General features: G+C 38.3%; 6 protein-coding genes, 11 long non-coding RNA genes and 2 pseudogenes across 24 annotated transcripts; 10 read left to right on the top strand and 9 right to left on the bottom strand.

Moving 5' to 3' along the window:
- Positions 1 to 8,387: 8,387 nt before the first annotated feature.
- Positions 8,388 to 26,623, bottom strand: LOC126875948 (uncharacterized). Of its 5 annotated transcripts, none has more exons than XR_007693799.1 (3): positions 26,123 to 26,621; positions 17,889 to 18,153; positions 8,388 to 8,701 (listed from the first exon to the last, which is right to left on the bottom strand). It is a non-coding gene; the product is annotated as an uncharacterized LOC126875948 (long non-coding RNA). The 5 variants fall into 5 exon arrangements; XR_007693797.1 differs by lacking the exon at positions 17,889 to 18,153 and adding an exon at positions 22,791 to 23,055 and having other exon boundaries at positions 8,389 to 8,701; positions 26,123 to 26,619; XR_007693801.1 differs by lacking the exons at positions 17,889 to 18,153; positions 26,123 to 26,621 and adding exons at positions 15,286 to 15,582; positions 23,241 to 23,388 and having other exon boundaries at positions 8,395 to 8,701.
- Positions 26,624 to 71,228: 44,605 nt separating this feature from the next.
- Positions 71,229 to 72,378, bottom strand: LOC126875956 (uncharacterized). The gene is made up of 2 exons (XR_007693811.1): positions 71,644 to 72,378; positions 71,229 to 71,580 (listed from the first exon to the last, which is right to left on the bottom strand). It is a non-coding gene; the product is annotated as an uncharacterized LOC126875956 (long non-coding RNA).
- Positions 72,379 to 91,080: 18,702 nt separating this feature from the next.
- LOC126875964 (5S ribosomal RNA) lies at positions 91,081 to 91,199 on the top strand (annotated as a pseudogene).
- A 39,326-nt stretch (positions 91,200 to 130,525) lies between these two features.
- Positions 130,526 to 132,853, bottom strand: LOC126875953 (uncharacterized). Its single transcript, XR_007693808.1, has 3 exons — positions 132,278 to 132,853; positions 132,073 to 132,161; positions 130,526 to 131,726 (listed from the first exon to the last, which is right to left on the bottom strand). It is a non-coding gene; the product is annotated as an uncharacterized LOC126875953 (long non-coding RNA).
- Positions 132,854 to 154,508: 21,655 nt separating this feature from the next.
- LOC126875914 (uncharacterized) lies at positions 154,509 to 157,487 on the top strand. Its single transcript, XM_050638797.1, has 2 exons — positions 154,509 to 155,007; positions 155,237 to 157,487. The coding sequence occupies exon 2, from the start codon at positions 156,267 to 156,269 to the stop codon at positions 157,485 to 157,487; it is 1,221 nt and encodes a 406-aa protein (XP_050494754.1). The 5' UTR covers positions 154,509 to 155,007; positions 155,237 to 156,266.
- Positions 157,488 to 162,461: 4,974 nt separating this feature from the next.
- Positions 162,462 to 250,379, bottom strand: LOC126875919 (uncharacterized). The gene is made up of 2 exons (XM_050638822.1): positions 250,234 to 250,379; positions 162,462 to 164,821 (listed from the first exon to the last, which is right to left on the bottom strand). Exon 2 carries the CDS (start codon positions 163,695 to 163,697, stop codon positions 162,471 to 162,473), a length of 1,227 nt encoding a protein of 408 aa, XP_050494779.1. The 5' UTR covers positions 163,698 to 164,821; positions 250,234 to 250,379; the 3' UTR covers positions 162,462 to 162,470.
- On the bottom strand, positions 164,844 to 171,397 carry LOC126875913 (uncharacterized). Its single transcript, XM_050638796.1, has 4 exons — positions 170,597 to 171,397; positions 170,241 to 170,364; positions 167,550 to 167,926; positions 164,844 to 165,041 (listed from the first exon to the last, which is right to left on the bottom strand). Exons 1-4 carry the CDS (start codon positions 171,143 to 171,145, stop codon positions 164,844 to 164,846), a joined length of 1,248 nt encoding a protein of 415 aa, XP_050494753.1. The 5' UTR covers positions 171,146 to 171,397.
- LOC126875922 (uncharacterized) lies at positions 172,620 to 431,151 on the bottom strand. The gene is made up of 15 exons (XM_050638828.1): positions 431,106 to 431,151; positions 419,457 to 419,523; positions 419,115 to 419,163; positions 418,744 to 418,807; positions 418,242 to 418,369; positions 406,251 to 406,299; positions 405,876 to 405,943; positions 405,408 to 405,475; positions 393,388 to 393,436; positions 393,017 to 393,080; positions 392,515 to 392,642; positions 173,759 to 173,824; positions 173,417 to 173,465; positions 173,042 to 173,109; positions 172,620 to 172,671 (listed from the first exon to the last, which is right to left on the bottom strand). The coding sequence occupies exons 2-15, from the start codon at positions 419,486 to 419,488 to the stop codon at positions 172,642 to 172,644; spliced, it is 912 nt and encodes a 303-aa protein (XP_050494785.1). The 5' UTR covers positions 419,489 to 419,523; positions 431,106 to 431,151; the 3' UTR covers positions 172,620 to 172,641.
- On the bottom strand, positions 193,216 to 195,516 carry LOC126875921 (luciferin 4-monooxygenase-like; annotated as a pseudogene).
- Positions 219,857 to 222,090, bottom strand: LOC126875940 (uncharacterized). The gene is made up of 3 exons (XM_050638866.1): positions 221,772 to 222,090; positions 220,885 to 221,230; positions 219,857 to 220,800 (listed from the first exon to the last, which is right to left on the bottom strand). Exons 1-3 carry the CDS (start codon positions 221,775 to 221,777, stop codon positions 220,631 to 220,633), a joined length of 522 nt encoding a protein of 173 aa, XP_050494823.1. The 5' UTR covers positions 221,778 to 222,090; the 3' UTR covers positions 219,857 to 220,630.
- LOC126875946 (uncharacterized) lies at positions 250,340 to 346,796 on the top strand. Of its 2 annotated transcripts, none has more exons than XR_007693795.1 (5): positions 250,340 to 250,486; positions 266,838 to 269,177; positions 269,699 to 269,781; positions 270,018 to 270,107; positions 346,478 to 346,796. It is a non-coding gene; the product is annotated as an uncharacterized LOC126875946 (long non-coding RNA). The 2 variants fall into 2 exon arrangements; XR_007693794.1 differs by having other exon boundaries at positions 269,886 to 270,107.
- Positions 329,576 to 349,763, bottom strand: LOC126875952 (uncharacterized). 3 transcript variants are annotated; one of them, XR_007693806.1, is made up of 4 exons: positions 349,265 to 349,763; positions 338,930 to 339,012; positions 331,138 to 331,295; positions 329,576 to 329,844 (listed from the first exon to the last, which is right to left on the bottom strand). It is a non-coding gene; the product is annotated as an uncharacterized LOC126875952 (long non-coding RNA). The 3 variants fall into 3 exon arrangements; XR_007693807.1 differs by lacking the exon at positions 349,265 to 349,763 and adding an exon at positions 339,227 to 339,697; XR_007693805.1 differs by lacking the exons at positions 329,576 to 329,844; positions 331,138 to 331,295; positions 338,930 to 339,012 and adding an exon at positions 348,276 to 349,035.
- Positions 341,776 to 345,788, top strand: LOC126875941 (uncharacterized). Its single transcript, XM_050638867.1, has 2 exons — positions 341,776 to 343,568; positions 343,646 to 345,788. The coding sequence occupies exons 1-2, from the start codon at positions 343,521 to 343,523 to the stop codon at positions 344,066 to 344,068; spliced, it is 471 nt and encodes a 156-aa protein (XP_050494824.1). The 5' UTR covers positions 341,776 to 343,520; the 3' UTR covers positions 344,069 to 345,788.
- LOC126875949 (uncharacterized) lies at positions 346,823 to 349,161 on the top strand. The gene is made up of 2 exons (XR_007693802.1): positions 346,823 to 347,981; positions 348,199 to 349,161. It is a non-coding gene; the product is annotated as an uncharacterized LOC126875949 (long non-coding RNA).
- On the top strand, positions 383,523 to 384,306 carry LOC126875962 (uncharacterized). Its single transcript, XR_007693817.1, has 2 exons — positions 383,523 to 383,576; positions 383,923 to 384,306. It is a non-coding gene; the product is annotated as an uncharacterized LOC126875962 (long non-coding RNA).
- LOC126875960 (uncharacterized) lies at positions 396,391 to 397,174 on the top strand. Its single transcript, XR_007693815.1, has 2 exons — positions 396,391 to 396,444; positions 396,791 to 397,174. It is a non-coding gene; the product is annotated as an uncharacterized LOC126875960 (long non-coding RNA).
- LOC126875959 (uncharacterized) lies at positions 409,256 to 410,039 on the top strand. Its single transcript, XR_007693814.1, has 2 exons — positions 409,256 to 409,309; positions 409,656 to 410,039. It is a non-coding gene; the product is annotated as an uncharacterized LOC126875959 (long non-coding RNA).
- Positions 422,116 to 422,899, top strand: LOC126875958 (uncharacterized). The gene is made up of 2 exons (XR_007693813.1): positions 422,116 to 422,169; positions 422,516 to 422,899. It is a non-coding gene; the product is annotated as an uncharacterized LOC126875958 (long non-coding RNA).
- Positions 431,152 to 434,995: 3,844 nt separating the features above from the next.
- On the top strand, positions 434,996 to 435,779 carry LOC126875961 (uncharacterized). Its single transcript, XR_007693816.1, has 2 exons — positions 434,996 to 435,049; positions 435,396 to 435,779. It is a non-coding gene; the product is annotated as an uncharacterized LOC126875961 (long non-coding RNA).
- The last annotated feature ends 88,908 nt before the right edge of the window (positions 435,780 to 524,687 follow it).

Genomic DNA, 524,687 nt, shown 5'->3' with positions numbered 1-524,687 from the left:
TCGCAAATCGCGGAGATTTCGTCGATTTTGATGAAAGCTAACTGTCATTTCCTTCCCGTCGTAGATATTTCGACGTTTAAGCGCTCGTTGAACTCCATTTTACACTGCAAATGCAATGCACTACCGCTTAAGCGTCGAGACAGGCAAAATAGCTCGCAAATCGCGAAGATTTCGTCGATTTTGACGAAAACTAACTGTCATTTCCTTCCCGTCGTAGATATTTCGACGTTTAAGCGCTCGTTGAACTCCATTTTACACTTCAAATGCAATGCACTACCGCTTAAGCGTCGAAACAAGCAAAATAGCTCGCAAATCGCGGAGATTTCGTCCATTTTGATGAAAGCTAGCAGTCATTTCCTTCCCGTTGGAGATATTTCGACGCTTGAGCGCTCGTTGAACTCCATTTTACACTGCAAATGTAATGCACTACCGTTTAGGCGTCGAAACAAGCAAAATAGATCTTAAATCGCGAAGATTTCGTCGATTTTGACGAAAACTAACTGTCATTTCCTCCCCGTAGTAGATATTTCGACGTTTTAGCGCTCGTTGAACTCCATTTTACACTGCAAATGCAATGCTCTACCGTTTAAGCGCCGAAACAAGCAAAATAGCATAGCAAGTAGCGAAGATTTCGTCGATTTCGGTGAAATCTAGCCGCCGTTTCCGTCCCGTTGGAGATATTTCGAAGTTTAAGTGCTCGTTGAACTCCATTTTACACTGCAAATGCAATGCACTCCCGTTTAAGCGTCGAAACAAGCAAAATAGCTCTCAAATCGCGAAAATTTCGCCGATTTTGACGAAAACTAACTGTCGTTTCCTTCCCGTAGGAGATATTTCGACGTTTAAGCTGTCGTGTAAAATTAAGGTAAAAATAAGGAACTTGTTAATTTCCGAAAAGGAGATTAAGTTCTTTTTATTTTTTTACTCAATTTATACAATTTTTTCGGTTCGCGATGATACACTTTCGATACTTGGATTAGTTAAGAATTTTTTATTAGACTGACTGGATGATTTTGAAGGGAGCATTTATATTCTTCCATTCGTTGGAGTGGGAGAAGGTTTTGTTTATACTTAGTGTAAAATTCGGAGAACGGCTGGAGTGATCGAATGCCACTCAGGCGGCTGAGAACGGGTGCTGACCGGACGGTCACACGCGATAAGGCGTTCGGAATTTCGGTTTGTTATATACAGTTGCTCGAATTTCGTCTGTGACATTCCCCCCCTTCTTAGATTGAACTTGATCCCTCAAGTTTTCTTCAGAAGACTTTTGTGGAATCGGACTTGACGTGGCTTGAAAATTACAGCTGATTCCTCCTCTTCATCTGAGTGGTATGTGTTGGTTGGAATATAGATGTTGGGTGTTGAGCCCAGGGTGAGTAGTACTGGTGGGGCTGTCGCATTGTGGCTGTTGATTACAGTTTCATTTCGGCAGCAAAATAAATTGATACGTAATTTGTTCGGTATACATTTCCTGATGCATTTGAATACCCCTATTTTGTTTAATCCATATATACCTAGTATGCCTAATGCTATGTACCCTAATATCTGGAGCGTGGTTATTCCCCAATACTGTATATTTTTAATTCTGTGTTCGAAATTAAGAGTTTCTATCTCGTCGCCTATTTTATCGATCGTTGTTTTATAGCCTTGTAAATTATCTATTATTTTCGGTGCTCGCTCGAGTTTATCTAATAGATGAGTGAAACTATCGTTTGTTTTGAGCGCTAGGGTTTTTGTTTTGATTTCGTATATGACTTCGTTTTTTGTTTCGCCTATACGCATGTGTTCGTCTTTGTACAATATATCGCAAGAAGTGTTAGCTCTTATGATGGAAGGCTTGTCAAGTTTTTGTAAGGTATGTTTCGTTTGGCAAATTGTGTCTATTTCTATCGGATTTGCTGGTATCGCAATGTAACAGTTGCTAGTTTTGAGCGGTATAAAGCTAATGTCTTCAATCTTAAGTACAGTTATTTGACAATGTTCAATGTGTGGTTTGAAATTTATTATTTCGCTGCGACAATCGGTTCTTGAATTTCTGTCATGGATTGGTAGTGTTTGTTTGCATATAGTGGTTCCGGCTCGATTCTTACAAAGTTTGTTGAAATACTCGATATCAGCGTTTATAAATGAAAGACCTGAAGTTAAATATATCTGATGTTCGACTACTGGAGCCAAAAATACTCCATTTCTTTTACTCGGGATAGGATATACCTGTAATATGTTCCATTCTGTGTTAGAGACTAAAGGTACTATGATCTTGAAAAATATTTTGTCATCTATTGTGAAGATTTTAAGATCACTGATGTCGAGTATGAATTGAAAATGTTCGGTTTTGGCAGAAATCGCGGTGTTGTACATCTGGCTACCTATTGTCTTGGCGTAATTTTCTATGAATTCATTGGGGTCAAGTATTTGTGGACTAATTATTCCTTGTTTGCCTAATATCATGACGTTAAGTATTTCATCTAATTGGAAGTGTAAAGTTTGCATCGCGGTGTCGACTTTCATGATCATCTTAAGCATAGATCTATCGATATTTGCCTGCTGTTGTAATTTTAATATATCACTATATGATCTCTCTAAGTGGTTTAGGTTTTCTGAGTTTACAATTTTTCTAATAAGTGATGTTTGATTAGCTATTATGGTCTTGATTTTATTATTATCATCGAATAGTTTGTCCATATTTTTGTTTATGAGCGTAAGATCATCATCGTCGAGAGTCCCGAACAGACTTTTCGATACGGAACCTATGATGTTAAGCAAACCTCGTGTGCTCCGGGTATGTGTTAACGCTTTCAAGTGTTTTGCGAGTTGTTTTAGGTTATTGATGCGATTTTGAAATCCGCCTAACTCTTCGACGTATTGTTTGCTGATTGCACGTGAGTCTATTGTTAATTTATATGATTCTATCGCGCTTATCTGTTCGTATATGTCGCTAGTGTCTAATCCTACTATTACATTGGCAGTGTCGCTGTATAAATATCCTTTTCCTATGTTTTCTACGAATACAGAGTTTCCTTCTAATGGTGTAGTATTTATTTGCGCGGATACTATTCCGGCAAAGAGGAGCGTCGACCTGGAAAGTAAGGTTTTAAACGATTACCGTGTATCTTTTTGTCTTGAATCAGATAGTATGGAGTACATACTTTATCAATCGTGTACGGTCCTAACCATTCCACATCAAGTTTATGCCTTTTATGATCGTTATGTATTAAAACAGAGTCTCCTTCTTTGAAAACTGATTGAGGTTTTATAATTTTACGTTTTTGATCGCGCTGATATCGCTGTTTACTTTTGATCAATGTTTCGCGAGCGTGTCGGAGTCTAGAGTCCCATTCCTTTTTGCGGAACGTGACTTCGTCCTACGTATGTGCGTTGGGCATTCTTGGATATTGTGGAGGGAAGATTGGCTTGGTGTCCGAATGTGAGTTCGAATGGCGTGTAACCAGTAGAGTCGTGTATCATTGTGTTATATGCAAGGCATACAAAGTTAAGTTGATCGTCCCATTCTTCATCCGAATTTCGCTGTATCGATTTTAACATGTCTGTTATTACTGCGTGTGTCCGTTCTAACGATCCGTTACTTTGTGGGTGGAAGGATGTCGTTTTGATATGTTTGATTTTGAACGCGTCTTCGTACTGTTGCATTAAACTAGATATAAAATTCTGTCCGCGGTCAGTTAATATCTTTTTTGGAGCGGAAAAGATGTAAATGTAATGATTCAAGAGTGCGTTCCATATTGTTTCCGTTTGCTGAGTTTTTAGTGGTACGAGTATTAAGTATTTTGTCAATTCGTCATGTATGGATAGAATGTACTGATTGCCTTTTTTCGTCTTTTTCAGTGGGCCTAATAAGTCCATAGCAATTTTATCGTTTGGTTCGAGGGGTGTGTCGGTGATACAAGGTTCTTCGCGCGGTCTGATACGTGTAGTTTTAGATGTTTGGCAGGTGTCGCATGATTCTATATGTTGTTGTATACGTTTCATCAAATCTGGTACTCTGTGCCGTTCACGAATGCGGTCGTATGTCTTTTGTATACCGGGGTGTCCTACTAAATCGTGATTTTCTTTCAATAATTCGTCTATTTCTTCGTCTCTATATGTTTGAATTGGTTCCCATGCAAAATTTAATTCTTTTACGGTGTCGTTCAGGAATAGTAAAATTTGTTTGATCGCGTTCTTTTCGGTCTCTGTGAAACTGTCGTCGCCTATACCTATCTTTTCGTTTATATGAATAATTTCGTTTAATTTAGTTAACCATTCGATTCTGTCGTAATTTCCTAGCTTTGTTTTGGATAATTGATAGAAAGATTTACGGTTCGGAGTCATTTTGAGAATTTTGGGTAACGCGTCGGTAGATTTTTCCCAATCGTGATATTTTTTATCGAGTTCTATGTTCAAATTTTCGCGTCGTCTGGTCAGAACATGTATTCTAGATAGTGCGTCGGCTGCAGTATTATCTTTTCCTTTCGTGTATTTTATGTCGTATTCGTATTCTTCTAGTTTTAATCGCCATCTCATCAAGCGTGATGAGGGGTCTTTGCAATTCTGTAACCATTTTAGTGCTTGGTGATCGGTTCGGATGAGGAATTTCCGTCCTAACAGATATTGTCGGAGGCGTTTCACGGCCCATACTATTGCTAAAAGTTCTTTTTCTGTAGTGGAATAATTTCGTTCCGGTGGGTTTAGAGTTCGCGAGATATAACAACATGGATATCCGTCCTGTGATAAGATTGCACCTATACCTTCGTTACTGGCGTCAGTCGTTAATGTGAATGGTTTCGCAAAGTCTGGGAATTTTAGTACGGGTGATGAACAGAGTTTGTTTTTTAATGTCTGGAATGCTTCCTGGGTTTTATCTATCCAATGAAATGGTGTCTCCTTTTTTGTAAGTTCGGTCAATGGTTTCGCGATCTTAGAAAAGTTTCTGATGAACTTACGGTAATAACCTGCTAGTCCTAAGAACGATTTGATGTCTGTGGGATTACGTGGCTGTTTGAAATTGCTAACGGCTTCTAATTTTTTGGGATTTGGCTTTACACCTTCGGCGGTTACTATATGTCCAAGATATTCTAATTCTGGTTTGAGAAATTCGCATTTGTCCGGCTGTATTTTGAGTCCGAGTTCGCGTAGGCGTTGCAATACTATCGCGAGGTTGCTATTGTGCTCTTCAATCGACTGTCCGAATATTATAATGTCGTCTAAATATACGAAGCAATGTTTATTTATGAGTCCTCTTAGCGCGGTATCCATCATGCGTTGAAATGTTGCAGGTGCATTCTTTAAACCGAATGGCATCCTATTGTAATGATAGTGTCCTTGTGGTGTGGAGAATGCTGTGTACTTTTTAGAGTCTATGTCCATTGGGATTTGGTGGAATCCGGAGGATAAATCGAGGGCTGAGAAGAATTTTGCGTTGCCTAGTTGGGATAGTATGTCGTCTATGTCAGGTAATGGATATGCGTCCTGGTCAGTTAGTTCGTTTATTTTTCTGAAGTCTATTACAATTCGCCATTTCTGTTTCCCTGGGGCGTCTGCCTTTTTTGGTACTACCCAGACTGGTGAATTGTAAGGAGAATCAGATGGTTCTATAATGTTCTTTTGTAGCATTTCGTCCATTTGTCGTTTGATTTCTTCTTTATGGCATTCAGGCGGTCGGTAAGATTTTGTGTTAATGATTTTATTTTCTTTTAACGTTATTGTGTGTTTAGCAAGATTAGTGCATGGTAATAAGTCGGTCTCTAGATTGAATACGTCGAGGTAGAACAGCAATATCTTTTCGATTGGTTCACGGAGGGTTTTCTCTATATGCGAAAGTCTAACTAAATCTTTAAATGTGGAGACTTGATCATACGTATTTGAATTTTCGATAAAATTAGTCATTTTGGCTGGGCACTCACCACCATTGATAAAGCATATCGTTGTCGGTTTTCCTTCCAGGTAGACTGTTTTTGACACTGCTTGTTTTGGAGGTACGTCGTTTTCCTGTTGCAATAAAAGTATATTATTGTCAAGTTTTAATTGTTGATTCGAGAGTTCAAATTTGAATTTAGATAGAGCTGGCAAACCGAGTGTGCCGTCTTCTATAATTGGAAAGTTGTCTTCTACCACAAAAAATTCTAGAGTTTTGCCAAATAGTTTTATCAAAGCGTGTTCGTTGGTTTTAAATTTAGGGTGTCCCATCGAGAATTTCCGTTCTTTTGTTATTCTTGGTCGTAATACACATCTTCGCTTGAGTATATTAATTCCTGCTCCGATGTCAATGAGGAATTTATGTCGCTGTCCGTCGGATCGTAAAAGTACTGTGGGTAGTCTTCCTGTTGTGGCGTTAATTCGTAGGTCTGGTCTATTGGTTTCTCTATTTCTTCCTTGTGTGTCTCGAGATTGTGGACTGCTGGTGGTCTCGGAAATTGGCTGGGTGTTCGAAAATTTTTACATTGACTGGAGACATGTCCGATTTGGTTGCATTTGAAGCATTTTAATTGTGTCCTTTGGGCAAGTGGTATTTGTTCGGTTTGTCGGAAGCTTCTTGGCATTGGATTGGGTGTTGGAGTTGGTTTTTTAGTGATCGGATTAGGATTATTGGTTGTTAGTCGTTGCTGCTTAGGAAGTCGTAATCGTTCTATTCGTTTTGGTCGTCGATTTCGATCTTCCCTGAAGAATCGCTCGATGTCGGTGGCTTTCTTTTCGGCTTCAAGGATATTGTATGGTGGATTGGCGAGTAGTAATTGTCCTATTTCGCCTTTCAGGCCTCGGATAAAATCGATCACGGAGTCTTATAAAATCCTGCCGTTCATAGCTCGTCTAGTAATTTCGTCACGGTATTCGTTCGTTATACTGTATTGTAACTTATTGAGCGCTCTGCGGAACCTGATGATATAATTTTGCACACTTTCGTGGTGACGCTGTCTCGTTTCGTGTAGCTGGTCTTGATGTTCTCTAACAGAGTCTTGGGTGGCTACGTTTCGTCTTAGGGCATCGTACAGGTGTCCGTATTCGTATATCGGTATATTGCAGATGGCCATTGCGGCTTTACCCGCGATTTTCCCGATTTTTATCATTTTTAATAGTAGCGCGGGTTCGCTACACATGGCTCGTAATTCGCGTACTTCGCGTATGAATTCTTCTACTCCGATATTGTCTTCGCCGTTTAATTGCGGAATACATACTATCGCGTCTTTGGCCCGTAAGCTCGGAGAGGCGAATTGCGGTGGAAGGTCTTCGTAAGAGGGATGGTTGCCTTCTTCTGTTCGAATTGGAACGCATGGTGGGGAAGTTCTATCTCTCGCGGCAACAGATTCGTCCATAGTAATAAGGGAGCCTAGTTCTGTAGTAGCGTCGCGTCCTATTTTTATTTTAGAGATATTTTTGCCTAATAGTTCTATTTCCGCTGCACGCTTCTTATTTTCACTGTCGGCCGTCCGTTGTGTCTCTTCTACACGTTGCGCAAGAATTTCAATTTGTTTTTGTATCACGTCGAGTATGGCACGAATCGAATTGTCCGTACCTCCGTTTGTAGAAACGGTTTCAATAGTTTCGACTTTGTCTTTTCGTGATGTGGGCATGATTCTAATTGAGCTTATTGAGTCTGAACTACTGTTGCTATTTGGACTCGAAGCGCTTGAGAAACTGGGTTTTCTCACACGGTATCGTGAAAATGAATCCAGATTTTTCAGCTTACCGTAGTAGCTATGACCGTTGAGGAGTCTCAGGGATGTTTCCTCTCTGGCTGGTTCTAGATTCCGAATCTTATTCGTAGGCTTGCTCTGCGCTGACCGTAGTCCTCTCGTCTAGTTTCACCGTAGTGGAAAGTTGCTGCAGGGCTTCGTAGTAGCAAAGATTCGCACTGGGTCAGTTGATCCTTCGATCTACAATGATGCGCGTACGCCGAAATCGTAATTTCGTTTGCACTGAAGTGAATAGATCCTGGCACGGATCGCCAAAAATGTCGTGTAAAATTAAGGTAAAAATAAGGAACTTGTTAATTTCCGAAAAGGAGATTAAGTTCTTTTTATTTTTTTACTCAATTTATACAATTTTTTCGGTTCGCGATGATACACTTTCGATACTTGGATTAGTTAAGAATTTTTTATTAGACTGACTGGATGATTTTGAAGGGAGCATTTATATTCTTCCATTCGTTGGAGTGGGAGAAGGTTTTGTTTATACTTAGTGTAAAATTCGGAGAACGGCTGGAGTGATCGAATGCCACTCAGGCGGCTGAGAACGGGTGCTGACCGGACGGTCACACGCAATAAGGCGTTCGGAATTTCGGTTTGTTATATACAGTTGCTCGAATTTCGTCTGTGACAAAGCGCTCGTTTAACTCCATTTTACACTGCAAATGTAATGCACTACCGTTTAAGCGTAGAGACAAGCAAAATAGCGCCCAAACCGCGAAGATTTCGTCGATTTTGACGAAAACTAACTGTCATTTCCTTCCCGTTGGAGATATTTCGAAGTTTCAGTGCTCCTTGAACTCCATTTTACACTGCAAATGCAATGCACTACCGCTTAAACGTCGAAACAAGCAAAATAGCTCGCAAATCGCGGAGATTTCGTCCATTTTGATGAAAGCTAGCAGTCATTTCCTTCCCGTTGGAGATATTTCGACGCTTGAGCGCTCGTTGGACTCCATTTTACACTGCAAATGTAACGCACTATAGTTTAAGCGTCGAAACAAGCAAAATAGCTCGCAAATCTAGAAGATTTCGTCGATTTTGACGGAAACTAACTGTCATTTCCATCCCGTTGGAGATATTTCGACGCTTGAGCGCTCGTTGAACTCCATTTTAGACTGCAAATGCAATGCACTATCGCTTATGCGTCTAAGCAAGCAAAATAGCAGGCAAATCGCGAAAATTTCGCCGATTTTGACGAAAACTAACTGTCATGTCCTTCCCGTTGGAGATATTTCGACGCTTGAGCGCTCGTTGAACTCCACTTTACACTGCAAAAGCAATGCACTACCGTTTAAGCATCGACACAAGTAAAATGGCACGCAAATCGCGAAAATTTCGCCGATTTTGACGAAAACAAACTGTCATTTCCATCCCTTTGGAGATATTTCGACGTTTAAGCGCTCGTTGAACTCCATTTTACACTGCAAGTGCAATGCACTACCGTTTAAGCGTCGAAACAAGCAAAATAGCTCAAAAACCGCGAAGATTTCGTCGACTTTGTCGAAAACTAACTGTCATTTCCTACCCGTTGGAGATATTTCGACGTTTAAGCGCTCGTTGATCTCCATTTTACACTGCAAATGCAATGCACTACCGTTTAAGCGTCGAAACATGCAAAATAGCTCGCATATCGCGAAAATTTTGCCGATTTTGACGAAAACTAACAGTCAGTCCTACCCGTTGGAGATATTTCGACATGTAAGCGCTCGTTGATCTCCATTTTACACTGCAAGTGCAATGCACTACCGTTTAAGCATCGACACAAGTAAAATGGCACGCAAATCGCGAAAATTTCGCCGATTTTGACGAAAACAAACTGTCATTTCCATCCCTTTGGAGATATTTCGACGTTTAAGCGCTCGTTGATCTCCATTTTACACTGCAAATGCAATGCACTACCGTTTAAGCGTCGAAACATGCAAAATAGCTCGCATATCGCGAAAATTTTGCCGATTTTGACGAAAACTAACAGTCAGTCCTACCCGTTGGAGATATTTCGACATGTAAGCGCTCGTTGAACTCCATTTTACACTGCAAACGCAATGCACTACCGATAAAGCGCCGAAACAAGCAAAATAGTATAGCAAGTAGCGAAGATTTCGTCGATTTCGGTGAAATCTAGCCGCCATTTCCGTCCCGTTGGAGATATTTCGATGTTTTAGTGCTCGTTGAACTCCATTTTAGACTGCAAATGCAATGCACTACCGTTTAAGCGTCGAAACAAGCAAAATAGCTCGCATATCGCGAAAATTTCGCCGATTTTGACGAAAACTAACTGTCATTTCCTACTCGTTGGAGATATTTCGACATTTAAGCGCTCGTTGAACTCCATTTTACACTGCAAATGCAATGCACTACCGTTTAAGCTTCGATACACGCAAAATAGCTCCCAAGCCGCGAAGATTTCGTGGATTTTGACGGAAACTAACTGTCATTTCCTTCCCGTTGGAGATATTTCTACGTTTAAGCGCTCGTTGAAGTCCAGTTTACACTGCAAATGCAATGCACTACCGTTTAAGCGTCGAGACAAGCAAAATAGCTCGCAAATCGCAAAGATTTCGTGTATTTCGATGAAATATAGCCGTCATTTCCTTCCCGTTGCAGACTTTTCGACGTTTAAGCGCTCGCTGAACTCCATTTTACACTGCAAATGCAATGCACTACCGTTTAAGCTTCGAAACACGCAAAATAGCATAGCAAATAGCGAAGATTTCGTCGATTTCGGTGAAATCTAGCCGCCATTTCCGTCCCGTTGGAGATATTTCGAAGTTTAAGTGCTCGTTGAACTCCATTTTACACTGTAAATGCAATGCACTACCGTTTAAACGTCGAAACAAGCAAAATAGCTCGCATATCGCGAAAATTTCGCCGATTTTGACGAAAACTAACTGTCATTTCCTACCCGTTTTAGATATTTCGACGTTTAAGCGCCCGTTTAACTCCATTTCACACTGCAAATGCAATGCACTACCGTTTAAGCTTCGAAACACGCACAATAGCTCCCAAACCGTGAAGATTTTGTCGATTTCGATGAAATCTAGCCGACATTTCCTTCTCGTTGTAGATATTTCGACGTTTGAGAGCTCGTTGAACTCCATGTTACACTGCAAATACAATGCACTACCGCTTAAGCGTCTAAGCAAGCAAAATTGCTCGCAAATCGCGAAAATTTCGCCGATTTTGACGAAAACAAACTGTCATTTCCTTCCCGTTGGAGATATTTCGATGTTTAAGCGCTCGTTGAGCTCCATTTTACACTGCAAATGTAACGCAATACCGTCTCAGCGTCGAAACATGCAAAGTAGCTGGCAAATCGTGAAGATTCTGTCGATGATGACGAAATCTAGCCGTCATTTCCTTCCCGTTGGAGATATTTCGACGTTTAAGCTCTCGCTGAACTCAGTTTTACGCTGCAAATGTAAGGCACTACCGTTTAAGCGACCAAACAAGCAAAATAGCTCGCAAATCGCGAGTATTTCGTCGATTTTGATGACATCTAGCAGTCACTTCCTTCCCGTTGCAGATATTTCGCCGTTTAAGCGCTCGCTGAACTCCATTTTACACTGCAAATGCAATGCACTACCGTTTAAGCGTCTAAACAAGCAAAATTCCTCGCAAATCGCGAAGATTTCGTCGATTTTGATGACATCTAGCAGTCACTTCCTTCCCGTTGTAGATATTTCGCCGTTTAAGCGCTCGCTGAACTCCATTTTACACTGCAAATGCAATGCACTACCGCTTGAGCGTCTAAGCAAGCAAAATTGCTCGCAAATCGCGAAGGTTTCGTCGATTTTGACGGAAACTAACTGTCATTTCCTTCCCGGTGGAGATATTTCGACGCTTGAGCGCTCGTTGAACTCCATTTTAGACTGCAAATGCAATGCACTACCGCTTAAACGTCGAGACAAGCAAAATAGCTCGCAAATCGCGAAGATTTTGTCGATTTTGACGGAAACTAACTGTCATTTCCTTCCCGGTGGAGATATTTCGACGTATATGCGCTCGTTGAACTCCATTTTACACTGCAAATGCAATGCACTACCGTTTAAGCGTCGAAACAAGCAAAATAGCTCGCAAATCGCGGAGATTTCGTCCATTTTGATGAAAGCTAGCAGTCATTTCCTTCCCGTTGGAGATATTTCGACGCTTGTGCGCTCATTGAACTCCATTTTACACTGCAAATTTATTGCACTACCGTTTACGCGTCGAAACAAGCAAAATAGATCTTAAATCGCGAGGATTTCGTCGATTTTGACGAAAACTAACTGTCATTTCCTTCCCGTTGGAGATATTTCGACGCTTGCGCTCTCGTTGAACTCCATTTTAGACTGCAAATGCAATGCACTACCGCTTAAGCGCCGATACAAGCAAAATAGCTCGCAAATCGCGAAGATTTCGTCGATTTCGACGAAAACTAACTGTCATTTCCTTCCCGTCGTAGATATTTCGACGTTTAGGCGCTCGTTGAACTCCATTTTACACTGGAAATGAAATGCACTACCTTTTAAGCGTCGAAACAAGCAAAATAGCTCGCATATCGCGAAAATTTCGCCGATTTTGACGAAAACTATCTGTCATATCCTACCCGTTGGAGATATTTCGACGTTTAAGCGCTCGTTGAAGTCCAGTTTACACTGCAAATGCAATGCACTACCGTTTAAGCGTCGAGACAAGCAAAATAGCTCGCAAATCGCAAAGATTTCGTGTATTTCGATGAAATATAGCCGTCATTTCCTTCCCGTTGCAGACTTTTCGACGTTTAAGCGCTCGCTGATCTCCATTTTACACTGCAAATGCAATGCACTACCGTTTAAGCTTCGAAACACGCAAAATAGCATAGCAAGTAGCGAAGATTTCGTCGATTTCGGTGAAATCTAGCCGCCATTTCCGTCCCGTTGGAGATATTTCGAAGTTTAAGTGCTCGTTGAACTCCATTTTACACTGTAAATGCAATGCACTACCGTTTAAAACGTCGAAACAAGCAAAATAGCTCGCATATCGCGAAAATTTCGCCGATTTTGACGAAAACTAACTGTCATTTCCTACCCGTTTTAGATATTTCGACGTTTAAGCGCCCGTTTAACTCCATTTCACACTGCAAATGCAATGCACTACCGTTTAAGCTTCGAAACACGCACAATAGCTCCCAAACCGTGAAGATTTTGTCGATTTCGATGAAATCTAGCCGACATTTCCTTCTCGTTGTAGATATTTCGACGTTTGAGAGCTCGTTGAACTCCATGTTACACTGCAAATACAATGCACTACCGCTTAAGCGTCTAAGCAAGCAAAATTGCTCGCAAATCGCGAAAATTTCGCCGATTTTGACGAAAACAAACTGTCATTTCCTTCCCGTTGGAGATATTTCGATGTTTAAGCGCTCGTTGAGCTCCATTTTACACTGCAAATGTAACGCAATACCGTTTCAGCGTCGAAACATGCAAAGTAGCTGGCAAATCGTGAAGATTCTGTCGATGATGACGAAATCTAGCCGTCATTTCCTTCCCGTTGGAGATATTTCGACGTTTAAGCTCTCGCTGAACTCAGTTTTACGCTGCAAATGTAAGGCACTACCGTTTACGCGACCAAACAAGCAAAATAGCTCGCAAATCGCGAGTATTTCGTCGATTTTGATGACATCTAGCAGTCACTTCCTTCCCGTTGCAGATATTTCGCCGTTTAAGCGCTCGCTGAACTCCATTTTACACTGCAAATGCAATGCACTACCGTTTAAGCGTCTAAACAAGCAAAATTGCTCGCAAATCGCGAAGATTTCGTCGATTTTGATGACATCTAGCAGTCACTTCCTTCCCGTTGTAGATATTTCGCCGTTTAAGCGCTCGCTGAACTCCATTTTACACTGCAAATGCAATGCACTACCGCTTGAGCGTCTAAGCAAGCAAAATTGCTCGCAAATCACGAACGTTTCGTCGATTTTGACGGAAACTAACTGTCATTTCCTTCCCGGTGGAGATATTTCGACGCTTGAGCGCTCGTTGAACTCCATTTTAGACTGCAAATGCAATGCACTACCGCTTAAGCGTCGAGACAAGCAAAATAGCTCGCAAATCGCGAAGATTTTGTCGATTTTGACGGAAACTAACTGTCATTTCCTTCCCGGTGGAGATATTTCGACGTATATGCGCTCGTTGAACTCCATTTTACACTGCAAATGCAATGCACTACCGTTTAAGCGTCGAAACAAGCAAAATAGCTCGCAAATCGCGGAGATTTCGTCCATTTTGATGAAAGCTAGCAGTCATTTCCTTCCCGTTGGAGATATTTCGACGCTTGTGCGCTCATTGAACTCCATTTTACACTGCAAATTTATTGCACTACCGTTTACGCGTCGAAACAAGCAAAATAGATCTTAAATCGCGAGGATTTCGTCGATTTTGACGAAAACTAACTGTCATTTCCTTCCCGTAGTAGATATTTCGACGTTTTAGCGCTCGTTGAACTCCACTTTACACTGCAAATGCAATGCACTACCGTTTAAGCGTCGAAACATGCAAAATAGCTCGCATATCGCGAAAATTTCGCCGATTTTGACGAAAACTAACAGTCATTTCCTACCCGTTGGAGATATTTCGACATTTAAGCGCTCGTTGATCTCCATTTTACACTGCAAATGCAATGCACTACCGTTTAAGCGCCGAAACAAGCAAAATAGCATAGCAAGTAGAGCAGATTTCGTCGATTTCGGTGAAATCTAGCAGTCATTTCCTTCTCGTTGTAGATATTTCGACGTTTGAGAGCTCGTTGAACTCCATTTTACACTGCAAATGCAATGCACTACAGTTTAAGTGTCGAAACAAGCAAAATTGCTCGCAAATCGCGAAGATTTCGTCGATTTTGACGGAAACTAACTGTCATTTCCTTCCCGGTGGAGATATTTCGACGCTTGAGCGCTCGTTGAACTCCATTTTAGACTGCAAATGCAATGCACTACCGCTTAAGCGTCGAGACAAGCAAAATAGCTCGCAAATCGCGAAGATTTTGTCGATTTTGACGGAAACTAACTGTCATTTTCTTCCCGTTGGAGATATTTCGACGCTTGCGCTCTCGTTGAACTCCATTTTAGACTGCAAATGCAATGCACTACCGCTTAAGCGCCGATACAAGCAAAATAGCTCGCAAATCGCGAAGATTTCGTCGATTTTGACGAAAACTATCTGTCATATCCTACCCGTTGGAGATATTTCGACGTTTTAAGCGCTCGTTGAAGTCCAGTTTAGACTGCAAATGCAATGCACTACCGTTTAAGCGTCGAGACAAGCAAAATAGCTCGCAAATCGCAAAGATTTCGTGTATTTCGATGAAATATAGCCGTCATTTCCTTCCCGTTGCAGACTTTTCGACGTTTATGCGCTCGTTGAACACCATTTTGGACTGCAAATGCAATGCACTACCGTTTAAGCGCCGAAACAAGCAAAATAGCATAGCAAGTAGCGAAGATTTCGTCGATTTTGACGAAAACTAACTGTGATTTCCTACCCGTTGGAGATATTTCGACGTTTAAGCGCTCGTTTAACTCCATTTTACACTGCAAATGCAATGCACTACCGTTTAAGCTTCGAAACACGCAAAATAGCTCCCAAACCGCGAAGATTTCGTAGATTTTGGTGAAATCTAGCCGTCATTTCCTTCCCGTTGGTGATATTTCGAAGTTTAAGCGCTCGTTGAACTCCATTTTACACTGGAAATGCAATGCACTACCGCTTAAGCGTGTAAGCAAGCAAAATAGCTCGCATATCGCGATTATTTCGCCGATTTTGACGAAAACTAACTGTGATTTCCTACCCGTTGGAGATATTTCGACGTTTAAGCGCTCGTTGAACTCCATTTTACACTGCAAATGCAATGCACTGCCGCTTAAGCGTCGAAACAAGCAAAATAGCTCGCAAATCGCGGAGATTTCGCCGGTTTTGAAGAAAACTAACTGTCAATTCCTACCCGTTGGAGATATTTCGACGTTTAAGCGCTCGCTGAACTCCATTTTACACTGCAAATGCAATGCACTACCGTTTAAGCTTCGAAACACGCAAAATAGCATAGCAAGTAGCGAAGATTTCGTCGATTTCGGTGAAATCTAGCCGCCATTTCCGTCCCGTTGGAGATATTTCGAAGTTTAAGTGCTCGTTGAACTCCATTTTACACTGCAAATGCAATGCACTACCGTTTAAACGTCGAAACAAGCAAAATAGCTCGCATATCGCGAAAATTTCGCCGATTTTGACGAAAACTAACTGTCATTTCCTACCCGTTTTAGATATTTCGACGTTTAAGCGCCCGTTTAACTCCATTTCACACTGCAAATGCAATGCACTACCGTTTAAGCTTCGAAACACGCACAATAGCTCCCAAACCGTGAAGATTTCGTCGATTTCGATGAAATCTAGCCGACATTTCCTTCTCGTTGTAGATATTTCGACGTTTGAGAGCTCGTTGAACTCCATGTTACACTGCAAATACAATGCACTACCGCTTAAGCGTCTAAGCAAGCAAAATAGCTCGCAAATCGCGAAAATTTCGCCGATTTTGACGAAAACAAACTGTCATTTCCTTCCCGTTGGAGATATTTCGAAGTTTAAGCGCTCGTTGAGCTCCATTTTACACTGCAAATGTAACGCAATACCGTTTCAGCGTCGAAACATGCAAAGTAGCTGGCAAATCGCGAAGATTCTGTCGATGATGACGAAATCTAGCCGTCATTTCCTTCCCGGTGGAGATATTTCGACGCTTGAGCGCTCGTTGAACTCCATTTTAGATTGCAAATGCAATGCACTACCGCTTAAGCGCCGATACAAGCAAAATAGCTCGCAAATCGCGAAGATTTCGTCGATTTTGACGAAAACTATCTGTCATATCCTACCCGTTGGAGATATTTCGACGTTTAAGCGCTCGTTGAAGTCCAGTTTAGACTGCAAATGCAATGCACTACCGTTTAAGCGTCGAGACAAGCAAAATAGCTCGCAAATCGCAAAGATTTCGTGTATTTCGATGAAATATAGCCGTCATTTCCTTCCCGTTGGTGATATTTCGAAGTTTAAGCGCTCGTTGAACTCCATTTTACACTGGAAATGCAATGCACTACCGCTTAAGCGTGTAAGCAAGCAAAATAGCTCGCATATCGCGATTATTTCGCCGATTTTGACGAAAACTAACTGTGATTTCCTACCCGTTGGAGATATTTCGACGTTTTAAGCGCTCGTTGAACTCCATTTTACACTGCAAATGCAATGCACTACCGCTTGAGCGTCTAAGCAAGCAAAATTGCTCGCAAATCGCGAAGGTTTCGTCGATTTTGACGGAAACTAACTGTCATTTCCTTCCCGGAGGAGATATTTCGACGCTTGAGCGCTCGTTGAACTCCATTTTAGACTGCAAATGCAATGCACTACCGCTTAAGCGTCGAGACAAGCAAAATAGCTCGCAAATCGCGAAGATTTTGTCGATTTTGACGGAAACTAACTGTCATTTCCTTCCCGGTGGAGATATTTCGACGTATATGCGCTCGTTGAACTCCATTTTACACTGCAAATGCAATGCACTACCGTTTAAGCGTCGAAACAAGCAAAATAGCTCGCAAATCGCGGAGATTTCTTCCATTTTGATGAAAGCTAGCAGTCATTTCCTTCCCGTTGGAGATATTTCGCCGCTTGAGCGCTCATTGAACTCCATTTTGCACTGCAAATTTAATGCACTACCGTTTACGCGTCGAAACAAGCAAAATAGATCTTAAATCGCGAGGATTTCGTCGATTTTGACGAAAACTAACTGTCATTTCCTTCCCGTAGTAGATATTTCGACGTTTTAGCGCTCGTTGAACTCCACTTTACACTGCAAATGCAATGCACTACCGTTTAAGCGTCGAAACATGCAAAATAGCTCGCATATCGCGAAAATTTCGCCGATTTTGACGAAAACTAACAGTCATTTCCTACCCGTTGGAGATATTTCGACATTTAAGCGCTCGTTGAACTCCATTTTACACTGCAAATGCAATGCACTACCGTTTAAGCTTCGAAACACGCAAAATAGCTCGCATATCGCGAAAATTTCGCCGATTTTGAAGAAAACTAACTGTCAATTCCTACCCGTTGGAGATATTTCGACGTTTAAGCGCTCGCTGAACTCCATTTTACACTGCAAATGCAATGCACTGCCGTTTAAGCTTCGAAACACGCAAAATAGCTCCCAAACCGCGAAGATTTCGTGGATTTTGATGAAATCTAGCCGTCATTTCCTTCTCGTTGTAGATATTTCGACGTTTGAGAGCTCGTTGAACTCCATTTTACACTGCAAATGCAATGCACTACCGTTTAAGCATCGAAACAAGCAAAATTGCTCGCAAATCGCGAAGATTTCGCCGATTTTGACGAAAACTATCTGTCATTTCCTACCCGTTGGAGATATTTCGACGTTTAAGCGCTCGTTGAAGTCCATTTTACACTGCAAATGCAATGCACTACCGTTTAAGCGTCGAGACAAGCAAAATTGCTCGCAAATCGCAAAGATTTCGTCGATTTCGATGAAATATAGCTGTCATTTCCTTCCCGTTGCAGACTTTTCGACGTTTATGCGCTCGCTGAACACCATTTTGGACTGCAAATGCAATGCGCTACCGCTTAAGCGTCGGGACAAGCAAAATACCTCGCAAATCGCGAAGATTTCGTCGATTTTGACGAACACTAACTGTCATTTCCTTCCCGTTGGAGATATTTCTACGTTTAAGCGCTCGTTTAACTCCATATTACACTGCAAATGCAATGCACGACCGTTTAAGCGCCGAAACAAGCAAAATAGCATAGGAAGTAGCGCAGATTTCGTCGATTTCGGTGAAATCTAGACGCCATTTCCGTCCCGTTGGAGATATTTCGAAGTTTAAGTGCTCGTTGAACTCCATTTTACACTGCAAATGCAATGCACTACCGTTTAAAACGTCGAAACAAGCAAAATAGCTCGCATATCGCGAAAATTTCGCCGATTTTGACGAAAACTTACTGTCATTTCCTACCCGTTTTAGATATTTCGACGTTTTAGCGCCCGTTTAACCTCATTTCACACTGCAAATGCAATGCACTACCGTTTAAGCTTCGATACACGCAAAATAGCTCCCAAGCCGCGAAGATTTCGTGGACTTTGACGGAAGCTAACTGTCATTTCCTTCCCGTTGGAGATATTTCTACGTTTAAGCGCTCGTTGAACTCCATTTTACACTGCAAATTTAATGCACTACCGTTTAAGCGCCGAAACAACCAAAATAGCTCGCATATCGCGAAAATTTCGCCGATTTTGACGAAATCTAACTGTCATTTCCTACACGTTTTAGATATTTCGACGTTTAAGCGCTCCTTTAACTCCATTTTACACTGCAAATGCAAAGCACTACCGTTTAAGCTTCGAAACACGCAAAATAGCTCCCAAACTGCGAAGATTTCGTGGATTTTGGTGAAATCTAGCCGTTACTTCCATCCCGTTGGAGATATTTCGACGATTAAGCGCTCGTTGAACTCCATTTTACACTGCAAATGTAATGCACTACCGTATAAGCGTCGAGACAAGCAAAATAGCTCGCAAATCGCGGAGATTTCGTCCATTTTGATGAAAGCCAGCAGTCATTTCCTTCCCGTTGGAGATATTTCGACGCTTGAGCGCTCGTTGAACTCCATCTTACACTGCAAATGTAATGCACTACCGTTTACGCGTCGAAACAAGCAAAATAGCTCGCATATCGCGAAAATTTCGCCGATTTTGAAGAAAACTAACTGTCAATTCCTACCCGTTAGAGATATTTCGACGTATAAGCGCTCGCTGAACTCCATTTTACACTGCAAATGCAATGCACTACCGTTTAAGCTTCGAAACACGCAAAATAGCTCCCAAACCGCGAAGATTTCGTCGATTTTGACGGAAACTAACTGTCATTTTCTTCCCGTTGGAGATATTTCGACGCTTGCGCTCTCGTTGAACTCCATTTTAGACTGCAAATGCAATGCACTACCGTTTAAACGTCGAAACAAGCAAAATAGCTCGCATATAGCGAAAACTTCGCCGATTTTGACGAAAACTAACTGTCATTTCCTACCCGTTTTAGATATTTCGTCGTTTTAGCGCCCGTTTAACACCATTTCACACTGCAAATGCAATGCACTACCGTTTAAGCTTCGAAACACGCAAAATAGCTCCCAAACCGCGAAGATTTCGTCGATTTCGATGAAATCTAGCCGGCATTTCCTTCTCGTTGTAGATATTTCGACGTTTGAGAGCTCGTTGAACTCCATGTTACACTGCAAATGCAATGCACTACCGCTTAAGCGTCTAAGCAAGCAAAATTGCTCGCAAATCGCGAAAATTTCGCCGATTTTGACGAAAACAAACTGTCATTTCCTTCCCGTTGGAGATATTTCGAAGTTTAAGCGCTCGTTGAACTCCATTTTACACTGCAAATGTAACGCAATACCGTTTCAGCGTCGAAACATGCAAAATAGCTGCCAAATCGCGATGATTCTGTCGATGATGACGAAATCTAGCCGTCATTTCCTTCCCGTTGGAGATATTTCGACGTTTAAGCTCTCGCTGAACTCAGTTTTACGCTGCAAATGTAAGGCACTACCGTTTATGCGTCGAGACAAGCAAAATAGCTCGCAAGTCACGAAGATTTCGTCGACTTCGATGAAATATGGAAGTCATTTCTTTCCCGTTGCAGATATTTCGACGTTTATGCTCTCGTTGAACTCCATTTTACACTGGAAATGCAATGCACTATCGTATAAGCGTCGAGACAAGCAAAATAGCTCGCAAATCGCGGAGATTTCGTCCATTTTGATGAAAGCCAGCAGTCATTTCCTTCCCGTTGGAGATATTTCGACGCTTGAGCGCTCGTTGAACTCCATCTTACACTGCAAATGCAATGCACTGCCGCTTAAGCGTCGAAACAAGCAAAAGAGCTCTCAAATCGCGGAGATTTCGCCGGTTTTGAAGAAAACTAACTGTCAATTCCTACCCGTTGGAGATATTTCGACGTTTAAGCGCTCGCTGAACTCCATTTTACACTGCAAATGCAATGCACTACCGTTTAAGCTTCGAAACACGCAAAATAGCATAGCAAGTAGCGAAGATTTCGTCGATTTCGGTGAAATCTAGCCGCCATTTCCGTCCCGTTGGAGATATTTCGAAGTTTAAGTGCTCGTTGAACTCCATTTTACACTGCAAATGCAATGCACTACCGTTTAAACGTCGAAACAAGCAAAATAGCTCGCATATCGCGAAAATTTCGCCGATTTTGACGAAAACTAACTGTCATTTCCTACCCGTTTTAGATATTTCGACGTTTAAGCGCCCGTTTAACTCCATTTCACACTGCAAATGCAATGCACTACCGTTTTAAGCTTCGAAACACGCACAATAGCTCCCAAACCGTGAAGATTTCGTCGATTTCGATGAAATCTAGCCGACATTTCCTTCTCGTTGTAGATATTTCGACGTTTGAGAGCTCGTTGAACTCCATGTTACACTGCAAATACAATGCACTACCGCTTAAGCGTCTAAGCAAGCAAAATAGCTCGCAAATCGCGAAAATTTCGCCGATTTTGACGAAAACAAACTGTCATTTCCTTCCCGTTGGAGATATTTCGAAGTTTAAGCGCTCGTTGAGCTCCATTTTACACTGCAAATGTAACGCAATACCGTTTCAGCGTCGAAACATGCAAAGTAGCTGGCAAATCGCGAAGATTCTGTCGATGATGACGAAATCTAGCCGTCATTTCCTTCCCGGTGGAGATATTTCGACGCTTGAGCGCTCGTTGAACTCCATTTTAGATTGCAAATGCAATGCACTACCGCTTAAGCGCCGATACAAGCAAAATAGCTCGCAAATCGCGAAGATTTCGTCGATTTTGACGAAAACTATCTGTCATATCCTACCCGTTGGAGATATTTCGACGTTTAAGCGCTCGTTGAAGTCCAGTTTAGACTGCAAATGCAATGCACTACCGTTTAAGCGTCGAGACAAGCAAAATAGCTCGCAAATCGCAAAGATTTCGTGTATTTCGATGAAATATAGCCGTCATTTCCTTCCCGTTGGTGATATTTCGAAGTTTTAAGCGCTCGTTGAACTCCATTTTACACTGGAAATGCAATGCACTACCGCTTAAGCGTGTAAGCAAGCAAAATAGCTCGCATATCGCGATTATTTCGCCGATTTTGACGAAAACTAACTGTGATTTCCTACCCGTTGGAGATATTTCGACGTTTAAGCGCTCGTTGAACTCCATTTTACACTGCAAATGCAATGCACTACCGCTTGAGCGTCTAAGCAAGCAAAATTGCTCGCAAATCGCGAAGGTTTCGTCGATTTTGACGGAAACTAACTGTCATTTCCTTCCCGGTGGAGATATTTCGACGTATATGCGCTCGTTGAACTCCATTTTACACTGCAAATGCAATGCACTACCGTTTAAGCGTCGAAACGAGCAAAATAGCTCGCAAATCGCGGAGATTTCTTCCATTTTGATGAAAGCTAGCAGTCATTTCCTTCCCGTTGGAGATATTTCGCCGCTTGAGCGCTCATTGAACTCCATTTTGCACTGCAAATTTAATGCACTACCGTTTACCGCGTCGAAACAAGCAAAATAGATCTTAAATCGCGAGGATTTCGTCGATTTTGACGAAAACTAACTGTCATTTCCTTCCCGTAGTAGATATTTCGACGTTTTAGCGCTCGTTGAACTCCACTTTACACTGCAAATGCAATGCACTACCGTTTAAGCGTCGAAACATGCAAAATAGCTCGCATATCGCGAAAATTTCGCCGATTTTGACGAAAACTAACAGTCATTTCCTACCCGTTGGAGATATTTCGACATTTAAGCGCTCGTTGAACTCCATTTTACACTGCAAATGCAATGCACTACCGTTTAAGCTTCGAAACACGCAAAATAGCTCGCATATCGCGAAAATTTCGCCGATTTTGAAGAAAACTAACTGTCAATTCCTACCCGTTGGAGATATTTCGACGTTTAAGCGCTCGCTGAACTCCATTTTACACTGCAAATGCAATGCACTGCCGTTTAAGCTTCGAAACACGCAAAATAGCTCCCAAACCGCGAAGATTTCGTGGATTTTGATGAAATCTAGCCGTCATTTCCTTCTCGTTGTAGATATTTCGACGTTTGAGAGCTCGTTGAACTCCATTTTACACTGCAAATGCAATGCACTACCGTTTAAGCATCGAAACAAGCAAAATTGCTCGCAAATCGCGAAGATTTCGCCGATTTTGACGAAAACTATCTGTCATTTCCTACCCGTTGGAGATATTTCGACGTTTAAGCGCTCGTTGAAGTCCATTTTACACTGCAAATGCAATGCACTACCGTTTAAGCGTCGAGACAAGCAAAATTGCTCGCTAATCGCAAAGATTTCGTCGATTTCGATGAAATATAGCTGTCATTTCCTTCCCGTTGCAGACTTTTCGACGTTTATGCGCTCGCTGAACACCATTTTGGACTGCAAATGCAATGCACTACCGCTTAAGCGTCGGGACAAGCAAAATACCTCGCAAATCGCGAAGATTTCGTCGATTTTGACGAACACTAACTGTCATTTCCTTCCCGTTGGAGATATTTCTACGTTTAAGCGCTCGTTTAACTCCATATTACACTGCAAATGCAATGCACGACCGTTTAAGCGCCGAAACAAGCAAAATAGCATAGGAAGTAGCGCAGATTTCGTCGATTTCGGTGAAATCTAGACGCCATTTCCGTCTCGTTGGAGATATTTCGAAGTTTAAGTGCTCGTTGAACTCCATTTTACACTGCAAATGCAATGCACTACCGTTTAAAACGTCGAAACAAGCAAAATAGCTCGCATATCGCGAAAATTTCGCCGATTTTGACGAAAACTTACTGTCATTTCCTACCCGTTTTAGATATTTCGACGTTTTAGCGCCCGTTTAACCTCATTTCACACTGCAAATGCAATGCACTACCGTTTAAGCTTCGATACACGCAAAATAGCTCCCAAGCCGCGAAGATTTCGTGGACTTTGACGGAAGCTAACTGTCATTTCCTTCCCGTTGGAGATATTTCTACGTTTAAGCGCTCGTTGAACTCCATTTTACACTGCAAATTTAATGCACTACCGTTTAAGCGCCGAAACAACCAAAATAGCTCGCATATCGCGAAAATTTCGCCGATTTTGACGAAATCTAACTGTCATTTCCTACACGTTTTAGATATTTCGACGTTTAAGCGCTCCTTTAACTCCATTTTACACTGCAAATGCAAAGCACTACCGTTTAAGCTTCGAAACACGCAAAATAGCTCCCAAACTGCGAAGATTTCGTGGATTTTGGTGAAATCTAGCCGTTACTTCCATCCCGTTGGAGATATTTCGACGATTAAGCGCTCGTTGAACTCCATTTTACACTGCAAATGTAATGCACTACCGTATAAGCGTCGAGACAAGCAAAATAGCTCGCAAATCGCGGAGATTTCGTCCATTTTGATGAAAGCCAGCAGTCATTTCCTTCCCGTTGGAGATATTTCGACGCTTGAGCGCTCGTTGAACTCCATCTTACACTGCAAATGTAATGCACTACCGTTTACGCGTCGAAACAAGCAAAATAGCTCGCATATCGCGAAAATTTCGCCGATTTTGAAGAAAACTAACTGTCAATTCCTACCCGTTAGAGATATTTCGACGTATAAGCGCTCGCTGAACTCCATTTTACACTGCAAATGCAATGCACTACCGTTTAAGCTTCGAAACACGCAAAATAGCTCCCAAACCGCGAAGATTTCGTCGATTTTGACGGAAACTAACTGTCATTTCCTTCCCGTTGGAGATATTTCGAAGTTTAAGCGCTCTCGTTGAACTCCATTTTAGACTGCAAATGCAATGCACTACCGTTTAAAACGTCGAAACAAGCAAAATAGCTCGCATATAGCGAAAATTTCGCCGATTTTGACGAAAACTAACTGTCATTTCCTACCCGTTTTAGATATTTCGACGTTTTAGCGCCCGTTTAACACCATTTCACACTGCAAATGCAATGCACTACCGTTTAAGCTTCGAAACACGCAAAATAGCTCCCAAACCGCGAAGATTTCGTCGATTTCGATGAAATCTAGCCGGCATTTCCTTCTCGTTGTAGATATTTCGACGTTTGAGAGCTCGTTGAACTCCATTTTACACTGCAAATGCAATGCACTACCGTTTAAGCGTCGAGACAAGCAAAATAGCTCGCAAATCGCGAAGATTTCGTCGATTCTGACGAAAACTAACTGTCATTTCCTTCTCGTTGTAGATATTTCGACGTTTGAGAGCTCGTTGAACTCCATTTTACACTGCAAATGCAATGCACTACCGCTTAAGCGTCAAAGCGAGCAAAATTCCACGCAAATCACGAAGATTTCGTCTATTTTGACGGAAACTAACTGTCATTTCCTTCCCGTTGGAGATATTTCGACTCTTAAGCGCTCGTTGAACTCCATTTTACACTGCAAATGCAATGCACTACCGTTTAAGCGTCGAGACAAGCAAAATAGCTCGCAAATCGCGAAGATTTCGTCGATTTTGTCGAAAACTAACTGTCATTTCCTTCCCGTTGGAGATATTTCAACGTTTAAGCGCTCCTTGGACTCCATTTTACACTGCTAATGCATTGCACTACGGTTTATGCGTCGAAACTAGCAAAATAGTTCGCTAATCGCGAAGATTTCGTCGGTTTCGATGAAATATAGCCGTCATTTCCTTCCCGTTGCTGATATTTCGACGTTTATGCGCTCGTTGAACACCATTTTACACTGCAAATGTAATGCACTACTGTTTATGCGTCGAAACAAGCAAAATTGCACGCAAATCGCGAAGATTTCGTCGATTTCGATGAAATCTAGCCGTCATTTCCTTCCCGTTGCAGATATTTCGACGTTTATGCGCTCGTTGAACACCATTTTACACTGCAAATGCAATGCACTACCGCTTAAGCGTCTAAGCAAGCAAAATAGCTCGCAAATCGCGAAGATTTCGTCGATTTTGTCGAAAACTAACTGTCATTTCCTTCCCGTTGGAGATATTTCAACGTTTAAAGCGCTCCTTGGACTCCATTTTACACTGCTAATGCATTGCACTACGGTTTATGCGTCGAAACTAGCAAAATAGTTCGCTAATCGCGAAGATTTCGTCGATTTCGATGAAATCTAGCCGTCATTTCCTTCCCGTTGGAGATATTTCGACGTTCAAGCGCTAGTTGAACTCCATTTTACACTGCAAATGTAACGCATCACCGTTTAGGCGTCGATACAAGCAAAATAGCTCACAGATCGCGTAGATTTCGTCGATTTCCATGAAATCTAGCCGTCGTTTCCTTCCCGTTGGAGATATTTCGATGTTTAAGCGCTCGTGGAACTCCATTTTACAATGCAAATGTAATGCACTACCGTTTAAGCGTCGAAACAAGCAAAATAGCTCACAAATCGTGAAGATTTCGTCGATTTCGATGAAATCTAGCCGTCATTTCCTTCCCGTTGGAGATATTTCGACGTTCAAGCGCTAGTTGAACTCCATTTTACAATGCAAATGTAACGCATCACCGTTTAGGCGACGAAACAAGCAAAATAGCTCACAAATCGCGAAGATTTCGTCGATTTCGATGAAATCTAGCCGTCATTTCCTTCCCGTTGGAGATATTTCAATGTTTAAGCGCTCGTTGAACTCCATTTTACACTGCTAATGCAATGGACTACCGTTTAAGCGTCGAAACAAGCAAAATAGCTCACAAATCGCGAAGATTTCGTCGATTTCGAAGAAATCTAGCCGTCATTTCCTTCCCATTGGAGATATTTCGATGTTTAAGCGCTCGTTGAACTCCATTTTACACTGCACATGCAATCCACCACCGTTTAGGCGTCGAAACAAGCAAAAGAGCTCACAAATCGCGTAGATTTCGTCGATTTTAAAGCAATCCAGACTTCATTTCCTTCCCGTTGGAGATATTTCAACGTTTAAGCGCTCCTTGGACTCCATTTTACACTGCTAATGCATCGCACTACCGTTTAAGCGTCTAAACAAGCAAAATAGATCACAAATCGCGAAGATTTCGTCGATTTCGATGAAATCTAGCCGTCATTTCCTTCCCGTTGGAGATATTTCGACGTTTAAGCACTCGTTGAACTCAGCTTTACACTGCAAATGTAACGCATCACCATTTAGGCGTAGAAACTAGCAAAATAGCTCACAAATCGCGAAGATTTCGTCGATTTCGATGAAATGTAGCCGTCATTTCCTTTCCGTTGGAGATATTTCGACGTTTAAGCGCTAGTTGAACTCCATTTTACACTGCAAATGTAACGCATCACCGTTTAGGCGTCGAAACAAGCAAAACAGCTCACAAATCGCGTAGATTTCGTCGATTTCGATGAAATCTAGCCGTCATTTCCTTCCCGTTGGAGATATTTCGATGTTTAAGCGCTCGTTGAACTCCATTTTACAATGCAAATGTAATGCACTACCGTTTAAGCGTCGAAACAAGCAAAATAGCTCGCAAATCGCGAAGATTTCGTCTATTTCGATGAAATCTCGCCGTCATTTCCTTCCCGTTGGAGATATTTCAATGTTTAAGCGCTCGTTGAACTCCATTTTACACTGCTAATGCAATGCACTACCGTTTAAGCGTCGAAACAAGCAAAAGAGCTCACAAATCGCGTAGATTTCGTTGATTTTAAAGCAATCTAGACGTCATTTCCTTCCCGTTGGAGATATTTCAATGTTTAAGCGCTCGTTGAACTCCATTTTACACTGCTAATGCAATGGACTACAGTTTAAGCGTCGAAACAAGCAAAAGAGCTCACAAATCGCGTAGATTTCGTCGATTTCGTTGAAATCTAGCCGTCATTTCATTCCCGTTGGAGATATTTCGATGTTTAAGCGCTCGTTGAACTCCATTTTACACTGCTAATGCAATGCACTACCGTTTAAGCGTCGAAACAAGCAAAAGAGCTCACAAATCGCGTAGATTTCGTCGATTTTAAAGCAATCTAGACGCCATTTCCTTCCCGTTGGAGATATTTCGACGTTCAAGCGCTAGTTGAACTCCATTTTACACTGCAAATGTAACGCATCACCGTTTAGGCGTAGAAACAAGCAAAATAGCTCACAAATCGCGAAGATTTCGTCGATTTCGATGAAATCTAGCCGTCATTTCCTTCCCGTTGGAGATATTTCGACGTTCAAGCGCTAGTTGAACTCCATTTTACACTGCAAATGTAACGCATCACCGTTTAGGCGTCGAAACAAGCAAAATAGCTCACAAATCGCGTAGATTTCGTCGATTTCGATGAAATCTAGCCGTCGTTTCCTTCCCGTTGGAGATATTTCGATGTTTAAGCGCTCGTTGAACTCCATTTTACACTGCAAATGTAACGCATCACCGTTTAGGCGTCGATACAAGCAAAGTAGCTCACAAATCGCGTAGATTTCGTCGATTTTAAAGCAATCTAGACGTCATTTCCTTCCCGTTGGAGATATTTCAACGTTTAAGCGCTCCTTGGACTCCATTTTACACTGCTAATGCATTGCACTACCGTTTAAGCGTCGAAACTAGCAAAATAGCTCGCTAATCGCGAAGATTTCGTCGATTTCGATGAAATCTAGCCGTCATTTCCTTCCCGTTGGAGATATTTCGACGTTCAAGCGCTAGTTGAACTCCATTTTACACTGCAAATGTAACGCATCACCGTTTAGGCGTCGAAACAAGCAAAATAGCTCACAAATCGCGTAGATTTCGTCGATTTCGATGAAATCTAGCCGTCATTTCCTTCCCGTTGGAGATATTTCTATGTTTAAGCGCTCGTGGAACTCCATTTTACAATGCAAATGTAATGCACTACCGTTTAAGCGTCGAAACAAGCAAAATAGCTCGCAAATCGCGAAGATTTCGTCGATTTCGATGAAATCTCGCCGTCATTTCCTTCCCGTTGGAGATATTTCAATGTTTAAGCGCTCGTGGAACTCCATTTTACAATGCAAATGTAATGCACTACCGTTTAAGCGTCGAAACAAGCAAAATAGCTCGCAAATCGCGAAGATTCCGTCGATTTCGATGAAATCTCGCCGTCATTTCCTTCCCGTTGGAGATATTTCAATGTTTAAGCGCTCGTTGAACCCCATTTTACACTGCAAATGTAACGCATCACCGTTTAGGCGTCGATACAAGCAAAATAGCTCACAAATCGCGAAGATTTCGTCGATTTCGATGAAATCTAGCCGTCATTTCCTTCCCGTTGGAGATATTTCGATGTTTAAGCGCTCGTGGAACTCCATTTTACAATGCAAATATAATGCGCTACCGTTTAAGCGTCGAAACAAGCAAAATAGCTCGCAAATCGCGAAGATTTCGTCGATTTCGATGAAATCTAGCCGTCATTTCCTTCCCGTTGCAGATATTTCGACGTTTATGCGCTCGTTGAACACCATTTTACACTGCAAATGTAACGCATCACCGTTTAGGCGTCGATACAAGCAAAATAGCTCACAAATCGCGAAGATTTCGTCGATTTCGATGAAATCTAGCCGTCATTTCCTTCCCGTTGGAGATATTTCGATGTTTAAGCGCTCGTGGAACTCCATTTTACAATGCAAATATAATGCGCTACCGTTTAAGCGTCGAAACAAGCAAAATAGCTCGCAAATCGCGAAGATTTCGTCGATTTCGATGAAATCTAGCCGTCATTTCCTTCCCGTTGCAGATATTTCGACGTTTATGCGCTCGTTGAACACCATTTTACACTGCAAATGCAATGCACTACCGCTTAAGCGTCTAAGCAAGCAAAATAGCTCGCAAATCGCGAAGATTTCGTCGATTTTGTCGAAAACTAACTGTCATTTCCTTCCCGTTGGAGATATTTCAACGTTTAAGCGCTCCTTGGACTCCATTTTACACTGCTAATGCATTGCACTACGGTTTATGCGTCGAAACTAGCAAAATAGTTCGCTAATCGCGAAGATTTCGTCGATTTCGATGAAATCTAGCCGTCATTTCCTTCCCGTTGGAGATATTTCGACGTTCAAGCGCTAGTTGAACTCCATTTTACACTGCAAATGTAACGCATCACCGTTTAGGCGTCGATACAAGCAAAATAGCTCACAGATCGCGTAGATTTCGTCGATTTCCATGAAATCTAGCCGTCGTTTCCTTCCCGTTGGAGATATTTCGATGTTTAAGCGCTCGTGGAACTCCATTTTACAATGCAAATGTAATGCACTACCGTTTAAGCGTCGAAACAAGCAAAATAGCTCACAAATCGTGAAGATTTCGTCGATTTCGATGAAATCTAGCCGTCATTTCCTTCCCGTTGGAGATATTTCGACGTTCAAGCGCTAGTTGAACTCCATTTTACAATGCAAATGTAACGCATCACCGTTTAGGCGTCGAAACAAGCAAAATAGCTCACAAATCGCGAAGATTTCGTCGATTTCGATGAAATCTAGCCGTCATTTCCTTCCCGTTGGAGATATTTCAATGTTTAAGCGCTCGTTGAACTCCATTTTACACTGCTAATGCAATGGACTACCGTTTAAGCGTCGAAACAAGCAAAATAGCTCACAAATCGCGAAGATTACGTCGATTTCGAAGAAATCTAGCCGTCATTTCCTTCCCATTGGAGATATTTCGATGTTTAAGCGCTCGTTGAACTCCATTTTACACTGCACATGCAATCCACCACCGTTTAGGCGTCGAAACAAGCAAAAGAGCTCACAAATCGCGTAGATTTCGTCGATTTTAAAGCAATCCAGACTTCATTTCCTTCCCGTTGGAGATATTTCAACGTTTAAGCGCTCCTTGGACTCCATTTTACACTGCTAATGCATCGCACTACCGTTTAAGCGTCTAAACAAGCAAAATAGATCACAAATCGCGAAGATTTCGTCGATTTCGATGAAATCTAGCCGTCATTTCCTTCCCGTTGGAGATATTTCGACGTTTAAGCACTCGTTGAACTCAGCTTTACACTGCAAATGTAACGCATCACCGTTTAGGCGTAGAAACTAGCAAAATAGCTCACAAATCGCGAAGATTTCGTCGATTTCGATGAAATGTAGCCGTCATTTCCTTTCCGTTGGAGATATTTCGACGTTTAAGCGCTAGTTGAACTCCATTTTACACTGCAAATGTAACGCATCACCGTTTAGGCGTCGAAACAAGCAAAACAGCTCACAAATCGCGTAGATTTCGTCGATTTCGATGAAATCTAGCCGTCATTTCCTTCCCGTTGGAGATATTTCGATGTTTAAGCGCTCGTTGAACTCCATTTTACAATGCAAATGTAATGCACTACCGTTTAAGCGTCGAAACAAGCAAAATAGCTCGCAAATCGCGAAGATTTCGTCGATTTCGATGAAATCTCGCCGTCATTTCCTTCCCGTTGGAGATATTTCAATGTTTAAGCGCTCGTTGAACTCCATTTTACACTGCTAATGCAATGCACTACCGTTTAAGCGTCGAAACAAGCAAAAGAGCTCACAAATCGCGTAGATTTCGTTGATTTTAAAGCAATCTAGACGTCATTTCCTTCCCGTTGGAGATATTTCAATGTTTAAGCGCTCGTTGAACTCCATTTTACACTGCTAATGCAATGGACTACAGTTTAAGCGTCGAAACAAGCAAAAGAGCTCACAAATCGCGTAGATTTCGTCGATTTCGTTGAAATCTAGCCGTCATTTCATTCCCGTTGGAGATATTTCGATGTTTAAGCGCTCGTTGAACTCCATTTTACACTGCTAATGCAATGCACTACCGTTTAAGCGTCGAAACAAGCAAAAGAGCTCACAAATCGCGTAGATTTCGTCGATTTTAAAGCAATCTAGACGCCATTTCCTTCCCGTTGGAGATATTTCGACGTTCAAGCGCTAGTTGAACTCCATTTTACACTGCAAATGTAACGCATCACCGTTTAGGCGTAGAAACAAGCAAAATAGCTCACAAATCGCGAAGATTTCGTCGATTTCGATGAAATCTAGCCGTCATTTCCTTCCCGTTGGAGATATTTCGACGTTCAAGCGCTAGTTGAACTCCATTTTACACTGCAAATGTAACGCATCACCGTTTAGGCGTCGAAACAAGCAAAATAGCTCACAAATCGCGTAGATTTCGTCGATTTCGATGAAATCTAGCCGTCGTTTCCTTCCCGTTGGAGATATTTCGATGTTTAAGCGCTCGTTGAACTCCATTTTACACTGCAAATGTAACGCATCACCGTTTAGGCGTCGATACAAGCAAAGTAGCTCACAAATCGCGTAGATTTCGTCGATTTTAAAGCAATCTAGACGTCATTTCCTTCCCGTTGGAGATATTTCAACGTTTAAGCGCTCCTTGGACTCCATTTTACACTGCTAATGCATTGCACTACCGTTTAAGCGTCGAAACTAGCAAAATAGCTCGCTAATCGCGAAGATTTCGTCGATTTCGATGAAATCTAGCCGTCATTTCCTTCCCGTTGGAGATATTTCGACGTTCAAGCGCTAGTTGAACTCCATTTTACACTGCAAATGTAACGCATCACCGTTTAGGCGTCGAAACAAGCAAAATAGCTCACAAATCGCGTAGATTTCGTCGATTTCGATGAAATCTAGCCGTCATTTCCTTCCCGTTGGAGATATTTCTATGTTTAAGCGCTCGTGGAACTCCATTTTACAATGCAAATGTAATGCACTACCGTTTAAGCGTCGAAACAAGCAAAATAGCTCGCAAATCGCGAAGATTTCGTCGATTTCGATGAAATCTCGCCGTCATTTCCTTCCCGTTGGAGATATTTCAATGTTTAAGCGCTCGTGGAACTCCATTTTACAATGCAAATGTAATGCACTACCGTTTAAGCGTCGAAACAAGCAAAATAGCTCGCAAATCGCGAAGATTCCGTCGATTTCGATGAAATCTCGCCGTCATTTCCTTCCCGTTGGAGATATTTCAATGTTTAAGCGCTCGTTGAACCCCATTTTACACTGCAAATGTAACGCATCACCGTTTAGGCGTCGATACAAGCAAAATAGCTCACAAATCGCGAAGATTTCGTCGATTTCGATGAAATCTAGCCGTCATTTCCTTCCCGTTGGAGATATTTCGATGTTTAAGCGCTCGTGGAACTCCATTTTACAATGCAAATATAATGCGCTACCGTTTAAGCGTCGAAACAAGCAAAATAGCTCGCAAATCGCGAAGATTTCGTCGATTTCGATGAAATCTAGCCGTCATTTCCTTCCCGTTGCAGATATTTCGACGTTTATGCGCTCGTTGAACACCATTTTACACTGCAAATGTAACGCATCACCGTTTAGGCGTCGATACAAGCAAAATAGCTCACAAATCGCGAAGATTTCGTCGATTTCGATGAAATCTAGCCGTCATTTCCTTCCCGTTGGAGATATTTCGATGTTTAAGCGCTCGTGGAACTCCATTTTACAATGCAAATATAATGCGCTACCGTTTAAGCGTCGAAACAAGCAAAATAGCTCGCAAATCGCGAAGATTTCGTCGATTTCGATGAAATCTAGCCGTCATTTCCTTCCCGTTGCAGATATTTCGACGTTTATGCGCTCGTTGAACACCATTTTACACTGCAAATGCAATGCACTACCGCTTAAGCGTCTAAGCAAGCAAAATAGCTCGCAAATCGCGAAGATTTCGTCGATTTTGTCGAAAACTAACTGTCATTTCCTTCCCGTTGGAGATATTTCAACGTTTAAGCGCTCCTTGGACTCCATTTTACACTGCTAATGCATTGCACTACGGTTTATGCGTCGAAACTAGCAAAATAGTTCGCTAATCGCGAAGATTTCGTCGATTTCGATGAAATCTAGCCGTCATTTCCTTCCCGTTGGAGATATTTCGACGTTCAAGCGCTAGTTGAACTCCATTTTACACTGCAAATGTAACGCATCACCGTTTAGGCGTCGATACAAGCAAAATAGCTCACAGATCGCGTAGATTTCGTCGATTTCCATGAAATCTAGCCGTCGTTTCCTTCCCGTTGGAGATATTTCGATGTTTAAAGCGCTCGTGGAACTCCATTTTACAATGCAAATGTAATGCACTACCGTTTAAGCGTCGAAACAAGCAAAATAGCTCACAAATCGTGAAGATTTCGTCGATTTCGATGAAATCTAGCCGTCATTTCCTTCCCGTTGGAGATATTTCGACGTTCAAGCGCTAGTTGAACTCCATTTTACAATGCAAATGTAACGCATCACCGTTTAGGCGTCGAAACAAGCAAAATAGCTCACAAATCGCGAAGATTTCGTCGATTTCGATGAAATCTAGCCGTCATTTCCTTCCCGTTGGAGATATTTCAATGTTTAAGCGCTCGTTGAACTCCATTTTACACTGCTAATGCAATGGACTACCGTTTAAGCGTCGAAACAAGCAAAATAGCTCACAAATCGCGAAGATTACGTCGATTTCGAAGAAATCTAGCCGTCATTTCCTTCCCATTGGAGATATTTCGATGTTTAAGCGCTCGTTGAACTCCATTTTACACTGCACATGCAATCCACCACCGTTTAGGCGTCGAAACAAGCAAAAGAGCTCACAAATCGCGTAGATTTCGTCGATTTTAAAGCAATCCAGACTTCATTTCCTTCCCGTTGGAGATATTTCAACGTTTAAGCGCTCCTTGGACTCCATTTTACACTGCTAATGCATCGCACTACCGTTTAAGCGTCTAAACAAGCAAAATAGATCACAAATCGCGAAGATTTCGTCGATTTCGATGAAATCTAGCCGTCATTTCCTTCCCGTTGGAGATATTTCGACGTTTAAGCACTCGTTGAACTCAGCTTTACACTGCAAATGTAACGCATCACCGTTTAGGCGTAGAAACTAGCAAAATAGCTCACAAATCGCGAAGATTTCGTCGATTTCGATGAAATGTAGCCGTCATTTCCTTTCCGTTGGAGATATTTCGACGTTTAAGCGCTAGTTGAACTCCATTTTACACTGCAAATGTAACGCATCACCGTTTAGGCGTCGAAACAAGCAAAACAGCTCACAAATCGCGTAGATTTCGTCGATTTCGATGAAATCTAGCCGTCATTTCCTTCCCGTTGGAGATATTTCGATGTTTAAGCGCTCGTTGAACTCCATTTTACAATGCAAATGTAATGCACTACCGTTTAAGCGTCGAAACAAGCAAAATAGCTCGCAAATCGCGAAGATTTCGTCGATTTCGATGAAATCTCGCCGTCATTTCCTTCCCGTTGGAGATATTTCAATGTTTAAGCGCTCGTTGAACTCCATTTTACACTGCTAATGCAATGCACTACCGTTTAAGCGTCGAAACAAGCAAAAGAGCTCACAAATCGCGTAGATTTCGTTGATTTTAAAGCAATCTAGACGTCATTTCCTTCCCGTTGGAGATATTTCAATGTTTAAGCGCTCGTTGAACTCCATTTTACACTGCTAATGCAATGGACTACAGTTTAAGCGTCGAAACAAGCAAAAGAGCTCACAAATCGCGTAGATTTCGTCGATTTCGTTGAAATCTAGCCGTCATTTCATTCCCGTTGGAGATATTTCGATGTTTAAGCGCTCGTTGAACTCCATTTTACACTGCTAATGCAATGCACTACCGTTTAAGCGTCGAAACAAGCAAAAGAGCTCACAAATCGCGTAGATTTCGTCGATTTTAAAGCAATCTAGACGCCATTTCCTTCCCGTTGGAGATATTTCGACGTTCAAGCGCTAGTTGAACTCCATTTTACACTGCAAATGTAACGCATCACCGTTTAGGCGTAGAAACAAGCAAAATAGCTCACAAATCGCGAAGATTTCGTCGATTTCGATGAAATCTAGCCGTCATTTCCTTCCCGTTGGAGATATTTCGACGTTCAAGCGCTAGTTGAACTCCATTTTACACTGCAAATGTAACGCATCACCGTTTAGGCGTCGAAACAAGCAAAATAGCTCACAAATCGCGTAGATTTCGTCGATTTCGATGAAATCTAGCCGTCGTTTCCTTCCCGTTGGAGATATTTCGATGTTTAAGCGCTCGTGGAACTCCATTTTACAATGCAAATGTAATGCACTACCGTTTAAGCGTCGAAACAAGCAAAGTAGCTCACAAATCGCGTAGATTTCGTCGATTTTAAAGCAATCTAGACGTCATTTCCTTCCCGTTGGAGATATTTCAACGTTTAAGCGCTCCTTGGACTCCATTTTACACTGCTAATGCATTGCACTACCGTTTAAGCGTCGAAACTAGCAAAATAGCTCGCTAATCGCGAAGATTTCGTCGATTTCGATGAAATCTAGCCGTCGTTTCCTTCCCGTTGGAGATATTTCAATGTTTAAGCGCTCGTTGAACTCCATTTTACACTGCAAATGTAACGCATCACCGTTTAGGCGTCGATACAAGCAAAATAGCTCACAAATCGCGTAGATTTCGTCGATTTCGTTGAAATCTAGCCGTCATTTCATTCCCGTTGGAGATATTTCGATGTTTAAGCGCTCGTGGAACTCCATTTTACAATGCAAATGTAATGCACTACCGTTTAAGCGTCGAAACAAGCAAAATAGCTCGCTAATCGCGAAGATTTCGTCGATTTCGATGAAATCTAGCCGTCATTTCCTTCCCGTTGGAGATATTTCGACGTTCAAGCGCTAGTTGAACTCCATTTTACACTGCAAATGTAACGCATCACCGTTTAGGCGTCGAAACAAGCAAAATAGCTCACAAATCGCGTAGATTTCGTCGATTTCGATGAAATCTAGCCGTCATTTCCTTCCCGTTGGAGATATTTCTATGTTTAAGCGCTCGTGGAACTCCATTTTACAATGCAAATGTAATGCACTACCGTTTAAGCGTCGAAACAAGCAAAATAGCTCGCAAATCGCGAAGATTTCGTCGATTTCGATGAAATCTCGCCGTCATTTCCTTCCCGTTGGAGATATTTCAATGTTTAAGCGCTCGTGGAACTCCATTTTACAATGCAAATGTAATGCACTACCGTTTAAGCGTCGAAACAAGCAAAATAGCTCGCAAATCGCGAAGATTCCGTCGATTTCGATGAAATCTCGCCGTCATTTCCTTCCCGTTGGAGATATTTCAATGTTTAAGCGCTCGTTGAACCCCATTTTACACTGCAAATGTAACGCATCACCGTTTAGGCGTCGATACAAGCAAAATAGCTCGCTAATCGCCTAGATTTCGTCGATTTCGATGAAATCTAGCCGTCATTTCCTTCCCGTTGGAGATATTTCAATGTTTAAGCGCTCGTTGAACTCCATTTTACACTGCTAATGCAATGGACTACAGTTTAAGCGTCGAAACAAGCAAAAGAGCTCACAAATCGCGTAGATTTCGTCGATTTCGTTGAAATCTAGCCGTCATTTCATTCCCGTTGGAGATATTTCGATGTTTAAGCGCTCGTTGAACTCCATTTTACACTGCTAATGCAATGCACTACCGTTTAAGCGTCGAAACAAGCAAAAGAGCTCACAAATCGCGTAGATTTCGTCGATTTCGATGAAATCTAGCCGTCATTTCCTTCCCGTTGGAGATATTTCTATGTTTAAGCGCTCGTGGAACTCCATTTTACAATGCAAATGTAATGCACTACCGTTTAAGCGTCGAAACAAGCAAAATAGCTCGCAAATCGCGAAGATTTCGTCGATTTCGATGAAATCTCGCCGTCATTTCCTTCCCGTTGGAGATATTTCAATGTTTAAGCGCTCGTGGAACTCCATTTTACAATGCAAATGTAATGCACTACCGTTTAAGCGTCGAAACAAGCAAAATAGCTCGCAAATCGCGAAGATTCCGTCGATTTCGATGAAATCTCGCCGTCATTTCCTTCCCGTTGGAGATATTTCAATGTTTAAGCGCTCGTTGAACCCCATTTTACACTGCAAATGTAACGCATCACCGTTTAGGCGTCGATACAAGCAAAATAGCTCACAAATCGCGAAGATTTCGTCGATTTCGATGAAATCTAGCCGTCATTTCCTTCCCGTTGGAGATATTTCGATGTTTAAGCGCTCGTGGAACTCCATTTTACAATGCAAATATAATGCGCTACCGTTTAAGCGTCGAAACAAGCAAAATAGCTCGCAAATCGCGAAGATTTCGTCGATTTCGATGAAATCTAGCCGTCATTTCCTTCCCGTTGGAGATATTTCAATGTTTAAGCGCTCGTTGAACTCCATTTTACACTGCTAATGCAATGGACTACCGTTTAAGCGTCGAAACAAGAAAAATAGCTCGCAAATCGCGAAGATTTCGTCGGTTTCGATGAAATCTAGCCGTCATTTCCTTCCCGTTGGAGATATTTCAATGTTTATGCGCTCGTGGAACTCCATGTTACAATGCAAATGTAATGCACTACCGTTTAAGCGTCGAAACAAGCAAAATAGCTCGCAAATCGCGAAGATTTCGTCGATTTCGATGAAATCTCGCCGTCATTTCCTTCCCGTTGGAGATATTTCAATGTTTAAGCGCTCGTTGAACCCCATTTTACACTGCAAATGTAACGCATCACCGTTTAGGCGTCGATACAAGCAAAATAGCTCACAAATCGCGTAGATTTCGTCGATTTCGTTGAAATCTAGCCGTCATTTCCTTCCCGTTGGAGATATTTCGATGTTTAAGCGCTCGTGGAACTCCATTTTACAATGCAAATGTAATGCACTACCGTTTAAGCGTCGAAACAAGCAAAATAGCTCGCAAATCGCGAAGATTTCGTCGATTTCGATGAAATCTAGCCGTCATTTCCTTCCCGTTGGAGATATTTCGACGTTTAAGCGCTCGTTGAACTCCATTTTACACTGCAAATGTAACGCACTATCGTTACAGCGTTGAAACAAGCAAAATAGCTGGCAAATCGCAATGATTTCGTCGATTTTGACGAAATCTAGCCGTCGTTTCCTTCCCGTTGGAGATATTTCAATGTTTAAGCGCTCGTTGAACTCCATTTTACATTGCTAATGCAATGCACTACCGTTTAAGCGTCGAAACAAGCAAAAGAGCTCACAAATCTCGTAGATTTCGTTGATTTTAAAGCAATCTAGACGTCATTTCCTTCCCGTTGGAGATATTTCAATGTTTAAGCGCTCGTTGAACTCCATTTTACGCTGCTAATGCAATGGACTACAGTTTAAGCGTCGAAACAAGCAAAGTAGCTCGCAAATCGCGAAGATTTCGTCGATTTCGATGAAATCTCGCCGTCATTTCCTTCCCGTTGGAGATATTTCAATGTTTAAGCGCTCGTTGAACACCATTTTACACTGCTAATGCAATGCACTACCGTTTAAGCGTCGAAACAAGCAAAAGAGCTCACAAATCGCGTAGATTTCGTCGATTTCGATGAAATCTAGCCGTCGTTTCCTTCCCGTTGGAGATATTTCGATGTTTAAGCGCTCGTGGAACTCCATTTTACAATGCAAATGTAATGCACTACCGTTTAAGCGTCGAAACAAGCAAAGTAGCTCGCAAATCGCGAAGATTTCGTCGATTTCGATGAAATCTCGCCGTCATTTCCTTCCCGTTGGAGATATTTCAATGTTTAAGCGCTCGTTGAACACCATTTTACACTGCTAATGCAATGCACTACCGTTTAAGCGTCGAAACAAGCAAAAGAGCTCACAAATCGCGTAGATTTCGTCGATTTTAAAGCAATCTAGACGTCATTTCCTTCCCGTTGGAGATATTTCGACGTTCAAGCGCTAGTTGAACTCCATTTTACACTGCAAATGTAACGCATCACCGTTTAGGCGTAGAAACAAGCAAAATAGCTCACAAATCGCGAAGATTTCGTCGATGTCGATGAAATCTAGCCGTCATTTCCTTCGCGTTGGAGATATTTCGATGTATATGCGCTCGTGGAACTCCATTTTACAATGCAAATATAATGCGCTACCGTTTAAGCGTCGAAACAAGCAAAATAGCTCGCAAATCGCGAAGATTTCGTCGATTTCGATGAAATCTAGCCGTCATTTCCTTCCCGTTGGAGAGATTTCAATGTTCAAGCCCTCGTTGAACTCCATTTTACACTGCTAATGCAATGGACTACAGTTTAAGCGTCGAAACAAGCAAAAGAGCTCACAAATCGCGTAGATTTCGTCGAATTTAAAGCAATCTAGACGTCATTTCCTTCCCGTTGGAGATATTTCAACGTTTAAGCGCTCCTTGGACTCCATTTTACACTGCTAATGCATTGCACTACCGTTTAAGCGTCGAAACTAGCAAAATAGCTCGCTAATCGCGAAGATTTCGTCGATTTCGATGAAATCTAGCCGTCGTCTCCTTCCCGTTGGAGATATATCAATGTTTAAGCGCTCGTTGAACTCCATTTTACACTGCAAATGTAACGCATCACCGTTTAGGCGTCGATACAAGCAAAATAGCTCACAAATCGCGTAGATTTCGTCGATTTCGTTGAAATCTCGCCGTCATTTCCTTCCCGTTGGAGATATTTCGATGTTTAAGCGCTCGTGGAACTCCATTTTACAATGCAAATGTAATGCACTACCGTTTAAGCGTCGAAACAAGCAAAATAGCTCGCTAATCGCGAAGATTTCGTCGATTTCGATGAAATCTAGCCGTCATTTCCTTCCCGTTGGAGATATTTCGACGTTCAAGCGCTAGTTGAACTCCATTTTACACTGCAAATGTAACGCATCACCGTTTAGGCGTCGAAACAAGCAAAATAGCTCACAAATCGCGTAGATTTCGTCGATTTCGATGAAATCTAGCCGTCATTTCCTTCCCGTTGGAGATATTTCTATGTTTAAGCGCTCGTGGAACTCCATTTTACAATGCAAATGTAATGCACTACCGTTTAAGCGTCGAAACAAGCAAAATAGCTGGCAAATCGCGAAGATTTCGTCGATTTCGATGAAATCTCGCCGTCATTTCCTTCCCGTTGGAGATATTTCAATGTTTAAGCGCTCGTTGAACTCCATTTTACACTGCTAATGCAATGCACTACCGTTTAAGCGTCGAAACAAGCAAAATAGCTCGCAAATCGCGAAGATTTCGTGGATTTCGATGAAATCTCGCCGTCATTTCCTTCCCGTTGGAGATATTTCAATGTTTAAGCGCTCGTTGAACCCCATTTTACACTGCAAATGTAACGCATCACCGTTTAGGCGTTGATACAAGCAAAATAGCTCACAAATCGCATAGATTTCGTCGATTTCGTTGAAATCTAGCCGTCATTTCCTTCCCGTTGGAGATATTTCGATGTATAAGCGCTCGTGGAACTCCATTTTACAATGCAAATATAATGCGCTACCGTTTAAGCGTCGAAACAAGCAAAATAGCTCGCAAATCGCGAAGATTTCGTCGATTTCGATGAAATCTAGCTGTCATTTCCTTCCCGTTGGAGAGATTTCAATGTTTAAGCGCTCGTTGAACTCCATTTTACACTGCTAATGCAATGGACTACAGTTTAAGCGTCGAAACAAGCAAAAGAGCTCGCATATCGCGAAGATTTCGTCGATTTCGATAAAATCTCGCCGTCATTTCCTTCCCGTTGGAGATATTTCAATGTTTAAGCGCTCGTTGAACTCCATTTTACACTGCTAATGCAATGCACTACCGTTTAAGCGTCGAAACAAGCAAAAGAGCTCACAAATCGCGTAGATTTCGTCGATTTTAAAGCAATCTAGACGTCATTTCCTTTTCGTTGGAGATATTTCGACGTTCAAGCGCTAGTTGAACTCCATTTTACACTGCAAATGTAACGCATCACCGTTTAGGCGTCGAATCAAGCAAAATAGCTCACAAATCGCGAAGATTTCGTCGATTTCGAAGAAATCTAGCCGTCATTTCCTTCCCATTGGAGATATTTCGATGTTTAAGCGCTCGTTGAACTCCATTTTACACTGCACATGCAATCCACCACCGTTTAGGCGTCGTAACAAGCAAAATAGCTCGCTAATCGCGAAGATTTCGTCGATTTCGATGAAATCTAGCCGTCATTTCCTTCCCGTTGGAGATATTTCGACGTTCAAGCGCTAGTTGAACTCCATTTTACACTGCAAATGTAACGCATCACCGTTTAGGCGTCGAAACAAGCAAAATAGCTCTCAAATCGCGTAGATTTCGTCGATTTCGATGAAATCTAGCCGTCATTTCCTTCCCGTTGGAGATATTTCGATGTATAAGCGCTCGTGGAACTCCATTTTACAATGCAAATATAATGCGCTACCGTTTAAGCGTCGAAACAAGCAAAATAGCTCGCAAATCGCGAAGATTTCGTCGATTTCGATGAAATCTAGCTGTCATTTCCTTCCCGTTGGAGAGATTTCAATGTTTAAGCGCTCGTTGAACTCCATTTTACACTGCTAATGCAATGGACTACAGTTTAAGCGTCGAAACAAGCAAAAGAGCTCACAAATCGCGTAGATTTCGTCGATTTTAAAGCAATCTAGACGTCATTTCCTTCCCGTTGGAGATATTTCAACGTTTAAGCGCTCCTTGGACTCCATTTTACACTGCTAATGCATTGCACTACCGTTTAAGCGTCGAAACTAGCAAAATAGCTCGCTAATCGCGAAGATTTCGTCGATTTCGATGAAATCTAGCCGTCGATTCCTTCCCGTTGGAGATATTTCAATGTTTAAGCGCTCGTTGAACTCCATTTTACACTGCAAATGTAACGCATCACCGTTTAGGCGTCGATACAAGCAAAATAGCTCACAAATCGCGTAGATTTCGTCGATTTCGTTGAAATCTAGCCGTCATTTCCTTCCCGTTGGAGATATTTCAATGTTTAAGGGCTCGTTGAACTCCATTTTACACTGCTAATGCAATGCACTACCGTTTAAGCGTCGAAACAAGCAAAAGAGCTCACAAATCGCGTAGATTTCGTCGATTTTAAAGCAATCTAGACGTCATTTCCTTCCCGTTGGAGATATTTCGACGTTCAAGCGCTAGTTGAACTCCATTTTACACTGCAAATGTAACGCATCACCGTTTAGGCGTAGAAACAAGCAAAATAGCTCACAAATCGCGAAGATTTCGTCGATTTCGATGAAATCTAGCCGTCATTTCCTTCCCGTTGGAGATATTTCAATGTTTAAGCGCTCGTTGAACTCCATTTTACACTGCTAATGCAACGATCTACCGTTTAAGCGTCGAAACAAGCAAACGGGCTCACAAATCGCGTAGATTTCGTCGATTTCGATGAAATCTCGCCGTCATTTCCTTCCCGTTGGAGATATTTCAATGTTTAAGCGCTCGTTGAACCCCATTTTACACTGCAAATGTAACGCATCACCGTTTAGGCGTCGATACAAGCAAAATAGCTCACAAATCGCATAGATTTCGTCGATTTCGTTGAAATCTAGCCGTCATTTCCTTCCCGTTGGAGATATTTCGATGTTTAAGCGCTCGTGGAACTCCATTTTACAATGCAAATGTAATGCACTACCGTTTAAGCGTCGAAACAAGCAAAATAGCTCGCTAATCGCGAAGATTTCGTCGATTTCGATGAAATCTAGCCGTCATTTCCTTCCCGTTGGAGATATTTCGACGTTCAAGCGCTAGTTGAACTCCATTTTACACTGCAAATGTAACGCATCACCGTTTAGGCGTCGAAACTAGCAAAATAGCTCGCTAATAGCGAAGATTTCGTCGATTTCGATGAAATCTAGCCGTCATTTCCTTCCCGTTGGAGATATTTCGACGTTCAAGCGCTAGTTGATCTCCATTTTACACTGCAAATGTAACGCATCACCGTTTAGGTGTCGAAACATGCAAACGGGCTCACAAATCGCGTAGATTTCGTCGATTTTAAAGCAATCTAGACGTCATTGCCTTCCCGTTGGAGATATTTCAACGTTTAAGCGCTCCTGGGACTCCATTTTACACTGCTAATGCATCGCACTACCGTTTAAGCGTCGAAACAAGCAAAATAGCTCGCAAATCGCGAAGATTTCGTCGATTTCGATGAAATCTCTCCGTCATTTCCTTCCCGTTGGAGATATTTCAATGTTTAAGCGCTCGTTGAAGTCCATTTTACACTGCTAATGCAATGCACTACCGTTTAAGCGTGGAAACAAGCAAAAGAGCTCACAAATCGCGTAGATTTCGTCGATTTTAAAGCAATCTAGACGTCATTTCCTTCCCGTTGGAGATATTTCGATGTTTAAGCGCTCGTGGAACTCCATTTTACAATGCACATGCAATCCACCACCGTTTAGGCGTCGAAACAAGCAAAAGAGCTCACAAATCGCGTAGATTTCGTCGATTTTAAAGCAATCTAGACGTCATTTCCTTCCCGTTGGAGATATTTCAACGTTTAAGCGCTCCTTGGACTCCATTTTACACTGCTAATGCATTGCGCTACCGTTTAAGCGTCGAAACTAGCAAAATAGCTCGTTAATAGCGAAGATTTCGTCGATTTCGATGAAATCTAGCCGTCATTTCCTTCCCGTTGGAGATATTTCGATGTTTAAGCGCTCGTGGAACTCCATTTTACAATGCAAATGTAATGCACTACCGTTTAAGCGTCGAAACAAGCAAAAGAGCTCACAAATCGCGAAGATTTCGTCGATTTTAAAGCAATCTAGACGTCATTTCCTTCCCGTTGGAGATATTTCAATGTTTAAGCGCTCGTTGAACTCCATTTTACACTGCTAATGCAATGCACTTCCGTTTAAGCGTCGAAACAAGCAAACGGGCTCGCAAATCGCGTAGAATTCGTCGATTTTAAAGCAATCTAGACGTCACTTCCTTCCCGTTGGAGATATTTCGACGTTTAAGCGCTACTTGGACTCCATTTTACACTGCAAATGTAACGCATCACCGTTTAGGCGTAGAAACAAGCAAAATAGCTCACAAATCGCGAAGATTTCGTCGATTTCGATGAAATCTAGCCGTCATTTCCTTCCCGTTGGAGATATTTCTATGTTTAAGCGCTCGTGGAACTCCATTTTACAATGCAAATATAATGCGCTACCGTTTAAGCGTCGAAACAAGCAAAATAGCTCGCAAATCGCGAAGATTTCGTCGATTTCGATGAAATCTAGCCGTCATTTCCTTCCCGTTGGAGATATTTCAATGTTTAAGCGCTCGTTGATCTCCATTTTACACTGCTAATGCAATGGACTACCGTTTAAGCGTCGAAACAAGCAAACGGGCTCACAAATCGCGTAGATTTCGTCGATTTTAAAGCAATCTAGACGTCACTTCCTTCCCGTTGGAGATATTTCGACGTTTAAGCGCTACTTGGACTCCATTTTACACTGCACATGCAATCCACTACCGTTTAGGCGTCGAAACAAGCAAAAGAGCACACAAATCGCGTTGATTTCGTCGATTTTAAAGCAATCTAGACGTCATTTCCTTCCCGTTGGAGATATTTCAACGTTTAAGCGCTCCTTGGACAATGCTAATGCATTGCACTATCGTTTAAGCGTCGAAGCAAGCAAAATAGCTCACAAATCGCGAAGATTTCGTCGATTTCGAAGAAATCTAGCCGTCATTTCCTTCCCATTGGAGATATTTCGATGTTTAAGCGCTCGTTGAAGTCCATTTTACACTGCTAATGCAATGCACTACCGTTTAAGCGTGGAAACAAGCAAAAGAGCTCACAAATCGCGTAGATTTCGTCGATTTTAAAGCAATCTAGACGTCATTTCCTTTCCGTTGGAAATATTTCAACGTTTAAGCGCTCCTTGGACTCCATTTTACACTGCTAATGCATCGCACTACCGTTTAAGCGTCGAAACAAGCAAAATAGCTCACAAATCGCGAAGATTTCGTCGATTTCGATGAAATCTAGCCGTCATTTCCTTCCCGTTGGAGATATTTCGACGTTCAAGCGCTAGTTGAACTCCATTTTACACTGCAAATGTAACGCATCACCGTTTAGGCGTCGAAACAAGCAAAATAGCTCGCAAATCGCGAAGATTTCGTCGATTTCGATGAAATCTAGCCGTCATTTCCTTCCCGTTGGAGATATTTCAATGTTTAAGCGCTCGTTGAACTCCATTTTACACTGCTAATGCAATGGACTACAGTTTAAGCGTCGAGACAAGCAAAAGAGCTCACAACTCGCGTAGATTTCGTCGATTTTAAAGCAATCTAGACGTCATTTCCTTCCCGTTGGAGATATTTCAACGTTTAAGCGCTCCTTGGACTCCATTTTACACTGCTAATGCATTGCACTACCGTTTAAGCGTCGAAACTAGCAAAATAGCTCGCTAATCGCGAAGATTTCGTCGATTTCGATGAAATCTAGCCGTCATTTCCTTCCCGTTGGAGATATTTCGACGTTCAAGCGCTAGTTGAACTCCATTTTACACTGCAAATGTAACGCATCACCGTTTAGGCGTCGATACAAGCAAAATAGCTCACAAATCGCGTAGATTTCGTCGATTTCGTTGAAATCTAGCCGTCATTTCCTTCCCATTGGAGATATTTCGATGTTTAAGCGCTCGTGGAACTCCATTTTACAATGCAAATGTAATGCACTACCGTTTAAGCGTCGAAACAAGCAAAATAGCTCGCATATCGCGAAGATTTCGTCGATTTCGATGAAATCTCGCCGTCATTTCCTTCCCGTTGGAGATATTTCAATGTTTAAGCGCTCGTTGAACTCCATTTTACACTGCTAATGCAATGCACTACCGTTTAAGCGTCGAAACAGGCAAAAGAGCTCACAAATCGCGTAGATTTCGTCGATTTTAAAGCAATCTAGACGTCATTTCCTTTTCGTTGGAGATATTTCGACGTTCAAGCGCTAGTTGAACTCCATTTTACACTGCAAATGTAACGCATCACCGTTTAAGCGTCGAAACTAGCAAAATAGCTCGCTAATCGCGAAGATTTCGTCGATTTCGATGAAATCTAGCCGTCATTTCCTTCCCATTGGAGATATTTCGATGTTTAAGCGCTCGTGGAACTCCATTTTACAATGCAAATGTAATGCACTACCGTTTAAGCGTCGAAACAAGCAAAATAGCTCGCATATCGCGAAGATTTCGTCGATTTCGATGAAATCTCGCCGTCATTTCCTTCCCGTTGGAGATATTTCAATGTATAAGCGCTAGTTGAACTCCATTTTACACTACAAATGTAACGCATCACCGTTTAGGCGTCGAAACAAGCAAAATAGCTCGCAAATCGCGAAGATTTCGTCGATTTCGATGAAATCTAGCCGTCATTTCCTTCCCGTTGGAGATATTTCAATGTTTAAGCGCTCGTTGAACTCCATTTTACACTGCTAATGCAACGGACTACCGTTTAAGCGTCGAAACAAGCAAACGGGCTCACAAATCGCGTAGATTTCGTCGATTTTAAAGCAATCTAGACGTCATTTCCTTCCCGTTGGAGATATTTCAACGTTTAAGCGCTCCTTGGACTCCATTTTACACTGCTAATGCATCGCACTACCGTTTAAGCGTCGAATCAAGCAAAATAGCTCACAAATCGCGAAGATTTCGTCGATTTCGATGAAATCTAGCCGTCAGTTCCTTCCCGTTGGAGATATTTCGACGTTCAAGCGCTAGTTGAACTCCATTTTACACTGCAAATGTAACGCATCACCGTTTAGGCGTCGAAACAAGCAAAATAGCTCACAAATCGCGAAGATCTCGTCGATTTCGATGAAATCTAGCCGTCATTTCCTTCCCGTTGGAGATATTTCAATGTTTAAGCGCTCGTTGAACTCCATTTTACACTGCTAATGCAATGCACTACCGTTTAAGCGTCGAAACAAGCAAAAGAGCTCACAAATCGCGTAGATTTCGTCGATTTTAAAGCAATCTAGACGTCATTTCCTTTTCGTTGGAGATATTTCGACGTGCAAGCGCTAGTTGAACTCCATTTTACACTGCAAATGTAACGCATCACCGTTTAGGCGTCGATACAAGCAAAATAGCTCACAAATCGCGTAGATTTCGTCGATTTCGTTGAAATCTAGCCGTCATTTCCTTCCCGTTGGAGATATTTCGATGTTTAAGCGCTCATGGAACTCCATTTTACAATGCAAATGTAATGCACTACCGTTTAAGCGTCGAAACAAGCAAAATAGCTCGCATATCGCGAAGATTTCGTCGATTTCGATAAAATCTCGCCGTCATTTCCTTCCCGTTGGAGATATTTCAATGTTTAAGCGCTCGTTGAACTCCATTTTACACTGCTAATGCAATGCACTACCGTTTAAGCGTCGAAACAAGCAAAAGAGCTCACAAATCGCGTAGATTTCGTCGATTTTAAAGCAATCTAGACGTCATTTCCTTTTCGTTGGAGATATTTCGACGTTCAAGCGCTAGTTGAACTCCATTTTACACTGCAAATGTAACGCATCACCGTTTAGGCGTCGAAACAAGCAAAATAGCTCACAAATCGCGAAGATTTCGTCGATTTCGATGAAATCTAGCCGTCATTTCCTTCCCGTTGGAGATATTTCGATGTTTAAGCGCTCGTGAAACTCCATTTTACAATGCAAATATAATGCACTTCCGTTTAAGCGTCGAAACAAGCAAAATAGCTCGCAAATCGCGAAGATTTCGTCGATTTCGATGAAATCTAGCCGTCATTTCCTTCCCGTTGGAGATATTTCAATGTTTAAGCGCTCGTTGAACTCCATTTTACACTGCTAATGCAATGGACTACAGTTTAAGCGTCGAGACAAGCAAAAGAGCTCACAACTCGCGTAGATTTCGTCGATTTTAAAGCAATCTAGACGTCATTTCCTTCCCGTTGGAGATATTTCAACGTTTAAGCGCTCCTTGGACTCCATTTTACACTGCTAATGCATTGCACTACCGTTTAAGCGTCGAAACTAGCAAAATAGCTCGCTAATCGCGAAGATTTCGTCGATTTCGATGAAATCTAGCCGTCATTTCCTTCCCATTGGAGATATTTCGATGTTTAAGCGCTCGTGGAACTCCATTTTACAATGCAAATGTAATGCACTACCGTTTAAGCGTCGAAACAAGCAAAATAGCTCACAAATCGCGTAGATTTCGTCGATTTCGTTGAAATCTAGCCGTCATTTCCTTCCCATTGGAGATATTTCGATGTTTAAGCGCTCGTGGAACTCCATTTTACACTGCTAATGCAATGCACTACCGTTTAAGCGTCGAAACAAGCAAAAGAGCTCACAAATCGCGTAGATTTCGTCGATTTTAAAGCAATCTAGACGTCATTTCCTTTTCGTTGGAGATATTTCGACGTGCAAGCGCTAGTTGAACTCCATTTTACACTGCAAATGTAACGCATCACCGTTTAGGCGTCGATACAAGCAAAATAGCTCACAAATCGCGTAGATTTCGTCGATTTCGTTGAAATCTAGCCGTCATTTCCTTCCCGTTGGAGATATTTCGATGTTTAAGCGCTCGTGGAACTCCATTTTACAATGCAAATGTAATGCACTACCGTTTAAGCGTCGAAACAAGCAAAATAGCTCGCATATCGCGAAGATTTCGTCGATTTCGATAAAATCTCGCCGTCATTTCCTTCCCGTTGGAGATATTTCAATGTTTAAGCGCTCGTTGAACTCCATTTTACACTGCTAATGCAATGCACTACCGTTTAAGCGTCGAAACAAGCAAAAGAGCTCACAAATCGCGTAGATTTCGTCGATTTTAAAGCAATCTAGAAGTCATTTCCTTTTCGTTGGAGATATTTCGACGTTCAAGCGCTAGTTGAACTCCATTTTACACTGCAAATGTAACGCATCACCGTTTAGGCGTCGAAACAAGCAAAATAGCTCACAAATCGCGAAGATTTCGTCGATTTCGATGAAATCTAGCCGTCAGTTCCTTCCCGTTGGAGATATTTCGACGTTCAAGCGCTAGTTGAACTCCATTTTACACTGCAAATGTAACGCATCACCGTTTAGGCGTCGAAACAAGCAAAATAGCTCACAAATCGCGAAGATTTCGTCGATTTCGATGAAATCTAGCCGTCATTTCCTTCCCGTTGGAGATATTTCAATGTTTAAGCGCTCGTTGAACTCCATTTTACACTGCTAATGCAATGGACTACAGTTTAAGCGTCGAAACAAGCAAAAGAGCTCACAAATCGCGTAGCTTTCGTCGATTTTAAAGCAACCTAGACGTCATTTCCTTCCCGTTGGAGATATTTCAACGTTTAAGCGCTCCTTGGACTCCATTTTACACTGCTAATGCATTGCACTATCGTTTAAGCGTCGAAGCAAGCAAAATAGCTCACAAATCGCGAAGATTTCGTCGATTTCGAAGAAATCTAGCCGTCATTTCCTTCCCATTGGAGATATTTCGATGTTTAAGCGCTCGTTGAACTCCATTTTACACTGCACATGCAATCCACCACCGTTTAGGCGTCGAAACAAGCAAAAGAGCTCACAAATCGCGTAGATTTCGTCGATTTTAAAGCAATCTAGACGTCATTTCCTTCCCGTTGGAGATATTTCGACGTTCAAGCGCTAGTTGAACTCCATTTTACACTGCAAATGTAACGCACTACCGTTTAAGCGTCGAAACAAGCAAAATAGCTCGCATATCGCGAAGATTTCGTCGATTTCGATAAAATCTCGCCGTCATTTCCTTCCCGTTGGAGATATTTCGACGTTCAAGCGCTCCTTGGACTCCATTTTACACTGCTAATGCAATGCACTACCGTTTAAGCGTCGAAACAAGCAAAATAGCTCACAAATCGCGTAGATTTCGTCGATTTCGATGAAATCTAGCCGTCATTTCCTTCCCGTTGGAGATATTTCGACGTTCAAGCGCTAGTTGAACTCCATTTTACACTGCAAATGTAACGCATCACCGTTTAGGCGTCGAAACAAGCAAAATAGCTCGCAGATCGCGAAGATTTCGTCGATTTCGATGAAATCTAGCCGTCATTTCCTTCCCGTTGGAGATATTTCAATGTTTAAGCGCTCGTTGAACTCCATTTTACACTGCTAATGCAATGGACTACAGTTTAAGCGTCGAGACAAGCAAAAGAGCTCACAACTAGCGTAGATTTCGTCGATTTTAAAGCAATCTAGACGTCATTTCCTTCCCGTTGGAGATATTTCAACGTTTAAAACGCTCCTTGGACTCCATTTTACACTGCTAATGCATTGCACTACCGTTTAAGCGTCGAAACTAGCAAAATAGCTCGCTAATCGCGAAGATTTCGTCGATTTCGATGAAATCTAGCCGTCATTTCCTTCCCGTTGGAGATATTTCGACGTTCAAGCGCTAGTTGAACTCCATTTTACACTGCAAATGTAACGCATCACCGTTTAGGCGTCGATACAAGCAAAATAGCTCACAAATCGCGTAGATTTCGTCGATTTCGTTGAAATCTAGCCGTCATTTCCTTCCCGTTGGAGATATTTCGATGTTTAAGCGCTCGTGGAACTCCATTTTACAATGCAAATGTAATGCACTACCGTTTAAGCGTCGAAACAAGCAAAATAGCTCGCATATCGCGAAGATTTCGTCGATTTCGATAAAATCTCGCCGTCATTTCCTTCCCGTTGGAGATATTTCAATGTTTAAGCGCTCGTTGAACTCCATTTTACACTGCTAATGCAATGCACTACCGTTTAAGCGTCGAAACAAGCAAAAGAGCTCACAAATCGCGTAGATTTCGTCGATTTTAAAGCAATCTAGACGTCATTTCCTTTTCGTTGGAGATATTTCGACGTTCAAGCGCTAGTTGAACTCCATTTTACACTGCAAATGTAACGCATCACCGTTTAGGCGTCGAATCAAGCAAAATAGCTCACAAATCGCGAAGATTTCGTCGATTTCGAAGAAATCTAGCCGTCATTTCCTTCCCATTGGAGATATTTCGATGTTTAAGCGCTCGTTGAACTCCATTTTACACTGCACATGCAATCCACCACCGTTTAGGCGTCGAAACAAGCAAAAGAGCTCACAAATCGCGTAGATTTCGTCGATTTTAAAGCAATCTAGACGTCATTTCCTTCCCGTTGGAGATATTTCGACGTTCAAGCGCTAGTTGAACTCCATTTTACACTGCAAATGTAACGCACTACCGTTTAAGCGTCGAAACAAGCAAAATAGCTCGCATATCGCGAAGATTTCGTCGATTTCGATAAAATCTCGCCGTCATTTCCTTCCCGTTGGAGATATTTCGACGTTCAAGCGCTCCTTGGACTCCATTTTACACTGCTAATGCAATGCACTACCGTTTAAGCGTCGAAACAAGCAAAATAGCTCACAAATCGCGTAGATTTCGTCGATTTCGATGAAATCTAGCCGTCATTTCCTTCCCGTTGGAGATATTTCGACGTTCAAGCGCTAGTTGAACTCCATTTTACACTGCAAATGTAACGCATCACCGTTTAGGCGTCGAAACAAGCAAAATAGCTCGCAAATCGCGAAGATTTCGTCGATTTCGATGAAATCTAGCCGTCATTTCCTTCCCGTTGGAGATATTTCAATGTTTAAGCGCTCGTTGAACTCCATTTTACACTGCTAATGCAATGGACTACAGTTTAAGCGTCGAGACAAGCAAAAGAGCTCACAACTAGCGTAGATTTCGTCGATTTTAAAGCAATCTAGACGTCATTTCCTTCCCGTTGGAGATATTTCAACGTTTAAACGCTCCTTGGACTCCATTTTACACTGCTAATGCATTGCACTACCGTTTAAGCGTCGAAACTAGCAAAATAGCTCGCTAATCGCGAAGATTTCGTCGATTTCGATGAAATCTAGCCGTCATTTCCTTTTCGTTGGAGATATTTCGAAGTTCAAGCGCTAGTTGAACTCCATTTTACACTGCAAATGTAACGCATCACCGTTTAGGCGTCGAATCAAGCAAAATAGCTCACAAATCGCGAAGATTTCGTCGATTTCGATGAAATCTAGCCGTCAGTTCCTTCCCGTTGGAGATATTTCGACGTTCAAGCGCTAGTTGAACTCCATTTTACACTGCAAATGTAACGCATCACCGTTTAGGCGTCGAAACAAGCAAAATAGCTCACAAATCGCGAAGATTTCGTCGATTTCGATGAAATCTAGCCGTCATTTCCTTCCCGTTGGAGATATTTCAATGTTTAAGCGCTCGTTGAACTCCATTTTACACTGCTAATGCAACGGACTACCGTTTAAGCGTCGAAACAAGCAAACGGGCTCACAAATCGCGTAGATTTCGTCGATTTTAAAGCAATCTAGACGTCATTTCCTTCCCGTTGGAGATATTTCAACGTTTAAGCGCTCCTTGGACTCCATTTTACACTGCTAATGCATCGCACTACCGTTTAAGCGTCGAATCAAGCAAAATAGCTCACAAATCGCGAAGATTTCGTCGATTTCGATGAAATCTAGCCGTCAGTTCCTTCCCGTTGGAGATATTTCGACGTTCAAGCGCTAGTTGAACTCCATTTTACACTGCAAATGTAACGCATCACCGTTTAGGCGTCGAAACAAGCAAAATAGCTCACAAATCGCGAAGATTTCGTCGATTTCGATGAAATCTAGCCGTCATTTCCTTCCCGTTGGAGATATTTCAATGTTTAAGCGCTCGTTGAACTCCATTTTACACTGCTAATGCAATGCACTACCGTTTAAGCGTCGAAACAAGCAAAAGAGCTCACAAATCGCGTAGATTTCGTCGATTTTAAAGCAATCTAGACGTCATTTCCTTTTCGTTGGAGATATTTCGACGTTCAAGCGCTAGTTGAACTCCATTTTACACTGCAAATGTAACGCATCACCGTTTAGGCGTCGAATCAAGCAAAATAGCTCACAAATCGCGAAGATTTCGTCGATTTCGATGAAATCTAGCCGTCAGTTCCTTCCCGTTGGAGATATTTCGACGTTCAAGCGCTAGTTGAACTCCATTTTACACTGCAAATGTAACGCATCACCGTTTAGGCGTCGATACAAGCAAAATAGCTCACAAATCGCGTAGATTTCGTCGATTTCGTTGAAATCTAGCCGTCATTTCCTTCCCGTTGGAGATATTTCGATGTTTAAGCGCTCGTGGAACTCCATTTTACAATGCAAATGTAATGCACTACCGTTTAAGCGTCGAAACAAGCAAAATAGCTCGCATATCGCGAAGATTTCGTCGATTTCGATAAAATCTCGCCGTCATTTCCTTCCCGTTGGAGATATTTCAATGTTTAAGCGCTCGTTGAACTCCATTTTACACTGCTAATGCAATGCACTACCGTTTAAGCGTCGAAACAAGCAAAAGAGCTCACAAATCGCGTAGATTTCGTCGATTTTAAAGCAATCTAGACGTCATTTCCTTTTCGTTGGAGATATTTCGACGTTCAAGCGCTAGTTGAACTCCATTTTACACTGCAAGTGTAACGCATCACCGTTTAGGCGTCGAATCAAGCAAAATAGCTCACAAATCGCGAAGATTTCGTCGATTTCGATGAAATCTAGCCGTCATTTCCTTCCCGTTGGAGATATTTCAATGTTTAAGCGCTCGTTGAACTCCATTTTACACTGCTAATGCAACGGACTACCGTTTAAGCGTCGAAACAAGCAAACGGGCTCACAAATCGCGTAGATTTCGTCGATTTTAAAGCAATCTAGACGTCATTTCCTTCCCGTTGGAGATATTTCAACGTTTAAGCGCTCCTTGGACTCCATTTTACACTGCTAATGCATCGCACTACCGTTTAAGCGTCGAATCAAGCAAAATAGCTCACAAATCGCGAAGATTTCGTCGATTTCGATGAAATCTAGCCGTCAGTTCCTTCCCGTTGGAGATATTTCGACGTTCAAGCGCTAGTTGAACTCCATTTTACACTGCAAATGTAACGCATCACCGTTTAGGCGTCGAAACAAGCAAAATAGCTCGCAAATCGCGAAGATTTCGTCGATTTCGATGAAATCTAGCCGTCATTTCCTTCCCGTTGGAGATATTTCAATGTTTAAGCGCTCGTTGAACTCCATTTTACACTGCTAATGCAATGGACTACAGTTTACGCGTCGAGACAAGCAAAAGAGCTCACAACTCGCGTAGATTTCGTCGATTTTAAAGCAATCTAGACGTCATTTCCTTCCCGTTGGAGATATTTCAACGTTTAAGCGCTCCTTGGACTCCATTTTACACTGCTAATGCATTGCACTACCGTTTAAGCGTCGAAACTAGCAAAATAGCTCGCTAATCGCGAAGATTTCGTCGATTTCGATGAAATCTAGCCGTCATTTCCTTCCCGTTGGAGATATTTCGACGTTCAAGCGCTAGTTGAACTCCATTTTACACTGCAAATGTAACGCATCACCGTTTAGGCGTCGATACAAGCAAAATAGCTCACAAATCGCGTAGATTTCGTCGATTTCGTTGAAATCTAGCCGTCATTTCCTTCCCGTTGGAGATATTTCGATGTTTAAGCGCTCGTGGAACTCCATTTTACAATGCAAATGTAATGCACTACCGTTTAAGCGTCGAAACAAGCAAAATAGCTCGCATATCGCGAAGATTTCGTCGATTTCGATAAAATCTCGCCGTCATTTCCTTCCCGTTGGAGATATTTCAATGTTTAAGCGCTCGTTGAACTCCATTTTACACTGCTAATGCAATGCACTACCGTTTAAGCGTCGAAACAAGCAAAAGAGCTCACAAATCGCGTAGATTTCGTCGATTTTAAAGCAATCTAGACGTCATTTCCTTTTCGTTGGAGATATTTCGACGTTCAAGCGCTAGTTGAACTCCATTTTACACTGCAAATGTAACGCATCACCGTTTAGGCGTCGAATCAAGCAAAATAACTCACAAATCGCGAAGATTTCGTCGATTTCGATGAAATCTAGCCGTCAGTTCCTTCCCGTTGGAGATATTTCGACGTGCAAGCGCTAGTTGAACTCCATTTTACACTGCAAATGTAACGCATCACCGTTTAGGCGTCGATACAAGCAAAATAGCTCACAAATCGCGTAGATTTCGTCGATTTCGTTGAAATCTAGCCGTCATTTCCTTCCCGTTGGAGATATTTCGATGTTTAAGCGCTCGTGGAACTCCATTTTACAATGCAAATGTAATGCACTACCGTTTAAGCGTCGAAACAAGCAAAATAGCTCGCATATCGCGAAGATTTCGTCGATTTCGATAAAATCTCGCCGTCATTCCTTCCCGTTGGAGATATTTCAATGTTTAAGCGCTCGTTGAACTCCATTTTACACTGCTAATGCAATGCACTACCGTTTAAGCGTCGAAACAAGCAAAAGAGCTCACAAATCGCGTAGATTTCGTCGATTTTAAAGCAATCTAGAAGTCATTTCCTTTTCGTTGGAGATATTTCGACGTTCAAGCGCTAGTTGAACTCCATTTTACACTGCAAATGTAACGCATCACCGTTTAGGCGTCGAAACAAGCAAAATAGCTCACAAATCGCGAAGATTTCGTCGATTTCGATGAAATCTAGCCGTCATTTCCTTCCCGTTGGAGATATTTCGATGTTTAAGCGCTCGTGGAACTCCATTTTACAATGCAAATATAATGCACTACCGTTTAAGCGTCGAAACAAGCAAAATAGCTCGCAAATCGCGAAGATTTCGTCGATTTCGATGAAATCTAGCCGTCATTTCCTTCCCGTAGGAGATATTTCAATGTTTAAGCGCTCGTTGAACTCCATTTTACACTGCTAATGCAACGGACTACCGTTTAAGCGTCGAAACAAGCAAACGGGCTCACAAATCGCGTAGATTTCTTCGATTTTAAAGCAATCTAGACGTCATTTCCTTCCCGTTGGAGATATTTCAACGTTTAAGCGCTCCTTGGACTCCATTTTACACTGCTAATGCATCGCACTACCGTTTAAGCGTCGAATCAAGCAAAATAGCTCACAAATCGCGAAGATTTCGTCGATTTCGATGAAATCTAGCCGTCAGTTCCTTCCCGTTGGAGATATTTCGACTCCTTCCCGTTGGAGATATTTCGACGTTCAAGCGCTAGTTGAACTCCATTTTACACTGCAAATGTAACGCATCACCGTTTAGGCGTCGAAACAAGCAAAATAGCTCACAAATCGCGAAGATTTCGTCGATTTCGATGAAATCTAGCCGTCATTTCCTTCCGTTGGAGATATTTCAATGTTTAAGCGCTCGTTGAACTCCATTTTACACTGCTAATGCAATGGACTACAGTTTAAGCGTCGAAACAAGCAAAAGAGCTCACAAATCGCGTAGCTGTCGTCGATTTTAAAGCAACCTAGACGTCATTTCCTTCCCGTTGGAGATATTTCAACGTTTAAGCGCTCCTTGGACTCCATTTTACACTGCTAATGCATTGCACTATCGTTTAAGCGTCGAAGCAAGCAAAATAGCTCACAAATCGCGAAGATTTCGTCGATTTCGAAGAAATCTAGCCGTCATTTCCTTCCCATTGGAGATATTTCGATGTTTAAGCGCTCGTTGAACTCCATTTACACTGCACATTGCAATCCACCACCGTTTAGGCGTCGAAACAAGCAAAAGAGCTCACAAATCGCGTAGATTTCGTCGATTTTAAAGCAATCTAGACGTCATTTCCTTCCCGTTGGAGATATTTCGACGTTCAAAGCGCTAGTTGAACTCCATTTTACACTGCAAATGTAACGCACTACCGTTTAAGCGTCGAAACAAGCAAAATAGCTCGCATATCGCGAAGATTTCGTCGATTTCGATAAAATCTCGCCGTGATTTCCTTCCCGTTGGAGATATTTCGACGTTCAAGCGCTCCTTGGACTCCATTTTTACACTGCTAATGCAATGCACTACCGTTTAAAGCGTCGAAACAAGCAAAATAGCTCACAAATCGCGTAGATTTCGTCGATTTCGATGAAATCTAGCCGTCATTTCCTTCCCGTTGGAGATATTTCGACGTTCAAAGCGCTAGTTGAACTCCATTTTACACTGCAAATGTAACGCATCACCGTTTTAGGCGTCGAAACAAGCAAAATAGCTCGCAAATCGCGAAGATTTCGTCGATTTCGATGAAATCTAGCCGTCATTTCCTTCCCGTTGGAGATATTTCAATGTTTAAGCGCTCGTTGAACTCCATTTTACACTGCTAATGCAATGGACTACAGTTTAAGCGTCGAGACAAGCAAAAGAGCTCACAACTAGCGTAGATTTCGTCGATTTTAAAGCAATCTAGACGTCATTTCCTTCCCGTTGGAGATATTTCAACGTTTAAGCGCTCCTTGGACTCCATTTTACACTGCTAATGCATTGCACTACCGTTTTAAGCGTCGAAACTAGCAAATAGCTCGCTAATTCGCGAAGATTTTCGTCGATTTCGATGAAATCTAGCCGTCATTTCCTTCCCGTTGGAGATATTTCGACGTTCAAGCGCTAGTTGAACTCCATTTTACACTGCAAATGTAACGCATCACCGTTTAGGCGTCGATACAAGCAAAATAGCTCACAAATCGCGTAGATTTCGTCGATTTCGTTGAAATCTAGCCGTCATTTCCTTCCCGTTGGAGATATTTCGATGTTTAAGCGCTCGTGGAACTCCATTTTACAATGCAAATGTAATGCACTACCGTTTAAAGCGTCGAAACAAGCAAAATAGCTCGCATATCGCGAAGATTTCGTCGATTTCGATAAAATCTCGCCGTCATTTCCTTCCCGTTGGAGATATTTCAATGTTTAAGCGCTCGTTGAACTCCATTTTACACTGCTAATGCAATGCACTACCGTTTAAGCGTCGAAACAAGCAAAAGAGCTCACAAATCGCGTAGATTTCGTCGATTTTAAAGCAATCTAGACGTCATTTCCTTTTCGTTGGAGATATTTCGACGTTCAAGCGCTAGTTGAACTCCATTTTACACTGCAAATGTAACGCATCACCGTTTAGGCGTCGAATCAAGCAAAATAGCTCACAAATCGCGAAGATTTCGTCGATTTCGATGAAATCTAGCCGTCAGTTCCTTCCCGTTGGAGATATTTCGACGTTCAAGCGCTAGTTGAACTCCATTTTACACTGCAAATGTAACGCATCACCGTTTAGGCGTCGAAACAAGCAAAATAGCTCACAAATCGCGAAGATTTCGTCGATTTCGATGAAATCTAGCCGTCATTTCCTTCCCGTTGGAGATATTTCAATGTTTAAGCGCTCGTTGAACTCCATTTTACACTGCTAATGCAACGGACTACCGTTTAAGCGTCGAAACAAGCAAACGGGCTCACAAATCGCGTAGATTTCGTCGATTTTAAAGCAATCTAGACGTCATTTCCTTCCCGTTGGAGATATTTCAACGTTTAAGCGCTCCTTGGACTCCATTTTACACTGCTAATGCATCGCACTACCGTTTAAGCGTCGAATCAAGCAAAATAGCTCACAAATCGCGAAGATTTCGTCGATTTCGATGAAATCTAGCCGTCAGTTCCTTCCCGTTGGAGATATTTCGACGTTCAAGCGCTAGTTGAACTCCATTTTACACTGCAAATGTAACGCATCACCGTTTAGGCGTCGAAACAAGCAAAATAGCTCACAAATCGCGAAGATTTCGTCGATTTCGATGAAATCTAGCCGTCATTTCCTTCCCGTTGGAGATATTTCAATGTTTAAGCGCTCGTTGAACTCCATTTTACACTGCTAATGCAATGCACTACCGTTTAAGCGTCGAAACAAGCAAAATAGCTCGCTAATCGCGAAGATTTCGTCGATTTCGATGAAATCTAGCCGTCGTTTCCTTCCCGTTGGAGATATTTCAATGTTTAAGCGCTCGTTGAACTCCATTTTACACTGCAAATGTAACGCATCACCGTTTAGGCGTCGATACAAGCAAAATAGCTCACAAATCGCGTAGATTTCGTCGATTTCGTTGAAATCTAGCCGTCATTTCATTCCCGTTGGAGATATTTCGATGTTTAAGCGCTCGTGGAACTCCATTTTACAATGCAAATGTAATGCACTACCGTTTAAGCGTCGAAACAAGCAAAATAGCTCGCTAATCGCGAAGATTTCGTCGATTTCGATGAAATCTAGCCGTCATTTCCTTCCCGTTGGAGATATTTCGATGTTTAAGCGCTCGTGGAACTCCATTTTACAATGCAAATGTAATGCACTACCGTTTAAGCGTCGAAACAAGCAAAATAGCTCGCATATCGCGAAGATTTCGTCGATTTCGATAAAATCTCGCCGTCATTTCCTTCCCGTTGGAGATATTTCAATGTTTAAGCGCTCGTTGAACTCCATTTTACACTGCTAATGCAACGGACTACCGTTTAAGCGTCGAAACAAGCAAACGGGCTCACAAATCGCGTAGATTTCGTCGATTTTAAAGCAATCTAGACGTCATTTCCTTCCCGTTGGAGATATTTCAACGTTTAAGCGCTCCTTGGACTCCATTTTACACTGCTAATGCATCGCACTACCGTTTAAGCGTCGAATCAAGCAAAATAGCTCACAAATCGCGAAGATTTCGTCGATTTCGATGAAATCTAGCCGTCAGTTCCTTCCCGTTGGAGATATTTCGACGTTCAAGCGCTAGTTGAACTCCATTTTACACTGCTAATGCAATGGACTACAGTTTAAGCGTCGAGACAAGCAAAAGAGCTCACAACTCGCGTAGATTTCGTCGATTTTAAAGCAATCTAGACGTCATTTCCTTCCCGTTGGAGATATTTCAACGTTTAAGCGCTCCTTGGACTCCATTTTACACTGCTAATGCATTGCACTACCGTTTAAGCGTCGAAACTAGCAAAATAGCTCGCTAATCGCGAAGATTTCGTCGATTTCGATGAAATCTAGCCGTCATTTCCTTCCCGTTGGAGATATTTCGACGTTCAAGCGCTAGTTGAACTCCATTTTACACTGCAAATGTAACGCATCACCGTTTAGGCGTCGATACAAGCAAAATAGCTCACAAATCGCGTAGATTTCGTCGATTTCGTTGAAATCTAGCCGTCATTTCCTTCCCGTTGGAGATATTTCGATGTTTAAGCGCTCGTGGAACTCCATTTTACAATGCAAATGTAATGCACTACCGTTTAAGCGTCGAAACAAGCAAAATAGCTCGCATATCGCGAAGATTTCGTCGATTTCGATAAAATCTCGCCGTCATTTCCTTCCCGTTGGAGATATTTCAATGTTTAAGCGCTCGTTGAACTCCATTTTACACTGCTAATGCAATGCACTACCGTTTAAGCGTCGAAACAAGCAAAAGAGCTCACAAATCGCGTAGATTTCGTCGATTTTAAAGCAATCTAGACGTCATTTCCTTTTCGTTGGAGATATTTCGACGTTCAAGCGCTAGTTGAACTCCATTTTACACTGCAAATGTAACGCATCACCGTTTAGGCGTCGAATCAAGCAAAATAGCTCACAAATCGCGAAGATTTCGTCGATTTCGATGAAATCTAGCCGTCAGTTCCTTCCCGTTGGAGATATTTCGACGTTCAAGCGCTAGTTGAACTCCATTTTACACTGCAAATGTAACGCATCACCGTTTAGGCGTCGAAACAAGCAAAATAGCTCACAAATCGCGAAGATTTCGTCGATTTCGATAAAATCTAGCCGTCATTTCCTTCCCGTTGGAGATATTTCAATGTTTAAGCGCTCGTTGAACTCCATTTTACACTGCTAATGCAACGGACTACCGTTTAAGCGTCGAAACAAGCAAACGGGCTCACAAATCGCGTAGATTTCGTCGATTTTAAAGCAATCTAGACGTCATTTCCTTCCCGTTGGAGATATTTCAACGTTTAAGCGCTCCTTGGACTCCATTTTACACTGCTAATGCAATGGACTACAGTTTAAGCGTCGAAACAAGCAAAAGAGCTCACAAATCGCGTAGATTTCGTCGATTTTAAAGCAATCTAGACGTCATTTCCTTCCCGTTGGAGATATTTCAACGTTTAAGCGCTCCTTGGACTCCATTTTACACTGCTAATGCATCGCACTACCGTTTAAGCGACGAAACAAGCAAAATAGCTCACAAATCGCGAAGATTTCGTCGATTTCGATGAAATCTAGCCGTCATTTCCTTCCCGTTGGAGATATTTCAATGTTTAAGCGCTCGTTGAACTCCATTTTACACTGCTAATGCAATGCACTGCCGTTTAAGCGTCGAAACAAGCAAAAGAGCTCACAAATCGCGTAGATTTCGTCGATTTTAAAGCAATCTAGACGTCATTTCCTTTTCGTTGGAGATATTTCGACGTTCAAGCGCTAGTTGAACTCCATTTTACACTGCAAATGTAACGCATCACCGTTTAGGCGTCGAATCAAGCAAAATAGCTCACAAATCGCGAAGATTTCGTCGATTTCGATGAAATCTAGCCGTCATTTCCTTCCCGTTGGAGATATTTCGATGTTTAAGCGCTCGTGGAACTCCATTTTACAATGCAAATGTAATGCACTACCGTCTAAGCGTCGAAACAAGCAAAATAGCTCGCATATCGCGAAGATTTCGTCGATTTCGATAAAATCTCGCCGTCATTTCCTTCCCGTTGGAGATATTTCAATGTTTAAGCGCTCGTTGAACTCCATTTTACACTGCTAATGCAATGCACTACCGTTTAAGCGTCGAAACAAGCAAAAGAGCTCACAAATCGCGTAGATTTCGTCGATTTTAAAGCAATCTAGACGTCATTTCCTTTTCGTTGGAGATATTTCGACGTCCAAGCGCTAGTTGAACTCCATTTTACACTGCAAATGTAACGCATCACCGTTTAGGCGTCGAAACAAGCAAAATAGCTCACAAATCGCGAAGATTTCGTCGATTTCGATGAAATCTAGCCGTCATTTCCTTCCCGTTGGAGATATTTCAATGTTTAAGCGCTCGTTGAACTCCATTTTACACTGCTAATGCAATGCACTACCGTTTAAGCGTCGAAACAAGCAAAAGAGCTCACAAATCGCGTAGATTTCGTCGATTTTAAAGCAATCTAGCCGTCAGTTCCTTCCCGTTGGAGATATTTCGACGTTCAAGCGCTAGTTGAACTCCATTTTACACTGCAAATGTAACGCATCACCGTTTAGGCGTCGAAACAAGCAAAATAGCTCACAAATCGCGAAGATTTCGTCGATTTCGATGAAATCTAGCCGTCATTTCCTTCCCGTTGGAGATATTTCAATGTTTAAGCGCTCGTTGAACTCCATTTTACACTGCTAATGCAACGGACTACCGTTTAAGCGTCGAAACAAGCAAACGGGCTCACAAATCGCGTAGATTTCGTCGATTTTAAAGCAACCTAGACGTCATTTCCTTCCCGCTGGAGATATTTCAACGTTTAAGCGCTCCTTGGACTCCATTTTACACTGCTAATGCATCGCACTACCGTTTAAGCGTCGAATCAAGCAAAATAGCTCACAAATCGCGAAGATTTCGTCGATTTCGATGAAATCTAGCCGTCATTTCCTTCCCGTTGGAGATATTTCAATGTTTAAGCGCTCGTTGAACTCCATTTTACACTGCTAATGCAATGCACTACCGTTTAAGCGTCGAAACAAGCAAAAGAGCTCACAAATCGCGTAGATTTCGTCGATTTTAAAGCAATCTAGACGGCATTTCCTTTTCGTTGGAGATATTTCGACGTTCAAGCGCTAGTTGAACTCCATTTTACACTGCAAATGTAACGCATCACCGTTTAGGCGTCGAATCAAGCAAAATAGCTCACAAATCGCGAAGATTTCGTCGATTTCGATGAAATCTAGCCGTCAGTTCCTTCCCGTTGGAGATATTTCGACGTTCAAGCGCTAGTTGAACTCCATTTTACACTGCAAATGTAACGCATCACCGTTTAGGCGTCGAAACAAGCAAAATAGCTCACAAATCGCGAAGATTTCGTCGATTTCGATGAAATCTAGCCGTCATTTCCTTCCCGTTGGAGATATTTCAATGTTTAAGCGCTCGTTGAACTCCATTTTACACTGCTAATGCAACGGACTACCGTTTAAGCGTCGAAACAAGCAAACGGGCTCACAAATCGCGTAGATTTCGTCGATTTTAAAGCAATCTAGACGTCATTTCCTTCCCGTTGGAGATATTTCAACGTTTAAGCGCTCCTTGGACTCCATTTTACACTGCTAATGCATCGCACTACCGTTTAAGCGTCGAATCAAGCAAAATAGCTCACAAATCGCGAAGATTTCGTCGATTTCGATGAAATCTAGCCGTCAGTTCCTTCCCGTTGGAGATATTTCGACGTTCAAGCGCTAGTTGAACTCCATTTTACACTGCAAATGTAACGCATCACCGTTTAGGCGTCGAATCAAGCAAAATAGCTCACAAATCGCGAAGATTTCGTCGATTTCGATGAAATCTAGCCGTCAGTTCCTTCCCGTTGGAGATATTTCGACGTTCAAGCGCTAGTTGAACTCCATTTTACACTGCAAATGTAACGCATCACCGTTTAAGCGTCGAAACAAGCAAACGGGCTCACAAATCGCGTAGATTTCGTCGATTTTAAAGCAATCTAGACGTCATTTCCTTCCCGTTGGAGATATTTCAACGTTTAAGCGCTCCTTGGACTCCATTTTACACTGCTAATGCATCGCACTACCGTTTAAGCGTCGAATCAAGCAAAATAGCTCACAAATCGCGAAGATTTCGTCGATTTCGATGAAATCTAGACGTCATTTCCTTCCCGTTGGAGATATTTCAACGTTTAAGCGCTCCTTGGACTCCATTTTACACTGCTAATGCATCGCACTACCGTTTAGGCGTCGAAACAAGCAAAATAGCTCACAAATCGCGAAGATTTCGTCGATTTCGATGAAATCTAGCCGTCATTTCCTTCCCGTTGGAGATATTTCAATGTTTAAGCGCTCGTTGAACTCCATTTTACACTGCTAATGCAACGGACTACCGTTTAAGCGTCGAAACAAGCAAACGGGCTCACAAATCGCGTAGATTTCGTCGATTTTAAAGCAATCTAGACGTCATTTCCTTCCCGTTGGAGATATTTCAACGTTTAAGCGCTCCTTGGACTCCATTTTACACTGCTAATGCATCGCACTACCGTTTAAGCGTCGAATCAAGCAAAATAGCTCACAAATCGCGAAGATTTCGTCGATTTCGATGAAATCTAGCCGTCAGTTCCTTCCCGTTGGAGATATTTCGACGTTCAAGCGCTAGTTGAACTCCATTTTACACTGCAAATGTAACGCATCACCGTTTAGGCCTCGAATCAAGCAAAATAGCTCACAAATCGCGAAGATTTCGTCGATTTCGATGAAATCTAGCCGTCAGTTCCTTCCCGTTGGAGATATTTCGACGTTCAAGCGCTAGTTGAACTCCATTTTACACTGCAAATGTAACGCATCACCGTTTAAGCGTCGAAACAAGCAAACGGGCTCACAAATCGCGTAGATTTCGTCGATTTTAAAGCAATCTAGACGTCATTTCCTTCCCGTTGGAGATATTTCAACGTTTAAGCGCTCCTTGGACTCCATTTTACACTGCTAATGCATCGCACTACCGTTTAAGCGTCGAATCAAGCAAAATAGCTCACAAATCGCGAAGATTTCGTCGATTTCGATGAAATCTAGACGTCATTTCCTTCCCGTTGGAGATATTTCAACGTTTAAGCGCTCCTTGGACTCCATTTTACACTGCTAATGCATCGCACTACCGTTTAAGCGTCGAAACAAGCAAAATAGCTCACAAATCGCGAAGATTTCGTCGATTTCGATGAAATCTAGCCGTCATTTCCTTCCCGTTGGAGATATTTCGACGTTTAAGCGCTCGTTGGACTCAGCTTTACACTGCAAATGTAACGCACTACCGTTTAAGCGTCGAAACAAGCAAAATAGCTCGCAAATCGCGAAGATTTCGTCGATTTCGATGAAATGTAGCCGTCATTTCCTTCCCGTTGGAGATATTTCGAAGTTTAAGCGCTCGTTGGACCCCATTTTACACTGCAAATGTAATTGTTACGTATTAGGTTATTGACATCGTTCAAATTTTAAATTTAAATTTTACTGAGAAATTTTTTTTTGTTGAGTTTGAATTTAATCTGATGGGAGATAAATTGAAATGATATTATTGTGTATGTAATACTGATTTAGATTTCTAATTCTAATAAATCTAAAGACTACATGTTTAGATGCCTTTCACAATACGACTTTCCCATAGAGCAGGACGCTTATTACAAAATTCACGTCATTAATGTAATTTTCTTCAACTTCCTAAAGCAAAAATTATAAGTGTCCACCCAGGAATAGCCAACATTTTGAAACACTTAAATAATACAAATTTCATATTTGGGTATTACATATTTCTAAGAATTTAACACTACCATGCTTACCATGCTTTCATTAGCATGCTTCAAATGACTTTATAATGAAATTATTTGTATGGTATGCCCATTTCCTTATCACCCTTTATTTTCCTTTCTCCTTCTACAGAATAGTTAAGACTATTTGTATCCTCCCTATATTTGTCTATTATACATCTTACACACTTTCACAAATGAGAAAAAATAACGAGGGCAAATATAGCTTCAATGTATACTTTCTTGTATCAATGTATAATTTCTTGTTCATCTCTTTATCTCTTCAGGTCTCGTAAGGAAAGAAAATGAAAGTAGTTGACGTGTTGTAGATTCATTCTTAAACTATTGTAACCTAAATATCTCCCGTTCTACATTTTCTTGTCACTGCTTCCCTGCGACAGCTGTAATTTAAGGCATAACAGGTTTTGGCACCCCTGTATCGTACATACAACTGTATCATTGCAATGAAAGCGAGGCTATTTTAACGTTGCGGTGTAGACACTTTACACAATAAAAGTTTTCAACCAATACTGTGGTAGTGCTCACCGCCGATGGAAATCGGCCACATCCTATATGTAAATCGGGCGTCGCAGGCACGTGTTAGGTAATGTACAGACTAGTTATACGATAGAGATTCGGTTGTAGTTGTTGTATAGTTCGTACGAATCAGAACTAGTTTATTGCAGCTCTTCATTTCCCATCGGCCGCCTAGAATTATTCACTGCCATTACGATAAATGTCAACAGTGACTTAGTTCTGATACCTTGCACACTCGATTAGCATTATTTCAATTGTGATATACTGTTGTGAAATAATTCAACGCTTATCCATTTGTCTGATGAAAATCCGTTTCTGAGCGAAGACAATGTGTACCATACATGATCGCACAGGACAGATACGGCAATGTTCTTAGACACATGGTATTCAAGATTCCACTTCAACGCATTCTACCCGGACAGTACAAGCGCGAATGAGCACGAATTCGCGATATATATATCGGAGATGAAAGACCACCGGAGCTTGGAATTTTGAATAATCCCGCAACATTGTAACCTAGAGTTTACTATAGCTGTATTTGAACAATTGTAGTTATTCAATCCGATTGTAATTGTTCGAGATTAGTGATAATGAGATTTGGCTCGAGGCGACAGCCCGTCGCCTAACGTTGCCGCGGTCAAGGGATGAACGCTTTGTCTAACAAAGGTACGAAGTGATTCTATAGCCCCACTCAAAGGAAATATTTCTGACGGCACGCGACGGTAAACATTCCAACGGTCTCTACCCCGTAGCTTGCCACACGCAGAGCCTATTCTCCGAGTAAGATAATTGTCAGATGTCGATGCGTCTTCGCAGTACGTGTTCAGTTAGCCTGAGGGCCCGTTATAAATCTTAAGTCCGCCAAACAAACAGTCTTTGTCCCAACTACGAGAAGATAGCGGAGACCTATTTTTCCAACGAACAACGTCTCCCACTAGCAACTTTCTCTCGAGGGCAACTAGCATCTTTTTCTAACCACGGATATGGAGATGGACCAATTAGCAGCAACGCCAATTTCCCTTACTTTCCGAACGAAGGCTTTTCTCGACGAATCCGATGATCTCGCGTCCTTAGACACACCCCGCGATAGTTTTCCTCTGTGGCATCATCGGGACGGGAAAGTCATTCTCTCTCGCGATCTCATAGACGAAAAGAGTAACCCTTTACCACCAGTGAATATTACGCGTCCGACTTAGATTTTGTGAGCACGTTCATCTATCATCCCGTCGACCGCGGATTCGTTATTGAACCTAGGATCATTGTCATTAGTTTTTCGAGTACCCAATTACCACGGTTACTTGTCCGGTACTATGATAATCGTATTTGCACTAGCCATTGTCTTCTCTATTGCATAACGACAACGTGTAATCCAAACGAAGATTCGTTTCACGATCCTAACCCTAATTCTAATGTAAACCCGACATCAGAAGTGGAATCAGTGCCGGTTATAACAGTGCAAGAGCTTACGACCATCGTGCGCGAGTTAATTCCCTCGCTAGTGCAAAAATCGAGTATGGAACCTAAAAATTTTTCGCCACCGCGTTTTAACCCTGAAACCGCGGGCTTCGACTCCGCTGCATGGTGCGCAGCTACCAATCTGATTATGGAGGAAAATCCTTTACAAAGCAGTGCCCTGAATATAATTTCAATAACGAGTGTCGAATCGGCTTCTACGTAGTGGAGACACTAAGTGGTAGATCAAGCCATCCGGGTGAGTCGTTTCCATTTTACCCCGATTTCGGAGCCGAGTGTTCGCTGATTAAAGAATCCGTAGTCTTGAAAATTTTGGCAGAGGAACGATTGATATAGTAGTAATGCTGGGAATAAGAAATATTGGTACTAAACGTATCGCTCAAATCTTTTCCGTTGCAGGTGTTAGTGGTTAGAGATAAATTTTTCATGTCCTCGCTGATAGTTATTTAATAATATGATATCGCGACTGCCCGTTCAATTTTAAGCCAAGATTTTGATGCAAGGTTTTGATATTACACAAAATAGCCTCGCTATGTGCAAAACAAAAATAATTCATACCTGTAATAAAACCGCTGAAAACGAGATCGATGTTAATGAAGTTGACAATGAGGTGCGTGGTAGTGATAAAAGTCGATTAACCTTTCTTTTCAAAAATTCAGAGATTCATCCGATACGCGTTTCCTACGTACTCGCGTAAATACAGGCCAGTTAGAAATACAATTAGTTGATGCTAACATCGCCGTACAAAGGAGTCCTAGTAGACTTCGCGAGGAAGAACGGAAAATAGTACGTGAGAGAACAAGCGACTTAATTACAGCCAAAAATCATAAAGCCTAGTAATTCACCGTCGCGAGCCCTGTGTTACTCGTGAAGACGAACGATGGTTCAGATAGATGATAGGTAGATTTTCGAAAACTAAATAAATATACGGTCGCGGATCGGTATCCTTTACCCCTCATTGCGGATCAAGTCGCGAGATTGCAAAAGCGAGATATTTTATTATTCTGGACATGGCCGGTGGGTTTCTCCAAATCCCTATTCATCCTAATTCTAGGAAATATACAGCATTGATTACTCTCGATGGGCAATTTGGACAATAAGCTGTTGTTTTCTTCAAATTCTTTTGTGCCTTTATTCGACCCATTCGATGTCTTTTATTTGCATAACATAAGTGCGTGCGCGTCTAATGTTTCTTCCGGAAATTTTCCGGACGGCGATACTATGCTGACTCCGTCGATAACGAGGATTCTTACATTTTCGGACAACCCTAATAATTTTGCAACTAATACTTGTCTAAATATTCTAATATTTATGTTCTCCCTTGCTACAATTTTGTAAACCACCGAAGCGTTTACCACAGAAATCCTCAGAAGGAGTCGCATGCCAAGTCTTCTGTACCATTTGATCCTTTCTCTAATTGTGTCGACGTAAGAAACCATTTGGTCGAAGTGATCTGTACCACACTTTCCTTCATTGTATTCAGCAGCGACTGATGATTTTAATGTTGCGAACAAACGAAACGAGAGATCATTCTTGAGATTCCCTTGAAAGCACGTATGGCAGCGAACGTGCCATTCGTACGTTGTTGTCTATTTGGATGATGTCCTAATTATTGCCGTCTCGATAGATCAAGCTCTAAAAGGATTGCACACCGTACTAGATACCCTTGTAAAAGCCGGATTCTCCTTTAACTTTTCAAAATGTTCTTTTCTAAAGACATCGGTACTCTATTTGGAATATGTAATTTACGACGGAGAAGTTCGTCCCAATCCGGGTAAAACGCACGCCTTGAGTTCTTTACCTACGTCAACGACCGTCACACAGCTCAGACAGTCCATAGGTTTAGCCTTTTATTTCCGAAAATTCGTCCCTAAATTTTCACGGGTAATGAAACAGATAGGCATGAAAAAATAAGGCAAAAGGTAATTTCCGCCCTGACCGATGCGCCGGTGTTAATAGTATTTGACCCGAACCATCCGATAGAACTTCGTATCGACGCTAGTTCGGATGGATATGAGGTTATTTTAATGCACAAGATTGAAGGTAAAAATAGAGTAATAGAATATTACAGTATAGGAAGTAGCCCTGCGGAATCTAGGTATCATTCTTACGAACTAGAAACGTTAGCAGTTATGAACGCCGTCAAACATTTCCGTCATTATCTCCACGGACGAGAATTTCTTGTCGTCTCCGATTGTAATCCTTTGAAGGCATCCAGTAGTAAGATAAATTTAAATGGCAGGATTTACAGGGGGTGGGCTTACTTACAAACTTTTACTTTTGACATTCTGTACCGGGAGGGTAAACGAATGGCCCACGTAAATTTTGTCTCGCGAAATCCTTGGATTAGACTTGGATCACCTTACGATCAATGAAGTCATAGAGAAGGAAATCAATCTGACCGAAATCTCCGAAGACTAGCTGTTAGTGGAATAACGTCGCGACTCCCAAATTTCTGGGATCGTCAATAAATTACAGAACGAAGAGCTCGCGGAAGACGTCGCGAATACGTATGAGTTACGGTCCGGTACCCTTCATCGTAAAATACAGAGAAAAGGCAGAACTCTCTACTTGTCCATTGTCCCCAGAGGTTTTAGATGATCTGTTATTAACCATGTGCAACAGTCAATTATGCACTTAGGTTGGGATAAAACGCTTGAGAAACTGTGCGAGTGTTACTGGTTCGAAGGAATGGCGGAGTATGTTCGCCAATTCGTAGAGAACTGTCACGCTTGTCAAGTTTCGAAGGCCAGTTCAGGTAAAATACAAGCTGAATTACATCCTATACCTAAGACCAGCATACCTTGGCAGACAGTTCACGTCGACATAACGGGCAAACTAAGCGGTAAAAGTGGTTCGAAACAGTATGTCATTGTTTTGGTCGACGTCTTCACTAAATTCGCATATCTGCATCATACTCGTAAAGTAGATTTCCTTAGTACCGTTAAAGCACTTAAGTACTATATTTTTATTCGGCAGTCCTTGCCGGATTATAGCGGATCAAGAGAGGTGTCCTAACGGGTAAAGAATTCCAAGATTTCTGGCAAGGTAAACACTAAAACTCCACTTAATCTCAACCGGTGCGAGTAGGGCCAACGGTCAGGTAGAGCGTACTATGGGTACGTTGAAAATTATGTTCACAATCATAGAAACGACCGGGCGATCGTGGCTAGACGCGATTGGCAAAATACAGCTGGCTTTGAATTGCACCACCAACCGCGTGACTAAATCGAGCCCATTGGAACTATTAATTGGTGGAACAGCAAAGACCTTACGACTCGTTGATACCCGATAATATCGAAGAAAGAGAAGTAGATATCTCTGATGTAAGACAGCGGGCAATAGAGGATATATAAATTAGTGCTAGGTACGATAAAGGTGGAGTTGACAAAACTAAAGCTAAGGTAGTTAGGTTTAACCTTGGTGATTTTGTATTATGCAAAAACGAGGAAAGAAACCAGACGAAGTTAGATCCGAAATTCAGGGGTCCATTCGAGATAGCAAAGATTTTGGAAGGAGATAGATATACTTTAAAAAACCTTAGACGGCAAACAATCATATAAGGACAGACATGACAGACTGAGAAAAATGCTAGAAAGTTGTGCCCCTGCTGAGATGGACGTCTGCGGTGATGACAACGATGGTGATTATAACGATGCAAGTGCACTGACCTCAGAGGATCATTAACATCACATTGTGGTCGTAGTATATACCCACAGTGACGTTTGCGTATCTGTAATATATCCACTGTGATGTTTCATGTATCTGTAATATACCCACAGTGACGTTTGCGTATCTGCAATATATCCACTGTGATGTTTCATGTACCTGTAATATACCCACAGTGACGTTTTGCGTGTCTGCAATATATCCACTGTGATCTCTCATACATCTGTAATATACCCACAGTGACGTTTTGCGTGTCTGCAATATATCCACTGTGATGTTTCATGCATCTGCAATATACCCACAGTGATAACCCAACGTAGCAATATGATCCAACCAACTGAGATTCATCAGTGTACGAAATCGAACATGATCTGTCGTGTCATTACGGTCTGGCGACTCACAGAACGCAACTAGCACTTTGAATACAAACTATAACGCTACAAATTCTTGTTCTCTTTTAGTTTTGTGTTGTCAAGCCCCCGAACGAAATTTTGTTATTGCACTGGACCCCTGACTTACTTGGACATTTAGTTAAATCGTAAATAATGTCAGTTGCATCGAATCTAATGTAAGAAAGCACGATATTTTAGTTACACACGAGAACCTGTGATAGTCAGGATGGCTGTGTCGGAGATGAAAGAACACCGGAGTCTTTGGAATTTTGGTTAATCCCGCAACATTGTAACCTAGAGTCTACTATAGCTGTAATTAAACAATTGTAGTTATTCAATCCGATTGTAATTGTTCGAGAGTTGTGATAATGAGCTTGGGCTCGAGGCGACAGTCAGTCGCCGGACGTAGCCGCGGTCACGGGATGAACGCTTTGTCTAACAAAGGCATGGAATAATTCTATAGCTCTCCTTGAAAAGGAAATAGTTGTAACACTCGACAGTAAACATTTCAACGGTCTCTGTCTCGTAGCTCGCCACACGCAGACCCTATTCTTCGAGTAAGATGATTGCCAGATGTCGATGCGTCTCCGCAGTACATGTTCAGCTAGCCCGAGGGCCTGTTATAAATCTTAAGATTTAGTCAACTAAAGTCCTTCAAACGGACAAACAGTCTATGTCCCAACTACGGGAAGATAGGGGAGACCTATTTTTCAACGAGCGGCGTCTCCCACTAGCAACTTTCCCTCGAGGGCGGCTAGCATCTCTTTCTAACCACCGGTATGGAGATTGACCAATCAGCAGCAACGCCAATTTCCCTTACTTTCTAAACGAAATATTTTCTCGACGAATCCGATGATCTCGTGTCCTTAGACACACCCCATTATAGTTTTCCTCTGTGGTATCATCGGGACGGGAGATTCATTCTCTCTCGCGATCCCGTCGACTAAAGAGTAACGTCTTTACACTCAGAAACTATTTTCACGTTTTACCAACAAAGAGTCAGACGTAGATTCTGCGACAACGTCCATCTATCATCCCGTTGGCCGCGGATTCGTTATCGAACCTGAGACCATTGTCACTAGTGTCGCGAGCGCCCAACCGCCGTGGTAGATTGTCGAATCCGTGTTACCCATACTTGTGTCAATAAATCGTATCTTTGTCACACCGCAACGATGGCTACCTTCAATGAAGACTCATCAAACACCAACAACTCTATCCTCAACGCTACCCTGACATATCTAATTGTGCGAGATCAGAATGTTTAGCCTCAAATAAGAATTATGGAACTACACATTGTACAGGACGACGGTGGCTATGTGGTTACTGTAGCTGACTGCAAACACATAGATTGGCGGTTGGAATCCATTCTCGACTGGATTTTGACATAAGTGTGTTCAGGGTCAGAAGTAAAATGTGATGTGTGAGAGAATGCGTACTTGGGCGACCGAGCTTCTACGTCTTAGGTCTCTCTAGGAAATTACCTCACGAGGTGTGAAAAATTAAAATAAAAATACAATAAAGAAAAAATAAAAAAAAGTAAAAAAGAAAAAAAGCCTACCTATGAAAACAACATAGAAAAAATGTGAAAAAAGCCTACCTATGAAAACAACATAGAAAAAAAAAGAAAAAAGGAAAAAAACTCTTTCTCCTCATATTCGTAATACTTGTAACACAGCAACATTGATACTAACCCAGAACAACGAAACGAAAGTCACCTGTCATCAAAAGGGTTGTGAAGAAGAATGAGGTTGTGAATATCCGTACTGCCATGGTCTTAGTGTAGTAGTCCAGCTACAGATTCAAGGATTACATCCCCCTGGGGCCCCGTAGTCCATATTTTTTGATAATTCCTACAATAATATTTTATAATTGTACTTACAGATATTTATGCCAATTTATCTGCGAGAATATGTTTAAAAAAGTAAAATCCCGGTAAAAGACAAAAGGGTAGACATTTGCATTACCTATTAAGTATTATAGAAATATATTAGAGGAAACATATATATTTCGTCGTCCTCTCCAAGGTCGGTGCTGCTGATATTTAAAGGGGTCCTCTCCAAGGTCGGTGCTGCTGATATATAAAGGGGGTGCTCTCCAAGGTCGGCACTGCTGGTATATAAAGGGGGTCCGATTCCCGGCGGAGCCGGCACCATCCGACCTAGACACGTAAACTAGGCAGATCAGTATAGTCGAACATTAACATTCGAAATTTTTTCGAAAACTTGTAAACCATGGAGATTTTACAAAAGACAAACGATCGGTTCCGAGAAGGAGTTCCCGTCCGGGTGGTTCGAGTCGAATCACATACCACCATGTGGGTTCGTTTGGCTGGATGGCCGAAGATAACCCAAACACTCAATTTGAAGATGATGGAACATCCCGTGGAGTACTTGCCGAAGGCGAAAAGTTTAAGAACAGGCATGCTAGTCGCCGTGCTAGTAGATTTTAAGGAATCTAGCGCTTGGGAAAGAGCCATCCTTTTACGAAGGACCATGACTGGCTACATCGTCTTTCTAATCGATTGGGGGTTAGAGAGCGAGCAATGTCTCGATTCAATACGCCTGCTGCCCCGTAATTTGGCAAAAATGGCACCGTGGGCTAGAAAAATCGTCCTGCCAGGAGTACGAGAACAACCGATCCAAGGGAAGAGACATCGAGTGGCCCAATTCACCATGTTGAGACGGACAGGGAGCCTAGTCAACATCGATCCTTCTCCAAGAGAAGCAATAACTGCAAGGTTGCTGCTGGACCGAGAGCCGGGAGAATCCGCAAGAGATATGGCAGCATACTGGCTGGAGTTGGGATACCTCGATCCCGAATAATCGCTACTATTGCCAGACTCCTTTTTTCTAAGTATAATAATTCTTGTATGTATGGTTTTGTATGTATGGTTGTATGTACAGTTTTATGTGGATATTTGTATTTTTCTATATATATTAGTACTGAATTGTATATTCTTAGTCAAGACTGTAGGTGAATAAAAACTAATGAAAGCTTAAAAACTTGTTAACTCTCTCTTATCCTTCCTCCCCATTCACACAAGTCCTACAATACTAAATTTAATGTTCAGCTGTACGAATTGCAAGGTATATAATAAAAAAAAAGAATAAAAAAGTAAAATAAAATAAAAAAAGGAATAAAAGAAATAAAATAAAATAAAATAAAAAAAAGTTAAATTTAAGATATCTTTTAAACTAATCATTTTGCAAATCAAGTACTTGTATAATCCTCTGTAGAGAATCAAAAACTGCGGACCGGATCGTCCATCCAGAAAACGAGAAACCCGAGAAAAAGGAATTGCCCGTGTTGGTGTTAGGTCGCGTCCTCGTCGCTTCGCTTATCGTTGGACACACGCTAATCGAACAACGACGCCTTTTCACGGATCCCTCGTGTTTTTCCTCCCTTTCGGTTTCGGAGAAAGACGCCGAGCAACGCGAATCTCGACGCGTGGCATAACGTTGTTTCGTCGGCCCGGCCTTTGACGCTGGTCGCGGAAGTGAATCGATACCTCGTCGATCGACGCGTGGCGGCGATACGCGTTGCTCTCGTCCCCCTGAGACGCGTAATTAAGAACGACGATCGAAGAACGACGGAGAATCGACGGACGAGGAGGCGGATGAATTCATTGGATATCGTGGAGCCGGCGATTATCGCTTCCCGATTAATAACTGCGACCCTCTTCTCCGGAGTTCGTGGATTATGACGTTTAGTCGCGTTATTAACGTACTTCCAAAGATTACGGATGTAAGCCTGCTTCGTTCGCTTTATCGCGACTCTTCTTACGATCTCCATCGAACGCACCCCTGCGATATTTAATCGCACGGGGGACGAGGATCATGCGAGTGCTCCTCTTTCCCTTATTTCATGACCGATCTCCCTTGAGCGATACTCGACGTCGTTCGAGTCAAGTACCTTCGGCTTTGTATCAACGTCGGCTATCGCGTCGTTCCGTGTCGCGGCATTTTCCATCCTAAAGGGATTCTTCGTTTCACATCGTAACGTCCTACGACGCGTTATATGGTCGTAAGAACGACGAAACCAAGATCCAACCTTTTTATACTTATTCGTATCTAGATCTCGAGTCCGTTATTAATCGTCCGGCGGCACACAGCGCTATTATCTCCGAACCGAGAGAGCAACGTCGAAAGAAACGGCGCAGCCGGCCGTTCTCACGAAACTCGCTCGCTCCAAGAATCCTGTGGCTCTCTTTTTCGTCCGAGGTCACCCTTTGTCCGTGAATTGGCATTAAGCCGCACCCCGATCTGTGCGCAGATCGTGTTCCACTGCGAACACTGTAAAGGGCAATTGTACGCCGAGTGGTACGCGGAAGCCGTTATCCCGCGGGTTACATTATCGCAGCCCGTGGTTTCCGTATACTCGCCCTATAGCGTGCCGCGTTAATTCCAATTTATTCGCTCATTCGAAACGTGGCTCGAAACTTGATCCGTCTTACGTTCGCCAGTCCGTATTCTCGATACGAGAAATCGATCGACGTATTCCACGTATTCGTCTCTTTTAAGCCGCCAAAGTACGACTCCCCGATCCTTTATCATTTAATATATATCCTATGTTTTATCGTTCTTGTAATATCGGAAAATAAGGATAGAAATTTTTTTTCGATTACTTACAATTTATTAATATTAAATTGAATATAAAAATATAAATTGGACAGAGAACGATATTTATTTAACGGAAACTAAGTGCAATACTCGTATCTATATCAAATAACTTTACAGTTATTCGACCACTCTCGTCACAACGAATCTAACACACACACACTCTCTCTCTAACAACTCTATCAATTCTCACGACTCTACTCTTCGATGACTCAAAACCTCTAACGACTCTACTCTTCGACGACTCAATTAGCTCTGATCTCCGCCAATACACTCCTGCCCGGTCGTGCTCGTTCTTGCTCTCGTCCTCTCACACACATACACACTTTTCGGCTCACATACTCTGGCCTCTCGATTGCCACTCCTTGAAATATGAAACCTCTGTTTTGACGCTGCTTATCCTTTCTCGCGTCGCTGTTACTAGGCGCTCTTGGATGTAAACAAACCACGAAAGACGACGTACACGGTTTTTTCTATTTTCAACCGACCTCTAATTCAAATCTATTCTACGATATTACATTCTTGCATTGTTTTCTTCCTCGACGTTGCACTAATCGGAGCAGATGCAAAGTGTTGGATAATCGATTCGAGACAATGGGATCTCGAGCGACAGGCGTCGTAAACCCAAGGACAACCATGCCCGGACAGTGTCACGGTTACGAGCGCGAAACCTTTTAATCGCCTTTCGCTCGTAATATGCGCTCGTACGCGCGTATTACGCCGATCCCGTCACCGATCTCGATCGATCGAGAGATCGCCAAATTAACGCTTAAAGCGACCTTCCAATCGCTACGTTCGGATCGCGTCGTCGGCGCAGGTACCGCAGTCGAGGATGACACCTCCTCCTTCGCTCGGCTCGTCGTTTCTTGCTGGATCGCGAGAGAAAAGAGCTGATATCCTCTGAAACGCGCGACGCGGCATCGAGTTGGACCTCGTTGCGTTCTACGTATATCGACGATCCGTCAGAGAAGAACATCGGGAATCCTCGATTGCACTCTCTCGAGCCGTCAAGCCACTCACACCCGCTTTTCGCTCGATGCGCTACCCAGAGAAAAAAACGAAAATAGAGGTAACCGATCGAGCGCGTTTGCGCTTACGCCAACGAGGAGAATCTCTCGAAAAGACGAATCGATTCTTTAAGAATACGGACAAACTGTGTTTCCGGGTTTGCCTCCGGCGTCGCTGGACCTTACGCGGAGATCGTTCCGCGGCAACGACGACAAATCCTATGCCCTGGCGGATTCCCTAGTTTAGCCTGCGTGGGTCTAGCTAATTATCCGTCCTTTTTTGTCGAGAGTCGCGATCCCCGGCAACGAGTTTGCAACCCGCTCGAAATCGTTGCCGTTATAAATTGTATAGCGATAGGAAGACATCGATTCGTCGATCGAATCGAGGGGATGTAACGTCTGTGCGCGCATTTAGTTTCTAGAATCGCCAACGACATGTTTATTATCGACGGTTTATTATTTAAAACGGTCGTTAACGAGACACCGTTTACCTACGACCGATTTAGTCGCATTTACATCGAGTTGCTTTCCGTGGTTCGAACGATTCGAATCCGTACAGCCGATTTACCGGATATTATCGACGACCGGACCTCGAGGTCCGAAATTACGAGGGTCGACAGCCTGATGATAACGCGTCGCCATTCTTCGGGCGTATTTCGATCGCTGTTAATCCAGCCTCGTTCTGCGAGCTGCAATCCGATCGAACTCTCGACGGAAAAATCCTCGACAAGTGCGTCTCCGATCGAGACGACGCGGCGACGACGACGTCTGGAACGTCGAATACCTCTGCGATCCTTAACGACTCGACACACGCGAGAACTCGAAGCGGGAGAATGCAACCGCGCCGGATATGCCGGATATGAGTACTCTTAGGCCGGGTATGCAGGCTTTATTTGCCCGTGATAGAGGAGTTGCATAAGGAGAAGGCGAGTGCACGGGCGGCTGGTGGGAGCGATGAAGCGGTGCGAGAGGGAGAAGCTAGGTTTTGCGAACGTGGACGAGCGAGAAGGAACGAGAAGGGAGGGTTAGGTCGAGCAGGTCGTTGACGGTTGGAGGATGATGCCGTGTTGTCCCTGGATCGATCCCGGCCCGTCACCACCCCGACGCCGCAACCACCAAGCGTCGGCTAACTACCTCTCGCAGATGTACGCGTGTACGTATAACGGCGCACACTCGCGCGACACGGGCCTACCTCTCCCCATCCAGCGCCGCTCCAATAACAGCTTCTCATCCACTCTCATCCACTCCAATCTACCGACCTTTTCGTCCTTCTCTCCTCCGTCCTCTCCTACGCCACTCTACGTTCCGCTCTACGCTCCCGTCTGCGTTTCGGTCTACATGGTGGCCGAACCACGGCCGAAACCTAGGCCACCATGTACCGCATACGATACGAACGTATCCTCGTTGTCGTTGGATCACCGAGAGAGCGGGCTGCTGTCGCGCACAGGCACGCTACGACGCACAGCGTTACTCTCTTCTCTCCGCGAACGCTGACACCGCGTCGTATCGCTGTAGCACGCGTGTCTGCCAACTCGTGCGAAAGCCGGGTATCAAGCACAGACGTGGCGCGATTCGTACGCCGTGCTCGAAACGCCGAGCGAAACCAGGTTTCGTCGGAGCTCGCCGCCGCTTACTACTTTGGATGGAAATTTCCGCCGGGTCGACCAGGTTCGAGCTTCGCGCCGAGAAACGAAAACGCGGCACGCTCCATACGAAAGAATCGGATGTACGCGAGAACGTAAACGAAAGGATCTGCTCTCCCGGGAACGAGCACGGCGACTTTCTTCGGAAATTTACAATTACAATGATGCGCGGCGTTGCCTACGGAAGCGATCACGGTGTCGGTGTTCGAGGCGGGCTTTCTCCGTCTTCCGCTCGTATTCCGCGCTCGCAATCGTTCACGGTCCGTCGACCACGTTCGCGAAACTCCCTCGCCACCGCTGTTCGCTTCTCGCGAACGCCCGCGTGCCCGCCCCTTCTTTTCGCAACGTTCCAAACGTCCCGTGCTGTCGCAAATATTACCTCGTTGCAAAAAGACATCGAGTTTTATCGCGACCAGCGGCAGAACGAAGGAACCGATTCGCCGCGCTGCCTACGTGCTCTGGACGCCGTTAGCGAGCACTTGCGCGGGCCGGCGTCGTTGTAAATATAATCGGACGAAGAATCTTATTCGATTTAATTTCGCGATGCTAAAGCGTCCCTCGAGAACGCCCGTACCGATATCTATATTCACGCGCCATCCTTGCAATTTTTAACACGGCAAACCGTGTTTCTTCGTCGAAAAAACGCTCGCCGTACAGAGCAAACGAATTTTCACCAACTTGGATGTTTTCCCCTTATTTTTCCTTTTTTCTCCCCGAGGGACCATTCGTCGAGAAGACCGCAAGCAACGGCTGTTCATTTTCGCGAATCCAGCGAGGATAATTACGGATAAAATCTTGAGAAACAATCGCTAAAAAATGATCGGTCCCAAAGGGGGGAAAGATAGAACGGGAAAACGGAGGTTCGGGCACGCTGGCGGCCACGGTTTCACATAAATCACCGGAGGTGAAAGAGCGGGAGCAATCGGGCCGAATATCGTATTTAGCTCTATCCGGCAAAGATTTATTTACGAAGTCGAGCTAACCACCGACGATACGTTTCCTTAAATCGCAGTGCCGCGTGGATACAAGCCTCCCGTTCCACGATCTTCCACTCCGTGTTAGCGCAGAAAGCGTAGAAAGCGTAGAAAGCGTAGAAAACGACGTTTGAAAAATTCGCGCATCTGTGGCGAACGGCGAAACGAATGTGCGGTCGCGGAAAAGAAAACTATTAAAGGAACGAACGAGTAGGTGGATGGGCGAGCAGAAGAACGGATGGAGAGAGAGAGAGAGAGAGAGAGAGAGAGAACAGAACGAACGAATGAATTAACGTTTCGAAGACAACGGGACGAAGACAATGGAACGAAGAGAGTCATCGGGATGTTCGAAACGCTGCGAGGATCTCTGAACTATTTCGCTTCTATCGAGCGAAAGGAAAGGAGAAGAAATTTGCGCGCTAACTAGACGAGAGAAACAATTGGAACTTTCACGCTAAATAGGAAACGATTTTGCCCAGAATCGCAAACGAACATAATTTCGATCCTTTAACGGTTGTTGTATCGATCGCGCGACCTGACACCTGCGATTTCAATGGCGAGAAACGAGAAGAGTTGGAGCAACTGCTCCACGAAATTTTCATAATTCTCGTTTCCAGCGTCTAGATACGCGCGACGGTGCACAACGAAGCGTGCAGGAAGAGAGCCAACAGACGGAATTGCGCCGTCCTTCCGTTTCGAAATACAGCGGGGGCGGTAGAAACGTAACGACGAGGCAGAAACTGTCGACGAACGCGCGAAAGATCGCGTCTGATTTTTTCGACGAGCGACGCCTCTCTCTCTCTCTCTTTCTTTCTCGTCGCTTGGATTCTACGATGCGCCCACGCCCTCTTCTCTCTGTCTGTCGAGAGAAGCGAGGGCAGAGAGACCGCGCTAAGTCACCTGTAATTTCCGGCCGAGAAGTAGCGGGCGGCGCCGTCCATCTTCCGCGAACGGCTTCTTAAGTCATCTTGACCGTGGCGAGATTTTTCGGACCGCTGGTTGCTTATTTACGATGACGATCGAACTCGTTAACGCTCCGAGCACACCGTACACGCCACTCGAATTCCAAATGGCCGCTCTCCGCGGAGAAAGTTAAGCTTTATCTAGCCCGATTGAACTTTGTAGTCGCTCGTGCTCGTCTTTCGTAGCCTGCTTCTCGCGTTGGGTAAATACCGCCCTTGCGATCTCTTTCCTTCTCCCGTGTACGCGGCTACGCGATAAATTTGATATTTCGTAGTAGAGCAGCGCCGATCGCGAACAGTAGCGAAGCTTTATCGCTTGCGAATGAACATCGTCGAATATTTCGGCGTAATACGGTGGCAAGATTTTTCGGTTTATGCGTTCGTAGAGGCGATAATATTCGACGGAAGAAGGAGATGAGACGGATCTAGCGCTTGCCAGCTTATTCGACCAATTCAAATCGTATCCGACAAAGGAGATGACCATCGCAATCGACTCCCCGAAAGATACGCAGATGGGAGAAGGCCGAACCCAGTTCTTTACGTTCTTTCGTCTTTAAACGAAAGTTGTCTGAAAGTGATTAGGTTTCTCGTCGTTTAAAGATTCGAGGCCCCTCGCTAGAAAAACGAATTGAACGCGAATGACACCGTTCGAAAGATTCGTCTTTACGAGGCAAGAAACGCCTGGCGTCGGTTTACAAGGATATCGAACTGGGTCAATTATCGTCGGTGCGTCCAGAGGAGCGAAGGTATTTACCGGGCGAGCCGGGTCGATCGCTCGGTTCAATAAAATTGTCGTTAAGGGAGAGATAGCGAGGTGTAGGCGAGTCGGTGACGTGGCACATAGCCAGTCGGTGTGTTACTACCAAATTACGAAGCAATTTCGCAGGAAATATATTGGGAAATGATTTCGACGCCGACATCGAAAGTATCTATTACACGACTAACGTTACCGTTACACGAGACCAAGCTTGTATGGATTATAACGACGAGGTTGATGTCGCGTAGAGCCTGTATCGTCGGACACCTGCCACGAGCAGATTGATGTAAGCAGGCCAACGTCGATTATAGGAGATGGTATTACCGGCAGTCACACAGATTTTCCTACGAATCGTCGGTCTCGTATTTGCGATTTTGTAGGTATCCTGCCGAGGAGGACAACCAATTTAAGGACAAGCATATTGACTCCGAATCGAGGCGAGAATTCGTTCGGCCCGAATTTGCTTCGAATTTGCTTCGAATTTGCTTCGTATTCGCTTCGACGAAGATTTTCTATGAAATTATTCGTGTCGTTCGTATCCGAGTTCCTTTCCCGACGTTCCGCGCAGCGAAATTGAAAGGGACGATCTGAAAAAAGCAGAGTAAACTGGAGTAGCTTTGACCTGTATACCAGGTTCAAAAGGTAATTTAAACGTTTCGGTATAGTTACATGTTTAATTAAGGAACGGTTAACCGGAAAATCTTTGTAATTGAAAAGCATTGAATTCTGAGTGAAGTTGGCGAGCAGATTTCAGCTCGTTGAAGGGTCTTAAACGAGGTCGAAAATTCCACTAACGGCTATCTTGGAACACTCGATGAAAAGGATCCGTGGAGTAATGATTTTCCACAAACTTTATTTGGCGTGTCCCTCGTACACGATGACGTAAAGCGACCAATCATTGTGATTAACTCAAATACGGCGGAAGAAGAGAAAGAAAAAGAAAAGTATCGTGGAAAAAAGGTAATACCATCGTAACCGTCGTAAATCGTTGGCAGTTGTCGCGTGTCGATGGTACGTTGATCGGGTCGGTTGTACGCGAAAGTTCTTTATCGACGGACTCGAAAAAACTTTCACATCCGGCGATCGCTAAGCAATTTAAGTTTTGCGGAAAATCCATTTCTCTGGCGAAGAAAAGAGTGCGAGCTAGCGGCGCGTGGAAAATATTAACTAATTTATATCCCGGGATTTAATAACCTGGCGACGTTGGGCCGGAGTACAGAGGCTCTCTATTACAGTCGGAACAGCGTCGTCAATACAAAAGGAGGCTCTTACGGTCGATAGATGGCGGCCCTTATCTTTGGCTCTCTGCCACCAGCAGGTTTCAGCGACGCTGCCTCGATATATCGATACAACCCCCCATTGGGTGAAACGACAGCGGGCTGGCTGCTGTTTTTTCGCTACGGTCGGACCCGCGCTCCCTGTCGCGAAATGCTTTTGCGTCACGATGGTTTCGCGTCGGTTGTTTGCGCGCCGTTTCGTTACATTCCTATGACTATAACGCTTGGTTACGAGTCGAAAATCGTTTCGTTTCCCGTTGATCTTTGCACGAGTACGAATTTTTCTATTTTTCGACAGTGGATTTTTTTTACAAGTTTCTATACGCGAACATTCGTTGATTTATGCAACGTCGTATACGTATTGTCGTTGCTTGGACGCTGGTTTGCTGAACAGCGCGACGTTTTTTCCATCGCGGGAATCGCACAGACGCGTAAAGCGAAGGCCACCTTGGTATTAGGTATTCTCTTTGAGAAACGTGCAAGCAGAATAGGAGAAAAACGGCACGAGACGCGTTGCAAGGCGCGCGTTGATATACTTGTACGTATAGCCAGAAGCGGAAGGAGTTTTCGCGGAGACTCGAGTTTCCAAGACTGACCGGGGCACTCGTCGCGTCTATTTCGCAGGATCGTTTTATTTTAGAAAAACCGGTCTCGCCGTTCTCTCCAGTCGGCGCCCGTAACTTTTCGCAAACTCTGTTGCCAAATTCCTGGCGAAGAGATGGAAACACGGGCGGCTGGATAGCGCGGTCCACGGGGAAAATTTTGTAAGAAAGAAATTTATTAACAGGAGTCGGCCAGATTTTTTCCGCGCACCGATTCTGCGTCGCCAGTGCGAATTTCCGCGAAATTTTTCACGCGTGTGTATAAATGGGAGACACAGGATGAAACGGGGCCGCGTATTTCGCGTAACGTTATTTGCTCGCCGTAGGGTACTTGCAAACAAACGCGTATTTGCCCGTTCATTACATTCGTTTGGCAACAACGTTGCCGTTGCCGTTCTCCCCCCCCCCCTTCATCAGCGCATGGTTTTTCACGTGTTTATCACTGGCGAATTATGTTCCGCGTTGATTAATTTTTCAGCAGAAATTCAGCAACCATTCCAAGGCAGGCCGCTCGAATATTCGCTGGTTTAGCTCGGGCGAACGCCGAAGATTCGTTTCTGCCGAGCTGCAACGGCAAACAGGTCGTTAAGCCTTTAAGTTCAGGCCTCGAGTGTACAGAGCAAACTCACGGCTGTTCGCTCGCCGCGCGTTCCAATGGCAACGACGATCAGCAACGCAGCGATTAGGCATCGCGACAACGCGCGCCGAAGCTTGGATCGGCCAGACCAACGAAAGACCAGACTTGCCAAAGAAATTCTCTTTCCGTAGGATTCTCGAGAGGAGTCGGATTTCGATCGCAATCGCTATCCCAAATTGCGCGTCACTGGTTTACAAACGGTTCGAACGTAACAGCAGCTAGCTGTAAAATCGACGATTTGAAATCCGCTAGGGCGTCGAGGGGCATGCCTCTACGTCCCCAAAGGCAAATTAGTTTATTTTCGCACGACGGTGGGGCGATGCCCCGGTTAGCGAAACTCCGTTTCCGAATCGTTGATCAGTGTACGTAATATTATACGACGGATTATTTACCGAGGTTATGACGCTCGCTCGATCGCAGTAGCTTCGGCGCACGCGAGCATCGCGACGCTCGGGGCTCGGGGCTCGGGGCTCGTGGCTCGCGTACCGCTCAAATTAATCAACAGTCAACCTTTTCACCGATATTAAAATCGGAAAATTTCCATTTCCATCCGCTTTCCGCGGCTCCACCAACTTTATTAATGTCTCGTGTTACAAACCGTTCGTCCGATTTACTCTACCATCGAATCCCTCTTTCATCTATCTCTTCGAATTCGACGCTGAATTTGTATTTTCATGCGGATTACGCGGTCCAGGGAATTTTGGTCGTTCCGGTTTTTACTTATTAATTGGCATTTAGGAATTTCAAAGTTATCGTAGACATCTAGAGACGGGTTGTTCGGAGGTATCAAAGTTTCCAAAGAGAACGAAATTCGGCCAATCTAACTGCTCGGGTTAGGTCGTTTGAATTTAAAAAAAAATCTGCACGTTCGATTTCCAGATAAATAATATTTTTCGAATGCGCTTCGCAGCGCGAAATTCGAGCAGCGGCTATTCGATACGACAATTGCACGATATAGAAGGGGTTTGTAACGCGCGCAATGCTTGCGTAGAATCTCGACGATAGGTACGCGGTATTTGTCGACTAACTATAAATATCGAACAGTTCGACTGGCTGCGCGAAGTAGCGAGTTTCCACGCACGAGCAATAACGTTGACAATATCTTTCAACTAACGGCAAGTAGCGGTAATTGTACGCAAGCGTTTTGCCACAGCGATCGTGCGATAGTCAGTGGTACGTACGGCTCGCTCGTATTCACATTCGTGAAACTTAAATTCGGATCGTGCGAATGGCCATTCGAAACCGATCGAATGCGAGATTTCGGGGGAAAAAACGATAGATCGGAGGGTATTCGGACTAATTCTCGGACTAATTCTCCGACTGATTCTCGAACGATGCCGCTCGAACATGGACGAACCGCATTAATGGACGATTTAAATTGCAGTTATCTGTTAATCGGTTTAAAACGCTCTATATTTAACCGGGCATTCTATTATACTTGGCTGTTTCATTCGCTAATTTATCATTTCATCTCGGCTCAGCGGGCTCATCGTCGTTCCATCAGTCGCGTCGATCGAGCGAGCGGAATTTAAATTACCCGGATAATCCTCGAGCGGTATCGCGGCTCGTTAAAATTACACCGACAGATTTATTTGCCGCGCGTTTGACGGATGGCATGCCGATCGACCCAGCGCGCTCGCATAATTCCAAATTCGAACATCTTGTCGCGTTTTCCACGTTACGTTGAGTCGTCGAGTACGTTACGTCGTGAAATTTGAAATGCGTGGAACGCGCGTAACGCGCGTCCACGTAAGATTTGCGTTTGCCAATCGTAGCAGAAATCGACAGCAAACGCGGCGCTTCGGCGAGAGAAGAAGGGAAAAGAGGATAAAAGGAGAAGAGGGGAAAGAAGAGAATGAAAAAGAAGGGGAGCAAAACGGCGGACGGTTGGGAAATAACAGGCGGCAGAAGTGTGGTCGGCATCGATCGTCGAGGGTAAAGCGCGAACGGGCTGTCATATTCGCAACAAAGGGCGAAAGTCAGAGTGGGATCTCGGTGCGGGGCGGCGCAGCTAAGCGTTCGGGTCTGAAAGCACGTTCCAGCCTTTTGATCGCCAGGCTATTTTCTTCCGTGCGGCCTCTTTCATCGTTCCACGTTACGGATTTTCAGTTGAATTTACGCCTGAAATAAGCGGTTTCCTCGTTGGTTACTAGTTGGAGTCGCCTGATAGACGAGTAGGTGCGAGGGTGCGACCGGCAATTAACTTAGCAGTCGATTCTAGCCAGTTTCGAAGTTTCGTAACGCGGCACGTTGGATCCGGTAAATCTGTTAGATCCGTGGCAGCCGAGCCGTGGGGCAGACAGGACCGAAAGGCACGTCGACGGCGCTCTCTAGTAATTTCACCGATACGTTCGTCCGTCGCGCGATTTAAATCCTCTCGGAGACCACCATACAGTTTCTGCTAGTGGCACGAGTGGCCAACTTTACGAGGGGATAACGCTACGTGATACGAAACCGAAATCGCACGGCCGAAGCTTGCCGTATCCATTCCTTTTCTATTCCGCCCGTTCTGCCTTCTTCTCCCGATCTCCCGCTAATTCGCCTTGTTTCATCGGCCCTCTCCAGCGTGGATCGAGGGACATCGGTCCTTAAACTTTTCCCCACGCTGGACAAAGTTTTCTCCTCGATAAGTACCGATTCGTCTCTACTTTGTTCCGATGTTAGCGAAACAACTCGTTCGTTCCACGGAATACACCAAATCTTCCTTTCGTTTCAGCCGGCGCAGTTCTGAAACTGCAATTAACCGCGTCTACCTGTTTCTCCAGGATCGTCGTTCGAATCGAAACGTCGGGCGGGTAAAAATTTCACGACGCGAGGCGCCTGTTCGACCGTGCATTCCGCGTAGAATCCGCCAATTTCCGACAAGTCGACCGATTAAAACGAATTCATCGGATTACGGAGTGCCACGTCTGTCTGCAAAGAGAATTAACTCGGACAAGATGGATCGTAATTCCGTGAAAGCGGCGCGTCCCTCGGAGACGAGGAAAACGTGGCCACGCGAGTGTGTGGACCAGGACGAGAGGAGACGCAGCGGGGTTAGCTGAGTCGTAAAGCTGCGCGCATCCGGTCCCCAGTGCACACGAACGTCCTTCTAGCGTGTAGCTACATCGGATTACGAGTGGAGTTGCGATGCGTTCGGTGTCAGGATTTGTTGAAGTCTCGCCTACACACGGATTCGGCCGACGGGGTTCTAATACAGCGCGCATATCGCAGGTTTCACGGGTCGGCTGTCAAACCATAGCCCAGGGGTTTCCTTTATCCCGTTCCCTATTTCTCTCGGTGGTCACCGTTGTTACGTCTGTTGGGCCGACACGGCTGCAGTGCTTCGATTCTACGACGACCGTGTCGCGGTTCGTCGTCCTTTCTTCGCGGTTTCTGGTACTCTCCTACCTACACGGTCTATTGGTTAACGACTCGATCCCCAAGGCTTTCCGTATCGTGTCTCTGTCGCTTCGAAGCAAATGGCAACGATACTTTAAGTAAGACGTTTCCGTCGCGGTTCGCTCCAACTCGTGCACGATTTGTTTCGTGGCCATTTTTCGATAGGCCGACCACGTGTTTCGCACGATGGAATTACGAGGGACTATTTATCGTTTCTTCGATAGACCAACGAAAGCAGTAATTCTTCTTGCGCGACGCGCGATCCTTGGTTTCTCACAGTTCGGGCACGAGGTATTATCGTTTTCTAGTTTTCTAGTGGAAGTCGATGCGTTCGAAACGCATCTGACTCGCGACACCGCGAGACACGTTGTAACCATCGACCAAGTTCGCTGAAAAGTTAACGTCGGTTCTGCAAGCGTGGTTTCCGTCGTTCGAAAGGAGTTAAAGCGGCGCAAAATCACGACCATTTAAAGAGACGTCAAGAGGATAACGTTTCAACAGCGAGTTCCACTTTCTACCGGTAACCGAAACCGAAACCGAAAGCGAAACTGAAACTGAACTTGCTTACCGATCCGGTGGCGAAAGCGTGTACGGGGAGGAACGGAACGTGACTCGGTCGTTCGTTTCGAAACGTTTTTCCGAAATACAAAGTTGCAAAGAGAGGAGAGTTTGTATCTCTTATAATCTCTTCCTGTTGCTGTAATAATCCTGTTTGCTGGATTTATCGAACACGAGCCAGGCATTTTTAAAGCGATCCCGATCCCGTCGATAATTAGCACGTGATACAACCGCGACTAACGGATGTCTCTGCTGCCGCGTACCGTCTGCTTTTCAAGCAGTTTCGCCGTGCAAAGTGTCACCACGTTTCACCCGGAAACGAACGAACGCATCGTCGTCGGCTAATTTTCATTTCGTGCTCGTGATAATTAAGCCGTTGCGCGACGCTCCACCCTCGAGAGTCGACGATTTTCAAGGAGACCGCTCTAGTCCGTGGCAACCGAGCCGGGAAACGTCAACCAGCTGTAACTAGCGAGCATCGTTACAAGCAAATTAACCAGCCAGCTCTGCCCTGTGTTTCCTCCTCTCTTCTCTTTTCCCTCCTTTCGTATGCTTCGCAAGCGTCACCCACGCAACGAGATTCGTCGCTTTTCTTTCAAACGAGCGAATAAAAATAATATTTCTACGAAATATCGCTTTCGCGAATACGAAGGCTCCCACGAACCAGCGGTTCCAACGTCTTCCGGTTTTTTTAGTGATTTTATTTTCCACGCAATTTTTCCTCGATCAGCTCGCTTTATATGTAGATGTAAACAAACTAGCGGCAGCCAGTTACTTTTAATACGAAAAAGTAAATTGAAAATGCAGATAAAAGCTCGCGGCGTTTGGAATCGTGCCCAGGTAATACCGGGTCTACGCGTTCAAAAACGTCAGCAACTTTCCGATCCTCTTTCCGTTTCATTCTGAAAAGCATCGCGTTAATAGGTTCCGCGCCACGTAAGATCGAACTCGAAACATCGATGACGATACGAGTACATGTAAATTAAACCGAAAAGTTTACATTATGAAATTGCCGGGAATTTACTCAAAATCGCGCTTTTTTCACGTTTATTTCACTTTCGAAGAATAGAAATTTCAAATCGCCGAACTTGTTGCGTTGTCAAGAATCATCGGGCCGTACGCCGCGTGTAGAGAAATTTCTTTTTTCCTGGCATTTTTTCATCGCGATAAACTTGCAACATTGCGTATCCGGTGAGCAATTACGGTTAAAAAAATTGACCTTGCCAAAGGTTTTCTCGTATTTTTCCCCGGAAACAAATACGCGGTGTCGGGCGTTTCATAGATCGGTGAAAATTCGCCCGTTTATTTCGATCGCAATGGAGGTTTCATCGACGCCAAAAGCAGCATCGACGAATACGAATACGCTTTTTTCTCCTTGTTTTTGCCCTGCCACGTTAATACTTGGACTGCATCGAAAGTTTATGAGAGCGTTAGAAAATAGCGAGCGGCGTGCATGTACGTCGTCGGCTTTCCCAAACTTTCCAAAGCGTACGAATTGCGAACAGTAGCTGGAAACCAGAGCTGTCCGTACGTATATTTTTGAAATAGCTTACTCGACTGCCTCGTTCGGCGTTTGTCGTGGAAATTTATCCTGATATTCCTCGCCAATCCCTCCGCCTCTCTCTCTCTCCTTTCCGCCTGTCCTCTTTCTTCCTTCCTGTTTTCCTCCTATTCATAAAGCGTAAACACGAGATAGGTACCTTTGTTTGCCGCGTTTTATAAATATTCTCGAGATTGGAGAAATTACTTTTCCGTTTCTCTGTTTGTCAACGTCGTGAGCAAAGCTTGCGCTGCGTCAGCTTCGCAGAATCGTTCGCTTCTTTTCCTCGCATTCCGGTTCGACGGAATCGCCACTCCCTTATCTACACGCGTTTCCTCCAAAACTGTTTCTCATCGCGAAGCCAAGTCTCGAACGAGCGTTCGTCGCATCGACAAAGTATCGCGACATCGTTGATTTTATCGTTAATAAGCTGGCGATACCGAGGCTGCGACGGCTTTATCCGCCTGTATTTATTCACCGTCTAACGTTGCATTATTCAGTGGAACGCTGCATTTTCGGTCATTGCTTTTCTTACTGCCGTTCAATTTACTTTGCGGATTTAAGAACAAGCGAGAAGCACTTGGATCTTTCCTTTCTGCCGGGATTATGCTTTTTCCTCTCCACTTTTACGTTGTATCTTTCGAGCTTGGCTGCTCGATCATAGTTGCGCGAGGGAAACCTTTTTCTCCATAGACACGCACAAAACCTACGCTTTCAGGTTTACATCCCCCTGGGGCCCCGTAGTCCATATTTTTTGATAATTCCTTCAATAATATTTTATAATTAGACTTACAGATTTTTATGCAAATTTATCTGCGAGAATATATTTAAAAAAGTAAAATCCCGGTAAAAGACAAAAGGGTGGACAATTGCATTACCTATTAAGTATTATAGAAGAATATTAAAGGAGGCATATATATTTCGTCGAGTTACGTGCACATTTTCCACAAATGCGTAAAAAACCGCGGTCTATTTACATAATAAAATAAATAATTCTTATGTGTCATAAGTCAAATTTTCTTTACCATTCTCTCCAAAACTTCTTGACACCTCAGAATATTGCCTAACGTTGTGTCTAAAGATGCAATCGCATCTCAACAGAGATAAAAATTTGTCAAAAGAGGAAACTAATTATCCTGCTAATGATACGTCGAACGACGTCGTAGACCAAGAAAATGAGATCGATGCTTGAGGAGTGGAATCCGGAAAGATGGAAGAAAAACGTTGGTAAAGAGCCATTTACTCGCAACGCCAACGCCCTGGCCGCGCTGAATGCACTCGTTCCCGTCAAATCACGAAAGTTAAGCAGCGCCGGGCACGGGTAGTACTCGGATGGGTGAACGCCTGGGACTTCCGTGTGGCGTTGGCGAAGCGTGCTGCCCCCCCCCCCCCGTGGGGTTCGGGCCTTGGGCGCTTGGCGGCTCAGCGCCTCGGGGCCGCCAAACAGTTCGGTAGGGGAACCGGGCTGCCTGGCATGGCGAAGAGGCGGTGTAACAATGGTCACACACCGCTCCATCAGCCGTGGTATTAAGCGCGCGGGGGAGGCCCCGTTGCAACGCTCATATCGGTTCCCGGGCCTCTCTCGATCGTAGCCGGGACGGTTATCGTGGAGGTTTTAGTCAGTTGGAATCCGACACTACCACGCCGCTTTCCCCAGAAGCGGCCTCTCGTCCGTGCGAATTTCCTCCACGTAAAATATAAAAAAAAATTTACTCGCAACTGCGACGAATCATTCACAAAGCTCGTAAGCGACTCAAAAGTTCCAGGATCTGGCTTTTTCCTCATCGCAAACGATTCGGCGATAAAAACAAATCACGAGTTACCTAAACACGAGCTAAGGTCATTATGCCCGCGTTCCTTGTCTTTATAAACGATAAGAATTATTTATTTTATTATAAAGTATTATATACACGATTTTTACTATAAAACAAAGGAAGTAAAGTTTCATATATATTTTACAATGAATAATATATTTTTTGTTGTTTATTTAGCGCAAGATACAGTTTTAGATACATATTCGCAATAAACGGTCAATTTTTGTAATGATATTGTTAGAATTTAATCTTGGAATGAAGATTAATAATCTGTGGAAGACACAATGTTTGTGTTGAAATAATACAATGTTATATTTATTAAACAATTATTACAAGGATTATAAATGTGCGTTCTGCAATGTAGACAGTTGGCTAGTTATTCACAGACTGACTGGCTTAGTGACCCATGGCCCTTGAAAAAGTTTAGAGCCCCACTCTCTATGCAGTAATGAGTGTGACCTGTGTGGGTGTCTGTGTGGCGTCACATGTGGCACAGAACCTTCTAGTAGCTTCTCGACGTGCCCATCTAGAATGTTCCATCCATATCCTCACGCTTCTTTCGGCGCATTTTCGAAAGAGCCTGCACGTGCTAGCCGCCGTTGTGCATCTCACGAATGCACGCTAGTGGGGATGGCGCTGGGCGACGAAGGGAGGAATCCGTACGATCAATTACCTTATCTGCATGCGAATGATATCGTCGTATTCCAACAGATATGTCAGGCAAAGGTACCGATACGCGGCGGTACGACGTAGCCATGCTGTATTATGCGTCGACGCTTTATATTTTTCGTGTATAATACAAATTTTGGGTTTAAGCCGCTGGGGAGCGGAGCTTTTTTATGAATTTTTTTTATTTTTTTCTATCCTGAAAACTTGGTCGCAAAACAGGACGCTTCGGTAGCCTGCTTTTTGGGTGCTGTGTAACTTTGGGGAGAGGTGGGATGAGAGGGAGGGGGCGGGGGAGGGGTGGATGAGAGGGGGTGAGGGAGGGGGAATAATGAATAATATATATCTAATAGTGCGAGATCAGAATGTTTAGCCTCAAATAAGAATTATGGAACTTCACTTTGCACAGGACGACGGTGGCTATGTGGTTACTGTAGCTGACTGCAAACAAATAGGTTAACGGTTCGAATCCATTCCCTCCTGGATTTTGATATAAGTGAGTTCAGGATCAGAAGTGAAATGTGATGTGTGCGAGAATCCGTATTTGGGCGACGCAGCTTCTACGTCTTAGGTGTCTCTCTAGGAGAAATTACCTCCCGAGATGTGAAAAATAAAAATAAAATAAAAAATAAAATAAAAAAAAGTAAAAAAAGAATACCTATGAAAACAACACAGAAAAAACAAAAAAAAAAGAAAAGAGGAAAAAAAATTCTTCCTCCTGATATTCGTAATACTTGTAACACAGCAACATTGATACTAACCCCGAACAACGAAACGAAAGTCACCTGTCATCAAAATGTGGTAGTGAAGAAGAGTAATTGTGTTGTGTATACAGAAGAACAGTTGTGTTGTGAATATCCGTACTGCCATTGCCTTAGTGTGGTAGTCCAGCTACAGATTCCAGGTTTACATCCACCTGGGGCCCCGTAGTCCATATTTTTTGATAATTCCTACAATAATATTTTATAGTTAGTCCGGTAGGGGAATCGGGCTGCCTGGCACGGCGGCTCCGGCGACGAGGCGGTGTGACAATGGTCACACACCGCTCCATCAGCCGTGGTATTAAGCGCGCGGGGGAGGCCCCGTTGCAACGCTCACATCGGTTCCCGGGCCTCTCTCGATCGCAGCCGGGACGGTTATCGTGGATGTTTTTGTCGGTTGGAATCCGACACTACCACGCCACTTTCCCCAGAAGCGGCCTCTCGTCCGTGCGAATTTCCTCCACGTAAAATATAAAAAAAAATTTACTCGCAACTGCGACGAATCATTCACAAAGCTCGTAAGCGACTCAAAAGTTCCAGGATCTGGCTTTTTCCTCATCGCAAACGATTCGGCGATAAAAACAAATCACGAGTTACCTAAACACGAGCTAAGGTCATTATGCCCGCGTTCCTTGTCGTTTGATCTTCCGCCTCTGATCTGCTTTCATCTGATGGATACTTTTCGTGGTCTCTGATCGCCCGCGGAGCAGTTAACAAAATTGCAATTGTTGATTGCACCAAGCGAAGGAGCCTCGAGCCCTCTCCGCGCTTCCTTTCCATGCCGAGTCGGCCAAATCGATCAAATACCGCGACGAAAAATTTGCGAATAACCAACGCGGAGTGTCGAACGCGAAAACCACCGGGTCCGACTTAAGTACCAGGAATTCGACAAAGCGGTCTCGTCTCGCTCGTAATTTAGGGATTGTACGCGAAACGGCGGAGAATTAACTGGCTCGCTGATGGCTGCGCGTCGAACGCAAAACGCGCTCGACAACCCTCGCTCGTGCTTTCTCGGCCCTCGTGTATATGTTCTTCGCGAACGAGCGTCATCCTCTCCGGACGTAGACACGTTTACGCGACTCCTTCCAGATGCTGGTTAACTCCGCGCGCGGAAATAGACTCGCTCGCCCACTGCCCCTCGAACTTTTCGAACGAGGCTGGTGCTGCCCGGCACGAGCGAATCACAGAAGGAAATCACGCTGACGATAGCACGTTGTAAGATTTTTCCTGGATAATTTGTTCTACGATAAGAAATAATCGATAATCGAGGGCAAGTTGCGAAGGAAAATGCAGAATGATGCGAAATTTATCTAAAATTTTCTATCGCTCGTTTGATCGCCGTTTTCGACGACGAATGCGGAGAATACGAGAAGAAGCGCAACGATTCGAGAGTCGGTAAATATTCGAAAAAATGAGGCCACCTTCGATCTCGATGCTTTCGAAATACGTTGCGAAGCTCGACGTTTCGAACGGTTTTGTCCTATACGCACGGCCGGCGCTCGGCCTTCAATCACGAATTACACGGAAAAATATTACACGTAGCTCGGCCCGAGTTTCCAAGCTGGGTCGGGTTATAGTATTTAGCAATTTTCACGGCTTACCCGTATCAGTGTAAACATAAAAAATGCCACGGCGGTGAGCGGATTAATATTAGATACTGCTACCTACATCGAGCTTCAAGAACCGAGGCCTACTTTCCCGCATAACCGCAACACTAAGACCAAACGCCGCATCGGTTGTACGTATGTGCAGGAAAAAGTTGTTTAAAACGTCTTTAGCGTTTAGCGATATATCGGAAAAGCGTGAAAATCCAAAGTGCCCTTTTCTCGATATTCGACCGATATACGAGAAAAGTTTCGCATTGTTGCGATAATTGGATACGTTAATAGCCAATAGTCACGGTGCGTTTAAGCGGCTTTGTAAAACGCATTGCCAGCCTGTATGTTATAACGCGCGTTCACGACTCTCCATATACATTTTCGGAATAAGATTACCTGCACGCTCGTAGGAGGCGTAAGAAGAGGAGCGAAAAGTTGTGCTGGCGAACGCTCGATCGAGAACGCTCGATTTCGCAGGTCCGACAGGTCTAACTACGAACGATCAGGTGGACAAACGTTTCCGTTTGCGTCGTTGTACGTATAGACATTGACGCGATCGTGATTTGTTTGCCATTGTTCCTCCCGTCTAATAAGATCGATACGTAGCACCTGTCGCTGGCGGTCTATCGACGTGGCAAGATATACCAATCACGAGCACACGGATACGATTAGGTTTGTAGCGAGTAGGTTGCCGTTTACTCGGACGGAATTGCGGCTATCGCCGAGGAATTCTCATCGTCGTAGACGATCTCGTTAACAGCTTTTTATTTTACCTTTGGCCGCCGTATCCCATTGAAAACCACTAACAACGAACAACTGGAAGCCGCCACGTTTCGTCCGAGTTTAGCTACGATCGTTCGAGCACGACGTGACAAATTTCCAACACTTTGCTCGAGCGCGTCACGACAGAATGCGTTACGACAGCGGCTCTGTTTATCGATAAACGACGGTGTTCGTTTTATCCGTCCAATGTTCCGCGTATCGTACCGTCTTCTGCCAGATCCAAGCGACGCTCCGGGTGTCGAGCTCGTAACCGTTTGCTAGTTCTTCTTATCGGCACGCCACGCCGGACTCGCAGAAATAATACGGTTTTGTTAAGCTTTTGTCGTTCGACGCGATCAGCGAGCATCCGCAAGTTTAGCGAACGGATACATAAATTATCGTCCGGTTCAGCGACACCCCGTGTTCCACGGTTTCTTCTTTTTCTTTTTCACCCCCCCCCCCCCCTCGTGGAAACCGACGTATTTTTGCGTCACTCGTTCGCGAATGCCTGCTGCCGAGTGGAATCTCCTTTTTCCTACGGTAATTCAGACTGCGCGAGGTTTTGTGCCGATGTTGTTGCGGTATATTTCGTAACGCTGTAAAACTGGCCCTCGAAATTTGTAACGTCCCGCGGAAGCCGTTGCGCAGATTTCTTTGTAACGGCTAACTTTAGAGTAAAATGTTTTAACGTCGCTTTTATATCCACTTTGTTGAGCATGTATTAAGCATAAAGCGATATATTTAGCACCTCCGCGAGCGCTTTAAAAAGATAGGTTGAAAAACAAAAGGTATCTAAATAAATAAAAAAGAAATTAAAAAAAGAGAGAAAAAAGGAGAAAGGAAGGAGATGGAAGGGGACAAGAGAGTTAATAACTCAAACGCGTCGACAAGTGCGCGAGGTACCGTTAAAAAAAAAGGAAAAGAAAAAAGCGAGGCAAAAAAGAAACATGTAGCAGATTATACGACGTTAAATCACTCGGGGCGAAGCAATCTCTTCGAAATACGGCATTACCTCGGTTTTGCCACTCCAGCTACTCCTGCCCTTACTTGATATTCGAGCAGCGTCGATTAAAAGCTGCTTCGCGTAATTCGCCGTTAATCCGTCTAGCAGCACGTTTGATCGTCGTTCTGGCGAACGGAACCTGCGACGCCTTGGCCGAAAATATCCTTGGATCGACGTTAAATTTTTGGATTTTTCGACGTTGATTAATCTATTGTTCGCTAGTCGATTAAGAAAATTAATTACTCTGCGCGATGGGCTTGCCTCGAAGAACTCGGAGCTATTCTTAGGCTTGCAACGATCTTCCGGGTAAATTGATCGGCGCCGTTAAGGATATCTCGCTCTGTTGCGCCGCAAAACGCTCAACTCGCAATTTAGATTTTTCTTTTAGCTGTTCCAGTTTCACTGCGTTCCGTAAATCACAGCTATCGTACACGGTGCAGCGAATACGAAACGGAGAAGGTCGGAGCATGTACCCGTCTAGCCACCTTCGTTTCAATTCTTCGTTCGAGTTTTCCGTTTCGATCCTCCCGTATTAGGTGTAATCTTTCGAGAATATGCCCGTATCGTTGGACGTTCTGACAACCAACGACGAACGCGGCCGAGTTTGTAAATTTTGCGCGCCAAGTTTCGATAGGTCAGGAATAAAGTCCGACGTTTCGCTGGAAGTTTCCGCGATGAGGAGCGGATCGCCCTCACCTCGTCCAACTATCAAGCTCGTCCACCGTCCAACTTTCTCGCGCAATTTCCAATAACGTTCAGACTTGCAACTCCTTTATCGAGAGAAACTCGTCGAACGAGGTGTTTCATCGGTATTTCGCTTTAATTAACTTTTTAACTTTATCGATAAACGTTCGCGAAACATCAACGAACGCATACGTGTGAGAGCCCTTGGCCAGAAAGTAAGGCAACTGACTCAAGATTAAACGGCGGCTTTAAACTACGTCGCGCAAGAGTCGGATCTTTTTGTCCGAAATAAAACCAGTTGCTTTCTAAATCGTTTAACGGATGGATTCCTTCCGCAACCGTGAATGTCAGCGTTCCGTCTCTAACGTAATATCAACGCGGAAACATCGCGGCGAACTCGTATTTTCTTTGCGTTTATAACCACCTTTGTCTTTTTTCTCTCTTCTTGCCTCTTCTCCTTTAAAATATCCCTTCCAAGCGGCTTGCTGTCTCGCGGTAGTTACGTCGCGGCTCGGTCGGACGTCGTAACGTCCTAACGTCGTAACGTCGTACCGTCGTGACGTCGTGACGGGCGAATAAAACTGTCGTCGTCGCGTTCTCACCTTTTAGCCGCTCTTTTTGCACAAACGCTCCCTCGAGGTTTTCGTCGCGAAACAACACGCTGGGATATGCGTTGAAACCGAGCCGCTGATCGAGCTCGACGACCGAGCAAAAATTCCGATTGATTGCGCTGGCTGCTCGCCGATCAATGTCAAACGTCTCAATTCCTTGGACGTAACAGCGTTGAAAGCAAAGTGAACTTTATGGCGGGCCGTGACGATTCCGGTATAGGCGAACGTAGTCCGCTATAGGGACAATTTGCAGGATCGACGAACGATCGGTCATCGTTACTTTCGTCCAGAGCCTGGCGATTAAGAAAGGGAAGAAGTTAATTTTGTTATTTACGTCGGGTGTCGTGGGGCGGCCTGTGACTCGGGACACCGGCCAGCTGTTAATCACGGTCTACGTAGAACCGTACTTTAATTACCGTAGTTAACGTCGTAATATCTTGGGAACTGCGGCTGAAACGCAGCAAAAGGAAGCAAGGGGGCTGTAAGCGCGTGTGTTCAACGGAAAGTTCGTAATAACGAAACACGGTGCGGGACTTTGATTCTTCGTTTGGTCGCTGAGCTTGGAAGGCGATCGCCGCGATGCGCGATACGTCCATGTCCATCGAACTTTATCGACAAGAAAGCCAAGTTTAACGGTAAAGTTTAATTTCGCGCAGCGCGTGTAAGAGCCGATTCGCCAAAGAAAATACAACTGTACGGCCGGAGAAGTGGTAATTAAAGTGGAAGAAGAAAACTTGGCCGAGATAATTGGATCGTCTACCATGGAATCGCAAATAACGTGCTAACGTTAGAAGCTTGTAAACGGTAGCGAAAATCAAGGTGGCGGCAACCGTTTCCTCCAAATTGGAAATTTCGCGTCGTATTTTCTACTCCGGCAAATTAGCGGCTATAAGTCATCGTCGGCAGCATCAATACGGTTACTCGATATCCCTGGCAAAGACTGACCGTCGCTCGATCTCGGTTCAGAAGCAATCCGCTGTTCTCGTATACTCGGTCTGCTGCGTTCTTGCCCCTGCACGCCCTGCTTGTCAGATCCAGCCTCGCATTAATCACTCGCTCCACTCGCTCAATCCAGAGAACCCTTCTATCTTAAATCCTCTGTGCGGCCTTCACCGGTGGAATTCTTACACGAAAGGATTTCCGGAAGCAACGGGTTTGCAGCGGGTCGTGTATTTTCCAAGGGGTGGCGACAACCGGGTAACGAAAGGGCGTGCGACGGTGGGCCGTGATGAAGAACGGTGTCACAGGACGGCAATCGAAGACAAAAGGGGAACACGGTACACGGTTCGTAGCGGCACGACGTGGCGCGGTGTGGTGCGGCGTGGCGCAGCGGTGAAAAAGGGAGCCGTGAATCTCCGTCGCTTTCGGCTCTGCAATTATTTTTTACCGGCCTGGTATAAAGGGAGGTGGCGACCGAACGAGGAGAGGGGCGAATCGCTCGGGATGAAACAAAAGGGATCAGCGCGAGGTGCTCTTTATTTCCGGCGACGGGTTGACGCGTTATTATCGGAATGGGGCGGCATCGAACGGAGACACGGATCGACTGGAGCTTGGAACGACGGGGCAGGAGGGTTTAACCGGCTGAGAAGGGAATTAGGGACAGCGACGAGGAGGGAGCGGGAGGCGGGAGACGGGAGGCGCGAGGCAGGCCTCGGTGAAAAAGTAGAAAGTACGCGGCGAAGAAGAGAGGAGAGGCTGGATTAAATAAGAGAAAGCGTGACAAGCGAAGGAGAAAAAGGAAGCGGGCAGGAAACAGGGGAAGGCAGGCTGAGAAACAGGCTAGAGGTAGAGATACGACGGAACAAATGGAACGGCGAAGAATGGAGGAAAAGCGTGGAAAGTGGTAAGAGGAGGATGAAAGAGGAAACGTAGGAAAATGGCGGATGATGTACAATATAATAAAATCGGGGTCAGGCCAGTCTCTACTGGACGGGGCAGCAGCGGATGAAATTATAGAAACGACGACAAATGGGGAAGAATTATCGTCGTATGGATGCGCGCCCACTATCCGCGAAACTATCCGTCGCCTTTGTTCGGTTCGGTTGGCACGAAAGAAACGAAAACCGGAGAAACGGAGGATCGCCCCGGGGCAATCGATACATCCAGGTACCCAACGCGTTATAATCGTTGTATCTATTCTATTATATTATACGTGTTATTCTACTATACTATTCCATTATACGCATAGAAAACCGCGGTGGAGAACGCGGTGCGAGAAAATCGGCCGACGGAGACGCGAAACAGGCCAAGAGGATAAGAGTCGGCGGAAGATTCCTCGAAATTATTCGATTCGGTCGATTGACGACGGCTAAGTTGATCGGCGATTAACGTTAAACACGCTCGCCGAACGGCAATTTTTTCCAAAGAAAGTGCCAGCGCTACGCGGCAGAAACGATACCTACAACTTTTCTCCTCTCTTTCCATGGTTCGCGTCTCCTCGAAGATGGAAATCTTATCTGAAATCGGAATAGGACGGAGTTAGGTTGCGCTCGCATAAATTCATGTCTAAGAAACCGTGTTATACGCTCAGCTGGTCAGATACTTTCTTCACGATCCTGGAAAATCGACTCGCGTCAACGATGCGAGCCCTTGCGAATCATTTCTCCCGGCACCGTGAAATTTCGCGGAAACGAAATTCGAGATACGTACGTACGTCTGTCGTGTTGCCCGTAGAGCTAATAAAATACGACGAATCGTACGACGTTTCTACAAATTTCTCGACTTTTCCGCGAAAATTCGCTTGAAATTTTCCGAAAGGAGGACGTCGTCGCGCGGCTAAATTCATCTCAATATCCAGTACTCGTCCGCAGCTTCGCCGGGAAATCTCGCACCGTCGATTCCCTCTCGTTTTTAATCATCGGGCTCGGTGAAATCAGCCCACTGCGATCGGGTTGCTTTCGTTGCGTATCGCGCGGCGAAGGACCGGCGCGTTTTCATCGCCGATACCGGATATAGATCTTGGTATTTTGGCGGAGAAACGGAGTCGAGAGAAGTACGTCGCCTCGTCCGGCTTCGTTAGAAGCTTCTCGCTAGCAACCGCACCGGCGACAACTCGACGCGACCGGTGACATTGTTAATTATAAGTGCGCGCGCAGTGGCGACCAGCGAGAAACGAGCAGCGGAAGGAACTGCCGTGGTACGAGCTTTTTAAAAAGGCACGCTTCGACGCACGGCCACCGATAAAACAGCGATAAAACTAGGGTCGCGTAAATCGGCCGATGGAGAGAGGAACGGAGGCAGAGGGACGAGCTTTTCCGATTACCGACCGATAGAAAACGCTTCTAGGTGAACAGTGACTTAACGAACGAAACACCACGCCTTCTATACGACTCGGAAACTGCTGCTAATCGCGATCCCACGATATTCCGTCAACGAGCCGCAACCGGATCGTTATCCGGCTGCTTTCACAAACTTATTGTCCTTACACCTTTGCCTCGTGTCTCGTTTACGAGCCACGCGAAACAGCGCTCGCGTTTACGGGTATTTCGATACGGCAGATAGCTGGCAACGTGCTTGGAGAAGCTGGTCCGCGCAAACGATTTCCATCGTTGATGTTATTAGAAAGATCGAGGTTTCCAGTTGCGCGTTCCAGTCTGGCTCTTCGTTCCGCGAATCTCAATACCGCGACGATTCTTTCTCACCATACGTGTTTCGATGTTAACGGCAGCGAGCCACGTTAAAATCGTCAACCTTCTCGCCCCGCCCTCCACGTTCGACGCAAAACCGAAAACGCGAAACCGCCGACACGTTTATTTATGAACTTTACTCGAGAGAGCGTTACACTGTATCGGTGCGCATGACGTGGCAGAAACTTTTGTCTCGGGGCGTCGCGTCGCGCCGCGTCCTTCGATACCGTTGCATACGCCGAGTTCGAACCGGAAGCTAGCTAGGTTTCTGTAAACTGGCTGCCGATTTTAAACGATTTCCAGGATACGGTTTCCGTTTGTTGTTTAACGTCAAAGCCGGATAATATATATGTATATAAGCCGTATTCGAGGACGCATCATGGTACGTTCTGGACGGAAGCCACGTTCTCGCGAAAAGTCTCGACAGAAGCCTGGATCGATCCGTCACTCTATTCCGAAGTTTCAAGTCCTTTGTCTCGTCCCCATTGCCAAAGTAGACGGAGCAGAGTTAGTTGTCGGAGCACCCCAAGTTGAAAAAATCCGATGCACAAAGGTTGGAGGAAATTACGGAGAAAGACGTATGCGCGATAGGTTTGAAAGGGGACGCGCGATCTAAGAACGAGGCTCGTTAAAAACGTTAAAAGGCCAGATCCTGAATACGGGTCTCTGGTTGTAACTGTCGGCGGAACATAGATCGACAGAGGCGCTCCGACTTTGGAACAATTTTTATTATCATCGAAGGATAGTCTTCGAACCGTGGCACGGAGGAAGAACGCGACGCGGAGAAAGGGGGCGTAAGATCGATTTAGAAGCGTGGTGACGGCCCAAGAGGACAGCCTCCACGGAGGACGAGCAAAACGTGAAACGCTGGAAAGGGACGTTCCTCGGCTCGAAAGTCCTGTCTTTTTTTTGTCGAGAAGCTTCGCTCCGGGGAAGCGAGATTGCCCTTTCAGAACGAGAACGTTCCTCTCTCGTATACGCGACGACCGCAACTTCCTTTCGGATCATTATCGAAGCTGCTGGGAAATCGTCTCCACTCGTCGTTCCGATCCTTCCAAAAATGTGACTCGTGGCGAACTTGGCCGCTTTTCTAGATCTTCTAGTCGCGATGCTGCCGTCCAATAGCGTAGATAACGTGGGAATTGGAAAGCGAAGGCGCACAACGAGTCGTGACAAATGAGGTTTCGCCCGTTCCGTGGTCGGGGGAGCGGGTAGATGAGTCCCAGGGCGCCGGTACGAACCGGTAGCGGAGAAAAGTCGGAAATGGATTCCTCGGGGGTGCGCAAACGAGGGTAGACCGCGACGTAATATTACGAATCTCTCAGGAGCTCGGCTAAATTCAATAGGAAATTCGACTCGAGGTAGCTCGACCTATCCTTCCACCCTGCCTTTCTATCGCCGCGACTGTCCGCCACGATCACGCGTAATACACACGTACGCGCGGTAGTCGGTGGATGAGAAAGGAAGGGAGGATAGTCGCGTCGAATCTAATTGCAACCGTTGTCGCTTTTGTTTTAGGACCACTCGACGGATGAGTAACGAAGCGTGGCTCGCTGCTCTCAAGGTACACGGGATACGCTCCCTTTTCTTGTCTCTAACGAACCGTCGCGCAAACCGTATTCCGGCTTACCTGTCGACGTACAACCCGCGAACGCGTCGCTCCGTCTCGCTCTTTGTTTCTTACCTTCCTCGTCCACCTTTTTTCTTTCTCTCTTTCCTCTCTCCTATTGTATCTTTTCTTTTTTTTCTTTTACTTCGAACTATCTCTCGGAACGATTTGTAGATTGTTTTTTCTTTCTTTCTTCGTCTTTTCTTCTTTTGGTCTTTTTTTTTTTGTAGTCGAGACGAAACGAGGTGGTCGATCTCTTCTACGATTTGGCTGTTGTTCGTCTTATCAGGAGGAAAATTTAGCAACGGTCTAAAAGATGGCGAAAGATAACGAAGAGTTGATTCCGCCAGTGACTTGCGTATCGGGGCAGATGTTTCTTTATCGACGCGCGCCATCCTAATTACTTTCATTCCTCTCGGTCGCATCTGCAGTTGGCACAATTAAGATAATTACTGGAAAACTCGACGCTGCGCTACGCTTGCACGGCGTTTACCGTCTGAGCGATCATCCTTTAAGTTATTCGCGTTTGCCGTTCAATTAAACAAATTATCACCGAATTTGACTCAACGTGCTGAAATTTCTACAGAAACGTTATTAATCGTTATAATACGGAAGGATGATCAATGGAAATTCACAATCGCCTCGGATAAAGCGGGAGACCGGATGATATCGAATTTCGACCTCCGATTCCCAGAGTTCACGGATTTATCTACAAATGTTTTTCACTCGGAATTCCCACGATATCGCCCTCCCCCGCGATCATACGTTGGTCAATTTTCATTTTAATCGTGGCAATGCACCGCGACAATGTACCGCGGCGCTAAACAATTACGGTAGGCGCGATCGCGCGTTCGGATTAAATTCTTGGATATCGCTCATTAATTGGCGGCCGCAGATTTCCATTTAATTTCCCGTAATTTGAAAGGGATTGACATGTATTTAGAATCGTGGAAGGGAAACACGCAGAATCTTGGAAACCGTGGCACGCTTGGATCGCACGCGTTCCAATTTATAGCTTTTATATTATATTTACGAATATTTGCCACGCGATAAATGCTTTCTCTGCGATACAGTGCCGTTCTAATTATGCCATAATTGGCCAATTTTGTCGATTTACCATCGGTAGATGAGACAAATTCGAAATTGGAAAGTTTAATGGAGAAAATAACGCGAATTTTAATAGCAGAAACCTTCTCACGTTGAGTGAACTGGACGACCGTCGAGTTCGCTATCGAAATTGTCGCAAACGCCACGGTTGCTCATGATTAAAGCCGAAAGCTTCTTAAAATTTTCTTCCATATTCCGAACGTACCATAATTTCCACGTTTTCTCGATTTGCAACCTTGACGCGTTGGACGACAGAAATTTCATAACTTGGCTGAGCGTATCTATCGTTGCAAATAATTATTATATATTAGACTCGAACGATATCTTCTCCGGCGATTTCTTTCATCGAAAATCGACGACTCGTTGGTTCCTTAACGCGGCTCGCTTCCGTTCGTTGGAAACGTAGCGTACACCAGCCGTAACACCCCGCTCCGTCGATTCGACCGTTCCGAAACGGTCCGCAACGCAATAACTAAGCGAGTTTAATCGAAGATCGCGTCTTTAACTCTATTTCCGATTCTGGTTTGTGATTTCGTCCCCCCCCCCCCCCCCCTCTACGTTGCCGAACGTAGAAAGCATGAACGAAGAAAACCGATTAACAGGTTGGGAAAAGTTGCTGCGATTCATCTTGACGAGGAAGAGAAAGCGGAGAAAGAGGAGGGCGGAGGTTAGAAAAACCGTAATAACCGATCGAAAAAGGGTAGAAAATAAGAGACGCGGTTGACTCGCTCGGTAGCGGAGATAGCGTTATCGCGATCGGCAACCAACCGGATAACGGAAACGGAGATACCGTTATCGGACATTCGCCTGCGAGCTCCACTAATTTCCACCAACGTTGGAAATATCGCGCAACTTTCGAGCAGCGAGCTTATCTCGCGATCTTTCGGAAGGAGACACGGATGCAGCGGGGATATACGGTGTTGGAAGGAAAGGAGAACGAAGATGGAGGGAAACCGGTAGAGACCTACGGGTTGGCTTGACCGAAGAAAAACAAAAGAGCCAGAGCCCATGGCTGTTTTATCGTTTTACTTATCTACCTACTTTGTGGCTGCTATGGGTTTTTTGTGCCAGCACGTAACCCTAAAAATTACGGTATAACCGTTGTACGATGGAAGTAGCGTAACGCGCAAGATGGGTACCGATAATTAATTCTAACGCCAACGTCGCTACGCGAACTACGCGGAGACAAGCCGAGTACTCCACTATTTTTATCAATCGTGTTCTCGTCGAATTGTTTTCACGCGCCTTTAGAAACAACAACTATTACCAGGGAATTTCGATCCAATTTCCAGCTTTGCTCTCTGCTCATATCTCCGGCGAAATTGCTCCATGAAGCTTTTCGATTCTCTTTTTTCTTCCTTCCTTTCTTTTTTTTTTTTATCTTTTCTTATTCTTTCTTATATTTCTTATATTTTTCTTATATTTCTATATATTTCTTTTTATCTTTTTTTATCTTTTTATCTTTTCGTTGAAAAGTTAATTTAAAACCGAGAAACGTTACAGTCGGCAAATTAATTTCATTACGTTGACCGATTTCGAGCCGAGAAAAGGTTTTCGCTCGAACGAATCGAAGCGGAATCGTCCGCTTAACCAAGTGTAACTCCACTAGCCGCTAATACACGCGTATGCGGTTAATTAATAATCGGCCCGTTCACGCAGATTCGATGCTGTGCCGCCGCATTAATTGAAATTCGGTATCGTGCCCTGGCGTTATCGGCGTTATCGCGACGCTGCTCGATATCGTTGTTCGATCTGAATTCGGTTCGATTATCGGAACGACCTAAGGAATATTTAACGAACGAAAATGGCGTAGAAGCGGCGCGAAGCGGCGGCAATGAAAGCTTATTCGTTCGTTGAATCCTTCTCCCGTCCGTATATGTTCCCCATCGACGTTTCTATTAAACGCAAAGCACAGTTTTATCTTTTATCAGGGCGCGTGGTGTTTCGCTGAAACGATGGCACTGAACGCGTTGGCACGATCGTTCTTTCATTACCAACTTTGCTCTCTCTTTATTGCCGCTGAAAGAATAGCGTGTCGGTCTTTGAGAGCCGATAACGGCTAGCAGGCAGAATTTATGCAGTTGCCTTTTTCAACGGAATTCTCCCAAAGTCGACCGTGTCCTTTGAAAATTGTACATTTCTCTCGCAGTCGAGTTCCTTTTCAAGTTAGACGAAGAAGAAACTGTTAGGGAAGTGATACATTTACACTGTACATGAGAGTGTGTGTGTAAGGGTCAGAGGGCGTCCAGGTCTTAGTGGAGACAAAAGACTGTTGCCAGATGTTAGAAGATTCTGGATAGTCGGTTGGCCACAAGCGTGCGTGCAAGACGTTCTTCAGAGTGTAATATAGATGTATAGCTGTTGTGTGTGAAATATAGTCAATTATTTGTATTTCCAAATCCTCGAATTTCCTTAACAGGAACGTTAAAAATGCGGTAACGCCGCAAGATAAAATTTAACGTTGGCGATTAATTCAGATCCGAAAGAGCGGCAAATTGCTACGCTCCACGCACTCTGCACGCACTCTCCACGCACGCTCTGACCTCTCTCCGTTTCAATTCGAAATGCTGAGCGAGAATATAGATACGTCGAGAGGATACGTCGTCGTTGTTGAGTAAGAAGTCGGCTCGCAGCTGCTACTTTTACGCGAGTTTATCGCGGCAGTCGCTAGGAGAGGGCCGATAAGACTGGCGGAATGACACCGGGCGGAACATCATTCGACTTTGTTGTCCCGCGTCGTTATCTTTGCGTTAACAACGTGTACGAGTGTATGGTCTAGTTACGTCGTGGGCGGTAGAACTGGCTGATAAATTCTCGTCCGTTGTGTTACCTCGACGTATCTAGAGTCTGCGTGCCGTGTAACAGTACGCGACAATATGGATGCGTAATTGGCGTGGTTGGCGCGTTCCTGGTTGTTGTGTTTGAAAATTCGTCAACGTTATCGAGATTTCGCTATTCCATTCCGACAAGCGATCTACGAGTACTCGATTCGAGCGTTACAGCTTACGGCTGGTAACTATAAAACGCGTCTACCGTTCGACCGTTTCGAGTATCGATCAGATCGAAGTAGCGAACGATACTCCGGCGACAGGATGGCGTTTCGAAGGAACGAAATATTCTAAGCGTAGACTGCCGGATGATTTTCGCCTTGACATTTGCAAGAAGTTGGAACAGTTAGAGGCGGAGTCGTGATGGCGCGCGACGGAAGCTTTCGATTCGATGAATTCTGCCGAAACTGTACAAGCCGATAGAGGGAAAGACCTGGTCGAGATAGGGCGTGTGGAATGGTCTGTGAACAAAGTCGGCAATTCGGGAGAGAGAGAGAGAGAGAGAAACAGAGATCGGTGTTTGACCGATTAAACGAAAATCCGTGTAAAGGACGTGCGAAAGGAGCTTACAGAGCGTTTTCGTTTGTATCAGTAATGCGACGATATCCAGTCGACGATTCGCGAAAATCCCTGCCAGATTTGGAACGTAAATTTCCTTGGGACGGTAGCACGAACCACCGCGATCGACCCGTAGAATCGGAGGATTCGTGTCGTTGCGTTGTCGATATCTGATCGCGGTGGATATCGCGGAAGCGGATGCAGAAGCGACACGACACGATCGAGCAGTCGATTTCATTAAGCTGGTCGGCCACGATCGCAGCACCACGCCACAGACGGTGTCGCTCCGTTCGTCACTCGTTAGAGTTTCAACTTTTTCAATCGCGTTAAAACGTTTGCTCGTGGCCCGAGCACGAGGCGGGAAACTTTGTTCCTCGCGAACGTCCGTTCCAGGAGAGAAAAAAGGAAGAAAGCTTCCGTGTTGACTCGTCCCGGTTGTTTTAACGACGGTTATCGAGAGAACCGAAAACGAGGTACGCACATTGAGCCGACTCATGCTTTGTTCCGGCCCCTCTCCGCCTTCATTCTTTCCTTTGTTCCTCGTTTTCGTCGTTTTCGTTCTTCTTGCGCGACATCCGCCGCGCAAACTGTCGGACAACCCGATATTATTTGCACAAGGAGCTAATTACGTTCGAGCTGTATCGCCCTAATAACGCGACGAATAACGACACTTAATAGCGACGCTTTTAATCACGAAGGAGTTACGGGGTTAAGCTGTTCGATAACGAGTGCTTTAACTGCCGCGTCTTCTTCGTTAACGGATAGCTGAAGCAGGTAGAGGCTGAAACTAGCATAAAACTGTTATTACCACTTATCACCTCGATAATTACTATCTGCACGGAGAAGCAGCTAATTTATCTGTGTACAGAATCTTTAATGTAATTAACTCGGTGCCCTGTACCGATACGTTTCCTCTGTCGCCCTTCCTTCCCTTTCCCTGTTCATCGGAATCTTGGACGCGAATAATTCGCGAGAGGCTGCTGCCAGACGAAATCGTAAACCGGTTACTCCTTCCCCGAAATTTACACAAACCGTCCGTTTGGATATCAGCACGTTCCCGGAAAACGGCGAGCTCGGTGCAAAATCGACCTTGCCTTTATTTCCTTGGTAAATGAATTGTAACGCACGTTCTGATTTTTCCCGAAGAAAGTTTCGTTCTAAACACCGATCGCGCACTTTGGTCGCACAACCGAGAGCAGAAAGATACACGAAACTCGTATAAAAGAGTGTTTGCACGATATACGGAGCACGTCTATCAAACACTTTCGAATCGAAGATTCTGCCGGGTTTCGAGAATCGCTAAACTCCGTGTTATCGAGGATCGAACGTTCCGAGAATGGAACGTATGAGAATCCACCATCTCCGGGCTCAAACATTTCTGAACCGATCGTCAGCGAATAAAACATTTCGGAATCGAACGTTACCCAAATCGAATGTTCCCGAGTCAACATTTCCAAATCGAACGTTGCCGGAAGCGACGGTGAATAGAACAATGGGTTGGTAAACATACTGAAAAACGAAGGAGGGAAAAAATGTCTATTTATTTTGCTCGACAAAAAGGTCCTCCTCCGGCAATTGTCGATTCCGACGGCGGAAAGCTCGCTGAAACGTGGATCGAACCGTATCGATTTCCACGAGATGCGAATCCCTTTTTTATCTTCGTTCTTATCTCCTCTCCTTCTTTCTTTCTCCCTTTTTCCCAGCTAGCGATACATTAATCGCGTTTAAGGGAGAACCGGTGTTACGTCGCGTAACACTCTACCTAGCCCAGGCCACACACCGCGGGCAAGATGGCAACCACATGTCTTCGGATACTCGCAGCGTAACCTCCATAGTTTCAAGTACCTTCCATAAATCTCATAGATTTCCTAGAAAAGGTCCTTCAAACCAAACAAACGTCTGTTTCCGAAGAATTTCCAAAGACTATTGTCTACCACGGCTTAACTAGGGAAAGTTAGTTTTTCTCACGTACGCTGCAACTTTCCTCCCACTATCCACTTTCTCTCGAGGGCGGTTAAGACCCTTCGTTTAACCAATTAACAACGAAGCCTATTTCCCTCACTCTCTTAACTAACATCGGCACCAACAAATCCGATGGTCCCGTGCGCTAGACACACCCATCCTTAGCTTTCCTCCGACACAGCATCGTCTCCCAAGACAGTACTGAGTTTACATCCTTCGAACGGTCAACATCCTTTAACCGGGTATACACACCCGTAGATCAGTCACTCATTCATCTCGTACATACGCACCAGCGTAACTATCCTCGTTATAAGTTGTTGGAATAAACGGTGAAATATAACTTACTACTGTGTCATATTCATTCAACCACCTCTGTTATCCTAACCGAAACAGGGGAACGACTACTTCGCGGCGTCGATTCACCGAATCGTAGCGAGAATGTACGCCTCTCGCTGACGCGTTTTCCTCGCGACCGCGTCTCTCCGCGAACGGTCGTAACGACCGGCGTTTCGTCTGCGTGACCCCGGGGCTCCGGTTACTCGAAAGCAAGTAGGTTACACGGTTGCTTTCCACGGAAATGGTGTTTCGCGTTTGTCGCAGGCCGGCGTGGCGCGGTTTCGCTCTGGCCGTATAGAGCTATCGATTTGACTGCAGCCGGAGAAAAACGAACGAGGACCGGCCCCTGTCAGATATCCCCGGAGATTGATTCGAAATTGCGCGTTCCTGTCGTCCGCGCGGCCCGTTGTACAACCGATTAGTCCCATGGCTAATATGATGGATTCACGGCTGTCTAGTTAGCCTTAATTACTTTTTACTTTTTTGCCACCGAACCAACTCGTCCGCCTGGAAAATTCGATTCCACGCATTATCGATGACAACGTCGATAGGTATATTTTCAACGCGCGCTGTCACAGTCACGCGTTCGCTCCTTTCCCCCGTCGCCGACGTCCTTTTTTTCCCTCTGATCCAACCGTTCCAAACGGAATATCGATTCTTCCGTTTTGAAAGAAACACACACTGCTCTTCCTTTCTTCTCTTCTCTTCTCTTCTCTCTCGTTTCATTTTCCACTAGTCAACGAATACGAGTAACCGTGTATCTCGAAGCGAAACTCGTCGGAACTATCGATCCCAGCCGAATCGTTCGATCCTTTGTCGCGAAACTCGCCGTTCTACCATTAAAAACCAGCCAATTTAATCGTATATCGTCGTTCGTTGATCACATTTGTTCGCGTTTATTTTTAGTCTTCGTCTTCTTATGTTTTCGAAACCAACCATCTACGACAGTCGGATGCGCATCGTTCGTTTAACCGATTGAATTTATTAACATTTACTCCCCACGATAGGATTATTTTATGGCTCAGCGTAATAACGCAATATTCAATGCGTAATATATGGCGATATTTAATAGGTCACCGTGATAATAATTCTTTGCTTCGATAATTATCATATTAATTAGTTTCATCGACCAGCGAGTATATTCCGAATCGAGCGACACAGCTCGATATTATGTATATCCGAATTACTAACCAGAAAATCTGTCCTCCTGTAATCGACGAACAGCTGTTTGTCCATTCGTTCGGGCAGCAAGCGCGAAGCAAACGAAAACGGAGAAAGCGCATCGGTCGTCTCGCAAGATGATGGTTTTACTTTACCGATGGGTTGACGAAGCGCGTTCGAAGCAAGGGAAAGGCGGAGATTGGATCACGAAGAGGAGGAGAAGGAGGAGGAGGTGGAGAACGTAGGAGTGAAGGAAGGAAGGAAGGAAGGAAGGAAGGATGGAAGGAAGGAAGGAAGGAAGAGTCGGGAGGAACGAAGGTTCGCGTGGCCTCCTCCTTATTACCCTATCGGTTAATCCTCTTATCGAGCAACGGGCGGCTGCTTTCGCTCGCTTCGGCCGACATTAAACTAATCTAAAATGCAGAGAACAGTAAGGCGCGTCGGGGTAAGGTGTAGTAGAAGGGGGGTGCGGCCGTTGATAGAGGTCAGCGCACCGCACCACCACAGTAATTGCCCCTATAACAAACCTTTTCATCCGGATGAAAGGACGCGTGTATATTGCAGTTCCCACGACCTTTTGCTCTCTTCCCATCGTGTTTTTTCATTCGCGTGCGCTGCAAACACGACGACGAACCTCGTGTATCTGGTCTCGCTGGCCTCCGCCTTCGGCCCCGCCATCGAGTTTCCAAAGCACAGCACAGCGACTCGCCGTTTCTCGAGATCCTCCTCGATCCGACGTTTCTAGATCCGGATCGACCAACATCGGCAGTCGTTCCAGCGGATGGCGTTTCTTTCCGCCCGGAGAAATCCCTTTTCCTTCTCGACATCCAGGAGAGAAAAATTTCGAGATTAGTCCCGGGATAAGACGTTTAAGAATGTTTTTGATTATTACGGCCGCCTCCCTCTCTCTCTTTCTCCATTGCCGCCCGTGCGATCTTCGAAACCACTTTGAAGAAAGATCCCCTCGTCGCGTTTGAACAAACGACTCCCATTTTTTCCCTTCTCCCTCTCGCGGAATAATAATTATTCCTCGTGGTCCGTCACCGGCCGAGCAGGCCGATTCCAGGATCGTTCGAAGAGTAAAAGAGCAAAGTAAGAGACGCCGTCGCTGCTCTTTACAACCCTCTCCTCCCCACCTCTCTCTACAGTCGACGTTTGTTCGAGGAGCGGGCTCTCGCGATCGATCGGTTCAACCGAGAAAATAACCGGCAAACTGCCTTCGACTCTAGCCTACCTTCCACCTTTCCGTTATCCCGCTATCTAGGAGCGATCGGCCCTCGACAAATTTGCGAGCCGTCGATCGCAAAACGAAGAATCTCCTTTCGTTACGCGTTAAACGTGTTTTCTTCCAACGATTTTGTTTCACCTGCCCAAAACGCGTATTCGAATCGTTCCACGCGAAGTCCAACTTCTCGGATGAAAGTAAACGGGACTTCTCGTCTTCCATCTCTGGTCAAATTCCGAGACGACCGTGTCTCCAAGCACGGTATGGTCGACCGGAACTTTGTTCGATGAATTTTCTCCGGATCGACCGTTTCCTTTGCAGTTGGCAAACCTGTCCGCAAGACGTACGAGCTGCATATCGATGAGCATAGTCGACTAACGATATCTTCGGTCAACCCATGCTATCCTTAAGACTCGAGACATTCTCTCGAGCATCTTTTCCGACCATCTTACATTATTATATCCTGTTCTTTGTCCTTTTGTACTTTCTTCTCTTGTCTCGTTACTCCATCTACATATGTATTTTCTTTTTCTCTTCTCTTACGTACGTGTAACCCAACCTAACCACAACTCGTACGTACTTACCATCCTATTTTCTGTCTTCCAAGCTAATCTTTCTTTCGATCCAAGGATTTATCCCGTAAAAGTAAATAAATAAATAAATAAATATTTGTTGCCGCCGCTAATATCGCTATTGTATCCGTCGAATGGAAGATCCGTTTTCACTTGGAAAGTGGAGACGGTAACGCGAAGAGTGCACGACAAAACACGGAATCTTTGACGAATTACGCATTCATGAAGGCCGCGCAAGTCGGCCAACTAGTTTGCAAGAATCTCAAATGATTCTAATGCATTTTCCTCTTCGGTATCTCGTCTTACTTCTTGCCCTCTTATTTCTAGCTCGCAACAACGATCTTTCGACTTTAATCTAGTCCGATTTACGCGCTCCTCGCGTTTCGCAACTTTCCCGACAATAACGCCCGTGGTATATTTATCTTGGCTTCGAGGACATTCAGCAGTGTCTCGAACGTTTCGACGATTTCTCGCGCGCGCAAGACCGGTGGCACGGCGAACACGGAGATATACCGCCCAACGAACTTTCAGCCTAGAAAGAACTCTTTTTCTTTTTTTTTTTTTTGTTTTTTCTTTTCGTTTGTTTGCCGCTTAATAAAATATACGGACGCACGGTGCACCGGTAAAAGGGGCAACGTACGAAGCCCGGCACACGATGATGCTTGAAAAAGCTGAATGCGAATTGCCGAGAACCTGCGTAACTTTCCGTCCGCCGCCCCCTTCTGCCGGCCGACTGACTGACGGAGAGAGCGCGTAGAGCGGAACGCGCTTCTAATTTCCGCCGACTCTTTCTTGCCTGCCCGTATCGTTATACGGCCTGATCCCCCTACACCATGGAAATTGAAGCGATAAAACGGTCTGGTCCGCGTTTCCGCAGCGCCGCGCCGCACCGCGGCAATATCGTTGCGAATTCGTGAGCCATCCTCTCGGCGTTCCGACCAAATTAATAAGCAGCGTTCAGCTTCGAGATCGTTATTCGAGCCACAAAGTCGCGCCAAACCGCTCTATCCCTCTCTTCTGGTCGTTCTCTCGCGACAGCAAAGCGAGTGGAAAAGCTGTCGAGTTTCTCGGTGAACGCACACGATACCGATGGAGAGATTCGCTGGAGACTCGGGGTTAGGAGAATATATACCGGTTCTTCGCGATCATTTTTCTCACCGATGGCAGAGCGTCGCGTCTTCTAGTTTAGAAAACGCTGCTGGTCTCTCGATACTCCGTTACAACTTCCTGTAAACCGAAGCTAGGAAAAGTTGGAGCAGCGCTGTCCTCCCCGATAAGCTTTAAAGCCGAAATCCTTTGACGCGGCATAACGCGTCGTGTTGTCGCGTGTCGTCTCCGAGATGAAAGACACAGGCAAAGGCAGACGGCAAAAATTAAAGTACGTATCGCGCTAATAAAATTCCGGTGATAACTCGGTTCCGCTGCGAGATATAATTTACCGGTTTAGACGTACCGTTTACATAAAACAGACACCTTTCCCCCCAAGAGATAAATAATTAACAGTTTTACGCTTTCGAGAGACCGAGACTCGCCGCCAGGAATACGTAACTTGAGAAACTTGCTCGCGGCACCCTTAACGACCACCCTCTTGTAATGTTATTTCTCGCTAATAGGTGTAATTAACGACCGACCCAATTTCCTTTCGCCAAGAAATCTCGTAAAAGTCGATCAACCGTACAACTTTCTGCTCCTTTCCCCAGGGCTTATCAGTCTGTATTTACGAGCTTTACTTATGCCGGCTGATAGATATCGCGTTATTAATAACCGCGCTCGCGAATTCCTCGCTCTTTATAAGAATAATAATATCTCGATACTCCGCAAATTATCTCCGCTTCCGATGGAGAAGAAAAAGGGACGAGCGGAACAAAAGTCGCTTTTTCACAGTCTAAATTATTACGCTTTAATCCGTGAAAGTTTTCGTCTCGAGATAATTCTCGACTACACGAACGCCGCTGCAACCCGAAATTCGCTTAATTTATTCCCCACACGATAGTTCTCGCGCGGCAAGTTTTCCATGCACGAAGGAAACTTTGCCGCCGGCATAAACTCGCGATTGTACGTTGCCTGCGAGTTAGACAAATCGACGATACTACGCAAAATGAGCCGTGTCGCCGAAGAAGTGACATCTAGCTACAATGCCCACCTAATTGTGCACGACCGAGTGAATTAATAACGAGAGCTACCGCAGTAGTATACCCAGATTCACACGCTCGTTCGAAAGCGCGATTGCTCGCAATCTGCGTGAAAAACGAAACTGTGCCTGCCTACTGCAGATTAATCGGATTTCAGGGTTGCTGCGGTGTTTGTTGTTCGAACGTCGATCGTATAAACGATCGTGGACGTAAACGACCATCGCGTAAAGCCGTTTCGAAAGCCTGTGCGATATCGATTTCCAACTTATTTATTAAATATTTATCATCTTGCTAACGAACGCTCCAACGTTATATACGCTTTCAATGGAAGCGCTGGAAGCACTCAACGTGCAAGAGAAAGTAAGCAACGTATACAGCTCGTTAGAGCTGTATGCCTTAAACGTCCGATGGAACAGAGTTACGAGGATAAGGAGCAGCGTAATGGTTCCGAGGTCCGACCTATCGCTGCAAGTTCTAGGTATTTTCTATATTTCGTCACGATTCGATCGAGACGTTCGATGTCGAAGAATCGAAGGATATAAAACGTAACAGGTATCCGAAGAAATTAAGGAGAAAAGGAAGAAAAAAGAAGCAAGTTGTTCGCAGCTTTCGCCCTGTTTTCACTTGAAAGATTAATAGGCGCGCGATCATGGAAGTGACAAGCGTGCGGAACAGTTCCGCCCGTCGGACAGGGATAGAGATGGCACGACGAGACTGCACCTTGGCTCGCGTATCCGAGTGCAACGTTGTCGCGAATTACGATGTAACCGCGATAACAGCGCGGTATACGGTACCACCTCTGGGGGATTAATAATGCAAGGAGCCGTATTTAGAACCGCGTTGGGACCGGTCTTCTTACACGGTCTACGGACAACTTGGCGTTTCCTACGTCTACGGGTGTGTGTTTACGGCAGACTCGAAAATACTTTAGCACGCACCTAGCACGTAAGTGCAACCGCGCGCTAAGCCGAGTACGTGCTCCAGCAACTGTGGAACCGGGGGAAAGTTTCACAATTGCAAGAAGATGCACACCGTCGTCGATATCAACGACTCGATCATAGGCGCGCGCTAACGTGGACGACGTTGAAACAATTTGCAACGACCGCCGTACCATGCTGGAAACTCGCTCCAACGTTTCGAATTTCGAATATCCGCTCTTCCCCTTCTTCGAATACGGACGCGATGACGCGAGAATTCGCGAGAAAACGCGGCCTTTCACTCGCAGCGGTTAAAATCGCAACGGCATTAACAACGATCGAAACGGATTCTAGTTGCCAGGTTAGTTTCATCGTCGAAATCGAAAAAGGAGCTACGTCTACGTATTTACGACGCGGCTCGATGTCACCGGGAGACGTAAACGATCGTGCCTGCTCCTCTAAGCAATGGTTGGAACGAAGCAGAGGTCGCGTAACCGATCAATTACTACATCGTCCAGTGGAGATCCTATCGTTGCGACAGTGGTTCCCTAATTTCACATTTTAACCGCGCGAAATCCCGAATCGAACCGTAATCGAACCACAAATCCATTAGAAAGCTCGATGGTACTCATATTACGTGAATAGATGGGACATATTACACGAAGGCGTATTATTGTTTACGACCAAATGAGTTTCGATATTACGTTTCGAATATGCAAACGAATATCATCTGGCCGATCCGTTTTTAATAACTCGGCTACATCGATAACCCGATAAAAATATTCCCACGACTCGGAGGTGCGATAGCAGCCGAGTAACAAAGCCTCCTGTCGTCTCTAGAACAACCGTACGATCTACTAGACCGAAAACGAAACGACTGCCGGCCTCCTGTCGCGAACAGAAATCTTTTACGATTACAGACATCGGTGGAAATAAATGCTGCAAGAGCGAACGAGAGAATCTAGACGGTAGGGATCGAATCGGTAGATCGTCACGGGGAAACGTCGATCCTCGGAAAAAAGAGGACACGCCGTAGCACAAAGAAGTTAACCAAATCAGCTTGGGAGGTTAACAACCAGGAACGTATCGAACTCGACGAATCGAAAGAATAGAACAAAACGGGACGAAAAGAGGAGAAACACGCCTCTGAGTGGTGCGATTGGAGGCATGAAACGGCACGGAAAATAAAAGTTGAGGAACCGCAGTCGCACGGGGAAGAATAGGCTGCCGGGTTGTCTGACTAAAACGAAAACGATCGATGGAAAAACTAACCCGATATACGGTGGCGATTCGCGATACAGAGAAAAATAGAGAGGTACGAGCGTCGGACAGAGGCGCGGAAACTCACGGTGAGGGGTTGAGCGCGGTAGGACGAAATTGCAATCGAAATAAAATGTTAGAACCGGTCCTGGTCGGCAATAATCGGTTACATAAAAATCAAATAGTACCGAGCAAGATATAACGATCGACGGGGGGGGGGCGTCTAACGTTTCGCTGAATTCGTGGCCGAGACACGTGCTCTTGTGGATATCGAGTCGACCGAAAGACAGTAAATGGCTCGACAGCGGCTTCTTCTTATCTCGGACGAGATAAGTCGAATCGATCAAAGCCAGTGCTCGTTACTACGCGACGTCTTCGTTTCCAGGAATCTGGAGAATATTCGCTGGCGACATCGTAGCAGTCGCAGTTTACAATGCTGCTCCTCGTCCGATTTCCGTCAGCACAGTTGGATTTCGATAGTCTCGAGTGTCTTAACGGAGATGTTATTCAAAGTTTCTGGTCGGACAGCTTTGCCAGAGATCCCAGGGGAACAAATCTTACGTCTACGTGTTCTTCATATCAGATTTCGTTCGTCGCTGCGCGAGACCGTTTACCAACCGCGATCGTGTGCGATTCAAGGAATCGTTGGTCGCGGGATTAGCACCTCTGTGAAACCGTCGGACTACTATCAGCCTAACGATACAGGAATATTGGGATTCGTCGAGCGGAGAAAATCTGCCGACCTAACGATGCAACCGCGCGGCATCTTATACGGCGAATATAATCTTCTGCTGCGGAAATTTTGCCCGCAACCAACCTCGCACCGTGAACACCGCGATACGCCGCGTGTATAACGGCCACTACGCTCCGTACGACGTGGCGGCCAAAATTTCTCCCGACGTAGTAGTCAGCTTTTCTTACGTACGCGACGTGAATTATTCGCGGAGCACGAAACAATTGTTACCGCGAACGTTTGTCTCGCACGTGGGGATCCGTGTCCCCAGAGAGTTAGGTGGCGCACGACGCTCTATAAAAATGTAGCTAACGGAGCAGGTTTCCCATATAACGCAGCTACCAACGTACCATCCACGATCAATGTTTCTCGCGCAATCCAAAGCGCGTGCGCGGTAAAACGTATGTACGGTCAACCAACTATTTCGGCTATTAAATTATTTAGGTCGACCGAATTCTTCTTCGCCCCATCTTCCTCGGGCCAAAATGGCCGTCACACGTCGCGACTTAAACGACCTCCATTTGCCGAGAGCGAGACGGATTCCTGATATTATTTATATATATGAGGTGATATGTCGTGATAGGGTCGGAAGGAAAACTCAGATTTATTCAGCGATAAATGTTTATTCACTGTAATGTCAATGAGTACACTTGACGCAGGACTCGCGATTATATTCGTTTCGCGAGTGCGAAGTTAGAGCTCGGATAGCTATGATTCGAGATGCGCTACGAGTGCGGACAATAATTGCGCGAGATGTCGAGAGCTTAGGTAATTATTCGGCTCGAACCGCGTAAGTGTAACGATCGTTGTGTGTTGACTCGCTGTAATAGATTGGCTTTTTGTCGCGATGCTGCTGCGGAGGAAGACTGCGTTGGGATGTGTCTAAGGATGCGAAGGCATCGGATTCGTTGAGAAAAGCTTTGTTTCGGAAAGTGAGGGAAATGCACGTTAATGTTTATTGGCTAATTCGTGTTGGCCGTTGGAAAAGGATGCTAGCTGCCCTTGAGAGGGTGTTGCTAGCGGGAAGCGTCGTACGTGAGAGATAGCAGATTTCTCGTGTGTCCCCGTGGTAGGTGGTCGACTTCGAGACTGATAAACAAAGACTGTTTGTCTCTTTGGAGGACCTTAGCTAAAATAAATCCTAAGATTTATAGCGGTCCTTAGGCTAGCTGGAAATATTCGGTACGAATGTATCGACATCTGCCAATCATCTTGTCCGCAGGTATAGGGTCTTTGTGTCGTGCGTCACGCGACGTAAACTGTTGGGAAGTTTACTGTCAAGTGCCGCCACATATAATAACGGACAAAGATAGTCGCGCGTCGTGAAAAAAGATAGTCGTAGAAAAAGTAGATATAAATCTTGGCGGGACGAGCGGAAGAAACCAAGGGGAGCCGGAAAGTTATGATTTGTCTGTTCCACGGAAAACATAGCTCATACGCGGCAGACCTGTCGCGCCGTTGGACAGGTGTCGTTATTCATAACGGCGGAACTTTCGAGGAAGAAGGTGTTTGCGTTCGAACGGAAAAGATAAATAGCGGGCGACGGGAAAGGCCGTGACAAAGAAGGGAATTCCCATTTGCCTCGCTCGGGGATTCCCGCTAGTTTTGTGCATAATATATTTGCCAAGACGAACACGCTCGGTCTATTCCGTCGCTGCCTGCCTGCCTACCAAAAGTCTCGTAACAGATCCCAATGCGACTCTAGTTTCCGTGAATGAACGTGGCTCGCGCTCTATGTATACGAATCGATGTCGAAGGATCCAAGGATCGACGTAACGAATTCATCGACGTAACAAATTCATCGACGTAACATGCGCCGTGAATCTATAGATTTACGAAGCTGATCGCCTTGGCGCTATCACGCCGCGGCTTTAAAGCAACCGAAATCACTCGGACAAGTCTCGGCAAACATTGATCTTGGCGCAAGTTTGCTCGGTCGGGAGAAACGGAGGAACTGGAGGAACAAGAGGAATCGGAGAAGACCGGGGCAACGCCCCGTTTAAAAATCCTCGCTTTCTCCTTTAGCTCGAACGATCCGCTAACGTTTTAGGACGAGGCGCATTGAAATCCAAGACGAAGCTTAATCGACGATTACAGTCCTTGTTCGCGAGAACCGGTCGAAAGGCGCGTGTACTTTGGATTAAAGCAGGCGTTTGCGGATCTTTGTCGCAGACTTCGGCTTATGTTAATTCGATAGGAGGGAAGTTTGGAATCGGCGTGCGAGTTTCGGCAGGCAGCAGTTTCGTATTAAAACTTGGACGAAACCGGCCGGTCAGTCCGGAATGTCTTTGAACGAGCGTTACTGGGGCGCACAGGCGCGGCAGAGAGAGTTTCGCGCGAGGCGTTCGACACTTTATGGTGGCACGTTTAAAAACCGATGGTCCTGATTTTTTCCCCGCACACCCCGTGTCGCCGTCTGTTATCGAAGCTGGCTAGTCCGGCACAAAGAAGCGATATTGGAATTTTTATGTAACGCGGAACAGAGATATCGGACTTCGTGGCGGAACAAACAGACGTTCTCTCCCGCTGCATGCGAACCAAGATTCCCAATTCGATGAAATTTCCTTTTACCCGTCCCCGTCGGCTTTCATAAACAACGGGGCAAATACGAGTCGGATTCACCGAACGACTCCGCGTCTTAAAGCACCGTATTATTTTCCATCTGTTAGGGAAGTGATACATTTACACTGTACATGAGAGTGTGTGTGTAAGGGTCAGAGGGCGTCCAGGTCTTAGTTGAGACAAAAGACTGCACGTAGGAACGCTTGAGTAAGAAAAGAAAAAGAGAAGAATCAATTAAAATGGAGAGATCGGAAATCATGATACCTATATTCGATGGTGAGGATTATGGAATGTGGAAGCAAAGAATCACGATGTTTCTCAAATATAAGGAATGCGAGGTTGTTCCAACTAGAATGAAGAACGAAAGAGACGATGAAGACTGGGACAAAAAGGATTTGAAGGCGATAAATATAATTTATAGTGCAATATCGAACAGACAATTGGAGTATGTTAGGGAAGGAAAAACGGCGTATGATATAATAAAAAGGTTCGATGAAATGTACTTGAAAGAGTCGACGGCACTGCAGATCGTATGCAAAAGGAGATTGGAAAACATAAGACTGGAGAACTACAGTGATTCAGCATCATTCTTTAACGATTTCGAAAAATTAATCAATGAATTAAAAAGTGCGGGCGCACAAGTAAGTGAGAGGGAAAAGCTGAATTACATGCTGAATACGTTACCCGAAGAATACAGCTACATAGCGGACATAATAGACGCATTGAAAGAAGAGAATCAAACGGTAGCGTATGTGAAAAATAAAATAGAGATAACAGAGAAGAAAAATATATCCAATCGAGGAGAAAGGCGAACCATCGCCTTTTCTGCAAAAAAGGAAGGATGCTTCAGATGTGGAAGATTAGGACATTTTGCGAGAGAGTGTCAAAATGGCGTCCAAGCGGGAAGCAGTAACGGCTATTGGCATGGGCCAACACGTGGTCGAAACAGAGGAAGAGGGAACAAAGGCAATACGAGCAGGGGACGTGGAAACTTTCATCGTCAATCAACAACCGGCACGGGCGAGCATGGAAACTCAAGAGCAGGCATATGGATAGCAACGGCGCACGCAGCAAACAGCAGTGAGACGAATGAAATAAGTAAGAATGAAATAGTGTGGCTATTAGATAGCGGTTGTACCGATCACATAATTAGTGATATAAATTATTTTGATAAATCCATCGACCTAAAAGAACCGGTAAATATATATTTAGGCGATAATAGACCGATAAAAGCGACAAAAGTTGGGAATGTTATAAGTTATTTTGAAGCATTCGGAAAACAAAATAAAATAAATATGAGGAAAGTATTTTACGCGAAAGAAATGTCCGCAAATTTGATTAGTTTAGGTAAACTAACAGACAATAAGAATACGGTTATTTCCAAAGGAAATATTGCGAAAGTAATAGATGAGGATAATAAACTTACAGCTGTAGCGTTCAAAGAGAATGAGACATATAGAATAAAAAGTATATTGAAAGGGAAGAAGCACTTAGTAAACAGCGCCGAACGTAGTGGTATGAGTAACGTTTAAGCAACTTCATCGAGCGAATATCGTGCGAAATTCTTGTGGAAACAGCCGGGATAGACGACGAAACAACCGTGTCGTGCAATATATCATCTCGTAACGTGAATTACGCAACTTACTTTTACGATCGACAACGCCTCGGCCATTTCATCTCGATCGTAGCAGCTTGATCTCGAAGCGCCGTTTCTCGAACGCCGAAAACGACGATTTTCGCGGATGATTGCATAAAGTTAATTAATTTTGGCTGTTATTTCTAAGCCCTTTCATCTGTATTTCGCTGGAATCTTTTTTCGCAAGTGTTTGTATCTGGCAACTACCTGTTGTCGTAAATGCGTGTATTCTAACGAGCTCGCCCCGTATATAAATAAACCACATAAATAAATAAATAACATTGCTCGAACAAAATATTACGCAGCCGAAAGATAACGAGCGGTTTTATTCGTTGATAGGTTTTAACGCTTTCGATCGAATATAGGATCTATCGCAATTCGAATAAAGCGCACCTATGGTAATGCGATTCGCCTGAAAATATTGGCTCTCCAATCGGCCGCCGAAGGAAAAAAACGCCTTCCCTCGTGTAACAACCTCGAACAACTTGCTGACGCTGCGCGGCTCGTCTGTGCAAGACCGACGAAATTTTCTGAAAACAATCTGGTTATTAGATTTACGCCCGCCGACGAAATTCGTCGGTTTCGAAAGAATCCAATTTCACGCTGGGATTTCTTGATAAGCCTATCGACCGTCTGTAATTGCGGCTACCAAGTATACATACCGTGAAAATTAAGTTTAATTAGCTCGAAAAACGACTGGTTAAATTCGGCCTTCTGGAATTCACAAGCTAATAACACAAAATGGTTTGTAATAATAAATAACAGCGTACGGCTGTTCGATCGGATAGTAAAAAGACGTACGAATTCGTAATTCTGCAAATCTGATTTCAGACAGCAGGAGAATGAAGAGAAAGGAAGAAAGAAAAAATGAAAGAAAAGAAGGCTTTGACGTTCGAGTCAAACAAAGTGTTCGTTCGAGAGAAGTTTGACTTAAAGTTACTCTGTCGTTCCATTTCGACCAAGAGAAAAAGTTAATTGTAGCAATCGCGTAGCAACCGATCGAACTAAGGCATATCTTTTCCCTCTAAATCTAATCTCCAAAGATCAACAACCCCCAAACTACGCGAACATACGCCAACAAATCGTATTCTGTCTGGAACGACGGGGCGTGCCCGCTTCGGTTACTACGGTAGAAGGTGAAAGCCGAAAGCTCGACCACCGTGTTCTCTCGAGCAGTCGCCGAAAAGCCTCCAGTTGCTATAAAAAAAAAGAAAAAAGAAAAAAGAGAAACAACAAGAAATAAGGAAGAGGAGAAAGAGAAAAGAAATAAGAAATAACAGCCTCCCACCGGAGAGAGTGGGAGCGCGCAGCGAGAAAATATATAAATACGGCAAGATCTAGCGGGGAAGAAGGAACGCATCGTGGAGAGCCGCGGTCCCGGCGACGCGACTAAGTTCCAGCGGCGTATTGCTTTCTACACTCACGAGACAAAGTCCCAGCAGCGTATAGCTTTATGCTCGCACGAGACAAAGTCCCAAAGGCGTATTGCTTTATGCTCGCACGAGACAAAGTCTCAGCGGCGTATTGCTTTATGCTCGCACGAGACAAAGTCCCAGCGGCGTAATGCTCTCTGTTGGTACGCGACTAAGTTCCAGCTGCGAATTGCTTTTTACACGCACGAGATGAAGTCCCAGCGGCGTTAAAATCGAGTATAAATTGTCATTTTACGATCTGCTTGAAATGGCGCAAACTACGTTCGGCGTGTAAAATGGAGTGGAAAGAGCACTTAAACGTCGAAGCATCTAAAACAGCACCGAAATAACGATTAATTTTCGTCAAAATCGAGTAAAAGGTGTCATTTTGCGAGCTGCTCAAAATGGCGCGCGATACGTTCGGCGTGTAAAATGGAGTGGAACGAACGCTTAAACGTCGAAATATCTCAAACAGCACCGAAATAACGATTAATTTTCGTCAAAATCGAGTAAAAGGTGATATTTTGCGAGGTGCTCAAAATGGCGCGCGATATGTTCGGCGTGAAAATGCAGTGGAGCGAACGCTTAAACGTACAAATATCTCAAACTGGATAGCTATAACGATTAATTTTCGTCAAAATCGAGTAACAGGTGACATTTTGCGAGTTGCTCAAAATAGAGCACACTACGTTCGGCGTGTAAAATGGATTGGAAAGAGTAAACTTCGCTTAAACTTCGAAGTATCTCAAACAGCACCGAAATAACGACTAATTTTCGTCAAAATCGAGTAACCGGTGTCCGTCTCAAGTCGGAAAACCGTCTGAAGTCCGGTTTCTATACCCCCTCCCCTGTCTCTATGACGTAGTCTTACGCGCGAAGATGGAAACTAGTTCCGTGTAAAATCTTACGTTGGCCTTACATTCTAAGAATTTTTGAAAAATACTTTAATCCAATTAATTTTTAAATATATGTGCGACAATTTTAATGCTAAATTTTATATATTTTGTACATTATATTAAATTCTTCATTTACAGGAAATAAATAGCGTATGAAGGTGTACTGCACGTATTATTTGGCACGTACATTAATGTTGATGCAAAAATAATTATTCCAATGATTTTAAGTTACACACATAATAGATAAAGTAGGCTGTAGACTATGAAATTCGTATGAAATAAGCAGAGAATAGTAACTAAATAAATGTATATGTATATGGAATATAAATCTTGTAAAAATAATATATTAAATTACATTCAAATCAAATATATGAACAGATCTATTGACTTTTAATTATTTTTTGAAGCACTAGTATCAAATAAAATTGCGTCATTACGAATACAAAAACAATGACGTTGATATAAAAATGTCATCCCGAAGCAGATTTTAACGCGATACAAGTGTATTATTTTAATTTAAGCAGAAAATATCTAATCATATTTAACAATTTTGAAAAACATACCTCTACTAAACTATCATTATCTTTTCCTATACCATCGGCAAGGCCCTGAACAGCAAACAGTTCAGCAGTTGTTAAAAAACTAGCCAATTGTTCCCGAACCACATTTACTTCACCCTGATACATAAAATCAACCAATGCAGCCAAATCATCGAATTTCACATTACATTACGAGATAAAAATATGACCTTCTTCATCTTAATGTCTCCCAAAAACGGATTTTGCAGAAAGTATACGACATCTATAACGATGCAATTAGAAACTACCAGAGCATGTGTATTTTAAGCGGATCTTTAAACGTCGATTAAACGCACTCTCTATCCAATCCTGGCTGAAACATAATTACTTACACTCCCAGTATCCCACCTGTAAGTCATTCCAATCAACGTACCATGTAAACACGAATCCAACGCGTTCCAGGAATAGAATCAACTGCCTGTAGTTGTTTAGCTGTACACGACGAGTATAATTATTTCGGGTACTCCTCCAGTACAAAACAGACACCCAAACGACAATATTTCAACACAAAAATATTTAAAACAATAGTTATAAAAGCATGATACTCAATACCGCGCTTGATATCAGGTATAAGCAAAAATAAATTTCTTCAAACAAATTTCAAGTTAAATCTTTAGCTTGTGTAATTATATCAAACTTGCTCAATTCACAACGAGCAATTTCCATCGTGTTTTGACAACTGATTCATCGATGATGTATTTCCTCGGAATTGAAAAAGGAATGTGCATAATTTTGTCCTCCGTCAACACTCAAAATATTATCTACATGCTATAATTAGGGATTCAATTTTATAATACGTTGCCTCACTTCTTTCCTACTATCAGTCACTTGAACTGTAATATAAACCAGTATTTTCTTTCCAATACTATTCTGCATACCATTTATCAGGAACAATACATTTTATTTGTTAATTTAATAACATGCGAAGTTCATCATTTGTCCTAACATCAATCAATGGATAAGTGAATTGAAATCTGTGAATATAAGTATCTAGTAATACGACTTCCGAACCAACGTAATTTGTTATGTCGCGTAACACTCTACCTAGCCCAGCCCACACACCGCGGGCAAGATGGCAACCACATGTCTTCGGATACTCACTGCGTACGCTCAATAGTCTCAGGTACCTTCCATAAATCTCAGGAATATCCTAGTCAAGGTCCTTCAAACTGAACAAACGCCTGTTTCCGAAGCATTTCTAAAGACCATTGTCTACTACGGCTTGACAAGGGAAAGTTAGTTTTTCTCACGTATGATGCAACTTTCCTCCCACTAACCACTTTCTCTCGAGGGCGGTTATGACCCTTCGTTTAAGCAATTAACCAATTAACGTTTAACCAATTAACAATTTCCCTCACTTTCTTAACTAAAATCGTCACCAACAAATCCGATGGCCTCGTACGCTAGACACACCCATCCTTAGCTTTCCTCCGCCACAGCATCCTCTCCGAACCACACTAATTTTAGATCCTTCAAACAGGCAACATCCTTTGACCGGGAATACACCCGTAGATCAGTCACTCACTCATCTCGTACATACGCACCAGCGTAACTGTCTTCTTTACAAGTTGTTAGAATAAACGGTGATATATAACTTACTATAGTGTGTCATATTCATTTAACCACCTCTGTTATCTTAACCGAAACAGGGGAACGACTATTTCGCGGCGTCGATTAACCGGATCGTAGCGAGAATTTACGCCTCTCGCTGACGCGTTTTCCTAGCGACCGCGTCTCTCCGCGAACGGTCGTAACACTCTTCTTTCCTAGCTTTATGTTTCACCTTTCTCCTGTCTTATTGTCACTTTTTCTGCTTTTTCTTTTTGTCCCCTCTTCGTGTTTTCACCCTTTTCTTCCTCTTCTTCTTTCCGCTTTGTCTCCCTCCTCTTTTTCCCCTTCACTTTACACTTTTTCACCGCGCTCACTACCCACGTGTTACCTTCGCCCGCGTCCAAACCGGAAGTCAATTCGAATAATAAAAAATCATTTCTCAACAATTCACCATATTAATTTTGAATTTGCTATTTGATATTGACATTTTGTTGATGTAATTTGATTATTTATTTATATATTTTATTATATTATTATAAATTAAATTAATTTTTAAAATATATAGTATAATAAAGTTACATTTAATTTCCAATTAAAAAATTTAATATTAAATTAATATATTTAATAAACTTAATTTATTACTTATTAATCCTTATAATTTTATTAATCATTTTTTCATTAAATAAATTTTTATCAATACATAAAAAATTTAATATCGAAAAAAATTTGCCATATGAATGTGGATTTAATCCTATTACAAAAATAAATCTTCGATTTTCATTACCATTCTATTTAATTTCATTAACATTTTTAATCTTTGATGTAGAAATCATTTTATTAATTCCCTTAATTTCATATATTAAAACCTTAAATTTTTTATATTTCTTTATTTTAATAATCAATTGGTACCACCAGATGATTTGTTATCTTGCGTGCTAAGTAAGTATACCACAAAATTTCAGTTGATATAATCACTTGTTGATGAAATGTCGCGGTCACGATGTTTGGATAAGGTATGTATTTCTGTTCGTTTTAAAATAAGAACAGTAGATTGTAATAGATGTACGATTATAAATTGTAACGTATGCCTATTAAAGATAATTTTTGTTCTTTTGGAAGATTAGGGAAGAATACTATTCTCTGTTTGTATTCAAGTAATGACAACGAGAGAGTGAGTGAAGCGTAAAGCATTAGAAAGCGTAGACGAGAATTTATCTTCAGGGAACATTAGTGATGTATGCCTGAAAAAGGCAAACGCGCGTAGAGTCTGTGGTTTCAGTTTAATATTTATACCGATGCAGTTATCTCTTCCTGGCAGACGAATAGTGTTTTTCTAACGCCATGTTACGTTTCACCTTCTCTGAATAGAAATTCGTGATACTCGCGAGTTTAATATTTTAATTTCTGGCATAATCATTCATTGGTTCGGTGTAATTAATACTTGGTTAGGTACATGTCGAAATTTATTTGATCCGTTAAGAATTAAACTAGCTAAAGAATGATTTTGACGGGAATTGTGTTTTTCTATACGAAAAAATACCAATAAAGAGATATTTTAGTTTCCACTGAACTGAACAAATTATTGAAAGTTTTGAGGATTTCGAATTTTGCAGGAAAACAAATAGTGCGCAGTTTTTCCTGATAGGCGATTTACTCAGTAATTGGAAATAACCAATAGCGTTTTTTGTTTAAAAAGAATGGAATTGAAACTAATCAATTATCAAATTTATTAGGTGCTATTTTAGTACACAGTACTGACTTAGAAGTTATTGCTAGAAATGAGAAAAGAGGGTTACATTTTACGACATCGACATTGGAACAGGTGGAAAATGACTCAATTCGACATGTATATTTTTCTTTCTGTTATGTTTACCGATTTTTCGGGAACGGCTTGATCAATCGGAATGACACTTTTTGCTCCTTGTAAGACATAATTTCCCGTTGGTTCAGATATAAAATATTTTTCTATTTCTTTTTTGTAAACTATTTTTTTTGCAAAAATCCAATTTTTATATATACAAATTCATCAGTTATTCTGGATTGGATCGAGCTATCGAGATGAAACCTTTTGCATCTTTTAAGAGTAGTCCATTGACTGGTCCCGTTTGCAAAATGTCTCCATTTTGTTCATTGTTAAGTATTATTATTGCAAAGAATTCGTTATTTATCAATTTCATTTACGTCTGCTCAGTGATTATTCTGCAACTGTTGGTCTGATAACGAGATGATTCTAAAACAACAGCCTGAGCAAGTAGTTTGAAATCATGTTTTTCAACTTAGTCTTCGATTCGTGTTTCCATTGCGCGAAACATTGGGTGGTTGTTATTGTTGCTGTCGTATAAGAGAAATTTCTTGACATATCTGCGTACATCGTATTTTGTCCCTAATATTTCAGAGGTGTACAGCTAGAATAAAATTGTCTTTCACTTGCTTATATTAATTTCTACTGTCCATAAATAGCCATGCATTTTGTCGAATATTTGTTGTAGATGGCTTTCGGATTTTAAAGCTTTATTGTCTCTCGCGCATATTAGTAGGTCATTCGCGAATATTATCGCTTCTTTATTTTTATCGCTATTTGCGCTACAATTTACATCGCTATAAATTAAATAAAATGGGGGAGTTCACGGCTTCTTGTTATGGGTCGTCTTTGATTTTAGATACTTTGTTTGAACTGTTCTGGCTGTTACGTAAAATTGTTTGTTACGTAACATGTTCTAAATTATGACTATTATTTGGTGTCAACTATCTAAGTACTATCCATAGCGCTGCTTGACTTCCGTAAGTGGACGAGAACGAGTGTTATTTATATTTCTATATGTCGGAGATGAAAGGACACCGGAACCATCCCTTTGGAACTTTGGGAAATCCCTTAACACTGTAACCTAGATTCTACAACCGTAATTAAGCAATTGTCGTCATTCAAACCGATTGTATTTGCTCGAGATTTGTGACAATGAGCTTCGGCTCGAGGCAACAACCAGTCGCCAAACATAGCCGTGGTCAAGGGATCAACGTTTTGTCTAATAAAGGTATGGAGTAATAGCGTAGCTCTCCTCAAAAAGTGTTGAAATGGTCATCACTTCTAAGAAAACTCTACATCTGGTCTTTTTAGTTTTCTCAAGCACTGAAGCCATCGAGAGCGTATAGACAAAAGACTGCGACGAAGGCAGACCATAAACAGTAGTCAGGCGATGTTGGCTGTTTTCGCACGTTCGCGGGGAGACGCGATCTCGAAGAAGCGCGCCAACGGGAGTCGTAAATTCCCGTTACGATTTGCTAATCGACGCCGCGAATCGTTCGATCCCTTATTTCTTTTGGGATAATAAGGGTAGTTGAATTGAAGATAACGCTGCTACTAACAGGTTATTATATATTTTCACAATCTAACAACTTCGGTGTAACACAAAATGAATGCAACACTGTATAGTAAGTTATAAATCACCGTTTATTCTAACAACTTGTAAAGAAGATAGTTACGCTGGTGCGTGTGTACGAGATGAGTGAGTGACTGATCTACGGGTGTATTCCCGGTCAAAGGATGTTGACTGTTCGACGGATGGAAAATCAGTGCTGTTCGGAGACGATGCTGTGGCGGAGGAAAGCTAAGGATGGGTGTGTCTAGCTCACGGGACCATCGGATTTGTTGGTGACGATTTTGGCTAAGGGAGTGAGGGAAATAGGCTTCGTTGATAATTGGTTAAACGAAGGTTGGTGGACTAGAAAGGGTCTTAGCCGCCGTCGATGGAAAGTGGTTAGTGGGAGGAAAGTTGCATCATACGTGAGAAAAACTAACTTTCCCTTGTCAAGCCGTAGTAGACAATGGTCTTTAGAAATGAGTCGGAAAACAGATGTTTGTTCGGTTTGAAGGACCTCGACTAGGAAATTCCTGAGATTTACGGAGGGTACTTGAGAATATTGAGGGTACGCAGTAAGTATCCGAAGACATCTGGTTGCCATCCTGCCCGCGGTGTGTGGCCTGGTCTAGATAGAGTGTCACGCGACGTAACATTTAGAGTGGAATGCCCTTAGCATAATTGCACCCACTTCAGTGATATTTTTCATGCTTACAGAGGAAATTGATAGAAATAGAATAAATTTGTCTAAAATAATAGCCATTAAATACAACTAATAATTCCATTATATACATCCATCGAATATATTTACCTTGCGACAACAATTAATATATTGTATAGATTATTACATAAGAGCTGTTGAAGATAATTTTTATGTACTAAATACATTGTTGGATTCGAGGTTTAAAATTCTGGCCGCAAAGCATTGATTCAGATGACAATATATCGCTTTGGTCATTCTCAATACCGAAGTCAAAACTACAAATATAAATGTCTCTAGGTAATCTGCAACTGCGATTGAAATAAAAAATTACTTAACATCGACATATGTAAGTAAATAGTAAAAGAGATTCCAATATAAAAATATTACAAATATCCTATTTCATTTTTTATCTGAATGCCCTCAATGTTAATAAAGTTAATTAATTCCTTCTTGGTCAAAATTCTTTCAGCCAGCTTTCGGGACAGGAATTTGGTATTCTTGTGAAAGTGGAAGAAGGATATAAGTTCGAAACTTTAAACACTTGGCGATAGTTATTCAGATCCTCGAACAGGATATATCGAAATTCAATCTCTGAGCTGAACTCACAGACTATTATACAGTCCATTTCAAAAGTCGGGAACCACTAAGTACTAGCAACGCGACAGGCAGATTAAATCTTAATGCCACAAAGGAACTTTGGAATATATATAAATCTAAATCATAGTTATTTCCAAATTTCTATTTAAATTGGAATTGCCAAATCCGTCACATTCCCATTTGGTAATGAGCCCAAAGCATTACACTCACTTCGAGGCAAATTGTTTACTACATCCTCCAAATAGATTAGTGGGCAGTTATATGGTCTAACAAATCTGTAAATATACCTCAGCAATGGTTGCAATTATCGTATATGACTTTGACATACGATAGTATTTCTTTTTGGTTTTAAGAATACGGATTAATATGGATATAATTGAATGTAAATAATTATAGTTTCTTTTCGCTTGCTCCAATAATTAATCACGTTGTTCTCATGATAGTTGCACATCAACAAATATCGAGAGAAATTTCAGACTTGACAACTGTTTTCTTTCTTGGTGAATACTCCAATAACTTTTTCTATATCTTGTCACACGCTCAAGACATTCTGTAATCTCTTTCAATATTATTGAAGCATCCATCTAGTCAGGAGATCTTTGCTTTTCTTGGGTAACAAATATTAATTCGCCAATCTTTGTATTTTCACGGAGGCCTGCCTTTTGTCGTTTACCACGTTCCTATAAATTAGTGAAAGATTTCGTTATCTATCCAGGTCCAGATTTTCCAACGGGTACTTTTACTTTTCTTAGAGCCAACTTTCGTATCTTCGAAGATGGAATCCCACCGGAGGTAGCCATCCATATGCTATATTGCTATATCACTAAGCTATAATATTTTACCAAATATCCTACTGGACAAATTGTAAAATGTAAATAAATAAATAATAAAAAAAACTTTCGTATCTTATTTTGAAAACCTGTTCCTTATAACTTATAAACAACCATCTACGTTCAAATTCATATTTTATGTGAGATATTTTATGTTGAAACGCTCGGCGTACTTCAGTGTAATTAACATACGCACCATGTCGCGTCCGGCCAGGCTGTCAATTGTTTACTCATTATTTCTCGGGCTGCGGGGGGGTTTTTCGATTTTGACATCATAATTTAACGCTGTAATGAGAAGAGTATAATTTTAGATATTCACGCGGGGCGGGATTTATTTATATCCATATGCGATATTGATATATTTTAACAATTAAATAAATTTAATTGATACTAATACACACGTGCACTTCATGAGAACGATTCTCTACTCGTGTGGAGATTATAAGTTGGGCGTATTGCGGGTAATATAGTATCCATTACTGAGAGATCTATTTACACTCGCGAAGAAATGCCACTTGCGAAATTCTTAAATATGAAATAATTATTAATATAACGCGCACATGGATAAAATGGATGCCATTGTATGACTGGTGGCTTAGGGTGCACGCGTTGGCGAGGAGCGATGCGCAGGTGAGGTGGTTCGCTGCGTCGATGTATGGCGTCGCCACCTTACGGGCATCGTTTGATAGCATGTACGGCCGGCTCGACGAAAGTTCTTATTATGAAGGAATAAAGTCGGGTCGTCCAGAGTTCTAGAATAATTTATTTTATTTATTTTATTTACTCGAGCCGAACTTCTTGGTGAATAAATAAGAAATGGTGTGCTATGTAACGAGGCTTTATAGGAGTTGCGTGGTGACGAGTAGGAGGGAGAATGCAGTTGTAACGGGCATTCTGTTAATTGTATTTATTTATTAATTTATTATTATTTTGTTTTCACTAGTATTTATTTATTTATTTATTTATTTATTTATTTATTTATTTATTTATTTATTTATTTATTTATTTATTTATTTATTTATTTATTTATTTATTTATTTATTTATTTATTTATTTATTTATTATTATTTATTTATTATTTTTACCGGTATTATTATGTATGTTGCGATTACATACGCATCATTGGGTCTTAAATAGAACGATGGCGCTTAGACTATATGTAATTATTTAGTTATTTATTTATTTATGTGCCTATTAGTATTTATTTTTTGATGGCTTTCGTTGACGACTTGGCGAGTTTTATGGTTACGATAGGATACATTTGGACGGTTTTTCTGATTTTGGACGATGACGACTTTGGCGATGTACACGGACTTATCTTAAATCAGTTAATTTATGGATATGTCGAATAAAGGTAATAAAATTGCGGCGCAGGGAGTTTCGGAGCCCCCAGGCCCCGTCGGGAAAACGAGTGGCTGTCCAGGCTCGACCCGACGGTCATCTGGCAACTGGCAGAACCTGGGGGGGGGGGTAGATCCCCAGGCATCCCCTCGTGCGGTAAGAGCTACTGGGGAGAAGGAGAAAGAGAAGGAGAAAATCAAGGCAAATCAAGGCAATCTCGGTTATTCCGAGGAAAGGGGGGGGAGAAGACTTCTGCCCCTTCAAACCGAGTAGGAGACTCCAGAGGAGCCCTACGATTAGTGGCAGGGCGGAAGTAGGAGTGGTCGCGGAACCCGAGGGTTCCTTTGGAATTAGAGGGAGCGGCCACAGTACGCCGGTCACAGGGAAAGGAGTAGCCTACGCTAAAATGCTGGCCAGGAAGGTGGTGGAGGAAAACGTCAACGCTAAATCTGTGAGATCGGATATGGCCAGTGAAGCCGAAGATAGCGCGATGAGGTTGTCATGATTTCCAGGGCTGAGCTGAAAGAGTTCACACAAGCCTGGCAGGAGCGGTTCAAAAGATTAATGTTGTAGTTAAGACATTAAAGTTGGATAAAGATAAGGATGAGGGGATTAGGGAGATAGGCAATTTGATAAAAGGCATCCTGTCTTCCTTGGAACAATGTGGAGAGCATAAGGATAGAAGGAGAAAGAGAAGGAGAGAGCCTGTCGAGATAGAAAGAGGGGCAGCCAGGACAGAAATAAAGAAGGAAGCGACGATAGCTAAAGGCGGATACCCAAAAAGGAAACTGGTATCGCCGACTGAAATAATGAAAGTGGAGGAGCATAAGAGGCCACGAAGAGGAGAGACCACATACGCCGAGGTGTGTGGGAGGGAGACCAGGATGATAAGTGATGAACAGGATTACAGTGAGGATTCTGAAGGATGCATCAGGGTAGAAAGACGGAAGAGGGAGAGGAGAGCTCCATTAGAACAGGCTACCCCTATGGTACGTCCGGGTAACAACCGGCAGGAGGTTACCGAAGAGAGAGGCGCACCAAGGAATGGGAGAAGGAAGGAAGCCATTCTAATTAAAGTTGAAGAAGGCGGTGAATGGCTTCATGTCTATAGAAAAGAATGGCGGCTAGGAGCACGTTGGAGGTAGCCATGGGAGTCCGTACGACGAGAGCGGGCCACATTCCGATCGAATTTGACAGGACGGTGGTGGTTAGCGAGGCGGCGGCCAAGTTGAGGGCCGCTTTGAGAGATACTACGGAGGTTAGGTTGGGGTTAGGTTGGGGTTAGGTTGACACCGCGAACCTTGCGGAGGACCCCGTGGCATGCGCGGTACGCGCCATCAAGAGACTGGGCCTGACGGTGTCGCCGGCCAAGTCCGAGGCCTTGTGGCTCTTGGACCACCGACGCAGAGGAACCCCTCCGCCCGGACTGTCGTCGCTGACTGTCGCCGGAGAGGAGGTCCGGGTGAGACGCCACATGAACTACCTGGGTCTCACCATCGACAGCCAATGGACCTTCGAGCCCCATTTCGAGCTCCTGGTTCCGAGGGTGACGGCCGCGGCAAACGCTCTGTGCGGCCTCCTGCCGAACATCGGCGGAGCAGGAGCGGGAGTCCGTCGACTCTACGAGGGGGTGATCCGGTCCCGAGTACTGTACGGGGCCGTGGTGTGGGCGGAAGACCTGGCGGCGAGCCGGCGCAGCCTGACCGCGCTGAGGAGACTGCATAGGATGACGGCCATTCGCCTCGCCAGGGGGTACAGGACAACGTCGTACGCGTCGACGACCGTGCTGGCGGCGTCGCCCCCGTTCGAGCTGCAGGCCCTGGCGCTCCGACGGGTGTACGAACACTTGAGGGGCTCGAGCTCGGACGGGCCGCTATCCCCGAACACCCGGGAGGAGGCCAAGCTGGAGATTTGGGAGCGATGGCGCTCTCGACTGCTGGAAGAGGACGCCGCGCGGCCGTACCGAGCCGTTCGCGCCGTGCTTCCCAACTGGGTCGCCTGGAGAGAGCGAGGCGGGCTACCGCTGACATTCCGGGTGACGCAATTGCTCACCGGGCACGGAGTGTTCGGCGAGTACCTGCTAAGGATCCGCAGAGAGGTGACGTCCACCTGTCACTATTGCGAGGAAGAGGAGGACACGGCGCAACACACGCTGGAGTTTTGCCCGGCGTGGGGTGAACCGCGGCGCGTCCTACGGCTCGACATCGGTGAGAGCTTAGGCCCCGAAGCGGTCGTCGAGGCCATGCTCAGAGGGCGCCAGGAATTCATTGCCGTCCGCATCTGCTGCGAGCGCGTGATGCTGGCGAAGGAGCGGGCGGAAAGAAATCGGGAACGATCGCGCGATCCGTCGAGGACGTCGCAGCACTAGGGGATCACCAGACGCTACAGGGGCGAGGCGGCGTCACACACCAGGAACGAGGCGTTAGGGGGTGTGGTCCCCCCTAGCGGCCCAACAAGACTAGAACGCCTCCCTTCAAGAACGACAAGGAGATAGACGACAGGGGGCACCCTGGTAGTAATTCGCGAGAGAGCTCGGGGGCACCTACACCAAAGCGTCAGGACAGACCACCGTGGAGTTTTAGTCGGTAAGAGTCCGACACTACCCGCCGCGGCGGGTGTTTATGACGATTTCTCCACGTAAAAAAAAAGAAAGTTGGGGTTAGGTTATATAAAAAAAATTGTTTGTTTTTTAATTTAATTTTAATATTTTTTATAGTAATTAACTTTATATGTATGGATATATTAACATTTTATTTTATACATGAGTCTAGGTTATTATTAATTTTTTGTATAATTATAGAATGAGGTTATACAGAGGATTGAGTTTTATCAGCTTTTTATTTAATATTTTATACATTAGTTTTTTCTTTACCTTTATTATATTTAATTTTGAAGTTAATAAATTATTGTGGTAGAATTAGATTTTTTATATTAGAAGTATTAATAATTAGATTTGATAAATTTGGTTTTATTTATTTATTAATATCATTTTTAGTTAATGCTCCAATATAAATATTTCATGGATGATTAATTAAAGCTCATGTTGAAGCTTCATTTTTTAGATCAATAATTTTAGCTTCAGTAATATTGAAATTAGGAAGATATGGAATATTACGTTTTATAATAGTATTTAAAATAATATTTATGTGGCGGATGAAAAGAGAGTTTTTTGCGTTTCGTCCCGGGTCTACCGGTGGACTCGTCAGTAAGGCTATGCCCGGTAGTCCCTGCCTTAGACGTAGAGGGAGTCTCGCTAGGTGCGGTATTTGTATCAATCGCTCGTATATTCGACCGCTAGCGAGTTAGACAGACTCGTTGTCGTCGTAGCCCTCTAGTGTTGGCGGTTGGCGCCAGCGGATCGCCCGGGAGGTGTTGCGCCGCGTTGATGCCTCGACCTGTCGGCGTCCTGTTAATACCGATCCGCCACATTTAATTTAATAAAATTATATTTATTTGTAATTAATTTATCAGGTATATTAATTTTAAGATTAATTTGTTTATTTCAGTTTGATATAAAATTAATTATTGCTTTATCTTCAGTTGTTCATATTAGAATTATATCATTAGTTTTGTTAGTTGATAAAAAAAGTAGGAATTTTAGGAAGATTATTAATAATAATTTCTCATGGATTAGTATCATCTAGGTTTTTTTTATTTAGTTAATATAATTTATATACAAAATAGAACACGAATTATTTTTGTTAATAAAGGTATTATAAATTTAATACCTTCAATAATAATAATGTGATTTTTAATATGTGTTTATAATTCTGGAGCTCCTTTATCTTTAAATATGGTAAGTGAAATTTTTTTATTAATGAGATTAATTAGTTGATGTAAATATTTATTTATATTTTTATTATTTTATTGTTTAATTAGATTTGTTTATTCAATTTATTTATTTAGATTTATACAATATGGAAAGATTTTTTATTTTAAAATAAATTTATTAAAAAGTAAATTAATAAATTATTTAACTTTAATTTTACATTTATTACCTTTAAATATTTTTATTTTTAAATTATTTTTTTATTTAAATAGTTTAAGTAAAAATATTGAATTGTGATATCAGGATATATAAATAAAAACATTTTAAATTGTAGTGAAAATAATAGTTTCTGGAATTATTTTAATAATTATAAGTTTTATTTTTATATTTTTTAGTTTTTATATGTTATATATTAATAAATTATATATTTATGAGTGAATAATTTATAATTTAAATTCTATAAAAATAAATTTAATTTTTATAATTAGATTTAAATTATTAATATTTGTATTTTTAGTAATATTAATTAGTTCTTTTATTTTATTATCTAGAATTAGATATATAAATTTAAATAATAAATATTTAGTTAATCGTTTTTATTATTCAATATTGATATTTCTAATATCAATAATTTTTTTAATTTTAAGTCCTAATATATTTATTAACTTTATTGTTAGGATGAGATGGTTTGGGTTTAATTTCTTATTGTTTAATTATTTATTATCAAAAATTTTTGTCATTTAATTCAGGAATAATTACAGTAATTTTAAATCGTTTAGGTGATTCTAGTTTATTAATAATTATTTCTTTTATAGTAATTTTTGGTAGATGAAATTTAATATTGTATAAAATAGATTTTTAGTTTTATTAATATTTTTTTTTAATAGTATTTACAAAAAGTGCTTAATTAATATTTATAATTTGATTACCAGCTGCAATAATAGCTCCTACTCCTGTATCTTCTTCATTAGTTCATTCATCAACTTTAGTAACTGCTGGAATTTATTAATTAATTAATTATGAAATAATAATTGATTTTAAATACAAAAGGTTTATTTTAATAATTTCAAGAATAACAATGTTAATTTCAGGAGTTATAGCTAATTTTGAAACAGGTTTTAAAAAGATTATTGCCTTATCAACATTAAGTCAATTAGGTTTTACAATAAGAATTTATTTTTTAGGAATAACAGATTTAACATTCTTACATTTATTTATTCATGCATTTTTTTAGTCTATAATATTTATATGTGTTGGAAGATTTATTCATTATATAAATGGTATTCAGAATTTTCGTTTTTATTCTGGTATGTTTTTTTGATATCCAATAAAAGGATTATTTATAATATTTTCATTAATGATATTATCTGGATTTCCATTTTTAGTGGGATTGTATTCAAAAGATTCAATTGTTGAATATTATTTTTTTGAATATAAAAAGAATTTTTAGTACAGTAAATTTAATTTTTGGGACAATTTTTACTGTATCATATTCTTTTCGTTCAATATTTGTAATTATAGAGAATAATTATATAATAAATTTAATATATTTAAATGAAGATTATATTATAATTGGAATTATATCAATAATTTTAATAATTATATTAATTTTAAGAAAATTTATTTTTAATTTTTTTTATCATTTAAATATTAATTTAATTTATATTTATAAATATTTTGTATTTATAATAATATTATTGAGATTAATATTTTCATTATTAATATTAAATATTAATTTTTTTAAAAAAAGGTATTATTTATTAAAAGATTTTTTATAATAGAAATTTTTATAAATTTATAATGAATCAATTAATAAATAAAATACTTTATTATGAATTTTATTTTGAAAATGATTTAGTTGAAAAATTTACAGGAAAAATTGTAGAATATATTTGTGATTTATTAGAAATAAATTTTAGGTTTAAAATTTCTTACTTATTATTGATATATATATTTGTTAATATTAGTAATAATAATTTAATTATTACAATAATTATATTTATATCTTCAATTATTTTATTTTTAATTTAAATATAAATATAAATTTATATAAATTAAATAAGGGGAAATAATTTATTGTTGAATTTAAATAGCTTATAAATTGGAGCATAATATCGAAAATATTAAGGAAATTTTTAAAATTTTTAAATATATTATTAAAAAAAATATATTATAGATATATATATACAAATTGAATTAAAAAGAAATAATGACCTTTTATATCTAAAATTAAAGTTAGAAGCTTTATTAAATTATTTCTATTTATAATTAATTTTTTATTTATTAATAATTTTATATGGAAAGTATAATGTTTTATTTAAAACTATATAAATAAAAAATTAAATAGTTTAAAATTTATAAAGTAATATGTATGTCGGAGATGAAAGGACACCGGAGCCTTCCTTCTGGAACCTCGGAAAAAAACCCATAAACTTATAATTAAAGTTTACAGTTATAACTAAACGATTTTTCGTCACTCTACCTAATCCTACCTGCTTGCGATTTACGATAATAATGTAATATCGGAAAATAAGGATAGAAATTTTTTCCCGATTACTTACAATTTATTAATAGTGAATTGAATATACAGGTATAAATTGGACAGAGAACGATATTTAACGGAAACTAAATGCAATACTCGTATCTATATCAAATAACTTTACAGTTATTTGATCACTCTCGTCACAACGAATCTAACACACACACACACTCTCTCTCTAACAACTCTATCAATTCTCACGACTCTACTCTTCGACGACTCAAAACCTCTAACGACTCTACTCTTCGACGACTCAATTCGCTCTGACTCTCGCAACACACTCGCTTTTCGACTCGCATACTCTGACCTCTCGGTCATCGCTCCTTGAACCCGAAACCGTCCTTCTGCTCTAGCGTTCTTTATTGTTTTTCTCATATCTCTGTAAGAACTAGGTGACATTAGTCACATAGGCGCTCTTAAATGTAAACGAACCACAGAAGGACGACGTACACGGTTTTTTCTATTTTCAACCGATCTCTAATTCAAATTTATTCTACGATATTACAATAAACTTGGGCTCAAGGCGACCATCAGTCGTCGAACGTAGCCGCGGTCAACGGGACGGGCGTTTCGTCTAACAAAGGCGCGGAGTTATAGTATGACCATCATTAAAAGAAATACCCATAGAGGTACTTGACAGTAAAACATTCCAACGGTCCCTTCGGACAATGAATACCAGATGTTGAGGCACGTACACAGCGCAAGTCCAGCCAGCCCGGGGACCCGCTATAAAACCTGGGTTTTTTCGGCAATTAAGATTTTTGCAAACGGACAGGCAGCTTTTGTCCCAAATCGACCAACCGACAGCGACGCCGATCGGAGGAGCTGGCGTACCTAGACACCCCACCAGAGGTTGTCTCGGTGGCGACGTTGGATCGAACATTCATTCCTTCTGGAGACCTCATCGACGAAGGGACTAGCACCGCTTGATCCGCGAGTAGTACACGTTTGAACTAGGGCAAGTCTATCTCTCATCCCGTTGACCGCGGATTCGTTACCGGATCTAAGACCAGCGTCATTAGCACTACAAGCTATACACCGCTGCTGTTGATTGTCGCGTCGGGAGTGTTCAGTCGCGTCGGGAGTGTTCATTCGCTTGCGAGCAAACCGTATCCGCGCGACACCGCAACGATGGCCAATTCCATGGAAGATCCACCGAACGCACCCAACCCTGCTTGTGACCATTCTACGACATGTATATAATATATATATATAATATTATATATATATATATAAATAAATATTTATGAATTAAATGAATTAAAAATTGATGAACATCCAAATAATTTTTTAATTGAAAAATTTGTGTTTGTGTATAAAGCGATAAATGTATTATTTACATATAATATATAAATTAATTTTGGTGTTATAAAAATTATTGATGAAAAGAAATAAATTGGAATGAATTTTGTAAATGTAGAAATAATTAAAATTTGATTTCATGAAGATATATTATAAATATAAATTATTCGAAAACAGAATGGGAATATTCCAATTTTTAAAAATATTAATAAATTTAATAAAAAATTAATTCTATAATTTTTTATAAGAAAAAGTTGAGTAAAATTAAAAGAAACAATAATAATAATAATTAAACTTGAAATTGATGATATTATAAAATATAGAATTCAACAATTTTATTATTTGATTTAATATTAATTATTCTAATTGAAATAATTGTTGAAAATTCTATTGATAATCATTTAATATAAATTCTTGATGAATTCATTAAAATAAAAAATAAAATAATTACTGATATTGAAGAAAAAGTATATAGTTTGTTATAAAAAGTAAATATTTATTTTTTTAAAAAATTAAATATTATATATAAAATTAATATTTATATACATAAATTTCTATTAGTTTTTAAAACTTATTATATATGTCGGAGATGAAAGGAAAGCCGAAGCCTTTCCTTGGAAATTTTGGGAACATCCTCTAGTACCTTAGCCTAGATTTTATTATAGTTGTAATTGCTTAAGATTTATAATAAGCGAGATTGGGTTCGAGGTGACAATCGGTCGCTGAACGTAGCCACGGTCACGGGATGAATGTTTTATCTAACGGAGGTCTGGAGTGGTTGTATGTGTTTTCCGAGAAATGTGGTTGTGGCGGCATGCGGCCTCGAGAGCAGGCCTAGCCACGTGTGATGTTGCCTCGGAGGTGCCGATGCAATGGGACATACATTGTATTAGTAATCAAAACTCCAGGCAGAAACTGCCTAGCAACGGCGTTTGGAACTTTCTCGATGCTTCCAACGAGTGTGCCTAGCAACGGCGTTTGGAACCTTCTCGATGCTTCCAAACGGGTATAGAAAACAAAATGCAATCGTACAGGGAGAAAAATCTCCACGAGGCTGGCATTCTTGCGATTGCCTTGGAGAGTGATACATCGAGCATTTTCGACGATCGCATTTGCGTCTAAGTTAGTTTCGCTTAGTAAGGAGTTATCCCGGTGACCGTGGATTCGTTTGAACTCAAACATTGCTAATAGTATTATTTAATTTAATTATTCGTAGATCGTATTATTCATTAGGCTTAGTGTTTGTTAGACTTATTATTAGTTGTACTTATTATTTGTTAAGCTTAGTGATAGACCTGTATATACGTGTAAATAAAATCTCGGCTTTGTGAAACGATGGCTAGTCCACATGAAGAGTAGTCGCGCGCCCAAAATTCGAATCGTGATCCGACATATATATATATATATATATATATATATATATATATATATATATATGTCGGAGATGAAAGGAAAGCCGAAGCCTTTCCTTGGAAATTTTGGGAACATCCTCTAGTACCTTAGCCTAGATTTTATTATAGTTGTAATTGCTTAAGATTTGTAATAAGCGAGATTGGGTTCGAGGTGACAATCGGTCGCTGAACGTAGCCACGGTCACGGGATGGATGTTTTATCTAACGGAGCTGGCGTACCTAGACACCCCACCAGAGGTTGTCTCGGTGGCGACGTTGGAACGAACATTCATTCCTTCTGGAGACCTCATCGACGAAGGGACTAGCACCGCTTGATCCGCGAGTAGTACACGTTTGAACTAGGGCAAGTCTATCTCTCATCCTGTTGACCGCGGATTCGTTACCGGATCTAAGACCAGCGTCATTAGCACTACAAACTATACACCGCTGCTGTTGATTGTCGCGTCGGGAGTGTTCATTCGCGTGCGAGCAAACCGTATCCGCGCGACACCGCAACGATGGCCAATTCCAAGGAAGATCCACCGAACGCTCCCAACCCTGCTTGTGATCATTCTACGACATGTATATTATATATATATATGTCGGGTCACGATTCGAATTTTGGGCGCGCGACGACTCTTCATGTGGACTAGCCATCGTTTCACAAAGCCGAGATTTTATTTACACGTATATACAGGTCTATCACTAAGCTTAACAAATAATAAGTACGACTAATAATAAGTCTAACAAACACTAAGCCTAATGAATAATACGATCTACGAATAATTAAATTAAATAATACTATTAGCAATGTTTGAGTTCAAACGAATCCACGGTCACCGGGATAACTCCTTACTAAGCGAAACTAACTTAGACGCAAATGCGATCGTCGAAAATGCTCGATGTATCACTCTCCAAGGCAGTCGCAAGAATGCCAGCCTCGTGGAGATTTTTCTCCCTGTACGATTGCATTTTGTTTTCTATATCCGTTTGGAAGCATCGAGAAGGTTCCAAACGCCGTTGCTAGGCACACTCGTTGGAAGCATCGAGAAAGTTCCAAACGCCGTTGCTAGGCAGTTTCTGCCTGGAGTTTTGATTACTAATACAATGTATGTACCCCATTGCATCGGCACCTCCGAGGCAACATCACACGTGGCTCGGCCCGCTCTCGAGGCCGCATGCCGCCACAACCACATTTCTCGGAAAACACATACAACCACTCCAGACCTCCGTTAGATAAAACATCCATCCCGTGACCGTGGCTACGTTCAGCGACCGATTGTCACCTCGAACCCAATCTCGCTTATTACAAATCTTAAGCAATTACAACTATAATAAAATCTAGGCTAAGGTACTAGAGGATGTTTCCAAAATTTCCAAGGAAAGGCTTCAGCTTTCCTTTCATCTCCGACACGGCCATCCTGACTATCACACGTCCTCGGGTGTACCTTCGTCAACAAAACAAAAGGAAACAAGATTAGTATCATTGTGATTAGCATTCAAAGTGCCAGTTGCATTCTGCGTGCTTTCAGTCGGGTCGTAATGACATGACGGACCATTCTCGATTTCACACCCAAATGGGTCTCATCCTTCGAATCGCACATACTCTCAAAGTTCGTTACATAACCAGCTTCGTAACACGATCGCTGTCAACACTAGACCGCCTCCAGCCTCGTGACATTGTCACTGCCGGTACTAGACCGCCTCCAGCCTCGTGACATCGTCGCTGTCGGTACTAGACCAGCTCCAAATCCGTGACATTGTCGCTGTCGGTACTAGACCAGCTCTAACCTCGTGACATTGTCGCTGTCGGTACTAAACCGGCTCCCAGCTTCGTGACATTTTCGCTGTCGGTACTAAACCGGCTCCCAGCTTCGTGACATTTTCGCTGTCGGTACTAAACCGGCTCCCAGCTTCGTGACATCGTCGCTGTCGGTACTAAACCGGCTCCCAGCTTCGTGACATCGTCACTTCCAGTGCCTGACCGCACTGAACTCCATCCCATGGCCGCACCTGGGCTCATATAATTCTACGATCCTCTGGGATCGGGGTACTCACATCGCCATGGTCACTGTTCTCGTCATCACAACAGACATCCAACTCCGCAGGAATGCAACTATCCGGCATTTTCCTTAACCTGTCATGACTGTACTTGTATGACCTTTTCCCATCCAGTGTTTTCAAGGTATATCGGTCTCCTTCCAGGACCTCCGATATTACAAACGGACCCCTGAATTTTGGATCCAGTTTTGTCTGGTTCCTTTCTTCATTTTGGCGTAGTACCAAATCACCGGGATTAAACCTAACTACTTTAGCTTTGGTTTTATCGAATCTCTCTTTGTCATACCTAGCACTAGTTTCCATCTCTTTTATTGCCTGTTGTCTTACACTGGAGATATCTATTTCTTTTTCCTCGATGTTATCAGGTAGTAATAAGTCATACGGTCTTGCTGCTCTACCAATCAATAACTCTAAAGGACTCGATTTGGTTACGCGGTTGATGGTGCAATTCAAAGCCAATTGCATCTCCCCGATCGCGTCTTGCCATGAACGCCCGGTCGTTTCTACCGTTGTGAACATATTTTTTAACGTGCTCATAACACGTTCTACTTGGCCATTGGCCCTACTTGCACCGGTCGCGATCAAATGAACTTTGATTTGTTTGCTTGCACAGAATTCTTGAAATTCCCGGCCCGTGAAACATCTACCCTGATCTGCTATTACCCGACAGGGACTACCGAACAAAAACACGGCGGACTTAAGTGCCTTGATAACGCTAAGCGAATCCAATTTGCGTGTGTGATGTAAGTGCACGAATTTCGTAAAGGCATCGATCAAGACGACGACATACTCTTTCGAGTCATTCTTGCCACTCAGCTTGCCCGTTATGTCCATGTGCACCGTATGCCACGGTATGCCGGTCTTAGGTATAGGATGCAGTTCAGCCTGTATTTTACCTGAACTAGCCTTCGAAACTCTACAAGCATGGCAGTTCTCGACAAATTTGCGAACGTACTTCGCCATTCCCTCGAACCAATTATACTCATAGAGCTTCTCGAGCGTTTTATCCCATCCTAAGTGCATAATTGACTGATGCACATGGTTGATGACGGACCATCTAAAACCTCTCGGAACAATGGGTAAGCAAAGGGTTCTGCCCTTTCGTTGTATTTTACGGTAAAGTGTACCGGATCGCAGTTCGTATGTATTCGCGATATCTTCCGCGAGCTCTTCGTTCTGTAATTTATTAACTATTTCGGAGATTTGCGGATCGCGACATTGTTCCGCTAATAGCCAATCTTCGGAGATCTCGGCCAGATTAATCTCTTTCTCTGCGACCTTGTCTATCATACGGCGATTCAAGTCTACGGGGTTTCGCGAAAAGAAATCTACGTGGGCCATTCGTTTACCCTCTCGATACATGATGTCAAAATCGAATGTTTGCAAATAAGCCCACCACCTATAAACCCGGTCGTTTAAGTTTACTTTGTTGCTGGAGGCTTTCAAAGAATTACAGTCGGTAACTACTAAGAATTTCCGTCCATGTAAGTAGTGTCGGAAATGCTTGACGGCGCTTACTACTGCTAGTGTCTCCAGTTCGTACGAATGATACCTAGATTCCGCGGGACTGGTCCTTTTACTATAATATTCGATGACTCTGTTTTCCTTTTCGACTTTGTGCATTAAAATAGCTCCATACCCCTCCGAACTAGCGTCGGTATGTAGCTCTATGGGACGATTGGGATCAAATATCATTAACACCGGCGCGTCGGTCAGAACGGAAATTATCTGTTGTCTTATCTTTTCGTGCCTGTCCGTCCAAGTTACGTGCTTGTTACTAGAAGTGAGTGCGTACAAGGGTTTCATCACTTGTGAAAATTTAGGAATAAATTTTCGGAAGTAAGAGGCCAAACCTATAAACTGCCTAAGCTGTGTGACGGTCGACGGTGCAGGTAAAGAATTCAAAGCTTGTATTTTTCCCGGGTTTGGACGAACTTCTCCGTTACGAATTACATATCCCAAATAAAGTACCGACGTTTTCAGAAAAGAACATTTAGCGAAATTGAAAGAAAATCCGGCGTTTACGAGAGTGTTTAGTACAGTGTGCAACCTTCCTAGAGCTTGATCTATTGAGTCGGCGATTATTAGAACGTCGTCCAAATAAACAACGACATACGAATAAGCGAGGTCGCCTAAGGCCTTGAAAATGGCTCTCTGGAAAACGGCTGGTGCATTTTTCAACCCAAACGGCATCGTCACGTATTCGTATTGACCGTCGGGGGTAACGAACGCAGTATATTCCGTCGAGTTAGGATGAATGGGAATCTGATGAAATCCGCTAGCCATGTCCAGGCTAATGAAGTATCTCGCACTCTGCAATCTCGCGATTTGGTCAGCAATAAGGGGTAAGGGATACCGATCCGCGACCGTATTTTTATTCAGCGCTCGAAAGTCTACACACAATCTGTCTGAGCCGTCCTTCTTCTTCACGAGTATCATAGGGCTCGCGAACGGCGAATTACTAGGTTTTACGATTTGTGCTTTCATTAATTCGTCTATTCTCTCGCGTACTATTCTTCGCTCTTCCTCGCTAAGCCTGTAAGGGCTTCTCTGCACGGTGACGTTGGGATCAATTAGCCGTATTTCCAACTGACCCGTACTGACGCGAGTACGCGGGAAACCCGTAATGAATGATTCTTTAAATTTTTCGAGAACAGAGATTAATCGATCTTTGTCGTTACCGATCACATCAGTGTCAACCTCGTTAATGTTGACCGCATCTTCCGCGACTTTACCACAAGCGTTAACGACCTTTGTTTTACAAATAACGAGACTATTTTGCGTGATATTTACGTCGAATCCCTGGCTCAAAATCTCGCGACCAATCATGATGTCGTATTTTAGGTAATCGTCGGCAAGGACATGAAAAACTATCTCCAATGTAAGACCGTTAATACAAACAGTGGACAAAATCTGAAGTGTACTCTTAATACAAGTATTCCCGATCCCCCGCATCACTACCACATCGGTTATTCTCTTACCCGAAAATTTCGAGGCTAGGGACTCTTTGATTAACGAACACTCGGCCCCAGAATCAAAGTAAAATGGATACGACTCACCCAGATGGCTTAATCTACCAGCTGGAGCTTCCACTACACAGGAGTCGATCCGGCGTTCGTCAATGGAATCGTAGTTTCTTTTCCGCGATGATGGGCAATTAGGCGCGATATGTCCCTCCTCGTGGCATTTGAAGCAGGTCACCTTCGACGATGCGGCTGGTCGTTTTTCCTTCGGGTTTCGTATATCCTGCTCCTTCCCCGTTTGTATTTGCAGGCGACACTCCGTTCTCTTATGTCCGAGAGCACCACAGCGGTAGCACTTAATCCGAGGAACTGATAGCCTGCTTCGTTTAGCTTCAGGTTCCGTTAGTGAATTTCTTGGCGAAAATGTCGGCTGATCGTTGTAAGGGAGAATCCTCATTTCATCATGAAATTGGTCCTCCGTCCTGATATTATTCGCGAGCGTTAGTCGCCGAAAGCATATAAAGGGCGAAGGCATTGATCACTTCGGGCATCGTTAGATCTTGCAACTTCATCTGCAGCATGGAGCGGAGGCGACTACCGTACGCTCCCGGGGATTCAGTCTCCGACGGTCGTTCTCTGGATATCCTTATTAACGCCGAAGCGGCTGTCTCTCTGCCACCAAAACGCGAAAGAAATTGTTCCTTAAACGTTGGCCAGGTAAGCTTTCCACCGCGCACCATTTGTGAAAGCCAATGCGCAGCAGGACCCCTTAGGGCGCGATTTAGAGCGGAAAGTAACGCACTATCTTGCATCGGGTGGTCTTTCAAAATCAAATCAGCATGAGAGCACCACGCGGATGGATCGGCGCCCGCACCTTCGGGGTCAAAACGTGGTAACGTTACATCCTTAGATTCCGTACTCGGTCTTTGCTCCTCCGGTTTGTGCGCTAGCGTCTGAATTAACTCGCGCATAAGGACCATTTGCTCTTGTAGCACTTTAAACGGTTCTGATCCCACTTCTGATGTCGGGTCACGATTCGAATTTTGGGCGCGCGACGACTCTTCATGTGGACTAGCCATCGTTTCACAAAGCCGAGATTTTATTTACACGTATATACAGGTCTATCACTAAGCTTAACAAATAATAAGTACGACTAATAATAAGTCTAACAAACACTAAGCCTAATGAATAATACGATCTACGAATAATTAAATTAAATAATACTATTAGCAATGTTTGAGTTCAAACGAATCCACGGTCACCGGGATAACTCCTTACTAAGCGAAACTAACTTAGACGCAAATGCGATCGTCGAAAATGCTCGATGTATCACTCTCCAAGGCAGTCGCAAGAATGCCAGCCTCGTGGAGATTTTTCTCCCTGTACGATTGCATTTTGTTTTCTATATCCGTTTGGAAGCATCGAGAAGGTTCCAAACGCCGTTGCTAGGCACACTCGTTGGAAGCATCGAGAAAGTTCCAAACGCCGTTGCTAGGCAGTTTCTGCCTGGAGTTTTGATTACTAATACAATGTATGTACCCCATTGCATCGGCACCTCCGAGGCAACATCACACGTGGCTCGGCCCGCTCTCGAGGCCGCATGCCGCCACAACCACATTTCTCGGAAAACACATACAACCACTCCAGACCTCCGTTAGATAAAACATCCATCCCGTGACCGTGGCTACGTTCAGCGACCGATTGTCACCTCGAACCCAATCTCGCTTATTACAAATCTTAAGCAATTACAACTATAATAAAATCTAGGCTAAGGTACTAGAGGATGTTTCCAAAATTTCCAAGGAAAGGCTTCGGCTTTCCTTTCATCTCCGACATATATATATATGTATATATGTATATTACATATATATATTACATATATACATATATATATATACATATATATATTATATATATATATATAAATATTTATTATTTATTATAAATTTATAAAATATATAATAAATTGAAAATATAAATTCAATTATTTTATTAAGAATGAAATGCCTCTTTTTGGCGTCAATTTATAATTTATAGTTATGAAATTTATAAAAATGAAAAAAATATAAAGAGTAAAATTTACTTTTAATTTCGACTTAAAGATTGATTTAGTTTTATAAATCCTTATATATATGTATATAATATATAATTAACATTATATATGAAATTAGAATATTCAATTTAAATAATTACATGATCATTCTAATATTAAAGGAAAAATTAATATAAAAAATACAAAAATTATTAAAATAAAGAAATATAAAAAATTTAATGTTTTAATATATGAAATTAAGGGAATTAATAAAATGATTTCTACATCAAAGATTAAAAATGTTAATGAAATTAAATAGAATGGTAATGAAAATCGAAGATTTATTTTTGTAATAGGATTAAATCCACATTCATATGGCAAATTTTTTTCGATATTAAATTTTTTATGTATTGATAAAAATTTATTTAATGAAAAAATGATTAATGAAATTATAAGGATTAATAAGTAATAAATTAAGTTTATTAATTATATTAATTTAATATTAAATTTTTTAATTGGAAATTAAATGTAATTTTATTATACTATATATTTTAAAAATTAATTTAATTTATAATAATATAATAAAATATATAAATAAATAATCAAATTACATCAACAAAATGTCAATATCAAATAGCAAATTCAAAATTAATATGGTGAATTGTTGAGAAATGATTTTTTATTATTCGAATTGACTTCCGGTTTGGACGCGGGCGAAGGTAACACGTGGGTAGTGAGCGCGGTGAAAAAGTGTAAAGTGAAGGGGAAAAAGAGGAGGGAGACAAAGCGGAAAGAAGAAGAGGAAGAAAAGGGTGAAAACACGAAGAGGGGACAAAAAGAAAAAGCAGAAAAAGTGACAATAAGACAGGAGAAAGGTGAAACATAAAGCTAGGAAAGAAGAGTGTTACGACCGTTCGCGGAGAGACGCGGTCGCGAGGAAAACGCGTCAGCGAGAGGCGTAAATTCTCGCTACGATTCGGTGAATCGACGCCGCGAAGTAGTCGTTCCCCTGTTTCGGTTAGGATAACAGAGGTGGTTGATATGAATATGACACAGTAGTAAGTTATATTTCACCGTTTATGCCACAACTTATAACGAGGATAGTTACACTGGCGCGTATGTACGAGATGAGTGACTGAGTGATCTGCGGGTGTGTATACCCGCTCGAAGGATGTTGACCGTTCGAAGGATGCAAAAACAGTACTCTTGGGAGACGATGCTGTCTCGGAGGAGAGCTAAGGATGAGTGTGTCTAGCGCACGGGACCATCGGATTTGTTGGTGCCGATGTTATTTAGGAGAGTGAGGGAATAGGTTTCGTTTTTAATTGGTTAAACGAAGGGTCTTAACCGCCCTCGAGAGAAAGTGGTTAGTGGGAGGAAAGTTGCAGCGTACATGACAAAAACTAACTTTCCCTTTTTCGCCGTGGTAGACAATAGTTTTTAGAAATTCTTCCGAACCAGATGTTTGTTTTGTTTGAAGGACCTTTTCTAGGAAATCTATGAAATTTATGGAAGGTCCTTGAAACTATGGAGGATACGCTGCGAGTATCCGAAGACATCTGGTTGCCATATTGCCCGCGGTGTGTGGCCTCGGCTAGGTAGAGTGTTACGCGACGTAACAAAGAGGTTAGATTGACGAAAGTACAAAGCTAATTAGCCAGGAACAGGACAGATGGCGACAAGAGGCAGGCCGAGGATAACGAACCAGGCGAGGGAGAAGGAAGACCGCAGAAACACAAAGGTACAGCGTGGAAAGGTACAGCGTGACGGAGAAGGAGGCAGCAAGGAGAGAGAGCGACATAGAAGCAAGGGACGCGAGGATGGAGAAAATAGAAAGGGGGTTAGAGGTGCTGGTAGAGCTAGTAGAGGAGATGAGGAGGAGGAGGGAGGAGAAGAAAAAAAGATGGGAAAAGGAGCGAAAAGAGGAAAGAGAAAGGTGGAAAAGGGAGAAGGAAGAAGAGTGGAGAAGATGGGAAAGGGAGAGAGACGAAGAAAGAGAGAAATGGAGGAGCGAGAAGAAGACGGAAAGAAAAAGATGGAACAGCGAGTGGGAAAGATCGAAAGGAGAGATGAAAGTTCTGGAGGGCAGAATCAGGAGGTTCGAGGAGGCACAGGGCAGGATAGAAAGGGAGAGGAGAAAAAGGAACATCGTAATAAAGGGCGCGGAATGGGGGGGGGGGGGGGAATGCGATAACGGGACAGCGGCAGAATTCTTAAAGAAAATATGAGAGTAGAGGTGGAGGTAGAGAGGACTCAGAAGGTAAGGGTGGGAATAAAGAACACAATAATAATCGCAACGCTGAAATCGTTGGAGGAGAAGACGAGGGTAATGAGAGAGAAAAGCAAATTGGGAAAGGGATATACATAGATAACGACCTAACGAAGAAGGAAAGGGAAATTCAACAAAAGTTATGAAGAATAGCGAGAGCATTAAGGGAAAAGCGGGAGTACGTAAAAATAGGGTACAAGAAGTTGAAAATAGAAGATAGATGGTACAGGTGGAACGAAGGCGAGGAGAAGCTAGAAGAAGAAAGAAAGAGAGAGGCGAGAGATTGAGATAAGGAGAAAGAAAGGGGTGAGGGGGACACAAAGGGGTTGAAATTGTGCTTCTGCAACATAGCAGGGATATTGAACAAGGACAAAGAGGTATGGAAAGAGGTATCTGAAGTCATTTGACGTAATCGGACTCACAGAAACATGGACAGAGGAAAGCAAATGGGAAAGGGTAAAGCATAGACTGCCCAAGGAATACGTCTGGAAATGCAGAGCAGCAAGGAAAGAAAAGAAGAAGGGAAGGGCGAGAGGGGGCATACTAACAGGCATAAATAAGAATCTGAGAGAAATAGAATGCAAGGAAACAAGCGATGAAATGGAAGGAGAGAAGCACGCTCGCCAGATATAGATGCGGCAACGTAGCTAAGGCAAGGGAGCACTGGAAAGAGGAGGAAGAAAGAAGGTGCAGGCTGTTCAATAAAGGAGAGGAAGATAGGAGACATATCCTGGAAGAATGTGAGGTAACAGGGGGATCAAAGGGACTGGAAGAGACACTAAAGGAGACAGGAGAGGGGCTAGCAGTGCTGAAAGAGATAATGGAGAAGAGAAGAGAATACAGCTAGAATCAAAGGCCATAGAACGACAGGCAGAAGGGTTAGGGCAAAATAAAAGTGCAATGAAACATATGTCGTATTACAAGGTAGCATAAGTGTACTGTAAGGTGACTTAAGTAGTAATATAAGAAAGTATGTAAACCGGAAGTCGTCCAAAGCCGAAAGGCAGGGACTAAGTTTAATAAATAATATTATTAATTTATTATTATTATTATTATAAATATTTTAATGTATTATTATTATTATTTTATATAACTTATAATGTTTTATTATTAATTTATAAATATTTGATTTGAATATTATTTAAATTAATTTTATTTGTTAATAGTTAATATTAAAATTCATTAAGTTATATTTATTCTTGTATAAATTTTAAAAATAAATATTTATAATATGGTGTTTAGATAATTTTTTACTGAAGCTTAAATTTTTAAATTTATTTTATTAAATTATTAAAATTAAATTTTATTAAATTATTAAAATTAAATTTTATTAATTATTAAAATTTATTATTATTGTTATTATATTATTATTAATGTTAGTTTTATTATATTCTATAAATTTAGTAGTTTATAATTTTAAATATTTTATTTATACTAATTTTTATAATTTAATAAAATTAAATTTTTAGCTATTGTTTTAATAAATTTATTATAATAAATAGAGTATTTTAATATATTTTATTATTTTAAAATTTATATTGATTTTATAAAGATGGGAATGATTAGTATTAAAATGAACTATTTAAAATTATGTTGTTAATATATATATATTGAAAATAATCTTTTTTTAATAACATACTAAATTTTTAATTATTATATTTTTACAATGAATATAATAATTTTTTAATCATTTAATAAATTTATTAATTGGATGTGTGTGTATTATGTTTAATTATTTAAAATAATTTATAAAGAAATTGATTTAAAATTGATAGAAGAATTATTAAAATATTTTATTAATTATTTAATTTACATTAATTAGTATTTTAAATTTTCTTATATATATGTTTATAATTTTATTAATAAGATATTTATTTATTTATTTATAATAGTTTTGGAAATAATTTTATTAATAAAAAGAAATTTCAATTATTTTATAATAAATTATTATTATAAAAATTTATTATTATATTATATATTAATTATATTAAATTGTCTGAATTTAAATATTTATATTTTATATTTTATTTTATTATTTAAAATTTTAATATAATTATATTTTTAATTATTCGTTTTATTAATTTATTTATATTGAATAAATTGGGTAGTTAAATATTTTTATTTTTAATTTTATAATTATATTATTTTTATTAATAAATATACATATAATTTATTAAGGATAATTTTGTATCAAATTTTTATTAAATAATTAGAAATTTATTAATATTATAGTATAAATATATATATATATATAAATATTAATTTTTAAAATTAGAATATTATTAGTAAGAAAAGGTTTTGTAAATAATATCAAATTTAAAATAATTTTTATGATAATAGAAAGTTTTTTTTCTTTAATAAGAAATCTCAAATATTATTTATAAAAAATGAAAAGATTAAGTATATAAAATATAATGATGTAAATATTAAGTTTAAATTAGTATATGGATATTCAATTATTTGTTTTCCTAATCAAGTGAATATAATAAAAATATTAATAAATCATCAATAAAGAATTTTACTAATAACCTAAAATTTATTATTTTTTAAATTATTTAAATTAATTGATGGAATTATATATAAAATAAAAATTGATGTGAATAATATAATTACTCCACCTAATTTATTTGGGATTATTCCTAAAATTGAATATGCAAATAAAAAATATCATTCAGTGTTACGTCGGGCGAACCTCTACTTGGACCAGGCCATACACCGCGGGCCAGCCGGGAGCCAGATGTCCGCTCATCCTTGTTGCGTACCCTCAATAGTCCCAAGGACCCATCATAAATCCCAGTAATTTGGTAGCTAAGGTCCTTCAGACCCAACAAATATCTTTTTTCTAAATCACTTTCTAAAGACTGTTGTCTTCTACGGCTTGACACGGGAAAATTAGTTTTTCTCACGTACGATGCTTCCCACTAGCAACTTTCTATCGAGGGCGACGAGGGGTTAGGTTGGGGTTAGGTTGGGGTTAGGTTGGGGAGCATGAGGCGGATATGGGTTCTCAGGGCGTAGGACCACGCCCTGGGAAACCCCGATGGACCTGATATTCTCCTATAGTCGGGTAGCGGCTGGTCGGTGCCTTTGGTACCCGCCAGCTCGCCGATCCGGTGCGGAGAATTTCGATGAAGTAGGTGGGCCCATATCTGCCAAGACCACTCACCTCACCTTCTCGTGGGGCTCCCCGTCACCCTGCACCGGCCTTGACCGGGGTAGAGTGCGAAAGAGTGAGTGGCACCAGGATGGAAACTCGAGGACGACCTAGGCGAAACTTATAATAAAACAAAATGGATTGTGAAAAACTAAAGAAAAACGTTTACGGTGCAGGGGTCCAGTACCGGCGCCGTCGTGGGTAGTCAAGTGGGCCTCACTGGGTCGTCATCTCACGACCACGGCCGTTCGAGGGTGGACCGCCAGGCTCCCGGACGTGTTTCTGCGCCTGGCGATAATAGCAATGTTAGGTACTAATAAAAAAAAAAAAAAAAAAGAAGAAGAGGGAGAAAAAAAAGAGAAAGAGAGAGAGAGAGATAAGGAAAATATATATATAATAAATAACAACTAACATAATCATAACATATTATATATATTATATTATATACAGGGATACAGTATTCGTACAAAGGAACAGGTCCGAACGAAACATATATAAAAATATATATATATATTAACTGTTTTTGTATGTATGTACAGAACGGGTGGCGAATTCATCAACTCTGACATAGAGGACCCAGACGGGCCCGTACCCGCATTCGATCTGGAAGCGACGGAGGATGTTCAGTCTTGCCTCTGTGTTCGGTTGATACGTTCCGTCTACCATTTAGATAACGGTTATCTTTGTCAAGACTGTTTCGACAACCTAGATCCAGACGACCAGGACCTATGCGACGACCCGCCCACTCATTTCCTATGCGGAGTACCTGCAAGGACACAAATATCACACTGTCGTATGTGTGATATAAACCTAACGGACCTACAACCCGCTATATCATGCCTCCCATGCATGATCGTTTACAATAATCTGACTGACATCGAAAGAATTTTTTTAGTTCAAGGAATAGCAATCCGCACCGTAGAACTGTAAAGCACCTGTACGCTACGCACGAAACCAAATACTTATGCTATCCACCTGTAAACAAACAATATTTATAACTATACATATAATTCTCACTTATATTTACCAATATATATATACACGCATGTTGTAAAGTAGGCGATATCTATAACACTCATTTCCATTGATAATGCAAGTGACTCATAAAATAAGCCGTCATATTTACCATTTCACGCACATACACACACATATATATATATATATATATATATATATATATATATATATATATATATATATATTCGAAGACAAGCTACATTTGTAATATCTATTCCTATTGATAATATATACTTATATATTTATAACAATAAAACAAATCTCATTTATACTACTTACCAATACGTATGCATATATGTATATAATTATAACCCCTTAGCATTCATAATATTTATTTTCACTGATAACATGTACGTAAAACCTAAAATAAAACAAAAGTTTTAATAATAATAATAATAAAAAAAAGAGGATGAGAAGAAAAAAAGGAAAAAAAATATATATATAGATATACAAATTTTTCTTTATATATATATATTAATAATAATAAAAGGTTATTCTTATTTCTAATAAAGTCGAGAGTAAGAAACGATTTAATAAATTGTTAATAGGAAGATGAATCACCTGGTCATCGTACTTACCCTCATCGAAATAGCATATGGCCTGGTAGGATACGACTGCAATGGCAACCACCTCAACGTTACCACCATCTCTTTAAACTCCATCGGGGACTGCAGCATACAGCCTGCGATGACTAAAACCCAAGATATTTATATTCAACTACTGCAACTCTCAGAATTTGAATTTACCAGTGTAAGGCAATGCAAGGTGCAAATAACTCGAATTATATATTACTGTGGCATGCACTCCCACATGTCGGCAGTGCATAACGGATTCGCTGAATACCTCCATAAAACAACCGCCCAACAATGTGCAAGGATGCACCAAGACGGCACGTTTTCACTCGGACCACAAAACCTTATAGTAGGCCTAAAAGATAATGCAACAGAAACAAGGTCGCTTGTCCTAGCCGGCAAGTTAACAGACGACGGCAGCTGCCAGGGAACACAGTATGCAGACCCATACGGGAGCTGGGAAAAGGTCGTCGTACAAACCACAGTAAGGATAAGTTTAAGATCAGCAGTTGTGCCAGTACGGATCGAGGCGAACAAAATTCTACTGAAATCAGGAACGGTATGTACCTTTAGCGAAGGAAACTGTCTAGACGCTGAGGACGGATACACTTATTGGCAACCACAACCGCCCTCGCCATGCAAATTTGATCAGTACGATGTGCTATATGAAGGAATTGCTACAAAGATCCAGGAAATAAGAACCAACAGGGAATCAGCACAACCAGTTTACGCACTAACAACGCAGGAAGTAACATTTGCACTAACTAAAACTGGAGAACAGCCACTGTGTGGATATACCCTACTATCCACTGAACACCCCAAGTTGTTCCTGTTAGAAACAACAAGAGGAAATACGTTCATCTCCAAAAGCAAGACAGCAGTCGAAAATTTGGATATATTCGCATATGTCAACTCAAAATTCATTTACGTAGAGAAACATATTAAACGACAAATGACAACATTATACCATGATATACTGACACAAAGATGCACCACACAGAAGAAACTAATAGAGAATGCTTTAAGCTTAGCAATCTTACTGCCCGACGAATTTGCATACACCATAACCAAGACCCCAGGACACATGGCTCTGATCGCAGGAGAAGCGGTCCATATAGTCAAATGTATTCTGGTACAAGTAAAGGTACGACATACAACAGAATGCTACCCGTTTGGCAAGGGAATCGCACCGCATTTCTAACACCAAAAACACACATCCTAACGCAACACGGAAACCATAGAGAATGTAGCGCAGTACTACCCACGCTATACAACATCGACGGACTCTGGCACAAATTCGTACCAAAACCAATGGAAACAATCGCACCACAGGAACTCCGCCCGGACGTGCGCCAAACTTGGCGATACTCAGCACCATCGTCGTTGGCCACGAGCGGAATATATACCCAAAAGGACCTGGACGCACTACGGGACCACGTCATGTTCCCGGCAGAAAAAACTGCAGTCTTGAACACATTGACCAGAGGAGCGACAGGAAAAACAATCGTCCCTGGAACAGTAAACATCCTGGGAATGATGGACGAAAACACATTAACGACAATAGCGAAAAATACCGTATCAAGCTCATGGACTGGTTTCATGGAATTTGGAACTGTCAGTGCAGCAATATTTGGAATACTCGTAATGTTTAAACTAATCAAGACGATAATAGATATAGCCATACATGGATACCAGTTACGTGAAACTTACGGATGTGGAATCGCCCTATTAGGAGCAATATGCGGCTCAGTCACCCACCTGCTACTATACCTCAAAGGAAGACGAAATATCAATGATCGAACAGCACAACCTCAAGGGATATCGATAACACCGGTAGTCACTCAACAACCAACGACATCTACATCCGCCTTGAACGAACTCAGAGACACCATCAGTCAAATTTCCTTTGGAAATTTGAACTCCAAGGGCGGGGGTGTCACGTCCCGCGCTCTGCACGCGCCGTAACAAGAACAAGAAAATCACTCTATACAAAACGCGCGAATAAGGGTTTGAATGCACAAACGAACACACGGCACTACGAAACGAAAGGAAGGATTAACAAAACGAGGGCGACTAATAGATCCAACCAATAAACAAAATATATATACACACAACTCTAAATAAACCTACCAATAACCGACTTGCAATTTGAAAACCTATGGTTCAATATAATATAAATCCAACCAGTATAAAATAAAATAAATAGAACCAGCTAATGGATTGAACGAGTCACGAATCAAACAAATAAACCAGGAAATAAGAATAACTACAAAAAGGGGAAATAATTGAAACGCCAGGAATACATGTATATATAAATATATTTTAATCAATCAACGCCGCAACAACTTGGAGTTACATATAAGTATAAACATATATGCCAAACATGTAATAACCTAGTAAATATTAGAGACAGTACTTCCAATACTATGCAACAAATACAAGATTATCAATTTATGAAATATAGGTATATATGAAATCGAAAACTAATAGTCTAACGAATACATAAAACATACAATATTGTATTATAAAAGAAATAAAGGTTACATTGTCAGTTACATGTGTGTGTGTATGCGCATTCTACATTATTAAATCAAATTAGTAATCTAAGATACATACTTAAAACTAGCCTACATTCCGGTAAAGAGTTATAAAATAAGAACTACATTACGAAACATGCATGTCTATATATAAATAATCTATATTCTAAACTAAACTACTACTAATAATCTACAAAAGAAATAGAACAGACAACGCAACACTTGGGACTAAGTGACAACCTGTCAATAGGCCAAACGCTCAAAATAATTAACACCTCAACGACTTGAAGAATTACGTACAGAAATTCTACCATCAAACACAAATATGTAAAAACACATTAAACACACAATAATCTAGAAACAAAACCTTCAATACTATGTTGTCACAATACAAGATATATATGTATATATGAAATCAAATAATTGACACATAACCTCAAATACACAACATTACATCGCTAAAGAATCTAAATGAAAATCACACTGCCAGAAGAAATATGTATATGTATACATGTGTGCGTGCGTGCGTGCGTGTGTGTGCGTGCGTGTGTGTGCGCGCGTGTGTGTGTGTTTTATATTATCGAACACTCTATAAAATAAACTACTCAAAACAATAAATAACGCTATCGAAGAATTACAAAACATTAGTCATATTAAAATGACACACAATATAAATATATATATATATATATATATATATATATATATATATATATATATATATATATATGTATATGTATATTCACACGAACAATACTATTGTCACTTTAAAGTAATAATAATAACAATATTAATAAATAAATGTTCTAGTTGCGGTAGAATAAGGAAAAACGAGCGACAGACGGAAAATTACTTCGATATCAAACAAAACTACAGACCCGCCACTATAACTTTATTGATGACATTTATGAGCAGCCATGTTAGATTTACACGTGCGCATCGGAACAACTAACACAATAACACGCGTTATGGCGACAGGAATATTAGGGATTAATGGAAATCAGGCGCGAGAAACAAATCATGAAAACACATTGACATTTTTCTTTAATAAATTCTATGTGCAACTACACTGTCAGATACAAATGTAGAAAAATATATATATATATGTATAATTAATTTAAAAAAGGAAGAAATATAAAATTAAATAAATACACATATATTTAACAAACATAAAATAGATAACCTTACACTATCACATTTAAAATATATATATATATATATATATATATATATATATATATATATATATATATATTGAACATAAAAACAAAATACATCTAAAAAAATAATAATAATAAGGAACCCACGATTATCAAACAGCGAACCAACGAAATTGAAGCAGCTACACCAAATCAAAATCGAAGCAAGGAGCTCCAGGACAAAGTTCGCTGGACTCACGCATACACCAATAACGGACAACAGGGGAAATTCCCTTTCTCCCAGAAACATGGTGACGAAGATGTGCCTCCAAAACCTCTCCGGGAATTTCATTTGCAAAACGAACTTTTACACAACGATCGGTATCAACGACTTCAACCAGTGGGGGTTCCCACTCCAATACGACGGTCTCTGCATCGAAGAAACTCTCATCGACAGTAACAAAATTGTCAAAGCTCAATTCCGACGGGAAATCCACGGCCTCGGCACCAATGTCGAATAGTTCCTCCGACCACTCTGGTACTTGTGGTTCATCACAGCGCCGCATGCGTTTGATGGGTCTTCTCGAGTCGCCCATGGGTTCTTCGGAATCCCTCTTTCGCTTGCGCTGAAACAACACAATATAGTTTAAATAGAACGAAACAAGACGAATCAAGCGGACTAAAAACAAGACTAAATACGCACCAGAGAAGTCTGGATAGGAACCTCTGATGGAAATGCCTCCGCAAACATTGTTCAAACGTCGATCACCGAAGCCTAGGGAAACAACAAAAAAAAAAAAAAAAAAAAAAAAAAAAGGAAAAAGGATCAAAATCGCGAAAACAACCATAATATGCAAATATCCAAACTTACGCAAAATAACTCGAAGGAGGAGGTCCTTGTTGTGGGAGAGCAGCGGAATTGCGCGTGTTGCCCGAGCAAACATCGAAATGATAATGATGCTGCAGCCGCCAGCTTTTGCACGCGCCGAAGAAACACAGGTAACCACAAACACAGGGCTCTTCTTCGCCTGTTGTGTCCATGCGCCTTTTTCCTTGATCAGTTATTTCTCTATCTGTGTTTACATCGAGCTCGGTTAGTGCTTCGTCAGAATATTTTACGGGCGTTTCTTCCAGTGTAAGATGCTTTCGAGTAAAAACTTTTCCTTGTTTTGTAAGATCAGTGGATTGAGGCAAGACGCGTGGTTTAGCTTCGAATATGGGAGAGTCTTCCGTTGATGTATCTATTTCGAATCTTTTTGAGACAGGATAGCGAATCGCTGAGACTTCCTCTCTCTTTCTGATTGGTAGACAAACTTCCGGAGGATTCCTAGATAATGCGTCTGCGTTTGCGTTCGCCCTGCCTTCTTTGTATACAATATCAAATTCAAAGTCCGATAACTTCAATTTCCATTTCCAAATTCTCGAAGTAGAGTCCTTGATATAATGCACCCACACTAAAGGTTTATGATCGGTTACGATAGTAAACTTTCTTCCGTAAAGATATGGTCGGAAGTGCATTGCGCTGTAAACAATTGCCAGACACTCTTTTTCTATGGCAGAGTAGTTTTGTTCGGCGGAATTTAATAGTCTTGAGGCATATGCAGTCGGTAAATCTTTTCCGATTGGCCCTTGACTCAGTACACCGCTTATTGCATATCCTGATGCGTCTGTAGTAAGGTTAAAGGGTTTAGAAAAGTCTGGATATTGTGGAATGGGTTTTGTCATTAGCGCTGTCTTTAAATTATTGAATGCATTTTCTTGATTTTCTGTTCATTTAAAGGGAGTGTCTTTCTTTAATAGTTGTGTCAATGGTTTCGCGACCTTGGAGAAATCGGGTATAAATCTTCTGTAATATCCTGCTTGTCCCAGAAATTGTTTGATATTTTTCGCCCTCTTCGGCCGTGGAAATTTTGATACGGCTTCGACTTTCTTTGGGTCGGGTTTCACGCCATCCTCGCTAATTATATGTCCTAAATAATTCACCTCGTGTCGTAAAAATTCGCACTTATCAGGTTGTAATCGTAATTTAGCTTTCCTCAGTCTTTCCATTAACTTATTGAACTTAATTTCGTGTTCTTGGAGAGACGTGGAATAAATCACTATGTCATCCAGATAGACGAATAGTTCTATTCCTTGCAGACCAGATAATATTGAATTCATCAAACGTTGAAATGTTGCTGGGGCATTTTTTAATCCAAAGGGCATTCTTTTGAATTGAAAATGTCCGTATAGTGTCGAAAATGCAGTTTTGTGGGCATCTTCCAGTGACATACGGATCTGGTGAAAGCCCGATGCCAAGTCAAACGTGGAAAAATATTTTGCACTTCCTAATTGATCCAATATTTCTGTAATGTTGGGTAGTGGGAAAGCATCGCCTATCGTTTTATCGTTCAACTTTCTATAGTCGATAACTAATCTCCAGCGTTTATTTCCTTGCGAATCGGGTTTTTTGGGTACAATCCATAACGGGGAGTTATATGGAGATATTGATGGTTCCACTTGGACCTGTCAATTTATTTCTTCTCGATGTATTGGCGGATATCGATACTGTTTAGTATTGATGGGTATATTGTCCGTCGTGATTATCCTATGTTCCAGAACTTCGGTTGCTTCCAATGTATCTCCTGGAATATGAAACCTATCTTGATTATTACGAATCAACTTTTTAACATTTTCCTTTTTTTCTTCGTTCAAGTGTTCGAGTCGTAGTAACTCAATTATTTTATCGTATCTACTTTCCTTCGATTTTAAAACTGTATTACACGCTGTCCTAGGAAGCGGGGAGGGGTTTTCGAATTCCTTAATTACCATCGTCGGTGTTGTAAATTCGTAATTTCTTGAAGTAGTATTTATTACTCTTATGTAACCTTTTCCTTTATGATTCCTCACAACTGCATTTCCAAAATAAATTCCTTTGATCGGCTCAATTCTCGGAATAAATCCCTCTTTTATCTCTGGATTTGCGACATTAATTGAACACGTTACTGAACTTCGCTTCGGTATAATTATTTTTTCTTTAGTATCGAAGGGTATATAAATATTTCCCCATTTAATATGTTTTTCCTCATAATCTAAACGAGCTTTACAACCTGCAAAAAATTCGGATCCTGGGATTCGGTCTTGATAGATTAGCAATGAATCATCGACTACATGAAAAATAACCGGATGGCCCGCAACCTGTATTACCGTCTGCCCTAGGGAGACCAAGCTCGTTGCCGTAATTCCTCGCACTACGATTGATTCCTTTTCGTCGATGATGGCTGAATCGGGTAAAGCAGGTTTTTTGATAATATTAATTTCCGATCCAGAGTCTAATAATGAACTCGTCTTAGTTTTTAGATCTGGGGAAACTATTCGTGCAGTTGGGGTCGTTGGGGAATCATTAAATTTTACTGAAATAATTCGGAGAGGTCGCCTTCCGAATCTGAATTCAACTCCTGGTGATTTTCCTTCACCGGTTGTTTGTGCTTCACTCTTTCCCTTTTTTCTTGAGATTCCGGATTCTCTGTTTGTGACCTCGTTTGGTTGTGGGATAACTCCCCCACAGTATTTAATGGTTGTTCGTTCGGTCTTACGGTCGGCATTGCGTTCGCTCGGTCTCTCGTTATGGGTGGTGGAGTCGATCTCGCGGGGGTGGCAGCCCTTATTCCGTTTGTTGCCGTCGGCGCCGGTCGCCTGGTTGCCGCCTGTACTCTTGGGCGATTCGGCGTATCGTTCCTTCGTGGCTCGCCCCATTCTCCCGAAGGACGCGTTTGGTTTCCCGATGGTCTCGAAGTATAGGGTACGATTAATCCGGCATCTACTCGGGCTTTAAATTTGTAACAATCTTTGACTAAATGCCCGGGTATTTTACAATAATTACATGTGATATTTTGTCTTGTAGTATTCGAAAAATTCTGCGATGGAGGTACCGATCTTCGATCTTGGCGGTTGTTCCTGATATTGTTGTTAGTGTTCGAAGGGCGTACGTTGTCGCGTCTGTAATAGTTCGAGGGTGTCGGTCGTTGGGGTCGCGTTCTATCGGTTATTCGTCTCAGTTCGTGTGTTGCTTTGACGGCTTGACGATACGCATCTTCTAAAGTGTGGTACCCTGCTATTTTTACTCGCACATATACTTCGTTCGGAAGTCCTTTAACGAAAGCTTCTCTCGTTTCCCAATCTATGGTATCTTAGATATCGGGGGATATGATGCCGTAGTCGCCTCTTTCTCCGTCCATTATTGCCAATCTAAGATTTCTAACGCGATCCATATAATCTAATATGTCTTTCCCGGGTCGTTGAAATATCGTTCCTAATTCCCCTTTATATTCGTTGAGAGATTTTTTGGGCCGAGTAGATCCTTTAATTTATTTCCGAAATCATTTAGACTCATTAATTCTGTGTCTTCGATGGCGAGGAACGCGTGTCCACGGAGCTTATTTACTAACAATTTTACTAATTGAGGTTCTTGATATCTGGGAATCATATTTTGCGCGCGCTCACAAGCTCTTAAAAGGTGGAATACCGATGGTCGATATCCGTCGAACGCTGGCACCGATTCGATCGCGTCTTTTAGCTTAATTGGCTGGGTATGTCCACTCGGCTGGACCGTCTCTTTTTGTGTTGTCGGCGGCAATACGGGTGTTTTAGGTTCCTGTTTTGTTTTAAGTTCGAACATGCCGTTTTGTAGTTCGGCGAGTTTTGCACTCATATCGCGAAAGTTCGCATCCCATGCTTTGAGTTTTTCCGACAATGTCAAAACCATTTCTTCGTCCAACGATTCCAATTCAGTCGCCATTGTTTCTTAAATATATATATTTTATTGACAAGCGTGACAACTTTAATCCTCTGTGGAGCGTATCCCACCGCTGCCACCAAATCTGATGGGCTATGCCCGCACAGCTAAATTCGAATTCTGAGAGTTGCAGTAGTTGAATGTAAATGTCTTTGGTTTCTGTCATCGCAGGCTGTATGCTGCAGTCCCCGATGGAGTTTAAAGAGATGGTGGTAACGTTGAGGTGGTTGCCATTGCAGTCGTATCCTACCAGGCCATATGCCATTTCGATGAGGGTAAGTACGATGACCAGGTGATTCATCTTCCTATTAACAATTTATTAAATCGTTTCTTACTCTTGAGTTTATTAGAAATAAGAATAACCTTTTATTATTATTAATATATATATATAAAAAGATAAATTTTTATATTTATATATATATTTTTTTTCCTTTTTTTCTTCCCTTTCTCTTTTTTTTTATTATTATTAAAACTTTTGTTTTATTTTAGGTTTTACGTACATGTTATCAGTGAAAATAAATATTATGAATGCTACTTGGGTTATAATTATATACATATATGCATACGTATTGGTAAGTAGTATAAATGAGATTTGTTTTATTGTTATAAATATATAAGTATATATTATCAATAGGAATAGATATTACAAATCTAGCTTGTCTTCGAATATATATATATATATGACGGGTTTACATTAGAATTAGGGTTAGGGGCGTGAAACGAATCTTCGTTTGGATTACACGTCGTCATTATACAATAGAGAAGACATTGGCTAGTGCAAATACGATTATCATAGAACCGGACAAGTAACCGTGGTAATTAGATACTCGAGAAACTAATGACAATGATCCTAGGTTCAATAACGAATCCGCGGTCGACGGGATGATAGATGAACGTGCTCACAAAATCCAAGTCGGACGCGTAATATTCACTGGTCGTAAAGGGTTACACTTTTCATCGATAAGATCGCGAGTGGGAATAACTTTCCCGTGCCGATGATGCCACAGAGGAAAACTATAATGGGGTGTGTCTAAGGACACGAGATCATCGGATTCGTCGAGAAAAGCCTTCGTTCAGAAAGTAAGGGAAATTGGCGTTGCTGCTAATTGGTCAATCTCCATATCGGTGGTTAGAAAGAGATGCTAGCCGCCCTCGAGGGAAAGTTGCTAGTGGGAGACGCCGCTCGGTGAAAAATAGGTCTCCCCTATTTTCCCGTAGTTGGGACAAAGACTGTTTGAAGGACTTTAGTTGGCTAAATCTTAAGATTTATAACGGGCCCTCGGGCTAGCTGAACATGTACTGCGGAGACGCATCGACATCTGGCAATCATCTTACTCGAAGAATAGGGTCTGCGTGTGGCGAGCTACGGGACGGAGACCGTTGGAATGTTTACTGTCGAGTGTTACAACTATTTCCTTTTTAAGGAGAGCTATAGAATTATTCCATGCCTTTGTTAGACAAGGCGTTCATCCCGTGACCGCGGCTACGTTCGGCGACTGGCTGTCGCCTCGAGCCCAACCTCATTATCACAACTCTCGAACAATTACAATCGGATTGAATAACTACAATTGTTTAATTACAGCTATAGTAGACTCTCGGTTACAATGTTGCGGGATTAACCAATATTCCAAAGACTCCGGTGTTCTTTCATCTCCGACATATATATCATGAACTGTACATATTTCAAAGATAACATATCTGTGATAGATCGTAGTGCTTTGGCTTTTCTTCGACGAGGAATTACCAAAGGACGAATATTCATACCGCCGAACGAGATGGTGGTAGCATATACGTAGTAGGTTAAAGAAAACAAGGTCTGGCGGTCGCGGAGTGAGAGCGGGACGAATGTACAGCAGAAGCGATGAGCGGAGTGCGAACGAGGAAGTCTGCCCTGAGGGTCGTAGAGTAACGTGCGAAAGTATAAACAGAACAGCGGCGATAGAGTTTGACATTTCCTCCTCTTTCTGTAATTTTTTTCGCTGTACTCGCCCATTGTGAAAATAAACGAAGCTATGACGATTAATATTCGTATATATCATAACTTCGTATTTAGAATAGAAATAAGAATGATTTTCTTTATGCTCCTACTCTTTAGTAGAGAATTAGCTTACATCGAAAGCAAAACAGAATTGACTGTGAGCTAATATGGTGTCAACCGTTTCCGAAAACTCTTTCACATTTGGTTAACGAACGATTATTTGATGTTTTTCTTGAAATTGTTGAGAAATACGGTACCTTTTACGATGAGATACATTTAATACTTCACGATTATCGCGTTTCATTTGATAGAAAACACTTGACACGACTAGTCTCAATAATTCTAAGGGCAAGTTCTTTTTTTTTTATTTATTTGTTGAAATTACAATCAATTCTCGCGTTGAGAATTTTCAGTAATTTTTTTGGCGTGGCGCAGTGACATGGCTGTTTATTTACAATAAGTTAATACTTGTTACAGATAGGTATAATTTGTAGGTATTATAGGTAAGTGCATATGCTTAGTTTGGATAACTAAATGAATCGAACGTTTAGGTCTAGCGGGTAGTGCCTCTTCAGCCTGCGAATCTGGTCCGTCGTGTCAAGTAGTCCAGTGATTAGGGGGTTCGGTGTTTGTTGACTCTTTTGCTATATCTGTCGCTGTATTTTGCTATTTCCGCTTTGACTGTGGGTATCTTGAGGTCGCGATGGATGGTTTCGTTGGTAACATACCAAGGTGCGTCTATTAAGGATCTTAGCGTTTTCGATTGGAATCGTTGTAGTATTTCGATGTTGGAGTTACTTGCTGTTCCCCATAGTTGGATTCCGTAGGTCCATACAGGTTTTATTACGGTCTTGTAGAGGGTAATTTTATTCTGTATGTTTAGTTTGGAGCGTCGGCCCGTGAGCCAATAGAGTTTTTTTAGTTTGTCCTTTAGTTGCTTCGTTTTATCTGAGATGTGTTTCTTCCACATTAGTCTCCTGTCCAGGATCATGCCCAGGTATCGGACTGTGTCCCTGCTAGGAACTGTTGCATTGTTGATGGTGACCTGGGGGCAGGTTTGTTTTCGGAGCGTGAAGGTTACATGTGAGGATTTCTTTTCGTTGATGTTGAAGCCCCATTTGTGAAACCACTTTTCCATGGAGTCGAGACTTCGCTGGAGAGTGGATGAGGCTATTACCGGGTCTGCGTGGGTAGCTAATAGCGCTGTGTCGTCTGCAAATGTCGCTATTGTTATATCGTTTGATATAGGTAGGTCGGCAGTGTAGATGGAGTACAGTAGGGGTCCGAGGACACTACCTTGGGGTATGCCGGCTTCTATTGGGAATGTTGCGGAAGTGGCGTCTAGGCATTTAACCATGAATTGTCTATTGGTTAGGTAAGATTTTAGGATGGAGTAGTAGGGGTGGGGTAGGATCTTTTTAAGCTTGTATAGTAGCCCTTCATGCCATACTTTGTCGAATGCCTGTTGGATGTCTAGGAAAACCGCTGAGCAATATTTTTTCTTTTCGAGTGTTTGGCTGATCGTATGAGTTAAGCGGTGGATTTGCTCTACTGTAGAATGATGTTTTCGGAAGCCGAATTGGTGATCTGGGAGTGTTTTCAAGTTCTCTAGGATTGGAAGGAGTCGGTTCGTGAGCATCTTCTCGAATAGTTTGGACAGGGTAGGTAAAGGACTGATTGGGCAATAGGAGCTGGTTTCGTATATCGGTTTACCGGGTTTAGGGATGAGGGTAATCAATGAGATTTTCCAGGCCTTAGGATAGTGTTTCAGGCGAAGGATAGCATTAAAAATCGATGTGATGATTGCTATCCCTTTTATGGGTAGTTCCTTGATTTCTTTATTGCCTATTAGATCGTGTCGTGCTGCTTTCTTGGGGTTTAGGCGACTGATTGTTTCTATAGTCTCTGCAGAGGTGAAGGGTTCGATAGGAGGGGACATTTGGAAGGGGGTGTGCAAGTATTCAGTAACGTCCGCGGCGACTTTGGGGGAATGGGGTTTGAATACTTTTGACAAGTATTTAGCAAACAGGTCGGCTTTTTCTATAGGGCTTCGCGCCCATCCACCTTGCGGACGGCGGATTAGTGGGATTATTTGTGGGGGACGTGTGAGTTTCCTGGAGGCCTTTCATAGTGAGTAGTTGGAGTCGGCTGTGGGGGATAAGCTGGCGAGGTATTTTTGGAAACAGTCGTTTTTGTAATTTTTTATTGTTTTGGATAGCTTTCTAGTTGCGTTGTTTAGTTTGCGTTTGTCATCCGGTGTTCTATGGGTCTGCCATACTCTTCTTAGTCTACGTTTTTCTGCTATTTTTTTTAGTATGTATTGGGGATATTCTTGTTTGTTGTTAGATGGCTTTGTCGGTGTGGAGAGGCGGATTGCGTTTATTATGCTCGTGTTTAAGTATTCCGTGGCTGCTTCGATTTCTTCCTTTGTTTTTAGTAGGGTGAAGGCTGAGGTTGAGTGTGTAAAGACTTCTCTAAAGAGCTGCCAGTTGGTGTGTTGGTTGTGAATGGAGCCATTAGGTGTATTCTCGATGATTGTTGAACTGACTGTTGCTATCACGGGAGAATGATCAGAGGAGAGATCAGCCGAAGAGTTGATCTTGACGTGTCTTGATGAGATATTTTTAGTTACGAAGAAGTCGAGAAGGTCGGGTATTTTGTTGGTGTCAGTGGGCCAGTATGTGGGTTCGTATGTGGTGAGGTAGTTGAGATTGTTGTTTATTATGCTGTTTAAGAGGTTTTTGCCTCTTGCTGTAACCAGTCTGCTGCCCCATTGGATGTGCTTGGCGTTATAGTCTCCTCCAGCTATGAATCTATTGCCCAGGGTGTCCAGGAAGTTATCAAAGTCTTCTTTGGCGATGGAGTGTCTGGGAGGGCAGTATACTGCTGAGGTGGTGATTGTGCCATGACAGTCTTCTATTGCTACGTTTGTTGCTTGGAGGTAGTCTTTCTGGAATGATGGAAATTCGTAGTGCTTAATACTTGCTTTGATTATTATTCCGGTGTCACCGTGGGCCTTCCCGCTGGGGTGTTGGGTATGGTAGAATTTGTAACCATTTATTTTCAGGTAGTTCTTGTCGGTGAAGTGGGTTTCCGATACGAGCATTACGTCGATTTGCTGGTGTTTTAAGAAGAGTTCTAGTTCAAGTTTGTGTTGCGCTAGACCGTTGGCGTTCCAGAGTGCTATGCGCCTTGGTTTTATTTTGCATCGGGGCGTGTTAATTTTTCCACGATGAGTGTTAGTAGCGATAGCAAGTTATTTATTTGCTCTGATTGTTTCTCTATTAGCTTTTCAAGCCTAGAGAAGTTGTCTGTGTTAGGTGGGTTGGGGACACTGTTTTGGGGAAGATTCCTTTGGCTGTTCGGGTTATTTTGGATGCCTTGTACTGCTTGGGAATAGGAGGTTGAAGTGGTGATGAATTTGGTAGGACTGGGTGTTTGGTTGGTTGAGGGGGTTGGGATAGTCGTGAATTTCGGCGGGCTGGGTGTTTGGTTGGATACCTTTTTTGCTCTGAGCTTAGGGTACCTGTTCGTGTATAGTGTTTTATAGGCTGAGCAGCCTTTGTAGTTGGCAGGATGGTCCCCTTGACAGTGGATGCATTTCGCTGGGGTTTCCGGTGATTTGGCGCACTGGTCAGTGGAGTGAGTGCCTGCGCATTTAACGCAGCGGAAAGTATGGTTGCAGTATTTCTGCGTATGACCGTACCTTTGGCACCTTTTGCATTGCACTATTTCATTTTTCACAAGCGGTGGTTCGAACTTTACTATCGCGTTCATTAGGCGACTGATGTTGTAGATTTCCTTATTGGTCGGCTTTTGTTTTATGTCTAGGAAGAATAAGGATAACGGGTCTTTCGAGACTCTATGCCTTATATTACTTACGTTGATGACTTCGTGGCCGAGTTTTGAGAGTTCGTATTTGAGTTCGTCTATGTCTGCTGAGTGGTGGATGTTTCGTAGGACCACCCGGAAAGGCCTTTCCTGTTTGAGTTGGTAGGTGTGGAAGTTGGCGTTCAGGGTCCTGAGTATCTTGGTGAGTTTTCTGTAAGCTTCTGGGTTCGTCGGCAGTATTTTTACTTTATTGTTGCTTATCTTAAGGTTATAATCCTCCTTGGAGATATCTCTCTCTAGGGACTTGATCATTGTCTGCATGTCGATGACGTCGTCCACAAATATTGGTGGGGGAGGGGGGATTCTCTGTGATTGTTGATTTGGTGGCGGTTCTACGATTTCCATGGCGTCGTTTGAGGATTCCAATACTGCGAACCTGTTGTGAGTGTTTATTTGTGTTGTTGTTTCTATTTTCCGTTTCTTGGTAGTATTAGCGTCGTTGGTGCGGAGAGATCTGCGACACTTCTGCCACGGGGGAGGTAGCGCGAGGTGGCTGCGAGTCTGCTCCGGAGAGCCTGTTCGCGATTGCTGGGCCATCATCGAGCTAGTTAATTCGGAATGAATAACTAGTCGTGAGGCTATGAGGCTAGTTTTCGGGTTGGGGTTAGGTGCGTGGGATTTTCTTCTCCCTAAAGGGTAGGGGACACTTGGCTGTGTTCACTTTCGACGGTTGGGCGACACGTGTTGTTTTCGGACTACGCTGGGCACTAGAGACACGTCTGCACGCTTCGGCATTCCACAGCGAACTGTCTAAGGGCAAGTGAATGGAAGCATAGCAAGTTCTCAACGCGAAAGCCGAATGTTTGCTGAGCGTTCGAGCGTCTAGCAAAAAATTTCACAAAAACTTGCTACCCATAAAGGGAACTATATACCCTGTGGTATATTTGACATTTTTATCTTAACAATAATTAACAGAATTGTACGCGAAAGAATCTTTTACGTATCTAAATGTTCTTTATTTCTTTCTTTCTGGTAACGTAAAGGGAAGTTTTGAAATTTTTTCAAGCCACAGTATATAACTGCACTGCCGTCCGCACGTGATTGTAATACCCTGCGTGTATGTTGCACTGTTGCTATTCTCATTTAGTCTGGCGCGTGTGGGTTCCGAGCTACATGCACATTCCATGTCTGTCTAAACGGAATCATGACATAACTGTTGTCAGTTTGAACGAACAAATCCACGAACGAATAAATTTATGTGGATGATCCTGTAGGTATAAAAACCAAAGAGAGCAGCTACGAATTTTGAATTCTCCAGAAAAACAATCCACATTTTAATGCTTTAAAATTAATTTTGTTCATTTTTCATGAAAGTGAAAAGATTTTTGAGATTTGGATAAGTTATCTCAGTCTTTAACACATAATGCTAATACAAGCAAAGTCAGCGGATTGGAGTTTGCATTTGCGCGAGCAGGTCTTGCGGTTTTTCCTTGGTTGTGAATAATAACGATTATGACGATGGTTGTAAATAAAGTAATCAAGATCTTCGTTTTATCTTAGGATAGAGTCGATAGAAATTGAAATTAACGAAATGAGTTGGTAGTGCAAATGAAGCGTAATAAGAGGAGGAAGATTAATTTCGTCAAATTCAACGAGAATTAATCGTTTGTAAGAATACAAAAATATTGTAACTCGTAGGAAACGAAAAATTGCCGTCCAGTACCGATCAATTATTTAACTAGTAGATTTTTTACTGTAAATGACTAACAATGTTGAAAAAAGATGTTAGAATACACATTCTTATCCAAATTTGATTTTTACATATATCACAGGTAAAGTAATTAATATTTTCTTGATCTGTGCATTCGACGTGTACCTGTCTTCGCATTCGTCGTTTTTGAAATATTGAAAGCCTTAGCGGCTTGTCTTCGGGTCATTTTATTTTCGAGAGGTAGCTTCAAAGCCGTTGGAATTTCAGGCATTTTGCCGTGGGAGAAGGTAGAAAAACATCTTCTAATTTAATTTGTCAAGAGATTGAACTTGCAGATAAAAGAAATTTACTGCACTGCTAACATCAGACAGGAACCGTTGAAAGGCTAATAGTAGAAATGCAGACTGCGAAAAATCTGTTACGAAACAAAACAGGATGAGTGATCGCTGACTATTTGAAAAGTTGGAGATAATGAAAAATGAAGGTTTATTGACTTTAGTAACTTTAGCAATAATAAAGATTGAAATTCTAATAAAATTTGATAAGTATAAAAACTGAGACTCTAATATGAATGTGTAAAATCTAAAATAATCTGTAGTATGTTAGTCATTTGTTTTACAATTCGGTATTAAGACTTTAACTCTTATTTTATTTTAACGAAAAAATAACCTCAGAAAATGCTATCCTCCTAAATTTTCAGTCAAATTGTATTTCTTCATTGATAGTGATCAAAGAAAAATATACAGAATAGACATAACTGAAAGTAAGTATGTAAAAATACTTACATACTTGGCTTTTGTGCCACTGTTAGAACACTCCTGAAGAAGATGACGAAGTTGAAGTAGTGATATGTCTATAACAAAACATAAGATATTAAAATCGGTAACACATAATAACAAACGTGAAACTTTAGCAACAATAAAGACTAAACTCTAATAAATATGTAAATTGGAACTCTAATATAAAAGTTTGAGAACAACATATTCAGTGATTTTTGATGCGTATCAGCCAGTTTTATTGTACTTTAATGTTAAGATTTTAAGACTTTATTTCAATTAAAGAGGGCATTTACAGTTTTCTAAATTATCAATCATTTTTATTGTATAATAAATTTATTGTATAAGAGAACAAACTGAAATACAATATGTAAAACTACTTACATTCTTGAGCTCCTGCAGAAGCTTTGTCCTCTTGAGAGATGCACTGACTCTAATACCGAAAAAGAATATTCAAAAGAATATGAAATAGGATCACATTACCGAGAGCGTTAAAATTATAATCGGCGAACAAGAACTCTAACGTCGCGTACAAAATTATGTGATAAAATTTTATTATTTTCGCGTGTGATTATTTAATTGGATTAAATTATTAGAGTAATAAAAGACCGACGCCGCCAATACGTTACAATATGTTGCAAACCTGACGCAACACGATCCATGTTATCGGTACGAAATAAGACGACTAAATGACTCCTTGTACGTTAGTTTCGCCGAGTAACTTACAAAGTGGGAGGGAGGAGGGAGGGGGGGGCATGAGCCGATGGCACAAGCAGCTTCGCAGTTAACGATCTAGACAAAGAAATGTATACATCAACAAAAATATTCACCTTCTACGAAGCACTTCGTTTCGAATTACGCAGCAGGAATCTTTCTCTACGTCGATATTTACAAATATCGTACTATAATTCGTAGCCCTACTGGCAACATCACAGATACATTTGTCTAACTTATTACTTTAGTCACCTTACTTTATAATCTTAATTTCGTTAAACAAAGCAAGATTGAAACAACAGCATGGAGAAAGTGAAAAATTACTTAAAATTACTGTTCCGCAATGACCCAGTATGCAGATGAAGTCTTAAGCGCTTTTTGAGTGCGTATTCGCTTTTAATACTAATATAAAAATAATAAAGGAGAAACGATATTTATTTTTAAGTCCAAAATGTAGTAAGAGAATAATTTTTTCACGGTTGAAAATTTGAAGTCCATTGATATTTTCTCTATATCATTTTTATTATCACGACGTAGTACCTGAAGTTTTGACCGATCTAATGATTTTTATTCTTAGAAATATCCTGAATGAACGGGGAATTAAGAAATGTGTAATGAAGGATATAAATAATGGAAATTAATTATGGTGGAGGAATCAACGAAGAAAAGTTATTTTGCTAATTATTATACGAATGAATATTCAAAATGTCGCTCAACGACTACTAAACTATTTAATTAACACTAACCTCACCACCCCTAGTCAAATGACTGGTTTAAATATCTAATTTAAAATTGTACATTTATCGTTATATCTTTTGTTCATTTAGCTTTACGTGAATTTTTATATTCTCCGATTAATTGATTTCTCAACTTTTAAAACCGGGTTTTATTTGACCGGGCCTAGTGAGATTAGTGTCAAAAGCCAGCCTGAAATTTTCTTCAATTTCTGATCTTCGGTTGATTTTCAGTATTTTGCCTTCACTTTTCACCAAAAATTAGATGTGACAAACGAAATGCAATGTAAGACCTGCTAACGTTTAGGTCATGTTGCTTCTAATTGCAACGGACTGTCGCAGCGTTAAATTCAACGATGAATTACGATCCAGATGCAAGTATTGATCCAGATTTCTGTATCGAAGAAAACAAGGATAACACAAATCAACCTTGTTGCGTTTCGTGTAAAAGTTTTGGTCATCCTGTTCACATCAAGATTGCTCTCTCAACGCTTATTGTCAGTGTTAAAAAGGCAATGGCAAAAGAGAATGTGGAATATTAACGAAGAAACAAATAAACAACAACAAGTAACAAGAAACAAGTAACTCAAAAATTACTTGCAGTAAAATTCCATCGAATAGTAAACTAGATAATTGTCCTAGCCTCTGTATTCCCTTATTTCATCGTGATATATCTGATGGCTAAATATGAAAGGAGATTCCGCGAGTCGAAACGCGCCATAACTGACGCGACGATATTAGCGTATATAGCGATATTAGCGGTAGCGTTCGACTTTGCTGTCGTATTTCACCTTGTCATTATGAACAAACAGCACACTGAGGAACGTGTAATGTAAGATATTCACGCGTAGCGGGAAATGCATAAGCGATAATGAGCTTTGTAGAAATAATCAATTTGTGACGGATGAAAAGAGAGAGAGTGCGTTTCGTCCCGGGACTACCGGTGGACTCGTCAGTAAGGCTATGCCCGGTAGTCCCTGCCTTAGACGTAGAGGGAGTCTCGCTAGGTGCGGTATTTGTATCAATCGCTCGTATATTTGACCGCTAGCGAGTTAGACAGACAGACTCGTTGTCGTCGTAGCCCTCTAGTGTTGGCGGTTGGTACCAGCGGATCGCCCGGGAGGTGTTGCGCCGCGTTGATGTCTCGTCCTGTCAGCGTCCTGTTGATACCGATCCGCCACAAATTAATTAATATTCACTAAATACTAACACGCACGTGCACTTTCTGGGAACGCTTCACTATCCGCCGTAGAGATTGCAGGTTCGGGCGGCCATGCGAGTAAGATTCGTTTCTTTAATTATAGCGGAGTTATTATAACACTCGCGATGACGTTATTTTGTGAAGCGGTAATACGCGTAATAAATTTACTATTAAGACGCGCACGTGTGTAGAATTGACGCCATTTACGTGATGGGTAACGTTAGGACGCATGCGCTAGCGGGTCGCGACGAACATATGTGGTGGTTCGCCTCGTCGATGCTGCATCGTTTAAGAGTATGTACGGTCGGATCGGTGTAAGTTCCTATTATGAAGGAATAAAGTCGGGTCGACATGATCTCCAGGGCTGAGCTGAAAGGGTTCATACAAGCCTTGGCGGGTGCAGCGCAGATGTTAAATGTTTCAGTCAAAAAATTTCAGTTGGATAAAGATAAGGATGAGGGGATTAGGGAGATAGGAAATTTGATTAAAGGCATCCTGTCTTCCTTGGAACAATGTGGAGAGCAGAAGGCTAGAAGGAGAAAGAGAAGAAGAGAGCCTATTGAGATAGAAAGAAGGGTAGACAGGACAGAAAGAATGAAAGAAGCGATGATGACTAAAGGCGGATAGCCTAAAAGGAAAGTGGTATCGCCGGCTGAAACAATGAGAGTAGTGGAACTTAAGAGGCCCCGAAGAGGAGAGGCCACATACGCCGAGGAGTGTGGGAGGAAAATCAGGAAGGTAAGGAGTGAACAGGATTATAGTGAGGATTCTGAAGGTTGGATGAGGATAGAAAGAAGGAAAAGGGAGAGGAGGGCTCCCTTAGAGCAAGCTATCCCTATGGTGCGTCCGGGTAACAACCGGCAGGTTGTTATCGAAGAGAGAGGCGTACCAAGGAATAGGAGATGGAAGGAAGCCATTCTAGATAAAGTTGAAGAAGGCTGTGAATGGCTTCAAGTTTATAGGAAAATAATGGCGGCTAGGAGCACCTTGGAAGGAGCTATGGGGGTGCGTAAAACGAGAGCCGGCCATATATTCATTGAATTCGACAGGTCGGTGGCGGTGAACGAGGTGGCGGCCAAGTTAAGAGCCGCTCTGAGTGACAATACGGAGGTGGCTGCTCTCGTCAACAGAGCAACCTTACAGACCAGGAATATCGATCCCTTTACCAGCAAGGAGGAGGTCGACGCTTCTGATTACGCCATAGGAGCGGTACTTCAACAGCGCGTCAACGATACTTGGCAGCCATTAGGTTTCATGACGAAATCGCTATCCCCCGCGCAACGAAAGTAGAACGCATACGATCGAGAATTACTCGCGATGTACACCGCGGTGAAACGATTCAGGCACGCTGTCGAAGGGAGAGATTTCGCGATTTATACTGATCACAAACCTCTACGCGTACGTATACGCGTATATAAACGTATACGCGTTTGATCAAAATCCCGACAAGTGTTCGCCGAGACAGTTTGGACACTTAGACTACGTAGGACAATTTACGACCGATATCCGACACATTAAAGGGGTAGACAATAACGTAGCCGATACTCTACCACGAATAGAAGCGATCGGGAAATCCGTCCATCATCAAACGTTAGCCGCAGCTCAAGAAGACGATACCGAGCTACGCGAAATCACTGAGTCCGGCTCTAGCGCGCTGCAATTGACAAAAATACGATTTCCCGATCAGGATGTCGGAATTTATTGCGATCTCACGAACGAAACCTTGCGACCGTACGTACCGGAACCGTTACGTCGCACCGTATTTCAGTCGTTACATAGACTTTCCCATCCGGGAATACGCGCTACGCAAAAATTGGTGACAACACGTTTCGTCTGGCCGTCCATTAATAAAGATTGTCGAACTTGGACGCGACAGTGTATACCATGTCAACGCTGCAAAGTCACCAGGCACGTATCCTCGCATGTCGGAACGTTCAAAACGTTAGAAGGCCGGTTCCAACACATACACTAGACATTATCGTCATGCCATATTCACAAGGTTATCGATATTGTCCAAAGTGTATCGATCGTTTCTCGCGTTGGCCCGAAGCCACTCCCATCGTCGATATGGAAGCGCCAACCGTTGCTTCGGCCCTCCTTTCCACTTGGATAGCTCGGATGGTAGAGCGCCTACACAGACAATTAAAAGCGGCGATGAAGTGTCTCGACACGAGCAACTGGATCGAAATTTTACCCATTATATTATTAAGCATTCGAACCGCGATAAAGGAGGACTTAAACGCAACGGCAGCCGAAATGATTTACGGCACCGGCATACGATTGCCGGCGAAATTTTTCATAGCAACCGAGCAGCAGGCTAACTCGGAGTACGCGAACCGGCTTAAAGAAGGGATGGGGAAGGTCAGGCCGCATCCGGTCACGCATCATGGCGAAAAGAAAATTTTCGTTTTCTTAGAATTAGAAACCGTATGTTTTCTTATGTCATGACGCGATAGGGGGCCCTTTCCAGCCGCCGTATGACGGAACGTTTGAAGTCATAAAAAGAGGCGAAAAAATTACACCGCCGAAATTAATAATCGCGACGTAACGGTTTCCACAGACCGTCTAAAACCGGCGTTTGTAGTATAAGGAAAAATCGCCGTATCTCTTGACATACTAATTCCGGTAGATCAGGCGAACGCGAACGACGAAAACAGCGCAAGCAGCGATCGAATCGCGGAAGAAAACTCCAGGAATAGGTATGTTGCGCGGTCCGGACGTAGGGTCCGCTTTACCGATCAGTTCCCGGCAGGTTTCGGTTAGACGTCGTAAATTGTCGGATCGAGTGTATCGATAATTAAAAAAAAAAAGAAAATAACGATGACAAATAGAAACTCTGTAAATATTTCAAAAGTTTAACTTAATAAAAACGTTATCACTGGTAGGGGGTGATGTAGCGGCACATGAGTCAGAACACAATTTAAATGATGTTGTTGTTTTGCCTCGGAGTATCAAGACCGTTAGGTTCCAAGTAATGTAAGAACAAATAATATCCGGGCAAAACAATTTCGCCGTTTCGTGCAACCGTCAAACGTAGCAGAATTCGATTTTCCGGTTCTCTCCCGATCAGCGTAAATAAACGGACGCAATCGAAAAGAATTTAATTATCTAGAGTTATCAACCAGTTATCTATCGAATATTTATTAGCGATCTTACTTTGCGACTTATACACTGTACGGGCGTCTTAGCGATTATGGTTTGCATACATATTTATTCAATTATTTTAAATATATTCGACAATTTCAACAACGAGCAGTCTCGTCTAATACATTTCACGATCAAACATTGTCTACAAAAGTCATCTACATCAATATTTCTGAAGTGCGATCGACAATACACATAAAAGGAATGCCAAAAGCAAGAAGGAATCGTAGAGGTAGAGGCTATACCAGCAGGAAACGTGCAAAACGTTGACTAAACGTTTCCCGAAATTAGAAGAGAAGAAGAAAAAATTAGAAAAAATTAGGAATACCTTAAAATTAGGAAACCACAGAACAAACAGAAATTAGTTTTATCCATCGAACTCACCTATACCCGAACGCGATCTAGGGCTGCATTGCCAATAGTTTAGGAAAGCGATAATTATTCTCGTTTTATAAACTACATAGAGAGTTAAGACCAGAATTTTGATAATAAATATATAAGTAAATAAAATCGAATAAATTACCAGTTACGAGACATTGAAATTATTTATTTATTCCTAGAAAACTTTAATCCTTCCCGCGCTAGTACTCTCCTACCCACAGCAGCTAAGCTGAAACGTGGAGTTTATTTACCAGTCGTATTAATACAATAGTTAATGCTACTCCTACAGTCATATCAACGAATTAGAATATCAAGAATATGACAGTTTGAAAATTAAAAATAGTGTTGCACTTTAGAAAGGTGCGACAAGTTTTCAATCTATTCCATTCAGTCGTTAGCCTTGGTTCGAAAATAACGAACGAGAGTCGAACTAATTGAAATAGTTTAACGACTATTTCTTGTGGCAGCAACTACAGTTTTGATTCAAGCGTCAATTTGAGGAAGCTAGAGTCCGAAATCGAGAATAATAAGTAACGGTTACGAATACCGAAGATCAAAACCGGATCGTAACAGTAAATAATGATTAGGAAAGATAACGAATAAATGGAACTTGTTAATAATAATAATAATAACAAGAATAAGTTTCCTTAAATATCATAAAATGCATTTACCTTAAATTTCTGGCAACGAAAATTCTTGAATTTGATACAAAATGATAGCTAATAAAATGAATGAAACAAAAGCTTTGAAAAACAACTAATATTAACAGAAATGGGAATAAGGGAAGGATTGCATATACAAGGATGCGTAAGAGTGCACTTAGAAAAATCAAAATAATTGAAAATATAATTAGAACGCGGGAAGAAGATATCGCCCGAAAATTGTATATTATTTATTTAGTAAAAATTTTATTTATTTCTATTACATATGTCTATGGAAGATTCAGAGGCCAATTAGCGTAAATCCTACTTTCTCTGAGAAGGACTTACGTAGCTCCAAAAATAATTTATTCTTAAAAATTTTAATTAATAAATCAATTAACTCGCTACTTTCATGCATATATAGTAGATTACGGTATTGACCACGAAATTACTAAGCACAATTATTCCGAGCATAAGCACAAACAATGAGAATCATTTCGAAGTCGTGACAAGTCTAAGCATTATCGTTTGTTATGTAAAAAATAATTGTACACTGCTTAACTGAATTAAGCAAAAAAAGATGAAAATACACGTATTTCCAGGAAATTGCCCTTTTTCTGCTAGTGAATTCCAATATTTATCTAATGAGCAAAATTTATTCGATTGCGATAATGGCGAACGAGACGAAAATTTAAAAAAGAAAACTGTCACAAGAAAACTCTGCTGGATGATTTTCCACTTTATAAGATCAACGGTTCATCGATCAATGTTTTCCAAAACTCATTGTAAAGGAATACTTTTATGTTTTTTCTTTGTTATAACCATTTTTAAACTTCATGATTCATGGCATATTTAAACTTTAGAGTTGAAAGCTATATTTTACAAAAGGATTAAATAGAGAATTACTTCCTTTACAGATTTACAAAAAATTTTGTACGATGATCCGGGCTATGCCAATATTTTCGTTTGGCACTGTATTAGCATAAGCGAACAGTCTAACTTCCAGTCGGCTTGACAAAAATCGAACGATTAGCGCAAACAACTAGCGATCGCTTATTTTCCATAGCTCGGAATATAGTTATGGACATTAAGACGAAATTGTTACCGGAGAAAATACAAAAGTTATGTAGTTCAATACGACAAGATTTCTACAGGTTTTCTACATGTTATGTATATAGAAACGAAAAATGTAATAAAAATGAAAAGCCACCTAAAATAAGAAGGTTAAATATATTTGTGTTCACTTACCTTTATAGGAAGAATAGTTTCCTGTCCGGTTACTGCATTACCCTATCTATTATTGAACAAATTTTTAGGTTACAATTATTTACACAAAGCTAGTACGCGTGCGAATGTCTTTTTATTTTATAAACCTTTATGTATAAAAACTCTATCCACGTTAAATCAATCTCTTTTTATAGAAACTTAATATAGAAAGTTAATTTTCTAGATAGAAAAATTAAAACTTTCAGTAAATTCATGTACAACGTGCACTCTACTGCGTACCGGATACGAATGACGAGTGAACGTTATCGAATTCTACGGCGACCGCTTAGATAGTGACGAGGACGGATTAATATTGCTCAGAAACACACCTCACAATAAAAAGCTACATAAAAATACCGCACTACACCATATACGACACCAAGCATCCCTCAGGCAAAGTACACGGACGGACGGCAGTAGTAATAAAAAACGACATTAAACATCACCTACACAGCCAGGTCAGTAAGGAACATATACAAGCAACCACCGTTACCGTACAGACTAACAGCAACCAACTGCAGTTGTCAGCAGTATACGTACCGCCGCGACACAAAATCATAACGCAAATATGGGAAGACTACTTCCGACACTTAGGTGACAAGTATATTGCAGCGGGAGACTATAATTCAAAGCACACACTATGGGGATCAAGAATCACCACACCTCGAGGCAGAACCCTGGAAAAATACATCAGAAATAATAACCTCAATATATTATCCACAGGAAGACCGACATACTGGCCGACAGACCTGAGCAAAATACCTGACCTGCTAGACTTTGCAGTTACAAAGGGACTAAACGCAAATAAACTAAACATAGCATCCAGCCTTGAGCTTAGCTCCGAACATACGCCCATAATAATTTCATACAGAAACAAACCAATACTTTACAGCAGCACAGAGGAGCTATGCAATAAAACCACCAAATGGCAAATATTCAAAGAAATAATAGAGAGCAAAATCAGCTGCAACATCCCACTGAAAACACCTGAACACATCGATGAAGCAGTAACAACACTCACAGAAACTATCCAAGAAGCAGCAAGGGCAACCACTATACCTGAAACAACCAACAGACAAACAAAAACAGTTCCACTAGACATCCTCGAAAAAATTAGAGAAAAAAGAAAAGCGAAAGCAAAATGGCAAAAACACAGAACAAAAGAAAACAAAAAACACCTAAACAAACTCACAAAATAAGTAAAGAACAAAATAAAAGAGCACAACAACAACGAGTTCACAAAGTTCATCGAGTCACTATCTGCTCACGAAAACAACAATTACTCCCTATGGAAAGTCACAAAAAAATAAAGAAGACAACAAAAATGGTACCAGCAATCAGAAGAGCAGACAACACATGGGCAAGAAGCAACGAAGAGCAAGCTGAACAATTTTCCAACTACCTAGGCAACACGTTCACCCCACACAACATCAACAATAGCAACCACAATAGTCATACGGACGAGGATGCGCTAACTACTAGTACACCAACTGACAATCACCATACCCAAAGCAACAGCACAAGAAATCAGAAACATAATTGAGAAAACAAAAAACAATAAAGCACCAGGAATCGACCTAATTAACGGCAAAATCTTGAAAAACCTTCCGCCAAAAGCGATAAGACAAACCACAATAATAGTAAACGCAATACTAAGAATACAATACTTTCCAAAAGCTTGGAAACTGGCAAAAATCATAATGATACCCAAACCAGGCAAGGACCCACACGAAACCAAGTCCTACCGACCAATCTCACTACTTCCGGCGTTCCCTAAGATAGTAGAGAAAATAATCTACGACCGGATAAAACCAGTAATAGAGAAGAACCATCTAATACCGGATCACCAATTCGGATTCACAAACAAACACTCCACAATAAAACAAACGCAAAGACTCGTCAATGAAATCCTACAGGCGCTGGAAACAAAACAATACTGCACGGCGCTCTTTATGGACATCGAAAAAGCATTCGATAAAATAAACCACACTAGCCTACTACAATCAATCAGGAAACAGTTCTCGGGGCAGATATACCAACTAATCAAATCATACCTAAGCAGCAGAAGCTTCATAGTAAAAATCAAAAAGACACACTCGGAAGCTAAAGAAATCAAGGCAGGAGTTCCGCAAGGAAGCGTCCTAGGACCAATTTTATACACATTATACACGGCCAACATACCAACAACTAACAATAGCAAAATACTGACATTCGCGGATGACACAGCTGTACCAGTCAGGCACACTAACCCTGCAACAGCAGTTACATTACTACAAGAACATATCACAAAAATAGAAAAGTGGCTTCAAGCGAAACAAATCAAAGCAAACCCCGATAAATGCAAACATATTACATTCACACTGCGAAAACAGAAACCACCAAACATTGTACTAAACGGCACACACATAATACAAACAAGGCAAGTCAAATACCTAGGACTCCACTTAGATACACGACTCACATGGAAACAGCATATTACAGCAACAATAGACAAAATACAGATGGCAAGGAGACAAATGTACTGGCTAACAAGTCGAAAATCCAAACTAAGCATAGAAAACAAACTAAAAATATATAAAATGGTCATAAAACCAATCTGGACGTACGGAATAACACTATGGGAAACAGCAGCAATGAGCCATATAATCAAAATAGAGGCATCGCAATCTAAAATATTCAGAACAATAGTAAACGCGCCATGGTACGTTAGAAACGAGGACATTCGGAAAGACCTGGGAATATCAACGGTCAAGGAGGAGATCAACAAAAGTGCAAGAAGGTACGGAGAAAGAATAGCAATGCACCTAAACCGGCTGGCAGCGGAAACGGTCGACACATCAAGCATAAAAAGAAGATTAAAAAGGAAACACCCAACCGATCTCACAGAGGACATAACCCAACAAACACGATGGTGGTACCCCGCTGGGGGTAGCCACCCACATGTTATATTGGTATACAGCTACAACATTTTACCAAATGTCCTACTGGACAAATTGTAAAATCCAAATAAATAAATAAAAAAAAAACTTTCAAATAGAAATTCGTTGTTTATTGTGAATACACATATGTAATTTATATTTTTCTTAGGCAATAAACATTATATATATGTAAATTCTATAGAATTTAGAATATCAACCGACGGTTTGACTTTCACTGTGTTTACTGGGAGTCGGTCGAACGATATGAATAGAGGAGGACGGGGACTTGGGATAGAAAATAAAACAGGACTTGGAGAAGCGAAGATTGAACAAAGAAAAAAGCAAGTTAAGAGCCAGAAGGAGAAAGAGAAGACTTAGACAATCGATTGTTGAGTTTTCACAAATCGATCGCCAGATTTCCGAAAATATTACAACATTCTATATATATGTCGGAGATGAAAGAACACCGGAGCCTTTGGAATTTTGGATAATCCCGCAACATTGTAACCTAGAGTCTACTATAGCTGTAATTGAACAATTGTAGTTATTCAATCCGATTGTAATTGTTCGAGAGTTGTGATAATGAGCTTGGACTCGAGGCGACAGTCAGTCGCCGAACGTAGCCGCGGTCACGGGATGAACGCTTTGTTTAACAAAGGCATGGAATAATTCTATAGCTCTCCTTAAAAAGGAAATAGTTGTAACACTCGACAGTAAACATTCCAACGGTCTCTGTCCCGTAGCTCGCCACACGCAGACTCTATTCTTCGAGTAAGATGATTGCCAGATGTCGATGCGTCTCCGCAGTACATGTTCAGCTAGCTCGAGGGCCCGTTATAAATCTTAAGATTTAGTCAACTAAAGTCCTTCAAACAGGCAAACAGTCTTTGTCCCAACTACGGGAAAATAGGGGAGACCTATTTTTCAACGAGCGGCGTCTCCCACTAGCAACTTTCCCTCGAGGACGGCTAACATCTTTTTCTAACCACCGATATGGAGATTGACCAATTAGCAGCAACGCAAATTTCCCTTACTTTCTGAACGAAGGCTTTTCTCGACGAATCCGATGATCTCGTGTCCTTAGACACACCCCATTATAGTTTTCCTCTGTGGCATCATCGGGGCGGGAAAGTCATTCCCGTTCGCGATCTCATCGATGAAAAAGAGTAACCCCTTACGACCGGTGAATATTACGCGTCCGACTTAGATTTTGTGAGTACGTTCATCTATCATCCCGTCGACCGCGGATTCGTTATTGAACCTAGGATGATTGTCATTAGTTTCTCGAGTATCTAATTACCACGGTTACTTGTCCGGTTCTATGATAATCGTATTTGCACTAGCCAATGTCTTCTCTATTGCATAATGACGACGTGTAATCCAAACGAAGATTCGTTTCACGCTCCTAACCCTAATTGTAATGTAAACCCGACATATATATATATGTCGGAGATGAAAGGAAAACCAGAGCCTTCCCTTTGCAATTTTGGGAAAATCTTCTAATGCTTTAGCCTAGATTTTATCATAGCTGTAATTAAGCAATTGTTGTCATTTGTAATTGTTCGATATTTGTGATAGCGAAAGTCGGTTCGAGGTGACAACTGGTCGCCGAACGTAGCCACGGTCACGGGATAAACGTTTTGCCTGACGAAGGTGTGGATCGGTTGTATTGTTCTCCCTAGAAATCACATAGAATTGTACTTTAAAGATGTCGATATAATGGGACACACGTTGTATTAGGAATCAATCTCCAAACAGAAACTGCCTAGTAACGGCGTTTGGATCTTTCTCGATGTTTCCAAAGAGTATACAACAAACTTTTGACAGAAATTGCCTAGCAACAACGATTGGAACCTTCTCGATGTCTCCAGCGAGCATATAACAAACAAATGCAGTCGTATAGCGGAAAAGATTTTCATCAGATATTCATTCGTGTGATCGCCTTGGAAAGTGATACATCGAGCAATTTACCGAGTGTCTCAGGAATCGTATTTTTGTGTTTAAAAATTATTCTACGCATAGAAAAGAGTTATCCCGTTGACCGTGGATTCGCTTGAACCCAGGAACATTGTTAATAGTGTTAATTAAATTCATTATTCGTAAAACCTATTAATTGTTAATCTCAATATTCGTTAAATTTATTATTCGTAAAACATATTATTCGTTACTCTTATTATTCGTTAAACTTATTATTCTTTAATCTAATCGTTAGTTAAACTTATCGTTTGTTAATGTTATCATTCATTAAACTCAATATTCATAATATTTTGTAAAATCTTGTATATTCGCGTAAATATAATCTCTGTTGTGTAAAACGATGGCTAATTCAATCGAAGAATCGTTGTTACGCCGGGCGACTCTCTGCCTGGCCCAGGTCACACACCGCGGGCCAGACGGACACCAGATGTCCGCTCTTCCGTACGGCGTACCCTCAATAGCCTTAAGCACCCGTCATAAACCCGAGTCACTTGCCTACGAAGGTCCTTCAGACCCAACAAATATCTTTTCTAAATCAGTTTCCAAAGACTATTGTTTACTACGGCTTGACACGGGAAAGTTAGCTTTTCTCACGTACGATGCTTCCTACCAGCAACTTTCTATCGAGGGCGGTTAAGGCCCTTCCCAGTCCACCAACCTTCGTTTGTCCTATCCGAGGCAATGTATACTGGCCTCACCTCCTGATCTAAAATGTCATGAACAAATCCGATGATCCCGTGCGCTAGACACACCCATCACTAGCTTTCCTCCGACACAGCATCGTCACTCAACTTCACTTCTTCTACATCGTTGGAAAAGTCAACTACTAAGTCTAACGCTAATGCCTATCGAGGCATCTCGGTATTGTCGAGCATACATTTCCTCTGCTAAATATCTTATAGTGCTACGTCCACTAATACATTAAATCCAATTATAAGAGCCCTGCTCTAACGTACATATCTATCTTATCTTCGTGCGATAAGTGATTATCTATCTATCTATGCTCATCAGTGTAATCTAAGTGTTGGAAATATATAATTAATAATTCTGTGAATCATAGTGTTATACAAACTCAATCACCCCTATTATCTCAACGGAAATCAGGGGATCGATCAAGTCGTGGTGTCGATTGTTATAATCGTAACGGGAATTTACGACTCCCGTTGACGTCTCTCCTAGCGACTACGTCTCCCCGCGATTGGTCGAACAAACAATAGTTACGCGCCTTAAATTCTAATTTTCACCCGATTAAATTTCGGGTTTACATTAGAATTAGAGTTAGGGGCGTGACACTAATCTTCATTTGGATTACACATTGTCGTTATGCAATAGAGAAGACATTGACTGGTACAAATGCGATTACCATAGAACCGGACAAGTAACCGTGGTAATTAGATACTCGAGAGACTAATGACAATGATCCTAGGTTCAATAACGAATCCACGGACAACGGGACGGTAGTCGTACGCACTCGCAAAAATCTAAGTCGGATTCTGTGTTAATATTCGCTGACCGTAAGGAGTTAATCCTTTTTGTCGATGAGACCGCAAGAGAGAATGACTTTCCGTCCCGGTGATACCCCATAGGAAAACTAAGAGGGGGTGTGTCTACGGACACGAGATCATCGGATTCGTCGGGGACATCCTATGTTCGGAAAGTAAGGGAAATTGACGTTGCTGCTAACTGGCCAATCTCCATATCGGTAGTTAGAAAAGGATGCTAGCTGCCCTTGAGGGAGGGTTGCTAGTGGGAGAAGTGCTAGAGGGAGAGTCGTTCGTGGAAAAATAGGTCTCTCCTGTCTTCCCGTAACTGGGACAAAGACTGTGTATCTGTTGAAGGATTTTAGGTAACTAGATATTAGTGTTTATGACGGTCCTCGGGCTAGCCGATCACGTACTGTGGAGACGCGTCGACATCTGGTAAACATCCTGCCCAGAGAATAGGATCTGCGTGTGGCAAGCTACGGGACAGAAACCATTGGAATGTTTACTGCCAAGTGCCGCTACGGATCTTTCTTTTAAGGAGAGCTATAGGATTACTCAATGTAATATCGTAGAATAGATTTGAATTAGAGGTCGGTTGAAAATAGAAAAAAACCCTGTACGTCGTCTTTCGTGGTTTGTTTACATCCAAGAGCGCCTAGTAACAGCGATGCGAGAAAGGATAAGCAGCGTCAAAACAGAGGTACGGTATCATATTTCAAGGAGTGGCAATCGAGAGGCCAGAGTATGTGAGCCGAAAAGTGTGTATGTGTGTGAGAGGACGAGAGCAAGAACGAGCACGACCGGGCAGGAGTGTATTGGCGGAGATCAGAGCTAATTGAGTCGTTGAAGAGTAGAGTCGTTAGAGGTTTCGAGTTGTCGAAGAGTAGAGTCGTGAGAATTGATAGAGTTGTTAGAGAGAGAGTGTGTGTGTTAGATTCGTTGTGACGAGAGTGGTCCAATAACTGTAAAGTTATTTGATATAGATACGAGTATTGCATTTAGTTTCCGTTAAATATCGTTCTCTGTCCAATTTATATTTGTATATTCAATTTATTATTAATAAATTGTAAGTAATCGAAAAAAAAAATTTCTATCCTTATTTTTCGATATTACACTCAATGCCTTTGTTAAATGGAGAGTTCGTCCCGTTCACCGCGGCCACGTTCGGCGACTAATTGTCGCCTTGAGCCCAAGCTCATTGTCACAAGACTCAAACAAATACAATTGGTTAGAATGACGGCAAATCGTTTAGTTACAACTGTAGATTTTAATTACAATGTTTTTATGGATTTTCCCGAGGTTTCAGAGGGAAGGCACCGGTGTCCTCTTATCTGCGACAAGTATAATTTTATAACGTATTACGTTAGATATAATAACGTAATAACGTATTACGTTATATAGTATAACGTTACAACGTATTACGTTATATAGTATGACGTTATACGGTATTACATTATATAGTGTAACGTTATAACGTATTGCATTTTATAGAATAACGTTATAACGTATTACATTATATGGTATAACGTTATAACTTATTACGTTATACAGTATAACGTTATAACGTATTGCATTTTATAGAATAACGTTATAACGTATTACATTATATGGTATAACGTTATAACTTATTACGTTATACAGTATAACGTTATAACGTATTACATTATATGGTATAACGTTATAACGTATTGCGTTATATGGTATAACGTTATAACGTATTACGTCTTATAGAATAACTTTATACTATATAACGTTATACCATGTAACGTTATACCGTTATTATTACATTATATAGTGTAACGTTATAACTTATGACGTTCCACAGAATAACGTTATAACGTATTACGACAAATGGTATAACGTTCTAACGTATTACGTCTTAGAGAATAACGTTCTAACGTATTACGATATATGGTATAACGTTATAACGTATTACGTTTTATAGTGTAAAGGTGTAACGTATTACGTTATATAGTATAAAGTTATATGGTATAACGTTATAACATATTACGTTTTGCAGTGTACAGCTATAACGTATTACGTTATACAGTATAACGTTAGACCGTATTACGTTATATAGTATAACGTTATAATGTATTACTTTATATAGTATAATTTTATAACGTATGACGTTACATAGAATAACGTTATAACGTATTACGTTACATGGTATAACGTTATAACGTATTGCATTTTATAGAATAACGTTATAACGTATTACATTATATGGTATAACGTTATAACTTATTACGTTATACAGTATAACGTTATAACGTATTACTTTATATGGTATAACGTTATAACGTATTGCGTTATATGGTATAACGTTATAACGTATTACGTTTTATAGAATAACGTTATAACGTATTACGTTATATAGAATAACGTTATAACGTATTACGTTAGGTAGTATAACATTATAACGTATTACTGTATATAGTATAACGTTATAACGTATTACGTTAGGTAGTACAACATTATAACGTATTACGTTATATAGAATATCGTTATAACGTATTACATTAGATAGTATAACGTTATAGGGTATTAGGTTAGGTAGTATAACATTATAACGTATGACGTTATATAGTATAACGTTATAACGTATTAAGTTATACAGTATAACGTTATACCGTATTACATTATATAGTGTAACGTTATAACTTATGACATTCCACAGAATAACGTTATAACGTATGACGTTACATAGAATAACGTTATAAATTATTACGTTATATGGTATAAAGTTCTAACGTATTACGTTATATAGTTTAACGTTATATGGTATAACGTTATAACGTATTACGTTATATAGTATAACGTTATAACGTATTACATTAGATAGTATAACGTTATAACGAATTACGTTAGGTAGTGTAGCATTATAACGTATTACGTTATATAGTATAACGTTATAACGTATTACGTTATATGGTATAACGTTATGACCTATTGCATTTTATAGAATAACGTTATAACGTATGACGTTATATGGTATAACGTTATAACGAATTGCATTTTATAGAATACAGTTATGACGTATTACATAATATGGTATAACGTTATAACGTAGTGCGTTATATGGAATAACTTTATAACGTATTGCGTTATATGGTATAACGTTATAACTTATTGCATTTTATAGAATAACGTTATAACGTATTACATTATATGGTATAACGTTATAACGTATTGCATTTTATAGAATAACGTTATGACCTATTACATTATATGGTATAACGTTATAACGTATTACATTATATGGTATAACGTTATAACGTAGTGCGTTATATGGAATAACTTTATAACGTATTGCGTTATATGGTATAACGTTATAACGTATTGCGTCTTATAGAATAACTTTATACTATATAACGTTATACCATATAACGTTATACCGTTATTATTACATTATATAGTGTAACGTTATAATTTATGACGTTCCACAGAATAAAGTTATAACGTATTACGACAAATGGTATAACGTTCTAACGTATTACGTCTTAGAGAATAACGTTCTAACGTATTACGATATATGGTATAACGTTATAACGTATTACGTTTTATTGTGTAAAGGTATAACGTATTACGTTATATAGTATAAAGTTATATGGTATAACGTTATAACGTATTACATTAGATAGTATAACGTTATAACGAGTTACGTTAGGCAGTGTAGCATTATAACGTATTACGATATATAGGTATAACGTTATACCGTATTACGTTATATAGAGTAACGTTATAACTTATTACGCTATGTGGTATAATTTTATAATGTATTACGTTATATAGAAAAACGTATTGACGTATTACGTTATATAGTATAACGTTATAACGTATGACGTTATATAGTATAATTTATAACGTATTACGATATATAGGTATAACGTTATACCGTATTACGTTATATACAGTAAAGTTATAACGCATGACGCTCCGCAGAATAACGTTATGACGTGTTACGTTATAAAGAATAACGTTATAACGTATTACGTTATATAGTATAACGTTACAACTTATTACGCTATATAGTACAATTTTATAACGTATTACGTTATACAGATCAACGTAATAACGTATTACGTTATATAGTATAACGTTACACCGTATTACGTTATATAGTATAACGTTACACCGTATTACGTAATATAGTATAACGCTATATGGTATAACGTTATAACGTATTACGTTTTATAGTATAACTTTATAACGCATTCCGTTAGATAGAATAACGTAATAACGTATTACGTTATATAGTATAACGTTACATCGTATTACGTTATACAGTATAACGTTATAACTTATGACATTACATAGAATTAAGTTATAACGTATTACGTTATATAGTATAACGTTATAACGTATTACGTTATATAGTATAACGTTATACCGTATTACATTATATAGTGTAACGTTATAACTTATGACGTTCCACAGAATAACGTTATAACGTATGACGTTACATTGAATAACGTTATAAAGTATTATGTTATATGGTATAACGTTATAACGTATTACGTTATATAGTATAACGTTATAATGTATTACTTTATATAGTACAATTTTATAACGTATGACGTTACATGGTATAAAGTTATAACGTATTACGTTATATAGTATAACGTTATAACGTATTACGTTATATAGAATATCGTTATAACGTATTACATTAGATAGTATAACGTTATAAGGTATTACGTTAGGTAGTATAACATTATAACGTATTACTTTATATAGTATAACGTTATAACGTATTACGTTAGGTAGTACAACATTATAACGTATTACGTTATATAGAATATCGTTATAACGTATTACATTAGATAGTATAACGTTATAAGGTATTACGTTAGGTAGTATAACATTATAACGTATTACGATATATGGTATAACGTTATAACGTATTACGTTTTATGGAATAACGTTCTAACGTATTACATTGCATAGTATAACGTTATAACTTATTACATTAAATAGTATAACGTTATAACGAATTACGTTAGGTAGTGTAGCATCATAACGTATTACGTTATATAGTATAACGTTATAACGTATTACGTTTTATAGAATAACGTTATAACATATTACGTTATATAGTGTAACGTTATAACGTATGACGTTACATATAATAACGGTATAACGTATTACGTTATATAGAATAACGTAATAACGTATTACGTTATATAGTATAACGTTATAACGTATGACGTTACATAGAATAACGTTATAACGTATTACGTTATACGGTGTAACGTTATACCGTATGACGTTACATAGAATAACGTTATAACGTATTACGTTATATGAAATAACGTTATAACGTATTACGATTTATAGAATAACGTTATAACGTATTACGTTAGGTAGTATAACATTATAACGTATTACGGTATATAGTATAACTTTATAACGTATTACGTTAGGTAGTACAACATTATAACGTATTACGTTATATAGAATATCGTTATAACGTATTACATCAGATAGTATAACGTTATAGGGTATTACGTTAGGTAGTATAACATTATAACGTATGACGTTATATAGTATAACGTTATACCGTATTACGTTATATAGTGTAACGTTATAACGTATGACGTTACATAGAATTACGTTATAACGTATTACGTTATATAGTATAACGTTATAACGTATTACGTTTTATAGAATAACGTTATAACGTATTGCGTTATATGGTATAGCGTTATATCGTATTACGTTTTATGGTATAACGTTATAACGTATTACGTTTTATAGAATAACGTTATAACGTATTACGTTAGGTAGTTTGGACGAAAAACTTACATCCGACGGAAGCGGTGTCGCACCGGAAACGATCTCTCTCACGCTGCTGAAATCGCAATTTGGCACCATTGGATGCTTCGCAAGACCAACAAAAACTGGAGGCACCAATGGTATATGCGTAATTCTGTATTTTTCTACGGAACTGAGTAACGTTTCTAACTCGAAATTTCGCATTATGTACACAGCTGCACCGCAACTTATTGCCGTATTCATCATTCCGAACGCATAACCGTGAAATAATGGCAAGAAAACTAGTATTCGGTATCCGCGTCGAATATCCATTGATCCTGGGGCACTTCGATTAAGAACAAAATGCAATTGAATCGAATATTTATTATTTCAACTAGAATGATAAGAGTTAAGAAGCACAACAATAGAGAAAATATTATATAGTTGATTTGAATAAAGAATGGTTTGTTAATCATATAAAACGAATAATATATATTTAAATTTAGCATAAATAAAAAATAAATCTCGAAATATATGTGTGGTCTTAGATCAACCGGATACATTGTGTATATTAATTTAATATATTTACCTTAGAGTTTTGATGAAAAGTAACAAATTTCGATGAGACAACATTACTCCTTTTGGAAGGCCTGTTGTACCGCTAGAACATAAAATAGCTGCCATTCTTTTCCTGTTATGATCTATCTGCACCGGTGAAGACGCATAGAGATCCGTGATACTTTGATATTTTTCCAAAACCTTGTCTCAGGTTATTATATTTCCATCAAGAGGTTTATCATCCAATTCGATTAATTTCATATTCCAGCTTACAGTAGATGCAATTTTCGCCAAAATGTTTTCAGTGCGTCGCGATACAAACAACACCCGTGGCTGATAAATTTCCAGCATGTGCGTAAATTCTCCTACGTAAAAAATTGCATTAGATATGATTAAATAACGCATATGCTGCATCGCGTAACTTAACCACTCCGCGTAACAAGGTGACAGTTTTACAAAAGATCTAGAAATATTCGAAAAGCCTTACAAAAGCTTTTTCCGATATCCGTCTCCGCAAGGAGAGGCTGAAACAACTTTCTTTGAAATAACATATTTTTCGTAGAATGTTTACTCTGAGAAGATATTCGGAGTAGTTAAATACAATTTAATCGTATACGATTAAAAATTAGTATAGTTTGTATCTCTAAAAGGTGACGGAGTAACGCATATTGAGAATATAAGTGATTATTAATTTCCGCATCTATATACACAATATTTAACAATTTAATATTAACAATTATTGTTTACACTACATTATAAAAATTGGTGTTAGAGTAAGTACTGTTTCTAGACTTTTATTGTTAATTCTGCAAATGTAATGTAAATAAATTTAGTCTTTAATTAAAGTATCTAATTTATGATCTCTGTTTCTAGTAGTTGTAAAATTCTATAATAAACTCGAGGCAAATAATAAAGTCGAGACTCGATTTCATTAACTTATATATGGCATAATCAGTGGAGTTATCAGAAACATGCAAGTTTCCAAAAAAGAAGAGCAAATTTTTCTTTCCACTTTTTACGTTCTGCCTTCGTTAAACTTCTATAATATTAAACACGCACGTACTTTTAATTAAATTAATTTCTTTGTTATTATAAAATAATTCGTAAAAGCTGCTTGGAGAATATCTTACTTTCTGTATATGCTGGATTCAACGGTGCAAATGTAGCTCCGATAAATAACGTGCTACATATCGATACCACGTAATGTGGATGGTTTTCAGCTGCAACGGAGATTCTGTCTTCCACCTTGATTCCATAATTTCTCAAAGCAACAGATAATATTGTGCTTTTTTCGAGAATATCCTTGCATGTGTAGTGTTTACCAGTTTGAATATCTACCTGATATAGTAACATGCAAGTATTACAATATAAAACATAGTAATCAAAATGAATCATTTGTATTGTCGTTTCTTACTCTGTTTATATAAAAAAATCTATCTTGTTTAAATTGAGACTGTTGATTACTCTGACAATGTACATGCTAATACAGCCATCTGTAATCGCAATATGCGGGTCGCTTATCTAGAACGAAACGTACCAGGTCGTTAATTGTTCGTTGCAACGGTAGTGTCAAGTATTCCATCCGTAAGAAAAGCTTATTTTCTGACGAAAATTAGAAGGACTGTAATGTCTAATTCAAAATCAGTACAATCACGAGTCTACCTCAGCTTTTTATCTTTCAATAAAATCTCTAATATGGACATCAGGAAATGATAAAACGAATGGCCTGCGACTGATTTGCTTCACTGCATCTTATATCAATTTATATTTTGTCTCGTTTATATTCTGCGGCAATCGTTCTTGTTTCTCACAGCTCAGCCATTCTGTAACGATGAACCGTTCTAACATTCGCAGTGTTTCAGTGTAAACTGTTTGATTGTTCCGATTTAAAAATGATGGAGCTGTAAAGAAGCATATCCGGCATTGCTCCCTCTTTGGTTTTAATTTCGAAGGAGGTGGCAGTAAAAACTAAACGGTTTATTGAATCTCATGCTGACGGTGTTGTATCGAATACCCGGATGGAATATAATTAAACGATATATCCGATAAATTTCAGAGTCAAAATGAAATATACCTTTTAAGCGGCACTACAGGTTATACGCTTGGACGGTTTATAGTTTATTGTTGTAATACAGCAGGAATGTGGACGATACACGACGATGTTAGCCGAAAATTGTGTGTAATTAAAAATCCCTAGGCGGTTAAAATACATTCAACCACAATAACATTTATAGAAATATAAAAATTGTATTGAAAATACAATTAGATGGCGTATTTATGAGATAATAGTAATAAGGTAGCACATATATCGAGCAGCATGTGTTATGCATTTTATGTTACATGCCCCTGTTTTTACGTTTGTTGTAAAGGAACGAATATTATTATTTTTTATCCTGTGTTCACTGAATCAAATGCTGTAACGATTGCTCGCAAAAATTTCCAAGTTTTTCTGTATTATTCCGTTTATATTCCTTTAGTTTGATCAACGTGACGTTGTTCGGCCTTCTTGTAACTAAATATTTAGTGTGATACGCTATACCGAAATTATCACATTATTGAACATTTGGCGATAATATTTGTTGAAGGGTAGACAAATGAAAATTGTGGCTGGGCAAACGCGGACAAGATGCGAATAAACGGATGCAGTTTAGTCTTTGTAAAAATTCCCTCTTTCTCTCCTAATCGAGGTTCTACTGTGTACGTACAATTTAGCGTATTATTGCCGCGATCATATTTTATTTTTTTATTTCAAAGCTTGCGATTCCGAACATTATGTTTTCTCCGTAATCGTTTCAAGTGTGATAGCTAACTGACGTATACAGGTTGTGTAAAAAGGTGTCCGATACTCAAAGGGCTTATAGTGCCAACCGGGAGAAATAAATATCGACATAGTTCTAAAAGTAGCCCTTTCGATGTAAAATCAATTTTTATTTTTTAGCGTTCGATATCTTGAGTGAACCTCCTCGCAATATATCGAATATCGTCGGTAGGATCGAAATAACATAATCGCGAATTTAGTCAAGGATGAAAAAAATTCGTTTCGTAGGTCAAATTCGAAGGGTGCTGTGTATTTGTTATTTCCACTTTAGAATAGTAAAGGGACATTGTTAATCACACAAATAATCTTTGTTGATATTAGTAATAACTTTGCTGAGTGGAGGATAGTTCACCCAGACTTTAGAGATAAGCTTGTAATAATAAACATACATCGTTATCGTACAAGGATCGTGCATGTCATTTCTCGCATCATTCCCGCCTCCCATTCGCACTCAACAACTGGCGCTAACTGGATTTAATCTACGGATTCCAACTAAACTCTAGGAGAAACGGAAAATACGCACGAAAACGTGACCAACGCTAGAAAGATCAGCACGATCCACGACTAAAATCATCAACGCGCTTCTGATATGCAGGCGCTGGAAAACCGACCTTTGGTCCTTCAACTGCCAAGACTGCTTCGCATTCTGATTTTTCTTCATTCAACTGTGAGCATGCACGATAGTTTGGTTAACCCCAAAAAAATAATTAGAAAAAGTTTCACAGGTATCGGTTGGTCGTCGGAATGGACAAGACGACCTTAACCAAGCTTGCTGGTGCCCGAATAGTAAAAAGAACTACATTCTCATTTTCAAGTATTACAATCGTTTTTGATGTATCGTGTATGTGTCTCGTACATATTCCCTAACATAATGTACCTCGAGAATTTTTAACAATAATTCGTTAGAATTATGGATGAGCTCTAGTTATTGGTATTAATAGCATAATTAGTATTATAAAGTATTTGTTCCTTTTAATATATTCTATGTTCTACGACTCTTCGCTAGTAACGAGACACGTGTCTTTCTTTCGTTTTGAAGTCAAATCATCTCTAAATCAACAAGGAGACTGAATTTTAGTAGGTAAGTGCGTAGTTGTAAACATTTCTCTTCTTCTAAACACTCGCATCTAAATTTAAGTGGATTTTGCAGCAAAATTATAATCAATTCAACGTTTTCATTGCCTTATTTATTACAATACATTCTTTATAATTCAAGTTGACAGTAAACAAAATCCTGAATACACAGATTCAGTGAGCTAGTAATCGACGGTCATTGAATCTTTCGGCATCGATGTCGATCAAGATTCAAAGCGAATGTCGAAGAGCGAAAACGGAAGAAACAGAAACGTAAATGTACGTGTTCATGATATAAATTTGAATGCTCTGAACGTTAACCCATCAGAACGCATTTATTGTCTACAGCAATGTGAAACACGGGACATTTCAACTGGCGATCAACGTTTTCTAACAATATTTTGATCCATGCGCCTATTATCGGCAGAAGATCCTCGATCGATTCGAAACTCGATAAAGTAACCGGCAGGTGGGCGAGAAGGATCGCAAAGAGAACACTGCTGACAAATGTTGCACTTATCAACCGGTTCTTCATGGTGCTTTTTAAAAGTTGATTTATCTGTTGAAAGTAATTCTTTGTTTTCTTTAGCATTAACTATATTCGAATCGATAATTACAACAGTTTTTATCCTACTAGAATGTATCTATAAAATTAGGAAGTAATATAAACAAGTTAATTTCAATTATATTTTAGTCCTTTTAGTCAATTAATTTAGTTCCTTAGAAATCTAAGTGTAATACTATTTGCTATTATCAAAAAAAAAAAACAAAACGATATTTTCGAAAATAGGAGTTCCATAAATAAAGAAAGTAGAGATTTCACAATGACTCGACTATTGAGCAAGAATAAATTCTGTGCATCTGTTCGAATTTATTTGAATAATGACAGAATTAAAACCAATGATATTAATGACCAAATTTATACCTACCGATTGCTGAGAGAAGCGGATATTTCGCGTATACTCATATTCGTATCAACTGAAACTTGCAATTTGGAGTAACTGCGCGACTGTACACGAATCTCTATATATAGGCGGCTTCCGAACACGTAAAGTCCAAACTACGCGATACAATACCCGATAAACAATTTTTCAATTACGAACGAGAGTTATGAATTCGCGATGACCTTATCGTTTCCTTGCAATAAGCAGCTGCTCGCACGTTAATATTCGCACTTCCTTTAAAACGAAACAACTTTTCTTCTGTAAAGTCAATTCACATCAGAGACCAGGCCACACACCACGGACAGGATGGCACCCAGATGTCTGCATATCCTTGGCGCGCACCCTCAATAGTCTTAAGTGCCCACCAGGGGCCTTGGCATTTTCATAGTTAAGGTCCTTCGGACCAAGCGAGTATTTCCTGTCTTAGATTTCCCTTTACGTTTTTTGTCTACCACGTGTTAGCTTAGAAAGTTGGTTTTCTCCACATCTGGTATGTTCCGTTGGCAACTTTCTCGCGAGGGCGGCTAAAACCCTTCCTGGTCCACCAACCTTCTTATTATCCAATCGGAGACGGTGTCTACTACCCTCACTTCCTTAACCAAAATTGTCATCAACAAATCCGATAGTCCCGTGTCCTTAGACACACCCACCCCTAGCTTTCCTCAGACACAGTATCGTCAGTAAAACTTCACTTATTCTGTATCCTTAGAATAGTCAACATATCTATATCGGTCTCTACCCTTATAAGTCGCGTACTTAATGTATTGTTGTAACTAAGTCTTACATAACGTGGTTGGAGTGAATTGTGATTTATGCTAATTCAGTGCGTGTTACATTGTGATTGGTGAATTCACAATAAAGGTTGATTAAAACAAAGTTAATTGTTGTGTTACGACTCAACTATATTTTATTTCCAGCAACCAACCCTAAAAATTACGTGACATTTTGGCGATCCGTGCCAGGATCAGTCAGCTTCTAGAAAACGAAATTACGCATTTCGGGCTACGGTCAACTTCGAAGATTGAGGATCAACGGACCACTGCAACAGAGCAGACACCTCTGACGTTTCGACAAAGGAACACCGCAACGGAACCTTTCCTACGGGCTAAACGATCAAGGTGAGCGAACGCTAAGCTCTTTTGCCAAATAGCACAGACAGTACAAGTAGTATAACAATGGCAACGCCACAAGAAAGTAATACCGAAATGGTTGACGCCGCTTCAACTAGTAGTGGGATAGACCCAACAGTTAGGGCTATAATAGACTCATGGCAGAAAGAACGCGAGACCTCCACGCAACGATTTAACCTACTCGAAGCAGAGATCGCACGAATAAACGATAAGTTAGCAAGCATGCAAATGAGAAATGGATCAGAAGCCAGTTCCCTGATAACTATAGATGAAATAAACCCCACCACGGATCAATCAGCCTTCCGAGAACCTCCTCCAATGCCTCAGCCACCCCAATCACCCGAGGGCAGAGCGTTTCTCCAACGTTCTACGCAACCAGAGCTTAAAGCTACAGACGTAATAAGATGTATATCACAACTTAACGGCGAAAATGATATAGGAGTGGAAGAATTCGTTAGAGAGGTCGAAGAGATGAGGGTAATGTGTAGCGAACAGTACTTACTGCTAAGAATGATTAAGACTGAGAGAATTTCGGGAAAAGCAGCTATGGCAATACGTAGTGTGCACATCTCAGAATACGCACATTTATACCAAGCACTACGACAGAACTTAGCGACTCGAACCTCGGTCCGTGAAAACCAGGATCAATTACGAGACACTAGACAAGGGTTTAACGAAAGCGTACAGAGCTATATTACTCGGTTTAGACAAGCATACAATGAGTTACAGCACAGCATTACTAACGAATACCCAGATGAAATGATAGGATAGGCAAATAGGAGTTCGTTTGGTATTAACTTACTTGTGAAGTTATCCTTCTTGTACTCATCCCACTCCCTTTGCTTTTCGGCAAACGCTTACATTTGAATAGTCTCTAACTCGTCCTTAATTGTACTGTCGTCTCCTACGCCGATCCTGGTCTTATGGACCCTAGTTCTCAGATATATTTCTCTCAACATCTTCACTTTTATGTGGATCCCATTACAAGTCACAATTCTTTCAATAATTCAGTTCCTTTGGTCAAATAGCATTCTTCAAGTTCCCTGCACACACTCAGTCTGGTTTCTTCGTGATTGTCAGTAAGTTGTTTTGAAACCCATTTTGCACGTTACACAAGTTTAATTTATTGTGAGTGATAAAATAGACTGCTAATTTAATCGCAAAAGTCATTCGACAGCTAAGTAACTGAAAAACCAATTTCATATTTTCGAAACTATTAAGATTAAAATGATTGATTATCTGTTAAGCGGTCTAATAAATTCGGTGTGCTAGAAGATTTATCGAGTTCTCAAGTTTGTAGTATATCTTTAGGAAAAATTATAATTTCGTTATTTATATACACATATCTAATCGCAAGATCTCAAATCAGCTACCAGATTTTCATAAGACGAGGTCAAAATATGTCATTGAATAAACGAGAACGCCTCAACGTTACATTTATGAGATTAAATAACTTTTGCTTTTTGCTATCTTGGACACAAACAATGATTTTAACATCGACTTCTGCTTTTCGAAGTTACGTTGAAACAAGATTTACAATTTCAAAAAGTTTATCCCTGAAGCATCATGTTCATTGAAACGCAAAATTATTAATTATCGATACAAATTTTTCGCTTTAATGCTACCTAAACAAAATACTGAAGCTTACTTAGCAACTTCCCAATCTTTCCTACGTTTTGCTATATCAACGACAGGGATGAAACGCACTCCCGTACAATCAAATCTTCTTTTATACTGTACTTTTCCTAAACATTTATTGACGTGATATAAGTCATATGCAATGCCCTTAACACTGTTGCCTTTTTTAAAGCATGATTTTAACTTAACACGTCGCCTTTTTTTACCTTTTATCTTTCAAGATGCAAAGAAAGGTTTAAGATATGCTTTATTCAGAACGAAACGTACACTTGTACAGTTACAAAACGGCTGATAATTATATCATCAACAGAATACAGATTAGGTTGTATTAGGTTATCCAAAAAGTTTCTATTATGTCTGATCTACTTTGTTCTACAGTTATTTCTACATATCTTTTTATTCTATTTTTTGTTCTACAGTTAGAACAAAATGGATCATATATAATACAATAAAATAATACAAAACAAAAAGTGTTGTGCGTCTATTATTTCCTTATAAAACGGAAGAAACTTTTGGGAAAACCTAATACGTTTATTTAGACGCTATCTGATAAGGCGGGATGCGAAGATCGCAGAAAGAACTTTTGGAACAACCTAATAATTTTAACTTTAATATTTTGTTGCATATTCATTTGCATTGTAAAACGACTCCTAAGAGTTTTGGTATACGTTCGACTAATTTTGTTTGCAATGAATCTTGTGTTTTGTCCGTTAGAAAAGACCGATTTTTACAAATATTTTGGATGCTTCATGTAAATGAAGTAACAAATGAAGCACAAAAACTAAATTTATGTTCATGCGGATGCCAATATTAGTTAGATACAAACTTTTGCCATGTTATGGCATTTTCACGACTGAGAAATTAGTCAGACCTAATCTCCCAATAAGTACAAGAATAGTTTTACAATTGTACCAAAACTTATCACAATCAAACCTTGAAGCTGCAGGATACCATATTTATGCCGACCGTTATTTTACTTATATTGCCTTGGCTGATGCATTTATTAAGCATGAAATGTCACATAACTATTCAAACTAATAGAAAATTTATTCCGAATAATATAAAAAATCGAAAAATTGCGGAAAATGATATCGTTGCCTACGGAGACAGACATATTACTACTACCTTGGAGAGACAAACGAATCGTGACTATGTTTAGCACTTGTGCTACCACAACAATCACTAAACATCACTAAAAGAACACGAAGAGAAGGAACAACCAATATAGTGAAGCCAAATGTCGGATAAATTACGATAAATATGAGGTGGTTTAAGGTGTGCCCAAGAAATGCTCTAGATGTTCAACAATATAGTTTATTAATGACCAACAGTCAACAATCAACGCTCCACGCTTTTCGATTATGTTTGCTTCGCTGTTACATTGGACCCTTCGCACTTCGCTGTTCAAGGCCTAATGAATCTTTGGACAGATTCTTTTCTTTTCTTGCCCCTCGATATCCGCACTACGCACGCGTTCGTTAGGCGTTCGCGACCGTTGCCACGTACGTCTTCTTCCAAATATTCGACGGAAGGATGTAGGAAGCATGTCGGCCTTACACTTTCATGATATGGCGCTTTGTATCGCGAAGCCATCGAAAGGAGTTCCGTCGTCGAGTGCCGCCACGAATATATGGGCGGTGTAAAGCAGACCAGTAAACAGCTACATACCGTTTTATACGAAAGTCCCAAAAATGGTGGCGAAAATTACTTTTTTGCGGATTGGAAATATCAACAATAAATTCTTACTTATTATATAACGCAAACCAGAAGAAAAAGAATAAAAACAAAATAACGCATTTGCAATTCGTACGTCGCTTGATGGGTCAATTAATTGGGCATTTTCGTGACGCCGACCTCAAGAATACTTCATCAACTTCTGGAACAGCAGAAAGACTAAACGGCCTTTTACATGTCATTCGGCGAGATGACACAGAAGGAAGTAAAGATCGTGTGGAATGTTGTAATCGGAAAATCAAAGGTAGAAGAAGAGAATCGATGTACTATTGTGCCACTCGTTTGGTTAAACCTGTTAGGGAAGTGATACATTTACACTGCACATGAGAGTGTGTGTGTAAGGGCCAGAGGGCGTCAAGGTCTTAGTGGAGACAAAAGACTGCACGTAGGAACGCTTGAGTAAGAAAAGAAAAAGAGAAGAATCAATTAAAATGGAGAGATCGGAAATCATGATACCTATATCCGATGGTGAGGATTATGGAATGTGGAAGCAAAGAATCACGATGTTTCTCAAATATAAGGAATGCGAGGTTGTTACAACTAGAATGAAGAACGAAAGAGACGATGAAGACTGGGACAAAAAGGATTTGAAGGCGATAAATATAATTTATAGTGCAATATCGAACAGACAATTGGAGTATGTTAGGGAAGGAAAAACGGCGTATGATATAATAAAAAGGTTCGATGAAATGTACTTGAAAGAGTCGACGGCACTGCAGATCGTATGCAGCAGGAGATTGGAAAACATAAGACTGGAGAACTACAGTGATTCAGCATCATTCTTTAACGATTTCGAAAAATTAATCAATGAATTAAACAGTGCGGGCGCACAAGTAAATGAGAAGGAAAAGCTGAATTACATGCTGAATACGTTACCCGAAGAATACAGCTACATAGCGGACATAATAGACGCATTGAAAGAAGAGAATCAAACGGTAGCGTATGTGAAAAATAAAATAGAGATAACAGAGAAGAAAAATATATCCAATCGAGGAGAAAGGCAAACCATCGCCTTTTCTGCAAAAAAGGAAGGATGCTTCAGATGTGGAAGATTAGGACACATTGCGAGAGAGTGTCAAAATGGCGTCCAAGCGGGAAGCAGTAACGGCTATTGGCATGGGCCAACACGTGGTCGAAACAGAGGAAGAGGGAACAAAGGCAATACGAGCAGGGGACGTGGAAACTTTCATCGTCAATCAACAACCGGCACGGGCGAGCATGGAAACTCAAGAGCAGGCATATGGATAGCAACGGCGCACGCAGCAAACAGCAGTGGGACGAATGAAATAAGTAAGAACGAAATAGTGTGGCTATTAGATAGCGGTTGTACCGATCACATAATTAATAATATAAATTATTTCGATAAATCTATCGACCTAAAAGAACCGGTAAATATATATTTAGGCGATAATAGACCGATAAAAGCGACAAAAGTTGGGAATGTTATAAGTTATTTTGAAGCATTCGGAAAACAAAATAAAATAAATATGAGGGAAGTATTTGCGCGAAAGAAATGTCCGCAAATTTGATTAGTTTAGGTAAACTAACAGACAATAAGAATACGGTTATTTCCAAAGGAAATATTGCGAAAGTAATAGATGAGGATAATAAACTTACAGCTGTAGCGTTCAAAGAGAATGGGACATATAGAATAAAAAGTATATTGAAAGGGAAGAAGCACTTAGTAAACAGCGCCGAACGTAGTGGTATGAGTAAAAAGGAAAGATGGCATAGGATGCTAGGACACGTAAATTTTAAATATTTAGAGATTTTGGGTAAAGAGCAGCTAGTGACTGGCATACGGAATGAATTTGAAAAGGAACTTTTGAAATGTAGGGTGTGTATAGAAAGCAAAATGCATAACTTACCTTTCAAAAATAATCGAACTAAGGCTAGGGAAATAATGGAAATTATTCATACGGACGTATGTGGTCCCTTTAAGACTATCGGATTCAATGGAGAAAAATATTTCATTTCATTTATCGATGATTATAGTAAAATAGCTAGGATCTATTGTATAAAATCAAAAGACGAGGTCTTTGATTCTTTCGTACAATTCGTAAATGAAGCCGAAAATTTAACGGGCAAGAGGTTAAAAATAATAAGATGCGATAATGGTAAAGAATATTTAAATAATCGAATTTATAAATTTGCTAGGGATAAAGGTATAAGAATAAATAATTGCCCAACATACGTACATGAATTAAACGGGACAGCGGAAAGGTATAATAGAACAGTGATGGACATGGCGCGTTGCTTGTTAGCGGAAGCGAAAGTACATAAAAGGTACTGGCCGGAAATAGTTTGTACAGCGGTATACTTGAAAAATCGAATATTAGCGAATACTATAGAAAGAAAGACACCTTTTGAAATATTCTTCGGGAAAAAACCAAGTGTTAAAAATCTACATCTATATGGAAGTAAAGTTTTTGTAAGAAGGCCAGAACAAAAAAGAATTTCCAAATGGGACAAGAAGGCAGATATGGGAATTGTATTAGGATATAGTGAAGTAGGATACAGAGTTTTATTAGGTGGGAAAATAACAATAGCTAGACATGTAGAGGTCATAGAGACAGACACTAAATGTATCGGTTTTGAGGAAAAATCATTAGAGGCAGATAGAATTGATAGCGAAGATAACTATTCATTGGATGGTATGGATAAGGAAGAGTTAGAAGGTAGGAAAGATGAAAATAATAGTAGTATTGAAAGCTCAAACACTCCTAGGAGATCTACACGTATTAAGAAAACTCCAGTAAGGTATCCAGAAAAGGAAAATATTTGCGAGATTCATTCAAATTATTGTAAAGTAGATATCCCTCGTACATTTGAGGAGGCAATCAGACCTTTAAGATATTGCTATCATATTGTTGTCAAAATGGATTAATAATTGAGCAAACGGATGTAGAAACTGCCTTTTTAAATGGTGAAGTAACCTCGGAGATATATGTAAATCAACCAAAGGGATATGCGGACGGAACGAATAGAGTTTGTAAATTATCGATAGCGCTTTATGGGTTAAAAGAAAGTCCGAGGGACTGGTATGAGTGTTTTGATAAGTATGTGACGAGATTAGGTTTTAAGAAGAACAATATAGAACTGTGCCTATATACTTATGGAGAGGGAGAAAATGTTGCTTATTTGTTAATATACGTAGACGATTTGTTGATTTGTAGTAAAAACAAAGGGAAGATACAAGGTGTAAAAAAATTATTAACTGATAAATTTGAAATGAAAGATTTAGGTGAAGTAAAAGAATATCTTGGAATAAATATAGAGTATGTGTTTCGATCATTCGCGGAGAGACGCGATCGCGAGATATCACGTCAACGAGAGTTGTAAGTTCTCGTTACGATTAAACAATCGACGCCACGAACTGATCGATTCCCTTATTTCGATTATGATAATAAGGGTAGTTCAATAAAATTTCACAGAATTAACACAACTAAATTAATGTTTATTGCAACAACTTATTAACTAGAAAGATATAAATGGAACAACAAAAAGAAATGTGACTACGTAATGCGCGATATAAGATATGTGTTGACTGTTTGGTTTCTCGAAACGTTCTGATTTTTTCTGGAAGGCGACCCCCACTACCTTCGGATCACGCCACATTCTTTTACGCCAGATAAAATAACGGCCACGAATCGACGTTTCTGGAGGTCGCCCTGCTTAATGAACCATGCGCTTGCCACTACAATGTTTGTTTTGCCGGGCAGCCGCGACGATCCGTCTGCGACATTATAGTGCCGCGACCGACAGTTAAGAATATAATCTATGGCAAGCCGCATGGCGTAACATCCTCCCCCCGTTGAGAGGGTACCGATCAAATTAGCGAGATGTGGTTGAAGTTCCCATCTTAGTTCGTCTCGGTGGCTAGTTGTTCGGGTTTCTCGAGATCGGGTTGAATTGGCAGTGGGACAAGCCTTTTGACGGCCCGATCCAAAACGCTCTTTGCCGTCTGAACTGTAGCTGTCCGGATGACACCATCGGCGCCTGGATGAACCTTGATAACTCGGCCCAGAGGCCAATGCATGGAGGGAACGTTGTCCTCTCTGAGGATGACGATTGTGCCTTTTTGGATGCCGTGTCCACCCTTGCTCCACTTATTGCGGTTGGTTAGCTCGTTCAAATACTCCTTATGCCAGCGGTTCCAAAAATGCTGTTTAAGCTGTTGGATATGCTGCCATCTGGAGAGTCGGTTCGATGGAATGTCTCTGAAATCTCGATCACGTAAGCACATTAGTGAATCGCCAATGAGAAAATGTCCGGGAGTGAGGACTAGGAGATCATTTGGATCGGTGGAGATAGGAGTTAGCGGGCGGGAATTGAGGACTGCTTCTATTTCTATGATAAGAGTATTCAATTGATCAGAGGTGAGTAACTCGTTGCCGGCTACACGCCTGAGGTGGCGTTTAAATGACTTCACCGCTGCTTCCCATAGCCCACCGAAATGCGGCGAATGAGGGGGAATGAAGCGCCATTCGATTTGTTTGTCGGCTAAAAATGCGGTCACTTTTTCCTTGTGATCGTCCGATTGTAATAAATCGTGAAGCTCTCGTAATTCGTTGCTTGCTCCTCTGAAGTTGGTGCCGTTATCAGAATGGATGGTGGAGCAATACCCTCGTCGAGCGATAAATCTGCGAAGAGCGGCGATGAAGGCTTCGCTAGTGAGATCGTCAACGAGCTCGATGTGTACCGCTTTAATTGCTAGGCATACGAAAATGGCTACGTATACTTTTATCTGACGACGGTTACGATCTCGTTTTTCCTTGATGTGGAACGGCCCGCAGTAATCGACGCCGACGTTTGTAAATGGGCGAGATTCCGTTACTCGCGCCTCCGGCAGATTACCCATCACGTATTCTACCGGCGGTGGTTGAGCGCGGCAGCAGCGGACGCAGCCTTTGATCGCCCGCCATACTTGACTTCGACCGTCAACGGGCCAGTATCTTTGTCTTACTGCGTATAACGTAGCCTGCGTTCCGGAATGCATGTGGATCTTGTGTTCGTGGTCTATGATGCGTGTTGTAACGGATGACTTAGGTAATACTATGGGATGTTTCTGGGCGAAGGTCATCGACGAATGACTGAGTCGACCCCCGACTCGCAATATTCCTTCCTTGTCTATGAACGGATTGAGTCGCGTGAGCTTACCCTTTATCGCCGCGTTCCGATCTTTTTGGAGTGTACGAATTTCCTCGGAGAAATGGATGTTTTGCAACAATTTTATCAGTTTATTGTGCGTTATGCGTAATTCAGTAACGGTTAGGGGTGCCGCTCGGTTCCTTTTCTGTTTCCAACGGAGGCAACGAGCTATGATTCGTATCAACTTGGGCCAGGATGAATATCTTTGCAACAAACTGTAATCGGCGGGGTTTGCGGACAGACAAATCGCCCCCTTCTGCTCCGGTACTTCAATTTGCGGTGTTAGCGCCCATGTCGGCCAATAGCCTTCCGACTGGTAGAGCCATGCAGGACCGTGCTGCCAGATGGTTGGGCGCAGAAACTCTTCGGGTGTTTGGCCGCGTGATATTAAGTCCGCGGGGTTGTCGTCGGTAGGAACGTGGCGCCAATCGCGGATGCTGGTTTTTGTTTGAATTTCGGAGACTCTGTTAGCGACGAATGTTTTAAGGGTGTGAGGTGATGTATTGAGCCAATGGAGGACGATAGTGGAATCGGTCCAATAGATAGTTCGAGTAATTTTGTGTGATAGGGCTTGTTGTACGGTTGACATCAGGGACGTAAGAAGGAGTGCTCCGCTCAGCTCGAGCCGAGGAATGGTCTGGCACTTGAGTGGGGCGACTTTCGATTTTGCGGTTAAAAGCTGGGTCCAAACACGGCCGTTGGTGTTAAGGGTTCGAAGATAAACACAGGCTCCGTAAGCCTTTTCGCTGGCATCGCAGAAACCATGCAGTTCAATTTCCATTGCGGACTCGATTATTGCCTTGCGTGGGAACCTGACGTTGTTTAATAAGGGTAATTGGGCATAGTACCTTTCCCACTCTGTATGTAACTCGATCGGAAGTGATTCATCCCAATCGATTTTTGACGACCATATTCGTTGAAGTAGCATCTTGGCCCGAACAATCACCGGTGCGAGCAGACCGAGCGGATCGTAAATTTTTGCAATCTCCGAGCTGATGATTCGTTTCGTGACTCGAGAGGGCGTGGGTTTGACTTCGACCGAGTAAAGAATAGAGTCGTCGGATGAATTCCAAAACACTCCCAGCGTCTTCAAGGTTTGCGAGTCGCCCAAAAAATGTTGGTGATTTGTTTCTTCTAAGGAAAGTCCGTGTAATAAGTCCTTATCGTTTGACGCCCATTTTCGTATGTTTAAGCCGGCCAGTTGAAGTAAATTGGTGAGTTCTGTTCTGAGCGTGAGGGCTTCGTTCTTCGTTTCAGCTCCGGTGAGAGCGTCGTCGACGTAGAAATCCCGCTGCAGTACCTGTGCTGCACGTGGAAATCGATGTCCTTCGTCCTCTGCCAGTTGCTTGAGGCACCGAATAGCTAGATACGGGGCTGCGGATAAACCGAACGTTACAGTGTTAAGCTCATATGTTTCTGTTTCTCCACTCGCGCTGCGCCATAATATCCTTTGATATTTCCGATCCTCTGGTCGTACGAGGAATTGCCGATACATTTTCTCGATGTCGCCGGTGAGTACGTATTGATGAGCGCGGAATCTAATTAATATATAAAATAAATCTTCCTGTAACTTGGGTCCTGTGTGAAGTGTATCGTTTAAGGAGGTTCCGGTAGTGCTTGGTGCCGATCCGTCGAAAACTACACGGAGTTTGGTGGTTTGGCTCGATGCTTTGGTCACGCCATGATGGGGTAAATAGTATCCGTTGTCGTCGGAGTGGTTGTCATTGACCTTCGTCATGTGTCCCAACGCCAGGTATTCCTGTATTACCGTTCGATATTCTGATTCGAAGCGTTTGTCGTGCTGGAATCGGCGATTGAGTGAGGCGAGTCGTTTACTCGCCAGCGTTTTAGAGGATCCGAGTGACTGAAGCTGATCGTTGAAAGGTAGAGCGACGATGTATCGTCCTTCGCTGGTGCGTCGGGTGTGGGCTTGGAAGTGTTCTTCGCATCGTCGATCTGCCTCTGAGATATGTTTAATTGAGGGTCCTTCATCGATTTCCCAAAACCGCGCGAGGTCTGCTTGTAAAGTCGTCGTGGATGTGTGAAATATGTTTGTAGCGGTTTGGGAAGTTGGACTCCCCCCGATTACCCATCCGAATCGCGTCTTTTGCAGACGCAGTCCAGGCTCGTCTGGCTGCGTGAGGTTGACTTGTCCCACACACATCGACGCGAGTGTTGAACCTGAGCTTAGTAGTACATCTATCGGAGCTGGTAAATGAAATCGTGGATCGGCCAATTTGAGATTTTTTGGTATCTCAAGTGTCGAACGATCGATGGGTTCGCTGGGAATTAAGGTTGATATGGTTGGAATGATAAGGAACGTTAATGTCCGCGTGTATGTACCGTCAGTGGAAGTGATCGTGGCCGTGATGTGTCGCTTAGAGGTCGTTGTCAAGGTGTCTAGAGCTCCGATCGGGACCGAACATTTGTTTTGCCTTATCTTTAACGATTTTGCTAATTCCTCGGTAATGAAGTTCATACTGGATCCGGTGTCGAGCAACGCTCGACAACGGATTGGTTGCTGTTTATCATTCAAAATATTAATCTGCGCTGTGATGACTAGATCATTGGACAGTAATTCGGATGCTATTGGTCTGGTATGTTCGGTCGTCAACGGAGTCGTCGATCGTCGGCGTCATTGGTTGTGTGTTCGTCTGTCACTGGGCGGTCGACTTGGAGACGCGGCTGTTCGTGGTGTTTCCGATCTGTGGTTTGTTGTGTGCTTTTTGCGGCGAGTGGGTGATACGTAGGGTGGCAAAGAAGGTGTTGTGGATCGGCTATTTGATGAGGAAGATTTCGGGCTGGACGTGCTGGAACGAGACCCTGAATGGCGTTTTGTCCTATGCAGCATTGTATGATGTCGTTCTCCGCATACGCGACATGATCCTGCGAAACAATGCTTCGTTGTGTGCCCTTTCCCGAGGCAGTTGAGGCATAGTGATGCTCTTTTGACCTCCCGAATGCGTTCGCGAAGGGATTTGGTTTTGAAGGTGTCACATCTCCAAATGGGGTGTGGTCCTTGACAGGTGGGGCATGTTGGAGTAACCTGTGTCGCCGTAAGTGCATGCCCTCGTGATGCACGTTGACGGACCGGAGTAGTCTGTTCCGGTGATTCTCTTGTTTGTCTGACCGTGGTGATCGGTCTGGAGCTTCGTGCTAATCTCTCTAGGAAGTTTAATAAATGAATGTACGGAGGTACCTCGTTATTGGGCAGCGTCATTTCCCATTGCTTTTGGATACTTAGTGGTATTTTCGAGAGGATGAGGCTGTTGAGCATAGCACTGGTATCGGGGTAGGACTCTCCTAATTTGTTCAATGCATATATGTGTTGTTTAAATGTGTGGACTAAGCGCCTTAATTCCGTTGGAGACTCCTTGGTTATCCTTGGATAATCAATTATTGCCATGCAGTGACTGAAAGCTGTGTATCGTGGACATTCGAAACTTTCCTTGAGAACGGCTATAGCCTGACTGTAGTTTACATTACTAAGGGGTAACGCGTTTAAGCAATCGGCTGCTTCTCCTTGCAGGGCGGACTGCAGGTAATGGAATTTCTGTATGTCAGTGAGACTGGGATTTTTATCGATTGTGGAGGAAAAGGTATCATAAAACGTGTTCCATTTTTCTAAGCTTCCGTCAAAAGTAGGGAGCCGAAGATCTGGTAATTTAATGGATATCGGATTTAAACTTGTGGATGATGCACAGGTTGGAGGGTTTATGGATGTCGACGGCGAAGCTGTTTGCGCGTTCCTCAGAAGATTTTGTAGCCTTGTGTCTACCGCGACGTACTGATCCCTTATTTCGAAGCCGCGCGCTTGTTCCTCCTCGTCCAATACTTCTAATTCGAGTTGAATCGCTTCGAATTGACTCGCAACTTCGGTCAGTTGTTTCTCGTAATTCTTTAATAAGGAATTTTGCTGACTCTCGGATTGCTCGTACTCGTCGAGTCGGTTCGATAAATATGTGAATCGGCCGCTACAATAGCCTCGTCTCCGACGCAGGGAGATTAGTTGGTCTTCGCTCGTCATCGTTGCCGAGGATAGGAGATGGTCGAAATAAGGAACGAGCTTACCTTATTGTCGTGCGGCGTGAGGTCGCGTGTATGTTAAGTTGTGAAATTCGTTGCGTTGATGGTTGTCCAGCTGCGACGGAAGGCTGCGTGGTTGCGTTCCCTTGCCAATGGGATGTGCTTCTTCGAAGATGACGCGCCTGACGTCACTGGTTTCGCTGTAGTGGATGCTCCTGCTTCCGCTGCTGGTTTTGATAAAGTCACGTGGCACTGTGTGGTCACTGGTAAGTGCACTCTTCACTGGCACGTAATCCGGCTCGAAGGACCAAAATGTTTCGATCATTCGCGGAGAGACGCGATCGCGAGATATCACGTCAACGAGAGTTGTAAGTTCTCGTTACGATTAAACAATCGACGCCACGAACTGATCGATTCCCTTATTTCGATTATGATAATAAGGGTAGTTCAATAAAATTTCACAGAATTAACACAACTAAATTAATGTTTATTGCAACAACTTATTAACTAGAAAGATATAAATGGAACAACAAAAAGAAATGTGACTACGTAATGCGCGATATAAGATATGTGTTGACTGTTTGGTTTCTCGAAACGTTCTGATTTTTTCTGGAAGGCGACCCCCACTACCTTCGGATCACGCCACATTCTTTTACGCCAGATAAAATAACGGCCACGAATCGACGTTTCTGGAGGTCGCCCTGCTTAATGAACCATGCGCTTGCCACTACAATGTTTGTTTTGCCGGGCAGCCGCGACGATCCGTCTGCGACATTATAGTGCCGCGACCGACAGTTAAGAATATAATCTATGGCAAGCCGCATGGCGTAACAGTATGATTATTTAAAAAATGAAATGAGATTAAGCCAAAAGAAATACATAGAATCATTAGCAAACAAATATAAATTACATAATAGCAAATTGTACTGTACACCTATGGAGACCAACTTAAAAATTGAAAAAGCTGAGATAAATAGAGAGGACATTGGATACAAGAATTTAATTGGCGCATTGCTGTATATTAGTGTAAATACCAGACCCGATATAAGTTATAGTGTGAATTATCTGAGTAGATTTCAAGATTGTTGTAACGAGACACATTTTAAATATGCCTTGCGAATATTGAAATATTTGTACCGGACTAGAGATTTAGGGCTACATTATAAAAGAAATGAAAAGTGCGAAACGATAGATTGTTATGTGGACGCTGATTGGGCAGGAGATCATATAGATAGGAAATCGACTTCTGGGTGTGTAATTAGATTGTATGGAAATGTAATTGGATGGAAGTCTAAAAAACAAAGGTGTGTGACAAAAGCCTCGACGTATGCAGAATATGTTGCTCTATCGGAAGCGGTGAGCGAAGTAATGACTATCAGAGAACTAATGAAAATCTTCGATGTAAATGTAGACGATAACCCTGTAAAAATCTATGAGGATAACTCTGGAGTAATGAGTATAACAAAATTCGGAACTTTTACAAAAAATTCTAAACACATCGAAGTTCATTACCACTACGTTCACGAGTACGTAAAGGAAAATAAGATAAACATAATAAAAGTAAGTACAGAAGAAAACACTGCGGGTATTTTTACGAAGACACTGTGTAGAGAGAAATTTGAAAGGTTTAGGTCATGGATGAATGTAAAATAAGAGAAATGTAAATAAAGCGATAAATGTTAAATATGTTGTTAATTCGACAAGTATGTAAATAAAATTAAGTGTACAGTATAAATGTAAGGAGGCGTGTTACGGAAGTGATACATTTACACTGTACATGAGAGTGTGTGTGTAAGGGTTAGAGGGCGTCAAGGTCTTAGTGGAGACAAAAGACTGTTGCCAGATGTTAGAAGAATCTAGGATAGTCGGTTGGCGACAAGCGTGCGTGCAAGACGTTCTTCAGAGTGTAATATAGATGTATAACTGTAGTGTGTGAAATATGGTCAATAATTTGTATTCCCAAATCCTCGAATTTCCTTAACAAAACCGGCCCTGCATACACGCAATTGCTTCGAAAAATACCACACCGTGCAAGTATATGAAAGGAGTCATAAACGTAGCAAAAGTAAGTATCTTTTCCTGGATTTTGACAAAAAAATTCTGTTATATTCAAACAAAGTCCTAGTTTTTATTACGCAAATGTTTTTTCGCATAGAATTAACACAAATGAATAAACGGATAACAGAAGAATTAAACAAAGTGGAACTAGTACAGTGCATAAAAGTACTATTGAAACCAAGCGAATGAAAAGATCGAATTCCGTACCCGGATTACCTATAGAAATCATATCTATAGAAATCATCTAAAGCACAAAAGATAAAAACAAGAAAAAGGATAGTAACACGGGGAACCAATCATCCTACAAAGAATTAGTACATTAAAATAAAAGATCAAACGCAACGGTGAAAAATTACTAGCGTTGCTGGAAAAGAAAAAGAAGAGCAGAATAACAGAGGAACAAAGAGAGTGAATACGAAATTAGAAAAGCTTTCCACAACTTCATAAGAAACTACTGGAAATGTAGAATGGAAAACATATCCAAATAAAAACCCAAAGAACTTTCACCATCGATTAACTGCGTCTTCCGCCCAAAAAACCACAACATAAGTGATATACTCTGACACAACCAGAACGGATACAAATAGGAACTCATGAAAGCCGACATGTACCGTCACACAATTCGACGAAGACAATAAGATAATCATTATCGATAACCATGAGATACTAAACATACTAACATAGAGAAATAACATTTATTGTCTGGATGGTTATAAAGTATAAGGAGAAAGCTTAGGATATTGGCAAAGACGACTGAATTCCAACTGAAATATTCAGCATATACCGAATGGGAAAAACGGTCAGAGTCTACTTGGGGGTACGTGACTGCTGGGCCGCATGGGCACGCTCCGCGTTACATAGACGAAACCTTGAGTATCTCCAAATAAAGGGCCTAAAAAGGCTAATTTGGGAAGTCATAAACTAATCGTCTATACTAAGAGCACGCATTGAAACAGTCCACACACAAAATAGCCACATAAGAATATATCAAGTAACCAGCATAATCGCACAAACAACGAACAAACTGACGCAACGCATACTAAGTTGACAATCCAGATTTAATTCTATCTGACATTTCCACAAATTAAAATAAGTTAGATCTAACCTTCAAAAATGAACAATAAAAAAAATTATCGAATTTGGTAACATTGATTTAAAAGAACCTACCTACTATATTTACGCACCTTTCACACATCTACTCCTGCAGCATAATATTTAACAATTGCTTAAATGCCAACTATTTCTCCATTCTGGAAAACAAGAAAGGCAGTAGCATTAAAAAAAGAAGGAAAAGCAACAGTGATTCTGTCAGCTATACCGATGAATTCGACTCTTACTCAACATTTATAAAGTATCCGAATCTATGATAAATAATACTATATACATTGAAAATAACCTAATTCCGGGCACCCAATTTGGCTTCAAATTTAAACATTCAACGATACATGCAATTACAAAATTCATCATATATCTCTTGGGCAAGAGACGAGAGTGATTGCGTCGAAGCGGTGTTCATAGATTTAGAGAGGGCATTCAACACATTCTGGCTGGATTTCTTTCCTTAAGCTCGAAAAAGACAGCTTCCACACCACGTAATAAAAATAATTTGGAAATCACAAATTAATATAAGCGAATTCAAAACAATTCTATTCGGGCCGTACATTTCCAAAATATCAGATGCAAAAAGCAATTCCGCCTACACGATATCTACGATACAATAGCAACATATCCATTCCTCACAAAAAAGTCGTTTGCTATTTAGATATACATTCGGATTTCAAATCGAACAAACACACGAATCTACTGCAAACAACTAAATAATAAAGTAAAAATATTCTGCTGCAAACTTCTAATAAAGCTGATCCTGATGTACGGTTGCCCGATTTGATTTAAACAGAAAAGCCAAATTGGTTCAAATGTAAGTGTCTGAGATCATGCTCAATACATATTTAACCATTATATACCATTTATAGGTTTTAGATATTTTTTGTATAGTAATATCGAATAACAAAACTAGTTACTTCAGCAAACGCTCATACCACACTGAGTACACTCGTTCTCGCACTCTTCTCCTGAAGAAAGGAAAAACAATATTGTAGAAAAGTACCACTTTTGTAGCGACTTAAATTCAATCATTAACTGAAATGTTAAAAATGTAAATCCGACACAAAATATTGTATGGCTACGTCATACCGTCGCGTAACGGTACTTTTGCCAAAACCACATTCCAACTGAAATTCTTTCTTTATTAAGAATATATACGTGTAATATGTATTTTCTCGGGCAATAAATGTTATATATATGTCGGGTTCACATTATGACTAGGGTTAGGGGCGTGAAACGAATCTTCATTTGGATTAGACATTATTGTTATGCAATATTTACTACTGCAAATAGGATTATTACAGCATTTGACAAGTAACCGTGGTAATTAGATACTCGAGAAGCCAATGACAATGATCCTAGGTTCAATAACGAATCCGCGGTCAACGGGATAACAAAATGCCCTTTTTTTTCAAAGTCCAAGTTCTACTCAACTTGCTTGTCTACGGTACAAGTATTACTAAACTAACTATTTGTTAAAAAGTAGAATATTCACCGAGCGTAAAGACGCTATGTAACTCGCTGATGTGACCTCACGAGAGAATAACTTTCCGTCGTGATGATGCTGCAGAGGAAATCTATGATGGGGTGTGTCACAGAACATGAGATCATCGGATTCGCGGAGAGATGCCTTCGTCCGGAAAGTGAGGGAAAGTGACGTTGAGAGAAAGTTGCTAGCAGGAAACGTCGTTCGTGAGAAACATAGATTTCCCCTATCTTTTCGTAGTTGGGACAAAGACTGTTTGTCTGTTTGAAGGACCTTAGTTAACTAAATCTTGAGATTTATAACGGGTCCTCAGGCTAGCTGAACATGTACTGTGGAGATGAAGAGGGTCTGCATGTCGTGATCCACGAACAGCAACTGTTGGAATGTTTACTGTCGAGTGCCACTACAACTATTTTTTTTTTTTTGTTGAGGTTATTTGATGTATAAACAGAGAAAGTCGTGGATAAATTGTAAGGTAGATAATATATTTTCATACAGAAGTGTAATTATAAGTAAGAATACAATTTGAACTGGTCCAAATCCGCACGCTAGCAGTGTTACCCTATAACTGAAAACTCCGAAGCCAACGTCGCCTGTCTACTGTTTATGGTCTGCCTTCGTCGCTGTCTTTTGTCTATACGCTCTCGATGGTTTCAGTGCTTGAGAAAACTAAAAAGACCAGATGTAGAGTTTTCTTAGAAGTAATGACCACTTCAACACTTTTTGACGAGAGCTACACTATTACTCCATACCTTTGTTAGACAAAACGTTGATTCCTTGACCGCGGCTACGTTCGGCGACTGGTTGTCGCCTCGAGCCGAAGCTCATTGTCACATATCTCGAGCAAATACAATCGGATTGAATGCCGATAATTGCTTAATTACGGCTATGGTAGAATCTAGGTTACAGTGTTAAGGGATTTTCCCAAAGTTCCAAAGGGAAGGTTCCGGTGTCCTTTCATCTCCGACATATAGAAATATAAATAACACTCGTTCTCGTCCATTTACGGAAGTCAAGCAGCGCTATGGATAGTACTTAGATAGTTTACACTAAATAATAGTCATAATTTAGAACATGTTACGTAACAAACAATTTTACGTAACAGCCAGAACAGTTTAAACAAAGTATCTAAAATCAAAGACCACCCATAACAAGAAGCCGTGAACTCCCCTATTTTATTTAATTTATCGCGATGTAAATTGTAGCGCAAATAGCGATAAAAATAATGAAGCAATAACATTCGCTAATGACCTACTAATATGCGCGAGAGACAATAAAGCTTTAAAATCCAAAAGCCATCTACAACAAATATTGGACATAATGTATGGCTATTTATGGACAGTAGAAATTAATATAAATAAGTAAAAGACAATTTTATTCTAGCTGTACATCTCCGAAATATCAGGGACAAAATACGATGTACGCAGCTATGTCAAGAAATTTCGCTTATACGACAGCAACAATAACAACCAACCATTGTTTCCTGCAATGGAAACACGAATTGAAGCCTAAATTGAAAAACACGATTTCAAACTACTTGCCCAGGCTGTTGTTTTAGAATCATCTCGTTATCAGTCCAACAATTGCAGAACAATCACTGAGTAGACGTAAATGAAATTGATAAATAACGAATTCTTTGCAATAATAATACTTAATGAACAAAATGGAGACATTTTGCAAATGGGTCCAGTCAATGGACTACCCTTAAAAGATGCAAAAGGTTTCATCTCGATAGCTCGATCCAATCCAGAATAACTGATGAATTTGTATACATAAAAATTGGATTTTTGTAAAAAAAAAAATAGTTTACAAAAAAGAAATGGAAAAATATTTTATATTTGAATCAACGGAAAATTATGTCTTACAAGGAGCAAAAAGTGTCATTCATAAGTGTCAACATAACAAAAAGATAAATATACATGTCGAATTGAGACATTTTCCACCTTTTCCAATGTCGATGTCATGAAATGTAAACCTTTTTTCGCATTTCTAGCAACAACTTCTAAGTCAGTACTGTGTACTAAAATAGCACCTAATATATTTGATAATATAATTGATTAGTTTCAATTCCATTCTTTTTAAACAAAAAATGCTATTGGTTATTTCCAATTACTGAGTAAATCGCTCGTCATGAAAAACTGCGCACTACTTGTTTTTCTGCAAAATTCGAAATCCTCAAAACCTTCAATAATTTGTTCATTTCAGTGGAAACTAAAATATCTCTTTATTGGTATTTTTTCGTATAGAAAAACACAATTCCCGTCAAAATCATTCTTTAGCTAGTTTAATTCTTAACGGATCAAATAAATTTCGACATGTACCTAACCAAGTATTAATTACACCGAACCAATGAATGATTATGCCAGAAATTAAAATATTAAACTCGCGAGTATCACGAATTTCTATTCAGAGAAGGTGAAACGTAACATGGCGTTAGAAAAACACTATTCGTCTGCCAGGAAGAGATAACTGCATCGGTATAAATATTAAACTGAAACCACAGACTCTACGCGCGTTTGCCTTTTTCAGGCATACATCACTAATGTTCCCTGAAGATAAATTCTCGTCTACGCTTTCTAATGCTTTACGCTTCACTCACTCTCTCGTTGTCATTACTTGAATACAAACAGAGAATAGTATTCTTCCCTAATCTTCCAAAAGAACAAAAATGATTTTTAATAGCGATACGTTACAATTTATAATCGTACGTCTATTACAACCTGTTGTTTTTATTTTAAAACAAACAGAAATACATACCTTATCCAAACATCAACGATATTTTATCAATAAGTGACGGTTATTATATCAACTGAAATTTTGTGGTATATTTACTTAACACGCAAAATAACAAGTCATCTGGTGGCACCAATTGATATCTACTTTCATTTTATGCATTTCATAGTAAAATATCATTCGCATTTATATATTAACCCAAATATAATATAATCTTAAACCTAAATTTACTAATTGTGGATATTTATTGACAGATAGTAATTTAAAAATTCATATCCATACTCATTCCTATTTTGCACATTTTTTTGTTTTGAGAGGAGAGGAGAATGCAGTTACGCATAACTAGGTACGTTAGCGCGCGCCTGGATTATGCGGGACTTGGCAAGATGATAGCACCTCTGCCCACCAAAAAACCCCTCCTCTGTCTCTCTCCTCTATCGGTACAAGAACCAACCCTGGAACCACCTCTCGGCATTACTTCAGGGTTGGTCTTCTTACTGAGTGTACCTCTCATCTTATTATGATCTTCTTCTAATTAATCCTCTCCTTCTTCTCTCCATGTTCCTCTCCTTATCTTGTCTATCTGATTGAGCTATCATTTTCTTTCGGCAAAGCCCTTGGAATCTAGCCCAGTTCTCCTCGCTATTGACGACCACGTCGATTACGTTATTGGTTGCCAGTATTTCGCCTACGTAATTATCCAACAATGTACTTCCATTGTCCCATCTGGGGCAATTGAACAACGCATGCTCTGCATCTTCACCTTCGACATCACAATCCCAGCATCTTGGGTGTGTCTCTTTCCTAATCGTTCTCTATTAAAAATGCAGGCGTCGTCAATCAGCTTTCTGGTCCAATTATCCTCTCTGCAATAGAGCTACTCTTCCCTTCATCTTTTATTCGATCACTATCGACATCTTCGGAATGTTATTGTTTTTCCGTATTGCTAGGGCCTTGACACATATCGGTGTGGCATAAAGCACCACCGACTCCCGCACTCCGTAATAGTTTCCTAACTGAGTCGGTGGGCCCATTGACGTTCGGCAACGATGTCCTAATCGCTCCTATTAGAGTATCAACCATGACACACACCTTTCCTAGATGTAATGAGAATTTTCTATTATTGTCCTATTGCACCCCAAGATACCTAACCTTCTATTTAGTCATCAACAGGTACTTGCCCATATTGACGTCCTTGACCTTGTGATACGATTTCCGGTAAGTAGAATCACCTCCGTCTTGTCTTGAGCTAATTTCAATCCAGTTTCGGTACACCACCGATTCTTCCGCTACTTCAATATCGGGCCTACCACCAATCGTGGGACTCCTCTGAATTTTCCTACTAGGCTTAAAGGGATCACCTTCCTCGTCCCCCCTAGTCCTCGGTGCAACCGATATGGTGACGTTGTCACTTATTCTGATGTCCGACACTATCCTTGGGTTTTCAATACTAACCGCCAACCTCTTGCTGTTCGCCTTTGCCCCAGTCGCTGTTACTGTACAAGGGGGTGCCTGGGGTTCCATCTCCTAGCCAAAACCGTTCGAATGTATCCAATCATAACCGAAAGAACTCGCCAAGTCGTCAACAAAAAGCCAGTATAATAGAAATAAAACATATATAACGAATAAATAAATAAATAAGTATCTAGGAGCAAAACATAGTAATATCCTCATAATTAAATATTATCTTAGAAATTTCTACACAGCTACAATAAACTAAATCTATCAAGCTAAATTTATATAACGCTAAAATAAACTAAATATATCAAGCTAACGCCTGCGCTTCAATAAGAGGCCTGATGATACATATGCAGATCACCGCATGTATAAAAAGATAATATAGTAATAAATAAATAAACAACCAGCTAACTACATAAATAAATGAATAATAACTAAATAACTAAATAATAAATAAACCAACGTAACTAATAATAAATATTAATAATAAATAAGTAAATAAATAAATAATATCAAAACAAATAATAAATAAATAATCAACCAATAGTTAAAGAAATAAATAAATAAACGAGTAAAGTAAATAAATAATATATATAAGAAACGCATATACCTGCATTCCCCAACCCACACGACGCCGCGTAACTCAAATAAAGCCTCCACGTACGCAGCACCCTTCATACTCATTTATTCTTATTTATTCACCAAGGAAGTTTGGCTCGAGTGGCGAAATAAATAAAATAAATAAAATAAACGATATATAACTAGAACTCTGGTCGACCCGACTTTATTTCTTCATAATAGGAACTTAAGTCGAGCCGGCCGTACATACCCTAGTGTGCTGCCCGTAAGGTGGCGACGCCACACATCGACGCGACAAACCACCTCGCCTGCGCATCGTTCGGCACCACGCGTACGTCCTGCCACTACCAATACAATAATGGCGTCAAATCTATCCACGTGCGCGTCTCGATATTAAAGAAAATCGCGTATTTCTTGTATCTCACGTTGTCGCGCAATGCGAGTGCTACATCGCATCCAGTAATACTCAATAACAATTCTTACCCGCTAGTATATACTCTACGGCGAATACAATCCTCTCCACGCCACGCAGGTGCTCGCCGAGCCCCTGTTTGCCAGCAGGAGCCCGAGACCCGCTGCCCAATTGGTAAGCGTCCGTCTCCGAGAGTTGGTCCTGGGATTTCCCCATTGCATCGAGTGGGCATTGAAGTCCCAGAGGACGAGTACCTTGCGGGGGAGGCATCTTCCGACGCACTCGCCGACCCGTTCCAGGAAGTCCCTGTACGCAGCCAGGTCGATGTTGGGGGAGTCGTATACCGCTACCACCATTACTCCACTCCCGTATGGTCTGGAAGAGCAGATCTTGCGCCCTTCTCGACCTACAGAGATTGCATTGGAGGAGGCGCTTGAACTACTCGGTCACCTCTATGGCCTCCTCCCGACCATCTGCCGCTGCTGCTTTGGCGGTTCTCCCTGGTGTCCTTTCCGCAGCTGCTGGCTCGCGGATTGGTCTCCTCCTCTTGACTTTCGGGAGGGGGGGGCACATTCCGCACCGCCCATCCTGTGATTGGCGGGCGTCCCGAGCGACTCGCACAGGGAGCACTTGGGAGCAGAGGCGGGACAGCCTCTGGCGCGGTGTCCGCTTCCGCCGCACCTGTAACACAGGTGCCCTCGATCCTCGCTGGACACGCATGTTGCGCGTACGTGCCCCACCTCCAGGCACCTGAAGCACTGCAGGGGCCGCTTCGGGATGGCTCGAATCCTCGCGGTTGACCAGCCCAGGGCTATTTTCCCTGCCTGGGATACTTTCCGGGCTCCTGCCACCGGGCACTTGATCCAGGCAGACCCTAGGCCACCTCTGCCGCCGTTCTCACCGACCTGAACCTCCGCGCAGCCGCATCCTGCCGCCGAGGCCAGTGTTTTCCGCAGCTCCTCCTTCTTGACCGAGATGTCTATCCCGGTCTCTCGAAGCTCCGCCATCCAGGTAGGCGTGGCGACTCTCGCCGCAGTTGGGTCTAGCGCCTCGGCCAGACGCGTCGCCAGCAGCGTCGCCTTTTCCCTGTCCCTGTCTCCAGGGACTCTGATGATGATGGCGCCCGTCATCGCCTTCTTCATCCCCACCTGCTCCACGCCGAGCTCCGAGAGCGGGACCTTCGCTCCGGCTGCCTCGAGGACGTCGGCGTACGACATCCTTGCTCCCTCGTTCAGCGTCAGAGTCACCGCGGATGTTCGCGGTGCGCGAGGGAGCGTGACCGCCTTGGGTGCCTGCGACGGTCCTCTGCTTCTTGCGGCGGCGCTCGCTTTCGCCGCGCCTGTCGTCCTGGGCTGGGATTGCTGCTGGCGTACCCTCGTCGGCGGTGCCACGTTCGCCCCTTTCCTCGCTGTCTCTCCTCCAACGGCGACGGCTGTCTTCCTCTAATTTTTGTTCTTCCGTCTCTTCTTCCTCGCCTCTACCACTCTCCACTCCCCACCCTCCTGCTCCCTCGGGAGTGTAACGTCAATTCACATCAGAGACCAGGCCACACACCACAGACAGGATGGCACCCAGATGTCTGCATATGCTTGGCGCGCATCCTCAATAGTCTTAAGTGCCCACCAGGGGCCTTGGCATTTTCATAGTTAAGGTCCTTCGGACCAAGCGAGTATTTCTTGTCTTAGATTTCCCTTTACGTTTTTTGTCTACCACGTGTTAGCTTAGAAAGTTGGTTTTCTCCACATCTGGTATGTTCCGTTGGCAACTTTCTCGCGAGGGCGGCTAAAACCCTTCCTGGTCCACCAACCTTTTTATTATCCAATCGGAGACGGTGTCTACTACCCTCACTTCCTTAACCAAAATTGTCATCAACAAATCCGATAGTCCCGTGTCCTTAGACACACCCACCCCTAGCTTTCCTCAGACACAGTATCGTCAGTAAAACTTCACTTATTCTGTATCCTTAGAATAGTCAACATATCTATATCGGTCTCTACCCTTATAAGTCGCGTACTTAATGTATTGTTGTAACTAAGTCTTACATAACGTGGTTGGAGTGAATTGTGATTTATGCTAATTCAGTGCGTGTTACATTGTGATTGGTGAATTCACAATAAAGGTTGATTAAAACAAAGTTAATTGTTGTGTTACGACTCAACTATATTTTATTTTCACCAACCAATCCTAAAAATTACGTGACACGTTCGTGGACGAATGTATTCGTTGACCGTTCGTATCGTCGGACGATAGTTGGTCGCATTTGTTCAGTCGTTTCGTAATCTCGATTTAATCGTCGAAGACAAGTCGAAATTTTCTCATCGCTTGTTCTTTGCGCATTGAGTCATTACTCTTCCTCGTAAATTTGTTACTCAGGGTAAATTAATAAAGTTGAAAAGCGCGGTATCATCGATATCGGACACGTATTGTTATTTCCTTAAATTGTGTCAATAGTATCAGCAAATAAGTATCTTCTTACTTAATGTATATGACTTTTGAAACATTGAAAGATTATTATTACTCGTCTACTTCAATATTGATTAAGACATTTCCTTAATTGTGGTTAAACTCATGAAACATTTCCTACTTGTGTGAGAGACTTTAAATTGATTCGAAGTATTTTACAGGAAACTGATGAAACTAATGAGTTAGATATTTATATAATTAAAACTCATTTGTATTTTTTAATTTTTTTACCATGTACCATGATTTTTGGTACACTCCAGTTTGAAAATACTTGTTTTTAATGTATATAAATAGAAGTACGAACTTCCTGATAAGTTGAATTCGCGAATCCTTACCACCTATTTACTGCAAGAATTCGAATGGCTTCGAGGACTAAGAAAGCTAACACTAGTGATGTAGAGTTTTCCTAGAAATGAGAATAACTTCAACATGAATAAAAAAGAAAAATGAACGGATTATAGGTTGGGCTAGAGTAGCAGCCGGCCGAAACTAAATTTTCAAGCAATCTATTGACGTATGAAATGTTGCACTGTCTTATCCGTATGTTCGTCACATACATAGTAATAATTAAAATCAGTAGACATACATCTAACCCATTAATCTAATTCAATCTACGGATTTGACCCATTTATTTTTTTTTTTTTATTTATATTAAAGATGACTAGCACCAATGAGTTAAATTTAGGTAAAAAATACAGTCACTTGTGTGCCAGAATTATAGAAAGAGTAGAAGGGTTGTATCTGTACATCGAATAAACAAGAAATAAAGCGGATATCCAGGAATAACTCATCAGCTATGGAATCCAAAAAACTAATTTTAACTTAAAAAAATGTTGCCTCTCTGCTTGTTTGTCTGTTCGTACTCGCATCACGTAAAAACTACTGAACAAATTTCGATCGGGGTTTCTCCGTTATATAGCGTAGTGTCTTGGAAAGAAAATTGGATATGTTTCATCTCGACCCGTTTTGTAGAAGCTGAGAAACAGCCTTGCATTTGAATTGTATCCGCTCCAATGTTTGATCATCGAGCAACGATGGTTATTGTTTATGTCATGTTTGTTCTGAAATCGAACCTTCTTCTAATTTAATATTTCTTACTGCGGAAAATAATTTAACTTTTAGTACAAAGAATATGTAGCTATTTCATTCATAGAAACTCATCTGCTTAAAAATTGTTCCGTATATTAGTTGTGCGTACCGAATATTTTACATACGCTAAAAAGCTAAAAGTTAATTGTTAAATCAAATAAATTAAATTTGATCGAAGTTTTCTCAGGACGTTAACATATTTCGATAACATATTTGAAGTTCATTGAAATCGGTAAAGTGCGCTATTCTTTTCGAATAAAAATGCCAATAATATCGACTACGATTCACTAGCCGTTGTATTATAGAACACGGTTACAGCGTAAATCAAGAGCATTTCAAACTTTTCCTCGTTACTCTAACTCATGATGCTACGTGTTATTCTTCGTGCATTGTCCACGTGCACGTTATGCAGAAGATAACACGGAAATATTAATATCTTGTGTACTCTCTGAATGGGGTAGAGGTATCAATAATAAATGTTTACAAACATTCCACGAGGTACAACGACCGTACAGTAACACGAGAAAATTTACGAAGATGTAACATTAAAAGGAATAGCGCATATCTTTCAGTTTGAGCACAGTTGCTGTTCGCGTAAATGTTTTCATTTTCCTGTTATTATGTAGTCATACACGCAAAAGTTGAAAATACGGCGGAAAATCTACTTTAATAAAAGATAGAAAATATCAAACATCGTTAGTTTGCAGGTTCTTAGAAATAACATCATTTATGACAAGCACTAGAAGAAATTCTGATAAATCCACTAATAATGAAAATATTTCGTATAGCAATTATAAAACGTAGATAAGAAGTTAGTAGATAGGGGCGTTAAGATTAGGTGAGGAACACTTGCGTTTCTTTCAATGGATTTGTACAATTTATTGTTAATTTATTATTAAATACTACAAAAAATAAAAATATAATATTATTGTATTAAACGGTGCAGTTCATTATTCGTTATGGGAATATTTTATACACATTAAAAACTTATTGGTTCAGATGGAGTAACAGATTAAAAATAGCACGAATGCACCTAGTTATCCCAGTTTTTTGAAATAATATGGTCGTTTCTCCTCGACGAAATGATGGGTAAGAGTAATGAAATGAATCGAATCACGTGCCACTCGTAATTTCGATTCGAACCATATCTATATACAAACGTTTCGTTTATCGTGTCCGCGTTTAATATCTTCGTTACTTCTGCAGATACAGAAAAATGTACGAGTCAAAAGTTATTTGGATTAATACATATTATTGTGATTCGTGTTCTACCCTCAGAGCCATTTTTTTTCCGAATTTTCAAGGTCATCGACGATTTTCCAATAGCAGTAACATATTTTTATCATCGTACTATTGTAGCTAATAAAACATGGATTTCAGACATGTCATTGAAATAACCTAAAGTAAAAAATTCATGATAATTTGTAACGACATGAGAAATTAAGCATTTCCCACTCTTTCGCCCAAAATTATTGTCATTTTGCAAGCAATGCCCACTACTTTCGAGATTTTAATAAATTGTGTTCTTAAGTTCGTTTGATGACGCTTCATTTATAAAGATTATAAACAGCATACGAATCGAAACACACGCACAGTCGACTCAAGATATTAATCAAGATAATCGGTCGAAAGTTCTGCCATCTTATCTGTCTTGCTAACATCGACATGTGCAGTCGACCAACTTTGCGGTGACCTTCGTCCAGCGGGTCTATGGCGACGTATTCCCCTTGTGCGGAGGTAAAGAAGATAGTCTCAGGGTGGGCAGTGGTTTGACAACAGGGCGGTCCCGCCAGCTCAAAGATCCTTCGGGATATGACTTTATAATACTTTTCTAGCAAGCAAATGAACAGTGATCGATGTCTGACAAGACGAATCTTTACCAGGTGTCTGCTTCGCTGTATCATAAAGACACCGCGTTGCATTCTTTGACAGTTTTAGTAGCTGAAAATACCCATATCGACGAAGATTACAAATTACGAATTAAAAGAAAGATTAAAAATTCAAATATGCAAATTATCTGGTTTGTATGAAGATGCTTGTGCGTATTTTTACGTACGTAATATACAATGATGATTGTTACTGGGTAATTACTGTTTCATTGTTGGCAGTTAATAACAAAGTAATAGGATTCTTAGAGAGAATGATTCATCGAAACTATTCGTTTGTACTAATTATTCCATGGAAATCAATTGGTTCCAATTGATTAGCACGATCAGTTGCAACGATTCAGCTACCTAAGCGGTAAATGGGTCTATTTGCGACATATCACAATACATCAAACGTGTTTGGGGATACATTAATTCAGCGACTATGAAAATAGCTGTGTGATTGACCCGTGTAATATGGTTAATTCGCATGACGATATGGACCGTATGAAAATTCAAACGCGCACCGTCAATGGGGTTTAATGGGCCAAAACCGGAAAATAGCGATGTCATTGCATGCCAAAGTGCGCTTACTGCGGCGATTATGTCAATACTGGTATTGTATCATATGCTGCATGGTATATATTTATCAAATAGGGCAATTTTTTTAAAAGACCGACTTTATCGGAACTGTAGTCTCATTTTTCACCCGTATAACGTTAAACAAAAGTTATAAGTCAAAGATTAAGAAATTGCTGGATAATTTGATAATTGAGAAACAATCGATGACTGGTACGAAATATTAGTATAGAAATGCACATATGTATATATATTTCTACATGATACGAAAGAAAAATTGTTTGACAATGATCGAAACTATGCAACAAACTCTTTTTATTTAAGTATCCGTTTTGGAAGAAAACTAAATTTTCAAATAGTACAATGTACGAAGCGAAATATAATTCCATGTATAAATACACGCAAAAATCAGGCCTTCGAGTGTAGTTACGTTATAGTAATGAGAGACAATTTTATTGTAATATTTCTATATTATTTTGTGAAACCGAATTAGATACTTGACAGAAACTGATTTTATCTAAGGCATTTGATGGATCATTCGTTAATCAAAATATTATATTTTCATTTCCACGAAATTATTATCAAGGATTATTTATAGATGTCTATCATAGATTCTTCCAATGAAATACAATTCACAACAAATTACGTCACGCGCGTGACAATTGGCCGCAAATCAAGCAGATATTAACCTATCGTTATAATCTACTATTAGATTGGAAACTACTTCATATTCTGGTAAACATTTGTATACAGGGTGTTCATTTGAAAATGTCCAATTATCTCGAGAACTACGCATTTAAAAAAAATTTTTTTGAAATAAAAACAATGCAACTTGTCTCTCACTTTTCAGCCCATTTCAAGGTAATTTGTAAGGTAGGAAACCACACTTTTTTCTCATTCTTCGGGAAAAAAGAAAAAGTTTTATAAGAAGGACCTTTATCGGACTTTGTCTTAAAATGATATTTGTTCAACTTTTATCTGTACAACTTTTTTTATACACAAAACATCGGAATAAATGTGTTTAGAATGTCCTCACTTTTCCTAAAATTACCAAGATTTTGAAAACATTTTATAATGCTTCGTTATTTGTGTATTTAAAAGGTCTCGTGAAAAAGTCGAATTGTTAGTGATTGTACACTTTAATCTCTTCCGCTGCTTTGGAAATAACAAAAACTGAAATAAATGTTTATCTGAACAAATACCCTTTTAAGATGAAGTGCGATAAAGAAATGTTTTCTATACGAGTTTTTTCTCTTCTCTCGCAGAGTAAGAGGCTGTAAAGGAAAAATATGATCTCCATTTTAAAAGACCAAGTTGACCCTTGAATGACTTTAAAAAGGCTAAAAAATTAATAACGAGCAGCACGGTTGCTCTGCGTGGTTTTCGAGATAGTTGGACGTAAATTTTCCAAATGAACATCCTGTGTAAAATCCGGCGCATATGCATAGTACAACGTTCAGCGTCTATAGAAATTGATATATTCGATTCAAGAAATCCTCTATCACTTTTTTTAGATAGCCGGTAGTAATTTTGAATATTACGATGCAGTAGCAAACCTATGTAGAATATCAGTAGTAAAATATTTTACTTGTACTAGAACTTTTCGAATATTAAATTTTCTTTCGAGTTGGTATAACATTATTAGATATTCTAAAATATCAATACGCATTTTTAACAATTTTACGATTATTTCAACTATTGTATGAAATTTTGTTATTCATATAACGATCTATAGACAGAACGTTAATAGCTAGTTATATTTTTTGACGAATTATTAAAATTTGCTACTAGTTGAAAAATATGCTACGTTTGTTTCTAAATGCGAGAATACGATATGCACAATGGTCTTGTAAGATTAAATCGTTTCTTTAAGCGATTTATGAGAATTTGGGAAAGATGCGATCGAAGAAGGTATACACGTATATGTACTTCAAATGCAATGTACTTAATGGACAAATAGCGAAACACTGTTTCATGGGTTTACCGTGAAAGCATTTTCGAAAGCCCCATTACGAGAACCGTAGCTTGAGTTCTCTCAAGAGCACCATTAATGGACCATAGTGTATCTTCATTTCATTTAGGCTAGGTTTCCAGCAAAGCTACTATTCACAATGTATTTATTTGCAACATCTGCTTTACTTTTTTTTTTAAATTTATAACAATTCTCTTAAACTATCCATCACGAAAGCATCCATCTTGAGCTATATTTACGTTGTTTCGTGTAGATTTTAATATAAAGCACAAATGATAACAAAGATTTTATAATGTATTTCCATATATTATTTTTGAAGTTTCATGGAATCATAATGATTAATAATTATTTAATCGTGTTGAAACTATCGCAGTGAATCTTATTATAAGTATATGTATATATGTATATTGCAGTAAGTAGCTCGCACGGCAGGGACATTAAACAGTTTACCCAATGACCAGGGTAAGAGTAGTCTCGTCACCCTGTACAATTTTCGATATTATACTGCACGATACTGGCTCGAGGAAAAATCTTCTCCCTCGCGAGTTCGTGCGACTACTTCAAAATAGCGCATTTTCTAATATTAACCTCAAGGCGAAGGGCTGCAATCTTATTTTTACTGATGTCGTCTGCATACTAGAGCGTTTAAGTGTACGCAGTTTTTTAAGGCTTTTGTGTTTTAAAAGATCCCCAAAAATTCTTGGATAGTCTTCCAAGTTTCTAGAATGTCGTCCGGTAGCTTTTAGTTGCGACACGTCGTCATAATTTTTTAAGTAAATCTAAATGTTTGGGAAAATTACTTAAAATTACTGGTTTTGAAAATGACCCTGTATGCAGATGGGTCTTAAAATATTTATCTTACAAATACCTACAAATTGTAGAACCTACAAATATAGAAGATATTTAAAAAAGCATTACTAGACGACAAGTATCGATCAACCTGTATAAACGTGGATCGAAAGTTCAATTACTTTGAAGCGACCCTGTATGTCAGAAACAAATGATTACGGTATAACATCTGCACCTTGATATTAGTTTTTATACTATGCATTATACATATACATGTGAAACCTTTCTACACAGTCCAAAATTCTTTCTCAAATTACATTAAATTTATTAAGCAATTTTTCACGCGGTAATCGTATTAACTTTGCAGAGAGCATACTGGCGGGTGCTATTCTACATATGTAATTCACTTTACTCTTATGAGTGATATCCAGTGAATCCAAGCTACTAGTTAAATAATCTAAAAGCAATTAAACAAATTATTCCTTAGCGTTATTTTCCAAATTCAATTAAATTACCATAACGTGGTGTCATTCTGATTATTTTATTTTCGGTTAACATTTTCGGTTTCTGTGTATGAAATATTTTTAAATTACTGAAATTCACACGGACCATTTAATAAGAAAAACTTATTTCGTTAATTGTATAGAAAAGAGGACACTTTGTCACTCGAATTAAATTTAGTTTCCATTTTCGCTTTGTTCTGGTAGATAGGTGGCCACATTTTTATATAGCGATCGATCTAAACTTGGCTCAGTAATGTTAATCATCTTTACATACATTCACGGGCGTACGTAGTGTCCGGATATATGGCCGCCAATCGGGGGCGTGCTTGGTCCTATATCCGGAAATGCGACTTTCCGAGAATTGGCCCACGTTATCCGACTGCTGTTCACTGTGCCGTGGGTGCATCAAGGGCAAGAGCGACAAGTAGGCAGTGCGAGAGAGACAGAATAGATAGAATGTAATAAGATACTGTAGAATTAGGTCGTTTCTTATTCTCAATCACTTATTACATATGTGTGTAGCTCAATTAAAAATTGTGGGTCAAATATAGTCATGTTTGGTATCATTTTGATCGTTTGAACCTCGATAAACCGACTAAGGCCATCTCGTCACGATATTATAAAAAGTGGAACGTATTTTATTTTTCTTAAGTATTTTCTCATTATATATTCAAATTCGAGACTATGTGTTCTATATGAGTACGAAACTACTGTACCACCAAACATATTCTGTGTATAACTCAAAAACTAAGGCCATTCGTGCATTTTTTGTTTTATTTACAGATTGTTAAAAATGGTTTCAGGTTGGATTATATCCTCCCTTAAAGTTTTTAAAGCACTACCGCCGGTTTCCCAATGTAGCGCAATCGTAACACAAATTGTATCGAAGCTTTTTGCGAATAACTTACGTGCTAAGACCGAGTGGCGGTGTAGGAAAAAATCGTTCACACTGTTGACAATATATTTCAAGATCGTCAAATTCTGCTCTTTTCTGCATAATCACAACACTAAACAAATTCAGCATGTGGCATGGTTAGATTTACATTTAGCTCCATTGTTTGGTTCAGCTAGTTTTAAAGTGGAATTAAAAGTACTCGTAGTTGTTTGCTACTCTTTTCTCGCGATATTTTGTTTATTTAAATAGCTCGTTTCTATATAAAGTACATGCTAGCTTATCGGAAACTCCTTTATACGAACTAGTTTTTGTTTACCGTCGATAGCTGGGTTTCTATTATCCAAATTACGTTCACTTAACTTAATTATTTTCAGTTATACGAATGTATATTCTGAAATTATACAGAAATTTTAGAGAATCTGCGTCGAAATTATTGCTTCACCTTAATTATCCTGTGTTAATTTCTATCATAGAGTCTCATAGCAGTAGCTAGTGGGGAGTAGCCTCTATTATCTAAACACATGGGTTGTCGCAAATATTTTGTCTTCTACGAACTTCTACGCTATTGAAGTTTGGAAAAATTGGAGATACCGATCACGCTGTATTAAACTAAATAATAATGGAAGAAAGGAATTTCAGTTTGTAGATTTTTAATTAATCTACTGCTTTACTCATCAAATATAGGATATTATTACAGCACATACAGCATTACAGCAATTTGACATTGTGAATTTTGGCCCGCATACTATGGTCGCGTTTTTCAATTATGAAAATGTTTAAAATAATTGACTCTTTTGGATCAAGCCTTTTTATCGTCATAGGCACTCATAATTTTTTCGTTATTTAACATTATTCGTACTGTTTCTTAGTTGTTATAGTTAATTTCAGCACGTTAATTTTTAACGCGTCAAGGTGTAAGAAAGTTGATCTACGCTACAAATACTTGAAGCAAAATAAAATATGAGCATTAGGTAGCAAAGTTTCCAAACGTTCAGACTAAAAGAATAAGGATAGATCTAATTGATATTCATGACATTCTTATAACATTTAATCGCGAAATTAATTATACGTGATCACGTCTCGAACAGAGCATACTTTCGAAGAAACTGTAGGCCATTCCGTATGTAGTTTTACCGTATGGCCGTTCTGCTGGGCAGAACCATCGATTGCAGTTTCTCCAAAAGTGCCATTAGTGGGTTAGAAAGTGCTGCAGAGCTGTGTGGAAGAAGGTTGCTTCAGGGCCATTGCGATTTTGAAAACTTGGACGATTGCAATAACAATTCAAGGAAGCTACGGTATTATACCGAATAGTCTACTTCTGAAAGTAGTAGCAATGGCTTTTCGCCGAGCGGAAATTCGGACGGGCTTCATGAAGTAAATCAGGAATTTACACTGGCCAAGAATAATGGATAATACACGAGTAACTGAGAGGCGAAGTCGTTTGATAAATGGCTTTTTCATGAGTAAACAAGATAGCGGTTGGGAAATAAACCTTCGTGTAAAACATAAGACAATTATAAAATGGAAATTGCCGTAAATACATTCCTACGTAAGAAGAGCTTTCTACAGTCAAGAACAGAAATTGCATGTCATTGATTTAGTGGCAATAATTGGCTTATACATTTATTAACCGTCTGCAAACGAAATGAACACGTCGAAATAAAGTTTTAATACTTCGCGGTTTATGACTATACATCACACAATAATTGTACATTAAAGTTGGTAATTAGCGCGAATATCATCGAAATACGATTAATGTTAAAAGATTCAATATGCAATATCGATTAAAAGAATTTTCTGTTTCCTGCATATGTCTTTCTCCACGGCCAGCAATCGATCATTTTCCTGGCATGATATTATTAACTTTCTATTAGATAACGTTCACACTTGATAAATTTTTGTTCAAATAATTATTTAGAGAGTCATTTGTTATTTAAGAGTTGAAATGAAAAACCAAAGTAAATTGTTTGTTATTTGGCAAGTATAAACACACTACTTAATATAGTGAAATTAATTGTTATTTATAAATAGAATTCTATTTTTTATTATTAGCGCAGCCAGAATAAAATACTATTATTTCATTTCGATAATTATTTGTTTACTGTAACAGTGTGTACATAAATATTTCATTTGCCGATTTTCATGCAGTTGTAAGAAATTTCAAAGTGCAAAATTGTACACAATGCACGTGATACGAAAAAATATATAGAATGGGCAATATATAATACTTTTTATAATACATTTAAAATTTTTTAAATTGCGCTCTCAAAAATATGCAGTTGCATAAAGATCGGCAGTCTACTTATGACACACGCGCATGTCAGGCAATAGCCGTATCGTATAGTATATACATATATATATATATGTCGGAGATGAAAGGAAAGCCGAAGCCTTTCCTTGGAAATTTTGGGAACACCCTCTAGTACATTGGCCTAGATTTTATTATAGTTGTAATTGCTTAAGATTTGTAATAAGCGAGATTGGGTTCGAGGTGACAATCGGTCGCTGAACGTAGCCACGGTCACGGGATGGATGTTTTATCTAACGGAGGTCTGGAGTGGTTCTATGTGTTTTCCGAGAAATGTGGTTGTGGCGGCATGCGGCCTCGAGAGCGGGCCGAGCCACGTGTGATGTTGCCTCGGAGGTGCCGATGCAATGGGACATACATTGTATTAGTAATCAAAACTCCAGGCAGAAACTGCCTAGCAACGGCGTTTGGAACTTTCTCGATGCTTCCAACGAGTGTGCCTAGCAACGGCGTTTGGAACCTTCTCGATGCTTCCAAACGGGTATAGAAAACAAAATGCAATCGTACAGGGAGAAAAATCTCCACGAGGCTGGCATTCTTGCGATTGCCTTGGAGAGTGATACATCGAGCATTTTCGACGATCGCATTTGCGTCTAAGTTAGTTTCGCTTAGTAAGGAGTTATCCCGGTGACCGTGGATTCGTTTGAACTCAAACATTGCTAATAGTATTATTTAATTTAATTATTCGTAGATCGTATTATTCATTAGGCTTAGTGTTTGTTAGACTTATTATTAGTTGTACTTATTATTTGTTAAGCTTAGTGATAGACCTGTATATACGTGTAAATAAAATCTCGGCTTTGTGAAACGATGGCTAGTCCACATGAAGAGTCGTCGCGCGCCCAAAATTCGAATCGTGATCCGACATATATATATATATATGTGTGTGTGTGTGTGTGTGTGTGTGTGTGTGTGTGTGTGTGTGTGTGTGTGTGTGTGTGTGTGTGTGTGTGTGTGTGCGTGTTTTCAATTTTTTCAAAAGATGGACTCACGCCACTTGCAAAATAAACGGTCCATACGTATCATAACGCGGTTCGGATCATCTACCGAGTATCCGCCAACGAAATTTAATTTCTCAATTTGCATTACTTTCCGACAGCTATTCTCACGAGCGGGTCAAGAGAATCTTATGGCTACTATGCTTCTTCTAAGCGATATGAAATTTGGTTTTTCTTGAAACTCGTCAGTTGTCGTGCATGTAGATGTCGAAGCGATTATATTATATTTTGAATGGCGTTTCGTTATTTGTCCATTCAAACAATGATGGAAAGCTTGATAGAATTGAAAAACGGGGAAGATGATGGTATTTCTCAAGAGGAGTGTAATATGTCATTTCTTGTATGCAATCGATGCGCCAGCTGGCATTTGGCGTTTCATACGTCGTATATGAGCGAAAGCACTGGTTATGAATACATCAGCGAATGTTTTGTAATGACGCACAATGCTCATACATGTATAAGAATGAAAGAGCTTTTGAGCGCACGTTGTGTAAGAGAGTGTCGCTAACGCAGTGCGAAAGAGCTCGTTCCCTTTATCCTTTAGTCTTTTTCCCCTTGCCGTTTAATGCGTTTTAAGCGTTTACATTCTCGCTTCTGGCCGACCTGCCGCGTCACACTGCTACGCTTTACTTAAATACGTGCTTTCCACCATGCAGACGCGCCTTTATTAGAATCAAATCATTGGTAATAGGATAGCGCTGTGAATCAACGCAAACACTTTATGCTCCTTGTTACGTTGCTTCATTTTTCTAGAACGTATTATAAAACTGGACTTGTTGAAGGTCAGAGAATTTGCATAATATCAATGTTTGAAAGCTGCTCCGAAAACAAAAAGTTCACAAATTTCTACGCTGTGCAAATAAATTTACAATTCTAATTACATTAACACATTCGCTGTCGACGGTTCTGACGCGAGAACCTCAGCTGGTGCCGTCTACGATTTCCATAAGTCCATGGCTGATTGCCGCGAGGTTCTGCTATTAAAACGAGAGTGAATTTAAAAGTATCGCTCTGCCATACCATGTTTATAACCACTTGTCCTATCCGACGAATTTCCGTTGCGAAAAAAATTCGTTTCTTCTATACAGCCGCGGCAACTGAAAACTATCTGCCTCCCGTCGCATCTTCTGCCTTCGATTCTTCTGAATCCGTGGTCAAGAAACTGCAGATGAGTTTTCCCACTCATACACTTTCTATGTGTATATAACTTTATATCCCAAGAAAAGAAGCTCAAAGTATTGAAACACTGGAAGCTATACAACATATTTCGTAGCGAACTGAATCCAACAAATTAACGAACAACTTGTATTCGTTGATCAATAGGATATTAACAGTATTGTGCAATTATATTATAAAATTATATCAATTCCCATTGCCTGACTGTTTATTTTCAGCAAACAATATTCTCGAAACCGTTGAATGATAACTAAGCGGCAACTGAATAAAATTTGCGAAATGGTGTGAATTCACGTCAGCGGCGACTAGTAACATGGAGTACAAAAAATCGTTGTGTAAAATCTGCGATCGATTGATCATATAGTCGCTGGATAATTGTTGTCTTTTGAAACAGGAAAACTATATTCAAGAACCATAGCAAATGGCCACAAGATTATATCGAAATGTCACCAATATCGAATTTATTAATCTCTGTTAAGCTGTCCACTTAATTTTTTCTTAAACGCAAATGAACGAATAGGTTTACCTGCAAATTTTTCAGAATCTACATGGAGCAACCGACGTGGCACGTATACGACATCGCACAATTTCTTTAATTCAAGTTAATTTTGTAAAAAGGAAATAGTTGGTTATGGAATATATGAAGAATTCTCATTTTAATGTATTTATTTTTGCTAAATAATTTTTTCACATTTGACGCATTTCATTTTATAATTGTTAATTCTAGAAATAAAATGTCGCAGCTTTATTAAATTTTTCAACGACATTACATGTTTTGTATAAAATTTTACTACCATATTTTTCACAGTGATACTGTTATGCAATTTATAAAGTACAGTCTACTTGACACTATAACATTTGTTAAATGAACTTGTATATCCGTTCTGATATTTTCTTTGTACTGATACTTTACTTTATAATTTACATTAAACAGAACGCTGCGAATAGCGGCGAAACTGTCAGGTCTGTCACTTCGCTTAACTATGTCTGTCACTTTAATATTCTATTTTTGTATTGCAATTATTTATATTACCACTGATTATTGTTATTATTATTCCCATAGTATCACACCATGTTTACTAACAAACTTCAATCGACTAACATAAATGGCTAAAAACCACCTTACAATTTTTCAAAATGTGTTCGCACATATAATAAGTTGAAATAAAATACTGTTTTGCTTTTACCGTTACAAGGAGTGAGGTTACAACTTATTGTCAGTTGGCCATAACGTTAAAGGGATGATACTATTAAAAGTTGAAACTCTGAATGATGAATATGAACATGATACTCTGAAAATTTTTACTTGCATCACTGTGATTCGCAAACTATCGCTTTTAAATATGTACATTATCGAATTTGACGAATTTATATTAATTTTATAGGAATATTTGCCAAGAGAAGAAGTTTCATATTTTACTAGAATTGAAATATTGTAAATAATTATAGCATGATACACACGCACATACTGATTCATTTAGCTGCAGTTACACTTGGTATTTACTGTAATCGTTCTGTTTTCGCATTAGAATCCTTGTTCCCTCGTACACGTAATTACACACACTTGCTGGTTACAATTTGCCAACCTGAATTCACTCTATTATCACATTTACGCAAACCCAATTTAATTACTTTTAATAACAAATGATGAATAACATAAGAGACACTACAATCAATGTCAGCTGTTACTGCCGTATCCACAAATTTACGAATAAACTATGAATTGTTGTAATATACACATACAGCGTGTCTCGCGCAATTAACCGTTGCGTTGTATGTTGCAGATTTCTGCGTGGCTTGTATGTATTCTTATGCATTGATGCAGTTGCAAAGTGCATTCTACATGTAAAAATATTGAGTTATGTGATTCAATTATTAAAATATTTCTACTCTCTTGGTCAAATAGATGAATAAGGATTCTTTTACATACATATCTCTGAGTATGAATAGTACTTTAGCTATACAGAACATTCAACATCATCCTCTTCATTACACTTTCCATCGCATAAATCTTCGTGTCATTCCCCAGCAGTAATATGTCAGCTTGCTGTTTGCACGTTTGCAGTTGACACTACAGGATGTCACAAAATATGTGAAAAGACATTTCTAGAATCGATTCAAGACATCGAAACAACGAAGAAAGTTTATGTAAAAAGATATTATTTAAACATCATTTTTCAAATTGTAAACATCATTTTACACTAGAAATACATGTGGCGAATAGTTGCCCTAAGTCAGTGAATTACTATCGTCCTTTGTTCTGTATCTTCAGAGTTAGAAACACGAAACATGGGTGAAACAGAGAGCAAAATTGATCAGCTGGTTCATCGATAGTATTTCCATGGAAAAATTCAATTATTTATAACTAGAAAAATAAAGTTTCATCAACGTTTTGTACACAAATCATTTTCCTTATAAAGATGTCCAATTTTAAGCAGATTAATAGTTGATCGACATTGGCAAATAATACTTGTAATACGCTAATACGCATAAAAAACTCGTGTATTTCGCACACTTTAAGCTCGATAAATGCCTGCAGATATGTTACATAAAGTTAAGCGCAGCTTTCAATTTCAGTACATCTATTTTTACTATTCTCTCGTATTATCAATGTTTTGGATCAGTTTTATTATTTATTATTATTAATAGTAAAGAATTAAAGTCAGTTTTATAACCGACTCGGTATTAAAACATTTGCTATTTCATATTAAGCCATTGGTATCCTTATTTATACTCTGTTAATGAAAATGCCAATTTTTCGTGCATCGAGTAAAACAGTTAAAATTATATCAATAGACTGTAATGGAATTTTTAATATAAATTTTATTTATGTTTAAAATTGCGCAAATATAATTTTAAGTAACGGATCTTTTATATTACGATATTTACTCCTTCGAATAAAATATCACATTTAAACGCATTTTGTAGTATTGAAAACGATGAAAATATTTTTATCTATCAGCTTTACCATTAAGTTTCATGAAAAAAACACTAGGTAATGTACACGAATTATGTACATTTAAAAATTGTTCAAACTACAGTAGAGCGCCCTCGTCCAAACATTAATATCCGAACGTTTTATTATAGGAACATGATATTTCCCAGTAACGGATGTCTTATTATTTATTTTATTTAGGGTCGCATACTTAATAAAATTCATAACAAGAATATACAAAAAAAGAACAAAATGTAAAATATAATAAAACAAGTTACAAACTCACTTAATAGTATATATCAATACATTTTGAACATAAATCACATACAGTACAACGATATACAATGACAGCAAGATGCAGTACAATTAACCTAAACTTAAATTAATAGGATATAGTGTATGTCACAATTAAGTTAATAGCCTACAATGTCATAATTGCTGATACAAACTAATATCCTTGAGAAAGTGAAGGAGATTTAGTTAGGCATGTTTAAATATCATCTGGAAGATCAAACTTTGTTTTGTGTTCGGGAAAGTTACTACGATTTATGAAGATGATCTGCAGACAAAATACAGCTACAGTGTTTACACTTGTGTGGTTCATTTTCAGTTATAAGACGAGAGCGTGTCAGGTTAGTATGACCAATTCTAAATCTGGTCTTGCTCTTTCTTACTAAAAAGTTCTGGACTTTTATCCAATACGTTTGTACGTATTTTACATATGTTGGATGAAAGTGCATATTTTCAAAAATCGTATTCAACATTTATTTATTTAAATATTTGTTTCAACCTTAATTATTTAAACATTAGGATGTGGGCAGTGACCGTTGAGGCTATTCAAACGAGTAGACAAAGTTTCAATTGTGACATTTTTAGATCCCAACTGTAAGTCATGAGTTGATCATTAATAATGAATTGATAGATTCTCCCCTTCATTCGATTGAGTGAATTCTGATTGTAAGAATTTAGTATGAAACTAATAGCGTTCTAACCATCAAAACCAAACGTGACATAATTAGAAAGTGTTGTAAGTGCAATAGAATTAGCAAAAACACACATTTTTACAGATATTAAGAAACAAAAACATGATATTGAAAATTGTCCAAAGCACGTAGATTCCGCAAATGCTGGCAACACTAGAAAAACCTTCAATATGCTAATGTAATGAAATGGCTTCATTGCGACAAAGACGATAACAATGACGATATTATGCAAATGAAAATAGCGAACAAAAGTGGTAATAGAGAGCTGGTTTTTTATGGTGAAGCAATCGTGGCATTCGGAAAAAAACTTCGATAGTTCGAAACACAAAAAGGGTGCAACTCTATTATTACGTTGAAAAAATTGTTTGATTTAGCAGTCGAAAAATGACGAGGCTCATAAATAATCTGAATGAAACTTAATCTTAACCTACAATTCGAATCGCTGCGTTCTTTAAACGATGCGTGCGATTATCTGAAAGAGGAAATTGGTTCGAACCCGGACGACTACCAAGTCCCTAGTGTGTGCTTTGCAAAAGTGAAACAGATTCCTTGTTTGACTCTCGCGCTAGTACAGAGGCTTCTACTTCAGAGTGCCATTGAATTTAAAACGTCGATGTGGTTGGTCGCTTGTGTAAATGTCTATTCTTTTACATCCGTTTCTATCGTTAAAATGATTCCCCTTAATTTGCCCAATTTCTTCATTTCCAAATTTCCCTGGTTCCTGCCTTTGTTTTCCGCCGTTTTTGCTTTCCGCCCCCTTCCTTTTCCTGTTTTTTCATTGATGGTGATCTACCTTTCTTTCTTGTCATTTGCGGTTTTTTCAAGTTCTCTTTTCCTGCTTTGTCTTTTTCCCGGTTTTCGTCCTCTTTCCCTTTTCTCTTAAAGGCTTCAATTAATGAGCATTCGCCTTTGACACTGTACCGTCCTATCCTGTTCCGTCGAGGTCGATCTTCCTCTCCTTTTTGAATCTTTTATTTTGCTCATTAGTCCTTCTGCTCTCACCTAGCGCTTTCTGTTGCTTTTGGTTCTTTGATTTCTTGCGTGTCCATCAAGTGTCGAAGGGTACTGATACGATGAACCGCGATCCAGCAGCCCTGTTTTCCCTCGATAGGTGTCGCTGCTTCCTGTGACCCACACGATCGTCATCCAGTAGATCCGAGTTTTCGCTCTAACCTCAAATCCCTTTGTCTTTTAGCTTCTACTAGGTGTCTTTCTACCTTCCACCTGTCCTCTCTCATTTCGCTACTCCGTGTCTTTGTCTCCTCCTGTCTAGAATTTCTCCCGTCTGTCTTTGAACCAGCTTCAGAGCTTCTCTTGTCTATTTCTAACACTTAATCGCCTTTTCATATTCACACTCTTGCAATTACGCGCTGTTCTCATTTCTCACATAACGCTACTCCCTATAAATCTATATTAATGTGGTATAAGTTATACTTTGGTGATTGCTGTTGCGTGGACGTAACTTCATTCTACCGGCCATTATCTGCCGACGTGTCATGCACAGGGTGCGAAGAAAGTAAGTTTAAAGAGGATCCTACATCAAATTCAATTCATTTCAAAATCAAAGTTTAATCTTTTTTATTATAGCATACTGTGCTCATCGCGAGAAACAACAGTCTGAAAGGCACCATGGGTCGCAAATGATCCCTTCTGCCGATCAACGATGTTAAAGTTTTAGTAATTTTCAAACTGATTTTTAATTCACAATGAATTAACATTAATGAATTAATGAATTAAATTTTTTGTTTGCAAATTTACATATAATTCTGCGCTCAGGCTTCTTTTCCATCAACGATTATTCTCATAGATATCTGTAATCGTAAAAGAAACGCATATTTATTTTTGCTCGTAGGCGACAAAAAGTATACTAAATTTGACACTACTGTTTTAACTAAATTTTAAGCTACTGAACGATATCTTTCACTCTGCGAAGAAAGAAGTGGAGCAGTGGAGCAGCCGAATCTGCAAAGCGAGGTGGTCCATGGGAAGCGATTCATCCTGTTCACGATAATATAAACGTTGCATTGAAAAATTGGCGAACCGATCGACTATGAGTCGGAATGTGAGCAATCATGCGTGGAATAGATAGAGTAGACACGTGTGCTTTAACTTGGTGTGATTTGCTATAGAGTCACGAATCTAAAAGTCGCAAATATACGCACTTGTTATCGATGTAGGCACATAATTGCTATCCATTCTTGATTAAATGCCTCGAATTATTGCGTACGCTTTACCGCGAGCACGAAATGAAATTCTGGCGTTTGTTGATCGAGGATGCTACTGTATTCGTAACACGGTCGAAAAAGCATAGTTGCAGCATAAGTATCATTCAATGGGAAAAATCCCGCCGAGTGACATATCTATTTGGAGTGTTTAAACGCTGCGAATGTTGTAAAAATGTAAATTCGCTCTCGTATTCGCCACATTGTCGTATGATGGATTCGATGTCACCTATTCTATGTAAATTCATTAGTAAATGCGCACGAGGAATGGCAATAATTAATCTTCTTTAGGAATGCGGGGCCGATTTAATCTTTGATATGGATTTAAATGTCGCAATATTAATTCTTGATCACGAAATTACTAATTTAGTCGCTGAAAATCATATTATCACGCAACCTTTTCTGCACGTAAAGGTCTTCCATTATTTCAGTATTCTGATATATCTGTAATTTCCTACTGCTTCGTCGATAGCGCATTATTTTCCCACGAAAAGTAAATGCAAATAAATATTTTTATGCCAATAAAGCCAGTTAACGAATTATTAAAACTTTAACGTTGTTTACCGGGAGAAGGAATCATTTGCAGCCTATGGTTTTTTTAGAAGCGTTTTTCTCCACCCATCCCGTACTGTAGAATCATACTATCTTATTTACACTTACTTCCTTCACACCCTATACATGTCATACATATCCAATTTTTAACGTTATTATGCAAGTGATTTAAGACCGCAGACTTGATTTTTATTTGTTAAAATATTTCTATAGCTTTTATTCCTCTCAAACAATTACTAAAAGCGTGATGCTTTGCAAATATTTACAAAATTTACAATGACTTTCTGTTTCTACTGTTAAGATAACTTGAATATCGTAAAAAACGTATAAAACGAATAACGAAGAAAGGTGTGTACATAAGTACGTTGTCAGACATATGTGCAATGCGCGAGACACACGTGAGATCCACTTCGAGAGACGATGGTACTCCTAAAAGCAATGAAAAAGATTCACATAAACACATGCTGTATCTGTGTTCGTTTGGAAGGTATAACGAATTTTCCGTTTTCATTTCGCGTTATCGAATTACTTTCACGGAAGATGCTCAAAATGACCACCTTTCATTTCAAGGCCAACCTGTATACGTCTTTTTATGGACCCGGTTGACACTCGAACAATTCCTGGTGTTCGCCGAATTTCTTTATAATCTTGTCCTATTTTGAACCTTAGTATTTCAACATTTTTAATAGGTTTGCTCTGCTTGCAAAATTCGATGTATCTCATAAGCGAAAACAAATAGAGCATGTGTTTATATGAGCCTTCTTCATTCTTTTTGGGTGTACAATCAACTCCCAAAATGTATCTCACGTGTCCTGTTACACCTTGTATACTGTTAATAATGATAGCGATGATAGATCGTTAGATAATGCGAGTGACGTAATTAACGTGAATCCGAAAAAATCACTTGATTGATTCTCTTGAAATATATAAAATCGAATACACGTAATATGTGAATATATTTTGTCAATCTACAAACAATCTATAAACAAATTAATAGCGAAGAAATGAGATTATAATGAACGAAAAGTTTAATGGAATTTTAACCTTTTGTTCTTGCGATGAATATATTTTAATAAATACGCGAATGGAAATGCTCGACGAAAATAAAACAAATTCGTATCTTAATATACAACCTCATGATTTTATAACCTCCGGTGAATACGATGCATCTGAAACATGTCTGAAATCCGTCGAGCTAGCAGTTCTTCAATCAAGTGGTATGAAAATTCCATTGATTGATGAAACATGCAAATTCGTTACACGCAAGGACGTGTTGTCGCATATGCATACAACGGACAAGATTTTCCAGTAGTTTGAGCAAAGAATGAATTATATTGGAAACTTTAGATTTAGAGATTATCCCGCTTTCTTAAATAATTTACATACAGCTCTTTTTTTTTATCGAGTCCAAAAAAAGCCCCTTATAAAGAATTATGTACCATAAGGGGTACGTTAGCTTTCCCCAGTTACTATTTTTCCGGGCGCATGAGATTTTAAACGACAGTTTAATTTAAGTTAGAAGAAAATTTAAACGTGCAAATTACTGTGCACTTTTTAAGAAAATAAACGCGTTTCAATATCTGGTTCGTAAAGTAAGGGTTTCGTATTCAGTGGCGGGTACAGATTGTGTTTTCTCAAATTCTTCGTTAGGCCAGCTCTATGAGAATTAAAGAATTGCAAGGGACTCTTCTAGACTATTTGATTTAAATCCTGCTTTTTCAGAAAAGTGGTAGCGATCAAAGGACAAACTCTCGTGAGTTTAACCTTTATTTGCGAATCGTGGTTTATTATTGTCTTTAAAATAATATACAATATTCAAATTACATTCGTGCTTAAGTGATTCACGAAAATCATGTTTTAATTAATTTGATTACACAGTATATCCATTTGTGATGGAATCCAAAAATTATTTATGCATTTTTCCTTAAATTCGTCATATTTTCTTTTAATTTCGAGAATACAGAAGTTACGATAGTCTTTGTATCTATTTTTGAATTATGTTGGAAGAGAAGAACGCTAATCAGTAGAAATTTTAATGTTACGATTCCATCATTTATGATATATAATATTAATGCATTCTGCAGAAAATACGTAAAATGTATTTGGAATACTTCTTTTCATCGAGACTGTTAATTCTTTGCAGATGTAAGCTGATTTTACAGAAATTGGTCTTGTAGTTTTGCTTCCATCGGTATATGTTATATGTAAGTCATCATTTAATAAAAAATTGCACATTTTGTGCATGTTTCCAATTTCAATATTTATACGAATCGAGGTAATGACAGTGTTATGATCAGAAAAATAGATATTTAAGTGATTACGAGTGTATAATATTCCCTTTATTGATACATTGTTTCATGAGCCTTCTTTTTAAGTTCACTTTCCTTATTTTTAGATGGTTAAAAGTGTTTTGCTGTACGATTAATTTTCGTAGTAGTGTTAGAGGGCTTTGGTCAGGAGGCTATTACACAAATATGTAGTACGATCCCTGATAAGTGAAAGTTTTGGCTTTAACAGAATGTTTGTTGGTGCACTGATACGATCATTAAGAACAGCGCTTATTGCTGAATGTTGTATCTTTTTTCAACTTCTTAATGTTATTAATATGATGATGAGAATGGAAAGTAATTGGAAAGATATATTACGGTTAGCCATAATTTTTCATCGGCGGAGCTAATCTCTTCAAGTGCATTAAACTTCCTATCCGCGTTTTCCGGTTTTTGATTATACGTGTCATTCCCAGATTAGCAAAAATAAACCAACGTAGGGGCCCAGCTAGATATTTTCTACTTTTTCAGTAAGTTGGTGTAATCTGTTTTTGGTGTTTCTGTCTTTGAGTAGGTGATATTTATTTTTGATCTTCACAAAGGCTTTTGTAAGAGCAGTGTATTCGTTAGTAACAATGATACAATTTAGTCGAACGTAGTTTGTCAAAATTCTGTTTTGGCTCCTCGTTGCTTCGACATAAGGATGATCTCTGCTTTCTGTAGCAGTTTCAAACTTAGTATCAGAGAACATCTGGTCTTCGCTATCAAGATTGTCTGCAGAGATCTCAGAAGATACAGATAAGAGTCTTTTGTTGCAACGTGCTCCAGTTGTCCGGTTGTCGCAGGTTCCGAAAAACCACGGGAGTGTTTGTGACGCAGTTTGTCGTTAATATTATTGTTACTGTTATTGTTAATGACGGAGTTGGAGGCTGAAACATTGTCATATGAAACAATAAAATTGTCGACAGCTATATCTTGAGACTTGTTGTTAGTAGTACATTATCTTGCTACGTGATTTTTCTTTTACGAAGAGAACTTTGTCCGTAGATGTCAACGTGTATACGATATTGTATGTATTGTATACACGTTTGTATCGTATGCATGTATGTAAAAATTCTGGGATTTTTTATACGTCTCCTAGATTGACATATATCGCGTGGCTTAAAACTTAACGCTCTAACAGCCGCATATTTCGCCATTACGGCCAATCGCGAACGCTTTTCACTCAGTCTATTATCGGATAATTACCATCATGATTGAATTAATTATTGAATTAATTATCATCGTTACTGAATCTTTATCATGATATTTTTATTTATTTTATACACTTACGCGTTATAGAAATAAAGAAATCGGGGTTACAATCATTTGCTGACCAATCACTTTCCCTGGATCATTAGACTCACAAAGTGCCGGTCTTTTCAGTGCATTTATAGATCGTTTCGCATGATTAAATTAAAAAGAAAAAAGAACGAATAATTTCACGTTGTTACAACCGTTCGCGGAGAGACGCGGTCGCGAGGAAAACGCGTCAGCGAGAGGCGTAACTTCTCGCTACGATTCGGTGAATCGACGCCGCGAAGTAGTCGTTCCCCTGTTTCGGTTAAGATAATATGGTTAAATGAATATGACACAGCAGTAAGTTATATTTCACCGTTTATTCCAACAACTTATAACGAAGACAGTTACGCTGGTGCGTATGTACGAGATGAGTGAGTGACTGATCTGCGGGTGTGTATACCCGGTGGAAGGATGTTGATCGTTCGAAGGATGCAAAAACAGTACTGTCTTGGGAGACGATGCTGTCTCGGAGGAAAGCTAAGGATAGGTGTGTCTAGCGCACGGGACCATCGGATTTGTTGGTGCCGATGTTATTTAGGAGAGTGAGGGAATAGGCTTCGTTTTTAATTGGTTAAACGAAGGGTCTTAACCGCCCTCGAGAGAAAGTGGTTAGTGGGAGGAAAGTTGCAGCGTACGTGAGAAAAACTAACTTTCCCTAGTTAAGCCGTGGTGGACAATAGTCTTTGGAAATTCTTCGGAAACAGACGTTTGTTTGGTTTGAAGGACCTTTTCTAGGAAATCTATGAGATTTATGGAAGGTACTTGAAACTATGGAGGCTACGCTGCGAGTATCCGAAGACATCTGGTTGCCACATTGCCCGCGGTGTGTGGCCTCGGCTAGGTAGAGTGTTACGCGACGTAACAACTGTGTACTCAATTTATTCCAATTTTAATGCTAATTGTTCTTGAACTAATTCTTGCAACAATATTTAATTCAGTGTAATTTGTCATTGTTGAATAGATTATAGGCTTAAAAGGAAATCATTACAGGGACTATATATTTTAAGACTTACTTTGCAGTACTTTAAAGATTCATATTTCGTATGATAAAAATTCTGAGAGCTAAACAAAATACTGAAGCAAATTATGTTTGTAATGAGAATGTATATTTTTTCCAAACATAATTTTATATATTGGTTCACTATTAATTTAATAAATAATATACAGTGTGACCCCCTATAACGCGGATTAAAAATTGCACCACTGCCTCCGTGTTGATAAATTTACGTTCCTATTGCTTTAAAATGAAATAACATGCATATTAATTTGTCACATTAAAAAAGGACAACATATTTATTTAGTTATAGTTTTCTGCTTGCTTCTTACTGTATACATTTATTACTTCAATACCATTTTTTGTTTGAGTTTGGATTAGATTTAAACCAAACTGCAATTAGTTTTGAGTCATATTTGCTTAAATTTGCCAATGCATTTTATGGTAAATATTGGTAAAGGGGAGGCCAGTTTCGATGATCTTGATTTTGGCATAGAGTTTTGACGTGCAGTTGTTAGCCGTCGTTCGTTATTTCTTCAAAAATTATTAACAAAAATATATTACTACTATGCGTAACGTATGCACTTACTATGCGTAAATATATGTAACCGTGAACACAGACGTGTCCGTTGGTTTACTATTAATGTAATTACATAATATATATATATTTACTTATTATTTTGATAGCATTTTATAGAAATGTTTGCAATCACACATATCGTATTACATCATGTAGAATTAGTTGCAATATCATCCATGTTACTTATATTTCAATGCTGTATATACATATTTGAATAAATCTCATTGTTAGTATAACGTTCCATATACTTGAAAAACAATCGGATATCGTATAATCGACGTAACGTTCGAAACAATATTATAAGAACGTAGTTGCAAAAATTGACGACGAACTAGTGCGATATGCGTAGCTCGTAAACTGTCGGTGAATGGTGTGGTAGCTACCGCACACGTAAGTTAACACACACAGCAGCAAACTGCACTAGCTAGGTTGCAATAACCCTCTAGGTTTCCTCCACTGCCATCCATAATTACACTCTCAACATAGTAACTGCATCTCCAGTGCTCGAGATCGTCGCGTCTATTGTGAATGCACCGGTGCTGCGAAAGTGACGACTGAAAAGCAAACCACACACCGCGCAATCTTGCCAAGATGACAATTATGACTTAGTATCACCATCATCGTCCTTTCTAAAGTACGCTTGCAAGCTGAACTTGTTACACGATAAACGTAATATGATTATAACTTTTTACTCGTTAGCTATCTTACGCAACATTACGCTGTAATACGTTTCGGATTTCCCTCCTGGACAATTGCACGATTCGTTTCTGTGAGAAAAGTGAAAAGAATCTTAAATTAAGTAACATTAATGTATGCATTATCCAGCGTTTCGATTATTTTCCCCTTTTGTAGTTATTCTTATTTCCTGGTTTATTTAGGATTGTGTGTATATGTATTTTGTTTATTGGTTGGATCCGTTAATCGCCCTCGTTTTGTTAATCCTTCCTTTCGTTTCGTGGTGCCGCGTGTTCGTTTGTGCATTCAAATCCTTATTCGCGTGTTTTGTATAGAATGGTTTTCTTGTTCTTGTTACGGCGCGTGCGGAGCGCGGGACGTGACAGTTATAATGTTGTACTACATAACGAAATCCGTTATAATGTGGTACTATAAAACGTAATAAGTTATAACATTCTAGTCCATAACGGAATACGACATAACGTAATACTGCATAGCGTAATAAGTTATAATAATATGCTCTATAACGCAATATGTTATGGCGTTATACAATGTAACGTTACACTATATAGCATAATACGTTATAACGTAATACTACATGACGTAATACGTTACAATGTTGCACTATATAACGCAGAACGTTATAGCGATCTACAATATAACGTTACACTATATAACGTAATACGTTATTGCATAAACCTACATAATGTAATACGAAACAATGTCGAACTATATAATCTATTACGTTATAACGTTATACACTATAACGTTATACTATATAACGTAATACGTAATAACGTTATACAATGAAACGTAATACTATATAATGTAATACGTTATAACGTTACACAATATAACGTTATTCTGTATAACGTGATACGTTGTAACATTATACTACATAACATAATACGTTATGTTACGTATTAGTTTATTGACATCGATCAAATTTTAAATTTAAAGTTTACTGAAAAATTTTTTTTTGTTGTTGAGTTTGAATTTAATCTGAAGGGAAATAAATTGAAATGATATTATTGTGTATGTAATACTGGTTTAGATTTCTAATTAATACGGTAGTTGCTGCCACCAGAAATAGTCTAAGGACTATTTCAAAATATTTTATTTTTTATTATTTTTCCATTTAGTGGGTAGTGATAACTGATGCTTAATGCAACTGGTAAACGAATTTCACTTTTCGGCTAACCTGCGATGTGCAGGAAGATTGGCACGGGAGAGGATTTAAGCTGGGATTAATAATTATTTATCCTCGTTGAACGGATTTTATTTGAATGTAGAATCGCTTAAATTATTACCTTTATATATATTTTATTAGCCGGATATATATATATATATATATATATATATATATATATATATATATATATATATATATATATATATATATATATTAGCGTTGCTGGATCTGATAGGAATGTGAGATTTTTCGTTGTTTATATATATATGTCGGAGATGAAAGGAAAGCCGAAGCCTTTCCTTGGAAATTTTGGGAACACCCTCTAGTACCTTGGCCTAGATTTTATTATAGTTGTAATTGCTTAAGATTTGTAATAAGCGAGATTGGGTTCGAGGTGACAATCGGTCGCTGAACGTAGCCACGGTCACGGGATGGATGTTTTATCTAACGGAGGTCTGGAGTGGTTCTATGTGTTTTCCGAGAAATGTGGTTGTGGCGGCATGCGGCCTCGAGAGCGGGCCGAGCCACGTGTGATGTTGCCTCGGAGGTGCCGATGCAATGGGACATACATTGTATTAGTAATCAAAACTCCAGGCAGAAACTGCCTAGCAACGGCGTTTGGAACTTTCTCGATGCTTCCAACGAGTGTGCCTAGCAACGGCGTTTGGAACCTTCTCGATGCTTCCAAACGGGTATAGAAAACAAAATGCAATCGTACAGGGAGAAAAATCTCCACGAGGCTGGCATTCTTGCGATTGCCTTGGAGAGTGATACATCGAGCATTTTCGACGATCGCATTTGCGTCTAAGTTAGTTTCGCTTAGTAAGGAGTTATCCCGGTGACCGTGGATTCGTTTGAACTCAAACATTGCTAATAGTATTATTTAATTTAATTCTTCGTAGATCGTATTATTCATTAGGCTTAGTGTTTGTTAGACTTATTATTAGTTGTACTTATTATTTGTTAAGCTTAGTGATAGACCTGTATATACGTGTAAATAAAATCTCGGCTTTGTGAAACGATGGCTAGTCCACATGAAGAGTCGTCGCGCGCCCAAAATTCGAATCGTGATCCGACATATATTTATTTTTACGTTCGACTTCTTCTTCTCTTTTAGTTTCACTGTAACAGGTTGCCGTTAGAACCGAAACTCAATTCATTTACTACGATGGATTCTGTTACCACAATTTCCTTGCCTTTTGAGTTTAATAATCGAGGATGATTCTAACGATCCTCTCTGTGTGGGACTCGTGTGATTTCGCAAGCCTTGCCCAAAGACGGGTAGTATTTTACCAACAGTGGGAGGAGGAATGCGAAGATCGACGGGTGTTTTTGATAATCGAAAACAGTGTTTGCAGAAGCCAACACAGCGAACGATCCCTTGTTTAAAGTTTAAACGATGATTCTATCTTCGAAACCGTTCACGAAAATAAAACGAGATCGATGATAGGAAGTTCTAATTCGATTCTCGAGGGCAACGAAATTATCAGAGAAGAAGGAAATTCTCAAAATTAATTTTCTTACCTTGAGGAGTAGGCGCTGTCTGGCGCCATTTACCTCAGCTGCTCCGTTGGTCGTCGAAGTTTTTGCTGGGTTTATTACTTGAACTCGAATATAGTTTACTATTAACGTTTACTTTATTTATCTATTTCGATACGGACAGAACAATTTACTGACTAGATTAATACCGCAATTACAATGCGCGTTCAAGGATAAAATTTTCTTTTTCCTTGGTCGCGGCTCTCTTTTCTTGACCGAAAAACTAAAGACCCCGAAGCGCAAAATACTATACAAAATTTCTAAAGGTGAGCGCAATAACGAACGTAGTAACGAAATAATTAACAAAGAGTGAACAAAATAATTTTAAACCGCAATAACGAAGATCGCAATAATAATGAACAAAGAATAATGTAATAAGAATATTCACCAGGATGATAATGATAATCGATAATTGGTGAGTATAATAACGATAATGTTAGTGCGTGAGCAACGTAATAAGAATGTTCACCGGAATAATAATGTTAATCGCTAAATGATGATTATAGTTGTAGTCCATGCTCTACGTTGCTTTGCTTATTTATAATGCCATCCCCCACGGGGTGGTGTTCCGTTGGGGGTACGCTTATGATTGTTTTTGCGATTTTGATGCTTTCCCTTTCTTGTTGTTTCCCTAGATTTCGGTGATCGACGTTCGAACAACGTTTGCGGAGGCATTTCCATAAGAGGTTCCTTATTATTATTATTTTTTTCCTTTTAAACGTCTTTTGTTTTTATGTATGATATATGTATGTCGGAGATGAAAGAACACCGGAGTCTGTAATTGAACAATTGTAGTTAATCAATCCGATTGTAATTTTTCGAGAGTTGTGATAATGAGCTTGGGCTCGAGGCGACAGTCAGTCGCCGAACGTAGCCGCGGTCACGGGATGAACGCTTTGCCTAGCAAAGGTATGGAGTAATTCTACAGCTCTCCTTAAAGGAAATATTCGTGGCGACACGCGACAGTAAACATTCCAACGGTTTCTGTCCCGTGGCTCGCCACACGCAGACCCTATTCTTCGAGTAAGATGATTGCCAGATGTCGATGCGTCTCCGCAGTACATGTTCGGCTAGCCCGAAGGCCCGTTATAAATCTTAAGGTTTAGTTAACTAAAGTCCTTCAAACAGACAAACAGTCTTTGTCCCAACTACGGGAAGATAGGGGAGACATATTCTTCAACGAGCGGCGTCTCCCACTAGCAACTTTCCCACGAAGGCGGCTAGTATCTTTTTCTAACCACCGATATGGAGATTGACCAATTAGCAGCAACGTCAATTTCCCTTACTTTCTGAACGAAGGCTTTTCTCGACGAATCCGATGATCTCGTATCCTTAGACACACCCCATTATAGTTTTCCTCTGTGGCATCATCGGGACGGGAAAGGCATTCTCGCTCGCGATCTCATTGATGAAAGGAGTAACTCATTACGACCAGTGAATATTACGCGTCCGACTTAGATTTTGTGAGTACGTTCATCTATCATCCCGTCCACCACGGATTCGTTATTGAACCCAGGATCATTGTCATTAGTTTCTCGAGTGCCTAACTACCACGGTTACTTGCCCGGATCTGTAATAATCGTATTTGCACTAGTCAATGTCTTCTCTATTGCATAACGACAACGTGTAACCCAAACGAAGATTCGTTTCACGCCCCTAACCCTAATTCTAATGTCCGCTCCGACATATATATATATTTTAAATGTGATATCTATTTTATGTTTGTTAAATATATGTATTTTAATTTCATATTTCCCCTTTTAATTGGTTATATAACGTTATAACGTATTACGTTTTATAGAATAACGTTATAACGTATTACGTTAGGTAATATAACGTTATAACGTGTTACGTTATATAGTATAATTTTATAACGTATTACGTTATATAGTATAACGTTATAACGTATTACGTTATACAGTGTAACGTTACAACGTATGACGTTTCAGAGGAAAACGTTATAACGTATTACATTATATAGTATAACGTTATAACGTATTACATTAAATAGTATAACATTATAACGTATTACGTTACGTAGAATAACATTATAACGTATTACGTTATATAGTATAACGTTATAACGTATTACGTTATATAGTATAACATTATATTATATAACGTTATAACGTATTACGTTTTATAATATAAAGTTATAACGTATTACGTTATATAGAATAACTTTATAACGTATTACGTTATATAGAATAACGTTATAACGTATTACGTTATACAGTATAACGTTATAACGTATTACATTAAGTAGTATAACATTATAACGTATTACGTTACGTAGAATAACATTATAACCTATTACGTTATATAGTATAACGTTATAACGTATTACGTTATATAGAATAACGTAATAACGTATTACGTTATATAGTATAACGTTATAACGTGTTACATTATATAGTGTAACGTTATAACGTATGACGTTATATAGTATAACGTTATATCGTATGACGTTACATAGAATAACGTTATAAAGTATTACGTTGTATGGTGTAACGTTATAACGTATTACGTTATATAGTTTAACGTTATATGGTATAACGTTATAACGTATTACGTTTTATAGTGTAAAGGTATAACGTATCACGTTATATGGTATAACGTTTCAACGTATCACGTTATATAGAATAACGTAATAACGTATTACGTTATATGGTATAACGCTATAACCTTTTACCTTATATGGTATAAGGTCATAACCTATTACGTTATGTGGTATAACGTTACAACGTATTACGTTATATGGTATAACGCTATAACCTATTACGTTATATGGTATAACGCTATAATCTATTACGTCATATGTTATAACGTCATAACTGTAATATCGAAATATAAGGATAGAAATTTTTTTCGATTACTTATAATTTATTAATATTAAATTGGATATACAAATATAGATTGGACAGAGAACGATATTTATTTAACGGAAACTAAGTGCAATACTCGTATCTATATCAAATAACTTTACAGTTATTCGACCACTCTCGTCACGACGAATCTAACACACATACACTCTCTCTCTAACAACTCTATCAATTCTCACGACTCTACTCTTCGACGACTCAAAACCTCTAACGACTCTACTCTTCGACGACTCAATTAGCTCTGACTCTCGCAACACGCTCCTGCCCGGTCGTGCTCGTTCTTGCTCTCGTCCTCTCACACACATACACACTTTTCGGCTCACATACTCTGGCCTCTCGATTGCCATTCCTTGAAATATGAAACCGTACCTCTGTTTTGACGCTGCTTATCCTTTCTCGCGTCGCTGTTACTAGGCGCTCTTGGATGTAAACAAACCACGAAAGACGACGTACACGGTTTTTTGCTATTTTCAACCGACCTCTAATTCAAATGTATTCTACGATATTACATAACGTATTCCGTGATATGGTATAACGTTATAACGTAATACGTATTATGGTATAACGTTTTAACGTATTACGTTATATAACATAACATTAAATGGTATAACGCTATATCGTATTACGTTACATTGTGTAATTTCGACCAATCGCGGGGAGACATTATCGCTAGGAGAGACGTCAACGAGGGTCGTAAGTCCCCGTTACGATTGTAACAATCGACACCACGAATTGATCGATCCCCTGATTTCCGTTGAGATAATAAGGGGTGATTGAGTTTGTATAACACTGTGATTCACAGAATTATAAATTATATATTTCCAACACTTAGATTACACTGACGTAGAGAAATAAATAGTTAACAACTTGTCGCACGAAGATGCGATAGATATGTACGCTAGAGCAGGGCTCTTATAATGGAAATTAATGTATTAATGGACTTAGCACTATGATATATTTAGGAGAGAAGATGTATGTTCGACAACACCGAGAACCGACAAAAGATTTGCGTGAAGTATGCGACTCTCGCGCTATGTGTAGACTGCCGCGTTAGGCGTTAGTTTTCAGACTGTCTGTCGCTCTTTTTTTTAATACGGAAGAAAAGTTCGGTGTGGGTGTGCCCCTGTGCCTAAAGAACGCGGATTCGTTGGTCCCACTTTCGTTAGGAAAAGTGAGGGTAACGAACCGCGGTGTCGATTGGTCATGACCTGCACTACTGCTCGAAGGGATGAGTAGGGAGTCTCCTACCATCGTGGTGAATAGATGACTGTGTGCGTGAGAAAAACCTAGCTTATTTTATTACAGGGCTATTCGGATTTTCCTAATGGGTGCATACCCGCTTTCTCCGTGTTTTAAGTGCGACTAATAAACCCAAGGACCTCTCAAAAAACCGACTGTGTTTCGAGAATATTTTTAAGCTTTAGAAATTCTTCAAGACAAACGGATTGAAGACATATGGCGAAACAATGCAGGGAAGTGAAAGTTATGGTGGGTCCTTAGGTTTATTGAGGGTCGAAGTGACGTTACGCAGGTCGGTTGTTGTACGGTCGCGCGGGCTGGCGTGCACATGTTTTAGGCGGCGTAACATCCTCCCCCCGTTGAGAGGGCACCGATCAAATTCTGGCTGTGGAGTCAGGTGTGTCGTTGGTGACCTCCTTCGCTCCGTGTGGGCATTCGGCCTCGTCTGGATCTGGGTGGATGGGTAAGGGGACCAGTCTTTTGACGCCGCGGTCCAGGATGCTTGTTGCCGTCTGCACGGTAGCGGTCCGGATGATTCCGTCGGCTCCTGGATGGACCTTGATTACGCGGCCCAAAGGCCACTGCATAGAGGGCACGTTGTCCTCCCTGAGGATTACTACGGTGCCGTCATGAATGTTATGTTTGCCCTTGTCCCATTTGTTGCGACGGGTTAGCTCATTTAGGTATTCTCGATACCATCTGCTCCAGAAGTGCTGCTTAATCTGGTGAATGCGCTGCCAACTGGATAGCCGGCCTGATGGAACTGTCCTGAAATCACGCTCCCGTAAACTGGTTACTGTGTCACCGATTAGAAAATAACCGGGAGTGAGGACAGGAGGATCTTTCGGATCGGATGAGATGGGAGTCAGTGGGCGTGAATTGAGAATGGCCTCAATTTCGATCACAAGGGTGTTGAGGTGTTCAAAGGTCAGGAGCTCCGTGCCGACCACGCGGATGAGATGGCGTTTGAACGCTTTAACCGCGGCTTCCCATAAGCCGCCAAAATGTGGTGAGTTCGGAGGATTAAAACGCCATTGTATTTGTCGGTCGGCGAGAAAATTCTGTACCCTATCCTGGTGGTCGTCGGACTGCAATAGGCTCCGGAGTTCTTGCAGCTCCCGATTAGCCCCGACGAAATTGGTGCCGTTGTCGGTAAGGATCGTTGCACAGTATCCTCGCCGCGAGATGAAACGGCGTAGCGCGGCCAAGAAGGCGTCGGTGGTTAGGTCGCTGACCAGCTCTATGTGGACCGCTTTTGTCGCCAGACAAACGAATATGGCGGCGTACGTCTTGATTTTACGTCGGTTGCGGTCCCTCCTCTCCTTGATGTAGAATGGGCCGCAGTAGTCGATTCCGACGTTCGTGAACGGCCGCGATTCGGTAATAAGCGCCTCTGGCAAATCACCCATCAAGTATTCCACTGGTGGAGGGTTGGCTCTGCAGCAGCGGACGCACCTTCTGAGAGTGCGCCATACCTGGCTACGGCCGTCGATCGGCCAATAGCGCAGTCTCATCGCGTATAGTGTAGCTTGTGTCCCTGTGTGATGATTGTTCCGGTGCTCTTGCTCTATAATTAGCTCTGTCACCGGGGATTTCGGTAGGATGATCGGGTGTTTTTGGCTGAAGGGTATGGCGGAGTTGGTTAGTCGCCCTCCTACCCGGAGTAGCCCATCTTCGTCGAGGAAGGGGTTTAATGGCTGTAGTTTCCCTCCAACGTCCTCGCTTCGATTTTTTTGGAGGATCCGAATTTCAGGCGCGAAATGATGGGATTGTAATATTTTTATTAGTCTGTTGTGCGCTGCAGTCAGTTCGTCTGTGGTGAGATGGGCAGTTCGGTGTTGCTTATGTCTCCATCGAAGACACCGGGCGACGATTCTTATTAGTCTTGGCCAAGACGAGTAACGATGGAGGAGTGTGTTGTCGTTAACACTCGTCCTCAGACAGATCGTCTTCTTTTGCTCCGGGAGGTCGACTACCGGTGTCGGGCTCCAGACCGGCCAATAGTTTTCGCTTTGCAGGAGCCACCTTTGCCCGTTTTTCCGAATGGACGGACATAGGAATTCCTTGGGCGTCTGGCCTCGGGAGATGAGATCCGCTGGATTATCGTCGGTAGGCACATGACGCCAGTCGGAGATATTGGTCTTGGTCTGTATCTCAGCGACTCGATTCGCCACAAATGTTTTCAAGGTGTGCGGCGAAGACCTGATCCAATGGAGTACGATGGTGGAGTCAGTCCAGTATACTATCCGCGATATCTTGGTCGTCAGGGCCTGTTGTATTGACGAAATCAAGGACGTCAAAATAAGTGCCCCGCTTAATTCGAGACGTGGTATGGAGAGCGATTTGAGCGGTGCTACCTTCGACCGCGCCGTGAGGAGTCGAGTCCAAATATTGTTCTCTCGGTCCGTCGTCCGCACGTAGACGCACGCCCCATATGCCCTTTCGCTAGCGTCACAGAATCCGTGTAGCTCAATTTTCGTTGCGGATTCTATGATGGTCTTCCGAGGGAACCTTACCGCATTTAACAACGGCAATTGGGTGTGGTATTTGATCCATTCTGTGTGTACGTCTGTCGGAAGGGATTCGTCCCAATCTACCTTCAATGTCCAGACTTGTTGCAAAATCATTTTTGCTCGAACGATTACCGGCGCGAGCAATCCTAGTGGATCATAGATTTGTGCGATGACTGAGCTGATTGATCGCTTTGTGATTCGGGAAGTGTCACTGTTCGTCTTGACCGAATATAGTATGGCATCGTCGGCTGAATCCCAAAAGACGCCGAGTGTTTTTAACGTGGATGACTCACCGAGATGTAATTTCTGGTTGGTGTCTTCCTCAGGTAGCCCTCGCAGCAGATCCCGATCGTTTGATGCCCATTTGCGGATATTTAGACCGGCTAGCTTAAGTAATTTCGTGAGATCATTCCTGACTGATAGGGCTTCGTCCTTCGTATCGGCTCCGATCAACGCATCGTCGACATAGAAGTCTCGCCGTAGGATCTGCGCTGCTCTCGGAAATCGAGGTCCCTCGTCTTCTGCCAACTGTTTGAGACATCGGATGGCCAGATACGGGGCTGCGGATAGACCGAACGTTACGGTGTTGAGTCGGTAAGTTTCGATCTCTCCGTTGTCGGCACGCCACAGAATCTTTTGATAAGGACGATCTTCTGGACGTAGGATGAATTGACGGTACATTTTCTCGATGTCGCCGGTAAGGACATATTGAAATGACCGGAATCTCAATAGGATGTTTCTCAGGTCTTCTTGTAATTTCGGACCCGTATGAAGGGCGTCGTTTAGAGACACTCCCGTGGTACTTGAAGCTGAGCCGTCGAACACAACCCGTAGCTTGGTGGTGTCGCTCGATTCCTTGATCACGCCGTGATGTGGTAAATAATATCCGTGGTCGGTGGCGTGATCCGTGTTGATCTTCGTCATGTGACCCAAGTCTAAATATTCTTGAATCACAGCACTATACGCGGTTTCATATTGTTTGTCGCGCTGGAATCGGCGATGAAGAGAGGCGAGCCTGCTCATTGCAGTGGCCTTCAATGACCCTAGTGAGGAAAGCTTTTCGTTGAATGGTAATGCAACGATGTATCTGCCTTCCTTGGTTCGTCGGACATGGTTTCGGAAATGTTCTTCACATAGTCGTTCCGATTCCGAAAGATGAGTAGTGGCCGGTCCCTCGTCGATCTCCCAAAACCGTGCGAGGTCCTCTTGCAGAGCCGTTGTGGTTGCGTGGAACGTATTTATCGCGGTTTGGGACGTGGGACTCCCCCCGATTACCCAGCCGAAGCGTGTTTTTTGTAGACGTAGTTCAGGTTCGCCTGGTTGCGCCAGATTGACCTGCCCGATGCACAGCGACGCAAATGTTGATCCGGTACTAAGTAAGACATCGATCGGGGCTGGGCAATGGAATTGTGGATCGGCTAGTTGAATATTTCTGGGTAATCCCAGACTCGAGGGGTCGATGGGCTCGCTTGGTACGAAGATCGATATGGCCGGGATAACAAGAAATTTCAATGTCTTCTTATACTTGCCGTCCGTCGACGTGATTGTGGCCGTGGTGTATCGTTTTGCCGTGGTGCTCAAATTGTCGAGGGCTCCGATCTGGATCGCACATCTCCTTTGCTTTATACCGAGGGAATTCGCGAGCTTGTCGGTCATGAAGTTCATGCTCGACCCAGTGTCGAGTAAGGCTCGGGCTCGGATTGGTTGTGCCTGTTTGTTCAAAACCTTGATCTGTGCTGTGGCCAACAGATCATGATGCAGAGGGGTGTGGGGAGATGTGTTTGTTAGTCCGATCCCCCTTGCTGTCGTAGTCTCGGACAGTCAGTTTTGCCCCGGTTGGGACTTGGACGAGGAGGTTGGGGTGGTGTTCTGGATCCGGGCTGAGCGTGACTCGTACGAGGCATGCTCTTTCGTACCTCTTGGAGCCGAAGATGTATGCTTCCGTGAAGTGTCGGATGTTCGCCTCGACTTGTGGGACGACCGCGACTTCGATGATCCCGATGGTGATTGTTCGGTGGAGGCTCGCTTGTGTGATGAACGACTGCCCGACGACCGACCGCTCGGTGCGCGACTGCCCGACGACCGACCGCTCGATGAGCGACTGTCCGACGACCGACTGCTCGGCGACCAACCGCTTGCCGATCGACCGCTCGACGATCGACCGCTCGACGATCGACCGCTCGACGATCGACCGCTCGACGATCGACCGCTCGACGATCTACCGCTCGAAGATCGACCGCTCGACGACCGTGAGTCTACCTGGGTTTGTTCGCGGTGGAGATAAGTATGGTGTCGGTGACCGCAGATACGACACGAACCCGATGTACACTGTGTCGGCGAATGTCCTGTGCCTAGGCAATTTATACGCAACAATGCCTTCTTCACGATCTGAAAACGTTTGGTCGCTGATTTGGCCTTGAAGATTTTGCAGTGTCTGATCTCGTGAGGTCCGTTGCAGGTCGGACACATCACCGTTCTGCTGGTTGTAGCAAGGGTTCGCCCATGCGGTATGATTGTTCGCTGACTGTGGTGTTTGTGGGTTGACCCTTTTGATTCCTTCTCTTTAGAGAGGAATTGAGTCCCGTTCGCCCGTGTTTTGAGAAAGTCTATCAGATGCTGATAGGATGGCACCTTTTGGCGGGGCAGTGTGCGTTGCCATTTACGCAGGCTGGACGAGGGCAACTTCGACGCGATCAATTCGATCATCGCTATGTTTGATGTGACGGGCTCTTTTAGATGTTCGAGCGCCTTTAGATTTACGCTGATGGTTTCCAACAAATCCTCTAGGGCTTCTGGAGTTTCCTTTTTGATTTCCGGATAATTGCGCATCAAATTCCAATGGCGCATGCAGATTTGGAGGGGGCAATTGAACTTGTCCTTCAGTGTGTCAAGCGCGATGGAATAGTTGGTCTCTGTGAGTTCTAATGACTGGATACTCCGTGCGGCCCGTCCAGTTATAGATGAGCGTAGATGCTGGAACTTTTGGACATTCGTCAAACCTTCGTTACGGTCCACTATGGATGAGAACGTGTCGTAGAAATAGGTCCAGTTCTCGAGGGCACCGTCGAATTGGGGCACGCGGACCTCTGGAACGGTGGTCGGCTCTGGTTTCCGGCATGTCTCACCTATTTTTGTAGTCGACGGGGTTGTTGCTGATATTTGCTCAAAGAGACCTAGGAACCGCATGTCAAGCTCCCGATGCTCTTGCGATAACGAATCTACACGCGCATCTTCCCCCTCATCCAACACATCTAACTCTTCTTGAACCTCGAGTATCCTCCTCCAAAGCTCATCGAACGAGCTGCGGCAAGATGTTAGGAAGATTCTGTTTACCTTCCCAGACGCTTCGTATTCATCGAGTTCGCGCCTTATGGTTGCAAGTCGACGGGCTAGGGCGCCTCGTCTCCGCCGTAACGTGCTGATTGGTTCAGCTTGGACCATATTTGATTTCAATAATATGAACGATCTTACCTTGATCAAATGGACGTTGATCTGGGATTCGGTTGATAATCGTTACGATGCGGCGTGGGCTCGTGTAGCTGCTGAGCGACGGAGGTGCTTCTCTCCGATGGCGCTTCCCTTGATCAGTTGACTAAGTGGTTGGAACTTGGATTTCACGCGACACTGTATAGTCACTGGTTAGTGCACTTTTTGGCGGCACGAAATCCGGCTCGAAGGACCATGTAATTTCGACCAATCGCGGGGAGACGTTATCGCTAGGAGAGACGTCAACGAGGGTCGTAAGTCCCCGTTACGATTGTAACAATCGACACCACGAATTGATCGATCCCCTGATTTCCGTTGAGATAATAAGGGGTGATTGAGTTTGTATAACACTGTGATTCACAGAATTATAAATTATATATTTCCAACACTTAGATTACACTGACGTAGAGAAATAAATAGTTAACAACTTGTCGCACGAAGATGCGATAGATATGTACGCTAGAGCAGGGCTCTTATAATGGAAATTAATGTATTAATGGACATAGCACTATGATATATTTAGGAGAGAAGATGTATGTTCGACAACACCGAGAACCGACAAAAGATTTGCGTGAAGTATGCGACTCTCGCGCTATGTGTAGACTGCCGCGTTAGGCGTTAGTTTTCAGACTGTCTGTCGCTCTTTTTTTTAATACGGAAGAAAAGTTCGGTGTGGGTGTGCCCCTGTGCCTAAAGAACGCGGATTCGTTGGTCCCACTTTCGTTAGGAAAAGTGAGGGTAACGAACCGCGGTGTCGATTGGTCATGACCTGCACTACTGCTCGAAGGGATGAGTAGGGAGTCTCCTACCATCGTGGTGAATAGATGACTGTGTGCGTGAGAAAAACCTAGCTTATTTTATTACAGGGCTATTCGGATTTTCCTAATGGGTGCATACCCGCTTTCTCCGTGTTTTAAGTGCGACTAATAAACCCAAGGACCTCTCAAAAAACCGACTGTGTTTCGAGAATATTTTTAAGCTTTAGAAATTCTTCAAGACAAACGGATTGAAGACATATGGCGAAACAATGCAGGGAAGTGAAAGTTATGGTGGGTCCTTAGGTTTATTGAGGGTCGAAGTGACGTTACGCAGGTCGGTTGTTGTCCGGTCGCGCGGGCTGGCGTGCAGATGTTTTAGGCGGCGTAACACATTGTATAACGCTATAATGTATTACGTTATATAACATAATGTTATATGGTAAAACGCTATGACGTATTACGTTATATGGTATAACGCTATAACCTTTTACCTTATATGGTATAAGGTCATAACCTATTACGTTATGTGGTATAACGTTACAACGTATTACGTTATATGGTATAACGCTATAACCTATTACATTATATGGTATAACGCTATAATCTATTACGTCATATGTTATAACGTCATATCGTATTACGTGATATGGTATAACGTTATAACGTAATACGTATTACGGTATAACGTTTTAACGTATTACGTTATATAACAGAACGTTATATGGTATAACGTTAGAACGTATTACGTTATGAGGTATAACGTTATAACGTATTACGTTATATGGTATAACGTTACAACGTATTACGTTATATGGTGTAACGCCATAACGTATTAAGTTATATGTTATAACGCTTTATCGTATTACGTTATATGGTATAACATTATAACGTATTACGTTATGTGGGATAACGTTACAACTTATTACGTGTATGGTATAACGTTATAACGTATCACGTTTTGTGGTATAACGTTACAACGTATCACGTTATATGGTATAACGTTACAACGTACACGTTATATGTTACAACGTTACAACGTATTACGTTATATGGTATAACCCTATAACCTTTTACCTTATATGGTATAAGGTCATAACCTATTACGTTATGTCGTACAACGTTACAACGTATTACGTTATATGGTATAACGCTATAACCTATTACATTATATGGTATAACGCTATAATCTATTACGTCATATGTTATAACGTCATATCGTATTACGTGATATGGTATAACGTTATAACGTAATACGTATTATGGTATAACGTTTTAACGTATTACGTTATATAACAGAACGTTATATGGTATAACGTTAGAACGTATTACGTTATATGGTATAACGTTATAACGTATTACGTTATATGATATAACGTTACAACGTATTACGTTATATGGTATAACGTTACAACGTATCCCGTTATGTGGTATAACGTTACAACCTATCACGTTATATGGTATAACGTTATAAAGTATTACGTTATATGGTATAACGTTATACAGTATAACGTTATTACGTATTACGGTTTATAATGTATCGTTATATGGTATAACGTTATAACGCATTACGTTATATGGTATAACGTTACAATCTATCACGTTATGTGATATAACGTGATTCTAACTAACAACCTGGATTGAATTTATGTGCAAGTGCAAGTGCATTTTACGCAGTTTATCAATAACTAACCACTATCTCCACTCGATTAACTGTATCAGTGCTATACAACTCTCAGGCTGCAATGCAGTGATCACCCACTCCCTATAATAATATCAATCATTATTTACATCTAGAAATTTAAAGCCATCGTAGTAGAATACCCATCCGCTAACGTGCCATCGAGTGTTATCATCTGTTTCATTCGTGTTTTATAGACTAAAAACTCATTCTTTAGTTATTTAATTATTAAATTCAAATTATTAACTGAATTTCAGCCACTGTCTAATAAATACTGCTCCAAACGATGTATCATTTCTTAAATCAAATATAAGAATTGTTTATTTTATAAATTATGTTGTGTATGTAAACATAGCTCACTCAAACATGATATCGCCCGCTTGACATTGATTGTCAACAAGTCCTATAAGCTAAGATCTTTCAAATTTCTTTTGCTTCTGGTAGACACAACCCCCCGCTAACCGATCAATCATTCTGCTATATTTGGCTTGTCCTTTGTTACTATACAATTACTGTCATTTTTCACGACTGACCTCCTCTCTCGTACTTACTGGACACTATGCTATATTTAATCAGAACTCATAATTGCAGCGATAAAATACTTCCTACCAGTACAATATATAATCTAAAATGTAAACATTCTGCTTTAGGGCGACATATCTAGTGAATTAAGGGCGCCTGAACACTTACATCTAATAAAACTTAACGGGTAAATCTATAACATAAGTAACAGCATTATTATCTAATTTCAATCTAGTTTCCAACAACTGTTCAATATAAATTCACTATGCTCAAAATGCATCCCCTTACAAATGATATCGACGTTTACGATATTTATTGGCTATATTAATATTGATATTATTTGTTATAGGTCCAGACCACCGACCTCGGTCAGGACTATCCTGCTTCGCCTTCATCATGGCCATAACCAACATAATATTAACAACGATAAAGACCTAAAATTAATAATTTAACTCTAACTATTGCTGCTATGATACAACTGATCTGTATACACATTAAATAATTTAGAATAAATAACTTGTTTATAAATACACCTTGTTATATTTATCGACACTATCCTTTGTCTCACGATCTACATCCATCTTGACCTACACATCGTCGTTATTTATTTATATTGTTCACAAACCGTTATAGAGCAATATTTCCAAATCCTATTTTGGTTAATCTGAAATATTATAATGGAACTTTCGGGCAGCTGACTATATCAGGCCAACTGTCTCGGAGTTCAAAGTAATTTCTCGCGCTCCCAGGTTTTTTCCTGCAATGCGACTTGGCAAGTAGGTAGCTGCCACTGTACGATACTATAAAAAATAAGTTAGAACCGCGAGAAAATTTCGGAGATCCCCAAAAACATCTCCAAAGTAACAGCGGCTGAACCTAGAGCAGACTCTATCTTTATCAACAAACAAGTGGTCCGTAATGAGGCGACGCCTTCTCGAGGTAGCGAATGGACCTCGAGTACCGCGCCTAGAGACATACCGACCCGTACAAATGCATGACGTAACGAGAACAATACTTCGCAAACCGCCATTTTGTCGGGAACTGTCGCTTAGTACATTCCTCCCAATCCGGCTTATTCCATGCTATTAACCCTTATAATTGGAAAGGATTCACTCTCTCCATCTTACACTAAAAGGGTGTTAGGTAAATGTTAAGAGAATAAGTACTTTTAACACTACAGCTTATCATATGGCTCTCGCTGCATCGTTAGTACGCGCCCAGCTCCATAGATGTCACTCTGTGGTCGAATACCTCACTGTCATGACTTGTAATAGTCTCCAGATGGCACGACACGTTCAGTATACTCAGCTAAGGCTGCGTATCGTTACCTGTACGTACAAATGTCACCACCAGTTCGTACATCGGCACCAGGCTCATGATGATTCTACAACCCTGCCCTGAATAATGGGGCCCCCATATCAAGATGACGACCGCCTGACAGACCGGTGCGCGTCGCTTCATATCGATACCGCTGCCTTTCGCAATATGTTACGTATTAGTTTATTGACATCGATCAAATTTTAAGTTTAAAGTTTACTGAAAAATTTTTTTGTTGTTGTTGAGTTTGAATTTAGTCTGAAGGAAAATAAATTGAAATGATATTATTGTGTATGTAATACTGGTTTGGATTTCTAATTAATACGGTAGTTGCTGCCACCAGAAATAGTCTAAGGACTATTTTAATGGGTAGCGTTAACTGATGCTTAATACAACTGGTAAACGAATTTCACTTTTCGGCTAACCTGCTATGTGCAGGAATACTGGCATGGGAGAGGATTAAAGCTGGGATTAATAATTATTTGTCCTCGTTGAACGGATTTTATTTGAATGTAGAATCGCTTAGATTATTACCTTTATATATATTTTATTAGCCGGATATATATATATTTTAGCGTTGCTGGATCGGATAGGAATGTGAGATTTTCCGTTGTTTATATATAAATTTATTTTTACGTTCGACTTCTTCTTCTCTTTTAATTTCACTGTAATAGTTTGCCGTTGGAACAGAAACTCAATTCATTTACTACGATGGATTCTGTTACCACGATTTTCTTGCCTTTTGAGTTTAATAATCGAGGATGATTCTAACGATCCTCTCTGTGTGGGACTCGTGTGATTTCGCAAGCCTTGCCCAAAGACGGGTAGTATTTTACCAACAGTGGGATGAGGAATGCGAAGATCGACGGGTGTTTTTGATAATCGAAAACACCGTTTGCACAAGCCAACACAGCGAACGATCCCTTGTTTAAAGTTTAAACGATGATTCTATCTTCGAAACCGTTCACGAAAATAAAACGAGATCGATGATAGGAAGTTCTAATTCGATTCTCGAGGGCAACGAAATTATCAGAGAAGAAGGAAATTCTCAAAATTAATTTTCTTACCTTGAGGAGTAGGCGCTGTCTGGCGCCATTTACCTCAGCTGCTCCGTTGGTCGTCGAAGTTTTTGCTGGGTTTATTACTTGAACTCGAATATAGTTTACTATTAACGTTTACTTTATTTATCTATTTCGATACGGACAGAACAATTTACTGACTAGATTAATACCGCAATTACAATGCGCGTTCAAGGATAAAATTTTCTTTTTCCTTGGTCGCGGCTCTCTTTTCTTGACCGAAAAACTAAAGACCCCGAAGCGCAAAATACTATACAAAATTTCTAAAGGTGAGCGCAATAACGAACGTAGTAACGAAATAATTAACAAAGAGTGAACAAAATAATTTTAAACCGTAATAACGAAGATCGCAATAATAATGAACAAAGAATAATGTAATAAGAATATTCACCAGGATGATAATGATAATCGATAATTGGTGAGTATAATAACGATAATGTTAGTGAGTGAGCAACGTAATAAGAATGTTCACCGGAATAATAATGTTAATCGCTAAATGATGATTATCGTTGTAGTCCGTGCTCTACGTTGCTTTGCTTATTTATAATGCCACCCCCCACGGAGTGGTGTTCCGCTGGGGGTACGCTTATGATTGTTTTTGCGATTTTGATGTTTTCCCTTTCTTGTTGTTTCCCTAGGTTTCGGTGATCGACGTTCGAACAATGTTTGCGGAGGCATTTCCATCAGAGGTTCCTTATCATTATTATTTTTTTCCTTTTAAACGTCTTTTGTTTTTATGTATGATATATATATATATATATTTTTAAATGTGATATCTATTTTATGTTTGTTAAATATATGTATTTTAATTTTATATTTCCCCCCTTTTAATTGATTATATATATATATATATATATATATATATATATATATATATATATATATATATATATATATATACATATTATATATATATATACATATTATATATATATATACATATTTTTTTCACATTTGTAGTGGCGCACAGATTTTATTAAAGAAAAGTGTTAACAATGTGTTTTCATAATTTATTTCTCGCGCCTGACTTCCATTAATCCTTAATATTCCTGTCGCCATGACGCGTTTAAATCTAACATGGCTGCTCATAAATGTCATCAGCAAAGTTATAGTGACGGGTCTGTAATTTTGTTTGATATCGAAGTAATTTTCCGTCTGCCGCTCGTTAGCCTTATTCTACCGCAATTAAACATTTACTTATTAATATTGCTTTAAAGTGACAAGTATTGTTCGTGTGAATATACGCATATATATATTTATGTTGTGTGTCATTTTAATATGGCTAATGTTTCGTAATTCTTCGATTGCGTTATTTATTGTTTTGAGTAGTCTATTTTATAGAGTATTCGATAATATAAAACATACGCGCACACATACACACATATATATGTACGTATTCATATGCGTATTTCTCTTGGCAGTGTAGTATTCATACGAAATGAAATGTCAATTATTTATTTATCTTTTACCGGAATGTACGCTAGTTTTAAGTATGTATCTTAGATTATCGGTTTGATAGAATTGGCACACATATATATTACCTGGATCATTCCCACAACGTCATCCAATTCTTCGATATGCCTTGGATACTTACTGCGGTTGCCTTCAATCGTCTTATATCTGTGGCTATAAAGGTACTGTTTAATTCATTTAATTTAATATGTGTATAATGCATTGTGTGTGCGGCCGCTATTGTGCATTACAAAATCCGCTTCTGCATGTTAGATATCATAATATAACAATACTACGTAGATTAATACATAATAAAATATCCTTTTACTCCGGTTATATTTATTACTAACTCTCAATTAATCTATCTTAATTATTTTCTAACCACTTTCTATATTTATCAGCTATTTTATTTCTTCTTGTAAATCTGCGAAATCCATGCATGTATACTTCCTTGTATGGTGATTGATTGTTCACGACGTAAGTTGCACTTTCACTGTTTTAGTTATTCGTTGTACTAACATTCGTTGTTTTACATTCAAGCAGTAATTGGAGCACTCGTAATAAACTTCTTTTCTTTTTCCAAGTTTCCGCTGTCTGTGTCATTCGACGAACAGTGCCACGCCTCCACAGCACCGTTATAACATTTAGCGATGCTGCTCTTTGCATTAAGGCAATTGAAGTTAATTCGTTCATTTATTTTCAGCTGGTACATGGTGTTCCGCAAGCAGGGAGCCATAACCTATTTTGCACGTAGACCTTCTTGTATGATGATTACTTGTTTACAAGGTAACTTTCACTTCCACTCTTTTAATTATTTATTGAATCGACACGTTGTATATTCAAACAATAATTGGAGTACACATAATAATTTTCCCTTTCTTTCTTTTTAGGTTTTCGCTATCTGTATTATTCGACGAACAGTGTCACATCTCCTTTTGATTTATCCATAATATAGTTATAACATTTAGTCACCTTATATTTTGCACTGAGACAATTGAAACTAACTTATTCACTTATTTTAGGTAGCTGTCATACATTGTGTTCCACGAACAACGATCCATAACTTATACTTGCACGTACACTTTCTTGTGTGTTGATCACTTGTTCATAAGGTAACTTTCACTTTCGCTAGTTAATTGTTCATTGAGTTAACACGTTTTATATTTAAGCAATAATTGAAACACGTATAATAATTTTCCTTTTTCCTTTTAGGTGTTCAATATCTGTATTATTCGACGAACAGCACTATAACATATACTACCGCACTACGTTGCCCACTGAAATCGCTTTATTCATTGCCTATTTCGATTATGCGCTAGTTTTAACTTGTTTAAATGCACCGTTCGCGGAATCCCTTTTACTTCGATCTTGACGTTTTGGTTCTGCAAGATTTCTAGCACTTTGTATGGTCCAGTATATTGATCGGCGAATTTTCCTTTACTGGGTTCTTTTAGCAAATATATCGAATCTCCTATTTTAAAATCTTGGGGGTACATTCGTCGATCGTAATATTCTTTTGATCTTAGTTTGGATTTTATCAAATTTTCTCTTGCCATTCGTTGTACGGTGTTAATTTTATCGAACAGATCTTCGAGATATTCTGCGTAAGTTGGTTCCATGTTCTCTTCGATTATTACTTCACCAGTAGGTTCTCTGACTAGATGTCCAAAAACTAATTCGTGCGGGGAGAATTTCGTTCCTTCGTGTACAGAGGTATTATAGGAAAACATAGCTAATTCTACCCATTCGTCCCAATTTTTGGAATTTTCAATGTATAATTTGAGATATTCTATCAGCACGTGGTGAGATCTTTCGATTGAACCGCTACTTTGTGGATGATATGCCGTCGTGGTATATTGTTTGATGCGGAATCTCTTTGCTACTTTCTTCATTAGTGAGGATGTAAAGTTCGTTCCCTGATCAGTGAGAATAGCTCTCGGTGACCCGAAACGACAAATAAATCGCTTTACAAAAGCGTCCGCTATCCCGGCTGAAGAGATTCCTCCTAGTGGAATCCCAATTGAGTATTTTGTTAATAAGTCTTAGATAGTTAATATATATTCGTTTCCCTTTTGGGTCTTTGGTAATGGACCTACAATATCCATATTAACCTTATCGAACGCTTTACCTGGTGTGTCTGTAAGTACCATTGGTTGCTTTCCTTTTATTCTTGTGAGTTTCTTCAATTGACATTCCTTACATGTTCTTACGTAATCTTGAATTTCCTTTTTCATATTTTCCCAATAGTAATGTTGTCATATTCTTTGATAAGTTTTTGTTATTCCTTTGTGTCCTGCTACGCTTGATTCATGTTTTTCTCGTATTATGTTGTTCTGCGCTTCCACAGGTGGGGTAATTACTTCCCCAGTGCAAATGGTGGTGGTTAAGGTTTTTTCCATAAATATTTCCTTTAATTTTCTGATTGTATTTCGCCAGGGTATTTCCTCCAAGTTTCCTTTGCTAATGCTGAACGAAGTTAACTGTTTTTCATTTACTACGTCTAATAGAGATCTTAGCGAGTTTAATAAATTTTCTGGTGTTATTGGAATATTTCTATTTTCCTTTATCGGTAGGGATACAATGTATTTTCCAGAATCGTAATTCAATCTTGCTTTTTCTAACATTAAATCTTCATAACGAGGCAATTTTCCCGTTTCCTTCATTTCTAAGGCTCCTTTATCTATCGGGTTGCCATGTATATCTATAAATACTACTTTATGGTCATTATCGTAGGTCTCGTGTCCTTTTCTCGTTGTTGAATTAGTTCTGGAATTACAGTGGAGGTCTCTTTTTCGCTTGTTGTATTCGTGTCTTCCTTTTCTCGATTGGTTATTTCTCTATCTATACTTACATCGATTTCTGCTAATGCTTGGTCTAAATATTTTATGGGAGTTTCTTCTATTGTAAAATGTTTTCGAGTAAACCCCTTTCCTTGATTTTTAGAATCACTGGATTGAGGCAAGACATGTGGTTTAGCTTCGAATATGGGAGAGTCTTCTGTCGTCGTATCCAGTTTGAATCTTTTTGAGACATGCGTATCCTTTTCTCGTTGTTGAGTTAGTTCTGGAATTATGGCGGAGGGTTCTTCCTCGCCTGTTGTGTCCATGCGCCTTTTTCCTTGATCGGTTATTTCTCTATTTGTGTTTACATCGAGCTCGGTCAGTGCTTCGTCAGAATACTTTACGGGCGTTTCTTCCAGTGTAAGATGCTTTCGAGTAGAAACTTTTCCTTGTTTTGTAAGATCAGTGGATTGAGGCAAGATGCGTGGTTTGGCTTCGAATATGGGAGAGTCTTCCGTTGATGTGTCTATTTCGAATCTTTTTGAGACTGGATAGCGAATCGGTGACTTCCTCTCTTTTTCTGATTGGTAAACAAACTTCAGGGGGGTTCCAAGATAATGCGTCTGCGTTTGCGTTCGCCCTTCCTTCTTTGTATACAATATCAAATTCGAAGTCCGATAGTTTTAATTTCCATTTCCAAATTTTTGAAGTAGGATCCTTGATAGAATGCATCCACACTAAAGGTTTATGATCGGTTACGATGGTAAACTTCCTTTCGTAAAGATACGGTCGGAAGTGCATTGCGCTGTAAACAATTGCCAGACACTCCTTTTCTATGGTAGAATAGTTTTATTCGGCGGGATTTAATAGCCTTGAGGCATACGCAATCGGCAAATCCTTTCCGATTGGCCCTTGACTCAGTACACCGCTTATTGCATATCCTGATGCGTCTGTAGTAAGGTTAAAGGGTTTAGAAAAGTCTAGATATTGCAGGACGGGTTTCGTCACTAACGCTGTCTTTAAATTATTGAATGCGTTTTCCTGATCTTCTGTCCATTTAAAGGGAGTGTCTTTCTTTAATAGTTGTGTCAATGGTTTCGCGACCTTGGAGAAATCGGGTATAAATCTTCTGTAATATCCTGCTAGTCCCAGAAATTGTTTGATATTTTTCGCCCTCTTCGGTCGTGGAAATTTTGATACGGCTTCGACTTTCTTTGGGTCTGGTTTCACGCCATCCTCGCTAATTATATGTCCCAAATAATTCACCTCGTGTCGTAAAAATTCGCACTTATCAGGTTGTAATCGTAATTTAGCTTTCCTCAGTCTTTCCATTAACTTATTGAACTTAATTTCGTGTTCTTGGAGAGACGTGGAATAAATCACTATGTCATCCAGATAGACGAATAGTTCTATTCCTTGCAGACCAGATAATATTGAATTCATCAACCGTTGAAATGTTGCTGGGGCATTCTTTAATCCAAAGGGCATTCTTTTGAATTGAAAATGCCCGTATGGTGTCGAAAATGCTGTTTTGTGTGCATCTTCCTGTGACATACGGATCTGGTGAAAGCCCGATGCCAAGTCGAACGTGGAAAAGTATTTTGCACTTCCTAATTGATCCAATATTTCTGTAATGTTGGGTAGTGGGAAGGCATCGCCAATCGTTTTATCGTTCAATTTTCTATAATCGATGACTAGTCTCCAGCGCTTATTTCCTTGCGAATCGGGTTTTTTGGGCACAATCCATAACGGGGAGTTATATGGAGATATTGATGGTTCCACTACGTCCGTATCTAGTAGCTCTTGGACCTGTCGATTTATTTCTTCTCGATGTATTGGCGGATATCGATACTGTTTAGTATTGATGGGTATATTGTCCGTCGTGATTATCCTATGTTCCAGAACTTCGGTTGCTTCCAATGTATCTCCTGGAATATGAAACCTATCTTGATTATTACGAATCAACTTTTTAACATTTTCCTTTTCTTCTTCGCTCAAGTGTTCGAGTCGTAGTAACTCATTTATTTTATCGTATCTACTTTCCTTCGATTTTAGAACTGTATTACACGCTGTCCTAGGAAGCGGGGAGAGATTTTCAAATTCCTTAATTACCATCGTTGGTGTTGTAAATTCGTAATCTCTTGAAGTAGTATTTATTACTCTTATGTAACCTTTTCCTTTATGATTCCTCACAACTGCATTTCCAAAATAAATTCCTTTGATCGGCTCGATTCTGGGAATAAATCCCTCTTTTATCTCTGGATTTGCGATATTAATTGAACACGTTACTGAACTTCGCTTCGGTATAATTATTTTTTCTTTAGTATCGAAGGGGATGTAAATATTTCCCCATCTGATATGTTTTCCCTCGTAATCTAGACGAGCTTTACAACCTGCAAAAAATTCGGATCCTAGGATTCCGTCTTTATCGATTAGCAACGAATCATCGACTACATGAAAAACAACCGGACGGCCCGCCACCTGTATTACCGTCTGCCCTAGGGAGACCAGGCTCGTTGCCGTAATTCCTCGCACTTCGATTGATTCCTTTTCGTCGATGATGGCTGAATCGGGTAAAGCAGGTTTTTTGATAATATTGATTTCCGATCCAGAGTCTAATAATAATAAACTCGTCTTAGTTTTTAGATCTGGGGAAACTATTCGTGCAGTTGGGGTCGTTGGGGAATCGTTAAATTTTACTGAAATAATTCGGAGAGGTCGCCTTCCGAATCTGAATACAACTCCTGATGATTTTCCTTCGCCGGTTGCTTGTGCTTCACTCTTTCCCTTTTGTCTTGAGATTCTGGATTCTCTGTCTGTGACCTTGTTTGGTTGTGGGATGACTCCCCCACAGTATTTAGTGGTTGTTCGTTCGATCTTATAGTGGGCATTGCGTTCGCTCTGTCTCTCGTTATGGGTGGTGGAGTCGATCTCGCGGGGGTGGCTGCCCTTGTTCTGTTTGTTGCCGTCGGCGCCGGTCGCCTGATTGCCGCCTGTACTCTTGGGCGATTCGGCGTATCGTTCCTTTGTGGCTCGCCCCATTCTCCCGAAGGACGTGTTTGGTTTCCCGATGGTCTCGAAGCATAGGGTACGATTAATCCGGCATCTACTCGGGCTTTAAATTTGTAACAGTCTTTCACTAAATGCCCGTGTTTTTTACAATAATTACACGTGATATTTTGTCTTGTAGTATTCGAAAAATTCTGCGATGGAGGTACCGATCTTCGATCTTGGCGGTTGTTTCTGATATTGTTGTTAGTGTTCGAAGGACGTGCGTTGTCGCGTCTGTAATAGTTCGAGGGTGTCGGTCGTTGGGGTTAGGTTGGGGTTACTAATTTATATCTATATTATTACTAATTTATATTTAAATTAAATAAAGAGAAAGATGAACTTGTTTAATTTAAATAGCTTATACATTTAGAGCATAATATTGAAAATATTAGGGAAATTTAAAAAATTTTTGAATATTAAAAAAAAATATTTAAAAATATTAATATGTATGTCGGATTAGCACTGGGAGTAGGGTTGTGGGCGTCAAATGAATCTTCACGGGAATTAGCCATTGGTACGGTACACGCAGGTGTAGTTTATTACAATAATAGAGTTATTACAGTCTTGACAATTGATCACTCAATTGGCACTCGCGACGATGGTCTCAGGCCCGACAACGAATCCGCGACCAACGGGATCACAAAAGAACGTGTCGGAGATGAAAGGAAAACCGGAGCCTTCCCTTTGCAATTTTGCGAGAGTCTTCTGGTGCTTTAGCCTGGATTTTGTCATAGCTGTAATTAAGCAATTGTTGTCATTTGTAATTGTTCGATATATGTGATGGCGAGGGTGGGTTCGAGGTGGCAGTTGGTCGCCGAGCGTAGCCGCGGTCACGGGATAAATGTTTTGCCCGACGAAGGTGTGGATCGGTTGTATTGTTCTCCCTAGAAATCACATGGAATTGTACTTTGGAGATGTCGATATAATGGGACACACGTTGTATTAGGAATCAGACTCCAGATAGAGGCTGCCTAGCAACGACGTTTGGATCTTTCTCGATGCTTCCAAAGAGTATACGACAAACTCTTGGCAGCCCAGCAGCGGCGATTGGAAGCTTCTCGATACCTCCAGCGAGCATATAACGAACAAAATGCAGTCGTACAGCGAAAAAGATTTTCATCAAATATTCATTCGTGTGATCGCCTTGGAAAGTGATACATCGAGCAATTTACCGAGTGCCTCAGCAATCGTATTTTTTTTGTGTTTAAATTATTCTACGCATAGTAAAGAGTTATCCCGTTGACCGTGGATTCGTTTGGAATCATTAGTTAAACTTATAATTTGTTAATCTTATCATTCATTAAAGTCAATATTCATAATATTTTGTGAAATCTTGTATATTCGCGTAAATATAATCTTTGCTTCATAAAACGATGGCTAATTCAAACGAAGAATCGTTACAGGCCTTAAATTCTAATGTTAACCCGACATATATATTATATTATATATATATTATATACAAATATTATATTATATATATATATATATAATATAATATTTTAAAATATTAATAAAAAATAATAATATTACTATAAATATTTAATTATCTATAAAATTAAATTATAAAATATTAATACTTAAATATTCTATCCTTTATTTTTAAATTGTTTAATATACAATTTTTTTTATTTTGAAAAAATGGAAATTACTATAATATAAATTGTATAATATATAATTTAAAAATTTTTTATTTATGTTATATATATATTAAATTATAAAATATCAAAAATTTTAATTATATATTAATATAAATAAAAAATATTAATGATATTATAAAATTAAAAATATTAAAAATTCTTAAATTATATTTTTAGTTCTAATAAAAAGATATTAATAATATTATTATAAATATTTTATTTATAATACTTATATAAATATAGTAATTATTATTATTATTAAATTATAAAAATATTAAAAATTTTAATTTAATATATATATGTAATATCGTGATATAATGTGTTTACAAAGAGTGGACAATAGAGATGTTAATCAGACAGAAAAAGACGATTGTTGTTCAACCTGAACTATTCACGCCAAACGCACAGAAAACAGCGCAATCCACACTCTCTCGGCAACGCCACTCGCAACCTCTGTCTCCGCTCAGCTCGCACTCTGCTTCTCGACTCGCTCTCTCTGCTTTTCGACTAACGCTCTGGTCGTTGCCGCATTCTGTTGTCTTTTTCCTAGGCCCACCGCACACGTGTTCTGCAGACGCTCGTGGCCAGGGTCACGTAGGTCTTTTCCACGAAACTATGCACTTGAAAAGACCGATGACACATTGATGGGCCCGACGGCGCCTCGGCTCTCGCGACATTGTTCATAGTTCGCCCGATATTTCTTAGGCCTTTCGTCCACGATACTACATTCGGCCATCCTGCAATAACATCTGCCCTCAGATGTTGCCTTCTATCTCGCTGTCATCAGATGCGTCACTTTCGGCGTTTAGGACCCAAGGTTTCATAAAATCGAGGTGTGTGCGGGTCCTTCCTTCGGTACTGCTTCGCACGCTTTCTTCTTTTCTTGTAACTTCGACGATTCTCCTCTTGAGTTGCGGCGATCTTCTTCTTCGCGTCCTCACGTAGCTCGCGACGTTGTTCTTCAAACCTCGCGGCCCACTCTTCGTCGATCAGCTTTCTAATCTTCGCCTCTTCCCTGACTTGCATTTCGACCCCGACCAATAGCTGGAAAGGAGTCTTCCCTGTGCTTCTGTTTACGGTGGAATTCAGGTATTTCTGAACCTGGTCGACATGCTGCCCGTTCCCCCTCGGCGCCAGTCTTCGCGGTCTTCGCGCTACCGGTTTGTCGCTTTTCAGAACTATTTTCGCGGTTATCCCGACGTCTCTCTTCTTCTCCGGCCTATACCCTTTAATAATATCCCGAATCGCTTCACGATAATGCGGTTCCTGTACGTGTGTTAGGTCTGTTTCGTCAGTCTGTTCTACTACGTTAATTCTAAACACATCCGACACGTCTTTGTTAGTCTGTTCGTCAAGCCGCAAGAAAGTCACTTCGCCCCGTTTAACCCGTAACTCTACCTGATCCAGAAAATCAGTGCCTAACAACAGGCCGTGCTTCGTCAATATTTTGTTTGAAACAACGTGCAAAGTGATTGGCAGTTTACACCCATCGACCGTCATTACCTTAGTGAATTCACCCCAGGTCTCATTGCCAGCGGAACCAAAACCGTCGAACTTAAACTTGCATTTACCTAGCGGTGGTGACCCTAACCTCGCATACTCGTCTGATCGGATGAACGTGAGATCACTACCCGTATCCACTAATGCCACAAACCTACAGTCATCTATCGCCACTTCTTTCACATACTTCCCTTTTTCGGATCTTGACACTACGCAAGTCTCTTTCGGTCGTGCCGTACACCTCGCTGCAATATGTCCAAATCCGCTGCACTCGAAACACCTAACACCTTCTCCCCTCTCCGGACACTTAACACTTAGATGATCCTCACTACCGCAAATGGAGCATCTTCTTTTCTTCATTGCGTCTACAAATTGACTGGGCTTCCCGTTCTTCTGGGTTTTAGCCGGCTTCACAATAGACTTTGCTCTGCAACTCTTCTGCTCTTCGTACATCACTAACCTCTTCCTCAACTCTTTGATTGACGTAGCGCCGTACAATACAGCCTTATTGTTCTCGTCGTCTATTATTCCATCCACTATGTATTCCACCTTTGCTTTCTCCTCCATGTCCACATGGCTGGCTATTTCGAGCATGCGGTACATGTAAGCCAAACATGCTTCATCACTCTCCTTTTTCGTTTCTTCAAGTTTCTGATGAACTTGCCTACTGTTGACTTTCCTCGAAAATTCTTTCACTAGCCCCCTCTTCAACTCGTGCCAAGTCCTGGCATGACACTCGAAGCTCGCGAATATTCTCGCTGATCCCTTCAGCAGCTTCCTGGCGTGGACTGCCTTCTGCCCATCCGACCACATGCACGTATCAGCGACTTCCTCGAACGACTCGAACCATCGTTCGACATTTTCACCTCTGCTGCCACTAAACGACTCTAATGCATCTTCGACGTCTCTAAAACTCAGTGTCGAACCAACGCATGCCCTTCGACAACATTCGTCGCGGTCCTGATACACCCTTCGCGTATCTCTCTTGTATCCTCTTGCGTTTTTCTTGTCATCTTCATCCTCACTTTCGTCGTCGCTTTCTTCTTCCGACGATATGTCGTTACCATCCATGGCCGCTTGTAGCCGTGCGCGTAATTCTACTTTTCTTCCCGTCGTTTTTAAACCCAAACTAGCGAGGCGCTCCTTCAACTCCTTCGTATTCATTTTCTCAACATCTTCGTCTTCGTTACAATCACGCTCAGCTCTCTGTACATTTTCTAAATCTCGTTGACCGGTTAGCTCTTCACCGCCCGTCGATCCCTTACGATACGATTGTCCAGCCCTACACGCCCGATTTAGCCTTGCAATCAGCACTGACCTCGTACCCGATATAGGGAGGTTCATTCGCGCGAGCTTACTCCTCAGCTCCTCCAGCGTCGAACCCTCTTCACCCGACAATCGCTCGTCCCCGACGTTTGCCATTTTTCACACTACACAAACTTAAACCGTCAACGATTATCGTCTTTTACCGCGCCGCGTACCGGTAAATTCACAACTAGCTCGAATAGCTCTGTTAAACCGTTTCGTTTTCTGTCTTGTCCAATCCCGGCTGAGCCCCCAAAAATATGTAATATCGTGATATAATGTGTTTACAAAGAGTGGACAATAGAGATGTTAATCAGACAGAAAAAGACGATTGTTGTTCAACCTGAACTATTCACGCCAAACGCACAGAAAACAGCGCAATCCACACTCTCTCGGCAACGCCACTCGCAACCTCTGTCTCCGCTCAGCTCGCACTCTGCTTCTCGACTCGCACTCTGTTTCTCGACTCGCACTCTGTTTCTCGACTAACTCTCTGGTCGTTGCCGCATTCTGTTGTCTTTTTCCTAGGCCCACCGCACACGTGTTCTGCAGACGCTCGTGGCCAGGGTCACGTAGGTCTTTTCCGCGAAACTATGCACTTGAAAAGACCGATGACACATTGATGGGTCCGACGACGCCTCGGCTCTCGCGACATTGTTCATAGTTCGCCCGATATTTCTTAGGCCTTTCGTCCACGATACTACACATATTTGGTCAGACAAACATAACATGGCTGTGTGACTGCAAATGAAAGGTTCTATTATTTCTGTTCAATATCTCGCGTATTATATATTAGTATATAATTATAATTACGTAGTAATACAAATGGGAATAAAATATTTGGAATTCTCCATCTTCGAAGAAAGATACCAAGTTGGAAAATTGTATTTCTAATGATTTGTACCAATTTATATTTTTAACGAACGTATATACGTATCAGTATCAATGGTATACTTTAATAACGTGTGACACGTAAGGGTAGAAGTGTTAAAAATATCTGTAGACTACTTTGTTTTAGTATAATAAAATAAGAATTAAAATATTTAATTTTTTGATTCGTCAAATTTAAATTTATTGTTACTCGTATCGATTCACAAAATCATAAAGGTATGTTTTGTCAATTCCACAGGATATACACCATGATAACATATTTCAAATAATTCGTCAATAAATTATTATTACAATCAATTTTTAATTAAGTAGTAGATAACAAAAAAATATGGAATACAATTTTTTCACACAACGCTTTGTTTGAGTGAAAAATAAAATTGAAAATTTATCATACGCGTGTATTAAGCCAATTGCCAACCGAACATGTTCAAACTGTATTTTTTTCAAAACGGGACCTTAAGCTAAAAAGCTTTATTTCACATATTCGACTTGTTCTTGTATGTGGTATCAGCACCTAGTCGGATGCCCGCGTTATGCAGGACACCCTGATGGCGTTGAACGCAACGATTCAAATTGAACTGAAAAGTCGTTATGTTTTTAGAGGATTTGTAAGAATGATTAATAGATATGATTGTATGTACAATTTTGTAGAGTACAATTAGATTTGTAAGTACAATTTTAACAAGCTGTCTTAACAAGATCTTTATGAACACATCATACATCAAATATGATACATGCAAAGTATGTATAACATTTAAGATACATGTATGTATGTATAGTGGAAAACAAAACTGTTCGTACAGTTGGAATGTAAAAATAAAAAGAGCAATATTTCCTACATTATTCAAATATATGTAATTGTACACCATAAGAGACATTTATATAAATAATGTAATTGTATAATAAATGCACACAAAACATTGACATTATTTATTGTTAGGGAAAATTGTCGTTTGTAATGAACGAGTTTATTTTATTGACCAGTGACTCATCGGCTTATTCTATTTTTGCCGAGCACCCGCGTTTTTGTGTCTTGGCGGCAAACTCGACCTACCCAGTTTTTGCTTTACCTTGGTCTAGGCTTTAGAACACAGACTTACTCACACAAGAGCGACATACATTGTTATTTATTTAATATTAGTAATAATTATATAAATTAAAAATAAATTTTTAAAAAGATTTTTTAATAAAAATTTGAATAATTTATATTTAATAATAGATATAAAATTTATTCTTATTTAATATATATGTATATAAATATAATTTTAATAAAATTATTTAATAAATAATTTAAATTATCATATTATTATTATTATTATTATTTGAAATAAGTTTATTTAGATTAATAAAATATTAATTATGTTTAATTTGTAAAATTAAAATTTTTATTTTTAAAATTATATTTTAATATATTATAAATGTTATATTTATTAATAATACATATATAATATAATTATATATATATATATGTCGGAGATGAAAGGAAAGCCGAAGCCTTTCCTTGGAAATTTTGGGAACATCCTCTAGTACCTTAGCCTAGATTTTATTATAGTTGTAATTGCTTAAGATTTGTAATAAGCGAGATTGGGTTCGAGGTGACAATCGGTCGCTGAACGTAGCCACGGTCACGGGATGGATGTTTTATCTAACGGAGGTCTGGAGTGGTTGTATGTGTTTTCCGAGAAATGTGGTTGTGGCGGCATGCGGCCTCGAGAGCGGGCCGAGCCACGTGTGATGTTGCCTCGGAGGTGCCGATGCAATGGGACATACATTGTATTAGTAATCAAAACTCCAGGCAGAAACTGCCTAGCAACGGCGTTTGGAACTTTCTCGATGCTTCCAACGAGTGTGCCTAGCAACGGCGTTTGGAACCTTCTCGATGCTTCCAAACGGATATAGAAAACAAAATGCAATCGTACAGGGAGAAAAATCTCCACGAGGCTGGCATTCTTGCGACTGCCTTGGAGAGTGATACATCGAGCATTTTCGACGATCGCATTTGCGTCTAAGTTAGTTTCGCTTAGTAAGGAATCCCGGTGACCGTGGATTCGTTTGAACTCAAACATTGCTAATAGTATTATTTAATTTAATTATTCGTAGATCGTATTATTCATTAGGCTTAGTGTTTGTTAGACTTATTATTAGTCGTACTTATTATTTGTTAAGCTTAGTGATAGACCTGTATATACGTGTAAATAAAATCTCGGCTTTGTGAAACGATGGCTAGTCCACATGAACAGTCGTCGCGCGCCCAAAATTCGAATCGTGACCCGACATCAGAAGTGGGATCAGAACCGTTTAAAGTGCTACAAGAGCAAATGGTCCTTATGCGCCAGTTAATTCAGACGCTAGCGCACAAACCGGAGGAGCAAAGACCGAGTACGGAATCTAAGGATGCAACGTTACCACGTTTTGACCCCGAAGGTGCGGGCGCCGATCCATCCGCGTGGTGCTCTCATGCTGATTTGATTTTGAAAGACCACCCGATGCAAGATAGTGCGTTACTTTCCGCTCTAAATCGCGCCCTAAGGGGTCCTGCTGCGCATTGGCTTTCACAAATGGTGCGCGGTGGAAAGCTTACCTGGCCAACGTTTAAGGAACAATTTCTTTCGCGTTTTGGTGGCAGAGAGACAGCCGCTTCGGCGTTAATAAGGATATCCAGAGAACGACCGTCGGAGACTGAATCCCCGGGAGCGTACGGTAGTCGCCTCCGCTCCATGCTGCAGATGAAGTTGCAAGATCTAACGATGCCCGAAGTGATCAATGCCTTCGCCCTTTATATACTGAGTTCACAAGATCGACGCTTTCGGCGACTAACGCTCGCGAATAATATCAGGACGGAGGACCAATTTCATGATGAAATGAGGATTCTCCCTTACAACGATCAGCCGACATTTTCGCCAAGAAATTCACTAACGGAACCTGAAGCTAAACGAAGCAGGCTATCAGTTCCTCGGATTAAGTGCTACCGCTGTGGTGCTCTCGGACATAGGAGAACGGAGTGTCGCCTGCAAACACAAACGGGGAAGGAGCAGGATATACGAAACCCGAAGGAAAAACGACCAGCCGCATCGTCGAAGGTGACCTGCTTCAAATGCCACGAGGAGGGACATATCGCGCCTAATTGCCCATCATCGCGGAAAAGAAACTACGATTCCATTGACGAACGCCGGATCGACTCCTGTGTAGTGGAAGCTCCGGCTGGTAGATTAAGCTATCTGGGTGAGTCGTATCCATTTTACTTTGATTCTGGGGCCGAGTGTTCGTTAATCAAAGAGTCCCTAGCCTCGAAATTTTCGGGTAAAAGAATAACCGATGTGGTAGTGATACGGGGGATCGGGAATACTTGTATTAAGAGTACACTTCAGATTTTGTCCACTGTTTGTATTAACGGTCTTACATTGGAGATAGTTTTTCATGTCCTTGCCGACGATTACCTAAAATACGACATCATGATTGGTCGCGAGATTTTGAGCCAGGGATTCGACGTAAATATCACGCAAAATAGCCTCGTTATTTGTAAAACAAAGGTCGTTAACGCTTGTGGTAAAGTCGCGGAAGATGCGGTCAACATTAACGAGGTTGACACTGATGTGATCGGTAACGACAAAGATCGATTAATCTCTGTTCTCGAAAAATTTAAAGAATCATTCATTACGGGTTTCCCGCGTACTCGCGTCAGTACGGGTCAGTTGGAAATACGGCTAATTGATCCCAACGTCACCGTGCAGAGAAGCCCTTACAGGCTTAGCGAGGAAGAGCGAAGAATAGTACGCGAGAGAATAGACGAATTAATGAAAGCACAAATCGTAAAACCTAGTAATTCGCCGTTCGCGAGCCCTATGATACTCGTGAAGAAGAAGGACGGCTCAGACAGATTGTGTGTAGACTTTCGAGCGCTGAATAAAAATACGGTCGCGGATCGGTATCCCTTACCTCTTATTGCTGACCAAATCGCGAGATTGCAGAGTGCGAGATACTTCATTAGCCTGGACATGGCTAGCGGATTTCATCAGATTCCCATTCATCCTAACTCGACGGAATATACTGCGTTCGTTACCCCCGACGGTCAATACGAATACGTGACGATGCCGTTTGGGTTGAAAAATGCACCAGCCGTTTTCCAGAGAGCCATTTTCAAGGCCTTAGGCGACCTCGCTTATTCGTATGTCGTTGTTTATTTGGACGACTTTCTAATAATCGCCGACTCAATAGATCAAGCTCTAGAAAGGTTGCACACTGTACTAAACACTCTCGTATACGCCGGATTTTCTTTCAATTTCGCTAAATGTTCTTTTCTGAAAACGTCGGTACTTTATTTGGGATATGTAATTCGTAACGGAGAAGTTCGTCCAAACCCGGGAAAAATACAAGCTTTGAATTCTTTACCTGCACCGTCGACCGTCACACAGCTTAGGCAGTTTATAGGTTTGGCCTCTTACTTCCGAAAATTTATTCCTAAATTTTCACAAGTGATGAAACCCTTGTACGCACTCACTTCTAGTAACAAGCACGTAACTTGGACGGACAGGCACGAAAAGATAAGACAACAGATAATTTCCGTTCTGACCGACGCGCCGGTGTTAATGATATTTGATCCCAATCGTCCCATAGAGCTACATACCGACCCTAGTTCGGAGGGGTATGGAGCTATTTTAATGCACAAAGTCGAAAAGGAAAACAGAGTCATCGAATATTATAGTAAAAGGACCAGTCCCGCGGAATTTAGGTATCATTCGTACGAACTGGAGACACTAGCAGTAGTAAGCGCCGTCAAGCATTTCCGACACTACTTACATGGACGGAAATTCTTAGTAGTTACCGACTGTAATTCTTTGAAAGCCTCCAGCAACAAAGTAAACTTAAACGACCGGGTTTATAGGTGGTGGGCTTACTTGCAAACATTCGATTTTGACATCATGTATCGAGAGGGTAAACGAATGGCCCACGTAGATTTCTTTTCGCGAAACCCCGTAGACTTGAATCGCCGTATGATAGACAAGGTCGCAGAGAAAGAGATTAATCTGGCCGAGATCTCCGAGGATTGGCTATTAGCGGAACAACGTCGCGATCCGCAAATCTCCGAAATCGTTAATAAGTTGCAGAACGAAGAGCTCGCGGAAGATATCGCGAATACCTACGAACTGCGATCCGGTACACTTTACCGTAAAATACAACGAAAGGGCAGAACCCTTTGCTTACCCATTGTTCCGAGAGGTTTTAGATGGTCCGTCATCAACCATGTGCATCAGTCAATTATGCACTTAGGATGGGATAAAACGCTCGAGAAGCTCTATGAGTATTATTGGTTCGAGGGAATGGCGAAGTACGTTCGCAAATTTGTCGAGAACTGCCATGCTTGTAGAGTTTCGAAGGCTAGTTCAGGTAAAATACAGGCTGAACTGCATCCTATACCTAAGACCGGCATACCGTGGCATACGGTGCACATGGACATAACGGGCAAGCTGAGTGGCAAGAATGACTCGAAAGAGTATGTCGTCGTCTTGATCGATGCCTTTACGAAATTCGTGCACTTACATCACACACGCAAATTGGATTCGCTTAGCGTTATCAAGGCACTTAAGTCCGCCGTGTTTTTGTTCGGTAGTCCCTGTCGGGTAATAGCAGATCAGGGTAGATGTTTCACGGGCCGGGAATTTCGAGAATTCTGTGCAAGCAAACAAATCAAAGTTCATTTGATCGCGACCGGTGCAAGTAGGGCCAATGGGCAAGTAGAACGTGTTATGAGCACGTTAAAAAATATGTTCACAACGGTAGAAACGACCGGGCGTTCATGGCAAGACGCGATCGGGGAGATGCAATTGGCTTTGAATTGCACCATCAACCGCGTAACCAAATCGAGTCCTTTAGAGTTATTGATTGGTAGAGCAGCAAGACCGTATGACTTATTACTACCTAATAACATCGAGGAAAAAGAAATAGATATCTCCAGTGTAAGACAACAGGCAATAAAAGAGATGGAAACTAGTGCTAGGTATGACAAAGAGAGATTCGATAAAACCAAAGCTAAAGTAGTTAGGTTTAATCCCGGTGATTTGGTACTACGCCAAAATGAAGAAAGGAACCAGACAAAATTGGATCCAAAATTCAGGGGTCCATTTGTAATATCGGAGGTCCTGGAAGGAGACCGATATACCTTGAAAACACTGGATGGGAAAAGGTCATACAAGTACAGTCATGACAGGTTAAGGAAAATGCCGGATAGTTGCATTCCTGCGGAGTTGGATGTCTGTTGTGATGACGAGAACAGTGACCATGGCGATGTGAGTACCCCGATCCCAGAGGATCGTAGAATTATATGAGCCCAGGTGCGGCCATGGGATGGAGTTCAGTGCGGTCAGGCACTGGAAGTGACGATGTCACGAAGCTGGGAGCCGGTTTAGTACCGACAGCGACGATGTCACGAAGCTGGGAGCCGGTTTAGTACCGACAGCGAAAATGTCACGAAGCTGGGAGCCGGTTTAGTACCGACAGCGACAATGTCACGAGGTTAGAGCTGGTCTAGTACCGACAGCGACAATGTCACGGATTTGGAGCTGGTCTAGTACCGACAGCGACGATGTCACGAGGCTGGAGGCGGTCTAGTACCGGCAGTGACAATGTCACGAGGCTGGAGGCGGTCTAGTGTTGACAGCGATCGTGTTACGAAGCTGGTTATGTAACGAACTTTGAGAGTATGTGCGATTCGAAGGATGAGACCCATTTGGGTGTGAAATCGAGAATGGTCCGTCATGTCATTACGACCCGACTGAAAGCACGCAGAATGCAACTGGCACTTTGAATGCTAATCACAATGATACTAATCCTGTTTCCTTTTGTTTTGTTGACGAAGGTACACCCGAGGACGTGTGATAGTCAGGATGGCCGTGTCGGAGATGAAAGGAAAGCCGAAGCCTTTCCTTGGAAATTTTGGGAACATCCTCTAGTACCTTAGCCTAGATTTTATTATAGTTGTAATTGCTTAAGATTTGTAATAAGCGAGATTGGGTTCGAGGTGACAATCGGTCGCTGAACGTAGCCACGGTCACGGGATGGATGTTTTATCTAACGGAGGTCTGGAGTGGTTGTATGTGTTTTCCGAGAAATGTGGTTGTGGCGGCATGCGGCCTCGAGAGCGGGCCGAGCCACGTGTGATGTTGCCTCGGAGGTGCCGATGCAATGGGACATACATTGTATTAGTAATCAAAACTCCAGGCAGAAACTGCCTAGCAACGGCGTTTGGAACTTTCTCGATGCTTCCAACGAGTGTGCCTAGCAACGGCGTTTGGAACCTTCTCGATGCTTCCAAACGGATATAGAAAACAAAATGCAATCGTACAGGGAGAAAAATCTCCACGAGGCTGGCATTCTTGCGACTGCCTTGGAGAGTGATACATCGAGCATTTTCGACGATCGCATTTGCGTCTAAGTTAGTTTCGCTTAGTAAGGAATCCCGGTGACCGTGGATTCGTTTGAACTCAAACATTGCTAATAGTATTATTTAATTTAATTATTCGTAGATCGTATTATTCATTAGGCTTAGTGTTTGTTAGACTTATTATTAGTCGTACTTATTATTTGTTAAGCTTAGTGATAGACCTGTATATACGTGTAAATAAAATCTCGGCTTTGTGAAACGATGGCTAGTCCACATGAAGAGTCGTCGCGCGCCCAAAATTCGAATCGTGACCCGACATATAATTTATTTAAATATATTTACATTTAATAAAATTTTAATTAAAAATTATATCATGTATATATATATATATATATATTAAATATATTAATTATATAAAAATTTTTTTAAACTTATCGATAGGGTATGAACCTATAAGCTTAATTTTAGCTTATTATATATATATATATATATTTTCTTTAAATTAACATTAAATTTTCTCAGTTAATAATATAATAATTAAATTGCATTTAATAGTAATTTAAATAAGATATATCTGATTTTTATTTAATAATTATGTTTGTAGAGGATTATGTTTTAGAGGATTATGTTTTCAGAGGACTTGTGTGTAGAGGATGGTTGATCGTGAGATTTATTAGACAAGATTGCTCGTTGTTGAAACCTTCAAGTATATTTTCAAATGATTAAATAAATAATTATAGATAATGTTCGCAAAGACGGTAGATACTCGTAGATACTGATCCATAACTCTCGTGAACTCTTTACGATTGCGTCCGTTTAAACTGGTATAGTATAAACAGGTCGGGGGAGAGTCGGAGAATTCAAATTCGTCTTTGTTCGACGGTTCGACGGTAACGTAACGGCGACATTGTTTTGCCCGGAGTTTATTTATTAATATATTATGTATGTCCTAACGATCTTGATACTCCGAAGCAAAAAAACAACATGATTTGAAATGTTCTCTAGCTCATGTACCGCTGCGTGTACTTTCAAGGAGCAAAACTGGCACAGTTCCGCTTGTGACGCGAGACGGAGATTATCGTTTCACTTCCTTTAACGCATTTTTGCTATTGAAAGACACTAATTTCTGTGACTTGCTTTATCTCTGTTATAAATCTCTCTTTATATTTAAAATTTGATAGTTTTTGTGCAAACGTAAAAGGTAAGTAAATATTAATAAATATTATAATAATATAATATAATGCTATATAATAATATTAATAAATACTTCGCTATTTACTTATTTTATTTCCATTAAGGTATATTGTATTTTTCATTGCATTACTTTCATTTTTATTTAGTGTAATAATAAACGCATACGTTAATATTCATTGGCATTAGTGTAATTGTAAGCTTCACTGTAAATTTAATAAAATTTATAAGAACGGAATTGTTAAAAGGGTATATATGTGTAATTAAACTAGATTCTATTCTCAATGTTGCTTCATTATTTTATTATTGTTTCATATATATATTTTTCTTTTAATTTACATGTGCTTCTAAGTTAATAGAACTAAGCACAATGAGAAGTAAATTTTATTAGATTTGCCTTATTATCACTCTTGTGTAATAATTCGCGAGACACTCTATGCTTAGCTACGCTAAGCGAGATACGCTAATATACTCTATACTCTATGCTTTATACCGTTCTTTTGTCCGCTAGTTACCTTGTACGCGAACTTTTTATCGCTAGTGGATTGTAAAAAGCTCGAAGCGGCGGTACCAAAACATAGTTATCTTCTATTAGCAAATAAAATTCTATTTTTGATGAAATTTAGTAAAAAATATTAAAGTATCCGAGGAACAATTTCTTTTGCCTGCAAAAGTCACTTTGAGCAGGTGAAATCAAATTCTCAAGATTTTGATTAACTTCTGATGATCCGAGATACAGTAAAACTTTGCATCGCTCTATTGAAAAATATTTGTGCGCTAGGAACAAATCTCGAGTAAATAACGAGTTTGCTATTTTAAAGATAAAACGTGTAACAGGCATTACATGTAAGAAATACAATGCGGGCAAAATAACAGCTCACTTAACATTTCTGTTAATTTCTAAATACATAGGATTTTTCACCAGATATTAGCGCTTTTATTGGAACAAACAAATGAAAATGAACAATTCCGTGTAACATACTTCGGATCCATATTGATCTGATATGTCAAACATATACATTGATATTTCGAAAATTAAAAATTATTTTCTAGAGTTGACATGTTGTTTTTCAGGTAAGTAAAATGTTTTTTAATGTATACTATATCTAATTTATTAAGTGTAATTACCAGTTATTTGCCCCACTTTTATAATTTCCTTTGTATATTATATACATTATAATCTAAAACGTATTTGTTCAACGTATTTGTCGTCCAATACCGATGATTTAGTCATAGACCGAATTTCTTTTACCTGTAAGTTCAATATTTTGGCAACTGAGACTAAATTAGAAGGTGTCCGTTTAATTTTTCTTCTACCTTTTCCCATAGAAAAATGTCTGAAAGTCCAAAACAGAAAAGAGAGAAATGGTCAGAGGAGAACATGAATGGGGCTTCGAAGCTACTCTTCAAAAATAAAATGGTCCAAAGACAGGTCACTGAAGCTTCCAATGTTTCAAAAACGACGAATGTGAAGTCTGGGCACACGTCGAATGCGCAGATCAAGAAAATATTAAGTATTTTCCATACGATATACATAAAAATCAAATTTGAATAAGAATATGTATACTGACATCAAGAGGACTTTTTAAAACATTATTAACCATTTAGAGCAAAAGATCAAATAATTAAATAATTGATCGGTACTGGACGACAATTTTTCGTTTCCTACAAATTCCGACATTACTATTCTTGCACATTGTCAATTCGTCAATTCGTATTATTGAATTTCATAAAATTAATTTTCCTACTTTTATCAAGTTCCATTTGTGCTATAAAGTCACTTTGTAAATTTTCATTTTTATCAACTCTAGCACAAGGTACTGTGCGACTCTCCCCTGCATCTTAATTTGTATGTGATTCGAAATCCAAATTATTCGATATTTTTCATACCAAACTACGATAAAGATTCTTAACAACTTCTGCAAGATTACCTATACTAGCATTTATGACGTTCCTGTTTCACAAGATCAATAACCAAGCCTTTTCCTCGATTCTTTTTCTCTGATGAAACGTTAAATAGTTTTCTTCCTTCTTTCTGTCCTGATGAATTTTATCTTTTTCGTAGGTCATTGATATCTGGTCGCTTTTTTAAATTACTTTTTCCTAGTCACAAGTCCTAGTTTTCATGTCACAATAAAGAGATTAAAAAATGCTGGATCAAAATTCTTAATGCTTTTCTCACTCACTCCGTACTGTTATCTTTCTGTTCATGTTCAAAATAGCGAATAGAGGTACATACAGAGGCGAATACTTCTGTGTTTAGTCTATTGACACCCCCTCCCTCTCGCCCCTTGATGAGGTTGACTCGTGTTAGATCACAATATCAGTTTGCCTAACAATCAGAACTACATGGAATTTTGGGGATATACAGGCTGAGTCTTCAACAGCAAACCACCTGAATAATTCTTTCAATTTTTTGAGATGCAGGAAAATGTTTGAAACAAAAGTTGTTTGGTTTCGAGGAGGCTATTACGCGATGGAAAAAGTTTTTCTCAGATGGACGCGTTTACGAGTTTTAAAGAACACTTTAATAGGCTTCGTTTTTTTTTAAGTGTAGCCGTGTAGTTTTGAATACCTATTTGTGCCATTGTTGCTCTTTTGAAGACGGATTTAAATATCGCGGTCATTTAAGGTCACTCAAGGTCATAAAACGTAGTAAAATAGACCAATCGAACGTAATGTTTCAATATTCCGAAACAAAGGAAAATGGATTTACCATTTTCAAGATAAGCGGCCCGTTCATAAAACACCATTAAACTAGGAGACGCAATCAATTGGAGAAAAGATAAATTTTCTGTGACTACTTATCGTACTCGAATTCGACTCTACATCTTCGTTACTTTGTCGAAATTGCTATATACAATAATTATTAATTATGAATAACGAAAGAAATCCTTAACCGAAAAATACTTCGTTATTCAGTATTCGTTGTTTAATATAATTATAAAACACCAATCAATAATAACACAGGTACTTCACAGTGAGATATTTGAATTATTCATCTAATATAAAGAATAAGAATTTTGGAACAAAAATTAAACGGTTAGTACAAACATTCGATAATTGCACGAAAAAGTCCTCTACGTAGTTACACAGCCGTCGTGTCCACTTTGAGAAGGGCAGATTTCCCTGAGGTATCGCGGAAGTTTGGCGGTCCATTGCGATCGAGCAGTGTAACATGATCCAATATTATCAGTTATCGTTGAGACAATGTATCCGAGTAATCATTCAAAACTGAAAATTGCCTTATTTTAGGCTTTTTAAAATTAAATTTCCACTAACGCATTTGTAGGATTTCCCCGACTAAAATAAGATCAAACATGATATAATATGAATAATATTTAATTATCAATTATTAAGTAAGCAAATATGTTCCAAATTTTATCGTGTTTGGTGTCATTTTAACCAGTAAAACGCAAGAAACATATTAGCAAAAATTTCATTGATCAAAAATCGCAAATAAGAATCTTTCAACTTATCGTCAGCCTTTAACGAGGCTCTCTTTCTCTTTCATTCGCGTTGTCAATTTTGAGGAATAGAGTCGTTCCTACGTCTCCATAATTGTAACGTTTCAGTCCCGATTTCTGTGCAATTATCGAATGCAATTATTAAAATTGTATACACGACATATTACAAACATTGAATCGAATCTTCTTCTGCAAAACGTTATCGAACACGAAAAAACGAACACGAATAATCGAATCGAAAATGACTAAACGATCGGCTGTTGGATAAGTGTTTACTAAGAATCTGACTAAGTACACTCTCCTAAATGCAAATGACTCATTGAACTTTTTTGATATTAACTTTTTAATGAACGGCAATCCTCGAATAAAATCTTACTCAAACTGATAACATTAACAAAATGTTTAAAAAATGTCAAAATCGGCGGTATCTCCTTTTTTTGTAAATATTTACCGGCTATTGAATCCATTGATTCTCGATTGCCTTATCTGTTTGCTTGTGTACATCTTTTATATATACATAGATGGATACACAAATAAGTTTCATCTATGGCGAGATCAATTTAGCCACCTGAGTAACCAGCTATCTTTCGAATCAACAGATACAATACCGATACAATGATACGACATGCGATGTACATACTCGAAACGTTACAGATTGAATCAATGAATTAATGAATTAATGAAAAGTAGCTGCTAATCATTGGTAGGATACACGCTTGTTAAAGATCGAAGATGTCCGTGAATTAATTAGCTTTAAAATTAAAAGGTTAGGTATGTGGGAGATTTTGCGTTTGAGGAAAATTATTCGAAGACAGCAATATGGTCCTGTTGATGATACGGAAGTGTAGGGGTAATAGGGTGAATGCAACGAGCAATGTATAATAAACAATTGATAATTGGTAATAATGTATAAATGATTCGTAACGATTAAGAATAGAAGCAGATAGTAATATTTAATTAGAACCCATGTATTTTATTTCAACTTCCAATTTATGTTCCTTTGATAGCAAAAACTAAAATAGAATTGATTATAATAAATTTTGAATATAGGAGATTGAAAATTGAAATGGTTCATCAATTGGTCTGATTTCAAACTAATCTCGTAAAAAAGTTGCAAAGAGGGGAAATATAGCTTTAAGAAATACGCAATTAATCGAGTGTTTACGGTACGTGCCAATAACAAGACAAGCTTTTGACTTTTGGAGAAGTCGACTATAACAAAAATATACTATATTATATTATATTATATATTATATTATATATTATATTATATATTATAGCTATAATTTTAGCAGATACTGTTTATCTATTTCGTTTTGCGTGTATTAACGTCCTCATGGTGTATCGTATAGTAATTAATGCATCAGATTATATACATATTGGTGTTTGTAGGTAACACGTTATACAGAGTGGAGAAGCAGCATCAAATTGTCACGATTGCAAAATAAAATGAGTGAACGGCTGGTGAACGAGCAAAATACTCGTACAATAACAAGTGAATGTAAAGGGAGCTCTAAATTCCAAGAAATTCCATTTTATCAGCCGAACAAAATGTATAATCTGATAATGTTTTGAGGATAGTAAGTTAGGCAGGCGAAAAAAATAGGTGTTAACGATCAAGTATAACAGATACGGTAGTAAATATTCAACAATTTTTCAACCGTAATGTATTTATACACAAATCTGCGTACTTTGTATCAAAGTTTCTGTTGAAAATGACAACGTGAGTTCGTGCTCGCCATCCATATGCAGATGCGTTAGTGATAAGAAATAGTAACTAGATGATGATGCTAGTTACAATCGATAGATTTAATCGATAGGCTTAAGATGCTTTTTTGTTTTTATCCCTAGTTTTTGTAAGCGTGTGCAATAAAGGCTTTTTTGGCTCAGAACGGTGTAATAGATTTATCCATTCAATAAAATAATAACTACTCTGATCTTACCTCTGAGTATAGAAATAACAACAGTTTCGATACATATATTTTTATGTACAGCATGTATAAAAAGTATCAGGGCGTATAAGTGTCCATTAGCGTGATTTCGGAGGATCGGAGCCTATGGATCGATTGATTCATGCAAAATTTTGTAAAAGTTGACGTTTGCTGGCACCGTATGCTACTTAGCACGAGGATCAAATGGAACTTTACTAGGAAAGTATATTTGGATACCATGATGTGCAAGATATTATTCTTGTATATGTAGGATTTGTATACATTTTAATCAATTTACTTTTTTTAATCAATTTAATCCTCATTTTATCAATAAATCCAATTATTTTGCCATCTATCTCTATTACCGACTGTCGAATTGTTCGTTGTTCCAAAAATGTGTTGCGCGCAATACTGGGCACTATTAAATAAATTTTCATTTAAATAATTGTTTAAATGTTAAAAGACAGAAATAAATTATTTGCAATTTCAACAAGTTTAAATATATTATTTAATATAGTCGCTGTTCTCTATACAATGAAGAAAAGCGTCCTGGCCTAACTCAATTTTATCTTCCTGCAACCTCACGAAGCAACGGTGAAAAATAAGCGCAGCCTTCTGTGCACTTTTCCTGTAAGCTACATTTCGCTACATGACGAAATAGAACGTGCTCAGCTAAATTGTTGCTTACGAATTACAATGCGATTGTTTGCATTTTTACAAACGTTACGATCCTTCCTCTATCTCGTTTGGGATTATTTGTTCTTAACGTATTCGACATTTTCTTTTACGTTTAACTTAAACTTTATCAACGATGATTTTCTGCAAATTTGCAGATATTACTCGACTTTGAATCGATTTGCTGCGAATGTGTCGAGTACGAGGATGAGAAACAGAGAGACATAGCGGTACATTTAATAAAATTCATACTTAGACAAACTAGTTTTAGAAAATAGAAATCAATTTAAATACAGCCATGTTTGGTATCATTATCATTGTAACAGTGAACTAAAAAATTTAGAAACTTTATTTTTTTGTTGAGACGATTACTGCGCTGGATTAAGATTTCCTTCGCTTCCAATATGTATAATATCCTAATTGTATACAGGGCGGTCCACTCAACTTGCACATTCCGATTAACTTTTAAAGTACGCGTAGTAGAAAAAATGTTTTTATACAAAAGTTGCATAGTTTTGAGCGGCACTTCATATGGAACATGCACTTTTCTTATACGCGAAGTCGTTTTGGTGACTTCAAGGTCAACCTTATTTTTTTAAGCGGGGTCATATTTTTTAATGCATTAATCGAAGCATCCCAGAATTCTCTATAAAAATAAGAGCATTAATCTATTTATGAAAGACAACGTAAACACAAGAATACCGCTTCTTTCGTACGTTAAATTTGACAAATTAATGTTGAAATATTTTCTAAACAATAGTCTTTCGACACAAATAGGTCAATCCGTTTTTGTACAAAATGTGCAGCCGGATCGACTTTGTCCAAAACGCGTTCACCTGCGGAAACACTAATCATGCCAAATTATGTCCCTTTCGAAACCACTCAACCTGTACCTGAAACATCGTTTAATGCTATTGAACGCAAGCGAGATACTTTAGGTCATAACGTTATATAGGACACCCTGTCCTATGTACAACACATGTACAATATATAAGATGTAAAAAATATGTTTTAATACAAATATACTTTTCTGCGCCTTGGAATTAGCGGAGGTTTATAAAAAAAAGAGTGGTGCAAAAATGACCTAAACTTTAATATTCAAGATCAACTTTGTTTATTGCAACGTATTCCATTCGTCAGAAGGGGAAAAAGTCGGTGTGTATAATTTTGTAATAATTTGAAATTATGATGTTAGATGCTTTATTCTGTTCAAGTCAAATTCTGTTCGAGTCAAATGTGACACATCGAGAAATCTGACGAGCAAAATCAAATAGTCTAACGAATTCATCTAGAGATATCGTAAAGTCGAGTCAACTTTCTGTAACATATTCATCATATTATTGTAAAATATATTATTCTATGTTAACCTGTTAATACAGTGTTACATTCATTAAACCACCTCTGTTATCTTAACCGAAAAAGGGGAACGACAATTTCGCGGCGTCGATTAACATAAACGTAACAAGAATTTACGCCTCTCACTGACGCGTTTTCCTAGAGGCCGCGTCTCTCCGCGAACGCTCGTAACAGGGAAAACCCTAAATAATTCAGAAGGTCTACTTAATCATGGATCATCCACGTCTGCGGAACATGGGCGTGCCGAGTATACCGGAGACCTAGTATAAGAGGTAACTGTTAGGCAGTTGAGGGGTAAGTGTTGTCAGCGTTGTCAAGGACGGTCAGGGTGAAAAAGAGCGTTGGAACCGTTGTGACGAGAGTAGTAAGTGACGAATCGTGACTGCGTGGATATAGACTGTCGGAGCATCATACTTGATTTTGTGTTGACGTGTCGTTGGTAGTTGAATGACTACCGGTGTTATCGATATCCCTTGAGGTTGTGCTGTTTGATCATCGATATTTCGTCTTCTTTTGAGGTATAATAGCGGGTGGGTGACTGGGCCGCATATTGCTCCACATTCGTAAGTTTCACGTAACTGGTATCCGTGTGCGGCTATATCTATTATTGTCTTGATTAGTTTAAATATTGTGAGTATTCCAAATATTGCTGCACTGACAGTTTCAAATTCCATAAATATATATATATATATATATATATATATATATATATATATATATATATAACAAAAATACTTTAAGATTTTAAGTTAATTAAACTATTTATCTTCAAAATTAAATATATGTATTATTATTTTATAAACCTTAATAAAAAAATGATTAATATCACCTAATCATACAAATATTGGAATAATATATTTTATTTTTGCTATAGGATCAGGAATAATTGGATCATCTATAAGATTGTTTATTCGAATAGAACTTAGTCATCCTGGTATATGCATTAGTAATGATCAAATTTATAATTCATTAGTTACAAGTCATGCATTTTTAATAATTTTTTTTATAGTTATATCATTTATAATTGGAGGATTTGGAAATTACTTAATTCCTTCAATATTAGGATCACCTGATATAGCTTTTCCACGAATAAATAACATTATATTTTCATTACTTCCTCCATCTCTTTTAATATTACTTCGAAGAACTTTATTTACACCAAACGTAGGAACAGGTTGAACTGTTTATCCTCCTTTATCATCTTATATATTTCATTCATCAGCTTCTGTTGATATTGCAATTTTTTCATTACATATAACAGGTATTTCTTCAATTATTGGATCTTTCAATTTTATTGTAACTATTATATTAATAAAACATTTTTTATTAAATTATGATCAAATTAATTTATTTTCCTGATCAGTATGTATTACAGTAATATTATTAATTTTATCTTTACCAGTTTTAGCAGGAGCAATTACTGTTGAAATTTAATTTCATCAATTGGAACTATAATTTCAATAAATAGAATATTATTTTTTATTTTTATTATTTTTGAAAGATTAATTTCTAAACGACTTGTTATATTTAAATTTCATCAATCTTCTCTTGAATGATTAAATAATTATCCTCCTCTTGACCACTCACTAATTGAAATTCCTTTAATTATAAATAATAAAATTAAAAATATTTTTAATAAATAATTTAATTAAATAATTTATATATATTTACTATAAATCTTAAATTTATTAATATGGCAGATTAATGCTTTGAATTTAAAATTCAACAATAAAGATTTTTATCTTTTATTAATAAATTAATTTTATTTAATAAAACTATAGTTTTGAATTTTTTATTCAAATAAATTTTATTTATTAAAAATTTCTACATGAAATATATTAACATTTCAAGATTCAAATTCTTTTTATTCAGATAACTTAATTTCATTTCATAATCTAACTATAATAATAATAATTATTATTATTATTTCTTTAACAACATTTTTTATTTTAGATTTTATATTAAATTATGCAGAATACCAAAATGCGCCCCGGTTTGTTGAAAAATCATTGAAACCGGGAGAAAGTAAGTTCCCTACAAGCTCGATGACTATCATACATTTACTTGTGGCTTAAATTCCGAGTTTCTAAACATTTTTTTGTGGAATAATATCAATATTTTATATGACTGTAATATAATAATCTCTTAAAATGTAAACGTTTTTATTAATAATAGTTCATAAACTGAGCTACACGTTTAATTTACATTTCTAAGTTTGTATTTTCCACTATCATCGTTATTTTCCTCAATATTTAAAGTTATATAATGCACAAATTGCACCAATTCTTTTTAACCGATTAAATTATAAATTGAAGTTCCACAGAGCTTTAGAAACATTAACTTGATAAACTTTCATAATGGCTTGCAGACTTATATTATAAATAATAATAATGTAAACTATATAAATATTAATTCATAACAACAATAAAATTTTAAATTTTACATATTAAAGAAATTGCTATTTTTTCCAAAAGTTTACTTTTAGGAATATGAGCAGAATTAAGAGAAATGCGTTTCTATAAGAGTTTTAGTGAAGCTTTTATTTATATACGGAACATTATGGTATTATAATACGATCTACAAAAACACATGCTTTGATGTGATAACAAATAATAAAATTGACAAAATGATTTAAATATAGAATTTAGTCAGACTCATTAATAATAAATAAAACTCTCTACAAGAAATTCATTAAACATTATATTTATACAACTTTATTACCGACATTAAAACATATTATATAGTTTCTAGTAATCAAATTGTAAATATAGTAAACAAATAATTGTGTTAAGTTATTGTAAAGATCCATAATCTATATAATATGACATATTACGTACATACATACAATAAGTGTAACATTAATCACATGTATATACAACAATACAACGTTACTATTACTTATTTAGTTATTACTTATTATTATTATTATATTAGTAAAATTTATAATATCGAGTTTTTCCATCGGGTTTTTTCAAATAGTAGTTTCATAAGGTTTTGTGTCCAATAGAATCACACAGTTTTCATAGTTGTCAAACACGTCTACATTGCGTATAAGTAGCGTTTGCTTAGACTAACGTCGTTTTGATACCTCACAACCCTACTATGACTGTAAGTTGATCTTGTGAGAAATGTTTTTATAGTTGGTACACCATTGTATAAATATCTCAATACCTGATCGTTATTTTTACAACCGCGGACGCTAACAGAAAATTATTTTACGTGAAGATACAATTATAGAAATTGATAATTGTTCGACTAATCAAATTACATCGGATATGATTTAAATTATAGAGAAAATTAGATGGCGTTGAACGCAATGATTCAAATTGAACTGAAAAGTCCTTATGTTTTTAGAGGATTTGTGTGTAGAGGATGGTTGATCGTGAGATTTATTAGACAAGATTGCTCGTTGTTGAAACCTTCAAGTATATTTTCAAATGATTAAATAAATAATTATAGATAATGTTCGCAAAGACGGTAGATACTCGTAGATACTGATCCATAACTCTCGTGAACTCTTTACGATTGCGTCCGTTTAAACTGGTATAGTATAAACAGGTCGGGGGAGAGTCGGAGAATTCAAATTCGTCTTTGTTCGACGGTTCGACGGTAACGTAACGGCGACATTGTTTTGCCCGGAGTTTATTTATTAATATATTATGTATGTCCTAACGATCTTGATACTCCGAAGCAAAAAAACAACATGATTTGAAATGTTCTCTAGCTCATGTACCGCTGCGTGTACTTTCAAGGAGCAAAACTGGCACAGTTCCGCTTGTGACGCGAGACGGAGATTATCGTTTCACTTCCTTTAACGCATTTTTGCTATTGAAAGACACTAATTTCTGTGACTTGCTTTATCTCTGTTATAAATCTCTCTTTATATTTAAAATTTGATAGTTTTTGTGCAAACGTAAAAGGTAAGTAAATATTAATAAATATTATAATAATATAATATAATGCTATATAATAATATTAATAAATACTTCGCTATTTACTTATTTTATTTCCATTAAGGTATATTGTATTTTTCATTGCATTACTTTCATTTTTATTTAGTGTAATAATAAACGCATACGTTAATATTCATTGGCATTAGTGTAATTGTAAGCTTCACTGTAAATTTAATAAAATTTATAAGAACGGAATTGTTAAAAGGGTATATATGTGTAATTAAACTAGATTCTATTCTCAATGTTGCTTCATTATTTTATTATTGTTTCATATATATATTTTTCTTTTAATTTACATGTGCTTCTAAGTTAATAGAACTAAGCACAATGAGAAGTAAATTTTATTAGATTTGCCTTATTATCACTCTTGTGTAATAATTCGCGAGACACTCTATGCTTAGCTACGCTAAGCGAGATACGCTAATATACTCTATACTCTATGCTTTATACCGTTCTTTTGTCCGCTAGTTACCTTGTACGCGAACTTTTTATCGCTAGTGGATTGTAAAAAGCTCGAAGCGGCGGTACCAAAACATAGTTATCTTCTATTAGCAAATAAAATTCTATTTTTGATGAAATTTAGTAAAAAATATTAAAGTATCCGAGGAACAATTTCTTTTGCCTGCAAAAGTCACTTTGAGCAGGTGAAATCAAATTCTCAAGATTTTGATTAACTTCTGATGATCCGAGATACAGTAAAACTTTGCATCGCTCTATTGAAAAATATTTGTGCGCTAGGAACAAATCTCGAGTAAATAACGAGTTTGCTATTTTAAAGATAAAACGTGTAACAGGCATTACATGTAAGAAATACAATGCGGGCAAAATAACAGCTCACTTAACATTTCTGTTAATTTCTAAATACATAGGATTTTTCACCAGATATTAGCGCTTTTATTGGAACAAACAAATGAAAATGAACAATTCCGTGTAACATACTTCGGATCCATATTGATCTGATATGTCAAACATATACATTGATATTTCGAAAATTAAAAATTATTTTCTAGAGTTGACATGTTGTTTTTCAGGTAAGTAAAATGTTTTTTAATGTATACTATATCTAATTTATTAAGTGTAATTACCAGTTATTTGCCCCACTTTTATAATTTCCTTTGTATATTATATACATTATAATCTAAAACGTATTTGTTCAACGTATTTGTCGTCCAATACCGATGATTTAGTCATAGACCGAATTTCTTTTACCTGTAAGTTCAATATTTTGGCAACTGAGACTAAATTAGAAGGTGTCCGTTTAATTTTTCTTCTACCTTTTCCCATAGAAAAATGTCTGAAAGTCCAAAACAGAAAAGAGAGAAATGGTCAGAGGAGAACATGAATGGGGCTTCGAAGCTACTCTTCAAAAATAAAATGGTCCAAAGACAGGTCACTGAAGCTTCCAATGTTTCAAAAACGACGAATGTGAAGTCTGGGCACACGTCGAATGCGCAGATCAAGAAAATATTAAGTATTTTCCATACGATATACATAAAAATCAAATTTGAATAAGAATATGTATACTGACATCAAGAGGACTTTTTAAAACATTATTAACCATTTAGAGCAAAAGATCAAATAATTAAATAATTGATCGGTACTGGACGACAATTTTTCGTTTCCTACAAATTCCGACATTACTATTCTTGCACATTGTCAATTCGTCAATTCGTATTATTGAATTTCATAAAATTAATTTTCCTACTTTTATCAAGTTCCATTTGTGCTATAAAGTCACTTTGTAAATTTTCATTTTTATCAACTCTAGCACAAGGTACTGTGCGACTCTCCCCTGCATCTTAATTTGTATGTGATTCGAAATCCAAATTATTCGATATTTTTCATACCAAACTACGATAAAGATTCTTAACAACTTCTGCAAGATTACCTATACTAGCATTTATGACGTTCCTGTTTCACAAGATCAATAACCAAGCCTTTTCCTCGATTCTTTTTCTCTGATGAAACGTTAAATAGTTTTCTTCCTTCTTTCTGTCCTGATGAATTTTATCTTTTTCGTAGGTCATTGATATCTGGTCGCTTTTTTAAATTACTTTTTCCTAGTCACAAGTCCTAGTTTTCATGTCACAATAAAGAGATTAAAAAATGCTGGATCAAAATTCTTAATGCTTTTCTCACTCACTCCGTACTGTTATCTTTCTGTTCATGTTCAAAATAGCGAATAGAGGTACATACAGAGGCGAATACTTCTGTGTTTAGTCTATTGACACCCCCTCCCTCTCGCCCCTTGATGAGGTTGACTCGTGTTAGATCACAATATCAGTTTGCCTAACAATCAGAACTACATGGAATTTTGGGGATATACAGGCTGAGTCTTCAACAGCAAACCACCTGAATAATTCTTTCAATTTTTTGAGATGCAGGAAAATGTTTGAAACAAAAGTTGTTTGGTTTCGAGGAGGCTATTACGCGATGGAAAAAGTTTTTCTCAGATGGACGCGTTTACGAGTTTTAAAGAACACTTTAATAGGCTTCGTTTTTTTTTAAGTGTAGCCGTGTAGTTTTGAATACCTATTTGTGCCATTGTTGCTCTTTTGAAGACGGATTTAAATATCGCGGTCATTTAAGGTCACTCAAGGTCATAAAACGTAGTAAAATAGACCAATCGAACGTAATGTTTCAATATTCCGAAACAAAGGAAAATGGATTTACCATTTTCAAGATAAGCGGCCCGTTCATAAAACACCATTAAACTAGGAGACGCAATCAATTGGAGAAAAGATAAATTTTCTGTGACTACTTATCGTACTCGAATTCGACTCTACATCTTCGTTACTTTGTCGAAATTGCTATATACAATAATTATTAATTATGAATAACGAAAGAAATCCTTAACCGAAAAATACTTCGTTATTCAGTATTCGTTGTTTAATATAATTATAAAACACCAATCAATAATAACACAGGTACTTCACAGTGAGATATTTGAATTATTCATCTAATATAAAGAATAAGAATTTTGGAACAAAAATTAAACGGTTAGTACAAACATTCGATAATTGCACGAAAAAGTCCTCTACGTAGTTACACAGCCGTCGTGTCCACTTTGAGAAGGGCAGATTTCCCTGAGGTATCGCGGAAGTTTGGCGGTCCATTGCGATCGAGCAGTGTAACATGATCCAATATTATCAGTTATCGTTGAGACAATGTATCCGAGTAATCATTCAAAACTGAAAATTGCCTTATTTTAGGCTTTTTAAAATTAAATTTCCACTAACGCATTTGTAGGATTTCCCCGACTAAAATAAGATCAAACATGATATAATATGAATAATATTTAATTATCAATTATTAAGTAAGCAAATATGTTCCAAATTTTATCGTGTTTGGTGTCATTTTAACCAGTAAAACGCAAGAAACATATTAGCAAAAATTTCATTGATCAAAAATCGCAAATAAGAATCTTTCAACTTATCGTCAGCCTTTAACGAGGCTCTCTTTCTCTTTCATTCGCGTTGTCAATTTTGAGGAATAGAGTCGTTCCTACGTCTCCATAATTGTAACGTTTCAGTCCCGATTTCTGTGCAATTATCGAATGCAATTATTAAAATTGTATACACGACATATTACAAACATTGAATCGAATCTTCTTCTGCAAAACGTTATCGAACACGAAAAAACGAACACGAATAATCGAATCGAAAATGACTAAACGATCGGCTGTTGGATAAGTGTTTACTAAGAATCTGACTAAGTACACTCTCCTAAATGCAAATGACTCATTGAACTTTTTTGATATTAACTTTTTAATGAACGGCAATCCTCGAATAAAATCTTACTCAAACTGATAACATTAACAAAATGTTTAAAAAATGTCAAAATCGGCGGTATCTCCTTTTTTTGTAAATATTTACCGGCTATTGAATCCATTGATTCTCGATTGCCTTATCTGTTTGCTTGTGTACATCTTTTATATATACATAGATGGATACACAAATAAGTTTCATCTATGGCGAGATCAATTTAGCCACCTGAGTAACCAGCTATCTTTCGAATCAACAGATACAATACCGATACAATGATACGACATGCGATGTACATACTCGAAACGTTACAGATTGAATCAATGAATTAATGAATTAATGAAGAGTAGCTGCTAATCATTGGTAGGATACACGCTTGTTAAAGATCGAAGATGTCCGTGAATTAATTAGCTTTAAAATTAAAAGGTTAGGTATGTGGGAGATTTTGCGTTTGAGGAAAATTATTCGAAGACAGCAATATGGTCCTGTTGATGATACGGAAGTGTAGGGGTAATAGGGTGAATGCAACGAGCAATGTATAATAAACAATTGATAATTGGTAATAATGTATAAATGATTCGTAACGATTAAGAATAGAAGCAGATAGTAATATTTAATTAGAACCCATGTATTTTATTTCAACTTCCAATTTATGTTCCTTTGATAGCAAAAACTAAAATAGAATTGATTATAATAAATTTTGAATATAGGAGATTGAAAATTGAAATGGTTCATCAATTGGTCTGATTTCAAACTAATCTCGTAAAAAAGTTGCAAAGAGGGGAAATATAGCTTTAAGAAATACGCAATTAATCGAGTGTTTACGGTACGTGCCAATAACAAGACAAGCTTTTGACTTTTGGAGAAGTCGACTATAACAAAAATATACTATATTATATTATATTATATATTATATTATATATTATATTATATATTATAGCTATAATTTTAGCAGATACTGTTTATCTATTTCGTTTTGCGTGTATTAACGTCCTCATGGTGTATCGTATAGTAATTAATGCATCAGATTATATACATATTGGTGTTTGTAGGTAACACGTTATACAGAGTGGAGAAGCAGCATCAAATTGTCACGATTGCAAAATAAAATGAGTGAACGGCTGGTGAACGAGCAAAATACTCGTACAATAACAAGTGAATGTAAAGGGAGCTCTAAATTCCAAGAAATTCCATTTTATCAGCCGAACAAAATGTATAATCTGATAATGTTTTGAGGATAGTAAGTTAGGCAGGCGAAAAAAATAGGTGTTAACGATCAAGTATAACAGATACGGTAGTAAATATTCAACAATTTTTCAACCGTAATGTATTTATACACAAATCTGCGTACTTTGTATCAAAGTTTCTGTTGAAAATGACAACGTGAGTTCGTGCTCGCCATCCATATGCAGATGCGTTAGTGATAAGAAATAGTAACTAGATGATGATGCTAGTTACAATCGATAGATTTAATCGATAGGCTTAAGATGCTTTTTTGTTTTTATCCCTAGTTTTTGTAAGCGTGTGCAATAAAGGCTTTTTTGGCTCAGAACGGTGTAATAGATTTATCCATTCAATAAAATAATAACTACTCTGATCTTACCTCTGAGTATAGAAATAACAACAGTTTCGATACATATATTTTTATGTACAGCATGTATAAAAAGTATCAGGGCGTATAAGTGTCCATTAGCGTGATTTCGGAGGATCGGAGCCTATGGATCGATTGATTCATGCAAAATTTTGTAAAAGTTGACGTTTGCTGGCACCGTATGCTACTTAGCACGAGGATCAAATGGAACTTTACTAGGAAAGTATATTTGGATACCATGATGTGCAAGATATTATTCTTGTATATGTAGGATTTGTATACATTTTAATCAATTTACTTTTTTTAATCAATTTAATCCTCATTTTATCAATAAATCCAATTATTTTGCCATCTATCTCTATTACCGACTGTCGAATTGTTCGTTGTTCCAAAAATGTGTTGCGCGCAATACTGGGCACTATTAAATAAATTTTCATTTAAATAATTGTTTAAATGTTAAAAGACAGAAATAAATTATTTGCAATTTCAACAAGTTTAAATATATTATTTAATATAGTCGCTGTTCTCTATACAATGAAGAAAAGCGTCCTGGCCTAACTCAATTTTATCTTCCTGCAACCTCACGAAGCAACGGTGAAAAATAAGCGCAGCCTTCTGTGCACTTTTCCTGTAAGCTACATTTCGCTACATGACGAAATAGAACGTGCTCAGCTAAATTGTTGCTTACGAATTACAATGCGATTGTTTGCATTTTTACAAACGTTACGATCCTTCCTCTATCTCGTTTGGGATTATTTGTTCTTAACGTATTCGACATTTTCTTTTACGTTTAACTTAAACTTTATCAACGATGATTTTCTGCAAATTTGCAGATATTACTCGACTTTGAATCGATTTGCTGCGAATGTGTCGAGTACGAGGATGAGAAACAGAGAGACATAGCGGTACATTTAATAAAATTCATACTTAGACAAACTAGTTTTAGAAAATAGAAATCAATTTAAATACAGCCATGTTTGGTATCATTATCATTGTAACAGTGAACTAAAAAATTTAGAAACTTTATTTTTTTGTTGAGACGATTACTGCGCTGGATTAAGATTTCCTTCGCTTCCAATATGTATAATATCCTAATTGTATACAGGGCGGTCCACTCAACTTGCACATTCCGATTAACTTTTAAAGTACGCGTAGTAGAAAAAATGTTTTTATACAAAAGTTGCATAGTTTTGAGCGGCACTTCATATGGAACATGCACTTTTCTTATACGCGAAGTCGTTTTGGTGACTTCAAGGTCAACCTTATTTTTTTAAGCGGGGTCTCAACACAACGTAAGACACACAAGACAACGTAAACACAAGAATACCGCTTCTTTCGTACGTTAAATTTGACAAATTAATGTTGAAATATTTTCTAAACAATAGTCTTTCGACACAAATAGGTCAATCCGTTTTTGTACAAAATGTGCAGCCGGATCGACTTTGTCCAAAACGCGTTCACCTGCGGAAACACTAATCATGCCAAATTATGTCCCTTTCGAAACCACTCAACCTGTACCTGAAACATCTTTTAATGCTATTGAACGCAAGCGAGATACTTTAGGTCATAACGTTATATAGGACACCCTGTCCTATGTACAACACATGTACAATATATAAGATGTAAAAAATATGTTTTAATACAAATATACTTTTCTGCGCCTTGGAATTAGCGGAGGTTTATAAAAAAAAGAGTGGTGCAAAAATGACCTAAACTTTAATATTCAAGATCAACTTTGTTTATTGCAACGTATTCCATTCGTCAGAAGGGGAAAAAGTCGGTGTGTATAATTTTGTAATAATTTGAAATTATGATGTTAGATGCTTTATTCTGTTCAAGTCAAATTCTGTTCGAGTCAAATGTGACACATCGAGAAATCTGACGAGCAAAATCAAATAGTCTAACGAATTCATCTAGAGATATCGTAAAGTCGAGTCAACTTTCTGTAACATATTCATCATATTATTGTAAAATATATTATTCTATGTTAACCTGTTAATACAGTGTTACATTCATTAAACCACCTCTGTTATCTTAACCGAAAAAGGGGAACGACAATTTCGCGGCGTCGATTAACATAAACGTAACAAGAATTTACGCCTCTCACTGACGCGTTTTCCTAGAGGCCGCGTCTCTCCGCGAACGCTCGTAACAGGGAAAACCCTAAATAATTCAGAAGGTCTACTTAATCATGGATCATCCACGTCTGCGGAACATGGGCGTGCCGAGTATACCGGAGACCTAGTATAAGAGGTAACTGTTAGGCAGTTGAGGGGTAAGTGTTGTCAGCGTTGTCAAGGACGGTCAGGGTGAAAAAGAGCGTTGGAACCGTTGTGACGAGAGTAGTAAGTGACGAATCGTGACTGCGTGGATATAGACTGTCGGAGCATCATACTTGATTTTGTGTTGACGTGTCGTTGGTAGTTGAATGACTACCGGTGTTATCGATATCCCTTGAGGTTGTGCTGTTTGATCATCGATATTTCGTCTTCTTTTGAGGTATAATAGCGGGTGGGTGACTGGGCCGCATATTGCTCCACATTCGTAAGTTTCACGTAACTGGTATCCGTGTGCGGCTATATCTATTATTGTCTTGATTAGTTTAAATATTGTGAGTATTCCAAATATTGCTGCACTGACAGTTTCAAATTCCATAAATATATATATATATATATATATATATATATATATATATATATATAACAAAAATACTTTAAGATTTTAAGTTAATTAAACTATTTATCTTCAAAATTAAATATATGTATTATTATTTTATAAACCTTAATAAAAAAATGATTAATATCACCTAATCATACAAATATTGGAATAATATATTTTATTTTTGCTATAGGATCAGGAATAATTGGATCATCTATAAGATTGTTTATTCGAATAGAACTTAGTCATCCTGGTATATGCATTAATAATGATCAAATTTATAATTCATTAGTTACAAGTCATGCATTTTTAATAATTTTTTTTATAGTTATATCATTTATAATTGGAGGATTTGGAAATTACTTAATTCCTTCAATATTAGGATCACCTGATATAGCTTTTCCACGAATAAATAACATTATATTTTCATTACTTCCTCCATCTCTTTTAATATTACTTCGAAGAACTTTATTTACACCAAACGTAGGAACAGGTTGAACTGTTTATCCTCCTTTATCATCTTATATATTTCATTCATCAGCTTCTGTTGATATTGCAATTTTTTCATTACATATAACAGGTATTTCTTCAATTATTGGATCTTTCAATTTTATTGTAACTATTATATTAATAAAACATTTTTTATTAAATTATGATCAAATTAATTTATTTTCCTGATCAGTATGTATTACAGTAATATTATTAATTTTATCTTTACCAGTTTTAGCAGGAGCAATTACTGTTGAAATTTAATTTCATCAATTGGAACTATAATTTCAATAAATAGAATATTATTTTTTATTTTTATTATTTTTGAAAGATTAATTTCTAAACGACTTGTTATATTTAAATTTCATCAATCTTCTCTTGAATGATTAAATAATTATCCTCCTCTTGACCACTCACTAATTGAAATTCCTTTAATTATAAATAATAAAATTAAAAATATTTTTAATAAATAATTTAATTAAATAATTTATATATATTTACTATAAATCTTAAATTTATTAATATGGCAGATTAATGCTTTGAATTTAAAATTCAACAATAAAGATTTTTATCTTTTATTAATAAATTAATTTTATTTAATAAAACTATAGTTTTGAATTTTTTATTCAAATAAATTTTATTTATTAAAAATTTCTACATGAAATATATTAACATTTCAAGATTCAAATTCTTTTTATTCAGATAACTTAATTTCATTTCATAATCTAACTATAATAATAATAATTATTATTATTATTTCTTTAACAACATTTTTTATTTTAGATTTTATATTAAATTATGCAGAATACCAAAATGCGCCCCGGTTTGTTGAAAAATCATTGAAACCGGGAGAAAGTAAGTTCCCTACAAGCTCGATGACTATCATACATTTACTTGTGGCTTAAATTCCGAGTTTCTAAACATTTTTTTGTGGAATAATATCAATATTTTATATGACTGTAATATAATAATCTCTTAAAATGTAAACGTTTTTATTAATAATAGTTCATAAACTGAGCTACACGTTTAATTTACATTTCTAAGTTTGTATTTTCCACTATCATCGTTATTTTCCTCAATATTTAAAGTTATATAATGCACAAATTGCACCAATTCTTTTTAACCGATTAAATTATAAATTGAAGTTCCACAGAGCTTTAGAAACATTAACTTGATAAACTTTCATAATGGCTTGCAGACTTATATTATAAATAATAATAATGTAAACTATATAAATATTAATTCATAACAACAATAAAATTTTAAATTTTACATATTAAAGAAATTGCTATTTTTTCCAAAAGTTTACTTTTAGGAATATGAGCAGAATTAAGAGAAATGCGTTTCTATAAGAGTTTTAGTGAAGCTTTTATTTATATACGGAACATTATGGTATTATAATACGATCTACAAAAACACATGCTTTGATGTGATAACAAATAATAAAATTGACAAAATGATTTAAATATAGAATTTAGTCAGACTCATTAATAATAAATAAAACTCTCTACAAGAAATTCATTAAACATTATATTTATACAACTTTATTACCGACATTAAAACATATTATATAGTTTCTAGTAATCAAATTGTAAATATAGTAAACAAATAATTGTGTTAAGTTATTGTAAAGATCCATAATCTATATAATATGACATATTACGTACATACATACAATAAGTGTAACATTAATCACATGTATATACAACAATACAACGTTACTATTACTTATTTAGTTATTACTTATTATTATTATTATATTAGTAAAATTTATAATATCGAGTTTTTCCATCGGGTTTTTTCAAATAGTAGTTTCATAAGGTTTTGTGTCCAATAGAATCACACAGTTTTCATAGTTGTCAAACACGTCTACATTGCGTATAAGTAGCGTTTGCTTAGACTAACGTCGTTTTGATACCTCACAACCCTACTATGACTGTAAGTTGATCTTGTGAGAAATGTTTTTATAGTTGGTACACCATTGTATAAATATCTCAATACCTGATCGTTATTTTTACAACCGCGGACGCTAACAGAAAATTATTTTACGTGAAGATACAATTATAGAAATTGATAATTGTTCGACTAATCAAATTACATCGGATATGATTTAAATTATAGAGAAAATTAGATGGCGTTGAACGCAATGATTCAAATTGAACTGAAAAGTCCTTATGTTTTTAGAGGATTTGTGTGTAGAGGATGGTTGATCGTGAGATTTATTAGACAAGATTGCTCGTTGTTGAAACCTTCAAGTATATTTTCAAATGATTAAATAAATAATTATAGATAATGTTCGCAAAGACGGTAGATACTCGTAGATACTGATCCATAACTCTCGTGAACTCTTTACGATTGCGTCCGTTTAAACTGGTATAGTATAAACAGGTCGGGGGAGAGTCGGAGAATTCAAATTCGTCTTTGTTCGACGGTTCGACGGTAACGTAACGGCGACATTGTTTTGCCCGGAGTTTATTTATTAATATATTATGTATGTCCTAACGATCTTGATACTCCGAAGCAAAAAAACAACATGATTTGAAATGTTCTCTAGCTCATGTACCGCTGCGTGTACTTTCAAGGAGCAAAACTGGCACAGTTCCGCTTGTGACGCGAGACGGAGATTATCGTTTCACTTCCTTTAACGCATTTTTGCTATTGAAAGACACTAATTTCTGTGACTTGCTTTATCTCTGTTATAAATCTCTCTTTATATTTAAAATTTGATAGTTTTTGTGCAAACGTAAAAGGTAAGTAAATATTAATAAATATTATAATAATATAATATAATGCTATATAATAATATTAATAAATACTTCGCTATTTACTTATTTTATTTCCATTAAGGTATATTGTATTTTTCATTGCATTACTTTCATTTTTATTTAGTGTAATAATAAACGCATACGTTAATATTCATTGGCATTAGTGTAATTGTAAGCTTCACTGTAAATTTAATAAAATTTATAAGAACGGAATTGTTAAAAGGGTATATATGTGTAATTAAACTAGATTCTATTCTCAATGTTGCTTCATTATTTTATTATTGTTTCATATATATATTTTTCTTTTAATTTACATGTGCTTCTAAGTTAATAGAACTAAGCACAATGAGAAGTAAATTTTATTAGATTTGCTTTATTATCACTCTTGTGTAATAATTCGCGAGACACTCTATGCTTAGCTACGCTAAGCGAGATACGCTAATATACTCTATACTCTATGCTTTATACCGTTCTTTTGTCCGCTAGTTACCTTGTACGCGAACTTTTTATCGCTAGTGGATTGTAAAAAGCTCGAAGCGGCGGTACCAAAACATAGTTATCTTCTATTAGCAAATAAAATTCTATTTTTGATGAAATTTAGTAAAAAATATTAAAGTATCCGAGGAACAATTTCTTTTGCCTGCAAAAGTCACTTTGAGCAGGTGAAATCAAATTCTCAAGATTTTGATTAACTTCTGATGATCCGAGATACAGTAAAACTTTGCATCGCTCTATTGAAAAATATTTGTGCGCTAGGAACAAATCTCGAGTAAATAACGAGTTTGCTATTTTAAAGATAAAACGTGTAACAGGCATTACATGTAAGAAATACAATGCGGGCAAAATAACAGCTCACTTAACATTTCTGTTAATTTCTAAATACATAGGATTTTTCACCAGATATTAGCGCTTTTATTGGAACAAACAAATGAAAATGAACAATTCCGTGTAACATACTTCGGATCCATATTGATCTGATATGTCAAACATATACATTGATATTTCGAAAATTAAAAATTATTTTCTAGAGTTGACATGTTGTTTTTCAGGTAAGTAAAATGTTTTTTAATGTATACTATATCTAATTTATTAAGTGTAATTACCAGTTATTTGCCCCACTTTTATAATTTCCTTTGTATATTATATACATTATAATCTAAAACGTATTTGTTCAACGTATTTGTCGTCCAATACCGATGATTTAGTCATAGACCGAATTTCTTTTACCTGTAAGTTCAATATTTTGGCAACTGAGACTAAATTAGAAGGTGTCCGTTTAATTTTTCTTCTACCTTTTCCCATAGAAAAATGTCTGAAAGTCCAAAACAGAAAAGAGAGAAATGGTCAGAGGAGAACATGAATGGGGCTTCGAAGCTACTCTTCAAAAATAAAATGGTCCAAAGACAGGTCACTGAAGCTTCCAATGTTTCAAAAACGACGAATGTGAAGTCTGGGCACACGTCGAATGCGCAGATCAAGAAAATATTAAGTATTTTCCATACGATATACATAAAAATCAAATTTGAATAAGAATATGTATACTGACATCAAGAGGACTTTTTAAAACATTATTAACCATTTAGAGCAAAAGATCAAATAATTAAATAATTGATCGGTACTGGACGACAATTTTTCGTTTCCTACAAATTCCGACATTACTATTCTTGCACATTGTCAATTCGTCAATTCGTATTATTGAATTTCATAAAATTAATTTTCCTACTTTTATCAAGTTCCATTTGTGCTATAAAGTCACTTTGTAAATTTTCATTTTTATCAACTCTAGCACAAGGTACTGTGCGACTCTCCCCTGCATCTTAATTTGTATGTGATTCGAAATCCAAATTATTCGATATTTTTCATACCAAACTACGATAAAGATTCTTAACAACTTCTGCAAGATTACCTATACTAGCATTTATGACGTTCCTGTTTCACAAGATCAATAACCAAGCCTTTTCCTCGATTCTTTTTCTCTGATGAAACGTTAAATAGTTTTCTTCCTTCTTTCTGTCCTGATGAATTTTATCTTTTTCGTAGGTCATTGATATCTGGTCGCTTTTTTAAATTACTTTTTCCTAGTCACAAGTCCTAGTTTTCATGTCACAATAAAGAGATTAAAAAATGCTGGATCAAAATTCTTAATGCTTTTCTCACTCACTCCGTACTGTTATCTTTCTGTTCATGTTCAAAATAGCGAATAGAGGTACATACAGAGGCGAATACTTCTGTGTTTAGTCTATTGACACCCCCTCCCTCTCGCCCCTTGATGAGGTTGACTCGTGTTAGATCACAATATCAGTTTGCCTAACAATCAGAACTACATGGAATTTTGGGGATATACAGGCTGAGTCTTCAACAGCAAACCACCTGAATAATTCTTTCAATTTTTTGAGATGCAGGAAAATGTTTGAAACAAAAGTTGTTTGGTTTCGAGGAGGCTATTACGCGATGGAAAAAGTTTTTCTCAGATGGACGCGTTTACGAGTTTTAAAGAACACTTTAATAGGCTTCGTTTTTTTTTAAGTGTAGCCGTGTAGTTTTGAATACCTATTTGTGCCATTGTTGCTCTTTTGAAGACGGATTTAAATATCGCGGTCATTTAAGGTCACTCAAGGTCATAAAACGTAGTAAAATAGACCAATCGAACGTAATGTTTCAATATTCCGAAACAAAGGAAAATGGATTTACCATTTTCAAGATAAGCGGCCCGTTCATAAAACACCATTAAACTAGGAGACGCAATCAATTGGAGAAAAGATAAATTTTCTGTGACTACTTATCGTACTCGAATTCGACTCTACATCTTCGTTACTTTGTCGAAATTGCTATATACAATAATTATTAATTATGAATAACGAAAGAAATCCTTAACCGAAAAATACTTCGTTATTCAGTATTCGTTGTTTAATATAATTATAAAACACCAATCAATAATAACACAGGTACTTCACAGTGAGATATTTGAATTATTCATCTAATATAAAGAATAAGAATTTTGGAACAAAAATTAAACGGTTAGTACAAACATTCGATAATTGCACGAAAAAGTCCTCTACGTAGTTACACAGCCGTCGTGTCCACTTTGAGAAGGGCAGATTTCCCTGAGGTATCGCGGAAGTTTGGCGGTCCATTGCGATCGAGCAGTGTAACATGATCCAATATTATCAGTTATCGTTGAGACAATGTATCCGAGTAATCATTCAAAACTGAAAATTGCCTTATTTTAGGCTTTTTAAAATTAAATTTCCACTAACGCATTTGTAGGATTTCCCCGACTAAAATAAGATCAAACATGATATAATATGAATAATATTTAATTATCAATTATTAAGTAAGCAAATATGTTCCAAATTTTATCGTGTTTGGTGTCATTTTAACCAGTAAAACGCAAGAAACATATTAGCAAAAATTTCATTGATCAAAAATCGCAAATAAGAATCTTTCAACTTATCGTCAGCCTTTAACGAGGCTCTCTTTCTCTTTCATTCGCGTTGTCAATTTTGAGGAATAGAGTCGTTCCTACGTCTCCATAATTGTAACGTTTCAGTCCCGATTTCTGTGCAATTATCGAATGCAATTATTAAAATTGTATACACGACATATTACAAACATTGAATCGAATCTTCTTCTGCAAAACGTTATCGAACACGAAAAAACGAACACGAATAATCGAATCGAAAATGACTAAACGATCGGCTGTTGGATAAGTGTTTACTAAGAATCTGACTAAGTACACTCTCCTAAATGCAAATGACTCATTGAACTTTTTTGATATTAACTTTTTAATGAACGGCAATCCTCGAATAAAATCTTACTCAAACTGATAACATTAACAAAATGTTTAAAAAATGTCAAAATCGGCGGTATCTCCTTTTTTTGTAAATATTTACCGGCTATTGAATCCATTGATTCTCGATTGCCTTATCTGTTTGCTTGTGTACATCTTTTATATATACATAGATGGATACACAAATAAGTTTCATCTATGGCGAGATCAATTTAGCCACCTGAGTAACCAGCTATCTTTCGAATCAACAGATACAATACCGATACAATGATACGACATGCGATGTACATACTCGAAACGTTACAGATTGAATCAATGAATTAATGAATTAATGAAGAGTAGCTGCTAATCATTGGTAGGATACACGCTTGTTAAAGATCGAAGATGTCCGTGAATTAATTAGCTTTAAAATTAAAAGGTTAGGTATGTGGGAGATTTTGCGTTTGAGGAAAATTATTCGAAGACAGCAATATGGTCCTGTTGATGATACGGAAGTGTAGGGGTAATAGGGTGAATGCAACGAGCAATGTATAATAAACAATTGATAATTGGTAATAATGTATAAATGATTCGTAACGATTAAGAATAGAAGCAGATAGTAATATTTAATTAGAACCCATGTATTTTATTTCAACTTCCAATTTATGTTCCTTTGATAGCAAAAACTAAAATAGAATTGATTATAATAAATTTTGAATATAGGAGATTGAAAATTGAAATGGTTCATCAATTGGTCTGATTTCAAACTAATCTCGTAAAAAAGTTGCAAAGAGGGGAAATATAGCTTTAAGAAATACGCAATTAATCGAGTGTTTACGGTACGTGCCAATAACAAGACAAGCTTTTGACTTTTGGAGAAGTCGACTATAACAAAAATATACTATATTATATTATATTATATATTATATTATATATTATATTATATATTATAGCTATAATTTTAGCAGATACTGTTTATCTATTTCGTTTTGCGTGTATTAACGTCCTCATGGTGTATCGTATAGTAATTAATGCATCAGATTATATACATATTGGTGTTTGTAGGTAACACGTTATACAGAGTGGAGAAGCAGCATCAAATTGTCACGATTGCAAAATAAAATGAGTGAACGGCTGGTGAACGAGCAAAATACTCGTACAATAACAAGTGAATGTAAAGGGAGCTCTAAATTCCAAGAAATTCCATTTTATCAGCCGAACAAAATGTATAATCTGATAATGTTTTGAGGATAGTAAGTTAGGCAGGCGAAAAAAATAGGTGTTAACGATCAAGTATAACAGATACGGTAGTAAATATTCAACAATTTTTCAACCGTAATGTATTTATACACAAATCTGCGTACTTTGTATCAAAGTTTCTGTTGAAAATGACAACGTGAGTTCGTGCTCGCCATCCATATGCAGATGCGTTAGTGATAAGAAATAGTAACTAGATGATGATGCTAGTTACAATCGATAGATTTAATCGATAGGCTTAAGATGCTTTTTTGTTTTTATCCCTAGTTTTTGTAAGCGTGTGCAATAAAGGCTTTTTTGGCTCAGAACGGTGTAATAGATTTATCCATTCAATAAAATAATAACTACTCTGATCTTACCTCTGAGTATAGAAATAACAACAGTTTCGATACATATATTTTTATGTACAGCATGTATAAAAAGTATCAGGGCGTATAAGTGTCCATTAGCGTGATTTCGGAGGATCGGAGCCTATGGATCGATTGATTCATGCAAAATTTTGTAAAAGTTGACGTTTGCTGGCACCGTATGCTACTTAGCACGAGGATCAAATGGAACTTTACTAGGAAAGTATATTTGGATACCATGATGTGCAAGATATTATTCTTGTATATGTAGGATTTGTATACATTTTAATCAATTTACTTTTTTTAATCAATTTAATCCTCATTTTATCAATAAATCCAATTATTTTGCCATCTATCTCTATTACCGACTGTCGAATTGTTCGTTGTTCCAAAAATGTGTTGCGCGCAATACTGGGCACTATTAAATAAATTTTCATTTAAATAATTGTTTAAATGTTAAAAGACAGAAATAAATTATTTGCAATTTCAACAAGTTTAAATATATTATTTAATATAGTCGCTGTTCTCTATACAATGAAGAAAAGCGTCCTGGCCTAACTCAATTTTATCTTCCTGCAACCTCACGAAGCAACGGTGAAAAATAAGCGCAGCCTTCTGTGCACTTTTCCTGTAAGCTACATTTCGCTACATGACGAAATAGAACGTGCTCAGCTAAATTGTTGCTTACGAATTACAATGCGATTGTTTGCATTTTTACAAACGTTACGATCCTTCCTCTATCTCGTTTGGGATTATTTGTTCTTAACGTATTCGACATTTTCTTTTACGTTTAACTTAAACTTTATCAACGATGATTTTCTGCAAATTTGCAGATATTACTCGACTTTGAATCGATTTGCTGCGAATGTGTCGAGTACGAGGATGAGAAACAGAGAGACATAGCGGTACATTTAATAAAATTCATACTTAGACAAACTAGTTTTAGAAAATAGAAATCAATTTAAATACAGCCATGTTTGGTATCATTATCATTGTAACAGTGAACTAAAAAATTTAGAAACTTTATTTTTTTGTTGAGACGATTACTGCGCTGGATTAAGATTTCCTTCGCTTCCAATATGTATAATATCCTAATTGTATACAGGGCGGTCCACTCAACTTGCACATTCCGATTAACTTTTAAAGTACGCGTAGTAGAAAAAATGTTTTTATACAAAAGTTGCATAGTTTTGAGCGGCACTTCATATGGAACATGCACTTTTCTTATACGCGAAGTCGTTTTGGTGACTTCAAGGTCAACCTTATTTTTTTAAGCGGGGTCTCAACACAACGTAAGACACACAAGACAACGTAAACACAAGAATACCGCTTCTTTCGTACGTTAAATTTGACAAATTAATGTTGAAATATTTTCTAAACAATAGTCTTTCGACACAAATAGGTCAATCCGTTTTTGTACAAAATGTGCAGCCGGATCGACTTTGTCCAAAACGCGTTCACCTGCGGAAACACTAATCATGCCAAATTATGTCCCTTTCGAAACCACTCAACCTGTACCTGAAACATCTTTTAATGCTATTGAACGCAAGCGAGATACTTTAGGTCATAACGTTATATAGGACACCCTGTCCTATGTACAACACATGTACAATATATAAGATGTAAAAAATATGTTTTAATACAAATATACTTTTCTGCGCCTTGGAATTAGCGGAGGTTTATAAAAAAAAGAGTGGTGCAAAAATGACCTAAACTTTAATATTCAAGATCAACTTTGTTTATTGCAACGTATTCCATTCGTCAGAAGGGGAAAAAGTCGGTGTGTATAATTTTGTAATAATTTGAAATTATGATGTTAGATGCTTTATTCTGTTCAAGTCAAATTCTGTTCGAGTCAAATGTGACACATCGAGAAATCTGACGAGCAAAATCAAATAGTCTAACGAATTCATCTAGAGATATCGTAAAGTCGAGTCAACTTTCTGTAACATATTCATCATATTATTGTAAAATATATTATTCTATGTTAACCTGTTAATACAGTGTTACATTCATTAAACCACCTCTGTTATCTTAACCGAAAAAGGGGAACGACAATTTCGCGGCGTCGATTAACATAAACGTAACAAGAATTTACGCCTCTCACTGACGCGTTTTCCTAGAGGCCGCGTCTCTCCGCGAACGCTCGTAACAGGGAAAACCCTAAATAATTCAGAAGGTCTACTTAATCATGGATCATCCACGTCTGCGGAACATGGGCGTGCCGAGTATACCGGAGACCTAGTATAAGAGGTAACTGTTAGGCAGTTGAGGGGTAAGTGTTGTCAGCGTTGTCAAGGACGGTCAGGGTGAAAAAGAGCGTTGGAACCGTTGTGACGAGAGTAGTAAGTGACGAATCGTGACTGCGTGGATATAGACTGTCGGAGCATCATACTTGATTTTGTGTTGACGTGTCGTTGGTAGTTGAATGACTACCGGTGTTATCGATATCCCTTGAGGTTGTGCTGTTTGATCATCGATATTTCGTCTTCTTTTGAGGTATAATAGCGGGTGGGTGACTGGGCCGCATATTGCTCCACATTCGTAAGTTTCACGTAACTGGTATCCGTGTGCGGCTATATCTATTATTGTCTTGATTAGTTTAAATATTGTGAGTATTCCAAATATTGCTGCACTGACAGTTTCAAATTCCATAAATATATATATATATATATATATATATATATATATATATATATAACAAAAATACTTTAAGATTTTAAGTTAATTAAACTATTTATCTTCAAAATTAAATATATGTATTATTATTTTATAAACCTTAATAAAAAAATGATTAATATCACCTAATCATACAAATATTGGAATAATATATTTTATTTTTGCTATAGGATCAGGAATAATTGGATCATCTATAAGATTGTTTATTCGAATAGAACTTAGTCATCCTGGTATATGCATTAATAATGATCAAATTTATAATTCATTAGTTACAAGTCATGCATTTTTAATAATTTTTTTTATAGTTATATCATTTATAATTGGAGGATTTGGAAATTACTTAATTCCTTCAATATTAGGATCACCTGATATAGCTTTTCCACGAATAAATAACATTATATTTTCATTACTTCCTCCATCTCTTTTAATATTACTTCGAAGAACTTTATTTACACCAAACGTAGGAACAGGTTGAACTGTTTATCCTCCTTTATCATCTTATATATTTCATTCATCAGCTTCTGTTGATATTGCAATTTTTTCATTACATATAACAGGTATTTCTTCAATTATTGGATCTTTCAATTTTATTGTAACTATTATATTAATAAAACATTTTTTATTAAATTATGATCAAATTAATTTATTTTCCTGATCAGTATGTATTACAGTAATATTATTAATTTTATCTTTACCAGTTTTAGCAGGAGCAATTACTGTTGAAATTTAATTTCATCAATTGGAACTATAATTTCAATAAATAGAATATTATTTTTTATTTTTATTATTTTTGAAAGATTAATTTCTAAACGACTTGTTATATTTAAATTTCATCAATCTTCTCTTGAATGATTAAATAATTATCCTCCTCTTGACCACTCACTAATTGAAATTCCTTTAATTATAAATAATAAAATTAAAAATATTTTTAATAAATAATTTAATTAAATAATTTATATATATTTACTATAAATCTTAAATTTATTAATATGGCAGATTAATGCTTTGAATTTAAAATTCAACAATAAAGATTTTTATCTTTTATTAATAAATTAATTTTATTTAATAAAACTATAGTTTTGAATTTTTTATTCAAATAAATTTTATTTATTAAAAATTTCTACATGAAATATATTAACATTTCAAGATTCAAATTCTTTTTATTCAGATAACTTAATTTCATTTCATAATCTAACTATAATAATAATAATTATTATTATTATTTCTTTAACAACATTTTTTATTTTAGATTTTATATTAAATTATGCAGAATACCAAAATGCGCCCCGGTTTGTTGAAAAATCATTGAAACCGGGAGAAAGTAAGTTCCCTACAAGCTCGATGACTATCATACATTTACTTGTGGCTTAAATTCCGAGTTTCTAAACATTTTTTTGTGGAATAATATCAATATTTTATATGACTGTAATATAATAATCTCTTAAAATGTAAACGTTTTTATTAATAATAGTTCATAAACTGAGCTACACGTTTAATTTACATTTCTAAGTTTGTATTTTCCACTATCATCGTTATTTTCCTCAATATTTAAAGTTATATAATGCACAAATTGCACCAATTCTTTTTAACCGATTAAATTATAAATTGAAGTTCCACAGAGCTTTAGAAACATTAACTTGATAAACTTTCATAATGGCTTGCAGACTTATATTATAAATAATAATAATGTAAACTATATAAATATTAATTCATAACAACAATAAAATTTTAAATTTTACATATTAAAGAAATTGCTATTTTTTCCAAAAGTTTACTTTTAGGAATATGAGCAGAATTAAGAGAAATGCGTTTCTATAAGAGTTTTAGTGAAGCTTTTATTTATATACGGAACATTATGGTATTATAATACGATCTACAAAAACACATGCTTTGATGTGATAACAAATAATAAAATTGACAAAATGATTTAAATATAGAATTTAGTCAGACTCATTAATAATAAATAAAACTCTCTACAAGAAATTCATTAAACATTATATTTATACAACTTTATTACCGACATTAAAACATATTATATAGTTTCTAGTAATCAAATTGTAAATATAGTAAACAAATAATTGTGTTAAGTTATTGTAAAGATCCATAATCTATATAATATGACATATTACGTACATACATACAATAAGTGTAACATTAATCACATGTATATACAACAATACAACGTTACTATTACTTATTTAGTTATTACTTATTATTATTATTATATTAGTAAAATTTATAATATCGAGTTTTTCCATCGGGTTTTTTCAAATAGTAGTTTCATAAGGTTTTGTGTCCAATAGAATCACACAGTTTTCATAGTTGTCAAACACGTCTACATTGCGTATAAGTAGCGTTTGCTTAGACTAACGTCGTTTTGATACCTCACAACCCTACTATGACTGTAAGTTGATCTTGTGAGAAATGTTTTTATAGTTGGTACACCATTGTATAAATATCTCAATACCTGATCGTTATTTTTACAACCGCGGACGCTAACAGAAAATTATTTTACGTGAAGATACAATTATAGAAATTGATAATTGTTCGACTAATCAAATTACATCGGATATGATTTAAATTATAGAGAAAATTAGATGGCGTTGAACGCAATGATTCAAATTGAACTGAAAAGTCCTTATGTTTTTAGAGGATTTGTGTGTAGAGGATGGTTGATCGTGAGATTTATTAGACAAGATTGCTCGTTGTTGAAACCTTCAAGTATATTTTCAAATGATTAAATAAATAATTATAGATAATGTTCGCAAAGACGGTAGATACTCGTAGATACTGATCCATAACTCTCGTGAACTCTTTACGATTGCGTCCGTTTAAACTGGTATAGTATAAACAGGTCGGGGGAGAGTCGGAGAATTCAAATTCGTCTTTGTTCGACGGTTCGACGGTAACGTAACGGCGACATTGTTTTGCCCGGAGTTTATTTATTAATATATTATGTATGTCCTAACGATCTTGATACTCCGAAGCAAAAAAACAACATGATTTGAAATGTTCTCTAGCTCATGTACCGCTGCGTGTACTTTCAAGGAGCAAAACTGGCACAGTTCCGCTTGTGACGCGAGACGGAGATTATCGTTTCACTTCCTTTAACGCATTTTTGCTATTGAAAGACACTAATTTCTGTGACTTGCTTTATCTCTGTTATAAATCTCTCTTTATATTTAAAATTTGATAGTTTTTGTGCAAACGTAAAAGGTAAGTAAATATTAATAAATATTATAATAATATAATATAATGCTATATAATAATATTAATAAATACTTCGCTATTTACTTATTTTATTTCCATTAAGGTATATTGTATTTTTCATTGCATTACTTTCATTTTTATTTAGTGTAATAATAAACGCATACGTTAATATTCATTGGCATTAGTGTAATTGTAAGCTTCACTGTAAATTTAATAAAATTTATAAGAACGGAATTGTTAAAAGGGTATATATGTGTAATTAAACTAGATTCTATTCTCAATGTTGCTTCATTATTTTATTATTGTTTCATATATATATTTTTCTTTTAATTTACATGTGCTTCTAAGTTAATAGAACTAAGCACAATGAGAAGTAAATTTTATTAGATTTGCCTTATTATCACTCTTGTGTAATAATTCGCGAGACACTCTATGCTTAGCTACGCTAAGCGAGATACGCTAATATACTCTATACTCTATGCTTTATACCGTTCTTTTGTCCGCTAGTTACCTTGTACGCGAACTTTTTATCGCTAGTGGATTGTAAAAAGCTCGAAGCGGCGGTACCAAAACATAGTTATCTTCTATTAGCAAATAAAATTCTATTTTTGATGAAATTTAGTAAAAAATATTAAAGTATCCGAGGAACAATTTCTTTTGCCTGCAAAAGTCACTTTGAGCAGGTGAAATCAAATTCTCAAGATTTTGATTAACTTCTGATGATCCGAGATACAGTAAAACTTTGCATCGCTCTATTGAAAAATATTTGTGCGCTAGGAACAAATCTCGAGTAAATAACGAGTTTGCTATTTTAAAGATAAAACGTGTAACAGGCATTACATGTAAGAAATACAATGCGGGCAAAATAACAGCTCACTTAACATTTCTGTTAATTTCTAAATACATAGGATTTTTCACCAGATATTAGCGCTTTTATTGGAACAAACAAATGAAAATGAACAATTCCGTGTAACATACTTCGGATCCATATTGATCTGATATGTCAAACATATACATTGATATTTCGAAAATTAAAAATTATTTTCTAGAGTTGACATGTTGTTTTTCAGGTAAGTAAAATGTTTTTTAATGTATACTATATCTAATTTATTAAGTGTAATTACCAGTTATTTGCCCCACTTTTATAATTTCCTTTGTATATTATATACATTATAATCTAAAACGTATTTGTTCAACGTATTTGTCGTCCAATACCGATGATTTAGTCATAGACCGAATTTCTTTTACCTGTAAGTTCAATATTTTGGCAACTGAGACTAAATTAGAAGGTGTCCGTTTAATTTTTCTTCTACCTTTTCCCATAGAAAAATGTCTGAAAGTCCAAAACAGAAAAGAGAGAAATGGTCAGAGGAGAACATGAATGGGGCTTCGAAGCTACTCTTCAAAAATAAAATGGTCCAAAGACAGGTCACTGAAGCTTCCAATGTTTCAAAAACGACGAATGTGAAGTCTGGGCACACGTCGAATGCGCAGATCAAGAAAATATTAAGTATTTTCCATACGATATACATAAAAATCAAATTTGAATAAGAATATGTATACTGACATCAAGAGGACTTTTTAAAACATTATTAACCATTTAGAGCAAAAGATCAAATAATTAAATAATTGATCGGTACTGGACGACAATTTTTCGTTTCCTACAAATTCCGACATTACTATTCTTGCACATTGTCAATTCGTCAATTCGTATTATTGAATTTCATAAAATTAATTTTCCTACTTTTATCAAGTTCCATTTGTGCTATAAAGTCACTTTGTAAATTTTCATTTTTATCAACTCTAGCACAAGGTACTGTGCGACTCTCCCCTGCATCTTAATTTGTATGTGATTCGAAATCCAAATTATTCGATATTTTTCATACCAAACTACGATAAAGATTCTTAACAACTTCTGCAAGATTACCTATACTAGCATTTATGACGTTCCTGTTTCACAAGATCAATAACCAAGCCTTTTCCTCGATTCTTTTTCTCTGATGAAACGTTAAATAGTTTTCTTCCTTCTTTCTGTCCTGATGAATTTTATCTTTTTCGTAGGTCATTGATATCTGGTCGCTTTTTTAAATTACTTTTTCCTAGTCACAAGTCCTAGTTTTCATGTCACAATAAAGAGATTAAAAAATGCTGGATCAAAATTCTTAATGCTTTTCTCACTCACTCCGTACTGTTATCTTTCTGTTCATGTTCAAAATAGCGAATAGAGGTACATACAGAGGCGAATACTTCTGTGTTTAGTCTATTGACACCCCCTCCCTCTCGCCCCTTGATGAGGTTGACTCGTGTTAGATCACAATATCAGTTTGCCTAACAATCAGAACTACATGGAATTTTGGGGATATACAGGCTGAGTCTTCAACAGCAAACCACCTGAATAATTCTTTCAATTTTTTGAGATGCAGGAAAATGTTTGAAACAAAAGTTGTTTGGTTTCGAGGAGGCTATTACGCGATGGAAAAAGTTTTTCTCAGATGGACGCGTTTACGAGTTTTAAAGAACACTTTAATAGGCTTCGTTTTTTTTTAAGTGTAGCCGTGTAGTTTTGAATACCTATTTGTGCCATTGTTGCTCTTTTGAAGACGGATTTAAATATCGCGGTCATTTAAGGTCACTCAAGGTCATAAAACGTAGTAAAATAGACCAATCGAACGTAATGTTTCAATATTCCGAAACAAAGGAAAATGGATTTACCATTTTCAAGATAAGCGGCCCGTTCATAAAACACCATTAAACTAGGAGACGCAATCAATTGGAGAAAAGATAAATTTTCTGTGACTACTTATCGTACTCGAATTCGACTCTACATCTTCGTTACTTTGTCGAAATTGCTATATACAATAATTATTAATTATGAATAACGAAAGAAATCCTTAACCGAAAAATACTTCGTTATTCAGTATTCGTTGTTTAATATAATTATAAAACACCAATCAATAATAACACAGGTACTTCACAGTGAGATATTTGAATTATTCATCTAATATAAAGAATAAGAATTTTGGAACAAAAATTAAACGGTTAGTACAAACATTCGATAATTGCACGAAAAAGTCCTCTACGTAGTTACACAGCCGTCGTGTCCACTTTGAGAAGGGCAGATTTCCCTGAGGTATCGCGGAAGTTTGGCGGTCCATTGCGATCGAGCAGTGTAACATGATCCAATATTATCAGTTATCGTTGAGACAATGTATCCGAGTAATCATTCAAAACTGAAAATTGCCTTATTTTAGGCTTTTTAAAATTAAATTTCCACTAACGCATTTGTAGGATTTCCCCGACTAAAATAAGATCAAACATGATATAATATGAATAATATTTAATTATCAATTATTAAGTAAGCAAATATGTTCCAAATTTTATCGTGTTTGGTGTCATTTTAACCAGTAAAACGCAAGAAACATATTAGCAAAAATTTCATTGATCAAAAATCGCAAATAAGAATCTTTCAACTTATCGTCAGCCTTTAACGAGGCTCTCTTTCTCTTTCATTCGCGTTGTCAATTTTGAGGAATAGAGTCGTTCCTACGTCTCCATAATTGTAACGTTTCAGTCCCGATTTCTGTGCAATTATCGAATGCAATTATTAAAATTGTATACACGACATATTACAAACATTGAATCGAATCTTCTTCTGCAAAACGTTATCGAACACGAAAAAACGAACACGAATAATCGAATCGAAAATGACTAAACGATCGGCTGTTGGATAAGTGTTTACTAAGAATCTGACTAAGTACACTCTCCTAAATGCAAATGACTCATTGAACTTTTTTGATATTAACTTTTTAATGAACGGCAATCCTCGAATAAAATCTTACTCAAACTGATAACATTAACAAAATGTTTAAAAAATGTCAAAATCGGCGGTATCTCCTTTTTTTGTAAATATTTACCGGCTATTGAATCCATTGATTCTCGATTGCCTTATCTGTTTGCTTGTGTACATCTTTTATATATACATAGATGGATACACAAATAAGTTTCATCTATGGCGAGATCAATTTAGCCACCTGAGTAACCAGCTATCTTTCGAATCAACAGATACAATACCGATACAATGATACGACATGCGATGTACATACTCGAAACGTTACAGATTGAATCAATGAATTAATGAATTAATGAAGAGTAGCTGCTAATCATTGGTAGGATACACGCTTGTTAAAGATCGAAGATGTCCGTGAATTAATTAGCTTTAAAATTAAAAGGTTAGGTATGTGGGAGATTTTGCGTTTGAGGAAAATTATTCGAAGACAGCAATATGGTCCTGTTGATGATACGGAAGTGTAGGGGTAATAGGGTGAATGCAACGAGCAATGTATAATAAACAATTGATAATTGGTAATAATGTATAAATGATTCGTAACGATTAAGAATAGAAGCAGATAGTAATATTTAATTAGAACCCATGTATTTTATTTCAACTTCCAATTTATGTTCCTTTGATAGCAAAAACTAAAATAGAATTGATTATAATAAATTTTGAATATAGGAGATTGAAAATTGAAATGGTTCATCAATTGGTCTGATTTCAAACTAATCTCGTAAAAAAGTTGCAAAGAGGGGAAATATAGCTTTAAGAAATACGCAATTAATCGAGTGTTTACGGTACGTGCCAATAACAAGACAAGCTTTTGACTTTTGGAGAAGTCGACTATAACAAAAATATACTATATTATATTATATTATATATTATATTATATATTATATTATATATTATAGCTATAATTTTAGCAGATACTGTTTATCTATTTCGTTTTGCGTGTATTAACGTCCTCATGGTGTATCGTATAGTAATTAATGCATCAGATTATATACATATTGGTGTTTGTAGGTAACACGTTATACAGAGTGGAGAAGCAGCATCAAATTGTCACGATTGCAAAATAAAATGAGTGAACGGCTGGTGAACGAGCAAAATACTCGTACAATAACAAGTGAATGTAAAGGGAGCTCTAAATTCCAAGAAATTCCATTTTATCAGCCGAACAAAATGTATAATCTGATAATGTTTTGAGGATAGTAAGTTAGGCAGGCGAAAAAAATAGGTGTTAACGATCAAGTATAACAGATACGGTAGTAAATATTCAACAATTTTTCAACCGTAATGTATTTATACACAAATCTGCGTACTTTGTATCAAAGTTTCTGTTGAAAATGACAACGTGAGTTCGTGCTCGCCATCCATATGCAGATGCGTTAGTGATAAGAAATAGTAACTAGATGATGATGCTAGTTACAATCGATAGATTTAATCGATAGGCTTAAGATGCTTTTTTGTTTTTATCCCTAGTTTTTGTAAGCGTGTGCAATAAAGGCTTTTTTGGCTCAGAACGGTGTAATGGATTTATCCATTCAATAAAATAATAACTACTCCGATCTTACCTCTGAGTATAGAAATAACAACAGTTTCGATACGTATATTTTTATGTACAGCATGTATAAAAAGTATCAGGGCGTATAAGTGTCCACTAGCGTGATTTCGGAGGATCGGAGCCTATGGATCGATTGATTCATGCAAAATTTTGTAAAAGTTGACTTTTGCTGGCACCGTATGCTACTTAGCACGAGGATCAAATGGAACTTTACTAGGAAAGTATATTTGGATACCATGATGTGCAAGATATTATTCTTGTATATGTAGGATTTGTATACATTTTAATCAATTTACTTTTTTTAATCAATTTAATCCTCATTTTATCAATAAATCCAATTATTTTGCCATCTATCTCTATTACCGACTATCGAATTGTTCGTTGTTCCAAAAATGTGTTGCGCGCAATACTGGGCACTATTAAATAAATTTTCATTTAAATAATTGTTTAAATGTTAAAAGACAGAAATAAATTATTTGCAATTTCAACAAGTTTAAATATATTATTTAAAATAATGAGATTAATTGTTATTTACAAATTTTATTTTCTATTTATTCTAAAAGAAAGCTAATAAAATCAGAATCTTTGTTTGATAGTCTTTTTTCACACAGTAGATAATTCTGTAATAATGTGAAATCACGCTGATTGCTCCGTTCTGTTTATCACGGGCTATCCCACCTGCTAACGAAAACTTGTTGTTTTCTCGTTAATGTCACATTGCTTACTTTCTACCTGACTGCGAAATATAAACTTGTTGCGAATAATCTCGATGTAAGACCCAATGGAATTTCAACGTCATTTCTCCAGAAAACGGTTCAATTGCGACTCATAGACCTCACAGAGTCCTCGCGATGAGTAGACGTTTGTAAAACTGTATCAGCCAGAGTTGTAGAATTAGGGTGGTCCGGTCAAATAAGTGTATTTTTATATACTCTGTACATATACAGGCTTTTCCAGAATAATTCCATACCGCCAGACAGGATAAGACGTCAAACAAGAAAAAAAAACATTTTTCATTTTTCCAGCTTATTTTTGCGCGTAAACTTTTTTTATTTAAAACTAAAGTTTGAAATAGTTGTAGATACTCTGTCACACTGAACGTATTTCATTGTAAGCTAGCTCAAGCAGAAACAAAGCCTTATACAAGAAAACTTCATCCTCTTCCTTTGACTTACTTTTGCATACAGAAAAATCTGCAGTCTAAGTGTGCTATCCTGAGATTCCTTGATTATACATATCTTTTCTAAATTTTTCGTTTCTGTTAACAAAACTTCCATAAATGATAAAGTGCAGGTATTCCTAAAGGAAAAAAATGTAAAGAAACTAAAATTAACGCCCAAACACCCAAAATTTCAACATTAACCCGCCATATATATATTGTTAAATATGTAAATTCGCACGTTCGTAGGGAGACGCGATCTCGAGGAAGTGCGCCAACGGGAGTCGTAAATTCCCGTTACGATTGACTAATCGACGCCACGAATCGTTCAATCCCTTATTTCTTTTGGGATAATAAGGGTAGTTAACTTGAAGAGAACGCTGCTATTAACAGGTTATTATATATTTGCACAATCCAACAACTTCGGTGTAATACAAGTGAATGGTTGATATAAACTGACTACGAATGAGTACGACCTGAGACTCTGTTCGTGTTGTCGCGTATGATGATGTGTTGTGTCGACTGACTGTATTCGACTCGTTGACTGAATTGAGTTGATCCTTGATGAAGACTGACTTGAGCTGACGTTTGATCGAGACTGACTCTTCGCTCTTATCTTTTTCCAAAGGAAAGCTTGATGTGGGTGTGCCCTATGAACGAAGAACGCGGATTCGTTATTCACACCTTTTGTTAATGAAGTGAGGGTAAACGTCCGCGATGCCGATTGGTTATGACCCATGCTAATGAAGAAGGATATGAGGAAGTCTCCTACCAACGCGGGTCGGGGGTGACTTCATTCCTGGGGAAAACCAGTCGTTTTCGGTGGACATGTGTTGGGTTTTCCCATTCGGTGACTACCTGCTTTCTCCGTGATTTTTAAGAGCCTAATAAAATCAAGGACTTTTCTCAAATTCGGACATAAACCGAAAATACTTCTAGACAAATAGGTTGATTGGCAAACATTTGGAAACAATTGAGCTAGAAGTTGACGTTTTATGGTGGGTCCTTGAGTTTATTAAGGGTCAGGAAGAAGGTAGGTGGGCCGCTGGCTGCCAGGTAACGTCGGCTGAAGTGCAGATGTTCCATACGACGTAACAAAATATACTTAAGTGTTTTTTCCTATCACTATCACGATCTACATCTCAGGTATTTCCTAACTATGTCAACATTATACCTTGTTTTACCAAATGTCCAGCTGGACAAATTGTAAAGTACAAATTGAATAATAAAAAAAAAATTATACCTTGTAAATCGTGTAAGGTATTCTCGCGCTATTGTAGCACATTTATCTTGCTGGAAATATACATATACACGCTTTTTTCAAATATCATGAGGAAGACATCTGATCTTTTAAAAATTGTTTGCAAAGAAAATTAGATATCTATCTGTTGTTAAGCTTTGTTCATAAAAATATGATTGGATTAAGTTGTTATATTCAAAATGTTGCACCAAACATTAACATTTTTCTTTCCTCGTTGTAAGGAAAACGTAGCCAAATTGTGGTAATTTTAGATTTTGCAATCCATTGGTAAAGCGCGAATGCTGAATTGATATTACTCCAAATGGTTCACATTTATAACTTTTTCGTGATTTTATTAATATTTACAACTAGTATATTAAAACGCTCGTAAAATCCTGTATTATTATCAGATCAAAATTTGAAACTTGTGCATGTACATGCTGTTGGAAATGGCTGGAAATAACTAGATTGTAATGTAAAAGATGTCAAAATTATATTATTATTTTGTATTGTATTCGTATTACTATTTTGTACTCTATTGCCAAATACTCGATTGTATAAATTACAAATATACTCTAAACAATTTATCATATTTATATCATCATATTACATCAAATAATCATTTAATTTATACCAAATATAATAAAGATTAAAATACATCTCATGGACTGGAATTATTTCAGGTGCTTAAATTTTGACTCACCTGACTTTGCATAGGTTCGGTGTTTATTTGGCACATATAAGCACCGGAATCATTTTTTTGAATTGCCCATTATGTGTAACTGAGAGCCGTGAATTATGCGCTATTAAATGTGTGTGTATCGTCAAGATTGCTCGAGAATCGGATCTCATCCAAGCTATCTGTGGAAAATATTTAAATTGTTGTCGTGAAAAAGTAAAACTACATTTTACATTATATAATGCACTACATGTAATAGTGGCGTTGACGCCACATTTAGTTTTTGATGCATTTATACATACAGAATGTGTGAAGGATTTGACAGTTATCAATAAATTTCAAAGAAATTTTTCAGGTAATAGAATGATTTAAAAATATTAGTTTTTAATTGTTCGGATTAAGAAAAACCATTAGGTGATGACTAAAATTTGTAATTAGCAGCCTCAGTTTTGCAATTTTCTTTGTATATTATATACATTGCAATCCGCTATCGGTCAGCTATCGATCAGTACAGATAGTAAATTTCTTTTATCTGCAAGTTCAATCTCTTGACAAATTAAATTAGAAGATGTTTTTCTACCTTCTCCCGCGGCAAAATGCCTGAAATTCCAACGGCTTTGAAGCTACCTCTCGAAAATAAAATGACCCGAAGACAAGCCGCTAAGGCTTTCAATATTTCAAAAACGACGAATGCGAAGACAGGTACACGTCGAATGCACAGATCAAGAAAATATTAATTACTTTACCTGTGATATATGTAAAAATCAAATTTGGATAAGAATGTGTATTCTAACATCTTTTTTCAACATTGTTAGTCATTTACAGTAAAAAATCTACTAGTTAAATAATTGATCGGTACTGGACGGCAATTTTTCGTTTCCTACGAGTTACAATATTTTTGTATTCTTACAAACGATTAATTCTCGTTGAATTTGACGAAATTAATCTTCCTCCTCTTATTACGCTTCATTTGCACTACCAACTCATTTCGTTAATTTCAATTTCTATCGACTCTATCCTAAGATAAAACGAAGATCTTGATTACTTTATTTACAACCATCGTCATAATCGTTATTATTCACAACCAAGGAAAAACCGCAAGACCTGCTCGCGCAAATGCAAACTCCAATCCGCTGACTTTGCTTGTATTAGCATTATGTGTTAAAGACTGAGATAATTTATCCAAATCTCAAAAATCTTTTCACTTTCATGAAAAATGAACAAAATTAATTTTAAAGCATTAAAATGTGGATTGTTTTTCTGGAGAATTCAAAATTCGTAGCTGCTCTCTTTGGTTTTTATACCTACAGGATCATCCACATAAATTTATTCGTTCGTGGATTTGTTCGTTCAAACTGACAACAGTTATGTCATGATTCCGTTTAGACAGACATGGAATGTGCATGTAGCTCGGAACCCACACGCGCCAGACTAAATGAGAATAGCAACAGTGCAACATACACGCAGGGTATTACAATCACGTGCGGACGGCAGTGCAGTTATATACTGTGGCTTGAAAAAATTTCAAAACTTCCCTTTACGTTACCAGAAAGAAAGAAATAAAGAACATTTAGATACGTAAAAGATTCTTTCGCGTACAATTCTGTTAATTATTGTTAAGATAAAAATGTCAAATATACCACAGGGTATATAGTTCCCTTTATGGGTAGCAAGTTTTTGTGAAATTTTTTGCTAGACGCTCGAACGCTCAGCAAACATTCGGCTTTCGCGTTGAGAACTTGCTATGCTTCCATTCACTTGCCCTTAGACAGTTCGCTGTGGAATGCCGAAGCGTGCAGACGTGTCTCTAGTGCCCAGCGTAGTCCGAAAACAACACGTGTCGCCCAACCGTCGAAAGTGAACACAGCCAAGTGTCCCCTACCCTTTAGGGAGAAGAAAATCCCACGCACCTAACCCCAACCCGAAAACTAGCCTCATAGCCTCACGACTAGTTATTCATTCCGAATTAACTAGCTCGATGATGGCCCAGCAATCGCGAACAGGCTCTCCGGAGCAGACTCGCAGCCACCTCGCGCTACCTCCCCCGTGGCAGAAGTGTCGCAGATCTCTCCGCACCAACGACGCTAATACTACCAAGAAACGGAAAATAGAAACAACAACACAAATAAACACTCACAACAGGTTCGCAGTATTGGAATCCTCAAACGACGCCATGGAAATCGTAGAACCGCCACCAAATCAACAATCACAGAGAATCCCCCCTCCCCCACCAATATTTGTGGACGACGTCATCGACATGCAGACAATGATCAAGTCCCTAGAGAGAGATATCTCCAAGGAGGATTATAACCTTAAGATAAGCAACAATAAAGTAAAAATACTGCCGACGAACCCAGAAGCTTACAGAAAACTCACCAAGATACTCAGGACCCTGAACGCCAACTTCCACACCTACCAACTCAAACAGGAAAGGCCTTTCCGGGTGGTCCTACGAAACATCCACCACTCAGCAGACATAGACGAACTCAAATACGAACTCTCAAAACTCGGCCACGAAGTCATCAACGTAAGTAATATAAGGCATAGAGTCTCGAAAGACCCGTTATCCTTATTCTTCCTAGACATAAAACAAAAGCCGACCAATAAGGAAATCTACAACATCAGTCGCCTAATGAACGCGATAGTAAAGTTCGAACCACCGCTTGTGAAAAATGAAATAGTGCAATGCAAAAGGTGCCAAAGGTACGGTCATACGCAGAAATACTGCAACCATACTTTCCGCTGCGTTAAATGCGCAGGCACTCACTCCACTGACCAGTGCGCCAAATCACCGGAAACCCCAGCGAAATGCATCCACTGTCAAGGGGACCATCCTGCCAACTACAAAGGCTGCTCAGCCTATAAAACACTATACACGAACAGGTACCCTAAGCTCAGAGCAAAAAAGGTATCCAACCAAACACCCAGCCCGCCGAAATTCACGACTATCCCAACCCCCTCAACCAACCAAACACCCAGTCCTACCAAATTCATCACCACTTCAACCTCCTATTCCCAAGCAGTACAAGGCATCCAAAATAACCCGAACAGCCAAAGGAATCTTCCCCAAAACAGTGTCCCCAACCCACCTAACACAGACAACTTCTCTAGGCTTGAAAAGCTAATAGAGAAACAATCGGAGCAAATAAATCACTTGCTATCGCTACTAACACTCATCGTGGAAAAATTAACACGCCCCGATGCAAAATAAAACCAAGGCGCATAGCACTCTGGAACGCCAACGGTCTAGCGCAACACAAACTTGAACTAGAACTCTTCTTAAAACACCAGCAAATCGACGTAATGCTCGTATCGGAAACCCACTTCACCGACAAGAACTACCTGAAAATAAATGGTTACAAATTCTACCATACCCAACACCCCAGCGGGAAGGCCCACGGTGACACCGGAATAATAATCAAAGCAAGTATTAAGCACTACGAATTTCCATCATTCCAGAAAGACTACCTCCAAGCAACAAACGTAGCAATAGAAGACTGTCATGGCACAATCACCACCTCAGCAGTATACTGCCCTCCCAGACACTCCATCGCCAAAGAAGACTTTGATAACTTCCTGGACACCCTGGGCAATAGATTCATAGCTGGAGGAGACTATAACGCCAAGCACATCCAATGGGGCAGCAGACTGGTTACAGCAAGAGGCAAAAACCTCTTAAACAGCATAATAAACAACAATCTCAACTACCTCACCACATACGAACCCACATACTGGCCCACTGACACCAACAAAATACCCGACCTTCTCGACTTCTTCGTAACTAAAAATATCTCATCAAGACACGTCAAGATCAACTCTTCGGCTGATCTCTCCTCTGATCATTCTCCCGTGATAGCAACAGTCAGTTCAACAATCATCGAGAATACACCTAATGGCTCCATTCACAACCAACACACCAACTGGCAGCTCTTTAGAGAAGTCTTTACACACTCAACCTCAGCCTTCACCCTACTAAAAACAAAGGAAGAAATCGAAGCAGCCACGGAATACTTAAACACGAGCATAATAAACGCAATCCGCCTCTCCACACCGACAAAGCCATCTAACAACAAACAAGAATATCCCCAATACATACTAAAAAAAATAGCAGAAAAACGTAGACTAAGAAGAGTATGGCAGACCCATAGAACACCGGATGACAAACGCAAACTAAACAACGCAACTAGAAAGCTATCCAAAACAATAAAAAATTACAAAAACGACTGTTTCCAAAAATACCTCGCCAGCTTATCCCCCACAGCCGACTCCAACTACTCACTATGAAAGGCCTCCAGGAAACTCACACGTCCCCCACAAATAATCCCACTAATCCGCCGTCCGCAAGGTGGATGGGCGCGAAGCCCTATAGAAAAAGCCGACCTGTTTGCTAAATACTTGTCAAAAGTATTCAAACCCCATTCCCCCAAAGTCGCCGCGGACGTTACTGAATACTTGCACACCCCCTTCCAAATGTCCCCTCCTATCGAACCCTTCACCTCTGCAGAGACTATAGAAACAATCAGTCGCCTAAACCCCAAGAAAGCAGCACGACACGATCTAATAGGCAATAAAGAAATCAAGGAACTACCCATAAAAGGGATAGCAATCATCACATCGATTTTTAATGCTATCCTTCGCCTGAAACACTATCCTAAGGCCTGGAAAATCTCATTGATTACCCTCATCCCTAAACCCGGTAAACCGATATACGAAACCAGCTCCTATTGCCCAATCAGTCCTTTACCTACCCTGTCCAAACTATTCGAGAAGATGCTCACGAACCGACTCCTTCCAATCCTAGAGAACTTGAAAACACTCCCAGATCACCAATTCGGCTTCCGAAAACATCATTCTACAGTAGAGCAAATCCACCGCTTAACTCATACGATCAGCCAAACACTCGAAAAGAAAAAATATTGCTCAGCGGTTTTCCTAGACATCCAACAGGCATTCGACAAAGTATGGCATGAAGGGCTACTATACAAGCTTAAAAAGATCCTACCCCACCCCTACTACTCCATCCTAAAATCTTACCTAACCAATAGACAATTCATGGTTAAATGCCTAGACGCCACTTCCGCAACATTCCCAATAGAAGCCGGCATACCCCAAGGTAGTGTCCTCGGACCCCTACTGTACTCCATCTACACTGCCGACCTACCTATATCAAACGATATAACAATAGCGACATTTGCAGACGACACAGCGCTATTAGCTACCCACGCAGACCCGGTAATAGCCTCATCCACTCTCCAGCGAAGTCTCGACTCCATGGAAAAGTGGTTTCACAAATGGGGCTTCAAAATCAACGAAAAGAAATCCTCACATGTAACCTTCACGCTCCGAAAACAAACCTGCCCCCAGGTCACCATCAACAATGCAACAGTTCCTAGCAGGGACACAGTCCGATACCTGGGCATGATCCTGGACAGGAGACTAATGTGGAAGAAACACATCTCAGATAAAACGAAGCAACTAAAGGACAAACTAAAAAAACTCTATTGGCTCACGGGCCGACGCTCCAAACTAAACATACAGAATAAAAGTACCCTCTACAAGACCGTAATAAAACCTGTATGGACCTACGGAATCCAACTATGGGGAACAGCAAGTAACTCCAACATCGAAATACTACAACGATTCCAATCGAAAACGCTAAGATCCTTAATAGACGCACCTTGGTATGTTACCAACGAAACCATCCATCGCGACCTCAAGATACCCACAGTCAAAGCGGAAATAGCAAAATACAGCGACAGATATAGCAAAAGAGTCAACAAACACCGAACCCTCTAATCACTGGACTACTTGACACGACGGACCAGATTCGCAGGCTGAAGAGGCACTACCCGCTAGACCTAAACGTTCGATTCATTTAGTTATCCAAACTAAGCATATGCACTTACCTATAATACCTACAAATTATACCTATCTGTAACAAGTATTAACTTATTGTAAATAAACAGCCATGTCACTGCGCCACGCCAAAAAAATTACTGAAAATTCTCAACGCGAGAATTGATTGTAATTTCAACAAATAAATAAAAAAAAAAAGAACTTGCCCTTAGAATTATTGAGACTAGTCGTGTCAAGTGTTTTCTATCAAATGAAACGCGATAATCGTGAAGTATTAAATGTATCTCATCGTAAAAGGTACCGTATTTCTCAACAATTTCAAGAAAAACATCAAATAATCGTTCGTTAACCAAATGTGAAAGAGTTTTCGGAAACGGTTGACACCATATTAGCTCACAGTCAATTCTGTTTTGCTTTCGATGTAAGCTAATTCTCTACTAAAGAGTAGGAGCATAAAGAAAATCATTCTTATTTCTATTCTAAATACGAAGTTATGATATATACGAATATTAATCGTCATAGCTTCGTTTATTTTCACAATGGGCGAGTACAGCGAAAAAAATTACAGAAAGAGGAGGAAATGTCAAACTCTATCGCCGCTGTTCTGTTTATACTTTCGCACGTTACTCTACGACCCTCAGGGCAGACTTCCTCGTTCGCACTCCGCTCATCGCTTCTGCTGTACATTCGTCCCGCTCTCACTCCGCGACCGCCAGACCTTGTTTTCTTTAACCTACTACGTATATGCTACCACCATCTCGTTCGGCGGTATGAATATTCGTCCTTTGGTAATTCCTCGTCGAAGAAAAGCCAAAGCACTACGATCTATCACAGATATGTTATCTTTGAAATATGTACAGTTCATGATATATATGTCGGAGATGAAAGAACACCGGAGTCTTTGGAATATTGGTTAATCCCGCAACATTGTAACCGAGAGTCTACTATAGCTGTAATTAAACAATTGTAGTTATTCAATCCGATTGTAATTGTTCGAGAGTTGTGATAATGAGGTTGGGCTCGAGGCGACAGCCAGTCGCCGAACGTAGCCGCGGTCACGGGATGAACGCCTTGTCTAACAAAGGCATGGAATAATTCTATAGCTCTCCTTAAAAAGGAAATAGTTGTAACACTCGACAGTAAACATTCCAACGGTCTCCGTCCCGTAGCTCGCCACACGCAGACCCTATTCTTCGAGTAAGATGATTGCCAGATGTCGATGCGTCTCCGCAGTACATGTTCAGCTAGCCCGAGGGCCCGTTATAAATCTTAAGATTTAGCCAACTAAAGTCCTTCAAACAGTCTTTGTCCCAACTACGGGAAAATAGGGGAGACCTATTTTTCACCGAGCGGCGTCTCCCACTAGCAACTTTCCCTCGAGGGCGGCTAGCATCTCTTTCTAACCACCGATATGGAGATTGACCAATTAGCAGCAACGCCAATTTCCCTTACTTTCTGAACGAAGGCTTTTCTCGACGAATCCGATGATCTCGTGTCCTTAGACACACCCCATTATAGTTTTCCTCTGTGGCATCATCGGCACGGGAAAGTTATTCCCACTCGCGATCTTATCGATGAAAAGTGTAACCCTTTACGACCAGTGAATATTACGCGTCCGACTTGGATTTTGTGAGCACGTTCATCTATCATCCCGTCGACCGCGGATTCGTTATTGAACCTAGGATCATTGTCATTAGTTTCTCGAGTATCTAATTACCACGGTTACTTGTCCGGTTCTATGATAATCGTATTTGCACTAGCCAATGTCTTCTCTATTGTATAATGACGACGTGTAATCCAAACGAAGATTCGTTTCACGCCCCTAACCCTAATTCTAATGTAAACCCGTCATATATATATATATATTCGAAGACAAGCTAGATTTGTAATATCTATTCCTATTGATAATATATACTTATATATTTATAACAATAAAACAAATCTCATTTATACTACTTACCAATACGTATGCATATATGTATATAATTATAACCCAAGTAGCATTCATAATATTTATTTTCACTGATAACATGTACGTAAAACCTAAAATAAAACAAAAGTTTTAATAATAATAAAAAAAAAGAGAAAGGGAAGAAAAAAAGGAAAAAAAATATATATATAAATATAAAAATTTATCTTTTTATATATATATATTAATAATAATAAAAGGTTATTCTTATTTCTAATAAACTCAAGAGTAAGAAACGATTTAATAAATTGTTAATAGGAAGATGAATCACCTGGTCATCGTACTTACCCTCATCGAAATGGCATATGGCCTGGTAGGATACGACTGCAATGGCAACCACCTCAACGTTACCACCATCTCTTTAAACTCCATCGGGGACTGCAGCATACAGCCTGCGATGACAGAAACCAAAGACATTTACATTCAACTACTGCAACTCTCAGAATTCGAATTTAGCTGTGCGGGCATAGCCCATCAGATTTGGTGGCAGCGGTGGGATACGCTCCACAGAGGATTAAAGTTGTCACGCTTGTCAATAAAATATATATATTTAAGAAACAATGGCGACTGAATTGGAATCGTTGGACGAAGAAATGGTTTTGACATTGTCGGAAAAACTCAAAGCATGGGATGCGAACTTTCGCGATATGAGTGCAAAACTCGCCGAACTACAAAACGGCATGTTCGAACTTAAAACAAAACAGGAACCTAAAACACCCGTATTGCCGCCGACAACACAAAAAGAGACGGTCCAGCCGAGTGGACATACCCAGCCAATTAAGCTAAAAGACGCGATCGAATCGGTGCCAGCGTTCGACGGATATCGACCATCGGTATTCCACCTTTTAAGAGCTTGTGAGCGCGCGCAAAATATGATTCCCAGATATCAAGAACCTCAATTAGTAAAATTGTTAGTAAATAAGCTCCGTGGACACGCGTTCCTCGCCATCGAAGACACAGAATTAATGAGTCTAAATGATTTCGGAAATAAATTAAAGGATCTACTCGGCCCAAAAAATCTCTCAACGAATATAAAGGGGAATTAGGAACGATATTTCAACGACCCGGGAAAGACATATTAGATTATATGGATCGCGTTAGAAATCTTAGATTGGCAATAATGGACGGAGAAAGAGGCGACTACGGCATCATATCCCCCGATATCTAAGATACCATAGATTGGGAAACGAGAGAAGCTTTCGTTAAAGGACTTCCGAACGAAGTATATGTGCGAGTAAAAATAGCAGGGTACCACACTTTAGAAGATGCGTATCGTCAAGCCGTCAAAGCAACACACGAACTGAGACGAATAACCGATAGAACGCGACCCCAACGACCGACACCCTCGAACTATTACAGACGCGACAACGTACGCCCTTCGAACACTAACAACAATATCAGGAACAACCGCCAAGATCGAAGATCGGTACCTCCATCGCAGAATTTTTCGAATACTACAAGACAAAATATCACATGTAATTATTGTAAAATACCCGGGCATTTAGTCAAAGATTGTTACAAATTTAAAGCCCGAGTAGATGCCGGATTAATCGTACCCTATACTTCGAGACCATCGGGAAACCAAACGCGTCCTTCGGGAGAATGGGGCGAGCCACGAAGGAACGATACGCCGAATCGCCCAAGAGTACAGGCGGCAACCAGGCGACCGGCGCCGACGGCAACAAACGGAATAAGGGCTGCCACCCCCGCGAGATCGACTCCACCACCCATAACGAGAGACCGAGCGAACGCAATGCCGACCGTAAGACCGAACGAACAACCATTAAATACTGTGGGGGAGTTATCCCACAACCAAACGAGGTCACAAACAGAGAATCCGGAATCTCAAGAAAAAAGGGAAAGAGTGAAGCACAAACAACCGGTGAAGGAAAATCACCAGGAGTTGAATTCAGATTCGGAAGGCGACCTCTCCGAATTATTTCAGTAAAATTTAATGATTCCCCAACGACCCCAACTGCACGAATAGTTTCCCCAGATCTAAAAACTAAGACGAGTTCATTATTAGACTCTGGATCGGAAATTAATATTATCAAAAAACCTGCTTTACCCGATTCAGCCATCATCGACGAAAAGGAATCAATCGTAGTGCGAGGAATTACGGCAACGAGCTTGGTCTCCCTAGGGCAGACGGTAATACAGGTTGCGGGCCATCCGGTTATTTTTCATGTAGTCGATGATTCATTGCTAATCTATCAAGACCGAATCCCAGGATCCGAATTTTTTGCAGGTTGTAAAGCTCGTTTAGATTATGAGGAAAAACATATTAAATGGGGAAATATTTATATACCCTTCGATACTAAAGAAAAAATAATTATACCGAAGCGAAGTTCAGTAACGTGTTCAATTAATGTCGCAAATCCAGAGATAAAAGAGGGATTTATTCCGAGAATCGAGCCGATCAAAGGAATTTATTTTGGAAATGCAGTTGTGAGGAATCATAAAGGAAAAGGTTACATAAGAGTAATAAATACTACTTCAAGAAATTACGAATTTACAACACCGACGATGGTAATTAAGGAATTCGAAAACCCCTCCCCGCTTCCTAGGACAGCGTGTAATACAGTTTTAAAATCGAAGGAAAGTAGATACGATAAAATAATTGAGTTACTACGACTCGAACACTTGAACGAAGAAAAAAAGGAAAATGTTAAAAAGTTGATTCGTAATAATCAAGATAGGTTTCATATTCCAGGAGATACATTGGAAGCAACCGAAGTTCTGGAACATAGGATAATCACGACGGACAATATACCCATCAATACTAAACAGTATCGATATCCGCCAATACATCGAGAAGAAATAAATTGACAGGTCCAAGTGGAACCATCAATATCTCCATATAACTCCCCGTTATGGATTGTACCCAAAAAACCCGATTCGCAAGGAAATAAACGCTGGAGATTAGTTATCGACTATAGAAAGTTGAACGATAAAACGATAGGCGATGCTTTCCCACTACCCAACATTACAGAAATATTGGATCAATTAGGAAGTGCAAAATATTTTTCCACGTTTGACTTGGCATCGGGCTTTCACCAGATCCGTATGTCACTGGAAGATGCCCACAAAACTGCATTTTCGACACTATACGGACATTTTCAATTCAAAAGAATGCCCTTTGGATTAAAAAATGCCCCAGCAACATTTCAACGTTTGATGAATTCAATATTATCTGGTCTGCAAGGAATAGAACTATTCGTCTATCTGGATGACATAGTGATTTATTCCACGTCTCTCCAAGAACACGAAATTAAGTTCAATAAGTTAATGGAAAGACTGAGGAAAGCTAAATTACGATTACAACCTGATAAGTGCGAATTTTTACGACACGAGGTGAATTATTTAGGACATATAATTAGCGAGGATGGCGTGAAACCCGACCCAAAGAAAGTCGAAGCCGTATCAAAATTTCCACGGCCGAAGAGGGCGAAAAATATCAAACAATTTCTGGGACAAGCAGGATATTACAGAAGATTTATACCCGATTTCTCCAAGGTCGCGAAACCATTGACACAACTATTAAAGAAAGACACTCCCTTTAAATGAACAGAAAATCAAGAAAATGCATTCAATAATTTAAAGACAGCGCTAATGACAAAACCCATTCCACAATATCCAGACTTTTCTAAACCCTTTAACCTTACTACAGACGCATCAGGATATGCAATAAGCGGTGTACTGAGTCAAGGGCCAATCGGAAAAGATTTACCGACTGCATATGCCTCAAGACTATTAAATTCCGCCGAACAAAACTACTCTGCCATAGAAAAAGAGTGTCTGGCAATTGTTTACAGCGCAATGCACTTCCGACCATATCTTTACGGAAGAAAGTTTACTATCGTAACCGATCATAAACCTTTAGTGTGGGTGCATTATATCAAGGACTCTACTTCGAGAATTTGGAAATGGAAATTGAAGTTATCGGACTTTGAATTTGATATTGTATACAAAGAAGGCAGGGCGAACGCAAACGCAGACGCATTATCTAGGAATCCTCCGGAAGTTTGTCTACCAATCAGAAAGAGAGAGGAAGTCTCAGCGATTCGCTATCCTGTCTCAAAAAGATTCGAAATAGATACATCAACGGAAGACTCTCCCATATTCGAAGCTAAACCACGCGTCTTGCCTCAATCCACTGATCTTACAAAACAAGGAAAAGTTTTTACTCGAAAGCATCTTACACTGGAAGAAACGCCCGTAAAATATTCTGACGAAGCACTAACCGAGCTCGATGTAAACACAGATAGAGAAATAACTGATCAAGGAAAAAGGCGCATGGACACAACAGGCGAAGAAGAGCCCTGTGTTTGTGGTTACCTGTGTTTCTTCGGCGCGTGCAAAAGCTGGCGGCTGCAGCATCATTATCATTTCGATGTTTGCTCGGGCAACACGCGCAATTCCGCTGCTCTCCCACAACAAGGACCTCCTCCTTCGAGTTATTTTGCGTAAGTTTGGATATTTGCATATTATGGTTGTTTTCGCGATTTTGATCCTTTTTCCTTTTTTTTTTTTTTTTTTTTTTTTGTTGTTTCCCTAGGCTTCGGTGATCGACGTTTGAACAATGTTTGCGGAGGCATTTCCATCAGAGGTTCCTATCCAGACTTCTCTGGTGCGTATTTAGTCTTGTTTTTAGTCCGCTTGATTCGTCTTGTTTCGTTCTATTTAAACTATATTGTGTTGTTTCAGCGCAAGCGAAAGAGGGATTCCGAAGAACCCATGGGCGACTCGAGAAGACCCATCAAACGCATGCGGCGCTGTGATGAACCACAAGTACCAGAGTGGTCGGAGGAACTATTCGACATTGGTGCCGAGGCCGTGGATTTCCCGTCGGAATTGAGCTTTGACAATTTTGTTACTGTCGATGAGAGTTTCTTCGATGCAGAGACCGTCGTATTGGAGTGGGAACCCCCACTGGTTGAAGTCGTTGATACCGATCGTTGTGTAAAAGTTCGTTTTGCAAATGAAATTCCCGGAGAGGTTTTGGAGGCACATCTTCGTCACCATGTTTCTGGGAGAAAGGGAATTTCCCCTGTTGTCCGTTATTGGTGTATGCGTGAGTCCAGCGAACTTTGTCCTGGAGCTCCTTGCTTCGATTTTGATTTGGTGTAGCTGCTTCAATTTCGTTGGTTCGCTGTTTGATAATCGTGGGTTCCTTATTATTATTATTTTTTTAGATGTATTTTGTTTTTATGTTCAATATATATATATATATATATATATATATATATATATATATATATATATATATATATATATATATATATTTTAAATGTGATAGTGTAAGGTTATCTATTTTATGTTTGTTAAATATATGTGTATTTATTTAATTTTATATTTCTTCCTTTTTTAAATTAATTATACATATATATATATATTTTTCTACATTTGTATCTGACAGTGTAGTTGCACATAGAATTTATTAAAGAAAAATGTCAATGTGTTTTCATGATTTGTTTCTCGCGCCTGATTTCCATTAATCCCTAATATTCCTGTCGCCATAACGCGTGTTATTGTGTTAGTTGTTCCGATGCGCACGTGTAAATCTAACATGGCTGCTCATAAATGTCATCAATAAAGTTATAGTGGCGGGTCTGTAGTTTTGTTTGATATCGAAGTAATTTTCCGTCTGTCGCTCGTTTTTCCTTATTCTACCGCAACTAGAACATTTATTTATTAATATTGTTATTATTATTACTTTAAAGTGACAATAGTATTGTTCGTGTGAATATACATATATATATATATATATATATATATATTTATATTGTGTGTCATTTTAATATGACTAATGTTTTGTAATTCTTCGATAGCGTTATTTATTGTTTTGAGTAGTTTATTTTATAGAGTGTTCGATAATATAAAACACACACACACGCGCGCACACACACGCACGCACACACACGCACGCACGCACGCACACATGTATACATATACATATTTCTTCTGGCAGTGTGATTTTCATTTAGATTCTTTAGCGATGTAATGTTGTGTATTTGAGGTTATGTGTCAATTATTTGATTTCATATATACATATATATCTTGTATTGTGACAACATAGTATTGAAGGTTTTGTTTCTAGATTATTGTGTGTTTAATGTGTTTTTACATATTTGTGTTTGATGGTAGAATTTCTGTACGTAATTCTTCAAGTCGTTGAGGTGTTAATTATTTTGAGCGTTTGGCCTATTGACAGGTTGTCACTTAGTCCCAAGTGTTGCGTTGTCTGTTCTATTTCTTTTGTAGATTATTAGTAGTAGTTTAGTTTAGAATATAGATTATTTATATATAGACATGCATGTTTCGTAATGTAGTTCTTATTTTATAACTCTTTACCGGAATGTAGGCTAGTTTTAAGTATGTATCTTAGATTACTAATTTGATTTAATAATGTAGAATGCGCATACACACACACACACATATATATATATATATATATATATATATATATATATATATATATATATATATATATATTTCTGACAATGTAACCTTTATTTCTTTTATAATACAATATTGTATGTTTTATGTATTCGTTAGACTATTAGTTTTCGATTTCATATATACCTATATTTCATAAATTGATAATCTTGTATTTGTTGCATAGTATTGGAAGTACTGTCTCTAATATTTACTAGGTTATTACATGTTTGGCATATATGTTTATACTTATATGTAACTCCAAGTTGTTGCGGCGTTGATTGATTAAAATATATTTATATATACATGTATTCCTGGCGTTTCAATTATTTCCCCTTTTTGTAGTTATTCTTATTTCCTGGTTTATTTGTTTGATTCGTGACTCGTTCAATCCATTAGCTGGTTCTATTTATTTTATTTTATACTGGTTGGATTTATATTATATTGAACCATAGGTTTTCAAATTGCAAGTCGGTTATTGGTAGGTTTATTTAGAGTTGTGTGTATATATATTTTGTTTATTGGTTGGATCTATTAGTCGCCCTCGTTTTGTTAATCCTTCCTTTCGTTTCGTAGTGCCGTGTGTTCGTTTGTGCATTCAAACCCTTATTCGCGCGTTTTGTATAGAGTGATTTTCTTGTTCTTGTTACGGCGCGTGCAGAGCGCGGGACGTGACACCCCCGCCCTTGGAGTTCAAATTTCCAAAGGAAATTTGACTGATGGTGTCTCTGAGTTCGTTCAAGGCGGATGTAGATGTCGTTGGTTGTTGAGTGACTACCGGTGTTATCGATATCCCTTGAGGTTGTGCTGTTCGATCATTGATATTTCGTCTTCCTTTGAGGTATAGTAGCAGGTGGGTGACTGAGCCGCATATTGCTCCTAATAGGGCGATTCCACATCCGTAAGTTTCACGTAACTGGTATCCATGTATGGCTATATCTATTATCGTCTTGATTAGTTTAAACATTACGAGTATTCCAAATATTGCTGCACTGACAGTTCCAAATTCCATGAAACCAGTCCATGAGCTTGATACGGTATTTTTCGCTATTGTCGTTAATGTGTTTTCGTCCATCATTCCCAGGATGTTTACTGTTCCAGGGACGATTGTTTTTCCTGTCGCTCCTCTGGTCAATGTGTTCAAGACTGCAGTTTTTTCTGCCGGGAACATGACGTGGTCCCGTAGTGCGTCCAGGTCCTTTTGGGTATATATTCCGCTCGTGGCCAACGACGATGGTGCTGAGTATCGCCAAGTTTGGCGCACGTCCGGGCGGAGTTCCTGTGGTGCGATTGTTTCCATTGGTTTTGGTACGAATTTGTGCCAGAGTCCGTCGATGTTGTATAGCGTGGGTAGTACTGCGCTACATTCTCTATGGTTTCCGTGTTGCGTTAGGATGTGTGTTTTTGGTGTTAGAAATGCGGTGCGATTCCCTTGCCAAACGGGTAGCATTCTGTTGTATGTCGTACCTTTACTTGTACCAGAATACATTTGACTATATGGACCGCTTCTCCTGCGATCAGAGCCATGTGTCCTGGGGTCTTGGTTATGGTGTATGCAAATTCGTCGGGCAGTAAGATTGCTAAGCTTAAAGCATTCTCTATTAGTTTCTTCTGTGTGGTGCATCTTTGTGTCAGTATATCATGGTATAATGTTGTCATTTGTCGTTTAATATGTTTCTCTACGTAAATGAATTTTGAGTTGACATATGCGAATATATCCAAATTTTCGACTGCTGTCTTGCTTTTGGAGATGAACGTATTTCCTCTTGTTGTTTCTAACAGGAACAACTTGGGGTGTTCAGTGGATAGTAGGGTATATCCACACAGTGGCTGTTCTCCAGTTTTAGTTAGTGCAAATGTTACTTCCTGCGTTGTTAGTGCGTAAACTGGTTGTGCTGATTCCCTGTTGGTTCTTATTTCCTGGATCTTTGTAGCAATTCCTTCATATAGCACATCGTACTGATCAAATTTGCATGGCGAGGGCGGTTGTGGTTGCCAATAAGTGTATCCGTCCTCAGCGTCTAGACAGTTTCCTTCGCTAAAGGTACATACCGTTCCTGATTTCAGTAGAATTTTGTTCGCCTCGATCCGTACTGGCACAACTGCTGATCTTAAACTTATCCTTACTGTGGTTTGTACGACGACCTTTTCCCAGCTCCCGTATGGGTCTGCATACTGTGTTCCCTGGCAGCTGCCGTCGTCTGTTAACTTGCCGGCTAGGACAAGCGACCTTGTTTCTGTTGCATTATCTTTTAGGCCTACTATAAGGTTTTGTGGTCCGAGTGAAAACGTGCCGTCTTGGTGCATCCTTGCACATTGTTGGGCGGTTGTTTTATGGAGGTATTCAGCGAATCCGTTATGCACTGCCGACATGTGGGAGTGCATGCCACAGTAATATATAATTCGAGTTATTTGCACCTTGCATTGCCTTACACTGGTAAATTCAAATTCTGAGAGTTGCAGTAGTTGAATATAAATATCTTGGGTTTTAGTCATCGCAGGCTGTATGCTGCAGTCCCCGATGGAGTTTAAAGAGATGGTGGTAACGTTGAGGTGGTTGCCATTGCAGTCGTATCCTACCAGGCCATATGCTATTTCGATGAGGGTAAGTACGATGACCAGGTGATTCATCTTCCTATTAACAATTTATTAAATCGTTTCTTACTCTCGACTTTATTAGAAATAAGAATAACCTTTTATTATTATTAATATATATATATAAAGAAAAATTTGTATATCTATATATATATTTTTTTTCCTTTTTTTCTTCTCATCCTCTTTTTTTTATTATTATTATTATTAAAACTTTTGTTTTATTTTAGGTTTTACGTACATGTTATCAGTGAAAATAAATATTATGAATGCTAAGGGGTTATAATTATATACATATATGCATACGTATTGGTAAGTAGTATAAATGAGATTTGTTTTATTGTTATAAATATATAAGTATATATTATCAATAGGAATAGATATTACAAATGTAGCTTGTCTTCGAATATATATATATATATATATATATATATATATATATATATATATATATATATGTGTGTGTATGTGCGTGAAATGGTAAATATGACGGCTTATTTTATGAGTCACTTGCATTATCAATGGAAATGAGTGTTATAGATATCGCCTACTTTACAACATGCGTGTATATATATATTGGTAAATATAAGTGAGAATTATATGTATAGTTATAAATATTGTTTGTTTACAGGTGGATAGCATAAGTATTTGGTTTCGTGCGTAGCGTACAGGTGCTTTACAGTTCTACGGTGCGGATTGCTATTCCTTGAACTAAAAAAATTCTTTCGATGTCAGTCAGATTATTGTAAACGATCATGCATGGGAGGCATGATATAGCGGGTTGTAGGTCCGTTAGGTTTATATCACACATACGACAGTGTGATATTTGTGTCCTTGCAGGTACTCCGCATAGGAAATGAGTGGGCGGGTCGTCGCATAGGTCCTGGTCGTCTGGATCTAGGTTGTCGAAACAGTCTTGACAAAGATAACCGTTATCTAAATGGTAGACGGAACGTATCAACCGAACACAGAGGCAAGACTGAACATCCTCCGTCGCTTCCAGATCGAATGCGGGTACGGGCCCGTCTGGGTCCTCTATGTCAGAGTTGATGAATTCGCCACCCGTTCTGTACATACATACAAAAACAGTTAATATATATATATATTTTTATATATGTTTCGTTCGGACCTGTTCCTTTGTACGAATACTGTATCCCTGTATATAATATAATATATATAATATGTTATGATTATGTTAGTTGTTATTTATTATATATATATTTTCCTTATCTCTCTCTCTCTCTTTCTCTTTTTTTTCTCCCTCTTCTTCTTTTTTTTTTTTTTTTTTATTAGTACCTAACATTGCTATTATCGCCAGGCGCAGAAACACGTCCGGGAGCCTGGCGGTCCACCCTCGAACGGCCGTGGTCGTGAGATGACGACCCAGTGAGGCCCACTTGACTACCCACGACGGCGCCGGTACTGGACCCCTGCACCGTAAACGTTTTTCTTTAGTTTTTCACAATCCATTTTGTTTTATTATAAGTTTCGCCTAGGTCGTCCTCGAGTTTCCATCCTGGTGCCACTCACTCTTTCGCACTCTACCCCGGTCAAGGCCGGTGCAGGGTGACGGGGAGCCCCACGAGAAGGTGAGGTGAGTGGTCTTGGCAGATATGGGCCCACCTACTTCATCGAAATTCTCCGCACCGGATCGGCGAGCTGGCGGGTACCAAAGGCACCGACCAGCCGCTACCCGACTATAGGAGAATATCAGGTCCATCGGGGTTTCCCAGGGCGTGGTCCTACGCCCTGAGAACCCATATCCGCCTCATGCTCCCCAACCTAACCCCAACCTAACCCCAACCTAACCCCTCGTCGCCCTCGATAGAAAGTTGCTAGTGGGAAGCATCGTACGTGAGAAAAACTAATTTTCCCGTGTCAAGCCGTAGAAGACAACAGTCTTTAGAAAGTGATTTAGAAAAAAGATATTTGTTGGGTCTGAAGGACCTTAGCTACCAAATTACTGGGATTTATGATGGGTCCTTGGGACTATTGAGGGTACGCAACAAGGATGAGCGGACATCTGGCTCCCGGCTGGCCCGCGGTGTATGGCCTGGTCCAAGTAGAGGTTCGCCCGACGTAACACTGAATGATATTTTTTATTTGCATATTCAATTTTAGGAATAATCCCAAATAAATTAGGTGGAGTAATTATATTATTCACATCAATTTTTATTTTATATATAATTCCATCAATTAATTTAAATAATTTAAAAAATAATAAATTTTAGGTTATTAGTAAAATTCTTTATTGATGATTTATTAATATTTTTATTATATTCACTTGATTAGGAAAACAAATAATTGAATATCCATATACTAATTTAAACTTAATATTTACATCATTATATTTTATATACTTAATCTTTTCATTTTTTATAAATAATATTTGAGATTTCTTATTAAAGAAAAAAAACTTTCTATTATCATAAAAATTATTTTAAATTTGATATTATTTACAAAACCTTTTCTTACTAATAATATTCTAATTTTAAAAATTAATATTTATATATATATATATATTTATACTATAATATTAATAAATTTCTAATTATTTAATAAAAATTTGATACAAAATTATCCTTAATAAATTATATGTATATTTATTAATAAAAATAATATAATTATAAAATTAAAAATAAAAATATTTAACTACCCAATTTATTCAATATAAATAAATTAATAAAACGAATAATTAAAAATATAATTATATTAAAATTTTAAATAATAAAATAAAATATAAAATATAAATATTTAAATTCAGACAATTTAATATAATTAATATATAATATAATAATAAATTTTTATAATAATAATTTATTATAAAATAATTGAAATTTCTTTTTATTAATAAAATTATTTCCAAAACTATTATAAATAAATAAATAAATATCTTATTAATAAAATTATAAACATATATATAAGAAAATTTAAAATACTAATTAATGTAAATTAAATAATTAATAAAATATTTTAATAATTCTTCTATCAATTTTAAATCAATTTCTTTATAAATTATTTTAAATAATTAAACATAATACACACACATCCAATTAATAAATTTATTAAATGATTAAAAAATTATTATATTCATTGTAAAAATATAATAATTAAAAATTTAGTATGTTATTAAAAAAAGATTATTTTCAATATATATATATTAACAACATAATTTTAAATAGTTCATTTTAATACTAATCATTCCCATCTTTATAAAATCAATATAAATTTTAAAATAATAAAATATATTAAAATACTCTATTTATTATAATAAATTTATTAAAACAATAGCTAAAAATTTAATTTTATTAAATTATAAAAATTAGTATAAATAAAATATTTAAAATTATAAACTACTAAATTTATAGAATATAATAAAACTAACATTAATAATAATATAATAACAATAATAATAAATTTTAATAATTAATAAAATTTAATTTTAATAATTTAATAAAATTTAATTTTAATAATTTAATAAAATAAATTTAAAAATTTAAGCTTCAGTAAAAAATTATCTAAACACCATATTATAAATATTTATTTTTAAAATTTATACAAGAATAAATATAACTTAATGAATTTTAATATTAACTATTAACAAATAAAATTAATTTAAATAATATTCAAATCAAATATTTATAAATTAATAATAAAACATTATAAGTTATATAAAATAATAATAATAATACATTAAAATATTTATAATAATAATAATAATAAATTAATAATATTATTTATTAAACTTAGTCCCTGCCTTTCGGCTTTGGACGACTTCCGGTTTACATACTTTCTTATATTACTACTTAAGTCACCTTACAGTACACTTATGCTACCTTGTAATACGACATATGTTTCATTGCACTTTTATTTTGCCCTAACCCTTCTGCCTGTCGTTCTATGGCCTTTGATTCTAGCTGTATTCTCTTCTCTTCTCCATTATCTCTTTCAGCACTGCTAGCCCCTCTCCTGTCTCCTTTAGTGTCTCTTCCAGTCCCTTTGATCCCCCTGTTACCTCACATTCTTCCAGGATATGTCTCCTATCTTCCTCTCCTTTATTGAACAGCCTGCACCTTCTTTCTTCCTCCTCTTTCCAGTGCTCCCTTGCCTTAGCTACGTTGCCGCATCTATATCTGGCGAGCGTGCTTCTCTCCTTCCATTTCATCGCTTGTTTCCTTGCATTCTATTTCTCTCAGATTCTTATTTATGCCTGTTAGTATGCCCCCTCTCGCCCTTCCCTTCTTCTTTTCTTTCCTTGCTGCTCTGCATTTCCAGACGTATTCCTTGGGCAGTCTATGCTTTACCCTTTCCCATTTGCTTTCCTCTGTCCATGTTTCTGTGAGTCCGATTACGTCAAATGACTTCAGATACCTCTTTCCATACCTCTTTGTCCTTGTTCAATATCCCTGCTATGTTGCAGAAGCACAATTTCAACCCCTTTGTGTCCCCCTCACCCCTTTCTTTCTCCTTATCTCAATCTCTCGCCTCTCTCTTTCTTTCTTCTTCTAGCTTCTCCTCGCCTTCGTTCCACCTGTACCATCTATCTTCTATTTTCAACTTCTTGTACCCTATTTTTACGTACTCCCGCTTTTCCCTTAATGCTCTCGCTATTCTTCATAACTTTTGTTGAATTTCCCTTTCCTTCTTCGTTAGGTCGTTATCTATGTATATCCCTTTCCCAATTTGCTTTTCTCTCTCATTACCCTCGTCTTCTCCTCCAACGATTTCAGCGTTGCGATTATTATTGTGTTCTTTATTCCCACCCTTACCTTCTGAGTCCTCTCTACCTCCACCTCTACTCTCATATTTTCTTTAAGAATTCTGCCGCTGTCCCGTTATCGCATTCCCCCCCCCCCCCCATTCCGCGCCCTTTATTACGATGTTCCTTTTTCTCCTCTCCCTTTCTATCCTGCCCTGTGCCTCCTCGAACCTCCTGATTCTGCCCTCCAGAACTTTCATCTCTCCTTTCGATCTTTCCCACTCGCTGTTCCATCTTTTTCTTTCCGTCTTCTTCTCGCTCCTCCATTTCTCTCTTTCTTCGTCTCTCTCCCTTTCCCATCTTCTCCACTCTTCTTCCTTCTCCCTTTTCCACCTTTCTCTTTCCTCTTTTCGCTCCTTTTCCCATCTTTTTTTCTTCTCCTCCCTCCTCCTCCTCATCTCCTCTACTAGCTCTACCAGCACCTCTAACCCCCTTTCTATTTTCTCCATCCTCGCGTCCCTTGCTTCTATGTCGCTCTCTCTCCTTGCTGCCTCCTTCTCCGTCACGCTGTACCTTTCCACGCTGTACCTTTGTGTTTCTGCGGTCTTCCTTCTCCCTCGCCTGGTTCGTTATCCTCGGCCTGCCTCTTGTCGCCATCTGTCCTGTTCCTGGCTAATTAGCTTTGTACTTTCGTCAATCTAACCTCTTTGTTACGTCGCGTAACACTCTACCTAGCCGAGGCCACACACCGCGGGCAATATGGCAACCAGATGTCTTCGGATACTCGCAGCGTATCCTCCATAGTTTCAAGGACCTTCCATAAATTTCATAGATTTCCTAGAAAAGGTCCTTCAAACAAAACAAACATCTGGTTCGGAAGAATTTCTAAAAACTATTGTCTACCACGGCGAAAAAGGGAAAGTTAGTTTTTGTCATGTACGCTGCAACTTTCCTCCCACTAACCACTTTCTCTCGAGGGCGGTTAAGACCCTTCGTTTAACCAATTAAAAACGAAACCTATTCCCTCACTCTCCTAAATAACATCGGCACCAACAAATCCGATGGTCCCGTGCGCTAGACACACTCATCCTTAGCTCTCCTCCGAGACAGCATCGTCTCCCAAGAGTACTGTTTTTGCATCCTTCGAACGGTCAACATCCTTCGAGCGGGTATACACACCCGCAGATCACTCAGTCACTCATCTCGTACATACGCGCCAGTGTAACTATCCTCGTTATAAGTTGTGGCATAAACGGTGAAATATAACTTACTACTGTGTCATATTCATATCAACCACCTCTGTTATCCTAACCGAAACAGGGGAACGACTACTTCGCGGCGTCGATTCACCGAATCGTAGCGAGAATTTACGCCTCTCGCTGACGCGTTTTCCTCGCGACCGCGTCTCTCCGCGAACGGTCGTAACACTCTTCTTTCCTAGCTTTATGTTTCACCTTTCTCCTATCTTATTGTCACTTTTTCTGCTTTTTCTTTTTGTCCCCTCTTCGTGTTTTCACCCTTTTCTTCCTCTTCTTCTTTCCGCTTTGTCTCCCTCCTCTTTTTCCCCTTCACTTTACACTTTTTCACCGCGCTCACTACCCACGTGTTACCTTCGCCCGCGTCCAAACCGGAAGTCAATTCGAATAATAAAAAATCATTTCTCAACAATTCACCATATTAATTTTGAATTTGCTATTTGATATTGACATTTTGTTGATGTAATTTGATTATTTATTTATATATTTTATTATATTATTATAAATTAAATTAATTTTTAAAATATATAGTATAATAAAATTACATTTAATTTCCAATTAAAAAATTTAATATTAAATTAATATATTTAATAAACTTAATTTATTACTTATTAATCCTTATAATTTTATTAATCATTTTTTCATTAAATAAATTTTTATCAATACATAAAAAATTTAATATCGAAAAAAATTTGCCATATGAATGTGGATTTAATCCTATTACAAAAATAAATCTTCGATTTTCATTACCATTCTATTTAATTTCATTAACATTTTTAATCTTTGATGTAGAAATCATTTTATTAATTCCCTTAATTTCATATATTAAAACCTTAAATTTTTTATATTTCTTTATTTTAATAATCAATTGGTACCACCAGATGATTTGTTATCTTGCGTGCTAAGTAAGTATACCACAAAATTTCAGTTGATATAATCACTTGTTGATGAAATGTCGCGGTCACGATGTTTGGATAAGGTATGTATTTCTGTTCGTTTTAAAATAAGAACAGTAGATTGTAATAGATGTACGATTATAAATTGTAACGTATGCCTATTAAAGATAATTTTTGTTCTTTTGGAAGATTAGGGAAGAATACTATTCTCTGTTTGTATTCAAGTAATGACAACGAGAGAGTGAGTGAAGCGTAAAGCATTAGAAAGCGTAGACGAGAATTTATCTTCAGGGAACATTAGTGATGTATGCCTGAAAAAGGCAAACGCGCGTAGAGTCTGTGGTTTCAGTTTAATATTTATACCGATGCAGTTATCTCTTCCTGGCAGACGAATAGTGTTTTTCTAACGCCATGTTACGTTTCACCTTCTCTGAATAGAAATTCGTGATACTCGCGAGTTTAATATTTTAATTTCTGGCATAATCATTCATTGGTTCGGTGTAATTAATACTTGGTTAGGTACATGTCGAAATTTATTTGATCCGTTAAGAATTAAACTAGCTAAAGAATGATTTTGACGGGAATTGTGTTTTTCTATACGAAAAAATACCAATAAAGAGATATTTTAGTTTCCACTGAACTGAACAAATTATTGAAAGTTTTGAGGATTTCGAATTTTGCAGGAAAACAAATAGTGCGCAGTTTTTCCTGATAGGCGATTTACTCAGTAATTGGAAATAACCAATAGCGTTTTTTGTTTAAAAAGAATGGAATTGAAACTAATCAATTATCAAATTTATTAGGTGCTATTTTAGTACACAGTACTGACTTAGAAGTTATTGCTAGAAATGAGAAAAGAGGGTTACATTTTACGACATCGACATTGGAACAGGTGGAAAATGACTCAATTCGACATGTATATTTTTCTTTCTGTTATGTTTACCGATTTTTCGGGAACGGCTTGATCAATCGGAATGACACTTTTTGCTCCTTGTAAGACATAATTTCCCGTTGGTTCAGATATAAAATATTTTTCTATTTCTTTTTTGTAAACTATTTTTTTTGCAAAAATCCAATTTTTATATATACAAATTCATCAGTTATTCTGGATTGGATCGAGCTATCGAGATGAAACCTTTTGCATCTTTTAAGAGTAGTCCATTGACTGGTCCCGTTTGCAAAATGTCTCCATTTTGTTCATTGTTAAGTATTATTATTGCAAAGAATTCGTTATTTATCAATTTCATTTACGTCTGCTCAGTGATTATTCTGCAACTGTTGGTCTGATAACGAGATGATTCTAAAACAACAGCCTGAGCAAGTAGTTTGAAATCATGTTTTTCAACTTAGTCTTCGATTCGTGTTTCCATTGCGCGAAACATTGGGTGGTTGTTATTGTTGCTGTCGTATAAGAGAAATTTCTTGACATATCTGCGTACATCGTATTTTGTCCCTAATATTTCAGAGGTGTACAGCTAGAATAAAATTGTCTTTCACTTGCTTATATTAATTTCTACTGTCCATAAATAGCCATGCATTTTGTCGAATATTTGTTGTAGATGGCTTTCGGATTTTAAAGCTTTATTGTCTCTCGCGCATATTAGTAGGTCATTCGCGAATATTATCGCTTCTTTATTTTTATCGCTATTTGCGCTACAATTTACATCGCTATAAATTAAATAAAATGGGGGAGTTCACGGCTTCTTGTTATGGGTCGTCTTTGATTTTAGATACTTTGTTTGAACTGTTCTGGCTGTTACGTAAAATTGTTTGTTACGTAACATGTTCTAAATTATGACTATTATTTGGTGTCAACTATCTAAGTACTATCCATAGCGCTGCTTGACTTCCGTAAGTGGACGAGAACGAGTGTTATTTATATTTCTATATGTCGGAGATGAAAGGACACCGGAACCATCCCTTTGGAACTTTGGGAAATCCCTTAACACTGTAACCTAGATTCTACAACCGTAATTAAGCAATTGTCGTCATTCAAACCGATTGTATTTGCTCGAGATTTGTGACAATGAGCTTCGGCTCGAGGCAACAACCAGTCGCCAAACATAGCCGTGGTCAAGGGATCAACGTTTTGTCTAATAAAGGTATGGAGTAATAGCGTAGCTCTCCTCAAAAAGTGTTGAAATGGTCATCACTTCTAAGAAAACTCTACATCTGGTCTTTTTAGTTTTCTCAAGCACTGAAGCCATCGAGAGCGTATAGACAAAAGACTGCGACGAAGGCAGACCATAAACAGTAGTCAGGCGATGTTGGCTGTTTTCGCACGTTCGCGGGGAGACGCGATCTCGAAGAAGCGCGCCAACGGGAGTCGTAAATTCCCGTTACGATTTGCTAATCGACGCCGCGAATCGTTCGATCCCTTATTTCTTTTGGGATAATAAGGGTAGTTGAATTGAAGATAACGCTGCTACTAACAGGTTATTATATATTTTCACAATCTAACAACTTCGGTGTAACACAAAATGAATGCAACACTGTATAGTAAGTTATAAATCACCGTTTATTCTAACAACTTGTAAAGAAGATAGTTACGCTGGTGCGTGTGTACGAGATGAGTGAGTGACTGATCTACGGGTGTATTCCCGGTCAAAGGATGTTGACTGTTCGACGGATGGAAAATCAGTGCTGTTCGGAGACGATGCTGTGGCGGAGGAAAGCTAAGGATGGGTGTGTCTAGCTCACGGGACCATCGGATTTGTTGGTGACGATTTTGGCTAAGGGAGTGAGGGAAATAGGCTTCGTTGATAATTGGTTAAACGAAGGTTGGTGGACTAGAAAGGGTCTTAGCCGCCGTCGATGGAAAGTGGTTAGTGGGAGGAAAGTTGCATCATACGTGAGAAAAACTAACTTTCCCTTGTCAAGCCGTAGTAGACAATGGTCTTTAGAAATGAGTCGGAAAACAGATGTTTGTTCGGTTTGAAGGACCTCGACTAGGAAATTCCTGAGATTTACGGAGGGTACTTGAGAATATTGAGGGTACGCAGTAAGTATCCGAAGACATCTGGTTGCCATCCTGCCCGCGGTGTGTGGCCTGGTCTAGATAGAGTGTCACGCGACGTAACATTTAGAGTGGAATGCCCTTAGCATAATTGCACCCACTTCAGTGATATTTTTCATGCTTACAGAGGAAATTGATAGAAATAGAATAAATTTGTCTAAAATAATAGCCATTAAATACAACTAATAATTCCATTATATACATCCATCGAATATATTTACCTTGCGACAACAATTAATATATTGTATAGATTATTACATAAGAGCTGTTGAAGATAATTTTTATGTACTAAATACATTGTTGGATTCGAGGTTTAAAATTCTGGCCGCAAAGCATTGATTCAGATGACAATATATCGCTTTGGTCATTCTCAATACCGAAGTCAAAACTACAAATATAAATGTCTCTAGGTAATCTGCAACTGCGATTGAAATAAAAAATTACTTAACATCGACATATGTAAGTAAATAGTAAAAGAGATTCCAATATAAAAATATTACAAATATCCTATTTCATTTTTTATCTGAATGCCCTCAATGTTAATAAAGTTAATTAATTCCTTCTTGGTCAAAATTCTTTCAGCCAGCTTTCGGGACAGGAATTTGGTATTCTTGTGAAAGTGGAAGAAGGATATAAGTTCGAAACTTTAAACACTTGGCGATAGTTATTCAGATCCTCGAACAGGATATATCGAAATTCAATCTCTGAGCTGAACTCACAGACTATTATACAGTCCATTTCAAAAGTCGGGAACCACTAAGTACTAGCAACGCGACAGGCAGATTAAATCTTAATGCCACAAAGGAACTTTGGAATATATATAAATCTAAATCATAGTTATTTCCAAATTTCTATTTAAATTGGAATTGCCAAATCCGTCACATTCCCATTTGGTAATGAGCCCAAAGCATTACACTCACTTCGAGGCAAATTGTTTACTACATCCTCCAAATAGATTAGTGGGCAGTTATATGGTCTAACAAATCTGTAAATATACCTCAGCAATGGTTGCAATTATCGTATATGACTTTGACATACGATAGTATTTCTTTTTGGTTTTAAGAATACGGATTAATATGGATATAATTGAATGTAAATAATTATAGTTTCTTTTCGCTTGCTCCAATAATTAATCACGTTGTTCTCATGATAGTTGCACATCAACAAATATCGAGAGAAATTTCAGACTTGACAACTGTTTTCTTTCTTGGTGAATACTCCAATAACTTTTTCTATATCTTGTCACACGCTCAAGACATTCTGTAATCTCTTTCAATATTATTGAAGCATCCATCTAGTCAGGAGATCTTTGCTTTTCTTGGGTAACAAATATTAATTCGCCAATCTTTGTATTTTCACGGAGGCCTGCCTTTTGTCGTTTACCACGTTCCTATAAATTAGTGAAAGATTTCGTTATCTATCCAGGTCCAGATTTTCCAACGGGTACTTTTACTTTTCTTAGAGCCAACTTTCGTATCTTCGAAGATGGAATCCCACCGGAGGTAGCCATCCATATGCTATATTGCTATATCACTAAGCTATAATATTTTACCAAATATCCTACTGGACAAATTGTAAAATGTAAATAAATAAATAATAAAAAAAACTTTCGTATCTTATTTTGAAAACCTGTTCCTTATAACTTATAAACAACCATCTACGTTCAAATTCATATTTTATGTGAGATATTTTATGTTGAAACGCTCGGCGTACTTCAGTGTAATTAACATACGCACCATGTCGCGTCCGGCCAGGCTGTCAATTGTTTACTCATTATTTCTCGGGCTGCGGGGGGGTTTTTCGATTTTGACATCATAATTTAACGCTGTAATGAGAAGAGTATAATTTTAGATATTCACGCGGGGCGGGATTTATTTATATCCATATGCGATATTGATATATTTTAACAATTAAATAAATTTAATTGATACTAATACACACGTGCACTTCATGAGAACGATTCTCTACTCGTGTGGAGATTATAAGTTGGGCGTATTGCGGGTAATATAGTATCCATTACTGAGAGATCTATTTACACTCGCGAAGAAATGCCACTTGCGAAATTCTTAAATATGAAATAATTATTAATATAACGCGCACATGGATAAAATGGATGCCATTGTATGACTGGTGGCTTAGGGTGCACGCGTTGGCGAGGAGCGATGCGCAGGTGAGGTGGTTCGCTGCGTCGATGTATGGCGTCGCCACCTTACGGGCATCGTTTGATAGCATGTACGGCCGGCTCGACGAAAGTTCTTATTATGAAGGAATAAAGTCGGGTCGTCCAGAGTTCTAGAATAATTTATTTTATTTATTTTATTTACTCGAGCCGAACTTCTTGGTGAATAAATAAGAAATGGTGTGCTATGTAACGAGGCTTTATAGGAGTTGCGTGGTGACGAGTAGGAGGGAGAATGCAGTTGTAACGGGCATTCTGTTAATTGTATTTATTTATTAATTTATTATTATTTTGTTTTCACTAGTATTTATTTATTTATTTATTTATTTATTTATTTATTTATTTATTTATTTATTTATTTATTTATTTATTTATTTATTTATTTATTTATTTATTTATTTATTTATTTATTTATTTATTTATTTATTTATTTATTTATTTATTTATTTATTTATTTATTTATTTATTTATTTATTTATTATTATTTATTTATTATTTTTACCGGTATTATTATGTATGTTGCGATTACATACGCATCATTGGGTCTTAAATAGAACGATGGCGCTTAGACTATATGTAATTATTTAGTTATTTATTTATTTATGTGCCTATTAGTATTTATTTTTTGATGGCTTTCGTTGACGACTTGGCGAGTTTTATGGTTACGATAGGATACATTTGGACGGTTTTTCTGATTTTGGACGATGACGACTTTGGCGATGTACACGGACTTATCTTAAATCAGTTAATTTATGGATATGTCGAATAAAGGTAATAAAATTGCGGCGCAGGGAGTTTCGGAGCCCCCAGGCCCCGTCGGGAAAACGAGTGGCTGTCCAGGCTCGACCCGACGGTCATCTGGCAACTGGCAGAACCTGGGGGGGGGGGTAGATCCCCAGGCATCCCCTCGTGCGGTAAGAGCTACTGGGGAGAAGGAGAAAGAGAAGGAGAAAATCAAGGCAAATCAAGGCAATCTCGGTTATTCCGAGGAAAGGGGGGGGAGAAGACTTCTGCCCCTTCAAACCGAGTAGGAGACTCCAGAGGAGCCCTACGATTAGTGGCAGGGCGGAAGTAGGAGTGGTCGCGGAACCCGAGGGTTCCTTTGGAATTAGAGGGAGCGGCCACAGTACGCCGGTCACAGGGAAAGGAGTAGCCTACGCTAAAATGCTGGCCAGGAAGGTGGTGGAGGAAAACGTCAACGCTAAATCTGTGAGATCGGATATGGCCAGTGAAGCCGAAGATAGCGCGATGAGGTTGTCATGATTTCCAGGGCTGAGCTGAAAGAGTTCACACAAGCCTGGCAGGAGCGGTTCAAAAGATTAATGTTGTAGTTAAGACATTAAAGTTGGATAAAGATAAGGATGAGGGGATTAGGGAGATAGGCAATTTGATAAAAGGCATCCTGTCTTCCTTGGAACAATGTGGAGAGCATAAGGATAGAAGGAGAAAGAGAAGGAGAGAGCCTGTCGAGATAGAAAGAGGGGCAGCCAGGACAGAAATAAAGAAGGAAGCGACGATAGCTAAAGGCGGATACCCAAAAAGGAAACTGGTATCGCCGACTGAAATAATGAAAGTGGAGGAGCATAAGAGGCCACGAAGAGGAGAGACCACATACGCCGAGGTGTGTGGGAGGGAGACCAGGATGATAAGTGATGAACAGGATTACAGTGAGGATTCTGAAGGATGCATCAGGGTAGAAAGACGGAAGAGGGAGAGGAGAGCTCCATTAGAACAGGCTACCCCTATGGTACGTCCGGGTAACAACCGGCAGGAGGTTACCGAAGAGAGAGGCGCACCAAGGAATGGGAGAAGGAAGGAAGCCATTCTAATTAAAGTTGAAGAAGGCGGTGAATGGCTTCATGTCTATAGAAAAGAATGGCGGCTAGGAGCACGTTGGAGGTAGCCATGGGAGTCCGTACGACGAGAGCGGGCCACATTCCGATCGAATTTGACAGGACGGTGGTGGTTAGCGAGGCGGCGGCCAAGTTGAGGGCCGCTTTGAGAGATACTACGGAGGTTAGGTTGGGGTTAGGTTGGGGTTAGGTTGACACCGCGAACCTTGCGGAGGACCCCGTGGCATGCGCGGTACGCGCCATCAAGAGACTGGGCCTGACGGTGTCGCCGGCCAAGTCCGAGGCCTTGTGGCTCTTGGACCACCGACGCAGAGGAACCCCTCCGCCCGGACTGTCGTCGCTGACTGTCGCCGGAGAGGAGGTCCGGGTGAGACGCCACATGAACTACCTGGGTCTCACCATCGACAGCCAATGGACCTTCGAGCCCCATTTCGAGCTCCTGGTTCCGAGGGTGACGGCCGCGGCAAACGCTCTGTGCGGCCTCCTGCCGAACATCGGCGGAGCAGGAGCGGGAGTCCGTCGACTCTACGAGGGGGTGATCCGGTCCCGAGTACTGTACGGGGCCGTGGTGTGGGCGGAAGACCTGGCGGCGAGCCGGCGCAGCCTGACCGCGCTGAGGAGACTGCATAGGATGACGGCCATTCGCCTCGCCAGGGGGTACAGGACAACGTCGTACGCGTCGACGACCGTGCTGGCGGCGTCGCCCCCGTTCGAGCTGCAGGCCCTGGCGCTCCGACGGGTGTACGAACACTTGAGGGGCTCGAGCTCGGACGGGCCGCTATCCCCGAACACCCGGGAGGAGGCCAAGCTGGAGATTTGGGAGCGATGGCGCTCTCGACTGCTGGAAGAGGACGCCGCGCGGCCGTACCGAGCCGTTCGCGCCGTGCTTCCCAACTGGGTCGCCTGGAGAGAGCGAGGCGGGCTACCGCTGACATTCCGGGTGACGCAATTGCTCACCGGGCACGGAGTGTTCGGCGAGTACCTGCTAAGGATCCGCAGAGAGGTGACGTCCACCTGTCACTATTGCGAGGAAGAGGAGGACACGGCGCAACACACGCTGGAGTTTTGCCCGGCGTGGGGTGAACCGCGGCGCGTCCTACGGCTCGACATCGGTGAGAGCTTAGGCCCCGAAGCGGTCGTCGAGGCCATGCTCAGAGGGCGCCAGGAATTCATTGCCGTCCGCATCTGCTGCGAGCGCGTGATGCTGGCGAAGGAGCGGGCGGAAAGAAATCGGGAACGATCGCGCGATCCGTCGAGGACGTCGCAGCACTAGGGGATCACCAGACGCTACAGGGGCGAGGCGGCGTCACACACCAGGAACGAGGCGTTAGGGGGTGTGGTCCCCCCTAGCGGCCCAACAAGACTAGAACGCCTCCCTTCAAGAACGACAAGGAGATAGACGACAGGGGGCACCCTGGTAGTAATTCGCGAGAGAGCTCGGGGGCACCTACACCAAAGCGTCAGGACAGACCACCGTGGAGTTTTAGTCGGTAAGAGTCCGACACTACCCGCCGCGGCGGGTGTTTATGACGATTTCTCCACGTAAAAAAAAAGAAAGTTGGGGTTAGGTTATATAAAAAAAATTGTTTGTTTTTTAATTTAATTTTAATATTTTTTATAGTAATTAACTTTATATGTATGGATATATTAACATTTTATTTTATACATGAGTCTAGGTTATTATTAATTTTTTGTATAATTATAGAATGAGGTTATACAGAGGATTGAGTTTTATCAGCTTTTTATTTAATATTTTATACATTAGTTTTTTCTTTACCTTTATTATATTTAATTTTGAAGTTAATAAATTATTGTGGTAGAATTAGATTTTTTATATTAGAAGTATTAATAATTAGATTTGATAAATTTGGTTTTATTTATTTATTAATATCATTTTTAGTTAATGCTCCAATATAAATATTTCATGGATGATTAATTAAAGCTCATGTTGAAGCTTCATTTTTTAGATCAATAATTTTAGCTTCAGTAATATTGAAATTAGGAAGATATGGAATATTACGTTTTATAATAGTATTTAAAATAATATTTATGTGGCGGATGAAAAGAGAGTTTTTTGCGTTTCGTCCCGGGTCTACCGGTGGACTCGTCAGTAAGGCTATGCCCGGTAGTCCCTGCCTTAGACGTAGAGGGAGTCTCGCTAGGTGCGGTATTTGTATCAATCGCTCGTATATTCGACCGCTAGCGAGTTAGACAGACTCGTTGTCGTCGTAGCCCTCTAGTGTTGGCGGTTGGCGCCAGCGGATCGCCCGGGAGGTGTTGCGCCGCGTTGATGCCTCGACCTGTCGGCGTCCTGTTAATACCGATCCGCCACATTTAATTTAATAAAATTATATTTATTTGTAATTAATTTATCAGGTATATTAATTTTAAGATTAATTTGTTTATTTCAGTTTGATATAAAATTAATTATTGCTTTATCTTCAGTTGTTCATATTAGAATTATATCATTAGTTTTGTTAGTTGATAAAAAAAGTAGGAATTTTAGGAAGATTATTAATAATAATTTCTCATGGATTAGTATCATCTAGGTTTTTTTTATTTAGTTAATATAATTTATATACAAAATAGAACACGAATTATTTTTATTAATAAAGGTATTATAAATTTAATACCTTCAATAATAATAATGTGATTTTTAATATGTGTTTATAATTCTGGAGCTCCTTTATCTTTAAATATGGTAAGTGAAATTTTTTTATTAATGAGATTAATTAGTTGATGTAAATATTTATTTATATTTTTATTATTTTATTGTTTAATTAGATTTGTTTATTCAATTTATTTATTTAGATTTATACAATATGGAAAGATTTTTTATTTTAAAATAAATTTATTAAAAAGTAAATTAATAAATTATTTAACTTTAATTTTACATTTATTACCTTTAAATATTTTTATTTTTAAATTATTTTTTTATTTAAATAGTTTAAGTAAAAATATTGAATTGTGATATCAGGATATATAAATAAAAACATTTTAAATTGTAGTGAAAATAATAGTTTCTGGAATTATTTTAATAATTATAAGTTTTATTTTTATATTTTTTAGTTTTTATATGTTATATATTAATAAATTATATATTTATGAGTGAATAATTTATAATTTAAATTCTATAAAAATAAATTTAATTTTTATAATTAGATTTAAATTATTAATATTTGTATTTTTAGTAATATTAATTAGTTCTTTTATTTTATTATCTAGAATTAGATATATAAATTTAAATAATAAATATTTAGTTAATCGTTTTTATTATTCAATATTGATATTTCTAATATCAATAATTTTTTTAATTTTAAGTCCTAATATATTTATTAACTTTATTGTTAGGATGAGATGGTTTGGGTTTAATTTCTTATTGTTTAATTATTTATTATCAAAAATTTTTGTCATTTAATTCAGGAATAATTACAGTAATTTTAAATCGTTTAGGTGATTCTAGTTTATTAATAATTATTTCTTTTATAGTAATTTTTGGTAGATGAAATTTAATATTGTATAAAATAGATTTTTAGTTTTATTAATATTTTTTTTTAATAGTATTTACAAAAAGTGCTTAATTAATATTTATAATTTGATTACCAGCTGCAATAATAGCTCCTACTCCTGTATCTTCTTCATTAGTTCATTCATCAACTTTAGTAACTGCTGGAATTTATTAATTAATTAATTATGAAATAATAATTGATTTTAAATACAAAAGGTTTATTTTAATAATTTCAAGAATAACAATGTTAATTTCAGGAGTTATAGCTAATTTTGAAACAGGTTTTAAAAAGATTATTGCCTTATCAACATTAAGTCAATTAGGTTTTACAATAAGAATTTATTTTTTAGGAATAACAGATTTAACATTCTTACATTTATTTATTCATGCATTTTTTTAGTCTATAATATTTATATGTGTTGGAAGATTTATTCATTATATAAATGGTATTCAGAATTTTCGTTTTTATTCTGGTATGTTTTTTTGATATCCAATAAAAGGATTATTTATAATATTTTCATTAATGATATTATCTGGATTTCCATTTTTAGTGGGATTGTATTCAAAAGATTCAATTGTTGAATATTATTTTTTTGAATATAAAAAGAATTTTTAGTACAGTAAATTTAATTTTTGGGACAATTTTTACTGTATCATATTCTTTTCGTTCAATATTTGTAATTATAGAGAATAATTATATAATAAATTTAATATATTTAAATGAAGATTATATTATAATTGGAATTATATCAATAATTTTAATAATTATATTAATTTTAAGAAAATTTATTTTTAATTTTTTTTATCATTTAAATATTAATTTAATTTATATTTATAAATATTTTGTATTTATAATAATATTATTGAGATTAATATTTTCATTATTAATATTAAATATTAATTTTTTTAAAAAAAGGTATTATTTATTAAAAGATTTTTTATAATAGAAATTTTTATAAATTTATAATGAATCAATTAATAAATAAAATACTTTATTATGAATTTTATTTTGAAAATGATTTAGTTGAAAAATTTACAGGAAAAATTGTAGAATATATTTGTGATTTATTAGAAATAAATTTTAGGTTTAAAATTTCTTATTTATTATTGATATATATATTTGTTAATATTAGTAATAATAATTTAATTATTACAATAATTATATTTATATCTTCAATTATTTTATTTTTAATTTAAATATAAATATAAATTTATATAAATTAAATAAGGGGAAATAATTTATTGTTGAATTTAAATAGCTTATAAATTGGAGCATAATATCGAAAATATTAAGGAAATTTTTAAAATTTTTAAATATATTATTAAAAAAAATATATTATAGATATATATATACAAATTGAATTAAAAAGAAATAATGACCTTTTATATCTAAAATTAAAGTTAGAAGCTTTATTAAATTATTTCTATTTATAATTAATTTTTTATTTATTAATAATTTTATATGGAAAGTATAATGTTTTATTTAAAACTATATAAATAAAAAATTAAATAGTTTAAAATTTATAAAGTAATATGTATGTCGGAGATGAAAGGACACCGGAGCCTTCCTTCTGGAACCTCGGAAAAAAACCCATAAACTTATAATTAAAGTTTACAGTTATAACTAAACGATTTTTCGTCACTCTACCTAATCCTACCTGCTTGCGATTTACGATAATAAACTTGGGCTCAAGGCGACCATCAGTCGCCGAACGTAGCCGCGGTCAACGGGACGGGCGTTTCGTCTAACAAAGGCGCGGAGTTATAGTATGACCATCATTAAAAGAAATACCCATAGAGGTACTTGACAGTAAAACATTCCAACGGTCCCTTCGGACAATGAATACCAGATGTTGAGGCACGTACACAGCGCAAGTCCAGCCAGCCCGGGGACCCGCTATAAAACCTGGGTTTTTTCGGCAATTAAGATTTTTGCAAACGGACAGGCAGCTTTTGTCCCAAATCGACCAACCGACAGCGACGCCGATCGGAGGAGCTGGCGTACCTAGACACCCCACCAGAAGTTGTCTCGGTGGCGACGTTGGATCGAACATTCATTCCTTCTGGAGACCTCATCGACGAAGGGACTAGCACCGCTTGATCCGCGAGTAGTACACGTTTGAACTAGGGCAAGTCTATCTCTCATCCCGTTGACCGCGGATTCGTTACCGGATCTAAGACCAGCGTCATTAGCACTACAAGCTATACACCGCTGCTGTTGATTGTCGCGTCGGGAGTGTTCATTCGCGTGCGAGCAAACCGTATCCGCGCGACACCGCAACGATGGCCAATTCCAAGGAAGATCCACCGAACGCACCCAACCCTGCTTGTGACCATTCTACGACATGTATATAATATATATATATATATATATATATATATAATATTATATATATATATAAATAAATATTTATGAATTAAATGAATTAAAAATTGATGAACATCCAAATAATTTTTTAATTGAAAAATTTGTGTTTGTGTACAAAGCGATAAATGTATTATTTACATATAATATATAAATTAATTTTGGTGTTATAAAAATTATTGATGAAAAGAAATAAATTGGAATGAATTTTGTAAATGTAGAAATAATTAAAATTTGATTTCATGAAGATATATTATAAATATAAATTATTCGAAAACAGAATGGGAATATTCCAATTTTTAAAAATATTAATAAATTTAATAAAAAATTAATTCTATAATTTTTTATAAGAAAAAGTTGAGTAAAATTAAAAGAAACAATAATAATAATAATTAAACTTGAAATTGATGATATTATAAAATATAGAATTCAACAATTTTATTATTTGATTTAATATTAATTATTCTAATTGAAATAATTGTTGAAAATTCTATTTAATGTTAATTCTATTTAATTATATTTAATATAAATTCTTGATGAATTCATTAAAATAAAAAATAAAATAATTACTGATATTGAAGAAAAAGTATATAGTTTGTTATAAAAAGTAAATATTTATTTTTTTAAAAAATTAAATATTATATATAAAATTAATATTTATATACATAAATTTCTATTAGTTTTTAAAACTTATTATATATGTCGGAGATGAAAGGAAAGCCGAAGCCTTTCCTTGGAAATTTTGGGAACATCCTCTAGTACCTTAGCCTAGATTTTATTATAGTTGTAATTGCTTAAGATTTGTAATAAGCGAGATTGGGTTCGAGGTGACAATCGGTCGCTGAACGTAGCCACGGTCACGGGATGGATGTTTTATCTAACGGAGGTCTGGAGTGGTTGTATGTGTTTTCCGAGAAATGTGGTTGTGGCGGCATGCGGCCTCTTGAGCGGGTCTAGCCACGTGTGAGGTTACCTCGGAGGTGTCGAGACAATGGGACATACATTGTATCAATAACCAAACTCCAGGCAGAAACTGCCTAGCAACGGCGTTCGGAACTTCTCGATGCTTCTAACGAGTGCGTATCGAATTGCAGACGAGGCTGGCACTCTTGTGATTGCCTTGGAGAGTGACACATCGAACATTTCTCGTCAATCGTATTTTGCGCCTAATATTAGTTTTTACGATGAGTAAAGAGTTATCTCGAGATTCGTTTAAACCCAACAAAAGCATTGTTAATAGTGTACATAAATTCATTATTCGTAAATCATATTATTCATTAACTTCATTGTTCATCAAATTTATCATTCATTAGACTTAATTATTTGTTAAGCTTAGTGATAGTCTTCTATATACGTGTACATACAATCTCGGCTTTGTGAAACGATGGCTAGTCCACGCGAAGAGTTGTCACGCGCCCAAAATTCCGATCTTAACCCGACATATGTATATACATATATATATATATATTTAGTAATAGTATAAATATAAATAGTATGCATAAATATTTTATCAAAATATATCTTTTATCAGACATATTACTATATAAATATATTAAATATTTTAATTATATAACAATTTTTTTAAATTTATCGATAGGGTATGAACCTATAAGGTTAATTTAGCTTATTATATATATATAAAATTAAAATTAATTTTGGATATTAGTTAATAATATAATAATTAAATTGCATTTAAGTAATGTAAGTAAAATATATCTGATTTTTATTTAATAATCAGTAATTTAGAAAGAATTTTAAATTTTGATTTATTTTATATAAAATAATTTTTAAAGTAAATTATTATATTTATAAAAATTTAATAAAAATAAGTAAATTATAAATTAATAAAAATTAATATATTATTCATTTAAATTTTTAAATTTATATATATAAATTATGGAAATATTTTTAAAATTTATTTATAATTAAAAAATTAATTAATTTAAATTTTATTGTTTAATTAATTTAATTTTATATAATTGTATTATTATATATATATTTTTTAAATATTTATATTATATATATGTCGGAGATGAAAGGAAAACCGGAGCCTTCCCTTTGCAATTTTGAGGAAGCCTTCTAATGCTTTAGCCTAGATTTTATCATAACTGTAATTAAGCAATTGTCATTTGTAATTGTTTGATATTTGTGAAAGCGAAAGTGGGTTCGAGGTGACAACTGGTCGCCGAACGTAGCCACGGTCACGGGATAAACGTTTTGCCTGACGAAGGTGTGGATCGGTTGTATTGTTCTCCCTAGAAATCACATAGAATTGTACTTTAGAGATGTCGATATAATGGGACACACGTTGTATTAGGAATCAATCTCCAAACAGAAACTGCCTAGTAACGGCGTTTGGATCTTTCTCGATGTTTCCAAAGAGTATACAACAAACTTTTGACAGAAATTGCCTAGCAACAACGATTGGAACCTTCTCGATGTCTCCAGGGAACATATAACAAACAAATGCAGTCGTATAGCGAAAAAGATTTTCATCAGATATTGATTCGTGTGATCGCCTTGGGAAGTGATACATCGAGCAATTAACCGAGTGTCTCAGCAATTGTATTTTTTCGTGTTTAAAATTATTCTACACATAGTAAAGAGTTATCCCGTTGACCGTGGATTCGTTTGAACCCCGGAACATTGTTAATAGCGTTAATTAAATTCATTATTCGTAAAACCTATCAAATCGTTAATCTCATTATACGTTAAATTCATTATTCGTAAGACATATTATTCGTTCCTCTTATTGTTCGTTAAACTTATTATTCTTTAATCTAATTATTAGTTAAACTTATCGTTTGTTAATCTTATCATTCATTAAACTCAATATTCATAATATTTTGTAAAATCTTGTATATTCGCGTAAATATATTCGCTGTTTCGTAAAACAATGGCTAATTCAAACGAAGAATCATTACGCGCCTTAAATCCTAATGATAACCCGACATATATATATACATATATATATATGTCGGGGATAAGAGGACACCGGTACCTTCTCTCTGAAATCTCGGGAAAATCCATAAAAAACATTGTAATTAAAATCTACAGTTGTAACTAAACGATTTGCCGTCATTCTAACCAATTGTATTTGTTTGAGACTTGTGACAATGAGCTTGGGCTCAAGGCGACAATTAGTCGCCGAACGTGGCCGCGGTCAACGGGACGAACTCTCCATCTAACAAAGGCATTGTGTAACCCTATAGCTCTCCTTAAAAGAAAGATTTGTAGCGGCACGTGGCAGTAAACATTCCAACGGTTTCTGTCCCGTAGCTCGCCACACGTAGATCCTATTCTCCGGGCAGGATGTTTACCAGATGCCGACGCGTCTCCGCAGTACGTGATCGGCTAGCCCGAGGACCGTTATAAACACTAATATCTAGTTACCTGAAATCCTTCAACAGATAAACAATCTTTGTCCTAGTTACAGGAAGACAGGAGAGACCTATTTTTCCACGAACGACGTCTCCCACTAGCAACCTTCCCTCGAGGGCGGCTAGCATCCTTTTCTAACTACCGATATGGAGATTGGCCAATTAGCAGCAACGTCAATTTCCCTTACTTTCCGAACGTAGGATATCCCCGACGAATCCGATGATCTCGTGTCCTTAGACACGCCCCATCATAGTTTTCCTCTGAGGTATCACCGGGACGGAAAGTCATTCTCTCTTGCGATTTTATCGAAAAAAGATTAACGCCTTACGGTCAGTGAATATTAACAAAGAATCCGACTTAGATTTTGTGAGTGCGTACGACTACCATCCCGTTGTCCGCGGATTCGTTATCGAACCTAAGGCCATTGTCACTAGCGTCGCGAGTGTGTGATCATTGTGAGTTTGTGTCAACTCTGTAACATTTTTGCGTGTGTCAATAAAAGTAACTTCAGTGTAAGAAAATGGATAGCTTCAGTGAAGAATCCTTACCTGTCCCAAGCCCCCGCCACGAGGACGACTCGGGCCCAGATTCGGACATTGACTCAACATATATATTACAATTATTTTATTTAATTACATATAAAATTTATATAAATTTATTTGAAGATTATTAATAATTTTTTTTATTTGATAAATTTTATAAATTTTTTAAATTTTAATATATTTTATAAGTTTCTATATTTTAAATTTTAATGTTTTAGTAAAAATTTATTTATTTATATATATATAAATATATAATATAAATGAAATAATTTAATGATTAGTAATTTAATTAGAATAATGTTAATAAATTTAATTTATAAATATTTTAAAAATATTTATTATTATTTTAATTAAATTTTTTATATATTAATATAAATATATAATTATAAAATTTTGAATTTATTTTAGACTGATGAAAATTGGTCACCTTACGATCGCGTTGGTTTATTTATGCTGGTCGAGGGGATACCGGTAAATTTCCATTCGCCTTTGTTAGACGGTTGCATGAAGCGGCGACATTGTTTTTGCCCGAAGTTTACTTATTATTATTACAGTATGTCCTAACGTTGTTGATACTCCGAGGCAAGATCACACGTGGCTCGATTTGTCCCTCAGCTCGTGTGTCGCTACAATATTATATAAATTGTTATGTATGGGATGCGGAACAAATTAAACGAGTCTGAAAAAAGCAAATTCTTGAACTAAAACAGCAACAATTATTAGTAGCAAAAATATCGAAAGTAATAAGAAGAAGTTGTAAAATACACGATTTCTTAAAAAATGTTGCAGATTATGACAAAAAGAAAAGCACTGGTCGGTCGTCATCGTTATCCGATCGTGATAAGCGAGCAATTTTGCGTGTAGCAAGTACCAGTACTATTTTCAGACGAAAAATAATCAACTTGGATGATCCTGATGGGATTATTTTCATGACATAAGAAAAGAGACAATGTCGGCAATTCGAAGACAAATGGGAGGAGGCAGCGTGATGGTTTGGGCCGGCATCAGTTATTTCGGCAAGACATGTATCAAGTTCATCGGTGGGAGAATGAATAGTGTCCGGTACATAAATTTAATCAACGAACAAATAAATAATCATGCAGAACGCGTTTCTGGACCTGATTACATCTTTCAACAAGATAATGCACCTGTACACACATCAGGATTGGTCCAATCATACTTTAATGCAAATATATATCTGTTTTGCCATGGCTAGCACGCTCCCCGGGCCTTAATGTTATTAAAAATTGCTGGGCAGAACTTGTTCACGGCGTATACGCGAATGGAAAGCAGTGCCAACACGTACAAGAACTAAAAAATGCAATTGTACGCGAATGGGATACATTGAGTCAAAATTATATTCAGAAACTACATAAATCGATAGCAAATCGTACAATAGAAGTAATAGAAAATAAAGGGGGATGTACTCATTTTTTTTTGTTACACACTAAATCTCATAATATTTTTAATTATTTTCAACAAACCGCATATCCTGAGCTCATAATGTTTTGATACTATACGTTACAGACGAAAAACGTTACATGCGTCATTGAGAAATTGAAGATAGCTCACATGGGCTATCTCTTTCATGGGCATGATCGCATTCAAAGATCATGGTTTATATAAAATAAGTAGTTACATTGAAAGGCAAGAATCGCACGCTAAAAATGTAGGAAAAATGACAAATAAGGAAAAATTCCACAGGATCTTAGGGCATGTAAACTTTAATTATTTAGATACAATGTGTAAAAAAAAATTAGTTCAGGGAATGCCAGAAAATTTTGAGTAAGTACAATTGAAATGTGGCACACGTATCCAAAATAAAATGCACAATTTACCGTTCCAAAATAACCGTAGTAGAGCACGCGAGATTTTAGAATTAGTACATACCGATTTAAATGGACCTCATAAAAATACCGGGTTTGATGGATCTAAATATTTCTTAACATTTATAGACGATTACAGTAAGTGCGCATTGACTTATACTTTGAAATCAAAAGATGAAGTTTACATTTGTTTCCTTGATTATACAAACAAAATGGAAAATCTTACTGGTAAGAAGATAAAGAGATTAAGATGCGATAATGGAAAAGAATATATGAACAAAAACATGTACAATCTAACTAGGGCAAAGGAAATTGTCGTGGAACCATGCCCACCTTATGTTCACGAATTAAATGGAACAGCTGAGCGCTACAATAGAACAATTATGAATTCCGCTAGATGCTTATTACATGATTCAAAGCTGAATATTAAATATTGGCCGGAAATAGTTAGAGCCGCGGCGTACTTAAAAAATAGGACCATTACGAACACATATGAAAATAAAACACCATTTGAAATATTTTTTAAAAGGAAACCGAATATAAATAATTTAAGATTGTACGGAAGTAGAGTTTTCGTAAGAATACCTGAAATTAAAATAAATTCGAAATGGGACAAAATAGCAGACACTGGGATACTTGTAGGTTATGAAAACATTGGATATAGGATCCTAGTTAATAATACAATTATAATTGCAAGGCACGTAGAATTTATAGATGAAGATGATAATTTAGACGGATTTCAAGGAGAAGATGAATCAGACAATGAAACAGAAAAGGATTTTGACGAACATTCGGATTCAAACGAAATTCATGAAAATGAAATAAATGACGAAAAGGTCGAGCAGGTTGCAATAAAAGCGGAGAGAAAGTTAAGTAACAAATCAGAAAGAAAACTTGAGGACATAGAAAATAATTTGAGAAGGTCAGGACAGGGAAGAAAGAAACCTCAAAGATATGGCCAAACGAGCTCATATTTCATTTATGTGAATGTAGTTAGCGCAGACAGTCCTCAAACCTATGAAGAAGCTTTAAGTGGAGATGACAGCGGTTCATGGAAAGAAGCAATGGATCGAGAAATGAATAGTTTAATCAAAAATAAGACCTGGCAACTAGTAGAGAAACCAAAAGACAAAAAAGTATTAGACTTGAAATGGGTATATACGAATAAATCTGATAATCGTAAGAAAGCACGATTAGTCGTTCGAGGCTTCCAACAAAATGAAGTACTGGAAGATTTATACTCTCCAGTGGCAAAAATGCAAACGTTGAAGTTATTACTATCTTATTGTTGTCAATATGGTTTGACGATTATGCAAATGGATGTAGAAACAGTATTCCTAAACGAAACTATAAAATCGGAAGTATTTGTAAAACAACCTATAGGTCACGACAATAAAAGCGGGAAAGTATGTAAATTAACAAAAACGTTATATGGATTGCATGAAAGTTCAAGAGCTTGGTATGAATGTTTCCACGAGTATATGAAAAAATTAGGATTTCAAAGAAGTAAGAGTGATTATTGTCTATATATGAAGTATGAGAGCGATGATGTTATATATTTAATTCTATTCGTAGACGACTTATTAACATGTGGAAAAAACAAAAGAAAAATCGATGAGATTAAAAACAAATTGTCAAACCAATTTGCGATGAAGGACTTAGGTGAAGTAAAGACTTACTTAGGAATAAACATTGAATACGATAATAAGAAGTGTGAGATGAAATTAGATCAAAGTAGTTATATAGAGTCATTAGCGAAACAATATAATATAGAAAATAGTAAATTTTACATCAATAGTATATTTTACATCAATAGAACAAAACTTAAGTTTAGAACCCGCACAATCAGCCTCAGACGATATAAGATATAGAAATCTCATAGGAGCTTTATTATATATTAGTACTGGAACAAGATTAAACGTTAGAGATAGTGTAAACTATTTAAGTCGATTTCAAAACAGTTACAACGAGACCCACTATAAATATGCATTGAGAATTTTGAAATATTTATATTTAACTAGGAAATTAAAATTATAAAAACTTATAAAAGAAATTTGAATGCTGAAGTTATTGATTGTTTTGTTGACGCTGATTGGGCTGGAGATAAAGTAGATAGAAAATCCACTACGGGATTTATCATAAGATTTTTCGGAAACGCAATTTACTGGAAATCAAGAAAGCAAAGTGGCGTGACAAAATCATCAACAGCCGCCGGGTATGTAGCTTTATCGGAAGCTGTGAGCGAAATTAAATTTGTAAGAGAATTGTTGAAAGATTTCAAAATAATGATCGAGACGCCAATAAAAATTTACGAAGATAATTCTGGAGCGATTGCGATATCAAAATTTGGTAGCTTGACAAAAAATTCTAAGTACATTGAAGTTCATTTCCATTTTGTGCACGAAAGTTACGAAAATAAAGAGATTGACATTATAAAAGTAGATTCAGAAAATAATGTAGCTAATATTTTAACGAAGGCTATAGGGAGAAACAAATTTGAAAATTTTAGATTACTTTTAAGAATAGTTTGATTGACTTATAAAAGGAAATGAATATGCAGCACAAAAAATTGAGGAGGTGTGTTGAGATTTGTATAATTTTCTGTGCTGGACTGGGTTAAGTGCGTAGTAGAGATACTTGTATGTGGGTATCAGTGTGTGGAGGTATGTGTGTGGGCGGCGTCTCGAAAGCAGATCAATGTAAACTGTTCAGTCGGTTAACAGTCGGGTATAGAAGAAAGTGCTGAGACGCGTGCAAGTGTGTATCGATGAATATATAAGAAATCCTCCATAAAATAAATATATTACTACTCGAATGTTAATCCTCAGTATCAATTTAGTGTTCCTATAACATTATTTCGGCTTCAAAGATCGACAATTCTCAACATTAGTACAAAAATCTGAGCAAACCAATAATCAGATTACCCACTACTAAATCTATCAACATTCTATTCCTCAGAAGTTCTCCCAGAAAATTTTAAGTACGCGCATCGTATCTTTTTAAAACCTATCACATCATTGATCGCGTCTCGCCGCTAACAGAATCTCTAGTACCACTATTCGCCAATTTTCACTAGCCCTTTTATTGCCATAACTTGAAAGCGTATAAATGCCAGAAAGAATATCTCCACGTCCCGTAACCGGAGGCTTTTTATTTTCCAGAATTGTTGAATTTCGCGTTGTACGCCTGGAAAAGGGGCGAGAGTACACGTACGCGAGCCCACTACGATTAATCATTCTGTTTTTCGATGCTGCCTCTCCCGACTTCGTGCTACCTCGTTTTTTTTTTCGTTTTCGGCCAGTTATCATGGAGGAGTCGGGGGTAATTGTTTGCTCACAATACGAATAACAAGGGCGTCAAAAGCCGGACGAGCCAGCAGATTCCTTAGGCAAGTATTTAACGAAAAATGACGCGGCGTTTCCCCGAGCTGTCTCCACCCATTCTCGTCCGGTTAGTTTGTGTTTTAACTCGTTACGTCCATCCCTTTCATCGATCAAAAAAAGAACTACTACTACTACTACTACTACTACTACTACTACTACTACTACTACTACTACTACAAATACTAAAAGCGAGCATAATGACAAAGTAGTAACAAGAATGACTTCCCGTGCTCTGGATAGTCCAGAGGATGGGGAGTCATTGGTAGTTACCTTCTATGGCAGTTTGCCGGGCATCTTCGGCTCGTAACCTCTTCTTTCTTCGGGCGCAATGCCCACTGAAACTTACATCTAAGCTCGAGACTTTCTAAATAGCAAACCAAAAAATAAAGTACAAAGGTGAAATAAAAAGATAAATCGCGGAAGCTGATCCAAGTGCACATAAATGAACAACGATCATATAGCGATCGCTGTCCGTTCGCATCTGCATGCTCGAGAAATATTAACGTTCGTTTCGAAAACTACTCGCGATCACGACCGCGAAATTAAATAAATCGACGAGCAAAGCCAAACGCGATGACACGTTCCATTCGTGTCAGCTTTACCGTCGATTATTCGAATGAAATTCCCTGAAGCAGGTTGGTCACTCGAAAACGCGTCTACCCGATCAGAGGTTCACCTCCACGGTTCTCACACATATCACCAGGGCGCAAGAGCCTCCACTAGAGAGAACGTCCCGAGATGCCTCCAACACCCGAGCTTAACACGCAACATGTACACTCTAATTTACGTACCATTTTCCTGAAATCGACTGACGAAGGCTAGTGACCATTGCGCAAAAAGTGATAAAACACATCTAAAGAAATTATATCGTTAAAATAAATATAAGTAAACTTGGAATTATAATTGTAATTTACAGCAATATTAACAGCGTGGTTACGCTTAATCGTGTAGCTAATATTACCACGAATTGTGATTGTATTGATACGTCTCCACATTTTTCGTATCTTAAGTTGTAGCGAATGAGAAAAACGACGCAATTCCACAGCCTAACCACACACACACACAATGTGGAAAATACGTCGTGCACGATACCCTAACACATGGTCAGCAGCTGAGAAATTTTTGCATTAATTATAGTCATCGTGCCCAATGTCTTTTTCCCATTCAAGTAACACCTGAGCACGTGAATGACATCCTGACAATGGGCACGGCAATTGTTAAATCTGAAAATCCTAATCTAAAAGCATGATTAGTTTGTCTCATTTGTATTTAACGGACTAATGTCCTTTGATTTTATATTTTATTACTTCGTTTTGGATTATAATAACTCTGCTTTATTAATTTAATAAATTACTGAAATTTTAATATTATCAAAAAAGTAACATTAATTGAAAAAAGACTAAGACTCGATGAAATAGAATAATTGTCTCTAAATGCATTACCAAGATAGAAATAATCTTCGGCAATCTCTTCGTCAAAGCACATTTCCAAAAATGCAGAAACAGTGTTCAAAATTATTGCTTTGTTTCAAAAATCTGCCTATCGCGAAGTTTCTTCTTGCACATAAAATTTCACAGATTCTTGTACGGAAAAGAAATAAATTTTAATTCATATTTTAAATTCTACTTACGTTTATAGTATCTGAAGTCAAACAAAAGAATGTGATATATTATAATTAATATTGTCACAAAATGAATGTATCGTGTATTGCATGTATCGTCATTATCATTGAGTAAAAATTGCATCTTTCATTCCAACGAAATCGGAGGGCATCCGATTTTTCCTTCGGTACCTCTTATTTATACTAAAATTCATTGCTTAAGATTAAGTGTATTTATGTCATACAAGTATATTCGTCTAGATATTTGCCTTTTGCAAATATTTATACTGAATACTATTATACATATTTGTCACTACCACGAATACATTCTCAAATTTATATGTTTAAACTAATTATTAAAAAATTAATGATTATAATCGCGATGTGTAAGAAGACCTACCCTGAACTAATAAATAAAGATATGAAAAAAAATGTTATTACTCACGGGTGTAAAAAATACCCGCGGTCACTATGCTCGCAAAAAATTCTACATAATACAACCAGTCACCCGTGCCGATTCGGACCTTTCATCCTACGACATGATTGAGTGACCGGAGGAACAAAAACGCATGCGACTCACCATTAAAAGCGGAGAAGCGGAAAACGTTCCCATCGACACTGCATTATCTCAGCAAATATCGTTTCAAAGACTAACATCAGGCAGGAACTGTCGAAAATCCAATGGTGGAAATGGAGGTTATGAAAAATCTGTTACAAAACAAAACACGATAAGTGATCGCTGATTATTTGGAATGTTGGAGATTGTGAAAAATGGAAATTTATTACACTCGTAACTTTAGTAATAATAAAGATTGAAATTCTAATAAACATCCATAAATGTAAAAACTGAAACTCTAATATAAAAGTTTAAAATCTAGAAATCAAAAATCTAACGATTTTTTAAATATAATAGTCATTTGTTTTATAATTTGGTATTAAGACTTTAACACTTTTTTTATTTTAATAGAAGAATAATCTTAGAAAACCCTAACCTATGAAATTTTCAATCAAATTGTATTTCTTAATCAATAGTATTGAAAGCAAAATATACAGAATACACATAATTCAAGTAAGATATGTGAAGTTACTTACATTCTTGGCTTTTGAGCCACCGTTGGAGCATTCCCAAAAAAGACAAAGAAGTTTAAGCTGTGATATGTCTATAACAAAACAGAAAATATCATTAATATTGTTAATACACAATAATAAGCATGGAAATTTAACAACAATAAAGACTAAACTCTAATAAGTATATAAATTGAAACTCTAATATAAAAGTTTGAGAATAAAACATTCACTGATTTTTGATACGTATCAGACAGTTTTATTGTACCTTAATGTTAAGATTTTAAGACTTTATTTCAATTAAAAAGGACATTTACAGCTTTCTAAATTATCAATCGTTTTATTGTATAATTAACAATATTTCAAAAAAAATATAATAAATAGAACAAATTGAAATACAATATGTAAAACTACTTACATTCTTGAGATCCTGCAGAGGCTTTGTCTTTTTGATGCACTGACTCTATTATCGAAAAAGAATATTCAAAAGAATACAAAATAAGACCACATTACCACGACCGCAAAAATTATAACCGGCGAACAAGAGCTCTAATGTCGCGTAGAAAATTGTTTGATAAAATTTTACTACTTTCGCGCGTGATTATTTAATTGAATTTAATCAAAACGACCGTGATTGGAAAATATTGAAAAATACTTTTGCGGAGCAAACACTGACTCTACAAACCGCATTGCACGCGGTCAAAAATATTCCCTAAAAATAGAGTTGTTTATGGGGAGTAGAAAAGAAGCGAAATATAGTTTCGATGTTTTTCATCTTTTCTCTATCAAACGTTTATTTAGAAAATAGTGCTACTTTTCTTTTACGCATGAAAAATATTAATTTAAAATTACAAGATATTTCTAGATATCGAACAAATGTTTGCGAATACCATGAATGCAATGTAAGCATTTGCAAGAATTATACTATGAATGTTCGTTACTAGAATATGAGATATACACTCCACTAATACACTAGAATACAGTTGAAAATATTTGCAAGATTTCGAAAATTCACAACTAAATATACTTAAATAATACTACAGAAACGCATACGAAATCTTGTTTTGAAGTACTTGAGTTTACTTGCGCGTCACTTCTATCAAAAAAAATATATGTTACGAAGTTAAAAAATATAGTAATGAATAATGCGAAAAACACACTAATGAAAGTAATAAAGAACCGACGCCACCAATAAGTTATAATACGTTACAAACCTGACGCAACGCTATCCACGTTATCGGTACGAAATGAGACGACTAAATGACTCCTTGTACCTTAGTTTCACATAGCAACTACCAAAGTGGCGAGGGAAGTGGGGACACAAGAGCCGGTGGCACAAGCAGCTACGCAGTTAACGATTACACGTTACTAGATAAAGAAATGTATACATCAACAAAAACATTCCTATTCTACGAAGCACTTTCTTTCGAATTACGCAGCAGGAATCATTCGAGTTGCGCAGCAGGAATCTTTCTCTACGTCGATATTTACAAATATCGTACTATAATTCGTAGCCCTACTGGCAACATCACAGATACATTTGTCTAACTTATTACTTTAGTCACCTTACTTTATAATCTTAATTTCGTTAAACAAAGCAAGATTGAAACAACAGCATGGAGAAAGTGAAAAATTACTTAAAATTACTGTTCCGCAATGACCCAGTATGCAGATGAAGTCTTAAGCGCTTTTTGAGTGCGTATTCGCTTTTAATACTAATATAAAAATAATAAAGGAGAAACGATATTTATTTTTAAGTCCAAAATGTAGTAAGAGAATAATTTTTTCACGGTTGAAAATTTGAAGTCCATTGATATTTTCTCTATATCATTTTTATTATCACGACGTAGTACCTGAAGTTTTGACCGATCTAATGATTTTTATTCTTAGAAATATCCTGAATGAACGGGGAATTAAGAAATGTGTAATGAAGGATATAAATAATGGAAATTAATTATGGTGGAGGAATCAACGAAGAAAAGTTATTTTGCTAATTATTATACGAATGAATATTCAAAATGTCGCTCAACGACTACTAAACTATTTAATTAACACTAACCTCACCACCCCTAGTCAAATGACTGGTTTAAATATCTAATTTAAAATTGTACATTTATCGTTATATCTTTTGTTCATTTAGCTTTACGTGAATTTTTATATTCTCCGATTAATTGATTTCTCAACTTTTAAAACCGGGTTTTATTTGACCGGGCCTAGTGAGATTAGTGTCAAAAGCCAGCCTGAAATTTTCTTCAATTTCTGATCTTCGGTTGATTTTCAGTATTTTGCCTTCACTTTTCACCAAAAATTAGATGTGACAAACGAAATGCAATGTAAGACCTGCTAACGTTTAGGTCATGTTGCTTCTAATTGCAACGGACTGTCGCAGCGTTAAATTCAACGATGAATTACGATCCAGATGCAAGTATTGATCCAGATTTCTGTATCGAAGAAAGCAAGGATAACACAAATCAACCTTGTTGCGTTTCGTGTAAAAGTTTTGGTCATCCTGTTCACATCAAGATTGCTCTCTCAACGCTTATTGTCAGTGTTAAAAAGGCAATGGCAAAAGAGAATGTGGAATATTAACGAAGAGCGAAACAAATAAATACGATTCGTAAGTATTAGTAGCGGAGTAAAACGAACTAAAATAAAGTTCGCAATAGTTAGAATCAGAATCGCCAAGAATACTAGTTTCTTTATTATTTCTGTTTATGCAACTTGTTCAGCAAAGACCGAGTTTACCAATGAATTAGACGTACTTGTATAATTTACATCATATATATTATTATAGATATTATTTCTATTATTATATATATATATATATATATATATATATATTATATATCTTTTTAAATAATTGTTATTTTATTGCAGGAGATCTCAATTTCGAACATATGGAATTTGGCAATTTGCGTAACAATAATCGTAGAGTTTTTTTTATTTAATTTTGTTGTTCTCCCCGGTTCTATATGAACCGAAACGGATGTTATATTTCGAGATATTAATATAATATACGTAGTTTTTGTATTGTTTTATATTTGCCTTTTTCTATCCGATTGAGTTTCTGTTCCTTTCGCGTATCCTACGATATTTAGCTTTTCATGAGTGAAACTGTTCGAAAGAGGAAGATATCTGAAGAGATACAAACGCGAAGAAATGAGGAGTCAACGAATGAATGCATGACAGCCAGAAACAGTTGCAGCTTCAACTTCATAGATCCTATATCGCATTTTGTTCCAAAACCACATCATTCATAGATCTTGTTATCATCGATTCAAGAATGAATATTTTAGATTTAATAGATAATAGCTTTGTTAATATCTCTAGATAAAACAGTGATCATCTGGCGCTGTGATGCAGGATTTTCTTTAATGCAGGTTATAATATTCTCCTTGATAATGAATCTGTTGATTCTAACACGAGATATGAATTTTCATAAATTCATAAATTTTCAGAAATTCATTTCGGGAATTCTTTCGAGACTTTATCTATCGAAACAAAAACTGTTTATACCAAACAGGCGACATTTATCTCTCGATGATGTGTGTACATCAGGAAATCTGTCCTGGAATTGATAAAGTTACTTTCAAGATTTTTAATAATGCGAATCAAACAGGTAGATACATCGATTCCTATACATTGCATCCCAAAAGTTAAAAAGTAATTGCCTTATATTATTACATAGATTTCGACGTTTAAATAGCATCCATGCTCATAATACTCATTCTGAGTTTCACAAACTTTTTATTGGAACTTAAAAGACAGTGTGTGTTCTTGCGTTGTTACTAGGGTTCAAGGCATCCAACGTTTTATTTTTTATCTCGTTATCTCGGAGTACATATCTCCACTCTTGAAGCTTTATATTTTGTTATCTCGGGGTGTATCTTCATATTTCTTCAACGTTTGTGCTAACGTTGTATTCTGTAAAATTAAAAAATTACAGAAAGAGACATAACGAAAGAGCTACGTAACCCAAAGAGAAGAACGGAAAAACGTTTGGACTACAATGAAAGATCGTTAGAACATTCGTTATAGCGTAAGTATCCCATAGCATTTCTTGATCCCTTTCGTTTTATATTCGACTCTTTTCGAATTATAATTGATTAATTATTATCAAAACTAATTATTAAAAATTGTTGTTAAAATTATTATATTATTTTATTGGATTATATTTAATAATTATAATTCACTTAATTATAATTCAGTAAAATAATATAAAACAAAAAATGTCGTGCATCTACTATTTCCTCATAAAATGAAAGTAACTTTTGGAACAACCTAATAATTTAGCTAACTTTTAACTGTTATAACTTTTGAGTTGAGATGTTTAGGGCAGGTCTTCCTAAACTATGGTAACATAATGTTGTTATATCTATATTTAGAGGTAGGATCGCCTTAGTTATTACTTTATTATTCGGATGAAAAACACCACACTTCTCGGAGTCGAAAAACCTTTATTGCACACACTTGGAAGGGACACGAACGAACGAACGAAAAGGATGTCTTAAACTATCGATCTGGTCTATCGGCCGTGTCTAGTAACATCTTCTACTTATTCCCTTTTGTAACTAGCCGTCAGCATATAGATGGCGAGCGAGAACATACGTTGTCATTTTCAACACATAATTATGGGACCCTGAAAATTTTTGCGATTGTCACACGTCAGTGAAACAAAAAATGTCAATCATCTGTCATTAAAGAATCAGAAAGAACTGAAAATTATGTTTGGTGTTGTAATATCGGAAAATAAAGATGGAAATTTTTTCCCGATTGCTCACAATTTATTAATATTAAATTGAATATACAAATATAAATTGGACAGAAAACGATATTTATTTAACTTTACAGTTATTTGGCCACTCTCGTCACAACGAATCTAACACACACACACACACTCTCTCTCTCTCTCTCTAACAACTCTATCAATTCTCTCGACTCTACTCTTCGGGTGTCTCGATTGGGGGGGGGGGGTGTTAAAATTTTTTTTTGGCATTTTTTAGTTGAATGCATAACATCTTAAGAATATTGTGTCAAAATTTCAAGTCGATTGGAGCAAAATTGACGAAGTTACGAGTGTTTTTGTACATGTCGGATTTTATTACCTACCCGATCCAAGCGTGCTATTGTTACCTCGCAGACGTTTTTTTCTCCATATAGTACCTAATCTTACCTCCAGATCTATTTATAGTACTTAACGACTTAAGTACAAACCTCCTTATAACTGTACTGTATATTTTGTCAGTGTAGAGTAAAAAATTTAGTGTAGGAGTAAATATTCAATTTTCATTAAGTTTTGTGTTAAATTATTACTAAAATGCCTAAAAGTTACTAGATCTGATAGACAATCAACTAGTTCGAGATTATATCGACCTAGAAAAATTGCACCTCCGCATAATACGAAGGCACTTTAACAAGTAGCGCGTCAGATAAAAAAATAAAAGTGACCGTTGAACATCAAGTTACGAAAGATCGTGAAAAATATTATAGGATAATTGATTTTTTATTAGTCTTTTCAACAATTGCTACGCTAGTGAAGAGGTAAGCCGATAAAATTCGTTTATGAACGTTTTATACCAGATTTTTTAGTGTTCAAAACTTTAAAGCGTTTTCCCCACAACTCACGTTTCCAACGTCGGTGCCCTCAATTACTTCAAAACTACTACATCCATCCTTTTGAAATTTTGAAAACTATTTCGGTACATAATTTTCCAGGTAACGCTACAGAAGTTTTTCAAATTTGTCAATTATTTTTATTTTAAAATAACAAATTAGCCGAAAATTTTCGCACAAAATCGCGTTTTTCCCTTCAAAGTGTTCCGAAAAAGTTAACAATTAAAATTTCGAAAAACACCTTCGCAGCGTTACCTGGGGAAGGCTGTTATCTAACGAATAAACCTCAATTTTTTTATTTCTGATGATCCAGCACCATGTTTTGAGGGGCACTGCAATTATACTTTTTTCCGAGACACGTCCGAATAATTGCTGCCATTGCCGTATTTTTTAATATTTCTCCGTGAAAATTTTATACAATATTCTTCGAATGTCATACTTTAATTTACTATTGGTTTTAAAAAAGAAATTTTAACTGTATGGTCAGAAAAAATTCACAAAAACATGCCTTTTTTTGTACGAATTAACCTTACCCCCCCCCCCCCCCCCCCCCAGCTCTATCAGCTCTACTCTTCGACGCCTTGAAAAACGAAACCGTTCTTCTCGTCTAACGTTGTCTATTGTTTTCCTCACACCTATGTAAGAACTAGGTGACTTTAGTCACGTTGGCACTCTTAAATGTAAACGAACCACAGAAAGTCGACGTATACGGTTTTTTTCTATTTTCAACCGATCTCTAGTTCAAACTACCTTACGATATTACAGTATCATACATTATAAACATTGGAAAAAGTAACAAAAATTACAATCACAGAATTCCAAGGAATTCCAGGTTAGTTAAATAGGCGATTATAATCCAGTAACATTAAAAAAGAAGGAAAAATACTAAGCTACACGAATAAGTATTTAATCAGTGGATTTGTTATGTCTAATGTACGATTAATGTATTATGTTATGTTAATGTACAATTTTGTAGAAAATATAAAAAGAAAATTCATATACACTATCAAACATACGTTTGTGTACAACTCTAAAACTAAAACGGAGCCTATTATATGTATAAGAAAAAGTTGTTCAGAATGACGATCTTGACAACATATTTCTTGGTCATGGAAACAGGAAGCTAGCTTTTCGATAGCTCCACCATAGTTGCTGATGTTTCGAGTTTTCGACCAAGCAACTTGTTTGTGATAACAAACTTTTACGCGATAAGCCATATTGGAATAAAAATTACGATGAGTATAGTGGCGGAAGACAAAGACAGACGATATAACGCGTGGTACATGCTCGATATAGCTTAAATTGTTCCATGTTTACGAAGAAAGTTCTGACTGAGGTCGGTCTAATGGAATACGCGGATAGGCGACATAGTGGAGATTCCAAGGAAGCAGCATCGTTCATCCAAGGCGGATGCTGCCATTGGAAACGAAAGAAGACGAAGACAATCTACCAGGAGAAGCTGAGAAGATTCGCCATCCGCGAAGCAAAGCGCTCAACGAATTTTGAACTTACGAGAACGAGTAATGCGGGGCGCGCTTGAAATGGCAGCAAACCCCGTTCTCGATCCTTATGCCTTGAAACGTGATAGAAGGAAGAACGAGGTTTACGACGGAAGGAATCTGTGGAAACGATCGACCTTCGATAGTCCTCGAACGAAAATAGTGACGGCTACAACACTAGCAACACATGCTCACTCACCACGATAATACGATGCAATTCCAAAAAATTGACAATTTTTTTATGAAGATGGAAATGCCTAGCTGAAAAGATCCTTTTATCTCGTAATGCGGTTTAATGTAAATTGTTTATAAATTTTTGTCAATATAAAAAGTATCGTTGGATGACAGTTAAAGACTGGATAGTGACAAGTATAATATGCAAATTAAAGAAATTAATAATGATGATTTTTATCGAAAAATGTACAAAAAAGAAGAAAATTATTTTCTGCGTCAAATAAGCAATCAAATGTTCCGGCACAAGAAAATAGCACAGACATGATATCGTTTAGTTTTGATGTACACAATTGGAATTCCTGAAATATACCTTCTAAATGGCTGAAATAATTTATGGAGAAGGGAACAGTAAAATGTTAACATAAAGTAAAAACGAACAAAATTGGGAACAAAAATGAAACGTTAGATTACAAAAATTGACAATTTTTTGTGGAAAATGGAAATGGGGTTTAACGTACATTGTCGGATGACAGTTAAAGAATAAAAACTGACAAGTAAAATATCTAAATTAAAGAAATTAAAGAATGAAAACCTGGCGGGCTCATATTTGCTTAGTTGTACAGTTTTCAGATTTTTAACACCTTCAGAGGCTCTCCATCTGATTACGTAAATCTCGAACTCGCGACTTGAGTCAAATAATCTTCCATGTTTATCTTGTAATCATCAGAGAATTCTTTTCCGTGCCTTCATTAGAAATTTCTTCACCCAAAAAGTTCATCCAAGAGAAGAGCCAAAACCAAATAGAGCTTATTCAAAGTAGGTTATTCAAAGTTTTCTTTCGCTTAGTTTGCATTTTTTTTTTTTACAAGTTTTTAGGATCATTTCCAGGTGGCGAGATAGAATTTTATAATTTTGTTTTGCCTATTTTCCGATCAATACAATGACGAATCTGGAGCGTTTCGTAAAATATCATTTAGACCAAAGTCACTATGAAATCAGGTATTTTATTAGAAGAACGTTACGGTCTCATAAAGCACGTTCATCCCTGGAATACTAATGTGGTATTATAGAAGCGCAGAACAAATTCTTCTGATGTATTATAATGTTCTTTCAGTACTAGCATCGCCTGTAGGTGATCGTCTTCTCTTTTTAGCAATTTACAGCTACTGAGAAATAATCTCTATGTAATTACTGATTTTTAATATACCATATCTTGTATTTATGATAATTAAACGTACTATGCGTTTATTATAATTTATGAAAAGTAGTTCTTACCTTAATTTATCTGTGCCTCTGAGCACAAAAGCATGGATTTTACGTTTAAGCGGCTCACAAACAGAATTCAAAGATCATCTAATAAAATTAGAAAATACAACTTTCTACTTAATCAAATTCTAACACGAAAGGAAATATTTGAATCTTAGTATATCATGTAAGATTGATACTTATTGCATTTATTTAAATTTATTTAATTAATAACATTCTATAGTTGTCTTAAATTAATATAAGTGCAAAGTTAAAAACATTCAATGCATATTGGTAAATTGAACTTTATATTTCAGTGGAATAACTTTTCTCCCCCTATTAAAATTATTAATTATTAGTATTTTTTATGAGCATAGCTAACATAAACTGTTTGCAGAAATAAAAAGTAAGAAGCGATTCAAGTAATTTGTTAAAAGAGTGTCTGTCGTTAAAACTATCAAACGAAGCAACAAAAGTAAAGAGAAAGGACTTAGAACTGGATGTTATTGCTTAACCTTGCTGCGATCTTCAGGTTTTTGTCCTTACTCCTTTTTTTTTTCAACTTTACTGACTTTAACTTGCTTTGAAAGTATCTAACAACATTGTTACGCATATGCTTGTTTGCGTTCTCTTAGCGTTATACCTTTGACAAAAGACTATCGAAATATTTACATATAAAGTCTTTGGTTCTTTTTTATCCAGTAATGTTAAGACACAAGTTAACGATGGAAATCAATCATAGAAGGGAAATATTTCGAAACCTTGACTGACAGCAAAGTCGAATAGAAAGATAAATAAATATAAAATTACGCTATGACAACTTTGTTCTTGTTCGAAATTATAATAATTAACCAATAAGGTTTCTGAAACATGCTGGGCATATCGGCAGTGGATGCTTATGGTCTACATTCCAAAATTTAGGGACGCGTTGATACAAAATTATATTACACGATGTATACACTAGATGTTACATATGTAAATAAAAGAGAAAATAACAGTTCGAAAAAGTTTGTTTGCAAACGACACTATCGTCATATATGCACAATTTGTTCTAAATAAATAACTTTAATAGAATGTACCGGATATTTGGACTAACAGACGCCAACGATACAATTACGATTATTCTGTATTTTCGAATTCTTTTTCGCGTAGAATCACCCCCTTCCGCTTGTACCACCAAGTTACCAACCACCCTGTATATACTGTACAAAAGATGTACAGCGCGGAGGATGCCATAATGTGGTAGTAACAATCTTTCGTGGGTGAAAAGATTTCAAAGATTTTAAGGTCGTCTGCATTTTTGCTAATTATTTGCCCTACTTTTTTTTATGTCTAGTATATCAGAGCGTGTTGGGACGATTTCAACGACACCTAATACAAGGTAGTTCGAGGGTAAATAAAAATGTAGGCAACAAATTTTACGTCGTAATAAGTGTCCGAAGTAGAAGAAATAGGTTTCTGTTTATATCGATGGAACGTTGGAATCGGCAGGTCGCCGAAGTCCGTATATTTTTATCGCCTTGGGTTACTTGTAGCGCGTGTTGGCAGGAGACATAGTAAAAACTGTAAATAACGATCGACATTGCTAAAACATTTTACTATGAAAGTGGAATTTTCATTTACTGAGCACGTATGTAGATATGCTGCATGTGTATGAAAAGACTCAGCAGAATCTAGTAACGTCACAAGCACTGTATGCTGAACCCTATCCAGATTGCGCCCACCCTTCATGCTGTATGTGTCATATGTAAAAAATTAAGAAACACTGAATGCTTAAATACACGAAATCCTAGACGTCGTTTAGAAAATTAGGACAAAAATGAGAAAGAAAATTATTTTGTAAATTGTACATTGTAATGCGTACGAATGATAAGTTTTCCTCCATTTGATCTTATTTAAATTTTAATAATCATTCTTCTCTTCCGCCAAAATGATCATGTTCCAGGTTGTTTGAAATACTGAAAATGTCACATTAAAATAATCGACTAATTATTTAGATAACAGGTGCAATTTGAATGCTGGTACGTAACTTTTTTGGAATATGTTAAAAAGAATCTTTTCTTTCTACATGCAATATAATATACATTTCTGCAATTATAGAATCTAAAAGCAGCTGCGACTTCTCGCGATTTGCTTAGTTTTATAGACCGAAAGTCATAAAGACGCTCGCTTTGAAACCTGACGCTTTTTCTCATTAAAATTATGTAATGACCCAGTTATTGACCTTTATGTCCCAATTCATGCAAAATACATCGTGTCATAAGTAGATCCTATTTTTGAGAAACAATTTTGTTTCGACCAGGTATCAGCTTTCTGTTTTTAGATTACTATATTATTATCCTTGCACTATTATCCTAACGTTTAAAGTGAAACGTAAACCACGATAAATTTCTTTTACGTCAATACTGTTTCGCCGGGAGGAACAAAAATTGTGAGAATTTTCGTAGGTCGTTTTATGACACGCACGTTCAAAGACAAGATATTAACTTTCAAGCCACGATCTTGCCATTCAGAATGATTTCTTTCAACAATCGAATAGTTATCTGCAATATCATTTTGAGATATTCAAAGTTAGTTAGAATTTCTTTTCGTTTATAGAATCGCGATATTTATGAGTATGCTATAAAACCGATGCTACACAAACTTCATTTTTAATATAGAATAAAATGACACCGAAAAGAACGATTATTTTATTTCCATTAAAAGCGGACAATGCTTTAAAAAAGCGATATTGGACGCTCTTTTTCCACATATCGGGTTTCCCCATTACATTATAATGTTACAGCAATGAAAGTAATTACGTACGGTTACTCTAATTAATATTCCGTCACGCCTTAAAACAGAATAACTTTTTTAAAATTACGGTAACGACATAGTTTCACTGTCGATATAACTATTATGTACTTGAACTGGGGTGATCGCTCAAGTAACTGGCGTTTCCCCGAGCTGTCTCCACCCATTCTCGTCTGGTTAGTTTGTGTTCTAGCCCGTTACGTCCTTCCCTTTCATCGGCCAAAAAAAGAACTACTACTACTACTACTACAAATACTAAAAGCGAGCATAGTGACAAAGTAGTAACAAGTATGACTTCCCATGCCCTGGATGATCCAGAGGATGAGGAGTCATTGATAGTTGTCCTCTTCTATGGCAGTTTGCCGGGTCTCTTCCGCTCATAGCCTCTTCTTCCTTCGGGCGCAATGCCCGCTGAAACTTACATCTAAGCTCGAGACTTTCTAAATAGCAAACCAAAAAATAAAGTACAAAGGTGAAATAAAAAGATAAATCGCGGAAGCTGATCCAAGTACTCATGGATGAACAACGATCATATAGCGATCGCTGTCTGTTCGCACGTGCATGCTCGAGCAATATTAACGTTCGTTTCGAAAACCACTCGCCATCACGATCGCGAAATTCGAAAAATCGACGGGCAAAGGCAGAGACGATGACATGTTTCATTCGCGCCAGTTTTACCGACGATTATTCGAATGAAATTCTCTGAAATAGATTGGTCACTCGAAAACGCGTCTACCCGACCACAGGTCCACCTCCACTGATTAAACTTGAAAATCCTGATCTGAGAAGATGATTAGTTTGTGTAATTTTTATTTAACGGACTAACGCTCTTTCATTTTGTATTTTACTACTTCGATTCTGATTAACTCTACTTTATTAATTTAATAGTAACTAAGTAACACTACTGTATTAATTTAATAAACCAGAACAAAATTTTAATATTGCAAAGAAGGTAGCGAAAAAGACTGAGACTCGATCAAATGGAATAACTGACTCTAAATATGTTACTAAGAAAGAAATAATCTCAGATAATCTCTTTATCAAAGCACATAATCGAAAATGCAGAAGCAGTGTTCAAAATTATTGCTTTGATTAACTGATATTTTAAATTCTAGGAGAAGTGAAATAAACGAACGCGACTTATTCCCTTAATCTACGATTTATGTTTGAGAATGCCCGTAATATTTACGTTTGGTCCGATCATCGTACTACGGGCTATGCCCGTAATATTTACGTTTGGTTCGATCATCGTACTACGGGCTATGCCCGTAGTTGTAGGTTAAGGGGTTAATATTGTCACGATTAATTCATTGCTAAAGATCAAGTATATTCGTGTAGATATTTGCCATTTGCAAATATTCATACGGAATATTAACATGCATATTTATAAATAACGCGAATATATTCTCAAGTGTATATGTTTAACTTAATTATTAAAAAACTAATTATTATCATCGCGCTGTGCAAGAAGACCTATCCTAAACTAATAAATTTGAAAAAAAGAGCGTTACTACTCACGGGTATAAAAGATACCCGCGTTCACTATGCTCGCAAAGAATTCTACGTAATACAACCAGTCACCCGTGCCGATTCGGGTCTTTTATCCTACGGCATAATTGAGTGACCAGAAGAACAGAAATGCATGCGACTCACCGTTCGAAGCAGACAAACAGAGAACGTTACCGTGGATGCTGTGCTATCCCAGCGAATTTCATCCGGGAGACTAACATCAGACAGGAACCGTTGAAAGGCTAATAGTAGAAATGCAAACTGCGAAAAATCTGTTACGAAAAAAAACAGGATGAGTGATCGCTGACTATTTGAAAAGTTGGAGATAATGAAAAATGAAGGTTTATTGACTTTAGTAACTTTAGCAATAATAAAGATTGAAATTCTAATAAAATTTGATAAGTATAAAAACTGAGACTTTAATATGAATGTGTAAAATCTAAAATAATCTGTAGTATGTTAGTCATTTGTTTTACAATTCGGTATTAAGACTTTAACTCTTATTTTATTTTAACGAAAAAATAACCTCAGAAAATGCTATCCTCCTAAATTTTCAGTCAAATTGTATTTCTTCATTGATAGTGATCAAAGAAAAATATACAGAATAGACATAACTGAAAGTAAGTATGTAAAAATACTTACATACTTGGCTTTTGTGCCACTGTTAGAACACTCCTGAAGAAGATGACGAAGTTGAAGTAGTGATATGTCTATAACAAAACATAAGATATTAAAATCGGTAACACATAATAACAAACGTGAAACTTTAGCAACAATAAAGACTAAACTCTAATAAATATGTAAATTGGAACTCTAATATAAAAGTTTGAGAACAACATATTCAGTGATTTTTGATGCGTATCAGCCAGTTTTATTGTACTTTAATGTTAAGATTTTAAGACTTTATTTCAATTAAAGAGGGCATTTACAGTTTTCTAAATTATCAATCATTTTTATTGTATAATAAATTTATTGTATAAGAGAACAAACTGAAATACAATATGTAAAACTACTTACATTCTTGAGCTCCTGCAGAAGCTTTGTCCTCTTGAGAGATGCACTGACTCTAATACCGAAAAAGAATATTCAAAAGAATATGAAATAGGATCACATTACCGAGAGCGTTAAAATTATAATCGGCGAACAAGAACTCTAACGTCGCGTACAAAATTATGTGATAAAATTTTATTATTTTCGCGTGTGATTATTTAATTGGATTAAATTATTAGAGTAATAAAAGACCGACGCCGCCAATACGTTACAATATGTTGCAAACCTGACGCAACACGATCCATGTTATCGGTACGAAATAAGACGACTAAATGACTCCTTGTACGTTAGTTTCGCCGAGTAACTTACAAAGTGGGAGGGAGGAGGGAGGGGGGGGGCATGAGCCGATGGCACAAGCAGCTTCGCAGTTAACGATCTAGACAAAGAAATGTATACATCAACAAAAATATTCACCTTCTACGAAGCACTTCGTTTCGAATTACGCAGCAGGAATCTTTCTCTACGTCGATATTTACAAATATCGTACTATAATTCGTAGCCCTACTGGCAACATCACAGATACATTTGTCTAACTTATTACTTTAGTCACCTTACTTTATAATCTTAATTTCGTTAAACAAAGCAAGATTGAAACAACAGCATGGAGAAAGTGAAAAATTACTTAAAATTACTGTTCCGCAATGACCCAGTATGCAGATGAAGTCTTAAGCGCTTTTTGAGTGCGTATTCGCTTTTAATACTAATATAAAAATAATAAAGGAGAAACGATATTTATTTTTAAGTCCAAAATGTAGTAAGAGAATAATTTTTTCACGGTTGAAAATTTGAAGTCCATTGATATTTTCTCTATATCATTTTTATTATCACGACGTAGTACCTGAAGTTTTGACCGATCTAATGATTTTTATTCTTAGAAATATCCTGAATGAACGGGGAATTAAGAAATGTGTAATGAAGGATATAAATAATGGAAATTAATTATGGTGGAGGAATCAACGAAGAAAAGTTATTTTGCTAATTATTATACGAATGAATATTCAAAATGTCGCTCAACGACTACTAAACTATTTAATTAACACTAACCTCACCACCCCTAGTCAAATGACTGGTTTAAATATCTAATTTAAAATTGTACATTTATCGTTATATCTTTTGTTCATTTAGCTTTACGTGAATTTTTATATTCTCCGATTAATTGATTTCTCAACTTTTAAAACCGGGTTTTATTTGACCGGGCCTAGTGAGATTAGTGTCAAAAGCCAGCCTGAAATTTTCTTCAATTTCTGATCTTCGGTTGATTTTCAGTATTTTGCCTTCACTTTTCACCAAAAATTAGATGTGACAAACGAAATGCAATGTAAGACCTGCTAACGTTTAGGTCATGTTGCTTCTAATTGCAACGGACTGTCGCAGCGTTAAATTCAACGATGAATTACGATCCAGATGCAAGTATTGATCCAGATTTCTGTATCGAAGAAAGCAAGGATAACACAAATCAACCTTGTTGCGTTTCGTGTAAAAGTTTTGGTCATCCTGTTCACATCAAGATTGCTCTCTCAACGCTTATTGTCAGTGTTAAAAAGGCAATGGCAAAAGAGAATGTGGAATATTAACGAAGAGCGAAACAAATAAATACGATTCGTAAGTATTAGTAGCGGAGTAAAACGAACTAAAATAAAGTTCGCAATAGTTAGAATCAGAATCGCCAAGAATACTAGTTTCTTTATTATTTCTGTTTATGCAACTTGTTCAGCAAAGACCGAGTTTACCAATGAATTAGACGTACTTGTATAATTTACATCATATATATTATTATAGATATTATTTCTATTATTATATATATATATATATATATATATATATATTATATATCTTTTTAAATAATTGTTATTTTATTGCAGGAGATCTCAATTTCGAACATATGGAATTTGGCAATTTGCGTAACAATAATCGTAGAGTTTTTTTTATTTAATTTTGTTGTTCTCCCCGGTTCTATATGAACCGAAACGGATGTTATATTTCGAGATATTAATATAATATACGTAGTTTTTGTATTGTTTTATATTTGCCTTTTTCTATCCGATTGAGTTTCTGTTCCTTTCGCGTATCCTACGATATTTAGCTTTTCATGAGTGAAACTGTTCGAAAGAGGAAGATATCTGAAGAGATACAAACGCGAAGAAATGAGGAGTCAACGAATGAATGCATGACAGCCAGAAACAGTTGCAGCTTCAACTTCATAGATCCTATATCGCATTTTGTTCCAAAACCACATCATTCATAGATCTTGTTATCATCGATTCAAGAATGAATATTTTAGATTTAATAGATAATAGCTTTGTTAATATCTCTAGATAAAACAGTGATCATCTGGCGCTGTGATGCAGGATTTTCTTTAATGCAGGTTATAATATTCTCCTTGATAATGAATCTGTTGATTCTAACACGAGATATGAATTTTCATAAATTCATAAATTTTCAGAAATTCATTTCGGGAATTCTTTCGAGACTTTATCTATCGAAACAAAAACTGTTTATACCAAACAGGCGACATTTATCTCTCGATGATGTGTGTACATCAGGAAATCTGTCCTGGAATTGATAAAGTTACTTTCAAGATTTTTAATAATGCGAATCAAACAGGTAGATACATCGATTCCTATACATTGCATCCCAAAAGTTAAAAAGTAATTGCCTTATATTATTACATAGATTTCGACGTTTAAATAGCATCCATGCTCATAATACTCATTCTGAGTTTCACAAACTTTTTATTGGAACTTAAAAGACAGTGTGTGTTCTTGCGTTGTTACTAGGGTTCAAGGCATCCAACGTTTTATTTTTTATCTCGTTATCTCGGAGTACATATCTCCACTCTTGAAGCTTTATATTTTGTTATCTCGGGGTGTATCTTCATATTTCTTCAACGTTTGTGCTAACGTTGTATTCTGTAAAATTAAAAAATTACAGAAAGAGACATAACGAAAGAGCTACGTAACCCAAAGAGAAGAACGGAAAAACGTTTGGACTACAATGAAAGATCGTTAGAACATTCGTTATAGCGTAAGTATCCCATAGCATTTCTTGATCCCTTTCGTTTTATATTCGACTCTTTTCGAATTATAATTGATTAATTATTATCAAAACTAATTATTAAAAATTGTTGTTAAAATTATTATATTATTTTATTGGATTATATTTAATAATTATAATTCACTTAATTATAATTCAGTAAAATAATATAAAACAAAAAATGTCGTGCATCTACTATTTCCTCATAAAATGAAAGTAACTTTTGGAACAACCTAATAATTTAGCTAACTTTTAACTGTTATAACTTTTGAGTTGAGATGTTTAGGGCAGGTCTTCCTAAACTATGGTAACATAATGTTGTTATATCTATATTTAGAGGTAGGATCGCCTTAGTTATTACTTTATTATTCGGATGAAAAACACCACACTTCTCGGAGTCGAAAAACCTTTATTGCACACACTTGGAAGGGACACGAACGAACGAACGAAAAGGATGTCTTAAACTATCGATCTGGTCTATCGGCCGTGTCTAGTAACATCTTCTACTTATTCCCTTTTGTAACTAGCCGTCAGCATATAGATGGCGAGCGAGAACATACGTTGTCATTTTCAACACATAATTATGGGACCCTGAAAATTTTTGCGATTGTCACACGTCAGTGAAACAAAAAATGTCAATCATCTGTCATTAAAGAATCAGAAAGAACTGAAAATTATGTTTGGTGTTGTAATATCGGAAAATAAAGATGGAAATTTTTTCCCGATTGCTCACAATTTATTAATATTAAATTGAATATACAAATATAAATTGGACAGAAAACGATATTTATTTAACTTTACAGTTATTTGGCCACTCTCGTCACAACGAATCTAACACACACACACACACTCTCTCTCTCTCTCTCTAACAACTCTATCAATTCTCTCGACTCTACTCTTCGGGTGTCTCGATTGGGGGGGGGGGTGTTAAAATTTTTTTTTGGCATTTTTTAGTTGAATGCATAACATCTTAAGAATATTGTGTCAAAATTTCAAGTCGATTGGAGCAAAATTGACGAAGTTACGAGTGTTTTTGTACATGTCGGATTTTATTACCTACCCGATCCAAGCGTGCTATTGTTACCTCGCAGACGTTTTTTTCTCCATATAGTACCTAATCTTACCTCCAGATCTATTTATAGTACTTAACGACTTAAGTACAAACCTCCTTATAACTGTACTGTATATTTTGTCAGTGTAGAGTAAAAAATTTAGTGTAGGAGTAAATATTCAATTTTCATTAAGTTTTGTGTTAAATTATTACTAAAATGCCTAAAAGTTACTAGATCTGATAGACAATCAACTAGTTCGAGATTATATCGACCTAGAAAAATTGCACCTCCGCATAATACGAAGGCACTTTAACAAGTAGCGCGTCAGATAAAAAAATAAAAGTGACCGTTGAACATCAAGTTACGAAAGATCGTGAAAAATATTATAGGATAATTGATTTTTTATTAGTCTTTTCAACAATTGCTACGCTAGTGAAGAGGTAAGCCGATAAAATTCGTTTATGAACGTTTTATACCAGATTTTTTAGTGTTCAAAACTTTAAAGCGTTTTCCCCACAACTCACGTTTCCAACGTCGGTGCCCTCAATTACTTCAAAACTACTACATCCATCCTTTTGAAATTTTGAAAACTATTTCGGTACATAATTTTCCAGGTAACGCTACAGAAGTTTTTCAAATTTGTCAATTATTTTTATTTTAAAATAACAAATTAGCCGAAAATTTTCGCACAAAATCGCGTTTTTCCCTTCAAAGTGTTCCGAAAAAGTTAACAATTAAAATTTCGAAAAACACCTTCGCAGCGTTACCTGGGGAAGGCTGTTATCTAACGAATAAACCTCAATTTTTTTATTTCTGATGATCCAGCACCATGTTTTGAGGGGCACTGCAATTATACTTTTTTCCGAGACACGTCCGAATAATTGCTGCCATTGCCGTATTTTTTAATATTTCTCCGTGAAAATTTTATACAATATTCTTCGAATGTCATACTTTAATTTACTATTGGTTTTAAAAAAGAAATTTTAACTGTATGGTCAGAAAAAATTCACAAAAACATGCCTTTTTTTGTACGAATTAACCTTACCCCCCCCCCCCCCCCCAGCTCTATCAGCTCTACTCTTCGACGCCTTGAAAAACGAAACCGTTCTTCTCGTCTAACGTTGTCTATTGTTTTCCTCACACCTATGTAAGAACTAGGTGACTTTAGTCACGTTGGCACTCTTAAATGTAAACGAACCACAGAAAGTCGACGTATACGGTTTTTTTCTATTTTCAACCGATCTCTAGTTCAAACTACCTTACGATATTACAGTATCATACATTATAAACATTGGAAAAAGTAACAAAAATTACAATCACAGAATTCCAAGGAATTCCAGGTTAGTTAAATAGGCGATTATAATCCAGTAACATTAAAAAAGAAGGAAAAATACTAAGCTACACGAATAAGTATTTAATCAGTGGATTTGTTATGTCTAATGTACGATTAATGTATTATGTTATGTTAATGTACAATTTTGTAGAAAATATAAAAAGAAAATTCATATACACTATCAAACATACGTTTGTGTACAACTCTAAAACTAAAACGGAGCCTATTATATGTATAAGAAAAAGTTGTTCAGAATGACGATCTTGACAACATATTTCTTGGTCATGGAAACAGGAAGCTAGCTTTTCGATAGCTCCACCATAGTTGCTGATGTTTCGAGTTTTCGACCAAGCAACTTGTTTGTGATAACAAACTTTTACGCGATAAGCCATATTGGAATAAAAATTACGATGAGTATAGTGGCGGAAGACAAAGACAGACGATATAACGCGTGGTACATGCTCGATATAGCTTAAATTGTTCCATGTTTACGAAGAAAGTTCTGACTGAGGTCGGTCTAATGGAATACGCGGATAGGCGACATAGTGGAGATTCCAAGGAAGCAGCATCGTTCATCCAAGGCGGATGCTGCCATTGGAAACGAAAGAAGACGAAGACAATCTACCAGGAGAAGCTGAGAAGATTCGCCATCCGCGAAGCAAAGCGCTCAACGAATTTTGAACTTACGAGAACGAGTAATGCGGGGCGCGCTTGAAATGGCAGCAAACCCCGTTCTCGATCCTTATGCCTTGAAACGTGATAGAAGGAAGAACGAGGTTTACGACGGAAGGAATCTGTGGAAACGATCGACCTTCGATAGTCCTCGAACGAAAATAGTGACGGCTACAACACTAGCAACACATGCTCACTCACCACGATAATACGATGCAATTCCAAAAAATTGACAATTTTTTTATGAAGATGGAAATGCCTAGCTGAAAAGATCCTTTTATCTCGTAATGCGGTTTAATGTAAATTGTTTATAAATTTTTGTCAATATAAAAAGTATCGTTGGATGACAGTTAAAGACTGGATAGTGACAAGTATAATATGCAAATTAAAGAAATTAATAATGATGATTTTTATCGAAAAATGTACAAAAAAGAAGAAAATTATTTTCTGCGTCAAATAAGCAATCAAATGTTCCGGCACAAGAAAATAGCACAGACATGATATCGTTTAGTTTTGATGTACACAATTGGAATTCCTGAAATATACCTTCTAAATGGCTGAAATAATTTATGGAGAAGGGAACAGTAAAATGTTAACATAAAGTAAAAACGAACAAAATTGGGAACAAAAATGAAACGTTAGATTACAAAAATTGACAATTTTTTGTGGAAAATGGAAATGGGGTTTAACGTACATTGTCGGATGACAGTTAAAGAATAAAAACTGACAAGTAAAATATCTAAATTAAAGAAATTAAAGAATGAAAACCTGGCGGGCTCATATTTGCTTAGTTGTACAGTTTTCAGATTTTTAACACCTTCAGAGGCTCTCCATCTGATTACGTAAATCTCGAACTCGCGACTTGAGTCAAATAATCTTCCATGTTTATCTTGTAATCATCAGAGAATTCTTTTCCGTGCCTTCATTAGAAATTTCTTCACCCAAAAAGTTCATCCAAGAGAAGAGCCAAAACCAAATAGAGCTTATTCAAAGTAGGTTATTCAAAGTTTTCTTTCGCTTAGTTTGCATTTTTTTTTTTTACAAGTTTTTAGGATCATTTCCAGGTGGCGAGATAGAATTTTATAATTTTGTTTTGCCTATTTTCCGATCAATACAATGACGAATCTGGAGCGTTTCGTAAAATATCATTTAGACCAAAGTCACTATGAAATCAGGTATTTTATTAGAAGAACGTTACGGTCTCATAAAGCACGTTCATCCCTGGAATACTAATGTGGTATTATAGAAGCGCAGAACAAATTCTTCTGATGTATTATAATGTTCTTTCAGTACTAGCATCGCCTGTAGGTGATCGTCTTCTCTTTTTAGCAATTTACAGCTACTGAGAAATAATCTCTATGTAATTACTGATTTTTAATATACCATATCTTGTATTTATGATAATTAAACGTACTATGCGTTTATTATAATTTATGAAAAGTAGTTCTTACCTTAATTTATCTGTGCCTCTGAGCACAAAAGCATGGATTTTACGTTTAAGCGGCTCACAAACAGAATTCAAAGATCATCTAATAAAATTAGAAAATACAACTTTCTACTTAATCAAATTCTAACACGAAAGGAAATATTTGAATCTTAGTATATCATGTAAGATTGATACTTATTGCATTTATTTAAATTTATTTAATTAATAACATTCTATAGTTGTCTTAAATTAATATAAGTGCAAAGTTAAAAACATTCAATGCATATTGGTAAATTGAACTTTATATTTCAGTGGAATAACTTTTCTCCCCCTATTAAAATTATTAATTATTAGTATTTTTTATGAGCATAGCTAACATAAACTGTTTGCAGAAATAAAAAGTAAGAAGCGATTCAAGTAATTTGTTAAAAGAGTGTCTGTCGTTAAAACTATCAAACGAAGCAACAAAAGTAAAGAGAAAGGACTTAGAACTGGATGTTATTGCTTAACCTTGCTGCGATCTTCAGGTTTTTGTCCTTACTCCTTTTTTTTTTCAACTTTACTGACTTTAACTTGCTTTGAAAGTATCTAACAACATTGTTACGCATATGCTTGTTTGCGTTCTCTTAGCGTTATACCTTTGACAAAAGACTATCGAAATATTTACATATAAAGTCTTTGGTTCTTTTTTATCCAGTAATGTTAAGACACAAGTTAACGATGGAAATCAATCATAGAAGGGAAATATTTCGAAACCTTGACTGACAGCAAAGTCGAATAGAAAGATAAATAAATATAAAATTACGCTATGACAACTTTGTTCTTGTTCGAAATTATAATAATTAACCAATAAGGTTTCTGAAACATGCTGGGCATATCGGCAGTGGATGCTTATGGTCTACATTCCAAAATTTAGGGACGCGTTGATACAAAATTATATTACACGATGTATACACTAGATGTTACATATGTAAATAAAAGAGAAAATAACAGTTCGAAAAAGTTTGTTTGCAAACGACACTATCGTCATATATGCACAATTTGTTCTAAATAAATAACTTTAATAGAATGTACCGGATATTTGGACTAACAGACGCCAACGATACAATTACGATTATTCTGTATTTTCGAATTCTTTTTCGCGTAGAATCACCCCCTTCCGCTTGTACCACCAAGTTACCAACCACCCTGTATATACTGTACAAAAGATGTACAGCGCGGAGGATGCCATAATGTGGTAGTAACAATCTTTCGTGGGTGAAAAGATTTCAAAGATTTTAAGGTCGTCTGCATTTTTGCTAATTATTTGCCCTACTTTTTTTTATGTCTAGTATATCAGAGCGTGTTGGGACGATTTCAACGACACCTAATACAAGGTAGTTCGAGGGTAAATAAAAATGTAGGCAACAAATTTTACGTCGTAATAAGTGTCCGAAGTAGAAGAAATAGGTTTCTGTTTATATCGATGGAACGTTGGAATCGGCAGGTCGCCGAAGTCCGTATATTTTTATCGCCTTGGGTTACTTGTAGCGCGTGTTGGCAGGAGACATAGTAAAAACTGTAAATAACGATCGACATTGCTAAAACATTTTACTATGAAAGTGGAATTTTCATTTACTGAGCACGTATGTAGATATGCTGCATGTGTATGAAAAGACTCAGCAGAATCTAGTAACGTCACAAGCACTGTATGCTGAACCCTATCCAGATTGCGCCCACCCTTCATGCTGTATGTGTCATATGTAAAAAATTAAGAAACACTGAATGCTTAAATACACGAAATCCTAGACGTCGTTTAGAAAATTAGGACAAAAATGAGAAAGAAAATTATTTTGTAAATTGTACATTGTAATGCGTACGAATGATAAGTTTTCCTCCATTTGATCTTATTTAAATTTTAATAATCATTCTTCTCTTCCGCCAAAATGATCATGTTCCAGGTTGTTTGAAATACTGAAAATGTCACATTAAAATAATCGACTAATTATTTAGATAACAGGTGCAATTTGAATGCTGGTACGTAACTTTTTTGGAATATGTTAAAAAGAATCTTTTCTTTCTACATGCAATATAATATACATTTCTGCAATTATAGAATCTAAAAGCAGCTGCGACTTCTCGCGATTTGCTTAGTTTTATAGACCGAAAGTCATAAAGACGCTCGCTTTGAAACCTGACGCTTTTTCTCATTAAAATTATGTAATGACCCAGTTATTGACCTTTATGTCCCAATTCATGCAAAATACATCGTGTCATAAGTAGATCCTATTTTTGAGAAACAATTTTGTTTCGACCAGGTATCAGCTTTCTGTTTTTAGATTACTATATTATTATCCTTGCACTATTATCCTAACGTTTAAAGTGAAACGTAAACCACGATAAATTTCTTTTACGTCAATACTGTTTCGCCGGGAGGAACAAAAATTGTGAGAATTTTCGTAGGTCGTTTTATGACACGCACGTTCAAAGACAAGATATTAACTTTCAAGCCACGATCTTGCCATTCAGAATGATTTCTTTCAACAATCGAATAGTTATCTGCAATATCATTTTGAGATATTCAAAGTTAGTTAGAATTTCTTTTCGTTTATAGAATCGCGATATTTATGAGTATGCTATAAAACCGATGCTACACAAACTTCATTTTTAATATAGAATAAAATGACACCGAAAAGAACGATTATTTTATTTCCATTAAAAGCGGACAATGCTTTAAAAAAGCGATATTGGACGCTCTTTTTCCACATATCGGGTTTCCCCATTACATTATAATGTTACAGCAATGAAAGTAATTACGTACGGTTACTCTAATTAATATTCCGTCACGCCTTAAAACAGAATAACTTTTTTAAAATTACGGTAACGACATAGTTTCACTGTCGATATAACTATTATGTACTTGAACTGGGGTGATCGCTCAAGTAACTGGCGTTTCCCCGAGCTGTCTCCACCCATTCTCGTCTGGTTAGTTTGTGTTCTAGCCCGTTACGTCCTTCCCTTTCATCGGCCAAAAAAAGAACTACTACTACTACTACTACAAATACTAAAAGCGAGCATAGTGACAAAGTAGTAACAAGTATGACTTCCCATGCCCTGGATGATCCAGAGGATGAGGAGTCATTGATAGTTGTCCTCTTCTATGGCAGTTTGCCGGGTCTCTTCCGCTCATAGCCTCTTCTTCCTTCGGGCGCAATGCCCGCTGAAACTTACATCTAAGCTCGAGACTTTCTAAATAGCAAACCAAAAAATAAAGTACAAAGGTGAAATAAAAAGATAAATCGCGGAAGCTGATCCAAGTACTCATGGATGAACAACGATCATATAGCGATCGCTGTCTGTTCGCACGTGCATGCTCGAGCAATATTAACGTTCGTTTCGAAAACCACTCGCCATCACGATCGCGAAATTCGAAAAATCGACGGGCAAAGGCAGAGACGATGACATGTTTCATTCGCGCCAGTTTTACCGACGATTATTCGAATGAAATTCTCTGAAATAGATTGGTCACTCGAAAACGCGTCTACCCGACCACAGGTCCACCTCCACTGATTAAACTTGAAAATCCTGATCTGAGAAGATGATTAGTTTGTGTAATTTTTATTTAACGGACTAACGCTCTTTCATTTTGTATTTTACTACTTCGATTCTGATTAACTCTACTTTATTAATTTAATAGTAACTAAGTAACACTACTGTATTAATTTAATAAACCAGAACAAAATTTTAATATTGCAAAGAAGGTAGCGAAAAAGACTGAGACTCGATCAAATGGAATAACTGACTCTAAATATGTTACTAAGAAAGAAATAATCTCAGATAATCTCTTTATCAAAGCACATAATCGAAAATGCAGAAGCAGTGTTCAAAATTATTGCTTTGATTAACTGATATTTTAAATTCTAGGAGAAGTGAAATAAACGAACGCGACTTATTCCCTTAACCTACGATTTATGTTTGAGAATGCCCGTAATATTTACGTTTGGTCCGATCATCGTACTACGGGCTATGCCCGTAATATTTACGTTTGGTTCGATCATCGTACTACGGGCTATGCCCGTAGTTGTAGGTTAAGGGGTTAATATTGTCACGATTAATTCATTGCTAAAGATCAAGTATATTCGTGTAGATATTTGCCATTTGCAAATATTCATACGGAATATTAACATGCATATTTATAAATAACGCGAATATATTCTCAAGTGTATATGTTTAACTTAATTATTAAAAAACTAATTATTATCATCGCGCTGTGCAAGAAGACCTATCCTAAACTAATAAATTTGAAAAAAAGAGCGTTACTACTCACGGGTATAAAAGATACCCGCGTTCACTATGCTCGCAAAGAATTCTACGTAATACAACCAGTCACCCGTGCCGATTCGGGTCTTTTATCCTACGGCATAATTGAGTGACCAGAAGAACAGAAATGCATGCGACTCACCGTTCGAAGCAGACAAACAGAGAACGTTACCGTGGATGCTGTGCTATCCCAGCGAATTTCATCCGGGAGACTAACATCAGACAGGAACCGTTGAAAGGCTAATAGTAGAAATGCAAACTGCGAAAAATCTGTTACGAAACAAAACAGGATGAGTGATCGCTGACTATTTGAAAAGTTGGAGATAATGAAAAATGAAGGTTTATTGACTTTAGTAACTTTAGCAATAATAAAGATTGAAATTCTAATAAAATTTGATAAGTATAAAAACTGAGACTTTAATATGAATGTGTAAAATCTAAAATAATCTGTAGTATGTTAGTCATTTGTTTTACAATTCGGTATTAAGACTTTAACTCTTATTTTATTTTAACGAAAAAATAACCTCAGAAAATGCTATCCTCCTAAATTTTCAGTCAAATTGTATTTCTTCATTGATAGTGATCAAAGAAAAATATACAGAATAGACATAACTGAAAGTAAGTATGTAAAAATACTTACATACTTGGCTTTTGTGCCACTGTTAGAACACTCCTGAAGAAGATGACGAAGTTGAAGTAGTGATATGTCTATAACAAAACATAAGATATTAAAATCGGTAACACATAATAACAAACGTGAAACTTTAGCAACAATAAAGACTAAACTCTAATAAATATGTAAATTGGAACTCTAATATAAAAGTTTGAGAACAACATATTCAGTGATTTTTGATGCGTATCAGCCAGTTTTATTGTACTTTAATGTTAAGATTTTAAGACTTTATTTCAATTAAAGAGGGCATTTACAGTTTTCTAAATTATCAATCATTTTTATTGTATAATAAATTTATTGTATAAGAGAACAAACTGAAATACAATATGTAAAACTACTTACATTCTTGAGCTCCTGCAGAAGCTTTGTCCTCTTGAGAGATGCACTGACTCTAATACCGAAAAAGAATATTCAAAAGAATATGAAATAGGATCACATTACCGAGAGCGTTAAAATTATAATCGGCGAACAAGAACTCTAACGTCGCGTACAAAATTATGTGATAAAATTTTATTATTTTCGCGTGTGATTATTTAATTGGATTAAATTATTAGAGTAATAAAAGACCGACGCCGCCAATACGTTACAATATGTTGCAAACCTGACGCAACACGATCCATGTTATCGGTACGAAATAAGACGACTAAATGACTCCTTGTACGTTAGTTTCGCCGAGTAACTTACAAAGTGGGAGGGAGGAGGGAGGGGGGGGGCATGAGCCGATGGCACAAGCAGCTTCGCAGTTAACGATCTAGACAAAGAAATGTATACATCAACAAAAATATTCACCTTCTACGAAGCACTTCGTTTCGAATTACGCAGCAGGAATCTTTCTCTACGTCGATATTTACAAATATCGTACTATAATTCGTAGCCCTACTGGCAACATCACAGATACATTTGTCTAACTTATTACTTTAGTCACCTTACTTTATAATCTTAATTTCGTTAAACAAAGCAAGATTGAAACAACAGCATGGAGAAAGTGAAAAATTACTTAAAATTACTGTTCCGCAATGACCCAGTATGCAGATGAAGTCTTAAGCGCTTTTTGAGTGCGTATTCGCTTTTAATACTAATATAAAAATAATAAAGGAGAAACGATATTTATTTTTAAGTCCAAAATGTAGTAAGAGAATAATTTTTTCACGGTTGAAAATTTGAAGTCCATTGATATTTTCTCTATATCATTTTTATTATCACGACGTAGTACCTGAAGTTTTGACCGATCTAATGATTTTTATTCTTAGAAATATCCTGAATGAACGGGGAATTAAGAAATGTGTAATGAAGGATATAAATAATGGAAATTAATTATGGTGGAGGAATCAACGAAGAAAAGTTATTTTGCTAATTATTATACGAATGAATATTCAAAATGTCGCTCAACGACTACTAAACTATTTAATTAACACTAACCTCACCACCCCTAGTCAAATGACTGGTTTAAATATCTAATTTAAAATTGTACATTTATCGTTATATCTTTTGTTCATTTAGCTTTACGTGAATTTTTATATTCTCCGATTAATTGATTTCTCAACTTTTAAAACCGGGTTTTATTTGACCGGGCCTAGTGAGATTAGTGTCAAAAGCCAGCCTGAAATTTTCTTCAATTTCTGATCTTCGGTTGATTTTCAGTATTTTGCCTTCACTTTTCACCAAAAATTAGATGTGACAAACGAAATGCAATGTAAGACCTGCTAACGTTTAGGTCATGTTGCTTCTAATTGCAACGGACTGTCGCAGCGTTAAATTCAACGATGAATTACGATCCAGATGCAAGTATTGATCCAGATTTCTGTATCGAAGAAAGCAAGGATAACACAAATCAACCTTGTTGCGTTTCGTGTAAAAGTTTTGGTCATCCTGTTCACATCAAGATTGCTCTCTCAACGCTTATTGTCAGTGTTAAAAAGGCAATGGCAAAAGAGAATGTGGAATATTAACGAAGAGCGAAACAAATAAATACGATTCGTAAGTATTAGTAGCGGAGTAAAACGAACTAAAATAAAGTTCGCAATAGTTAGAATCAGAATCGCCAAGAATACTAGTTTCTTTATTATTTCTGTTTATGCAACTTGTTCAGCAAAGACCGAGTTTACCAATGAATTAGACGTACTTGTATAATTTACATCATATATATTATTATAGATATTATTTCTATTATTATATATATATATATATATATATATATATATATTATATATCTTTTTAAATAATTGTTATTTTATTGCAGGAGATCTCAATTTCGAACATATGGAATTTGGCAATTTGCGTAACAATAATCGTAGAGTTTTTTTTATTTAATTTTGTTGTTCTCCCCGGTTCTATATGAACCGAAACGGATGTTATATTTCGAGATATTAATATAATATACGTAGTTTTTGTATTGTTTTATATTTGCCTTTTTCTATCCGATTGAGTTTCTGTTCCTTTCGCGTATCCTACGATATTTAGCTTTTCATGAGTGAAACTGTTCGAAAGAGGAAGATATCTGAAGAGATACAAACGCGAAGAAATGAGGAGTCAACGAATGAATGCATGACAGCCAGAAACAGTTGCAGCTTCAACTTCATAGATCCTATATCGCATTTTGTTCCAAAACCACATCATTCATAGATCTTGTTATCATCGATTCAAGAATGAATATTTTAGATTTAATAGATAATAGCTTTGTTAATATCTCTAGATAAAACAGTGATCATCTGGCGCTGTGATGCAGGATTTTCTTTAATGCAGGTTATAATATTCTCCTTGATAATGAATCTGTTGATTCTAACACGAGATATGAATTTTCATAAATTCATAAATTTTCAGAAATTCATTTCGGGAATTCTTTCGAGACTTTATCTATCGAAACAAAAACTGTTTATACCAAACAGGCGACATTTATCTCTCGATGATGTGTGTACATCAGGAAATCTGTCCTGGAATTGATAAAGTTACTTTCAAGATTTTTAATAATGCGAATCAAACAGGTAGATACATCGATTCCTATACATTGCATCCCAAAAGTTAAAAAGTAATTGCCTTATATTATTACATAGATTTCGACGTTTAAATAGCATCCATGCTCATAATACTCATTCTGAGTTTCACAAACTTTTTATTGGAACTTAAAAGACAGTGTGTGTTCTTGCGTTGTTACTAGGGTTCAAGGCATCCAACGTTTTATTTTTTATCTCGTTATCTCGGAGTACATATCTCCACTCTTGAAGCTTTATATTTTGTTATCTCGGGGTGTATCTTCATATTTCTTCAACGTTTGTGCTAACGTTGTATTCTGTAAAATTAAAAAATTACAGAAAGAGACATAACGAAAGAGCTACGTAACCCAAAGAGAAGAACGGAAAAACGTTTGGACTACAATGAAAGATCGTTAGAACATTCGTTATAGCGTAAGTATCCCATAGCATTTCTTGATCCCTTTCGTTTTATATTCGACTCTTTTCGAATTATAATTGATTAATTATTATCAAAACTAATTATTAAAAATTGTTGTTAAAATTATTATATTATTTTATTGGATTATATTTAATAATTATAATTCACTTAATTATAATTCAGTAAAATAATATAAAACAAAAAATGTCGTGCATCTACTATTTCCTCATAAAATGAAAGTAACTTTTGGAACAACCTAATAATTTAGCTAACTTTTAACTGTTATAACTTTTGAGTTGAGATGTTTAGGGCAGGTCTTCCTAAACTATGGTAACATAATGTTGTTATATCTATATTTAGAGGTAGGATCGCCTTAGTTATTACTTTATTATTCGGATGAAAAACACCACACTTCTCGGAGTCGAAAAACCTTTATTGCACACACTTGGAAGGGACACGAACGAACGAACGAAAAGGATGTCTTAAACTATCGATCTGGTCTATCGGCCGTGTCTAGTAACATCTTCTACTTATTCCCTTTTGTAACTAGCCGTCAGCATATAGATGGCGAGCGAGAACATACGTTGTCATTTTCAACACATAATTATGGGACCCTGAAAATTTTTGCGATTGTCACACGTCAGTGAAACAAAAAATGTCAATCATCTGTCATTAAAGAATCAGAAAGAACTGAAAATTATGTTTGGTGTTGTAATATCGGAAAATAAAGATGGAAATTTTTTCCCGATTGCTCACAATTTATTAATATTAAATTGAATATACAAATATAAATTGGACAGAAAACGATATTTATTTAACTTTACAGTTATTTGGCCACTCTCGTCACAACGAATCTAACACACACACACACACTCTCTCTCTCTCTCTAACAACTCTATCAATTCTCTCGACTCTACTCTTCGGGTGTCTCGATTGGGGGGGGGGGGGGGTGTTAAAATTTTTTTTTGGCATTTTTTAGTTGAATGCATAACATCTTAAGAATATTGTGTCAAAATTTCAAGTCGATTGGAGCAAAATTGACGAAGTTACGAGTGTTTTTGTACATGTCGGATTTTATTACCTACCCGATCCAAGCGTGCTATTGTTACCTCGCAGACGTTTTTTTCTCCATATAGTACCTAATCTTACCTCCAGATCTATTTATAGTACTTAACGACTTAAGTACAAACCTCCTTATAACTGTACTGTATATTTTGTCAGTGTAGAGTAAAAAGTGTAGGAGTAAATATTCAATTTTCATTAAGTTTTGTGTTAAATTATTACTAAAATGCCTAAAAGTTACTAGATCTGATAGACAATCAACTAGTTCGAGATTATATCGACCTAGAAAAATTGCACCTCCGCATAATACGAAGGCACTTTAACAAGTAGCGCGTCAGATAAAAAAATAAAAGTGACCGTTGAACATCAAGTTACGAAAGATCGTGAAAAATATTATAGGATAATTGATTTTTTATTAGTCTTTTCAACAATTGCTACGCTAGTGAAGAGGTAAGCCGATAAAATTCGTTTATGAACGTTTTATACCAGATTTTTTAGTGTTCAAAACTTTAAAGCGTTTTCCCCACAACTCACGTTTCCAACGTCGGTGCCCTCAATTACTTCAAAACTACTACATCCATCCTTTTGAAATTTTGAAAACTATTTCGGTACATAATTTTCCAGGTAACGCTACAGAAGTTTTTCAAATTTGTCAATTATTTTTATTTTAAAATAACAAATTAGCCGAAAATTTTCGCACAAAATCGCGTTTTTCCCTTCAAAGTGTTCCGAAAAAGTTAACAATTAAAATTTCGAAAAACACCTTCGCAGCGTTACCTGGGGAAGGCTGTTATCTAACGAATAAACCTCAATTTTTTTATTTCTGATGATCCAGCACCATGTTTTGAGGGGCACTGCAATTATACTTTTTTCCGAGACACGTCCGAATAATTGCTGCCATTGCCGTATTTTTTAATATTTCTCCGTGAAAATTTTATACAATATTCTTCGAATGTCATACTTTAATTTACTATTGGTTTTAAAAAAGAAATTTTAACTGTATGGTCAGAAAAAATTCACAAAAACATGCCTTTTTTTGTACGAATTAACCTTACCCCCCCCCCCCCCCCCCCCCCCCCCCAGCTCTATCAGCTCAACTCTTCGACGCCTTGAAAAACGAAACCGTTCTTCTCGTCTAACGTTGTCTATTGTTTTCCTCACACCTATGTAAGAACTAGGTGACTTTAGTCACGTTGGCACTCTTAAATGTAAACGAACCACAGAAAGTCGACGTATACGGTTTTTTTCTATTTTCAACCGATCTCTAGTTCAAACTACCTTACGATATTACAGTATCATACATTATAAACATTGGAAAAAGTAACAAAAATTACAATCACAGAATTCCAAGGAATTCCAGGTTAGTTAAATAGGCGATTATAATCCAGTAACATTAAAAAAGAAGGAAAAATACTAAGCTACACGAATAAGTATTTAATCAGTGGATTTGTTATGTCTAATGTACGATTAATGTATTATGTTATGTTAATGTACAATTTTGTAGAAAATATAAAAAGAAAATTCATATACACTATCAAACATACGTTTGTGTACAACTCTAAAACTGCCTATTATATGTATAAGAAAAAGTTGTTCAGAATGACGATCTTGACAACATATTTCTTGGTCATGGAAACAGGAAGCTAGCTTTTCGATAGCTCCACCATAGTTGCTGATGTTTCGAGTTTTCGACCAAGCAACTTGTTTGTGATAACAAACTTTTACGCGATAAGCCATATTGGAATAAAAATTACGATGAGTATAGTGGCGGAAGACAAAGACAGACGATATAACGCGTGGTACATGCTCGATATAGCTTAAATTGTTCCATGTTTACGAAGAAAGTTCTGACTGAGGTCGGTCTAATGGAATACGCGGATAGGCGACATAGTGGAGATTCCAAGGAAGCAGCATCGTTCATCCAAGGCGGATGCTGCCATTGGAAACGAAAGAAGACGAAGACAATCTACCAGGAGAAGCTGAGAAGATTCGCCATCCGCGAAGCAAAGCGCTCAACGAATTTTGAACTTACGAGAACGAGTAATGCGGGGCGCGCTTGAAATGGCAGCAAACCCCGTTCTCGATCCTTATGCCTTGAAACGTGATAGAAGGAAGAACGAGGTTTACGACGGAAGGAATCTGTGGAAACGATCGACCTTCGATAGTCCTCGAACGAAAATAGTGACGGCTACAACACTAGCAACACATGCTCACTCACCACGATAATACGATGCAATTCCAAAAAATTGACAATTTTTTTATGAAGATGGAAATGCCTAGCTGAAAAGATCCTTTTATCTCGTAATGCGGTTTAATGTAAATTGTTTATAAATTTTTGTCAATATAAAAAGTATCGTTGGATGACAGTTAAAGACTGGATAGTGACAAGTATAATATGCAAATTAAAGAAATTAATAATGATGATTTTTATCGAAAAATGTACAAAAAAGAAGAAAATTATTTTCTGCGTCAAATAAGCAATCAAATGTTCCGGCACAAGAAAATAGCACAGACATGATATCGTTTAGTTTTGATGTACACAATTGGAATTCCTGAAATATACCTTCTAAATGGCTGAAATAATTTATGGAGAAGGGAACAGTAAAATGTTAACATAAAGTAAAAACGAACAAAATTGGGAACAAAAATGAAACGTTAGATTACAAAAATTGACAATTTTTTGTGGAAAATGGAAATGGGGTTTAACGTACATTGTCGGATGACAGTTAAAGAATAAAAACTGACAAGTAAAATATCTAAATTAAAGAAATTAAAGAATGAAAACCTGGCGGGCTCATATTTGCTTAGTTGTACAGTTTTCAGATTTTTAACACCTTCAGAGGCTCTCCATCTGATTACGTAAATCTCGAACTCGCGACTTGAGTCAAATAATCTTCCATGTTTATCTTGTAATCATCAGAGAATTCTTTTCCGTGCCTTCATTAGAAATTTCTTCACCCAAAAAGTTCATCCAAGAGAAGAGCCAAAACCAAATAGAGCTTATTCAAAGTAGGTTATTCAAAGTTTTCTTTCGCTTAGTTTGCATTTTTTTTTTTTACAAGTTTTTAGGATCATTTCCAGGTGGCGAGATAGAATTTTATAATTTTGTTTTGCCTATTTTCCGATCAATACAATGACGAATCTGGAGCGTTTCGTAAAATATCATTTAGACCAAAGTCACTATGAAATCAGGTATTTTATTAGAAGAACGTTACGGTCTCATAAAGCACGTTCATCCCTGGAATACTAATGTGGTATTATAGAAGCGCAGAACAAATTCTTCTGATGTATTATAATGTTCTTTCAGTACTAGCATCGCCTGTAGGTGATCGTCTTCTCTTTTTAGCAATTTACAGCTACTGAGAAATAATCTCTATGTAATTACTGATTTTTAATATACCATATCTTGTATTTATGATAATTAAACGTACTATGCGTTTATTATAATTTATGAAAAGTAGTTCTTACCTTAATTTATCTGTGCCTCTGAGCACAAAAGCATGGATTTTACGTTTAAGCGGCTCACAAACAGAATTCAAAGATCATCTAATAAAATTAGAAAATACAACTTTCTACTTAATCAAATTCTAACACGAAAGGAAATATTTGAATCTTAGTATATCATGTAAGATTGATACTTATTGCATTTATTTAAATTTATTTAATTAATAACATTCTATAGTTGTCTTAAATTAATATAAGTGCAAAGTTAAAAACATTCAATGCATATTGGTAAATTGAACTTTATATTTCAGTGGAATAACTTTTCTCCCCCTATTAAAATTATTAATTATTAGTATTTTTTATGAGCATAGCTAACATAAACTGTTTGCAGAAATAAAAAGTAAGAAGCGATTCAAGTAATTTGTTAAAAGAGTGTCTGTCGTTAAAACTATCAAACGAAGCAACAAAAGTAAAGAGAAAGGACTTAGAACTGGATGTTATTGCTTAACCTTGCTGCGATCTTCAGGTTTTTGTCCTTACTCCTTTTTTTTTTCAACTTTACTGACTTTAACTTGCTTTGAAAGTATCTAACAACATTGTTACGCATATGCTTGTTTGCGTTCTCTTAGCGTTATACCTTTGACAAAAGACTATCGAAATATTTACATATAAAGTCTTTGGTTCTTTTTTATCCAGTAATGTTAAGACACAAGTTAACGATGGAAATCAATCATAGAAGGGAAATATTTCGAAACCTTGACTGACAGCAAAGTCGAATAGAAAGATAAATAAATATAAAATTACGCTATGACAACTTTGTTCTTGTTCGAAATTATAATAATTAACCAATAAGGTTTCTGAAACATGCTGGGCATATCGGCAGTGGATGCTTATGGTCTACATTCCAAAATTTAGGGACGCGTTGATACAAAATTATATTACACGATGTATACACTAGATGTTACATATGTAAATAAAAGAGAAAATAACAGTTCGAAAAAGTTTGTTTGCAAACGACACTATCGTCATATATGCACAATTTGTTCTAAATAAATAACTTTAATAGAATGTACCGGATATTTGGACTAACAGACGCCAACGATACAATTACGATTATTCTGTATTTTCGAATTCTTTTTCGCGTAGAATCACCCCCTTCCGCTTGTACCACCAAGTTACCAACCACCCTGTATATACTGTACAAAAGATGTACAGCGCGGAGGATGCCATAATGTGGTAGTAACAATCTTTCGTGGGTGAAAAGATTTCAAAGATTTTAAGGTCGTCTGCATTTTTGCTAATTATTTGCCCTACTTTTTTTTATGTCTAGTATATCAGAGCGTGTTGGGACGATTTCAACGACACCTAATACAAGGTAGTTCGAGGGTAAATAAAAATGTAGGCAACAAATTTTACGTCGTAATAAGTGTCCGAAGTAGAAGAAATAGGTTTCTGTTTATATCGATGGAACGTTGGAATCGGCAGGTCGCCGAAGTCCGTATATTTTTATCGCCTTGGGTTACTTGTAGCGCGTGTTGGCAGGAGACATAGTAAAAACTGTAAATAACGATCGACATTGCTAAAACATTTTACTATGAAAGTGGAATTTTCATTTACTGAGCACGTATGTAGATATGCTGCATGTGTATGAAAAGACTCAGCAGAATCTAGTAACGTCACAAGCACTGTATGCTGAACCCTATCCAGATTGCGCCCACCCTTCATGCTGTATGTGTCATATGTAAAAAATTAAGAAACACTGAATGCTTAAATACACGAAATCCTAGACGTCGTTTAGAAAATTAGGACAAAAATGAGAAAGAAAATTATTTTGTAAATTGTACATTGTAATGCGTACGAATGATAAGTTTTCCTCCATTTGATCTTATTTAAATTTTAATAATCATTCTTCTCTTCCGCCAAAATGATCATGTTCCAGGTTGTTTGAAATACTGAAAATGTCACATTAAAATAATCGACTAATTATTTAGATAACAGGTGCAATTTGAATGCTGGTACGTAACTTTTTTGGAATATGTTAAAAAGAATCTTTTCTTTCTACATGCAATATAATATACATTTCTGCAATTATAGAATCTAAAAGCAGCTGCGACTTCTCGCGATTTGCTTAGTTTTATAGACCGAAAGTCATAAAGACGCTCGCTTTGAAACCTGACGCTTTTTCTCATTAAAATTATGTAATGACCCAGTTATTGACCTTTATGTCCCAATTCATGCAAAATACATCGTGTCATAAGTAGATCCTATTTTTGAGAAACAATTTTGTTTCGACCAGGTATCAGCTTTCTGTTTTTAGATTACTATATTATTATCCTTGCACTATTATCCTAACGTTTAAAGTGAAACGTAAACCACGATAAATTTCTTTTACGTCAATACTGTTTCGCCGGGAGGAACAAAAATTGTGAGAATTTTCGTAGGTCGTTTTATGACACGCACGTTCAAAGACAAGATATTAACTTTCAAGCCACGATCTTGCCATTCAGAATGATTTCTTTCAACAATCGAATAGTTATCTGCAATATCATTTTGAGATATTCAAAGTTAGTTAGAATTTCTTTTCGTTTATAGAATCGCGATATTTATGAGTATGCTATAAAACCGATGCTACACAAACTTCATTTTTAATATAGAATAAAATGACACCGAAAAGAACGATTATTTTATTTCCATTAAAAGCGGACAATGCTTTAAAAAAGCGATATTGGACGCTCTTTTTCCACATATCGGGTTTCCCCATTACATTATAATGTTACAGCAATGAAAGTAATTACGTACGGTTACTCTAATTAATATTCCGTCACGCCTTAAAACAGAATAACTTTTTTAAAATTACGGTAACGACATAGTTTCACTGTCGATATAACTATTATGTACTTGAACTGGGGTGATCGCTCAAGTAACTGGCGTTTCCCCGAGCTGTCTCCACCCATTCTCGTCTGGTTAGTTTGTGTTCTAGCCCGTTACGTCCTTCCCTTTCATCGGCCAAAAAAAGAACTACTACTACTACTACTACAAATACTAAAAGCGAGCATAGTGACAAAGTAGTAACAAGTATGACTTCCCATGCCCTGGATGATCCAGAGGATGAGGAGTCATTGATAGTTGTCCTCTTCTATGGCAGTTTGCCGGGTCTCTTCCGCTCATAGCCTCTTCTTCCTTCGGGCGCAATGCCCGCTGAAACTTACATCTAAGCTCGAGACTTTCTAAATAGCAAACCAAAAAATAAAGTACAAAGGTGAAATAAAAAGATAAATCGCGGAAGCTGATCCAAGTACTCATGGATGAACAACGATCATATAGCGATCGCTGTCTGTTCGCACGTGCATGCTCGAGCAATATTAACGTTCGTTTCGAAAACCACTCGCCATCACGATCGCGAAATTCGAAAAATCGACGGGCAAAGGCAGAGACGATGACATGTTTCATTCGCGCCAGTTTTACCGACGATTATTCGAATGAAATTCTCTGAAATAGATTGGTCACTCGAAAACGCGTCTACCCGACCACAGGTCCACCTCCACTGATTAAACTTGAAAATCCTGATCTGAGAAGATGATTAGTTTGTGTAATTTTTATTTAACGGACTAACGCTCTTTCATTTTGTATTTTACTACTTCGATTCTGATTAACTCTACTTTATTAATTTAATAGTAACTAAGTAACACTACTGTATTAATTTAATAAACCAGAACAAAATTTTAATATTGCAAAGAAGGTAGCGAAAAAGACTGAGACTCGATCAAATGGAATAACTGACTCTAAATATGTTACTAAGAAAGAAATAATCTCAGATAATCTCTTTATCAAAGCACATAATCGAAAATGCAGAAGCAGTGTTCAAAATTATTGCTTTGATTAACTGATATTTTAAATTCTAGGAGAAGTGAAATAAACGAACGCGACTTATTCCCTTAATCTACGATTTATGTTTGAGAATGCCCGTAATATTTACGTTTGGTCCGATCATCGTACTACGGGCTATGCCCGTAATATTTACGTTTGGTTCGATCATCGTACTACGGGCTATGCCCGTAGTTGTAGGTTAAGGGGTTAATATTGTCACGATTAATTCATTGCTAAAGATCAAGTATATTCGTGTAGATATTTGCCATTTGCAAATATTCATACGGAATATTAACATGCATATTTATAAATAACGCGAATATATTCTCAAGTGTATATGTTTAACTTAATTATTAAAAAACTAATTATTATCATCGCGCTGTGCAAGAAGACCTATCCTAAACTAATAAATTTGAAAAAAAGAGCGTTACTACTCACGGGTATAAAAGATACCCGCGTTCACTATGCTCGCAAAGAATTCTACGTAATACAACCAGTCACCCGTGCCGATTCGGGTCTTTTATCCTACGGCATAATTGAGTGACCAGAAGAACAGAAATGCATGCGACTCACCGTTCGAAGCAGACAAACAGAGAACGTTACCGTGGATGCTGTGCTATCCCAGCGAATTTCATCCGGGAGACTAACATCAGACAGGAACCGTTGAAAGGCTAATAGTAGAAATGCAAACTGCGAAAAATCTGTTACGAAACAAAACAGGATGAGTGATCGCTGACTATTTGAAAAGTTGGAGATAATGAAAAATGAAGGTTTATTGACTTTAGTAACTTTAGCAATAATAAAGATTGAAATTCTAATAAAATTTGATAAGTATAAAAACTGAGACTTTAATATGAATGTGTAAAATCTAAAATAATCTGTAGTATGTTAGTCATTTGTTTTACAATTCGGTATTAAGACTTTAACTCTTATTTTATTTTAACGAAAAAATAACCTCAGAAAATGCTATCCTCCTAAATTTTCAGTCAAATTGTATTTCTTCATTGATAGTGATCAAAGAAAAATATACAGAATAGACATAACTGAAAGTAAGTATGTAAAAATACTTACATACTTGGCTTTTGTGCCACTGTTAGAACACTCCTGAAGAAGATGACGAAGTTGAAGTAGTGATATGTCTATAACAAAACATAAGATATTAAAATCGGTAACACATAATAACAAACGTGAAACTTTAGCAACAATAAAGACTAAACTCTAATAAATATGTAAATTGGAACTCTAATATAAAAGTTTGAGAACAACATATTCAGTGATTTTTGATGCGTATCAGCCAGTTTTATTGTACTTTAATGTTAAGATTTTAAGACTTTATTTCAATTAAAGAGGGCATTTACAGTTTTCTAAATTATCAATCATTTTTATTGTATAATAAATTTATTGTATAAGAGAACAAACTGAAATACAATATGTAAAACTACTTACATTCTTGAGCTCCTGCAGAAGCTTTGTCCTCTTGAGAGATGCACTGACTCTAATACCGAAAAAGAATATTCAAAAGAATATGAAATAGGATCACATTACCGAGAGCGTTAAAATTATAATCGGCGAACAAGAACTCTAACGTCGCGTACAAAATTATGTGATAAAATTTTATTATTTTCGCGTGTGATTATTTAATTGGATTAAATTATTAGAGTAATAAAAGACCGACGCCGCCAATACGTTACAATATGTTGCAAACCTGACGCAACACGATCCATGTTATCGGTACGAAATAAGACGACTAAATGACTCCTTGTACGTTAGTTTCGCCGAGTAACTTACAAAGTGGGAGGGAGGAGGGAGGGGGGGGGCATGAGCCGATGGCACAAGCAGCTTCGCAGTTAACGATCTAGACAAAGAAATGTATACATCAACAAAAATATTCACCTTCTACGAAGCACTTCGTTTCGAATTACGCAGCAGGAATCTTTCTCTACGTCGATATTTACAAATATCGTACTATAATTCGTAGCCCTACTGGCAACATCACAGATACATTTGTCTAACTTATTACTTTAGTCACCTTACTTTATAATCTTAATTTCGTTAAACAAAGCAAGATTGAAACAACAGCATGGAGAAAGTGAAAAATTACTTAAAATTACTGTTCCGCAATGACCCAGTATGCAGATGAAGTCTTAAGCGCTTTTTGAGTGCGTATTCGCTTTTAATACTAATATAAAAATAATAAAGGAGAAACGATATTTATTTTTAAGTCCAAAATGTAGTAAGAGAATAATTTTTTCACGGTTGAAAATTTGAAGTCCATTGATATTTTCTCTATATCATTTTTATTATCACGACGTAGTACCTGAAGTTTTGACCGATCTAATGATTTTTATTCTTAGAAATATCCTGAATGAACGGGGAATTAAGAAATGTGTAATGAAGGATATAAATAATGGAAATTAATTATGGTGGAGGAATCAACGAAGAAAAGTTATTTTGCTAATTATTATACGAATGAATATTCAAAATGTCGCTCAACGACTACTAAACTATTTAATTAACACTAACCTCACCACCCCTAGTCAAATGACTGGTTTAAATATCTAATTTAAAATTGTACATTTATCGTTATATCTTTTGTTCATTTAGCTTTACGTGAATTTTTATATTCTCCGATTAATTGATTTCTCAACTTTTAAAACCGGGTTTTATTTGACCGGGCCTAGTGAGATTAGTGTCAAAAGCCAGCCTGAAATTTTCTTCAATTTCTGATCTTCGGTTGATTTTCAGTATTTTGCCTTCACTTTTCACCAAAAATTAGATGTGACAAACGAAATGCAATGTAAGACCTGCTAACGTTTAGGTCATGTTGCTTCTAATTGCAACGGACTGTCGCAGCGTTAAATTCAACGATGAATTACGATCCAGATGCAAGTATTGATCCAGATTTCTGTATCGAAGAAAGCAAGGATAACACAAATCAACCTTGTTGCGTTTCGTGTAAAAGTTTTGGTCATCCTGTTCACATCAAGATTGCTCTCTCAACGCTTATTGTCAGTGTTAAAAAGGCAATGGCAAAAGAGAATGTGGAATATTAACGAAGAGCGAAACAAATAAATACGATTCGTAAGTATTAGTAGCGGAGTAAAACGAACTAAAATAAAGTTCGCAATAGTTAGAATCAGAATCGCCAAGAATACTAGTTTCTTTATTATTTCTGTTTATGCAACTTGTTCAGCAAAGACCGAGTTTACCAATGAATTAGACGTACTTGTATAATTTACATCATATATATTATTATAGATATTATTTCTATTATTATATATATATATATATATATATATATATTATATATCTTTTTAAATAATTGTTATTTTATTGCAGGAGATCTCAATTTCGAACATATGGAATTTGGCAATTTGCGTAACAATAATCGTAGAGTTTTTTTTATTTAATTTTGTTGTTCTCCCCGGTTCTATATGAACCGAAACGGATGTTATATTTCGAGATATTAATATAATATACGTAGTTTTTGTATTGTTTTATATTTGCCTTTTTCTATCCGATTGAGTTTCTGTTCCTTTCGCGTATCCTACGATATTTAGCTTTTCATGAGTGAAACTGTTCGAAAGAGGAAGATATCTGAAGAGATACAAACGCGAAGAAATGAGGAGTCAACGAATGAATGCATGACAGCCAGAAACAGTTGCAGCTTCAACTTCATAGATCCTATATCGCATTTTGTTCCAAAACCACATCATTCATAGATCTTGTTATCATCGATTCAAGAATGAATATTTTAGATTTAATAGATAATAGCTTTGTTAATATCTCTAGATAAAACAGTGATCATCTGGCGCTGTGATGCAGGATTTTCTTTAATGCAGGTTATAATATTCTCCTTGATAATGAATCTGTTGATTCTAACACGAGATATGAATTTTCATAAATTCATAAATTTTCAGAAATTCATTTCGGGAATTCTTTCGAGACTTTATCTATCGAAACAAAAACTGTTTATACCAAACAGGCGACATTTATCTCTCGATGATGTGTGTACATCAGGAAATCTGTCCTGGAATTGATAAAGTTACTTTCAAGATTTTTAATAATGCGAATCAAACAGGTAGATACATCGATTCCTATACATTGCATCCCAAAAGTTAAAAAGTAATTGCCTTATATTATTACATAGATTTCGACGTTTAAATAGCATCCATGCTCATAATACTCATTCTGAGTTTCACAAACTTTTTATTGGAACTTAAAAGACAGTGTGTGTTCTTGCGTTGTTACTAGGGTTCAAGGCATCCAACGTTTTATTTTTTATCTCGTTATCTCGGAGTACATATCTCCACTCTTGAAGCTTTATATTTTGTTATCTCGGGGTGTATCTTCATATTTCTTCAACGTTTGTGCTAACGTTGTATTCTGTAAAATTAAAAAATTACAGAAAGAGACATAACGAAAGAGCTACGTAACCCAAAGAGAAGAACGGAAAAACGTTTGGACTACAATGAAAGATCGTTAGAACATTCGTTATAGCGTAAGTATCCCATAGCATTTCTTGATCCCTTTCGTTTTATATTCGACTCTTTTCGAATTATAATTGATTAATTATTATCAAAACTAATTATTAAAAATTGTTGTTAAAATTATTATATTATTTTATTGGATTATATTTAATAATTATAATTCACTTAATTATAATTCAGTAAAATAATATAAAACAAAAAATGTCGTGCATCTACTATTTCCTCATAAAATGAAAGTAACTTTTGGAACAACCTAATAATTTAGCTAACTTTTAACTGTTATAACTTTTGAGTTGAGATGTTTAGGGCAGGTCTTCCTAAACTATGGTAACATAATGTTGTTATATCTATATTTAGAGGTAGGATCGCCTTAGTTATTACTTTATTATTCGGATGAAAAACACCACACTTCTCGGAGTCGAAAAACCTTTATTGCACACACTTGGAAGGGACACGAACGAACGAACGAAAAGGATGTCTTAAACTATCGATCTGGTCTATCGGCCGTGTCTAGTAACATCTTCTACTTATTCCCTTTTGTAACTAGCCGTCAGCATATAGATGGCGAGCGAGAACATACGTTGTCATTTTCAACACATAATTATGGGACCCTGAAAATTTTTGCGATTGTCACACGTCAGTGAAACAAAAAATGTCAATCATCTGTCATTAAAGAATCAGAAAGAACTGAAAATTATGTTTGGTGTTGTAATATCGGAAAATAAAGATGGAAATTTTTTCCCGATTGCTCACAATTTATTAATATTAAATTGAATATACAAATATAAATTGGACAGAAAACGATATTTATTTAACTTTACAGTTATTTGGCCACTCTCGTCACAACGAATCTAACACACACACACACACTCTCTCTCTCTCTCTCTAACAACTCTATCAATTCTCTCGACTCTACTCTTCGGGTGTCTCGATTGGGGGGGGGGGGTGTTAAAATTTTTTTTTGGCATTTTTTAGTTGAATGCATAACATCTTAAGAATATTGTGTCAAAATTTCAAGTCGATTGGAGCAAAATTGACGAAGTTACGAGTGTTTTTGTACATGTCGGATTTTATTACCTACCCGATCCAAGCGTGCTATTGTTACCTCGCAGACGTTTTTTTCTCCATATAGTACCTAATCTTACCTCCAGATCTATTTATAGTACTTAACGACTTAAGTACAAACCTCCTTATAACTGTACTGTATATTTTGTCAGTGTAGAGTAAAAAATTTAGTGTAGGAGTAAATATTCAATTTTCATTAAGTTTTGTGTTAAATTATTACTAAAATGCCTAAAAGTTACTAGATCTGATAGACAATCAACTAGTTCGAGATTATATCGACCTAGAAAAATTGCACCTCCGCATAATACGAAGGCACTTTAACAAGTAGCGCGTCAGATAAAAAAATAAAAGTGACCGTTGAACATCAAGTTACGAAAGATCGTGAAAAATATTATAGGATAATTGATTTTTTATTAGTCTTTTCAACAATTGCTACGCTAGTGAAGAGGTAAGCCGATAAAATTCGTTTATGAACGTTTTATACCAGATTTTTTAGTGTTCAAAACTTTAAAGCGTTTTCCCCACAACTCACGTTTCCAACGTCGGTGCCCTCAATTACTTCAAAACTACTACATCCATCCTTTTGAAATTTTGAAAACTATTTCGGTACATAATTTTCCAGGTAACGCTACAGAAGTTTTTCAAATTTGTCAATTATTTTTATTTTAAAATAACAAATTAGCCGAAAATTTTCGCACAAAATCGCGTTTTTCCCTTCAAAGTGTTCCGAAAAAGTTAACAATTAAAATTTCGAAAAACACCTTCGCAGCGTTACCTGGGGAAGGCTGTTATCTAACGAATAAACCTCAATTTTTTTATTTCTGATGATCCAGCACCATGTTTTGAGGGGCACTGCAATTATACTTTTTTCCGAGACACGTCCGAATAATTGCTGCCATTGCCGTATTTTTTAATATTTCTCCGTGAAAATTTTATACAATATTCTTCGAATGTCATACTTTAATTTACTATTGGTTTTAAAAAAGAAATTTTAACTGTATGGTCAGAAAAAATTCACAAAAACATGCCTTTTTTTGTACGAATTAACCTTACCCCCCCCCCCCCCCCCCCAGCTCTATCAGCTCTACTCTTCGACGCCTTGAAAAACGAAACCGTTCTTCTCGTCTAACGTTGTCTATTGTTTTCCTCACACCTATGTAAGAACTAGGTGACTTTAGTCACGTTGGCACTCTTAAATGTAAACGAACCACAGAAAGTCGACGTATACGGTTTTTTTCTATTTTCAACCGATCTCTAGTTCAAACTACCTTACGATATTACAGTATCATACATTATAAACATTGGAAAAAGTAACAAAAATTACAATCACAGAATTCCAAGGAATTCCAGGTTAGTTAAATAGGCGATTATAATCCAGTAACATTAAAAAAGAAGGAAAAATACTAAGCTACACGAATAAGTATTTAATCAGTGGATTTGTTATGTCTAATGTACGATTAATGTATTATGTTATGTTAATGTACAATTTTGTAGAAAATATAAAAAGAAAATTCATATACACTATCAAACATACGTTTGTGTACAACTCTAAAACTAAAACGGAGCCTATTATATGTATAAGAAAAAGTTGTTCAGAATGACGATCTTGACAACATATTTCTTGGTCATGGAAACAGGAAGCTAGCTTTTCGATAGCTCCACCATAGTTGCTGATGTTTCGAGTTTTCGACCAAGCAACTTGTTTGTGATAACAAACTTTTACGCGATAAGCCATATTGGAATAAAAATTACGATGAGTATAGTGGCGGAAGACAAAGACAGACGATATAACGCGTGGTACATGCTCGATATAGCTTAAATTGTTCCATGTTTACGAAGAAAGTTCTGACTGAGGTCGGTCTAATGGAATACGCGGATAGGCGACATAGTGGAGATTCCAAGGAAGCAGCATCGTTCATCCAAGGCGGATGCTGCCATTGGAAACGAAAGAAGACGAAGACAATCTACCAGGAGAAGCTGAGAAGATTCGCCATCCGCGAAGCAAAGCGCTCAACGAATTTTGAACTTACGAGAACGAGTAATGCGGGGCGCGCTTGAAATGGCAGCAAACCCCGTTCTCGATCCTTATGCCTTGAAACGTGATAGAAGGAAGAACGAGGTTTACGACGGAAGGAATCTGTGGAAACGATCGACCTTCGATAGTCCTCGAACGAAAATAGTGACGGCTACAACACTAGCAACACATGCTCACTCACCACGATAATACGATGCAATTCCAAAAAATTGACAATTTTTTTATGAAGATGGAAATGCCTAGCTGAAAAGATCCTTTTATCTCGTAATGCGGTTTAATGTAAATTGTTTATAAATTTTTGTCAATATAAAAAGTATCGTTGGATGACAGTTAAAGACTGGATAGTGACAAGTATAATATGCAAATTAAAGAAATTAATAATGATGATTTTTATCGAAAAATGTACAAAAAAGAAGAAAATTATTTTCTGCGTCAAATAAGCAATCAAATGTTCCGGCACAAGAAAATAGCACAGACATGATATCGTTTAGTTTTGATGTACACAATTGGAATTCCTGAAATATACCTTCTAAATGGCTGAAATAATTTATGGAGAAGGGAACAGTAAAATGTTAACATAAAGTAAAAACGAACAAAATTGGGAACAAAAATGAAACGTTAGATTACAAAAATTGACAATTTTTTGTGGAAAATGGAAATGGGGTTTAACGTACATTGTCGGATGACAGTTAAAGAATAAAAACTGACAAGTAAAATATCTAAATTAAAGAAATTAAAGAATGAAAACCTGGCGGGCTCATATTTGCTTAGTTGTACAGTTTTCAGATTTTTAACACCTTCAGAGGCTCTCCATCTGATTACGTAAATCTCGAACTCGCGACTTGAGTCAAATAATCTTCCATGTTTATCTTGTAATCATCAGAGAATTCTTTTCCGTGCCTTCATTAGAAATTTCTTCACCCAAAAAGTTCATCCAAGAGAAGAGCCAAAACCAAATAGAGCTTATTCAAAGTAGGTTATTCAAAGTTTTCTTTCGCTTAGTTTGCATTTTTTTTTTTTACAAGTTTTTAGGATCATTTCCAGGTGGCGAGATAGAATTTTATAATTTTGTTTTGCCTATTTTCCGATCAATACAATGACGAATCTGGAGCGTTTCGTAAAATATCATTTAGACCAAAGTCACTATGAAATCAGGTATTTTATTAGAAGAACGTTACGGTCTCATAAAGCACGTTCATCCCTGGAATACTAATGTGGTATTATAGAAGCGCAGAACAAATTCTTCTGATGTATTATAATGTTCTTTCAGTACTAGCATCGCCTGTAGGTGATCGTCTTCTCTTTTTAGCAATTTACAGCTACTGAGAAATAATCTCTATGTAATTACTGATTTTTAATATACCATATCTTGTATTTATGATAATTAAACGTACTATGCGTTTATTATAATTTATGAAAAGTAGTTCTTACCTTAATTTATCTGTGCCTCTGAGCACAAAAGCATGGATTTTACGTTTAAGCGGCTCACAAACAGAATTCAAAGATCATCTAATAAAATTAGAAAATACAACTTTCTACTTAATCAAATTCTAACACGAAAGGAAATATTTGAATCTTAGTATATCATGTAAGATTGATACTTATTGCATTTATTTAAATTTATTTAATTAATAACATTCTATAGTTGTCTTAAATTAATATAAGTGCAAAGTTAAAAACATTCAATGCATATTGGTAAATTGAACTTTATATTTCAGTGGAATAACTTTTCTCCCCCTATTAAAATTATTAATTATTAGTATTTTTTATGAGCATAGCTAACATAAACTGTTTGCAGAAATAAAAAGTAAGAAGCGATTCAAGTAATTTGTTAAAAGAGTGTCTGTCGTTAAAACTATCAAACGAAGCAACAAAAGTAAAGAGAAAGGACTTAGAACTGGATGTTATTGCTTAACCTTGCTGCGATCTTCAGGTTTTTGTCCTTACTCCTTTTTTTTTTCAACTTTACTGACTTTAACTTGCTTTGAAAGTATCTAACAACATTGTTACGCATATGCTTGTTTGCGTTCTCTTAGCGTTATACCTTTGACAAAAGACTATCGAAATATTTACATATAAAGTCTTTGGTTCTTTTTTATCCAGTAATGTTAAGACACAAGTTAACGATGGAAATCAATCATAGAAGGGAAATATTTCGAAACCTTGACTGACAGCAAAGTCGAATAGAAAGATAAATAAATATAAAATTACGCTATGACAACTTTGTTCTTGTTCGAAATTATAATAATTAACCAATAAGGTTTCTGAAACATGCTGGGCATATCGGCAGTGGATGCTTATGGTCTACATTCCAAAATTTAGGGACGCGTTGATACAAAATTATATTACACGATGTATACACTAGATGTTACATATGTAAATAAAAGAGAAAATAACAGTTCGAAAAAGTTTGTTTGCAAACGACACTATCGTCATATATGCACAATTTGTTCTAAATAAATAACTTTAATAGAATGTACCGGATATTTGGACTAACAGACGCCAACGATACAATTACGATTATTCTGTATTTTCGAATTCTTTTTCGCGTAGAATCACCCCCTTCCGCTTGTACCACCAAGTTACCAACCACCCTGTATATACTGTACAAAAGATGTACAGCGCGGAGGATGCCATAATGTGGTAGTAACAATCTTTCGTGGGTGAAAAGATTTCAAAGATTTTAAGGTCGTCTGCATTTTTGCTAATTATTTGCCCTACTTTTTTTTATGTCTAGTATATCAGAGCGTGTTGGGACGATTTCAACGACACCTAATACAAGGTAGTTCGAGGGTAAATAAAAATGTAGGCAACAAATTTTACGTCGTAATAAGTGTCCGAAGTAGAAGAAATAGGTTTCTGTTTATATCGATGGAACGTTGGAATCGGCAGGTCGCCGAAGTCCGTATATTTTTATCGCCTTGGGTTACTTGTAGCGCGTGTTGGCAGGAGACATAGTAAAAACTGTAAATAACGATCGACATTGCTAAAACATTTTACTATGAAAGTGGAATTTTCATTTACTGAGCACGTATGTAGATATGCTGCATGTGTATGAAAAGACTCAGCAGAATCTAGTAACGTCACAAGCACTGTATGCTGAACCCTATCCAGATTGCGCCCACCCTTCATGCTGTATGTGTCATATGTAAAAAATTAAGAAACACTGAATGCTTAAATACACGAAATCCTAGACGTCGTTTAGAAAATTAGGACAAAAATGAGAAAGAAAATTATTTTGTAAATTGTACATTGTAATGCGTACGAATGATAAGTTTTCCTCCATTTGATCTTATTTAAATTTTAATAATCATTCTTCTCTTCCGCCAAAATGATCATGTTCCAGGTTGTTTGAAATACTGAAAATGTCACATTAAAATAATCGACTAATTATTTAGATAACAGGTGCAATTTGAATGCTGGTACGTAACTTTTTTGGAATATGTTAAAAAGAATCTTTTCTTTCTACATGCAATATAATATACATTTCTGCAATTATAGAATCTAAAAGCAGCTGCGACTTCTCGCGATTTGCTTAGTTTTATAGACCGAAAGTCATAAAGACGCTCGCTTTGAAACCTGACGCTTTTTCTCATTAAAATTATGTAATGACCCAGTTATTGACCTTTATGTCCCAATTCATGCAAAATACATCGTGTCATAAGTAGATCCTATTTTTGAGAAACAATTTTGTTTCGACCAGGTATCAGCTTTCTGTTTTTAGATTACTATATTATTATCCTTGCACTATTATCCTAACGTTTAAAGTGAAACGTAAACCACGATAAATTTCTTTTACGTCAATACTGTTTCGCCGGGAGGAACAAAAATTGTGAGAATTTTCGTAGGTCGTTTTATGACACGCACGTTCAAAGACAAGATATTAACTTTCAAGCCACGATCTTGCCATTCAGAATGATTTCTTTCAACAATCGAATAGTTATCTGCAATATCATTTTGAGATATTCAAAGTTAGTTAGAATTTCTTTTCGTTTATAGAATCGCGATATTTATGAGTATGCTATAAAACCGATGCTACACAAACTTCATTTTTAATATAGAATAAAATGACACCGAAAAGAACGATTATTTTATTTCCATTAAAAGCGGACAATGCTTTAAAAAAGCGATATTGGACGCTCTTTTTCCACATATCGGGTTTCCCCATTACATTATAATGTTACAGCAATGAAAGTAATTACGTACGGTTACTCTAATTAATATTCCGTCACGCCTTAAAACAGAATAACTTTTTTAAAATTACGGTAACGACATAGTTTCACTGTCGATATAACTATTATGTACTTGAACTGGGGTGATCGCTCAAGTAACTGGCGTTTCCCCGAGCTGTCTCCACCCATTCTCGTCTGGTTAGTTTGTGTTCTAGCCCGTTACGTCCTTCCCTTTCATCGGCCAAAAAAAGAACTACTACTACTACTACTACAAATACTAAAAGCGAGCATAGTGACAAAGTAGTAACAAGTATGACTTCCCATGCCCTGGATGATCCAGAGGATGAGGAGTCATTGATAGTTGTCCTCTTCTATGGCAGTTTGCCGGGTCTCTTCCGCTCATAGCCTCTTCTTCCTTCGGGCGCAATGCCCGCTGAAACTTACATCTAAGCTCGAGACTTTCTAAATAGCAAACCAAAAAATAAAGTACAAAGGTGAAATAAAAAGATAAATCGCGGAAGCTGATCCAAGTACTCATGGATGAACAACGATCATATAGCGATCGCTGTCTGTTCGCACGTGCATGCTCGAGCAATATTAACGTTCGTTTCGAAAACCACTCGCCATCACGATCGCGAAATTCGAAAAATCGACGGGCAAAGGCAGAGACGATGACATGTTTCATTCGCGCCAGTTTTACCGACGATTATTCGAATGAAATTCTCTGAAATAGATTGGTCACTCGAAAACGCGTCTACCCGACCACAGGTCCACCTCCACTGATTAAACTTGAAAATCCTGATCTGAGAAGATGATTAGTTTGTGTAATTTTTATTTAACGGACTAACGCTCTTTCATTTTGTATTTTACTACTTCGATTCTGATTAACTCTACTTTATTAATTTAATAGTAACTAAGTAACACTACTGTATTAATTTAATAAACCAGAACAAAATTTTAATATTGCAAAGAAGGTAGCGAAAAAGACTGAGACTCGATCAAATGGAATAACTGACTCTAAATATGTTACTAAGAAAGAAATAATCTCAGATAATCTCTTTATCAAAGCACATAATCGAAAATGCAGAAGCAGTGTTCAAAATTATTGCTTTGATTAACTGATATTTTAAATTCTAGGAGAAGTGAAATAAACGAACGCGACTTATTCCCTTAACCTACGATTTATGTTTGAGAATGCCCGTAATATTTACGTTTGGTCCGATCATCGTACTACGGGCTATGCCCGTAATATTTACGTTTGGTTCGATCATCGTACTACGGGCTATGCCCGTAGTTGTAGGTTAAGGGGTTAATATTGTCACGATTAATTCATTGCTAAAGATCAAGTATATTCGTGTAGATATTTGCCATTTGCAAATATTCATACGGAATATTAACATGCATATTTATAAATAACGCGAATATATTCTCAAGTGTATATGTTTAACTTAATTATTAAAAAACTAATTATTATCATCGCGCTGTGCAAGAAGACCTATCCTAAACTAATAAATTTGAAAAAAAGAGCGTTACTACTCACGGGTATAAAAGATACCCGCGTTCACTATGCTCGCAAAGAATTCTACGTAATACAACCAGTCACCCGTGCCGATTCGGGTCTTTTATCCTACGGCATAATTGAGTGACCAGAAGAACAGAAATGCATGCGACTCACCGTTCGAAGCAGACAAACAGAGAACGTTACCGTGGATGCTGTGCTATCCCAGCGAATTTCATCCGGGAGACTAACATCAGACAGGAACCGTTGAAAGGCTAATAGTAGAAATGCAAACTGCGAAAAATCTGTTACGAAACAAAACAGGATGAGTGATCGCTGACTATTTGAAAAGTTGGAGATAATGAAAAATGAAGGTTTATTGACTTTAGTAACTTTAGCAATAATAAAGATTGAAATTCTAATAAAATTTGATAAGTATAAAAACTGAGACTTTAATATGAATGTGTAAAATCTAAAATAATCTGTAGTATGTTAGTCATTTGTTTTACAATTCGGTATTAAGACTTTAACTCTTATTTTATTTTAACGAAAAAATAACCTCAGAAAATGCTATCCTCCTAAATTTTCAGTCAAATTGTATTTCTTCATTGATAGTGATCAAAGAAAAATATACAGAATAGACATAACTGAAAGTAAGTATGTAAAAATACTTACATACTTGGCTTTTGTGCCACTGTTAGAACACTCCTGAAGAAGATGACGAAGTTGAAGTAGTGATATGTCTATAACAAAACATAAGATATTAAAATCGGTAACACATAATAACAAACGTGAAACTTTAGCAACAATAAAGACTAAACTCTAATAAATATGTAAATTGGAACTCTAATATAAAAGTTTGAGAACAACATATTCAGTGATTTTTGATGCGTATCAGCCAGTTTTATTGTACTTTAATGTTAAGATTTTAAGACTTTATTTCAATTAAAGAGGGCATTTACAGTTTTCTAAATTATCAATCATTTTTATTGTATAATAAATTTATTGTATAAGAGAACAAACTGAAATACAATATGTAAAACTACTTACATTCTTGAGCTCCTGCAGAAGCTTTGTCCTCTTGAGAGATGCACTGACTCTAATACCGAAAAAGAATATTCAAAAGAATATGAAATAGGATCACATTACCGAGAGCGTTAAAATTATAATCGGCGAACAAGAACTCTAACGTCGCGTACAAAATTATGTGATAAAATTTTATTATTTTCGCGTGTGATTATTTAATTGGATTAAATTATTAGAGTAATAAAAGACCGACGCCGCCAATACGTTACAATATGTTGCAAACCTGACGCAACACGATCCATGTTATCGGTACGAAATAAGACGACTAAATGACTCCTTGTACGTTAGTTTCGCCGAGTAACTTACAAAGTGGGAGGGAGGAGGGAGGGGGGGGGCATGAGCCGATGGCACAAGCAGCTTCGCAGTTAACGATCTAGACAAAGAAATGTATACATCAACAAAAATATTCACCTTCTACGAAGCACTTCGTTTCGAATTACGCAGCAGGAATCTTTCTCTACGTCGATATTTACAAATATCGTACTATAATTCGTAGCCCTACTGGCAACATCACAGATACATTTGTCTAACTTATTACTTTAGTCACCTTACTTTATAATCTTAATTTCGTTAAACAAAGCAAGATTGAAACAACAGCACGGAGAAAGTGAAAAATTACTTAAAATTACTGTTCCGCAATGACCCAGTATGCAGATGAAGTCTTAAGCGCTTTTTGAGTGCGTATTCGCTTTTAATACTAATATAAAAATAATAAAGGAGAAACGATATTTATTTTTAAGTCCAAAATGTAGTAAGAGAATAATTTTTTCACGGTTGAAAATTTGAAGTCCATTGATATTTTCTCTATATCATTTTTATTATCACGACGTAGTACCTGAAGTTTTGACCGATCTAATGATTTTTATTCTTAGAAATATCCTGAATGAACGGGGAATTAAGAAATGTGTAATGAAGGATATAAATAATGGAAATTAATTATGGTGGAGGAATCAACGAAGAAAAGTTATTTTGCTAATTATTATACGAATGAATATTCAAAATGTCGCTCAACGACTACTAAACTATTTAATTAACACTAACCTCACCACCCCTAGTCAAATGACTGGTTTAAATATCTAATTTAAAATTGTACATTTATCGTTATATCTTTTGTTCATTTAGCTTTACGTGAATTTTTATATTCTCCGATTAATTGATTTCTCAACTTTTAAAACCGGGTTTTATTTGACCGGGCCTAGTGAGATTAGTGTCAAAAGCCAGCCTGAAATTTTCTTCAATTTCTGATCTTCGGTTGATTTTCAGTATTTTGCCTTCACTTTTCACCAAAAATTAGATGTGACAAACGAAATGCAATGTAAGACCTGCTAACGTTTAGGTCATGTTGCTTCTAATTGCAACGGACTGTCGCAGCGTTAAATTCAACGATGAATTACGATCCAGATGCAAGTATTGATCCAGATTTCTGTATCGAAGAAAGCAAGGATAACACAAATCAACCTTGTTGCGTTTCGTGTAAAAGTTTTGGTCATCCTGTTCACATCAAGATTGCTCTCTCAACGCTTATTGTCAGTGTTAAAAAGGCAATGGCAAAAGAGAATGTGGAATATTAACGAAGAGCGAAACAAATAAATACGATTCGTAAGTATTAGTAGCGGAGTAAAACGAACTAAAATAAAGTTCGCAATAGTTAGAATCAGAATCGCCAAGAATACTAGTTTCTTTATTATTTCTGTTTATGCAACTTGTTCAGCAAAGACCGAGTTTACCAATGAATTAGACGTACTTGTATAATTTATATCATATATATTATTATAGATATTATTTCTATTATTATATATATATATATATATATATATATATATATATATATATATATTATATATCTTTTTAAATAATTGTTATTTTATTGCAGGAGATCTCAATTTCGAACATATGGAATTTGGCAATTTGCGTAACAATAATCGTAGAGTTTTTTTTATTTAATTTTGTTGTTCTCCTCGGTTCTATATGAACCGAAACGGATGTTATATTTCGAGATATTAATATAATATACGTAGTTTTTGTATTGTTTTATATTTGCCTTTTTCTATCCGATTGAGTTTCTGTTCCTTTCGCGTATCCTACGATATTTAGCTTTTCATGAGTGAAACTGTTCGAAAGAAGAAGATATCTGAAGAGATACAAACGCGAAGAAATGAGGAGTCAACGAATGAATGCATGACAGCCAGAAACAGTTGCAGCTTCAACTTCATAGATCCTATATCGCATTTTGTTCCAAAACCACATCATTCATAGATCTTGTTATCATCGATTCAAGAATGAATATTTTAGATTTAATAGATAATAGCTTTGTTAGTATCTCTAGATAAAACAGTGATCATCTGGCGCTGTGATGCAGGATTTTCTTTAATGCAGGTTATAATATTCTCCTTGATAATGAATCTGTTGATTCTAACACGAGATATGAATTTTCATAAATTCATAAATTTTCAGAAATTCATTTCGGGAATTCTTTCGAGACTTTATCTATCGAAACAAAAACTGTTTATACCAAACAGGCGACATTTATCTCTCGATGATGTGTGTACATCAGGAAATCTGTCCTGGAATTGATAAAGTTACTTTCAAGATTTTTAATAATGCGAATCAAACAGGTAGATACATCGATTCCTATACATTGCATCCCAAAAGTTAAAAAGTAATTGCCTTATATTATTACATAGATTTCGACGTTTAAATAGCATCCATGCTCATAATACTCATTCTGAGTTTCACAAACTTTTTATTGGAACTTAAAAGACAGTGTGTGTTCTTGCGTTGTTACTAGGGTTCAAGGCATCCAACGTTTTATTTTTTATCTCGTTATCTCGGAGTACATATCTCCACTCTTGAAGCTTTATATTTTGTTATCTCGGGGTGTATCTTCATATTTCTTCAACGTTTGTGCTAACGTTGTATTCTGTAAAATTAAAAAATTACAGAAAGAGACATAACGAAAGAGCTACGTAACCCAAAGAGAAGAACGGAAAAACGTTTGGACTACAATGAAAGATCGTTAGAACATTCGTTATAGCGTAAGTATCCCATAGCATTTCTTGATCCCTTTCGTTTTATATTCGACTCTTTTCGAATTATAATTGATTAATTATTATCAAAACTAATTATTAAAAATTGTTGTTAAAATTATTATATTATTTTATTGGATTATATTTAATAATTATAATTCACTTAATTATAATTCAGTAAAATAATATAAAACAAAAAATGTCGTGCATCTACTATTTCCTCATAAAATGAAAGTAACTTTTGGAACAACCTAATAATTTAGCTAACTTTTAACTGTTATAACTTTTGAGTTGAGATGTTTAGGGCAGGTCTTCCTAAACTATGGTAACATAATGTTGTTATATCTATATTTAGAGGTAGGATCGCCTTAGTTATTACTTTATTATTCGGATGAAAAACACCACACTTCTCGGAGTCGAAAAACCTTTATTGCACACACTTGGAAGGGACACGAACGAACGAACGAAAAGGATGTCTTAAACTATCGATCTGGTCTATCGGCCGTGTCTAGTAACATCTTCTACTTATTCCCTTTTGTAACTAGCCGTCAGCATATAGATGGCGAGCGAGAACATACGTTGTCATTTTCAACACATAATTATGGGACCCTGAAAATTTTTGCGATTGTCACACGTCAGTGAAACAAAAAATGTCAATCATCTGTCATTAAAGAATCAGAAAGAACTGAAAATTATGTTTGGTGTTGTAATATCGGAAAATAAAGATGGAAATTTTTTCCCGATTGCTTACAATTTATTAATATTAAATTGAATATACAAATATAAATTGGACAGAAAACGATATTTATTTAACTTTACAGTTATTTGGCCACTCTCGTCACAACGAATCTAACACACACACACACACTCTCTCCCTCTCTCTCTCTCTAACAACTCTATCAATTCTCTCGACTCTACTCTTCGGTGTCTCGATTGGGGGGGGGGGGGGGGTGTTAAAATTTTTTTTTGGCATTTTTTAGTTGAATGCATAACATCTTAAGAATATTGTGTCAAAATTTCAAGTCGATTGGAGCAAAATTGACGAAGTTACGAGTGTTTTTGTACATGTCGGATTTTATTACCTACCCGATCCAAGCGTGCTATTGTTACCTCGCAGACGTTTTTTTCTCCATATAGTACCTAATCTTACCTCCAGATCTATTTATAGTACTTAACGACTTAAGTACAAACCTCCTTATAACTGTACTGTATATTTTGTCAGTGTAGAGTAAAAAATTTAGTGTAGGAGTAAATATTCAATTTTCATTAAGTTTTGTGTTAAATTATTACTAAAATGCCTAAAAGTTACTAGATCTGATAGACAATCAACTAGTTCGAGATTATATCGTTCGAATCGTTCGTACGTCTCTTCGCATGCATTCACGTTCGTTTTAGTTACGGTTTGTAAAAATTTTTAAGCGCCACGCCGGATCATTAATTTTTGTTAACACCGCTTCGCGAATATCGCGACAAAAGACGGAAAGAGAAAAGCGTGGTTAACGGAGATATGCACGGGGCCGATGCGTTCTCAGGACCGTATCGCGTCTCTCTGTCTGACACGAGCCACGTAATGTTTCCTGGCGGGACCGATCCGCTTCGATCGATCCATACTTGAGAGACAAAGAAGAAAATAAAACATTGAATTTTTCACGCGGACAGGAAATTGCGAGTGCTTTTTAAACATCCCTGTTTTTTAAGCGCAACTTTCCGTAATAAATCTGTTGTTAGTATGATATCGACAAATGCAACAGGGTTGCGTGTTATTACGCAAAACGATATGAAAAATGCAACGACAAGGGTAATCGTTTCTTAGTAGCAAAGTATCGGATTGTCCGGAAAGGTTAGAAGTTTTGATATTTTTTTATATTTTTGTTCATCTTCGCGCGGTAAAGAGTGACATGTTTTTGTAACTAATTCGATTTTATCATGAAATCTCGTAAATGATCGATAAAGAGTCGTTTCGTATCTACGTTAGTGTAATGCGAAGGAATACCGTCGTATAGAAATTTGCAAATATAACTACGCGTTAAACGATTATCCTTAGGTGTTACATCTGTAATTAAATCCTTTGAGAAGGATCTTGGTTTCCAGATTAATCTTCAGACGACTAGGATAACAGTCTGCTTGTTGCAATAGTTAACAACGAAATTACTTGGAATATCTGTATTTAGTATAATTATGTTCGTATAATTAATCGATCGTGCCACGTCTATTACACGCTTTTCTTATTAGTACGCAGATTCTGCAAGCGATGAATTTTTATAAACAATGTTTTGTTTATTTATTGTATTGGATTAAAATCCTTGTTAACGATTTTCCAATTTATATATCAAACGACGAATAGGACATTGTAAAGGGTTTGTAGTAACGTACTATGTAATCGAAAGTAGAACGTACGTTAAGAGAATATTGCTATCAGTAGCGAATTTTATCGTTGAACGAATTAAATAATCGAACGACTAATTTCTTTTAATCCGAAAGGTTCGACTTTTACTTCAAGTACAAATAAAAATATTTCATTATCTTTTCTATGTTTATACCACTGCTCAAATGTTACAGATTTTTCCACTTGTTCTTGCCATTGAATAATACGTTATATAAGTTTTAGACACTCGGTTGACATTTTCAATTTCGACGATCGATACAACTAATACATTTTACACGGTACAATGTATGTGAGTAGATATCTGAGATTCCAAATGATCGTATTTATCTTTTACGATTATTCCACGATACAAAATTATCTATTTCGCTATTCGTTTACTTATTTGCACAGTCCTTCGCGAGTAATAGCTAGTGATTATTATTTATTTTTAATTGAATGTTTAAGGCGAGTTCGAACAATTTCGCTGTTTTCGTCGAATTATTTATGTCTACTCGTATAAGGTTGCGCATAATACATACCGTGCGGCATGAAAGTTATAAAATTTCAACCTCTTAAAGGGGAACGAGTACATAAATTTGCAGTTCGCAAGAAAGTTGTAGATCGAGGCAGCGTAAAGGATGTTCTAACGCCATAAAAAACATTTCCTTGCGTTTTTCTGCGTTGGTGGTAATGATATCATTAGTAACTATGATAGCACAGTATAATTGGTAACACGATACCTTAGTGCTGCGTGAAACTTTGAGACACTTTGTATAAAATATAGACGAAGGCTAGTAATTATTTTCTAGCGCTAATGCTCCTTACGAACTTAACTTCCTTTTTCCTCTGTAACCAGTCTTGTTACTTTGTTTCTCAAATTAATAAACCATAATTGCATAGTAGCGAACCTCTGGAAACTCAACAACTATCAACTATTCCATTGTTTGTCATATGTAGGCAATTTGCGAAAAAACAAGGCATGCAAGTTACGATATAAGTGCCGTATACAACGTTTCCATATAATTAATTCGATATAAAAATCTGAAACTTTCGCAAATTTTATTTTATTTGGAATTTTATATGTTATTATAAGGCACGTATGACGCGAATGAAATAATACATAGACGATAAAAGCGGCGATGAAAAGCATCGAATTTGTGATATACATCGGCAGAGTCCTGCCGTACGATCGAGTTAATATTGTTAATGGAAAGTTTCGAAATCGCAAGTTACAAGTCACTAATATCGATATGACAAATATCCTGCATAACGCGTTCACAAGTTTAATAACGAAATAAATGAAATTTCATAAGTAAATTTTACAAATTATAAATTATTTGATTGTCTCGTTTGATGAAAAATTACGGAATTACGAACAAGAAGTCTATAATCTACGACATGTGACTTGTCGATTTATTAATATTATTCGTAGGTAAATTACCGTGTAAGAAGACCGAGGCCCGGTTGAATTTTACCAAAGTATACAAATCACGAGACAAAACGAACGACTAGTAGCAAAATTTGTTGTAATATGTCCAAATGGTCCATTAAAAGATTGGCTATAGTATATCGTAATTGAAGTACACGTGGCTTAGCTTTGTTCGTTAAAACGTCGCGTCGATTTTAAATATCACTGCTTGAATCAAGTCGGCGGAAGTATTTACGCTGATTCGAAAGAACATTATTTAACTTACAATTTAAAAATCAACGATTTCGAGAAGCTGAAGAATGTTTTTGATAACAAGATCGTTCCTCAAGGTTTACCTAGGCAATAATCTACGCTACGTAATAGTCAATTCGATTGATTCAATAAGAAAACTCATAAAATCTAGTTACAATATAAAAAAATTTATGATCGATATTGGCAATATTATTCGTAACACGTTAACACAAGAGTAAAAATAAGATGTAAAAGATGTTCGTATCGCGTACGATTACGCTCGATGATATGCTAAACAAGTATAAAGCTTGCAAGCCCATCATCGTTTATCCAATTTAATTGAGTCGTGAACGGCAAGAAGGATTATTGAAGGATAATGATAGATTTTCTCGAAGCAAGCAGCCGCAATTGGGTTATCTGTATAGGAGTATTTACTGACCCCGGTCTGTTGCGCCACTCCATCACTTAGGGCAGGGCGTTTTCTCCATGAAGTTCCCTTGGGCTTCCGAGGTTATGTTCCAGCGAAAAAGGAAACTTTGTGCGAGCTGCGTTTCAAACATGTCCTAAATCTTTCGGATATCTACTCGAATAGAGCCAATCGATCTTTCCATTTGGAAAAAGGAACGATGAAAGAGAAACCAAGTATCAATTTAACCATCTTCTTGATTTTTTCATTTCACGTCGTTGCGATTTTTAATATTTTGCAACTTCTTTTGCATCATCTTCTCTACGATCTTCTGTTTGTAGGATTTTTCAAATTTAAGTAGTACCGTTCGTCGTTATTTGGAGAAACGGTTATTAAGAAATTTAATGAAAACGAATTTGACGAAGGGTTGGTTTTACTATCGTATATTATAGCGTCGTTCATATCGAATCGTAATTGTAAGTATCTACTTAGTTCTCACCGTTAGTAAAGGATTTTATATATTATTTTTACTAGGTTTTTCTTCTTCAAAGAATTCTGTTTCGTATTCGCTACGTTGGCCATCTTTTTCGCAATAATCTCGATGCTCTCTAATTAAAAAAAAGAAAAATATATATCGTCTGAAATATATAATCTATTCTTTATTCTATAAAATATCCAGGCTATCAACGTATCTTCTATGCTGACAGTAGACGTACTTTCGTTCGGGAAGTGGCGTCTTTCCCAATCGATTATACAAGCGTACAAATGTAACACGCATATTATCTAGAAACTAGACCGGGTATTTCAGTCGAAATCTCGTCAAATATCTCTAGAATAGCTCCATAGAATAAAGTCACTTTATAAAGCGAATTTAGCGAATTTTTCCTTCGTTGCATTTTAGACGTGTATTTAGGTAACGTGTATCTGGAAATCATCATTATCCGCATTCAAATCAATTATTAAATAATGCATATTTTATTAAATACTTTGTTACAATACACATTGCAGAATTCCAATTACTTCTCCAATTATATCTTTAATATGGGAATACTACTGTAATCCCTCTATCTTTCCTACAGTTACATCGATCAATGCTCATTCTGTAACTTCGCGTTACATAATAATAATAATAATAATAATGGTTCTAATTGTGCCGCTTTAAATGTTGATTTCGCAAAATACGTTACGCGATATAACGTTGTACACGATACAAGCGAAATCAAAGAGTGGAACCATTAGTAATGCCACAGTTACTATTATTCGCAGTTAATTAAAGATTACACGCATGCTGTGCGATCGAACAAGCAGAAATATTCCACGGTTTTCTGAAACAATTATTTCAATGCCCGAAGTAAATAAATCGCCAAACTGAGTAGAAAGGATATAATATATTCGTTTTCGATTTACTATTTCATGAATGGAAAATATCATTTGAAAATAAGAAACAAAAGCTGTTCGCTATCATTCGAATTACATTTTTCGATATTCTGTTTTGCGCCGTGGCAGTTTTCGTCGGTGTCTAAACAATGTCCAGTCCGTGACGCTTTATATGCTTACATCCGCACGCCGATGTTTGACAATAGGCTCGATGATCGAGTGAAAATTTAACAATTTGCGCCTGAAAGCTCGATCGAATTCACCGTCACGCCTTTCTGCGCTTGATACCGTATTTAAGAACAATGCCAGATAGACGATATCGGGCACAATATGAAATCGAAGAGTGGAATTAGTAGCGATATTGTCAACGATAAAGGTTAATTAACCTTTGATTCTGGGAAAGAAGGGAATACGACTCGTACGAATCGTCGAAACAGAATCAATCGTGCCAGTGTATGGATAATAGATAACTAATTAATTGGCAATTAGCGATTTATCGAACGCTGAATATTTCTCCATAGATTCTCACGTAGAACTGTTCTTATCTTCTTTTCGTACAGGCATACGGGAAATAAGTTTTGTTATATTTAATTAATAATATATTCTAAGAATTTATACAGTAAATACACGCGGAGAAATATGGTATTAATAAAGTGATCCGAGAATTAAACGTAGGAATTTAATCGAGTTGATAAATTGAATCGAAAATAGATTTCAGTCTGAATTAATCCATCGATGTACATTTTTTACTTTTATTTCATAATTTATGCGGATCCCATTTTTCCTCTGGAAAAGATCTACTTATGGAAATTGGATAGATAAAGTATCGAATAAGGACAAGATAAGAGAAGAATCAAGCAGTGATTGTAAAAGAGCGATAAAAATGATTAATTAACCTTCTCCGTTTTCTTCCCTTTATGATATTCATTTACGTTTTTTAAATTGTCTTTGAAAGGATTATTTCCCAGTTATTAGTAAGAAATTACTCACAAACCATTACGCTGGAATTAATATAAAATTTCCGTTATTTTACCTCCATTTATAAATTATCAAATTTATTTAAAAGGCAAAAGGTATACAAAGAAGCGACTGATTTTAATTACGCAATTAAATCTATCAAAAAATAGATGTAGATATAAATGAGTTTCATTTTCGAAATTATTGATTTCATCCATTATTATATTATATAATCTTCCTTTATTTATACTTTGCCATTACGATCAAGAAGAAAATGAATAGAATAAAAATATCCGATAAGATCGAAAGGATATTCTTTCTGAATTTTTAACGCTGCGAGATTCGCTGCGGAAAATTATATCGATATAGATTCTCGTTAGATTTTTCTTTGATACCGAGCGCAGGCTACCTGGTCAGTAATCACCAATCGATCCTAAGGTGTTTCCGAACCCTTAATTGATATCGCTTCGTCGTTCACTTACATCTTATCGCAACAACGGGTCTTCTCGTATTCTTATAAGCCAACGATGCTCTCGACTTAATCGGTATGTATCAGATTTTCTATTTTTATCCTTATTTTTGTAACTTCTTGCGTCTATTATTTATAAAATCTTGTATATCTTTGAAAAAAGTTAATATCTTTTACTCAAATCGAAACGAATCGAATTATTAATATAAAAATAATACGTGTGTCGATTGTGCAGTTAGGCGATGTAATTGCGATTACACGGATTAAAACAATTTTTATGCTGCGACGAGAATTAACGAAAATTGATAAGAATAGAATACTCCAATTGAAAAACGAATTGATCATTAGATGAAAGAAAATCTAAATCAAGGTCGATGAATAGATAATAAATCTGCGGTATTCATAAAACTGAGTAACTAACTAGGATAAAGGTGGTCAGCTGTGTACACAAAGCGGATTAGCTTTATTATTAAGTAGTCAGCAACGAAACTTTATGACCAGCAATATTGGTTTTCATTGTTCGTATCATGGTACATAAACTACATTTATATTGTTGCGTGCCCGTGGCAAAACTTGCTTTATTTGCATCTTTATACAATGGATTAACGTTTATGCAGTTTTCTGATTAAGACGAGATCGAAACACGTGCGCGCAATTCGAACTTTCGAACGCGGTTCGCGTTGGCAATGGCATTCCACACAGCGACTGTCAAATACTCGTGTTCCACACTGTGGCTGTCACATGCTTGCGTCATTGCCCCCTCTCGTGAAAAGGCGGGCGAGTCGATCGCGGCAACTTTATTCTGTTTATCGGCAACTTTGCATCTCAGCGGCCAGATGCAACGAATATTCCTTGTACCTCGAACAGGTACCTTACTATTTACCTGCGTCGCTTTTTACAGACAACCAACGCCTCGAAATTCGTCCAAAGTCCCAGGGCGAAACCGCGTAAAAGTCCCCCGCGAGACATCGGTATCCGTATCCGAAATTTCTCTATCCTCCGAATGACTAATTTGCATTCTCGCCTTCACTTTGCTTTTTCAATGTTGAACTTTTTGTTTCGTGAAACCTTCTTTCCCTCGCAAACCGCCACCAGAATCCCATCGGCGGTGCAATTATGGAACACCGGCTGATCGGCCACCCTCTGCTTAGTCTCTAGCCTTTTCCAACGAGACGCCCTCTTCTTGGCCCAGACTGCGGAGTCCTGTCTTCCCCTCTGTGCAACAGTCGGTCTAAGAACGTGTATTTCCCCCACAAGCACTCTTACACTCTGCTCGCGTCTTGCTGAGAGCAACGTTCTACAGGCGCGTTCTTCGTGATCGCGCTGACCCGGAAGGGGATTTGCTTCTGTATTATTCAGGCTTCTTCATAGGACCGCCACAATCAGAGCTCGTTCGTACTCGCGAGTGGCCGCCCCGGAGCTTCGAAGCGAATCCACGTTCCAGCGGCCCCGACATTCACCGATTTCAGAGTCCCAACTTTCTTCTCCCGAGGTTCGCCGACGCCACTCTTCGGATGACACGATTCTCCCATTCTTCGCCAGCGTTCGTCGCATCAACATCTTTCAACCGACCTTCGCTCTCGTGGATTAAAACGAGTTCTTCTTTCGAAGGATTCGCGACGAGCGTCCCGCGGTTCAGAACGAATTTGACAAGCGAGGAAGCAGTTGACGAAATTGCACGTGTACCCGCTACGTCGTCCTTTTCCCGTATCCCTGGACCTTTTCCCTTTTCCAGCAATCCTTCTGCAGCTGTCTTGACTTCCAACAGGCGTCCAACAGGTTTCAATCTCGTGATTCCTGTCCTCGATCTTTCTTCCATCCATCGACGTTCGTGCCTCCGAACGAGCAACGTCCACGGCCACCTACCACTCTTATTGCAACCGACGCTGTTCTTCCCAGCGGGTCCAAACTGCTTCTCTATCGGGTTCTAGAGTTTCTTCGCTAATTTCTAGAGTACCGGATCTGCAACCAAAGATCGAATTGGCATCCCACTCCTGACACCTTTATACGATACAGTTTTCTGATTATGCAAGATATCGATATCGTCGAGGGTCGACTTTCTAACGATATTATAACATAAAAGAGAGAGAGAGAGAGAGAGAGAGAGACTTCTCTATAACAACACAGATAAATGAAATATCGTAATCTTACGATGTCGACGATTATCTATTAAATGTGGCTTCGTGGGTATAATAAATCTTTATTATTAATTTAATGAGATATACAAAAATGCGGACTTTTCACTTTTTACAGTGAAATCGTTTAAAAATTAAATACGATGTCAATTAATCTCATGTGACCAAAATTATTTTCTTATGTGATTTTGAGATTAAAGAATTATCTGTTTTTTCTACACCCTTCGCATAGCATGGAAAGTATGTCTTTTAACAGAAAGTATGTATCTTTGGCTCCTATAAAACTTCGTTAATTATATCTTTATGCCTAACAGGTTCTTTCATCTTTTAACTATTTTATATTAAAATATTTCTTTTTAGTCATAAGATGAAACAAAATTAGAGTGGAAGAGTCAGATAGTGAAATATTAAAGGAACGTCTGAAAGAGATAGAAAGAGAGAGTAGCACGATGACGAAGTGACAAGAAGAAAGGAGAGAATTTTACCAAAGAAATGACCTATCAACAACAGAAGTAGAAAGAAGAAGGGATGCTTTAGAGAGTAAAATAGGCGAGAAGAGAGAAATAAAACTACAAAGGCAATGGCTATGCAGTAAGAGAGAAAAATCAAAATATAATCGAAGATAGAAAGAAATCGAGAGAAATTGACAAAAACGTCAAAATACCTAACAAAAGGAAGAAGGAATATACTACTACCATCGTTCTATACGTTTTCGCATCTTGAAATTTTCCAGTTTAGACATTAATATTCTACCGAACACTGTTGCTCCTTTAAATTGACGTATCTAAAATTTTCAACTAATTTCGGGTATGGTTAATAGTAGGGGTTCCCTCTTTTTTACGGTTAGTTAACTTCTGGAAATTTGAGCATTCGATCTGATAGTTAACGGTTGATCGGTCGATGAATACTGCCTCGGTCCTTTCTGTTTCGATCAGAGCTGAACCACGTGTCTAGGGAATTAGTGCATCATTGAGGATGATACAAACCGATTGGTTTACGTACTAAAATTGTTCGCTATCGATTCACGGCCGAATACGTGATCGTCGAAAAGGATGATTTTATCAAAGGGATATCGTAATCCGGAATGCAAAGTAACATTTTTTGATATACACTTTTTACACCACACATTTATTTACGTTTCAATTTGGAATAGTCTTTTAAAAAGAGAGTTCTCCGATGTTTCGATCATTTTACTTGTCCGATTCGAAAAAACGATATGATTCTCGATACGAGTATAAAAGTGGTCATAACGTAAACTGGAATGGAAAAGAATATTTTGAAAGTTAACAAATATCCTATCAATTAGAATTAGATGATCAAATTTTCATAAAAATATAATGCATAATTAATTCGTTTTCGGACTACGGACAAAACGAGATTCAATATCGAAGAACAAGAATATCGACCAACGTTTTTTTCGCAATTTGTCAGCTTATCAACTCCTCTGAAAGCATTGAAAGCATGCAGCGAAATATTAAACTGGCCTTTGAATTTCAATTCGACGTTATTCTAGTTCCGTGGTTGGAAATTAGTTGGGAATATTTTTATAAACGGTCCGGGGAATATGAAATACCATGCATATTGTAAAATAGGATGAAAATTGTGGCGTACGTGAATACACGCATGCAAACTTCTGCATAACTGTTTAAATGCAGATGAAGCAGAGTGGACGTTCGAATAGAGTGATTTAAATCAACTAACCCCCGCTAGCTCTGGCTGACCTTATATGTAGATAATACTGGTACGGGTGGCAGTGCTCATAAATCTCGTAAGGAAATTTCAGTAGAAAGAAAAATAGTTCTCGGCTACAGTGATTAATTGATTTACGAGCCACGACATGCGCTTCATTGTATATTAGTCTCGCTATATAAGCATGCATGATCTTATATAATACATGTAGTAGAGGAGTTCCGTTTTAACTGCGCGTATCGTTGGAAACCTATTAAATTGGAAAGGTGGAACACAAGAATTTTGAGAACGCGAGGTAGACAGCATTTAAGACATCACGCAAACTAAACAGTTAAATAATATACTGCTAAAAGCGTTTGATTTACCTGAAATACCGTCTATTTTTTCCCGTGTTACCTCATACCTTTTTAATATAAGATCAAATAATCTAATAATTTAGCGATACTCACAAATATGATTATTATTTCGTATCGTATTTTCGAAACAGACGCGATATTGATTCTAAATTTCAGCTCACAGAGAAAATTAATAACTTTCGAAACACGAATATCGATTCTTAGAAACGTAACGTTTAGAGCTAAAAGTTGAAAAATCGAAGACTTATTTTTCAGTATTTCGTAACGTTTAATTTGCGTTTTAGAGATTCATACGACTCGCATCTCGGACGTACGCGAACGAATATATTAATCCAAAACTTATAACAAACTAATAATCGTTATAAGTGGATGGTCAGTGCGTAGCTGTCGTAACTAGATACGTGGGAAATAACTTTTGAATTATAACGATGTTACGGAGCACTAAGTATGAATTTCGATGAAGCGTTGATCGGCTACAAAATGATAAAAGTCGAAGGCAACATTTTTTTCCAATTAGTTTGCAGAATAAGTTCCCAATAAGCTGGCGTAGATGGAAAAGCATTACGACTATATTTTTTTCGAGTGGAAACAATATCGGCAATGAAGAAAAGTGTAGATTTTTATGTTACAATCAACCGGTATGTGTTGTAGCCGATATCCGGGCTCAGCAATACCCGGACAATAGAAGCCAAATGAGAGTTATACGTTGCGGCGACTCTGCTGGACCGACACTCACCCTCCGCTCCTCCCATCGTACCAAACCCTCGCTAAACAGCTCTTCCTCCATTTCTTTAACTAAATGTCAACAAATAAATTTGCAACGCGTCATTGGCTAAACTTCAACGTGCGTTACAGTGTGCGTAATATAGTATTTCGATTTATTGACAGCCACTCCTGTCTATTTTCATACCGTTCTGTTGCAATAAAGAGTTCCTTGACCTGCGAAGCGTCGCACAAAATTGTTTAGGTACCGCAGGAAAGAGAACGAGGGAAGAACGGAAAAGGCAAAGCTTGTAACGCTTACGTTGCCGTCCTTTTTTAATACTTTGAATGTCCAGAAGGTTGCCGGGATAATATCGGTAGGTTGAGATTCACAATGGTGTAAAACAAATCGCTGCTAGCTTCCGTAAAACGATGCTCTGCGCTTATTATTACAAAACATTCGTTATATTTTTCCCTGTCATGAACAAAGTATCGTAAAAATCATACTGGTATGTTTCAAATTTTGCCGTAAATGTCACAGTAAAAGAAAAAGCAAAACGAAATGCGGGAACGAGCTGATATTACCATGTGATAGTAAATGCTTGTTCTTGCAGCAGTCTTGTCCTGTCGGCGACAGGAAACGGAAAACTTCGCATCGTTCGGAGAACGTTCCTTTGTATCGCTGATAGTTCGTCGGTCGGAACATCCACTGTCTCGTTCGTGAATTAATTAGCCAAGATTAATTCTTTGTCAATCGATAGCGAAATTAACGGTACTGAAAAAATTGTAATTTAGTTGCCACAAAAATTTGCAATTCATTTCGATGCTTTTTATATTCCGTAAAAAATAAGTAGAATCGAGCAAAATAGATTGTTCTCGATTTTATATTTATTTTATACAGTTATATTTCGTTTCACGTTTCGCTATCTCGATTATCGTATACAAAATTCAGTGCTAAACGCTTCTTGTACCATTGCGCGAAAATTCTTCCCTCTATTAGCTCGTGCAATGGAAGGTCTACTATACGTATAACTTGTATAAAGAACGTTTATCTCATAATCGATATTACCTCGCACTTTGTCTCAAATATTTTGAAACTATAACGTTGAAGAGTATTTATAAAAGTATTTAAAATAAACAGTAGTACATGAATTTATTTTTTGTCAGCAGTGGTTTGTAAACTTTACGAATTTAATGAATATTTGTATTTCCTCGATAAACATTTTCTGGATGAAATTAATGGTAGGAGAATTTGGTTACTCGAGGCAGGGAAATTGATTAATAATCTACGTAATAGTAATCATAAAGTTATTGTATAATCTGCCAAGTTTACCAGTTGGAAAGTACCATAACTTGCACATCAGTTGGAGAAATTCCCTCTTGCAAACTTATCACGTCTCGAACTCTGGCGATGCGTGACTTAAGTACAACCTGGAATATTCGTGTTAGAAAAGACGGTTTACAAGAGTCAAAGGTACTCACGGTTCTCGTGAAACTGTTTTTAAATTATATCAAACGGTTTTAAAAAAGCACGTGCATCGAAATGATAATACAGGTCTGTATGCATATGTATATATATATATGTATATATACGTACGATATAGTGGCTCATGAGTATTTCAACAGTTTAAACAAATTTTTTATGGATACAGCTTGCGTCTTGACGAAATGAAACAAATAATTAATTTCGTGACTGAACGATTCAGTCTATAAGAAATCTAGGGAACGAAACGAGAATTTCGTAATAGTGCTTATATACTGTTATTAGTTAAATATTATCTGCAGATATATTTTTAGCCTAAGATTGAAAACTTTTTATACGTTCTTGAGAAAGTTTAGATAAGGAAGTTATTTTTTAAGGTTTGATCGAAACAGCATAGTTGATATATTATCGACTTTTATAGTTGTACTCAATTTTTCAACGTTATTCGTTATTATTTTTATAATCACGCTCTCTTCGTTCTTATAATTTTATAACACGTAGGTTACAGAACCGCGTGTATGTACGTATATTTCCAGACTACCGTTTCGTATACTAATAATTATTGCTGAAATGCAAAATAATGGGTTATACACGTACACGTGTACACATATGAAAGCATAAACCACACAGGCTACAAATATGGGGTATAAACGACGATTAGTGGGCAAATTTTCGGCATTGTTTCATTGGAATTCGGTATTATCGTTCTATAACATCGTTCCATTGTTCGTATTGCCTTTGACTTGGTTTGAAAATCTGTTGGTGATTTTATGATTATTAAATTCTGCGAATGTCGAAATTAATCGTATTTATACATTATAACATATTTCCTACGTTGTATGTATTTCTGACAGCGATAAAATATCCCTTTACTCTGACATAATACGATGTATTATCTCCATTTTTACGAACTCCTTCGAACCTTCCGTATTTTACTATTTAACGTTGATTTTTAATTCGTTATAATTTTTAATATCATGGAAACAGCGTCAATTTAAAATTTATGTAATTATTTTAGAGACGTACACTTTGCATCTGTATCGCTTTCCATGTATAGGTATTGAACTAAAATTTAACACCAGTTTCACCCAAAACGATACATTTATCGTTTAGTTAATTGATAATCGTATAATAATTGTAAACGAGTTAAATGGACGATTATATGTACAATAACTTGCGATTCGACGTAAATTTTGCATTCTATTAAGTTGCCAATAATCTACGACAATGTTTGATGCGATTGTAAATAATAAAAAATGGAGAAAAATCACAATTCATGGCGTCGATCGTATTCTTCGCGATAATTATATTCACCGTATTTCGTTACCACTTAATACCATCTACATAATGTTATAACGATACATTCCTTCGTATCATCTATAAATTTCACTGGCGTACATTTTATTTATTACATTCATCGCGTGACACTCTACACGCGGCCATCGCCGGTAATTAATTCGAATTCCTCCCGTTTAATTTGATGCTGCGAAATTATTTAATGCGATTATCATTATTTCAAGTGTGACACCATGTAATTTGATTGATCCTTGTAACCACCTGCGCATGACATACGTAAATATGCAAATTAAATAGGCTATCGTGTTCGGATTCTGTTTGTTCACAAACACACCTTCATCTTCGAGAATGTACATCTACCGTCCGTTATTTTTTCTTCGTCGTGCTACAAGGTAATCAGACGATCGTTGTTATTACGATCGTTTCTATTGCAATTCGTTGCTAATCCATTTCCGCCGCCAACTTACCTTCGCGTTTGTTTCGCGTCGATTCTTGGCGAGTCAGAATCGTTCCAGTTCCATATACCAAATACTTGTGAAAGTACAGCCGGCGAAAAATATACACGGATTCGAATCGTCGCGTCGTCAACACGACGGAACATTAGAATATCGAATGCGTGCAGTTTCCCCGGTATGTGCGTCGTTGCGTGTTGTACAGCTTTTCCTCTGTATTTAACCTACTCGTGTCGCTATTCCCTTTAAATTTTCACCAAACTCGTGTACCATTGCAAGATTAATTCATTCAACGTAACAAATAGAAACAACAAAGGAGAAACGATGTTACGCGTTTCGCGTTTGTGAGCTTGATAATTACTACAGTTACCTTTGAATTTGAACATTTCAACAGGGAAGTTTCAAATTTGCCTTAAACTTGTCGCTTAAATCATATTTAATTATGTTTGAAGATCAGAGGAGAAAATCATGATACGTGTGCTCACTTTACCGCTAAACGGAAGAATTTTAGTACGATAGGATCGAAACTGAAGTCAACCTGTTAGGACCAGATCAATAACTCTTTTAAAAATAGCTGACAAATTGACGAAATTTTACGAAAGTCAAAGATACAATTATTAGGACAAGCAATGTTTTAGTGCCTCCGATGCCATAATATTATTACGAGAAATATTTGTCAAATTTTGAAAAGAACAAAAAAATATGTTTAATTTCAAAACCAACTATTATTATTACTGTTATTATTGTTATTGTTGTTGTCGTTGTTGTTGTTGTTGTTGTTGTTGTTGTTGTTGTTGTTGTTGTTGTTGTTGTTGTTGTTGTTGTTGTTGTTGTTGTTGTTATCGTTAGTGTTATATTCATCTATTTAATACGTATGCATCAATATGACTCACGAACTTTCCCTCTAATCTTTATTCGATGATTGTATCCTATCGTACTGATTTTATTCTGTTCGATCTTATTCTAATTCGTTTCATTTTAGATTTTTATTTTAGGTGTTCGATAATCTAGCGGTCATTTCCGAGACACGGTTAAATAATTTAATACTTTCTTTGTCCACATTTTAGTTGCGCTATTGCTTCCTCTTTTAGCGTTCCGTAATCCATTCCTAATTGATCGGTCACTCACGATATCCAATTTACATCTGCCCTCGTTCCTTACTAATTGTCCCGAATTGCTGCTTCTATGTTTCGTACGATAATGCATGTATCGTAGCTGTGAAAACAGCGAAAGAGTTATTTGCGTTCGTTTATTAAGATTCTATACTCGCATATGTATTTTATAGTTTCCATTTACTATTACCATCTATTATTGCGTGTACATACGATCCAAAATATTTAGATATAGAAATATCATCGTTACTCATAAAAAACATAGTCCGTATAGAGTAACGCATATGTTAATCCTTACTTAACGATCCGAACAATTCTAAGAATAATGAATAGAACAATGAATGAATGAATAATGAATGAATAGAACAATGTCTATTAATAGAAAATAGATAATAGATATAGGGCAAGCAATTTCGTTCTGACGAGTGTAACAACATGTTCGTAACGTTTGTGTAAAGTTTCTTTTTTCGTCCACTTCCTTCCTGTGCAATCTATCGAGCGAAGATATTAATCATCAACTTTGATATACGACACGTGGCACTAAATGTGTACAACGCCCAGTGGCGTGTCACGAAGCGATGCAGATTTATTGTATATTAATTTGTTATTTTAATTAAACCTAGTTGGTAGTCTTCGTTAGGAAGATCTATCAGGTTCGTTGCCAGACAGTTCGTATGGGATTCGGTATATACCAGACTGCGTTTAAGATTCGTCATGCTATCGTGTTCTGCCATTTTTCGATAATCTTTAAATTTCAGTCACGCGTCATTCTCCATATAGGGCAGACGTACGTTCAGATTCGTTTCGACACATTCGTTTTACGTAATAACAATTTATACAAATAACAAATAACTGCCAGACAAGTTCTAATTCGAATTGTAAATTGTAATATGTACTGACTTGACGACGTTAACTTCAATTTTCCATGTTCTCGACAAGACTGCTATTTCGTTAAGCCGTGATTGTAATTTGTCCGAAGCTTCGCTGGATCGACGTCGGGAGCTAGGATTTCTGTGTCATCGGTATATCTTCCGTTTATACCAAATAAACAGTTCAAACAAACCTACTAAACACCAGCTTAACAGACATCTTTAATCTACCTCCTTCTTGAACGTTAATATCGTTCAAGGTTCGCGATCTCAACCGAACAGTTGCAACCCGACTGATCGCCACTTAGTTGATAGGTCGCGACAACATTGTTACACGAGTGGATCGCGATCACGAATACGATTACAAGCGCTTGAACATTAGCTATGTTGTCAAAACAAATTCGATCCGCTCGGCTGCTATAACGCGCGTCTATTTCTGTAAAGTGAATTAATTCCGCTAACAAGTCGGAACTATTTTTCATATAAATGCGAGGATATATGTACATGTTATATTTCATATAAATACGAAAAAGGAGCGTGTTATGTTATTATACGCACTTGGATAAACTGTAAGTATAATTTTAATTAAAAGCAGGTATAAGACAAACTTTCCTCATGCATAGTACAAAATGTCGGATATAAATTTCATTAAAGAAAGAAAATTAAATCATTTTCGCTGAAAACTTGAGACAATTGAAATAGAGTGCGAATTACGTACAATCCTTCGAACGCAAGACAAAGAACTAATTGCCAATTAAGGAACAAATCTATATTCAAATAGGCAACAAATTCCTATGCAACTGATCGAAGTAAACTATTATAAAGGTTCGATCGTCGAGATTCGTGTAATAGCTGCTGACTCTAAATTAGAAAGAATTCGGCACGCTGTTCATAGCGCTCGTAATTCGCGACGCGCTAACGTATCCATCCTTTCGAATGGCTCGCAGACCTATTTTGTCTCGCAGATAAGACAGCAGACCGCCTTTTCCGCACGTTTCTCGGTGTCCGTAATTCATAAAAAGGAAATGTCTTCTTTAATGATTTCGGCCAGAGACGTTATCTTAAAATGAATATAAGAGGACACGCTCGCTACGGAAAAACAGCTTTACAAAGTTAATGAAACGGGCTGTTATGACAAGGTTTCGGCTATTAAACTATGGACGAAGTGAGGCGAAGAAGTTGAAAAAACATACTGTTGAAAATAGGTTAAATTTCTCACGTACCGTCCGAGTTAAAATTTTATTTCTCAAAAATAGCGACTGTTCTTGACCGTGGCATAAACGAAACCCTCTGAGTTTCCGGATATAACGCTCAACAGTCGCTACTAACTCTTACCAATATGAACTCATAAATTTCACAGTATCGCCTGATAATTCATTATCAACGAAACAAGACGACATTGTTAAAGATCTGAATTTAACGCCATTTTAGCAATCAACGTGTCTCAATTATCTTTTCCTTCGTATGTAGCATGAATATCTTGGTTATCTCAACGATAATAATTATTTCCAACATTCTTCAACAAAGATGACGTAATAATGCGTAAGCAACGATATTATCCTCTCAAATAGTACTAAAGCGAAGAAGACGTTAACGATATACACATGCCAATCTAGAAACTAGCGGGTAGTACGTGGCCAGGATTCTCTCTTGGACTGCTCGCGCGCCTCATTGTGTCCCTTTTTTCGCATCGGTCCTCGGCTGGTCAGTCGCTCATGACGTCCAATTCATTTTTGCATTCGTTTCGTACCGATGCTTGTAAATTGGACTTGCTGTAATTCAAAGAGAGAGAGAGAGAGAGAGAGAGGAAAACCGTGGGTTTGGACCGGGTAATCTCGACCAAACGCCAGTCAGCAAATGTCCGTGCTACGTCCAAAACGATACGACGCGACGTACGCGTACACACACCAGTGCCCTCGTGTATGTAGAAAACGGAAAGAGAGACAGTCGGATGACAGAGCGAGGAAGAAGCCAGGAACAAAGCGAAAGGGAGAGAGATGGAGAGAGAAATTCGAACCGCTTTGCAACTACCTCACAGTCACGGGTGCATGAATATGCTACCAAGGGCGCACACATGACTGCAATTCACCAATAAACCGCATATTAATCACAGCTGCAGAGTGACATTTTGTGAAGCACCGTCGACTACATAGTGAAACGAGTACAGATTATAATATAGAACGGTCTTCTCCGGAATAAAAGGATTAGCGATATTCTTATCGCTTCCTAACCGTCGTCGTCAAGGACTTCGTTCCTATGAAATTACGACGTACGCGCTGGATGATACGATGCGACGAGCGATTGCGAACGTCTTAGATGTTGTGCGATGATTCTTCGGTTAGCGAGTCTTAGTCTTATCGTTAGCAAGGTTCGTATATTTATTAACGAACGAACGAGTAAATGTTTCTGTGTTTTGTGATTTTCTATCGTTTAATTACTATTTTCCTTATTATCGGACGTTATACGGGTTATTCTTTAAAGGTATTTCGGAACAAATGTCCGAACACGTTCACGAGCCTGTGTTTTATTAATACAATCTTAGCTTTATGAAATAATTACGCCGAAAATGTGTGTGATATATACCGATGCAAAATATATGTAATTTAAAGCTTAGTTTGTGTAACAATCGCTAATATTAATGGAAATATTCGAGTTTGGTAAGCTTTGTAACGAAACTGCTGTCACGACCATAATAGAATACCAATAACTTTGATAGCATCTTTGATGGTTGCGAATAGTTGGAGCACTTACGTATAATATCGAACACGTTAATATGTAGCACGCCGTGAAGGTTCGCTTGTTGATTCAAGATGAAAACTCGTTAATGTACAATACAAGACTCAAAGAAATTTCTATAGAAAATTTAATTTACAATGTTATTTCAAATTATTTCTGGACTAACGGAAAATTTTATTTTAAACGACACTATAAATTTACATTTCAACTATTCTTTTTCAATAATTTTATTTAATTTTCAAGAACTTGTACCGTTAAGCACGCCGATCTGTTTTTTATAATATTCATAAATAATAATCGTTTGTTTCCGTTGTATACAAAATTATATATATTACAACGAAGATTATACTTTAAAGTATAACGAAATTATAAGTATACGCTATATATTTGTTACTATCACAAAATAGAAATAAAAGCATTGATTTTGTCTAACAAAGTGATTTTATAGCGTGTATTATTATTCTTTCATCGTTTTATTATAAAATAGGATATACAGATAAAAGGCAGTGATATTAAATAAAATATGTAGGACTTAACTAAATGTATAACAGTATTTTCTTCATCAACGTAGTATCGTACACCAAGTATTTGTCATTGGTATATTTCTATCTGTAAATGTTACCATTGACCTGTTGTTTCTTAAGTTTACAATTATTTCGCCGAATCTCTTCTATACTCAAAGCGTATCTTTCTTCTTTCCAATAAATTTACTCGAAGGAAGAAAAATAAGAGACGATTAAATTCTATATTTTAAACTTCGTATTATTTCTTTCTCCAAAAGTATTCGTACACGTTATTCTAATAATTATTCGATTCTTCAAACCTTTGTTATTAGTCAACAGACACTTTTGTTCTGTCTATTAGTCTTCTTATTTAAGAAAAACAGGATTAACTTTCGTCGTTTATAATTTTAAAACATGGAACAAAAAAGTAGAACTTTTGAGCGTACAAAAGACTGCCTTTATTAAAATAAAAGGCTACAAAATTTCTCTTCAACGTTGGAACATTTTAACAATGGCTTTATTATTCCTGCATACGTTAGGAAATAAACATATTATTGTTATATATATTGTTTATATATATAAACATATTGTATGTTATATATTCTTTATTTAAATAAAAAGTGACTCTTCTTTTAAGTCTACGAAGACTTGAACGAACATGACTGTATATTTAACTTCCGGTTGAAACGATCGATGCGTAAAAAATTTATTTAAAATAAAACTAATCGTATCCCGATTGAATAGTCGCGTAGCTGCTCGCAACAATTTATACAATATATCTCTACCTCATTTTTCCTTCCAACGTTCCTATCTTTGCTTTATCAATCCATTACTTTTTCCCTTCTCGCGAACGATTCTCTTCGTCGATCGTTCATTTCTTTGTTCAATTGGCTCAACTATCTATCGATTCTCCGGATCTCTCCTTTCATCTTTATCTTTTTCTCTTCCGCCGCTTCCGACAAACATGCGTTGTTAACACGTAACTGTTTACGATCAGATGAAACGAATGCACGTAATTCCGTTTGATTCGAAGCTGGACAATCCCCCTGCTCTGTTTCTGTACCGGAGCCCAGCGTTGTTCGGCCGCTGGATTGCTGGAAAAAGGAGATAAACGAATTACCCCGTTCGCCAAACAAAACCTCCATTATTTGTGCCGGCGTGGCTCAGTTCGTTACGCAAGACTGTGCCTGCCTCATTCTGTTCGACGCAGCTTCGACGCAGCTTCGACGCAGCTTCGACGCCCCGGATCGATGGTCGTTCGAAAAACAGGCCGTTGCTAATACTTTCCAACAAAAAAAAAAAAAAAAAAAAAAAAAATGCGCTGTTCACCGAAATTCTCTCGTACAGGTGCATGACACGCATTCGCGTGTAGCTTAGACGCGAAAGGGCGGGCAAGTAACTACTTGCGTAACCACGAAAATTGGCGTTTCATGGTCGAGCGTCGATACAAATTGGCGAATGATTTGTTTCGATTTCGGTTTAAGCTCGCTGTTTGTTAGTTCGCTGAAAATACTGTAGGAGCTTCGCGAGTTAATTTCTCGCGGTATTATACGTGTACATTGTGGCTCTAAAGTTTAGAACGCTCTTCGTGGAAACGATGGAAACTTTTATACGTTATTTGTACTGTTGCAGTTGAATCGGCTGCATTTTTAACGAGAACGTCGATGTTCATAGCGTTGTTGAAAATGATATGAATCGGGATACGATGTAACCATGTTCGGGCACATTTTATTTGAAATAAAGCAAAAAAATAGCAATTTGAAACAATTAATCGTTTCAATTAATCGATTATTCTGATTTTAACAATAACATAGAGAAAGTAACTTCACTGTGTTTCACATTCGAATAAATTATTTGAAATAATTATTAATAATGTAGTATCGGGAAGAAGGGCCCAAGAAACGTCGAGCTAACTACAGACAATGTCGCAAGAGCCGAGGCGCTGTCGGCTCCATCGATGCATTACCGGGTCCTTCAGGTAAATAGGTAAATAGTCGAAAGGACCTACGTGACCCTGGCTACGAGCGTCTGTAGAACACGTGTGCGGTGGGCCCAGCAATAGACAATAGAATGCGGCAACGGCCAGAGCGTTAGTCGAATAGCAGAGAGTTAGTCGAAAAGCAGCGTGCGAGTCGAAAAGCAGCGTGCGAGTCGAGAAGCAGAGAGCGAGCTGAGCGGAGACAGAGGTTGCGAGTGGCGTTGCCGAGAGAGTGTGGATTGCGCTGTTTTCTGTGCGTTTGGCGTGAATAGTTCAGGTTGAACAACAATCGTCTTTTTCTGTCTGATTAACATCTCTATTGTCCACTCTTTGTAAACACATTATATCACGATATTACAATAATATACCATTAAATATATATGTGTAGAGAAAAGCAGTACTTTGGAGAAAATATTTAGAAATTTGTGGGAAAGTCTTTTAGGAAGCTAAATTTCTCTTTTCAAAAAATAACAACGGAAAGATTTATCTTTATTTTCATCGAATTAATCTTTCACGTTTAATCGTCAAGAATTTAGGCCTGCATGTGCCACTCAAACTAATCGGAAGATTTCTTACGTAGCTGCCGCGAGCTCCATTATTTTAAAGACAAAGCTGTAAAGCACAATGCTCTATAGACGAAATTCGCATAAAATGATTACTATACCTATTGAATTCGTGTCTATTATTTTTCTATCTATTTCTATTTAATCGCATTTCTCGTGTCAGCATCGGTATAATTCTACTTCTTCGAAATTTCGCCTACCCTAAATTATTTCGATTGATTCAGTTAGCGGTTAATTAGTAGCGCGCAGCAAATAATATTTTAAGCGACGCGTATTAAATGGAAGATCGTGTTAAATGAAATATTCGACGTCCCCTATAATTTTTCAGAGGGAATATCGGTTTTATTCTTCTTGACCTGGAGAAATATTAAAGTTTACACGAGAAATCCGGCTTATACATCGGTTTTTTCCGAACGACCGAAGGTCTGCTAATTAGCCACTAGATCTCGTTTTTTGCCATCGTTAGCGGACAACAGAGACTCTTGGCCGAAGATGGTTAGAGTCAATGTAAGACCACTCGCCTTTGAGTGGTGCTCGGAATTGGTTTTAATTAAATTTCAACAATACGTTTCCCTTTCGCGCTCTACCGATCTAAGCGAGTTATCGCTATTGTTCCAGCGAAATAGTTGTTGTCAGAACCAGTCACGTTGGATTTCAGCGAGGCAAGCAAACGAAAATAATTACTCGCGATTAGTTGGCGAGAGAGTGTCAAGTATACTATATTGATTAGCAAGGAAACGATTATGATTTTCTTTGCTCTCTCCTTGAAAGAAACGCGCATTCGAAGCTAATTAAACGGTTTCATCGAGCAGTTCTACGAAAAAGTTTCGAACCGGTCGAAACGTAAGAATCCTCTTATTATTATATCCCAAAAAGTTAATGGCATTTATCGACAACCGATCTTATCGTTAGTTTATATTCTCTTTCGATAATTTAGATTCGTTGCAGGATATTTAAAATGGTCAAAGAGTTTATAGGATGGGATAAATATAAAAAATAAAACAGGACGTTCGATCGACTTAATTATCGATCTATTAGATTTTAAAGATCGAGTATTTTCATCGGAATTTTCCTATCTCGATAGCTCCACTCTCCAATATTCAGAGAAATAAAATTTTATAACTGTATCTTTTGTTACTGTGTAGTCGAGCGAAGCAATCTCCAATAGCGACAGAACACTCTGTGAAATACAGTACGTGATTGAAACCTATCAATTTTTAAGACCGAATCTTTCGAAATTCATCTTGTATTCGCGTTTCGCCATTCATTTCCTACAGCTTGCAGGCGTACATTCGATATAGTCCATTGATACAACAGCCACCCCATTCTCTACTCTTTCGTACAATTTCTATTACGCATACATATGGCCTTTCCTTTTTGCCGGCATAATTGCCATCAAGGCGGATGAAAAATTATCGTTTCGTCTAAAGGAAGGTAGGTATAATTTGCGATGGTAGACAAGTTTTCAGTTTTCTGAATGAATTCAAAGTACGAAGAAGTATAAAATATATAGTCATCGAATCGATCTTCGTTCAACGTTGTATTTTTCAACTACATTTTCCATTACATACGACACAACTAATTATTTTTTCAATTAAATATTCAATATTATTCGGTGATTTCGCTATTTTATTAATGCTATCCTTTGAATCAAATGCATTAAATGCGCTAATACAAGTAAATTAAATTAGATAGTCGAATAACTACCGATAACGATGGTGAGAATGGAAAACGAGTCAGACGTTCTATGATTTTGCCCAACCAAAGACAGCACAAATTTCAATCTCTTGCTCTAATCTCTTTGTCGTATGTCTCGTGAACTTTACATTTTCTGTCTTTACTATACAAGCGATATGCAACATTTTACAAAATGATTAGGTCGAAAAGCGGAAACCTAGTGAAGCGTAAGTAGCACGTGTAGCGTATCTACCATTACCTTTCTTCAACTTTTCAGACTCCGAATTCTTTTTATTTCTGGATTCATGTCACATTTCCTAGAATTTTATGTATAGATTTTATATCGCATTTCGGCCATTTTACTTTATCTTCTGCGTTATATATCGCGGCTTTTAATAAAGCACAAGGTTACTCGATTCGATATTACAACTCATTTCACTTAACGTTGCATCACGTTTTTACGAATTAAAGAAAACTTCTCGTTTGATGTGTCACAAATCAACTGGAAATAGTATATAGTTAAAATTCAGAAAAAATATATACGTTTTATTACCATGTGCATTACGAATTTGATAATTCGTTCGGATTAAAAATATTCTTCGAATACGAAGAGCACAGCTGTGGGGTATTCGCGTACTGTTTTCCACGGAACAAGTACTTATACGATCTATGCATATAGATTGATACGAATATCTGTCTAGGTGCGCGATAGGTTGACCTGCGTTCAGTCAAGCTCATTAATATGCCTTTTGCACGTCTTGTCAAAAAGTGCTTCCGTTTTAGATTCGTAGATCGCACAATTCGATGGATAAGATAGATAAGATAAATTATAACCTCCGATTATTTCATATAGGATTCCAGCTCATATAGGATGTATACCGCCGTTAAAATATCAGCATCAAACGTATAAAGTTGTTACATAACTTTCGTCTACTGCTATGTTCATCTTTGAATCGTGTATAGCAACGTTTACAGTCATAGGAATTATTTCGTAGTCGGTTTTCGAGCATTTCGTTATCATACGAATACGCGAGAAACGTTTGAGAAGGAACTAAATGATGTTTAAAAGTAGACATGTGCTTCGACTACGAGAGCAGATAATTAAAGTAATTAAAGTAATTAAAGTAAGGTTGTAATTTGTAACCAAGACCTGTGGCATCTGAAGCAAATGAAAGAAGTCTGGTAGCATTTAAGGAGAGTCGAACAAAGTAGTGGTGTTCCGGAGATCGCTTAAACGTCAATTAACATATTATATTCGGGTTTCGAAGACCTACGTCGCTAATGTGATAATATATATTCAAATAAGGCTTTCGCATTTTACTAGGGAACCGTTCGAAGACTGGCACGAAGGAGGTCGAGGTGCGAGATGAAAGATCGATAGAATAAAAGACAGCGAAGTCTCCCTTGCTCGAGCAATTATGTTAAACTACGTTAGACATCGTTAGCTTAATCAAGCTAAATTAGACTTGGTTTAATTAATTGAACTGTATCTTTAAACTCTGCCGGAGAAGTACAGTGTAATTGTATGACATGAACTAAAATCGGTGCTCGTGCGAGTCTTAAATCGTCGATGTTCGTTATGCCCATTATAAAGAACGGTATTACATGTCGCACACGTGTGGTAGCTTTATTTTAATTGCATAATATTAATAAATATTAAATATTAATCGACGTTCGATTTTACTTTAAATATCGTTCAACGTGAATTTTCTTCGACAATTTTGATTACGTTAATCAAGCTATAATTAAGCGGCCTGTACACACGCGCTTCTACGGGAATTAAAGTCAACCTTTATTCTTCCATGGAACGAGAATGAAATTTTCATTTGCCAAAGCGTAGAAAACCTGCCCAATTATCTTACGATCCGGACAAAAGTTCTGGCACCGTCGCTGTTACATTTTCAAATTAGTTGCCTGGCCGATCGCGAAGCTATTTTATTTTTACAACTTGGAAGAAGATTAATTTTTTCTTTCTAGCCGGGTCAGGGTCCCGTCGTAAAAACCCCGCGTATAATTTCACGCAGTTTCTCGATGCACTGATCTGTACAGGAGGGTTCGACATCGGGTCGAATTGAAATTTCAATTTCACGCTTTATCGATTTCACCATCGATAGTTGCAAATTGTGGTCAGTCTGTATAAGAATCAGCAATCGACATAATTATATAATACGTCGAGTGCACCGCGAACCCGTAATTACATTAACAGTATACTAGCGGCAAATAGGATTATCGTAAAATCAACTTATATTCGATATGTGAACATCGCATCGATACAAATATTAAGTTCATTTTTCGTCGTTACCACGAAGAACAGTTGAACTAATAAAGATCCTCGACGCGAAATAGGATACTACATTATTATTATTAGACTGCCTACAATGCAGTGCTATACATTTTTGAAGACCCTAGTTGTATATATTTTACATCACTAGACATCGTTACTACTATTCTTTGGATATTTTATCGTACATTCTTCGGTACTATTTTCTATTTATAATATTCAATAATATTTAACATTTTAATTTATAGATTCGAGTAATTGAGAAAAAAATACGTTTGTTATCTCGATGCGTCGCATCCGTGCATAAATTTTTAGAAAAATATTTCGTCTTATGAAATTGACATTTACAAGAAAGGTGCGACTATGAGAGAATACCTAATTCTTCGTTTAAACGGCTAAAGTAAAAATTACTTTAGAATTTGTATTGTATCGAATAATAATATGTATATAATAAATATTAAAGACACTCATAGTCGATTTAATAAGATAAAATCTATAAAACGTTCGAACATCTTCGACTCAACGGTATTCGCTATTCGTCAAAGTGAAGCAACTCTTCGTTTTAAATAACTGATAAATGTAAATATTTCAGTGTTAAATTTTCTTAAATTTCCGCTTTGCGTTTCTTTCGAAGGTATAATAGCGGCAACGCCAAACCAGGTTAACCGTGTTAAGAGAATAAGTTTTTATTTATCTTCGCGTATATCTTTGTTGATATTCGGAATACGCAGAAATTAATTTATCAGATCATTTTACGTATTTGAAACTTGTCAGGGAAATCGAGTTGTTATATAGTTAATACGATCAACCAAAAATTAACGGAGAAAGAGGAATGACATACGACTGCCCGTAGCTCTCTCGAAGATCTCGTGAGAAAGTGACAAAAATGTACGACGCATCGGGAAAACGCAGTTGGTACTTTCATTTCTAGGGACTTGATTATAATGAAAGCGCGAGCACCGTGCAGTCTGACGACTACCACTTATCACGGAACCGTGATAACTACTTACCTACCTGCTCTTCTTCGTTTTCCCTCTCTACCTTCCCTGTCCCTCCTCTTTTCCTATTCCATCTTTACCGTAATCACAGTGTTACAAATGTGCCAACGTTCTTTTCTCCGATTCTCCTTCCAACGCCTAATTATTAGATCAACGAATACGCGAATACGATACAGTCGTCGTGGACTTATTTTGCATTCCAACGAATCACCGCTAACAGATTATACTTGGATTTCCTTCTTAACAGAATACAGTTGCAAATTCTGACACGTTTAAATCAAATTAACCTGTTCGATAAACGATCGTTCGATCATAATATCAAGAATAGCGATCGACAACTTATGATTAAATAATTTACGCTATATTAATCGTCGATCAATTGTTACAATTGTTTCATCGATTGTGATATAACAATCCATCCTAATGATTTATGTAACTATTTTTTAACAAGTAATTAATAAATAATAATTAGTCGGTTTATTTAAATATTTATTTATTTTTTTCCTTTCATCGTTGTATCAATTAAATATTAAAACACTTAACCCAATACGAAAATAACGTATAAATCTGGCTTTTCAGATTTGTACAAACTGCAGCCTGTCAGCTTTCTATTTTTATCAGATATATCGTTCGATGCAATTAGTTACTGATACGCTCCGAATCGAGTATTTTCGAAGAACCACCGCGTCGCCAGTAATTGCGTAGGATTATCCAGCTGAAAAGTAATGACAGCCTGTGCAGAACTAAGTGACAGACGTTTTCACCTTTTTGACATTTCCTTGTTATCGATTGGCTGCTCGTTAACGACGCATTCGCTATCGGGTTTGACCCAGTTACTTAATTTCCTTGTTCTCTCTTTTCGACATTCTTGAAATGTTCACCCTCTTCGCGAAACAAATCCAACTCCTACTTAACATTTTCTGATGCGGCGTCCTTACAGACGACAAAATTAGAACCATCACCACGTTATTTCGTTTCAGGTTTTTAATCTGCATGCAGATGAAGCATGCTTACGGTACAGCGTAAGAGGGCGAATAAAGTATATATCACGAGATAGTTTTATAAAGAAATTTATTCCTCGGTGTACTTTGGTCGACCAATAAGAAGACACAATTTGCCGAATTCAATTGTATTCTCCGCGATATTAAGTTTTTGATATTCTAATCAGACATAAAAGGGAGAGAGGAAAAAGGGCATAATGGAATTTATATGACAGGTATCTTTCGGAAAACCTTTTTTTTTTTCTTTTTTTTTTTCGTGGAGGAAACCTTCATAGGCACCCCGCGCCCTCCGGGGAGAGGGCGCTGGGTAGTGCCGGATTCGTACCGGCTAAAACCTCCACGGTGGCCTGTCCTGACGCCTGAGTCGAGATGCACCCGGGATCTCTCCCGAATTACTACCGGTTACCCTCGGGCGTCTATCTCTCCTTTTGTCGAAGGGAGGCGTCCTGCTCTTCTTGGACCGCTGGGGGGGACGCTGCTGCTCCTGGGAACCCCGTCCCCTGACGCCTCTTCCTGGTTCTTCGCGCTCCTACGGTGGCCGCGGCGGCGCTGGTGGCGGCGTCGCGGCCCTGCGGCGCGTTGTGTTCCTCGGGCGCTGCGATGTCCTGGACGGATCGCGAGCTCGCTCCCGGTTTCTTTCCGCCCGCTCCTTCGCCAGCATGACCTGCTCGCAGTAGGTGCGGATGGCGGCGAACTCCTGGCGCCCTCTGAGCATGGCCGCGACGACCGCTTCGGGGGCTAAGCTCTCGCCGATTTCGAGCCGTAGGACGCGTCGTGGTTCCGCCCACGCCGGACAGAACTCCAGCGTGTGTTGCGCCGTGTCCTTCTCTTCCTCGCAGTGGTGACAGACGGACGTCGCCTCTCGCCGAATCCTTAACAGGTACTCGCCGAACACTCCGTGGCCGGTGAGCACCTGCGTCATCCTGAAGGTCAGCGGCGCTCCGCCTCGATCCCTCCAGGCCTCCCAGTTGGGAAGCACGGCGCGAACGGCCCGGTGCGGCCGCACGGCGTCCTCCTGGATCAGCTGCGAGCGCCATCGTTCCCACGTCTCCTTCTTCGCCTCCTCCCGAATGTTCGGGGCCGGCTGGCTGGCGGTCGATGGCGTCGGGCCCCTCTGGTGTTCGTACACGCGTTCGAGCGCCAGAGCTTGCAGCTCGAACGGGGGGGATGCCGCCAGCACGATCGCCGATGCGTACGACGTCGTCCTGTAGCCTCTCGCTATGCGGATAGCGGTCGTCCTCTGCAGTCTCCGCAGCAAGGTCAGGCTGCGGCGACTGGCCGTCAAGCTTCTGGCCCAGACGGGTGCCCCGTAGAGGACTCGGGATCGAACCACTCCCTCGTAGAGTCGGCGGATTCTCGATCCTGCTCCGCCGATGTTCGGTAGGAGGCCGCACAGGGCGTTGGCTGCGGCCGTCGCCTTCGGGACCAGTTGCTCGAAGTGCGGTCCGAAGATCCATCTGCTGTCGATCGTGAGACCCAGGTACTTCATCCGGCGTTTCACCGGGACCTCTTCTTCGCCGATGTTCACCGACAGTCCGGGAGGAGGTGTTCCTCTTCGTCGCTGGTCGAAGAACCACAGTGCCTCGGATTTGGCCGGCGACACCGTCAGGCCGAGCCTTCGAATGGCGCGAACCGCGCACGATCTTTCGGAAAACCTGGATGACTCGTGGATGACGAATGAATTTAATACGTTATTCGGACAAGTGATGTTTTTTAACATCTGCTTACACGGTTATATCTCTCGCTCAAAAGCACGAAATTTGTTCATCGACGGCATTCCTTTCTCTATCTCCTATAGTTTCCGAGAGATTCGAGAAAATATAATAAGACCTGACCTAAAAAATACTGATATACGTATATATTACAATTTATGTCGTTTCGAACGTCTACCGCAACGCTTTACTCGTAACCGAGTTTTATCGTTAACTTAGGAATACATAGGTGGAAACCAAAGTTTGGTCAAACGGGTCCCATATATTGTAAACAGCGACGCTGAAATGATTATGTACGTCGGAAAGAAAATACGGTACGAGTAGATTCCTAGAGTGGTAACGAGTGAGAGAAATGACGAAGAGAAAAAGCAGAGGAGAAAGAAGGAAGGAGATAGAAAGAGCAAAGAAGGCACGAGTTCTCAGCGAAATTAAAGCTTAATGCTTCTAACGAATACCGCGACCGACGGGGATATAAATCCAGTACGGGCGGAGAATTTGAGAGGGTCGAACGGTAAGAAGGCGGAGAGATGAAATAGGGTAGGAAGGATAACGAGGCAGCGAAAGCCAAGAGAGAGAGAGAGAGAGAGAGAGAGAGAGAGAGAGAGAAGGATGAGGGGACCGAACGTCGAACGAAAACGAAAATACTCGTCGAACGAGAAAGAAGTGCGTTTAATTAAACCGACAAATAAGTGCGGTTCTGGCATTACCGGCCGTCGCTTCCACGTTTTCTGCAGCCGCTGCTGCTTTGTGTTTGCGGATCCCTCGCGCTCTGTGGGAAAAAGGCGAACGTCGAATATAAGTTCGATGGCGGCGCTTCAACCTACGTTTCAATTTGAATACTCGGCCACGCGAATATCGCCGATCGCCGCACCATCTAATTAAATTTTCAATTAATCACGCGATCGTAACGCAACGTTATAGTTACCTGCCATTGATTCCGGGGAGGGCGGCGGACGCCGTAAGTATGACGCCGAGGAAACGGATGTGTAGCGTACAGCCAGCGGAAGTACCAAGGTGCGGGATGTGGCAGCAGGGTTACCAAAGATACGTACGTTAAGTAAAGGCGATAGCCTTGGAAACGTAGCGCGACTCTTTGACCACTAATTCTCCATGGAATTATCGTAAAAGTTCTGTTTGCTGGTCGGGAGCACGGATGTTTATCTCTTTATACTCTGAATACGTAGTACGCTTTTAGTAGTTAGTAGCTTGTACATGTATGTGCGTATCAGTTGATGGGACTTTTGCATCCGGTATTCCAACAGTGTGGCTAGAAATAAAACTGTTTTCACGCTCTTTTGCGTTGTATTATTTAAAAATTACGCGTGTACATTTTTATTCTCCTTTTATTCGTATAGTTTTATTCGTATCTCATCGTAACGCGAATAATCTATACGAATTGTTAGTTACTGATTTTCAAATTCCTGATATTGAGAAATTACAATCGATTACGACGTTCTTTCTCGAGTGGATAGAATTTCAAGTGTAAAGAGCCGAATATTCTCGAAGGAGAAATTTTAACAAGTACCGATAATGCAATGTGATTTCTGTGTTGTACGAAATAACACCGTGAAACACGGTTATCGATAGAGTATTTATTTAGTGGAATATTTCTCGTTCATCAGAGAAACGTATTTCGTTATTTATAATAGATGGGAAAAGCATACTCGAAATAACAGAAAATGCGATTTCATTCGCGTTTCCTTTTTTTTGCACGTTTAAAGCGGTTCCTACGCGATACGGAATTTGAGACAAACAGGCAACTTGAAGAGATTGGGAAGGATCAGTTCGGAACTCGGACTATTTCGGTTCAAAGGCATACATATGTATATCTGAAACTTAAAAGTCTGGAAAAGACGCTAAGGTAAAGTTCTAAGAAGTCCGTAAAATGCCATCAAACCACGTTTCTGACCGTTTCATAAATCGCCAAACGTATACGTATATACGTATACCGAAAAAGCAAAGGATTTAAGTAAAAACTGTTTTCAATTTTCAAAGTCGTGCGAAATATATACTATCAAGTTATTCGACGATTTAGAAACTCCGTTATCTTGCAGTAAATTACATACTTTATTACATGGTCGATATTTGAATTTTTCGTTGTAGTCAATTTTACTTAAAGAAGGAAATATGTTATTGACGCAAAAAGGGGACGCCTCTTTTATTGAAAAATTGCAGTAGATGTATTCTTCTCTGTTTTGTAAAAACCGAGGCAACGAGAAAAATACACGAACCTAAGTCTCTAGAAAACGACTTAATAAGAAAACACGCTTCGGAATAACGAATGCGCCATATTTATTATATAATGTTTCTTTTAAGCTAAAAAATTCTTACTAATATATCACGTTGAAGCATCATATTTTCTTCGAGTCCTTTAAATAAACGGCGATGTAAAAGAACGAAACGGATCGATAATTTGGTATGGATGAAGTTGCGTTTCTTACTCGAATATTCTCCCTAGGGAGATGTTAATTTTTGAAAGGCAGGCAATAATGTTTGAAACGACGCAGAACGTTTTGCATTGATCGACGAACAGTCGCATCTCCTTCGTGTCCCGTACGTACAACACGATACGTCGGAAGGAAGCCAAAGTAATCGCAACCGCAAGATAATCTTCTCCATTTCTTACCTTCGCGTTCCCTTACCGAGCGTCGCGGTAGAAAACTGCGTTATATTGCGTTTCTGCATGCATACTGTGTTTCGTGACGATTCATTCTGCGTGCTCGTAACAACAACAACTTCTTGTTCGTTCCGAGCAAGTACATATCTCGATGCGAGAAATTTCGTATTTGTTTTCTTCCTTTCTATTTTTACTTTCACTCTTATAAATATATTTTGTCTTATCGATATATTTTACGATATGCATTACTTATATTTTGTATATTTTATGTATCTTATATATATATATATATATATATATATTTTTTTTTTTTAGAAAAGTACGAGTTGTTATCGTTCCTTGTATATTTGAAAGAAGTGACACGATCAAATTACTTGTTGCAATAACGATATAGTAAAACTAGCAGCGATTAATAATTTAGTCTCGTATTATTTTATCGAAATCCTTTATTTTGTTATGGTTAATCTTCAATCTGATCATAGATTCTTTCAATTCCAACATACAAGAACGTATATAACGTTGAAAATCGCCATGTGCAAAATATCGTTTACTAACAAGCATAGTTAAATAGTTGAAATATCTATTTTCACAGATATTCATAGAGGAAATCCTTCTATCGGATTCCTTTCTCCCTCACCTTCGCATCTACGATCCACCATTCTTCCCTGGAAAAGCTATTCTATTACGTTGATAATGAGATTTCAAAGCTATCAATTGCCATTATAATCCACCGCCAATATCCTCCCTATATCGCCCAAATAACTAAATAAGTAACTTCCTCCGTGCTTAATCGCAGCATTAAATATTTGCCGTCGACGGCTGAGAATTTATTATGTGAAATTCGTATCAGTCGATGGCTACGAAATACGCCCTTTTAAAATATTTATACGTTGTATGGTAATTTATCTCGCGATGTTTTACAGGCCGATGACTACAGGCAATTTTCAGTTTTAACAGATAAATTTAGAAAGTGCATAGATGACAGACACGCTTCAAATAAATAAAAATCCATTCATTTTTATCTCTGATGAAAGCAGCGTCGAACTCGGTTGTAAAAATAACAATTCGTAACGATTTGTTACGTTGTGTAGTCGTGAAATTGTCGTAGCTGAGATTGCAATTTCTTTACGATATTAAGCGATTTTACATTTTTTCAAACATATCTAATCACCTGCTTATTTTATACCCGTTTCTTTGCTATTATCTTTTTATTGCACTTCTGTTTATAAGTATTGGGATATCTATATAAAATGCGGCAAATCTGAGGAACGATCGGGAAATTATTAAAATCTTCGTTATAAAATTATCGTTTGATTTGAAACCTATAGAGATTGTAGTTATCTTATTTTCCTGTATAACAACGTTCTATTTATATCGCCTTCACAAATTATGATACCAGTGTTTCTTTTTTTTTTTTTATTACATTTACTCCTATCTAATTCCAGATCTTGATTCCAAGTTATGCGTGTTAGGAGAGAAGATTAAGTAGTGGGCTAGATGCGCGATCGATCGCGTTCCCTTTTTGTGATCCTCGCAAGCAGTTTCTACAAATTTTTGCACTGTTATCTTAGTTTTATCTTACTTTCAAAATATCGATTATAAAACACTTAGCTAATCGAATGCCGAATAAGAACAAAGTATCCAATATCGAAAATTACTCGGCACGCACACACTGAGATAAAAATACATAGCCTATTGTAATATTAATTTATACATAAGTGATACATGCCCTTACTCTTGAAAGGTAACTTTTGTCACCGTCGATGAATTTATACTAGTGTTAAAATGTTACAGTATCATTTAAATATTGAAGTGAAAGCATAAACACTTACAATATTCATCAAAGCATTGTACCTAGCTTAGTTTGGTATGGAACGAATGAATATTCAAGGAAATCACGAAGCTGGTTAACGTCACCTTGTATGACACAATAGCCCGCAAGCAATCCCGTGTGCATGACTTTTGCGCTATGCATTGCATCTCTGAGAGCCGTAAACTGATCCACCTCGTACTCGCCGATGTTTATTAGTTTTATGTTTACCATTATCCGATGAACAGTGGATAGTCGCGACGACACTTTGTGTTTCCGGCACATTTCTCTCGATCACAGAATTCTAACCTGTAAATATTACTGTAAATATGCCAACTTGAAAACTAATTTCTTCGTTTATCTTTGAAAGCTACGAAATTACGATTTAATTTTCATAGGGAAGATCAGATTGAAATTTCCCACGATCCGCTTTCCGTGTTTGTTTTTTCTGTTTAATATACAAATTTATTAACAGGTGTCTTTTATCTATAATTAAGTAACAATAATAATAACAATAACAATAAGTAACAGTAACAATAACAATAAGCAATTAAGTAATAAGTAAAAGTAACATAATTAAGGAACAATTGTTTTAATAGAAGATATATGCTAGAAAATATATCACTTGCTAAAATGAAATTCGTTCTAGGATCTTTTCAATTAACTCTTTCCATCGATCAAACTGTCTAAGTTAATAGACCTTTCCTCAGCGTGCTTAAGCGATTATCTGCATTCAATTGTTGGAATAACATAGATAAATACCATGACTCATACGGGGCCTAATATATCTATCATTCTCTTTAAAAAAAAAGTACATTTACGTTTTACGTAGCTCGATATTTTATTGTTGTTAAATTGTAGTGAAAATTAATGCATTAAGCTAAGCATAACTGTCACGATTATTCTAAAGATATAATGGCCACGCGTGAAATTATTTTTCGTTCCTATTAAAATCATATATCGTAAATAATATTATTTCACTTTACGTTAGTTTATACTAATTTACAAGTCTTGTCTCGATACAATTGCGAAAATTTGGCAACTAAATTGCCTAGAAATAATAGATAAAGCTTCAACCAGAAACTGATATTATGGAAGAGAGCAAACATATACGAATTACTTTCTATCTTATAATCAATTATATAATATAAAATTCGACGATTAAACAATAAGATGATGTATTCAAGTTTTTATCATTCGTTTATCGCCAACGACCAATACCGATGTATATGCTATCACACACGCACAAGCTACAGGCAGAAACACACTGTAGTGGCACTTCCTCCCCAACATCTCGGAAACTAAGCTAGTCCACCCTCTACGTGTATAGAAAAGATCGTTGAAAATATCGAATTCTACATATAACGTATGCAAAAATTATCGAATCCGTGAATACAATGTTTCTACAGTTTCACCATTTATTTTTCTTGTTCAAACTTTTTCAGAATTCTTTGCTCGTCGGTCTAAGCTCCGAGCTTCTGACCGTAGAAAAAATAACTGAATCCGATCTAAAAATTCTTGTATGGGAAATTTCTCTTGCATGGGGAATTCTCAAACGGTATCAGAGGGTGAATTTGTGTCGTAAGAGTACTATAAGAGTATTATGGGGAGGGCAGGGGTGGAGGTGTCTATATAATATTTATCTAATCTTTAGAACCACGTACGAATATTTAATTGTATCTTCTCGTAAAAAAACATCGTACAAGAATATTTTCAAAGAAATGTATACCTGGCTTACGTTTTCCTCGTGCCTAAAACTTGCTTAGTTTCGTTGCTAATCTAAATTTAAATTACTCTGGAAAGCATATACATACGTGGTATAAATTTCTACGACATATACCTTATAAAGAATTAGCTTTCCTTTATTCATGCATCGTTATTTAGGATTAAATCTTCGCAATACTAAAAGTGTCATTAGATATTCGTTAAACACTAGAAATTTCAAGATGCAAATATTTTACCCGTTATCTGAAACAAGCAAAATTTGTTCGAATTTTGTACATTAACTTTGAACAGACGATCTTGGAAAGTTAAAATGACATTTTACTACCAACAACGCTATATATTTATTACAATTTCTTGATCTATCCTTGATTATTGGACAGCGAATCTTTATACGTTTTCTGATAGTTAAATTCACGTTAACATCGCTTAGGTCTTCCGTCATCGTTAGCATCAGTTAGAACACTGAGATTCCACGAAATTTTGTCGATGGTTACGCAATAAATTTCGCGAAAGCCTACGATAGCTCGGTCTTCTTCGCTGACTTAAATTGTTTTATTTCAGCAAACTGGAAAACAAGTATATAGCAGTGCTTGCTGGAAAATTCTTAATATAATGGAAGGCCATATTTTACAAGTACGATACGAGATAATACTTTGTATACAACGTAGGTGTAATAACCTGTCAACTACTGGGAGGATGGTACAAAGTATAACGTTCAACATAGCAGGTGCAGGACGAGCTGCCTTATAGCTCTTTAACAGTAATGCTCAACGCACGTATTATAACGTCTCAAAACTTTATGGCCTTACGTTTCAAATTTTTTCCATGCGCTTTTTCCGCTACCTCGCCGTTCTTATTTTCACACTTATTTCCCTGATTATTCGTGAGAAACTAACTTGTTCGCGTTTCTACGTCCAAGCTTCAGAAATCGTAACTTTATTCATTTCGTTACAACGTTTGAACGATATCTATAATTATACGTGACTCGGATGTTTATTTATCTGTCCTATATTAAAGTGTATATTCAGACCTTGTGACAATTGTTCTACATTCTCATTTCAAATCATTTATTTTTCTGGCAAATGATCTTTCAATTCATTCGGATGATCTTTCTTTCTGCAACTATTTTGCAACTATTGCTTTTCCACTTTCAAGTCGCAAACAAAAAAACTATAATCGTTTATATATCCTAATTACAAGCGATTAACTCAGCATTTGTATCATTTTCATAAATTTACGAGATAAGCGATAGATATATCTGTTTTAAAATACGAACGTTTGAATCGTTTACATACATCGTATGTTAACGCATTACGAATTTGTGGCATCGTTAACGATACTCGATTCGTATAAACAAGCGATAGCAGTACCTTGGTTTATACTATACTAATCGAAGTTCGAAGTGTTTAGCGTCGTACCCTTTCATCGTTGCCTTCGACATTATGCTCGTTATATTCCAGAGACGGCGTTACCGAACAGCTAGGAATAAATATGTCGTATCGTTCTATAATCTGAATGCTGTTTTTAAACGTGACGATTAACGCTAAATCGGAATATAGAGCGACAGTCGAACGATGGAATTCAAAGTAGGATGGAACATTATCCATCATATCGAAAATCGTACAGTGACATATTATCTTCGAAATCAGATTGATTTCTTAGTTGGAATAAAATCTATTGGAAGGAATGGGATGCAATTTTACGTAATTGATTTGGATTATATCCGATTATAGAATTCGATGAGTGCCACTTTATACGTTATCGAGCAGCGTTCTATGTCCGTGATACCGTCTGTCGTTCGTACAATTATATCGCTAGGAAATATTACGTTGTAATCGCGAGGCTGTGAGTCAGCCAACAACGGAATACATCTATAAATATTTTATAAAATCCACGAGAAAAATATTTTTTATGAAAACTGTACTCAAGCCATTGTGTATATGTATGTATGTTGATGACAAAATTATAGATTCTAAGGAAACAGTGGTTTCATTGACGCTTCGGCAATACGACGCGGCATGCCAACTGGCATTCTTAACGATCCAATTTATACGTAACGTAGCGTTTCTATACGTAGAAGAATATAGAGAGTAAAGAGGAAAAATGTGAAACTACTTATTATTATATGATATCATCGCTTTTCTATAACTCGAGACACGATCGTCGATATGAAATTTTAACAATTTGCGCTTATTGATTTTGAAAGCGTTCGTATTTTTACTCCTTTTATTTCTCGCCTCTCCTTACTTCGCACAGGTACCAGAATGATGGCAACATCTTTTTTCGAACAGAACTGTCATAGATTTATCGCAAGTTTCTTTGACTTTCGCTGTCGGTGCTCTAAGAAAATATGATTTCTGCTGTTTTAGCTTTATTTCGTTATCGGTCGCCTGTAATTCGCTTCTATGTTAATCTTCAGACTTGTTTATTAACGGAGACAAATTGTTGATTTCACGTTTAATATCGGGAGCGTCTTCTTAAACGTCAACACCATTTATATGGCTACTCTGTCAATCGTTTAATTTCCTTATCGTTTGCCGTTATGTAAAAAAATGTGAAAAATAGGGATCTAACGTTTTCGCTATACATATATCGATTAATAAACACTTTTTAAACCGTTCGATCATTAAATAGACAGAACTCGTGCGTTTATCGAATTGAATACATAAAATATCGGCTGCATAAATTTTCTCAAAGAAATCGAACGATACAACAAATGCCTCCACTATCGAACCATGACAGTAACTGTTTCTTATCTAGCAATGTGTGATCGATACAAGAAATTCTTCGATATTCTAAGTATATTTCTTTCATACCAGGATCTCGAAGCTTTCCGTCAAAAAGTCATGGAAACCGATGAAAATATGGCACTTTCAATTTCTCCGATAACTCTGTAAGACGAAGGAAATGGCGTTCTCATAAGTCAAGGATAGCTACTCTTTTAACATTGTCGGTAGATCGTTGGAAAGCAGTCGTTTCGCTTGGAATTTCTTCCCTTTCTGGACGCGTCGTATCTCGTTTCGTCTACCACTTTTATTCCATTACATTGCCGCGAACCTGCACAGGTCACTCGTCGCTTCGGAACACAACCGTCAGGTGTACGCCAATACCAACACCGACTGCGTCAACAAAACAGACACTAACGTCACTAATGATGCTAACCGAGCTAACACCGATGGAATAAGGAACACGAACGGCCAGCGAGACCGATGAAGATGTGTTGCTGAAAGCCCAGGGGTCGTTCCGGCGCACGTTTTATTACTCTACGTGGCTCTGTGTCTTTTCTTCCCGTTGACGCAGCTATCCCCATATCGCTACTTACCTTACCTATCGCGCTATTTCTTTTTTTTTTCGCGTTTATGTACCTTTTAATGTCCACCGATAAACGATGCTTTCACGTACATCGCTCGGATATTTCAAAACTATTATTATTTTAGAGAGCGAGCTTTTTCATTTTTTATAGTTTGCTATTTGCTGGTCCAGAGGATCTCTTTTCTTTGTTTCTTATCGCGTTACAACTCCGTCTATACGAATTCCATTTATTTGGACGAAATTAGTTAGCTAGTAATTAATTAACAGAATTAAACGAATTTCTGTCAACTGAGTTCATTTATCTGAACTATTGTAAACGAAGAATCATAGGTAATTAGAAAAAATTGGTGTTGGTATAAACGAAATTCTACCGTATAAGCAATTTAAACAAGCCTTACGAAATATGCAGGGTGGTTGGTAACTGGTGGTACAAGCGGAAAGGGGGTGATTCTACGCGAAAAAAGAACTCGAAAATATAGAATAAAAATTTTTTTTTTAATTTTTCTTTTTTTAAATTTTTTTAAAAATCTACAGTGAGATCCGTTATAACGAGACGCGATAAAGTGCACGCGTGCCGAGCGAAAATTCAAAGTTGATTTTCTCAAGAACAAAGCCTCGAACGAAAAATTGTTATTCTATATTTTCGACTTCTTTTTTCGCATAGAATCGCCCCCCTTTCCGCTTGTACCACCAGTTACCAACCACCCTGTATATATATGATCGTTTAACGTTCATTATTTCCTCATATTTCGCAATTTGATTTACGCGAAAATCGAATTGGTTAGAATTTGAAAGATGGCTGTTGGCGAGATTAAAAGGCAAAACTAGTTAGGAAGATTCTACGCGAAACATCTGTGATATAGACGCTCACTGATGTATTTGCCACGTAAACAATAATTACCGCATGCAATTAAGAGGATCCTTACTACGCGAAGAGGATGTAGGTGATGGGGTTGGTGATAGTCTGGCAACTTCTCGTTCCATATATAGCGGCGAGGCATCGAAACGGAACGACTGACAGCGCGTGTCGACACGGCAGATGAAGAGATTTCGACTTGGTTACACTCGATCTTGTTACTCTGTGTCAGAGCTGCGAGCTTTCCGGAAAATTTGAGTTAGCCTCGTTACTTAGCGAACGAATTTCAGTCTGTCGGCATTTTCTCTATAATCAGCATACGAGTATAGCAACAGCCGTGTCATTGAAAAATTAACGTGCTGCTGGATAAATTATGAACGAATAAGATAAAAAATTCATACGCCAGATACTTGTCCGACGCAAACGTTTAAGAATTTTATATCTGACACGAAAGTCGGAGAATTTTTAATGCGATTCAGAAATGAAATGATTTCCGATAAGATATACGAAGATTGATAGAACGAGTGGAAAACTTTCGAGTGGTTTAGATACATCTATCGATATTTTGTAAGTGGTACTTTGTAAGCCGAATAATTAGCGTTATCCGCGTATAAGATAAGTTTCGAATATTTTTAATATTAATCATATTACATTTGCAAGATTTCGTAGACAATTTAAGGAATTGAAATATCATTATATAGAAATGTTCTGCTAATTTTCAAGTAATTATTTGCTCTCTTTTAATGATAAAAGCTCACTTTCAAAGCAAACGGTCCGTATTAAGCGACACAAAGCATTTGTGCTTTTACCGTAGAAACGAATAAATACACGAGTACAGCATTCGTTTCGTCGACTAAAGCTTGCAACTATAATATTTATATGTTCTAGGAGATGTTGGTTTCTTTCTTAGCGAAAGTAATAGTACCGTCCTGATCTTGCCAATAATTATTGTACATTCGACGATCAATAGTAAGTTATTACGGATTCTAATTTTTAAAATCACGTTACACATTCTTCGGTTCTTACATTTTCGTCTCTTTTTTTCTGAAATGTGCTATGTCTTACATGATTTTCCTCTTACTACTAGTTCCCACTCTGCTGTATTGATCATGTAATATCTACCTAGGCATGCATGTATATACATATACCATATCCCTATTCCATTACCTATTTCTACAAGACCAAAACTCCACCGCATAATCTCGCCTAGTTCTCAAGTCAAAATTACCTATACATATAACTAGACATTGATTCTTATCATACTTAACGTTTTTTCTTCAGTGACATTATTTTCTTATCGTGTTTTCACATTTATACGTGTATATTCGTATCTAGCGTTTGTTCAGTCTGGAATTAAATACTGTTTGCGTATACAATAAAGTCTTTGCCTCTGTTTATTTTATCCGAGCAATTCGGTCTTAACATTTATCTTGCCAAATACAAAATGCAAATCAATAGTCGCATAAACACAAAAATAGAATGAACGAAATCTTCTGTACTGAAATAATATTAACGACGACAAAGGTGAACCGAATCTGACAGATAGTACGCAACTGTGACATCAAAATTCATAAATACAGTTCACGATTTCGTGATTTAGCAACTCCGTATTTTTCAACAAATTTCAAAACTAGCAAAACGATGATCTATATCCTCCTAATTTCACGTGCCTCGTACTTTATCGTGCTTGTATTACAAATATACATCTATGCCCTATTTGCCCTATTTACGATTTCTTTGTCTTTCGTACGATAGGTTTTTAAAACTTACAATCGAAATATCTTTTTAGAACGCAAATTATGATTTCGTAATACCGAGAATTAATGCTTTCCAACTAAAAGATACGAATGCAAAGAACTCTTGTGTGAATATAAGAATACCAACCGATGTATGGAAAATATAGGATGGCCAAAATTAACTCGTGATTAATTCGATTGAAAACTATAACGGTATCCAATTTCACCTATACATATAGCATCAGTTTTCAGAGCTAAAAATTTTTGTCACGTCTCCCTTCCCAAAATCGCTTCGTGTATCACTCTGAAAGAGAGTAAAGAGGAGGGGGGGGGGGGGGGCTGGCCTTGGGGGAAGCGGAAGAAGAGTGGTAAAAGAGGAAAGAATTCTATCGGTTGCGACGAAATTGAACGCGATCGATGGAAAATCGCCGTCCAGAGAAATATTGCCCGATTTACCGTTAATGATTTCGGTTTCACGCAGAAGCCACCCTCGAATAGGTGCTTCAGTCGTGAACTTTAACTGCACCGCGTCGTCCCTTAAGCTGTAAAAGGTGCATCGGTCGGAAAGGAATTCGTGGAAGAAACGATTTCCCTCGATATGAAAATCGTTCGACCGAGCAGGATTTGCCAGCGAGGAACATATAACGTATTGTACGAATGTGCGCTGAAGAAACGCGGGAGAACATTACGTGTCACGTGTAGCGTTCCGCGTGTTCCGTCTGCTCACGTACTTAACGGCAGAAAGAAATCTTGTACCTATGTGTGCCCGACGATTGCCAAAAGGATCGGGGCAAAACGCACTCAAATCGATGTAATTCTATCCCGCAAGACGAATTTTTACACGAATTCCTCGTGTCATATAGCGGAGGGACGAAGGGAACAATGTTAAAAATTAGATGAATTTCCATGATTTAATTTTACGCATTCTAAGAAATCAGGGACTAATGGATAATTTGTGTGGAAAATAAGGGGCAAATTACAAAGAAGCGTTACCTCTATAGTTGTAAACAACTGATCATGATAACTTTACTCACCTAATTGCTATTCGTCGTTCTCGTTCCGTTCGCAGGATGTTTCCATATAATCTGTGAATCCAATATAATTAATAAAAAAATTATACGGAAAATCAGATTCTCGGATTATATTAGATTAGTGTTATACGCACATGTATGCATATTTGGAGGGCTAAGAATCATAATGTTGTTATCAACCAGTTCGCTGTTCCGTTTCATGAAATAACGCTTTGCGTTTATTGTCATCAAAAATTCATTTGTTTAAACCATGAAAGACCATTGTGGTTCTGAATATCATTTTATCCCGAGAAATGTCGAAAATCGTATTATACGTGTGTATGATGTATCATAATCTCGTAAAATTACCCCTAACCCCAAGAATTACGTTATACGTACACATATTCTCTTATCTCTTGTCTAAAAGTTATCGTCGATACGATGCGTACCTGTGTGTTTACATTATACGTGTATGTACGTAGATCGGATAGTAAATAATTTCGAAAACATACGCGCTGTGAAAAAGGAAATTAAGGTCGCGGTTTATGCATCAAATGCCTATTTTCTAACGCTTTTCGAGTCGGATCGCTGAACTTGAAAAGGGCCCGCTGTCACGAACCAGGTGACAGCGCCTTGAAAACCCAAGTGGCCAAAATAAATAGACCGACACGGGCCGGGAAACGTGAAGTCGTTTCTGGTGCATGAAAGTGTAAACCCAGGTAACAAAGTGTGTCTCGGCACGAAATGCAATCTGTTACAAGTATCACATGCTGTTTCTTTGCCAACACATCCTGCCAGCAATAAACGAGAAACGCGGTGACAAGTGATATCGTTTATACGCGTGTTCTTCTGCATTAGACGCGATATCGCGGATAATCGATCGACTCTAGGTTTCATCCTATTATTGTATTCGACGTTACGCTAGTTTTCTCCGATTCTTCGCATTCTCCGTTCAGAATTAGCAAATCTCGACCCGCGCGCACGTTACGATCGTATTTTGCTTACGGATTTTGCGTCTCTGTTTTCCCATGGAAATAGAGAGCTTTATATTTTTTTCCAACGTCCGTTAGATTTTTTTTAGCTTTGTTCGCGTGCACTGCGTTTGGACAGAATATCAATAGAACCATCGCAAAGTAGATAACCGATTGTTTTGAAACTTGACAAATAGAAAAATTTGAATTGCGATTTTATTTTTTACATGCGAATTGCTAAATGTTATATCGCGAAATAAAAAATTGCAGATAAAACTATGCGCGTAGAATTCTTTCTATTTGAAAAATTCCATTTTGGATATCGGTATTCTAAAGCATCTTTTGTTCGCTGAATTTTTGACGAAACTCGTCTGAAACTCGTCTTTCCTTGTTCCAATCGAATCGTAAGACATTATCAGAAATTATCCAACAATTGAGAATCAGTCTTTCATCGTTTGCTGTTTTTAACGATTGGAATTTATTGGTATAAAAATTCGAATTATATTCGTCTATTCGAGGATCCGAGCCGTTAAATTTCGCCCCTGAAGCAGAATCGGTTAAACGTTTTACCAAATCGTAGAATATTATGCAACACGAAAAACTAGCGATCGAAAATTACGAGAAATTTTTTAAGGAACAAGCATTTTCTATGCTGTTTGCTGTTTTCAACGATGATCGATAAATTAATTAATATTACGTTTTAAAATTTGTCGAGCTTCTGCAACTATAGCGCGATGACCGATCGATCAAAGATTTGAAATATCGCCGATTTAGAAAATTACAAAGCACATATTTGGCAGCGGCGTTAGTAGTGTTAGGGAATAATTGTGTCGCACACACGTTTCAGAGAGACAAACAAAGCTCTTTGTTTTCCCGGTTCTCTTTCCAGGTAGAACGAGTTTTCGACGAGTCACAATCGCACACACGAAACTCGTGCAATTAGTTTTTTACTTATCGTCGACAATGTTTCTCTTTCTGTACTGTAGAATATGGAACGCATTTCTGTAATTCACCTATTAGCCCGATGTATTTTCCCTTATCGTTCTCTTTACTCGTCGTTCTTCTTACTTATCTAATGTATTCAACCTACTAGTAATTGTACAAGTCGTATTTGGACTAATATATATCTGGCCTCGTAACAGTGCGTATAATGTTCCTTAAAATCAAACGAAATTCTCTCGTTGCTTATGGTTTAAGTAATTTTTTATCCCACGTAACATGCCTATCCTATCTCTTTTGATTTTAATTTTTGTTTTTAACGCGAAAAGCGAAATAACACGTAATTACGATTTACGTAGCTTGAAAATAAAAAGAAGGCGAAATATTTGGCAACGGCATTCTTTTCCACGGAACGTTTCTTCTCTGTTCAAAAATTAATAATATTTATACTTAATACGAGGATCATCGAAGAAAATTTCTGATTTCCTGTTAGTCTCGCTTCGAATAAAACGATATTTAAGATATAATCATAATATTCGGTTAATTTACGCTAATAAGGTATCTATTTTTGGTATTATCGTTGAATTTTTGTAAATTCGTATTTTGCTCGCATACCAGTTTCTAAAAATCGTTTTGGAGACCACAGTTTGGCCAGGTCTAGTCTACGGTAAACGGTTTGCTTCAAAGTGTTTCACTTAACCTAGTTACCACCTTTGAGTCCCTTCCGACACAGCGTTTCTTTAGAAGATTTCCCAATTTTTGAAACAACAGAAAGAAATTTTTAATTCCACGCTTTATCTCCTTCCACGTTATTTTTCTCCGTATTAGTTCTTTTCCCCTCGGAAGAGCACAATTGGCTCGAGGACCCGTTAACCTTCTACTTAACTATTAAGCTGGAATGGAAATACATTAATGGAATCTATGCCGAGATCTTAAAATACTTTCACGAAGAATCTAAGCTTGAACTATTTACAAGTTATAATTGCCCCGATGTAATCGAACGTACGTATTATATTTAAAACGAAAGTTACCGGCGTGTCAACTGCGCGTTTTAATTAAGAGCGTTGTGTTACTTTGTCAATCGTGTATTTTACTTTCTTCGGTGAATTCGATCAGATTCTGAATCGCTTCGTTTCCGCTTCTATCATTAAACAAAAATTGCATTTTGTATTTACTGCGAGCTATCACATCGATTAATCGTTACGTGGCTCGTTTGCAAACATAGAGATACAAAGATAGAGTACGCGTGTCATACGTTAAGCGAACGTGATACGAAAAGAGAAAGAAAACGCTCGTCCCACGCCGATCTTACGCTTTCGTGTTTACCGTACTACCAAGGCATCCAGCGTCATATATTAATCGAGATTGAGATATAGCGTATATTTATAAAATTTGAAGCGGATATTTCAGCGTGTAAACGATTGTCGTTGTTAAGCTGGTAAGCGAAAGTTTGGATATGGGGCATGGCGATTGTAAAAATTTCACAAGCCTACCACGTTCGTCCGTTGCTAGCCGCGTAACTCACGCCGATCGTTACCTTACGGTAACACGCACGTGTCCTGGCTATCGCGTTGACAACAAATCGAGCAGAGATTCTATTTTCATGTTTGGCTGTACGATCCGGCGAGCCATTCTCCGGACGGAACGAGTTTCGAATGAGTTACCGTTACGCGCATTAAGCCCGCTACGAATAGGAGAGAGGCGGATGGAGAACCGCCGGTGAAGAGAGAAGCCGGAGGGACGCGAGTTATTGGAAGCGAGCGTGAAGTGATTTCAGAGGGTCGAGATATTTCAGGCTGCAGGAACGGTGAAATAAAGCGGCCGCGTGTTGTGCTGTTCATGGCTCGTTATTATGCTATATGCCATGTCCTCGCAGCTACTAAGGTCCTTGTCGTAATGGAAATGTGAAGAGAGACGACGCGGCGCGGCGCGGCGCGCAGCTCGCCGGCGAACTTACGAGCAAGGAAGATAAATGCGAGGATGAAAGGGACGCTGTTGTTGCGATACGGCCAACCAAACGAAACTTTAAACGCTGTTCAAGCCACGTGACAACGAGACGTAACAGGGAATTTATCGAAGTACAGATTGAATAAAATCGAACGAGTTGAAACGGTTAACCGTATATAAGTACCGTGCGAACAAAACACGATCTCGATTGAAAGAACATGATATTAAAAATGATAAATGACGAAAGTGTTGATATTAAGGGAAATGTAGTTTATTTTTTATCTCTGATGGAAAGCTTCTTCGCCTTTGGAATATCCAATATTTACCATTCAGTTCTTCAACTATACGTATACGTTATTCAACCTTACGAGTCTTGAAGGAAATTTATATACGCGATGGTAAAAGTATACTCCTACTACTAATGATATTTATACTATATCCATCGAATACGCGATAATGTCGTAAATAAATTCAGAACGGAAGAACGAAAACTCGACGAACGTTTTCCTTTTCGAAAGAAATGAATATTTGCGAAGCGATATATCGTAACTGTGTATGATGTAGCAACGCGTGCGAAATGTATATGGATACCTTTCGAAATACCTTAAAGGCCGTTGAAAGTTTAAAAGACTCGGTACTTTACGGTGATTTGCCGAGGAAATCGGCCCGAGTGATTACGCAGTTTGCGCCTCTATCATTGCTAAGCGGAAAATGAAAAAGACGAGAATGGGCGAGTCGACTGGAGAATGCGTAACTTTGTCTCCATTATCGTTGCTCTGCCGCAGGGTTGGGCAAGGAAGTCCGAAGAAGAAAATACTCGGCAACTCGGGGATCGAGCCGTGCATATTTGCTAGCAGCTGGCATAAAGAGGCCGAGATACTGTCGTCATAAATAGGAATGTAAGCACCCACGGGACTAAGCAGACGAAATTCTTATTATTTTGCGGCATTATAAAGGGGAAGGAAGCGCGACGTCGACGTCGACGTCGGCACTCCGCTGATTTCTACCCATTCCCACGAAAATAATCTCGCGGAAGCACGCAAATCTGATTTTCTTGCATTCCCTTCCCTAAAATTTCCGAGCTTTCTCCTTATCTTCTCTTGGTTTATTTCGCTCGTTAGCGCGAGATCCAACATATTTACCGATTCGTACGAACATCTATTAAACGTTTCGCAAGAATTTAGCCTGTCGTTTAGTTTCACGTGCTTTTCAACCTTATTGGAGCAATTGTAATTAATTTTCTTTACGTATGGAATTCCCCTAAACAAAATCGATCAAATTTCAAATCAGATACAGATAATAATATTTAAATATTTCATCGAGTGATTATGAAATAATTATCGATAATACGAATATAAGTTAATTTCCTACAAATTAATTTAACTAGGAAAAAACTGAAATTCTTTCCGTTAATCTTACTCCGTTAGCTTTTGTTATTTTTACTGTTAATCGTGAAAAATCGAATAGAAAACGTTTTATCAAATTGTCAGACCGTTAACGTTCGATTTTTTATTTTTAGGCGCGAAGTAATTTATGCGATTAGTTTTATTAATAATTCACCACACGTTCTTTTTCACGCTAGGTATTAAACGAAACATTCATCGTCGCTTTTTTTCTCTGTTATTCGATTCATGGAATCGTTCTTTGATTCATGGACTTGAAAATAATTTACCAAAAATAAAACCATCCACCTAAAGTACATCTCGAGATAAATCACCTTCGACCATAAATCTTTCCATATACTTTTGACAAAAGGGCGAGTTTATTTCTATTTCATATCTGTTTCTCTCGATTTACATGGCAAAGTTCATTGCACCGAGGAGAAAGAAGGGGAAAAACGGGCAAGAACCGGAAAGAACGAGCAAGAATGCGAAAGCCAATGGGATTGAATAAGTGACGAATATTTAACGTCGACCTTCGCTCGGTCGATTACTTTTCCCATTTACGGGCATTAATTGCTTCACTCGGAAGTACGTTTTCCAATTAAGCGAAAAGCCATTGACTAAACACAACCGGCAATGGAAATGTTTCTTACGCAATTAACGTTACGTGAACTGTTTGCGGAAACTTTCGAAAGAGTCCGAAGGGGTTAATAACACCTTGTTTCCGTGAAATCTGATGCTTTCTGTTTCAGCTCGTGTATGTTAAGATGTGATTGCCGTGTACGTACCGTGAATCTTAGATCTTAAAAAATTCATCGACTCTTTTGTATACGTGTACATAGAAATATATATAGAGACGCAAACACGGATGGAAAACCACATCTTCCGTAATTGCAAAGGGAGCATCAACGTGTGTGCAAATTACGTAAATCTTTTCGTACGAACAAGCAACCGTTGATGACTTTGCAGAAGAGAACGACGAAGGGGAAGAAACGTCATTTGCAACGAACACGCTGCACCGCTTTTATTCGATTAACGCTTTAAATGTAATACAAATTAGAAAACGAAATACACAGCTCGAAAGTAATGTAAAAGATTCATAGCATTGACGGCGATTTAAATAGCACTTTTATCATTAGTCACTACCGTCGCCTTGTTCCGCTTTTTCTTTCCGCGCCCAATAAACGTACAAGCGTTTCATTGATATTTCGCTCAATGAGAACGAAAATTCTACAAAAAATGACAACTGGCTATTATTATAAACATAATCGATATATGTTTTATTAAATTACAATGAAATATATATCAGAAATGTTACAACAACTATTTATATTGGTATTGAGAATGTAAACTTCATTGCGCGATATTATATTAAATATTCTTGTTCTAGAAACGAACGAATCGAGTAATTTTTAAAATAAAATTTGTTAAAATATTTAGTAAAAGTCATTTATGTTATATATTTCTGCTTTATGTCTTTCATATCGCAAATTGCATAGCCAAACATAATCTAAAATTAATTTTTGGAAATTCTTTGGTTTTAAATAAAGTGACGTGTAAAATTGAAATTTATTGTACAAAATATTGTGTGTTTTGAACGAGATATCGTATCTTTAACAATAATTTTGCATATTTTGACGCGTTAAAAGCTTTCATTGTTTCGCTCTGATATAGGCAAAAACGTTTCTCCCGTGAGATATACGAAGCTAGTTTATTACATTTTCTGCACTTTAACTAGAACACTTATTCACTTGTCAGTTAACAAAGTCTGTACATTACCGGCACCGAAAATATGTTAAATTACTTCACACGCGTGACACGTAGCGGTAGTTCGTTCGTATCGATGTGGTCATATTCGCTATTTTATAGAAAACCAGCGAGATCTTTTTGTTGAATTTATCAATACAGTAATATCCAACTTTTCGAATAAGACATTTTTTTACAAAACAAAACTTAATTGACATTGACATTTTTTGTTAAATATGTGCGTGTTAAATATTAACAAAAGATTCTCTGTACCTTTTTATTTATACAGACGAAAAAGAACGTTTGGAACGCAAAATGATACAAGTGAAATGTTTACAACGCTCCTCCTACTTTCATACCACACGATGCGCTACTTCGAAACCATCGAATTTTATTAAATAAAATTTTCCTGTATTTCTTATCGTTTCGAGAGATACGACTTTGTCATGTTACGAGAAAGTATCCGCATACCGTTAAAGGTAATATCACTGATATTTTTTACACTACTGTCCATATGTCATTGGAGACTTCTTCTCAGCGCACCTAGGATAAACACATTTTAGTATATTTCACGTGTATTTTACGTACGAAATGATATCGATACTTATCAATTGTCTGTATTGTAAGGAAAATAGGGAAAAATCGTATTAATCGTTTGCGATATTTTATTACTATCCTGTTTTATCTAACGTATGTTTCGATGTATCGATCGACTCGTGAACGAAAGTGTATGAAACGAACTCGAGACGTTGTTCTTGACAAATTACTTTTCTGAATCACCAGCAAACTCGTAAAGTCTACTCTATTCTACGTGATTACTCGACGTTTACTCGTGTTTCATGCTCCATCTGGTAGAAAAAGCAGAATTCCAAGTAGTCTCTATAAAGGAAATAACCTGATTGATAAAAATAAGTGAAAAGCAAGAAAAAGAGCCGATTTCCAACTACATGAACGAATTCTTTAGGGGATGCGGTCTAAAACGACGCTGGCATCGGTAACCATTTCGAGACAGCCGATCTATCAAACCGGCCTAGATCGAGACTTTTAATACGCTCGAATTTCCCGCGAGAGTTACCCCCCGCAAGCAGCTTGGATGGATAGGCACGTACAATGGAATTATGGTTCCCCTATGTTCCCATTACTATGCCATCTACGTTATGCGTTCTATGGTTGTGGTTGCTCTCCTTTCGATGCCCTTAACGACGCCCTTCGCTGTATTATGCCCTTCGCAAATAATCTCCGTGTATCTGACCGTGTATCCGCCTACGGAGTGAATGACCTTTGATCGACGATATTTCCTCCTAATGCACGATACGAATGAATCGCGTAGGGCGTGCTCGAGTTCACAGTCCATTTTGTTAGCGTTATTCCGAACCCTCATTAACTTTCTATGAACTTTATAGCGTTCGCTTCGTACAGGGATTTCAATCGATTTTGCCCAATTTTAGCGCGTTGTTCGATTTAAAGAAAAATTTCAACATCATTAGTGTACTGTATGTCAAGTAAAAATTTTCACGATCATCGAATCAACGAAAAAGAAATTGACGTCAATTTGATCCTTGCCAATGTAAATGTGATATTTTATCCTTAGTAAGAAGAAGAAAACGCGTAAAAGAATAAGTAAAAATATTATGATATCTAAGGGCGTCCTCGGATCGTCGCTACGATATACCTACCGTTGATATTTCAAGTTTGATCAATTTCTCAACTAAAAGGATCAGTATGTACCGTCAATGCGATATTTATTGATAAACGCGTCGTTAGTTTAGTTAGATCCTTGATCGATTTTTATCTAGGTAGATATTTGGAAGAAAATATGTCAATTTTATAGTAGTTGTATTTAATTAATTGATCCGAGTGTTCCTTGTAATTAAAGTTAGAGTATCGAATACAAAAATTTATTACGATATTTCACCCTTTTCTTTCCTCAAGCTGGAACGCGATGTAGCGAAATGTATTATTGACGAGTTTATAATTAAAACATATATATAGTCTTAGGTTTAAACTAAATCTAACCGTAATATGATTGATGCCACAAAAATCGTTAATATCATACCGTGGAACGTAATTTGCAAATTGTACAACTAGTTTGTAGACGCACGGCCTGATATTTGTGTTTCCATGAAATTCTAATGAAGGCTTTAAGATTAATTGACGGAAGAACATGACAGACTGTCCTATTTCATATTCTCTGGAAACAATCCAGCAGTAACTTTAGAACGTGTAGTCGCATTAACTTTATGAAAGCTTATTGCATCTTTGACCATTCTATTTTGACCGAAGGTTGCTCACTGATTTTTTTTGCATTATATTTCACGTCTGTTGCATGCTCGCATAGATCGACGACAACCATCGATTTCCAAGCAGTACTTAACTGAAACGAGGTGGGCAAGATGCTCGAAAGGATCATCGCCGCCCGGCTGGAGGCTCACATGACCGAGAGGGCGCCCGGATGGCACGACAGCCAATACGGATTCCGCCGTGGCCGCTCGACCGTGGACGCGGTGAAGAAGGTTAAGACCATGGCCGAGGACAAGGTCTCTCGAGAAGGGGTGGCAGTAGCGGTATCACTCGACGTCACCAACGCCTTCAACTCGATCCCCTGGGCCAGGATCGTGGAAGCCCTGCGACACTTCGAGGTCCCGGCGTACCTGGTAGAGATCATCCGAGCGTACCTGACAGACAGATACATCGTCTACGCCGGGAAGAACGGGGAGGAAAGAGGACGGATCGAGCGCGGCGTTCCGGAGGGGTCGGTGTTGGGACCGATACTCTGGATCACGGCCTACGACTCCGTCCTCCGATGTCCGATGCCCCCGGGAGCAGGCATGGTGTGCTACGCCGACGACACCCTGGTCCTGGCCGGGGGACAGTGGTGGCACGACACGGCGAATCGCACGGAGGACGCCGTGGAGTGCGCGGTGCGCGCCATTCGAAGGCTCTGCCTGACGGTGTCGCCGGCCAAATCCGAGGCACTGTGGTTCTTCGACCAGCGACGAAGAGGAACACCTCCTCCCGGACTGTCGGTGAACATCGGCGGAGAAGAGGTCCCGGTGAAACGCCAGATGAAGTACCTGGGTCTCACGATCGACAGCAGATAGACCTTCGGACCGCATTTCAAGCAACTGGTCCCGAAGGCGACGGCCGCGGCCAACGCCCTGTGCGGCCCCCTACCGAACATCGGCGGAGAAGGATCGAGAATCCGCCGACTCTACGAGGGAGTGGTTCGGTCCCAAGTCCTCTACGGGGCACCCGTCTGGGCCAGAAGCTTGACGGCCAGTCGCCGCAGCCTGACCTTGCTGCGGAGACTGCAGAGGACGACCGCTATCCGCATAGCGAGAGGCTACAGGACGACGTCGTACGCATCGGCGACCGTGCTGGCGGCATCCCCCCCGTTCGAGCTGCAAGCCCTGGCGCTCGAACGCGTGTACGAACACCAGAGGGGCCCGACGCCATCGACCGCCAGCCAGCCGGCCCCGAACATTCGGGAGGAGGCGAAGAAGGAGACGTGGGAACGATGGCGCTCGCAGCTGATCCAGGAGGACGCCGTGCGGCCGCACCGGGCCGTTCGCGCCGTGCTTCCCAACTGGGAGGCCTGGAGGGATCGAGGCGGAGCGCCGCTGACCTTCAGGATGACGCAGGTGCTCACCGGCCACGGAGTGTTCGGCGAGTACCTGTTAAGGATTCGGCGAGAGGCGACGTCCGTCTGTCACCACTGCGAGGAAGAGAAGGACACGGCGCAACACACGCTGGAGTTCTGTCCGGCGTGGGCGGAACCACGACGCGTCCTACGGCTCGAAATCGGCGAGAGCTTAGCCCCCGAAGCGGTCGTCGCGGCCATGCTCAGAGGGCGCCAGGAGTTCGCCGCCATCCGCACCTACTGCGAGCAGGTCATGCTGGCGAAGGAGCGGGCGGAAAGAAACCGGGAGCGAGCTCGCGATCCGTCCAGGACATCGCAGCGCCCGAGGAACACAACGCGCCGCAGGGCCGCGACGCCGCCACCGGCGCCGCCACCGGCGCCGCCGCGGTCACCATAGGAGCGCGAAAGAACCAGGAAGAGGCGTCAGGGGACGGGGTCCCCAGGATGACGCAGCAGGAGCGAGGCGCTAGGGGGCGTGGTCCCCCCCAGCGGTCCAAGAAGAGCAGGACGCCTCCCTTCGACAAAAAAAGGAGAGATAGACGCCCGGGGGTAACCGGTAGTAATTCGGGAGAGATCCCGGGTGCATCTCGACTCAGGCGTCAGGACAGGCCACCGTGGAGGTTTTAGCCGGTACGAATCCGGCACTACCCAGCGCCCTCTCCCCGGAGGGCGCGGGGCGCCTATGAAGGTTTCCTCCACGAAAAAAAAAAAAAAAGAAAAAAGTACTTAACTGAAAAGCTTTGCATGTTTAGGTAGGTATCGAATGGCAAACTAACCGAGCAGCGATGACCGGCTTATTTCTGATCCATACATTTTCTCCATCACATCCATGACGTTCCTTTATTCGATCGCGTATATAATTTTATTTTTTTCAGTGATTTCACTTCACATAAATGAAGATAGCAGGTCGCAACTTTGATTTCTTTTTTCATACGATTCGAGGCGATTCGAATGCCCACGAATATTACACCTATATCGTCGAACGAATTATAAGTTATAATTATAACATAGATATTAGAAAATGGTAGACATAAAGTCGAACTCTACTATCGACACATTTTCTTTTTTGTTTTTCTTTTGTAGATATCAAAGTGTAGACGTTGAGTGGAACGTCGAAGATTCGTTTTCTTATTTTGCTAAAGAAAACCTTGTGGGTGTCAAATAAGCAGTCGTAACCAGATGAAGATTCTGCGTAAATTGAACAGAATTTCTGCACCAAAACTGGAAGCCTCGCGATCCAATTTTATCTTCGTCGTTTTTATTTTCTTTGTGGAAGAAATTCTGTACGTAGGATGATCTTATATTTACTTGATAAATATTTAAAATGGAAAGTATAACACGATTTTACACGAAACCCCTTAAATATCGAGTAACGATTGCAAGAGGCTTTTACTTTACGGAATTTTCATTCATCCCTTAATGTACCTTGATAACTAGCCAAATTCATTAAACAGCCGTTTCCTATCGCGCTTGTTATTTTATAAAATGTCATGTTCGACTAATATGCAAATTACGCAAACGCTGAAATATTTCATAAGATGAGCGGGTTTTACTATTTTCAGAAGATGAAATTTTACGAAAAAGAGCTTTGTTCTTGAAACTCAGGTATACGTAAGTAAGATTTTGCAGTTGTTTTCATACTACATTTCCTTGGATAAAAGATGCCTTATTTTTTTTTTATTTTTGAATTACCTTATTTTTAAATGCCTTATTTTTAAATAACCCAACTTGTATACAAATTTTCCAGCTAAATATCTATTTAGTTTTTAGTCGAAAATATAATTAATTTGCCGCAAAATGCGACAAACACGTAGCTTATTAGAATGAGAATGTATCGATATATCAGTAATTTCTGTTGATTTTGATCTATATTTTATTCCAATCGTTGCTTTAGCGAAACGTTAATCCTTTGAATTTTCTTATTTTTTACATCCGAATTTCAAGGAACCAATTACCAATGTAACTGCACCGGTTGGAAGGGAAGCAATTTTATCTTGCGTGGTTCAAGATTTAGCAGAATACAAAGTGAGTCTCTAAATACGATTGATTCTACGCATTCTCATATTACTTTATAACGAATTTGTACTAAACGAGACAATCGTTTTGAAGATTGTCTTGAGAAATTTATCAAATTTATTCTCTAGCGTGTATCGTAATGTTAGTTATTAAAGTGTCGATGATGAAATTTGTTTTTTTAAGCGCTAGCACATTCACAACAATATCGATTATCAACAGAAGGGAAATTTACGTAATTTTCTATAACATAACGTTACAACTTTTCGACCTTTTGAATTTGATAGCTTTTTGAATTCAAATCGATACTAAAATTTACTAAAATTTGTTCGGAATGCTGCTTTGTTTCTCGTTGCATGCACGCGTATCTTATAGCAAGCTTGGGCGAACGACTCACGAATAAGTACGACAAAAATTGCCGCGAAATTTTTGGCTGGCCGTTTTGTCTCCGCGTATGTCCTTCGAGAAAACGGATATCTAAATCGCTTTAAATTACCTTAAATGGCAGCGTAGTTTCGGCGCTGATAATGCCTTTTATCGACCAACTGCCACTTGAAAAATTGTCAACGAGGCTAAAAACTGTCACTACGGTCAAAATGGACCCAACTAGCTTGATAACCATCCATTTAAGAATAAAAAAATCTAAATTTTTTACATTTGTTTTTTCATTTTGGTAATGGTTATCAACCCATGGCTCTTTTAGATAATAAAAGAAACTTTAGCCGTTTCATGAATTTCGATCGACTACTTAGGAAAATTAAATTTCTGCCAGTGTCTAACTTATACATACCGTATTGTTCGACGGAAAATTTGTAGCGCGAGCTAAAATAAGAAGGAACGGTGCAACAATGCAGCTAAACTTCCGTAATCTAGCAAAGAGCAATCCAAGTTTCAAGCGGCCATGGAAATCAAGCGGGAACCGCAACTCCGTCGAGTTGAACTGTCGGCCCGTTCGCGTTAATGGCGGCGCCAACCTATCATTCCCAAAGATATTCGAAGATCCGTAATTTATAGATGGCCGTTAATCCGGATTGGCAGTCTCAGCCAGGCTCGGGTTAACTAAGATCGACTAGTTGTGTTCCCGAAACGGCAAACACTCGAATCTTATCGGCTTCCATCGAGACGGTATTCTTGCCCTTTCGTATCCCATCTTATAATTAGCAGCCGTTACTGCCGACGAACATTTTCGTTCGAGCCACTTCGGCTCGTTCGAGTCGATTCGATCGGCCCTCGAAATTCCATACGATATAGACCGAACGAGATCGACGTCTGCCTGCCTACCTGCAATTTTCCAAACGACGGCGACGGCGACGACGACAACGACGAGTATTCGTTTTTATTCGTCCGCGTAATTTTGTTAATTAATTAACTAACTGCTTCGCTTTGGTGGGCGAGAGGCAGACCCTTGAAGCTTGAAAGATAGTCGGAGATAGAAGGACAAGAGAGGAGAAAGAAATGGAAAGAAGGGAGGGGAGAAGGTGGAAAAAGCGACGAAGAAACAGGGAGAAATTCACTTAACTTTTTCGTGGCCGTTTAACGAGGTCAACGGGTTAAACAACTTTTCTGGATGTCTATGCTCTAGATTGCTTTTTGCTTCCGAGTACTTTTAGTAATATCCTATCTCGTACCTATCTCGACCATCCGCTGGCCAGACGAGTGCCGACTACGTTTGAAAATATCAGTAGTCAGTTTTAAGTAACGGACTTCGATTCGAGCGAGATGAAATATGAAGGAAATGGCGAGGATCCGTTACCGCCAAGTCTTCTCGATTTCTTGTCTTGGCTCTTGGCCGATTCCTTTCCCCGGTCGACACCGATGGAGTCGCTTCCAGAAACAATTACGTTTCATAAAGAGTCGGAACGTTTCTTTTTAAAAATCACATCGACTTTCAATGTAAAACGTTAATTGGCTTTATTTTAAAGGGGACAAGAAAAAGTTTCCTCGCGATGAATCTCGTTCGGCGAAAGGAGAGTCCGGATGGAAAATTACGAATGCTTGGCTTCCTTTGGTAACGCTATAAAGCGTCAGACACGCCGGGCATGCTGTAAAAGAGGTTCAGTTAATTTAAGGAAAACTCCGTTCCAAGAAATGTTTGACCCGTTGAATACCTCTTTTTTTTTATCGCGTTTTTTCTTTTTTTGCTTGGTCGCGCAAAGTAAGAGCCCAACCACGATTTGAATTTGCACATGGAAAATTGCGCGCGGGGCCTCGCAAAATATTTGTTCCCGTGTGTTTTCATATATGTATGTTTGAGATTTGAAACGCTGCGACACCGTTCCCGAGAGCCGCGTGTTTCTCTTAAACGCCGTTATCGTCCGATTTTCTCTCAAATGTCTTTGTTCTAGCACACAGTTCTCCGTGATTTCGAACAATTTCATATTCCATTTAATACAGATATAACAAAGTTATTATAAAATTCCACCGTAAAACGAAAATTACCTAAAATATTCACGCGAGTCTCTTTTGTACAATCGGACATTCACTGTAACTAACTTGCCTTTTACACCAGATGCTATAAAGCCGACTAATACGATCTCCAGCTGTTTCAACTAGTTTCGCATATTGTACGAAAGCTCCATCATCGCGTTTTCACGTTTAAAGCAGACACGTTAAATTCATGGTACGAAACGAGTCTCGCACAAATTCGCTTTTTGAAAACAGCTTCCATTCTTCCAAACGATGTAGTATCTTCCTTCGTACAGCACTATAGTATATAGAAGTCGTTGCGCGTCTCTTCGAATAAATTTTTCGATATATTATTAAAAATAGGAAAGCAATTTTATCGCATTTTGTACAATTTCGAAATAGTTTAGGCGTTTTCCGTGTAAATAGCGCATCTCGGTAATCGAAAGAAAGTGAAAATCTGACACAGAACGCGACGAATAAGTTTCCACTACAGTTCCGACATTTTCCTTCTCTTCCGCATCATTATCTATCGCGTTTTATCACGTACGATCTTTGCATTATCGTGAATATTTGAGAAACTGTCTCGATATGCTTGCACAGTGGCTGCTGACACTTGCTTAATTGTCAATACAGATCGCAAACGATAGTTGCATTTGAATCGAATAACTCGTAATAAACTATTCCATCTAGCGAGTTCAGCTTCTATCGTAATATTCGAGCGCGCCAATAAACTCGTTTCATATACGTTAGCTTTTCCGAAACTAGACTAGAAAGTATCGTTGATTTTTGTTCATCGAACGATTAATTCCACTTGACGTACGTCATATTTTACATTTGCACGTCGGTTTCATTTGGTAGATTATAGTAAGAGGGAAAGATATCGAAGGGTATTCGTCCGATCGGGTCGCGTTCCATGAAATTCAAACGAATGTATTTAGAAAGGTCGGCAGTCTAACCTGCAAACGGCGTTACATTCTTCTGGACGAGAGGAATAGGTTATCGTTGCTAAGGGATGAGACATCGTAAAGGGGTGGAGAAGCTAGGTTGGAATAATCGCGCCGTTTATAAGCCGCGCCGGTGCGTCCCTCGGTCTTCCGGTTATGCATTAAGATGACGGATAACGGTTGCAACTATGCCGGAAATCTGGCAGCATCACGATCTACAGATAACAACGCCTCTCTGGTATCATTTCGTCCATATATACATATAGGTGCAATACGTGGTGAAAATGTTAGCGATTTCAATTAAACATCGATCACAGTCGCCTCTAATCGATATGAAAAATGAATGAAAAACTAAATGCAAATGAAAAACTAAAGTATTGGAAATATGATAACATTTTAACTAGTTAACATCGCGTTAACCGTATTTAAACTTTAAATCGTACATTCCCATATCCACGATATTAATATTTATCGATTTTCATAAACGATCGCTGTACATCATCTTCGGAACGAAACAAATAATAGCGCGGACCTAAAATTCTCTTCTTCGTTTTATAAAGGATGTCAAGTTGCATCGACCGACGTATTAAAAAATATATTATTCCATTAAAAAAAGACAAAGAGCGATCTTTACGTGCTCCCTTACAGAAAAACTAACAACATCGAAATATGACTCCAGCCCCTCCTCCCCGCCCTCGAGCCATTCAACTTTTATTCGACTGGAACGTTTGCCGACAGAATCAACGGTATCGAAAGTATTTCAACTGAAATTATAATATTTCGACTCTTTGGTGACTCGCTATTTGGAGAACGACGATATACATATTCGTGTGACAGGGTGTCATTTTTTACAAATTATTTTATCGTAATTTCTCTATTCGAGAAATAATTGCTTTTAAATGTTCTCGGTGTCAATGGTGCGTGATTTTTTAACTTTTCACTCTTCGATGCAGCAGAATACGTTTCAGATTGGATTCTACCTACATTTTTCTCCCCAATCACGTGAAAATGCATTCACACAGTGGTTCGAGCGCAATTCATGCGTTTGAAATGGAAAAAATTTTTATTTCATCTAACGAAAGAGCTTCGATGCATACAGACCAAACTACTCTTTTTCTCTAACACTAGGTTCCCGAATGGTTCGCTCATAAGCAGTCATTTATCGACGAAACACGGTGTACGATGGAACCTCGTAGCAGGCTGTGTAATCGTCCTTCTCCAAATAGTCTTCAAATTATTCGAAATATATCGAAGAACGATCTGGAAATCGATTTCGGTGTTATTCGTTTTTGCATTCGAATAAGTTATTTCATACTACGTCGGATTTAGAAAATTCGAACGTCGTAATTGTCTCAAATAAATGTGAATTCTGTAAATCAAAAAGCAGAAGAAGCTGCTGTGTCCAAATAAACTTTAACGCATCTTGTTTCCTTGTAAGTGTACGTTCGCAAGCAAGCACGATTTCGTTCTCTATTTTTATCTGAAATTTAAAAACTATGTCCGTTTAAAGTCGCGTCCGTGTGAAAATTGGAAAATATCGGCACACGTTCAATCGTAATCCGACATTTTCAATTTCGAAACATTTAACATGGTAAATGTCGTCAGAGATTCCGCTCCAATAACGTTTGCATAGCGTATAAATGTATTTATCGAACTGTTTCTTCCAACAATTTATTTTTGCTTTCCTTTTGAATTGTAGAAATTTAAACTAACGAATACCAAATCAAAACCTAGTACGTATACCTATAGATTTAACGACTATCTAGGTAAGAAACACACGATAAGTCTCCTTTCCCTCTTTTGTAGAAGAACAATTTCAAAATTCCATAGGTCGTCGATCAGTCGCATACCGAAACTGTCTTTGCATTTGACATTATTATTAAATATGTGTTTTGAACATTACAAGTAACTAATATTAACTAATATCAAGTAAAGATTTATATCTATATCTTTGAATCTATCCATCGCTTATTTTCTTCTTCGACTATTTCGTATTAAATTCACTTCGTTTCAGCCACCAAGTGACAGAAAAACCAACGTCGGAAATCAACGAAAATCAACGAAAATCATATTTTTCCCAATTCTTTATACTACTATATAATGACAGCGGAAATATCATCCGTCGACAATGAAAACTCTACAATTCGATTACTCTTTTGTCAAATCGAAAAAACATTTCACTCGATAAATCGTTTCCATGCCATTTTGTACTGAAAATGTTTATTACGTGGGAAAACAAAATGTACGAAATACGATAATTGGCGTGTTTACTTCATCGTACGCGATCAAACATCGTGTGACGTGTACTCTCGTACGCTAAGAGTTGCTCTGTTTGTTATTGTTATCGTCATTCCGGAAACTCTCTAATTCGCCTTCGTACAGCAAGGTCTTCTTTCGACAACAGAGTCTGCAGCTGTGCTTCTCTTAGAAAATAGGTGGTTAACGATTACAGGCTTGCGAAATTTTTATCTCGATCGGTACATGACTAAAAATTCGATGAAATTGAATCTGATATTCTCCTATTTATACACCCGTTATTTTCAAACGTTTGATATACGGAAAATCAGAGAAAAGAATACGATAGGTGTATAAATATGTACACAGAGGCAGGATAACTCAGAAATACAACGACTGTTAAATGAAAATCGAAAACGCAATTAAAATGAAAGTCGGTTATTTCGTTAGTGCGCCGTTTCCGTCAAATACGGACGCTATAATCGAAACCGGGAAATATGCGTTCAAGTTGACCGGAAACTATTTTAAACGGTTATCCGGTTTAACAGTTTGTGCGTTTAATCCAGCAGAGGCGGAGGAGTGTCATTATATAACGGCACGATAGGATCGAGCTAGAGAAATGATTGAATTGAGTGAGAGGGTCTCGGATTAACAGATGCATCACTGCTTACAGAGAGCCATGATTAATCCGTGGCCCGAAAACCAATGAATCGAATGGCCTTCAGCGTGAGCTAGAACGAAGACGATGTTTGCAAATAGGGATTGATTTGGGGCAATCTGATGCGTCTTAAACCGACGATAGAATCTACGGTACAAATCTAATTCTCAATCGATTACAATCGAATTAACCAAACATCGAAAAAAAATCCGCACACTACCGCCGTTGCACAAACGTTACGCACAATTGTAAAAGGAAATGTGACTCCTTCTGACAATTTGACCGCATATACGGTAGTGATTCGACCGAATAAAAATAGAAAAACAAGCCAATTGTATTTGGGAATTTAAATTGAAACTTTAATTTTCAATAATTGAAAATTTATTCCCTACTGAAACGTTCGTTTTCGCGAAATTGTCGCTATCGAGTTGGTTGAATTTCAAGCGAAGTATCTTAAATATCAAATTCCTTTCGATCACAAACGCACGCACAACTTCTAAATATAGCCTCGATTATTTTACGAAAGCTTTTCAACTTATTTTCTTTCCGCTCGATTCGTAACCAAAATATCAGAGAAAAATAACTATGACACTTACAAAGTGATACATCACTTTTTTACCGTTAGATTACGGTTATAAATATCGATTCTCCCATTAGACTGATTTTTAATCGTTTCGCTCGATATATTTCCATTGACCACAACTATAAATTTTCCACCAGTTTAAACGTCGTTTTAATGGTAAAATTTCTTCAAGGTTAATCCAGGTTAAAGCAGGTTACACGAGAAACAATTAAAAACATAAAAAAACACTCGCTCTTTAGACTTTATTAGAAAAATAAAATAATGGAAACGATATAAGAACGATAAATAGCGGTAAATCAACTAAAGTCTTGTTTAATCTGTAAATCCTCCGATGTATTGCGATAACGGTTAAGCGTTTCGTGTAGATCGTTTCAGTTTCATCATTTACGTCGCATATAACAATAAATGTAAATAGGATAAAACTTTAAAACGAGTTACAGATAACTACCATGAATCCAACAATCGTCGAATACTCGTCCATAGGTTATTTATCTTTGTATTAATCGCTGCCAAAAATCACGCAAAACCAACTGAAATAACTTAAAAAGTATCATAGCTAAATATGCTGAATAGATAATGGATACCCTACGAATAAATACAGATAAATATAAGTAAATATTAAAAACATAAATTAGAAAAATCAGTACTTGAGAGGGTTCCGAAAAGAGAGAGAATAACAAAAAATTGCTTCTATCCGCTTGATAGTCATGATCGGAAGAAAGCATCGTTGGAGCGAACGGAATCCGTTGGAAAGTCTCGGGACGAAACAACTTGGAACGGCGAACGATTAGCAAACGATAAGCAAACGACGACCAAGGAACCAACTTCTACGGAATGGAATCGCTGAACGTTCCTGAATTAAGCAAGATCGTAGTTAACACTCTCTGTTCGCCGAACGTGCGGATCCACAGACAGCCCTACGCTTGGCAATTAAAATTCAAAGCACGACAATACCTCTCTGGCGGAAACGTAAACCCTGGCAGAACCTATGACCAACCGGTTGCCCGTTATACCTCGCAGTAGGAACAAAGTCTCCTTGGTCTGGCAATACCGGTACTTACTCCGCCATAATACATACACGTACCCGAAGCATCGAAGAAAACACTGCTTGTTATCCAACGCGTCTCCACTCTCGGAGCTCGTTGATTCAAGATCGCTTTGAAACAATTTCCGTTTTGCAAAATCGATTCGGTTACCGTAAAAACGGCAGAAAGGTCCCGTCGAGCCGAAGATTAACTTAAATTTTTCACCCGGTTTGAAAGACAATTAACGGATCAAGCGTGACGCCGATCACCAGAACACTTTCTATTCCTATCTCCGTTCGTATGTAAATATGAAACATTCGAAGAAAAACGAAGTAAAGATCTTAGATTAGATCTCTACGTATAAACAATTTATACGTTCAATATCCTAATAAAGATCTCGTCGATTATATAAGAAAAAATGTTCCTTCACTTTGTATTTGTCGTACAGTTTACTTATCGTTACTACTTAAATATTATTGGATCTACCGTGTATTTCGGATCGATTAACTATTTCTGTATAATCTACTAGGGCAGACTGAATAATTATTATCTTTTGAATATATTATTCGATCAAGTAGCAAGTTTGTTATTTCTTATAAAAGGAAGAACACTTGCAAATAGATCTTAATAGAATGTTTCAATGTGTCATTCTGTATAATCAACTGGTGGTACATGTATCTGTCTTTCTTCGCGAGATTCATTCTCCGAGAAAACCGAACGAGTATCTATAGTTGGCGTAGAATTGTGTAAATTTTTACTTCAACGTGAAACATGGATTCTCAAAAGTACGAGCATCAACAGTGAGGTCGAAACTTTCTCGCGTTTTAAACTATTTCATCGAGTAATGAGAAAAAATGTATCAATAATATGGTCGTTAACGGGATGTTAAGACATAAACTATGCAAACTGCTAGAATGTAACCGGGATGCCGGCTAGTCGGTTGCTAACGAACTCGAAAGTTCTCCGCAGCGAGTTTCTTTGGGACGAGTAAGCTCCATCGGACTAACGCGAGTTTTACGTAACGTCGAGAGGTTCGCCTCGTGAACGCGTAATTCAACTCGCTAATTTCCAAGCGATTGAGGCGCAGCCAGGCGAAACAAGAAAATTACCGAGAATTCGTTGAACGCTTTGACGTGCCACGCGATAAACGGAAGATTAATACCGTAATCGTGACACGCTCCACTGGCGGCCAGAAAAGTAAATATTTGAAACGTCTAATACTCGCAGAATATCGCCTTTACCCGTCGCTGTAAAAGTCGTCCTGGCGAATATCGAGCGAAAGATACTTGGAACCTCAGTGTCACGATTCGCTTAGTGTAATTAAAACTCGTGTAATAATTGATGGAAACTTGGGAAATCTCGCATTCTGCGTTTTTGCGAAGCGATCGCGTCCCATAGGAATAGAAATTTTTGAAAGTATTCGAGTAACCGGTAGTTAACTGGATCGGGACAAATCTAGCGTTGAAAACGACTTTTACAGAAATTATTTATAATCTTTCTTTCGATTAAACGACGATAAGAAAGAAGAAAAAAGAGAAGAAAGAAGGAAGAGGGAACTAACGAGTCAATGTGCGACGAACTTTTCCAGAGCGCAGCTGCTATAAAGACAAAGAAGAACGTCCTGAGCAATTTTACCCAACAAAAAGTATAGCGTACACATTGCTCGGAACAATTAGGGGATCGCTGTTGTGCAAGTACGTATGATTCGTACGATATCGTAATAAAAATCGCTTCTAGAGCAATTAGATTTTTAGATAATTATTTAAAAAATGTAAAGTGTTTAAGCGACAAGGAAAATGATCCTGAAATAGTTCTACTGGAATAGTTCTAGTCGAATAAAAATACCACGTATAAATTTAAAACGTTTAAAACTTCGAATCTACCAGCTAAATCGTTGCTTTCCTTCTATCGTTCAATTTCTATCCCTTTTCTGCCTTTTTACTCCCTTTTCGCAAAAAGGCAAATTAAGGGAAGAGGAAGAAACGACGAAAATCGTTTCGCTTTGTTCGTTCGTCGTCGTACAGCGTGGTTCACCAAACCGTAGTTATCGTAGAAATACAGAAAAAGGATATATTCTGTAGTATTCTGTAGTAGCGGCAATTACGAATACAATGGAATTTTGTTTCGAGTCTCGTGGGACAAATATGCATTTAGATCGAACATTAGCGGAGAAATCAGCTGATCCTTATCCTTTCTAGAATGGCGTATAAGCGGAATAACGCGAATATTTATCGAAGAGGTGTTTATCGAAAGCAAATAAAGAAAGAAGCGTATAAAGTAGGTAAAAGATCGAATAGTTTCACTTTCTTTCTGCTATGCTAATGACAATATCATTCGTTTTACAGCGTTTAATAACAATATTTGTATTAAAAACGGCGTGGCAATAATAGGACAACGTTCCGAGAAATCTTTATCGTCTTCCGTTTGATTATTTAATTCGTTCTTTCCTTCTTATTTTTCTTTTTACCCTGAGTTTTTAGGAGATGAAGATGCGTGTGCGCATCGCCGCATAAAATGTATGAGACCGTACAAGTTATTTTTACGTTATTTATTTGCAACGAAAACCCGTAACAAGATTAAATACTTAACAGTCATTCTATGGCTGCGTACTAAGGTATGATATAATACGATATGATATATGATATCGGTTGCACGAACTCGTTATTCTTATATTTTAGTACGCTATTCGTCAGCAGTAATTATTTGTTCGGCAATAATTATACAGATAGTGGAGAACACTTCGACGATTTCAATAACTTTGAACATATCGTCGCTAACACTCCGAACAACTTTTACCTATACGCGTTACAATGGTGCGGCTGTAATTTCCAAGATAATACGCATCGAGTATAACCGTAACCTAAAGCCTCGAGCCTCGTCCACGCCGACGGACATTGTCAGCAGACAGTCTACGTATATTGTTGTACGCCGACAGTCGATAGACAACGTACGCAGGTTATCTGAAAACAATGTCGTTTAGTCTAGTATATACTCGTGGAAGTGCGCCGTGATGCCACGAGAAATAAATCTAGAAGACAGTCTTAAGATAAATCTGGAAGAGGATTTAGAAATTTTGTAAGGATGGTGAAAAGTGATTTTGAAATTTTATTAGAAAAAATTGACCCAAAAATGAAAAGAAACGCGAGAATCGTTGCCGAAAGGAAAGAAAGGTCGGCAAAAGAAGAGAAAATCACAGCAAAAGGAATCTGTCAGCGTAAAAACGATTAAAGATTAAATCGAACTGCGTGTGTTGTCCGATCGCTACGTTCTTCCAACATATATTCTCAGACGTTGTCTCTTATTTTCCATCCTTGGATGTCTTTCCATTAACTGCGGATATACGTCTACGGACAATTTTCCGTCAGCGCAGAATTAGGTTTTCATCCGCGGAGTGTGGAATCGGATTTTGTCTCGCGTTGTCTACAGATTTTCCACGAAAGACAAATGCGCACTATCTGCGACACGTGTCTGCGAACGATCGATGGTCAGTGACAATAAGTAATAAATAATCGTCCGTTGAAATGATTTGGCGATCTTGCCAAGTGTATGCTTCCGATGAATATTTTATAACTTGTATAATATATATTTTCAGATTCATTTCAAACTTTGCCAATATAATCAAGACGATCGTGTCTCGTTACGGTACCGATAAGATTTCACGATGTTTCGTGTACGTAACGAGTTTCTATCCACTGAACGCGTTTGCCGTGTGTTAGGCAATTATACTGCACTTTGTTCTCGTCCGAGTTAACCCGGAGTAACTTGTTCGCGATAAATTTATCGAGAACGCGATGAATAAAGGAAATAAAAAGGGCATTGTTACAGGCGATGAGTAAACTCGCAGCTGGCATCTTCTAGTGCGTTACACACGAGAGCGTTATAAAGCTACCTATGGAAAACCTGGCGTTTTTGTTCCTTGGGACGGAGCACTGTATGAAAATGCATATAAAGCTAAGCAATTACGTAAAATATAGAATTTAGAAAAATTTAGTAAAATCAAAATACGTAAATGTCGTTACACTGATATATGTATATACGTGCTTACATACAAATAATAGTAAATAACGTAAACGGTACGAACGGTTAAACGACATTTCTACGTTGGCAGAGATATTTAGCGGTACGTAGTAAATACGAACTAAATAAGCAACCTGATGTAAAATTTTTACACTAGGAGGCTGAAAAATAACTCTAATATGATAATCTCATCAAGAGAAGTATATGTACTTGTCTGCGTATTTTATTACATGAAATAAAAGCGAGTTAATTAAACTCTCCAGAATGGGGCAAATTTTTCTTCTGAACAAGGATGCAGTTTAATACCAAATAAAGAGATAAAATAATATTATATCGTTGCGACCACTTAACGAATACGGTGTAAAACGCCAATGCCTACAGACACATACCTGTACGCGCATCGCGACGGAAGATTATTAATTTAATCAAGACGAACGCGCTTCAACTATATCTCTCTCTCGTCGATCTAATACCAGTAACAATAGTATACTCACAATTTTATCGATCTTTGCGATTTAACCCTGTCATTTGTACTGGTTCTTCGTTGTACAAGCTACGGCCTAGCTGCATATACAGCGACAAAACCGATCGACGCCACACTACGCCACAACAAACAAACCGTGATCTATGGCCGCGTCCTAAAGCAACTTCGTATTTCTTGCTCGTCCAGAATGCATACTTTCGTAATAGAAGTCATAGCTCGTCGACTTCTAAGGTACAAAAGTGGCGTACGATGATCGCAAAAACTATCAGGCCCTACATTTCATTTTTATAGGACAAAATTTTTGTTTCTAATGTCATACGCTGTTAAATTACAATCTGTTAAGGGGAATAACGATAAATAATAATGATAAAAAATGGTACACTAAAGTGATAATAAATTTAATACAAAACTCGAAGCAGCTTGCTTATTGTCTCGTCGCGTGTTGGAGCCTGGTGACCGTTTCGTCATTTCGTTCGGTTCGATCGAAAATTACTTGCTCTCTGTTCTTTCTATTCAAAGAAACGAAGCAATTACGCGACGTAAAGTTAAGGGGAGAGGGGACATAAAGATGATGTAAAATAACAAAAACATTAAATACACGACGGTAGTGCTTTACTATCTCGTTTACCGAGATAACATTTTTTACGACTTTCCTTCTACGTGTAGCAGTTAAGCCGTAGATCCAAGACCGTGCACATTACCGCACATAAGACGGTACAAACTGGAGAGAATATTGGATCGTACGATGCACTTGAATCACTTTCTTACTTACTTGGATTTTTAGTGTGCATTCCTGGGAACGTTTCATCATCGATCGTAAATGTGATTACCGACAATCGCAAAGACCAGGAAATGTATCTTGTGTTAAAAGTAAAGTATTCGCAACTACGGATCGAATTAAATACAGAAACACCGTAAAAGATACGTTTTAACAGATTTCCGAACAAAGAGTAAACCAACGGGAAATTTTTTTAAAATAAAACGCGAATGTCTCGAGGGAAGAAAAATTACTTTGCTCGATATAGGTACATTGTTTTATGCATAATAACGCATAGTAAGACGGTAATAATAAAAGAGCTTTTGCTTATACGTTCTTTTTGAATATATTTTAAATATATCTACATCTGTTTAAGCGTAAGGTAAATTTTTATACGGTAAATATGCTTCTACGTAAATTTTGTAATTTTCTTTATTTTTCCTTTTTTCCTTTCTTTTAATTTTACCAAACAGTTCGAAAAGATTCGAAAAGGCTTATGCTAAAATTGACAGGAGTTTATAAACCAATATCGTTGCTATCGTACTCGATATTCTATCGTACACTTAGCTTAAAAACAGTCTGCAAAGTTAAAGATAGAATACGGCGTCTTTTATAAATCTTAAAAATTGATCTTCTTCGAGACAACGGTTCGCGCAGAAAATTTTTGCCTCTCTGCCTCTTTTATTTAGCTTTCGGAGAAGAATTACCTTCATTCATTGTGTACCACGTACGTTGGAATATCTAGCGTGCTGCACGCATAAAATATATTTGATTTGAACCACGTCCCGAGAAATGAATTTCAAAGTAAACGTTCGTTCATCATTTGGTACGGAGATCTTCAGTCGCGAATAATAAATTTGTTTAAAACGTAGTCCTCTAGAATTCTACGTTTCAGTATGCTAGTATTTATATAACGGACCAAGTTCGATCTCTATTCCTTCGTGTACAATTGGAGCGAGAGAATGGGAAGGAAACTTTGGTGCCGAATCTACCAGCAGATGGCGAATCTAAATGGAGATTCTAACGAAGCTGTACATTTTATCGGTAATTTTTCCAATTCCCGAATAGTTATCGAACCTAGACGAATTTAACGGTAGTAAAATTACGACAACTATGATAATTACGATATAAAGATAGATATAAGATATAAATTCTGTAACCACGTTTTAATAAATTCATCGATCTAACGAAATTCATCGATAAAACGTTAAATTTCGCTGCTTTTATTCGGCGACCTACTTAGCGACCACAATTTTATAATATACGTTTAATCAGCTTATATTCTAAATGCCTTACGATTTCGACGGCGATTCGCGCAACGTAAATGTCGTGCGTTCGGATCATGAATCGGTACATCGTCTCTATTTGATCTTCATCGTTTTGTGCATAACTGGAACGGGAATACGTAAAGGAACCTTCGACTCGGGGTTTGTTGAAGAGGCAAAGGATAAGCGGTGACGAGGATTACCAACGCCACACTTGTATGACATTTCGTACTGACATTTCGGGAGATTCCCCCGGGATCGTGGTTAATGCTCTGCCAGCCGTAGATTACATTGAAGACCATAATTAACTTAATATGCTCGTCATTATGACAAGTTACAGTGGATCTCGCGTATTATCCATTCTGATTAATTGCACGACAAACATTTCGAATGCCACCACTCTTCCTTTTACTGCTCTCCAAATTTTCATTCGTGTTTTACGATCTCTAGTGATTCTGTTTATGCGATCGAACTGATCGTGCGTAACGTAAGAGATACTACGTTTATCACAGACATAGCGAACATATCGACATTATAACATATCAACGCGTGAAATACGAAATAATTCTAGAAACTGTAAATTTCATGGAAAATCGATTCTTTCTGAAGCAACGTTCGTTTGAATTATTTTCCTTGTATCGTTGCACGAGTGAACCAATAACGCTTCGTTCGATGAATTGTCATAAAATCTTAACATAATCTTAACATGGCGAAAATAAGCGTTGTCTCGATCTTTCTTACTCGACTATAAAATTCAAAGTTGTTACATTTTAATTGTACGACGATGGTCCTATCGTTTCAATTGTTTCAAATTATTCCCGATTACTCTGAATCGTATTTTAATATTCCTACCATATTTACAATCCTTTCCATCGAAGTATATAGATCTGTTTATTTAGAATATACTATTGGAGAGATCTAATGATTGATTTAAATTACAACGTATAGTTCTCAAAGTACGCGAAATTACACGTAGGTTAGAACGGATACTTCCTTCTTCGCCTTTCCCTTACCGGCAGAAATTTTATTCTATCATCAGCGTTATTTTGACCATTATCGATTCCATGAACTAAAGTCAATTCAACCGATAAAGACCGTACAGATTAAAAACACGTATTTTAATCTCCGCAGGATCTAAGGAAGAGAAATTTCATATTTTCTTCCCCCCCTTTCCCTCCGTTTTCCTTTTAATATTTGAAAATGTAACCAAGCAATACGAAGCATTTACCTGTCGTTAATGAAGTTACGGCAGTGGCAAGTTTCAAAGTAGCTCGGTATAGTTATCGAACAACTTAAGAGTGGTTCCCGTGAACGCGAATCGACCCTGGAAAAGTTGAGGGCGGGAAGGCTGGGACAGCTCGCTCGGCGGTTGGGGTTTTGCTAACTTTATTTCAATACAGACGGAACGAAGTGAAACGTTTACTAGTCTGATGAAAGCTTCGATTCAAAATTCGTTTCTGCCACTCAAACTGCTGTTTCGATGCACAGGACGTTTCATTCTTAAACGTCAACTCGATTTTCTTACTCATATCGAACGGACATGTAAACGAATAGCTCGCACTCGAAACGTTACTCGAGAATACGAAAGGAACAAATCGTCGTACAGCGAAAATTACGACGCGATAAGAATAATGACTATGACAGTATGTAGCGATATGCAGCGCGATATACGTACATTGAGTTACAAAATTATTTGCGCAGAATTATTTTCGAAGATATATTAGAAATTGTTTAAGTAACAAAACGACACAAAAGACTTTTTAATACTTGTTATTTAGAAAGAGATAATTAAGATTCCGAACAAACCGAATCGTAAAGGAAACCTGCATAGATATCATAAAGAAAACGATGATTTGTACTTACGAAGCAACGAATTACACTAAAACTATGCTGGAGTTACAAAGCGAAAAGGCTGTTCTATCGAATATTAATTTTGCTAGAACGATACCTTTTGTAAAATCCTGAATTTGCGAATAATTTTCTAGTTCACTATACGATAATAATAGCTCTAAAGTCGCTTCGAGATTGAAATTATTTTATCAACTTTTACTGTTTTACAACGAAACAATTAGTTACTGGAAGTATCGTTTTTCATTTACCGAAGTAGTCGTAGAAGGTTCGAATCCTTACGAGAAGTAACGAGACGCAGTGTACAGGGCGGTTGGTAACTGGTGGTACAAGCGGAAAGGGGGTGATTCTACGCGAAAACTCGAGGTGCCTTTAAGGTTGCTCACGGTAACGTACGTCACATTCTCGATCTATATTTTATATTTCTCATTCCCTGGTACACGAATTTGTCGAATTCCCTTCGAACAAAAGATACGACTCGCGTTGAAGCGATCGAAGCCACAGTTCTAAAACTAGTCGGCCACGTTTTCAAAAAATTAGTCTTACTAGTCGAAGCTAGTTTGATGATGTTGGAGGGTTAAGGGAAAGGGCATAATCACGAAGGCGCAGAAATTCGAAGCTGTGATCTGGCCGTCGATCGAAGTTGGCCCTTGTCTTTCACCGCTGTTACTTATCTATCGACGGCCAAGTGACCAATCAAGAAGTTCAAACGAGAAACGGAAATTGAGAAGTGGAAATTGAGGCGAATGTCTCGCGATCTGTGTTCCGGACGCCGAGAAAGCTCGAAAGACTCGCGGAGTGGAAGTCGTCGGCTACGACACGCTTCTGTGTCCCGTGGAAATGAGTAGTTGAAATGGTAAACGATGTAACTGGCAGAATTAAAGATCTTCGATACGAACGAACGGCGCATCTCGGTTAATTTTAGTGCCTACACAGTCGATCATTGACATTGTATTACAGCGCTCGTTATTCGCTACGTTTACCACGAATCTATAACAAATTTTATTCTACCTGGTATCTTACATTGCGAACCTGTACGGAGGCTGTCCCGGGGTATAACAAGCACGCATTGCCCCTATATTTCATCGGTGTAATAAGCCAAGAAATGGTCGAGTGTTAACGATATTTATTTCCCAATGCTTGACAGATGTTACGTATCGTATTATATTATAGAGAAAATTATTTTATATTTAATTATTTTACAAATGTAACGATATAAACGAAAATTACGAAAAATCCGTGAGATCATTTGTGAACAGAATTCTTATTTCACTGCCACGATGTAATCGAGAATATTATAAGCTTCGGTATTTGTGTGTCTTCTATGGTAAACAAATAAACTCCGCAAATCATACAGTTCAATTAACTTTTATGACACGGTGATTCGATAAATAGAATATGAAGGAATTTGAAGGATCGCAATTGTCCGTGACGATATTAAAAATACGAATCTCTATAGGTTAAGGATTAATGTTTCTCTCAAGGATTAATTAAGTGCAAAATCGAATTTATGCAACCATGGCATCTACACGTATTGAATATCTATATTAAAACAGATTTTAGACAATGTCTAAGTTATAATCTGGTAACGAAGGTACGTCATTCTCTTAAAGTTGTAAACGTCACGAAAGTTCAGAAACTTGTCCTGTATGTCCCAACTATGTTCTGACAGAGAATTTTCTCTTTTTATTCTTTCTTCTTCGTCGTACGTACGTTGTACGATTGTAAAATTAATTTCGAGCAGCGTTCACCTTAAAATATATTTACTTGTATGAAAATTCGTATAATAAGCGAATTGAACACTGGTGGAAGCGTATTATCGAAACCGCTGCTATTGCTAGAACTATAATAGAGAACTGGGATTAAAGCGGTATCATAAACATATGGACGAGAGAATATTATCACATAAATTCGATAAAATAACTTTTAATAACGCATTAATTTCACCAGCGGCACCTGTACGTTTCTAGTAATAGTAAGAAATATTAAATAACTCGGTGTTACAACCTGTCCTCGAACGAGTAATCTCAAAACTGTACCGTTGTACTGTATCGTTACTCGTTTGTTTATTTACGCGTCGAGATACCGCGCTTCGACAAGGTCGAACAGGACATCGTTCGTCAAACGTATCGCGCCACGTTGTAGAAGCGAAAACACGGAGCGAAAGATCCGTCCGATTAGTAGAGGCTGATTCATCTCGAACGGTGCCCTCACGGAAGCGCAAGTTGACGGAAAGTATACAGAGATCCAAGACAGGTGGAACTAGTCCAGGACTTTCGGATGCAGATATCAAACCTCTCCGCCTGTAAATCTGCCAGAGACCGGTGTGAAACGGTGGGTGGCTGGATTAGGAGGTAGAGGTCGAGGACTGGTCGACCACCTAGTCGGAAGCGCGGTATGAACTATTGCATTTGATATCCAGGCCGATGAATGGAAATGGTGAAGCCATATCCACGCTTGGCGCCATCTCTGGCCACGATGTACGCGAATGTAGGTATAATACCCCTGCATGCTTCCGCCAAGTATGATAACCAAGTATTTACGGCTTCTCTTGCGAATTTCTGTAATTTACGGAGACAACCGTCCTCCACCGTCCTCCACCGTCTACCATGCGTCATTGTTATTTTTAATGCTCGCCACTTGCTGCAGCCTCTTTCCGACGCAGGCTTCGCCCCTGCAAATAATGCACACACTGTTGAAGTCGAGCGACGAGAAACCGAATGTTTGTTTCGCTAGTTTAATAGCTCTTCGTCCAGGTATGCTATCGCGCAAAACAGATTTTCGCCATATGCGCGACAACTATCGGATATCTTGAACCTTTAATGCTTGTTACTATAAAAATTTTACGTATATATCGAGAATGACAGGTTTTACGAATAGCGAATCAACGACAAATTCACTCTCAAAATGAAACGACACTTCGAATACATCGATATTTCAATTTTACATCGACGAGTCAAGAAACGAATTAAGCGAATAACACGTGTTATTACAAGCGTTATCAAGTAAATGTACATAAATCGAACGAAATAGGAGCCCTGTATCGAAGCGTTAAATATTTCATGTAGAAGCACAAAATGTCGACACAACGGGTGGAGATGTATTATTTAAGATACAGTAGAGAGGATGGCATATACATGTAACGCTTTTAAGAAAAAATTGGCATTAACGTTTGCGTAAGAAACGATTTGCATCGTTCGGTGATCCTTATATTCGGTTTATCTTTGAAGATACGTAACAATTTTTTAAGGTTTTAAATAGGTTTTATTTCCAATAGGTTTAATAAAAAGTAATTCTTAAACGATAATTTCGTAAATGAATATTTCAAGTACTTCACGTAGAATCATAATAAACGAACATACCGAGGAAAAGCATCAGAGATACGATAGAATTTCATTTATCTAATCTCTATTTATTAGGAAATTCTAATTAATGCTTGATTAACTGCGCTTCTGCCAATTGAATCTACTTATCTGAACGCAAACTCCTATTATACGAACGAGAAATTCTAGTCGGTACGAAGAATTAGCGAACTATTATATAAACTTCGGTTATAGAAATAAAATTTGCTCTTCGACGGATATAAACAAATGAAATGAAAAATTAAAATCGATTTGCTTTGTTCGCCTTGTTTGCTTTGTTCGCCTTGTTTGCTTTGTTCGCCTTGTTTGCTTCGTTCGATCGATGAAACTTTCAACACGTATTTAAAGATATTCGGGATAAAGTATTCGCGCAATATTCGACACGAAATAGTCTATTTGAACGTTTAGTATCATTCGTCACGTTTAAGATTACCGTTGCGAATCTCGCACATTTATCCAATGCTAAAAGGAAATGTTTCATTTATTAAAAATCTTATTATTATTAGACGTTATTAGCGATATATTCGAAGCTAACTTGAAACTATCGATTCTTTTTAATAAAGTTACTTGCGTTCCGACATGAATATCACCCACTTTTTATTAATTCGTTGTGTAATTAGATGTCGTTTCAGGATAAATGTTATCAATAAGCGTAACCTGTTTCATATATCCATATAATTAAAAATTTTTTAAAGTCAAGATATTTATTCGCTAAATCCTAATAAATGGACAATTTATTAAATGGATCGCAAAATTTTTTATGGCTTTTTGTAATAATTCACACGATAAAAATTAATTTCGCATGAAAATTATTTAGCAATTTGTTAGGGAAGTGATACATTTACACTGTACATGAGAGTGTGTGTGTAAGGGTTAGAGGGCGTCAAGGCCTTAGTGGAGACAAAAGACTGTTGCCAGATGTTAGAAGAATCTAGGATAGTCGGTTGGCGACAAGCGTGCGTGCAAGACGTTCTTCAGAGTGTAATATAGATGTATAACTGTTGTGTGGGAAATATAGTCAATTATTTGTATTCCCAAATCCTCGAATTTCCTTAACATGGTAGCAGAGCGTGGTTACTAGTTTTGCAAGATATTTAGTGCGTGGTTACGATCTTGCGAGTGAGTTTTCAGTAAAGAAAAAAAAACTTTCAGAGGAACAAAATATACTTCGAGCACGTAGGAACGCTTGAGTAAGAAAAGAAAAAAAAAAGAAGAATCAATTAAAATGGAGAGATCGGAAATCATGATACCTATATTCGATGGTGAGGATTATGGAATGTGGAAGCAAAGAATCACGATGTTTCTCAAATATAAGGAATGCGAGGTTGTTACAACTAGAATGAAGAACGAAAGAGACGATGAAGACTGGGACAAAAAGGATTTGAAGGCGATAAATATAATTTATAGTGCAATATCGAACAGACAATTGGAGTATGTTAGGGAAGGAAAAACGGCGTATGATATAATAAAAAGGTTCGATGAAATGTACTTGAAAGAGTCGACGGCACTGCAGATCGTATGCAGAAGGAGATTGGAAAACATAAGACTGGAGAACTACAGTGATTCAGCATCATTCTTTAACGATTTTGAGAAATTAATCAATGAATTAAGAAGTGCGGGCGCACAAGTAAGTTTTTTATTTATTTTTATTTCTTTGTTGAAATTACAATCAATTCTCGCGTTGAGAATTTTCAGTAATTTTTCTGGCGTGGCGCAGTGACATGGCTGTTTATTTACAATAAGTTAATACTTATTATAGATAGGTATAATTTATAAGTATTATAAGTAAGTGCATATGCTTAATTTGGATAATTAAATGAATCTAACGTTTAGGTCTAGCGGGTAGTGCCTCTTCAGCCTGCGAATCTGGTCCATCGTATCGAGTAGTCCAGTGATTAGGGGGTTTCGGTGTTTCTTGACTCTTTTGCTATATCTGTCGCTATATTTTGCTATTTCCTCTTTGACTGTAGGTATCTTGAGGTCGCGATGGATGGTTTCGTTGGTAACATACCAAGGTGCGTCTATTAAGGCTCTTAGCGTTTTCGATTGGAATCGTCGTAGTATTTCGATGTTGGAGTTACTTGCTGTTCCCTATAGTTGGATTCCGTAGGTCCAGACAGGTTTTATTACGGTCTTGTAGAGGGTAATTTTATTCTGTATGTTTAGTTTGGAGCGTCGGCCCGTGAGCCAATAGAGTTTTTTTAGTTTGTCCTTTAGTTGCTTCGTTTTATCTGAGATGTGTGTCTTCCACGTTAGTCTCCTGTCCAGGGTCATGCCCAGGTATCGGACTGTGTCCCTGCTAGGAACTGTTGCATTGTTGATGGTGACCTGGGGGCAGGTTTGTTTTCGAAGCGTGAAGGTTACATGTGAGGATTTCTTTTCGTTGACTTTGAAGCCCCATTTGTGAAACCACTTTTCCATGGAGTCGAGACTTCGCTGGAGAGTGGATGAGGCTATTACCGGGTCTGCGTGGGTAGCTAATAGCGCTGTGTCGTCTGCAAATATCGCTATTGTTATATCGTTTGATATAGGTAGGTCGGCAGTGTAGATGGAGTACAGTAGGGGTCCGAGGACACTACTTTGGGGTATGCCGGCTTCTATTGGGAATGTTGCGGAAGTGGCGTCTAGGCATTTAACCATGAATTGTCTATTGGTTAGGTAAGATTTTAGGATGGAGTAGTAGGGGTGAGGTAGGATCTTTTTAAGCTTGTATAGTAGCCCTTCATGCCATACTTTGTCGAATGCCTGTTGGATGTCTAGGAAAACCGCTGAGCAATATTTTTTCTTTTCGAGTGTTTGGCTGATCGTATGAGTTAAGCGGTGGATTTGCTCTACTGTAGAATGATGTTTTCGGAAGCCGAATTGGTGATCTGGGAGTGTTTTCAAGTTCTCTAGGATTGGAAGGAGTCGGTTCGTGAGCATCTTCTCGAATAGTTTGGACAGGGTAGGTAAAAGACTGGTTGGGCGATAGGAGCTGGTTTCGTATATCGGTTTACCGGGTTTAGGGATGAGGGTAATCAATGAGATTTTCCAGGCTTTAGGATAGTGTTTCAGGCGAAGGATAGCATTAAAAATCGATGTGATGAGTGCTATCCCTTTTGTGGGAAGTTCCTTGATTGCTTTATTGCCTATTAGGTCGTGTCCTGCTGCTTTCTTGGGGTTTAGGCGACTGATTGTTTCTATAGTCTCTGCAGAGGAGAAGGGTTCGATAGGAGGGGACATTTGGAAGGGGGTGTGCAGGTATTCAGTAACGTCCGCGGCGGCTTTGGGGGAATGGGGTTTGAATACTTTTGACAAGTGTTTAGCAAACAGGTCGGCTTTTTCTATAGGGCTTCGCGCCCATCCACCTTGCGGACGGCGGATAGGTGGGATTATTTGTGGGGGGCGTGTGAGTTTCCTGGAGGCCTTCCATAGTGAGTAGTTGGAGTCGGCTGTGGGGGATAAGCTGGCGAGGTATTTATGGAAACAGTCGTTTTTATAGTTTTTTTAGGTTCTAGATAGCTTTCTAGTTGCGTTGTTTAGTTTGCGTTTGTCATCCGGTGTTCTATGGGTCTGCCATACTCTTCTTAGTCTACGTTTTTCTGCTATTTTTTTTAGTATGTATTGGGGATATTCTTGTTTGTTGTTAGATGGCTTTGTCGGTGTGGGGAGGCGGATTGCGTTTATTATGCTCGTGTTTAAGTATTCCGTGGCTGCTTCGATTTCTTCCTTTGTTTTTAGTGGGGTGAAGGTTGAGGTTGAGTGTGTAAAGACTTCTCTGAAGAGCTGCCAGTTGGTGTGTTGGTTGTGAATGGAGCCATTAGGTGTATTCTCGATGACTGTTGAACTGACTGTTGCTATCACGGGAGAATGATCAGAGGAGAGATCAGCCGAGGAGTTGATCTGGACGTGTCTTGATGGGATATTTTTAGTTGTGAAGAAGTCGAGAAGGTCGGGTATTTTGTTGGTGTCAGTGGGCCAGTATGTGGGTTCGTATGTGGTGAAGTATTTGAGGTTGTTGTTTATTATGCTGTTTAAGAGGTTTTTGCCTCTTGCTGTAACCAGTCTGCAGCCCCATTGGATGTGCTTGGCGTTATAGTCTCCTCCAACTATGAATCTATTGCCCAGGGTGTCCAGGAAGTTATCAAAGTCTTCTTTGGCGATGGAGTGTCTGGGAGGGCAGTATACTGCTGAGGTGGTGATTGAGCCATGACAGTCTTCTATTGCTACGTTTGTTGCTTGGAGGTAGTCTTTCTGGAATGATGGAAGTTCGTAGTGCTTAATACTTGCTTTGATTATTATTCCGGTGCCACCGTGGGCCTTTCCGCTGGGGTGTTGGGTATGGTAGAATTTGTAACCATTTATTTTCAGGTAGCTCTTGTCGGTGAAGTGGGTTTCCGATACGAGCATTACGTCGATTTGCTGGTGTTTTAAGAAGAGTTCTAGTTCAAGTTTGTGTTGCGCTAGACCGTTGGCGTTCCAGAGTGCTATGCGCCTTGGTTTTATTTTGAGTCGGGGCGTGCTAATTTTTCCACGATGAGTGTTAGTAGCGATAGCAAGTGATTTATTTGCTCCGATTGTTTCTCTATTAGCTTTTCAAGCCTAGAGAAGTTGTCTGTGTTAGGTGGGTTGGGGACACTGTTTTGGGGAAGATTCCTTTGGCTGTTCGGGTTATTTTGGATGCCTTGTACTGCTTGGGCATAGGAGGTTGAAGTGGTGATGAATTTGGTAGGACTGGGTGTTTGGTTGGTTGAGGGGGTTGGGGTAGTTGTGAATTTCGGCGGGCTGGGTGTTTGGTTGGATACCTCTTTTGCTCTGAGCTTAGGGTACCTGTTCGTGTATAGTGTTTTATATGCTGGGCAGCCTTTGTAGTTGGCAGGATGGTCCCCTTGGCAGTGGATGTATTTCGCTGGGGTTTCCGGTGATTTGGCGCACTGGTCAATGGAGTGAGTGCCTGCGCATTTAACGCAGCGGAAAGTATGGTTGCAGTATTTCTGCGTATGACCGTACCTTTGGCACCTTTCGCACTGCACTATTTCTTTTTTCGCGAGCGGTGGTTCGATCTTTACTATCGCGTTCATTAGGCGACTGATGTTGTAGATTTCTTTATTGTTCGGCTTTTGTTTAATGTCTAGGAAGAATAAGGATAACGGGTCTTTCGAGACTCTATGCCTTATATTACTTACGTCGATGACTTCGTGGCCGAGTTTTGAGAGTTCGTATTTGAGTTCGTCTATGTCTGCTGAGTGGTGTATGTTTCGTAGGACCACCCGGAAAGGCCTTTCCTGTTTGAGTTGGTAGGTGTGGAAGTTGGCGTTCAGGGTCTTGAGTGTCTTGGTGAGTTTTCTGTAAGCTTCTGGGTTCGTCGGCAGTATTTTTACTTTATTGTTACTTATCTTAAGGTTATATTCCTCCTTGCAGATATCTCTCTCTAGGGACTTGATCATTGTCTGTATGTCGATGACGTCGTCCACAAATATTGGTGGGGGAGGGGGGATTCTCTGTGAGTGTTGGTTTGGTGGCGGTTCTACGATTTCCATGGCGTCGTTTGAGGATTCCAATACGGCGAACCTGTTGTGAGTGTTTATTTGCGTTGTTGTTTCTATTTTCCTTTTCTTTGTAGTATTAGCGTCGTTAGTGCGGAGAGTTCTGCTACACTTCTGCCACGGGGGAGGTAGCGCGGGGTAGCTGCGAGTCTGCTCCGGAGAGCCTGGTCGCGATTGCTGGGCCATCATCGAGCTAGTTAATTCGGAATGAACAACTAGTCGTGAGGCTATGAGGCTAGTATTCGGGTTGGGGTTAGGTGCGTGGGATTTTCTTCTCCCTAAAGGGTAAGGGACACTTGGCTGTGTTCTCTTTCGACGGTTGGGCGACACGTGTTGTTTTCGGACTACGCTGGGCACTAGAGACACGTCTGCATGCTTCGGCACTCCACAGCGAACTGAGTTTGGAGGTGACTGGAAGAGTGTTTTGGGCAAGGTAGATTGCAGAATGGTTGCGGTAGCATTGTGTTAATTATGGGTTTGTACATGTAATCTTTGTATGTATCACTACATACAACCAAACGTATATTTTTAATAATACATCAGAGTTTTAGTCATTTCATAGCTATAAATTTTATACTCTATAATCTTGACGTTTTATTTCACAGAAGCGTTTGAATATCCATAAAAATTAAATGAACCAATGTATTCATTATCTTATAGAGAAGATATATTATTTTTAATTATGTTCCAATTATTTATCATGATCCTGATTTCCTTATTCTGAAAATTTGAAAGGAAGTTTTGTAGTTTGATACTTTCAGCGACAAAGGGTCAATATTGCTTTAGTATATTTCGTCACATATACATGTATATCTATATGTCGGAGATGAAAGGACACCGGAACCTTTGGATAGCCCCGCAACATTGCAATCTAAAGTCTACTATAACTGTAACTAAACTATTGTAGTTATTCAATCCGATTGTAATTGTTCGAGATTGGTGACGGTGAGCTTTGGCTCGAGGTGACAGTCTGTCGTCCAACGTAGCCGCGGACAAGGGATGAACGCTTTGCCTAACAAAGGTATGGAGTAATTCTATAGCTCTCCTTAAAAGAAATATTCGTGGCGACACGCGACAGTAAACATTCCAACGGTTTTTCTCCCGTGGCTCGCCACACGCAGACCCTATTCTTCGAGTAAGATGATTGCCGGATGTCGATGCGTCTCCGCAGTACATGTTCGGCTAGCCCGAGGGCTCGTTATAAATCTTAAGGTTTAGTTAACTAAAGTCCTTCAAACAGACAAACAGTCTTTGTCCCAACTACAGGAAGATAGGGGAGACATATTTTTCAACGAGCGGCGTCTCCCACTAGCAACTTTCCCTCGAGGGCGGCTAGCATCTTTTTCTAACCACCGATATGGAGATTGACCAATTAGCAGCAACGCCAATTTCCCTTACTTTCTGAACGAAGGCTTTTCTCGACGAATCCGATGATCTCGTGTCCTTAGACACACCCCATTATAGTTTTCCTCTGTGGCATCATCGGGACGGGAAAGGCATTCTCGCTCGTGATCTCACTGATGAAAGGAGTAACTCTTTACGATCAGTGAATATTACGCGTCCGACTTAGATTTTGTGAGTACGTTCATCTATCATCCCGTCGACCGCGGATTCGTTATTGAACCTAGGATCATTGTCATTAGTTTCTCGAGTACCTAACTACCGCGGTTACTTGTCCGGTTCTATAATAATCGTATTTGCACTAGTCAATGTCTTCTCTATTGCATAACGACAACGTGTAACCCAAACGCAGATTCGTTTCAAGCCCCTAACCCTAATTCTAATGTAAACCCTACATATATGATATGTAATTTATAAACAGAATTCATTGTAATGATATAGATAGATTTCTTAGATAGTTAAAGAAGGTAGTTGTTCGCAATCATGCACTTGACAACATATTCAAAAGTCATTGAAATCGGAAAAGACGTTACGGTTCTATAGTTTCACCCAATCAATATTTATTAATCATAAACGAAGTAGCTATAAATCTTGACAATTCCCAGTTAAACTTAAAATAATTATTGCATTTTTAAAAATAATGAAAATTTATTATTTGCATAAGCGATCTAATGATCATTCTTGCGTTCTTCATTGTAAATTAAAATAAATAAATTATACACTTTACTTTGTACCGCTTAGGACTGAATTATAACTTTACCGAAACAGTGCAAAGCATTCTTTAAAATTCTCTAAAATTCATTTGCATTCATCTCATTTATATACATATATTTATACATATGTTGAGTTGATAGTAAAAAGTACTTCAATGGAAATTATTTAATAATAATAATTATCTACTGTGCCCTGTTCTTTAAGGATTAAGTATGTAGTAGTTCCTGTGCTCACAGTTAGAAAATAAATTATCTATCTTGTCTTGTGCGTTCGGTTCCTCATTGTGTCTTTTGATGCCGTTGATGACACATATCACTTCATAGTGAAAAAAGCAACATTCAATCACGGACCAGCAACATACTCGAAATCTTATAAGGAAATTCAAGAAATTCAAAATAAAATAGAGTCGAACTCAATCCTAAAATCAAATGGAGTTATTACTACTCGACCGAACTATTTTCAATCAACTCTCATTGAGAATTATAAGTAAATTCTTTTGGCGTGGTACTGTAACAAGCAAAATTTAACATAATTTTGAGACGAAACGCGAAAGTAAATCGATAAAAAGGAGGGAGGGTTATATTTCCCCTTTCCTTCTTGAAAATAGGCCGAAATCACATTGAAGCGGATCAAATAGTACATATATACAATTACATAGTCAAATAAATACTAACAAAAGGGAAGCCAGCACCAATACCTTGGGCCTTGATATATGTTGACAAGGACACACTTCTGATTAACTTCCAGAAGATTTTAGCCATCACTCGTTAGTCCTTAAAAATTTATGAACAGAAGCATATTGCTACTACTATGTACAGCGTGTTAAAAAATTTATTTGTCAAAAAAGTGGAACGCCAAATTTCCTGAATGTTGAAATGGTTACCACTTCTAAGAAAATTCTACATCTGGTCTTTTTAGTTTTCTCAAGCACTGAAGCCATTGACAGCGCGTAGACAAAAGACTGCGACGAAGTCAGGCCATAAACAGTAGACAGGCGACGTTGGCTTCGGGGTTTTCAGTTATTGGGTAATGTCACGACCGGCATACTTCAAATCCGACGGACTGACGATAGAGATAAAGATGTGGCGGCACTCGGCGACAATGTATATCGCTGAAGTGCCTAATGAACCATCAACATCCCAACGGTCCTTCCACCGAAGGTTCTAGAAGAAAGAGCACGTGGCAACGATCGCGGACGCCTAGCAAATGCATGGACGGTGGGGTTGTTGAGGGATGACAAAAGAAAGTAATCGGATCCGATCGAAAGTAAAATCATAAGAGTCAGTCTTAGAAAGTCACGCCTAGAGTTCGGAAGTAGATTGTAAAGTGTATTGATGTTAGAAAAAAAATAAAGTTTTCTTTTTTATTTTTACCTCAAATTCCTTTTTTTATTTTGTTATTTTACGTGACATTTTGGCGATCCTGCCAGGATAGTGAAAAGTGTTTGTTCGGAAACCAAAATACATTCACCATCTACGGAAGATCGAATTATTTGGGACTACGGTCATCCGCAACAACAAAGTAACTATCACGAACCAAGTGAAGTAACAATAAAAGGTAAACTGAATTCCTTTGTACGTTACCGTGAAAGAAAATTTAGCTTCAGTAGCCAAGACTCGTCTTCGTCTGAAAATTATAAATCAGCGCAATAATGTCTAAGGCAAACGAATCTCAAACTTCAACCTCAACTGACCCAATGTTGCGAGCAATATGGGACAGTATTCAAAAACAGAACGAGAACATTGCCCTTTTACGAGAGGAAATGTTACGTTTGTCTATGCAAAATGACGAAGAGAACAGACACAGGGCAGCAGAAATCGAGAATCTCGGGAAAACCGTCGCAGCGCTACGGACTGGGTTCGGATCCCCTGCGACCGATGAATTTGCTTCCATTATCACCGAAGACATTGAAAGTGCGTCGACAGCAATCAATCGCACCGTGAATATGGCAAAAGCACGCAAACTGTCAGGGTTAGCAGCTCCAGACAACCCACCTGTCCACCTCGACATCGAACAACCCGAGGTGGAAGAAAGAGGCTATTTTCCGCCCGCTCCTCCCACTCTACGAGCTAAGGATGCAATACGCTACATCCCAACGCTCAACGGAGATGATGATGTAGGAGTTGAAGACTTCATCAAAGAAGTGAGAAGTATGAAGGATCGCTGTATGGAGCAAGATCTATTGCTAAAAGCAATAAAAGTGGAAAAAATCGTGGGGAAAGCAGCCCAAAGTATTCGCAACATTCCTATTGAGTGTTACGGTGATCTGTACGACGCACTGAGAAATAACTTAGCAGCACAAGTGACTTCGGATGAGTACCAAGAACAATTACGAGAGTTGAGACAGGGACGCGAGGAATCAGTGCAAAGTTTTAATATTCGGTTTAGAAGAATACTCAACCGTTTGCTGTACGCAGTAACCAATGAGTACCCACAACCACTAACACGTAAAATTATGACTGAAGAAATCACGAAGAAGACTGTTCGTGTGTACCTAAAGGGACTCAGACGCGACATAGGGCGAATACTATTAAGCAGTGAACCCTTGAATCTTCCGGAAGCTGAAAAAAAGGCAGCCGATGTAGAACGCTACTTGCGAGAAGAACGACAACCTAATTGGTCATGTAATCGCTTACCTTCGGTTAGTAATCGCCCCGACAACCAGCATATGCAGGTAAGACGATCTAATGTACCATCAAGATCGCCTAACACGCCAGTAGCTCAGAAACCTGCTACATTTAACCAAGTAGAAAATAGATCACCTGCTGAACGCGCGCAGATGAAGTGCTTCAAGTGCGGAAAGCTGGGACACATTGCCAACAAGTGTCAAAATTTTCTACCACCGAGCCAGCGCGATCGACCACCCGCAAGGATTCAGGCAGTCTAGGAATGGGACGAAATACAAGAAACAACATCGAACCAGGAGATGGACGAACCGTACGAGACATACGAGTCAACATCGCCACGGGAAGATTACTCGCAATACCTTTGTCAACCCGAACCGAAGAGCGAGTATTTCTGGTCGACACAGGAGCAGGGATAAACCTGGTGAAACGTAACAAAACTGTCAACGCGATACAAATAGGGCCTAAACAAAAATTTTCTATGGGACGAGACAAATACGAAACTAACGAATACGTAACGAAACGAATTTTTGGACAAAATCACATTTTTCACATAGTACCGAACAATTTCCCTATTATCGAAGACGGAATCATTGGGCTACCATGTTTAGAGAAGTATAACTATTCAATATCCAATGACAAAATCCGATTAAACGACAAAACCATTTTATTTCAGAAACCAATACATTTGACTCCTGGAGAAAACAGAGTTCAAACAATCTATTTGGAAGGCAAACCAACTAAAGTATGTTTTATCAACAATGGTGAGCAAAACGTTGAAATTTCTAGCAATATTCAAAATTCTCATGACTTTTCCAACGTATCAAAACTAAAAAGCCTAGTGAGAACAGATCACATTGAAAAACCAATCCGTGAATCCATCGAAAAGATTATCCTTCATTATATTGACATCTTTAATTTAGAAACCGATCTTTTACCCTGTACTAATTTAACTCAGCACACAATTTCGTTAACCAAAGACAAAATTATTAACACACGATCGTATAGACCACCGGAATGTCACCGTGACGAGATTTCGCGACAAATAGGAGACATGTTGAAGAAAAATATTATAGAAGAATCCGAATCCCCTTATAACTCTCCGGTATGGGTAGTTCCGAAAAAATTAGACGCCTCAGGAAAACAGAAATGGAGGATAGTTATCGATTTCAGGAAACTAAATGAACTCACAGAACAAGACGCTTACCCTTTACCTGATATAGACGACATTTTAACACAACTAGGAAACGCAAAATTCTTTTCGGCGCTTGATTTATCCTCAGGATTCCATCAAATTCCAATGAACGAGAAATCTAAAAAATATACCGCTTTTTCGACACCGCAAGGGCATTTTCATTTCAATCGAATGCCATTCGGACTTAAAAACGCACCCGCTACCTTTCAAAGATTAATGGACAGAGCCTTAGCTGGACTTGTAGGAAAATACTGCTTTGTTTATTTGGATGACATAGTGATATTCGGAAAAACGATTCAAGAACATAACGAAAACCTCGCGATAGTATTTCAGAGACTCAGAGAATTAGGACTTAAATTGCAACCGGACAAATGTGAATTCGTAAAACCGGAATTAGAATACTTAGGCCATGTAGTTTCATCCGAAGGAGTCAAACCAAACCCCAAGAAATTAGACGCTGTAAAAAACTTTCGATTACCCCGCAATGCCACGGACGTGAAATCATTCTTAGGTTTAGCAGGTTATTATCGCAAATTTATTCGAAACTTTTCCAAAATCGCGAAAAGCCTTACAGACTTAACAAAAAAGGACACACCATTCCATTGGACTGACAAACACCAGATTAGCTTTGATACTTTAAAAGACAAACTCTGTAATTTCCCAATATTAGCTTATCCAGACTTTAACAAAACCTTTACCTTAACTACCGACGCAAGTAACGAAGGACTAGGAGCAATACTGTCGCAAGACGGTCATCCTTGTTGTTACATTTCAAGAACACTGAATCCACCCGAACGAAACTATACCACGACAGAAAAGGAACTCTTAGCCATCGTATGGGCCGTGAAAAGATTAAGACAATATTTGTTAGGACGACGCTTCATTATTCGAACCGACCACCAAGCTCTTAAGTGGCTACACAATTGCAAAGACCCTTCTAGCAGACTGATTCGTTGGAGACTTAGACTCGAAGAATATGACTATGAAATCGAATATACAAAGGGTAAAGATAACACAGCTGCAGACGCTTTATCTAGAGTTCACGCAGTAACTCGCGACGAAGTAGTTAACCTCGACCTAGTAATTGATCACACTAATTCATTCAACGCATGGAAAGACAACAACGAGAATCCGAAACTCTTAGAAATTAAACCAAATGACCAAACATTTTACCAATTAACTCGAAACGACTTAGGAGAATACGACGAGACACTTTGGATCAGAAGACTTTACAAAATTCTTAAAGATACAACAAAAATCGGCATAGGAAATAACGACTTCACTGAATTAGAGAAAACACAGATTAAACTCATGCTAATATATTTTAACGACACGTACAAGAAAATTACTTATGCACCTAATCCCATCTTAAAACTAGACGAAAACGAAATAATACAAGCAATAAAGGAAAACCATAACGACACCGTAGGACATTTAGGGATACAGAAAACGTATCAACGGATCAAGGATAAATTCAAAATTTCCGGACTTTTAGAAAGAGTAGAAAACTTTGTGAAAACATGCGACACGTGTCGAAAGGAGAAACTAACACGTATCAGACCCAAAGAATCCCCACAAATCTCAGACACGCCACTTAACCCTAACGACAAAATCGCTATGGACATCATAGGACCGATGACGAAAACCAAACGCGGAAACCAATACATACTTTCAATACACGGTGAACTTACGAAATATCTGATACTAGTTCCCCTTAAAACGCAACGAACTGAATCCATAATTAACGCGCTCATTGAACACTATATTTACATATTTTCGGCACCAAAAACGATCCTAACAGATCAGGGACAAAATTTTGTTAGTGATTTAATGACGAAATTTGAAGAAGCTTTTAAAATCAAACACATCAAAACAACTTCATTTCACCCACAAAGTAACGGATCCCTCGATAGAACGCATGCCTCAGTTAAAGATTTAATTCGTACTGCATTACACGACAATGACAAAGAATGGGATGAAGTACTTAATTTCATTTGTTTAGGGTACAACACCGCGAAACATGAAGGGACAGGATTCTCTCCCTTTGAATTGACCTTTGGGCGAAAAGCTAACTTACCTTCCGCAATATCCAAATTTCCCACACTTACCTATGATGATATGTA

This window comes from Bombus huntii, unplaced genomic scaffold (genome assembly GCF_024542735.1).
Source record: "Bombus huntii isolate Logan2020A unplaced genomic scaffold, iyBomHunt1.1 ctg00000060.1, whole genome shotgun sequence".
In the NCBI taxonomy this organism is placed as follows: domain Eukaryota; kingdom Metazoa; phylum Arthropoda; class Insecta; order Hymenoptera; family Apidae; genus Bombus; species Bombus huntii.
This window is presented reverse-complemented; position numbering and strand designations above follow the sequence as displayed.

What these genes read in the sequence shown, in the direction of transcription:
- LOC126875941 (XM_050638867.1), top strand. Translation starts at nt 343,521, where the DNA reads ATGTTTGCGGAGGCATTTCCATCAGAGGTTCCTATCCAGACTTCTCTG. An exon ending in TTCCTATCCAGACTTCTCTG is followed by an intron (nt 343,569 to 343,645) that starts GTGCGTATTTAG and finishes GTGTTGTTTCAG; the next exon opens with CGCAAGCGAAAGAGGGATTC.
- LOC126875914 (XM_050638797.1), top strand. Translation starts at nt 156,267, where the DNA reads ATGAATCACCTGGTCATCGTACTTACCCTCATCGAAATAGCATATGGC.
- LOC126875940 (XM_050638866.1), bottom strand. An exon ending in GGTCAAGGACGTCAATATGG is followed by an intron (nt 220,801 to 220,884) that starts GCAAGTACCTGT and finishes CATTACATCTAG; the next exon opens with GAAAGGTGTGTGTCATGGTT.
- LOC126875919 (XM_050638822.1), bottom strand. Translation starts at nt 163,697, where the DNA reads ATGGGGCGAGCCACGAAGGAACGATACGCCGAATCGCCCAAGAGTACA.
- LOC126875913 (XM_050638796.1), bottom strand. Translation starts at nt 171,145, where the DNA reads ATGATGGCCCAGCAATCGCGAACAGGCTCTCCGGAGCAGACTCGCAGC. An exon ending in TCGGCCACGAAGTCATCAAC is followed by an intron (nt 170,365 to 170,596) that starts GTAAGTAATATA and finishes TTAAATGCGCAG; the next exon opens with GCACTCACTCCACTGACCAG. An exon ending in ACAAGACCGTAATAAAACCT is followed by an intron (nt 165,042 to 167,549) that starts GTATGGACCTAC and finishes AATTGTTAATAG; the next exon opens with GAAGATGAATCACCTGGTCA.
- LOC126875922 (XM_050638828.1), bottom strand. Translation starts at nt 419,488, where the DNA reads ATGCCCCCCCCCTCCCTCCTCCCTCCCACTTT. An exon ending in AACAGTGGCACAAAAGCCAA is followed by an intron (nt 418,370 to 418,743) that starts GTATGTAAGTAT and finishes GTTTCGTAACAG; the next exon opens with ATTTTTCGCAGTTTGCATTT. An exon ending in GTGGCACAAAAGCCAAGTAT is followed by an intron (nt 172,672 to 173,041) that starts GTAAGTATTTTT and finishes GTTTCGTAACAG; the next exon opens with ATTTTTCGCAGTCTGCATTT.